At 36.7% G+C, this 507,674-nt stretch overlaps 42 protein-coding genes, 3 long non-coding RNA genes, 147 other non-coding genes and 1 pseudogene across 216 annotated transcripts; 25 read left to right on the forward strand and 168 right to left on the reverse strand.

The window, feature by feature from the left end:
• Positions 1 to 26,208: 26,208 nt before the first annotated feature.
• Positions 26,209 to 32,431, reverse strand: LOC143453091 (uncharacterized). Its single transcript, XM_076954240.1, has 16 exons — positions 32,152 to 32,431; positions 31,924 to 32,070; positions 31,656 to 31,838; positions 30,726 to 30,883; positions 30,303 to 30,364; positions 30,056 to 30,158; positions 29,621 to 29,776; positions 29,164 to 29,297; positions 28,810 to 28,880; positions 28,605 to 28,643; positions 28,251 to 28,393; positions 27,916 to 27,977; positions 27,742 to 27,841; positions 27,485 to 27,637; positions 26,734 to 26,861; positions 26,209 to 26,658 (listed from the first exon to the last, which is right to left on the reverse strand). The coding sequence occupies exons 1-16, from the start codon at positions 32,216 to 32,218 to the stop codon at positions 26,574 to 26,576; spliced, it is 1,791 nt and encodes a 596-aa protein (XP_076810355.1). The 5' UTR covers positions 32,219 to 32,431; the 3' UTR covers positions 26,209 to 26,573.
• A 1,052-nt stretch (positions 32,432 to 33,483) lies between these two features.
• On the forward strand, positions 33,484 to 37,097 carry LOC143451337 (small ribosomal subunit protein mS34-like). The gene is made up of 5 exons (XM_076951804.1): positions 33,484 to 33,788; positions 33,949 to 34,074; positions 35,081 to 35,188; positions 35,958 to 36,188; positions 36,319 to 37,097. The coding sequence occupies exons 1-5, from the start codon at positions 33,750 to 33,752 to the stop codon at positions 36,418 to 36,420; spliced, it is 606 nt and encodes a 201-aa protein (XP_076807919.1). The 5' UTR covers positions 33,484 to 33,749; the 3' UTR covers positions 36,421 to 37,097.
• A 433-nt stretch (positions 37,098 to 37,530) lies between these two features.
• Positions 37,531 to 47,563, reverse strand: LOC143451335 (tumor protein D54-like). Of its 4 annotated transcripts, none has more exons than XM_076951802.1 (7): positions 47,435 to 47,563; positions 44,248 to 44,372; positions 43,936 to 44,072; positions 43,529 to 43,588; positions 40,539 to 40,640; positions 38,852 to 38,912; positions 37,531 to 38,498 (listed from the first exon to the last, which is right to left on the reverse strand). In XM_076951802.1, the coding sequence occupies exons 1-7, from the start codon at positions 47,439 to 47,441 to the stop codon at positions 38,382 to 38,384; spliced, it is 609 nt and encodes a 202-aa protein (XP_076807917.1). In that variant the 5' UTR covers positions 47,442 to 47,563; the 3' UTR covers positions 37,531 to 38,381. The 4 variants fall into 4 exon arrangements, with proteins under 4 accessions (XP_076807917.1, XP_076807914.1, XP_076807915.1 ...); XM_076951799.1 differs by lacking the exon at positions 47,435 to 47,563 and adding an exon at positions 44,561 to 44,870; XM_076951800.1 differs by lacking the exons at positions 43,529 to 43,588; positions 47,435 to 47,563 and adding an exon at positions 44,561 to 44,866.
• LOC143451334 (adenylyltransferase and sulfurtransferase MOCS3-like) lies at positions 47,562 to 51,263 on the reverse strand. Its single transcript, XM_076951798.1, has one exon. It carries the CDS (start codon positions 49,239 to 49,241, stop codon positions 47,862 to 47,864), a length of 1,380 nt encoding a protein of 459 aa, XP_076807913.1. The 5' UTR covers positions 49,242 to 51,263; the 3' UTR covers positions 47,562 to 47,861.
• A 6,573-nt stretch (positions 51,264 to 57,836) lies between these two features.
• LOC143452899 (uncharacterized) lies at positions 57,837 to 61,901 on the forward strand. Of its 2 annotated transcripts, XM_076954039.1 has the most exons (9): positions 57,837 to 57,978; positions 58,191 to 58,301; positions 58,424 to 58,522; positions 59,105 to 59,839; positions 59,910 to 60,075; positions 60,346 to 60,428; positions 60,736 to 60,862; positions 60,955 to 61,096; positions 61,225 to 61,901. In XM_076954039.1, the coding sequence occupies exons 1-9, from the start codon at positions 57,927 to 57,929 to the stop codon at positions 61,381 to 61,383; spliced, it is 1,674 nt and encodes a 557-aa protein (XP_076810154.1). In that variant the 5' UTR covers positions 57,837 to 57,926; the 3' UTR covers positions 61,384 to 61,901. The 2 variants fall into 2 exon arrangements, with proteins under 2 accessions (XP_076810154.1, XP_076810155.1); XM_076954040.1 differs by lacking the exon at positions 59,105 to 59,839 and having other exon boundaries at positions 57,838 to 57,978.
• Positions 57,870 to 59,259, reverse strand: LOC143452902 (uncharacterized). Its single transcript, XR_013115117.1, has 3 exons — positions 59,089 to 59,259; positions 58,845 to 59,005; positions 57,870 to 58,343 (listed from the first exon to the last, which is right to left on the reverse strand). It is a non-coding gene; the product is annotated as an uncharacterized LOC143452902 (long non-coding RNA).
• Positions 61,902 to 63,278: 1,377 nt separating the features above from the next.
• LOC143452901 (heme-binding protein 2-like) lies at positions 63,279 to 64,576 on the forward strand. The gene is made up of 4 exons (XM_076954041.1): positions 63,279 to 63,443; positions 63,590 to 63,725; positions 63,844 to 64,024; positions 64,214 to 64,576. Exons 1-4 carry the CDS (start codon positions 63,336 to 63,338, stop codon positions 64,443 to 64,445), a joined length of 657 nt encoding a protein of 218 aa, XP_076810156.1. The 5' UTR covers positions 63,279 to 63,335; the 3' UTR covers positions 64,446 to 64,576.
• Positions 64,577 to 65,700: 1,124 nt separating this feature from the next.
• On the forward strand, positions 65,701 to 67,609 carry LOC143451922 (protein chibby homolog 1-like). The gene is made up of 3 exons (XM_076952707.1): positions 65,701 to 66,550; positions 66,723 to 66,838; positions 67,113 to 67,609. Exons 1-3 carry the CDS (start codon positions 66,361 to 66,363, stop codon positions 67,188 to 67,190), a joined length of 384 nt encoding a protein of 127 aa, XP_076808822.1. The 5' UTR covers positions 65,701 to 66,360; the 3' UTR covers positions 67,191 to 67,609.
• Positions 67,610 to 68,124: 515 nt separating this feature from the next.
• Positions 68,125 to 70,911, reverse strand: LOC143453164 (mitochondrial import receptor subunit TOM22 homolog). Its single transcript, XM_076954334.1, has 4 exons — positions 70,451 to 70,911; positions 70,164 to 70,285; positions 69,880 to 69,997; positions 68,125 to 68,666 (listed from the first exon to the last, which is right to left on the reverse strand). The coding sequence occupies exons 1-4, from the start codon at positions 70,499 to 70,501 to the stop codon at positions 68,589 to 68,591; spliced, it is 369 nt and encodes a 122-aa protein (XP_076810449.1). The 5' UTR covers positions 70,502 to 70,911; the 3' UTR covers positions 68,125 to 68,588.
• A 5,642-nt stretch (positions 70,912 to 76,553) lies between these two features.
• Positions 76,554 to 78,876, reverse strand: LOC143453338 (acyl carrier protein-like). Its single transcript, XM_076954631.1, has 4 exons — positions 78,664 to 78,876; positions 78,375 to 78,497; positions 77,647 to 77,734; positions 76,554 to 76,818 (listed from the first exon to the last, which is right to left on the reverse strand). Exons 1-4 carry the CDS (start codon positions 78,814 to 78,816, stop codon positions 76,727 to 76,729), a joined length of 456 nt encoding a protein of 151 aa, XP_076810746.1. The 5' UTR covers positions 78,817 to 78,876; the 3' UTR covers positions 76,554 to 76,726.
• A 3,506-nt stretch (positions 78,877 to 82,382) lies between these two features.
• Trnaw-cca (transfer RNA tryptophan (anticodon CCA)) lies at positions 82,383 to 82,454 on the forward strand. Its single transcript has one exon. It is a non-coding gene; the product is annotated as a tRNA-Trp (tRNA).
• A 4,387-nt stretch (positions 82,455 to 86,841) lies between these two features.
• LOC143453337 (very-long-chain 3-oxoacyl-CoA reductase-like) lies at positions 86,842 to 91,769 on the forward strand. Its single transcript, XM_076954630.1, has 7 exons — positions 86,842 to 87,537; positions 87,671 to 87,717; positions 87,819 to 87,894; positions 88,042 to 88,259; positions 89,126 to 89,308; positions 89,933 to 90,082; positions 91,123 to 91,769. Exons 1-7 carry the CDS (start codon positions 87,405 to 87,407, stop codon positions 91,228 to 91,230), a joined length of 915 nt encoding a protein of 304 aa, XP_076810745.1. The 5' UTR covers positions 86,842 to 87,404; the 3' UTR covers positions 91,231 to 91,769.
• Positions 91,770 to 93,306: 1,537 nt separating this feature from the next.
• Positions 93,307 to 95,391, reverse strand: LOC143452013 (coelenterazine h 2-monooxygenase-like). The gene is made up of 5 exons (XM_076952821.1): positions 95,085 to 95,391; positions 94,793 to 95,013; positions 94,500 to 94,671; positions 94,219 to 94,392; positions 93,307 to 94,130 (listed from the first exon to the last, which is right to left on the reverse strand). Exons 1-5 carry the CDS (start codon positions 95,212 to 95,214, stop codon positions 93,880 to 93,882), a joined length of 948 nt encoding a protein of 315 aa, XP_076808936.1. The 5' UTR covers positions 95,215 to 95,391; the 3' UTR covers positions 93,307 to 93,879.
• Positions 95,392 to 103,836: 8,445 nt separating this feature from the next.
• On the reverse strand, positions 103,837 to 106,059 carry LOC143453115 (coelenterazine h 2-monooxygenase-like). 2 transcript variants are annotated; one of them, XM_076954268.1, is made up of 6 exons: positions 105,903 to 106,059; positions 105,602 to 105,822; positions 105,271 to 105,378; positions 104,801 to 104,972; positions 104,513 to 104,683; positions 103,837 to 104,408 (listed from the first exon to the last, which is right to left on the reverse strand). In XM_076954268.1, the coding sequence occupies exons 1-6, from the start codon at positions 106,030 to 106,032 to the stop codon at positions 104,155 to 104,157; spliced, it is 1,056 nt and encodes a 351-aa protein (XP_076810383.1). In that variant the 5' UTR covers positions 106,033 to 106,059; the 3' UTR covers positions 103,837 to 104,154. The 2 variants fall into 2 exon arrangements, with proteins under 2 accessions (XP_076810383.1, XP_076810385.1); XM_076954270.1 differs by lacking the exon at positions 105,271 to 105,378 and having other exon boundaries at positions 103,838 to 104,408.
• Positions 106,060 to 113,311: 7,252 nt separating this feature from the next.
• On the reverse strand, positions 113,312 to 115,518 carry LOC143453116 (coelenterazine h 2-monooxygenase-like). Its single transcript, XM_076954271.1, has 5 exons — positions 114,927 to 115,518; positions 114,620 to 114,840; positions 114,328 to 114,499; positions 113,793 to 113,966; positions 113,312 to 113,681 (listed from the first exon to the last, which is right to left on the reverse strand). Exons 1-5 carry the CDS (start codon positions 115,141 to 115,143, stop codon positions 113,428 to 113,430), a joined length of 1,038 nt encoding a protein of 345 aa, XP_076810386.1. The 5' UTR covers positions 115,144 to 115,518; the 3' UTR covers positions 113,312 to 113,427.
• Positions 115,519 to 118,876: 3,358 nt separating this feature from the next.
• LOC143453131 (uncharacterized) lies at positions 118,877 to 120,428 on the reverse strand. The gene is made up of 3 exons (XM_076954292.1): positions 120,294 to 120,428; positions 119,816 to 119,992; positions 118,877 to 119,492 (listed from the first exon to the last, which is right to left on the reverse strand). Exons 1-3 carry the CDS (start codon positions 120,382 to 120,384, stop codon positions 119,191 to 119,193), a joined length of 570 nt encoding a protein of 189 aa, XP_076810407.1. The 5' UTR covers positions 120,385 to 120,428; the 3' UTR covers positions 118,877 to 119,190.
• A 1,224-nt stretch (positions 120,429 to 121,652) lies between these two features.
• LOC143453132 (ADP-ribosylation factor 1-like) lies at positions 121,653 to 123,359 on the reverse strand. Its single transcript, XM_076954293.1, has 3 exons — positions 123,055 to 123,359; positions 122,762 to 122,938; positions 121,653 to 122,596 (listed from the first exon to the last, which is right to left on the reverse strand). Exons 1-3 carry the CDS (start codon positions 123,143 to 123,145, stop codon positions 122,295 to 122,297), a joined length of 570 nt encoding a protein of 189 aa, XP_076810408.1. The 5' UTR covers positions 123,146 to 123,359; the 3' UTR covers positions 121,653 to 122,294.
• Positions 123,360 to 124,089: 730 nt separating this feature from the next.
• LOC143453092 (uncharacterized) lies at positions 124,090 to 126,896 on the forward strand. Its single transcript, XM_076954241.1, has one exon. It carries the CDS (start codon positions 125,523 to 125,525, stop codon positions 126,231 to 126,233), a length of 711 nt encoding a protein of 236 aa, XP_076810356.1. The 5' UTR covers positions 124,090 to 125,522; the 3' UTR covers positions 126,234 to 126,896.
• Positions 126,897 to 129,628: 2,732 nt separating this feature from the next.
• Positions 129,629 to 133,775, reverse strand: LOC143452758 (cytochrome P450 2U1-like). Its single transcript, XM_076953845.1, has 9 exons — positions 133,438 to 133,775; positions 132,500 to 132,648; positions 132,223 to 132,325; positions 131,906 to 132,015; positions 131,603 to 131,721; positions 131,356 to 131,468; positions 131,131 to 131,275; positions 130,824 to 130,984; positions 129,629 to 130,689 (listed from the first exon to the last, which is right to left on the reverse strand). The coding sequence occupies exons 1-9, from the start codon at positions 133,681 to 133,683 to the stop codon at positions 130,372 to 130,374; spliced, it is 1,464 nt and encodes a 487-aa protein (XP_076809960.1). The 5' UTR covers positions 133,684 to 133,775; the 3' UTR covers positions 129,629 to 130,371.
• Positions 133,776 to 143,607: 9,832 nt separating this feature from the next.
• On the forward strand, positions 143,608 to 149,741 carry LOC143451474 (lysosomal protective protein-like). Its single transcript, XM_076952056.1, has 10 exons — positions 143,608 to 143,823; positions 144,094 to 144,205; positions 144,303 to 144,440; positions 144,784 to 144,942; positions 145,967 to 146,058; positions 146,142 to 146,241; positions 146,445 to 146,615; positions 148,433 to 148,575; positions 148,742 to 148,997; positions 149,275 to 149,741. Exons 1-10 carry the CDS (start codon positions 143,669 to 143,671, stop codon positions 149,362 to 149,364), a joined length of 1,416 nt encoding a protein of 471 aa, XP_076808171.1. The 5' UTR covers positions 143,608 to 143,668; the 3' UTR covers positions 149,365 to 149,741.
• A 3,602-nt stretch (positions 149,742 to 153,343) lies between these two features.
• On the forward strand, positions 153,344 to 193,125 carry LOC143451471 (ATP-dependent translocase ABCB1-like). 2 transcript variants are annotated; one of them, XR_013114858.1, is made up of 25 exons: positions 153,344 to 153,521; positions 154,377 to 154,476; positions 154,678 to 154,877; positions 155,540 to 155,651; positions 155,957 to 156,090; positions 156,406 to 156,577; positions 157,008 to 157,132; positions 157,312 to 157,525; positions 157,813 to 157,995; positions 158,205 to 158,321; positions 159,266 to 159,478; positions 159,723 to 159,903; positions 159,980 to 160,153; positions 160,293 to 160,319; positions 160,516 to 160,707; positions 161,126 to 161,304; positions 161,486 to 161,696; positions 161,881 to 161,996; positions 162,169 to 162,308; positions 162,525 to 162,665; positions 162,982 to 163,138; positions 190,199 to 190,396; positions 191,443 to 191,649; positions 192,298 to 192,444; positions 192,687 to 193,125. XR_013114858.1 is itself a non-coding variant. In XM_076952048.1 (25 exons), the coding sequence occupies exons 1-25, from the start codon at positions 153,388 to 153,390 to the stop codon at positions 167,177 to 167,179; spliced, it is 3,987 nt and encodes a 1,328-aa protein (XP_076808163.1). In that variant the 5' UTR covers positions 153,344 to 153,387; the 3' UTR covers positions 167,180 to 167,959. The 2 variants fall into 2 exon arrangements, 1 of the variants encoding a protein (XP_076808163.1); XM_076952048.1 differs by lacking the exons at positions 190,199 to 190,396; positions 191,443 to 191,649; positions 192,298 to 192,444; positions 192,687 to 193,125 and adding exons at positions 163,608 to 163,805; positions 164,846 to 165,052; positions 166,531 to 166,677; positions 166,967 to 167,959.
• On the forward strand, positions 171,317 to 186,354 carry LOC143451473 (ATP-dependent translocase ABCB1-like). 4 transcript variants are annotated; one of them, XM_076952054.1, is made up of 26 exons: positions 171,477 to 171,527; positions 174,414 to 174,505; positions 176,109 to 176,181; positions 176,269 to 176,444; positions 176,698 to 176,788; positions 176,898 to 177,031; positions 177,320 to 177,491; positions 177,902 to 178,026; positions 178,298 to 178,511; positions 178,630 to 178,812; positions 179,718 to 179,834; positions 179,952 to 180,164; positions 180,461 to 180,641; positions 180,891 to 181,064; positions 181,146 to 181,178; positions 181,297 to 181,470; positions 181,745 to 181,926; positions 182,186 to 182,396; positions 182,562 to 182,677; positions 182,872 to 183,011; positions 183,278 to 183,421; positions 183,742 to 183,898; positions 184,219 to 184,416; positions 184,912 to 185,118; positions 185,223 to 185,369; positions 185,541 to 186,352. In XM_076952054.1, exons 3-26 carry the CDS (start codon positions 176,146 to 176,148, stop codon positions 185,745 to 185,747), a joined length of 3,732 nt encoding a protein of 1,243 aa, XP_076808169.1. In that variant the 5' UTR covers positions 171,477 to 171,527; positions 174,414 to 174,505; positions 176,109 to 176,145; the 3' UTR covers positions 185,748 to 186,352. The 4 variants fall into 4 exon arrangements, with proteins under 4 accessions (XP_076808168.1, XP_076808167.1, XP_076808169.1 ...); XM_076952053.1 differs by lacking the exon at positions 174,414 to 174,505 and having other exon boundaries at positions 171,317 to 171,527; positions 181,300 to 181,470; positions 185,541 to 186,354; XM_076952052.1 differs by lacking the exon at positions 174,414 to 174,505 and having other exon boundaries at positions 171,318 to 171,527; positions 185,541 to 186,351.
• On the forward strand, positions 191,183 to 192,899 carry LOC143453017 (ATP-dependent translocase ABCB1-like). The gene is made up of 4 exons (XM_076954169.1): positions 191,183 to 191,203; positions 191,443 to 191,649; positions 192,298 to 192,444; positions 192,687 to 192,899. The coding sequence occupies exons 1-4, from the start codon at positions 191,183 to 191,185 to the stop codon at positions 192,897 to 192,899; spliced, it is 588 nt and encodes a 195-aa protein (XP_076810284.1).
• A 3,607-nt stretch (positions 193,126 to 196,732) lies between the features above and the next one.
• On the forward strand, positions 196,733 to 221,534 carry LOC143451472 (ATP-dependent translocase ABCB1-like). 2 transcript variants are annotated; one of them, XM_076952049.1, is made up of 25 exons: positions 196,733 to 196,892; positions 211,961 to 212,048; positions 212,140 to 212,303; positions 212,557 to 212,647; positions 212,757 to 212,890; positions 213,154 to 213,325; positions 213,565 to 213,689; positions 213,961 to 214,174; positions 214,295 to 214,477; positions 214,868 to 214,984; positions 215,112 to 215,324; positions 215,623 to 215,803; positions 216,052 to 216,225; positions 216,307 to 216,339; positions 216,457 to 216,630; positions 216,906 to 217,087; positions 217,347 to 217,557; positions 217,723 to 217,838; positions 218,032 to 218,171; positions 218,447 to 218,590; positions 218,912 to 219,068; positions 219,387 to 219,584; positions 220,078 to 220,284; positions 220,389 to 220,535; positions 220,705 to 221,534. In XM_076952049.1, exons 1-25 carry the CDS (start codon positions 196,774 to 196,776, stop codon positions 220,909 to 220,911), a joined length of 3,891 nt encoding a protein of 1,296 aa, XP_076808164.1. In that variant the 5' UTR covers positions 196,733 to 196,773; the 3' UTR covers positions 220,912 to 221,534. The 2 variants fall into 2 exon arrangements, with proteins under 2 accessions (XP_076808164.1, XP_076808166.1); XM_076952051.1 differs by lacking the exon at positions 196,733 to 196,892 and adding an exon at positions 199,021 to 199,133.
• Positions 221,535 to 223,771: 2,237 nt separating this feature from the next.
• Positions 223,772 to 236,935, forward strand: LOC143451932 (ATP-dependent translocase ABCB1-like). The gene is made up of 25 exons (XM_076952718.1): positions 223,772 to 223,985; positions 225,869 to 226,076; positions 227,773 to 227,927; positions 228,071 to 228,158; positions 229,171 to 229,304; positions 229,396 to 229,567; positions 229,747 to 229,871; positions 230,167 to 230,380; positions 230,526 to 230,708; positions 230,798 to 230,914; positions 231,071 to 231,283; positions 231,445 to 231,625; positions 231,808 to 231,990; positions 232,135 to 232,167; positions 232,248 to 232,406; positions 232,903 to 233,081; positions 233,266 to 233,476; positions 233,721 to 233,836; positions 234,266 to 234,405; positions 234,592 to 234,732; positions 235,040 to 235,200; positions 235,298 to 235,491; positions 235,595 to 235,801; positions 235,989 to 236,135; positions 236,376 to 236,935. The coding sequence occupies exons 1-25, from the start codon at positions 223,879 to 223,881 to the stop codon at positions 236,580 to 236,582; spliced, it is 3,975 nt and encodes a 1,324-aa protein (XP_076808833.1). The 5' UTR covers positions 223,772 to 223,878; the 3' UTR covers positions 236,583 to 236,935.
• LOC143451934 (uncharacterized) lies at positions 233,494 to 235,680 on the reverse strand. Of its 2 annotated transcripts, none has more exons than XR_013114926.1 (3): positions 235,540 to 235,680; positions 235,268 to 235,466; positions 233,494 to 233,889 (listed from the first exon to the last, which is right to left on the reverse strand). It is a non-coding gene; the product is annotated as an uncharacterized LOC143451934 (long non-coding RNA). The 2 variants fall into 2 exon arrangements; XR_013114927.1 differs by lacking the exon at positions 233,494 to 233,889 and adding an exon at positions 234,761 to 235,125.
• Positions 236,936 to 237,789: 854 nt separating the features above from the next.
• Positions 237,790 to 243,861, reverse strand: LOC143451931 (hepatic lectin-like). 2 transcript variants are annotated; one of them, XR_013114924.1, is made up of 7 exons: positions 242,903 to 243,861; positions 242,699 to 242,752; positions 242,025 to 242,099; positions 239,835 to 239,994; positions 239,406 to 239,691; positions 237,976 to 238,285; positions 237,790 to 237,844 (listed from the first exon to the last, which is right to left on the reverse strand). XR_013114924.1 is itself a non-coding variant. In XM_076952717.1 (5 exons), the coding sequence occupies exons 1-5, from the start codon at positions 243,150 to 243,152 to the stop codon at positions 239,430 to 239,432; spliced, it is 801 nt and encodes a 266-aa protein (XP_076808832.1). In that variant the 5' UTR covers positions 243,153 to 243,858; the 3' UTR covers positions 238,878 to 239,429. The 2 variants fall into 2 exon arrangements, 1 of the variants encoding a protein (XP_076808832.1); XM_076952717.1 differs by lacking the exons at positions 237,790 to 237,844; positions 237,976 to 238,285 and having other exon boundaries at positions 238,878 to 239,691; positions 242,903 to 243,858.
• LOC143451933 (uncharacterized) lies at positions 240,703 to 241,191 on the forward strand. The gene is made up of 2 exons (XR_013114925.1): positions 240,703 to 240,798; positions 240,920 to 241,191. It is a non-coding gene; the product is annotated as an uncharacterized LOC143451933 (long non-coding RNA).
• Positions 243,862 to 246,765: 2,904 nt separating the features above from the next.
• Positions 246,766 to 248,234, forward strand: LOC143452124 (intelectin-1-like). The gene is made up of 3 exons (XM_076952984.1): positions 246,766 to 246,967; positions 247,136 to 247,792; positions 247,873 to 248,234. The coding sequence occupies exons 2-3, from the start codon at positions 247,394 to 247,396 to the stop codon at positions 248,101 to 248,103; spliced, it is 630 nt and encodes a 209-aa protein (XP_076809099.1). The 5' UTR covers positions 246,766 to 246,967; positions 247,136 to 247,393; the 3' UTR covers positions 248,104 to 248,234.
• A 1,198-nt stretch (positions 248,235 to 249,432) lies between these two features.
• LOC143452195 (protocadherin beta-11-like) lies at positions 249,433 to 261,114 on the reverse strand. The gene is made up of 21 exons (XM_076953064.1): positions 260,990 to 261,114; positions 259,802 to 260,043; positions 259,319 to 259,496; positions 259,061 to 259,177; positions 258,786 to 258,919; positions 258,144 to 258,358; positions 257,197 to 257,342; positions 256,784 to 256,918; positions 256,335 to 256,452; positions 255,927 to 256,107; positions 254,363 to 254,524; positions 253,483 to 253,659; positions 253,140 to 253,334; positions 252,532 to 252,780; positions 252,141 to 252,204; positions 251,848 to 251,950; positions 251,538 to 251,682; positions 251,263 to 251,326; positions 251,044 to 251,133; positions 249,897 to 249,950; positions 249,433 to 249,776 (listed from the first exon to the last, which is right to left on the reverse strand). Exons 1-21 carry the CDS (start codon positions 261,087 to 261,089, stop codon positions 249,667 to 249,669), a joined length of 2,979 nt encoding a protein of 992 aa, XP_076809179.1. The 5' UTR covers positions 261,090 to 261,114; the 3' UTR covers positions 249,433 to 249,666.
• Positions 261,115 to 265,131: 4,017 nt separating this feature from the next.
• LOC143452771 (uncharacterized) lies at positions 265,132 to 269,250 on the forward strand. The gene has a single exon (XM_076953859.1). It carries the CDS (start codon positions 267,162 to 267,164, stop codon positions 268,749 to 268,751), a length of 1,590 nt encoding a protein of 529 aa, XP_076809974.1. The 5' UTR covers positions 265,132 to 267,161; the 3' UTR covers positions 268,752 to 269,250.
• On the forward strand, positions 269,148 to 277,350 carry LOC143452772 (2-amino-3-ketobutyrate coenzyme A ligase, mitochondrial-like). 2 transcript variants are annotated; one of them, XM_076953860.1, is made up of 9 exons: positions 269,148 to 269,484; positions 269,703 to 269,847; positions 270,424 to 270,559; positions 270,682 to 270,813; positions 270,928 to 271,082; positions 271,437 to 271,519; positions 274,301 to 274,472; positions 275,651 to 275,772; positions 276,524 to 277,350. In XM_076953860.1, exons 1-9 carry the CDS (start codon positions 269,274 to 269,276, stop codon positions 276,673 to 276,675), a joined length of 1,308 nt encoding a protein of 435 aa, XP_076809975.1. In that variant the 5' UTR covers positions 269,148 to 269,273; the 3' UTR covers positions 276,676 to 277,350. The 2 variants fall into 2 exon arrangements, with proteins under 2 accessions (XP_076809975.1, XP_076809976.1); XM_076953861.1 differs by having other exon boundaries at positions 276,021 to 276,667.
• A 2,273-nt stretch (positions 277,351 to 279,623) lies between these two features.
• On the forward strand, positions 279,624 to 291,138 carry LOC143452775 (AN1-type zinc finger protein 6-like). Of its 4 annotated transcripts, none has more exons than XM_076953865.1 (7): positions 279,624 to 279,710; positions 279,973 to 280,110; positions 287,073 to 287,222; positions 287,783 to 287,822; positions 288,486 to 288,561; positions 289,132 to 289,240; positions 289,966 to 291,138. In XM_076953865.1, exons 2-7 carry the CDS (start codon positions 280,038 to 280,040, stop codon positions 290,112 to 290,114), a joined length of 597 nt encoding a protein of 198 aa, XP_076809980.1. In that variant the 5' UTR covers positions 279,624 to 279,710; positions 279,973 to 280,037; the 3' UTR covers positions 290,115 to 291,138. The 4 variants fall into 4 exon arrangements, with proteins under 4 accessions (XP_076809980.1, XP_076809981.1, XP_076809984.1 ...); XM_076953866.1 differs by having other exon boundaries at positions 288,489 to 288,561; XM_076953869.1 differs by lacking the exons at positions 279,624 to 279,710; positions 279,973 to 280,110 and adding an exon at positions 284,004 to 284,160.
• An 86-nt stretch (positions 291,139 to 291,224) lies between these two features.
• Positions 291,225 to 296,229, reverse strand: LOC143452773 (uncharacterized). 3 transcript variants are annotated; one of them, XM_076953862.1, is made up of 9 exons: positions 296,073 to 296,229; positions 294,902 to 295,095; positions 294,643 to 294,686; positions 294,209 to 294,306; positions 293,973 to 294,111; positions 292,949 to 293,079; positions 292,255 to 292,404; positions 292,092 to 292,139; positions 291,227 to 291,967 (listed from the first exon to the last, which is right to left on the reverse strand). In XM_076953862.1, the coding sequence occupies exons 1-9, from the start codon at positions 296,154 to 296,156 to the stop codon at positions 291,890 to 291,892; spliced, it is 966 nt and encodes a 321-aa protein (XP_076809977.1). In that variant the 5' UTR covers positions 296,157 to 296,229; the 3' UTR covers positions 291,227 to 291,889. The 3 variants fall into 3 exon arrangements, with proteins under 3 accessions (XP_076809978.1, XP_076809977.1, XP_076809979.1); XM_076953863.1 differs by lacking the exon at positions 292,092 to 292,139 and having other exon boundaries at positions 291,225 to 291,967; XM_076953864.1 differs by lacking the exon at positions 291,227 to 291,967 and having other exon boundaries at positions 292,092 to 292,195.
• Positions 296,230 to 299,641: 3,412 nt separating this feature from the next.
• Trnae-cuc (transfer RNA glutamic acid (anticodon CUC)) lies at positions 299,642 to 299,713 on the reverse strand. The gene has a single exon. It is a non-coding gene; the product is annotated as a tRNA-Glu (tRNA).
• A 348-nt stretch (positions 299,714 to 300,061) lies between these two features.
• Positions 300,062 to 300,133, reverse strand: Trnae-cuc (transfer RNA glutamic acid (anticodon CUC)). The gene has a single exon. It is a non-coding gene; the product is annotated as a tRNA-Glu (tRNA).
• Positions 300,134 to 300,480: 347 nt separating this feature from the next.
• On the reverse strand, positions 300,481 to 300,552 carry Trnae-cuc (transfer RNA glutamic acid (anticodon CUC)). The gene has a single exon. It is a non-coding gene; the product is annotated as a tRNA-Glu (tRNA).
• A 1,408-nt stretch (positions 300,553 to 301,960) lies between these two features.
• Positions 301,961 to 302,032, reverse strand: Trnae-cuc (transfer RNA glutamic acid (anticodon CUC)). The gene has a single exon. It is a non-coding gene; the product is annotated as a tRNA-Glu (tRNA).
• A 1,185-nt stretch (positions 302,033 to 303,217) lies between these two features.
• On the reverse strand, positions 303,218 to 303,289 carry Trnae-cuc (transfer RNA glutamic acid (anticodon CUC)). The gene has a single exon. It is a non-coding gene; the product is annotated as a tRNA-Glu (tRNA).
• A 347-nt stretch (positions 303,290 to 303,636) lies between these two features.
• Trnae-cuc (transfer RNA glutamic acid (anticodon CUC)) lies at positions 303,637 to 303,708 on the reverse strand. The gene has a single exon. It is a non-coding gene; the product is annotated as a tRNA-Glu (tRNA).
• Positions 303,709 to 304,055: 347 nt separating this feature from the next.
• Positions 304,056 to 304,127, reverse strand: Trnae-cuc (transfer RNA glutamic acid (anticodon CUC)). Its single transcript has one exon. It is a non-coding gene; the product is annotated as a tRNA-Glu (tRNA).
• A 347-nt stretch (positions 304,128 to 304,474) lies between these two features.
• Trnae-cuc (transfer RNA glutamic acid (anticodon CUC)) lies at positions 304,475 to 304,547 on the reverse strand. Its single transcript has one exon. It is a non-coding gene; the product is annotated as a tRNA-Glu (tRNA).
• A 347-nt stretch (positions 304,548 to 304,894) lies between these two features.
• Positions 304,895 to 304,966, reverse strand: Trnae-cuc (transfer RNA glutamic acid (anticodon CUC)). Its single transcript has one exon. It is a non-coding gene; the product is annotated as a tRNA-Glu (tRNA).
• A 767-nt stretch (positions 304,967 to 305,733) lies between these two features.
• Positions 305,734 to 305,806, reverse strand: Trnae-cuc (transfer RNA glutamic acid (anticodon CUC)). The gene has a single exon. It is a non-coding gene; the product is annotated as a tRNA-Glu (tRNA).
• Positions 305,807 to 306,154: 348 nt separating this feature from the next.
• Trnae-cuc (transfer RNA glutamic acid (anticodon CUC)) lies at positions 306,155 to 306,226 on the reverse strand. Its single transcript has one exon. It is a non-coding gene; the product is annotated as a tRNA-Glu (tRNA).
• A 1,185-nt stretch (positions 306,227 to 307,411) lies between these two features.
• Trnae-cuc (transfer RNA glutamic acid (anticodon CUC)) lies at positions 307,412 to 307,483 on the reverse strand. The gene has a single exon. It is a non-coding gene; the product is annotated as a tRNA-Glu (tRNA).
• Positions 307,484 to 307,831: 348 nt separating this feature from the next.
• On the reverse strand, positions 307,832 to 307,903 carry Trnae-cuc (transfer RNA glutamic acid (anticodon CUC)). Its single transcript has one exon. It is a non-coding gene; the product is annotated as a tRNA-Glu (tRNA).
• A 348-nt stretch (positions 307,904 to 308,251) lies between these two features.
• On the reverse strand, positions 308,252 to 308,323 carry Trnae-cuc (transfer RNA glutamic acid (anticodon CUC)). Its single transcript has one exon. It is a non-coding gene; the product is annotated as a tRNA-Glu (tRNA).
• Positions 308,324 to 309,090: 767 nt separating this feature from the next.
• Positions 309,091 to 309,162, reverse strand: Trnae-cuc (transfer RNA glutamic acid (anticodon CUC)). Its single transcript has one exon. It is a non-coding gene; the product is annotated as a tRNA-Glu (tRNA).
• A 348-nt stretch (positions 309,163 to 309,510) lies between these two features.
• On the reverse strand, positions 309,511 to 309,583 carry Trnae-cuc (transfer RNA glutamic acid (anticodon CUC)). The gene has a single exon. It is a non-coding gene; the product is annotated as a tRNA-Glu (tRNA).
• Positions 309,584 to 309,931: 348 nt separating this feature from the next.
• On the reverse strand, positions 309,932 to 310,003 carry Trnae-cuc (transfer RNA glutamic acid (anticodon CUC)). Its single transcript has one exon. It is a non-coding gene; the product is annotated as a tRNA-Glu (tRNA).
• A 1,185-nt stretch (positions 310,004 to 311,188) lies between these two features.
• Trnae-cuc (transfer RNA glutamic acid (anticodon CUC)) lies at positions 311,189 to 311,260 on the reverse strand. Its single transcript has one exon. It is a non-coding gene; the product is annotated as a tRNA-Glu (tRNA).
• Positions 311,261 to 311,608: 348 nt separating this feature from the next.
• On the reverse strand, positions 311,609 to 311,680 carry Trnae-cuc (transfer RNA glutamic acid (anticodon CUC)). The gene has a single exon. It is a non-coding gene; the product is annotated as a tRNA-Glu (tRNA).
• A 766-nt stretch (positions 311,681 to 312,446) lies between these two features.
• On the reverse strand, positions 312,447 to 312,518 carry Trnae-cuc (transfer RNA glutamic acid (anticodon CUC)). The gene has a single exon. It is a non-coding gene; the product is annotated as a tRNA-Glu (tRNA).
• Positions 312,519 to 312,865: 347 nt separating this feature from the next.
• Positions 312,866 to 312,937, reverse strand: Trnae-cuc (transfer RNA glutamic acid (anticodon CUC)). The gene has a single exon. It is a non-coding gene; the product is annotated as a tRNA-Glu (tRNA).
• A 348-nt stretch (positions 312,938 to 313,285) lies between these two features.
• On the reverse strand, positions 313,286 to 313,357 carry Trnae-cuc (transfer RNA glutamic acid (anticodon CUC)). Its single transcript has one exon. It is a non-coding gene; the product is annotated as a tRNA-Glu (tRNA).
• A 767-nt stretch (positions 313,358 to 314,124) lies between these two features.
• On the reverse strand, positions 314,125 to 314,196 carry Trnae-cuc (transfer RNA glutamic acid (anticodon CUC)). The gene has a single exon. It is a non-coding gene; the product is annotated as a tRNA-Glu (tRNA).
• A 348-nt stretch (positions 314,197 to 314,544) lies between these two features.
• Positions 314,545 to 314,617, reverse strand: Trnae-cuc (transfer RNA glutamic acid (anticodon CUC)). The gene has a single exon. It is a non-coding gene; the product is annotated as a tRNA-Glu (tRNA).
• A 348-nt stretch (positions 314,618 to 314,965) lies between these two features.
• Trnae-cuc (transfer RNA glutamic acid (anticodon CUC)) lies at positions 314,966 to 315,037 on the reverse strand. Its single transcript has one exon. It is a non-coding gene; the product is annotated as a tRNA-Glu (tRNA).
• Positions 315,038 to 316,222: 1,185 nt separating this feature from the next.
• Positions 316,223 to 316,294, reverse strand: Trnae-cuc (transfer RNA glutamic acid (anticodon CUC)). The gene has a single exon. It is a non-coding gene; the product is annotated as a tRNA-Glu (tRNA).
• Positions 316,295 to 316,642: 348 nt separating this feature from the next.
• On the reverse strand, positions 316,643 to 316,714 carry Trnae-cuc (transfer RNA glutamic acid (anticodon CUC)). The gene has a single exon. It is a non-coding gene; the product is annotated as a tRNA-Glu (tRNA).
• Positions 316,715 to 317,480: 766 nt separating this feature from the next.
• On the reverse strand, positions 317,481 to 317,552 carry Trnae-cuc (transfer RNA glutamic acid (anticodon CUC)). The gene has a single exon. It is a non-coding gene; the product is annotated as a tRNA-Glu (tRNA).
• Positions 317,553 to 317,899: 347 nt separating this feature from the next.
• Trnae-cuc (transfer RNA glutamic acid (anticodon CUC)) lies at positions 317,900 to 317,971 on the reverse strand. The gene has a single exon. It is a non-coding gene; the product is annotated as a tRNA-Glu (tRNA).
• Positions 317,972 to 318,319: 348 nt separating this feature from the next.
• Positions 318,320 to 318,392, reverse strand: Trnae-cuc (transfer RNA glutamic acid (anticodon CUC)). The gene has a single exon. It is a non-coding gene; the product is annotated as a tRNA-Glu (tRNA).
• Positions 318,393 to 318,739: 347 nt separating this feature from the next.
• Trnae-cuc (transfer RNA glutamic acid (anticodon CUC)) lies at positions 318,740 to 318,811 on the reverse strand. The gene has a single exon. It is a non-coding gene; the product is annotated as a tRNA-Glu (tRNA).
• Positions 318,812 to 319,578: 767 nt separating this feature from the next.
• Positions 319,579 to 319,650, reverse strand: Trnae-uuc (transfer RNA glutamic acid (anticodon UUC)). The gene has a single exon. It is a non-coding gene; the product is annotated as a tRNA-Glu (tRNA).
• A 348-nt stretch (positions 319,651 to 319,998) lies between these two features.
• On the reverse strand, positions 319,999 to 320,071 carry Trnae-cuc (transfer RNA glutamic acid (anticodon CUC)). Its single transcript has one exon. It is a non-coding gene; the product is annotated as a tRNA-Glu (tRNA).
• Positions 320,072 to 320,419: 348 nt separating this feature from the next.
• On the reverse strand, positions 320,420 to 320,491 carry Trnae-cuc (transfer RNA glutamic acid (anticodon CUC)). The gene has a single exon. It is a non-coding gene; the product is annotated as a tRNA-Glu (tRNA).
• Positions 320,492 to 320,838: 347 nt separating this feature from the next.
• Positions 320,839 to 320,910, reverse strand: Trnae-cuc (transfer RNA glutamic acid (anticodon CUC)). Its single transcript has one exon. It is a non-coding gene; the product is annotated as a tRNA-Glu (tRNA).
• A 767-nt stretch (positions 320,911 to 321,677) lies between these two features.
• Positions 321,678 to 321,749, reverse strand: Trnae-uuc (transfer RNA glutamic acid (anticodon UUC)). Its single transcript has one exon. It is a non-coding gene; the product is annotated as a tRNA-Glu (tRNA).
• Positions 321,750 to 322,097: 348 nt separating this feature from the next.
• Positions 322,098 to 322,170, reverse strand: Trnae-cuc (transfer RNA glutamic acid (anticodon CUC)). Its single transcript has one exon. It is a non-coding gene; the product is annotated as a tRNA-Glu (tRNA).
• A 767-nt stretch (positions 322,171 to 322,937) lies between these two features.
• On the reverse strand, positions 322,938 to 323,009 carry Trnae-cuc (transfer RNA glutamic acid (anticodon CUC)). The gene has a single exon. It is a non-coding gene; the product is annotated as a tRNA-Glu (tRNA).
• A 766-nt stretch (positions 323,010 to 323,775) lies between these two features.
• On the reverse strand, positions 323,776 to 323,847 carry Trnae-cuc (transfer RNA glutamic acid (anticodon CUC)). Its single transcript has one exon. It is a non-coding gene; the product is annotated as a tRNA-Glu (tRNA).
• Positions 323,848 to 324,615: 768 nt separating this feature from the next.
• Trnae-cuc (transfer RNA glutamic acid (anticodon CUC)) lies at positions 324,616 to 324,687 on the reverse strand. Its single transcript has one exon. It is a non-coding gene; the product is annotated as a tRNA-Glu (tRNA).
• Positions 324,688 to 325,453: 766 nt separating this feature from the next.
• On the reverse strand, positions 325,454 to 325,525 carry Trnae-cuc (transfer RNA glutamic acid (anticodon CUC)). Its single transcript has one exon. It is a non-coding gene; the product is annotated as a tRNA-Glu (tRNA).
• Positions 325,526 to 325,871: 346 nt separating this feature from the next.
• On the reverse strand, positions 325,872 to 325,944 carry Trnae-cuc (transfer RNA glutamic acid (anticodon CUC)). Its single transcript has one exon. It is a non-coding gene; the product is annotated as a tRNA-Glu (tRNA).
• A 347-nt stretch (positions 325,945 to 326,291) lies between these two features.
• Trnae-cuc (transfer RNA glutamic acid (anticodon CUC)) lies at positions 326,292 to 326,363 on the reverse strand. The gene has a single exon. It is a non-coding gene; the product is annotated as a tRNA-Glu (tRNA).
• A 767-nt stretch (positions 326,364 to 327,130) lies between these two features.
• On the reverse strand, positions 327,131 to 327,202 carry Trnae-cuc (transfer RNA glutamic acid (anticodon CUC)). Its single transcript has one exon. It is a non-coding gene; the product is annotated as a tRNA-Glu (tRNA).
• Positions 327,203 to 327,969: 767 nt separating this feature from the next.
• Trnae-cuc (transfer RNA glutamic acid (anticodon CUC)) lies at positions 327,970 to 328,041 on the reverse strand. The gene has a single exon. It is a non-coding gene; the product is annotated as a tRNA-Glu (tRNA).
• Positions 328,042 to 328,389: 348 nt separating this feature from the next.
• Positions 328,390 to 328,461, reverse strand: Trnae-cuc (transfer RNA glutamic acid (anticodon CUC)). The gene has a single exon. It is a non-coding gene; the product is annotated as a tRNA-Glu (tRNA).
• Positions 328,462 to 328,809: 348 nt separating this feature from the next.
• On the reverse strand, positions 328,810 to 328,881 carry Trnae-cuc (transfer RNA glutamic acid (anticodon CUC)). Its single transcript has one exon. It is a non-coding gene; the product is annotated as a tRNA-Glu (tRNA).
• A 347-nt stretch (positions 328,882 to 329,228) lies between these two features.
• Trnae-cuc (transfer RNA glutamic acid (anticodon CUC)) lies at positions 329,229 to 329,300 on the reverse strand. Its single transcript has one exon. It is a non-coding gene; the product is annotated as a tRNA-Glu (tRNA).
• Positions 329,301 to 330,067: 767 nt separating this feature from the next.
• On the reverse strand, positions 330,068 to 330,139 carry Trnae-cuc (transfer RNA glutamic acid (anticodon CUC)). Its single transcript has one exon. It is a non-coding gene; the product is annotated as a tRNA-Glu (tRNA).
• A 348-nt stretch (positions 330,140 to 330,487) lies between these two features.
• Positions 330,488 to 330,559, reverse strand: Trnae-cuc (transfer RNA glutamic acid (anticodon CUC)). Its single transcript has one exon. It is a non-coding gene; the product is annotated as a tRNA-Glu (tRNA).
• A 348-nt stretch (positions 330,560 to 330,907) lies between these two features.
• Positions 330,908 to 330,979, reverse strand: Trnae-cuc (transfer RNA glutamic acid (anticodon CUC)). The gene has a single exon. It is a non-coding gene; the product is annotated as a tRNA-Glu (tRNA).
• A 766-nt stretch (positions 330,980 to 331,745) lies between these two features.
• Positions 331,746 to 331,817, reverse strand: Trnae-cuc (transfer RNA glutamic acid (anticodon CUC)). The gene has a single exon. It is a non-coding gene; the product is annotated as a tRNA-Glu (tRNA).
• Positions 331,818 to 332,165: 348 nt separating this feature from the next.
• On the reverse strand, positions 332,166 to 332,237 carry Trnae-cuc (transfer RNA glutamic acid (anticodon CUC)). Its single transcript has one exon. It is a non-coding gene; the product is annotated as a tRNA-Glu (tRNA).
• A 766-nt stretch (positions 332,238 to 333,003) lies between these two features.
• On the reverse strand, positions 333,004 to 333,075 carry Trnae-cuc (transfer RNA glutamic acid (anticodon CUC)). The gene has a single exon. It is a non-coding gene; the product is annotated as a tRNA-Glu (tRNA).
• Positions 333,076 to 333,423: 348 nt separating this feature from the next.
• On the reverse strand, positions 333,424 to 333,495 carry Trnae-cuc (transfer RNA glutamic acid (anticodon CUC)). Its single transcript has one exon. It is a non-coding gene; the product is annotated as a tRNA-Glu (tRNA).
• A 347-nt stretch (positions 333,496 to 333,842) lies between these two features.
• Trnae-cuc (transfer RNA glutamic acid (anticodon CUC)) lies at positions 333,843 to 333,914 on the reverse strand. The gene has a single exon. It is a non-coding gene; the product is annotated as a tRNA-Glu (tRNA).
• Positions 333,915 to 334,261: 347 nt separating this feature from the next.
• Trnae-cuc (transfer RNA glutamic acid (anticodon CUC)) lies at positions 334,262 to 334,333 on the reverse strand. Its single transcript has one exon. It is a non-coding gene; the product is annotated as a tRNA-Glu (tRNA).
• Positions 334,334 to 334,681: 348 nt separating this feature from the next.
• Trnae-cuc (transfer RNA glutamic acid (anticodon CUC)) lies at positions 334,682 to 334,753 on the reverse strand. Its single transcript has one exon. It is a non-coding gene; the product is annotated as a tRNA-Glu (tRNA).
• Positions 334,754 to 335,101: 348 nt separating this feature from the next.
• On the reverse strand, positions 335,102 to 335,173 carry Trnae-cuc (transfer RNA glutamic acid (anticodon CUC)). Its single transcript has one exon. It is a non-coding gene; the product is annotated as a tRNA-Glu (tRNA).
• A 766-nt stretch (positions 335,174 to 335,939) lies between these two features.
• Trnae-cuc (transfer RNA glutamic acid (anticodon CUC)) lies at positions 335,940 to 336,011 on the reverse strand. The gene has a single exon. It is a non-coding gene; the product is annotated as a tRNA-Glu (tRNA).
• Positions 336,012 to 336,359: 348 nt separating this feature from the next.
• Positions 336,360 to 336,431, reverse strand: Trnae-cuc (transfer RNA glutamic acid (anticodon CUC)). The gene has a single exon. It is a non-coding gene; the product is annotated as a tRNA-Glu (tRNA).
• A 766-nt stretch (positions 336,432 to 337,197) lies between these two features.
• Trnae-cuc (transfer RNA glutamic acid (anticodon CUC)) lies at positions 337,198 to 337,269 on the reverse strand. Its single transcript has one exon. It is a non-coding gene; the product is annotated as a tRNA-Glu (tRNA).
• Positions 337,270 to 337,617: 348 nt separating this feature from the next.
• Positions 337,618 to 337,689, reverse strand: Trnae-cuc (transfer RNA glutamic acid (anticodon CUC)). The gene has a single exon. It is a non-coding gene; the product is annotated as a tRNA-Glu (tRNA).
• A 347-nt stretch (positions 337,690 to 338,036) lies between these two features.
• On the reverse strand, positions 338,037 to 338,108 carry Trnae-cuc (transfer RNA glutamic acid (anticodon CUC)). The gene has a single exon. It is a non-coding gene; the product is annotated as a tRNA-Glu (tRNA).
• A 347-nt stretch (positions 338,109 to 338,455) lies between these two features.
• Positions 338,456 to 338,527, reverse strand: Trnae-cuc (transfer RNA glutamic acid (anticodon CUC)). The gene has a single exon. It is a non-coding gene; the product is annotated as a tRNA-Glu (tRNA).
• A 347-nt stretch (positions 338,528 to 338,874) lies between these two features.
• Trnae-cuc (transfer RNA glutamic acid (anticodon CUC)) lies at positions 338,875 to 338,946 on the reverse strand. The gene has a single exon. It is a non-coding gene; the product is annotated as a tRNA-Glu (tRNA).
• A 347-nt stretch (positions 338,947 to 339,293) lies between these two features.
• On the reverse strand, positions 339,294 to 339,365 carry Trnae-cuc (transfer RNA glutamic acid (anticodon CUC)). The gene has a single exon. It is a non-coding gene; the product is annotated as a tRNA-Glu (tRNA).
• Positions 339,366 to 339,712: 347 nt separating this feature from the next.
• Positions 339,713 to 339,784, reverse strand: Trnae-cuc (transfer RNA glutamic acid (anticodon CUC)). The gene has a single exon. It is a non-coding gene; the product is annotated as a tRNA-Glu (tRNA).
• Positions 339,785 to 340,550: 766 nt separating this feature from the next.
• On the reverse strand, positions 340,551 to 340,622 carry Trnae-cuc (transfer RNA glutamic acid (anticodon CUC)). The gene has a single exon. It is a non-coding gene; the product is annotated as a tRNA-Glu (tRNA).
• Positions 340,623 to 340,969: 347 nt separating this feature from the next.
• Positions 340,970 to 341,041, reverse strand: Trnae-cuc (transfer RNA glutamic acid (anticodon CUC)). The gene has a single exon. It is a non-coding gene; the product is annotated as a tRNA-Glu (tRNA).
• Positions 341,042 to 341,388: 347 nt separating this feature from the next.
• Positions 341,389 to 341,460, reverse strand: Trnae-cuc (transfer RNA glutamic acid (anticodon CUC)). The gene has a single exon. It is a non-coding gene; the product is annotated as a tRNA-Glu (tRNA).
• A 766-nt stretch (positions 341,461 to 342,226) lies between these two features.
• Trnae-cuc (transfer RNA glutamic acid (anticodon CUC)) lies at positions 342,227 to 342,298 on the reverse strand. The gene has a single exon. It is a non-coding gene; the product is annotated as a tRNA-Glu (tRNA).
• A 347-nt stretch (positions 342,299 to 342,645) lies between these two features.
• On the reverse strand, positions 342,646 to 342,717 carry Trnak-cuu (transfer RNA lysine (anticodon CUU)). The gene has a single exon. It is a non-coding gene; the product is annotated as a tRNA-Lys (tRNA).
• A 348-nt stretch (positions 342,718 to 343,065) lies between these two features.
• Positions 343,066 to 343,137, reverse strand: Trnae-cuc (transfer RNA glutamic acid (anticodon CUC)). Its single transcript has one exon. It is a non-coding gene; the product is annotated as a tRNA-Glu (tRNA).
• Positions 343,138 to 343,485: 348 nt separating this feature from the next.
• On the reverse strand, positions 343,486 to 343,557 carry Trnae-cuc (transfer RNA glutamic acid (anticodon CUC)). The gene has a single exon. It is a non-coding gene; the product is annotated as a tRNA-Glu (tRNA).
• A 766-nt stretch (positions 343,558 to 344,323) lies between these two features.
• Trnae-cuc (transfer RNA glutamic acid (anticodon CUC)) lies at positions 344,324 to 344,395 on the reverse strand. The gene has a single exon. It is a non-coding gene; the product is annotated as a tRNA-Glu (tRNA).
• Positions 344,396 to 344,743: 348 nt separating this feature from the next.
• Positions 344,744 to 344,815, reverse strand: Trnae-cuc (transfer RNA glutamic acid (anticodon CUC)). Its single transcript has one exon. It is a non-coding gene; the product is annotated as a tRNA-Glu (tRNA).
• A 347-nt stretch (positions 344,816 to 345,162) lies between these two features.
• Positions 345,163 to 345,234, reverse strand: Trnae-cuc (transfer RNA glutamic acid (anticodon CUC)). The gene has a single exon. It is a non-coding gene; the product is annotated as a tRNA-Glu (tRNA).
• A 347-nt stretch (positions 345,235 to 345,581) lies between these two features.
• On the reverse strand, positions 345,582 to 345,653 carry Trnae-cuc (transfer RNA glutamic acid (anticodon CUC)). The gene has a single exon. It is a non-coding gene; the product is annotated as a tRNA-Glu (tRNA).
• A 768-nt stretch (positions 345,654 to 346,421) lies between these two features.
• Trnae-cuc (transfer RNA glutamic acid (anticodon CUC)) lies at positions 346,422 to 346,493 on the reverse strand. Its single transcript has one exon. It is a non-coding gene; the product is annotated as a tRNA-Glu (tRNA).
• Positions 346,494 to 346,840: 347 nt separating this feature from the next.
• Positions 346,841 to 346,912, reverse strand: Trnae-cuc (transfer RNA glutamic acid (anticodon CUC)). The gene has a single exon. It is a non-coding gene; the product is annotated as a tRNA-Glu (tRNA).
• Positions 346,913 to 347,260: 348 nt separating this feature from the next.
• Positions 347,261 to 347,332, reverse strand: Trnae-cuc (transfer RNA glutamic acid (anticodon CUC)). The gene has a single exon. It is a non-coding gene; the product is annotated as a tRNA-Glu (tRNA).
• A 347-nt stretch (positions 347,333 to 347,679) lies between these two features.
• On the reverse strand, positions 347,680 to 347,751 carry Trnae-cuc (transfer RNA glutamic acid (anticodon CUC)). The gene has a single exon. It is a non-coding gene; the product is annotated as a tRNA-Glu (tRNA).
• A 347-nt stretch (positions 347,752 to 348,098) lies between these two features.
• Trnae-cuc (transfer RNA glutamic acid (anticodon CUC)) lies at positions 348,099 to 348,170 on the reverse strand. The gene has a single exon. It is a non-coding gene; the product is annotated as a tRNA-Glu (tRNA).
• A 347-nt stretch (positions 348,171 to 348,517) lies between these two features.
• Positions 348,518 to 348,589, reverse strand: Trnae-cuc (transfer RNA glutamic acid (anticodon CUC)). The gene has a single exon. It is a non-coding gene; the product is annotated as a tRNA-Glu (tRNA).
• Positions 348,590 to 348,936: 347 nt separating this feature from the next.
• On the reverse strand, positions 348,937 to 349,008 carry Trnae-cuc (transfer RNA glutamic acid (anticodon CUC)). Its single transcript has one exon. It is a non-coding gene; the product is annotated as a tRNA-Glu (tRNA).
• Positions 349,009 to 349,775: 767 nt separating this feature from the next.
• Positions 349,776 to 349,847, reverse strand: Trnae-cuc (transfer RNA glutamic acid (anticodon CUC)). The gene has a single exon. It is a non-coding gene; the product is annotated as a tRNA-Glu (tRNA).
• Positions 349,848 to 350,613: 766 nt separating this feature from the next.
• Positions 350,614 to 350,685, reverse strand: Trnae-cuc (transfer RNA glutamic acid (anticodon CUC)). Its single transcript has one exon. It is a non-coding gene; the product is annotated as a tRNA-Glu (tRNA).
• A 347-nt stretch (positions 350,686 to 351,032) lies between these two features.
• Trnae-cuc (transfer RNA glutamic acid (anticodon CUC)) lies at positions 351,033 to 351,104 on the reverse strand. The gene has a single exon. It is a non-coding gene; the product is annotated as a tRNA-Glu (tRNA).
• Positions 351,105 to 351,451: 347 nt separating this feature from the next.
• Trnae-cuc (transfer RNA glutamic acid (anticodon CUC)) lies at positions 351,452 to 351,523 on the reverse strand. The gene has a single exon. It is a non-coding gene; the product is annotated as a tRNA-Glu (tRNA).
• A 347-nt stretch (positions 351,524 to 351,870) lies between these two features.
• On the reverse strand, positions 351,871 to 351,942 carry Trnae-cuc (transfer RNA glutamic acid (anticodon CUC)). The gene has a single exon. It is a non-coding gene; the product is annotated as a tRNA-Glu (tRNA).
• Positions 351,943 to 352,708: 766 nt separating this feature from the next.
• On the reverse strand, positions 352,709 to 352,780 carry Trnae-cuc (transfer RNA glutamic acid (anticodon CUC)). The gene has a single exon. It is a non-coding gene; the product is annotated as a tRNA-Glu (tRNA).
• Positions 352,781 to 353,127: 347 nt separating this feature from the next.
• On the reverse strand, positions 353,128 to 353,199 carry Trnae-cuc (transfer RNA glutamic acid (anticodon CUC)). Its single transcript has one exon. It is a non-coding gene; the product is annotated as a tRNA-Glu (tRNA).
• A 766-nt stretch (positions 353,200 to 353,965) lies between these two features.
• Positions 353,966 to 354,037, reverse strand: Trnae-cuc (transfer RNA glutamic acid (anticodon CUC)). The gene has a single exon. It is a non-coding gene; the product is annotated as a tRNA-Glu (tRNA).
• Positions 354,038 to 355,223: 1,186 nt separating this feature from the next.
• Positions 355,224 to 355,295, reverse strand: Trnae-cuc (transfer RNA glutamic acid (anticodon CUC)). The gene has a single exon. It is a non-coding gene; the product is annotated as a tRNA-Glu (tRNA).
• Positions 355,296 to 356,061: 766 nt separating this feature from the next.
• On the reverse strand, positions 356,062 to 356,133 carry Trnae-cuc (transfer RNA glutamic acid (anticodon CUC)). Its single transcript has one exon. It is a non-coding gene; the product is annotated as a tRNA-Glu (tRNA).
• A 347-nt stretch (positions 356,134 to 356,480) lies between these two features.
• Trnae-cuc (transfer RNA glutamic acid (anticodon CUC)) lies at positions 356,481 to 356,552 on the reverse strand. Its single transcript has one exon. It is a non-coding gene; the product is annotated as a tRNA-Glu (tRNA).
• A 767-nt stretch (positions 356,553 to 357,319) lies between these two features.
• Trnae-cuc (transfer RNA glutamic acid (anticodon CUC)) lies at positions 357,320 to 357,391 on the reverse strand. The gene has a single exon. It is a non-coding gene; the product is annotated as a tRNA-Glu (tRNA).
• A 1,185-nt stretch (positions 357,392 to 358,576) lies between these two features.
• On the reverse strand, positions 358,577 to 358,648 carry Trnae-cuc (transfer RNA glutamic acid (anticodon CUC)). The gene has a single exon. It is a non-coding gene; the product is annotated as a tRNA-Glu (tRNA).
• A 347-nt stretch (positions 358,649 to 358,995) lies between these two features.
• On the reverse strand, positions 358,996 to 359,067 carry Trnae-cuc (transfer RNA glutamic acid (anticodon CUC)). The gene has a single exon. It is a non-coding gene; the product is annotated as a tRNA-Glu (tRNA).
• A 348-nt stretch (positions 359,068 to 359,415) lies between these two features.
• Trnae-cuc (transfer RNA glutamic acid (anticodon CUC)) lies at positions 359,416 to 359,487 on the reverse strand. The gene has a single exon. It is a non-coding gene; the product is annotated as a tRNA-Glu (tRNA).
• Positions 359,488 to 359,834: 347 nt separating this feature from the next.
• On the reverse strand, positions 359,835 to 359,906 carry Trnae-cuc (transfer RNA glutamic acid (anticodon CUC)). Its single transcript has one exon. It is a non-coding gene; the product is annotated as a tRNA-Glu (tRNA).
• A 348-nt stretch (positions 359,907 to 360,254) lies between these two features.
• Trnae-cuc (transfer RNA glutamic acid (anticodon CUC)) lies at positions 360,255 to 360,326 on the reverse strand. The gene has a single exon. It is a non-coding gene; the product is annotated as a tRNA-Glu (tRNA).
• A 348-nt stretch (positions 360,327 to 360,674) lies between these two features.
• On the reverse strand, positions 360,675 to 360,746 carry Trnae-cuc (transfer RNA glutamic acid (anticodon CUC)). Its single transcript has one exon. It is a non-coding gene; the product is annotated as a tRNA-Glu (tRNA).
• Positions 360,747 to 361,512: 766 nt separating this feature from the next.
• Positions 361,513 to 361,584, reverse strand: Trnae-cuc (transfer RNA glutamic acid (anticodon CUC)). The gene has a single exon. It is a non-coding gene; the product is annotated as a tRNA-Glu (tRNA).
• A 348-nt stretch (positions 361,585 to 361,932) lies between these two features.
• Trnae-cuc (transfer RNA glutamic acid (anticodon CUC)) lies at positions 361,933 to 362,004 on the reverse strand. The gene has a single exon. It is a non-coding gene; the product is annotated as a tRNA-Glu (tRNA).
• A 347-nt stretch (positions 362,005 to 362,351) lies between these two features.
• Positions 362,352 to 362,423, reverse strand: Trnae-cuc (transfer RNA glutamic acid (anticodon CUC)). Its single transcript has one exon. It is a non-coding gene; the product is annotated as a tRNA-Glu (tRNA).
• Positions 362,424 to 362,770: 347 nt separating this feature from the next.
• Positions 362,771 to 362,842, reverse strand: Trnae-cuc (transfer RNA glutamic acid (anticodon CUC)). The gene has a single exon. It is a non-coding gene; the product is annotated as a tRNA-Glu (tRNA).
• A 768-nt stretch (positions 362,843 to 363,610) lies between these two features.
• Positions 363,611 to 363,682, reverse strand: Trnae-cuc (transfer RNA glutamic acid (anticodon CUC)). Its single transcript has one exon. It is a non-coding gene; the product is annotated as a tRNA-Glu (tRNA).
• Positions 363,683 to 364,029: 347 nt separating this feature from the next.
• On the reverse strand, positions 364,030 to 364,101 carry Trnae-cuc (transfer RNA glutamic acid (anticodon CUC)). Its single transcript has one exon. It is a non-coding gene; the product is annotated as a tRNA-Glu (tRNA).
• Positions 364,102 to 364,449: 348 nt separating this feature from the next.
• Positions 364,450 to 364,521, reverse strand: Trnae-cuc (transfer RNA glutamic acid (anticodon CUC)). The gene has a single exon. It is a non-coding gene; the product is annotated as a tRNA-Glu (tRNA).
• A 347-nt stretch (positions 364,522 to 364,868) lies between these two features.
• Trnae-cuc (transfer RNA glutamic acid (anticodon CUC)) lies at positions 364,869 to 364,940 on the reverse strand. The gene has a single exon. It is a non-coding gene; the product is annotated as a tRNA-Glu (tRNA).
• Positions 364,941 to 365,287: 347 nt separating this feature from the next.
• Trnae-cuc (transfer RNA glutamic acid (anticodon CUC)) lies at positions 365,288 to 365,359 on the reverse strand. The gene has a single exon. It is a non-coding gene; the product is annotated as a tRNA-Glu (tRNA).
• Positions 365,360 to 366,126: 767 nt separating this feature from the next.
• Positions 366,127 to 366,198, reverse strand: Trnae-cuc (transfer RNA glutamic acid (anticodon CUC)). Its single transcript has one exon. It is a non-coding gene; the product is annotated as a tRNA-Glu (tRNA).
• A 766-nt stretch (positions 366,199 to 366,964) lies between these two features.
• On the reverse strand, positions 366,965 to 367,036 carry Trnae-cuc (transfer RNA glutamic acid (anticodon CUC)). Its single transcript has one exon. It is a non-coding gene; the product is annotated as a tRNA-Glu (tRNA).
• Positions 367,037 to 367,383: 347 nt separating this feature from the next.
• Trnae-cuc (transfer RNA glutamic acid (anticodon CUC)) lies at positions 367,384 to 367,455 on the reverse strand. The gene has a single exon. It is a non-coding gene; the product is annotated as a tRNA-Glu (tRNA).
• Positions 367,456 to 367,802: 347 nt separating this feature from the next.
• Positions 367,803 to 367,874, reverse strand: Trnae-cuc (transfer RNA glutamic acid (anticodon CUC)). The gene has a single exon. It is a non-coding gene; the product is annotated as a tRNA-Glu (tRNA).
• A 766-nt stretch (positions 367,875 to 368,640) lies between these two features.
• Trnae-cuc (transfer RNA glutamic acid (anticodon CUC)) lies at positions 368,641 to 368,712 on the reverse strand. The gene has a single exon. It is a non-coding gene; the product is annotated as a tRNA-Glu (tRNA).
• Positions 368,713 to 369,059: 347 nt separating this feature from the next.
• Positions 369,060 to 369,131, reverse strand: Trnae-cuc (transfer RNA glutamic acid (anticodon CUC)). Its single transcript has one exon. It is a non-coding gene; the product is annotated as a tRNA-Glu (tRNA).
• Positions 369,132 to 369,898: 767 nt separating this feature from the next.
• Trnae-cuc (transfer RNA glutamic acid (anticodon CUC)) lies at positions 369,899 to 369,970 on the reverse strand. Its single transcript has one exon. It is a non-coding gene; the product is annotated as a tRNA-Glu (tRNA).
• Positions 369,971 to 370,317: 347 nt separating this feature from the next.
• Trnae-cuc (transfer RNA glutamic acid (anticodon CUC)) lies at positions 370,318 to 370,389 on the reverse strand. Its single transcript has one exon. It is a non-coding gene; the product is annotated as a tRNA-Glu (tRNA).
• Positions 370,390 to 370,736: 347 nt separating this feature from the next.
• Positions 370,737 to 370,808, reverse strand: Trnae-cuc (transfer RNA glutamic acid (anticodon CUC)). Its single transcript has one exon. It is a non-coding gene; the product is annotated as a tRNA-Glu (tRNA).
• Positions 370,809 to 371,155: 347 nt separating this feature from the next.
• Trnae-cuc (transfer RNA glutamic acid (anticodon CUC)) lies at positions 371,156 to 371,227 on the reverse strand. The gene has a single exon. It is a non-coding gene; the product is annotated as a tRNA-Glu (tRNA).
• Positions 371,228 to 371,993: 766 nt separating this feature from the next.
• Positions 371,994 to 372,065, reverse strand: Trnae-cuc (transfer RNA glutamic acid (anticodon CUC)). Its single transcript has one exon. It is a non-coding gene; the product is annotated as a tRNA-Glu (tRNA).
• A 347-nt stretch (positions 372,066 to 372,412) lies between these two features.
• On the reverse strand, positions 372,413 to 372,484 carry Trnae-cuc (transfer RNA glutamic acid (anticodon CUC)). The gene has a single exon. It is a non-coding gene; the product is annotated as a tRNA-Glu (tRNA).
• A 347-nt stretch (positions 372,485 to 372,831) lies between these two features.
• Trnae-cuc (transfer RNA glutamic acid (anticodon CUC)) lies at positions 372,832 to 372,903 on the reverse strand. The gene has a single exon. It is a non-coding gene; the product is annotated as a tRNA-Glu (tRNA).
• A 767-nt stretch (positions 372,904 to 373,670) lies between these two features.
• Trnae-cuc (transfer RNA glutamic acid (anticodon CUC)) lies at positions 373,671 to 373,742 on the reverse strand. Its single transcript has one exon. It is a non-coding gene; the product is annotated as a tRNA-Glu (tRNA).
• Positions 373,743 to 374,508: 766 nt separating this feature from the next.
• On the reverse strand, positions 374,509 to 374,580 carry Trnae-cuc (transfer RNA glutamic acid (anticodon CUC)). The gene has a single exon. It is a non-coding gene; the product is annotated as a tRNA-Glu (tRNA).
• Positions 374,581 to 374,927: 347 nt separating this feature from the next.
• On the reverse strand, positions 374,928 to 374,999 carry Trnae-cuc (transfer RNA glutamic acid (anticodon CUC)). Its single transcript has one exon. It is a non-coding gene; the product is annotated as a tRNA-Glu (tRNA).
• A 347-nt stretch (positions 375,000 to 375,346) lies between these two features.
• Positions 375,347 to 375,418, reverse strand: Trnae-cuc (transfer RNA glutamic acid (anticodon CUC)). The gene has a single exon. It is a non-coding gene; the product is annotated as a tRNA-Glu (tRNA).
• A 347-nt stretch (positions 375,419 to 375,765) lies between these two features.
• Trnae-cuc (transfer RNA glutamic acid (anticodon CUC)) lies at positions 375,766 to 375,837 on the reverse strand. The gene has a single exon. It is a non-coding gene; the product is annotated as a tRNA-Glu (tRNA).
• Positions 375,838 to 376,604: 767 nt separating this feature from the next.
• On the reverse strand, positions 376,605 to 376,676 carry Trnae-cuc (transfer RNA glutamic acid (anticodon CUC)). Its single transcript has one exon. It is a non-coding gene; the product is annotated as a tRNA-Glu (tRNA).
• A 347-nt stretch (positions 376,677 to 377,023) lies between these two features.
• Trnae-cuc (transfer RNA glutamic acid (anticodon CUC)) lies at positions 377,024 to 377,095 on the reverse strand. The gene has a single exon. It is a non-coding gene; the product is annotated as a tRNA-Glu (tRNA).
• Positions 377,096 to 377,442: 347 nt separating this feature from the next.
• Trnae-cuc (transfer RNA glutamic acid (anticodon CUC)) lies at positions 377,443 to 377,514 on the reverse strand. The gene has a single exon. It is a non-coding gene; the product is annotated as a tRNA-Glu (tRNA).
• A 347-nt stretch (positions 377,515 to 377,861) lies between these two features.
• Positions 377,862 to 377,933, reverse strand: Trnae-cuc (transfer RNA glutamic acid (anticodon CUC)). Its single transcript has one exon. It is a non-coding gene; the product is annotated as a tRNA-Glu (tRNA).
• A 347-nt stretch (positions 377,934 to 378,280) lies between these two features.
• Trnae-cuc (transfer RNA glutamic acid (anticodon CUC)) lies at positions 378,281 to 378,352 on the reverse strand. Its single transcript has one exon. It is a non-coding gene; the product is annotated as a tRNA-Glu (tRNA).
• A 767-nt stretch (positions 378,353 to 379,119) lies between these two features.
• Trnae-cuc (transfer RNA glutamic acid (anticodon CUC)) lies at positions 379,120 to 379,191 on the reverse strand. Its single transcript has one exon. It is a non-coding gene; the product is annotated as a tRNA-Glu (tRNA).
• Positions 379,192 to 379,538: 347 nt separating this feature from the next.
• Trnae-cuc (transfer RNA glutamic acid (anticodon CUC)) lies at positions 379,539 to 379,610 on the reverse strand. The gene has a single exon. It is a non-coding gene; the product is annotated as a tRNA-Glu (tRNA).
• A 1,185-nt stretch (positions 379,611 to 380,795) lies between these two features.
• Positions 380,796 to 380,867, reverse strand: Trnae-cuc (transfer RNA glutamic acid (anticodon CUC)). Its single transcript has one exon. It is a non-coding gene; the product is annotated as a tRNA-Glu (tRNA).
• Positions 380,868 to 381,634: 767 nt separating this feature from the next.
• Positions 381,635 to 381,706, reverse strand: Trnae-cuc (transfer RNA glutamic acid (anticodon CUC)). The gene has a single exon. It is a non-coding gene; the product is annotated as a tRNA-Glu (tRNA).
• Positions 381,707 to 382,472: 766 nt separating this feature from the next.
• On the reverse strand, positions 382,473 to 382,544 carry Trnae-cuc (transfer RNA glutamic acid (anticodon CUC)). The gene has a single exon. It is a non-coding gene; the product is annotated as a tRNA-Glu (tRNA).
• Positions 382,545 to 383,730: 1,186 nt separating this feature from the next.
• Positions 383,731 to 383,802, reverse strand: Trnae-cuc (transfer RNA glutamic acid (anticodon CUC)). Its single transcript has one exon. It is a non-coding gene; the product is annotated as a tRNA-Glu (tRNA).
• A 347-nt stretch (positions 383,803 to 384,149) lies between these two features.
• On the reverse strand, positions 384,150 to 384,221 carry Trnae-cuc (transfer RNA glutamic acid (anticodon CUC)). Its single transcript has one exon. It is a non-coding gene; the product is annotated as a tRNA-Glu (tRNA).
• Positions 384,222 to 384,987: 766 nt separating this feature from the next.
• On the reverse strand, positions 384,988 to 385,059 carry Trnae-cuc (transfer RNA glutamic acid (anticodon CUC)). Its single transcript has one exon. It is a non-coding gene; the product is annotated as a tRNA-Glu (tRNA).
• A 765-nt stretch (positions 385,060 to 385,824) lies between these two features.
• On the reverse strand, positions 385,825 to 385,896 carry Trnae-cuc (transfer RNA glutamic acid (anticodon CUC)). Its single transcript has one exon. It is a non-coding gene; the product is annotated as a tRNA-Glu (tRNA).
• A 347-nt stretch (positions 385,897 to 386,243) lies between these two features.
• On the reverse strand, positions 386,244 to 386,315 carry Trnae-cuc (transfer RNA glutamic acid (anticodon CUC)). The gene has a single exon. It is a non-coding gene; the product is annotated as a tRNA-Glu (tRNA).
• Positions 386,316 to 388,737: 2,422 nt separating this feature from the next.
• LOC143451711 (fructosamine-3-kinase-like) lies at positions 388,738 to 394,678 on the forward strand. Its single transcript, XM_076952430.1, has 4 exons — positions 388,738 to 388,927; positions 391,249 to 391,400; positions 391,529 to 393,481; positions 394,577 to 394,678. Exons 1-3 carry the CDS (start codon positions 388,779 to 388,781, stop codon positions 392,143 to 392,145), a joined length of 918 nt encoding a protein of 305 aa, XP_076808545.1. The 5' UTR covers positions 388,738 to 388,778; the 3' UTR covers positions 392,146 to 393,481; positions 394,577 to 394,678.
• A 164-nt stretch (positions 394,679 to 394,842) lies between these two features.
• LOC143451710 (NACHT, LRR and PYD domains-containing protein 4-like) lies at positions 394,843 to 406,074 on the reverse strand. Of its 2 annotated transcripts, none has more exons than XM_076952429.1 (11): positions 404,757 to 406,074; positions 401,851 to 401,991; positions 401,315 to 401,467; positions 399,535 to 399,627; positions 398,040 to 399,353; positions 397,831 to 397,869; positions 397,563 to 397,607; positions 397,339 to 397,428; positions 395,891 to 396,144; positions 395,570 to 395,758; positions 394,843 to 395,349 (listed from the first exon to the last, which is right to left on the reverse strand). In XM_076952429.1, the coding sequence occupies exons 1-11, from the start codon at positions 404,938 to 404,940 to the stop codon at positions 395,278 to 395,280; spliced, it is 2,574 nt and encodes an 857-aa protein (XP_076808544.1). In that variant the 5' UTR covers positions 404,941 to 406,074; the 3' UTR covers positions 394,843 to 395,277. The 2 variants fall into 2 exon arrangements, with proteins under 2 accessions (XP_076808544.1, XP_076808543.1); XM_076952428.1 differs by having other exon boundaries at positions 401,851 to 402,021.
• A 2,404-nt stretch (positions 406,075 to 408,478) lies between these two features.
• On the forward strand, positions 408,479 to 412,157 carry LOC143453377 (fibrinogen-like protein A). Of its 2 annotated transcripts, none has more exons than XM_076954705.1 (6): positions 408,479 to 408,829; positions 408,910 to 409,013; positions 409,319 to 409,415; positions 410,484 to 410,580; positions 410,878 to 411,045; positions 411,251 to 412,157. In XM_076954705.1, exons 1-6 carry the CDS (start codon positions 408,559 to 408,561, stop codon positions 411,411 to 411,413), a joined length of 900 nt encoding a protein of 299 aa, XP_076810820.1. In that variant the 5' UTR covers positions 408,479 to 408,558; the 3' UTR covers positions 411,414 to 412,157. The 2 variants fall into 2 exon arrangements, with proteins under 2 accessions (XP_076810820.1, XP_076810821.1); XM_076954706.1 differs by having other exon boundaries at positions 408,481 to 408,829; positions 410,908 to 411,045; positions 411,251 to 412,153.
• Positions 412,158 to 415,411: 3,254 nt separating this feature from the next.
• Positions 415,412 to 423,345, forward strand: LOC143452234 (uncharacterized). 2 transcript variants are annotated; one of them, XM_076953121.1, is made up of 15 exons: positions 415,412 to 416,844; positions 416,914 to 417,075; positions 417,589 to 418,069; positions 418,243 to 418,870; positions 419,014 to 419,205; positions 419,319 to 419,423; positions 419,727 to 419,912; positions 420,008 to 420,104; positions 420,294 to 420,442; positions 420,599 to 420,692; positions 420,985 to 421,357; positions 421,486 to 421,606; positions 421,681 to 421,777; positions 421,902 to 422,076; positions 422,180 to 423,345. In XM_076953121.1, the coding sequence occupies exons 1-15, from the start codon at positions 416,793 to 416,795 to the stop codon at positions 423,000 to 423,002; spliced, it is 3,735 nt and encodes a 1,244-aa protein (XP_076809236.1). In that variant the 5' UTR covers positions 415,412 to 416,792; the 3' UTR covers positions 423,003 to 423,345. The 2 variants fall into 2 exon arrangements, with proteins under 2 accessions (XP_076809236.1, XP_076809235.1); XM_076953120.1 differs by having other exon boundaries at positions 415,414 to 416,844; positions 420,973 to 421,357; positions 422,180 to 423,344.
• Positions 423,346 to 426,638: 3,293 nt separating this feature from the next.
• On the forward strand, positions 426,639 to 434,462 carry LOC143452233 (uncharacterized; annotated as a pseudogene). Its single transcript, XR_013114967.1, has 15 exons — positions 426,639 to 427,428; positions 427,498 to 427,659; positions 428,055 to 428,535; positions 428,657 to 429,284; positions 429,365 to 429,556; positions 429,670 to 429,776; positions 430,345 to 430,530; positions 430,626 to 430,722; positions 430,906 to 431,018; positions 431,173 to 431,269; positions 431,642 to 432,188; positions 432,404 to 432,524; positions 432,599 to 432,695; positions 432,854 to 433,028; positions 433,130 to 434,462. The product of XR_013114967.1 is annotated as an uncharacterized LOC143452233 (transcript).
• Positions 434,463 to 444,092: 9,630 nt separating this feature from the next.
• Positions 444,093 to 446,387, reverse strand: LOC143452928 (uncharacterized). The gene is made up of 6 exons (XM_076954079.1): positions 446,259 to 446,387; positions 445,804 to 445,882; positions 445,414 to 445,682; positions 445,060 to 445,274; positions 444,754 to 444,916; positions 444,093 to 444,648 (listed from the first exon to the last, which is right to left on the reverse strand). The coding sequence occupies exons 1-4, from the start codon at positions 446,284 to 446,286 to the stop codon at positions 445,108 to 445,110; spliced, it is 543 nt and encodes a 180-aa protein (XP_076810194.1). The 5' UTR covers positions 446,287 to 446,387; the 3' UTR covers positions 444,093 to 444,648; positions 444,754 to 444,916; positions 445,060 to 445,107.
• Positions 446,388 to 457,986: 11,599 nt separating this feature from the next.
• Positions 457,987 to 460,117, reverse strand: LOC143452927 (uncharacterized). Its single transcript, XM_076954078.1, has 6 exons — positions 460,031 to 460,117; positions 459,581 to 459,659; positions 459,191 to 459,459; positions 458,835 to 459,050; positions 458,529 to 458,691; positions 457,987 to 458,423 (listed from the first exon to the last, which is right to left on the reverse strand). The coding sequence occupies exons 3-6, from the start codon at positions 459,327 to 459,329 to the stop codon at positions 458,330 to 458,332; spliced, it is 612 nt and encodes a 203-aa protein (XP_076810193.1). The 5' UTR covers positions 459,330 to 459,459; positions 459,581 to 459,659; positions 460,031 to 460,117; the 3' UTR covers positions 457,987 to 458,329.
• A 5,506-nt stretch (positions 460,118 to 465,623) lies between these two features.
• LOC143453018 (uncharacterized) lies at positions 465,624 to 466,600 on the reverse strand. Its single transcript, XM_076954170.1, has 3 exons — positions 466,495 to 466,600; positions 466,040 to 466,118; positions 465,624 to 465,918 (listed from the first exon to the last, which is right to left on the reverse strand). Exons 1-3 carry the CDS (start codon positions 466,520 to 466,522, stop codon positions 465,624 to 465,626), a joined length of 402 nt encoding a protein of 133 aa, XP_076810285.1. The 5' UTR covers positions 466,523 to 466,600.
• A 5,406-nt stretch (positions 466,601 to 472,006) lies between these two features.
• Positions 472,007 to 476,956, forward strand: LOC143453019 (uncharacterized; the record flags this gene model as incomplete). The annotated part of the gene is made up of 3 exons (XM_076954171.1): positions 472,007 to 472,439; positions 474,127 to 474,276; positions 474,441 to 476,956. Coding segments are annotated over 3 exons (3,075 nt in total), but the record flags the coding sequence as incomplete, so codon positions are not given.
• A 4,028-nt stretch (positions 476,957 to 480,984) lies between these two features.
• LOC143452218 (uncharacterized) lies at positions 480,985 to 483,500 on the forward strand. 2 transcript variants are annotated; one of them, XM_076953104.1, is made up of 4 exons: positions 480,985 to 481,764; positions 481,856 to 481,952; positions 482,153 to 482,345; positions 482,453 to 483,500. In XM_076953104.1, exons 1-4 carry the CDS (start codon positions 481,002 to 481,004, stop codon positions 482,960 to 482,962), a joined length of 1,563 nt encoding a protein of 520 aa, XP_076809219.1. In that variant the 5' UTR covers positions 480,985 to 481,001; the 3' UTR covers positions 482,963 to 483,500. The 2 variants fall into 2 exon arrangements, with proteins under 2 accessions (XP_076809219.1, XP_076809218.1); XM_076953103.1 differs by having other exon boundaries at positions 481,856 to 481,985; positions 482,453 to 483,498.
• A 2,438-nt stretch (positions 483,501 to 485,938) lies between these two features.
• Positions 485,939 to 487,659, reverse strand: LOC143452648 (uncharacterized). The gene is made up of 5 exons (XM_076953693.1): positions 487,564 to 487,659; positions 487,174 to 487,442; positions 486,818 to 487,033; positions 486,512 to 486,674; positions 485,939 to 486,406 (listed from the first exon to the last, which is right to left on the reverse strand). Exons 2-5 carry the CDS (start codon positions 487,310 to 487,312, stop codon positions 486,313 to 486,315), a joined length of 612 nt encoding a protein of 203 aa, XP_076809808.1. The 5' UTR covers positions 487,313 to 487,442; positions 487,564 to 487,659; the 3' UTR covers positions 485,939 to 486,312.
• A 6,857-nt stretch (positions 487,660 to 494,516) lies between these two features.
• LOC143452925 (uncharacterized) lies at positions 494,517 to 495,898 on the reverse strand. 2 transcript variants are annotated; one of them, XM_076954075.1, is made up of 3 exons: positions 495,676 to 495,758; positions 495,400 to 495,467; positions 494,517 to 495,296 (listed from the first exon to the last, which is right to left on the reverse strand). In XM_076954075.1, the coding sequence occupies exons 1-3, from the start codon at positions 495,741 to 495,743 to the stop codon at positions 494,527 to 494,529; spliced, it is 906 nt and encodes a 301-aa protein (XP_076810190.1). In that variant the 5' UTR covers positions 495,744 to 495,758; the 3' UTR covers positions 494,517 to 494,526. The 2 variants fall into 2 exon arrangements, 1 of the variants encoding a protein (XP_076810190.1); XR_013115120.1 differs by lacking the exon at positions 494,517 to 495,296 and having other exon boundaries at positions 495,450 to 495,467; positions 495,551 to 495,898.
• Positions 495,899 to 499,651: 3,753 nt separating this feature from the next.
• On the forward strand, positions 499,652 to 501,739 carry LOC143452386 (uncharacterized). The gene is made up of 6 exons (XM_076953337.1): positions 499,652 to 499,781; positions 500,158 to 500,236; positions 500,358 to 500,626; positions 500,767 to 500,982; positions 501,127 to 501,289; positions 501,395 to 501,739. The coding sequence occupies exons 1-6, from the start codon at positions 499,754 to 499,756 to the stop codon at positions 501,486 to 501,488; spliced, it is 849 nt and encodes a 282-aa protein (XP_076809452.1). The 5' UTR covers positions 499,652 to 499,753; the 3' UTR covers positions 501,489 to 501,739.
• Positions 501,740 to 507,674: the final 5,935 nt, after the last annotated feature.

A 507,674-nucleotide genomic window follows, 5' to 3' on the forward strand; every position in this document is an offset into this window, starting at 1 on the left:
AGGGGCCAGCGAACCTTAAGCAACATAAAAAATTACAATATTCGTTCAGCCATTTATAACTTTGCAGCAGCGTGGCAAGACATTAAGGTGTCTGTCCTCGCAAATTCATGGAAGAAAATCTTAGAGGACAAAGATTCAGAGGCCAACTTTGAAGGAATAGAGGCAGGAGATTTTCTTCAAATGTTGCAGCGTGGTGGGGAGGTATCCACCTCCATCGATGATATAACAGACTGGCTGGACGAATTAGATCTGGACCCAGGGTATCAGTTCATGTCTGAGGCCGACATAGTGGCATCTGTGGTGGATGGTGAAGAAGAGGAAAGCAGTGACGAGGAAGAGGCGATTGAAGTCCCCAAGGTGAAGTTGTCAACTCTACGGAGTTATATCGATGCCCTCATTGATTACTCCGCCTACAGCCAACTACCTGAGATGGCGCACCAATATGGGAAGCTCAGGATGATCAGGGAGTATATCATCAAAGAATAGCATATGGGGGGTCGCCAGACAAAAATCAACAGCTTCTTTGCCCCTAGCCGCCCTGTTCAACATGGTACTCCAGCCAACCCATCTGTGTCGTCTCCATCTCTCTTACGCATCCCACCTGCCCCTGAGAATCTGAACAATGATGCCCCATGCTGCAGTCATCGTCCCGCCATCCCTGAGGTTGATGTTCAGGAGGTTGGACATGATGAGTTGATGATCATCTCTGACTCAGATTAATCTACATTTAACTTGTTTACTGTAAATGTCCCTGTGTACTGTAGTCGCGCAAGCTATACAAAATACAAACAAGGAACGCATTTCGTGTGTCTTTAAACTGCTACTGTGTTGTACTGTGCAGTATTTGGTTTATTAAGCGTGAGCATCTGCGCAGTATAAACATGTTTGGTACGCGTAATACATCTCTCCATCAAAGTACAGTAGTGTTTTATCGTAGGCGTGTTTTCCAAGCAAAAGCTAGAATTTGCGGTGACAGATGGTCTACGCTATAGCAGAGTACTTGACTGTACGTCATGTCACTTTGTACGTTATTTTCGATTAACGGACTTTTTCTAGCAACGGACTGCTGCTGGTCCGCATTTGTCCGTTAAATCGAGGGTTGACTGTACTTTTGTTTGTTGTTCCTTATTGTTGATAAACTATTTCTAATCGTTTATAAAAAAACTACATAGTCATATGACTTAAAAGTTGTGCGGCCCGCTTACTCAGCTGTAACTAATGAAGTGGCCCGCGACAGCGAACGGGTTCGTCACCACTGGTCTGTAGTGACACTTCGCTCATAGTGACACTTTTTCCGCGGTCCCTTCAGGTGTCACTATAGGCGAATTCTACTGTATTTTATTTGCAGAAGATTGTGAAAAACTGTGAACAGTTGCACAAGTCTCATTAACTTTTGTGATGATGAGTGCATAGCTTTAAACGTAACTGAGTGTGAAATACAAAAATTGTGTTCAATATGAATATGCGTTTATTTACACACCGGGTAAATTTTCCTACTTTGTAATGAGAGTGTGCGGCCCCCCGGCTGCAACATTTTTTCAAATGTTGCCCTCAGTACAAAAAGTTTGCCCACCCCTGCTTTAAAACATTCCACAGTTTTCATGTTATGCATCTTTTACATTGGAACCTTAATACTGGCTATTGCGCAACGCTCAGAAATTTGGCATAATCCAATATTTGCGACAGCATCATTGCATCGCATCATCGATTTGTCTGTTACGTCATAATACTGGGCATCATAGATGTGAATGAACAAACTCGTTCTACTAGGTAGGCTACTAGTTACTGTAAGAAGCCAGTTGTACTGACGAGACCTGATAGATCGAAACAGTATAGGCCATTTTGTCTAAACTTTGCATTAAGTTGAAAGTCTTCTAAATTTTGCTAGAAAGGATTGTATAACCTTATAAAATGGAAACAAGTAAGAAAAGAAAGCTTGCTGACGAAGGCAGAGTATTTAATAAAGAGTGGTTGAAAAATTATTTTATGATTGAGAATAATGGCTAGCCATTATGTCTTGTATGCAAGCAAACAATTGCAGTGATGAAGGAATATAACGTCAACGTGTTATGAAGTGGAATGCTCCCGTTTTGTGAATGATATTAAGGCTTTATCTTGTGAATTTGAGAATTGATTTAAAGATTTTGACAGATTAATACCTAATCTCCATTTGTATAACAGTCCTATGGATGTGGAAACACAGCTACCAGAACTTTAGCTCGAACTATGCGAGCTTCAGTGTAACCAATTCTTGCTGTCAAGGAAAAATGAAACCCGAGAGTGCTTCTGGAAATTAGTCAGCAAGGATAGATTTCCCAAACTGAAAAATTTTGCGTTAAAAATGCACTCAATGTTTGGAAGCACATACATGTGTGAGAGTACATTTTCTAGAATGAAGCAAGTCAAGTCTAACAACAGAAATCGAATGGGAGACGAAACACTGGAAGATAGTCTCCGACTTGCTACCACTAACATTGGAATTGATGTAGAAAAGACAGTATCAAGGAAACCTCGACCACAGGAATCTCACTGATAGAGATTTGCAATAAATTTCTATTTGCTATTGTTTAACAATTTCGATTACGAACTCACTATCATTTTATTAGAAATGGCCCGCAAGTTGTCACGTTTTTGTAAAGTGGCCCGTAAGTCAAAAGTAGTTGGACCACGCTGGCTTAGCCTATGCTTGAGTTGCGTGGGAAAATTTTTTGTTCCCCACATTTAAGACGAAAAATAAAATGAATGGATGAAAAATTTAGATAGGCCGAATTATATTGTACTGTTTCATCTGCCCAGAAAATTCCGCTCCCCGCGCAAAATAAAATCCTCATTACTAGGTCCTATGATGCAGGTTTTGTGTTATTGAAATAGGCTAAATATCCAGAAAGAATGGCAAACTTGTGCTAATTGCCAATGTGCAACAACAGGTCACCTGCCGTGACCGTCGTTGAAGATACCTCGGAGAAAATTTGTAAAAAAGAAGGAAAACTGGGCAGAAAGGTTGGGGTGAATTGTACTGGCTTGCAGAAGCGCCGAGCACATAAAAAAGCTATTTGCTCTAGATGCTGTGAAAATGTGTGAAGTTCATTTTGAAAGATCCGACATTGTTTCAAGTAAAATATGTTTTACATACACTTACATGTGGCGTAGCTAGTGTATTGAAGAAAGATATTTAATGTAATGCCATTTATAGTGTTTGTTTTCCATGAGATGAGAAGAATGGTGAAGTAGGCTGTGTTGCTTATTACTGTTTCCAGAAATGTCTACTGCACTGCACCTGGCATTCAAGATAATGTTGTAGAAGAACTGAAATCGAAAAGTCTCAGTCTAGTATCACATGGACGATTTCTCGTTATGTTAATCGATGAACAACATTTTATCATAGTGGGCCGCAAAACCTATCAAATTTCAAGAAAAATGCGTACATAAACAGAGAAACAATTAAAAACCATTAATTTCATCTTTGAAAATAGGAGCAAATAACACACATATACAAAGAAACAAAAATTTATTTCTACAATACAAAGTCAATGACAGATGAGAAGTTTGTCCGTTGTCTGTTTGTTTCTGCAGTTTTAATATTTTTCATGGATGAAAATAACTGCTCGCAACAATATGGGCTGCTCCACATGCACAATAATTTTCAGGACAAATTAACTAATCTATCAAATTCATTACATGAATGTAATTCTTTGTGAAAATAAAGGAAGAGTGTGTTCTCAAACTTTCTAAAGTTGCAATTCGGGTGGCGCTTTATCACACTGAAATGAAAATGGGTCACTGAATAATTTCTATTCAATCTTTTTGAAGTCAGAAAGTCTGACTATAAATTCTTTAAGCAAATCTTCACATAACTTAGCATACTTTTCATAGTTTATAGAACAGTCTTGAGCTCTTTCAGATAGACTACGAAAATGTACAATTTCGCCAGCTTTCAGTGGTGCCATGAAAAGATTTTTTTCCTGGTAAAAAGCTACACATTCGGACGACTATTGAACTACACAACTGACCTTTCCCTTGTAAATGCAAATTGAGCTCGGCTAGCATTTCTGTGATGTCAACTAAGAAAGACAAACAATTCTTACAAAGTTCACATTTTGTTTCTTTTTCTCCATGAACTGTTTTATTGCGGGTAACAATATTTGAAATCTTTTCAAGGTGGCTGCCCTACTCAGCTATCGGACTTTAGAGAAGTACACAACGTCTTCGTATTCACTGCCAACTTCGTCCAAGTATGCTTTGAATTCTCGATGATTCAAACCCCGCGATCTGATGAAATCAACTACTTTTAATTTTTTAACACATAATTGTTGTTGATGAATCAAGCAAGGTTAGGTTAGGTAGGTTAAAAGCTGACTGGTACATTTTAATTAGGCTAAGATTCAAAGTTCAACTTCCACTAGGCTACCCAAGTACTAAACGGGTGATTTGATTCTTCGAGTCTTATAGTTTTTTATAATCCTCTTTCTCCTACACTATTACTGCGCCCCTTAAAGCTAACTGGTACATTTTAATTAGGCTAAGATTGAAAGTTCAAAATACTATTTTTGGAGTGAAAATGACTAGAGGGCCGCAGGTTGCACACCCCTGTATTAAGTGATTGTGAAAAAGTGTACGAAAGAAAACGAAAACAAGAATACAGAGCCAGAATAAAGAAATTGGTGGTAGATAAAAGTTTTTATGTACATGAAAAGGTCAGCTCTTAATCGTTCTTTGAAGGTGAAAAGCTTGCCACAGAGCCCAAGAAAATTAGTTGTTAGAAAATTGGCCTTGAAATTTACTCCAGAATCCACAGAATAAGAAGCAAAAACTAAAAGAATTGACAAAATATCAGAAGATTTTAAAAAAGCTGTTGAAAAGTTCTATGATCGTGATGACATATCTAGCCAAGCACGAGAGACTTCAAAAAAATCCGCCAAAAAAAAGAAAATCAAAGTTCACAAGTTATTTACAACTCACATTGAGAGAAGTGTGTTGAGCTTTTAAAGCTGAATATGGTAATGTTAAAATTGGGTTGTGCAAATTTTGTGAGATGAGACCGCAGCACATTTTGTTCGGGCTGATACACCACAAATCGTTTTCTTGTGCTTTTACCATGAAAATATTCATCTCTTTTTACGAGCTATCCCACATCTCCCAAATGTTGTGGGTGAATTTCTTGGATTGGTGGTCTAACCAAAAACCTTGCATGCTACAAAATTGCCAAGAATGAGGAAATCTCCAGCTGTTTGAAAGGTTGGTAGTGTCCGCTTTTGGTGAGGTGGAGAACTTAAGGATGCACATTGATTAAAAGCAGTGGGTTAAAAATGAAAATAACCGTTTATTGGGAACCATTTTTAATGAAAGCCTAGAAAATGTGCTTGCAAAGTTAAAATCCAAGCTACCAGAATTTCTTAAATATCCGAAAAAATGCAATCTAAGACTTTGAAAGAACCCAAAGAGAATTTACCTTTGGCAACTCTCTTAATGCAAACTGATTTCAGTGAGAACTAAACTCACAAACGGCAAAATGAAATTCAGTTTGTTTATTGGGACTCCAAATCATCAACACTGTACTGGTATATTTCAATGCAGCTACGTCACACGAAGTAGCCAACGCTGATGTTGGACATGCTGTTGATTCTACTGCGTATGTGGTTGTTTCAAATTACATGCGTCATTTTTATGGAAACCTGCAGAGAGTGGAGGAATCATTGCCGAGTCCGAGTCTTCCAAAGCCATTCCTCAGCCCGAGATTAAAGATTCTGACACCCTATCAAAAAGCTTAAATGATAATTACATCTCACTACTGTCTGAAAATCTATATTGTTTACTTTTATATTTGTAATCACTGTAGATTCAGAATGAACAAAAAAGGCTACTAAAGTTATTAGACGACAATTAGAAAAAGAAGAATCAGAATAGGAATATGGTCTACTAAAACAGGCATTTAATGCCAATGCAGTGGAATTATTGAAGTTTCCATTATTTGCCTTTTGTTAGTGTTCGAAAGAAAGTATGATAAAGTGTGATTTTGTAAGAGATTACAGTTGCAGTTATTGATATGATGATAAATGATGCAGATCGAGGAAGAATTCAGAAACGTTTATAAATTTGAGTACAATGCGATTGAAGAGGCTTACGTAAGCATGCTAACCACACTTGACAACACATTTAACAGTAATCTTGAGCGGCAATGCCATGAGACTGAGCATTCAAAGAGCAAAGCCGTTTGTTTGTTTATTACTGTATTGCTTTGTTGAAGAAGAATGTGTTCAGATCTGAGACATTTGATGTATATTGAGGGAAAAATAGATTCATTGTAAATAGTGTAACAACCGAACAAAATTTTTGACGTAGGATCCATTATCAGAGGAAGAACTTAATCTCTTTTTGAGGTTACAAAAAAACAACTTCGGCCGACCTGCGAAACAAATCTTTTTGATACAATACAGACTATTGATGTGACAACTGGTGGTTTTACAGAACAATTTGCATACATTGACATTTTTTGTTTTTAGTTTTGAAGGCATTTCGGATTAGTTCAAACTTCGGAAGGAAAACACCACCAAGTGTGCTTGTTTCTTACAACTAAGCCGCAAGTATTTATTGTTGCTTATTCAATCCACGTCAGATGTAACAATAATGGTTCCAGGGTGGTGTTAGACTATGTAATGCAGCTTATCGGTTGCTATTGTGCTTGGCAGCTGCAATACCCAACGGCTTACCCTCTTTTGGATTTTTTACAAACTCATCTCTTGATGGATAGTCTGTCTGGTTATCCTAAGTCCTCCAAATACATATCTTTGCAAAGCGATATGAACATGGAACAGTATAAGTAATAATTTCACGCTAAACTTATTGCAGCAAATTTACCCAGAAGAGGGAGGGCAAAGGTGCCATCGACTCTGCCTTTTCTTTCTCTACCATCTAAGGGAATTTTATGCAGTTAATGATTAAAAAAAAACACAATACCAAAACAGATTATTTAATTTGCATCTTGCATTCATTAAGTTTTGCTTTAGGTTATTGTTAAATGCGTGTAGGAAATGTGAGATAATTTCAATAATATGTCTTCTGTAATAAAACGCCAGGAATCCGAGACGGCGCAAATTGCAACCAAAATGACATTGAAAAAGTTCTATTTCTTAGAATTTTGCCCCCTGCTAAAAATAATTCCGGTGCCCGTCATTACCTAGTTAGTTAACAAGTAACCATTTTAGGCGTTATTTTTTGCCTCAGCATTCGTGTTTCCTTGTGGTGTTTAAGAAAATAACAGTGTGGTTGGTAGAACAGAGAGCTATTCATCATCGTCATCATTTCTGCTTGTGCAACTGTTCATTTCATTATCCTGTTCCTCCTTTATATCACTTGCAAAATCACAACATGACTCGGCAATCGCTCATCAGCAAAACGTTTAGCCATATTAGTCATTAAGAATTAAAGTGAACAAATAAAAAAGCACTAAACTAAGGTTACTTACACTGGGCGACATTTTTCAACTTTTTTTTTATTTTTTTCAAACAATTAATTGAGTTTACCTAATTTGACTATGCTAGGGTTACCATATTTGAAAAAGCAAAATTCCGGACAATACATGACTATTTTCATGAGACCATATATATGCGCTACCTCTTACTGCTTTGCGATGTTTTTCCTATTCCAGATGTGTGTTCAAATCACCATTACCTTTGTGCACGACAGATATATAGGTTCCTGACGTGCAAACCAAGCATTCTGCCTCATAATCATTCCTGCCTTTTCTAAAACATGGATGTTTTTTTTGCATTTCGTTAGTGAATGCGCACTTTCGTTTAGAATTAGCCATTTGAAATAATATCTTTTTTCATTAACAATAAATACAACCCAACTAAAAATGCATAATCTAAAAAACAAAGTAATTAGCCACCAGAATAACTGAACCAAATGGTTCCTGACATTTTAAGTAAATCACTAGGCTTCCTCCTCTATGACATTTTAAGTAAATCTCTGATTATATGTGCGAAATCGCCTGCTTTTTTAGACTGTTGGAATGTTCTAGTAATTTTCGCGGCATGTGAGCTATATCTAACCAATTCTGATTCAGCACAACGGCCAATAAGTTCAAGAAAGTTCTAAGTGGTAAACATCATTGATAAGGAAAACTCTCTGTTACATCATAATTCCGTACAACCTCGTAGTAAAAAAAATGCACACGGTACGAAATAACAATGTTCTGGATTGGCAGTGTGCACAGTACGATTGCAGATGCAGTAAAATGATACCAGCAAAGATAACGTCCAAGGCATTAATATCAAAGTAGTAAGCGAGATAATGATAATAGCCCATGGAACACCAAAAGACATGTACAATGTTTAAAGTTAAACATAATTTACAGCAGGTGTGTCCAACTCAGACACGTCGCGTGCCACGTGTTGGACACCCCTGATTTACAGGATTATTCCCGCAATTCTAATTCCCCCAAAACGCCCATCATAAAATTCCGGACATTTGAGCATTTTTTAAAATTCCTCCCGGACGCAAAATTTAACCCTACATTCCGGACATGTCCGGAATTTTCCGGACGGTATGGCAACCCTAAAACGCCATTTGAACCATAAACAGCACAAAGTGCATTGACTCAAAAGCGAAATTTGGACGCAAGGGGAAGTAGCTCGAGCTTTTTCACATCAAAGCCAACTGCAGAAGTGTTCACAGAAGTGCGGTTCACAAAGTTGGTAATTCATTTTAACTCAGCATTAAAATGCTCTTGCTCACTAAATCAAATATTTGCTCAGCGTAAAATTTTCTTGGAGGGAACACTGGCTGCAACGCTGACTAACTCTACGGCAGTTTTTTAAGTGCTGTCTGCTTTTCATCCGCCTAGGCGCTCGTGTGATGGAATGGCAAAACGATCATACAATGAAGCGTTTTTAAAACTTGGTTTCATAGAACTACACGGGAAACCAAAATGTGTGGTATGTCTGAAAGTTCTCTCGGCAGAATCAATGAAAAAGAACAAATTGCAACGACACTTAGAGCAAAATCATCCAAACTGTGTGAATAAGCATGTTGAATTTTTTAAGAGCAAGTTGAAATCGTTTCAAGTTCAAAAAAATACTATGACAGCATTTACAGCACAAAATAAGTTAGCTGTTTACTCTACCTATGTTGCGTCCTATCAAATTGCTAAGCAGAAAAAATCTCACACAGATGGTGAGAATTTGTTAATGCCAGTTATGAAAGAAGTAGTAAAAACAATGATTGGTGAGAACGAAAGTGAAAAGTTAAATGCAATTTCTTTATCCAACAACACATGGCTGATGATGTTCTCAAGCAGATTCTTATCCAAGTGAAGGAGTATCCCTTTCATTCCATTCAATTGGATGAATCTACCGACATTGAATGTTTGTCCCAACTTTCCGTCTTTATCAACAATGAGGCTGTATCAGAAGATATGCTATATTGCAAACCACTAAAACTGCACACCAAAGGTGAAGATATTTTTCAATTGTTGGATGATTTCTTTATGGAGTATTGCATTCCTTGGGATAAATGTGCTGGCATTTGCACCGATGGCGCAGCAGTACAGGCATCAAGTCTGGTGTGGTGAAACGAGTCAGAGACAAAGCCCCAAATGCTGTATGGACTCATTGCTTTCTCCGCAGAGAAGCCCTTGCTGCAAACTGCAACTGTCTCAAGAGCTGCACGAAGTGTTCAATGATGTTGTGAAGTGTGTAAACTTCATCAAAGCAAGGCCACTAAATCAGCGTTTGGTTTCGTCTTAGTGCACTGACATGAATTCGGATTATCAAGCTCTGCTGTTGCACACGGAAGTGCGATGGTTGTCACGAGGTCGTGTCCTAAAGCTAGTTTGCGAATACTATGTAGGATTATTAGCCGAGAAGTTTTTGCAAGAAGATTTCAACGCAAATTTTGTTTTCCTTGCCGATATATTTGAATCTCTGAATTTATCTATGCAAGGCAACTGTTTTACGGTGATTGATCAGGCCGCCAAAGTTACCACAAAAATCTCATACTCTGGAAAGTTATATCACTAGAGATGAGTACGACATGTTTCCTGAGCTAAAGCAACATATTTGTGACAAGAAAGTTGATGTCAAGCAAACTATAATTGGATACTTGGAACAACTTTCCCAAAAGTTTGTGCACTACTAGGTGAATCTTTAACACCTAATAGCCAAAATGATTGGATAATTGATCCATGTAGCAGAAAATCGTATTTCTTTTGCCTCCTTCAAAGACAAATACCCCAGATATTCTGCAAATATCCACTTTTAAGCAGTTGTTCTAAATGTGGTTGAGCAAGATGATGATGTAGCAAAGATAGCTGTAACTAAGTACGGAGAAGATAACACATGTCTTTGCTAACGACAGTTTTGTAGTGGAAAATTTTGGCTTGTGCCTGAAAGCAGGACAATAGTGTCCCAACAGTATTGAAGTCTGGTAAACAAATAACACTGGTCGACATGATTTTTATTTTCTGGCAAAAATGGTGACTTCTAAGACAATTTGCTCACGCTGATTACGAATATGAAGTCGCTTTTTTTCTATCACGTCAAGATTTTTTATAATTTGTGATTTCAAATTTTGCACTTCACTACTAATAACAGCCTGTTCTATGAAGTATTCCTCGTTGTTGGGTCATAGTTACTATTGTCATAGCCATTATACATCATTGTGACGTCATAATAATTTTATTGTGAGTAAACCAGGCTACATACAAGCACATGTACAGTACATTATGCCAGCTTGTGCGTATCAAAATCAAGCCTAAAAGCTGTATTGTTGCACAATACAAATCAATTTGCTTCTATCCCTGTAGCTCATTCAACTAGCATGAAGGAGTCTTACGAAAATATGAAACTTTTTCTTTCGAAGTTGCAATATAGCACTCATACATGGAAAGTTTGCGTTGATTTTAAAGTCCTAAATATGCTACTGGGTCAGCAATCTGGATTTACAAAGTACCCTTGTTTTATGTGTGAATGGGACAACCGAGACAGGAAAAATTATTGGATTAAACGTGAGTGGCCGTTGAGGGAGTATCTTACACCAGGCTATAAAAATGTTTTACAGCCTGCTGTTATCGACAGATCTAATGTTATACTTCCACCATTACATATTAAACTGGGTCTCATGAAACAGTTTGTAAAAGCTCTCAACAAAAAAGGTGTATGTTTTAAATACATTCGGGAAAAGTTTTCTCACGTGAATGCCGAGAAAGTTGAAGAGGGTGTATTTGTTGAACCTCAAATCAGAACACTCACCAAAGACCCCCAATTTCTTATTACCATGACGGATGTGGAAAAAAAAGCATGGCTCTCTTTCACCGAAGTTGTGTCTAAATTTCTTGGAAATACTAAAGATCCAGATTACCAAAATATTGTAGAAAACATGTTGGCTTGTTATCAAGCACTTGGGTGTCTAATGTGTTTATAGGTTCATTTTCTACGCGCACATTTGGACAATTTTCCCAAAATCTTGGGTGACATGAGTGAGGAGCATGGTGAACGTTTTCACCAGGACATCAAAGCCATGGAAACGCGGTATCAAGGGCGATGGGATGTTACGATGATGGTGGACTACTGTTGATGCCTGAAACTCGACTGCGAGAATAGTGAGGCTGCAAGAAAAGCTAAAAGAAGAAAATTCATGCCAAACACCTATAAGAAATAAGAAAGAAAACTTGTTTGAATCAAAAGTTTATTGAGCAAATGAACATAATTATGTGCTACTGGGGTTTAGGTTTAGAGGGTTAAGGTATAAGCTAACAAAATCTCAAATCCAATTGAGTAAGTTAAGTGCCTTGTAGGCTGTGTTTCGTTACACGTACGGAGCTCTTGGCATGTAATAGGGCACAAGCGCCCTTAATACAACCGTTTTTGAGTAAAATTTTCATTCAATTTTTGCAAAAAAGTGTGACGTGATGGGTGAATTCTGACTGCAAATTCGGAATCAGCATAGTCTAGGGTTGCCATACCGTCCGGAAAATTCCGGACATGTCCGGAATGTAGGGTTAAATTTTGCGTCCGGGAGGAATTTTAAAAAATGCTCAAATGTCCGGAATTTTATGATGGGCGTTTTGGGGGAATTAGAATTGCGGGAATAATCCTGTAAATCAGGGGTGTCCAACACGTGGCACGCGACGTGTCTGAGTTGGACACACCTGCTGTAAATTATGTTTAACTTTAAACATTGTACATGTCTTTTGGTGTTCCATGGGCTATTATCATTATCTCGCTTACTACTTTGATATTAATGCCTTGGACGTTATCTTTGCTGGTATCATTTTACTGCATCTGCAATCGTACTGTGCACACTGCCAATCCAGAACATTGTTATTTCGTACCGTGTGCATTTTTTTTACTACGAGGTTGTACGGAATTATGATGTAACAGAGTTTTCCTTATCAATGATGTTTACCACTTAGAACTTTCTGGAGCTTTGGAACTTTCTTGAACTTATTGGCCGTTGTGCTGAATCAGAATTGGTTAGATATAGCTCACATGCTGCGAAAATTACTAGAACATTCCAACAGACTATGAAAGCAGGCGATTTCGCACATATAATCAGAGATTTACTTAAAATGTCATAGAGGAGGAAGCCTAGTGATTTACTTAAAATGTCAGGAACCATTTGGTTCAGTTATTCTGGTGGCTAATTACTTTGTTTTTTAGATTATGCATTTTTAGTTGGGTTTTATTTATTGTTAATAAAAAAAGATATTATTTCAAATGGCTAATTCTAAACGAAAGTGCGCATTCACTAACGAAATGCAAAAAAAACATCCATGTTTTAGAAAAGGCAGGAATGATTATGAGGCAGAATGCTTGGTTTGCACGTCAGGAACCTATATATCTGTCGTGCACAAAGGTAATGGTGATTTAAACACACATCTGGAATCGGAAAAACATCGCAAAGCAGTAAGAGGTAGCGCATATATATGGTCTCATGAAAATAGTCATGTATTGTCCGGAATTTTGCTTTTTCAAATATGGTAACCCTAGTTTAAGATAGTCCAATTTCCATTCACTCCACGATTTGCCTTTTCCAAAATCACTATTAGGTGCCACTTCTTGACAAACTTTGCAGATTAATTATCATGTTGCTTGACGCAGAATAGTCATAAGATTTTGGACAGTTTAACGGTTTGCTGTTTTAGCGCATGATTTCCGGTATCATCATTGTAATTTAGTGTCACACACTCTACTGCTTTTTTTTTTACCATTCCTCTCTAAATTCAGTCTTCCTTTTTTCTAGCTTCGTTTCCTTGAATAGACATCTCACTGGTAGGTCTGTATTTAACTTGGATGAATATTCGCTCAGTTTAGAAAATGTAATTACTGTAAATGGTATAAAACCAGTCTTCAGAGTCGAAACTGGAAAATAAAAATCTTTTACAAGCTAAGGAATAAAGTTAGTTGCATCCACGAGTGTGGAGTGTTTGTGAAGCAAAGACAAAGCATTGTGATGTAACAAAAGGGTACTGTATGCTCATGTGCATCAGCACACATGGTATAAATGCGATAAGCGCAGAAGCGTTCTGTCCAAAAATAATGTTGAAGATCATTTTAGTTTTAAATTTGGAAATTGCAAGTGCGCAAGAAGGAGATTTTACTGCGCAAATAGTCTGGTGGTATTGCGCATTTGCTCAGTTGCGCACCTTAGAGGGAACACTGGTTGCAGCCTAGTAGGTCATTAGTCAGTACAATGTAATGTTGTTTGTTTTTGTGAAACAACCTGGCACCACTGCAGCTTCTCCAGTCTGTGTGAATTTGCCTTAGCCCAATTAGGCTACTGACCAGTCAATTGTTACCTGTGGTTATCATGGCTACCAAAAGAAAAAGAACTATTGCAGAAGAACGCAGAAAATTTAATGATGAATGGATTGGTAAATGCTTATTCACTTCAGTAAATAACAAAGCAATGTGCCTAATTTGCCAGAATTCAATAGCTCAACCCAAATAGTACAATTTTAAATGACATTTCGAAAGAAATTATAATGAAAAGTACACCATGGAGGAAAAAAGACAGCTTTCAGACAAGTTAACCAAGAACCTGCAAGCACAACAGCAAGTATTAACCAGAACATCTGAGACTGATTTTACTAATACTGCTCTGAGCTTCAAGATTGCAAAGATTCTCAGCAAACACGAAAAACTTTTTCAGATGGTGAGATAGTTAAAGAATTCCTGCTGGCGTTTGCTGAATCTAAGTGTCCACAAGTTGTGAGAAGTGTGTCAGAAGTATCTCTTAGTCAGATGAGTTGTGGATATGTTTTCAGATATAGAATATATCAAATTAAGGAAAAAATGAAAGGCTTAGAATAGGGTGTATTTCATATCAATATTGTGACAGACAGAAAAACTTGTACATTTATGCAAGAATTACCAAAAAAGTTGAATCAAATAATACAATGTTGCGAGGTTATTTCATGCTGGCATGACCAAGCTTCATACCCACATGATGACATATTTTCAAAACCAAAAATTTTATAAGATATTTCTGTTTTGTGACGGACGGAAGGGATAGAAAAACCTCATGTTTGCACTGGTGCCCACTTTTGTCTCAACCGCAAAGCTTTTTTACCCTAAATCCTCTAGATGTCATTAACCATGTACAGTATTTTGTTTTGTGTGTTACACATATTTTGTGACAGATTGAGAACAAAGTGATAGTCAACTTTTTGCATGTTCTTAAGTTATAATTTTTACTCAATGGCCAATAAGTATCATTTATCATATTTATCTTATGTTTATAAAACATTATACAAACAGTGGTATTCAATTCTTGCAAATGAAACAAAATGAACAATAAGTTCAACACACAAGCACTTCAGTCAATAGTGTTTAATTAAAAAAGATTGCAGCATGTCTTTTGTCGTGGCTTTACTCATAAAAGGAATTCTTGCAAGAATTTATTACAACACATAATTTGCCTCCGTAAACACCCCATACATGTTCAAGCTCAGGATTTCTGAATAATCCAGTTCCTCGTTTTGCTACTAGAATCGGTACTGCAATTTTTTGCTTAGGCTCAGATCATACTCAAATTCATCTACTGTATTTGGCCAACTCCAATGCTTCAGACTCTTGTGCATAACATTAAATTTTCCATCTCCAAGGCGACAAGTGGTTGATGTAACCTGTCCTTGAAATTACTCACCTTCATTATTGACAATCACATGATCCAGACAAGAAAATGGCTGTGCCGTTTCCACATTGTACACTTTTTTACTTAACTTGATTTTGTTTTGTGCATTAATCTTATCATAAAAACTGAAACATGTTTTCCTTCTTCCTGTTGCAGTCTACGTACATGATACTGTGTAAAATATATATTTCCCGAGTATTAAACTACTGTTAGCAAACTTTAAAAACTCTTCTGGTGTCTGAATAATTACTTTGTTAGCTTTAACTTTTTGCAAAACGCAGCTTTTTACTGTTCCCCCCAATCCATCGACTGCCTCCTTTCCATGATTAGCCTGAAAATAATTCTATTCCAATTGAATGCTTTGGGGATATTTAGTCAACAGGTAAAACACATACTGACATCGAAATTGTGAGCTACATACATCTGACTAAAATTTAACCTTTTGGAGTGATACACTAGTTTCACTTTGATGCTTTTTTCAACAACATATTGCATTACGCTGCCAGAATGTTCATTCTATGATCTGGTTCTCTGGTCTCATTCGCTGTAAACAGTGAAAAAAAGAAGCCTTAACTTCATTTTGATTGACATTTTTGTAGTTCATTGACTAGTCTACGTGGCTCACTGCTTCCCCTTGCTGCAAACCATCTATGTCCAATTTATATTGCATGCTTTGTGCTCTTAATATTGTATTTTCAGTGAAGCTACATCTATTTTTATTTTGTCATAGGCTTCTGAACCACTAATGTCAACTAAAACTTTTCAGGATAGGAACGGCCACTAATTTTCTTCCATGTATAGCTGGCCTACGGAATATTATCTATTTCTATGCAATGAATATCATCAAAATTTGCATCTGGACATTCAGAACATAGTTCTTGGGCACAGATGTTTTTCATTGGACTGCAAATTACAGCTTTTTACAAAAGGTGTGGCATTTTGATGGAAGAGAAATTGTGTCATTAACTTTGTTCACTGCTTCACAAAACTAAAGTAATGTTTTCACAAAGCGGGCATAAACAAGTGTTTCTCGGAATCTCTCCCTAATACGTAAATTGTTTGTTAAGTTTTATAAACCTGTACTAAGTGGAAAATTTTTTGTTGTTATTGGGATCATCTGAAGAATCCTGCATGAGTGAAGTGAGCTCTCGGATTGTCCACATTAATGCTTTTTGTTTGAATACTTTTTCACCATTTTTTCTTTTTATATAAACTTGGTTATTTTGACAAGGGAACACATACGATGCATCAGGTCGCTGCAAAAAATCACAAATTGCATCTGCAGTAGCTTCTTGATTCACAATTTTTGATCTCCCTGCTCGACCACTACTAGGTATAAAGGGCACAAACTTACAATTCAAAGACCTTGCAAGTTGAGTAACTGCTTCAACCTGTTTTGTTGGGCATGGTGGAAGAGCGTTTTTCAATTCAATTACAGGTCTGTTTAAGGAAGAGCGACTTTTATATCCTTTATTGATTTTTACAACTAAATTGCTTTTTTTCTGACTGTAGCTTAGTTAGTTTTGTTTCCTTTCTTTGGCAGACATGCTGTTTGCCCAATTGTTTTTCCTCCCATAGTTATCTTATGTCAAAAACTAAAAATACATTGTGAGAATCTGTACGGTCTAGCAAGAAGTTCGCCGCACACACATTCAAACGTGGTGAGTGTTTCCTCCTGGTGGTGGAAAACCTCTTCTTGTTCTTTGTCTAGTGGTTCTTCTCTGAAATTTGCTTTTATTTTTCGCTTTGGGGGCACATCGGCTAGAACTGAAGAGTCTCTGTCTCGGTTGCGTTTCTTTTTTGTCTCCTTCTTTGGAGTGTTGTTGCGTTATGTCCTGCAGGTGGCGCAGGGTCGAGTTGGTCTTCTGGGATGGCGAGTAGAGAATTTTCCTGTTGATTATATCGGAGGAGGAATTGTCGTTTCCTCCGCTCGTGCTCAGAGTTGGGTCTTTTTGGATCCGGCATTTGTCAAAGATCATTTTGTTGATAATGGGGTCGTTGCTCTAATGAGCAATGGTAGCACCGTTTTGGTCGGTGATTTCACCGTCGAAAAAGTCCAATCTGGCAGGTTGAATCCTCGAATTCTTGTTCATCGGGTTTGATTGTTGTATTGGTGACTCTTTTTGGGGATCTTTATGTTGTTCTTGCAAGAGTGGGAATGATCTTTGGTAGGTGGCTTCGTAAGTATGTGTAGGATGGCAATGGGTTGCTTGATAGGTCTTTCTTCTTCATCTTAAACAGTCTTCGACCGTCTTTTAAGCCTTCATAAGTATCTTTGCCTATTCAGTGTACCTTGACCTCTCCGATTGTGCTTAAAGCATCGACGAGGAATTGATAGGAGAAAACGGTGAGGACCCATCCGATTGTCACCCTCACATGTTCTTCTGCGAAGGCTAACGCGGAGATAACCTCCTCGCAAGGCTGGGGTTTTCGGTCTAAGATTAGAGCTGCTGATTTGTGAATACAAGTAACTCCAATTTGATTTGTCGGGTCGACAATGATTACTTCTAGCTTGTTGAACGGTATGCCCGTGCTCTTCAAGAGGCCATAGATTTCTTGTCTTTTTTGGTGGAGCTGAGTTTAATCAGCACTTCCTTTTCTCTTTTGAAGGCAGGAGGATCAAACTTCCATCTGTTCTTGATTCTATCCGCCAGAGTGAGAGTCATCCTTGTAGGGTTCTACCCTATAAGCGTTGAGAAATTTTTGCAAAGAAGCTCAGAGCGAGTATCTAGGCTAAAGCTGTTTTTTTTTTTTGAAAGACACGAAATGTGCAATAAGCTTTTTGTGATAACTAGGGCGAGTTTTTGTTGCACTAAAATCGTGAGAAAGTTGCATTTATGCACAAGTTTTTTCAAATTGTTTGGGTATGAGATACTCGAAAGGTTCCGTTATATAACCTAACAGTTTAATTAAGATTTGCAGGGTGTCTGCTTGTTCCGTTTCTTTCTTCGCTATTCAATCGATCGTGCATACATTTTTATGTTCTTTAGGTTTGAAACCTACATGACAGCATTTCGCTGTCAAATTTGGTACTTTCCCAATTCACGGACGGCCTGGCGAGACCGCCGAAAATTACATTTTTTGTCGGTACGCAGCAAGAAAATAACGCAATGCGGAAATAATTTTCCGCAAAAAGCCAAACAGCAAAGCGATAACCCACCCCTCCCCCTCCCCAAAACAAGTCAAATACCACAACCCAAACCCCCTAGGTCTGCAAACTTGATCCAAGGCATTGCAGCAAAACTCAGTGTTGGCGACTTCAACAAAATCAATAGCCAAATGCAGCTAATCCATCACATAGCTCTTTGTTACGCAAATCAAAGAGAATAGAACCATACCAGAAATAGCATGTTTTTTAAATCACTCTTTCACATTTTGTGCAATACTTGATAGAAGTTGCAATATAAAATTCCTACAAACAGCTTAAAACATCATACTACATAAATTCTGAGTATTTAGGAAACTGCCGGAAGCTGTAAAAAAAAAGTTGCAAAAACTTGCCCTAGTGATAACCTAAAACTTCATTAACATTCCTGACCCGGCCTTCGTAAGTACAATTCTTGTACCAGTTTTGTTAAATGGGCTAAAAATACAAGAAAATAAAACCTTTAACTTGTGGTCACTACAGCAATGCAAAAAAGTTACAATATAAAATAGACAGCAGCGCTAAATTGTTTAACTTCAAGCCTCCTGTGGCTCACATATGTAAAATTTCATCATGATTCCATAGTTGAAAAATTGAGTTAGATGGAACATCATTTTGAAATACACCCAATACTATATTCACTGGCATTGCGCCAATGCGATAGCACAGCGTATTTTGTAAATGTTTTGCGGATAATTAAAAATTACAAAAAATCCGTTTTACCTGCAATTTCATTAAAAGAATATTAGCGGCAACATTCTGGGGGGGGAAGACAAGCATCTTCACGTGGTCCCCTCTGTCAGTACCATATCTAACAAGAAGATATGCGAAGCGAAGATTGTCAAAACCGAGCAATTAACCAGATCGACCACCATCTGGAAAGCAGCGACTGAAATCAAGACACCCCTTTGTACCAGCCGCACAACAGCTACTCAGTAGCGCAGAAGACCTCGGACTAAGTGCGGCGCACTGGACGAACCACATGTGGAGCACGGAGTGGCAAAACAACACCTCCAGACTCTGTGACTTCATAGCCGACCCAAACCCATCGGGAATGTCCCTCGCAAGACCTGCTTGGGTCAGGCTCAACCGCCTGCGCACCGGCGTCGGACGTTTTCGCTCAGATATGCACAAATGAGGACTGGCTCCCTCATCAGGATGCGAGTGTGGTGCCACAGAGCAGACAGCAGACCACGTCATCAATGACCGCCCAATCCATCGGCCCCCACATGGTGTGCGTGGTCTGAAAAGATTGGACAAACATACAATCACATGGCTGATGACCTCATGCCCGGAAATCTAGTTTGGGAAAGAAGAAACGCACAAACAAACAAAACAACGTATTCAATAAACAGGTTTTTCCCAACCGTATTTATTCCTTGCAACCACTAGAAATATTTTCATGTGTCGTCGCACCCTTTAAAGCAGTGGTTCTCAAACTTTTTGAAAAGAAAGTACGCAACGGTCTCCTAGCAATTTTTTTAAATGCCTCACGGTCCCTTAAAAAATCAACACAAAACAACACGTTGGTTTTATGGTATCATCGTGACGGGTGTACCTGCTTCTTTGCAACCAGTTCGGTTACGTTTGGTTCCGTTTTGGACAACGCAACCCTACTAATATCGTGAATCACATTCAACCGGTTTCAAGCTTTTGGCTTGATGGCAAGTAGTGCCTTTTTTTTTGGAAGGTGCTTCGCGGTCCCAGAAAATGGTCTCGCGAACCCCACTTTGAGAACCACTGCTTTAAAGGATTAAACGAATTTAGGTTTTTAGTGATATCCTTTCGCCAATTACATTTGTTTGCTTCTAAAAAAAAAACAAGTTACTAGCTTTGTACTGGTTTTGTTTAGGCATGCTTTTTAACTTGAGTTGAGGTCTAACTGTACAAGTTTACTGAAATGTTACCTTCCAATTTCCCAACCCTTATGAAGTTACACACTTCAGAATCCAAAAAAATTGCATACTTGGAAATGTATAAAAAGAAAGTTTTAATCAGTGTTTTTTTGCTGAATCGCGATGAAAAGTAATGTTTGTTTCACAGGCGCTGCGGATAACTAGTTGCAACCGATCTAGTTTCAGAATGATCAAGGCATTTGTTGGCGGTTTTAAATCTTTTTAGCAAGTCATACAAACACATCATCTAGATTTCACACCGATCAACAGTTTTTTCATCATTTTTGCGATTTCAAGAGTGATTGAAGTTCAACCTTTTAAATTCTCTTCTATGAGATTTACAGATATCACAGCTAGTTTTAAACCTTTGCTCAAATCTTGGTCCTACTAATGTCTCCTTATAGTGGTTGCACAAGCTGAAAAAGCACAAGACAAGAACAAGAGTATTTGTCGTTTGTAGCAAAGTACTGGACGCACACAGTTTCACAGTCGCAATTAATGATTTTACACTTACAATTAAGGTTGCTGCAGCGTCTGCTCGTTGGAGCACCAAGGATAATATTTACACTAAACCAAAATCTTTTTACAACTCGCACTATCGAAGAAACTTTCGATAGTTCTGAATTCTGGTTCAAAGGTCCTGCAACACGGAAGTTTTATCATCGAATCTTGACAAAGAGGGCATGAGACGGAAGTTTTCCCGAACTGCACAAGAAATCGCTGCTGATCGTCACAACAAGGGGTTATGATCATATACTCGATCTTACACGCCCAACAATGGAATGAAAGACAGTCTTCGTTAGTCCAGCTTTCAGCATGACACTTAGGGCAGGTTATGTTGAATTTCTTTTCGCAGCAACTCATGGTTTTCTTTTTGGGTTGTTGGTCTATATTTTCTGGACTAGACAGTGGTCTTTTCACGTCTTTATTTTTTTCGATGTTCGGATTTGTTATGGCTTCCACAATTAGATTCGATGCAGCCCCCATCGGTTCGCCAGAAGATGTTTGACTTGATTGGTTCGTTGACGTCATCATTGATTGTACATCCGGGTTGTTTTCAGAGTTGGATCAATCACATTACTGTTATTCAGATCAATTACAATTACTCCCTTACATGTTTCAATTACATTACCATTATTCCGCGCTAAAAATATCAAATTACAATTACTGTTAAACATGTAATTGATTAATCATAAATTCAACTTCGGTAGAGAGGTGCTCTTTGAGAACCGTAGCGACGTAATTAGCAACAATCATAAACTATTCATGTTTCATTCATGATATGTAGAATACCCTTTAATTAAAAAAAACTCGAACGTTTTCGAATATTTCAACTATTCCTAATCATGAGTACTGAAAAATACAAACACAGAAAAATTTTTTAAGCGACTGTTAACAACCAGCTGTTTTTAAATCGTGGATCAAGAAGAAATGCAAGTCTGTTGTCCGGAGAATTTATATATGGCAACAACCTTTTAGAAACAGAGTCTTTAAGATTAGCTGCCAGTTTCTGGCAATAGTGGAGATTTGAGTTTTTCACTTGTTCCATTGCTTTCAGTAAGCCAAGCACTACCGGACAAATGCAAGAGGATGTTACAATATTTTCTCGTTTAACTTGCTGCATTGCTTCCTTGAAAGGCAGTAGCACACTCACGAGCTCACTCAATGCCAAATAATCTTGATTTGTTATTTTTTCCCGTGACTGGATCAAGGTGAGAGCCGCGTTAACTTCTTCGTGCTCCTTTAAGACACTTTGCAACATAACAAGCTGCGAATTCCATTTTGTCACATTCTGTGCTCTTAACGTTATTTTTTTACGTTGCAAATAAGAGGTAGCATTTACAGATTTTCTTACTGAATTTACAATTTTGGCCACCTTTCCCAGCTGGTTCCCAACGTAAGACTTAGCAAACTCCGAATGTTGCAGACAATCCTTAATACAAAGTTGTTGTGTATGAGCAAAACAGCTTACTCTTTCTGGTAAGTAAGTGAGAAGAGCATGTAAATCAGCACCCTCCTCGGACATTTCTTGTTCAGGATCAGGATTCAACTGTTTCTCATTGTCCTCATTGATTTCTTCACCAGTTTTATGCAGTGTGAACTCAGGAAGGGAAACCTGAAATGCTTTTATCATGGAGGAAGCATTGTTTGACACAACCTTTTTTACTTTTGTTGTAAGTCTAAACTTTTCTATTACGTTGTCATAAGCCTCAGCAATGTTTTCAGCTGTATGCCGTCCTAAAAATGAGTCCACTGCCAGGACAAAGCTGCGTAGCTTCCATTCTGCATCAACAAAATGCATAGTGATGCCCAAGAAACTTGTCATGTTGCGGTTAGTCCAGAGATCAATTGTCAAGTAAACATTTGACAAACGTGCAAGTTCACGTCTCATCTCTTCTTCCATTTGCTGAATAACCGTTGGTATAAGGGAATTTCTAAATGTGGAGCGGCTTGGTATTACATATCTTGGTTCAGCAGCAGGGTTGCCAGATCCCAGTGATCATGTAAAGCCAAGATGAGAAAAAATAAAAGCCAAATAATTTTACTAACCACAAAATTACAATTTAATCACAAGTTACACATAAATTACATAAAAATTTCTTCATCAACGATAAGTGTGTACTTCTTGTTTTGAAGATCTTGAATTAAATCAGATTTTATTTCTGGTGAAATAACATTTTTAATTAGTGCTATACACTTTGTCCTGTGCAATTTTATCTGACCAAGGGTGCTGCCAATTCCATGGGCTACCATTATTTCACTCATGTGATCAATGGTGCGTATGGCACTATGGCAAGATATGCTAACAACAATTTGTAACTCGGCTGTTTTAATTTTATCATCAGTTTTTGCACTCCTTTTTATCACTGAGAGTGTTTTTTGGGAAGAAGATGGAGTATTCTTTGTGTGTTTTTCTGTTACCTCATGTTTAGTTAGATTTGAAAGTCTTGGCACAATAGTGCATCTACACAGTTTACAATATGCTAAATTCGAGCCATCAGTTGATTTACTGAGCCACACAAATGTTTTTTCCCATCCAATGTTATATTTTCGGTTGCTATCGTATGATGGTTTCCATTTTGGCATGATGATGGGTTTAAAAGCAAGAAATAATGAATTCCAAAGCCAAAATATACACCTAACAGTATAGAGTCAACTGTACATCATCTCTAACACTATACTCTCAACATCTGTAAAACCTATACTAAAATCAAAAAACCAAATTGTTGTAAAGTTTGTTATGATAGGTTTGAAAATATTAATCGGTTACTAAAGAAATAACCAATAAGAATATTATAAATAATAACATAATTATTTATTTCACACTTCCTAAATTAGGGATTATTATTTGTGCAATTAAATTCAATTTTCATTAAAAAAGCCAAACAAAATTTTATAAGCCAAACAAAATTTTGTAAGCCAAACGGTAATAAAAAAAGCCAGTTTCGAAGAATCTGGCGTCAAAAAAGCCAATATGGCAACCCTGTTCAGCAGTCAACAACAGATTTCTGAATGTTTGACTATCTACAATACTTAATGGTAACTGATCACAAGCTAATGATTTGAGTAGAGCTTTTGTTAATGCTTTTTGAGTGGCATCATATGAAGCAAATCGCTGGGAAGAAGAAATTTGAAAAATGACTTGATAGGTAGTTGACTCTGATCTACCTTTGTCCTCTTCTTGTTTTCCTGGTGTTTTCTTTTGAGGTTTATATATTTAGGATAAAGATTGGGAGAACATCTCTTCAAATGCGTGATCAAGTTTGATGAAGCCTTGGTTGAAAACTTGAATTTCTTTTTGCAATTGTTGCAGCAAGCCTCAGTACTGGTCAAAGATTTAAAAAACTCTGACAGTGGTGTAGGAAATGGTTCAGCACAGGTTTCGGAAGAGTTTATTTGCTGTTCATCCATTTTTGAAATATTAAGATTTAGACTATATTGTAATTAGCACACCTATGTAAATAGGCTTAATTATTTTATGTTGTGCTTGTCAGGTCTCAATAACAATGAAATTGAAATTGTAATTAGGCAAAAATTTCATCAAATTACAATTACACAAAATAAAAATGCTTCAATTACAATTACAATTACATGAAAAATGTAATTAATTACATTCAGCTCAATTACAAATTACTATTGATCCAACTCTGGTTGTTTTTAGATGTAAACGTAATACGCCAACAACGTCATGATTGAGAGATGAATTTGCGTTTTATGCCACTTATTTATGGCAATAACTGCTTAACTACTATTAACTAGATATTAATGCGTATTCTTTCTACAGTCTACATTACTGACAACTACTTTTTGGTTTGTCCCATGCCCCTCACTTTAAATATTTTCCTTTGTTTCTCATTGTTAACTGTTATTTTTCACAAATAAGTTTTTGATCAGGATAACCATGCATTCTTTAATTTTACATCAATTATTTAAACATATAGTTGCTAAAATAGTCCATTGTGTACACATGTCACTTAATAATTTTCTAATACAAACTCATAATCAAAACCATTTTCAAAAAAATGGTTCACCTGTAAGTTTGCATGGTCGTGGATGAGATAAAAGTCCTTTTGCCAGTGATATGTGCAATGTGTTTTTAAGCGTTTTCCAATAGCCCTCTGTTAATATTTTTCTCTGCCCAATAACAATAAGGCTGCCACATAATGCTGACCATTGGGCACTGGCACTCAGCATGTTTTAACTAACACTAGTGTCGACGTCTTTGTTGGCTTTTACTGTGCTTAACCGTAATGGATGACGAAAGCAGGGCTTTGGAGCCGGAGCTGGAGCCCGGAGCCGGAGCCCCGGAGCCGTGCATTTTCAAAGGAGCTGGAGCTGGAGCCGGAGCAGGAGCTGGAGCCAGTTTTTTCAAACATAGCTCCGGCTCCGATGTATTTCATAAGATGCTATGTTACTAGCCTATTACTATTGGCTGAATTCACATAATTTAAGAGCAAACCTTCACAAAATTAAGAATTACTGGGGATTTGACAGCAGAGCAGTCACATGTTCATAGTAGCAACCGATGGTACTGACTACTGACTGACCCATTGAGCTATATATTCCAAATTGAGCCTTCATCCTTAAACCTCAGTTTGTGACGTAATGGAGCCGGAGCAGTGGTATCAATGAGCTCCGGAGCTGGAGCTGGAGCTAATTTATGATAAAAGACAGCTCCGGAGCTGGAGCTGGAGCTGGAGCAATTTAAAATTTACGCCTGCTCCGAAGCCCTGGACGAAAGCCGAAAATACACCCTGGGACAATTGTTTGTAATTATTTACAATGGTATTTGAAAAGATGTTTTTAATTCAATTTACTCCTCAGTAATTTAGCTAGAAAGGTGTATAATTTTCTAATGAAAATGGGCCAAAAAGCATCTCTATGGACCGAAAAACGTGCTCAAATTTTTAGCTAAGATAATGAAGCTTTCTGAGCGGTTAAAGGTGAGCAAAACAGCAGTCCATAATGCTCCAAACATTTTTAAGAAACGATGCACTTTTAAGCAAGCGAGAGTCGCTCCAGCAGAATTGCCCTTAGAAGCATGTTTGCTTGAATGGAACAAAATTATTTCCAAACCTGCAGTGACGACGTGATGAAGCTTCCTTATCGTAGCGACTATCACAACAAGGTGCGTACATTCTCTTCAATTTTTCACGTTATTTTCAATTTTGTTTTGTAGAATGGAAATTTTGATTGTGGCCTAGGGGTACAAAAAATGTGTGCACATTCGTAATTATTTTGGTGCAATTTTTGTTTGCAACTCGCAAGCATTCCATTTAGCGCTAAAATAAAGCTACTTCCACTAAACCTCTCCTCCACCGTTGGCTGCGCTATTAGAGCACAAACAAAGAATAACTTTTCCTAGCATAAAGAACAGATGGATATTAAATGATTAACTTATATGTTTGAGATTCCAGCTTTTACGACTGATTGTCCTTTGACCCTTTGCAACAAAGTCAGTAATAGATCTAATTCCTGCGCACTTGATAAAATACGTGTGTTATTTGTATAGAATGAGCCAACAGCTAAAAGTTTGTCATACTTTTAGTTTCTTTTTATTCCAGTAACATGTGCATTTTATTTAAAGAGGTGAAAGCCGAAGAGCCACAACCGCAAAGATTTGATGAAATAACTTTACGCCTTGTATGCAATCTTACTAAAAGTTTATTCTCTCATGTATACCTTCTACACCCAGCGAACACTTCAGACGTCCACCCCATTGGCATACGGATACTGGAGTAATAACTGGACAATACTGTACTTCAAATGGTAACGAATTAATGAATGGAACATTTTTTAATAACTTCAACGTTATGCAAAGCCAATCAAAAAGTTTCAAATTTGTGCGTCTGAACCATCAATTTCAGCCACTGAAACTACCAAGCCATCATTTCTAATCAGATATCAATTGTGGTGATAGCTGCTATTATTTTGTTAAGGACGACTCGTATTTCCCGGTCATCAACAACAGCTGTTGGGAATCTGAAATCATGCAGGTAATTTTGTGATAAAAACTTGCACAGAAATTAAAGTATGCTACTTGGTGACACAACTTACCTTGATAACAAAGTGTAGCCTAACATAATGTTGCGTGGCTTGCCCAACAGCTGCACAGAATTGTCCAATCTGTGTGTATTTGTTGTAAACCTACTAAAGCGAAATTGGGCCGGTACTGATTTCCATTCCTAAACGTAAACATGTCTCACTATGCAATCTTAGACACTATAGTTCAAACGTTATTTACAAAAACTCGCTCGGTGCATACTAGGGATGGGCCGATACGAACCCAAACCCAAATAGATTCGCCGAATATCGCCTTTATGGAAGATTCGGGCGAACACGAATACCAACAATGGCGAACCCGAATACAATATTACTTATCAATTTACTGACTTTCGTAAAAAATGATGATCTAGTTTCTCGACAAAGCTAAACTAGAGTCAGCAGCACTTACAATAAAGGTCGTTTTCCTAACGATTTTGCTTTTTCGATCGTTTTTTAAACACTATTTTTCGAAAGAAAGCGATTTGTTTATCGATTACGTCATTTTAGAAGCAAGACTTGACAACTTTTGGAGGAAATTTTATTGTTTGGTTCTAATACGAATAGATTCGGGATTCGTTCTTGTCGACCTTCATGATATTCGGGTTCGCACGAACCCGAATAATCTTCCTCGCGGCACATTCCTAGTGCATACACTTTCATTGTTTACAGTTGTGCTTTTTAGATCTTTATACAGACAGTTTCGATAGAAAGGGTGAGTAAAAATATTAAACTATTAATTCGTTTTACGAACGATCATACTTACAGCAGTGTTGTGCACTGAGAAATAAACTTCACATATTGTAGGATGTGTTCCTCCACTTATTTCAAAAACGTGATAAGTTGTTCGAAAATTCCCAAAGGGTAAATTTCCACTGAAAATTCTGACACTACCGTCATTTCCTGACTTACCTGTTACCTAAGAGTTAGACCCAAAATAAAACAACAACAATGGTAATCAAAAAATATCAATCAGCTAATCAAACATGTTTTTGCCAACAGGAGCAAAACGAGTTGCTTTACCTGGAAGGTTATGTTTAATCGTTGATTGTTGTCATTCGAAACCCAAAGAAGAGATATGAAAGGATCCCAAGGCACGCTTTGGAACTCATAGTTGATTGATCTAAAGTAAGCAGAGGCTTACATTACTAACTGTACGTATTGTTTCCAATCAAGAACAGTGTCATTACAACTTACTTGTAGAACTGGCCGTATGTGGCTTCAGTAATGTCAGGATTCCCATTGTAATGAATGGTTATCTAAAAGTTGAAGTTTTTTTACCACTACACATTTGGAACTGACTGTTTGGAGAAAACGGAAGTGATTTTTTAACAATACAATTTAAACAAGAATTTTAGTACATACAGCATGACTCACTGTATGCGTGGGCTACATTGCATGTAAACAATTATACCAAAAAATTAAATAGAAAAATCGTTGCAAGTGAGTTACTGTTTCAATATTATTTCAATTTTTAGTTATTATCCAAATCAACTAAAGCGACCAAGCATTTTGTCACCACTATCACTCACTTTGTTTCCTCCGTCAAACATATTACGGCCACCATCTTCTATAGAGTTTGTCCCCCCATCATAGATGTAAGAGTACCAGTCGGTATAAGAAGTTTGAAAATGTGGATTCGATTGACTGATCGCAGTCAAGGCTTGGTTTACAGCTGCAAAGTTTCGTTTTTACGAAGTATTTCTTACGTTTGATGTTTGCGAGTGGTTTATTTTGTCGACCAGTTTTAAAAACGTGTAGTATAATACTTACGCCTAACATTAAATTCCAAACAGAAAGTTTGGTTTAAATGCTTTAAGCAAGAAACTGTTAAGAAAATTTCACTAATTTCATCACTAATAAAATTATAAAATGGACAAACAAACCTATTGATTGAAATAAATCTTCTACATCTCTAGTTTCTCCTGCGAAAGCAAGCTAATGTGAGTAGAAAAATAAACTAGTACAGTAAATCTGCAGCTATACGTGTGCTATAGCGTCCCAGTGTTATCTCGGTGCTATGAGCACGGCGCACATAGCCACAGGCAACATCCATATACGAGTATGCAGTGTAGTTAATAGTTTTGGTACCTCGCAAACGCTGCATGAAACTAAACAATGTCCTCTGGATTTCCAATTGGGTAATAACGATCCCTAATGGTCTAAAAGCAAATGGCTTAAAATATACATATCCTGTATTTAATGTAAAGAAAAAACTTAATGTGTAGTGCACGCTTCATCATATAGTACCGGCAGTTAGTTTTACAACGCCATTTCTGCATTCCATAAAATTAAGCAAAACTTTGTGATTTCACTTGTGCTACTTATGCATGCGTGCATAGAAAACTACACTATAGACTTATAGAGAGTAGAACTACGATAGAAAACTACATAAGGTAGAACTACTTCTCTTTAACATCTGCATATATACGGTACTATAATTACCTGGACAACAACATGTAGCCCATCAATACATTTCGTGGTCTTCCAGACAAAATGACTGAATTCGCTACTGGATCGGTAACTTTTGAAAAAGTCTTAACATTAAACCTATCTCCTGGAATGGACCCCCAGACAGCCTGAATTGCACAAAGGAATAATCCACGAAGTATTCAATACCAAACAAAAATAAAACAAGTTGTGAGAAATTCGATCAGAAACATTCGGTATCTCTTCCAAAACCTTGTTAGAAGATCTCTTTACCGTAAAGAAATTATAACCATTATCAAAACTTCACTTTTCTACAAATTAATTAATCTGGTTGTCACTTTTTACAGAGTGTTGTAATCTTTAGACAAATATCCATTTTTCCAACTCGAGTCAAGTCAATGACTCGAGTTATTACAACACTGAATTACTTATAGCGTTACAGCAGTTACTTTTGTCAGAAACAGTTTTCCACCTGATTATAGACGTTAAAGTAAACCTCGCAGATGGTTGGATCAGCAGTGACAACTATTTGGAAGGTGTGGTATTCCAAAGTTGACCTTCCTTCGGTTAATTTTCCGTTGTACGTTACAATTGTTCCATTTCCGTCTGCGCCCGTCCCACTACGAACCTGAGTAATAAATTCAACCGTGACGCAGTTTCACCATGGAAGCAAAAATGAAGTAATGGTATGAAAAAGTATTTGAAATTAGATGCATAACGAAATGCAATGCAAATCTGAAATGCATTATAAACTTACAAAAAATTTTCAAATACAAAGGTTATAAACCAGGTGTATATCATGTCTTAGTTAACGTTAACACGTTAGTTAGTTAACGTAGACACGATCTATCTATATCTAGATAATAACCAGTTACAGATGACTAAAGCTAGTTATCGGAAAACTTACGTCAATCGTGTAGGTGTGACGTGCTCGGTTTCGATTGGTTATCCAGGCCAACATCAAAAAAGGATGTCTTGTACCTCCCACCATGACATGATAGGATAAACCTCTGTTTAAAATACGGTATGTAGACGTATACAGAGAACAAAACGTCAAATATAGTGCAAAGTGAACAAGCGTGACTTTTATCAGCTCGACTAGTTAAAAATTTTAAATGATTTCAACATTACGGTGGACACAACCTAAGCTTTACCTATGCTGGGTGTTGTACGGGAGAGGATTTGCAGGAACAACGCCATCAACATAAAATCTCACCTACAAATGAACACACATTTAATCGAAGCAGAGATGTGATAGGCATTTTGTGGTTTTAGGTCCTGTAAGTATCATTATAAACGAAGATGAATCGGCATACTATAACCAACTCTCATAAAGCTCATCTTCAAATCAAAAACTTTTTTTAACTTTATTAAACTTTTAACGAGCAGCAAATAAAAAGACGGTAGCTTATTATTATATACCTGACCAATAGAAAACGGATAGCCGATACACATTTAGACATCAGTTTCAAGTCGTTATATATCAGACATTCGCGTAAACTTCAACTTTTGAACAACTTAATTTTTATACTATAGGGTATAGTAATATCTTATATACGACGTCTTCTTTTATTCACCATATTCCCATTGTCGTACATATCACCACCGCCATCGTCGATTGCAATCTGTGGTGTCCTCGGATCGTCGTAGGCATATGCGTAAAAGAGTCCAAGTAACTTGTGTATGTCATCAAAAAAGTGTCCGGCCCGGTTCCAGAATAAAGCCAGGGATATATCTGAGAGAAATGCATTACAGTACAGGTCACGCGGCGTCGCAAGTCAACAGTGTTTCCGCGTTTAACTTTTTGGAGTTAATTCACTAGCTAAAAATAAGTCAGTATCGTGAAAATATTTACACTGCCTGGTATGCATCATTTGCTTCAGAACGACACATTTCATTGCATTATTATTTTAAGATGTTTTTCCCATCTACGTAAGCAACTTTAAAAACAATTTAATATGTGTCAGGTATAGACAAAGGCACCACGGGGCAGTTTGAGGGAGCAGCTGTCAGAGAAATAACAACCATTTAAATAACAACAACTCTTTGTCAGCTTATATTTATAACTTGTCGGCACTTGTACTGGAAAATACAAAAAAATCGATCGGTAACTTATATCATTATTCAGAAGACAGGGCAGCAGAAAAAAATATTTTGAACATGGAGTGTTTGGTTGCGAAGTTTTTATACAAATACGTCAATAACCAAGTGATCAAACTCGAGCCGCAAGTCAAGCAAAGTCTTTTAAAAGAAGTGACTCAAGTCGAGCCATTTGGCTAATATAACGCGAGTCAAGTTAAATCTTTTGATATCTAAAACCGAGCTATACATGGAAAGCAATCGAGTCGAATCAGTACGACTCTATTATTTAGCTCTCGGTACTTTTTTGGTACCTACGTTGACTTTAGTTTGTCTGCACCATACCATTTTTGGTCTTGCACCTCCTTTGGATATGGTACAATGAATGAAAAAGATGGGTGATTAGGCTAGTAACAGCCGCTTATTACCTGTACAGACTGGTGCTTCGCCAGACCACCTTCTGTCGCTTTCGCAAACTCTTAATGCAGCTCCAAGAATCGCATATCCGTCATCACATCGGTACCTTCCTGTTGTTCTCCATTTTTTTCTGCCTCGACGGGAATATGTTATCCTCCCGTTTGGGATAGGTCGAAGTGTGGGACAAACACCCACTACAAGTGACAAAATATCGGGATCATACTCCAAAACTGATCACTAGTCTTTTCCAAAAAAAAACAAGCCCAATTTAAAACTCACACGGATTCAAGCATATTTGTCCGCAATCGCCATCGCATCGGCATTTAACGTTTGGTTTGACACAGGGCCTTGCTTTAGAACACAACGTTCCGCATGTTCTACCCTCAGCTAATTTTTCCGGCTGACGTGGACAAAATCCGCGCTTTGCTGTTGAAATAAAATATTTTAAAACTTGTCTGAGTTAATGCAAAAAGCTTTATTATAAGTTTGTTATCTATATCGAGAAACCTTGGGATTCCGCCTTTTCCAAATTACACAGAAGTAGAAATAACGTAAACAACATAAACTGCTTCATATCACTTTTTGTCAGAATGGTTGAAAAAACTATCCAGTAGATCTACTGATTCCCTGGATTTTTAAATTTGCAATTTATTTCTTTCGACAGTTTTCTGTTGCACTTTTACAGTATGCCGTCTCCTGAAATAAGTTTATAAAAACTTCAAGCTTTAAAACAAGTTTTTCAATAGTTGACTAAAAGACTAAACGTAATTTAGTCAGTGTTTGCTTAAGAGTTATTTCAAAACACTTACGCATACTCGATTTATTACGAGATTAATTTACCGCAAATAAATTTGTGCCTCCGGGGTTATAAAAAAGCCTGTGGCGCGTTTTTTTCAAATCGCTTTTCAGGAAAATTCCGTAATATATTGTTAGCGGAAACGGTGAAGGTAGACATCCGTTTAAATTTTAACAAAATGTAATTTGATAATTACAGTACTTCAAACAAAGCGCATGGAATGGTACATGCCTTGAAAGAACGGAAAGTTGTTCCAGGTGACTAGGTGACCCATTCTTATGAAAGTCTGTCATAATGGTAAAAGCCAATTTTATTAATTAGCAAGCCCCTAATCAGTGGTGGGATTCAAATATTTTAACATCCTTCTATTTAACATATTGACCTGAGGCCGATATACACTTAAGCCTATAGGCTACATACGCTTGTTAACAACCGGTTGAATCCCACTACTGTCCCTTATGATGATTAACAACACAAACACAACTTAGCCTGCCTGACTTGCATTCATTCACTTCGATTCAGATGTTTCCAACGTTTATGATTCTGTATTTGCTTTTTTGGCCTTTTTTTGGTTAATAAACTTATTATTGATAAATTCCTATACTTAATCTAATTTTAACCCAATAAGCATTATGCCTATTTAAAGATAAGATTATCAATTTCAAAGTCCGCTTAACGACCCTAGGTAATAACAATACCATAAAGATAATAAGGAGTTTTACTTGTTTAACCTTATTTAATGCGCATTGTTTTCAAACGTTTTAAGAGCAGGCACCATAAAAATATAAAGTGAAACTTTCACAACTACACGTCATACATACATGAAATTGTACTTATGAACAAATATTCAAGCCGTTTTAAGCATATTTCGATGATATTATTGTTGTATTGTTGAAATAAAAATGTGAACTTAGCCACTGCTTATGTTTCATTGTTTTCGCGATGTGATGTCCATTGTGGTGATTCAAATTATTGTTAATAGGGGTTTCCCCGATAACAATGCGGTTTTTTTTTGTTGTTGTGACATTGTATTATACGCTATGCTGCATGTATGTACGTATTAGCCTGCAGTACTAGCCTACATGCCTACTAGGCCTATGGTTTTGAGCTAAAAAAGTCAGAAACGACTATTGTAAAAGAACTAACATTCATCTGGTGAAGTTTTTCAAAGGTCTTTACCTTGGTTTTGTGAAAACAAAACGTTTTAATTCTGTAATTTGTTACAAAGTTTGCTGCTTTCCTGCACTCACAGCACTGCGTGTGGTTTGGAATAAACGTGGTAAAGCTCTTTTTTGAAACCGCATTCAATATGGCTCAGATTGCTGCAGGAGTAGAACGAAAATTGATGGTAAATAAAATGGTTGTAGTGGAAATAATTACATGTATAATAATAATAATAATAATTACCGATTCGATAATGTAGTAATGGTAAATAAGCTAGGCTTCATTGTAATAGGATACTCTACTATAATTATTATAACATAGGCCTATATATCATATTTTTGCAGACCCATGTAGCCAGAAAATACCCAATGCCTATGCATAAGATAATGCAAAAACGCTTAGAATACCCAACTGAGAGTATGTTGCAACGCAGAAAAAATGAAAAACGTTTATTTCAAGTGTTATCACAGGTAATTTGTGTTGACTACTGTTTGTTTATAATGCATTATGTTATCAATCTCCAAAGCTGGTGGCTTGCAGACAAAAATTTGCATTTTTAATCACAAAAAATTCACTAGCTTTGTCTTTCACATGAATTTTGAGTATGCAACATGTATTAAGCATATTATGACATAGACCTATTCTCCTTTCAAATTTTTTTTTATCAAACTATGTAAACCAGAGTTTCTCAATATTTTTAGCATATGTCACCCTAATCTCAAGCTTTTTTTGCGGCACAATTTGCTTTAAGAAGCTAAAGCACAAATAACTGGTTTCAAAACCCCAACTGGAAAGTAGGACCATTTTCGACGAGAAATTGTGTGTGTAAAGATGCACACTTTGGCGTTATGGCATACACTAAAGCCTGAATTCATGGTTTATTTATAACTTAGCATGCAAGCAACCAGTTATTCTTTGTTTATTTATTATAATTCGGCATGGAGATAAAAAAGTTTGGCTTGTACTTTGATAAACCTTGTATGTGCAGGTTTCACACTTTTCATTAGGAAAAACCCCTTTTAAGTGTGTTTTCAATAGAAATCTTTGCTTTGTTAGCACTCACTCCCTGCGTAAATAAAAGCTACACTGCAATAACTTGCTTTTTGTAGTTTGTCTGATATGCGTGATTAAGTTATTGTGTTGCTAGTTAACAAAGTTAAGAAAACACTGCATTAAATGAAACAAAAAAAGTAGAAACTAACTTCATGACCTTTACTTTGCCACGATAACAGCAAGCACATATGTTACCTAAACAGTATTATGGTAGTTGCAGACTTATTTCTTATTTCATTGATGCTACTGCAACAGAGGCTGCAAAATCTTTAGAGTGTATTGTTATTTGACCAACATTGTTGAGTAACTTTTTTAAGTATCCTAACAAATATCAAAAAATTAGAAATACCTTCAGTGTGCCAAACCAGTTAGAGAACCACTGCTTTATACACTAATTTTTGAAAATTTTGCTTGTACTTTCAGCTTCCTCACTGGGGCATTGGAAGAATTATAACGACTTGTCAGTGGGCAGACAACTCATTATTTACCTATTGGAGAATTACCCGAGTGCACGTTGATCACAACACTGAAGTAGGCTATGGCTGATATTATTCTAGATATACAGTATGACCGACTGAAAGCTATGGCAGTTTTTGACGAGAAATCACCTTTGCACAAACATAAATTTTGGCGTGAAGTCATGCATTGAAGCTTTATTTTTTTATTTGTATAGTATGAACTGGTGTTCAAGCAACCAGCATAGCCTGTTTGTGTGTTATAAATCACTGTGAATGAGTAAAAGTTTGGAATGCATGTTAACTAGTTTCATTCATGCGTGTGCTACACTTTTCATTGTGACATACCGTAATACCATCAAACTTTTGTAGGTTTGAAAAACTGGAATATTTGTGTAGTAAGGTCAATAACCTGCTAATAAGAAGCATTCTTTTCCTAATTTTATTTGGTAGTGATGTTCATAATCACAAAGTAAGTTAAATGAACAATGATAATTTTTAGACTGTAGTTAGTCAGGAACAGCCATAGTGAAAAATATGGCAGACGAACGCATGAAATCTGTTGATGTGCAAGGCAAATTTTTTAACAGACATGCCATTTTATTATAAACACAAAAGGCAGCTTTGGTTGTTTACATGTCTATACAATATACATAATAATTAATTGACACAGAAATAAGACAGCATTGCATGTACAGTAGTTACGCTAAATTATTTATATCCACACAAAACCTTTCCTCAAAATCTGCCATACTTTCCAATTTAAGTATGTATGTCATGGCAAGAATTCACGTTGATTTGCAACTGATTAATCTGTTCATCGTTTGTTGTGATATGTAATAAAGGAATATGAGTATGGGATAGCATGGGGCATTCAAACAGTTGACGGGAGAAGTAAAGGTTATGAGGAGGAAATCCCAGATATGAATGAGCATCTCTGGAGACTTATCCCCAAATATAAAGAAGATTATTATCTCAATTACCAGCCCAAAACTGAAGAAATCAAAGAAATTCCACTTTATATACCAACGCCCCCTCTGTTACATCAAATGATGAAAGCAGAAAAAGAAAAACAGGTAGATGTTTTTTCCAATTGAAGGGGAAAATTTAAGTTTAATACTGACGTAATACTGTAGTGTGATATGACTTTAGCATTGTGAGCATGTGATTAACTTAAATTTTTTTTTACTCCATAACCAATATCAGGGAAGTGAAGACGCCAATAAAGATTTTTTGGTAAGACTCCTCATCAACAGAGGACGCACAAACCTCGCAAGGCAACGATTGGATGATGGATCACTGGTGTAGTCATTTGTGTCTGAAAACTTTCTATGTTGCATGGAATGCATGCAGAGTTGACAAATTGTTGCAATTTTGATGACATTATTATGAACAATTGCAGCAGGGTGTTGTTTCGTTGATAAGGTGTTTTTTACACATACACCATCTGCTAGTTTGTGAATTTTCTCCTTGCTAATCTAATGAAAGCTTACACACGGACACTGTGGTGGCGTTTCTTTCTGATTGCTAATTAAAGTTATACTAAATTTAACAAAGATATATACGTTTTTACGTTACACACCCTACTGGTTCTCAAGTAGATAAAATTTCAAAATTATTTTACAATGGTCGCTCAGTTTAAAGCCCACTTTATTATGGTCTTCATTTGTTGCTGTAGTAAAATAATGTCTTTTGCCCTGTTTTATAAGCCCGTTTCCAAATCATGATCACACCAAAGCTTTCAGCACAGCATGACAGTGTTGTAATGACTTGGGTCACATATTAATTATTCTTGACTTGAAGTCTAATATCCTAAATGACTCGCACTCGGTGATTAAATTTGCGATGGCAAAAAATAAGATTTAAGTAATAAAATTGATATTTTTAACGAATTACATGTTTCTGTTATATAAGTATCAACCAAACTAATTTTGAAACAGCAATGATATTATGGTTATCAATATAAAGCAACGAGTACTGTGTCATATTCATGTTTAATTTAATAGCATTTAGTTAACTCAAATCGCAGTTTAAATTGACTCTACTTGACTCGAGCCGAAAAAATGGCCAGATTACCTTGCAATGTAAATTATCTGTAATACTGTACAGCCAAGGAATGCGTTATATCCTTACACCCTTTTTCTGGCCAACTAACTTAATTTCAAAGCTTAACTTCATACAGTCATCCATAAAGATGAAAACACCCTTCCTGCTTTATGAGCCCACCTGCTTTTTAACCTCAAAATGGTAATATCCCGAAGTGGGTTTATAAAGCTGAAACCACTGCATTAGTTACAAATGTGATTTTCAGTAGAAGTTGTTTGCCTGATAACCTGAAACGCTATTGGTTGTTACTAAAAATCGTTACAAGCACCAAAATTAAATTCTCACCATATGTATCAAAAATGTTAACAAAAATTGCATTGCACCACATTATTTTATTAAACAATTTACAGCACATTGAACCAAGCAAATAACTGATTACATACAGCTAAAAATATAATTTTAAATGCAAAGTTTAAGTTGCAGTCTGGCACTATGGAGCACTACATTTAGTTATGTTTAAATTGAATAGTTTGTTAAAAATAGCAAGCAACAATTTTTCTTTAGTGGGAAAATTCTTAAGATCACAAAACCTGTAAAACAGTTACCAATCAAGTTTCTGCAAACCACTATAGTCTGCACCTGTTGTTGACAGTACATCAAATATTGGATCTGTAGAACTAAATTTTTGTTAATAACTTAAATTTAAAATTAACAAATGTTGTACTCCACCGCATAAATATAACACTCAATTTTTTAACAAACACCATCAACGCAACAGAAACCATTTGCATGCATGTTTATATAACACTAACACACAAAAACTTTATGAAATGTGGCGTTCGACTTTAAGTCTCTTGCACGTGCGAAAAGCAAGGTATATCGTCAGTACAAGCTTTGTGTATGGATACAGAACTAACAGAAAATATATATGTCTACAACTATGTAATATGTGCATCTTTATTTTCCATTTGATTCACGCTTAACGTTGAACGAGTAAAGATTAAGTGCGACTATCCCCAAATTTCATTTCTTCTAACGCTAGTTAAACTGGAACACAGGTAGCCAAGTTAAGTTATGTGTATATTGCAGAAATGGAACAAAAACCATGATTTTATTTTTCTTTTACAAAACAGCAGGGTTAGCTAGTGGTATGCTATATGCGACGCTTGTAGAAGTAATAGTTTATCTGACGATATTAGCTTCTGTTTATGGGTGGGGCAGGTTTAGATGGGAGGGTTTTCTGTGACATGAGGCTGCTCTGTCACTGGGTCCTTTGAGGGTACATCACCAGTAGGGGTATTACCAGCACTTCCTTCACGTGATGTGCCTGATACTTTTGCCTGTCAACGATAAATTTTAATTAATTTTTGAAAATAAAGTTGACCATTCTGGTCAATGCAACAACTATCGAGTGATCTGTAAGAGTAATTTTTGTGTCGGATCAAACATTTTATTTCTAAATATGTCAACTTATACAAAACTGCTTAAAAATCATTATTACTCCAAAATCTTTTGAAGTGTGGTAACCACATAATTACACTGTTCAATTAGCCAGGTATCAATAAAATTTACAGTTTGATTCAAGTTTATCATTTTGAGCTCAAATCTCCTGCATGCATGAAATATGGCTGCCAGCTCTAGCCCTATCAAATTTATTTAGGCCTTTTGCGATTCACAAATTTTGTTTTCTTACCATGATTGATGTGCCCATGCCTTCTACTTTTTCTTCAAAGCTTTTGAACGTAGGTGAATTTCTGTCATAAAAAAAAGTCATAGAACTCAGCTGATAGGAATAACCATACCTTTGATTATGCAAACGTTGGGTTTTAAGTAGGGACCTATACAATTTAAATTGAAGAAAAAAAGACATTGTTCAAAACCATCAAAAGTGTATGTTAAGCTAGGACAGGGGTCGGCAACCTGCGGCTCCAGAGCCGCATGCGGCTCTTTCATCCTTCTAATGCGGCTCTTATTAATTTTATTGCTACAGTAGAAACAAACAGAAGAACACTCGCGTCTTTATCTCACTGAGCACATTATAGTAAATGAAAGCATAATCATTCTGGTTGTGACGTCATAATTAGTCAATTAACACAAAGGTTGTTTTTAGCAGTCTACTAGCAGCAGTTAGACTAGTTATTATATTTTTGTTTTATTGTGAAAATAGTTTTGCGGCTCCCAGTGATTTTTATTTTGTGGAATATCGGTTAAAATGGCTCTTTAAGTGCAAAAGGTTGCCGACCCCTGAGCTAGGACAATTACGGATGTGCCAAATTGAAAAATAAGAGGAAAGATATATTTTGCTATCCATACAAATCAAAACCATATCTGCTAACTTAGCTTAATTATCATATATGCTTAATCAAAATTGCAACTTGCAAATTTCATATTTGTGAGAATACTATGAATCAGGGGTAAAAGTTTTGGACACTAGGCCGCATAACGAAAATGATGAGAAATGCTGACAGCAAAGCTTGATACTTTGTGCTGCCACATACGTCATAGTTGAAACCACAAGTGAACAGTTTAGTTGAAGTCAAAACACTTGGTTTGATAATAGTGACAAATCTAATTGTGATGAAACAAATAAATATATATGAATGTGATGCTAACTTGAATCTAAACTGTAGCAAAAATTACTGAACGTGATGGACATTGCACAGTCTGACAAAATTAATTTTGTACATTGTATTGCATCGAATGCCAACTCAATGCAGCACAGCAAGCTGCAGAATTTAGGCTCACACGACCCACAAGTAAGGAGCCTTTGAAGTAAATGGTCGCTATCAATGCGCCTTACTTTGATTCATGTTCAGTTTGGCACATAACTACCAAAAATTATATACATAAACACATACAAGGTATCTATTATAAAGCAAATGCATAGTATAAAACAGTGATTAGACGGAGTGTAAAGTCCACTCTTTTGCAGTATGACATAATTGGAACAATCAACCTTACTTAAACGAGTCGTATGTTGAACTGCGCCTTCGCAGTGATCTGCTGCATCCCAGTAAGCATAAAGTATATCAATGCTTATTAAATATTTATGGCAACAGCAATGAGTACTTTGTAAGAGAACATGTATGATATATGTCTAATTGTCTAACGTTACTATCAAATCAGAATACTGTACTTCCAGTATATTAATCACTTGAAAACCATAAAATTTTAAGTGATATTTCAGGTTAAATAGCTCTTTCGAACATCAAACAATTACCAAACCTGCTATAAATTCAATTGTAATAATTAAGCTCGTCAGGCTATAACGCAGAAAAAATAGCAATACATACTAATGGTAAATTACTTACAGATACAGTACGTATTGGTGTGTACATGCTTTAACATTTCAAAATCTTAAATCTCTTATTTCCACCTACTTCATTTCAGAGAATTTCGTTGACATTGTAGAACCAAATGTATTAAAAGCCTCTGCAGTGGCGTGACCAGCAGACTTCAGTGTTTCTGATGTTTTCTTGTAGCTGTATAAAAGATAATAATAGAACAATAAATAATTATAGAAGCAAGTTCTAAGACAAGTTAACCTTAAACCAAAGTAGAGTTGTCATTACGTATACCAGACAAAAAGTTTTTCAATGATATACAGTGTTAGTGTTAATGGTGTTATAGCCAAAAATATCACAAATTTGCCGCTAATTATAACAGAAATGGCAGCAATTATGACATGACAATGTCAAACCAGCAAGTGCGACAGTTGCGTTTGAAGTAAGTATCATAGTGCTGCCTGTGGAAGGCTAGCCAAAGTGTTTTAGATGGAAAACAAGCTCACAGGAACGTGATTAGTTGAAGATGATTTTTATTTTCAGTTACAGGTGATAATACATGTGCTAGTAAACCTTTTGTGTGCTTATGGCAATTACCAGCATCGCACTGGTCTACTGTCAACAGACAAGACTGAGCTCAGTGAACTGTAGATTGGCCTCATTCTTGAACAGTAAAAATACACCAACTGTAAGTCAGTTTAGTCCAAACTAAAGCAAAGTATTTCACTGAACAATAATAATTGTTGCCTTTGAAATGAAACATCTTATTGATAATTAAACACCTCTGCCACACACATAGATTTCATATTATGACATCATAATTGCCACCACCCACGTCAGAATTAGTAGCAAATTTTTGGAAACATTAATTTTAAGTAAAACTGCTTAAAAATATTATTATTAAATTATTTTTTGTTCGATGTAGCTATGGACAAATGTACCTGGGTTTAAGTTAACTTGTTTTAGCACTTGCTCCATATTTTAAGGATTTGCCCAAAAAAGTTTGTTTTAAATATAATAACTCTCCCAGCAGTGCTTTATAATCAGTATTAGAAAAGGAACTATGTAACTTATATGAGGGCAAGTTTAATGCAGGTTGCAAACAGATTTTGAGTTTACAAGGATAGTGAAGAAACAAGCATGATGTTATAATTCATAATAGATTAGCCTACTTTAGCATAATTGTGGATATGTGCTGTCCAACATGTCTGTCATTAGGTTATTTAACTTTAACGTTCGGACTTTAATCGAACAAAAAATTCGGACTTGTGAGAATACAAATAATAAATTTTGATTTTTGTGCAAATCCGAATCTGCCAATTTTGTTCGATTCGCTAATCAAAGCGTTCGACAAGCAAGGGAATTAATATTGCTTAAAATTATCACCTCTAAAAGATACCAATTTGTGTTCCTCAAAAATTCAAATTCACACAAAAGGTTTATATATAAAATTAAACATCTTGCAATTATTCCACTGTATTTATGATTAATTACAAAAATGAAGACTCAAACGCTTTGTTGATGATTTTTTACTTTCTGTAAAGGATTCGATGTAAAGGTAACTTTTGAAATTTAGATTTGTAATAATAAAAATATGGTCAATGTTTGTATGTAGTATTCAAATTTACATTCGCTTTGGCAAACTGGTAGGCAACAAGTTGTGACACTGTCGGAACCAAAGCGAAGGATATATAAATATATGTTAGAAACCACTACCCATTTTGAGTGCAGATATCATATTCTATTAATCAACCATATATATATATATATATATTTATATATAAATATAGTATACTTTAGATGTGAATATGAGGATATAACAGGCTTCTGTCACCATTTTAGCAATGCAAATGTCAGCAAATAATTATGCTAAATACACAATACAAAAATGAACATGCATGCAGGCAAATAAAAAAACTTATACAGCATTATGTTTTTCATTATCTATAACCAGGGTTGCCATCGGTCTCAACTCAAAAATAAGGACGACTAGGAATCGAAAGACGAATACCACCTTAAACGGTGCACAACAGGAAAAAGCAACCAATGTTCCTAAAAAAAAACAAAAAAAACAAGACACTATCTGCATGTTTTTAATTTTGGTATCTCTTTGGTACAAAATGTAAAGGTTTCAAAATGCCCAAAATACGAACCTCTGCCCTAAAAATAAGGACGCAAGTGAAAATAAGGACATGTCTTAAAAAAAAGGACAAACATATTTTCTAAGACACGGACCTTTAAAATAAGGACAAATCTTAGAAATAAGGACGGTATGGCAACCCTGTCTATAACACATGAATGGCAACAGGTATACTATGGATAGTTTCATATCTTTTAAAAATTAATCCACTTTGTTTTTATAAGTTATTGCATATTTATAAGGATAACATATAAACTGAAAATAACAAATACATCCAACTTAATTGCATTTTATTAAATAATATAGAAGAAATTGATTACATAATATTGAAATTTGAGACAAATGCACCAAAGTAAATCAGAAAATGTCACAACTTAGTAGATTAATTAGAAATCGCATGCTGTTACTAAATGTGCAAATAAAATGTAAACTTAATGACTAGTCTACACACTTCATTTCCTTCAATTACATGAATTGTCATTTCTGGTCTTCCTATAATGAACGGTTTTGATCATTAGTGCAGATATACTTTTTCTTCATGATTACCCTATGACCTATTCGCGAACCATCATTACCTCTGATTACCAATTGACTAAATATAGTTATAGCTACAACTAAATAAATATCTTTTGAATATCATATTGCAAGTAAATGTTTACTGGTTCTTAGAATTTAGCTTGATTTGCAAACAAATACCAAAACCAATTAAACTGATACTAATGGCAATTCAAGTTCAAGGAGTTCATACCGTTTCTGTAACAGTTGTAATTTAGCTTTTGATTTAGGATTTAGCATTGATTTAGGAACTGTGTACAAAATCGTTAAATACAATAAATTCAATACCGTAGTAACTGCATTGTTAACATTCTTGGCCAAGGCATATGAAGTAAGTGATTAAGAATAATGGCATGCATCGAATAAAGGAATCCTATAAAATTTAACTCACTATTCTGATGATGTAACTTTTTCATTCAACTCAGAAACTTTAGCTTGAGTGGTTTGGTATCTGTTGGCCAATATAATATACTGATACATCAAGTATTACAACAATGATTGTGGTTAAATGTGACAGACTACCGGCCACACCCACAGGAACTGAAAGTAGATGGACATGGACAAGGTGAAGAAAACAATAAGCAAGCAGTACAACGTATGGCTACCAGAAAACAATGAAATCAACCAGTATATTTCTAAACAACTGAAAAATACATACAGAGATGCACTTTCATCAAAACATGTGTATAACATATCAACATTTAAAACTACAAAAATAGTCAAAACATTCAGGACTTTTGTCAGATTTTATGCAAGAAGAGATTCAGTAATACTTATAAGTATATAAGTAATACTTACGCTTGTGAACTTTGGACTTTGTTCAGCTCCGCTTTCAACTGGCCTAAGGGAGTTATACCCAACTCTTTTTTTAACTCAGCAGCATGTTGTTCTTTGGCAAGTAAAACTTGTCTTAGTGTTGCAATTTCTTCTTCAGTCTTAATATTAAAATTAATCATCACAAAACCATTTCAATCTCAGGCCGAAACCAAAGCATGTTACACTTTTATTAATACAAAATATGTGCAAAAACATTAATTTCTTTAGAAAATATTATTTCATAATCTTGAATTTACAAAATTTTAGCTACAAAACAAAAAACTGAATATTTGCCTTTGCAAGCTCTTGCTCAAGTTCAGCTTTTCTAGCTTCTTCAACACTTACAGGTGGAGGCATGGATTGGTTTTCTGGCTGAGATAAGTCAGGATAAATATTGTCCGCTGGCGTTGTGGTATCAGCTAAAATTGTATTGATAGCTTAAGACATTGTGAAATATATATAATATATATCGAAGCCAAAGAAGAATTCTAGAGGTTATTTAATTAATTAGTTAACAAGTATTTGCATTTAACCAATATATACACTGCACAGCCTCTGCAGCTAAACTTAAGTATATGCAGCTGAAGGGCACATTGCACATACATACATGGCACTGTTTGAAAATGAGGGTTATGCACAACCGTTTTGCTTGTTGAGAATGAAAATATATCATCAACACTGCCAGGAGAACTCCCATCGTTTCTTGGAAGGATGGTTAGATATTGCTTATAACTTTCATGACTTTTTAATTTACTGAGATCTTTGGATAATTCTTGGGTCTTTGCATTTATTTCAACCTCATCTTTTTTATCAGTCATTATTTTATCCAACGTATACTTTTTACCTCAATATTTTTACATTACCCCAAATAATAACATTATCCATTATTGCATCAGTTTAACAAAAGGGCAAAAACTGCATCTCTATTTGGAAATGAAATAGGCCTGTATTAACGACAATTAACCCAAATAAAAATATCTAGCACATTGATCAGACCATGTGAGACTATATATGATATAACATATTTACACACTTGAAGTAATTTTGATACGTTGCTTCTAAGTAAACTAAAAAACTAGCCATTGGCACTTAGTTTCTGTGAAAACAGATATATCACAGCCAAGCAAGTAAAACTTTAATCTAATAGAACAATATAGTCAATGTTTTCAAAATTGAAACAATATATCTAACTACACATATGTGGGATTTACTCAGTATGCCACTCTGTGTGTAATTCACAGACCAGAAAGGCTTTTTAACAGTGGGATTTAGAAAAGCTAAATTTTCACAGAAGATGCAACTAATAACAGAAAAGATTGTAAGTCCTTCGATCGAGGTGAAAAACCAGTCCCAGGACCCTTCTCTCCGGACACTTTGACGAGAAAACGAAAGAAAAAAGCATACATACGCTTGCGAATCCAGCACGAAAAGTGGCCTGAAATTTGCTAAACTTTTGACAATTACTAGACATGGCTTGGGTCAATTTTGACAATTAAAACATTTGTAACACAGCAAGGCATTCTTCTTTCTAACGATGTAATTGCTTTGTGTTGAACTGCGACAACAAACAAGGAAATCGAACATATACGAGCCTTACTCCCGCCAGCAAAGCAAAACCAGCAAGGAAACATTATTACAACATCGTACTCAAATCACAAGCTCTTGTGATGTCACAACAACCAGTCTGACTCAATATGCGATGTATAAGCTAGGACAAGGTGGTTGTACAATATACACTTAATATGCAATGTGTACACAACTACAACTGCACGAAGATATGCCATTGAATAAGTAGATGTTAAGGGCTGAGCAACCGAAAATAATTAAAAGCAATCGTTTTAGCAGAGTAAATGTGCAATCCACAGGGTGGCGGGCTGTCTAGTTACATCAAAACTATGAACTTAATAATCTTACGAAGATTTAGATACTACTTTAAATACAAAATGAGTTTGAAGATGTGAATTTATACATTCAAACTAGATAAAAAGTTTGCAGATACATTCAAGTTTCATGCTCCAAAGTTTGTGCAGAATATTTATTCCATAGCTTTAAAATCATTACAAACCATTTCCATCGTTATGTGCAACAAAACATAATAATAACCCTCTTTCTGCAAATACTAGGTTAAATTTGATCAAATAATTAAAACTACACATGGTAAATAACGGCAAAGAAAATGCGGGTAGGTCATGCTTTGCGAAATACGTACTCAATTGATGATGTCACGGAGTCTCACTTTTTAGCAATGTAGTTGGTATATTATATAGTTTATGGAATCCTAAACTAAAATTAGTTTTTATTCAATAGGATAGCATCACAAAGTTAATGATAGTCTTTTGCTACAATCATTCTTGAATAAAAACAAAGTCCAATCCTTACATTACTTGTTTTTATGAAATATTCTACTATGTAATAATCTAACTCATATACATAACGTACAAATGTGCCTAATACTTTAGTACAACCACTGCCTTAAATCTGGCTTTGAGCCACATAACCTGCTTCTCAACTAACAATGTGTAACATATGTTTTCTGCAATTTGAGCATAGAATGACAATACAAACACAGATTAAACTCGTGACAACTCTGCTTTGTTGTAACTAGAGAGCAAACAATACAAAGCAAGTGAGTTTACAGTTTGTCATGAACCTTAACATAACAATAACCTGTGCTTGTTTATTTCTGCACAGATCAACATTTTTAAAAATCAATAAACAACGACACACCCAAACGAGAGGATATTTATGACAAAAACTACTTTGCTACCATCCAATTTTCCCAACTACTTCAATAAAGTAAAATTTACGCTTAGTTGTTGGTCTATAGTCTATACCATAGCAAAGCTTGGGAATACCTGCCAAAGTTTAATGCTATATTCTGCATCTTATTATTTTCAGTATTTGCATATATATAACAAACTTAAGGAACAAAAATTAGCTATATATATAGTATAAAAATTGAAAATCATACACAAGGCCAAAACAACCTTTTAAAATCGTATATCTTCAAAACGTTCCATATCATATTCAAATAACTGCCAACCAGGGGACACAGCTGCATCCCGGAAGCAAAATAGCCACCGTTTTGAAGTGTCATCACGACAGATGTCAAGTGAGAGTTTGATAACACTTCAGTGCCAACAACTTCATGATATGATTGCTGGTGATTTATCATTTGCCAAAATTCCTTTATTAACATGTCTAGACCAAACTTTTATGATATGTCTGGTGCCTACAATGGTTGAATATTCTGCATGTTGCCAGCATAGCACATATTTTGGATAGAAAGATTTGAAAAATATCTGCATAGCACTTTAGCATTGGTCTTTTTAATTAGCAATTAAAAGTTATGTGCATAAAACAATCTGCATTCTAATTGTGTTCATGGCTGCCAGTACAGATACAGAACTATATACAGTATCATATTTATAATGCATTTCAAATTAAAGTGGCACCGTACGTATGGTAAAATGTTTCTCACCCATCATCTTCTTTAAGTATCCTCAGTATATGCTTCGTACAATTGATTTCTCAGTGGTACTATTTTTCCAATGACTTAAATGATTTCAAATGAACAGTAATAATTAGCAATCGAACTTAGGAATGAACTGAAAATAATGCAAAGCATTAAGTTAGCAAGGTCTCAAAGGTAAAAGACACAAGCGATGCTTTCCATTCTTATTAAAACGGTACGAAGACAAAGTACCATGTTTCCTTAAAACACACATTTAAAATTAAAACATGTTCTTTCTTAGTAATACAGTATAGAAATGTACACAGTAAGTAAACTAAAAAAGCAGCGTATTGGATGGCACTCTACCGCTCTTAGAGATCACAAAAATATAAATGGTTACCTACACACAATCAACAACAATACACCGGGCATGAAGTATTGTGATAGTCATGAACTAATAATAAGGAAATGCCTTGTCTACAGTTCCACCCCAGGCCATTAGGCCGCCTATCATATCACAAATACTTACAGGAAGCTCGAAAGTAATATACTGGCTCAAAATTTTAACAGCCTTTTGGGAATCGTTACCCTGTTTACATACAACAATAATTGGGATTTTGTCATTACTTGATTGTATAAATTTTCCTGATAATTGCTCCATTGCGTGTTTTAATGCTTGCAAATTTGAGTCAGTAAGATTCGTTTTAGCATTTTGGTTTTTGCTTTTTAATGACAAGCACTTAGCTTTGCAAAATTCTAGAGCCTTGATAGGTACATTGGTAGTGTTGGGCAAAGCACATATGTCCAGTTCGACATGCTGGCGGACATCAAGCAAGATATGTGGCATCTGACTGTCAATAAATTTAGTTTTATATTCCACAGGACTGATACGTTGGTCAGCTGGTAAAAGTTTAATGGTAATGCATTTATCAGCAGCAGCCATTCCACAGAACTTCTCATAATCTGGTAAAGAGTCTTTTGATATTGTTGGGTTCTTGCCACAAACAACACAGCTCTCTTGAAATCCTCTTATTTTAATTGACCTAAACATCCCAACAAGGCCATCAAACACCAAAAGCTTCTTGTGGTAAGATGGAGAGACGCCAATCATGATCTTAACTGCCTCAAGAGCCTGAAGGCAACCTATAATCCCCGGTACCACTCCCAACACCCCTCCGTCAGAGCAATTGGTCACAGTTTCTGGTGCAGGAGGATTGGGGTATAAACAGCGATAACATGGTCCATAGTTCTCTTCATCTGGTGCCTTGTAATGATAGATGGTCAGCTGACCTTCCCATCGCAAGGCGCTTCCAGAGATGAGTGGTTTGTTAAGAAGCACACATGCATCACTGATAAGGTAACGAGATGGTACGTTATCGGTGGCATCAATTACTACATCATACCTCTGTACTATCTCCAGAACATTATCTCTATCAAGTTGCAAATGATGTTGGTCGATTTTGATCTTAGAATTGAGCGCTGTGGCAGCATCAGCAGCCGAAGTTGCTTTGTGGGTGCCAGATTTTACTTTTGCCTCTGTATGTAAGATCTGTCTATGTAGATTGCTAAGTTCCACCTCATCATAATCGACAATACCAATTCTTCCAAGACCAGCTGCTGTTAAATATTGTATCACAGGACATCCCAGACCACCAGCACCTATCACTAAAGCAGATGATCTTAACAATGCCTGCTGCCCTTGTACACCAATTTCAGGCATGATCAACTGGCGGCTATATCGACTTATGCTCTCTTGGTCCATTGTATTCTTACATTCTGTGACACGTTCATCTGTAGTTGATTTGTCATCGAAAAAGTTCCTGGTGTCAGACATTTTACCTTGGTGGGGTATAAGAATGACTCAATATGCTAGTAGGAGCAAGCTATCAAACCTTATTGGTAAACAAATGTATAACAATTACAAGTAAAAAAACTAGAAAAAACTAATAAAGTAGCCTGCTTCATCAAATATTGATGCAATACTAAACTCCTATGAATGATACACATACGTAATATACATAGTGCTTGTAAGTTAAACATAAATTTGTTTAATTTTGTGAAGCACAATAAAATTCTTCTTTCAGGATTTATAAATTACAGCATTACACAGAACTGCAAAGTAGGTCAACTTCAACTGATTTTGTAAAATTTTGTCTGTGTTAGATTTAATATCAAATTACAAAGTTTCATGAAGGATATTTCTTGAAAATATTTTTTTGACCAAAAACTACTGAAACAAATAAAAAGTTTTTCAGTTTCACACATATTGTGTTGAGTTTGCCATTTTCTGATTGGTGGGTTTTTTTAAACATAGACATCAAATGTTTTCAGTAGTCAATTTTTGAACAATTTTTTATTAATCAATTCATCCTTAATCTGCAAAGCTTTTCTTCAAACATCACCGAAAAATGTCTGGTAAACTTAACAAATTGTCTCTGTCACACATTGGTTGAATACTTGGTCTTTCATGTCTAGCAAACGCAAAAACGATCGCTGTAACGGGAAGTTGTGGGACAGTCCAGAGAAGCCAAACAAAATAATCAACTCCAGGCTAAATTCGATTGGATATAATTAAAAACCAATGACACGGGCAAGTTGACTAGACAAGCATGCTTTCTCTGCATGTTTCCGTACCGAAAACTAAGATTTATTCTAAATCAAAGAGATGATCGTCACTACGTGGGCATTTTGTCTCAATTATTTCTCAATGCAAAAGTAAATAAGAGCAGGAAAGTAAATGTGCATGTTAAATATTTTATTTTAATGTATGTATATATTATAATATATATATACGATTTGAATCTGAATATATATAAATATCTGTTTTAACATATCTGGTATCGTAGCCTACTATTCCATAGATATTGAGTAACACTAATTTGCTATTGATAACAATGCATTTTGCCATAGTCGGTCTTTTTCGTACACTAGCTCCGACACAAAATTCACACCCAAGCAGAGAAAACTAGTTCAAAAAGAAATTTACAGAAAAGATAGCTCTGAGAAAATTTAAACAAACACAGAGAAGGAATTAATGCTCAAAAGTGCAAAAAATGGGCTCTCTAACTCGTTTGTTTCGTGACATATTACAGTTTTTGCACTGGATGGCGACATTTTCGTTTTAGGCTTGAAAACCAGTTTTTCCGAGGTGGATGGGTTTGATGCGATGTAACTTAAAAAGTATTTTACGTAGAGACTTGAAACTTGGTATACAGTTAGAAGAGGAATCTTGCTTACTACCTGCATAAACTCCATTAAATTGGACCAAATATTGTATTAAAATAGCGATTTTGTAGTAAAATTCATACACTGGTTACTTTTGTAGACGGGCTACATGACTCTACAGCCCAGATTTGCAAGTAGACAACACTAATCTATAGAAGTAACAACACTAATGTATGGAAGAAACAACACTAATCTGAGGAAGTTACCACACTAATCTATTGAAGTGAGGAAGCAAAGGGCAATTTAGTGATCAATGCAAAATGAGAGTTGGGGTTGGTGGAGACTAAGGTAGTGTTGTGACTTCATCATTTTTGTAGATTAATGTGGTTACTTAAGTAATTAACTACTTGCCTAACTACCCCGAGTTAACTCAGAATCGGTCGACGATAAAAATTAACTATCACGAGTTAACTCGTTTTTAGGACAAACGCTCACATATGCTCAAATAAATTCTTTAACTATTTAATTGTAGTTTTAAATCAATAGCGCGATCTACAATCTATCTTTTTGTTATTTCCGTCGTTGGGTGAGCTGGAGAGCCAATAACATAACCAATACAAAGCTGTTTTCAGCAGTTTTCAGGTGAATAGAAGGAGTAATTATTGTGTTTTTACACAGAGTCATATACTCTAAAGCAGTGGTTCCCAACCTTTTTTGGTGTCGGGGCCGAATTTCAAACTTCAGAGTATGTATGGAGCCGCATGAAAACACTCAAGTAATTATAACGAAAAGTTTAAAGCATGAAATCATGTACCAACGAATAGCAACACTAACTAGAAAAATAACACAAATAAATTTAATGTCCAACTTGGTCTTGGCTTTGAGCTTTAACAACTTTGTCAAAGCGAGGCGCAATTGTGGTTTAGGATTCAGGAGGTGGTTTATGATTCACAATAAGTAGACAATGGGCCATTCACAACAGTATAAAGTAGGCTACAAGGTGTAACTGTAAGATGTAAAATGAAAAATTTTGAACTAACACTATAAATTTTGACCAATTTTTTATTATTTTTGACAAGTCAAAAAATAATCGCCCTAATTATTATAAATAGATTTTTTTTTTTGTGGGATTTTCAGGGGTCATTGAGAGCCGCAAGAAAGCTACCTTGGAGCCGCATGCGACTCTGAGAGCCGCGGTTGGGAACCACTGCTCTAAAGGCTAACTTTGACGGTAGTAGTGATAATGTAACTGTACTAGTTGTGGCGACTGAAGAGACTGATAGTAATGACTCCCAGTCTGAAAGTGGCTCGTTAGACTCCTTTTGTGTGACTACTCTTCTAATGACAGCAGCAAAGATGACACTCCTGGACAAGATGCAATAGGTTGGACGAAATTGAGTGATGAAGGGCAGAGTCGAACACGTTTTGTCTTTACTGGGAATTCAGCCATTCATTTTGAAGAAGACGAAGAAGGTGGGCTTTTACAGTATTTTGAAAGGTTTATTGATGAAGAACTTAGCAGAGTGATTGTTGATGAAACTAATAGGTTTGCTAGGCAATGGCATGTAACTTCTTGGAAACCAGTTACTGGGAATGACATCAAAGTATTTTTGGGAATTCTTATTCTGCAAGGTGTGATACAAAAGCCAGATCTGTAGATGTATTAGTCCAGAGATGAAGTAACAGAAACACCTATTTTTCGTAAACTTATGTCATACAAAAAATTTTGTAAGATAAAGCAATATCTACATTTTGTATACAATGAAGCTCACGACCCAGCAACTCAGCTAAACCCTAAGCTACATAAAATCTGTCCTGTGTGCACCAAAGTTGTTGATAAATGCAGCCTGTACACTCCAGTGAAAGATCTTACAATCGATGAAAGCCTAATGTTGAACAAAGGAAGGATTGGCTGGATACAGTATATACCACTGAAAAGGGCTCGTTTCGGAATAAAATTCTTCATGCTATGTGAATCAAAATCAGGCTATGCATGTGACTTCATTATTTATACTGGGGAAAACAGCTTATTTGATCCAGAATACAGAAGTTTCCAGTATCATCTCAGGTAGTGATGAGTTTGATGAAACCACTACTGAACCAGGGCTATTGTCTTACTGTGGATAATTATTACACTTCTCTTGAGCTTGCAGACATCTTGGTCTCCAAAAGAACGGACATATATGGAACGATTAGACTGAACAGTAGTATTTACTAGTTGGCATGAAACAGGAAAAGTTGAAGAGAGGTGAAGTTTCAGCTTATGTAAAGGATAAGCTCATGTCCCTAAAATGGAAGGACCATAAAGATGTTTCTCTTCTGTCCAGTATTCATAATGGTAGATGTGGAAAGGAGAAGTGGTATCGTCAAAAACCCAAGGTGGTCATGGACTACAACAACACCATGGGAGGTGTTGACAGAGTTAATCAACACCTGAGCAATTATCCTACACCCAGAAAGAGGAGCAAGAAATATTATAAAAAGATCTTTCTCCACATTGTTGATTTGGCATAGTGGAACTCGTACATTTTGTATACAATGTTGGGTGGAGATCAATCACCACTCTCATATCGCATGAATGTGATCAAAGAAATAATACAAAAATACCATACACCCATTGAATCACCACGACGGGGGAGGCCACAAGAAATGTCCACATTTCGCTTGACTGCCAGACATTTTCCTTTTATTCTACCACCAACAGCAAAGAAGACAAACACAACAAGAACACGTGTAGTTTGCAACAGAAAGAGAGATGCAAGGGAGAAAAATGTTCACCGTGAAAGTCGCTATTGGTGCGCAGAGTGCGAAGTTGGCTTATGTGTGTCTCCTTGTTTTCAAGTGTACAGCATAAAAACTGCTTTCTAAGAACAATTACACAACAAACTGCATTGAATCAGATCACTGTTGATGTTACTTGTGTTTTTGTATGAAAACAAAATGTTGGCGTCGATTTTGTGCTGCTTTGGGGATTTTGTTGACCACTTTTTGTGCTTTGTACATACCAAGTTAAAATCTGAATATCTTAAAAACTGTTGACTTTTGTCCAAAAACAATTTTGCACAGTGTTTCATCTTAATGTACTAGATCAAAAAATGCAATAAAAAATAGGCATGTTTTTGACCACCATCTCAAAAATTATTGATAAGGCAAGTGGTTAAGTGTTATCCTTGTAAAATAAAGTCATATAGTTTAGCTATGTTACAAAATTTTGTTGTAAATAAAACAAACTTCTGTCTAAAATGTGTGGATTTCACTGCAGATGGTGTCTATGATGAATCCTGGGTATCTGATGAATGAGCTGTACATTGCAAATTTTCAGTGTGTGACTGGGTTAAGGGCACACCAGTATTTAAGAGCTCTTTACTTGTCACAAACATTGGCATCTTTTCTTAGGCTATGCTACAATAAATGTCGGGTTTTTTAAAATATTTGTACGCCGACTTTAAGGCCTGAATGCTAAGGAATTATAGAGTAATAGAAAAAAGTTACAACGTAATAATTCCTCAATAGCTTACTCGATCCTGACATGGCTGTATGGTAGGCCTTTATTGCAAAAGTACCGGTATGGAAGAGACCCGATATATCTTGGCGAAATTTGTCCAAAGATATACTTTGAGATGATTTCCAGTAAAAAGTGCTACTACAGGCTGACAGGCGGTAGTACAGTATACTCCTTACTTTGTTATACAAATTAATAAAATCACCTAATTAAAATTCTGACTTTGAAAGGTCCAGCAAAATAGTGTCACCACTCAGTTTGGTCAACGCCAAAGAGCAAATAGAACTAAGTTACCGGTACGTTACTATCACGTACTGCAGCGTATACTTGCCTCGAAAATTGCAAGAATGAGAGTGTTCCAGAAAAATGTTTTTTAACAAATGTACTTCCTCAGGGTTTAATTCAGCTCTGGCCTTGCAACACCAATTAAAGCCATATTGACTTTTATTCAGCCACAATTTTTTCGTTTGAGTTGGCGTCTAACATATATGGCGTGTAATAAATTTACTTCACTCATAGATGGAAATAAAAAAATCGGTGGGTCAAAGCGATATTTGGTGACAAAACTTTCTAAATGAACAAATGTAGCATACCTTTTTCACCAGCTCTTTTGTACAAAAATTTTGCATGTATTTTCAAAATACTGCTAAATACATGCGATTGTCACTTTAGATTATGATCATGCCGAACCCAAATGTCCGGTCACGTTGTCGTGGCAAATTTGTTTCAGGCCTTGTACGTAAAAATGTCGTATAATTCAACGTAATTTTTCCGCCAGAAAACCTCGGAGATTGCCCTCATGTTCAGGGAAAACTTATAAAGTTACCAATTTAACTTACAACATTTTAATGAATTTTGGACATTGGATTTGAATGTAAAGAGCAGTAGTCCATATCGATAAAGATATTTCTGCTTCCAGATAAAAGGTTGCTTTGTTACGGTTTGGTGACACTTAATCACGCGACACTTAATCACGCGACGCTTAATCACCGACACATAATCACTAGGACATTTAATCACGCGACACTTAATCACGCGACACATAATCACTAGGACATTTAATCACGCGACATTTAATCACACATTTACAATGTTTATTTACATTTACAATTTACAGCAATGTTATGCATGGGAAATGTAAGCAACTGCACGAAGATAGACTAAAATCTCGCTTGACAGATAACGGTCAACTGTGTTTTGCACACGCAGTTTCAGTGCCTTGTACCGCATTGGAATAGAAGGTTGAGTACCAGCAATTCCTTGCAGAAACGTTGCACGTTGCATTTGAATGTCTTTTTCAATTCCCTGTATGAAAGTCCACAATGTCGGGTGGTGGCATTGAAAAAGCACTTGGAGACCAAAATGCCAACCTTCGACTGCATTTGTGGTTCTTGCAATGCAACCTGCCCCGGCTTCGTAATGATTCCAACTTTCGATTGGAAAGATGGCTGAGCCGTAATTTTCACCACGTCCCGGACGTCGTCTGCCTCTGTCTGCCTCCGTCTGCCTCTATATGTGTGTTCGAAATACGAAAGCAGCTCAGGCATCTTCTCGTGATCAGGCATGCTATCAGCTAAGATCAGAAATGACTCGACTACGTCAGAGGAAGGGACCATGGCTAAGGCTGGTAAACACCGAACAGCTGTTCTTAATTCGTCATTAGACTCCACAGAGAGATGCACACGAGCTTCAATTACTGAATTTTCCTCACGGTTTTCCGACATCTAAGTGATTATGTGTCGCGTGATTAAATGTCGCGTGATTAAGTATCCAAGTCGCGTGATTAAATGTCCTAGTGATTATGTGTCGCGTGATTAAATGTCCTAGTGATTATGTGTCGCGTGATTAAGTGTCCTAGTGATTATGTGTCGGTGATTAAGCGTCGCGTGATTAAGTGTCGCGTGATTAAGTGTCGGTACACCCTTTATTATGACGTCATCAGTTTGGGCTCACACGAGTTTTAAGTTCAAAAGCTTTGGTTTGCACGAGCCCGAGCTTTTTTAATTTTTCCACAAACCTGCTTTAACTTGAAAATATGTTAATTTTTTTCGGCATGTTTTCGTTTCATGATCGAAATAGGCCTACTTTAATTAGGTTACCGTTTTGACTTTTTTCCTATAACCGTTCGCAAACAGTCATTATCATCCGATCAGTAACAAATTATCCATGAAATGCAACAACCCAAAAAATTACTTTTCGTAAGAACAGATGATGTAATTTACGGAAAATCTACAAAAAAGCATCGACCAATATGAAGATAATACAATTCACTAAACCAGATAACAATCAATACGGAATTTTGCTACCTTGAAAATAACCAAACAAAATTTGTTTCATTTGATTTCTTAAAGGACTTTTTGACACTGACTATATCGTTTTGGTTAGGTTATTTCGGTTTTAGCAAAAGTCGTTTTATTATTTTTGTGCTTGGTATGGATTCCCGACATGGTATTTCGTTACTAGTTAAGTTAATTATAAGTTAGGTAACATAAGCTACACTATTTCGTCTGAATACAATCCGGCCTATTATATTTTCTAGTGTGTTACACTGTTAAAAAATTCTTGTAAAATTTACCTCTTAAGTCTAGGCAGGAGTTTTTACGAAAATTACCCCCCGTATGTAGGTATACCTGTAAAATGTACGTAGCATGGTTTGTAAATTGTAATATTTACTTATTAAACATGAAAATTTTGTTGCTTTAATGCAGAAAAATTTACATGGTTACGTGGTATTTGTGATATGAATTTAAGTGCGTAACTAAAACGCCAGCATACAACACTTGCCCTTACAATTGAAGACAGGTCTTCAAACACACTTATATAATTTGAATTACACCAAACTTTTTAACATGAAATACTTGCCCATTAAATGATAAACCTGGGAAACACATCATGAAGTAGATCACATGTAAAAATTTTGTTGCATTTTCATGGTAAATATAACACACGTTTTTAACAGTCTAAGCTAAATTTAATTGGTTTCACTTAAATTTTGTTTTTAGTTATTTCAATTTTTGTTGATTTTGTTTGGGTATTTTCTGCGTAGGGTATTAACATTCATTTGCCTTGAAACAATATAGTATATGAGCAGATAAAATCATCGATTTGCAAAAAAAGTTGTTTTTTGCCGTTCAACTAAACGAACTGTTACAAAACTATTTCGAGTACTGCGGTAGCCTATACAAAAGTTTTTAAAAGGAACTCATAAAATTCTTTCATTCTTTCAGAGAAGTAAAGAAAGCCTAATTGAGACTCAATTGCGCTGTGTCGTTTGTTTCGAAAACTTCCAAACCACTTTAAACACACTTTACGACATTTAAAGATGTCAGAAGTATTTGCAGCAAATAGTGAGTTAGAATATAGTATAATAGAAAAATTACTGTGCAGAATAAATGCGTTGTTACAGAAATGTTACAGCTTTTTACGTAGGCTATAAACCTAATATTACAGTTTGTATGATCAGGTAGACTACTTTATTGGATGTAAACGCCAAGTGTAAAAATAACTTAAAGAAAAAAATAATATCGACTGTTATTGGAACTAATAAGACTTCATGGATTGACAAAAGGCTAGATATCATGTTTATAAAAAACAAGTTAACAAATTTTTGCAAGAAGTTCAAATTATACCAAAAATGAAAACTATTTTGGAGACTTTGCTGTAGGCCTAAGCTGTATTGTTGTTCGACAATATTCACAATGTTGTTCGCATATAACCTTGTAGTTTCAAAAAAAAGATTATTTTCAAAACAGCACTATTGCTGCAGTTTCAGTTTTTTGGCAATCGCCACTTAACACCAATAAAGCATTCAAAAGTTGAATTTGAGTAGGCCTACAAAGGACTAAAGTTGCAATGCTGTTTTTTCTGTATTATATTCTCTACTTGCTGTTGATCGTTGGAGGCGGTAAGTAAATAATTTAGTCTGTAGCCCACATAAAATGTCGATTAAAACACGAGTCATGCACCAAACAAAAGTTTTACGTGGCTGTTTTTGTAGCAGCAAAGAGCTTCGTGTCAGAAGCATTCTACCAACACTTAGGCCTACAGTATTTTACATAGGCCTATTTTCTATTAATGAACGGACCAGTCGTAACTGTTTTATTTGATGTAATGTAGGTAATTTTGGTCAGATCGTTATTGCATCTACTAGTATTCTCAGTATTACGATGTTGGAGGTGAAAAACGCTCGGGTCGATTCGATTAATTCTTCAGTCGATGGCAGTGGAGGTTTGTAAAGAAATTCTTGTCACTGCAATTTTGTTCAGCGAGCTTTTGTAAAAAAAGATTAATTTAAACATGTACAGTATTTCCTTATGTACTGTAACCATATGTATACTAATTATATAAAGATGTACAATTTACTGCATCGCCCTATTTGCAAACGTTCAACTTCACTGAAATTGATGGTTCTGGGAACACTCCACAAACTCTCAAACTGACAAAAATTGGTAAGTATAGGTATACCTCGTATGTATAATTAGTTATGTATGGGCAGTGTATAATTGATTAGTATACTGTAATTTACTAATCATTAATTCGTACTCGTAAAACAGAATAGCTTATACTCAATTGGATATTTTGTGGCAGAAACGTTTATTTCGTTTAAAAGCTATATAGCCTAGTTTAGTTAGACACACGAGCGTTTATATAAGACATGATATATTCTTACGTATAAAGCGGTCCCGATTGCAACAAATTCAACCTTTCAAGAGGTTACAACAGATCTTAACTTCATTAGTGTTACTGAACAAGATTAACGCAGGAACCTACCTTTAAGAGAAGCTACCATAAGTCATTTTGCACCTGCTACAGAACCATTTTCATCGCGCGATTCAGGAGCGGTTGTTAAGCGTTTGCAAACAGCTTTATTGCAAATAAGAGAAAGAATCAAGACGTTCCTCTCGTCACTAGCACAGGTAGACCAGAACGATCTAAACGAGAAGAAGATGAGAGTGAGATTTGTCACCAAACATTTTTAATTCTGCGTATATGCAACAATCTTATATCCAATTACAATGAAACCATTTCAGTTGCTTCAGCTACCACATCAGCATCAACTTCACACCGGAATGCATTGACGAAACGTGGCAGTCTCAAACTAAAAACATTAACAATTACAAAACATGGCGTTACAGGCATCACATCGATATACTCTAACGACGACGACGCTGAAGTGGAAGTGGTGACTGCACTTGGAAGTTTCGAAAAAAATTTGTCACAGTTCACTAACTCTGTAACAATGGCGCCTGTTCTAGCAACGAATATCGATACAACTCAACAGAAATCCTGTTCAACTTTATCGGCATCAAATGATGACGTTCACTCGACAGCAATCGATAAAAGGTTGCAAAGGCAATTATGTAGTTTGGTAAAGCAAAGGATTCGTCAGCCATTTGCAAACATCGCAGGGCATTTTAAACATTTTCTTGCTCAAAACGTCAACGTTCGTTTCAAGCTGCTTGGCCTAAAAACGAACTACGACAAACTGTGGAGTTATTCATACTGCCAACTTGCAAATTCCATTCTGGAAGTATTGACGCCAGTTCTCGCGAATGTTGTTGGAGTCTTGCGTTATGTGCAACCACCGCGTTTTGAAAAAGGAAGCATCGTGGTAGAGTTAAAATTACTGGTGAATTTCGCTATTGGTGATGTTAACAAAACAAAGGCAATATTAACCTCCTTTACGGAACAAATTCTGCCCATTCTGCATTTGAAAGGATTGGAAGTTCAAACGGAAACTCTTGAAGTTAACTCACAAGAGATAAGTAGGTGTATACAAACAACTTGATTTGACGTCATAACAAACTTACAATTGAAGTCGATTGCTTTATGAAGGTTTCCAGCAGCTTTGCAGCCAAAAAAATTGTTTTCCTGGATCACGATGCCTGATTCAATTTTTGCCTCAGGAAAGATATGCCATTTGCAGAGCAGCATGCACCGTGGATTTTTGTTTGAATGATGGTATTTGCAAGGAAGACAACCAAAACAAACCAAGATGCTGGTAAGCAAGGCATTTACCTAAACCAAGGTGAAAACAACAGAAACATGGCGTGGGGTTATTAATAATGTTGTTCTTGTTCTAAGTAATATAATTTCCTTATTTTGTTATAGAAGTGTTTGGATTGGCGTTTGGTTTTGTGACACGTATACAAAATTGTTAATGTTTTGTGACGCAAAAACGCTACTGCACATTTTTTCTATTTTTTTCTTTTCCCATTTGTTTTACATATTTGCTATTTACGTATTTACTACGTAGGCGGCTTTATTTTAGGTGTCGCTCTGGTGCTACCTGGTGGTTTAGAGGAGAGAGGTGCGACATTTTCGAAAGTTTGGCTATTGCAGTGGTCACCGCTGGTAAGCCGTTTATAAGGTTTTGCCCAAAGTGAACGTTTAGTTGTGTATTTTAACCAGCATGTTCTTGAGTACAACATTTTTGAAAAGGGTCTCTTTCTCAATTAGAGTTTTAAATGAGATTAGAAACGTCTATAGGCGTTTAGCCCATAGCCCAGTGTTCTCTAACACAATAAAAATAGGTAAATAGACATGTATTTCTATAACAATTGATAACCAGTTATATCTATTGTTCTACCTTTCAAGAACTAAGCAATAAATCTTTGAACTCACATTCTATTTTATAATCCATTTCCCCTATATCAACCAGGTGTAGTAGCAACTGGGCTTATCATTTTATTCCTGGCACTATTGTTGTGCTTGTCCAGAAGAACTATAGCTGTGGAAGCTCCGAAGTCCGTACCGTGGGTGAGAAAACGACCTGATTTGAAAGCAAGGTTAGCTCATAAAAACCTTTCTATTGATAAAACTATACGGAAAAGGTCTCCTGTGGTTGATGTTTTATGTACAGAATTATTGCTTATTGTAGAAACAATGCTTGTTATGGACTTGGGGAGACTGTCACCAAGAAAGCAGCTCACGACGCCATTACTGAAACAGCGAATAATAACACAACTAGTCGACCTCTAACTCAAAGAACATCGATGATAACGCAATGGGATTCCTCTGAGGTGTGTCTTTAAGAAATTTCTTGGCTCCATCATTGCGTTGGCCTACATATATGATATACATGGTGGAAGAGTTGAGCGTTTTACAAGTTCAGTACCTTCTTTAACAAACAACCGACTTTTCGTTAAAGATCGAAGATGACGTTACCAGCTATAACATGCTACGTCCGACCCTTCCTTCTGTGCATCAAATGGTGCAAGCAACAAGCTTTCACAGCATGCATTCCCGTGAGAGGGCGGTGCTAAGCAACCTGCATGGAAAAATGAATACAGAAGGCAATAACGCCTAGTTACTCCTATTTTAGTGATATTCTCTCTATTTTAAGAAATGTTACATAGAGTCTGGCCAATTGACAGAAAATAACGTATTGGTGGTTTTGATTGGCGATAGCTGAGTCACTGGCAGGCCTACACGATAGGATACCGCAAGTTCTAACAAAACTGATGAATTCTGAAGAAGTACAGTACAATTTGTTTCATTTTCATACTTGTCTTTCAAATAATAATAAGCAATAACATAAATATCAGTCATTATTAGACAACAGTGATGCTCGTTTACACATGCACCCACACCACATTATATCTATTTGGTTAGAGTTTTTAGTCTAAAACAACATATTTCTGCAATCACTTTTGCAGCAATTGACAGCCTGTTCAAAGTTACATAACTTCACAGCACGTGCACTCAATACGTGACTAGCAGCGACATTTTATGGCTCAGAATATTAATTTGGCATGGCCAAGCCGAGTCACATGCCTCAGTATGTTGTTGTGTCACTCGAATCGACATTAATAAACGATATGATATTAATTATCGGCGGAAAACCTGGCCCAACTGCAGCCAGAAGTAGCTTACATGATCGATAGTCGCTTTTTCTTGGTATGATGTGACGTTTCAAGATTTGTGATTTCGTAATAGCCAACTAACCGAACCTTAACAAGTTGAAATGTTTACTGACGATTAGCTGGTGTGTTTTAGGCTATAGCAGACTATGTCCATGATCGTATAGGTTACTTGTATGCAATATCAAAATACTTTCTTGAAAAACTATTGAACAGAAATTACAATCACACCGTCGAGCATTGAAATTTTATAAAATTAACTATTGCAACAATTTCGACGAATCATGTGTAATTGTGTCTAACAACTTTCATTGAACAATCTCATACAACGTGGATAAGAGTTACAACTTCTATACGCATGAATTTCCAGTTTGTTTAACTTTTTTGTTTTAAATCAGCAATGCTAAAAGTTAAATGATGGTATGGCTTTGAACAGTGATAAAAGATTAGATAAATCAATCATTTTATTTTTCGCCAAAAGAGCGGTAGGGAAGAAAAATCAAGCGATTTGCTACCAGCACGCGCTGGTGAACGGGAAAAAGTAACAAAGCCGAAAAGGGTTAAAATGTGCTAAAAATTAATTAAGGTAATAAGTGCTGGTAACAACTAGCACGGCCAGTAAACCCGTAATTACTCACAAAAAGAAAGTTAAAAAAGCGGACGAGCAGGTGGTGTGTTCTAGCAGCATATAATTGAAACTAGCTTCAATGCTGTACATCAGTGGATGGAAAAGAAAACCTGCCGTAAAAGAAACCCCATCCCGGGCAGGAACCCGGCTTCTGGTGGCCATAACGCTGTAATGTAGGACGTTGTTGATGAACCGGAGTTTGTACAGCAAAAATGCACACCAATGATATAAATAATCTTAGGAAGATGTGATGACAGACAAAGTGTAATAAGGGTAAAGTGTAATATGCTGTTATTATACATTAGCACAAAACACCGCCGAATTTGCAATGTTATGCATATTATTTATGAACAAAAAATAAAACATAAATAGCTCGGTGGCCAGCTTTTTAACCCAGTCATGAAATGTAAACGTGCTGCAAACATCGTTGCAAAACGCCGGTCTTGCGTAACTCATTTTAAGGCACGTTTTGGCTTTTGTGTAACTTGCAAGTCATAATTAAGGCCGAAAGTGAGTGTCTGCTTCAAACTTTATTAAGGTTATTGCCGGTCAAAGCATTTAAGTACAAGCCACCTATTATGTCATTTGTTTTTGGAAAATCAAACCATCACGTATTACGAACCGACGTGGCATCATCCATAACGGAAATTTTTTTTAAATACTTTTTTGTCTGGGGCGATATGGCTATAAATACCGCTACATCGATTGTGAAAATCATTCGGAACTGACGAAGTCGGATAGTTTGTCTTTAATATATCCACCTCAATAAAGATGAAATTGCTCCTGCTTTGTCTCTCTGTCCTGGCGGTGTGCGCTGATAAAGAAATCCAGCGTCATTACGAGCATCCTTCATGGCAACTGTTTGGTGATCAGCCTAAGGTAATAAACAAACTTTAACTATGAATGTGTGCAATTGCTTGCAGCCAAACTTAAGCAACGAAATTATATTACTCCGACTTGTTACACAACAAAGATATCATATACCGTGGTCGACTGCTGGCAGTTTTACCATTTGTTGCTTACAGGACAGGTCATTCGAAGTGCGATACTACAATGCTACAAAATGGGTTAGCACTAAGGTCAGTGCGTTGACCGAACACGAAGCAGAAGAAGAAGGTTTCAGAAGACTCTTCCGCTACATATCCGGAGAAAACGACAAACGTATTCAAACATTTTTGGATAAACTTCTATCCATACCTCCTAATCGTTTCAAGATCTGTTGATCAAGTTTTTTTTTTAAAACAACTAAATTAAACTTATTTTTCTTTAATCACTGCAGGGACAACAATGCAGATGACTATTCCTGTTCCGTTGCAAATGTTTGCTGGTCGTTGTGTCTTCTGCAAACGTGACTTCATCGTTTCGTTCTACATTCCTTCAGAGTATCAAGAGAACCCACCAATCCCCAATGACAAGTCCGTTTATATTGACGAGCGGCATGGAATTGTTTTGTATGTCAGGTTGGTTTGAAGTTTCAGTCAAATTGCTAATTGTTGCCCTTAATGAAATCTCTTTTTATGTAGGCCTAAAATTGTGACTGAGTAAAAGCAACTGAAGTAACTATACGTAAATGTTAGTGCAACTAAATTAACTTAAATTTGAAAAATGCTTTGAATAAGCAAAAGAAACAGAACTTTTTGCACGCACAGGAAATTTGGAGGATACGCTCGAACAGACCAGTTTTACTACGAAGCCTACAGGCTTTCTAAAGACCTCGCACGTAACAAAGTGACCAAATTTAACCGACAAACGATGGTGTTCACTCAGTACAATTCTCCATTCAAATTATTTCACCGTCGCAATGAGGTTTGGTTTTTGGAATCGTCGTCTCCCTCATCTGATGATATTGACCGATGCTTTGGTTGCTGTGACAATGTGTAATCGTTTTTCCACGTACTGTGTGATGTTTTGGCGAAAAGTTTTTCATGCACCTTTTCTTGATACACGGATTTACGATAGCAATAAATGTAGCTGGAAGTTTTTCTTGAAATAAACATTAACTAATTAACTTACTTTCGTTGAATCCAGTTGTATAAACGTAACTTTGTTGGAAATGCTGCCCATTGGCTTATAACCTAGGCAGTTACTTTACAATGTGTTGTATGTTTCCAAGCTTTGTTTAGGTTGTCTGAGCTAACGAATAATAACTCAATTAGAAGCCTAAATTTACCAAGGTAAATTTCTTCAAATCATCAGCATTTCGCATCAGATACCAAAGAAATGAAAGTAAAAATTTCAAAAACAAATTGATACTTTTTTAAACCTAACTACAACCACACATTATTACGAAAGTGGCTATGTAGATAACTATGATTTCGAACATTGGATTAAATTATAAAAGACTTCAACTAAGTTCTTTAGTGTATAAAGAAATAATATTTGTTTCAATGTTCAACCTAAATTTTTGATTAGTATATGGTTAAACAGGGTCTGCAATAAGGTTTCTTGCTATCGAATTTTATCTTAAAATTCAATATACGTAATATGTCAACCGAAGTCGCAGCTTACAAGTCGGTGAGTTACGGTAAGCAACAATAAAAACCAACAGCAAACATTTTTGTGCAAGCATTAGATTTTTCTGAAACAGCTTGATTTAGGAGTATCTAAAATGAAGTTTAGTGTTTAATAAATCATGTATTTCAGAAACAAGTCTACACTGTATTGTAAAAATATAGAAGAAAACCGAATTAACATAATTTCAAATTTGGTATATTACCTAATAATAAAAATTTAAGTTTTATTAAGCAGTCATTAAAACAAATTTTAACTACTGAAGTTTGAAATATTGTTTACGTTGTTATTAATTATAGGAATTAGTTTTGTTTCTTTTAAACAACCCAAACATGAACCATAAATCTAAAAATTAGGCTACTTTTTAACAAAGTTGGGCAACCTCGTCTCTCTAAAAGTTGGTCTTAAATCTTAATTTTTAATGTACTTCAGTTGTAGAAAGCTATGCCCACGGGTCCAAGGTATAGCTAAAACTGATTTTGAACATTATTTCATATGGGCAACAATGATTTAGAGAATGTCGGAAAGTGAGGAATAAAAGAATATTTTATTTTACGATTGTTGCACTGATTACTGATTATCGCGGTAATTTGTGTTGTTGGTTACAGTTGGTATAAATTGACGGTAGTGGAAAGTGTGGCACCTGCACGCAAAAGATTCATCAACGTACACGCAGAATGCTTTTTTTTTCAGGCTGATTTATGATAAATAAACAAACAAAAAACTGGTTGTTTGAACAACAATTTATAATATTAAATAAACAAACAATTTAGGCTTCAGTACACACCATCAAATCCAAATAATAAGTAATCATAACCATTTATGATGTTTTCTAATCGACTTACTCTTTTATTCATTCATTTTTGTTATCACAGACACAGTGCAATTATCCCCTATTGCCTTCTTGGTTCTGTTTGCATGATATCTTATCTTCAAAAACTTGCTTGATTTATGTTTTTTTTTAAATGTCATTGAATTTGAATCAAATGAATTTCTGAGCAACATACAATGAATGGCTACTATGCACTGTCAGGCCTGTGCTACACAACAATTTAAATTTTGAATTTGCATGTCGAACATTTTGCAAAACTTATAAAAAAACATTTTCAGCGCACCTTATTTAGAGAAAGTTAATAAAGAAAGCTGTGCCCATATTTTAAGATGTAGATGACTTTTAAGTGTCAGATAAATAAGTTTGCAATCTAAAGCAAATTTACCCTATCTAGACTTGCCTATGTTACTGTTTTATTCTTTACACACAGAAGCGAATAAAAGTTAAATCAACATGCTCAGTTTGTTTGGTCAAAAGAGTTTTAGTCCCAAAAAAGCAACTCCACGAAAAGCTTCTTCACTATCTAACCTAGCCAGTTTGGATATTTCCGAAAGAGCTCAGGAGTTTGGGCTAGATTATGGAAGCGCATCTTTAAAGCTGAATGGAGCAGAATTTAAATTTGAAGATGGTGCTTGGCAGTCAGGTCATTCATTTTAGACTTTCTGGTACTTTGTTCATCCTTTTTTGTACAACATGTAGTTTTTGTAAAAGGTTAAATATGTCACAACCTGAGCTAAGTTTGTGGTTGCCTTCCTACATGGTGGTGATAACTTACAGTGTTAAGAAGCTTTTTATTAAAATCATTTCTGTTCTAGAGTCAGGGGTTGGAGGAGTTCCACACAAAGAAATGATTAAATTAAAAAAGGAAAATACAAGAATCATTGAGGAAAATAACATGCTTAAGCTCAAGATTGACATCTTGTTGGATATGGTATTGTTGATGTTAACATTCCAATAGCTATTTAATGTCTCTGTTGGAAGATATGGCACTATGCCTTTGCATATATGCAACTCGCTTTTGACCTTTCTGTCTATAAACATCATTTCCATTCACTGCACACGCAGAAATTTAGTACGAAAAGCACCTTACTGTTTGATAATTAATGCTTGTGCATGTTGCAAAATGTTAGTAGCTCTGCTTTTATAAGGATCATCAATTTGTTTGTTTATTTTATAAATTATTACTTCATACGTTTGCCTGATAGCTTGCAGAGACAACCGCCGAGGGACAGTTACTGGAGCAAGAGAGAGATGAAGCCCTAAAGACCAAGAAAAAGAGATGATAATGAATGTGCTGTTTAAAAATGAAGTCTTGAATATTGCTGCTACTGTGCTTGTATTTACATCGCTGTGTTTTTAGTTTTACTTTTTATCAACTCCTTGCAACAGCATTACTATAAACTACTTTTATACACATTAATAGCAGTCTAGGTTATTTTGTTTGTCAAGCTGATAGAATGGGAAGGATGTATAATTATTTTATTTCAGATGCACAAAGTCTTAATTTCGCCTGCATATTACAGTAGTAAGTTATTATTTTTATGCAAACAAGTTTGAGAAACTCTTCCGAAAAAAAAACTTTACATGAACAACCAGTACCGGTTATAACATGCACCGCTAACCCTGTGATTTTTTTCGATTTTGGGTTTGTATTTTATTGTTGCAATTTATAAATCTTGTAATAAATCTTACATTGTTGGGATCTCCTATGCAAATGGTTGGGAAACCAAGCTTGGTTATATGAAGTGCATGGTGGCAATCTTGATAGTTTTAAATGCTTATGTTACCAGCAATTAGTATATTAATTTCTTAGACTTTATTGCTGATGTATCGCATAAATATACCTTAATCTTTTATCTTCACTTGTGAATGTGACCCTGAAGAAGACCAGTAGGGTTTACAGTATTTCTTATTTCCATGCTTCACAAAATTCCCGCTACTACAACTTATGCAAGTGTAGTGGTATTATAATCTTTGCACTTAATTCTTTTAATTGAGGAAAGTCTTTGCACGATGATTCCTTAACGCCAGCTTGTCTTTTGTGCAACATAGATACACATTTTTTTATATTGCCCGAATTTGATCCTGTTCAACAGGTCCACCACACAGAAGCAAGGGTCATTCATACCTTGCTCAAGGGTATTACGACAGCAGCGCAATACATTAAACCCGCTTAGCAAATTTATAAGCCAGGCACACTAACCGTGTAACTGGGTTGGAGGAAATATCCTGTTATATTTCCAAGCATAATCGCAACAGCATGCAGGTATAATCCTGAACAACTTTGTGCATTTTACACAATGCTATTAAATTATTTACATAATATTTTGCAGTTCTGGCTCAGTTTTGAACTTGTCCCATCACAAAAGTGACATCTTTTAAAAGCATCACTTGTTTAAGTTGTGCATAATGTGATATAAATGCTCTGCCTTTTAAATTTGCAACATACTTTAAGATGATGCTTTAACATATGCAGATGTGTCACACATTATATTTCTGGTAAAAATCAAAACACAGGCGATACATTTAAATAAAAAATTGTTTTGATAAGTGTTCCAGTAATATCTTCAGTTTATTAACCAAAACACATTCTGGTTTTTTAACTCTGCCTTCATGAAGAAGAACATTGTATGTATATCCTTCTGACAGTTCCATTTGCCTTCATCACATGATTTTGTTGTTTATTGAGGCGGCGGTGGAGGTACCATGCCCATACTGTTGGGTGTATTTGAAACAGCTGCATTTGGTCCAAGGAGTAACTGCAAAAGTATAATGAAAACTTAGAAAGCACAAACAGCATGTTTTATTAATTAACCACTTTGGAAACGGATAGTACACTAATTAATCGTAATGTGACCAAAAGCTGGCCCTAATCAAGTTCAGTTAAATAACCATAACGTAATTTTGACACATGTTATTAAGGACTATAAAAGTCATTTTCTGTGTCACTGCACAGCATCCCTCATTGCAGTTTTTTTGGAGAGTCCTAACGTAATTTTCATTACAATATCGATTATTTTTACGTTAAAACCTTGCGTCAGCATTTTAAGCGAAGAAATTCCATGGTACGTTTTGTTTAATGTTGTGATAGTATCTTGCCAGAATTAGCTTTGCATTTGTAGTGGTTATTCTGACGTAATACGAAATCAGTTTCAAATTTATCACATGATTTATTAAAATCAATGTTTTAAGGTGAAAGACTTTTTTTCCCGAAGTCAAATGATTAAATTCAAGGTTGTACATTTTTTTCACCAACTGTATATCTTGCGATATGCATGAACTATCTTGTGTTACGCAAAAAGTTCAACAACAATGGAGTCACTTGTCACTACACGCTATTACGATTGTAGATAGATAAAAAGGTTCAACAACAGACTAGTTTACACTGTTTAGCTTAATTTTTTGAATTATACCCAGCTCTAGTATAGACTAAAATCTCCAGCACATACATTTTGATATTAGAGTTCATAGTACTGCTACTTTTGTCAAAGAATGACCGTTGCATGCATTTGCTAAAAGATATCTTCACTGCACATCATGACTATAGTCAGGGTTGCCATACCGTCCTTATTTCTAAGATTTGTCCTTATTTTAAAGGTCCGTGTCTTAGAAAATATGTTTGTCCTTTTTTCTAAGAAATGTCCTTATTTTCACTTTCGTCCTTATTTTTAGGGCGGAGGTGGGCACTTTTGTCCTTATTTTGGGCATTTTGTCACCTTTACGATACCATTTTGTACCAAAGAGATACCAAAATTATGAACATGCAGATAGTGTCTTGTTTTTTTTTTAGGAACATTGGTTGCTTTCTCTTGTTGTACACTTTTTAAGGTGGTATTCCTCGTTCGTTTTCTAGTCGTCCTTATTTTTGAGTTGAGACTGATGGCAACCCTGACTATAGTATACAGGGTGCTTGTTGCATAAGGTTTTCTGGTGTACTTACTCATAGTTTACAAAATGCATTCCGTTCCATACCTGTCTCTGATGCTGCTGCTGTTGTTGTTCCATGTTGTATCTCTCTTGCTCAAATACAATAGGAACTGCTAGAATGACAAAGCTAGAAGCACCAATCCACATTGCAGATCGCATAAATCTAAAGATTTATTGTTAAAACTTCACCATTAGTTCATAAGGTGACTAACACAATGAGTTGTAAAAATGATAAATTGTAGTTTTAGGGAAATTTCATGAAACAAAAGCTATTTTGTTGAAAAATTTAATAATTTATGATAATTTACAATAATATTTTCAAATTTCACCTATAAAATTTTGCACAACCCGTTGAAGTATAACTAGCTGTTTTGGATGTCGCATTTCTCACACGCTCAGGAAACATCTCTGTTAAACCCCACAATCGTTCTTTTAAGGTTTCATCTTCTTCCTAGGAAAAAAGAAAGCCTTTACATATATATGCTTATTGTAATTGTTCTACAAGTTGTTTAAATTTTAGTCAAACAAATACATGCATACGCAACTTATATAAAATTACATACTTAATCGTAGAAATTTCTTATAAAATGCAATTGTCTATTGCAGTTAGACTTACATCATCATACTCCCCATCACCATTACCAATTTCTGCCAATTTTTCAGTCATCTTTTTGTGTTATCTATTGCTGATGACAAGGAAATTCTTTAATAAGTATTCAAATTAGTATTCAGGTTAAGCTAAAATTGCTTAATTCTTAGGAAAAAAAGCTTTTAATATAAACACAGGCATTCCTTGTCTGCTATACAAACAACGTGTGACACAAAGTTTTAACATCATGGCAAATGCATTACGCTTTTTTCTATTACGTATTATGCCATTTTTGACCAAAGAAAGACCAAAATAAAGAACATGCAAATAGTGTCCCCTTTTTTTTAGGAACTTCGACTGCTTTTTCCTGGTGTGCAGTACTGTTTCGACTAAAAATACAAACATAAGGTAGTGTTCTTCTTATTTTTGAGCCCAGACCGATGGCAACCCTAATTTACTGGAATCCTGAATTAATCTAAAACCCCGACTGGAAAGTAGCCTATAACAATTTTTGACAATGAGTCATGCATATTCAGACGCAAATTTTGTCATGATCTAAAATTTGGATTATTGTTTATTCATTATAAATTGGAGTTCAAGTTTTTTGTTGTTGATTTATTATAATAAATAATTATAAAACAATAATTAACAAGCAAGTACGCAGAAAATAGGAGTGCAGAATAGACTAAAAGTAGTTTATTTAAGGTAGTTATTTGAATTATTTACAATTTTGTTTAATAAATCTGTACAAGAATTCAGTAAGAATTTATTTAGTAACTTTGTAAAAGATACATAATACCTAAAATAGTGAGAAAAGAAAGTATGAGGAAGAAAACAGAAGTTTTAATATGGAATGGGATGATGATTGGGCATTCATTATGCAGAGAGATAAGCCTTTGTTTTTAATCTGCAAAAAGCTGCTTAGCCAGAACAAAGTCGGTAACGTGAAATGCTATCATGAAACATTTCACAAAAAATTTTCTCGTGATTATCCACCTAAGTCTCGATCAAGAAAAATCAAATTAGCCGAGTTAAAGTCTTCTCTTCAGAATCAATTAAAAGTTATGACAGCATTCATTAAGGAAGCTGATGTAGTGACTGAAGCAAGTTTCTTAGCGGTATAAAATATAATTAAGAAATTTTGTTGAAAACATTGAGTTGGACAATGCATCTAGAGATGTCTCTTTGCACTGGTCTGGCTTCCTGAAAATGGGTTAAATTATGAAAAACTCAAAGAATATAAGGATAAAGTGCAAGATCTCGTGGATTGTTTCCAAGCTAGATTTGAATGATTGGAAGCCATGTTTTGTCTTTTTTGCGGATCCCTTCCATGTTGACGTAATCGGTGATGGATTTCCACTCCCCGACCTTTTTGCCACACATTCATCAGCTGCTGAAATTGAATTCTTAGAATTGAAAGAAGATTTAGCAATTAATATGTACCATAAAAGTCGTCATTTCATAGTTGACTTCTGGAAACAAGTGCCAGAAAGTAAATATCCTGAGCTTAAAAAAATTAGCATACAAATTTTATCTATTTTTAGTCAGATGTACAGTTGTGAATCCTTGTATTCAATAATGGTTTATGTAAAATCTAAACATCGTGGAAGTTTAACTAACGACCACTTAACAGAATTGATTTGGATTGCTGTAAGAACTTACCAACCAGATTTTAAGCAACTTACAGATAGCATGAAAACGCACAAGTCTTCGGTGTGAAATATATCTACAGCATCTGATTAAATAAACTGCTTGATTTTAAAATTTTTTACATATTCACAATTTAGCACATTTTGCGGCTCACTAACACTAATTTGCTGTATACGGCTCATGCTTGAAAAACTTTGGCCATGCACCCCTTCCCTATACCGTATGTCAATAATTAGTATGCAGGCAGGGCGTGGGGCTAGCCTGTTGGGCTAGCTAGGCTTACTCAAAAGCAAGCACCACTACAAAATGACAGGGCACAACAGGAAAAGGCAATCGATGTTACTAAAAAAATATATAACAGACACTATTTGCATGTTCTTAATTTTGGTATCTCTTTGGTATAAAATGGTATACTAAAGGGGTCGAAATGCCCGAAGTAGTACCTCCAGTACCTGTACCTCTGCCCTACAAATAAGACAAAAATAAGCATGCAAGTGAAAATAAGTACGTTTTTTAGAAATAAGGTCATTGATATTTTCTTAGACATTATACTTGAAAATAAACACAAATCTTAGAAATAAGCACGCAATGGTAACTCTGGCTATAGGTTTGTAAGTGGACTGAGCGCTGCGCAGGCAAACCAGCAATTTAGCAAAGTTTTATTACGGCTTATCTACGCTTGCAATTTTATTAGCCTGTAATTTGTTTTTTCCAAAAGGCTATTTTAGGTTCCACTGGAATCAGGAAAACTTACAAAGAAGTACAGCATTATCATACTTGATGAATCTGTAAACTAGTCATCAGTAATCACATAGTGATAATGCATCAGGCTAGCCTAGAAGTAACATGCTTTCCAAAAGTGAACAAAAATGTTTTGTAACCAGCGTTTGCCACTTGGGCACTAAACATAAAAATAAATGTCACATGTACACTAAGTTAAATGTGGCACAAGCCACATACCAAAAAATCTGCAAAGTTGCATAAATAAATAACTTAAATGCATAATTATATTAAAATTTTTCTTATAAAATTAGCACAAGCAAACATCTTTAATTTATGGTTTTAATTAAATGTCCGCCTTGAATTTTAATCGTCTCTTATTTGGCAAAGCAGCTAACCTCAATGGAAAATATCTACGTAACGTAAAGTTTTAATATGCAGGCATGCAATGCATTTGAATACTAGATTAGACAATACAGATTCTGATCCTTTAATGTGCCACTCAAAACAAAAACTTTACTTAGCGTTGGTTTGAGCTACAATAGGATTTAAATAAACGGAATAAATGTAGAGATGTATCAGTGAACAGTTAATGTCAATTCCCAGAATCCTACAAAATTTTAAGCTACATGCCGTACCGTACGCAATGGCCTATGGTACCGTTCACAGTAATCTATTGCGGCCTATGGCAGGGTACCATACGCAGAATGCTACATAGGCTTAAGATACCGTACGTAGAAAGTTAGGTTTACGTTAACCTAATTTTAAATCAGGCTCAATTTAAATAAGCTTTTGTTTACTACAGTCCTAACTAAGTGCGTTTAATCAATCAACGTCAATTGCTTTAGCTCAAAAAATCTCTAACTAACGCAAAAATCCCGCGCAAATTCAGGCTAAAATTGTCTTGGATACGATAATTGTCTTTTCATTCACGAAAAAATGTGTACGAAAGCCTTCGGCTGAATCACTCTATGCGTTTTACGTCACAATGTGGGGACCAAATTTTTCAAGACACCGGTTTGGTTTTACGACTCAAACTCTTAAATTCATTTTTAGCTAATTGTTTTAAAATTTAGCTGCCTTCATTCACTAGTGATTGCATTATTCCTCATAAATTTGTTTTTTAAGTGTTTTATTGGCATTCAGCATCAGACTTCACTCACTCAAAACGGTCTCAGAGACTTGAACCTTTGCCTCATCGAGATTACTGAAAACAGTTTTAGCTATTCGTTGTGCGAAGCGCAAATTACTTAGCTAACCTTTACAATAATTATAACTTATAGCCCATTAAAATAACATGAGCTGAGCGCTGGGCTTGCAATAACGCGGCCTGTGTTCCGTGTTAGATTTCAGGGGACGCTACCGTTGTAATGTCTTTGAGCAAGACGTCAAAGACGTTTGAGCCTGTTCAGTGGACCTGGTGGACCATTCCAAATTCGGGCAATACAAAATAATAACAAAAAAAGGAAACTGTGTAACAATCGGAACTTGCACAAAGACTCTGTAGTCGGAAATTGCAAACAGCTCGATCACCTGGGCTCGAGCGATGAGGAAGCGTCGACAGGTTTTTACATAAAACCTTTTTTCAGTCCAAAGATAAAGCTTACCGGCATACTACATTATGCTCAGGAACAATTGATGAACAGGAACTAGTGACAAAATCCAAAGGGGTTAAAACGTGCAAGACAACAACAATACAACTATGCTATAATATGTTGGGTTTTATCAGGCTATCATGGCCGCCAACCCAAATTTAAAATTCTGTCTGCAAAAATTTTAGATAGTCCTATACTGTAATTCATTCTGGCAATTGACAACTTACCCAACAAGTGGCAAGTTGATCATGTTCAAGTGGCAACCACAGAATAAATAATGACTTTCTGACACCTTCGAGTTACAACACCCTTCTAAGTATAGAATGTCAATCTTTTCCCGAGTTGCCAGGTGCTTTTTTTATATTTGTGCACTTTGCGCGCTAATAGTATGTATTGCCATCCCATTCAACCATACTTACAATACTTCTATGTGCATCTTGTTTGCAGCGTTTCCATTTGCTGTGTGTGCACACACGGTATTGCACAAGCTCAGCTAAAAGAATTTAGTCTAACTGAACAGTTTTTTCTGTTTTCATAAAAATGTGAATTTTATCATTTACTGTATTAATATGTATAGATAAAAGTTAAGCAACTAACAGCAATAGTCACGCCGTTTGAGGAATGGGAACTTATACTATCGTAGCAGAAGCAAAACAATTTATGCATCTTCAATTGTACCTCACTCATCCTGTAACAATAGCCGTCAGAGAGGCTGTCTTCGTGGCAAAGATGTTTCTTGTGTAATACTTCATACAAGTAATATTTCAAACCAACTTATTTGTTATAGGCCTATACAATAACTGGCAATGTAACGTGTAGCCTAGCAATTTAAAACGTGTAATTTTGAAATAATAAATGTTTTCCAAGTTTATAGTCGATAAGTAGACGTAAACAAGGAAATAGAGTTCGTAAAGAGGGGCCATGGACCATGGAGTAATCTTCCTACCCCTAAATACGCTAGAAAAGCTGCAGATTGAAGCTACTGTACACTGAATGCGATAGTTTCGCCGCAAGGCGATGCAGTTGCAAAATGAAATTGCATGCACGCGATTTCATTCCGTCGTCACTTGTATTTGCAATTGATGCAATGCATCAAAGCGCACACCTCCCTGACGTCTAACTTAACGTACAAAGATATAGCCAACCCCGGCTTTTACATTCGATAGAACAATCGAAATATTTACAGTAGGTATACCCTGTAGCAGTACAAGACTATAAGCAAGTCACATCTCATGATTTGATAATAATCTTTTTCGTGCCGCAATCGCCTTGAGTGCACAGAAAAAAATGGCGTGGTGTAGTAAGGCGATTAATGCCAAAAGACGTTATTTATTTGAATCGTATTCAGTGTAGGTCTACAGGAACAATTGCTCACTGGCAATAGCGTTACTGATGTCGAAATATTTTGAAGATTCATTTTGATCTTTCGAAGATCCACTAGATCGGGTAGGCTATGTTTTAAATTAAATGACGTAGATATAAAGGGTTTTTACAAAGCAAATGATTCGGTGCAAAGCAATAATAGCCTCTCTATATTGAAGACGACATTAATTTCCGTGACAGAATGACACAACCAGCTTAATGAAAATTTCACGGATGGAATTACGGTAAAATTTCTGAGATTTTATTTTCGGTACTACAAATTTTCGACATAGGCTAGATCAGTGGTTTCGCAGTCATGCCTGGTGGAGTACGGAATTGCTCCTAAGCAGTTATATACACGTCTTTCCGATACAATTATTCCGGAAGCCAAATTGAAGTCTTCGGATTTCTTCCTATTCTACTCGGTGTTTCGGTGACCTAATATCATCCCGAGGGAGGGTATCGCTAACCAAAATTGCTGGTAAAAACAATTTAGAAGATTCGCAAGTGTCGACATCTAAAGAGTTACTTGTTTATAGTTAAATACCTGCGCTATGGCGTTTGCGCCATCACATTCCATGTTTTATGTGTGACCAAGTTGGGGTCATGAGGTGGCAACAAACAATTTATGTAACAGATTTGATGTACAAATGAAAATTAAAGGAACTGTCTAACATTACTGTACTACAGGCTGGCTGTTTAGTTTAACTATCTAGCAATGTTAAACACTAATGCTGTATTTTACCACAGCTGGCACAAATATTAAACTTTTGCAAAGTTTTCTAGATAGGCATATTAAAATATCACGTTGTTATTAAACTATATTTTGGTAAATCGCGACCGAATTTGAATGCACGAGTTGGCAATCTGCATCAATCCACCAGAAACAAGGACGGTGAAAATCAATTCCACGAGACGATGAAAGAGCAAAGGGTCCATTTGGCTTATTGAGATTTTGGTAAAATAATAAACACAACTATTCAAAAAGATCAAATTTGTCTGCAACATAGTCTATTATTTCTTGCGGTGTTAGAAGCTTTTCCGCATCGACATCAGGAATAAATTCACCTGCAGCCAAAAAATATTAACGTTAGCAAGTAATTTTTTACAATTCTATGGAACTTTTAAAACTGTTGGTAAGTATTGCACAAGACAAGCGTTAAGGCGATTGTGTACATAAATATATGCCCTAAACCACTGGTAGGTAATGCATACACTGGATCAGTGGTTTCCAACCTTTCATGGTTCGTGGCCCCTTACAGTGACCCTCTAATCATCAATAAAAAATGTAGGTTGTTGATTGCGAAACAGTTTTTGCTTCGCTATTGCGTGCGTAGTAGCCTTTGCGCCGCTAATTACGCACAGCACGCACAGCTTACTAGTAGCTAACAAGTGCTTCCAGGTAGAAGGAGCCAAAGATTAAAAAACTTGAAGTGTCCCACTATGCCCTGTGTCTAGCTTTGCCTCACCCTCCCTTACTACTACACGAAAGCGCCTCTGCTTGTGGCACCGAAGTAGGTCCCATGGTTGAGAAACCCTGCACTAGATGTACAAAAGCATTTTTGATATTCTACCTTCTATTCTACAAAAATTCGCTAGAACTAAACAAACGCTATTAAAAACCACCTGTTTTTAACTGGGCATGTGTGAAATAGGTAAATCATACAGAAGCAACATACAAAACATGGCATTAAAAATTCATCATGCATTCACGCACCAGTGGGTTATAAAAATATGAGGCAATGCTTCTCAACCTGCAACTGCAACCCAACGTATTACTTTACTCAATTAATTATTATCATGATAAAAGAACTATCTTGCTTTTCAGTCAATGTAAGCAAAAATGTTGAGAAAAAATGAGTATGAGAGACTGAGAGAAAACAATGAGAGACTTACCAAATTCATTTTCAATTGCCATTATAATTTCAACATGGTCCAGGCTATCCAATCCTAAATCTTTTACGAAATGAGCTCCCACGGCCAACTGCAGCAAAAAGTGGATTTAAGATTAGTTAACATGTATTGCTCTAAACAGATTGCACATGTCCATATGACAAATTAACAGTTGTAAAGCGTCGCTAAGCAAAGCTGTCGACTCTCAACAAAATTTTTTTTAAATATGTCAATAACGACTACGACTCCTTTGCCTTTCATAAAACTATTATTATCATATTATTTTCAAAACAGAATAACTATTGAACCAACTAATGTTAAGCCACATTACAATGAGTTTGTGAGTTAGAAAGCAAACAATGGTAACAGAGTTCCACGTGATTTACAAAGTAGAATGTGAGAACATATATAGATTACCTCGTTGGTTACTAGTTACTACCAAACAATATCTTGGTCACAGGCAAAAATTACTTTTAAAAGTATAGCCTAGAGAGGGCGATAGATTGCTCAATAACACATGGCATGAACAGTAACGACAGTTTGCGCATATTTCTTTAACAGTGTTAACCTGGAGAAACTTAAGAAAAAACAATTATATATATAAAATTTTTGTAAGGGGCAATGACATTTATTTGCAAAACAAGTAACGGAAATTGAAAATGGTAATTGCAAAATTAAATGATGCAATAAATTAAATTTAGTATATTGAGTCACAGGAAAGGACAGGTTACCTTTGCATGGTCAATTTTGTCATACAACCGAAGGCAGTCCATAACTCTGTCAGCTACTTCATTTATACCACTTGGTCCACTGCTCATAAATCGCACAATGTCTTTGATAAAAAATGTAGGTTTCTACATACATCAAGCGTTAATCAAAATGTCGGTATTGCACAAAAAATTACAGACTATGCATAATACTCGCTTAACAACTTTTTAAATCAATAACGTATTTATCGATACTATGCTTTAATTCCAAAGCTTGTTAAATAAATAAAAGCATGATCAATTTTTCTCAAACCTGTACAAAGACTGAACGTGTTGTATTTTCAGGTAACTTATAAGTGAGTAATCTTTGATTGCAGGAGAGCAAACGAATAGGTTGTATAAGTCTTGGTTTTAAAGTTACATTAACACAGTTTAAGCATTTTAATGTTTTAAATAAGTTTGACATTGTTGCAGTAAAAACAGTTATTTCCACTGTCTAGTTATTCACCAATATCTGAAATAAGCAAAACACATGGGCTACTTGTTTATTATAATCTATATACCAGCAGCTCCGAATGAAAAGTATGGCAGTATAGTATTTCACAAGCAATTATGCATGCAAAGATCTTGGCATGATAGTGTATACAGGATTTTCAAACCTTTTCCATTCATTTAATATATTTTAGACCAGGGATGTCCAACCAGCGGCCCGCCTGGGATTTTTGTGCGGCCCGCTAGTCAATTTCACTCCAAAAGTAGTAATTTGAACTTTGAATCTTAACCTAATTAAAATGTACCAGTCAGCTTTTAGGGGCGAAGTAATAATATAGTATGGGAGCGACAGGATTATATATAACTATATGACTCGAAGAATTAAAGTACGCGTTTAGTACTTCTTTAAATTTGATAGGTTCTGCGGCCCATTGAACTATTTCAAGTCATAATGCGGCCCACCATAATAAAAGGTTGAACATCCCTGTTTTAGACGATTAGAGTGCTTTTAATGTGAGTTAAACTGAAAATCTGATTGGTGTGACCATAGTTTCCACTATGTGGCGCTATTCTTGAAAAGTACGCAAAGTTACAAATTTTGGTGTGATGATGTGTGCACTGAAGCCTCAAGCCTGTTTATTAATTATAAATTGACGTTTAGACAGCCAGTTTTTCTTTGTTTATCACAAGTCAGCGTGAAGATAAAAAAATTAACGTGCACATTGATGAAGCTAGTGCGTGCAGCTGCCGCACAATATAGTCCACTATGGACCATCACCATCCACACAGTGATTTGGGCCAGTTGATATTGAGGTGAAGCAAGCACACCCTTACAATATCTTGGGAGTGCAGTTGCCGTGCCTTCAACTATGGAACATCAATAAGTTATTCAGTTAGCCTAGTTGTCAGGTTCCAGTTTGTCTTGTACTGGTATATAGCTTAACTTAATAACTAATTCACTGTAGAAGTTATTCGTTTTTAGCTGTAACATTTATCGTAATACATTGGACTCGTCGTAATAACAATTGTTCTCCTTTAACAATTGTGGTGATTAATGAACATACCGTACTGATATTGAACAGTGTCAAGTTCAAATAGGCTAAGCAACTTGTGCATGCAGTCAATAATCCAGTGGTTCCCAAAGTATGGGTAGCGAAGGGCCAAAAAAATGGGACATGCAGAGGCGATGTAAATCTGGTGTGCTTCATAGTTTTATACAGATTGGACCACATTACCACTGCTTGTCTGTCTGGAGCATAGGTACTTGAGAAGAGTTCATTGCTGACATTAAAAACGAACCTAGCAATTTAGTGCCAAAATTATTCATTATTTTTTGGTGTAAAAACACTCTGTCTGAGGCTTGGGTCACGAGATGTTCACTAAACTCAGAATTGGGTCGCGCTCCAAAAAGTTTTCGAACCGCTGCACTAATGAAAGTTTGAACTGTGCGCGGTGGGGATCTTTCAATCGAACTAGGCTTAATCTAATCTTTAATTCTTTTAACTACAGTACGTCAAAACATTTTCTTAGTTTGACTAAGCAATTGGGACACCAATTTTGCGAATTGATGAGATAGCCTAAGTGACAAGACCCACGAGTAGCCCTGACTGCAATTACGGTACACATAAGAGCATCCATGGCTCAATCTGCTCTTACAGTTAGCAATAGCATTAGCAATTACATTACAAGGTGAAGCAAGGTTGCCAAATTTATTTTTGTCAAAAAACTAAATTTGCCATAAAAATGCAAATAACGTCTTTGGACGTGCCCAATTTCTTTAAACATGAAATTAAACCTTTCAAATTTCAAAAATAAATCTTTTGATTAAAAATTACGAGATTAGATAAACTACTGTAGCAAGTTATAGTAAAATGCAAGTTTTTAGATCTAATCATAAAACGTTACATATTTCAGAAGAAAATGCAGTGCCAATACTGTCCATCATGAGGAAGTATTAATCCAAAAGTGTAGCTTTTAAAACAAAGCAAGGTTTCAATCAATCAAGATATCTTTAGAGCAAAACGTCATGCTAAAAGTCCGGAATCGGCAACCCTGAGGTAAGCACGATAAACTTGGGAATAGAGTGCCGAAAAAGGCGGACTGCACAACACGGAAGATCGACAAAACGATGAAGATATTATATAATTAGAAAAAAATGTGTGCAGCAATTTAACAGAGAAAAAATTTATCAAAGTTAAACGTCAACCCATTGCATTTTGTCACCCAATTGAAGAAAAATTCGATTATATCATTTATGCTTATAAATAAAATTTACAAAGAAATATACTAGTTTGATTTGGTATAGCTCCGAACCCAAAACTTCCTATGGTTTCATCGGTGCGTTAGAAAATGGTGGTAATGGACATTGAACAGCGTTACCATTAAAAAAACATAATTTAGTTTGGATTGACTTTAGGGGCCAAATTTGATATTGCAGATAACTTATAGAATCCAATACAAACATTGACAATATTAAACTTTTTGTGCTAAGTGAAAGTAAATTTATTGGTTTGCTGTGCGGTTAGTCGTGGCATAAGACTCGTTCAACTCTTGTTTAACTAACAACTAGCGTTATTAGTATGTAAATGCATATACATTGTAAGCAGAGATAAATAAACAATATACTGCACAATACTAACAAAACAGATTTGAAATAATGATGTGATTTTATTGAATAAACAGGAAACAAAACGTCTAAAAAGAAACCAGGAAAGGTGAAACATAGCATTTATCAAACTGGGAATAAACCAATTGAAAATAACATTTACGTGTTAGCTTTTGAAGCTGATCAACCTAGATCAATCAACAAGAAAAACCTGATAATTTTTAAACTATATTCATATCTTATTAAGTTATGTATTTTTAATGGAAACACTATTTACCGTCGATGTATTACTGCCAATGTTCATTACCGTTTATCATTATACCATTAACGCCATTTTCAGCGTGTCTGTTTCATCTTGGTGAAAACACTGCGTTTATTAGATACCTTGTTGCTAATCGTAACCTAATTGTATATTTGTTGTTAAAGTAAGACAGAATTAAGCGTATTCATAGAATTATAGCCAATAATTAGGTTAAGCAGCCGTTTCTATTCTTGTGGCTTTTTAAATTTAGGAGCATTTTCGAGAAATCCCCAAAAATACCTGGCGCAACGGTAGCGCGTCTGATTCCATATCATAAGGTTGCGTGTTCAAATCACGTCGTCGTTACATTATCTTTTCAACCAGGTTGCATGTCGAGTTTCGACAGTGATTTGCACAAATTCGTGTTAACAGCGTTTGGGTTGGTTCAGTATTGTAACCGCTTGTTTAAAGTTGTGCAAATTGTGAAACTTGCACAAAATATTTTCAAACATGAAGAACAAATGGCGTTGATATTAAAAAAAAAATTTCGCATGAAAACTTTTGATTGGAAGGTTCTTTTTTTGCTAACCGGAAATGTGTAGTTTCAACAAAACTAATCCCTAGCCCATACATGACGTCATTTACACGTTTGTGGGCTTTATACTTTTAACAGCATCTTCTTGGGGTTCGACATGACTCCGTGGCGCAACGGTAGCGCGTCTGACTCCAGATCAGAAGGTTGCGTGTTTAAATCACGTCGGGGTCACAAAGTTTTTTAACCAGATTACGATTTTACAATGTGGTTTGCACAACCTAAAGTTTTAACCTAAGCCTTGTTTCCATGTACGAATCCGGTAAATCCCCACATGAAGAGCGAGAAATCTCGTCTTTAAAATTTCCTTGATCACTCATCAACGTGGCCTGCGCTCATAGGATTCGCGCACCTACCAGACAAATTGCAAACGTAGGAACGTATTACTTGGGTGAGTGGATCTGATAACGTAATAGCTCATATTTTCAAGCTTAGGTCTCATGCATGACATAAAAATAAAATTTGGAATGTTCTATAATTACAAAATCAAATATTCTCCAAGTGTAAGAGATCGAGCAAAATGTTGGTATTGCAACGGAGAATTACAAAATTGGGAGAGAGATGACGATCCATGGGAACAGCACGCCAAGTGGTTTCCATTTTAAGTTGAATTTTCTGTATCAATGTAAGACTTTGGCAGATTTGGCTTTTGTATGATTTTTATGCTTAACAAACTTCCATCCTCTGCCCAGGTGCGAGTTCGTTCTTCAGCAAAAAGGTCCAGATTATCTTCATGGAATTGTCTTTCGATTCCCCAATCTAAGAAGACCGACAATTCGGAATCCAACAAATCCAAATCAACTCAGGAATATTCAATCAGGACCGATGTAAACCTCATTAAGTCGTGTTCTTGATTGTCATCTTGGTTTATTATTTGTTGTTATTCATTTATTTGTTTAGTTTACTAAACGAACATCGAAATGATGCCTCCGAAATCATCGATCCCAGGAAAGAGGTAAGATAATCTAGTGAGGAAAGTTGATAAAGAGATGTCTTCGTCAGAACTGGTGGAGCAAGCAAATCTAATGGGATTCGACGAAAGAATGATAAAAAATACTTTCAAAACGTGAAGCTTTGTAATTGATTTATGTTTCTGTCAAGAAAGTTGTCCTATTGTTTTAAAAAGTGTATTAGATTAAAGTTATTAATAAATTTGAAAACCGATCTTTGTACAGGAAATACGAAGCCACTGGCAATAGATTTTCAAGGATTAAAATTCTCGTTGAGTCTATTCTTGCGATGAGGGAAGAATCTGCATCCAATAGATCTGATAGATCCAATAGATCCAATAGATTCCATGCGGATATATTGCTTGTTGTGTTGGTTGCGCTGAAAACGCATTGACTTGTCCCATTTGTCGTTTGTGAGTTCGAGAAAAAGTCCGATTTTTTATTGTTTAAAGCAAAAATTTGTGGAATTTAAGTACCACTTTCGTAAATTATTTTCTTGCTTTTTCAATTACATTTCAATGTGAACGATTTTAGAAGATCTTAATTTTATTTTTGAATTTAGTATTATATAAGACTATATGATAAATTTATTAACATACGTTTAGGCATTTTCTGTGCTTGTTTGAAATTGTGCTTCGCTTTCCTGCTTTTAGGATTTTAGTTTACAGTAATTGGCAACAATCTATTGAGGGATCAGACGGATTCTTTTGAAATTTAAATCAACGCCGCACTCTGGTGATTTTAAGTTAAGTGTGAACCATATTTAGAGCGCCACCTTGCGTTATCTTCACAATTGATTCAGTTACAAAAATCATCGCTGGCTGGCAGTACGACTACATTCAAAACTTTTCAATTTAATTTTTTTTTTAAAAAGCTTGCATTGTGGTGTTTTGCTGGAATTTCCCAAAGATCCTTTTTAAGTCGGATCATGTGAGATGGGTATAAAGTACGCGCTATACCTACAGACGCTCTTAAAGGCAACAAACGCTTGATAAGTAACGAAATGCGCCAATAAGGAAAGTATAAACAGTTGAACATGTATTAAGATTGTTACAATATTATAATTCGCTAAATAGCCATTTGTTCATCACCGTTGCGCAATATGCGCTTCGCGATCGTCATAACTTGAAATCATCTTCCTCTGGCTACTCTCCAAGCTTTCAAGGAAAAGCATGAAAAGCAAACTTATATTCACGATCAATAAGCGTTAGTCTTAAAATATACATTAGTTTCTATTAGAATTATACTAACAAATATATCAAATTGAAACGTTTAAAAGGTCTGTAAACGCACACATCCAGTATGCTTGTGCCTTTTAACAGGTTTAGTGATGATAATACAACACACTGAAGAATTAAAATACACTTAGTAGCTCATAAAAGTGGGTTACAAAATTTGTCGATCAGCAAAACAAAAACTCCAACGCTTAAATGACATGCTTTAAAATACATTCTCTTGAAGGAATTTCGTAAAATCACGCAGCAACAGTTTGCAGAAGTTTCGTAAACAAAGCCCTAGATTTCGGCTCGCTTGACTGATAATTAATTGTCTGTTACAGGATTACTTTCCTGGTTTCAGCGCAAGAAACATTGTTAAAATCAACACATGCTTGGAGGAATCGAGTCGACGTTTTTGCAAGAGATTTTTCTGAAATGTTACAAAAGGTATTTTTCAGCAGGGCAACCGTGAAACGTCCAACGCCAAACATTCTATTTGGAATTTCAAACTAATTCAAAGCAAAACCGAATGTTGAAAGGAAGGTTTTATTGACAAGTTATATACACTCCTGGTCGTTTGCGGTATTTTTGAACGTATTATTAGTTTTATTAACGTATTATAGAACGTAGTTAACGTATCATTAGAACGTAAGATTAGTGATGTGTGAAGGACGTATCACCAGCATTTCGGCTGTCATAAACAGATATAGACGTCTGAACTTGAAGCTGTAACTTTGTACAAAGGCTTTAACTCGGCATAAAAATTCTTTCATCGTTAAGAACGACATTAGAACATAATTTTAAATGCTGAGTTTATAATTAATCTTTCCAATTTTGTAATTAATATAAATTTGTGTGTCTCGGAGCCATTACACATCGGTTTTCCACATTTTTAAAACTCAAGCTTGATCGATTTTGGGTAAACGGAGATACTTGAAGCATTTTTTATATTGTATTGTCTGAACTTGGAATTGTTCATCTATGCCACTGAACAGGAGCATGCATCGTTAATTCGTTGTTCAAGGGTAGCGTCAAGGATAGCGTCAATGTTCCATTACAATGGTAGTGTCGCTGGGTGTTTCGGACACGGTTTGTATATTTTTCAGCCCAGGAATCGAACTATAGCCACTTCACCAGCAAAGCCGACTTGTGTGTACTTCTGTGCAATTATGCAAAACAGTGATGAAGTTAAAAAACTCCTCAAATGAATATATAACATAAAACCCTATGAAATACGTTTGAAATGAATTTATGCATAGGTAAGTAGTAAGCAGGTGAGCCAAAGAAACCCACAGCAAAGTAAAGATTAGCGTTGTGTGTAAGACGTAACGTGGACGTATTTCAGCAGTCGTGAACAGATGCAGACGTCTGAAGTTTAAATTGCAATTATTAGGGCAACCAGTTTTTTGACCTAAAAAGTTTAAATTTTGACCTTATTTTGACCTAAAAAGTTTAAATTTTGACCTAAAAAAATTGCGCAACTTTCTAATCTAAAGCTGCATTTAAAATTGACAAAACGCTTTTCTAGTGTTGACTTTTTTTCGTTTCTGCGTATTAAGATTGACAACTTGCAGTTTCAAATACAATGCCTTCACATCGTGACGTCACCAGACGCGCTGAAAGGCCTTCCCTCTCTTTGTGGCTTTGGTTCTAAGTATAATTTGGGGCACTGGAATTGTTTGCGGTACAAGAAAAGAGAAAAACGGAAGAATAATATTACAAAATGGTTACAAAATTACAAGTTTAATAGATTTTGACCTAAAAGAAACAATTTGACCGTATTTTGACCTAACGTAACATTTTGACTTTATATTGACCTAATAACTTCTATACTACACGTCGTACAAAGCTGAAATTTGTTTTGTGCTTGTTTGATAGCATTCTGAGCAGGTTTAAAAAAAATTGACCATATTGAATTTTGGTTGCCCTAGTAATTATTAACGGATGGTACAACTATAGGTAAGGAATTTCCTTCATTCATAGTTAAGTTCGAACATTCGTCATTTACAAAAGCAGTTTTTAGCAACAGTCTTATATCAGAATATAACCATACGGTATAGAAAAGTTTTTTAACTTCCTCCATATAAACTATACAGCAAGCAATATATTAAACATAAACACGACCGTCGAATAACACCAGCGCAAACTGGAAACATTGAGTTGGCTGGGAATTTATTAAAACACAAAAACTATAAACCCGTTTGAGAGTGAAAATAATGAGCCTGGATTTGGAGAACTACTTGTTAATAACTAATAAAAGAAATTAGAATTCAACAGTCGCGCCTAGCTCTAAGTTTATACCGCTACAAAGTTATATTTTTTATCGCAATTTGTCGGTAAATGTTTATCATTAGTCTTAATGTTTTTGGTATATAAGGTCGTGTAAAGTAAATTTCTGTTTTGGCAGTTTTGTGAAGCTTTTGTAGGTTTTGAAGATAGAATAATTTGTCCGTTTGAACTTTGATTCAGGGTTGGAAACCAGCCTTACATTGTTAAACCAAAACTGAAAATATAAGCCCAAACAAGACGTGAAGCCGATATAATTTATTTGAAGCCCGAACTGGGCCCTGACTGGAAATTTTACTGAATGAATCAAAGTCATCTTTTGATGCCATTTATGAACTCTCATCATTTTCTAAGTTGCGCGTTCCGCTCTACGCGAGGTTTTTAGGACTCTGCGCGCGTGCAAGTTCATGTAATGTAAAGAAAGTGAAATTTTGTTCAAACTTAAGTACGACCCGAAAAGCCCGACTCGACTTACTACGCTGCTGTCACTGTTTTGACTTCCTCCTTATATAGGAAGCATTATGGTAAACATAAGCACTACCGGCCAATAATATCATCACTGCATGACGGTCCATATGCGATTATGCATCCTTAAATACTTCACATAATAGGCTTGAAGGGCTTGTTCATGGATTAATGCTTTTGTAAGCGAGATAGAATCAGATTTAAAAATGGTTTTTCAATGGATTGGCATTGCAACTATAACATACTTGGTCATTAAGCTTGTATACTACCTGGCGCAAGGCGCTTACTTATATTTTTTCAGAACTTACCCGGATTTTAATAAATATGGAAAATGGTCAGGTAAGCAATAGCTTTATTTGATCTTTATTGACAGAGTTTATAAATACTAATGAATTGATTTGCCGTATCTTCTTGATAAAATAGTTTATATGGGAAGCATTCATGCGTTATTGTTATACGTTTATCTTCACAGTGATTACGGGAGCTACAGATGGCATTGGAAAAGAGACCGCATTTCAGGTAACATGTTACGTTAAAGCACGACATGATTGAAAATGTATTGTCATCAAGCATTTTCAAATAATTTGTAAAGCAGGAGTAAATAATGTCGTTAAACACAGCTTGCTTCACGTGGTCAAAATATTGCACTGATTAGCAGGAATACGGAACGGCTGAAAAACGTGGCAAAAGCAATTGGTAAATTATACTTAGTTGTTACTCAGTTAATCATTATTTTATTATTGTTACCAATTGTTGACACTTTTGCAGTTAAGTATGTACTAAAATTGAAATGCACGCTAATGCTAAGCATATCGGAAGTCATCTTGCATATCTTTTTTAAAGAGAGCAACCATAATGTCCAAACCAAGTGTCTGACGATGGACTTTAGTGGCGACGAGGAAATATACGACAAAATAGCTGATTTCTTGCAAGGTCTCGATATTGGGACGCTCATTAATAATGTTGGAACGGACCAAGAAATTGGTCGCTTTCTTGAACAATCCAATCTTTCACTGATTATTAGAAACTTGGTTCGAGTGAACATAATGCCAGTGCTAAAGGTGGGTACAGCAGATATATATCTATTACGCCAATCTTCGCCTATTCTAATGGGTCATAACTAAGGGGTCCGACAAACGGTTACGAAATTGGGTCCCGTAGTATGTAGCATCATGCCCCAACTGCGAGTCACATTCCCAAACTGTAGTGCTTGCCGCTCCCTACGTTTGTAGTGAACATGGTTAGGCGGAAACGCCCCCGACACTCTTTGGTAGGCCGATAAGCTGTACCCTGGTCATCCTGGGCATGAAAAATACGGTAATGTGGAAGTAGGTGTCGGGAATGAAACTTTCCAAAACTTTATGGATTGTGTAGTGTGTCTGTTTTGTAGTAGGGATCGCCAGTAGTGCTTTTGCCGTAATGTATACAGCAATAATCCTACTTTACATTGGGGATATAGCAATACGAAAATTACTGTTCATCTATAATTCCCGTAATTTTAGTTTAATTCAATAAACATAAATTTTTAATTTAATTCATAAACTTTAGGTTACCTTGGGAATTAATATGTAGTGAATAAAAATGAAAAATCCAAAACGATTTTTGTTAAAAATGGTATTAGAAAGTTTGGATTATGTACAGTTATACACAATATAAGAGTTTTAGATAAAGGAGAAATGTGATAAAAGTGTCATTCAATAGGATACTTTGCGCTGTATCCTAAAAAATATAACTGGTTATACTATTTATATTCATTATACTTGTAAGCAACTTGTAGTGCATAGAACGCAAACGCACCAATCATTACATAAAAGATGAGTTTTATTAAATTTTGGCATTGTTAAAAACTTAAAATAACGAATTTTTCAATGTCAAGTTGATATCGATAGATATACACAGTAAATGAAACTTGATTATTTTTTCACAGATGACACAAATTGTGCTCCCTGGAATGGTGAAACGGAAACGAGGACTTATTTTGAATTTGTCTGCATTTACAATTCTTCATCCAATCGGAAAATATGCAATAATGAATGCAACAAAATCATTTGTCGACTTATTTTCTCGAGCACTAAGTTATGAATATGAAAGCGAAGGCATTACCATTCAAGTATATCTCATTTCATCAAAATTCTTAGCTTAAAGTATATATGATAATTGTTTGCTTGTTAAGGTGTTAGTTTAGCTTATGATACAGACAGGTGTCGGTCAAATATTGAAAACGTTTCCCATAGGCGTACTACACGTTTTCTCTACATGCCGTTCGCGCAATTTAGTAAAGCTGAAGGCTGAAACCGATATGAAGGTCCTATTGTAATCATTTATTCAAAGTATTTTGCTTTATAATGTCAACCAAGACAAGTAGCCTATATATATTATTCAGCAAAATCTTGGTCAACAGGTGGCAGAAATGTTTGCTGATTGTTTACATCACTTTTATTAAAGCAATGCTTTGGGTTGCTTGACACAACACATGTGTGTTTCGCGTAAGCGTCGTAGTTCTAGTTTTTGCTGTGTGATTAAATTTTTGTGTTACGTGTACATATTTGCAATATCGTGAGTCGATTTTCGTAAAACAGCATAATATTGTCAACTTTGATACATTTATCTGTACATACATGTTGAGGTTTTGTTCTCTAAGTCAGCGGGTGTTACCGGGAAAATATCAATCCTATAGTGCTTTTATAGTCTGACGAGGTTAGTTCGGGACTAAAATTGATGTCATTTCTCACAGAGTTGCCTACCTGGTGCAGTTGGGACTAAAGCGGCACAACATGTTGGCGATATAGAAAAAATGACCAGCCCTAAAGAGTATTGCACATCATGGTTGGCAACAGTGGACAAGACAAGACGGACTCATGGTCACTGGCAACACGCAGTTGAGGTAAATTGTCTGACATTTGCTTTAAGTTCTAAGGTACCTGTACCAATTATTAATTAAGGCCCACCTAACACTTTTTTGACAATAACTCAAGAACCACAAATGAGAATAGACTGAAAAATCGTATTCTATTAGTAAGGGTATATGACTACAACATATCAAAACCACAATACCGGACAACCCCCCGAAAAATTTTTGTAAACAAATTAAAAATTCCAAAAAATGGGCCTTATTAGGAGCATAGGCTCCTAATAAGGCCCACCAATTTTGTGAATATTTTGATTCAAAACATGGCTGAAAAATCGTATTAAGCAAATAAAACAAGACAGCAACCACCAATTTGTGTAAGAAAACGACCAACAAACGTGGGTTGAAAACTTAAAGGAATGTGACCCATCAGCATAGGTGCAGAAGGGGGGGGGGTCACCGGCACCCCTAAACGTCATTAAATAGGCAATTTTTGGGCAGTTCAAAATTATTTGAGAAATTTTTGGTGCTTTTTCTGGCATATTTTGTAGCAAAGACCTTTTTTCTTTTTTTGGGGGATTAACCATCTTCAACCATCAAGCATATTGCATGGGCCTTATTAGGCGCATGTGGCATCCACGAAAAAAATGTCACATTTTTATTATCAGAAAAATTTTTGCAAAAAAAAGTGCATTATCCTTTTCAATACTAAGTTGGTTGTTACATGAAAACTTCAGCCGGCTGACAACAGTTCATTTAACCAGCCAAATTCTCACTTAGTTTTTTTCTAAATTAACAAAACCACCTTAACTGCAAATATCAAATTTTTGTTGTGCTCTAGCGAATCGGTTGATCACGTGACAAGGATGAAATCTGGTAAACCATCATGAATTTATATTAGTTTTTATATAGGGATAAAATTTTTCTTTTATTTGCACGGGTTTGCGAAATATGAGCAATGGGCCTTATTAGGGACCGGGCCTTATTAGGCACAGGTACCTTATATCTTTATCTAGCTACACATTAAAAATGTGATACAGTACCGTTTGTGATTCTTGTATCAACCGTTTTTACAGAGCTGGGTGTGGGTGAAAATTCCAACTGGTTTAGTACAAAAACTGGCAAACTATTTTTATTTTGAACCTGGCGTGAAAGCGACGCAAGATTCAGAGAAAAAGAAATGAAGCGAATGCGTTTCTCGACGCAAGCAACCAGTTAAAATTGAAACATTTGTTTAACGTACAGTACATATAGCGTTGTAACCTGTATCGCCTTCAAATTATTACTATAACTATAAGGCCAGTAAAATATTTAGACAGAAATGATAAGGTATTTATTTAGATTTATGTGTGATATTTGTTTATGTATTTGAATCCATATTAATGATGCTTAATAAGACGTGTCTGATTTCTCTTGTGTGTTTAAACAATAACGTTTAAAACAAAAAACGTAAAGTTTTGCGAACCGAAGAGTCGGAATACTTTTATTGATAGGAATTTTCTTGTGTTTTATCATTTCTTCGACAACCGCTTATGTTTTAACGCAAATATTTATTTCGGAAAACACTGACTTTTTTCTAGAAATTTCTAGATCATTATATTACTCTCTTTATGGTAGGATGCATTTATATTCCTGGATTGACATCAAATTAACGCATTATTTTGGTGTTTATATAATTGTCTGTCGCTTTCGAGTGTATGATAATAGCTTGGTTTTGTAGGTCTGTTTTAGTGTATGTTCAAACCCTGCAACTCGAAGAGACAGAGACAGAGACAAAAAGATTAAACTTTCGAAGAAAGACAAAAAGATTAGATAAACTTTCGAGCAGATTAGCTTAATTTACCGATGGAAAGCGCAGCAAAAGACTGACTATACAAATGTTGATTTACTGTAGTATCATTATAAGTTATACTGTTATCGGTATAGTGAAATAGTACACGCTTTGAGATGGTTAACTCAGGTAAATAAAAGTTATTATCAAATTTAGGAATAAATATTGAGCAAAAACAAATATTAAAAGCAATTAAAATAAAACAAGCGCTTTCTTGAAGCGTCCTAACTCGGGGCTCCGGACTTATAACGGAAAGTGGGTATATGGCATATGAACTTGAGAGGTTGACCCACTTCACTACAATAAGTACTTGTCGAAATGTTTATTGCGGGTGATGAATGATGATATATGAGTCTCATGAGGTCGTTGTCTGCTTTTCTCATTTACAGATTTAATTGTTCACCATGACGGCTTATTGTCTTGTGAAGATGACAGTAAAGTTGTCTATTTTAACACTGAACTTCTTCAAATTTAATTCAACAATGGTTACACAGGAACGACAACTGTATATATTGATTATATTGAAGCTTCTTTGAACGATTACATTTTGACAAAACATTGGCACAGCAGCAGCATAAAGACGTCAATGTTGCAGCAATGATCTTACTAGACTTAATGCATTGAACAACTGTGCATAACTCACGCAAACTAGGCAGGCGTGATATTTATGTCACGACTTAAAACGAAAAACAGGAAGTTATCGGTACGCATGAAATGTTAACTATTCTTAATGTCACGTTTCGTAAAGCAGACGTCTGCAAATAAGAATATTATATTGCATTCGATTTTTATATTACAATATCCCTTTATCATCACAGATCTATGGCATGGATCTCAGCCACTTACTGCGTATTTCCAGTTTTGCGCACATCAAGTTCCAAGGCAGAGGTTTGCAAGTTTTTTATTAACGCGAACTAATGTTCACGTGTTGGATGCTCGCGATCTAACCGTTTGCAATCAATGAACTGTAAGAATCGTGATTTTGTAAACACTAAAGAAAATTTACCCCCGCAGCACAAAAACTCGCAAAATCTTAATACGCGACGCCATAGGAATATTGCAAATAAAACATCGGATAATAATACGTAATAATCTTATCCTGCTGCCAGACCGCTGAAGCAGAGCTTATAAACACTACAACAGTTAAAATTTGCCGAGTCACATGAAGTGACGTGACAGGAAACATTTGGCCCGCTGGCCAGGAGTTTGACACAATTTTTCATTGGAAGTGAATATGTTTTGAGCTTCATTGCGATTTTTTAGGCAATGATCTAGAAAAAAACATACAATAGTCTTGCACTTATCAAATTCTGATAAGAACAACACTGTGTCGAGTATTTCATTAATTATTATAAGACCTTTTTTGGCCAAGGATCCACTATAATTTCAGTAAGCATCAAAAAACAACAAAGGAAGCAAAAGTTTAAAATATTTTAGTACTGCATGTTTATTAACATAAAATCAAAATTTATATATTCATATACACATAAACAAGTTAGCAGTAAATATCTATAACCAGGGTTGCCATCGGTCTGTTCTCAAAAATAAGGACGACTATAGGAAACAAAAGAAGGATACTACATTAAACAGTGCACAACAGGAGAAGGCAATCAATGTTTCTAAAAAAAAGTACTAGACACTATAATTGCATGTTCTTAATTTTGGTATCTCTTTGGTACAAAATGGTATACAAAAAAGTGCGAAATACACAAAGTAAGAGCTTTTGCCGTAAAAAAAAGACAAAAATAAGTGAGCGCAAGTGAAAATAAGGACGTTCCTTCGAAATAACCACATTAGTATTTTCAAAGACATTGTACTTGAAAATAAACACAAATCTTAGAAAAAAGCACGTAATGTTAACTTTATCTATAACCAATGGCAATATGCTTCTATCATTAAGATTCAGTTTTAGAAAATTACCCTGTTAATAGTAAACCATTTAAAATTTTAAATGGCAGTAGACACCACAGGGCAAAATAACTAGGATTTGTATAAATTTTTATTACTCGGGATCTAAAACTTTATTTCTAAGGAAGTGTCTAATGGCAATGCCAACATGATCAGGAGAATCTTCCTGAATAAAGTGGATACCTCGTACTCTGACGGTCGACTGGTTAGGCCAATCTTTAACAATTTCTCTCATATATGGAGATAGGCCTCCCGGCACTGCATCAATGAAGAGCTTAGGAATGTTGTAGGATCGTGAGAGAAATCCATTCCAGTCGGTTGCAAATTTTACAACATCTGCCGGGCCTAATAAAATATGAACTTAAGTTATGACAGCACCGAGAGAAAACTAGTTGTTTAAAATTATGAAACATTTTTAGATAAAAAGATATACCGTCACTAGCAATTGGTATTTCTCTTGGCCAGGTCAGTGTTGGTCTCCTTGATTCACCAGGTTCGAGGTAGGGTTCACGATATACTTCCCATTCTTCATCAGTAAGTTGCCGAATGATTCCCTCCGAAAGCCAGATGTTGACAAATGAATTGTTTTGTAAGACACTTTCTTCCCCTAAACGTTTAATTATAGTCAAATTAATCTTTTGAAACATTTTTACCATTTCAAACAATTATTGAGCTTTCTTAGTGAGGGCGTTATACACCAAGCCAATATCTTACCATCATATGATCTATAAAAGCGCAACGGCTGTATTCCGGGTGGACCGGCCTCCCAACTTTCAAATGGTCCAACGATACCCTCCATGTAAGTAATAGACGCAACGCGATCTCGATTCAAATTGGCCCAATGAAATCCAAGTCCAGAACCCCAGTCATGGACAACGAGGTTTATCTGAAGATTATACCACGTAAATTTTAGTTTGAAAACGTTTGAAATTGACAAATATATGAGACAATCTTACACAAAAGGAGTCTATTTATGAAATTTGCTGGGTTATGATCGTATTGGTTACCTTTTTAGGCAAGTTCATTGAGTCAATCCACCTGGAAAGAAATTTATATTGAACTTGAAAAGTGTAAAGAGATCCTTCGATCTTCGATGACTTCCCCATACCAATAAGATCGGGGGCGAGACAACGCGCGATGGGACTGACGTGAGGTATGACGTTTCTCCATAAGTATGATGACGTAGGATTTCCATGGAGAAAGAGAACAACGCGATCTGAATTTTCAACTGAAAAAAAAAGTAAAAACCGTTAATGGAAAACTGTTCAAAAAGCGTTCAATCAAAATCTTAACTTATACCTGTATCTACGTAGTTGATGACACCAGACTGCCTGACATAAATTTGAGATTGAGATTCCAGTTCGGAAATAGATTGGCATTTAGCTATGACGAAGCAATAGCCAAGAAGCAGCAAGAATTTCTTCATCATATTCGTGGTTTCGATGTTTTCACTTCTGCAAACTTTACTTGATTTCTATCATTGCTATCGAACCATTCCTTTATATAGAACATGCGACGTGCCATGATTCAGCAAACATATCTTCGATTTTTACGCTGTAACTATGAGGAAAATTATTTGCAAAGTCATTGTGTTAAACCATCCCCTGGCCTAGAGTTTGGTGGTATGGCGATTTTTTCTTTTCTTTAAGTAAAATTACTTTGACTATAGATTTTAATCTCATTGGAGTAACCGTGTTATTATAGTAAAAATCGTTTGTGAGAACAAATCAAACACGTACTTCTCATCTGAAAATGTTCACTTACGATCTTGTTCAATAGATATAATTGTATAGCGCCTTTTCATTATTATTGGTTTACTAAAATTGCATCTTTTTTTTGCAAACAAGCCGTGGTATTATTAAGTGTATAATAATTTAAATAGAAAACACAAAAGCTAGCTTTAGTGAAGTACAGTATATACTCGTAGTTTAGGGAGTCATTTTTGTCTCCAATTTTTAAAGAAAAGACTACATTTCCATCGAAATATTTAGCTATGTCATCATGACCGTACGAGTCTATATATGTCAAAGAGGAAGTACCAGTTTCGTCAAGGGCAACACATAACTTGACTTGCCCTTGGGCTACTGTGTGATAATAATAATGCTTTGAAAAATGAAAAACGTTCATGAAGCGTGTGGATGTTGTGTTGTAATGTTGAAGCGATGGATGTGGATGTTGAAAGCCAATAAAAGACGGAGATCCTTTTCTTGGTGAATTTCTAACAATATTTTTTAGATGGAATTATTTTGTGATTTGAATAAAATTTCTTTTGTTTGCTGAACTAAAGTATAAGTTTTACTTTTATCAAACATATCACAATAACATAAGCGCTAATTACGCCATGAGTACGTACAGGGCCGGCCCAATACAAAAACAGATGCCTGACCGCGGGGCCCCGTTTCCGATATTAAACAACTTATATAATGTAATAATAATTATAATTAACAACATAAAGCAGATATTAGCACTTTGCAAATCAGCTCCCATCAAAGCTTTGTTTGGTGATCCTATATATTCACCAAAACGTTTTATTTCGAGAACAAATTAACTGTGATTTGCGCAAAATCAAATTATTATTTTTATTTTGATGCGAAGCAGCGCGGGTTCTGACGCAGTCGCATCGCTCGCATTAATGTGTAAACTGATAAGAAAACATAAATTGCAAAACGTGAGAGAAACAGTGATAATCAAGTAAAACTAAAATACGGTGAAACAATCATCATATAATATAAACAAACAATGATCACGTTATTAAAAAGAATGAAATCGAAAAAATAAACGACAGTTCACATTAACAAAAAAATAACAAGAAAGAATGATAACAATGATTCTGTAGCTTTGTTGGGCGTAAGATTTTTAAGATATTGTAAACAAACTCGTTGTGAATATACAGATTCAATACAAACTACCTTTTATCATTTGTTTCCTGTTGTTGCCTTTGTCCATTGCACGCCGATAATTTACCCAGAATATTTATTTATTTTATTTTTCTCCAAAATTATATCGTATATACAACATTGCAGCATATGTTTTAATCAAATGTTTTAAATTATACTTGCTTTGATATACAAGTCTCGTTTGAAACAAGTTAGTTTTTAAATTAATAAAATGTTTATGTCGACTTTTGTGGCACTTATTGCAACGGCTTGATAAGTAAAATGCATCTCAACCATATACCTATTTTAGCATAACTTATATCAAAAACATTAAGAAACTCATTTTTCCATATCTATAAGCCCCGTAAGTATAATCGTCATAAGCGCAGTGTTTTCGGTTTTCAGCTGTGTTTTCTTACGCGAACTTATACGCTTATTTACACTTGAAAACTTTGAGGTTGTTGCTGTGTTGATGTCGGAGTCATATATATCACCACTGACGGGATGCGTCATTCGTAATTACCACGTTTGTAAAACTTGTATCACATTTTCGTTATTTGTTCCATTTGATTGATTTGTTCAGCCTAACCTAACCAAAATGTCTGTGAAATCAATAGAGGTTTTATTGCGGAATAATACTTAATAATTAAAACCACTAGTACATATGGGCAGTGGCGTAGCAGCCACCTGGCGGTTCTGGCTCTGCGCCAGGGGCGGCAGGCTGCAAGGGGGCGGCAAAATGAGGCGGCACAGTGCACACAGCACGAGAATTTTAAAAAAATGGAGCGGTAAACAAGCTATTTTGTTACAATTTGGTCCCGCTGACCAATAAAACTGTGGAAGGTGAACCAGTCCTGGGCATTTAAACGTTTAATTGTAAACTTTTATGTTGTTATTGATTGTAAACGTTTAAATGACAGGTTGTGGTTAAATTTATACAAGTGTTAATTTAGACTCGAAAATGAAACATGTCAAAGAGAGTGGTGCTTTTTTTGAAAAGAAGAGAGAGCAAGAGAAGCAGAATTAAAAAAGCACAAGGGAGCTATGCTAAAATTTGTAACCTCTTCTGGTTCAAATGTTTCTTTAACATTACCAGAGAACGATTCAAATGAAAACCCAGACAATAACGCTGAGCTCCAGAGAGATACTTAAAATATCAGCTTATCAGCAGAAACGCAAGAAACAGGGTCTATCAAAAGTAATACCAATGAAATCAATTATATATGAATTGCCAGTTATAGATGGAGACGAAGGTGAAAATAACGACGAAGCAGTTGCAGTAGTCAACAATTTGCCCAATGATGTGGCCTTTTGGCCTGAAGCTATAGATCACCATTTGTATGGATGAAGAGCGAAAAAAGTGGAAAGCAATTTTGAGAAAGCGTTGTTGATGTCATATTATTTCTAAGTAAGCAAAACCTTCCTTTTCGAGGACATCGTGAAGCTTTTGAATCCAACAACAAAGGGAATTTTTTAGAGACCGTGAAGCTTCTGGAAAAATATAGTCCCGTAATCATCAAATATCTTTCTGATATTCGTATTTCTACGAAGATGATAACTACTTATCTTTCTCCCACTATTCAAAATGAGCTTATTTTGCTTCTCAGTAAAAAAGTCAAAAACATCGTTCTTGAAGAGGTGCGCGAAGCTAAATATTTTGCGATTATGTGCGACAGTACTCCGGACGTATCATATACTGATCAAATGACTCTTATAGTCAGATATGTAACAATCAAAAACAGCATTACCCAACTGAAGGAATTGTTTTTGAATTTCTTTCCGTTGAGCGGAAAAACGGCAGCTGAAATTTCTCAATCTATTCTAGATGAACTTGAACTAAACAACTTAGATGTGATGATGTGTAGGGGAAAAGACTACGACAACGCATCTACTATGTCGGGAATTCATATTGGAGTTCAGCAAAAAATCAAAAACATAAATCCAAAAGCACTACTCGTACCGTGTGGAAATCACACACTGAATCTTGCATGTTCATGCATGTTCACTCTTGTTCATGCCGTCGGATCGTCGCATTTAAGCGACAGATTTTCGCTGTTTTACAAAGTATGTTTTTTTGCTGCCTCTACTCATAGATGGGATGTCCTTCTAAAACATGCGCCAATCGCGCTGAAGCGAGTGATTGATACGCGATGGAGCGCACATCACGCTGCTGTAAAGGCCCTTCACGCAGATTTTGATGAGTTTATGGATGCTCTAGACTTTCTAGAGTCTAGAGGAACTATGTAATCCAAACGAAAATCTTAATACACGAGGCGACGCTAATAGTATTCTAGAAGCGATTCAGAATTTTTCTTTCTTTTTCTTCTTATGTTTTTGGAAAGTAATCCTGCGAGAATCTCATCATACTCAAACTTACTTGCAGCAAAAAGGATTGCTGTTAGCGCAATGCTCTAACAAGATGAAAGCGTTTGTCAACTTTTTAGTGGAAGAACGAGATAATATGGTTAAAGGTTCTGTGGATGCAGCGATCAAAAAATGCACAGAGCTAGAGATTCCAGTTGAAGATCGGAGAGTTCGCAGAAAAAAGAGAATGCCTGGCGAACACGCAGAAGATGCTGGCCTTAGTGTTGTTGGAGAAGTAAGACGATGCATGTTTCAAGCATTGGACAGATTTAAACTTGAAGCTGAAACTAGGTTTACCTGCATACACCACTTGAATGATATGTTTGGATTTTTGAATCCTCACGCACTGCTGCAAAGCGAAAGTCACAATGGATTCACCAACGCTTTTAGAAGCACTTATGACGACGAAATGGACTTTTTGGAGCTAGCTGTGGAAATTGACAGATTTAAGAGGCTGGTGCGAAGCAGTGAAACCACGTTTGATCGTAATGCAACAGCGTTTGATGTTTTACAGTGGTTAGCTAAATCACACTTACTTGATTCGACACGTACGTAGGCCTACCATTTTTATGCTTGTGTCTGAAACTTTATCTTACCATTGGTGTTTCAATTGCGAGTTGTGAGTGGAGTTTCTCAAAGCTCAAAATGATAAAGTCCTATTTACGTTCTACCATGAATGATGATCGGCTATCGATTCTTTCTATAGAAAGACATTATACGTTCAAAAACTTGATTTTGAAGATATTATCGCTGATTTTGCTTCGGCGAAAGCTCGAAAAGTTCAATTTTGAGGCGGCTATTGATCTTTTATTTGCCTAATACATTTGTTCTCCATTTTTTGTCTTTTAATTTAGGCCTTAACGCTGAGACAGTGAGGCTTCTTTCTCAAGCAATATAGAACTTCTGAGACGCGGCACATTATCTGTAATTATTTTTATTGAAAAGATTGCGTGAACATGAAACTATACTTCAAAATTTGCTGCAGTCTACATATAGGGCGGCATTTTCATCGAAAGCCAGGGGCGGCAGCATATGCTCCTACGCCACTGCATATGGGACCTATTGGACCATGACCGCCTTCACGAACCCAATTTTTGAGGACTTAGGCTTTTTAACGTCTTGATTTCTTTTCGTTCATCTCAATTCTTGTTGCATGCGACAATTTTTCGGCTTTCACCTATATGGGAAAACATATAATAGGCGGGCACATAGTGTTAACAAAAATTGTTTTGTGAATGGCATTTTAAAGATGTAAACTATAAACTGGCAGTTATTGTGCGTAAATTATGAGAATACGTTTCATTTTGGGGCGTTGTAAACCGTTTTTCAATCGTAAAAATCGAACATTTTTCCATTTCGGGCGATGTGGAGTTGTGGACAAACGTAGAAATATTATAACCAGTCTTTAAAACTTTTGCCTCCTCAAACTACGACACTGATTAAAACGTTATCAAACAAAATTACTCTGTGCTTTGTGTTGAATAATAATTAATTAAATAATCATTCTGAAGTACACAATAACTAACCATAAATATTTTGTGCCTTTGACTACAAAGCAGCCATTACTATAGTACGCAAGCACACTGGCCTAAATGACACTTACGCAATACCAGCTTTGTTTATCAAAAAACCTACCTGATCTTTGCAAAACATAAAATAGGTGGGTTATAAGGCGTTACACAATTGTTCTACGTGGCGTTTCAAAATTGTCTGCCATAAATTACCAGCTGTTTGTATAAATTTGAGAATAGCTTACATTTTATTTCGTTGCGTTTTTAAAGCGTTTTTTGAGGCGTAAAAAGGCAAAAGTTTTGCGCTCCGGGCATTTAGGGCGGGGTTGGAAAAGGCGGGAATTTCAGACCAAGTTTTCAAAAAGTGCCCCCTTAACACCCCCGGACACAAGTTTGATACATAGAGCACAATACAGTTGTATTATTACTGATATAAAAACGATTTCTTGCGTAAACCATTTAAAAAGTATTTTGCGGGGATCCCTGTCCTCCACTTAAACCATAATCACTCGTCTTACTTTTTGATGCATCGTTTTATGTTTAACAGTATTATTTTCTCGGACATTTTGTAGGCTGCGTTAAAAAATTGGTAAAATGTTTTTGTTTAACATTGTACACTATATATCATGTATAGCATGTTGACTGCTACGTGACTCGCCGATTTGTCACGATGCGTTTCATTTTGGCCTGATTTTGTGAGTTCGGTGTTTCTTGACAAGACCCGGTTCTCTGATATTCGACACCTCACGTTGTAGCAAATTATTTCGAGCATATTTTGGAGTTAAAATTCTCATTTTAATTTAAAAAACCAACTTGTTTGCTCGTTTTCATAACAACAAGCCATGTTTGTAACATTATGCTTCTACCAATGGTTTAGGCCAGGGATGTCCAACCTGCGGCCCGCGGGCCACAGTGCGGCCCACCTGAGATTTTTGTGCGGCCCACTAGTCATTTTCACTCCAAGTAGTATTTTGAGCTTTGAATCTTAGCCTAATTAAAATGTACCAGTCAGCTCTTTATGTACCCATTTTTCTTGAAATTTAATAGGTTCTGCGGCCCAATGAATTATTTCAAGTGACAATGCGGCCCACTATAATAAAAGGTTGGACATCCCTGGTTTAGGCGAATGTAGCATTTTATCAGCAGGCTCTATCATGAAAAAAGTGCAGTCGCAATTATATGTTAAAACTGCTAAGTCATTTGCGTTGGAAAACATTTTATATTTTAACTTTGCATTCGTATTTAATTTTATTTTCAGTAGTTTCAATGTGATAACAAACACAAAATGTTATTTTCTGTGTCATTCTGTGCCATTTTTTTTATCATATCATATATTTTTTGCAATTGAGTGTGGGGCGATGAAAATGGTGATAACCTTGTTACAGCATAATGGAAAACATGATTACAAACAATTGACAAAAGAGAAAAACGCGGCGAAGACTCGAGACATTACAATTTGCAACATGTTTACTATGTGTTGTAGGATTATAACGATGAATGGTAAACACGGCCACCAAACCCAAAGGCGGTGAGGGGAGTAATATTCAAATCCAGTGTTCTAACATGAATATTTTGCAACGTCATAAAAGAAAGATACCGTAAATCTTGCAAAAAAGAGCAGATCATTTGCTATTAACCACTGTTTACACTTTAAGCTATAACTTACAGCCTGTTCAAGCTTTACGCTACTAGGCCAGTTGTGCTCTACCTTTAGGTTTATTGCACCCTATACAAGAGATAAATATTTTGCGTCGACCATAGTAATTTTGGCAATAGGCTAAATGTCTCAATGAACACAAAATTTCATGAAACACCGAATAGAACAAAATTTTTTCGAAAGTTCGTGAAAAATTTGAGCTTGATTTCTTGCGCAAATCTTTTTTCTATATAAGCATATCTGGGAACTGTCGGCACTAGAATCAGAAATATCCGGATAAATATCATTGATATCCAAATTAATCTTCGGCATGTTCGATAAAGCGACACGAAATGCCAAAATAAACATTTACAACTCAATAACTACATTTATTGAAGATAAAACTTTGAGAAACCTTGTATTTTACCGAAGTATAGGCCATGCTTTCAGTTGTGAGAACTACAAGCAAAATTTTATATTGTTAGAACGCAAGTAAATTTAGAAAAATTTACGCGAAGCAAAATTTTATATGGTATAAAACGTAAGTATATTTACTCGAGCAGATATAAAAAAAGCTTCATAAAGTTTTAGCGTTATTTTCATTAGGTTTGGGCTATTTAGTTGGATGTTGAAAACACTATCGGCTGCTTTTGCTTGTAAACTAAACCCTTGAAAATAAATAATATGTCTGCTTTAGAGGGTAAATATAAAAGCAACATCCCGCGGCTTATACCCGAGTAGTGCAAATGGAGGTACCGAGACACCCTTGGTAGGAACCACTGTATATACAGTAGGGGTAGTTTAGAAACGCTAGTTTTGTATTAAAGGTTTAGCGCTTCCTCGAGTAAAATGTAATTGCTTCCCAATTCAAATTAATTCTTTATATTGTTCAAAGCATTTTTGGAAGAAAAATCCTATTTATTTCAGTCGCTCTTATTTTGTTTTATTAAAAATTTCATAGCGTTCGAGTTTTCGAAAAGGTATTTAAATTAACATGATTTTTCCAATGCCAAGTTTTAATGACAAAATTCAATACATATACAGTAGGTCGACGCTAATGCAATTGTTATATAGCAGGGGTGGCCAAACTGCGGCTCTCGAGCCGCATGCGGCTCTTTGAGCCTTTGATTGCGGCTCTTTAATGAATTTGCGTTGATGAATTAGACATGCATTTTCCCGGTCTAGACGAGTTGTTTGATTAGATTATGAAACAATGCGTTCTATCACACGTAGTAACAATGGACTCATTGTTAGTAATAATCAAATTACACTCCAAAAAGTACGTTATTGTACAGAAGTGTGCTAACTTGTACACTGTAGTTACGTAAACTGTCAGATTGAAGCTGTACGTCAGGGCTGACCTAGTTTTAAGTCTTGGTTACGGTTATAATAATAATTGCAAAAAGAGTTGGTGAAGCCCAGTTGGAGACTCATAGTCATAGTATCACCACGCAACACTAATGTTAATCAATAGCTACACTTTTTTGTGAGTGAATAAATTCGTGTTTTTTATTGTGTTTTTGTTGAAGCTCTTTTAAAACTGGAATATGTTATATGCGGCTCGAGCATGAAGCAGGTCTGGCCACCCCTGTTATATAGGAACAAACTACGTTGAGTGTTTGATCAATTAAACTATTTACTGTATATCAAAATTTCCGTATATTCGTCAAAAACCACAAATGTCAGAAATGTTCAATTTTTTTTAGTATATTTCAGTATGATTGTTCACAGATCAACGCAAAAATTTAAACAAAGTTCTGAGTATGGATATAATGTATATAATATGTGTAACCAAGATTTTCCTTGGCCAGGAAACCTCCCGCTTTTACGGCTATGCATCAAGCATTATAAAAGTTAGTTGCACACTTTTATATTCCATTACAATATTTCCACATAATGAACTTTTAATTTCACTGATTTGTCTAACAACTCGTCCAAAAGCAGTCGCCACAAAACAAAGTGGCCAGAATATATCTCAAGTCTTATATTTCGGAGTCAATGACGTTGTTCCTAAGGAAGTGTCTGATGGCAATGCCAATGTTGTCCGGAGAATCTTCCTGAATAAAGTGGAGACCTCGTACTCTGACTGTCGACTGGTTAGGCCAATCTTTCACAATTTTTCTCATATATGGAGATAGGACTCCCGGCACTGCATCAATGAAGAGCTTTGGAATGTTGTAGGATCGTGAGAGAAATCCATTCCAGTCAGTTGCAAATTTTACCACATCTGCCGGGCCTAATAAAATATGGCTGTGGGTTATGTCATAAATTATGGACACACAATATTTCATCTAAACTAATTGTTAAAATTATGAAATATTCTTAGATAAAAAGATATACCTTCACTAGCAATTGGTATTTCTCTTGGCCAGGTCAGTGTTGGTCTCCTTGATTCACCAGGTTCGAGGTAGGGTTCACGATATACTTCCCATTCTTCATCAGTAAGTTGCCGAATGATTGCGCCCGACATAAGATCAACAAATGAATTGTTTTGTAAGACACTTTCTTCACCTATAAAAGTTTAACAACAGTCAACAAAATAATGTTGGTAACACTTTAGAAGCAATGTTAACATTTAAAAATATTGAGTTTTATTGTTAAAAGCGATACATCACGCAAACATCTAACCTTCGTATGATCTGTAAAAGCGCAACGTCTGTAATCCGGGTGGACCGGCCTCCCAACTTTCAAATGGTCCAACGATACCCTCCATGTAAGTAATAGACGCAACACGATTTCGATTCAAATTAGCCCAATGAAATCCAAGTCCAGAACCCCAGTCGTGGACAACGAGGTTTATCTGAAGATGATACCACGTAAAATTTAGTTGTAAAATGTTTAAAATAAAAAATGTAAAAACTCTACTAGACTACTTTGGGAACAGTGCAATATTATCTGACCGTTACACTTACTTATCAAAAGAATATACTGTAACATATGCTAATAAGATTTAACTAATTGTTGCTATGTACAAACATCTGTGTCTTAGATTTTCCATCGTAATTTAGCTAATAGTACATCACGACAATTATCTCAGAGTAACATACTATATTTTTAACATAAAACAAACGTAATACACCTTATATTATCACACATACAACTCGACTTGAATTCATTTGACTGAACATAAATTGAATAATCGAAACTCCAAATTTGGACATCAGCGTGTTAATTGAACACGAGCTGAAGAACGCTCCAACAGCAACCTAAGATAGCGAATAATATCAAACTGACTACCTTATACTCAATGATTTATTATTTTCGGCTAAAATGATACGATAGTAACACAATTCATTGCACCATACATACTTGGCCACACGAAGTTGCCAAAGTGCAATTGAGATAGCATTCTATGAACAATGAATCGGCGCTCGCCACACTACTACATTTAAGTTATAACACTTGCCTAATCATAATACCTTTAATTACCTTTTTAGGCAAGTTCATTGAGTCAATCCACCTGGAAAGAAATTTATATTGAACTTGGAAAGTGTAAAGAGATCCTTCGATCTTCGATGACTTCCCCATACCGATAAGATCCGGGGCGATACAACGCGCGATGGGACTGACGTGAGGTATGACGTTTCTCCATAAGTATGATGACGTAGGATTTCCATGGAGAAAGAGAACAACTCGATCTGAATTTTCAACTGAAAACAAAAACGTAAAAAGGAATTAATGAAAATTGTTCAAAACAGCATTTACTTGATTTAAGTTGTTTTAAACTTACCTGTATCTACGTAGTTGATGACACCAGACTGCCTGACATAAATTTGAGATTGAAATTCCTGATCGGAAATAGATTGGCATTTAGCTATGATGAAGCAATAGCCAACAAGCAGCAAGAATGTCTTCAGCATATTCGTGGTTTCGATGTTTTCGCTTCTGCAAACTTTGCTTATTTTTGTCAGCGCATTTCGAACCATTCCTTTATAAAGAAAACGCGACGTGCCATGATGCAGCAAAAAGATACGCTCGATCTTGGCGTAAAACGTTATTTCGCTTGCACTGTGGCTAGACAAAATAATTTGTAAAGTCATTGTTCTAAAATTTTCACTCGAGTCCAGTATTACGGCCTTTTTACCTTTCATTTAAATAAACCTACCTGATCCAGAATTCTTATCTCATTGGGGTAACCATATCCATAATAAAAATCGCTCGTGAAAAAAATCAAACTCGCGTTTCCCATTTGAAGATGTTCACATTTGATATGTTTCAGTATATTATTGTAGTTTTTTATTCACTATTAATGGTTTGGTATAATTACGCCATTTCCCTGCAAACAAGCCGTGGTATTATAAGTGTACTGTACAATGATCTGTAAAGAGGATGTGCATGTTTTAGACATATAGTTGAAATATAGGTACGGTATATAGTCTACTTTTTCTCTTTCCGACTTTCAAAGAAAAGACAGCATTTCAGTTGAAATATTTAGCTTAGTCATCATGACTGTTTGAGCCAATATGTCAAATAGGAAATACCGCTTTTGTTAGGACCAGTTTTTGCAGCAACAGGTTGCTTGACACAGCACTTTTACTGTCAGGCTACTGTGTGACGACGATAACGTTTTGTTAATCGTAAAATGCTTACTAAATTTGTCTTTGTATAGTCGATATCTAAAGAGTTTATACTGTAGAAGGCCGGGAATCAGCTTCGTCACATGTGAAATTACAATACTCAACAATTCAAATGAAGTTCTTATGTAATTCAAATTAAATGCCTTTTTTACTTGCTGATTTAAGCAAAATTGTCGTTGTGATTGTCATTGAAGTAAAATACTGTATATCCAAAGAAACAGAGACTTTAATATTCCAGGAGTAGGTTAAATGCGTCAGTATATGTTGCAATTACGTGCAAGTTTTCCATTTTAAAAAGCTTAGTTAGTATAAAGTTATATCAAAAACATTTAAAAACATTTGTTTTTGCAAGTTTATACAACTTGTATAAATACTTTAATAGAATTATAAAGAATCACTTATATTTTCGAATCTGTCTTTAATAATTTTTACAACATGTTTTCCTTGTAGTTGTTTAATTGACGATAAGTAAACGCTTCGTGTATTATCGTACATTAAATCAATTTAAATTTAACTGATTACATCAATTTTTGTTGATAGCTTGATAAGATGCTTATATTTCTGCGTTAAGAGAGTGTAGCATTTTATTAAGACAGCATATAATGAAAAAAGCCGGCAGTTGCTGCTATTTCTACTAACTGGAACGAATACAACCAGTAAGTTCAATGCAAACGATCTTTTGTTCCATTACTCGCCACCGGTAGTTGTATGTACACTCGCTGTAGCCATTATATAATTCATTATGAACTCGAATTTGGCGCGCAGAGTGTCAAGAGTATCACGTTCGACCTTTAGGTTTGTTTATCTTACGGAGCTACGACTTGGCATCTAAAAATGGTTTACACAGTGGCGTGGGCGGGGCGAGAAGGGTTGTCGCCAAATTTGCATGAGCGCAAAAATAAGACTTATTCTTATATTTTTGAAGAACCTATATCTATATCTATATCTATATTTATATTTATGTATATCTATATCTATATATATATTTATATCTATAACCTATCTATATTTTAAAACAAATATATGTCAAAAATTTTTCTATATTTTAGTCTTAGTTAGGTTCAGAAGATTCATCTTTGTAACAGGCTTAACACAATTTTATCATGGTGCGAACGGAAAAATATAAAAAACACATAGGGTATAATTTGGCCAATAAAACTAACATGACGTTCTGTTTGTTATAGTTATAGGAAATATTAAATGGGAAACTTGTTTATCTGCAAAGACTCACAAGCTTATAATATTTTAAAACTCATGTTATTAGAACAATGAAAAAACAATCGAAATAGAAAAGTACACAACGCAGCTAAAGATCTTTTTGATAATTTCATCAAAAATGCACTTTTCCCAAAATTACCATAAAGGTAAACTATATACGGAGGCTATGCATTAAATTGAATCAAAATACTTTGACGTTATGTAGCCTACGTAGGCTTCCAAGTAAAATTGCACAAAACTTGCGCATCGGATTTTGCCAAGAAAAACAAATTATACATTTTACTTTCGACAAGGATAAATGTAGGAAAGAAGTTGCTACAAAAATTCATAGAAAATCGCATTTCGTGTTTCGTTCGATCAATTACTTTATTCTTTCGGCTGATATTTAAACGCTTCAAAGGTCAATGTAAACCTTATTGTTAAACAATTATATTTTGAGGTCATACATTTTTCCAAAATTACTACTTAAATTAATCATGACGCATTACTGTTGAGGAGTTGATTGGTTTACCATGGTTATCCAATATCCATGATGGAACAAAATATCTTTCGGTAAATCGCTCAATAAATACCAGGAAAGTTTAACTTTTGCGCTTAATTTTTATTAATGCCATGTCGAACATAATTACATAACCCATAAAAGACGAATGTAAGGTCTTGTTTATGATCCTAAGATCGAAAACCCTTGCAGGCGCAACAGATGTAGGAAATACACTGCCTGTCGAAACTAGAGCCTAGCTAACTTTAGATAACAAGTAAACACAGCGGCACTGTGTTGTGGTGGTACGTCTTTCAGTGCAAACTGCATGGTTTTCTATATAAATTAAAATAACACCTATGAAAACAAAGAAAAAGTGTCACGGGAATATTTTTATGCACTTGTTTTTAGAAACACTGCATTTTAATGTTATATAATCCAGTTTTTAAGGTACTAGTTTGCGGTGTAGTTTGTTATTGTATAATAATATTTTACTGTTGTGGCACTTGTGACTCTTTTTGTCGTTTTTAGCAAATTGTAGATGTAGATACACGTACACGGTTTACGCCTTTACCCACAACTCCCCCCGAGGCATGTTACGCTGCCCACAATTACAATCTCACACCCTAATGATAATTAGTTGATTACGCTGTGGTTTGGTGGACAAGAGTTTTTGTACTGGTCATTCTAGGTTTTGGTTTAATACAAGAAAGACGGTTGTTTTTATTGAAGGGATGCAAATACCTTTGTTTTTATTCTGCACACGCAAAAGTTAAGAAATGGAATGCTAATAAAAGTTATGAGAGCATAGGCGGGCTAATTGACTAGCCGTAAAAGCGGGAAGTTTCCTGGTTAAAGAAAAGCTTGGTTACAAAAGCTCACCAAACCGTCTAACAAGCACAGCAGGTATTTTATGTAACAAATACACAAATAAATATCGCATTCACTTAACGAGCGTTTTTCGGACCAGGTATGGTTTAATTATCATCCACGTTCTTCGGAGTAATTAAATACACAAATGTGCAAATGAATACGTGTAGAATAAATATTGACCATTAAGAAGTAAACGATTGCTCAAAAAAGGCAATAATGTAAAAAACTTACCAAAATGCAATCAGATAACGGTATATAAATCCAACAAAAGTATAACATAATCCTTAAATCAAAAACTTAAAATTTTCTAAGGGCTTCTACAAGATGAAATAATAAAATGCACTCACTATCATACGTCGTTGTTGATTAACTGATAAACTCTACAAACTCTAACAAAATACCCGCTTACTGTGACCTCTAGCTTATGAGTGCACAACAAAGAATTTTTAAAAGACGGCAGCACGATCGATATTAACCACGAGCGCGACCAAGCGATAGCGCACAAGCCAAATCTCGAAAAAATATAGTGACGATTTACCATGTAACAATGAGCGTTAGGCGTATGGCGTATGGCGTATGGCGTATGGCGTATGGCAATTTCTCCAGAAAAGTCTCATGTCATTTGTGACTTACCTTTATTTCTGTAAAAAAGTGACCAAGAAGAATTTTTTTTCACATGTAAACAGGAAAAGTACATTTTCCAATTGTATTGTTCAAAACATCTCACATATTAGAGTTTTCAGCTTAAACAGAACAATGTAAACAAAACTTAACATAACGTTTGACTTACAAGACAGTATATTGTCAAAGAAGCATTACAGTGTTTGTGTATACGAGTATGCCGCTATAGAATCTATGGAAAATCAAGAACCGAAACGAAGCTTTGAAGTTAAGAGTTATAAATGAGCTGTTTTCAAATGTTACTCGATTTTAAGTTACAGTTAAAATGTTTTCATAAATGTTGAGGCAAAATAAAATCGTACTGTTATGTAGTCATCAGTCATTATCATAATCAGTATCAAATTTTAATTAGTGGCGAGACAGCGCGGGATAGGACTGAGTGAGATATGACCTTTCTCGCATTGATATGATGACGTCACCATCGGTTTTGCATGGATAAAGAAAAAAAATCTTAATTTTTAACAAAACTAAAAGCGGTAATGCTCGCTAACTACTACAACTAAAAAGTTTGGAATTATCAATAAAAAGGGGCTAGTCACACTATTGTAATTAATCATATATATTAAACGGTTTGTACTGTAGCACTTTCTCAATAAGTTTTCATGATTTTGGTGGTAAAGTAACAGACCAAGAGGTAGAACTAAAAAAACGTTTAAGAGGCTTCTTCAAGTATTAGCATAAAAAGCTTCTTATTACATTACTGCTTATTGTTTTTTTTTGTTATCAGATTGTAATCATATGTTTAATTATATCATAATTACTTTATTTTATCATATTGTTTAATTTTGGCCATGAACGGAACGGAATGCAAAATGCTATCTTTTCTTGAATAGCGTATAGCAGTAGCATTTAACAACATGCTAACAGTTATAGCACAAAAAAGACTCATGGAACGTTAAGAAACGAGAAACAATGGAAAAGCTCAAAAGGAATCTCATGCACTTCACAATGGAAATCTCAGATCGTAATAAAAATTTTTTCCACTTGATTGAGGTAATTTGGACATTGTCGTTGTAAACAAAATTTATAGAAAAACCACATAGGCTACAAAATTTGAAGTATTTGGTTAAAGTAGTTTCATTAGGCCCGATTAGGGTTTGTTATAACTATCACCCGCACAAACCCCAACAGTTTTAGTTGATTAACAGTAATACTGGAAGTCGGAGGTTCCCAGCCTTTTATGGTTTGCGACACCCTTTTTTCAGTATAAAAAATCCAGGGCACCTTAAGTGCTTTTCAGCTTTTGAATTTATGTTGTTTATGAGCTGGTCTGCTGGTCAGCGGTAACGTGAAAAGGTTTTATATCGGGGTTTTTAAAACAAAACAAAGTTCTTTGTGATTAAACTGTTACACTGTAAGTCTCCTTGTTCGTTGGAAATTTTGCAAGGATGCCGCCGCAAACCGGTTAAAAACACTGTCAGATAAACCCAGGTAAGACGTATACTGACCTTGTGTCACGCTATTGGCCAGGGGTGGCCAGACCTGCTTCATGCTCGAGCCGATTCCAGTTTTAAAAGAGCCACAACACAAACACAATAAAAATTCGAATTTATTCACTCACAACGAAGTGTAGCTATTGATAAACATTAGTGCTGCGTGGTGATACTATGAGTCTTCACCAACTCTTTTTGCAATTATTAGTATAACGTAACCAAGACTTAAAACTAGGTCAGCCCTGACGTACAGCTTCAATCTGACAGTGTTTAACTACAGTGTATAAGTTAGCACACTTCGGTACAATAATGTAGTTTTTGGAGTGTAATTTCATTATTACTAGGGCCATTTTTATTTTGACCTAAAAAAATTTTTTTTTGACTTTATTTTTATCAAATTTTGACTTTATTTTGACCTAACGAAATTGCTTATTTGTAGAGGCCACAGTTCTTCCTCCAGTTACCCAAACATAATATTTTGTCGATTTCAGACCCAAACGTAATATTTTGTCGAAAAGTCAAGGTGTTTTATGGATTATAAAAAGTGCGTCGTGTTCTTTGGCGTTAGATTTAGGTAGCTTGTGTTATTTTGTCCTTGTGAAAAGGGCACTTTGCCTCGATTTTCTCCGAATTGTAAATTCTAATAAACAGCAAATTAAACAGGGAAGAAGTAATGTAACCCCCTTCACGCGGCATAAGGATTAATTTATTTAAATACGTAACAATGAATAAACAATGGACAATTTGCGATAAAAGTTACTGCTGATCCAAGTGGGCATTGTGACTTATTTCCTGCTTTTATGGGTTAATATGGTTTAATTGTGTCGCAGTTCCTGATTTACAATGCTTCCACGAGGATTTTTACAAAAATTACTCTCAAGAAACACAAAAACTTTGTCAAAAGCCATAATTTGACAAATTTTGACTTTATTGAAAATTTTGACTTTATTGTAAATTTTGACTTTATTTTGACCTATAAACTTCTTAGAAACAATCCCCTAGGTCAGGGGTTCCCAACCGGTGGTACGCGTACCACTAGTGGTACGCGGGAGCTTTTCAGGTGGTACGCGAGCAGCTCTCCGTTGCATGCGATATACAGTATAGTAGTATAACAATTTAATTTTGAGTTGCTAAAATATGCGAACAACACTTTTATTTCTTTCCGTACTAAATTCTCTGCACTCAGTAAGCTACTTTTGTCGATCTTACTCCCTGCTGTCATTGTTATTAATACAATGCTGCTGTGCGAATATTGGATCAAATTAGTTGTTTTGAAAATAGTGGTACGTGTTGACAATCCGTGGTGGCTAAGTGGTACGAGAACATAAAAAGGTTGGGAACCCCTGCCCTAGGTGCTGAAAACAATTTTATTCTTTGATTCGTGGTCAGACGAGGTCCTTAAAAATTTTTGACTTTATTGACTTTTGCGGGCCCTAATTATTACTAACAATGAGTCCATTGTTACTACGTGTGATAGAACGCATTGTTTCATAATCTGATCAAACAACTCGTCTTGACCGGGAAAATGCATGTCTAATTCAACAATGCTAATTCATTAAAGAGCCGCAATTAAAGGCTCAAAGAGCCGCATGCGGCTCGAGAGCCGCAGTTTGGCCACCCCTGCTATATGGTGTGATACACAGGGATGTAGTGCTGCCGTAGTGCCACTCTGACAACTATAAGCGAGCCCCGGCAGCACTTACGTTTATTTTATGAAGGTAGTGAAGGCATAAACAAATTGTGACACATAGCCTATACGAGTATAAGAAATGACACGCTTTAATCAGGCTTTATATACAGAGCACCGGCTCCTATCAAATTGACACTGCGCCCCTAGTTGTACACCTGTATAATTATTAGGACTGAATGAGGATAATGATTGCCTGTAATGATTGTATTTGTACTGTATTTCACTAATTTACCGAATCAATAACTGACCTATGTGACCAATGCATACATGACAAGGTGAAATAGCTTTCAACTATGTCTCAAGTATTATGGCTCGGGGTCAAAGACGTTGTTCCTAAGAAAACGTCGAATGGCGTTGCCAATTTGATCAGGAGAATCTTCTTGGACATAATGGAGACCTCGTACTCTGACCGTCGACTGGTTAGGCCAATCTTTAACAACTTCTCTTGTATACGGTGATATGACTCCTGGAACTGCATCAATGAAGAGCTTAGGAAGGTTGTAGGATCGAGAAAGAAATCCATTCCAGTCAGTTGCAAATTTTACAACATCTGCTGGTCCTAATGAAACATAGTCTTGTGTTAAGTAATGAGTAATATTATGAGTTATGAACAAACCACCTAAACTAACTGTTTAAAGTTATATAAAGTATACTTGGCTAAGAGATATACCTTCACTAGCAATTGGTATTTCTCTTGGCCAGGTCAGTGTTGGTCTCCTTGATTCACCAGGTTCGAGGTAGGGTTCACGATATACTTCCCATTCTTCATCAGTAAGTTGCCGAATGATTGCTTCTCGCAGCAAAGTGTTGACAAATGAATTGTTTTGTAAGACACTTTCTTCCCCTAAACGTTTAAGCAAAACTTATCGGGAAGCTCTTTAAACTTTTGTTACATTTAACATAGCACACTGTAGAATGTGATTATTTCACTGAAAGTCCGTTTTTAAATAGAAGGTTTAGCTAGAAGAATGGATATGCAAAACGCTTAATTCAGACATTTAGGAGTTAAGGAAAGTTAGGATTTAGATTAAGTACAGTAGATGATTCAGATTAGCATTATGATAATAAGTTATGTCGTAATATTCAAGTTAGGGTAACAAGAAACTGAGAAAATAGCCTCGAGAGACACGATTTTTTCTGATAAAATAATGACAGCCTACAGTATAATTTAATGTTGCAAGCGTGACACCAAGCAAATATCTAACCATCATATGATCTATATGAGCGTATTATCTGCAATCCAGGTGGAGCGGCCTCCCAACTTTCAAACGGTCCAACAAAGCCCTCCATGTAAGTAATGGACGCAACACGATTTCGATTCAAATTGGCCCAATGAAATCCAAGTCCAGAACCCCAGTCATGGACAACGAGGTTTATCTGAAGATGATACCACGTAAAATTTAGTTTAAAACGTTTGAAATTGATAAATATATGAGACAATCTTATACAAAAGAAGTATATTTATGAAATTTGCTAGGTTATGATCCTATTGGTTACCTTTTTAGGCAAGTTCATTGAGTCAATCCACCTGGAAAAAAATTTGTAATGAACTTGGAAAGTGTAGAGAGATCCTTCGATCTTCGATGACTTCCCCATACCGATAAGATCCGGGGCGATACAACGCGCGATGGGACTGACGTGAGGTATGACGTTTCTCCATAAGTATGATGACGTAGGATTTCCGTGGAGAAAGAGAACAACTCGATCTGAATTTTCAACTGAAACAAAAAAACGTAAAAAGAAATTAATGAAAATTTTTCAGAACAGTGTTTACCTGATTTAAATTATTTATTTTAACGTATACCTGTATCTACGTAGTTGATGACACCAGACTGCCTGACATAAATTTGAGATTGAGATTCCAGTTCGGAAATAGATTGGCATTTAGCTATGATGAAGCAATAGCCAACAAGCAGCAAGAGTTTCTTCATCCTATTTATGTTTTCGATATCTTCACTTTTGCAAACTTTGCTTGATTTCTTTAAGCGCAAGTCGTTTATATAGATGATGAGACGTGCCATGATTCCGCAAAAACATTTGTTTTTTCTTGTATCTACTTTTGCTTATACGCCGTGACGGAGTGAAATAGTTCGTCATTGTGACACTTATAATGAAGGTATCAGCCTATCACAAACTCAATTGGTTTGCTGCAATGAGAAACCTGATTTAATAAATGGTCTTACTGTGAGTCATGTTGTGTCTGACTTGACTCCTTCAGAAGATACCTGCTCCTCCCATACAGCATCATCTCGTTTGCTTCACTATAAAAATCGTAGCATCATCTGGAATCTCGAGATTCTACTCTTTATTTGTCCTTTACCACAAAGCACTACCACCTGTGATGGCGCCAAAGGTAGAATGCCTAGCTATTACAACACAGTCAGTTACCTTGCTGTTACATGGTACTATGACACCTTATCGAAAGACACTTTATCGAAAGACACTTTATCGAACGACACCTGATCGAAACGACAGATGATCGAAAGACACTTTATCGAACGACAGTTAATCGAGCCGACAGTTGATCGAACGACACTTTATCGAACCGACAGCTGATCGAACGACACTTTATCGAACCGCCAGTTGATCAAAACGACAGTTGATCGAACGACATTTTATCGAACCGACAGTTCAAGCAAGATTTTTGCGTGTTTCTCAAACATTGAAACAATGAGCCATTGTGATGTGCGGTCTTTGTAATGGTGTGCATTAATGAATTGTGATGTATATATCATAAAGTTGACGATTTATATTTTATATCTATATTTTATATTTGTATCATAAAGTGTACGATTTCGCATGGCGGCCGGCCCGCCCACATATTAATAAGATATCACAAGAATACGCACGAGAATTACTAAGTACGAGAGTAACCTAGAAACCTATGCGTCGTAGACTGATGAGATTATTACAGGTTAGTAGAAACATCATCTGGCTTCCTGTATACATCATAATTGTAAAACTAAAGAAAGTGAATTTAGTGTAAATTAGGTATTTCTAAAAGTGACACATTTCTAGAAATTCTTCTTGTTACGCCGCGCCCCCGCTGTGAAAAGAGAACGAAAAAGAATAGTTAGTCAAGTTATTGGTGCGTAAATGAGTAATACGCTTCAATGCGGAGAGAGAGCAAAATTATATAAATATCACAATATCTCAAAAATTACAAAATCCAACTTTATCAAACAAACATGGACAGATAGCTGAACATTTTTTATGAAAAGTCACCAAATTTTAATTTTCTACAGCAAACAATGCAACGGTACGCCACGTTTTGCTATGACTGTGTGCGGGAGAAGCAACAGTCGATTCGATCAACTGTCGCTTTGATCAGCTGTCGGTTCGATAAAGTGTCGTTTGATCAACTGTCGGTTCGATAAAGTGTCGTTCGATCAACTGTCGTTTCGATCAGGTGTCGTTTCGATCAGCTGTCGTTCGATTAAGTGTCTTTCGATAAACTGTCGTTCGATTAAGTGTCGTTCGATAAAGTGTCTTTCGATCAGGTGTCGCGTCACGCTGTTACATGACCTTCGTTTACAGTTACGTTATGACCTTCCTTCCAAGCAACTTACGCGCTGCAAAGATAGAAATTAAGATCGTGTAGTCACGCGTATTAACGTTTTTATTTGTAGGGTGCGTAGCGCCAATTGTCGCCACAGGAGTAAAACAGTGTTTTCAGTAAAAACCGTTCATACGAACAAATCAATCAGGATTTTGCATCGGAAGTTATTTACATTCTTACTGCTGGTAGATAATTGTTTTACTGGTAAAACCGTTCTGTTCAGAGCAAACATTTTCAGTTAAAATCTTTGACTTTGTCATCATGACTATACGAGTCTGCAACACGCAAATTTGGAAATAGCTTCGCTTTTCTTCCCACAAAACCTTGACTTGCCCTCAAGGCTCATACTGATTTGTGATAATGACAACGCTTCAACAGATGCAAAAAGATCGTGAGGTGTGTGTTACATTTGTGCTGCGCATGGTCGATGTTCTACTGGCGACTATAAATGGCGCGGCACCTTCTTCAAGGTAAACTGCAATCCTCAACAATTTACATGGAACTATCATGCCATTTAAGATTAGAATGATTTTTTGATTCTTGAGTTTAAATAAAATATCATGCTACTTGCCACACCGCACCAAAACAAGACATGAAGGACATGTAACTTATTTTGCTCTCTTTTCTGCGTGTTTGTATCAAGTTATAAGTCGCGTTTTGTCCTTAAATCCGTTTAAAACACATTAAAATTGACCACGTGATCACGTGTTACTTTAGTTTAGATCTTCTTCAATAACGTATTTCTAGAACACATAGAAAACACCACTTATGGCGATATAGAAATGAGCTGAGATAGTTTGCTATTGTTTTCAAGTTTGTTGATGACAGAATTTATTTAGAAGTTTAATTTAGATGATGGTTTCAGGTATCTCAATTGGCTTTTTGAGGTTTTTAGTTTAACCTTAAAGTAAGAATGTTGTTTAAATGGAAAAGTTTATAGTCCACCAGAGACTGCGATATGATGATGTCGTCGTCGGTTTTGCACGAAGGAAAAACACATTCTTAACTTTTTATTGAAATACTAGAAGAAATATTAACGTCAACTGTTAACTGATTGGGCCTACTTAGTCTACTAGCCATGGAAGGAGCTTTATTATTTTTGGTAACTTTTTAATTGCCTACTACCAGATAATTTATGATCACCCACAACTTCATGTGAATTTGAAATTGAGATTTCAAATAAAAAATAAACTGAAATTTAGCTATCTCAATTTAACAAGCAAGAAGTAGATGATTTTGTCTTTTTCCCTTGTTTGGTGCTGACGTTATACAAGGCGACCGACTAATAAGGGCAAATTAATTTTTTTACAAAGCTATGATCAAAATGGCGAAAAACATCGCTGTCAATTGTCAAACAATATGATTATGTTAAAGAATTTTACTCGTCTTTTGTCAATTATATCCATTACAATTATCTTGATACGTAACAATAATAATCGCTGTTTAACATTCATTCTTTGTAAGTTGTAATGCGGGTTGGATTATTATCACTGTAGAGATTATTTCAAGTAATTTAGGTTACTGTTTGTTTAAGTTCCTGTGGCTTTTGAGGCCCTGAGGTTGCGACGACAAGGGTTCTTCTCCGTGTTTATGGTAACTTAAACACGAAATGAGGAAATTTTATGTTCATTATGTTACAAGCATTATATCATACAGCTGAGGATATATAGATTTTCAGGACACAAAATTTCTTCCTGCATTCTGATTGCTTTCCATTTTTAACCGCTTAAGCATAAACGATAAATGCTGCGATGACGCGATAATCGTCTGTTATTGCGTTTGTATATAACTAAGTCAGGGGTTCTTAAAGTATGGGTCGCGACCCAAACATGGGTCGCGGAGGGTCAGAAAATGGGTCGCGACATAGTGACATAGGTGGGTCGCGACATAGGTTAATATAATATAATATAGGTCTATAGGACATTAAAATGGGTCGCGACATAGGTTTGGGTCGTGAGGTGATCATGAAACTCAGATTTGGGTCGCGCTCAAAAAAGTTTAAGAACCGCTGAACTAAGTGAATAGAAGTAAACCAATGAGCTCGGATTTTTAAATCAGCGAGTGAAGTGGTTTACCGGTTAGTTCAAAACAAACTCAGAAAATAATTACTCATTTACTCACTGGAACGTAGCAACTTCAAAACATTAGGAATTTCTGTAAGTGCCGTCCTAACTTGTTAATCTTGTAAATGTCAATTGTTGTCTACATTTTATTCCATTCTTTATAAAGAAAAGTTACATAGAAACGCACCGCAATCATAAAGGTTTAGCTTAAATATACAATGAAAACATCTGTATATATATAATATATAAAACTTTTTTCACTATAGGTCAGGTATAGAAGTGGTAAAAAAATGAAAATGTTCAGATTTTTGGTTGATCGCGATTTTGTACTACAGTATAATAAAGGATGTTGAAACAATTGCGCAGAAAGAAAAAGCAAGAAAAACAGCATTTGAAAAATCAGTGTCGCACGGTCTGGAAAATATTGTCGTTCATATATTTCATCGTCACGACTTTCTTTGTTTCCTATAATGCTTTAGCATATCGGAAAACATTGTAAAACCATCGGCGAGGCCATCAGCAGTCAAAGCACAACATGACTGGATGTACCATGGGTTGGTAAGGCTTGCTGTCAGCTCAAGTTCTTCAGCTAACTTGACTGCAGCCACCGAGCCTGGCAGGTCTTGCTTGTTTGCAAACACAAGCACAGGTACTCGTGTCATATCCGAGCTTCCTAATATTCTGAAGAGTACTTCTTTTGCCTCCTTGAATCGGGCTTTGTCAGCACTGTCCACAACGTACACCAAACCTGAGTTCATGCAGCGAATATTTTATGCGGAAAACACGATTGACGTGAAATGTTATCTTGAGTTAAACAAACGCTTTATAACAGATCAAATATATAAATACTTTACAGTCGTGTAGCCTATATAAAGTTACGACTACAAGCAACTTGTTTTCATTCGCAGCTTACATTAGCAAAATAATAGCTTTCAAATCTTAGCTTTATATGACGCCAGATGTCGCCATATAATTTTGTAAAGAAAAACTTAAACTCAAAGTAATCCAAGAAAAAGTAAAATGAAACATCAATGCTCACAAATAGAACATTACTTGTCTTTCTTTTCTTACCGTCACAACTTTGGTAGTAAGGCTTCCAAAGACTTCTTAAATTGCCCTGTCCGCCAACATCCCAAACTGTCAGCGTTAAACCGTCACAAGGTTCAATGGTTTCAACGTTAAATCCAACTGTTGGAATGGTACTCACCGATTCTTTAAGCTTAAGTCGGTATAAAACTGTAGTTTTGCCTGCAATATTATGAGAACAGGAATGAAAAAATGTCAGAAAAAAACATGTAAACAGAAATATATGAGCCAGAGTGCAGTTTGAGTCTGCTGACAAAGCTAATCAAAACTTATAAACGTTTTCCATATGTATTATTGTAAAAAACAATAATCCACTGACGCAGACTAGGATTTTATCCTATAGTATAAATAGGTGTTGCTAGTTTTGCATTGAAGTAAAACGACCAAAATTTTGTAACAGCAAAGTAACAAAATGTAGCAAACTGTTACAAAGAATGCAACAACTTGATCGCAAATAACTCACCAGCTGAATCAAGTCCGAGCATACAGACTTGTACCGGATTATCTATAAAACCATGCCACAAATTCGAAACTTTTGAAAGTACATGTCCCATAACGTCGCCCTGACACAACAGTTGCCATATCAAAGAAAATCTTGGCGACTTACACCACGAAGTGGAAATGACGAAAACAATTGGTTTGTATTTATAGCGAAATGCGTGACGTGTGTGTAAGTTGGTGCGTCATGTTTCGTGCTAAGTGTGTATTTGGTTACCAAGAAATTGATTGAACTTTTTAGTAAATTTAATGAGATAATTTTATGTTTTTGAATTTGAAATTCAACATTCTATCTAAATCAAAGTGGAGTTGATTGTTTTTTCTAAACAGCTTCTGGTTTACTGTACTGTATAACGAATTAATCTTGTGACCGATAAATAGCCAATGATTTGCGGCATGACATCTTTTATTAAGGTCAACATGCGACACACATGCTATAACAAAATATATTAATATCTCTATAACATATCCTGACAGAGGTGATTATACTGACTACAGTAACGAGCAAAATACCGGCTTCCGGCGGCCCACACAAACTAAAAATAGCAACAACTACAGAATCCACATTGATGAATTCAAAAGAGATCCTCACGTGTATGTTTTTTAAGGAGGAGAAAAAGGAAACTGCATTGAACACTGCGCAAAAAAAAACAAGATCCCAGAGTCGGCCATTACTCACTCACACACACATATATATACGCTTGTACACTATATCAACACACTTAAATAAACAATCTTCAGGCGATATCAACAACATGCTTTGAGTTGCAGTTTTGTAAAGATAAAAAGGTTGTAATTTGGCCAAATTGCTAAGTATTCCAATGAACGTAACGACAACACAGGAGTAGAAAGCAGTTTGAAGTAATGGTGACGCATTTTCAAAATTACGGTATTTGGAAATTACAAACTAAGTGGCAGTGACACAAATTTTGAAGATGAAGTATTGTATTGTGTAATGGTCTTCTTATATACATGCGAACAATTAAGAATAATAAGTAAATTAAGTGTGAATAAGCGCAGAGGTGTAAAAAAGAAAAAAAAAATTTTTTTGAAAGAAAATAATACAACATATAAAGTCTTCACTGAATTATGCATCGGGTCAAAAAGGTCACTTATTGCAGACCCTCTGTCCAAATGACAAAAGCGAGTGACAACTGGCACCAACTTTCTTGTTGACACTCAGCCTCCTTCGCAAACGACAATGCCGTATTGCTTCCTTATGCTAATTTATCATGTTAAAACCCGTGCAATACCTTTCGTGTCTTTGACATAGCGTACTTATAGCTGTAGAACACTATGTAAGACATATAACCAATACTGTTATATAGGAAATGTTGATGGAAGTCCATTTTATTAAAAATATTCAACAACAAAGCTTTTAAAGCCAACATAAACAAACAAAAGAAAATCAATTGTGCCAACATGTTAAAGAAAAAAACAAGGTACTGTAGATTATTATGAATTAATAATTATATACCTAAATTTCCTAAAGGAACTTAATTATGCTGTTATAGATCATTGAGTTTAGAATACTGGATAAAACGAAATCAGCATTTTTTGATGTTATGTAAAATGTTTATGTCCTCTTTGCAGGAATCAGCTATATGTGACTTGTGTGTGCTTTTCTAATTTTTTTAATTCTGTTTTATTTTCAAGGCAAAATAGTATCCATAAAAAAAGTTTGCGTTTCCAACACGCAGCAAACTTAAAGTAAAGCTTTTGTTCACTTTACACCAATAAAACGTAATAAACAATGCATGTTAAATTGCAAGCAAAACGGTTACAGGGTAGATACAGTAACCAAAGACAAATTGTTAAGTGCCTTTTACGTCAGAAGGTAACAAAAAATAACAAAAAAAATGCAAAATGTAAGTTTAGAACAAAAGAAAATGCAACCAAACTAGCTACGGTAAGTCAGCTTATACAAACAAGCTATCGAATTGACGCAAAATCTCAAAAAAAGAAGTTAAAACATTTCCTTCCGTTGCTCTTTTAAAATTCTGGAAAAGGCTGTGAAACCTTCTACGATCCCCTCGCCTGTAGTTGCGCAACATGGTTGGACATGCCACTGGTTGCCATTCTTTAATGTATTCAGCATCAGAACTTCGGCAATTTTAGAAACTGACGCCGCTCCTGGCAGATCTTGTTTGTTTGCCATTACAAGAATGGGAACTCTACACATTTGGTCGTCATTTAAAATACCGAATAATTCTTCTCGTGCTTCATCGAATCTTGCTCCATCGGCGCTGTCAATCACGTAAATGAGACCTGTATAAAAAATTGCAACAAAATGTAGGCTATAGGGTTTATGGTATAGGAAAGTAGAAAATCAGATTAAACATCTGCATAGTTTCAACCCATATTCTTATGTCAACACAAGCTAAAAGTTTAAAACTAAAATAGCCAGTAAGTTATGCTGAGAAAATAACTTACCGTTGCAATTTTGATAGTAATGATGCCAAAGCTGTCTTATTTTTGTTTGGCCGCCAACGTCCCATATCGTCAATGTTAAACCTTTGCAAGGGCTCACTGTTTCCACGTTGAAGCCGATCGTAGGAATCGTAGTGACCGTTTCATTCAACTTAACTTTGTATAAAACTGTTGTCTTTCCTGTTTAAAATACAGCGATTTGATAAAAGTTAGCAAAAAAATGCTACTTAAAAACAATGGTTTCTAATTCAATACCATGCGTCAACCGTCATATGAGCTCAATATAACATTCAAACCTGCTGCATCAAGTCCAAGCATACAAACACGAACAGGATTATCTTGAAAACTTTCCCAAACTGAAGCTAACTTTGAAAGGAATAACCCCATCTTAAAACTGATTAAAATCTTATCCGAAAACAAATAGGCGATAGGCGATAACGGATCTTTGCTAAGCTGAAAATCTGAGCTAGCGTTGGATAAGAGAGTTGTAGTTAAAATGAGTAGTAAGCTTTTTCAAAGCCTATTCTTATATACTCTAACTACTCCTCATATAGTTGTAATTTCGTCCAACATGAGCTAAAGTGAGTTGTTCAAAAACACGAAGATAAATTAACGTCACTTTCCCCGTGTTGTCATGCGATGAAACTGACACGCTGGAACCAGCCACGTCTGTGTTGTTTGATTTTGTTGCGGGGAATTACAATGGTGATTACCCCAAATAGCGAAATAAAAAAACACTTATTAAATTTTTAAAATTTGTGGGAAGAATTTTTGTAATTTCTGTAATGCTATTGGGCAAGGCATTATTATTGACACTTGCTCCTGTGCATGGGTTCTGACAATCAGATTCAAATTCGAGCAATATATATTACTATGCAATATAAAAAATCAAAAAAATTAAAATTGTGTCACAATCGGAACTTGTACAAAGCCTAGCTGGTAAGAAAGGAAATTTATTATATTAACGAAGTGACTATTTCCTTGGCGTTTATTTATTGAAGTTACTGAGTTACAATTCGATAACAGCAGATTTTCGCTGTTGGTTTATCAATTGGTTTGTCACTCTCGTTTTGGATGACGGTAAGAAAGCAATCTGTTGGCGTAGAGACTAACGATGGGGCTCGTGTTCGTATCTTGCTATTGTTGGACTTCTTTTTTTGTCCAAATTTATTTTTGATGTAATTTAGTCAAGAGAGGTGAGAGTTTGAGTCCAAGGGGATTTTTTAAAATTAATTTAGACTTTGCAAAAAACTTTCATTCTTATTTGAAAAATAACATTTATTTCAATTCTCAGCCTAGCTTAAGTAATTTAATCGTAAGAAGTGAGAGTTTGGGTCATAAAGGATTAATTTTAAGCTAATTTACACTTTGGAAAAATTAGTATGTCGTTTTAAGTTGAAAAGTAGTGTACATTTCGATTTACAGACTAGCCTGTGACTGGTAATTGCCATTTACTGTATTCGTATTTTCCTACTTCGGTAAACAGTGGCCATAAAAATAAGTTTATTCCTCATCGGTCACCTTTTTGCCAAAGTAAGAAAATACCACTTGAGTAAACAACTAGCCCTTTACCAAAGTAGCTTTTTCCAAATTCCGTAACCGGCAGCCGGTGGAATAGACACTATCATATTAAACACTGCAGTAGGTATGCGAACAATTAAACGAAACTAACTTATACAATAACTTTTATTTACCTGCTTTTTTGTATTTCCACTTTTATATCTAGTGAAATCTTATGAAATGGTGTTCATTTTTTATCATTATAGCAGCAGCTGTTAACACCACCAAACTTCTTTCCAAGTTATTTATCGTAACCACAGAGTTCGAAAGCTGAAAGTGAATTTTTTGCTTAGTTTTATGCATTACTAGTAGCTGAGTAGCATAGGCCAGTGCTATTCTAACTTTTTAACATAGTGTACCAGCAGCGCACTTTCTGTCATTCAGCGTACCAATAACATACTTCAAAATGGAAAAAAAAACAGTAACAAGTCCAATTTGTTGTTTTTAATTGGTTGATCTACGTTCAATGCATGGTTTCTTAACTACTGAAATATTGTCTTGATAAAATAAATAAATCCTAAAAAAATTAGCTCGTTCAAAGTTTACCCTCAGCATAATTATTAACAAACATATTCAACTTTCTGCTGAACTGTAATCTAGAGTCTAAATCAGCTGCCTGCATAGTGCGTTACTGTAGCTTAATGCTTGAACACATAGGATAACACTCACAAAATTTTTGTTGTATCGTAACAATGCATCCATCTGCGAGAGCAGATTGAATGTTATCCTGGCCTGTAGAAAAAACTACCATGTCAATAAATTTGAGTGGAATGCTGTTTAACCCAAAAAGTGTCAGAAAGTATGTGAAGTTGTGCTGAGAATGAAAACTAAGCTGAGTATTGTGTGAAAACATGCTCTAATCAGTGTAAAACATAACTCAGTACGGTTATTTTCTTACCAACCATGTACTGGCAATCAACTGCTTGCGAACCAGCACTGGAGAGTGTACCACAATTTCAGTAGCGCTGACATAACGCATGTTGCCTAGCCTGGGCGATGCGGTTAAATTTAAAATATGTAATGTTTCATATGGCATTTTGTTAAATTATGTTAATACATGACAGTTGTAAAAATGAATTTCCTTGATTTCAACAGCTATATCTAAGCTACTGGTGATTTTTAGTTGCTGGTAGCTGCAGTGATTATTTGTACGCTGACTTGTAATATAAAGAATGTATATATTTGTGACATTTTAAAGACAACCATGCTTTTCTCAGGAAGACTATATGCTACTGTTTGGCACAGACTCAAAAGAAATGCTTCTAATCCAAGGTGGTGTAATGTCCTTGGCAACACCAAAAAACTACCAAGTCGACCCTTTACATGCAGCTCTTGGCTGGCTAAGGAGAAAATTGTTATTCCTACTTTTCCTACCCCTATCACTAGCTTACGAAATTGGGCATTTGGATGGATGGTCAGGAAACATTTTCAGCCAGATTTTAATCTTCGAGAATTCTGTGAATTGATTCCAATGATGATTCATCATATTGTCAGACTTCTAGCTCAAGGAAACAAAGATGAGTTAAAAGCCCTTGCAGTTAGCGAATGTTTGGAAAATCTTTCGGGGAATTGGGAAAGTCTACCTGCCTCCAAGAAGACATTGTTAGAGTCACTTGAGGAAGATGATTTTTATTGGAATTACCCAAAAATAAAAATGTTGATGGAAAATCCAGTTGACAATTCTGAAGGAATTACAGCTATTATGCACATTGAAATTTATGTATTTTTCTTTGTTGATCCAAATGAAGTTGACGTTGAAGGTTGGCGGAAAATTAAAGTTCCATTTATGTCATCTGGTGCAATGGAGATGATGAAATTTCCAGTCATACATCGACTGCTTTTGAAACGTGAAGTCTCGAAGGGTGTGGAAGATTGCTGGAGGCTTCAAGAATGTTATGATTTTCCAAATTATTGAAAACTTTGTGTCTTACATTTCTTCCAGTTTTATGATTTTTGTGTCACATGACTAAATTTTACTTAAAATATTTTCAATGTTCAATTTATTATTGTCAATTTACATTTCAACCATTTTGCCACTTGATTGTATTTTGTCAATCTACCGGCTCTTTTTGTTTTAGAAATTTATTTTTCATGGTGTTAGTTTATTGAGTAACGTTTTATGATGATAACGGATTTCAGTTACTAATGCCAACTTTTGATGTGCATATTATCAGGGTGACAGGATCAAATTAACCAACTGTGGGGCCAGTGGCAAATTTTTAGAGGAGCTGTTGAAAAGTTTAATTTTTTAGTAGTCATTTAAACTGTTTTTAAAAATTAACAACTCTTCAGTTTAACTAATATCTACGGTTTATGAAATAAAATAATTCCCAAATTTTATAAGTATCTGGAATATACAGCAATTAATTTTGTAAATTAAAGAAGTTTCACACCCGTATTGAACATAGTATTTCCTTTAGCATGCAAGCTTGGCACTACCTTAATTGAGCTCTGCAAGTAACCAATATTTACATTTAAGTAACTCTTAAACTGTAAATTCCAAACATGCAAGTACTGTAACTGTTAACAAACAATGAGAAAGGAAGTTTATGGACAAATACACGCATCATAATATGGATCGTACTGTTTGTGTGTAATATTCTTCATCTGTTTCTAATGATGTTATATTTGAGTTGATGTGTATCACTGAAATTTAAGTTCATTTGAAAATGACATTGATATCTCCTGATGATAAAGCCAACAATCGTGCGTGCTACAAAACACGCCGATTTGTTGTCAATTTTGCTAAGTTAGCATTTCAGCGGTTTTGGATTGTAGAAACAAAAACAGCACGGTTATCGAGCAGTTGACTTTTTTATGTAAACAGTCAACGCAAGCTCGGTGATCCTGATACTTAAAACAGTAATCCAAGCCCAAATGGTGCAAGTTGACCGTTTTATAACTCCAATGCAAATGAGACATTGTTCACAACGCCATACACTTTGTGAAGGGACTACCACTACAAGGCCAATAGTAATTTCCACTCTGGTTTGATAACACCGCAATAGTTTAAGAACAACAACAGCATATACTGGTGTCCGACAGCATGTAAAATTTAGCCTAGTTTCTGGTTAGCACCTTTTTCGTCCACCGCTGTCAATGTCAAAATAAACGAGTAGTGTATACACGCCACTTCAATTGCATTGTACGCAAAACTAGCAATCATTTCTGTTTTTCTCACCAATACTATGTTTCCCCATTACAGTATAACCTTTTTATCTCTAATTTTGCATGCAGCTTTGTGCCGATTCCTTATTTTGCGTAGCATAAACAAGCAATAGCAAAACATTCAAACTTTAGGTTATAGTGTGACTGTGGAGACGTTATGATGACGCCAAAAAGTTTTGTTGAAATACAACAGGACCTGCCATGCGCGTATTGGACTTAAAATCACAGCAGTCAGTCGCGGGGTTCCTTGCCGATGCGAAATAACGTAAACGAAGAATCAATTGTTTGCGGATCAGCTCCGATCAAAGCTTTGCTTTGTGGTAAACGTTTGCCAAAACATTAACTTTCAAGAACAATTTGAGAAACACCACTGTTATTTGTGCGAAATAAAAAACTAAATCTTTATTTTTGTTTGAGCGGAAAGCTTTCACTTAGTCATGCCAAGTCTTTACTCCCGGAACAAATTTGGCATCACACCGACCCTGATAGCAGATACTGCAATACTGTACAACCGCAGATTGAAACGGCGCAAAACTCTGTTGCCCCACAAAAGAGAAAGGACGCCAACAACCATTGGACAGACACAAACCGTGAGAGCAATATTTCAGGAACCGGAAGTCTATATACTGTGTACTCGCGTATAGGTCGCTGGTTTTAGAGTAGACATACAAGTGCAATTAAGATCTAAGCAGAACCGTTAAAAGCACAAAAGTAAAGGATGAGATTGATTCTGAAACGATGGTTCGAGCGTGCTGTGCACTATGGATGAAACCTCTAGTGAGTCTAGTCTATACTATAGTATATTATAAATTAAGGTCATGGAAATCACTTTGAAAAGTAAGAAAAAAAAATTGCAAAACAATGTGGAAAGCCATTTGCAATGTGACAAAATGAGTATTTTACCAAATTAAGATAGCCAACACCTTTTCGAAGTGAAAACTATAATATAAACGTCCAGTGGTCCAAAGTTTACCATCTGGTTACATTCCCACCTATACATTAACATTCTTGTGTCCACGGATGGGCCTACACGCCGCACAACCCACACAAAATTAACTGTAGCACTTCTCAATGCCGACTCTTTGAGAAACTTTGTCCATAGTGACACTCGGGAACAACAGCTGTAATAAAGCGCGTTGTTAAATTAGTTAAACGAGTGTCTAAACCAAATTACATTAGTTTTTTCATTTATCTTTGAAAGCTTTCATCCAAACCGAAGCCGGCTGAGACTTTTTTTGCTATTTTCTGACGTCACGCACTGCACTGTGCTCATTGAAAATGAATTAAGATTTTGCAAACAAGCTCTGGTAACACTGAGTTACACCCCGGCACAGTGGTTCTTAACCTTTTTTTGCCTACTCGTAAACCCCTTGAAATTTCATAACGTTTTCTCGAATCCGACCCCACCTTTGAACCAGCTGAACAAAATCCTTGAATCCAAAATCATTGAAAACAAAATCCCAAAATGCACTATCTGCTCCCGCGCGTGTGTGCGTGCACGCGTGTTAAATTGTGGAGAAAAGAAGCCGAAGCGGTCTCCTTGCTTGGTTAAGCTTATTCTAATAAACTGGAATTTTTTGAGCGGAACATCTTTATCAAATAAAATCTGTTCAAAATATTTTGAATCAATTTTTGAAACAGAGTTTAGGAGTGCGACGTATATAGCATTTGATATAACATCATCACTCATACCCCTTGCTTTGCTGCTTCGTATCCCCGGTTAAGAACGTTTGCCTTAGACTATGCCTTTACATTTGATTCTTTGATGTTTTTCTAGCGTTGTCTTATGGTGCGACTATAACAACCATCTAATCCTGTATCATGTCCGAAATGACTTCATGAATAAATTAACAATAATACGACAACTAGAGGCTATTGTTATAACTTTTTAGATAATTTTTAACAATTTAGCAGAACTAATTTAACTTTTGAAGGTTTGGACATTATTGATATTCAACAAAGTGATATCCTTCTGCCATGTTTACTGACACTTTGACCCTTTAAAAACGATAAATATCGCGGAAGTTGTTTCAAGAAGCTCAAATTACGTAATTCCATCCATTGAAAGTCCATCCTGTTGATACTCCACAATTGCTGCGTCGATGAAGTGACGTTAACCTTCGATTTAAAGCAACCGTGTAATGAAATTGCTAAACTTGTATTTCTCAACCTGGTTAAATCGAAAAGATAATATTCACAAACTTCACTACGTACTACACAACAAAACAACTAATTTCTGTTATTTTTTGTTAAACGAAATTGACAAAAATTTGAATTTATCTCGAAGGCCAACACCAGCTATAACGCAGTCAATACTTGCCTTTAAATAATACTACTATGGATAACAAGAGGTTAGGCAATTATGTAACGGCAACAAACGAATGTACATAGTTACAGCTTGGTACAAAACAACATATACAAAATAGACTGCGATACACAATTATTTTACATATTACAAGCATTAATAAGAGAGTACCCACTGTAAAGTCACTTGTATATATGCCAGAACTAAAACGAAAGTTGTCGGATGCTTTCCTGATTAGTACAGCAAAGCATTTTCATCATCGTTTTATTTTTGTTCAAATATATTTAACCAAAATGGTACAAAAATGTGACGTTTCAATTTGTGAAATACGAGTGGGACTTCATGAGCAGATTCTTAGTAACAATTATTTCAATCGTGACTTCTTTACACTTATTGGAAAAAACAAGGACAGCAATATTTTTTTATAACAAGTATATCATCGTAATTATGTGTTGATGATTTTACGAAATAGCATTTAATCACTTGCTCATTTAAAATCGCAGAACATTTAGTTTCTCATACCACAATACCATTCATTTGCATGAATTACATCATTTTATTTATTCAATCAATTGTAGGTTCAAATTTCTCGAGCTATAAGTTTAAAAGGTGGTGTGCCAAAGGTTATAGTATGCGGAACTCCTTCTTCACTAGGTAATTCTTTGGCTTCTGGATCGGGCAAAAATTCAAATTTTTGAACCATTGATACCAGAAGGAAGAATACTTCCATTCGAGCCAGTTGTTCACCCAAACATTGCCGGCTTCCTATGCTAAATGGGATCACGTGATCAGACTTCACAAAATTTCCTTTTTCGTCGATGAAACGTTCGGGTTTGAATTTTTCCGGCTCGGTAAAGTATGTTGAATCGTGGTGAATTGCCCAGAGATTCGGGAAAACCTGAAAGCAGAAAACCTGGATTAGTAGCAGGTGTATTAAGTGGACTGCATAAATTGAAAAATTGGATATTATGTTACAACTGAACTTTAAATATGTAAAATTGTTTATTAGTTTGGCTATACCATGTTATTTACCATTGTGTTTTTGGGAACAAAATAACCCAAAATATTGACATCTTCGTTAACCTTACGAATTGGCAGCGGAATAAGAGTGTGATATCTCATAACCTCCTCCATAAATGCATTTGTGTACGGCAACTGAGGTTTGTGTGACCAACTGACAATGCCCGATGATCCTTGGAAATAACGTTAGTAATATTTTCGATTACTTCAAGACCAGAATTTTTGTTCATTAAATTTTTGTTGGCAAATAGCTTATCTTAAAACTGCAATGTGGCGCCAGCTAAGAAAGCAATACGTTCCATACAGGCTTAGAATTTACCTATAACATCAAAAATTTCCTTTCGAAGTTTTCCTTGAGCTTCAGGATAATTCAGTAAAGTATGCATGCACCACATTATTGTGCCTGGTGTAGTATCAGAACCAGCAACAAAAAGCTCAGTTACCAACTGTAAAAGCTGTGCGTGCTATGGAAAGTAAATCACAATTACATGTTAGATGTAAGATATATGTAACATGTACCAGCATTCTCATTTAAACAAATTACAGTAAAATAGTCCTTTCCAGTTTTCATATTTTCCAGGAAGCAGTCAATCAAGTCTCTCGGGTGGTCTTTGACATATGTCTTTTCATGCTCCGTAGCAATCTTGTCCACTAAATCTGGTTTAAATGAGATGTAATAAAACATAAAAGTTCAATTCAATATGAGTTATGTGTAGGTTTTCATAGTTTTGGTAAACCATATTTATCCCATGAAAGCTTCCCAAACTAAAAGTAGAAAAATAACAACTTACCACGCATACTTTGGACAGCTTTCGCGGCCGTATCGCAATTAGATGAAAATGGCGGTACATGTCGAAGAGCTGGATAAAATGTCGCCATTTGAAACGATTCACCGATCTCCCTTTTGTGACTATAAACGTGCAGCAAAAAAGTAAAACATTTTAGACAATTTTTGTACACTTTTACTGTTACTTGGAAAATAAAACGTGTGTGAACTGAAAAAGCCATTGTCAAAAGTATATGCGTTTTTATTTTTAGTCATTAGCCGAAGGTTTCGAAAATATATTGTGTGCAGAATGAAAAATTGCATTCACAAAGTCCCCATAAGATCCAGCAATTCGCAAAATGTAGGATTGTCATAATCAAACCGCTTTCCAAAGATTCCGTGGCACATAGCGTTCGATGTTGCTTTGTTAATAACGTCCTACAACAATGTCATCAATAGGCATTACAAATAATTTAGACAAGAACTACAAAAGTACCATACATAATAGGATTTGTAAACACAACATTTTAGAATGTTATTAACTTCTGCAAAAGGATATTTTGAATAATAAATGACCAAATATTCACTTACATATCACTAAATAATAGCTTAATATACACATGAACTATGAAAACCTATGCTTACATATATATCAAAAGGTTGCTCATTTTGTGATCTAATAAATTCATTTAAATAGGAGGTTTCATTAAGAATTTCTGTTTCCATGGCTCGTTTTCCCAACTCAAATCTGAAGATATAAAATAGATCTGCTTGCAATTCGTATACAAAGTGGTTATACATGCTCGGTATTGCACTGCAATGGCTCGCCCGTGTACTGTTACGTTCGGATAGCTTGATATTTAGAAATAAGGATGTTATGAAAAATAGAAGTGAAGTTATTTAATTTTGTTGGTCTTCTTACTTGCGAAGCGTGTTTATGGAAAATTTTCGCTGAGAACTCCAAAGTCCTCCATAGTCGGCAAATAAAATTCCAAGTGAACCTCCGGAAAGTTCATGGATTATAGAACTTGTTGGTTGTCCAGAAAACTTTGTCCGTTGTTGCAAGTAAGCCTAAACAGCAAACGGTTAGGGCTTCATTTCGTGTAAAAAATGGATCATATTGTAGATAAATATCATAAAATATAAGTGTAAGCATATGCCATCCAATGACTGTACATTGTCAATATTGTTTTCCCTTGTTTAGATTGGTATAAAAAAATTACATTCAATAAAAAATTATAAAAAAATTTTCCCAGTGTAGAAAAAATTGTTGGTAAAGTTATAAGAACAAACTTATTTGCATATTGTTTTTCGGGATTTCTGTCTACCAGGACTTCCTAAAACCCTTTGTGCTTTGTGTTGTAAAGAGGTTTGTAAAATGAGACAAGAATAATTCATAGGTTACGGCGAAAAGTATTCGCTTTATAAGTCTGCAGTTCTCAGAAAGTCCTACCCCATTACACAATCGCTTATGACAGATATTCTCTAAAACTTGTTTCATAGAAAACAAGCTGTGTAAGACATGTATGTAAAATAGGTAGATAAAGCTTATAATAAGCTATGAAAGATATATTATGAATGAGGTTTAAAGCTATGGTAGCCTGCAACATCATCAAGCAATACAATACAGGTTACAATACCGGTTACAGGTTACGGTAAAAATATTCGCTTTAAAAGTCTCCAGTTGTCAGAAAGCCCTACCTCATTACACAATCTCTTACGAAAAATTTACTCTGAAGTTTGTTACATCAAAATTAAGCTTAATACATGTCAAAAATATATTGTGAATAGGGTTTACAGCGCATGGCAGCCTACAACAGTTCGCCTATGCAATGGTACAGAACCATTTTCCGAACAAACCTTTTGCAATGTGTCGAAATCGTTGATGACAAGCCACTCTTCTCTTCCCATTCTAACCATCATTAACGGTCCATATGTTTTGCTCCATTTGGCCAAAACTTTGTGAGCATTCTCTTGCAAATATGGAAGATTTCCAAGGATGGGAAATCCCCTTGGACCAGGCGGTGCATTATGCGGACGTTTATACCACAGATAGACAGAATAAATCACTATTACTGTGAGCAGCACAGCTCCTTGAATAAGCATTTCTCGATCCTAATTAAATTCTTAAAAACATTTTCAGCTTACAAATTTATTTAGTATGAACTAGAATATAATTACAATTCATGCCGGTACCTAGAACATTAAGTAAACGATAATGAGTCACTGGAAAAATTTTGTTGTGAAAAAACTTATAGGTTTTTAAAAGGAAAGTCAAATAAAAGTTGAAGGAAAGACACGTGCCAAATCGGGATTTTCCAAACTGGAACAATTCGAGCAACCTGGCTAAGTACAATCTACTTGCATAAAATCTTTCTAGATCCAGGCTCACATACTTCGATGCAAACCACTAGCTCTCTACCTTAAACTACGTATTGCAGAAGCCTACAACGTACAACCTGCAAACTTACAAAAAGCAAATAACATTTCTCCATTTAAAGCGCATGCGTTAATTCACGGCGACAGAACCCTGTTGACCCCAAGCGTTCACACGATATCAGCGGTAAACACTAAAGCGCCCTAAGTTTGAATTCATTAACACAAACTTTAGCTCAAAGATTAACTAAGGTTTGCTTAAATTTATTGACACATGCTTTTCGCTCAAAGGTTAAATGTACTTGAAACGAGCTTTTGCTCGTCAGCAAAAGCTTGTGTTAATTTATTAAACGTAACCTTGATTAACCTACGAGCGAACCTGGCCGTAACAAGCACGGGGTTCAATGCCAGAAGTAATGCTGATATTATATAGCAACTTGAAACAAATGTCAAGGTTTTACAAGTCAGTTACTGGCGAAGCTTTGTTTTGTGATACACTTTCACCAAAATAGTGACTTACAAAATAGCTATTGTTTTGCCACGTTTTATTTTAGAACAAAGTTATTGGAGACGTCTGGCAAAATATCGAATAATATTATCGTAGTCAAGCAGAGGGAAAATTTCGCTTCCGGAACGTGAATGCAATCAGCGAACTATTTTGAGACCTTCGTGCGGTTAACGATAGTCTGTCAAACTATGCTACTCATCAATTGAATCAATTCATCCAAGATACATTTGATTTTACCAAACTAATTATTAATCATGAACCTTTTTAGCTTTAAACTATCGCAGGTATTTTGCGTAACAGGATAAAACTTGGCAATTAGCTTGATTATGACAAAACATTACCATTTAGAGGTGTAGAAAGTTTATCAACGGATCCACAAAAGGGCATGCTAAGAAACTGAACAACAGCAAGTTAGCAGCAGCAATCAAATCTACAAAACAACGCTGTTTTAGTCTTTGCTATATTGTTTCAAACTAGTGAGTACAAACCTACAAGAGACTATTGTACTTTTCATTCTCAGATAAGCGTACACGAGTATATTGGACCAACCATAGTTACCTCAAGCGCAGCATTTATATTAGAATAAAACTTTAATCAAACATAAACTTGACGTTTGTGACTAAATATTGTACGCTTTCTGGGCAGTTTTTGTCTACCGTTATTCCAAAAATCTTTAATTGATTAAATATCAGTTACATCCAGATCAAACCAACTCATGAAACTGCGCCCTAATAACAGACTAGAGCCGAAGAATACTAAAACAATCTAGACCTGCTCTTCTCCTGGCTTTATTTCTTTATTATTCTGTGCTCCAGTGATCACGGATCGTTGCTGCGGTATCACCGCGCCTTGTGTTTGTCGAAGACATACATCAGTCGATTTGCACCTACGCATATTTACCTCCATCAAATTTCATATTAAAAAAATGTACCATTACAACCCTAAACCCTTTCGCCTTTGAAATTTTACAAATTTCTTTGAAAGATTCTATGTTGAGATGAAGGTCCCATGTGTCAGGGGGAACGGGGGGACATGTGGCACCTCAACGTTTGAACAATTATCACAGTTTATCACAATTGTAACTGTCTTCTGTAACTGCCAATGCATATCATACCAAGTTTGTCCCCTCCAAAGGTTTCTAGCAAACTAAGTCCATAGGATACGGTCTTGCTTTCTTAAATTTGAATTAACCTACTTCTTGCGAGTTTTTGTGCCAGTACTCAGCGCTAAGATAAACAGCAAACACGTACAGTCAGACCTCGTTAATCTAGACCACTTTGTTTCGTCACAAAATGTCGGTTGAACGAGATTTCCGGATAATCGAAAGCAAGACAATAATAAGACGAATTTTTTCGCAGGCATGCTTAGGTACAACCTGACTAATTTTTATTACAGCTCGCAATGCTGAACTTCACTGTGACTGTAGGATTTCACACGCAAGCCTATAAGGTTGAGCGGGAACACGTCACCATGGTCATTGCCAGAATTTTGTTCGGGATAGACTTGATGCACACAATTGCATTTTAAGGCTTTGGTTTCACCAAGAGAAATTCCAATAATACTGCGTCCTTTTGTTGGGAATAGTTTCGTTGGCCCTGAAAGTGGTAAATTCCTTCTAAAAATGTGATAGAATCTGTGAGAAAAAAGGTGATTGATCGGAAAATACTCAAGGGGCTGTTGGCCCATCCGAAGGCCTATCTTAAACAATGCAAAGTAGCCTACCATTTTTCAATTTGAATTTGCTTCTAAACAAGCCCGGTCAACTCGCTGAGTTTTTGTATCCGTCGAGATGTAGGACAAAAGGATTTAATGCAGTATTTTGAGCAAATTCTCGTATCTGGAATTCTCACACCAAATGCTTCAACTTTTTAACAACTTTTTTCCTTACATTTTTTCAAAAAATCAGCCAAAAAGCCTTAACTTTGAACCAACACAAACTGTCAACTTTAGCCTGAAGCTACACTCAGCAACCGCCATCACAACAACAAACCATCACAAATTAAGGTCACGTGCACACTGGACCGGAACCATTTATAGTTTTTCTATAGTGACGTCTTGCGTGCATGCGACCTTCGTCACAATCGCCGTGTTGGCGTTTTAAAACTGCTCAAAATGGTACTACAGGCCCTCAAGAGGGCGCTGGAATCTTTGGAAATGAAAGTTTGTAATTTTTTTTGTGGAACCGCGCGAGAAAAAGTGAAAAGTGTCATTTAGCAATGTGCCAGGGAAAAAAATTTCAAAACTATCTTGATATTTTTTCTCCTCAATTTCCAGAACTAACCTCAGCCGAAGTTGCCGGGTGTCAAACTATGAAGTTATAGTAGGGTAGAATGACATCACAAATGATTCAGCGTTGTTTGATCGATTTTGAAAAATTGCATCCATTTGCATTTAGGATTTTCAAATTAAAACAGTAAAAGGTTTGAGGAGCTAAACGAAAAGTTTTGCTTTTGACATGCGATGGTATCCTACTCTGTCTTAATGACGGGTCCCTGGCTCGCTATGAGGAAAGTCAGCTAAAAATAAACGCATGGAAGCAGATTGACCAAGAACAACATATACTCTTCTTCTCTGCTAAACTCCATCTTCTCGAAATGCTTTACCAAAACAATAGCTGTAGCTTATGTCAAGTTGTGCTATTCCATTACACCACATAACTTACCACAAAAGATGTGGATGAACTTGGATGGCTGCCAGCAAACACCGCAGATATCGGAGCTTTGTTTTTTTCTGTTAATTTGTAAAGATGAGACAAAACCCAACACAATTTATTTAAATTTTTTCCAACGTGCATGTCAACAATAAATCTGGTTAATGAATTAAAGTTTACTTAGCATATTCTGCTTTTGCTTTCCTTATACGAATGTTCAGTTGCTGAAACATTTGGTTTAGTAGGATATAAATATACTTTTTATTGAACAAAAACGGATCCAGTGGTCCAAAAGCGTTCTAAGGCAATTGATTTAGAACAAAGTTTTCGCAAAAACAAATATGAACCGCACTGAAAAGAGAAGTCAAACAAACAAGGAAACATCAATTGAAATCCTTTTTCTTCCTTAAATAGGTTAATACAGATAAATACGAACCTACGGCTCGCGAGCTAGATGTGGGTCTTATGATGACGGCATCTGGCTTAAATCTAATCTGGCATTTCTTAGCACGATTGTTACGAATAAAAATTTTTCTGTAATATTGTAAGTTCTATTAACAGTAAGAGGCATATTATTAAAGATTAAATTGAGACATTCACCATGATCTAAAATTCTTGGTTTTGCTTAAAATGCATACGTTAGTTAAGTGTTGAAAAATATTACATGACTCTCACGAAAATACAATTAAAAATATGTAGCTTTCATGGCTTAGCCAAAAAGGTTTCCGACCCCTGGTTTAATACGGCAATGGAATTTCCAAAGCTTCTCAGGAGAGAAAGGTTTTGTAGTAAATCCGCCGTTGCGTGTAACGTTTTGAATAAGAAAGAAATAAGTCAACAAGTAACAGATAATCAAAATGACGTGTGTTACAAAACTCAGCTAGCATAAAACTTATTCATTATCATGGAAGCCACACTTGAAAATACGCCCCGCAATTGAATTTAAAGTCATTTATATTTATAACCCAATTACCATTTTTATCGTCAGCGCATGACTGGTAAAACAATTTTCAATTTGATATTTATTAAAACGAACCTGATTCACACTTCACCAAAATATATTTATTCGAAATTATTGTTAGCAGCTTGTAGCAAAGGTGTGTTTGAGGTAAAATAAAAAAAAAACTACCGCCTTATACCAAAATATCCAACGTGTAACTAATTATTATTTGATAATAATCATTAGTTGCTTAGGTTGGTTGGTTGAGTTACACTTGTTGTTCATGGTTACGACGTTATAGCCTGAGTTGTTTTCTGTCTATCTTCAATGAATCTCATATCTATCGGATCATACAAGAAACTGTATAGACTATAGACCTACAGTTTATTAATCTCGACACGTTTAGGAAAGCTTAACTTTGGCCCTTGTGCTTATAACTTGAACACAATTTCTCGGGTTACATAATTTCAGCTATAATGCTTTTTTTATCATTGATACGCATGTTTCTATAACTTTTAGGTCAAAAACGTAAAACTTATAGCCACTATTAAAACAGGGTAGCAGTATTATCTTTTGTGTTTCAAATATGCAGTAGCTATCTCTCTCGTCTTTCTCTGATTTTTTGAACGCAAATCAACTTACTTAATACAAGAATTCTACATTGCACATTGCTTGTCTTGATACAACAACGTTTTCATAAGGGTTGTTTTCAAATGGCGACACAGCTTTGCAACAGATTAGGCCAGGGGTCCGCAAATAGTGGGTCATGACCCAAATTTGGGTCACGAGACCTTCCAGTCTGGGTCGCGAAATATTTTAAACTTACAATAAATATAAGCATCGCATCTGTGTAATAATGAACTTTAGCTTTTTTAAACCTCTAATTAAATTATTTATGCATTGTTACTATATTCTGTGAAGATTTTTGAATTATCAAAATAGTTGTGCAAAAATTCGTAAAATATATTCCCATGAAAAAACATAGAATACCAACTATATACTATGAAGATTTCGCCGTCGTTTTCGCTAAGATTTTTATTCGCACGAAGTGTATAAAATACATATTATACTTTTAGCAGTCATGATAAATTAAATTAGTTTGTTTTAAGCTGACTTCTTTAGGCAGTCCGCCGATTTTGCAATGACTTATCAAGTTATCATACCTTACCTTCTCTATCTTTTTCTGCCGGATCAATCCACCCCAGCGTAAATAACAGTGCGAACAATAACTGCACCGACTTTTCTCCATATATAGAGAATGCCATTGTTTGCATATAGCTTGCTTTTCTGCGGGAAATCGTCAGTACTTTATTGAATTGATTAACTACTTCACAGTGAGAGCCTGAAATCCTGGCCACTGGGAGATGGGTACAGCTTTTATTTAGATGCGAAAGTTTGAATGAAATGCTACTGCACATCAAAGAAAAGTGGGCGGAATTAATTGCCTTGACCAGGGATTAATTTAAGAAAGTTTTGAACGTGGCCATCGACAAATTAACCAACCGAACCATCAATACACTTTTCCAGACAGAGAAGTGAACTCCGGCCGTATGGGTGAAAGTCAGGACACTTAATCTTCTGACACCGCTTTATCTGATTCTCAAACGCTTTGTTTTTTAATTTGACAACCATGAGCAGAGTTGTCATCATGGTGTCGTAAATTGCATCACGTTGCCGTTATTTTATAACTTAACCGATACAAATGCTTTGAAATTGGTGGTGCACGTAACTCGACGTATAATTATGAAATTTACGTTTCACGTGACCGTAAGTAATTCTGTGATCTTTCCTGCCACTGTGCGCGTTGTGTTGTGGCAATATTGTGATATCATTGTTGTTTATCGGCAAAGCAGATTTATATAACAATTACTTGCTTATTATTCAGTTTTTCAAATTTCGTGTATCTTTTTTATGGCATCAGCCACTAAAAATTTCTCATAAAAAAATCGTCTTTTTTGTTTTATGCAAAAGATAAGTTGAAATGTAAATGAAGGTTATTTATTATAGTCGTCGTTAATTGGATATTTAATATTTTCCGACATATCTTTACCCAAACTTGATTGCTTGTGGTAACTTTTTCGACGTCATATGTGCTTTATTTTTGCAAAAAATGCCTTACTAAAGGCATTACAACGGTATAGCGCTATTGGGTGTCGATGACAGACAATAAGCCACAATTAGTATGAGACCAACGTTCGAACCACTTGGCTACCGGGCCGATAAGTCAATCAATATCCATTAATCAATATAATAGACTTTAATCAAGCACCTAAAGTATATTATTCAAAAAACAAGGAAAGGTTTGCAACTTTGTGATGATGTGAAGTTAACTTGTTTTTACAGCAGATTCTAGCTAGAGCGAAATGGGATTGTGAGTCTGAGGTTTTAAACTGGTGGCAATTTATTATACACTGGTACAATAGTTTGCTGTAATGCCTGGTATAACTATCTAATTTTTCAGTTGTATATACTTTGAAGACAAACAATTTAGTTAAACAGTAATTTTTAAGAATTGTTTTTTATATTGCAGAAATTTTTGACAAGGTATAGGCCTAATTGATTAAATTGGGAATGAAGCTAAAAAAATTAATGTTGCTAACAATTGTTGATAAAACTCAATAATGAAGTGATACTAAGCAAAAATAACACATGCAACTGTCACGCTAAATTTTCCAGTTCAGGAAACTTCCCGGTCTTACCGTTAGCCACAAAGCCGATATCTGCTCTTCTAACCTTTAATAACATTGACTCGAGCAAGTGTAGAATAAAATCAACGTTGATCATTATCTGTCAATAAAAGCATCAGTCTTTCTTACCGAGAACAATATGTAGAAAAAAACAAGTTCTCATTATCACCGCGAAGTTGACCATAATTAGGAGCGAGATAAGGAATCGCGGGCAGAGTAACTTGTCTAGGGCAGAAGTTGTATAAGGGAGAGCGTAAAAGGTTTAAATTACGTGTATCAAAGACTTACTGAGAAAATAATAAAAAGAATCACAAGTGGCACAAATCATTCGCACTTATCAGTACGAAGTTACGCATCGTGGTTGAAATACCTGTAAATAGGCCTATATATCTAAAACGCATTTAAAAACGAACCAATAACGATATAATACAATAGGCCTACAGTAGTGCAGTGTTAAACTATAACACGCCTGGCGGCATAGTTGTTACACCACGACTTAGTACTTGAAATTTCGTGACACAAACATTTACCTTTCTGTTTAATTATCACTTGAACTTTGAGCTGTAACTGGTATATTGACATGTTTAAGAGTGGATGCCAAAAATGCTGATCGTGCAGACAGTCAAAATGTATTTAGCAGCTTTACATCTGTGTTATGCAAATTTTTTTAGTTTTTGGCAACTAATTGCAATAATTTGTGTAAAAAAAAACAGGCTAAATCAATCTGACCAAAGACTTGCATTGCAAAATTTGACCTTTGAAATTTTTTGTTCATTTTATAAAGTTTACTCATTTAATCCCTAACCGATGCAATTAATTTCGCACAATTTTCTTTGATGATGAAGAATTTCGTCAAACTGTCTTCACCCAACCAAATGAAAGTTGCACGCAGCTCCCAGAAGGTCTAGCGGTCAGGATTGCTGGCTGTCAACCAGGCGACCCAGATTCGATTTCCGGTCTGGGAATGTAGGCTACGTATCTGTTTCAGTGTTGGAATTATGGCCTGCGAACCTTTTATGTTTCCGCGGTCCATACCTGGTCGAGGTGTTTAATTTCGCCCACTTTTTTTGCTGAGCAGTATTTCAATCAAACATTACTCACCGAATTAAGTAAAAGTGGCACACAGCTTTTAGATGGTCGTGTGGTCAGGAATCCCGGCTCTCATCCAGGCTGCCCGGTTTCGATTACTTGTCTGGGAAATTGTAATGATTGTGCAATGTTTAATTTATCGCTGGCCCGGATCTAAATTTTCCTTGATCAATCCCGCTCGAGGCAATTAATTTTGCTCACTTTTCGTTGATGAGTGAAAATTTCAGTGAAACTGTATTCACCAAACCACTTAAAAGTTGCACGCAGCTCCCCGAGACCCGCATTTCAGTGAAACTATATTTACTGGACCAAATAGGCCTAAACCCTAAAGTCCGCTTGCAACTCTCGTTTGGTCTAGTGGTCAGAATTCCTGATTCTCACACAAGCCACCATGTACGATTCCTGATCTGAAAAAGTGCAACTGTCCGGTTCAATGGTGGAAATATGGCCTGCAACGGTTTTAGGTAAACTCATGGGTTGGGGCAATTATTTTCGTTCATTTTTCTTTGATAAGTAAAAATTCAGTCATACTTCACCCACCCAACTTTATGTGAACTGTTAAATGGAGGTAGTAGTAAAATATCTTAGGGGCGCACATTTTTTATAAGAATAACCATACTTCGGGACCCTTAAAAAATAACCCCTTTGAAAAAGACTTTCCAAAAAAAAGATAAAAGCACCCAACCAAGTCCCTGCTGTTAACTTCTCTTTCTATGAGATTTCAATGGTCTTTAATCGTAACCAAGACCAAGAAAAACTGGGTGGCGGCATACCTATTTAGGACACAACTTCTGGTCAATGGTTTTTGAAAACGACTCTCCTTTTGCGTTATTTAAGACATTTCCCTTTTTAGTATAATTGTCAATATGAAACTGCTGGAACTTTCCATGTATGAAACGCTTGGGCTGACTTTGAAAAACAAGCGAAACTAACCTCGCACTTTTTCAGGGGCGAGAAGAAAGAGATATAGGTCGCTGACCGAGTCTCTGTCGCATTCGATGGAAATGAAGTCTAGTAGGACACCAGTTTTCAAGGTGCGACTCACTTAATGGTCTTGCGTTAAAACGTGTACATAATTTCAAATAAATGCTTCACTTGTAAGCATTCGTTGCAACTCGTAGCCAACTGATAGCCACAGTGTCAGATTATTCTAATCTAAGCGCACACAACAATAGAGTCAGATAATTCAACAAGTAAATTAAGTAAATATACCCATTTAAGTCAAAAAGGTCACTTCACTTTAGTGACAGATGCCGACCTGTTTCAGTCTTTGCGGCCGTTACTGCCACCTCTTCAAGTGTAGTAGCCAGTCAAATGAGAAATTACGATAATTGATAAATAATAGAACAGTGCTGCATGTATATATGCGTTGCACGAAGAAATTAAGCTGTAATAACTCAACTAGATGTTGCAATAAAGGACATAAGAATGTCATCGATAGGCCTTGACTGAGGCTAGGCTAATTACAAAATTAGGCATTTACAATTGCAACCACTTCTGCACTACACCCAGCCAGCGGCGCTAGCCTACATGCTCATGCACTTGTAGGCCTATTTGTGATTGTACCGGGATAACTTATGCATGATTTTATTCTATGCCTTACATTTGCAACAGTACCAGTAGGATAGCGTATATACAAAAAACCCTGAGAGTTTGCTTTTAGTGTGCCAAAAATTATAATGCAAAAATTTGCACCCTGCCAACATAATACTGTAACTGTAAAACATGATCTTGGCTAGCATAAGTTTACTGGTTAAGTGATTTCTTTTCTTCTTGTAAACGCAATATTTTGGTTGAAATTTGTAGTTTTTTAGATTTGATTAGTTTTATTTTAAAGCACAATGAAGATATTTCTGCTATTGTTGAATGCTTTTGCTGTACTTGCGGCTAAGTCTGATGACCTAATCACAAATCTTCCAGGTCTGTCGCAACTACCGTCTTATAAAATGTACTCGGGTTATCTGGATGCAACATCACAAAGGCATTTTCATTATTGGTGAGTGTGAGATACAAGATTACAGAATAAAATATTCTCTATCTCAAATCACGAAATGTGCTGAATTTTTAAAGCAGTAATATTTCATGCATCAAGGATTAACTTTCACAGGATAATTATAATGCCTGAGTTTTTATAAAATTGTTTCCAAACTTTTTCTTCTGATGTATGTGTTAAGAATCAAAACTTTTGGTCATCTACTTAACTTAGCTACTGCATAGTTCTTCACCAACCAATTTGCTGTCATTTTTGCGTTTTGATATTTTCCAGGTTTGTGGAGTCCCAAAGTGATCCTGCCAATGACCCTGTTGTATTATGGTTGAATGGTGGGCCTGGTTGTAGTTCTTTGGATGGACTTTTGTCTGAGAATGGCCCCCTGCATGTAAAATGCACATTTTATGCTTTCAACTAAAATGTATATGATATAAAAATAATGTTATCTGTTATTTCGGTGATACTATTTTATATTGACATCAAAGGTAAATGATGATGGAGCCACACTGTACAATAATCCATACAGCTGGAACAAGATTGCAAATGTACTTTATCTTGAGTCGCCTGCTGGTGTGGGGTATTCTTATGATGAAACTGGTAATGTGAAGACCGATGATGACCAGGTGAACTGGACAAATTTTTCTTTAGTTGCGCACAAGTGAAGTTGTAAGATTCACATCATGTTTGAATGTAAATTAACTGAAAGCATGATCTACCTGATTATAGTCATGAATTTATGTATTTACATTATTAAATGTTTCTAAAAATATTTGCCTAAACTGCAATAGTGGTTCTTAACCCAACGAAAAGGTTTCAGTGGTTCTGTGAATGTTGTGAAGAGTTAACTGGACAAATTTTTCTTTAGTTCTTTAGTTTGTGTAAGAGGTTTGTACTGAGAAAAAGGTTGGGAACCAATGGTACATGAATTTTATTTTTTTAATTATTTTTTGTCTTATCTGTTTGTAGGTATCCTTGGAAAATTATCAAGCTTTACAAGACTTTTTCAAAAAATTTCCTGAATTTTTAAAAAATCCATTCTTTATTACTGGTGAGAGTTACGGTGGTATCTACGTTCCTACACTGAGTGTACGCATAGTGCAGGGGACTTCTAACATAAATTTTCAGGTATGGTGGTAAATCTGGCTGTATTGTGTTAATTGAGATGAATTCAATTTTATGTATACTATATAAAGAAATAAATATTTATTAAAATATTAAATATTTATTTATTGTTTATTAAAACGGTCTGTGCATATGTGATTTGGTTCTGTTTCATCCCGTTTGTATCATAATTATATTGTATTTACATGGTATCCACAATTCTCATTGTATCATAATGAAAGGTTGGATAGTGATAAAATAGTTTTGTATTTTCCAACAACAAATTTGATTTATATTAATAACCATCAATGAAACCAAGTTAGTGTTTGTGTGGCAACTGGCAACAATGTAAATCAACCCTTTTATAAATCTTGTAACATTTCATTTCCATCTTCAAGCCAGTTTAACAAATGATAAAAAAAACTTTTAATAAATGTAATATAAATTACATATGCAAACAATTTTGCCCTGGATTATTTGATATAAACTTTCGCTTCGATTATTTTAATGTATGTCGTGGCAGAAATACTGGTTTAAACACTTTCTTAGTTTCCTTGAGATTTGCTGTCGATTTATTGGTGCTGATTAATTAGCACAACTAAAAATATTGGCATTGCATTCTATGAATTGAAAAAAATTGAAACATAGTATGTCAGAGAATGAGAGACTGAGTTTGTGTGTGTGTGTGTGTGTGTGTGTACACTGCCGATAGCATTTTAAAGCCAAGATATCTGTTGCTTGTGGTTGTTGTTAGATCTAACAAATAATTCCTCAGTATAGGTCCACTTGTATAATGTTATGACTGGTATGTGCATACAACATAAAATTAGTTTATAAGTTTAGATTCAAGGGTGTTTTTTAAATCTAGAGAAATAATTTGACTCTTAACATACTTCATATAATACGCCAGTGCAATGCCAATGTTTTCTTCCATTTTACAACTGATCGCTTGCCCAGTATAGCTAAAGCTTATGTTGCATACATTAAAGTAAATGCAGTTTTTATAATCTTTCTGACAATGATTGATGTTACTGATATGTTGCAAAAGGGTCTAGCTGTTGGAAATGGCTTGAGCAGTTCACAACTCAATGATGACTCATTAGTACTTTTTGCATACTATCATGGTCTTTTCGGTTCCACGTAAGTTTTCTTCACCCTAGGATAATTGCAATTGTTTTAAAAAGACTTTCAAATACTTACCTTGTTTTTTTTACTTACACCAGACTTCAAAGTGAACTTATCACTTACTGCTGCAATGGGACTAGTTTAGCAAGGGAAACGTGTCAGTTTTCAAAGAGTGAAATTGGTGACTGTCAGGATGCTGTAAGTTTATAATTATCAAGTGAGACATACACACAATGATAATAATTAATAACTGGTCATGTCTGTGCATTGCTTCTTCATATTATATTTTTCTTTATTCTTGGTTTGTCATTAAGCAGAATACAAAGTATATTTATAAATTATGCTTGTGTAAATAAATAAATACACATATTTATTATTATGTTTATTGTGTATCATTTTAGGTTGAAGAGGTCATGCAGTATGTGTACAACTCAGGTCTGAACACATATGCTCTTTACCTAGATTGCTATGGTGGTGATGATAATGCAATTGCACAGCGTTATCGCCATGATATGAACATGTTGTTTCGAAATTTGAGTCCAGAAAGGCGGGCAAAGATTTTCAATAGAAAGGTATACACCCTATTTTGACCTCATTGTACTTGTAAACATAATGTGCTTTTTAGCATATTCTCATAATACATTAGCATACATGCCATGTACAGAGAAAATATGAAAATCTCACAAAATACTTTATGGAGTTAGTAGGTTTGTTCAATTAACCTAAAAAGATACTTGCGACTGGTGCAGCCCCCCACCCCATGGATCTTAACGTCCATGTGAATAAATATATTTTTGGCCTGATAATAGATTATGTTATGCTGTGCTGATGTCATGAGAGTACACTGTACAGAAATGTATGTGTTGCGGTACCAGACTGTAAGCTTTTTTATAACAATATGTCTAATAAGCATTTTTTTTAAAACCTTGCATTTTACATTCGCATGACTGTTCTGTAACCTTATACAACCTTACCTAAGTACCGGTACGTGGTGATAAAAACTGCACCAAAGCAGTAAAAGATGTGTTCAAAAGTGAAAATGCAGTTCAAAGTACCAACTGGCAACGGTGTAGTTATGATGGTAATGAAAGACGTTACTAATGCACAAACTTTACATTGCCATACTGTACCAGCGACTATAAAAATGCAATAAAATCTATGAATTGTTCAAACTAGTCATGTGAGTTTGGATCACAAAACCCTTAACATACATTGATCAAGCTAACATTGAAATCACATTGTCGTTTGCTGGTGCTTCAACACATTTGTCCAGAATTTTAAATCATTCTTTTCAGTAGTAAAAGCAATAGTTACAGTAATTTCAAAGCACATAAAACAGTAGATGCAGTGGAATGCAAAATTTTTGATTACCCAAAGTAAGTTAACAGACCAAGGTAAAATTCCTATTTATTAATATCACTCAAACTTTGCATAACTCAGTAGTAGTAGTATAATGAGTGCCTTCAGCTATCGGTTAGTGAGCTTTAACTGTTCATATTACCTCAACTTTCATTGCGCAATTCAATGCACGTTTTTATGACACTTTCACATATCCAGCCATGTTGATGTGTAACGTATATTTTCAGCGAGAAGAATTTTCACCATAGGCTCCTATACCGCATCCTATAGTGAATGGTTTGTTGCTGTGTAATTGCGCATGCCCTTAGCAAAAAAATTCTTCGCCTTAAGATCGTATACCGCTGACAGCTAGAAACTTCGGACAAACTTGTTGTGTACCTTGCAGTTCACTTTTAGGTAACTAAGAATAGAGCTGACTACGCTTAAACATTATGTGTCGAAGTTCAAAATTCAAGTTCATTTTGCTCTACTCTTATACAACAACATGGTACGAGGCGAATGAAACTAACAAACAGTTGGACATCATACTCAGATTAATTTCAAATTTTTGCGAGAAATTTTACTTGCTTTCATGAACGGCGAGTAAAGTTTGCTGACTGGCCAACATTTCACGACTTCGATAGGGCCGGATGCAAATGAAAATGCTAAAAGATCTTAAAAGCATTGAGAGCACTGGAATCACGTAATAAATACAAAAGGTTGTACCACACGATACATCGTAGGAACGCATTGTTCATGCAATATAAGCACATGTTCGGAAACAAGTTGTGCTCGTGCAGGAACGCGTCGCAAATACAATAGAATATAATAAATAGTATTCTTACGTATAAACACGCAACACCAGTCGGAAAGTGCGAGTATGCAACAAGTTTTTTGCATGTCTGTTTAGTGTACTGTATATGCCGCTGTGTGGTTTTTGCTCGGTGATGAAGTTAAATGTGGTTTTGAAGAATATGTGCATGCTAATATATGTCAAGTCAACTTGATAGTGTTTGTTTTTTTACTTACTGACTTTTCTGCTTTGTAAAAGTTACAAAGCAGACAACCGCACGTTGGTCTGAGGTTGACACCACCTTGCATCAACGCCACTGCTGTTACAACTTGGCTGAATCGTGAAGACGTCAGAACTGCGCTTCACATTGAGAAGTCCTTGAAGAAATGGGCTGTGTGCAGGTAATGTTTGGAGCTAAAGTCAATCAATTTTATTAAGATATTTATCTGCTGCTGTGGAAATTTTTTTGTAAAACTTTTTCCATTTTTAAATGTTTCTCATACTTTTGGTTTGTAAATTTATCTTCATTTTTTATTAACAAATTTACTCTCTAAATTTTTGTTGTAGCGAAGTCGTTTCAGCGACATATGGCCGAATTTACAATGACATGACACCGCAATACAATCAGTTGCTGAAAGACAATAATCTCAGCATATTGATTTATAACGGCGACACCGACATGGCCTGCAACTTTCTCGGCGACGAGTGGTTCGTGGACGACTTGGGCATAAAATCGACCCGTTCTCACGTCCCCTGGTATGTTGACGGCCAGGTAGCTGGATTTGTGAAGGTTTTTGACAAGCTGACTTACACAACAATTCGAGTGAGTTTTTTTCTGGCTTGATTACTTTGGAGCTTTTGATCTAACAAGCATTTACAAATCACATCCAAGGGGTAGAAAATGATAGTATACAGCATATATATATTTATACGGATTATAATGTAATATATTTATACGGATCATAATGCGCGTTCTACTGTAGTACTCAAGTAGGTTAACACTCAACCCACGATTAAAACAACTTTGATTTGAAGTTGCTAATACAAGTGTAGTTCTTGATGTTAACTAGTGGTAATCTATTAATATGTTTTGATTTCAGGGTGCTGGTCACATGGTTCCGCAGTGGGCCCCCAAATACGCCTTTGTTATGTTTGAAAAGTTTATCCACAAGAAACCTTTTAATAACTAAAGCCATCTATGCATTTCATAGGATCTCGAAATCACCGCTATACGTTTTTCACAAATATGCATAAGCTCGTGTGGTGTGATGATTACAGTGTTATCATGATGCTTGGTTTTAGCATTTTAAAGTTTTAAGTGTTTGGAAATTACGAGCTTAGTCATCTTTACACGAGAGCCTTGACCGCGTTATCGTTACTTTACTGTATTAAATTTTTCATATCCGATTTCGCATGCAACGTTATACTTTGATGATTTGTTCACTGTTTTAAACACTTTTATGTCTTTATGAGATTGATCGGCTTTTAATTCAATGTACTCAAAAATCAGTATACGGCGTTACAATCAGATAGCATACTTCAGAGTAATAAAACTACGACCTCGCTACTAGCGTGTGCTGTTTTATTCTCGTCAAGATGGTGCGTATCAATGGATGGCAATAAGATATTTGAGTTGGTTTGTATAGGAAAGGCAACACGTAGAATTCATAGATTATAGATGCAAATCAGGATTTAGCACTGGTTGATTCGAGATCAAATATGAATCTCGTCCACTGAAATAATCCTCCAATTAATTTAGAGTAATTGTTTGAATGTAGGCCTAGTTGAAATCACTACTGTGAAGAGCTTGCCATGTGTCAATTGGCATCGGACACTTTATGCTCCGACCAAAAACTTTGTGCATAAATTGACAGACCTTCTATTTGCTATATTTTGTACTCTTGCTAGCATTCGGGGATTTTCCAAAGAACCACTAAATCTGAGCAAACGTTATGGTTTTTTTCTCCACAAAAATATCCCGAATTGGAGTACATACTCGCAGCGAATTTAACCTGTGAAGGCTGTGATAGACAGGCGATGAAGTCTCTTATGACTAGTCTCGATGGCTCTAAAATTTAGAGCAGTGGTTCTCAACCTTCTGATCTTGGCGGACCCCTGAAGTTTAAGCAAACTAAGGGTTCTGAGACTGCACTTAAATGTTTCTTTGCTTAGTTTTACTTAATAGTCTTGGTGCACAACTGCGCTATTCATTCAAAATAACATCAAACTATGCGGATATTTTTACTTAAAATCACTGTATCCAGCTGTCTTCTCGTATAATCCGCAATCTAGTGCATCACAATAGGCCTTCCCTGCGGGTGATAAATCTTAATAAGCTTTTGTATTGTCCCATCACAATAGGCAATTAAGCAAATGTTCAAGCCTATTTCAAAAAGCAATGATAAACAGCAAAAAAATTTTAAAAACTCGTACTTTATGTTGCAAATTTCGAAGTTCTCACGGACCAACTGAAAACGTTTCGCGGACCCCCAGGGGTCCGCGGACCACCGGTTGAGAACCACTGATTTAGAGCCTAAATGGTCAACTCCTGCATGCGCAAGCCTACATCGCCACCAAACGGATGTTTCAGCGGTTATGTATACGCCGCTCTGCGAGACGCTGTTGCAACGTCAAGCTTGAAAATGCGATTGCGTTTGGCTTTATAATACTCAACATAGAGAACAAAACAAAGCTAAGAGGAGTATTAATTGAAGGATTTCGACTGTTATTTTCAGCATCAGCGCAATGAAGTTAAATATCAGACTTAATGGAATCTTAAACATACACAACAAAATATATACAAAGAATTTAAGGTTTCACAACAAATTTGGTCTTACTACTTTTAATCCAACTTATTTAATTTAGTATGTTGTAAACAGATGAGAATTATATTGGAGATCTATGAAATGTGGAATGTTTCAATGTTTCAATCAAAACAGTTTTGTGGTCAAGAAACAACCTTCTTCTTAATAGTGGTGCCGAATCCGAATAACTAACTTCGCATGAACATTGACCATTTTGGGTATTTTGACGAATTCAAGTTTAATTGTAGGCAGATTCGAGTCAAATCCTTTATTTTTATAAAGTAAAAAATCAACAGCATTAGCAGTTGCCTATACTGACATGATTGATAAGAAGAAGAGCGCTTGCCAAAAGTTTTAGTATTGGCGTATCGACGCAAAACGTATTGATTTCTTTGATCGACCAACATATAACAGGTTTAAGCATGGTTATCTTGCATATGGAGAATAGGTTGCTTTGAACAACAATTAAGTAGATTCGGATTTGAACGAATATCAAAATAGAATATTTGTTTTTTAAATCTTACCCCATCCCAAGGATTAATTTGGCACATTTCTACAAATGGCCGAAATTTCAATTTTATACTGGCCCATTTCTGGAATCTATGTCTTTAAATGATAAATTTCAAAAAATAATGGCTTTTATGAATCCATTACCTCTTTGAGATATGTGAAAGGATAAAAGGTTTACACAAGCATAGCAAATTATTTGTATATCTTTAGTGTTCATATTTAGTCAATAATTAAGAATTCAGATTAAAGTTTCGATTAAGGTAGTTAATGTACTGTAAAGCTACTGTTGTATCTAAAAAATTATGTAACGTTTCTGTGCGGGGAGTACAGTCAAGGCTAGGCTGCCTCATGAGAAGGGCAAACTGCCATATATGTTACGTACATAGCAAAGCCAAATAGAGCTCTGCTCCCGTAACTAGATCACGAGACCATTTTTATGTTTAGCTGTAACATAGCCTGTAACAGGTCATGGAGAATACAAATTTGTTCAAAGGCGCTTACTGCTGAAATTAATCATTTACCAGCTTGGTCACTGAGAAAACATCAATTCTTTTGCAACGGCAATGTAATTCTGTGCACTTGATGTAAACGGATTGGAATATACTTTGGAAGAAACTTTCAGTTGTTCGGGTCTCTCGTTTTGGCCTGAAGAGAAATGTTAAGCAAAGAAAAAATGTTCAAAATAAGATGATGCAAATATGACGAGATGTTGTCTTGTCGAAACATTCACTTGCTGAAAGTTTGCCATAAACGCACGTCAGAGTCAGGTTTATTCTCATCTGGCCTTATTGTGCAAGGATTTTATTTTAAAGTTGTTCTGCAGTATTGCGTTTAAGACACATGTATGACGCTGAGAAAAGCTTTTTTATCACTTGTTTTAACATAAGTTGCAAAGGTTATGATGAACGAAGGTAAAAGCACAGAAACGAAAGTGTTATTTATTTTAAAGAGTAGCCTACTTGTAAACTTTATTCTGAAAACAAACGAATGAACAATGATGACGTCAAAAAGCATTTAAGTATTAAACGGAGTTTTGAAGTTTGAAAAGAAATATTTTATGTTGGTTAGCCTATGACCCTGCGTAGGCTTACAACAAGTTATTCATTATGAGAACGATTTTTGTTGGTGCTAACCATTAGCCCACATTATACTATTGTGTATTTATACAAGGCGTATTTCCAACACAATAACAAAAATTGCTCTTATGCAAATTCCGCGAAATTCTATAATAAAGCGAAAGCATATTTAGAAAACTTTAACTGCATGTTTGTTTGCTTTATTGTCTAAGTTTGCAGTTTTCGTCATTATTATTTCTTGGAAATTTTGCTTATATCCAAGCAAATTAAACTATTGTAGCGTTGGAAAGTTATTTTCAATTTTTTTGCTGTAATTTACTCTGATGAAGCTCACCCGTATATGTCAGACGTCAACGGAATGTTGGCTATAAAGAAATCATACAACAGAAAAGGAGCTTTTGTTATTATTATCAGCTTACATTGTTTGACAACAGATACTGTCCTTCAGAAGATAGGTTTTTATGTTTTTTCAATGACATGGAAGGTAGAAAATTTTTATTGGACTAAGTTTAAAATGGCTTAAATAATTCTGTCAAAAGAATAACTTTGTGTTTTTTTTATATAATTTTTTGCTGTCGACTTTTACTGATAGGGTGTTAGTTTAATTCCAGTAAAATGTTCGACTATGTTCCACTGATGACATTTATGAGCCCCGTCCTAAATATCTCCACCAATATCAGAAACCATAAAATTCTAGAAATAAATCTGGTTACTGTATAACAAAAATCTGGTGAATTATTTTACATCACTTCTTACTTTTCTACGTTGCTTGTAGATTTAACTTAGGTTGTTTTAGAACAAACAAAATTAAAATTACCAAAAAATGAAAACCGAAGATTCAATCGAGGGTACAAGGTTTACTAGCAAAAGAGAAACACCACCTCCGTCTTACGATTCACTCAACGAAGCTGTTGAAGTCAAAGTTATTAGCAAAGGGAAGTACAACAATGAAAAAGAGTAAGTAATATTAAAATGTTTTGATTTCTAAATTCATTTTGTAATTGGAAAACAATTTAGGGGAATACCCGTAACAAAAACATTAAATTTCGATAATGCCGATAATATTTATGTTACGTCCCTAACATAATATAAGATGTGGACTCATCTTAAACTTCAGCGAAGAGCCTTGAGTCGATTTACTTTTTAGTCGCTTTGAAAAATTTGTTTACGATTATTTGTTCTCATCTTTAAAGTATTTCTTTTAAATTGACTTCTCTTTGTAATATTTTTGATAATAACCAGAGATTGGAAAACGTCTTTTTCGCCTTCAATGCGAATGTAAAAATGTTACCAGCCTAGCATCGGCAAGGCCACCACGGCCACCAATCCCAAATTACAAATATATGATTTAAACACATTACTCTAAAGTCTAAAGTGTAAGTTGAGCTGATAGCTTGGTAGGACATAAGCCTTTTGACACAAGTCAACCACCTAGATGTAAGTAGTAAAAAACCAAAACATGTTGTGTTAATGACAATTTATAATAAAGAAGCAAACAGTTGAATTGAAACAAAGAAGCAACCTCTACATACACGATCTGTCACCAAAACTATTTTCTAGTCTGGCACATCATTAGTTAAGAAACAAACTATCTTAGAGCTTGCCATTTATATTTTCCTTGGAAAACATCAAAGACATTTAACTTTTAACAATTGTGCTAAGTAATAAGATATAGTCATATTCGATTTAAATGGCTTCACCTAGCTACACTGCAATATTATAGCAATTTTGAACAATGTTTTACTTGATTAAACTTGTTTTTTAGATTTGTTTGTCATGCTAATCTTGCAATTGTTTGTTTTTAAATTGTAGCAAACATTATGGTGCCTCCACTTCCAGTGCCAGCAGCAGTAGTGGAGATGAAGATGAAAAGAAAAAGGAGCCAGAACCAACGCTTAATTATTACCAAATAGTAAGATAAAATTGTGTATTTTGCATGTCGGTTGGCATGTTACACTGGTAACTGGATCAAAAAACAAAGAAGTAAATCAACTTTTTGTGGAATAAACTTAGTATCTCCAATCTGTCACTTTTTTGACCATTCTTTTGACTCCAACTTACAAATTCTTATAAAACTGCTACTTTGTTAACGTATCTAACCCTTCTATGATAGTTTCGTTATGCGGACAACATGGATCTTTTCTTGCTCATCGTTGGGACAGTAGCGGCCGCTGCTCATGGGGCTGCTTTACCGGTCATGTTTATTTTGTTCGGAGACATGACAAATTCATTTGTTGATTATGGAAAATATGAGCCATGTAATTTTACTTGGACACTTTGCAATCAGATGAATTTAACGGATCTGAATATTACGTAAGTTTTCCATTGAGTTTACGATCAAATGTTTGTTAGTGTTGATAACATTTATATATGAATCAAAATTTTCCCCTAAAAGTTACATGTAACTGGCTTAGCGTTAATTTAGTTTTTAATTAGGTCTAAATACACAGTGAAACCTTGTGACTGGGATTTACAACTCCTCATGTCCAGAAAGAGCACAAGAGCCAAAACAGTAGAAACGTATTTGTTATCCAAAGATATTGTGCGGTTTATTTTGTGGTAACCAATACCACTCTGGACACTGGAGTGTGTAATGAAAATTAACAACAAAATTTATTGTGTTTGCCAATGAAAGCATTTGGTTATGAATTAAAATGATTTCTTAAAATTTGAAAAGTATAGAATTTGAGTTTGAATTTTTTGAAATTTAGCTCTTAAGGGTCCGTTATTCTAGAATGTGTATCCCTACGTACAATAGGTGTACATTGTAAATAAATACAATATATTGTCATTAACTACTTTTCAAAGGAATTACAAGTTTTACTCTTTTTGAAGTCCATTTTTTTATTGCTTTATATTTGAATTCAGAATAGATTGGGCACATTTAAATGAGGTTTTACTGTGTTTGCTAAATTAAGTTTTAAACAAGTTTTTTATGTGTCTACCAATTTTACAAGAACAAGTTTGATTTTTAGGGAATTCTACGCTCAATTTGAAGGTACTGATGACCTAAATAAGCAAATGGCAGAGTATTCTTTGTATTACACATATCTTGCGTGTGGAATTCTTGTGTTAGCTAGTCTTCAGGTAAAGTATTTATTTATTTAAAGTTATGACTAAAACTATTTGTTTTGTTAATGATTTGGTGAAGCGATGTGAGTTGGGAACCTGCTTTATTTATTTTTATTTACTGCCGGTTTGTAATTAAATGTGTTCCTCATTTTTTTGTCATTATTTAGCGCTTGTCTTATTACTGCATAACATACAACATCAGCTCCTAATAAAATTTGATTATATACATTATGGCCAGCGTATAAAATTCTACTTGATTATTAATGTAGTTCTAGTTGCAAATTTTTATATTATAAACTCCTTATGTTTTCTTTTTTTAGATTGTTTGTTGGATGATGCAAGCAGTACGACAAGTTAGAAGAATACGGGTTGCATTTTTTCGCAGCATTTTAAGACAAGATATTTCGTTTTTTGATCTCAACTCTGCTGGGGAACTAAACACTCGCTTAGCTGAGTAGGCCTTTGCACATATTAAAAGTTGAATGTAGACTGTGTTTTTTAAGGCTATAATTATAATTTGCTATACTATACTATACTATATCACAGTGCTGATAAAGGTAAATCATAGTAATTACTTGTGATAACTTTAGAAATCAAAAGTGAAAGTGTCATTATCTTCAATAATAACAGTTTAGTATTTAATAACTTTGGTACCATCGTTATAATATTTTAACCAATCTAATGGTGATGCTGATTACGCCTGTCTCTAGAAATCCTTAACTCCAGTCCCTCTGGTTAAAATTTCCTTTAATTATATTTTTGATTTCAGTGACATTAACAAAATTCAAGATGGTATCAGTGACAAAGTGTCTGTGTCAATACAGATGTTGTGTCGTTCAATAGCGGGTTTGATTATTGGTTTTGTCTATGGATGGAAGTTGGCTTTGGTCATTTTGGCCGTGTCTCCTTTGCTTGGTGCTTCAGCCACTGTTATGTTCAAGGTGAAATTTGTAAAAATGCCACTTTAAGGATAAATCGTATAATGCACAAAAACCATGACTATTTTTGTTTTAAATAGCAGAAGGTTGATATTTTCTTAATATGTTATATGTTCTTTTTTCCGGTTGTTCTTTAGTGTTTTGTGCTAACTTTTTCTTTTTTGCAAATGTTCTTAATAGTACTAATAGCTCTAGATGCTGGCATTAAAAGCAAAATGATTTATCTGATAACTTTTCCAAATTTAATTTAACCATGATTAAATATTTGTATTCTTGTCATTCACCTAAGATTGCATTATGCTATCTAAATTATATCTATTTCTTGACATTTCATTTTTGTTTCCTTAGCTCGTGTCTTTTAGTATGCTGTACATATAAAAAACTTTAATAAAACTGCTCATCTGAAAACTCATCTGAGTGCATTTGTTTCCAGATAACAACAGCTTTCACGAAGAAAGAACTGGATGCGTATGCAAAAGCAGGTGCAGTGGCTGAAGAAGTTCTATCTTCCATACGAACAGTTGTTGCATTTGATGGACAACAAAAAGAAATAAACAGGTAACAAATGCATTTTGCTTGTAAATAAAGGTAACAACGTAGTGCTGCAGTTGCTATAAGTTCAAGCAGTTTTCATTAGATAAAAATTTTTTAACGTCTTAAATTTTTATAAGATCTTGCATTTGTGCAAGCATGTGTTCAACGTAAATTAATATTATTTTACATTAATGCTTATGAAGGTATGAAGAAAATCTTAAAGATGCTAAAGCTATTGGAATTCGGAAAGGGTTGACCCAGGGTCTTGGAATCGGCTCAGTCATGTTCATATTATTCTCTACGTATGGGCTTGCATTTTGGTATGGCAGTGAGCTTGTATTTGGTGATGAACTTGACATTGGGACAATGTTGACCACGTTTTTTGGTGTCTTGATTGGAGCTTTCTCACTTGGCTCGGTAAATAATGACTTTACATCATTTTATAAATAAGTTTATTTTTCTGGAATATAACAAGGTTGTAAGTTGTCTGCATTCACTAGATGTACTGGGATGATTGAAAGTCACTTGGGCCCATATCACTTTAAAAGATAAATCTGCCAACACAATCACCATTGGTCAATTCTAACGCTAGTTTAGAGCATAGCATTTTCCTGTTATATTTCACATATTTTCGTTGCAACAAAATACTTAAACTGTGTCTTCTATCTTCAAACTGTACTTTAGTGGTTGTTATTTGTCTTTAGTCTGCCAGCAACATGGAATATTTTGCTGCAGCAAAAGCAGCAGCCTACAAGATATATGAGATCATCGATCGGGTCCCAGAAATCGACAGTATGTCTGAAGAGGGACATAAGCCAGATAGAGTGCTAGGGACAGTCACCCTTAAAGATGTCGAATTTACATATCCATCACGAACAGATGTGCAGGTTGTAATATTGATTATTGTTAAAGACAACTCTGTTAATCTCTGTTAAGATTACAGTTAAGTTAAGTTATAACCAAAAGTTTTAAAATTTTTTAACCATCAAAAGAATTTAGAGAGTTTGCAACTAGTTTACCTGGAAATAATAGAGATGTATTGACTGTTGTTACGTAACACACAATTTCAACAAATACTTGTTATATTTTGCTGTAGATATTGCATAAGGTTAGCTTCACTGCTGAAACCGGTAAAACAACTGCATTATGTGGTCAGAGTGGTTGTGGCAAAAGTACATGCATTCAACTTATACAAAGATTCTATGATGCGCAGGTTTGTTTTGAGAAAAAAAATCTATCGCTCATTTCTTTGATGTAAACAGTGTGGATTTTAACCTTATTTTTTAGATGGGTTAATGAAATGTTTAAGATAATAATGTCCTACTAGACTAAAATATAACCTATACAAACCTTTTATGTAACATACCTCTTTGATGTGACATCAGTAGTTTTTCTAAAACTAGCTAATGCTATTTTCTCGCTGATATATAAAACTGGTTAATGATTAATCAGTGATATATTTAGCAATAAAGGTTCTTTGCAAACAGTTTATTTGATTTTTACAGTGTGTTAAAGGTAACTATGACGCAACCTTTGCTCAGTTGTTTGGTGTGTTTCTGCTGATTTCAAGATGGCTACTGGCAATCTTCATTGTGTAGTGTTTTGTATCAACCATAACATCTTACAATGATAATAGCGACTTATAAACCAAACAATACATTGATAGTACTTGCTGATGTTACTATATCATATATTGACATAGTGGATGTTTATATGCATATATAAAACATGTATGTAATATATAAACAGCTCAAAAAACATGTAATTGAAAAAAGTTATTCATTTTTGTCAATATTGAGCTGCAGAGTAAGACATATTGTCTTCATTTTGTTAGCATATCATTTCTAACTTAAGTATGATTGTTAGAAATATTTTGTTTGCAGAGTAACTTGTTTGACAAACGTCACTTGTTCTCTCTGTTTTAACATTGTAGCTCCATAGTTATGGGCATCTATAAAGTTTAACCCTCCCTTTAAGAAACATTTTATCTTGGTTTTTATTGTTGCAAAGTGTATCAGCCTTCTACTTTGAGTTTTAAAATGCAACTTTTGTAACAAATTACGCTCATACCTTTAAGAACCCGAATATATAGGAATTCAAATTAAATGTAAATATTACTTTGTTGGTTGTTGAGTCATGGTTAATTATAACTTTTAGAACGGCTCAGTTGAGCTGGATGGCATTGATGTTCGAACTTTGAACGTTCGTTGGCTTCGTGAGCACATTGGCGTTGTATCGCAAGAACCAATCTTGTTTGACACGACTATTGCTGAGAACATCAGATATGGACGAGACGGCGTCACCGATGAAGAAATTAAAGAAGCAACAAAAAAATCAAATGCTTATGACTTCATAATGAGACTGCCAAATGTAAGTTGTCACAAATGCAAAAATGTATGCTCAACTTCAACTCTTCTTCCAAAATTGATACAAAATTGACCATTATCTGTGGTATGAAAAATATCTCAATTTACAGTTGCTACACCTGAGGAATTAAAGCACTGTACATGTCACAAAATAAGTAATTAAAGTCAGTTGTTGATTAATATAAGATAGAGGTTAAATAGGTCGCCTTTAACAAGAGGTTGCATGTTACATAAGTTCATTATAATAGAAATTTGATACAATGGTTGGAGAAGGTGGTGCACAAATGAGCGGAGGACAGAAACAACGAATCGCAATCGCTCGTGCCATTGTTCGCGATCCGAAGATTTTACTTCTTGATGAGGCCACATCTGCTTTGGATACAGAGAGTGAATCTATTGTGCAGTCTGCCCTGGATAGAGCGTCGCAAGGTAAGTGATGACCTGAACGAAAAGTTGAAACTGTAAAGCTGCAGCAAACAACTTAGCTTTAGCTATTGTTCTCCAGGTCGTACAACAATCGTGATCGCCCACAGGCTATCAACCATTCGAAATGCCGATAAAATTGTTGGATTTCATGAAGGCCAAGCTTTAGAGGAAGGAAGCCATGATGAACTGCTTCAAGTTCAAGGTGGAATCTATCAAAATCTTGTGAATATGCAAAGCTACTCCGCTGAAGAAGGTAGTACTTTTCTACATTGCATGATCTTGTTGACGTTAATTCTAGGAAATAATTAATTTCTTATGGATGCTCTCACGTTTTCAGTTTTCTAAGAAACACTCAAATGTTTTCAAACACAAAATTTATGTTTTTGTTTTAGGTGGAGAAGAGAAGACCACCAAAAGAGGTATTTCTTGTTTATATCAGATTAAAATATTGTGGTCTCTTATTATACTTAACTGTAGTTCTTTTCAGATGTTCGTATGTAGCTTTAACAATTATAAAATTCCTAAAATATAATAAGTTTCAGTGATTTAACAAAGCAAGTAAATTTTCATTATGTATTAGCTCATATATTAAGCAATGTTTCATTTTTTTTTCAGTTTTATCGCAGAAGAAACCCCATCACAAAAGAACTAGGATGCTCAGTACCACAAGTCATGGTTCCAAAGCAGATACGAAAGTTGAAAACGATGAAGATGAAGAAGACAAAGAAGAAGAAGATGAGGATCTTCCGGAAGTTGCCTTTTCCAGGATAATGGCTCTCAATAAACCAGAACTTTTTTACATTATCGGTAAATATCATATAGCTTATTTTCATGCACTGAAAGTTCATTATCTAATTTCTCCTAAATATCGCTTAGCTCAAAGTAACTTGATTGTTTTAGGCAAAATGCATCTCTAGCTACAAATATTAACTTGGCATAACTTAAATTCATTTTTGTATCTCTTCAAGTTAAAGTTAAACCTTCTCTGTATTTGCGCATTGGAATTGACAAACTTATGATTGGATATCACTGAACAAAAACATCCTATAATACAGATAGCCATCGACCAACATAAAAATATTTTTGCTTGATTTAAATTTTTTATCATTTCATTTCCCATGATAACAACAAAACATTCGTGTATCATTACAAGTGACTCAAAGTAAGACGAATTCTGCAAAATGTGGGTGATTTAAAAATAGAACTATAATTTTTTGTCACACAGTTGGTTGCTGCGGTGCTGCAGTCAATGGTGGCGTCCAGCCGTGCTTTGCGATCCTTTTCTCCGAAATTTTGAACGTTTTCTCCTTGAATGATGAAGACCTGCAACGATCACAGATTACTTTGTACTCGCTACTTTTCGTTGCCATGGGGTTAGCCACGTTATGTGCCAGTGCCCTTCAGGTCAGTATCAAAGTATAAAAATACTGATAAAAATGATTTTCTTTTGGAAAAAGTGTAAGCTACTGTAAACGCGTATTCTGACAGCGATGTGTTTTTGCTTCTTAAGTACAGTGATTTTAATTTAAAATACTTTCTTTTCCACGAACTATAATCCTCATACTATGTGATGTATCTTGCGCAGATGTATTCTTTCGGCAAATCCGGCGAAGAGCTCACGGCCCGGCTCCGTTCTATGGGTTTTAAGGCGATGCTTCGTCAAGAAATTGGTTACTTTGACGACCACTTCAACAGCACCGGTGCCTTAACTACAAGGCTGGCAACGGACGCGTCAAGGGTTCAAGGGTGTACTGGAGTGCGCGCCGGTACTGCCATACAAAGTGTATTTGCTTTAGGTATGTGTCCAGCGTCGTGTGTCAATGTAGGAATCTTATGCACCCTGTATAAGTACAGAACAATGTGAAACTTTCTTTTATGCTTGCTATAACTCTATTAGTTTAGTTTTATAGCCTAACAACATTTATAGCCTAAAATGGGCATGGCAAGCTCAGAAACACTTTTACAATAAGGTGTGCTTAGGGGTGGCTCTTGGCATTGCATTTGCTTACGGATGGCAACTTACACTGCTGACTCTCGCGTTTGTTCCCTTCATGATCGGTGCTGGGGTAATCACTATGAAGGTTTTGACCGGGCAAGTAAGTTACTAAATTAAACCAATTTACTGCAACTATTCATAGTCATAGTCAATTTAATGTGATTTATTCTGAAGAGTTTGAAAGTTGTTTATTGTCTAGACTAGACTCTCGACATTTTACTGTAGAATTGTTTTGAAAGTAACGTATATTGTTTAACTTTTTTCCTTTTCAGTCTGGCCAAGAACTGAAATCTTACGAAAAAGCTGGTTCAATCGCTACTGAGGCAACTTTGAACATGAGAACGGTCGCATCGCTCACTAAAGAAAGAGGATTCTTCTCGAAATACGAAGAGGCCTTGCAGGAGCCTTATAGGTTTGTGTTCTCCACTCTTTTACAGAATATACATTTTGTTTGAAAAATCTTAATCCGTTTAATCGTACATTGTTAATACAAATGTACTGGGGTGTTTGTTTTTACGTCGCATTATTTTCGTTTCTTACATGTACCATGTACAAAAGTAACTGTAGGACCAATCCATAACTTTTAGGCTTTGTTGAATTCTTTTACCCATATTTTCTTGTTGTATAGGCAGTCGAAGAGAAAAGCTTACTTTTACGGTGTTTCCTTCGGATTTTCACAATGTATCGTCTTCTTCGCGTATGCAGCAACCTTCAGATTCGGTGCATGGTTGGTTGAAGAAGGCCTGATGGAATTTGAAAATGTTTACAAGTAATAAACGTATTCAAGTTACAAGTAACAAAAATACCTTTTCAAGAAAACTGCTATTTAGTACCGATTCGCGCTTATCTTACGTTTAATCAACGGCAAGAGATCAATTGTAAGAGGCGCCACGAATCCTGGTCTAAATTCTGTATGAAGCCACTTCATATTTGTCATAACTCATAAGCTTATCCCAATAAAAGTTAAAATTAAAAACTTTCCCTATACGACGACGACCTCCCAAAACAATAAGAAGCAAACGTCACGCTTAAGCATCTGGTGCAACCATTGTTTGTTAATTTATTTCTGTAAAACATTTTGGCAGGTGCTTGATGGCTGTTATCTTTGGCGCTTTTGCTGTCGGCCAAACCAGTTCCTTCGCCCCCGACTACGCACAAGCCCGGATATCGGCCGGAAGATTGTTTAAGCTACTGGACAGAGAACCGGCCATTGACAGCTACAGTACCGAAGGAGAAACACCGGTAAGTATTTTAAAGAAAAGTATGCGTTCGTTTTACAAAAGACAAACGCGATGATGCCACGATGGTTGGTAATAATTAACTAATTTTGAGAATCATGATAACTAACGTGTATGGTGTTCAATGACATACCTTGAACGATTTTTCATTTACGTCACCTTTTTGGTCGCCTGAAAGTTTAGTATATTAAGTCTTAGCCAAGTGATTGCGGTCGACGTCTTTCTTAAATCTTATTTTTATTTCGCTTTCTCTTTTGCTTATCGTTGACATGTTGGACTTTGGTATCAAGATTTTAGTAATAACAGCTTTTATTAATGATGCTTACTTTAATCATCTTAAGCATATTAATATATGTTGTAGATTTATTTTTTAAAACCATGGACGTACGATTAACGTTATTCATAGCATACTTGACTTGAATTACGTTAGAGCAAACGGAGTTTGTTTCTAATTGGTTCGTTGGTTTCCACAGGATGTAAGCACCGGAAGCATAGATTTCACTGGCATCAAATTTACGTATCCAACTCGCCCGGACGTTCAGGTTCTAAAGGGTCTGACCACGGCTGTACGTCCCGGACAGACAGTGGCCCTGGTCGGACAGAGCGGGTGTGGAAAATCAACTTGTATTCAACTGCTGGAGCGGTTCTATGATCCCGTAGAGGGCGTTGTGGTGAGATTACTTTGCATCATTGCTTGTTTGATAAGCTTGGAGTTTGTCTTTTTTATTGTTACCATCAAAATCACATTCTATTTGCATTCGTTGTTCTATGAGTGACACGTCAGTGTATCAAGCAAGTTTCTGGACACGAAATTTTCCCAGTGTTCTCAAAAAAGTTAAAAAAAGAAACTCAAAGCAATCATATGATCACATTCGCCACAAAACGTTTTCGCGTCTTGGTCACAAAAATATTTTTGAAGCCGAATAACCTACTTGTGTAGTTTACAGTGAATGGTATGTGCTTGTGTATACAATATCACATCCGACGTTTTGTTTTTCGCTGAAAACGTTATCAACACCGGATATTCTGCCACATACGCATATATGCCCTTGCAGTTGTAATTGGTAAAATAACTTAAATGTAACAGTTCCAACTTGAACTGAAAAAACTACATTATAAAGTCGTCAGGGTGCGATATGTGATATGCAGTTACACCTACTTCTTTTTAAACTTGGTTACGTGACTACTGGGTGTTGATAGGCTTTTTGAACATAAGCCGCGCCAAACGTTTGTCCTTCCCTGCCTTGGAGCTACATGTGACAGCTTATGTTCTAATGTCACGTTTCCAATCTCGTGACTGCTTGGTTTGCTAAACATTAGCGGAAGGCCACGTTTACCATCAGCTTTCATTTGATTTCAGACGGGTTATTCCAAACTAAAATTACCCTAAAAGCAAAAATTTCTTTTGTAATCAGTCTGGATTAGGTTATGGTGACGTTACATGCGCAATATGCAACCATACCTTATATAGAAGTAAGTTGAAATCGCTGGCTAATAAAGTTTTTCAACTTATTCGCCTCTCAAGAAGCAGTAAATAAAGTTCCAATATACCTTGCGGCAATTGTTTGAATTCACATTGATACAATCAGTTCGTAGAAAACATGTCTTAGTTGTTTATTTTTGACTTACACAAAAGACAGTTCTGTGTAAACACTGTGCCTTTGGTTCAGCACTGTAGGTGAAATAAGCAATTCAATTTTCTTTTTTTCAGACTCTGGATCGCCAAAACACGAAAGAACTTCAGTTATCTTGGCTTCGTTCACAATTCGGCATCGTCTCACAGGAACCTGTTTTATTCGATCGCTCAATTGCGGACAACATCAGATACGGTGATAATAGCCGATCTGCGGACTTAAAAGAAGTGATTGCGGCCGCAAAGAATGCGAATATCCATTCATTTATTGAAGCCTTGCCTGATGTAAGTTTATTGATCTACATTATATTAATTCCCTAAAGGAGCCCAAACATTCAACAATAACGTGAGTCGTCGAAATTATTGTTAAAAATATGGAAATGATCATAGTCACATCATCTAGCTAGCTCTAGGTGTTTTGTATTGAAGACGGGTAAAGCTACTTCTCCAAACGTTTCCAATTAAAATGTTCGCATTTACTCAAGCTCCAGAATCGTTTTTCTTTGTATAAAATATAGTTTTTGGTGCTATCTATAGTGTAACAGGATAATCGTAGTGTGGGTACACAATATTAAGAGCCTCTGTTTAAAGTACAACATCCAAAGTTAAAAATTCAAGGAGCACCACAAGCGCACATATGGAGTATGTTTGATGTCGGATAACAATAACAAAAACGGTTTTGCAAGTAACAATCCTTATACGCCTAACTAACCTTGGTCTTACAAGTTAGTCAGTTAAGCTTCTTTTTCGTTACGTCACCATTGACGTCATCAGGAGAAAAGTAGGCTATTCCATAAATCACGTTTATCGCTTAGATTTCATTAATCCAAATAAAGCATGATACCTGGCTTGTACACCTAAGATATTGTGTCGTAACAAAGTTTTACTTTAAACCTATGTTTACCGCTTTCCTCCGCAAACAAAGATTATGTAAACTGTGCTAAATAAGTCAAACATTGACTTCGTGTTTGCCAATTGCTTTGCGCTTAACCATCCACCAGGTCGCCATGTTGACGCGCACCTGTTGTTTATTTTCTGAGTTCAGCCTTAAATCAGTGAGTTCATGCTAGACTTTTGATGCTTTGGGTGAGCGGTAAAGGTCCGATACGTAAAAACGTTTGCTGTTCAGATACGGTTGTACATGTTCAAAAAGAATTTACCGTTTTTGAACGGTTCACGGCCGATTTTTTCCCTTTCCCATCAATTTTTTTGTATTTGTATTAAGAGACATTTTTTCTGCGATTTTCAAGTAATTGCCAATGTTAATATTTGCCTTCACTCTGGAATGGAATAACCGAACTATGCGCTTTTAAATGAAAGGTCACTGATTTTTGATAAATTTATATTTAAAGTACATAAAACTGCCATTTTAAACTCACACGAGAAGTGATATTGATTTTGCTTCGAATATCGAGGCTATAGATCTTTTGACAAATTAAAATTTCCATATTCGATTACCGATAGTTTTTTCAAAATTAACGTGCCTTTCCCCAGCATGCTCTATACGAGAAGCGCAATTCATAACATCAATTCCAAAGCGTTATTAAGGTTTGGTTTAACATTATCTCTTTGGTATTCGGAAATTGGTGCGGTAGAAATACAGGCATGTACCGTACATTTAAGTACATCATGTACATTTACATTATCACGCGGATGCTTTTCCCAAGGGTGCATAAAACAGGATTATATCGCGTTTTTAACATTTGAAGTTATTTTCATGAATAGATTCTTTGCTTCATAAACAGTCATAAATGTTTCTACAGGGCTACGACACCAACGTTGGTTCCAAAGGAGCGCAGTTATCAGGTGGTCAGAAGCAGAGAGTGGCAATTGCTCGTGCCTTGCTCAGGAATCCTAAAGTTTTGCTCCTGGATGAAGCCACATCTGCCCTGGACACTGAAAGCGAAAAGGTACTTAATGGTTTTTGTCTTGTACGAAATTTGTTGTTAGGGTCAAGCCCTTACAAGATTCCGCCGCCGTTTACTTATATGTTGTTAATAATTTACTTGCATTGATTGGCGTCGCTTAAAATAATAGGAAGATTGATATTTAGGGCAACAGTTTTCTCAGTTCTGTTCTGTTTCTCAGTTCTGTTCTGTTCTGTTCAGTTTTTTCAGTTTCTGTGCTGTTAGCTGTAATGCTTAACATTGGACCTGAAGTATAATTACTAATTATCTTTTCAATCGATCTTATATTCAGATCGTGCAAGCAGCCTTGGATGCCGCCAGTGAAGGTAGAACTTGCATCGTCATCGCTCATCGTCTGTCAACCGTCAAAAATGCTGACGTCATAGCGGTGATTGAAAACGGGAACGTTGTGGAGAGCGGCACGCACAACGAACTAATCGCATTGAAAGGGTCGTACTTCAGTCTGGTCAATGCACAATTGCACGGAAAGAAATCGGACGAATGATGCCCAATGGTCTTGTACTTGTCTTGAACTTGACAGTCTCAACGTCAGTCAAAGTTTACGTGTTTGATGTCCCGCATTCAAAAGTTACTATTTAAGTTTATTGCTGTTTTTTTTCTAACGACTCATTGAAGCCTTGGTAAAAATGTGACTTGTACACGTAGCTCAAGCCTACCAAAATTATGTTGTTTCATTGAAGGAAGTTTTGATAATAATTTATGCTGTTCGTTTCTTATGTCCTGACTTGCAAGCACTCATAAATTTTGTAAACGTTTATGGGGTTGACTTGTATGACCCGAGATAGGCAGGAAATGTTTATTTGCTGTTCCTAGAGTACAGTTACTGGTATCTTTGTTCTTCCTAGTGAAGGTGCAGCACGCTTTTACTTAAAAACACTTGAGCTTTTCCGTCATTGAACTGACACTTTTACATATCGTGGAATGTGCTGCTTGGCTAATCCTCTGTAAGCCGTGAATCTTTCATAATTTTCGACGATTTTTGAGGCGAAAAGTTAGTTAAAATTCTTTACCGTTGTTTATCGGTAGCAACGGTTTTCATCAATTTATATCAAATTTTATCATATTCATAGTAAATAGTGGGATGTGTATGTTTGGATGGTGTGTATTTTTGCATTGCATTTCGATACATCCGTAGTCTGCATTCCTTACTGTAATTTCAAGTTACTTCATTGTGCATGTGATACTTGGACCCTAATTTTATATGGTCATTTAGAAATTCATTTCTCACTAATCTGATGCAATACAACCATATAATTCTTCAAAATTCGTTATGTTCACTGATGGTAAAGCCAACTAGATGGATTGCAAAGTAGATCATCAGATAGACGTGTTCTTGATCGAACAAGCTGGCTTATAATTATAGATGGGACATTTGGGACGTGGGAGATTATTAATAGTGCACTATTCAGGCAATTTCGTGACTGACTCACTCTGTGTTGCAAAACATCGCATGCCCAGTCGGTTTATTCTGGGTTAGTTTTTATGTAGAATGCACGCATTGCTCCATTGAAGTTTTCCACGCATACTGGGTATAAACTGCATTGATTGTCTGCGCTTGGTTAAGTAAGATCGTATAACGACAAACTTTTATGGCAAATCTCTTTCGATTTTTATAACCAACACCGTCAGCCTATTGTTAGAGCGTCGTTTGATCGCAATATGACATTTTTGAAGTTATGTAAGCGGCTAAGTGAACTTTATACAGCGTTCTTCCTTTGGCCAAAGGCGGATCACGTGACTTCATTCCCTTTCGCATTGTTAGTTTTAGTTTTGTGACGGATGAAAGACTAAGGATGTAACCTGAGAAATTTTACACGCATCACAACCGACCGACTGGCTATACTGTACAGGACAAACTAGGCGACACCACGTTCCACATAAGAAAGATTGCAACCGCCGCTAAAATGCGACTTGTTATCGAAACAGTAAATGTGTTTGCGGAAACGTTTACGTGAGAGGCAGGAATATCTGCGAATATAGTTACGAGCTTTATCAGGAAGCATTTTGAATGTGTACTGTGTCATGTTCGTTTCATGAAACCTTTCCTAATTGTGTTGACAAAACAGCTGGATTTTGGCAATTTTATTGTTCGATAATTTTAGGATAGCTACTGGGAAGCAACCTTGACCAGTATAAGCAGGGTTGCCATACCGTCCTTATTTATAAGATTTGTCCTTATTTTAAAGGTCCGTGTCTTAGAAAATATGTTTGTCCTTATTTCTAAGATATGTCCTTATTTTCACTTTTGTCCTTATTTTTAGGGCGGAGATGGGCACTTTTGTCCTTATTTTGGGCATTTTGTCACCTTACGATACCATTTTGTACCAAAAAGATACCAAAATTATGAACATGCAGATAGTGTCTTGTTTTTTTTTTTTTTTTTTTAGGAACATTGGTTGCTTTCTCTTGTTGTACACTGTTTAAGGTGGTATTCCTCGTTCGTTTTCTAGTCGTCCTTATTTTTGAGTTGAGACTGATGGCAACCCTGAGTATAAGTATAAGAACTTGCCTTGACGATAACGTTGTTGTTTCAAGTGTAGGCCTATATCAGAACCTAAGTCGTTTTTAAAATTTGTAATAGTATGCCGCAAGTATTAAACAATTGAATCTATTCTATTACGCATAGAAAAATCGTTGACTCATTCAGATTTACTGTACCATGGTTATTTTATTGTGTTTTGCGGCGATCCGAGTGTATTGTATGTTTATTGCGTGAATTGTATGTTATATATGTTATAATTTAGGCCACTATTACAAGCTGCAGAAATTGACGTCTAAATTGGCATAACTGTCGGTTGTAGCTTGAGGCGATAAAAGCACATGTGTCTCACTTGGCTATCAACTAAATTTATGTTTTAAATCAAATCGGGCCGTTTGTTACACAAGACCTAACTTATGCTCATTACCGAGTGACGCCTCTTGTGGTCGTCGCCAGTGTTAACATTGTACACTTCATATTCTCTGTTGTAGAGTTATGCAAACTAAAACTTTTTTGTCGAGTTACAAATCGGAAAAATCATGATACTTAAACTTTTCGGTGATTTCCTGTGGTGGTTTCTTCGGAGAATTTCCACGTGACATCATCGGGCTTGCGCAACAAAATGAAATTTGCTTAATACGCTTCTGATTGGCTGAAATTGTTTGCAAAGATGTGACGAATTGGGTCTGGGTCACCAGCATGCTTTCCAAATAAGGAAAAAGCCGGTGTTGACAGCGGATTTAGCTTTGTCATAACTCAACGAAATTTTTGCAAAGATAAATATCTATGGTGATTTTTCGTTATGACGTATCTATCGTTTGCTTTTTTTGTTTAAATCCTGAGTTGTATGACAAAAGGTATTCTTTTACACGTCACTCTCCTCACTTATTTCAAAAAACTCCCCGCAACGTAAGGGCAGCATGATAAACAAATAAAACAAGTCCAGTTTGCTCGTAAGAGTGTCACGCGAATGATGTAACGGCTTCTGTTTGACCAATTGCATGTGTTTCCGCCAATCTCGTTGCATTTGGCTACTAAGCAGCATCCCATGTCACGAAGTCGCCCAGTCACTGCTATTTGCATAAACGTTTGAGGTTGTAGAGAATTTGTGGAAACTGCCACTTTGCTGGGTTTCACATCAGGAACTTAATCTAAGCTTATAGGCCTATGTTTATTGAAATCATCTCATGTCAAATAAGTTTTTTTTTCCTGATATTTTCAACTCATAAAACTTGGTAGCAACAGTAACAGCAAGTGAAGTGTAGGCTATAAAGCACAAAAGAACTCCATATTTGGCGATATTAAACGTTTTGTTTTTACTATTGTTTGGTTACTTCTCGTTCGAAATGAATTTACCATTTTTGACAAAGGTTCTTGGCCTATTTTTTGCCCTTCCCATCAATTTCTTTTTTATAAAAATGGCAGCTAATACTGGTCTGCATGCAATGCAGAACTTTGTGTTGGTCGAAATGTCAACAAACTGAATAAAAACTTCCTTTACCGTTGTTTAAATACTACGTCACAAAACGCAATTGTTAACCAAGTTTATATTCCATTCATCTACATAAAACCCAACCTTACGTCAGCTTCTCTAGACAATGATGCAAAGAGATTGTAACGCGGTGATTTTTAGAAACTTTGTGAAACGAATTAGTTAACTTGTACAGTACAGTATGAACAGTGTTACAGCACGTTTCTGTAACGTTTGCATGATGCAATGGTCGTGCCGCAGGCAATAATGTGTTGTGGTTTTATTTTGCCTTTTTTGAGAAATAAAGTTATTTGCGATAAAACTATAAAATCAGACCTTGCAAACCTCATGTCACAGTTGTACTAGTACTACTACGTAGAGTAGAAGCAGTTGTGGACAACTCGTATGTGGAACGATGAAGCTTTGAGGCAACTATTCGATACCGATGTGTTGCGAGAGGAAACTAATTTGTTGACTTCAAGCTTGCTGGCTGTAGATGTGCTTGACCAGTTTAGCGCTTGAAGCATTTGCTGAATGCTTTTCATATAATGGTTCTGTTAGGTATTGCAGGAAAAGAGGAGGCAGTTGAGAGCTGGGTTCTGTTGTTCGAGCTTTGAAACACACAAAACTAGGTTTGTTGTTAATATTTTACACAACGATATACCGTAAGTTGGTGTTACTTTACACTTACAGCATACATCCTCTGATATCGTGCAAATAAAAAATTGTTAATCTGTAATTTGTCATCTGTAATTGGAAAAATATGAATGGAGACGCCACAGAAAGCGATGGCACTATGTTCAAAAAGAACCGGGTCGGTGATGTCACTCCTCCACCAGCTTACGAAGACACAATAGCAGAAGACAATGTCAAGGTCCAAGTGTAAGTACTAAGTAGTATTTCTAGCTCGTGTAATGTAATTACAGAATTCACAATATTTTGTGTTTTGTTGAATATATTTAGAAACAAACTATCTTGCTGTTCAAGTGATCAACCATTTATGGAAACTAATTGCTAAGTTATTATTAACATCAGTTTAACGGAAACCACCTATTATAGTGGGATAAGTATAAGTCTGTGCTAAAGGTGTTCCCTACAAGAACAAAAACTGATTGCGTTTTGTAAAATATTGGGTACTGTCCATTACGGATTACTGTATAATGTTTTGCGAGGAATCTGCTACAGTTGCAAATACAACAACCAGTACCAGTAGAAAAGTTTTTTTTTAGGTCTTTCCTTTGTGTTTTAAGATATATCATTAGAAATTCGCTACCGGAAAGTAGTTTAAGCAGAGCTGCTTAATTTTTGAAGCGTAATTGAATCGATAAAAATATCAAATAGGTTTACAACAGATGAACAGAATAACCACAGCCGGACGTGCGAAATGACTGCTTCTGTTGGTTTACCTTTTCTACATACACAATTTAAACGTTAAACATTTTATCTTAGATTGTTTAACATATCAAATATCGATTGTACGTAACGCGTGTAACAGATGGCAACTATCTCTGTATGCGTTCTATATAGCTTGGGCTACGCAGTCCATGAAAGGTCTTTGAATTATTCAACGAAGCTAGGCGTCTCCTCTTTTAAGATGCGTTGTGTTTTGGAGTGAGTGGGTTGAGAAACTTCTGAAGCGAAAACTTGTCTATCGCATCTGACATCTTGTAGACTGTAGAGAAAATTAATTTTTGTTTGAAGTTTAGTTAGAATATGAATGATAAGTTTCGGTGGACAGTGGGCTAAAGTAAGCTCTAAGGTACCTGTACCGAATAAGGCCCACCTAACACTTTTTTGAAAATAACTCAAGAACCATAAATGAGAATAGACTAAAAAATCGTATTGTATTAGTGAGGGTATATGACTACAACATATTCAAACCACAATAACTGACAACCCCTCAAAAAAATTTTATAAAGAAATTAAAAATTCCAAAAAATGGGCCTTATTAGGAGCATAGGCTCCTAATAAGGCCCACCAATTTTGTGAGTATTTTGATTCAAAACATAGTAATAGACAACATATAACATTATTAGAAATTTCACATTTTAAGTTGTACAAACATTTAAAAAGATTCCACTAGGCGCATCAAAGTAATTGCAACAATTTGCCAACTGATGACTGGAACCACTCTTGAAGTCTGGACATCAATTAGCCAAGCATCTTGTATGGGCCTTATTAGGCGCATGTGGCATCCACGAAAAAAACGTCACATTTTTGTCATCAGAAAAGTTTTAGCAAAAAAACGTGCATTATCCTTTTCAATACTAAGTTGGTTGTTACATGAAAACTTCAGCCGGCAGACAACAGTTCATTTAACCGGCCAAATTCTCACTTACTTTTTTTCTAAACTAACAAAACCACCTTAACTGCAAGTATCAAATTTTTGTTGTGCTCTAGCGAATCGGTTGATCACGTGACAAGGATGAAATCTGGTAAACCATCATGAATTTATATTAGTTTTTATGTAGGGACAAAATCTTTTATTTATTTGCACGGGTTTGCGAAATATGAGCAATGGGCCTTATTAGGGACCGGGCCTTATTCGGTACAGGTACCTTACTTCTTGTTGGAAAACGGCAAAGGCGTTTTTGTTGCTGAAAGTCAAACTCAAAGGCTATCTTTTAATCATGCAGTGATTTTCAGCATACGCTCCATTAGGCATACACCAATTTTATGTATGAGTGTATCGCTATAACCGTATGTAACTGTATGAGTGTATCGCTATAACCAACATCCACAGAACTTGTAAATAAACCGTTTTTATAGAGTTTTATTATTCTTCGCTTCAACTATGACTCTCTTAAATAATCTTCAACAACAATGCCAAGTTATAACGCTAAGTTATACCAACGTGACAGTTGCATATGATTTTTATTGATGCTTGTAGACTACGTATGATTTTTTTAATTATTCAAGATTAGGTTTTGCTTTCAAAAAAATGACGCCTATCTATAAGAATTAAGACTATGCTCTTCATAGCATGAGGCCAAACATAGTTTACAAAAAAAACATCTTAGATTTTCTTTCACCCTACTCACAGATAGCACTTTTTAACAGAATTTTGTTTATTAAACATGAGCTTTCGTCGTCAGCTTTAGCTTGCTTCACCAAGTGTAAGATTACATAATCATAATATTTATAATGCATAGTGACGTGACTGGGCCAGAGGAAATGCGTTACTTTCCCATTATTTAGTCATAGCGGAAAAGATGGGACAAATAATAGAAACAACGATTTAAAATGTTGTTTTACCGATGACTTCCCAAAACTCAAACGTCATGACCTCTACGTGTTGTGTAAACATTAATGCTTTAATTGGTTAGATAAGTGTTAAAACGTTTAGGTCTAGGAACTCAACATTTGGCAAAACGTCATGAATGGTCGCTGGAATAGGAAGAGTTGTTGAACGTGTCTGTAGCTACAAGTGCCTTAGCTTATCACATTGGTACTTCAATACAGTACTTCTGAAGTATTTTGATAGCCAATTAGCAACGTAGCGGCATAGCCTACTTTGTCTTCATGGGAGTAAGACAGGATAACAGTAGTAGTACTACCGATATAAATTTCTAGTCTTTTAGTTTGCCTAATCGGAGTAGGCTAGGCTAGTTTTTCATTTTAACAAAGTAGGCGTAGATAGTGAAATAAATAATCTCCCGCAATCTGCAGGCTTTTTAACTGTCCAACCTGGCATTTTGTTGAGTTAATATTTAATCTATACGCTAAGTTGACAAAGTGTCATTGCCCATGGTACCAACCCATGAACAGGAGACAGACCCGGCACCAAGCGTTCAGGACCCTTCAGACCCTTTGCTACTACCAAGTGTTATAGTAGTTGGTTGTGAAACTGAACCAAAAGGGTAAGGAATTAAGTTGTACCAGGAGGCTGCTAGCTTATTAAGATGTGCATTATTTCGTTGTCATGGTTGTTTACCTGGTCATTCTGTTGTTACTGTATTAAGCATAGTTTTAAATGACCAAACTTTAGATTTATGGTATGGTATGATAATTAATCTATATCTTCAGACTGAGGAACGTCTTTGCACGACTTAAACTCAGCGATAATTCCTCATTGCTTGCGCCCCGGTTACTGTGCTAACCTTTGTGTAAGTTCCGATTGTCACACATGTTTTATTTTGGTTTTTTGATTTTTTATGTAGGCTAGCACAGTAGAATCCACTTAATATGACCACACGCTTTATACGAACATTTTGGTACAGTTCCAAGTTTTGCCATATAAATTTATCCCGTTTGCTATGACAAGTCTTCGGATATTATGACCACTTTTTCCATATCTTTCAGGATTTTGCAGTTTTGGTTAATGTGACCATTTAAATATTATGACCAAAATGGTCTGGTCCCAAGGTGATTGTAATAAGCAGAGTTTAACTGTAATTAATGCCCGAATTTAACTGTCCACCAGGTCCACCGAACTGGAGCAAGTGTTGTTAATGCCTTGCCCCAGATCATTACAGCAGTATGATGCCACTGGGTATCGAACACAAACCACATTTGTTGCAAGGCCAACGTTCGAACCACTCAGCTACCATGCTGACTATTATATTAATTACTTTGTTATGTGTATATAATATCCTACTGACGAATTTTGTGCAAAAATTAGCCTTTGACTCAGATTGCAATCCATTATTTTAAAAATGTATACACTATTAGACCACTACATTTGTACTTTGCACACAGAGTTAGTGCAACATACCTCTTTACATTGTACCTTTGTATTAGACAAGAGAAATGTGTTTTGAATGCCTTTTAAAGTTTGTACTTTGACATTTGCATATTTGAAAGAAGTTATTGAAAAACTTTAATTAATTTGTGTTACTTTAATGGTCGTTATTTTATTTTAATAAATAAAATACCTATAGTAACTTACACTGATTTTGACCAGGAATGAATATAATAGGCAAAAGTCATTGTATCTGCATTTTTCATAGGATATTCTGATCATGGCAATCTAAAGGCATGCTGCCTATTTTTCAAAATATTTTCCTTTTATAATCTGTTCACTTGAAGGCCTCATTGAGCCCTCACTTAGGTCACAATACAGGGTTATGGCCCACCGGCAGCTGTTTCTTTTGGTACACATAATGCAGCATGTTTTTACATTTCCTTTTGTGCATTTTAACTTAAGTACTGTACTACTAGTGGTTGTGTTATCTTTCATAATTGTACCACCACAGTATAGTTAACAATTTTGCACATTTAAGCCCATGGAGCTTAATTGTTTTTATTCCCATTCATTGATAAATTATTTTTAAGCCTGTTTTCTGATGCTGTATCAAGCCTGGCAGCATTTTTTCGATTATCACAATCATTGGGGAAAAGTAAAATTCAACAAAATGAAATAATTGAATTTAAAATATTATAATATAAAATGGTATACGAGATTGATTTATGTAGCCTAAATTATTGTCCCCTATTTTAACAACAAACTTTATTAACTTGCAGAGTTCAAAATGGAGAAATTCTCGAAAAAGTAAAAAAGATGAAAAAAGACAAAGTGGTCAATTACACCGAAATTGTATGATTGATTTGTGTATGCCTTTTCCAAAATTACTGTTTATATTGTATATATAACTTTGAAATAAATGTGTGTTTTTTTTTTCAGTTTCGCTATGCTGACAGCCTTGACTACTTTCTTCTTATCATTGGTACAATAGCTGCTGGCATCCATGGGGCAGCATTACCCGTCATGTTTATTTTTTTTGGCGATCTCACCAATGACTTTGTCATGTTCGGGAGCTTGCAAAATGCGAATTTAACTGCGAATTTAACTGCGAATTTGTAAGTTTTGTATTTTTTGTTGTGACAACTTGTATACTTAAACTTATTATTATCATTAAATGGTAATAGGGCACTTGATCATGCAAGAATTATATTTGGAACAGATTGTGACATTGTTGCCATGGCATAAACCTATGTATCATACCCATTAAGTTTGTTATACTGCTTAGTGCTTAGTTTATTATGTGTGCGTCCTAGGCCCTACCAACCACAATGCCACAACTTATTAACCGTCAAAAAACTTTTTCTGTAGGACTTTTTTGGACTTTGAATCAAAGGCTACTGACAATGCTATATACTTTACAATTCTGGCAATTGTTGTCTGGGTGTTTGGAGCAATGCAAGTATGTGTGTAAAAGTCTTCAATGCTTTGCGAAGTCTGTGCTCACATTTTTGAACGCTCATTCTTGAATGCTCTTTCAGTGTATATATAATAGTATCATTTCATTTCAGGTTACAGCATGGATGATGCAAGCCGTACGCCAAACAAAAATGATCAGAATCAAATTTTTTCGCAGCATTTTGCGACAAAACATAGGTTTCTTTGACTTAAACTCAGCTGGAGAATTGAACACAAGAATGGCGGAGTAATTGATTTTATAATTTTTACCAGATAAAGAACTTTTAAATTCCATCGCATATAGTAAATTGCTATATCTTGTGCTATATTTGTAAAATTTTTGTGTCATATGCGTGGTATCATTAAAAACTTTCTTGCTGAACCTACGGTGTTGAATAACATACAGCAAAACATATTTATACTGTATATGCAATATAATGCAGCTTTTGATTACTCTACATGGTGTTCAGCATGCATTTGCTTTGTATTATTGTTTATTGCCATTATTAAATCAACAGTTGCTTTTCATTTCTAGTGACATCTCTAAAATTCAAAATGGAATAGGAGACAAAGTTTCACTTGCCATTATGAATGTTGTGCGTATGTTAACTGGCTTAATTATTGGTTTTTTTTATTCGTGGAAGTTGTCTTTGGTTGTCTTGGCAACAGCCCCTTTGTTGATTCTCTCTGCTGCGGTTTTGTTTAAGGTGACATGTTTAAGTATTTTAATATTCTTTTCTTCCTTTTGCTATAAAAATATATTTTAGTGTTCAATATTAACTTACCCCAACATAGTGATGATGCTTACTCAGGACTAAAACTTAAATTCTTAACGTTCAGATTGCAGCATGTGTAAAACTTGTTCAAGGCTTTGTGATGATGCAATAAACTCGTACGCGATACTAAAAGTTGATCTATATTGTTTTTGCATCAAGTAGCCAGTTTTAATGGCTAATACTTCACTCATTTTTAGATTGATACAGTATTATGGTAGTAGCAGGATACAAGAATTAATTATAATTAATTCTTATATATATATAGAATAAAATAGTATAATAATTAATAACCACATTTAATGTTAAGTGAAATGTTTGCAGTGGAATTCTTTATTTTTCAGGTCAGTGCTAAGTTCACGCAGCAGGAATTAGATTCTTATGCAAAAGCAGGTGCAGTCGCTGAAGAAGTGATCTCATCCATTCGAACTGTCGTCGCCTTTCACGGCCAAGAGAAGGAATGTGAAAGGTATGCGAAGTTTGCCCTCATTTATTAATTGCTTGTCAACAACGCGGATTGAAATTGTTGGATAAATGTTTACAGGTTCAGTGATTTCACTAATTTTCGGTATTTCTAACATGCAAATGTTTCTTTGTATATTTTTACAAAAGCAATACTTGGGGCATGAACAATTGAACATACTAAGTCAAAAAGTTTCGTATATATTTATTATATAATTCTGGATTTACAAACATTCCTTGCTGACAGCACCCTTGCAATTTGCTCATGACAATTTCAGGTATAACGAAAATCTGGAAGAAGCTCGCAAAGTTGGCATCAAAAAAGGCGTCGTCAGTGGTGTTTCCATTGGCATGTTGTTTCTGATCATGTTTTCAACGTATGGCCTTGCCTTCTGGTATGGTTCAACTTTGGTCATAGCCGGCGAAATTAACGTTGGCGCTCTGCTTACTGCTTTCTTCGGTGTTCTGATTGGGGCGTTTTCCTTGGGTCAGGTGAGGATTAGTTAAAACTGTTTTCCTTCTTCACATCAGTGTAAATTGCGTTCACTGGTTGCTTCCAGGTAGTTGTAGTGGTGATGTTTTTTGTAATACTTGATGTATGTGCTCTAAGGCTGCCGCCAATATTGAAGACTTCAGCGCTGGAAAAGCAGCTGCGTATAAAGTATTTGAAGTCATTGATAGAGTTCCACCAATTGACAGCATGTCTGACAAAGGCCACAGACCCGATAGAGTGATAGGGGAGATTGAACTGAAGAATGTCGACTTTTCTTACCCTTCCCGTTCAGATGTGCAGGTTTGTGCCAGCAATACTTTTAGCAATAACAGAATGAAATTAACTTTATATATTTTTTTAAACATAGTGCAATGTTATTCTGTGTCTTACTATACGACAGTACACCCGTTGTTAGTTTTTTCCAATATTTGAAAATTGTCGCCTTGATTATCCTACTCTTTGCGTGGAGTTAATATGGACGCTCGTGTAATGACGTTAGTAGAATTTAAATCTCACCAAATGAATGCGCACACACTCAGATTGGAACTTTAATCTTGTGTACAAAGAGCAGCGGAACATCGTAGACCTAACCGCTTTTGTGGTCCACAAAAAACTTGCCATTCTCGGCATTTGGTTCAAAGCGGGATCGGCCAAGCTGAGTTTATGTGCAGTAGTCTGATAGATCGTTCCATGTGTGGTGTTAGCTAACTACACCTAATACTGTACTAACAAGATAAAAATAAATCCATTTCTTAACATGTTTCTCAAATTGACAGCGCTGGGTTTTTCGATGGTCACTTAAATAGTAGTATTCAGTATAAATGAATAGAAAGAACTGATCGCTTTAGCCAGGCATTAAGACAATGTAATCCTACGTATAGGGCCAGACTAAACTGGCAAGTGTTTGCGGTCTTGTGGAAACGGGAAATGGCGGCTTTACAGGGGTTCGGTTGCGTATAAACAGTTAAGAAAACGGTTTTAAAAAGTTTTTTAGGCGACCGGGAGTTTCATTGCTGCACTTTGTTGCTTCAAAAATCGTGAAGAAGTCAACCGTCCGTAAACGCCTAGTGTACTTGCTGCAAAAACTGTTCTAAACACTGTCTTTTTGATGATGAAATCTAAATCCGTGCGTTTTTATCAAATGCAATGACGCTATGATGTTAGCGTACGTATAAAATGCTTATGTAATGCAATTATTTTTAAAGGTTTTACACAATGTCAGCTTCACCGCCGAATGTGGCAAGACAACAGCACTCTGTGGTCAAAGCGGCTGCGGCAAAAGCACGTGTGTTCAGCTTATACAGAGATTCTACGACCCACAGGTAGCACACTTTCACTTAAAACTTAAGTGATCTATGAATACACAAACTTCAAAACTACACACAGTGTGGATTGTGGAAAGAGTTTTTCATAATATCATTTCGCTGATTTGATTTCAGAATGGCACTGTTGAAATGGATGGCGCTGATATTCGAACTTTGAACGTTCGTTGGCTTCGTGAGCACATTGGCGTTGTATCGCAAGAACCAATCTTGTTTGACACGTCTATTGCTGAGAACATCAGATATGGACGAGACGGTGTCACCGATGAAGAGATAGAAGAAGCCACGAAACAGTCAAATGCTTATGACTTTATAATGAAACTACCAAATGTAAGCGAAATTGTTATTTTTATCCCATAGCTTTTGATGTATGCAGCGTTCTGCTGTACAGTGACATCGTACGGTGCTTGTCATGAAAGTGTCCAATTTTGTGCTGATAAAACTACTATTACACATGTATGCATAACGGTGAAGTTTTTGTTTCAGATATTAACACGGTTGATTCGGTTGTGTTTCTAAGTACAGTAGTGTATTCACTCCTGTAACTAATTGACTATAAAAACTGTCACAATTTTCTTGAACATTTGACAGTTTTAATTTATCTCGGGACTTCTTTGTATGTTTAGAAATTTGAGACACTGGTTGGAGAAGGCGGTGCACAAATGAGCGGAGGACAGAAACAGCGAATCGCAATCGCTCGTGCCATTGTTCGCGATCCTAAGATTTTACTTCTTGATGAGGCCACATCTGCTTTGGATACAGAGAGTGAATCTATTGTGCAGTCTGCGTTGGATAGAGCGGCTGAAGGTTAGAAATGTAACTTCATTGTCTGTTGTGAGTCAATCAGTTCAAGTCGTGTAAAACTGCCTGATTTTTTTACCATGGGTGTAAACTTTTTTAGGGGATTTATTTTCCTTTTTACCTTCTCTTTCTGTTCTTTATAATGCATGTTGCGTAGACACAACTGATTGTGCATTGTCAGAAATAACCATTCAAAGCATGCTACTTTTAACAAGCAATATTCTAGCCATTGATTATGCAGTTTGTTTATTACAGGACGCACAACATTAGTCATTGCTCACAGGCTTTCCACCATCCGTAATGCAGACAAGATTGTTGGGTTTAGTGAAGGCAGAGCTGTAGAGCAAGGAACTCACGAGGAATTGCTCCAGGTCGAAAATGGAGTTTACCAGAATCTGGTCCATATGCAGAGTTACAGCGCAGAAGAAGGTAAGTTCCGTTTGTTGCCTATTTATTGCAATGAGTAAGATGGCAATTGGAAATACTTATATTTGTATTGATTTCTTCCAGGTGGTATACACGGTGTTGACTACAAAAAGAAAGGTAATTGTCATTTTGGGCGTAGTCACAACTTAAAGTATTATGCTAATGAAGATAAATCTTCAGATTTAAAAGTTTTTCAAAAATTTTTCAAACTTCGGAAATTATTTCACTGAAACAGAAGAAGCAGAACAAGAAACAAAGAAGAAGCTGTTGAAGAGATTAGTCAGTGCCACGAGCATCACTTCCAACAAGAAAGATGGTGACGCTGATGAAGAGATTGATGAAGATTTACCTGAAGTCTCCTTTTCGAGAATTCTCGCATACAACAAGCCAGAGATTGGATATATCATCAGTAAGATTTGTGCCGGAATGGTCTCTTGCCTGAACTTAAATTGGGAATCTGTCAAAATCCAGTTTTTGGTTAAATTCCAGTCTTAGCCTTTTGCTATAGCTTGCCATAAAATTCCGTATTTTGACCAGAAATTTTTTAAATTTTCTTGAAATAACAAGTTTCAAGTGTTTTACGTGAAGGACTTTATTTGAAATCAGAATGTGTTTCATGTCTTGTATCGGGATCACATAATCAACAAACAAAACAAATATTTTAAACAATTGTTACATTTCAGTCGGATGTTTTGCGGCTGCGGTTAATGGTGGTATACAACCGGTATTCGCCATTCTCTTTTCGGAGATACTGGGAGTATTTAGTGGTAATGAGGGTGACGCTGTAAAACAAGACCAAGTGATTTTGTATTCACTTCTCTTTGTTGCCATGGGCGCGGCTGCATTTCTTGCTAATGTTGTTCAGGTACACTTAATTTATCTGCACGAAATTAAATGCTTAAAAAGCTGTTTGGTGGTTTGATTCGTATCTGGCATCTGTCTTGATGGCCGCACCCAGCTGTATGATGCTTATCATAGCTCTTACTATCACCTGCTTTTTCATTGCTATCTATGCTTTAAGTTATCAGTTGCAGCATTTTTGTTATGTGTATACGTAATTGTTGTAGACACAAAACTTTGAGCAATTAACATTCGTAGAAGTTGAAAAACATTGCGTGTTTCAGATGTCAACTTTTGCGAAATCGGGCGAAGAATTAACTTCGCGGCTTCGTTTAATGGGCTTCAAAGCTATGCTACGCCAGGAAATGGGATACTTCGATGACCGTTGGAATAGCACAGGGGCTCTTACCACACGTCTAGCTACCGATGCTGCAAAAATGCAAGGCGCGACTGGTGTTCGGCTGGGAACTGTTATACAAAGCGTTTTAGCGTTAGGTAAGAATTTGAAAATCTTCAAAATGAGGAGCATTATTGTGCATTTTATTTTTTTTTTACTTTGTTAGATTGTGTAAATTTAGTTTATATTAATTACACTGTTGAAATTTCCTCTCGAAAGTCTGTCTGGATTTAGCAATTACTAAATTTTTTTTCTGCTGACAGGTGTTGCCCTCGGCATAGCTTTCGCTTATGGATGGCAGCTTACTTTGTTGACACTTGCCTTTGTACCGTTCATGGCCTTTGCTGGCGTGCTTCAGGCTCAGCTTCTGACCGGTCAAGTAAGTGTTAATCGTGTTCAACGCATAGCAATATTGGCGAAGCATTATTTAATCATTTTAAGTTCTATTAAAACTAAATGTACATGCTTAAGAAATTTGGTCAGCAATTCTGTCTTCTTGTAACGGTTCTATAGTCAATGTTATCCTATAGTTAGCGATGTCAATGTTTTATTTTTTTTCATAACTTTCTTTAGTCCGGAAAAGAGTCAAAAGCATACGAAGACGCAGGACAGATCGCGGTAGAAGGCACACTCAATATCAGGACTGTGGCGTCTTTGACGCGTGAGACAACTTTCTATGAAAACTACGCCAAGGCAATTGTCTTTCCATACAAGTAAGCGCTCTCATAGCATTCTTATCTAATGACTATCATGTCTAGTGCTTGCTGATAGAACTGTGGAAAATAGCCTCTCACGCAAATGGAATTTATAACTGGAAAATGACACAGAAAATAATGGAAAACATTATTTTTGTAAACATGTTACTAATTACGTAACAACCTAACGTCGACAAAATGGAAATCATTTCAACTGCTTTTTGTAAAAGCAACGAGAATTGGTTTAAAATTTGTGCGCCCCTTTAATTCATTCATTTTAACAGAAAATCCATTCGCAAAGCTTATGTGTACGGGATCACTTTCGGTTTCTCACAATGCATTGCTTTTTTCGCTTATGCCGGAACATTCAGGTTCGGTGCCTGGTTAGTCGTGAATGGTCACATCCAGGATCCCGAAAACGTATTTAAGTAAGTTAACTATGAAGTTACGCCGAAGATTATGCTCAAGACCCAGATTTTTAAATATTATTTTTGTTTCCAAGCCGATCAGATTCTTTGTGTTTCAGTGCCGTGTTTCTAAGGAAAATTCTGTATACCAAAATGTAGCTAATGTAACTAACATGGCTTATGCAACCAATGTAACTAATTATTAACTGCATTAGTTACATAAGCTTCGTTTTGGTATTTAGTAGATACAATAGTTACGTTAGCTGCAGCCTGCAGTAGTTACATTAGCTGTATTTTGTAGGTAGAATGGTCATGTTTCTAATGTCAACTTTTATGCGCAGAGTGCTTATGGCTGTCATATTTGGTGCCTTTGCTGTCGGCCAAACCAGTTCCTTTGCACCAGACTACGCCCAGGCGAAAATATCAGCTGCCCGCATGCTCAAGCTTCTAGATCGTGTGCCGTTTATCGACAGCTACAGCACTAAGGGAGATTCCCCGGTTCGTGAATTATACGAAGCGTTTTACTTCGCGTTATTCATGAAATATTTAAAATTTTATTGCGCGGTTGAATGAATGACTTACGTATTAATCAACACCTCACATATACGTATGCTTAGGAAATTAAAACAGAAATAATCCTGTTCCGTTACGATTCATTGTGATATTATCAACTCATATGACTTAGTATGCATGTTGTGAATAGGCTTTGCTTTCGCATGTTTTGAACATAGCCAATGTATAGGCGACACAATACTGAATGATATATTTCTTCAACTTGATGCTAAAAGTAGTAAGTTTTTCGTTTACGAAATCCACAGAAAGATTTCAACGGCAGCATTGACTTTCATGACGTCAAATTTACATATCCCACTCGACCAGACGTCCAAGTTTTGAAAGGTCTTTCAACGGCTGTTCGTCCCGGACAGACAGTTGCCCTGGTTGGACAGAGTGGATGTGGAAAATCAACTTGTATTCAACTGCTTGAAAGATTCTATGATCCAAGCGAGGGTTCAGTGGTAAGTTAAGTTTTAAGTTATTAAAATGATTTTTCTATATTTTTTTTTCTTTCTGTTTGTGATTTTGCTTGTGTATAATTATGACAGTATATTGGCGTAGGAGAGAGTTTTGCAGATAAGTTGTTTTCAGTTAAATTTTCGATCCACCGTTGCTGGTTTTTTCGACGAAGCTAGGGTTTGATCTGTTCAACTTCAAGATCGTTTTACGTTAACGCAAGAATTTAGGACACTGTTATGGTCACCTAGGCATAAATTCTACAAACTGGCCACATACGGGACAAAGTAGGGTTCAAACACGTTCTTATTGAGACCAAAATGAGAAATAGTTATTTCAGTTCTGACAGATTTCGTCGAAATCGTACATTAAGAGTAATTTGCAGGTTCCCAATGTTTGCCATGCACTGTCGAATAACAGCATAAAACATTATTGTGCATTCTACGGAATTAACTATAGCATTTTGTTTTCGTTCTCACTACGGTTTATGTTTACTTCAGGCTTTGGAAGGTCATGAGACCAAGGAACTTCAAATTTCTTGGCTTCGTTCACAATTCGGGATCGTCTCACAGGAACCTGTTTTATTCGATCGCTCAATTGCGGACAACATCAGATACGGTGATAATAGCCGATCTGCGGACTTGGAAGAAGTGATTGCAGCCGCAAAGAAAGCGAATATCCATTCATTTATTGAAGCCTTGCCTGATGTAAGTATTTCGGCTATTAAGCAGCTAGCACTATGAATATTATTTTTGAGCTATAGGTTGCGTTGTATTTAATGTCATTAAGATGATCATAAATGTTTCTACAGGGCTACGACACCAATGTTGGTTCCAAAGGAGCGCAGTTATCAGGTGGTCAGAAGCAGAGAGTTGCAATTGCTCGTGCCTTGCTCAGGAATCCTAAAGTTTTGCTCCTGGATGAAGCCACATCTGCCCTGGACACTGAAAGCGAAAAGGTACTTAATGGTTTTTGTCTTATATAAAATTTGTCGTTAGCGTCAAGCCTTTACAAAGCTCCGCCGCCGTTTTAGCGTCACATTGTAATAAGAAAATTCAGAGTAATTTTCAATATTTTTACTTTTTCAAATAAACTTTTTTAATTTAATATTCCACCGATTATTTTCCAGATCGTGCAAGCAGCCTTGGATGCCGCCAGTGAAGGTAGAACTTGCATCGTCATCGCTCATCGTCTGTCAACCGTCAAAAATGCTGACGTCATAGCGGTGATTGAAAACGGGAGCGTTGTGGAGAGTGGCACGCACAACGAACTAATCGCATTGAAAGGATCGTATTTCAGTCTGGTCAATGCACAATTGCATAAAAAAGAGGAATAATACTCCCCAGTTAAAAAATTTGATGCACTAATTGTGAAAAACTCACATGATTTCACAAGAGTTCTGTTTGTATAAAGCCCAGCACTACAATTTAAGTGCCTGAAGATGCGAACGTCATTGCTACAGAGGTGTAAGCTTGCGTATTACATCTTTCTGATTTTTTTCCGCCTGTTTTTGAAACTTGTTCTTTAGCGATAGATACTGGTTTCAAAACAGATCATAACAACTTCGTGTTAAACAGTTTGATGTTTATGGAAACTTCTTCCAGGCACCTCTCGCTGTAGCATTAGTTTTTAGGCCATTTAGCTTTTTTCACAACCGTCGAGTAGTTTGTTCATAAACTTAAGTAGGTATTATTTAATTCATGTGCAATGGCACTGTTTAACAACAAACTGCTTATATGTATACACAAAAAGTAGTCGTTCTTCCATTGCATATAACAAGTTATGTTTTCTAGCAGAATTTAATGTATTTTACTGATGAAAAGTTCGTACCTCATTGCATTAGTGGTTTAAGTTCCAGTTCTTTGTAGAGCATGTTCCGCGCCTATTTCCCCATTCACCTACTGTATTGCGTTTCTTGTATACTTGGTATGTCGGTATTAAAATATCTGCTTTACTAGAGATACGGTGTTCATCGAAATGATTTCGAAATTACATTTTTGGATAGGCGTTTAAATAGACCTTTTGGTATTATCTTATCACCTTTTTGGAGGTTGGTACAATTGGCTGTTACTTTGAGAAAGATGACTTAGTTCGCTATATATGTAATATTGTTGATTATAATGGTTTTCCCAGAACAGAAGACGATATCCAAAACATATATGTAGACAAAGCCAAGTACTGAATATTTTATTTAGTTTGCCATCACTGGCTTTGTGCAAACAAAATGTGTCAAAATCGTATTGCGCTCTTAGGGCTGTACCTGATCCCAGTTTACTAAAATTAATATTGTCATAAAGTTAAAAGTGTCGGGTCAATAGCAAAGTGGTTAGAACGCTAGGTTTGCGATAATGAAGTCCGTGTTCGATACCTAGTGGTGCAACCATTGTAGCGCCCTTCAAGCAAAGCATTAACGACGCTTGCTTCAGTTAAATGGTTCTCATAAACAAGTCAAAATTCGGGCAATATGATAGAAAAAGTTAAAAGACCAAATAAAAATTCTTTTTGTTGCCAATGATATTTGCACAGGGACTAGCTTTGTAACTACGGGGTTTAATCGATTAAGAATCCTGGCGGTGCAAAGATTTTCCAAATCAGCAAATCAGTGCAAAGATTTTCCTCAGTTCTAGAAGAAAGTTTATGACTCATGATAATATAGCTGATGTGTACTTTCTGTAGGTTGTCTAATTACGGAAAACACTCATCGTAAAGAGGAAGTCCTTTGTGATATTATTATCTTATTTATGAATGTTAGTGAAAGTGTTTATTATTAATCATTGCTTAACTCGAAATAAACACAAATACCATAGAAACATCACAAAGCCTGAGTATTCATTTACATTAAGTAATAACTTGCGTTTATTTAGCTTCGTTTATTTTATTTAGCAATATGCGTTGCAAGGTTGTAAATTATTATCGTTCAAGCTTTTACGAGCTAATTCATAATTACTCTTCTCCATATGAACATAGCTACAGAAGATTACCTTACTCAGTACAATATAGGTTACAATTGACATGGCTTTCATTCTTTTTCTTTACGTAATCTTACGAAACTGTATTTTGATATAGCCTATACTGCTACCAACAAAGAAGATTTTGCCGAGTCATAGTACTTAGAATCAAATGTCGACATTTTGATGTGCAGCGTTATATAACTAATAAATCCAAATCCTCGGTGTAAACAGTAAAGGTGAGATGAAGTAAAAGTAAAACTAAAAAGTAGTTTATTTGTTGGGGTGCGTAAATCTGCGTATGGGATTCGCCTCCTATATACGCTATAGTTTATGCATATTGGATAGGGCTTCTATCTGCTAAAAACACTAAAGACAAAGCATTCAAATCCACAATCGCTAAACTATATAGCCCATTCTCAACATCATTGATCAATTTCTCATTTTTATTCAATACGCAGTAACTTCAGATCGCTATTATTATCCACATACACGTTCAAGGCGTCTCCAACTATAGTTCTGTGCAATTAGCTCCTACCGTATATATGAAACTTTTCATGATAATGTTTGCGCTTTTACCGCGTTTTTATGATTTCTCCCTGCAATTGGTAGTCAAGTACATATCGTTCTTTTTACGTTGAAAAATAGTTCAGCCAGTAGACTCCAAACACGAAAACGACGAAAAGTCATGGTGGCCTCGGGATAACCAGAATCAACGATTTTCGAGTGGAATGTTTATACTTCATAGAGTGTATGGATCACAGTGTTCTCCTGCTTAAATGTAGGTTTATAGACGCATTTTTACCGCGGTATAATTTTCAATTATTTTTTAGCATTCAATTTTTTATATAAACTTGTGCATTCTTTTCTCTTTTTGTGATTTTTCTATAAACTTTCACAAGCACTTGCTACCTTTGACGAAAGTAGGTTCGCTTTGCTTGTCGCTGTGCCTGGTGCCAAGTTTCATTTCATTGAAGAATTACAATTGTCGCATTACATCAATGTACAGTAATAAACATTGAAAAGAAGGAATTGTTAGATGGTGCGAATTGATGGTCACCAGATTGTATATCTGGTCGCTTTGAAACCTCCAAAATGTTTAAAGTGTTCGTACAGTCGGTGAGAGGTTACTCTGTAATCTTACACTTTCTACAACAAAAAGGGACAAACGTATAAAAAGCTCAACTCAAGAGAGAAACAATGAAGTCAAAGATGTTATGAAAGCAATCATGCTGGTTGCCTGAAACCATTTTTATATAACCTATGCCGGTTGAATAAGCCCAAGCTCTTTTATTTTGGTAAACTCTGGTGAATTTAGCAGCAGGCTACCTAAACGTAGGTAATTACAAAAACCTTTTTGAGAATTCCTTCCGAGCTAAGCTATGAATGGAAATATTTCTAAAAAAGTTCGCACTGGTTTCATGGAAAACAAAGTGCATGCATCATTAACTAGTGAAAATAACCTGGAAGTTATTGATCTCGATGACGCGTAAGTAGGCTACTCTTTCGTAAAAGTGTTATAAATTGATGTACAAGGAGTATTGCCTAACAGCAGAACTTTCTTAATAGAACTGCTTTTATCAAAAGATAATTGTTTGAATTTACCAGAATAAATAATTAAGATGAATTACAAGTATCAGAAATATCTTTTAGAAAGTTTCAAATATTCATTTGACTATTTAGCACGTTATTCGAAACTTAATTTTGTTTACAATTTTAAAATTGAAAACAAGCGACCACAAAATTGATATGTATTTTGTTTTTAAGAAAGTAATAACATATTATAATAAAATCAGAAGTTACGTTTCGGTTTGTAGTATTTTTGCGCGATCAATTTCTTTAAGAAAGAACATGTAATAAGAGAATATAACAAAGTTATGCCATGATTGATATCTATGGTTCACGTTGTTTGTGTTGAAAGGGGGAATTTACCATATATGATTTTCCTGTCAGGTTGTTTGCCCAAATATAGGCTAGCTGCAAGATTTGGCTTAGGCTTGCTAGGTTGCAGGCTAATTACCTGTATTTAACTATTCAATAGGGATGTGTTGAACGCAAGCTCGGCCTCACTAATTTTAAGTGTTCACACGAAACTTGAAAATGCGCTAAAATCATTTTTGGTGAAAATAATCAAAAATATATTGTTGTTGAAGCCCAAAGGATAAATTGTTGGGTAAAGTTCAAGAAGAGAAAAGTCAGTGTCTTTCCGTTCCCACGTTAAACTCCTAGTAGGTTCGTGAAATTGTGGTAAGCTCAAAATACGGTTTCAGCTGGTCTATAGGGACAAGTTTCAGTGATCCATTCATCGATTCAATTACAAACCTTGGCTCGTCATCACCATCGTCTTAGCTATCTTCTTCAGAATCTGAACTACCATGAGCTGTAGCCATTGCTGTCACTGAAATAAACAGTGTGCTAACTGAGCGTGTTTACTCGTTGACAAAACTCATAACAGAGTTGCTTTCGCATCAACGCCAAACGCTAAACTGTCAATTTTTTGAATAATTGATATATTTTGATTCTTTACAAAACGAGTTACTGTTTTCAGAGCACAGAATAAAGCTCCATTCAGTTGACTGCAAATTACTGACTCAGACTCACAATATCAGAATTAACGCATTGAGGTCTGTAGTGCGAATGACGTAATTCAGAAGTAATGAAAATTGGGTCATCTATACCAAACACGGCCAAAATATAGTACAGCGCTTGTTGATAAACAAGTTGTAGAATTATTTTTTAAATCCATGGACGTACGATTGACGTTATTCGTGGCATACTTGACGTAAATTACGTTAGAGCAGACAGAGTTTGTTTCTAATTGGCTCGTTGGTTTCCACAGGATGTAAGCACTGGAAGCATAGATTTCACTGGCATCAAATTTACGTATCCCACTCGCCCGGACGTTCAGGTTCTAAAGGGTCTGACCACGGCTGTACGTCCCGGACAGACAGTGGCCCTTGTCTGACAGAGCGGATGTGGAAAATCAACTTGTATTCAACTGCTGGAGAGGTTCTATGATCCCGTAGAGGGCGTTGTGGTGAGATTACTTTGCATCATTGCTTGTTTGATAAACTTGGAGTTTGTCTTTTTTATTGTTACCATCAAATTCACATTCTATTTGCATTCGTTGTTCTACGAGTGACACGTCAGTGTATCAAGCAAGTTTCTGGACACGACATTTTCCCAGTGTTCACAAAAAAAGTTGAAAAAAGAAACTCAAAGCAGTCATATGATCACGTTCGCCACAGAACGTTATCGCGTCTTGGTCACAAAAATATTTTTGAAGCTGAATAACCTACTTGTGTAATTTACGGTGAATGATATGTGCTTGTGTATACAATATCACATCCGACGTTTTGTTTTTCGCTGAAAACGTTATCAACACCGGATATTCTGCCACATACACATAAATACCCTTACAGTTGTAATCGGTAAAATAGCTTAAATGTTACAGTTCCAACCCAAACTCAAAAAACTACATCATAAAGTCTTTAGGATACGATATGTGACATGCAGTTACACATACCTCTTTTTAAACTTGGTTACGTGACGTACTGGGTGTTGATAGGTTTAGAAAGGAAAACATAAGCCGCGCCAAACGTCTGTCCTTCCTTGCCTTGGAGCTACATGTGACAGCTTATGTTCTAATGTCACGTTTCCAATCTCGTGACTGCTTGGTTTGCTAAACATTAGCGGAAGACCACGTTTACCATCAGCTTTCATTTGAATTCAGACGGGTTATTCCAAACTAAAATTACCCTAAAAGCAAAAATTTCTTTTGTAACCAGTCTGTATTAGGTTATGGTGACGTTACATGCGCAATATGCAACCATACCTTATAAAAGTAAGTTGAAATCACTGGCAAATAAAGTTTTTCAACTTATTTGCCTCTCAAGAAGCAGTAAATAAAATTCCAATATATCTTGCGGCAATTCTTTGAACTCACATTGATAAAATCAGTTCGTAGAAAACATGTGTTTGTAGTTTATTTTTTGACCTACACAAAAGACAGTTTTGTGTAAACACTGTGCCTTTGGTTCAGCACTGTAGGTGAAATAAGCAATTCAATTTTCTTTTTTTCAGACTCTGGATCGCCAAAACACGAAAGAACTTCAGTTATCTTGGCTCCGTTCACAATTCGGCATCGTCTCACAGGAACCTGTTTTATTCGATCGCTCAATTGCGGACAACATCAGATACGGTGATAATAGCCGATCTGCGGACTTAAAAGAAGTGCTTGCGGCCGCAAAGAAAGCGAATATCCACTTATTTATTGAAGCCTTGCCTGATGTAAGTTTATTGATCTACAGTATATTATTTCCCTAAAGTAGCCCAAACATTCAACAATAACGTGAATCGTCGAAATTATTGTTAAAAATATGGAAATGATCTTAGTCACATCGTCTAGCTAGCTCTAGGTGTTTTGTATTGAAGACGAGTGCAGCTTCTTCTCCAAACGTTTCCAATTTTTGCGTCTACTCAAGCTCCAGAATCGTTTTACTTTGTATAAAAGTAGTTTTAGGTGCTATCTATAGTGTAACAGGATAATCGCAGTGTGGGTACAATATTAAGAGTCTCTGTTTAAAGTGCAACATCCAAAGTTAATTGTTCAAGGAGCATCACAAGCGCACGTATGGAATATGTTTGATGTCGGATAACAATAACAAAAGCGGTTTTGCAAGTAACAATCCTTATACGCCTAACTAACCATGGTCTTGCAAGTTAGTCAGTTAAAATAGGATATTCCATAAATCCCGTTTATCGCTTAGATTTCATTAATCGAAATATAGCATGATTCGTGGCTTGTACACCTAAGATATTATATTGTAACAAAGTTTATATCGGATTATAGGAGGATTATATCGCGTTTTTAACATTTGAAGTTATTTTCATGAATAAGATTCTTTGCTTCATAAACAGTCATAAATGTTTCTACAGGGCTACGACACCAACGTTGGTTCCAAAGGAGCGCAGTTATCAGGTGGTCAGAAGCAGAGAGTGGCAATTGCTCGTGCCTTGCTCAGGAATCCTAAAGTTTTACTCCTGGATGAAGCCACATCTGCCCTGGACACTGAAAGCGAAAAGGTACTTAATGGTTTTTGTCTTATACGAAATTTGTTTGTTAGGGTCAAGCCCTTAAAAGGCTTCCCCGCCGTTTACTTATATGTTGTTAATAATTTACTTGCATTGATTGGCGTCGCTTAAAATAATAGGAAGATTGATAATTAGGGCAACAGTTTTTTCAGTTCTGTGCTGTTAGCTGTAATGCTTAACATTGGACCTGAAGTATAATTACTAATTATCTTGTCAATCGTTCTTTTTTCCAGATCGTGCAAGCAGCCTTGGATGCCGCCAGTGAAGGTAGAACTTGCATCGTCATCGCTCATCGTCTGTCAACCGTCAAAAATGCTGACGTCATAGCGGTGATTGAAAACGGGAGCGTTGTGGAGAGTGGCACGCACAACGAACTAATCGCATTGAAAGGATCGTATTTCAGTCTGGTCAATGCACAATTGCACGGAAAGAAATCGGACGAATGATGCCCAATGGTCTTGTATTTGTCTTGAACTTGACAATCTCAACGTCAGTCAAAGTTTACGTGTTTGATGTCTCGCATTCAAAAGTTACTATTTAATTTTATTGTTGTTTTTTTGCTAACGACTCATTGAAGCCTTGGTAAAAATGTGTTTCGTACACGTAGCTCAAGCCTATCAAAATTATGTTGTTTCATTGAAGAAAGTTTTGATAATAATTTATGCTGTCCGTTTCTTATGTCCGTTTCTTATGTCTTATGCAAGCACTCTTAAATTTTGTAAACGTTTCTGGGGTTGACTTGTATGACCCGAGATAGGCAGGAAATGTTTATTTGCTGTTATTCCTAAAGTACAGTTACTGGTATCTTTCTTGTTCCTAGTGAAGGTGCAACACGCTTTTACTTAAAAACACTTGAGCATTTTCGTCATTGAACTGACGCTTGTACATATCGTGGAATGTGATGCTCGGCAAATCCTCTGTAAGCCGTTAAAATTCTTTACCGTTGTTTATCGGTAACAACGGTTTTCGTCAATTTAGATCATATTTTATCATATTCATAGTAAATAGTGCGATGTGTATGTTTGGATGGTGTGTACTTTTGCATTGCATTTCAATACATCCGTAGTCTGCATTCATTACTGTAATTTCAAGTTACTTCATTGTGCATGTGATACTTGGACCCTAATTTTATATGTTCAATTAGAAATTCATTTCTCACTAGTCTGATGCAATACAACCGTATAATTCTTCAAAATTCGTTATGTGCACTAGGTAACGCCCACTAGATGGATTGCAAAGTAGATCATCAGATAGACGTGTTCTTGATCGAACCAGCTGGCTTATAATTATGGATGGGACATTTTTTATTTGACGTGGGAGATTATTGATAGTGCACTATTCAGGCATTTTCGTGACTGACTCACTCTGTGTTGCAAAACATCGCATGCCCAGTCGATTTATTCTGGTTTAGTTTTTACGTAGAATGCACGCATTGCTCTATTGAAGTTTTCCACGCATACTGGGTATAAACTGCATTGATTGTTTACGCTTGGTTAAGTAAGATCGTATAAGGACAAACTTTTATGGCAAATCTCTTTCGATTTTTATAACCAACACCGTCAGCCTATTGTTAGAGCGTCGTTTGATCGCAATATGACATTTTTCAAGTTATGTAAGGCGGTTAAATGAACTTTATACAGCGTTCTTCCTTTGGTCAAAGATGGATCACGTGACTTCATTTACTTTCGCATTGTTGGTTTTACTTTTAATTGTGACGGATGAATGACTCCGGATGCAACCTGAGAAATTTTACACGCATCACAACCGACCGACTGGCTATACTGTACAGCAGGGCTTCCCAAACTTTTTTGCTCGCGACCCCTTTCAAACTTCTGAAGTTTTCCGCGACCCTTCACGTTTAAATTGATTAAATTAGCAGTGGGAAACATACATTAGTCATTAGTGACATTTACTGAGATGCAAAGAGTAGACTGAATTCAAGCAACCAGTACTCAAAGTCTACTTACTACTTTACACATATATAGGCTACTGGAAACAAAAAAGCACACACATTTATTCAGTGTGATTGGTGCGACTGCTTTCTGCTACAAAGCCTTGGCTCAATATCTGTTAATGCTGGTCTCAAGGCGGTTTCAATGTTGATTAGGCTGGAACGATATTTTGTTTCGATTGTGTTTTGTACTTCTTGTAAAATTGTTATACGATCTGCGACCCCTGAAGTTCGTTACGCGACCCCTTGCGGGGTCGCGACCCCCAGTTTGGGAAGCCCTGCTGTACAGGACAAACAAGGCGACACCACGTTCCACACAAGAAAGATTACAGCCGCCGGTAAAATGCAACTTGTTACCGAAACAATAAATGTGTTTGCGGAAACGTTTACGTGAGATCCAGTAATATCTGCGAATATAGTTACGAGCTTCATCAGGAAGCATTTTTAATGTGTACTAAGTCGTGTTTGTCTCATGAAACCTTTCCTAATTGTGTTGACAAAACAACTGGATTTTAGCAAATTTATTGTTCCATAATTTTAGGATAGCTACTAGGAAGCAACCTTGACCAGTATAAGTATAAGCACTTGCCTTGACGATGACGTTGTTGTGTCAAGCGTAGGCCTACCTCAAAACCTAAATCGTTTTTAAAATTTGTAATAGTATGCCGCATGTATTAAACAATTGAATCTATTGCATTACGCATAGAAAGATCGTTGGCTCATTCAGATATACTGTACCATGGTTATTTTTTCTGTTTTGCGGCGATCCGAGTGTATTGTATGTTTATTGCGTGTATTTTATGTTATATATGTTATAATTTAGGCCACTATTACAAGCTGCAGAAATTGACGTCTAAATTGGCAAAACTGTCGGTTGTAGCTTTAGGCGATAAAAGCACATGTGTCTCACTTGGCTATCAACTAAATTTATGTTTTAAAATAATCAAAACGGGCCGTTTGTTACACAAGACCTAATTTATGCTCATTACCGAGTGGCGCCACCTGTGGTCGTTGCCAGTGTTAACATTTTACACTTCATATTCTTTGTTGTAGAGTTATGCAAACTAAAACTTTTTGTCGAGTTGCAAATCGGAAAAATCATGATACTTAAGCTTTTCGGTGATTTCCCGTCGTGGTTTCTTCGGAGAATTTCCACGTGACATCATCGGGCTTGCGCAACGAAATGAAATTTGCTTAATACGCTTCTGATTGGCTGAAATTGTTTGCAAACATGTGACGAATTGGGTCTGGGTCACCAGCATGCTTTCCAAATAAGGAAAAAACCTGGGTTGACAGTGGATTTAGCTTTGTCATAACTCAATGAAATTTTTGCAAAGATAAATATCTATGGTGATTTTTCGTTATGACGTATCTATCGTTTGCTTTTTTTGTTTAAATCCTGAGTTCTATGACGAAAGGTATTCTTTTACACGTCACTCTCCTCACTTATTTCAAAAAATTCCCGCAACGTGAGGGCAGCATGATAAACAAATAAAACAAGTCCAGTTTGCTCGTAAGAGTGTCACGCGAATGATGTAACGGCTTCTGTTTGACCAATTGCATGTGTTTCCGCCAATCTTGTTGCATTTGGCTACTAAGTAGCATCCCATGTCACGAAGTCGCCCAGTCACTGCTATTTGCATAAACGTTTGAGGTTGTAGAGAATTTGTGGAAACTGCAACAATGCTGGGTTTCAAATCAGGAACTTAACCTATATGTTTATTGAAATCATCTCATGTCAAATAAGTGTCCGTTTCTGATATTTTCAACTCATAAAATTTGGTAGCAACAGTAACAGTAACAGTAACAGCAAGTGAAGTGTAGGCTATAAAGCACAAAAGAACTCCATATTTGGCGATATTAGACGTTTCATTTTTACTATTGTTAGTAGTGGTTGTGGTTTTGTTTTGCCTTTTTTGAGAAATAAAGCTATTTGCGATAAAACTATAAAATCAGACCTTGCAAACCTCATGTCACAGTTGTACTAGTACTACTACGTAGAGTAGAAGCAGTTGTGGAGAACTCGTCTGTGGAATGATGAAGCTTTGAGGCTACTATTCGATACCGATGTGTTGCGAGAGGAAACTAATTTGTTGACTTCAAGCTTGCTGGCTGCAAATGTGCTTGGCCAGTTTAGCGCTTGAAGCATTTGCTGAATGCTTTTCATATAATGGTTCTGTTAGGTATTGCAGAAAAAGAGGAGGCAGTTGAGAGCTGGGTTCTGTTGTCTGAGCTTTGAAACACAAAACTAGGTTTGTTGTTAATATTTCACACAACGATATACAGTAAGATGGTGTTACTTTACACTTACAGCATACAGCCTCTGATATCGTGCAGATAAAAAATTGTTAATCTGTAATTGGAAAAATATGAATGGAGACGCCCCAGAAAGCGGTGGAACTATGTTCAAAACGAACCGAGTCGGTGATGTAACACCTCCACCAGCTTACGAAGACACAATAGCAGAAGACAATGTCACGGTTCAAGTGTAAGTAGTATTTCTAGCTCGTGTAATGTAATTACAGAATTCACAATATTGTGTGTTTTGTCGAATATATTTAGAAACAAAGTATCTTGCTGTTCAATTGATCAACAATTTATGGAAACTAATTGCTTAGTTATTATTAACATCGGTTTAACGGAAACCACCTATTATAGTGGGATAAGTATAAGTCTGTGCTAAAGGTGTTCCCTACAAGAACAAAAACTGATTGCGTTTTGTAAAATATTGGGTACTGTCCGATTCGGATTACTGTGTTATGTTTCGCGAAGAATCTGCTACAGTTGCAAATACAACGACCAGTACCAGTAGAAAAGTTTTTTGTGGTCTTTCCTTTGTGTTTTAAGAGATATCATTAGAAATTCGCTACCGGAAGTAGCTTAAGTAGAGCTGCTTAATTTTTGAAGCGTAACTGAATCGATAAAAACATCAAATAGGTTTACAACAGATGAACAGAATAACCACACCCGGACGTGCTAAATGACTGCTTCTGTTGGTTTACCTTTTCAACATACACAATTTAAACGTTAAACATTTTATCTTAGATTGTTTAACATATCAAATATCGATTGTATGTAACGCGTATAGCAGATGGCAACTATCTCGTGATGCGTTCTATATAGCTTGGGCTACGCGGTTCATGAAAGGTCTTTGAATTATTCAACGAAGCTAGGCGTCTCCTCTTATAAGATGTGTTGTGTTTTGGAGCGACGCAGCCTGCTGAGTGGGTTTGGAAACTTCTGAAGCGAAACCTTGTCTATCGCATCTGACATCTTGTAGAGAAAATTAGCTTTTCTTTGAAGTGTTTGAAGTTTAGTTAGAATATGAATGATAAGTTTCGGTGGACAGTGGGCTAAAGTAAGCTCTACTTCTTGTTGGAAAACGGCAAAGGCGTTTTTGTAGCTGAAACTCAAATTCAAAGGCTATTTTTTAATAATGCAGTGATTTTCAGCATACGCTCCATTAGGCATACACCAAGTTTTTACGGATGCAATTTTACCGCATTGGTTCGTTGAAAAGGTAACACAATGATTTTTCGTTTATCCAACCGTTGTATGAGTGTATCGCTGTAATCAACATCCACATAATTTGTAAATAAAGCGTTTTTATAGAGTTTTATTATTCTTCGCTTCAACTATGATTCTCTTAAATAATTTTCAACAACAGTGCCATAACGCTAAGTTATACCAACGTGACAGTTGCATATGATTTTTATTGATGCTTGTAGACTACGTATGATTTTTTAATAATTATTAAATTATTATAATTATAATTCAAGATTAGGTTTTGCTGTCAAAAAATGAAGCCTATTCGTTAAGAATTAAGACTATGCTCTTCATAGCATGAGGCCAAACATAGTTTACAAAAAAAATATCTTAGATTTTCTTTCACCCTACTATCAGATAGCACTTTTTAACAGAATTTTGTTCATTAAACATGAGCTTTTTTCGTCAGCTTTAGCTTGCTTCGCCAGGTGTAAGACGGTGATTACATGATCATGTCAATTATAATGCATAGTGACGTGACTGGGCCAGAGGAAACGCGTTACTCGCACATTATTTAGTCATGGTGAAAAAGATGGGACAATAAATAAAACGATTTTAAACGACAGCGATTTAAAACGTTATTTTACCGATGAACTCCCAAAGCGCAAACGTCATGACCTCTACGTGTTGTGTAAACATTAATGCTTTAATTGGTAAGATAAGTGTTAAAACGTTAAGGAACTCAACATTTGGCAAAACGTCATAAATGGTCGCTAGAATAGGAAGAGTTGTTGAACGTGTCTGTAGCTACAAGTGCCTTAGCTTATCACATTGGAACTTCAATACTTCTAACGTATTTTGATAGCCAATTAGCAACGTAGCGGCATACTTTGGTTTTCATGGGAGTAAGACAGGATAACAGTAGTAGCACTATACCGATATAATTTTCCATTCTTTTAGTTTGCCTGATCGGAGTAGGCTAGGCTAGTTTTTCCTTTTAACGAAGTAGGCGTAGATAGTGGATTAAAATATTTCGCGCAATCTGCAGACTTTCCAACTGTCCAACCTGGCATTTTGTTGAGTTAATATTTAATCTATAGGCTAAGTTGACAAAGTGTCATTGCCCATGGGACCAACCCATAAACAGGAGACAGACCCGGCACCAAGCGTGCAGGACCCTTCAGACCCTTAATTTGCTACAACCAAGTGTTATAGTAGTTGGTTGTGAAACTGAACCAAAAGGGTAAGGAATTAAGTTATACCAAGAGGCTGCTAGACTATTAAGATGTGCATTATTTCGTTGTTATGGTTGTTTCCCTTGTGACAACCGAACCATAACCACGTGACTCTATGCTATGTCATAAGCCTACGTTTGGAAAACATCTGCATCGGAAACGATCATTCCATTTAAAAAAAAAAGAAAAAGAACCAACAGCAAAAATAGAGAACTGGAAGAGAAACGCGAAAACCAACTTAAGCAATCAGAGAGACGATTTATGCTGAACAGGAATCAATTATTTGCGAGTCTGCAACGTTAATTTTTATATAGTGATCCGAGTGCATTCAAGGCAAACGTGATTACTTCGATTACATTACCGGGCGACTGGAAGCTATAAATAAAAGTGTATTCTGTTTGCTGCTGTGGTGTTCATTTCTTTGCAGGCAATCTAATCGATAAGTAAGTGTGCGTTAAATTGCATTTTTATATTGATGTAAACGGAGCAATGAAATTTCACGGTCAGAAGAGAGAGACTCATCAGCCGACAAAGACGATAGCCAAATCGAAGACAGCTATCCTTTGTGACGATTTGTGGACATTGCTTAAGTCGTAATAAGTCGTAGTGACATCATAATTACGTCAAATACGACTAGGCAAGCTTAAAACGTCATAACTTGGGCCCCGAGTGAGGACTCAAGACCTTCACCGTGAGAGTTTTGTATGCAATAACTTAACGACGTGGGACTTCAGCGGACTTTCGTCATACCTTTATCAAGATTTCTACGGCTGTTAATTTTTACGGAACTTCACCCTTGCTACTTTTAACCGGTACAGTGTTTTTTATTGTATATTATAATTGATGGTTAATGGCTCCTTGTTAAACCTGTCTTATGTTTTCTAAATTGAATTTTCTTAAGACATTAGAAACGTTGTTGATAGTCATTTTCCCCCTGAAACATTACCGCAATCTAGCGTTATGTCCACGAGTGTTCCAATAATCATGAGCGATATTGCCACTGATACTAAACCAGTAACCTCATTAACTTTAACCCCTTCTTCGAGCGCATCGCCGGTTTCAGAAAGAGTTAGAGCTGACTCTTTTATGAATGGCCTTGGACCGCCTCGAACGTCTCGAGTGAAATTTGGCACTGATTTCCCTACTAGCAGTCGAAGTCCTGATTTCAATTTTTTCCAATCGACTCTAGATTATCCTCCTCGCGTTGGGATTAAAGTTTCTTTACAGTCATTTTGGTCAGACGCCCCGCGCGTATGGTTTCAATCAGCAGATGGAGTCTTTAGACAGAAATGAATAATTTCTGAGTATGAAAAATATGATCTTGTGCTTTGTGCGCTAGATTCAAGACATATGACTCGTGTTGAACATGTTATTTGTCATAAACCACAAGATAAGCCATATACCGCGTTAAAGGAAGCGTTATTAAAGGAATTCGAACTTGATGAATCTCAGAGGTTAAATCAGTTACTGTATAATGTCCAATTGGGTGACCTAAGACCTACCGAACTTTTATTTCAAATGAAAAAGTTTCTTGGAAACTTTTCTGATGATAATCCAGTTGTTACGTCTTTGTTGAAAAAGTTATTTCTTGACAAATTGCCATTACATTGTCGTCAAATTCTTGCTGGCTCTTTAGAAGCTGATTTAGACGTCCTTGCTTGGCGCGCGGACGAAATTATGTCGCACTCTGATAAACCTCACCCAGCAGAAGTCAGCGTCCAAAATGTTAATTTAAATCTTTCTTCCATGAATGCAGTTCTTACCAAACGTGTGGACATGTTAGAAACCGAACTCGCAAGGCTGCGAATGCAACGTTACGTTAGCAATAATAGGTCTGATACAAATCAACGCTCGTTCACCCGACCCAGCTGGTCGAGTCGATTACCCCGGCGTGACCGCTTCTACAGCAATCAATTTCGGCCGACCTTTCTCCTAACGGCCGAGGTGCTGAATATTCTGGCAGAGCTTTCAACAATGAACGACCACGCTTCTTTCCTGGCTCAATAGATTCGGCTCAAAGAACTAGGCGAAATTTTAATGCGCCTAACCGCAAATCAAATGCTCCCAATTTATGCTTTTATCATAGCAGGTATGGCCGAGATGCTTTAAGATGTGAATCACCTTGTGATTGGAGGCGCAATCCATTGACAAAAAAACGCCTAGCGCCGCCGACTGGTCCATCAAAAGTTATCGGCGGCGTAAAATCACCTTCTTTGATGTACATATATGATGATAAAACTAAGCTTGATTTTATGATTGATACCGGATCGCCTAAATCTTTTATGTGTGCAAAACATTGCTCAAATTTTACAAAAGGAAGCTATTACAATTTTCAAGCAATAAATGGCTCTACTATTAAAGTTGTTGGAAAGAAATGCTTAACTATTTCTTTGGGTTTAGATTAGAGGATGATTTCACTTGGAAATTTTTGGTGACCGAAAACATTACGTCCAATATAATCGGCTGTGATTTCTTGGCGTCTAATCGTTTGCTTGTGGATTTATGTCTTAGGCGTTTGACGAAGGCCTCAAACACGGCTTACTGTACACCAGACAGTTCTTTTTCACAAACTTCGCATTTTTCTGCAGATGCTGAACAAAGCCAACCGAGTACCGAGTTTGACTTTGTTTATCAGAAATATTCTAAGGTGTTTGACGTCACTAAATTTTCTCAACGTGCAATACCGGGCGTAACTCACCATATTGTTACCGATCCTCGCAAGCAGCACCAATCAAGCAGAAAATGTTTCGTTTCTCACCCGAAAAAGAAGCCATTATTCGTAAGGAGTTAGATCGGATGTTAGACTTGGGTGTAATCATTCCCAGCTCTAGCCCATATCGTTCTAATATTGTGTTAGTACAGAAGTCAACCCCAGGGGAATTCCGATTTTGTATTGATTATCGCTTTTTGAACTCTATCACGTTACGGGATACTTACTCTACCCCATTTTTGTCTGATTTTGTTAACCACATGGCTGGGAGTTGCATTTACTCCCGCCTTGATTTGAAAAGTGCTTATTGGCTAATTAAAGTAGCTCCAGAAGATATCCGTAAGACTGCGTTTAGTTTTAAGGGAACTACTTATTGCTTCCAACGAATGCCATTTGGACTTCGAGATTCTATGGCCACTTTCCAACGAGCAATAGACCACGTGTTACAAGGTTTTTCTAACTGTTTTGTATATTGTGATGACATCATTATCTTTTCCAGTTCGGCCAAGGATCACAAAGCCCATCTCACAGCAGTGTTTGATAGGCTTTTGCAGTTTGATATGATCGTGAATAAGGACAAGTGCGTATTGGGTGCTGATTCTTTAACGTTTCTTGGTCACAGACTTTCTAAACATGGAGTTCAGCCTCTGGAATCAAAGGTCAAGACTATTATTGATTTTCTAAAACCAACTAATATGAGAGATCTTCGCAGGTTCTTGGGAATGATTAATATTTATCGCAAGTTTATTCCTAAATGCTCAACTTTTTTAGCACCATTAAACAAGATGATCAAACCCAGTCATAGAGAAAAGAAGCCCATCAGTTGGATAACAGAAGCCAATGAAGCCTTCGACAAAACTAAGAACGTGCTTGCAAATACGGTGACCTTAAATTTTCCTGTTAGGAATGCAACAACACGCCTATACACTGACGCTTCACTACATGCAGCAGGCGGTTTACTGACACAGATCGTTGGTGACACCGAGCGGCCACTAGCATTTTTCTCTAAGAATTTTAACCAATACCAATCTAAATACAGCACTATTGAGAGAGAAGCTTTGCCAGCTTCAATGGCTGTACGTCATTTCCGCTATTATTTAGAAGGAAGAGACTTTGTTCTTTTGACTGACCACAAGCCCTTAGTTGCTATGGCTAAACGTGACTTGTCCTCAGTATCCCCACGTTTGTACAGATACTTGTCATTTGTTTTAGAATTCACGTCGGACTTCCAATACATACCTGGAGATCAGAACCTAACTGCAGATCTTTTATCGCGTTCGCCCGCGACTGATCCAGCTGAAGATGCCTCTCCTGTTTCAGACGACAAACAGAACGAACAACCTGAAAAGCACTACCAAACTATTGCTGGGATTGTCGAAGATTCTCCAACGCTTGATTTTAAGCGAATGGCGGCTGAACAATTTACAGACCCCACACTACAGGATTTGATAGCAGGCAATACGTCATTACAACTTCGCCAGATACCAATGACTAATCAGAATATTTCAATCTGATGTGACGTCAGTAAAGGTCAACCAAGGCCTCTTCTGCCACAGTCATTTCGTCGACAGGTATTCGATAAAATACACGGACTTTCTCATGGTGGTATCAAAGCAACGCAAAAATTAATTTCAAAACGATACGTGTGGTCTCAACTTCTTCTGGACTGTAGAGATTGGGTTCGAAGATGCATAGCTTGTTAACAATCTAAAATACATAGACATGTGTGGTGACATTCCTTCGTTTACGCTGGTTTGCCTCGCGCATAATCACACCGCCTTAATTGTGTTGGTCTCATCTGTAGAACGTCATTCAGTTGTAAGCGCAGTGTCGGTGGGTCGGCTGCTCAACAGTACGAGTTCACATATATAAGTATTATATAGCTTTCACGTTTTGCCTAACTGATTCTATTTGTTTTAGGACTGTTCTGTTCTGTTTTTAATAAAGCCTAAGTTACTTGAATTTCGTGTTTGAGTTTCGAGGTCATGACAATTTATTAAAAACAAGATAAGACGAACTGGTCATGGACAAGCTCTTACTTCGACCGAAAGATCTCACGGTTAGCCCGGATACCGTCGACGCTCCTAAAGTTTTCAAGTATTGGTTACAGACGGTCGAAGACTACATTGCTACACTGGAAGAGCTACGCCCTACGCAATCGCCCGCTATAAACAAAACAAGAGTTGTTCGAAGCTGTCTTTCGCCCGAAGTTTTCTCCTACGTAGAAGAAGGTGATAGCTACAAGAGTATTGTAACTCTTCTGAAAGAGTTGTACATCCGACCAAGAAATAATGTCTGCGCACGACATTTACTGGTCAGTCGGCAGCAAAACCACGGGGAAAATGTCCTGGAGTACCTTCGTGCCCTTAAGGTACTTGCTAAGGATTGTACTTTTGAAGCAGTCACAGCGAGTAAGTACCGCGACGAACTTATACGGGACTCTTTCATTAATGGGGTGAGTTCTTCGCTCATACGTCAACGCCTGTTGGAGATAGATGATGTCGACCTACAACGAGCGGCCGATTTAGCCGACAACTTAGAGCGAGCTCAATTGCAATCGAGCTCAATGGGCTCTGGTAGTACCGGCCCCCGCCTGGTGGCATCGGCCCAATCAACGTTGCCCGCTTTGACACCGAGAGAAAGCACACTACAAACTGGAGGATCATTAGCTGTCGCTCCGAAAGTGCGTAAATTGAGGACTCAGAAGACTTGCTTCTACTGTGGCGGTGCGCTACATAGTCGTAATTATTGTCCCGCCTGTGATCGAGAATGTCACAATTGCGGAAAAAGAGGCCATTTCTCAAATGTCTGCCGCAGTAATCGCTCTTTTCTACAAACTTCTTCTAAGGAATCAAGTGAATTATCAGAACGGTATTCTGCCATCGCCGCTAAAACATCTGGGACCATATTTCTGGCAGGTGCTCCCGGCTGCCTCCAGCTTACAGTCGTCAACGCTGTCATTAAAGGCCGACTCGTTAAAGCCTTGTTAGACTCCGGCGCTTCAGAAAATTTTATCGATAGCTCTTTAGCCGAAAACATCGATTTAAAACCGGAAGGAAAAGTGAGTGATATAACCATGGCTTCCACTGATATGCAGTTAGAAACACAATGTCATGTCAAAACAACCATTCAACTACTTGGCCGGAGCTACTCTAACGTTGTGCTGGACGTAGTGCATAACTCTTGTGCCGATGTTATCTTGGGGCAGAAGTTTCTACAAAGACATGAGGCGGTTACTTTCGAATTTGGTGGAGCTGAAAATCCCCTTGTAGTGTCTGCTGCTTCGGAAAAGGTTTTCGCGGTAGCGGCAGCCGATGTTGACCCACCCAACTTGTTCGAATTTATGCAAAAGAACTACTACCCAGTCGCTTCTCGCACTCGTTCCTACTCGAGGGAAGACTCCGCCTTCATAAAAACCGAAATTATGAGATTACTTTCCGAAGACATCATTGAGCCGTCGAAATCGCCGTGGAGAGCTCAATTACTAGTGGTGCGAAACCGAGAAAAATGTCGTTTAGTGGTCGACTACTCGCAAACTGTCAATCGCTTCACTTTGCTCGATGCTTACCCGCTTCCACGCATCGAGGACATTGTCAACAAGGTTGGAAAAGACAAATACTATAGCTCACTCGATCTACGGTCGGCCTACCATCAGGTACCGATTCGAGCGGAGGAACGCCCATTCACTGCGTTTGAAGCTTTGGGCCGCCTGTATCAATACAAAAGACTTCCCTTCGGTGTTACAAACGGTGTGGCCGCTTTTCAAAGAGTGATTGACGATTTCATCCGACGCCATAAGCTAAAAAGGTATTTGCATATTTGGACGACGTAACAGTTACTGGCGCGACGATTGAAGAACACGATCAAAATTTAGAAGCTTTACTAAATGCCGCGAAGCTTACCGGATTAACTTTCAACGAAGAGAAGTCGAAACTGCGTCAGCAAACCATAAACCTGCTTGGGTACCAGATATCCCACAATCAAGTGAAACCGGACCCCGAAAGACTCCGCCCGCTACTTGACATGCCTCCACCGAAATCCCCTCGGGAACTTAAAAGAATTTGTGGCATGTTCGCATACTATTCCAAATGGATCGAGAATTTTTCCGGAAAAGCTGGCCCCCTTTTTAAGGCTACCGATTTCCCTTTAAACGCTGAGGCGTCCAATGAAACACGGAATTCTACACGGAATTAGGTCGTTGTTGTGTACGGCCACTAATGAAACTCCACATGAAAGAATGTTTTCTTTTCCAAGACGGGCAACTCTGGGAAGCTCGATGCCTACGTGGCTACTAAATCAAGGAACCGTACTGCTGCGTCGATTAGTGCGAAACAAAGGCGATCCAGTCTGCGATCCTGTTGAATTAATGATGGTGAACCCCACTTTCGCTCGAGTTAAATATCCAAATGGAAGGGAGAGTACGGTATCAACTTTCGACCTTGCACCTTACCCACAAGTAAACCCAGCTAATGATGAAATTGAGCAAGCCGCAACGTCGGATGTCACTTCCCCATTATGTCAACCAGGATTAAGTTTGCCTACAGGCACTAGTGATAATGTGCAAACAGAGACTGACATTCGAAACGGTGGCCACCAGGAAACGTCTTCCGTGGAGGCTGATTCACACACACCGACTATCAGGCGCTCCACGAGAGAGAGAAGACCTCCACAAAGATATGGCGAATGGACTTTGTAGTTTCAAACATTGAAATTACTCATTATTATTATTAATACTTAATAATTATTTAACCAGGAGAGAATGTGGTGACATTCCTTCGTTTACGCTGGTTTGCCTCGCGCATAATCACACCGCCTTAATTGCTTTGCCGCCTTAATTGTGTTGGTCTCATCTGTAGAACGTCATTCAGTTGTAAGCGCAGTGTCGGTGGGTCGGATGCTCAACAGTACGAGTTCACAGGATTTGATAGCAGGCAATACGTCATTACAACTTCGCCAGATACCAATGACTAATCAGAATATTTCAATCTGATGTGACGTCAGTAAAGGTCAACCAAGGCCTCTTCTGCCACAGTCATTTCATCGACCGGTATTCGATAAAATACACGGACTTTCTCATGGTGGTATCAAAGCAACGCAAAAATTAGTTTCAAAACGATACGTGTGGTCTCAACTTCTTCTGGACTGTAGAGATTGGGTTCGAAGATGCATAGCTTGTTAACAATCTAAAATACATAGACATGCCATAACCCCTTTGCAGAAATTCAAGAAGCCGGATGGAAGATTTTCCCATCTTCATGCTGACATACTTGGCCCTTTACCGCCCAGTAGCGGTTACTCTTATATTCTGATGATCACCGATAGATTTACCAGGTTTATGGTTGCAGCTCCATTACGAGATATCACTGCTAAAGAGGTTGCCAATGCATTCATTTTACATTGGGTCTCGTACTTTGGTGTTCCTATGAAATTGACAACTGACCGCGGCTCCTAATTTACCTCCGCACTTTTTCGTGATCTGGCGGCTTTCATGGTTACTCATCTGATTCATACAACAGCTTATCATGCGAGTAGTGACGGCGCCGTTGAAAGAAAAATACAAACACTGAAGAGACCTTAGAGCTCACACACAAGATTCTGATTGGATAAACAAACTTGGCTGGGTTGTACTCGGCTTGCACGCAACGATGAAAGCTGATATACAAACCTCCCCTGCCGAATTAACTTTTGGAACCACTATTCGTCTCCCAGGAGAATTCTTTCAACCACCTGATGAAGATTATCTTCCCCTGTCTAGGTATGTCACTACCCTCAGCAAAGACATGGAAAACTTAGATACATTCCCCCACGTGAGCCCTACCCCATTAAAACGTACGTTCACAAAGACCTTTGGACTTGTTTACACGTTTTTGTAAGACATGATGCACATAGGAAACCCCTTTCACGCTTTTATGGTGGCCCATTCCTTGTCCTAGATCGAACAGACAAATGTTTCACTCTATTAATTAGGAATAAACCTGACAATGTTTCTTTGGATCGTTTAAAGCAAGCTTATTTACCAGGCCTAGATTTCGCTGATAATAATACTGAACAAGAGGAGCAAATGCATTCCTCCCTCAATGACAACAACTTACACTCCCACCTTCCGTTTCAGCTCACTGACTCCTTCGACACCTCAGAGTCAGACACAGAAGAGGATCTTCCCATTAGTGATATTCCTCAAGACATTGACGAACTACCGGCAGATACCTATACTACTAGACGAGGCAGAATAATCCGCAAACCACAACGATATCGTTAGTCATGCATTTTATTTCATATATGCTTCTCTTGACATTACCATGGGCAATATTATCCCTTTCTCTGAACCTCTGTCACCGCAACGTTATTATCAATGAGTATTTTGTGAAGAAACCTTCACCTTGCGTAAGGCAAAAAGCCACACTGATTAAAAAATGCCGTGTTGAGATTTATGACCCCACACCCCACATTGTAAACATCCCTATACACAAATGTTACCTTGTCAGCAGCACGGTCAAGACCGTCTTTTTCTTTTTTGGATCGAAAACCCATCATGCGCAAACGCGTATAGAACCAGCGCCCAGCTTCGCTGCTTGTGCAGAATGGGCGAGAACAAAGCAAGCAGCTGGCTACGGACCACTATCGACGACCGATGGTATTACTTGGACGACTTCTAACAAAAACGTCATAACTTACAAATGGCCTACCGAATCTTCTAATTCTACACGATCTACAATAAAAGGAAACCTATTCTAGTCGACCTCTCGTGGCTTTTAACATCAACTATACCTCATATATTGGACAGCTTGACAAATTTGGATTTGTACACAAAGATGTGCGTTTTGTTGAAAACTACATTCCTGGAAAAACAGTTACTTTTGTTATTGATGGAAATTTCTATGTATACGACAACTACACCCTGACCAGATGCCACAATGATCCTCACTCCATTACTCCGTCCTTGGTGAATGTCGAAGCTCCAATGCCCACCCTTGATTTCTCTTCTCTCATCAGCTTGTTTCCTGGTAACATTGATGGACATGATGATTTCAGTTGAATCCTGGAAGCAATCAGTCAAACACGCCTCATACGGGATAAGCTTTACACTTTTCTTGGCGGCACACCCCAAGCTAATACCCAAGCTGATTTATCCTATATTCAGAATACTGTTTCTAATACCTTTAAAAACACCTTTCTACAAATGATTTCTAATATTACCTCCCCAGTCATCAGTGGTATTTTCGCGATCTTGCTTATTTTATCACTTGTTTGGACCATTATTTGGACATTCTGGCTTTTTAAAAATTGTCATTCCCTTTTTGGTGAAATTAACATATACTAAGCTTTCTCGCCTTCAACGAACTCCCCAACCTAGCTCTAATCTTGTTTCTGGAGAGGAGCAAATCCCTCTAGATCAAGAGAATACTGATAATGATCGTACTGAAAATATACACCAGAACTTGCCCGACAATTAAATGTGATGTACATACTTCTGTTTATGCTTGTAGGCTATATTGATGTGGTCTCGGCTCATGTTACTCCACAAATATGTATCATGTCATGTATTATTACTTTAAGCATATTCCACTTATATATTATAGGCTACCTGTAACTATCTGCTTGTGTTTGTGATATTACTAATCGATATGCTTTTGAGTTTCAGACATTGTATCTTAAATGTTCGCCTACGTCGTGAAGGAATCCTGATTCCAGAGCGATGCTTCTTTTGTGCCATTCATTGTTTCTTCCGACCTATTGCTTCGGTCGCCCGCTCCCTCTGCAAAAACGTTCCTACGTCACGTTCCGGTCTAGGGTGGAGAGTTATGTGACAACCGAACCATAACCACGTGACTCTATGCTATGTCATAAGCCTTCGTTTGGAAATCATCTGCATCGGAAACGATCATGTGAAGACCTCGTGATCAAAAACAAAGAAAAGACCTTACCTCGATTGAACTGGTACAACAATTTGGAAAACACATACATGAGAATTGAGAGGTCAAAATTATCCAAGATGGTGCAACTTTTTGAAGTCAACAACGAAACGAACAGAAGAAAGATTTATGCATTACAAAGAAGTTACGTAACCATATAAATAAGCGATGAATTCCATTTTTTCAAAAAAAAGAAAAGGAACAACAACAAAAATAGAGAACTGGAAGAGAAACGCGAAAACCAACTTAAGCAATCAGAGAGACGATTTATGCTGAACAGGAATCAATTATTTGCGAGTCTGCAACGTTAATTTTTGTATAGTGATCCGAGTGCATTCAAGGCAAACGTGATTACTTCGATTACATTACCGGGCGACTGGAAGCTATAAATAAAAGTGTATTCTGTTTGCTGCTGTGGTGTTCATTTCTTTGCAGGCAATCTAATCGATAAGTAAGTGTGCGTTAAATTGCATTTACATATTGATGTAAACGGAGCAATGAAATTTCACGGTCAGAAGAGAGAGACTCATCACTCATCAGCCAACAAAGACAATAGCCAAATCAAAGACAGCTATCCTACGTGACGATTTGTGGACATTGCTTAAGTCGTAATAAGTCATAGTGACATCATAATTACGTCAAATACGACTAGGCAAGCTTAAAACGTCATAACCTGGTCATTCTGTTGTTACTGTATTAACATAGTTTTAAATGACCAAACTTTAGGTTTGTGGTATGGTATGATAATCTTTATCTTCAGACTGAGGAACGTCTTTGCACGACTTAAACTCAGTGATAATTCCTCATCGCTTGAGCCCCGGTTACTGTGCTAACCTTTGTGTAAGTTCCGATTGTCACACATGTTTTATTTTGATTTTTTATGTAGTCTAGCACAGTAGAATCCACTTAATATGACCACACGCTTTATATGAACATTTTGGTACAGTTCCAAATTTTGCCATATAAATTTATCCCGTTTACTATGACAAGTCTTCGGATATTATGACCCACTTTTTCCATATCTTTCAGGATTTTGCAGTTTCGGTTAATGTGACCATTTGAATATTATGACCAAAATGGTCTGGTCCCAAGGTGGTTATAATAAGCAGAGTTTAACTGTATTACCCGAATTTAACTGTCCACCAGGTCCACCGAACTGGAGCAAGTGTTGTTAATGCCTTGCCCAAGAGCATTACAGCAGTATGATGCCACTGGGTATCGAACACGAACACAAACCACATTTGTTGCAAGGCCAGCGTTCGAACCACTCGGCTACCATGCCGACACTTATATTAATTACTGCACTGTATTATGTGTATATAATATCCTACTGAAAAATTTACTGCAAAAATTAACTTTTGACTCAGATTGCAATCCATTATTTTAAAAATGTATACACTATTAGACCACTACATTTGTACTTTGCACACGGAGTTAGTGCGACATCCCTCTTTACATTGTACCTTTGTATTAGACAAGAGAAATGTGTTCTGAATGCCTTTTAAAGTTTGCAATTTGACATTTGCATATTTGAAAGAAGTTATTGAAAAAGTTTAATTAATTTGTGTTACTTTAATGGTTGTTATGTTATTTTAATATATAAAATACCTGTAGTAATGTACACCGGTTTTGACCAGGAATGTAAATAATAGGCGAAAGTCATTGTATCTGCATTTTTCATAGGATATTCTGATCACGGCAACCTAAAGGCATGCTGCATATTTTTCAAAATATTTTCCTTTTATAATCTGTTCGCTCTTCATCTGTTCACTTGAGGGCCCCAACATTGTGCCCTCACTTAGGTCATAGATACAGGGTTATGGCCCACTGGCAGGTGTTTCTTTTGGTACACATAATGCAGCATGTTTTTTACATTTCCTTTTGTGCATTTTTACTTAAGTACTACTAGTGGTTGTGTTATCTTTCATAATTGTACCACCACAGTATAGTTAACAATTTTGCACATTTAAGCCCATGGAGCTTAGTTGTTTTTATCCCCATTCATTGATAAATTATTTTTGAGCCTGTTTTCTGATGCTGTGACAAGCCTGGCAGCATTTTTTCGTTTATCACAATCATTGGGGAAAAGTAAAATTCAACAAAATGAAATAATTGAATTTAAAGTATTATAATATAAAATGGTATATGTGATTGATTTATGTAGCCTAAATTATTGTCCCCTATTTTAGAAATAAACTTTATTAACTTGCAGAGTTCAAAATGGAGAAATTCCCGAAAAAGAAAAAAAGAAGAAAAAAGACAAAGAAGAACCCCCTCCAACGGTCAATTACACCGAAATTGTATGAATGATTTGTGTATGCCTTTTCCAAAATTACTGTGTATAATGTACAGCATATATAAATTTGAAATAAATGTTTGTTTTTTTTTCAGTTTCGCTATGCTGACAGCCTTGACTACTTTCTTCTTATCATTGGTACAATAGCTGCTGGCATCCATGGGGCAGTGTTACCCGTCATGTTTATTTTTTTTGGCGATCTTACAAATGACTTTGTCATGTTCGGGAGCTTGCAAAATGCAAATTTATCTGCAAATTTGTAAGTTTTTTTGTTTTTTATTGTGACAACTCGTATACTTAAACTTATTATTATCATTAATGGTAATAGGGCACTTGATCATGCAAGAATTATATTTGGAACAGATTGTGACATTGTTGCCATGGCATAAACCTATGTATCATACCCATTAAGTTTGTTATACTGCCTAGTGCTTAGTTTATTATGTGTGCGTCCTGGGCCCTACCAACCACAATGCCATAACTTATTTACCGCCAAAAAACGTTTTCTGTAGCACCTTTGTGGACTTTGAATCAAAGGCTACTGACAATGCTATATACTTTACAATTCTGGCAATTGTTGTCTGGGTGTTTGGAGCAATGCAAGTATGTGTGTAAAAGTCTTCAATGCTTTGCAAAGTCTGTGCTCACATTTTTGAACGCTCATTCTTGAATGCTCTTTCAGTGTATATATAATAGTATCATTTCATTTCAGGTTACAGCATGGATGATGCAAGCTGTACGCCAAACAAAAATGATCAGAATTAAATTTTTTCGCAGCATTTTGCGACAAAACATAGGTTTCTTTGACTTAAACTCAGCTGGAGAATTGAACACAAGAATGGCGGAGTAATTGATTTTATAATATGTACCAGATAAAGAAATTTTAAATTGCATGGCATATAGTAAATTGCTATATCTTGTGCTATAAAATTTTTGTTTGTAAAATTTTTGTGCCATATGTGTGGTATCATTAAAAATTTTCTTGCTGAACCTACGGTGTTGAATAATATACAGAAATTACAGATCACTCTACATGGTGTTCAGCATGCATTTGCTTTGTATTGTTGTTTATTGCCATTATTAAATCAACAGTTGCTTTTCATTTCTAGTGACATCTCTAAAATTCAAAATGGAATAGGAGACAAAGTTTCACTTGCCATTATGAATGTTGTGCGTATGATAGCTGGCTTGGTTATTGGTTTTATTTATTCTTGGAAGTTGTCTTTGGTTGTCTTGGCAACAGCCCCTTTGATTATTCTCTCTGGTGGGGTTTTGTTTAAGGTGACATTTGTTTAAGTATTTTAGTATTCTTTTCTTCCTTTTGCTATAAAAATATATTTTAATGTTAATACTTCACTCATTTTTAGATTGGTACAGTATATGGTAGTAACAGGATATAAGAATTAATTATAATTAATTACAATTAATTCTTATATATGTAATAAAATAATATAATAGTAATTAATAACCACATTTAATAATTATATTAAATGTTTGCAGTGGAATTCTTTATTTTTCAGATCACTGGTAAGTTAACGAAGGAGGAATTAGATTCTTATGCAAAAGCAGGTGCAGTCGCTGAAGAAGTGATCTCATCCATTCGAACTGTCGTCGCCTTTCACGGCCAAGAGAAGGAATGTGAAAGGTATGCGAAGTTTGCGCTCATTTATTAATTACTTGTCAACAACGCGGATTGAAATTGTTGGTTAAATGTTTACAGGTTCAGTGATTTCACTAATTTTCGGTATTTCTAACATGCAAGCGTTTGTTCGTATATTTTTACAAAAGCAATGCTTGAAGCATGAACAATTGAACATACTAAGTCATAAAGTGTCGTATATATTTATTATATAATTCTGGATTCACAAATGTTCCTTGCTGACAACACCCTTGCAATTTGCTCATGACAATTTCAGGTATAACGAAAATCTGGAACAAGCTTGCAAAGTTGGCATCAAAAAAGGCGTCGTCACTGGTGTTTCCATTGGCCTGTTGTTTCTAATCATGTTTTCAACGTACGGCCTTGCCTTCTGGTATGGTTCAACTTTGGTCATTGCCGGTGAAATTAACGTTGGCACTCTGCTTACTGCTTTCTTCGGTGTTCTGATTGGGGCGTTTGCCTTGGGTCAGGTGAGGATTAGTGGTAAAAGTGTTTTCCTTCTTCACATCAGTGTAAATTGTGTTCACTGGTTGCTTGCAGCTAGTTGTAGTGGTGATGTTTTTTTGTAATACTTGATGAATGTGCTCAAGGCTGCCGCCAATATTGAAGACTTCAGCGCTGGCAAAGCAGCTGCGTATAAAATATTTGAAGTCATTGATAGAGTTCCATCAATTGACAGCATGTCTGACAAAGGCCACAGACCCGATAGAGTGATAGGGGAGATTGAACTGAAGAATGTCGACTTTTCTTACCCTTCCCGTTCAGATGTGCAGGTTTGTGCCAGCAATACTTTTAGCAATAACAGAATGAAATTTCCATTACAAGTTCAAAATAGCCTGAATAATTCTGTCAGAAAATAACTTTATATATATTTTTAAACATAGTGCAATGTTATTCTGTGTCTTACTATACGACAGTACACCCGTTGTTGGTTTTTTCCAATATTTCAAAATTGTCACCTTGATTATCCTACTCTTTGCGTGGAGTTAATATGGGTCCTCGTGTAATGACGTAGGTAGAATTTAAATCTCACCAAATGAATGCGTACACACCCAGATTGGAACTTAAATCTTGTGTACAAAAAGCAGCGGAACATGATTTATAAGTACGCTATGATGTTAGCGTACGTATAAAATGCTTACGTAATGCAATTATTTTTAAAGGTTTTACACAATGTCAGCTTCACCGCCGAATGTGGCAAGACAACAGCACTTTGTGGTCAAAGCGGCTGCGGCAAAAGCACGTTTGTTCAGCTTATACAGAGATTCTACGACCCACAGGTAGCACACTTTCACTTAAAACTCAAGTAATCTATAAATATTAAATACACAAACTTCAAAACTACACACCTCAGTGTGGATTGTGGAAAGAGTTTGTCATAATATCATTTCGCTGATTTGATTTCAGAATGGCATTGTTGAAATGGATGGCGCTGATATTCGAACTTTGAACGTTCGTTGGCTTCGTGAGCACATTGGCGTTGTATCGCAAGAACCAATCTTGTTTGACACGTCTATTGCTGAGAACATCAGATATGGCCGAGACGGTGTCACCGACGAAGAAATAGAAGAAGCCACGAAACAGTCAAATGCTTATGACTTTATAATGGAACTACCAAATGTAAGCGATATTGTTATTTTTATACCATAGCTTTTGATATATGCAGCGTTCTACTGTACAGTGACATCGTACGGTACTTGTCATGAAAGTGTCCAATTTTGTGCTGATACAAACTACTATCACACATAGGCCTATATGCATAACGGTGAAGTTTTTGTTTCAGATATTAGCACGGTTGATTCGGTCGTGTTTCTAAGTCGTATATTCACTCCTGTAATTAATTAACTATAAAAACTGCCACAATTTTCTTGAACATTCGACACTTTTACTTTATCTCGGGACTTCTTCGTATGTGTAGAAATTTGAGACAATGGTTGGAGAAGGCGGTGCACAAATGAGTGGAGGACAAAAACAGCGAATCGCCATCGCTCGTGCCATCGTTCGTGATCCTAAGATTTTACTTCTTGATGAGGCCACATCTGCTTTGGATACAGAGAGTGAATCTATTGTGCAGTCTGCGTTGGATAAAGCTGCTGAAGGTTAGAAATGTAAATTCGTTGTCTGTTGTGAGTCAATCAGTTCAAGTCGTGTAAAACTGCCTGATCTTTTTACCATGGGTGTAAACTTTTTTAGGGGATTTATTTTCCTTTTTATCTTCTCTTTCTGTTCTCTATAATGCATGTTGCACAGACACAACTGATTCTGCATTGTCAGAAATTAACATTCAAAGCATGCCACTTTTAGCAAGCAAGATTCTAGCCATTGATTATGCAGTTTTTTATTACAGGACGCACAACATTAGTCATTGCTCACAGGCTTTCCACCATCCGTAATGCAGACAAGATTGTTGGGTTTAGTGAAGGCAGAGCTGTAGAGCAAGGAACTCATGAGGAATTGCTCCAGGTCGAAAATGGAGTTTACCAGAATCTGGTCCATATGCAGAGTTACAGCGCAGAAGAAGGTAAGTTCCGTTTGTTGCCTATTTATTGCAATCAGTAAGATGGCAATTGGAAATACTTATGTTTGTACTGATTTCTTTCAGGTGGTACACACGGTGTTGACTACAAAAAGAAAGGTAATTGTCATTTTGGGTGTAGTCACAACTTAAAGTATTATGCTAATAAAGATAAATCTTCAGTTTTAAAAGTTTTTCAAAAATTTTCAAACTTCGGAAATTATTTTAATGAAACAGAAGAAGCAGAACAAGAAACAAAGAAGAAGCTGTTGAAGAGATTAGTCAGTACCACGAGCATCACTTCCAACAAGAAAGACGACGACGCTGATGAAGAGATTGATGAAGATTTACCTGAAGTCTCCTTTTCGAGGATTCTTGCATACAACAAGCCAGAGATTGGATATATCATCAGTAAGATTTGTGTCGGAATGGTCTCTTGCCTGAACTTAAATTGGGAATCTGTCAAAATCCAGTTTTTGGTTAAATTCCAGTCTTAGCTTTTTGCTATAGCTTGCCATAAAATTTTGTATTTTGACCAGAAATTTTTTAAATTTTAGTGAAATAACAAGTTTCAAGTGTTTTAAGTGAAGGACTTTTTTTTGAAATCAGAATGTGTTTCATGTCTTGTATCGGGATCGCATAATCAACAAACAAAACAAATATTTTAAACAATTGTTACATTTCAGTCGGATGTTTCGCGGCTGCGGTTAATGGTGGGATACAACCGGTATTCGCCATTCTCTTTTCGGAGATCCTGGGAGCTTTTAGTGGTAATGAGGGTGACGCTGTAAAACAAGACCAAGTGATTTTGTATGCACTTCTCTTTTTTGCCATGGGCGTGGCTGCATTTCTTGCTAGTGTTGTTGAGGTACACTTAATTTACATGCACGAAATTAAATGCTTAAAAAGCTGTTTGGTGGTTTGATTGGTATCTGGCATCTGTCTTGATGGCCACACCCAGCTGTATGATGCTTATCATAGCTCTTACTATCACCTGCTTTTTCATTGCTACCTATGCTTTAAGTTATCAGTTGCAGCATTTTTGCTATGTGTATACGTAATTGTTTTAGACACAAAACTTTGAGCAGTTAACATTCGTAGAAGTTGAAAAACATTGCGTGTTTCAGATGTCAACTTTTGCGAAATCGGGCGAAGAATTAACTTCGCGGCTTCGTTTAATGGGCTTCAAAGCTATGCTACGCCAGGAAATGGGATACTTCGATGACCATTGGAATAGCACAGGGGCTCTTACCACACGTCTAGCTACCGATGCTGCAAAAATGCAAGGCGCGACTGGTATTCGGCTGGGAACGGTTATACAGAGCGTTTTAGCGTTAGGTAAGAATTTAAAGTTCTTTAAAATATGGAGTTTTATGGTGCATTTTGTTATTTTTTTACTTTGTTGGATTGTGTAAATTTAGTTTAGATTAATTACACTGTTGAAATTTCCTCTCGAAAGTCTGTCTGGATTTAGCAGTTACTAAATTTTATTTCTGCTTTCAGGTGTTGCCCTCGGCATTGCTTTCGCTTATGGATGGCAGCTTACTTTATTGACACTTGCCTTTGTACCATTCATGGTCATTACTGGTGTGCTTCAGGCTCAGCTTTTGACCGGTCAAGTAAGTGTTTATCGTGCTCAACGCCTAGCAATATCGGCAAAGCATTATTTAATCATTTTCAATTCTATTAAAACTAAATGTATCTGCTTTAGAAATTTGGTCAACAATTCTTTCTTTTTGTAACGGTTTTATAGTCAATGTTATCCTATAGTTAGCGATGTCAATGTTTTATTTTTTCCATTACTTTTTTTAGTCCGGAAAAGAGTCAAAAGCATACGAAGACGCAGGACAGATCGCGGTAGAAGGCACACTCAATATCAGGACTGTGGCGTCTTTGACGCGTGAGACAACTTTCTATGAAAACTACGCCAAGGCAGTTGTCTTTCCATACAAGTAAGCCCTCTCATGGCATTCTTATCTAATGACTATCATATCTAGAGCTTGCTGATAGAACTGTGGAAAATAGCCTCTCACGCAAATGGAATTTATAACTGGAAAATGACACAGAAAATAATAGAAAACATTATTTTTGTAAACATAGTACTGGCTTTGATAAATAAGTCACAATCAAACGTTAACTAAATAAAAATCATTTTAACTGGTTTTTGTGAAAGCAATGAGTGTAGGTTTAAACTTTGTGCGACCCTTTAACTCATTCGTTTTAACAGGAAATCTATTCGCAAAGCTTATGTGTACGGGATCACTTTCGGTTTCTCACAATGCATTGCTTTTTTCGCTTATGCCGGAACATTCAGGTTCGGTGCCTGGTTAGTCGTGAATGGTCACATCCAGGATCCCGAAAACGTATTTAAGTAAGTTAACTTTGAAGTTACGCCGAAGATTATGCTACAGACCCAGATTTTTAAATATTATTTTTGTTTCCAAGCCGATCAGATTCCATGTGTTTCAGTGCCGTGTTTCTAAGGAAAATTCTGTATACCAAAATGTAGCTAATGTAACTAACACGGCTTATGCAATCAATGTAACTAATTATATAGCTGCATTAGTTACATAAGCTGCGTTTTGGTATTTAGTAGATACAATAGTTTCGTTAGCTGCAGCCTGCAGTAGTTACATTAGCTGTATTTTGTAGGTAGAATGGTCATGTTTCTAATGTCAACGTTTTTGCGCAGAGTGCTTTTGGCTGTCATGTTTGGTGCCTTTGCTGTCGGCCAAACCAGTTCCTTTACACCAGACTATGCCCAGGCGAAAATATCAGCTGCCCGCATGCTCAAGCTTTTAGATCGTGTGCCGTTTATCGACAGCTACAGCACTAAGGGAGATTCCCCGGTTCGTGAATTATACGAAGCGTTTTACTTCGCGTTATTCATGAAATATTTAAAATTGTATTGTGCGGTTGAATGAATGACTTACGTATTAATCATCACATCACATATATGTATGCTTAGGAAATTAAAACAGAAATAATCCTGTTCTGTTACGATTCATTGTGATATTATCAACTCATATGACTAAGTATGCATGTTGTGAATAGGCTTTGCTTTCGCATGTTTTGAACATAGCTAATGTATAGGCGACACAATACGGAATGATATTTCTTCAACCTGTTGTTAAAAGTAGTAAGGTTTTCGTTTACGAAATCCACAGAAAGATTTCAGCGGCAGCATTGACTTTCATGACGTCAAATTTACATATCCCACTCGACCAGACGTCCAAGTTTTGAAAGATCTTTCAACGGCTGTACGTCCCGGACAGACAGTGGCCCTGGTCGGACAGAGCGGGTGTGGAAAATCAACTTGTATTCAACTGCTGGAGCGGTTCTATGATCCAAGCGAGGGCTCAGTGGTAAGTTAAGTGTTAAGTTATTAAAAGGATTTTTCTATATTTTTTTGTTTCTGTTTGCGATTTTGCTTGTATATAATTATGACAGTATATTGGCGTAGGGGAGAGTTTTGCAGATAAGTTGTTTTCAGTTAAATTTTCGATCCACCGTTGCTGGTTTTTTCGATGAAGCTAGGGTTTGATCTGTTCAACTTCAAGATCGTTTTACGTTAACGCCAGAATTTAGGATACTGTTATGGTCACCTAGGCATAAATTCTACAAACTGGCCACATACGGGACAAAGTAGGGTTCAAACACGTTCTTATTGAGACCAAAATGAGAAATAGTTATTTCAGTTCTGACAGATTTCGTCGAAATCGTACATTAAGAGTAATTTGCAGGTTCCCAATGTTTGCCATGCACTGTCGAATAACAGCATAAAACATTATTGTGCATGTTACGGAATTAACTATAGCATTTTGTTTTCGTTCTCACTACGGTTTATGTTTACTTCAGGCTTTGGAAGGTCATGAGACCAAGGAACTTCAAATTTCTTGGCTTCGTTCACAATTCGGGATCGTCTCGCAGGAACCTGTTTTATTCGATCGCTCAATTGCGGACAACATCAGATACGGTGATAATAGCCGATCTGCGGACTTGGAAGAAGTGATTGCAGCCGCAAAGAAAGCGAATATCCACTCATTTATTGAAGCCTTGCCTGATGTAAGTATTTCGGCTATTAAGCAGCTAGCACTATGAATATTATTTTTGAGCTGTAGGTTGCGTTGTATTTAATGTCATTAAAATGATCATAAATGTTTCTACAGGGCTACGACACCAACGTTGGTTCCAAAGGAGCGCAGTTATCAGGTGGTCAGAAGCAGAGAGTGGCAATTGCTCGTGCCTTGCTCAGGAATCCTAAAGTTTTGCTCCTGGATGAAGCCACATCTGCCCTGGACACTGAAAGCGAAAAGGTACTTAATGGTGTTTGTCTTGTATAAAATTTGTGGTTAGCGTCAAGCCTTTACAAAGCTCCGCCGCCGTTTTAGCGTCACGTTGTAAGAAGAAAATTTAGAGTAATTTTCAATTTTTTTACTTTTTTAAATAAACTTTGAATTTAAGACTCCGCCGATTATTTTCCAGATCGTGCAAGCAGCCTTGGATGCCGCCAGTGAAGGTAGAACTTGCATCGTCATCGCTCATCGTCTGTCAACCGTCAAAAATGCTGACGTCATAGCGGTGATTGAAAACGGGAGCGTTGTGGAGAGAGGCACGCACAACGAACTACTCGCATTGAAAGGGTCGTATTTCAGTCTGGTCAATGCACAATTGCATAAAAAAGAGGAATAATACTCCCCAGTTAAAGAATTTGATGCACTAATTGTGAAAAACTCACATGATTTCACAAGAGTTCTGTTTGTATAAAGCCCAGCACTACAATTTAAGTGCCTGAAGATACGAACTTCATTGCTACAGAGGTGTAAACTTCCGTATTACGTCTTTCTGATTTTTTTCCGCCTATTTTTGAAACTTGTTCTTTAGCGATAGATATTGGTTTCAAAACAGATCATAACAACTTCGTATTAAACAGTTTGATGTTTGTGGAAACTTCTTCCAGACACCTCTTGCTGTAACATTAGTTTTTAGGCCATTTAGCTTTTTCACAACCGTCGAGTAGTTTGTTCATAACCTTAAGTAGGTATTATTTAATTCATGTGCAATGGCACTGTTTAACAACAAACTGCTTACATGTATACACAAAAAGTAGTCGTTTTTTCATTGCATATAACAAGTTATGTTTTCTAGCAGCATTTAATGTATTTTACTGATGAAAAGTTCGTACCTCATTGCATTAGTGGTTTAAGTTCCAGTTATTTGTAGAGCATGTTCCGCACCTTTTTTCCCCATTCACCTACTGTATTGCGTTTCGTGTATACTTGGTATGTCGGTGTTAAAATATCTGCTTTACTAGAGATATGGTGTTCATCGAAATGATTTCGAAATTACATTTATGAATAGGCGCTTAAATAAACCTTTTGGTATTATCTTATCACCTTTTTGGAGGTTGGTACAATTGGCTGTTACTTTGAGAAAGATGACTTAGTTCGCTATAAATGTAATATTGTTGATTATAATCGTTTTCCCAGAACAAGACGATATCCAAAATATGTAGACAAAGCCAAGTACTGAATATTTTATTTATTTTGCCATCACTCGCTTTGTGCAAACAAAATGTGTCAAAATCGTATTGAGCTCTTAGAGCTGTACCTGATCCCAGTTTACTAAAATTAATATTGTCATAAAGTTAAGTGTCGGGTCAATAACAAAGTGGTTAGAACGCTAGGTTTGCGATAATGAAGTCCGTGTTCGATACCTAGCGTAGCAACCATTGTAGCGCCTTTCAAGCAAAGCATTAACGACGATTGCTTCTGCTAAATGGTTCTCATAAACAAGTCAAAATTCGTGCAATACGATAGAAAAAGTTAAAAGACCAAATAAAAATTCTTTTTGTTGCCAATGATACTTGCACACTGCACAGGGCCTAGCTCTGTAACTATGAGGTTTAATCGATTAAGAATCATGACCGAGAGCAGTGCAAAGATTTTTCCTCAGTTGCAGAATAAAGTTTATGACTCATGAGTAGCTGATGTGTACTTTCTGTGGGTTGTCTAATTACAGAAAACACTCATCGTAAAGAGGAAGTCCTTTGTGATATTATTATCTTATTTATGAATGTTAGTGAAAGTGTTTATTATTAGTCATTGTTTAACTCGAAATAAACGCAAATACCATAGAAACATCACAAAGCCTGAGTATTTTTTTACATTAAGTAATAACTTGCGTTTATTTAGCTTCGTTTATTTTATTTAGCAATACGCGTTGCCAGGTTGTAAATTATTATCGTTTAAGCTTTTACGAGCTAATTTATAATTACTCTTCTCCATATGAACATAGCTCCAGAAGATTACCTTACTCAGTACAATAGGTTACAATTGACATGGCTTTCATTCTTTATCTTTACGTAATCTTACGAAACTGTATTTTGATATAGCCTATACTGCTACCAACAAAGAAGATTTTGCCGAGTCATAGTACTTAGAATCAAATGTCGACATTTTGATGTGCAGCATTATCTAAATAATAAATCCAAATCCTCGGTGTAAAAAGTAAAGGTGAGATGAAGTAAAAGTAAAACTAAAAAGTAGTTTATTTGTTGGGGCACCTAAATCTGCGTATGGGATTCGCCTCCTATACACGCTATAGTTTATGCATATTGGATAGGGCTTCTATCTGCTAAAAATACTAAAGACAAAGCATTCAAATCCACAATCGCTAAACTATATAGCCCATTCTCAACATCATTGATCAATTTCTCATTTTTATTCAATACGCAGTAATTTCAGATCGCTATTATTATCCACATACACGTTCAAGACGTCTCTAACTATAGTTCTGTGCAATTAGCTCCTACCGTATATATGAAACTTTTCATGATAATGTTTGCGCTTTTACCGCGTTTTTATGATTTCTCCCTGCAATTGGTAGTCAAGTACATATCGTTCTTTTTACGTTGAAAAATAGTTCAGCCAGTAGACTCCAAACACGAAAACGACGAAAAGTCATGGTGGCCTCGGGATAACCAGAATCAACGATTTTCGAGTGGAATGTTTATACTTCATAGAGTGTATGGATCACAGTGTTCTCCTGCTTGAATGTAGGTTTATAGACGCATTTTTACCGCGGTATAATTTTCAATTATTTTTTAGCATTCAATTTTTTATATAAACTTGTGCATTCTTTTCTCTTTTTGTGAATTTTCTATAAACTTCCACGAACACTTGCTATCTTTGACGAAAGTAGGTTCGCTTTGCTGGTCGCTGTGCCTGGTGCCAAGTTTCATTTCATCGAAGAATTACAATTGTCGCATTACATCAATGTACAGTAATAAACATTAAAAAGAAGGAATTGTTAGATGGTGCGAGTCGCTGGTCACCAGATTGTATATCTGGTCGCTTTGAAACCTCTAAAATGTTTAAAGTGTTCGTACAGTCGGTGAGAGGTTACTCTGTAATCTTACACTTTCTACAACAAAAAGGGACAAACGAATAAAAAGCTCAATTCAGGAGAGAAACAATGAAGCCAAAGATGTTATGAAAGCAATCATGCTGGTTACCTGAAACCATTTTTATATAACCTATGCCGGTTGAATAAGCCCAAGCTCTTTTACTTTGTGTCAACTCTGGTGAATTTAGTAGCAGGCAACCTAAACGTAGGTAATTACATAAACCTTTTTGAGAATTCCTTTCGAGCTAAGCTATGAATGAAAATATTTCTAAAAAAGTTCGCACTGGTTTTAAAGAAAACAAAGTGCATGCATTGTCAACTAATGAGAATAACGTGGAAGTTATTGATCTCGATGACGCGTAAGTAGGCTACTCTTTCATAAAAGTGTTATAAATTAATGTACAAGGAGTATTGCCTAACAGCAGAACTTTTTTAAAAGAATTGTTATTATCAAAAAATATTTGTTTAAATTTACCAGAATAAATATTTAAATTGAATTATAAGTATCAGAAATATTTTTTAAAAAGTTTGAAAGTATTCATTTGACCATCCATTTAGCACATTATTTGAAACTTAATTTTGTTTACAATTTTAAAATTGAAAACAAGCGACCACAAAATTGATACGTATTTTTTTTTGAGAAAGTAATAACATATTATAATAAAATCAGAAGTTATGTTTCGGTTTGTAGTATTTTAGCGCGATCAATTTCTTTAAGAAAGAACATGTAATTAGAGATTATAACAAAGTTATGCCATGATTGATATCTATGGTTCACATTGTTTGTGTTGAAAGGGGGAATTTACCATGTATGATTTTCCTGTCAGATTGTTTGCCAAAATATAGCTGCAAGATTTGGCTTAGGCTTGTTGGGTTAAAGGCTAATTACCTGTATTTAACTATTCAATAGGGATGTGTTGAACGCAAGCTCGGCCTCACTAATTTTAAGTGCTCACACGAAACTTGAAAACGTGCGAAAAGCATTTTTGGTGAAAATAATCAAAAATATATTGTTGTTGAAGCCCAAAGGATAAATTGTTGGGTAAAGTTCAAGAAGAGAAAAGTCAGTGTCTTTCCGTTCCCACGTTAAACTCTGGTTGGTTCGAGAAATTGTGGTAAGCTCAAAACACGGTTTCAGCTGGTCTATAGGGACAAGTTTCAGTGATAAATTAGTCATATCAATTACAAATCTTGGCTCGTCATCACCATCGTCTTAGCTATCTTCTTCAGAATCTGAACTACCCTGAGCTATAGCCATTGCTGTCACTGAAATAAACAGTGTGCTAACTGAGCGTGTTTACTGGTTGACAAAACTCATAACAGAGATGCTTTCGCATCAACGCCAAATGCTAAACTGTCAATTTTTTGAATAATTGATATATTTTGATTCTTTACAAAACGAGTTACTATTTTCAGAGCACAGAATAAAGGTCCATTCAGTTGACTGCAAATTACAGACTCTAATATCAGACTCACAATATCCGAACTAACGCATTGAGCGTTGTAGTGCGAATGACGAAGTTCAGAAGTAATGAAAATTGGGTCATGTATATCAAACACGGCCAAAATATAGCATAGCGCTTGTTGATAAACACACGAAATAGAACACAAATAACATTATAATATAATCAGATTTGCATGTGAATTCCGTAGGAATAAGGGCTGATTATGACAATTTGCATAAAACGTTACGTGCAATACTATTTATGTTCAAGTTGGAAGTTTTTATGATTTTTGATTAATTATTATTCTTTGTCTTCTAGTTCATTTCTTTGGCTCATAGGTTTATTTATTTCTAATTTCTCTAAGAATGTCAACAGCTATACAGACAGCTTAAAAGATCGGTTTTCGCCTTGTTGTGTCGCCCTGCAGCTTTGCACAGCTTCACTAATCTGCCATTTCCTCAAAATTAAGACAAGACTAATTATAGTCTCTCTAAATCGCTACGATTTGGTTATTAAGTCATAAAAAAACTCAAAAATGCGGTGTTATGCTCGTAATGGAAAGTGTGCAGACGGTTTATCAGATGCAGATGGTTTATCAGCCCATTTCAAAATCCTATCTGCTACCATATCTAAATTGTGCTATTAGTACATCTGCACACATATTTCAGGACACATTTAAAATTGCTTAGCAAGAAAAATCGTTGGCACAATAGATACATTTTAGCATAAACCTCTGGACTCAAAAGAACAGTTTTTTGCACAAGCTACTAGTTCACATCTTTTTTATCATTATGCAGGCTTTGTGGTGTAAAAGATGATTTTGCAACAAACGGAAAATGTTTGAAAAATCAGACTTCAGCCACAACTGTGACCGTTGGAAGTGGAGAAAAAAACTTGAGTGGAAAATCGGAACTTATTGGAAGCGTTTCTGATTTCACTACTAACAATGGTGATTTCAAGAAACCGTCAAAGAAGAACCAACCAACGATCAGCTATGTACAGATTGTAAGTTTGGTGGTTATTCAAGATGAACGAAGTAAACTAGCCTGCCTAAGGTTTTTGAATTAATTGCTATTCGGGCTGAATTTAGAATTTTGGATCTTTTTGGCAGATTGTCCAGGATACCAATGTTTTTTTTCCAAATAGCTTTTATTTGTTTGTAACTGCCTTGTACTAAAGACTATTACTTCGTCATTGTTTTCGTAAATAAATTTTTTGTTACCAGTCATGTAAATTGACGTAAACTACATTAAGTAATTCGGTAACTTTATGTATTATCTTTTGTTTACTAGTGGCACAAGAAAATGTTGAATGTTGTCGAAGCTCATCCAATGTTGTTGTGCTTAAAATGCAATCTTTAAAACATAACAATTGAGATAAATAACTTACTCATAAGTCCATATATGGCACTGATTGCATTAATGGTTTTTGCAATGATAATCTTTTTGTTCTACCACACTGATTGATAGCAAAGTTCTATGTTCAGCGATATTTATATATTGCTAGATCGGTTGCTGCCCCTACTGTAGTTTAAGCTATTTGGTTTTTGACTTTGTCATCATCATCTACTACCAAGCCTGATTTCAACCATTGACTGCCATATTTGAAAATATTTGCTAAACTTTACCATGATAGAAGTTTTCAGTGAGATATTTAGCTTTGTGTGCTGTTTAGGGTATGTCTTTAGTGTGTTTTTCCTGAAGCCAATTTTCATTTATCTTTCACTCATATATAATCCTGTTAAGTTCCAATTTTCGATTTCAGAGAACATGTGCTACAAATTTAATTTGTTTTTTTGATGTTATTCAGCAAGGTTTTTGGATTGTCTAAGTTGATGTACAGCTTCTGCGTTGTTTTTGTTTGGTTGTCTATGCTGTCCTTTTTATTTTGTGAAGAACACATAACCCAAAAGTGTTAACTTTTTCAATTTTTTTTTTAAATTTAGTTATTTACACTTTGGTTTTTTATTCAAAGACAGGGTAGACATTTTATTTCAAGACTCTGTGTTTGGTGGAGAAGAAAGTGTTTTTTGATGCAGGCTTAATTTTTTCAAAGGTTGCTTTTGCTAGGGTAATCCATACATGAATTACTTTATCATGTTTGGCATCGTAATTTATTATTGCTCGATGATATTAACTTGCTTTATAGTTGGTTTTTTTCTTTGCTAAAATTGTATATCTAGTTAGAACTATTCACTCTAAAAGCAAGCTGGGATTTCACTTAAATTTTTTGTGGTGACCATGGCTTCAAACTTTTTTTAATTTAATTTTATTTCAAACTTCTCTCTTAGCTGGTTTACTTTGTTAAGAGAATTTGTATATTTCGATTGAATCTCACATTATGACCATAATATCAGTTTTATGTTGTTTAAGTTCCTACTACAGTACCAATTTTTATGGTTGGTTCAGTTTCATTACAGCTAAGGATTATGTCACAGTATGAGGTCATTATAGCCACTAAAACTAATATTGCCCATCATTTTTAGGAGGGTTCGATAACCCAATCAATTTGGATTTGGGTTACATCATCGGATTCGATATTAACAGATGCAAAATTTTTCATTGATAGGCTTATATTGTGCAATGTTTACTTCATTTTAGGAATTTTTTTTTATTGATTAGCTCTAGTGAAAATGTGAAATGAAGATGCTGATTTATTTTTTTTTTGCCTTTTGTAAGTAACATGTAATTTTGTTGCTCAGTTTCGATATGCTACCAGTTTTGATTATGTCCTGCTAATCATTGGCACACTAGCTGCTGCTGCACACGGAGCAGCTTTACCAGTTCTGTTGATTTTTTTCGGAGAGTTAACTAATGATTTTGTTAACTTTGGATCCCTTGATACTGCTTCTCTTGCGTAAGTCTTACAATATTTTATTGTTTTATGGTAATGCCGTATCAGTGTAGGTATTTGTTAAAATTTGCATTACATGCAAAAATGTTTAAGGTTTGTGTATGGTATTTTGTTTATGACGTCAATAACATGATTTTCCTTTTCAGACAAGTGAATCTCTCAGACAAAATATCTACAAATTCCGTTCGATTTTGTGTGATTGCCATTATTGTATGGATATGTGGAGCAATACAGGTTAGATACTGTGATGCTAGACTATTAATTGGACCATATGACATGTCAAAATTTGTTAATAGTTCATCTAACTTGAAATTCGTAGTTCAGTAGTTTACCAGCTGAGTGGTTAGTGCGGTGGGCATCCAGTAATGTTGCTCGTTTTTGATACACAGTTGTGCTGCTGTTGTAATTTGCTCTTTCATGGCATTAACAGCGCTTGCTCTTGTACTGGGGTCCCGGTAAACTAATTTAATATTTCAGTAATATCACATAACATAGAACAGCGTGGTCCAACTTCTTTTCATCGCGGGCCAAAATCAGAAAATTTTTTTATATTGCGGGCCATTTTTTTTAAATTAGAACTGAAGAAATGTGAAATTAGAACTGAAAAACAATGTGACATTGATATTAGAACTGAAATTAGAACTGAAAAAAGTTCTCTTTTTTTATTAAAACTGAAATTAGAATAGTTCAAAATTTAGCTATTAAATACTGATCAATGTGACATCTGCGGTCGAGGTTCTTCCTCAACAATAGCGACTATCAAAGCTGACTATCAGTTCGCGGGCCAAAAAATCGGTGTTCGCGGGCCAACTTTGGCCCGCGGGCCTGCAGTTGGACCACGCTGACATAGAACATCAAAAAATCAAATCAATAACGTGTGTCTTTATCGGAACTTGGGCAAAGACTAGTGTGGTAACCAGAGCTTGAGCGAGGAAGAATTGTTGTCGAGTTTAAGTCAAGCCAAGACTTTCATCAGTCCAAGGATGAAAATTAATTATGATACATACCATTCCAAGCCTAATTTAATTTGATGCTGTAATCTAAATATAACTTCTGTTTATACTTAATTTGAACAACTGAAATCAACTGTTTCTATGTTCTTTCTTTTAACTTATGTAACTATTCTGACATGACAACAGGCTACATGACCCAGATACAGTGAAACTTTCCTAAAAAGTGTGCATTATATTTCTTTTTCATAAACTTATTTTAAAAACATAAAGCTTTTTAAAAAAATGTGTCACAGATAATATGTTGGACATTCCAAGCTGTTCGACAAACAAAAAAGATTCGAGTGCTCTTTTTTCAAAGTATTTTGCGGCAAGACATTGGTTTCTTTGACGTAAACTCAGCTGGGGAACTGAACACAAGAATGGCAGAGTATAAATTATATCAAAAATTACTCTCATTTAGTCTTTACCGTTAACCCACTCTATCATTTATTAATTTTATGCCTTGTAATTATTTTAAGTGACATTGGAAAAATACAAAGTGGCATTGGTGATAAAGTTTCAATTACAATCATGAACGTTGTTCGAACCATGACCAGCTTTATTATTTCAATGGTCTATTCGTGGAAATTGGCCTTGGTGGTGTTGGCAGTTTCTCCAGCATTAGCCATATCTGCAGCTATACTATACACGGTAAGCAAACCAGGTGGCATAATACAAGGATGAAAGAATGGAAATTCAATTATAATGGAAAATTTTTGTGATGTGTCAATTTCTAAAGTGTCATGTAACATAGGGAACCATAAAGCTGTGCATTATGCTGATTTTGAAATCCTTCAGATCAGTTTTTAATTTCAAAACTTTCGTATCAGATTGGTGGAAAATTCACCAAAGAAGAATTAGATTCTTATGCAAAAGCAGGTGCAGTGGCTGAAGAAGTAATCTCATCCATTCGAACGGTTGTTGCATTTGGGGGGCAGGAAAAGGAGTGTGAAAGGTAAAATAAGGCTTAAGTTTGTGAATGAATATCAGTTAAGTGTAATTTACTGATGATTATCATGAGTATGGTATTTAGTTATATTTTACAAAGCAACTTATTGGTGTATTATAAGAGTTTATTATGTGGCAAGAATCTATATTTACGATATATCTACGAGCAGTTCTTATTAAGTTACTAGGTGATTTTTCCTAAGTTCTAATTGTGCAGTTTTAGTAGACTAAAAGTACTTGAATTATATTTTGTTTTATTTCAAAGCCAAGTTAAACGTTATAATGGTGCAAAATTGTTTTAGATATGAAGAAAATCTATTACATGCTCGTAAAGTTGGCCTAAAAAAAGGTCTTGTAAGCGGAGCATCGCTTGGTTTTCTGTTTTTGTGTTTATTTGCCATGTACGGACTTGGATTTTGGTATGGTTCAACCCTAGTTTTAGCAGGAGAAATTGTTGTTGGGGACCTTTTGACATCTTTTTTCAGTGTGGTTGTCGGTGCCTTTACATTGGGACAAGTATAATGACATTTTTCTTATTGTCATTTTTGTATTTACAAAGATATGATTTGATTTGATGTATACCAGCGCCAGTAGTCACTTAAAGTGCTTTCATTTTTGCCCTTTAGCATATTTTTAAAATGTTGTTTATTATACTTTATAGGCTGGTAGCCACATTTCAGAATTTGGGGCGGGAAAAGTTGCTGCTTATAAAGTGTTTGAGATTATCGATAGAGTGCCTCCAATCGATAGTGAATCTGAAGATGGCTACAGACCTGAGAATGTAAACGGTGAAGTTTCACTGAACAATGTCAATTTTTCATATCCTTCTAGAACTGATTTGCAGGTATCTTGTTTTTTTCTTTTTTCTAGTCATTTTTTTTGTAGAATTTATCACAGGTATTTGGTAATGTTGTATGCTCCCAATTTAAATAGGTTTTGAATAATGTGTCTTTCAAACTTGAAACTGGAAAGACAACAGCACTTTGTGGCCAAAGTGGTTGTGGGAAAAGCACATGTGTGCAGCTTATACAGAGGTTTTATGATCCGGAGGTAACTTCATCAATATATGAAAATTTTGTGATTTCTTGAGCAGTTAACTAATGCGATAGCAGTTATCACATTCATAGACACAAATTGTTTCTTGTGACTATTGACTGTATTGATCTTGTGACTTACTATTGATTAAACATGTTGTTTAAACTTAAGAGTGGAGCAATTGAGGTTGATGGTATCGACATTCGAACTTTGAACCTACGTTGGCTTCGTGAGCACATTGGCGTTGTATCGCAAGAACCAATCTTGTTCGACACGACTATTGCTGAGAACATCAAATATGGACGAGACGGTGTCACCGATGAAGAAATAGAAGAAGCCACGAAACAGTCAAATGCTTATGACTTTATAATGAAACTTCCAGATGTATGTTTAACTGAAGTTATACATGGTGCTAACTTTGTTAAAATAGGTTCATGCAAACAGTGAGTACTCCCGTAACTAATTAAATACAAAGCAGTCACACTTTCCTTGGATTAATTAATTCGACAGCTTTAATTTATCTTGTGACTTCTTTGTATGTTTAGAAATTTGAGACAATGGTTGGAGAAGGTGGTGCACAAATGAGCGGAGGACAGAAACAACGAATCGCAATCGCTCGTGCCATTGTTCGTGATCCTAAGATTTTGCTTCTTGATGAGGCCACATCTGCTTTGGATACAGAGAGTGAAGGTGTTGTACAAGCTGCACTGGACAGAGCAGCTAAAGGTGGAAATTTGTGTTTATTTTTTTCACTTTAACACTTCAGGTTTTCAAGATAAGTGTTTTTCTAGAAGTGGTAACATGTTTTTTACTTTTCTTATAAAATAGTTGCAGATTTATTAGAAATACTTATTTAACGATAAAGCCTTGATTTTGTGTGAAGTATTTATTAAAATTGTTTTATTAAGGTCGCACCACGCTAGTGATAGCACATAGACTTTCAACCATTCGTAATGCAGACAAAATCATTGGGTTTCATGAAGGCATAGCTGTAGAACAGGGAACTCACAGAGAATTGCTCAAAATTGAAAATGGGGTTTATCAAAATCTTGTGCACATGCAAAGTTATGGGGCTGCAGATAATCTTCATGGTCAGTTTCATTTTTCGGTGTAAAATTTGTTTTTGTTTACTTTTTTAACTTGGTTTACCTTCTCAGCTATTATGTAATTAGATATTATATAGCATCAATTTTAATACTGTGTTTAATTGTTGACATTTACTACTTATTATACAGGGGAATTTCAGCACAATTCCTACGCAAGCAAAGGTAAATGTGTGTGTCTTATACTTCATAAAACTTGAAATCACACAAACTTAAAAAAAAAACTTTGTTGCCTCATGTTTTAGAACACAAGAAACCAATGCACCGATTAACAAGTGCTAAGAGTGTGAAATCTAAGCAGACAATTGTAGATATTGAGAGTGCTCAAGATGATGGTGCCTTGCCAGTTGTGTCATTCTGGAGAATTCTTGCTTTTAACAAATCTGAAAAGTGGTTTATCTTATGTAAGTTTGTTGATATTATGGCAACATACGAGTATAGCATCAGTATGGTCTTTTATCTCAAATCTTATTTTTCTCAAAATGTAAGGTAACCTAAAATGGCACTGATGTCGGCAAAACATCTGTTTAAAACATGAAAGTTTCAGTTTACACAAAGTAGCATTTTGTTCTAAAACATGAACAATACTCTCATTAATCTTGAAGTTAGTCTTTCTTAACAACTTACGGTTAAAAAATTCGGTTATCTAACCTGTAAAATCTTATTAATGTGGGTTAACTCGAACTCTGAATAATGCAAAGTAGAATAAATAACTTCAATATCAATAGCTTACACTGCTCCTAATAAGTTTGCAGTGGTTACTTACGGCTACAATGTTAACCTCCGTTTGATTTCATTTATACACTTTTGGTAATGTTTTAGTTGTGCTTAACACTGTTTGTATTTAAGCAAGCAAAATTGTACCAATTTCCCCTTTATGTTAGAAAACTTCTGTTACAGTGGGTTGTCTTGCTGCTGCTGTGAATGGTGGAATTCAACCAATCTTTGCCATTCTGTTTTCGGAGATTTTGGCTGTTTTTTCAGAGACCAATGAGAGCACTAAACAAGCGAGGATCACGTTGTATGCTCTATTGTTTGTTGCTGTTGGAGCAGCAACATTTTTGGCCTACCTAGCTCAGGTTTCTTGAACTCTTAATCAAAAGTATCGATGCTAGATGCTTAAAGCCAAAAAAACATTTTTATGCTACATTACATGTTTTCGTTTTAAGATTAAATGTATATTTGTCATGGTCTATGAAGTTTTAAATGCTTATTTGTCCGATGGGTTTGGTTTGATTTTTATTTTTTTTATATACGCTTTAGTTATCTGCTTTTGCCAAGTCTGGTGAAGAGCTAACCTTACGACTTCGCTTGATGAGTTTTCGCGCAGTGCTCCACCAAGAAATTGGATACTTTGATGACCCGGCTAATAACACAGGTGCACTTACTACACGACTTGCAACAGATGCATCTAAGGTCCAAGGTGCCACTGGAATAAGACTTGCCACAATTATGCAAAGTTTTGCTGCTTTAGGTGTGTTTGAAAACATGTTTGTTGTTGATGACAATCTTCTAGAAGTTTTACTTTTTTTGCCATTACTCTCAATACACTTGTGTTTACACATGCATACAGTACAGTTGTATAGTGCGATATGCAACATATTGCGTTTGCGTATATTGCATGCTGCATTTTTATCTCAGAACTGACAAAGGTGTTCAGGAAAAAACTAGTCAATTTCGCAAATTATATTTGCGATTAAATTTGTTTCATAAAATAGGAGTTGGCCTTGGTATTGCCTTCGCATATGGTTGGCAAGTGGCACTGCTTGCCCTTGCATTTGTACCTTTCATTGCTGCAGCTGGAATTTTGCAAGGACAGCTTCTTGTTGGCCAGGTGAGTGCAGTATTCTCAGATGTTATCTCTTTTCTATTTAGGATGACAGTTAGCTGTGAATTAGAGAATAAAAGATGTTCAGCAACGTGAGACCAAATGTTTGACGTTGTGGCTAATAACACACATACTAAATTTGTTTCCTTTTCTAGTGGAGCATATTTTGAAAAAAACTACTTATTAATTGATTTTAGCGTATAAAGACTGATACTGATCAGTGCTGATATTGCAAGATGTAGGAATAATGAAAGTATTACATTCCAAATAGTTTTGTTACTGTAATTCCCCGTTATTACAGAAACAAAACATTCCCAAAGAAATTCAATACCATTTAGCTGATTTGTAAAACGGTAATGCATAAGAACAAAATTTTAAGTTGTATACATAATTATTTGTACTACAGGTCTCATGGCAATTCTTTAATTCATGCAGGCATCAACTGAAACGAAAGCGTATGAAAAAGCAGGCCAAGTTGCTGTGGAAGGGACATTGAACATAAGAACGATTGCCTCCCTCACGCTTGAGAAAGCTTTTCATCAGAGATATGTCAATGCTCTTGAAATACCTTACAAGTAATTTGTTGCTTTTGTCGGTCAAAATGAAGTTAAATTAAGTGCATCTATAGTGCGTTTTTCATAGCTACAATTTATGCTTATTAATTATTATTTGTGTTTATCAATGAGGCAAAATCTAATGCGGGCTATTTCCATATATTGAGCATCCATATCTGGAGTAAAGTTAAGTGTTTTTTTTTTTAGAAAGAGTTTGAGAAAGGCTTATGCATTTGGAATAACATACGGATTTTCACAATGCGTGGCTTTCTTTGCTTATGCTGCCTGCTTCAGATTTGGTGCTTGGCTGGTTGAACAGGAGTTAATCGCATTTCAAAATATTTTCAAGTACGCCTAATATTTGGACCAAAGATCTTATTTTTTACCAGTGTTATATATTACTTATGTATGGGATATATATTATTTATCTATTTTTACTCTATTTAAGAAATTAAGATAACTTTGTTTGAAATTCGTTGCAGTAGTTTGCTTGATAAGAAAATGCATGTGTTGAAATGACTTTAATTTACCAAATTGTTGCGAGAATAACAACATCTGCAAAGAACTTCATATTTTACAACAATCTTGCAACAATATGGTGTAATAAAGCAAGTTGAGCTATCTTCAAGTTATTACTACTACTTTGATACTTCAGGGTCCTTTTAGCTGTTGTGTTTGGTGCTCTTGCCGCTGGCCAGACAAGTGCATACGCGCCAGACTACGCACAAGCAAAAACATCTGCTGCAAGAATTGTGAAATTATTAGATCGCGTACCTTTGATAGACAGCTATAGCAAGCGTGGCGATGTTCCGGCAAGTACATTTGTCGACTATTATACACAAATAGAAAACGTTACATCCAAAATTTAAATAACCTAACGAACCTTTTATATTCATTACTTGGAAACAGCAAGTTTCTTCTGGAAATGTTCTGTTCAAGGATGTCCAGTTCACATATCCTTCACGGCCAGACATCCAAGTTTTGAAAGGGTTGACACAAATAGTTTGTCCCGGACAGACGGTGGCCCTGGTCGGACAGAGCGGATGTGGAAAATCAACTTGTATTCAACTGCTGGAGAGGTTCTATGATCCAAGCGACGGTTCAGTGGTAAGTCAAAGTTTGAAAGGTTTTCAAGCTCAATACTTTGAAACTTACTTTGAACTAGTATTGCATCAGAAACGTTAAGTTAAGTTTTTGATATGTTTTGTAGAGTGTCGACGGTCACCTATCGAATGAACTTCAGTTATCTTGGCTTCGTTCACAATTCGGCATCGTCTCACAGGAACCTGTTTTATTCGATCGCTCAATTGCGGACAACATCAGATACGGTGATAATAGCCGATCTGCGGACTTAAAAGAAGTGATTGCGGCCGCAAAGAATGCGAATATCCACTCATTTATTGAAGGCTTGCCTGACGTAAGTATTTCAGTCATAGAATAGCCAACACTTTAAGTACTATTTTGGAGGTAAATAGGTTGAGGTGTGTTTTCAGATTTGAGTAGCCTTTTCTGAAGTGTTTTTCATATCATGATTATCGGCTATGTTTTTGCTATTTTCATGTATAGATTCTTTGCTTCATAAACAATCATAAATGTTTCTACAGGGCTACGACACCAACGTTGGTTCCAAAGGAGCGCAGTTATCAGGTGGTCAGAAGCAGAGAGTGGCAATTGCTCGTGCCTTGCTCAGGAATCCTAAAGTTTTGCTCCTGGATGAAGCCACATCTGCCCTGGACACTGAAAGCGAAAAGGTGTGTGGTTGTGAAATATCTGCTCATTTACAGTAAAATGAAAGTCATAAAATTTTACTCTACGACCCTGCACAATCATGTCGCAGGCTACAAATTAGCGCAATAGGGTTAATGCAAAGTAGTAGTTTGTTATAATAACATATATTGCTTTATGATAAGGAATAAATGAGTTTGTGGAGAATGATTTTCAACCTTGTTCAAAGTTACTTAAACATTGGTGTAATACGGATTTTACAATAGATCGTGCAAGCAGCCTTGGATGCCGCCAGTGAAGGTAGAACTTGCATCGTCATCGCTCATCGTCTGTCAACCGTCAAAAATGCTGACGTCATAGCGGTGATTGAAAACGGGAGCGTTGTGGAGAGAGGCACGCACAACGAACTACTCGCATTGAAAGGATCGTATTTCAGCCTGGTCAATGCACAATTGCATAAAAAAGAAGCATAATGAGTTGCTGTTCAAAACACAGATTCTTTTAAACTAACTATCAATTTTCAAGCCGGTCCTCCAATAGTTTCTTCTTTGCATATACAGTACTGCTATTGTAACCAACGGTCACGGTTTGTTAAAACAAACTTACATATGAAAATTTGAATACTGTACTGAAGGTTTTGCAACAATAATAAAACATATTACTTCCATACCGCAATTAGCAAACTCACAAGTTTTTATTTAAAATAAATTACTAGTATTTTAGATTCTTCTGTGTTTTTTCTTCATAAATAAGAATATAATATTTATGAGACGGAGCACGTTTCGTCTAAAGCTAATTTCGAATTAAACAATGGTTTCCAACGAAATGTCGCACCATTATCTTGTAACTGACATGTGAAATAGCAGCTCTTTGTTGGTTTCGTTTGCAATTTTTTTGCTAACTATGTATTAACAGGTGTCGATCGACCGCCACCCTGGCATATATCTTAACTCTTTGTTTAGAGTCTTTGGCCTCTCGTCAAAACAAACAACATCCGTTTCGGATCGTGTGCAATGTCCTAACACGACCTACGTCACCAGCAGCGAAAATTTACTTATGTCCAGCACACAAGCCATTGACTATGGTACCACAGAGGCACAGACTATACATATTTGCTGACTTTATGTAACACCAATATCTCAGATTCCACACATAGCCGCAGCGACAAAGATCAATGTCTACGTTCACCATTAGCGTCGATCCGAAATCTACTTTCCCATACAGCTGTCAACGTTTTGCAATATCGCCGCCTTGGGATAGTTTCTGAAGCAATTTCTGTTTAAGCAAGCGACAGGCCAGCGAGGTGTGGACTGTGGAGTCATGGTACGTTTTGGCCGTAGGTGAGGGACGATGGTGCAGTATTTCTAGCATTATCAGGAGATCAAGTGCTTTTGTCTTTAAGGCATGAGGGAGAGCATATACTGACCCTATGCGTAGATCGAACATTGGGCTTGCACTGCACTGGGCAAAATGTACTAAGGATTGATCACTCGCACAATAAATGTTAAATAATCGGACCAGTTATTTTACGTTAATAGTTTTGTATTTTTGACTGTAGTTTTACACGCTCAGATACCAACCTGCTTTCACACTTTAAAAATAGATTACGCAAAGAAATTGGTGCTGCTATCTTATTATATAGTAGCTGACAAAAGCTATGGAGTAGCCTACCTAAAAGAAACTTAGCTTTTGTAGATATCCTTCCATTCTTTTGTTCACCTAACAACCAACGTATCTGCTGTGCACAATAAATTGTCTTAGTTATTTGTTATGTAAGTTATAAGACCTTCAAGCTGATGCATCTGGTTTAACCGTAGATATTACCATTAGCCACATATACACACTTTTGTTTAAGAACCACATCACCTTCAGTTTCATCATTTGTCATACGTTGGATAAAAACGTATTTAAAACACGGACGATGGTACAACATCTTGTTCAAAACGGTTGGATTAAAATTTGAGTTAGGTTATGCCTCGTCACCTTGTAGCGGCCTGGGTGGTATTTTCTAATACCATTACAACATTTCTTGCAAAAGTGTTCTCTGGCTATTGATTGAAGTTTATGAATTTGTTTTTGATATAGACATAAAATGTTCATAGATATTTGGTACGTTGCTCTGAATAACTTCGTGTGAACACTCCTTTCAGTATGTTCCCAGGTTGTTTTCCAGCATCTGTTGTGATAAGAAGTGTTTATTGAAAATGCCCGCTTCTTAACCTTAACACTGGTTAATTATATTAATTATTTATCCATGTCTCAATGTGTTAGGTTTAACTATATAAATCTCCCATGGTCTAAACATTGTTTTTCCCGTTGCACATGCTACGACTCGCTGCGTTTTTCATGTCGAACATTTTAACTCCCATCACTTTCATGTTTATAATCTCGCACTTCTACCAGCAAGTTGAGTTAGCCGAGTGAATCATCGAAATTAACAGATGAGTTGTCTAAGCCTCTAAGCTAGCTATGGTGATTGCAAATCAATAGACATCTTATAAGCGGTAGTATTGCTTATGTTCTTCGTTATTTGTAATATTGAGAAAATGTACAGCACTTATAATAAAATCTTTTCTTGCAAACTATTTCTGTTATAATATTAAAACCTGTCGGCCTTCAGAGTATTTTAACCGCACGCAAAAATAGAGTCAGATAATTTAACAGGTAGGCTAAGTTAAGTAAAGATGCCCTCATATGCTAAAAGGGTCTCTTCAACCCTATATCCCGTTTTCGTCCCACTAAATTCTCCAGAATTATTGTAGTCAACATCTCTGAAAATCTTCATAATTTGCAAACAAATAATAATCCGATTCTTAAACAATTTTGTACCATCACTCTACCAGAAAGGTCTTTATAGCAATTACAATGCAGCACTATGTTCAAAGTACAGGGTGTCCAAAAAGTTCGGGTAAATAGGGAATTTTACTAATTCATTTATTTTTTCCAGATTGAATGATGGCTCTGTCTAAAGAAGAACGAATCGAGTTGGTACTCTTAAGTAGACGATAAAGATGGTCTTATCGTAAGGTTCGTCTTATTTCTATCCATGTACCCAGACTTTGTGGAAACCCAATAACAGCTAATTGTGAAACATGACACCAATATGAACTTTAACCTTTCTGTAACCAAGCTGTTACGAGATTAACAAGATTGACTAAGTTATGAGAAATGTCTTCAAGCTTATGGAATATTTTTACAGTAAACGGAAATTCCCACAAATAGCTTTGATTTAAAAACAAACAACTACAATTAAAGCGGTATAACTAAGATATAAAGTATAAGCGTTGCGTCCTTACAGCAGTGTTTAGTGTTGGATGAGCTCATGCACAAACACGTGCAGCCGGTTTCTCACACAAAGCACTAAATTGAGCGTTGCATGGGCGATCGTTGATTTTGTAAGCTGGATTTACGTAGTTTAACTCCACACAGTGGCCATCATTGCTTGGTTCACCTGGTAACCAGCCTGCTTCTGCGCTGATTAATGACTGGCCTTCCACCCAACGAAATCGTCCCTCTTGGTCTATGTCGTTTAGTCCAATCCAAACAGACTTTAAACCAGTAAACAATGACGCAATGATAACCCTAAAAACATATTAAATTGTTAAAATAAATAATTCAGTTTAAATAACCTCCGACTCTTTTGACATCTGCTCATCGAAAAAAATAAAGCATTTTTTATGTATGTTGACACTGATAGTAGAGTTGATTTTTAACAGAAAACTAACCTTCTCATTGTAAGGTCCCTCATTCCATTCACGGCCAAATCTCCTCCTTTATTTCGACAGATATCCCTACTTTGTTGCCAAGATTGTCTTGTTTCAGTAACCATGTATTGGTAGCCATTAGGTTGCGCATACCAACCTTTTTCATGAAAGGTTTTACCGTCTGCAACACAATACGCGGTCAAGAACAACAAAACTGCATATGAACAATGCCAATGTATACAGACAATATAAGTTACAAACCATACATAAGTACATTAATCAAAAAATACTTCTGCAGCTTAGGAAGTCGAGTCTGTAATATTCGTCTTTCTACACCGGTATATCTTTTATGGCAGGAAAAGCGACTCGAAAAGGAATGTGCATAGCGATCTTAATAATTTGATCAAAGAACTAAAGTCTTGTATCTTTTTCATACTTCTTACGGTCTTGTTTTATGCAGTGATGGTCTTTTGCGAATATTGTTTGATTTTGTTCCCATGTTGATCTTATAGTTTCCGTGAAGGAATTTATATTTGCGCCCACTTGAAGTATATAAGCATATAAATAGTTTTTACTGTTAAGATCTATCGTTCGCTCAATTTTCGAAGTATAGTTACAGATATTGATTTTGTAATAACAAGATATTAGGACTCAAAGTCCCACGTGTTGCTACAGGTATTATATCTTAAACATCAGTCGATCAGACTGAGGAAAGTTTTTGCACGAATTTAACATAATCATAATCATGATCCCTCATCGCATCGCTACCGACTTTGTCTTCGTCCAAGTTCCCATTGTCACTCAAACCTTTCATTTGTTTTAATTTTAATTTTTTATATTGTTTTGTTTTCGAACAAGGGTAGCATTATTGCGATTCCAATGCTCTGTCTAACCCAGTGGTTCTCAACCGGGGGTCCGCGGACCCCCAAGGGTCCGCGAAACGTTTTCAGGGGGTCCGTGAGAACTTCGAAATTTGCAACATAAAGTACGAGTTTTTAAAAAGTTTTTGCTGTTTATCATTGCTGTTTGGAATAGGCTTGAACATTTGCTTAATTGCCTATTGTGATGGGACAATACAAAAGCTTATTGAGATTTATCACCCGCAGGGAAGGCCTATTGTGATGCAATAGATTGCGGATTATACGAGAAGACAGCTGGATACAGTGATTTTAAGTTGCTGGAGATTGCACATAATCGCTTTCTCAGTTTCTGCTCTCGTTCGTATAAAATCGAAGGCACGTAACCAACTAAATGTTGAAGACGACATGCGACTATCGATTTCGAAAACACAACCCCGTATTTCAAGACTTGTTTCTAATATGCAACAGCAAAACTCCCATTAAGTGTATTCGCTTTGAAATAAATAAAAATATCCGCATAGTTTGATGTTATTTTGATTGAATAGCGCAGTTGTGCACCAAGACTATTAAGTAAAACTAAGCAAAGAAACATTTAAGTGCAGTCTCAGAACCCTTAGTTTGCTTAAACTTCAGGGGTCCGCCAACTGCTTTGACATCACCAAAAGGGGTCCGCCAAGATCAGAAGGTTGAGAACCACTGGTCTAACCACTCGGCAATACTGCACCGTGTGTGCGTGTGTACGCATACGAACGTACAAGGATGTTAGTATACCTAGTTATAGTACGTATACAAGAATGGAATTTGTGAAATGGCAAGTTCAGCTTAATTGTTTCTCTGTGTAGCCTACTTGTTTTTTCATTTTAAAATCGGAAGTGTGCTGTTTTTTTTTGCAGATTTAGTAGCAACATTACTCTTTTCTCGAGCCATTATGCGACATTTTGTGCTAATATTTAATTTTATCCTCCTGCGTTTGTAACTGGTTTTATAAATCCTTTGTTTATAAGAAAATTACGACGAATCGGCCTCGTTAGTTCAAGTGAAATGCCGGGCACTTTGGCTGTCGATGAGTCAGGAAATATTCGTCACATAAACACGAAGCAATGGTTAAAATTTCATAACCTTGTGGGTTGCTTTACAACTAAGAAAATGAAACCTTTATCTTCGGTCCTATGCTATATATAGTACAGCAATCAAGCAGGCAACAAAAATATAACAGATATAAAAATTGCAGAAAAAAATAGCAGAAGTATTTTACGCAACACCACGTGCGCATTGCGCTTCTTTGAACTGTTGATAGTAACATTCTGTCAAAGTAACTTCAAATATGGTGAACATGGACTGGTTATCTAACCTTGGCATAACTTCCTCACGTCGGCTTGTACATTTCTGTGATCGCTGGCCAGAGTCGAAACGGTATTTTGAAGATCTAAAAATAAGTTGCAAGCGTAAACACTTGGGCAAAATGAGAACGCTTTTACGGTAAGCTGCATGTAAGAGCGAGTAGCCTAATGGATGAAAAATCAAGGATGTCTCCGAAAGACGGACATAAGGTATAATTGTTTAGATCATGACAAAAACTGTTAAAGAATTGCTACGTTCACTTATCGACATGATCGCCTGGGCCGTTTCGATCGCTTCGATGTCAAGGAAATCTCGACAGTTTGAATCGCCTGACCCTACATTTTTACGATCGAACTAGTGAAGCAAACCACGCGGTCCAAACAATTTAAGCAAACGTTTATGTTTAGGAAACACGAACAAATCAGTTTCGACACTTTTAACAAATAGTTATTCAATTGTAAGCTTACAAAAACTCATTAGCTCTATCTTAAAAGTCTATCAAGTTAAACTCGTCTGTTCTTAAGCGATCTTCATAACATTTTTCCAGTTTAAATTGTGTGCTCCAATCGATACTTGGCAGCTCGTTTTATTTGAAAAAAAGCAAGTTAAATCAATCTACAGTTAGTGTATAGGCTATGTGATACTTTTAACACGACATAGGCCAAGTACGCTGAAAACGTTTACCAGAAATGTTGCGCAATGCTTCAAGTAAATTTCTTTCAACCTTTATGATATAATCTGGAAAATAAATATTAGATTTTATTACAAATAAGAATTAAAACAAATATTTATCATTTTTCCCTTGTTTAATGATTTGTTAGATACTGTACAGTGTACTTTATGCTGTAATGGAATTAAAGGTTTAAATATAAAACAAAACTAGCGTACCTTGCAGGTGATTTAACGTCGTCAGGTCCGATGTCCCTGGCGCACCTTTAAGCCCCTTTTCGCCGACTTCACCCTTTTCGCCAGCAGCTCCTCGTTTACCGGGGTATCCGGGTGGTCCCCGGGAATCAGACTTCGGGTCTTGGGTAGTAAGTTCGGCAAAGGCATCGTTGTTTCTTAAGCAGGTCAGGTAGTCTTGGCTTTGAACGAAGACACCCAGCATCAGAAGCAGCGCGAAAGCTCGAAAAACCATGTTCTTGCTTTTTTGAGTTTAAATTTTATCACTAAGTTACCACAAAGTGCGTGTAATAGGTATAGTTTTTCGAAAAGAAAGCCAGAAATCGCATTAACTCGAAATCATTTCGTTGAATTAAATATTTTATTTCTTCTCAACCTTTTGTTGGTTGTGATGTTTTTTACTTTTTCAATAGAACTGCTGTTATCACTTTATCGTATGTTTGTTGTCAACTATGCTGTCTATCAAATTGTGTTGTCAAATATAAAGGTTTGGCGTAATGATAGATGATATAATCGATTAATCGTGTAAGGTTCGTCCTGGCCATAAACGTAAATAAACACTGAGACATAAAAAGCCCCATACTAGATATTATATTAGGCTACATTATTTAAGGTTGTCAATGATAAAAGGTTCCTACTGTTTCAACTGTTTTTATGTGGTTCAATTTTATCTAAACGATACCTTTTTACGTATTAGGAATGTGTAAGAAAGTTTTTAAACACAAACCAATTCCTTTTTTAATACGAACCCGGAATGTCACCGGACGACGTCGCTTCACAGAAAAAGTGGATTTATTGAGAATGAGGCTTTCGTCAAAAGCACTACAAAGTTAAACCTAACACTCTCTAAGTGCATTTCAAGGCTCGTCTGAAACAACAAAGATTATAAGCTTTCAGAAACCTTTTCTCACAAACCTAAAAAATAGATATACAGGCAGAAGAGCGTGAAATTTGTGATACACTGGGCATTTTTGGAGTTGTATAATACTGTATAATAGCTAAACGAGGAATTTATTGAAGCATGAAAAAAACTGAAAATTCAATAAACCGAAAATAAGTCCGAGAGACCATGTTCATGATTGTAACCAATATAAAATATTTTACCTTGTTATACAACTCCACACACGCATAATATAACCTACTAATCTCAGTATAATCTTAGTACAAAAATATTTTTAATTTCAGTATCATTAATTACATGCAAAGTCATTAATTATTTTAAACCTATAAAAGCTGACTGCTGGATATCAATCAAACGTCAGTTGGTTCCTTTCTTAATCGTTTTACTGCGATAGTTTTCTGCAATACAGAAGAATGTAGAACGGAAGAGTCACAACTTTACCATAGGCGAGGATAAGACAGGATATTGAAATTATTTATGCTTAATATAACTTGAGTAACATAATAACATATATAAAGCATCATAACACACATTGAAATACTGAAACACCCTACTAAACATTTATCTTCTTTTAACACTTGTTTATCTGTCTTTCCCATTCACATTGTGCAAATATTATTTTTGGTTCTCAAATACCATGCAGCTATTGAAAACTTACCATAATATAAGCAATATAAGCTATTCTTTGTCAGCGTTTTTTCGATAAATTAAAGATTTTAAAACATTACTAGCCATTGACCACCACTGAACACAATTGAACTTGAAGGCTACGGCGAACCTGCATGTTGGAGCTTATCTTGTACGTAACATGATATGACCTGTGTTTCAGAATCATTTAAAAGTATCTTGTTAACCTTCAACGTTTTCACGACTGCGGTAATAGCATTAGCGATACGGACAAAGAGCAGCTTGACTTTTTATGGCTCACAGGTTTTCTTTTTTCTTCATTCAAAGCAATAACAAAGATGTCAATGTGTTTTAATAGCTATAGCATCACGAAATCTGTGAGTGTATGGTTTTTATGTGTCTTGCCTGCCTGCAAAAGTCATAGCTTAATACGTTGCTGAAGTTGAAAGCTAGGCCTATTGTTAACCAAAATGTCAGCACCACGTCATCAGCATGCCTCAGGAAAAACCGGCAAACCAAGTTATGCTTGCCATCCCAACCGTTAAAAGACCAATTGGTCAACCAAGGACCAGGTGGTACAATTACATCACAGACCTGGCCTGGTCCCGACTAGGTATTCCTTTAGCCGGACTGGCAAAATTGGTAAAAGATTGTGAACTCCTTAGGGAGGAACTGTTGCCGTCAGGACTCTCCTGAAAGGAAGAAGTGGGTTAGAGAGAGAGAGAGAGAGTGAGAAAGGGCTATTGTTTACGCTTTACTTCGCCCAAACGCTTCTTTTACACTTGACAAACCAAGCAAAAAATATTTAATCCAATTCAAAGTTTTGTTTGATTTGAAGTGTAACATAAAATGGGAGCTTGACGAGGCTTGATTGCAATTACAATGCATGCAATTCACCGACATATTTGATTGGCATTCAACTGTCGAATTCCTGCTTGTTAAAACTAGTTTGTTATTTTTCATTAGCCATTACTTGTGCAAACGATTTTCAAATGGCGTTTGACGGAATTCCCAAAGTTATGAACTAAAGTCCAGTCAAGTCGATATATACTGCTAACTTCGTAAAGTTTGTTGACTTCACACAATACATGTTGCGTTAGTTTGGTTACCATTCTTCACGACCGTTTGTATCAAATTTCCATTGGTTGATTATTACGTCTTTTAGAAAAATGTGATTTGTCATGAGATGTCTGTTTTTTTTGTTTGTTTTCTAAGCTTCTATTTTTGCTGAAAGTTCTACCAAGACCGTTGTTTGTCACATTTGACTCGAATCAAGTCAATAAAATGTGGCGAGGTGGTAGTGGCGTTGAGAGGGGCCCAAAAATTATTAGTGCTTGACTTAAAACTCTCGTCTATGTCCCTTCCGCCAAAATACGCGGCGCGGAAAATTTTTAGTGTTTTACGTCTAAAAACCGCTTAAAACGCTTGTAAATTGTAGTTGTAGTGTAATCCCTCTCTCGAAATTACGCCTATGCAACACGTAGAAGTTGATATCGCCGGACTTTTACCATTGACGAGGGCTGGACATCAATATATTTTCGTCGCCTGCAATTTGTTCACAAAATATATCGTCTAGGCCTGGCCCATGCGAAATCAAATCGCTGAGACCACTGCCACACTTATTTCACCGGTGGTTCACTGTCCATGGAGTTCCTGAGACTATACACACCGATCAAAACCAGTATTTGTTTCCCTTTGCGTGACGCGTAAGAAAGCTTAATTAAGAAATCCCAAACACAACAAATAAAACAAATTATGATGCTATGCAAATATTAACAATACACTTTGCGAAGTTGTTTTATCAATGCATGTCTGTCAGTTACGGTTTGTGTAGTGAGATACTGACAAGCTGTACTTGGTCCAAGAGACATTTACCTATAACCCGGTTTCCTCTTCCTGGTGCAATGAATAGTATGCAAATATTTTTGGGAAGTACATCAAACAATAGTTACTAATGCGCTTGTAACGTTCCACCATAGACAAATATTTTGCGACCATAGCTTACCAGGCGTTCTATTTGTGAGTTGAGAAGACTTTAATTTAATACAAAGTTCATTTTATATTCTGTCGATAATATTTATCTTTCCAAACCTTAAGTCAACAGCAGAGCTTGTAAATATATTTCTTGTTTTAAATCATTTTGGAGATTACATCCACCTTGATGTATTACAAACACACATCTCGACGTTATATGAGTATTCATGTTTGCTTTCCTGCTTCTACACGTTATGAAGTTTAGCGAGCGATACTTTTCAGCAAAGATAGCACGTCCAACTTCAATATATTAAATTTGGTTATGACGTACAAATTCACATTTCATTTAGACCGCTCCAAGATAAATCTTCTACGATATTTGCTTCTCATGTAACGAGTTTATATAAACGTCAAAACGTTCGGCTGGAAAACCATTGTCTACAAATCGATTGAAGAAACAAGATCTGCATCGGAAAGTTGATATTTTTTGACCAAGATGATCAATCTCGTGATACATTTATTCTTTTTCTCCAATGCTTTGGCAAGTGGTAAGTTAAAATAGAAATTTTATATGAGGTTAATTACGTCATCACGAAGGTTTTTCCTGTGCAATTTCTAAAAATTAAGTTTTAGTACACCTTTTCATACAATTTCAAAAAAATATGAATGGAGTATTTAAATAAAATTTGAAATCAAAACGTTTAAAAATATTTCAGCTGTTTCAGTGGAATATCTCAATCAATCGGGTTCTGCTGCTGACCTGCCTGCAAGCTGCAAACAAATCAGGCTTGCAGGACTTAGTCACGGAAACGGGATTTACTACATCCGAGACTCCAACATGATTGCTTACCCCGTTTATTGCGACATGACTCTAGGCAGCGGAGGCTGGACTTTGGTTGCTTCCATCCACGAAAACAACATCCGGAACACCGGAAGATGCCAAACAGGAGACCGATGGTCCAGCGAAAGTGGAAATGAAAAAAAACGCGAAAGTTGGTGCCGATAACTGGTCCAATTACAACACGTTTGGTCACGCTGCCTCGGCAACCAGTGACGACTATAAAAATCAAGCTTACTTTGATCTTCAAGCGCGTGACGTCATGATTTGGCAAGTACCTAACGATACACCGCTTGTAGAATACGATTCAGCATCTTATCTACAATACCGCACTACTGACGGCTTTCTTAAAGATTATGGTGGAAATTTGTATAATTTGTACAACTCATACTATCCCATTGTTTCTGGCCATTACACTTACCAATCTGACCATGGCCCAGCGGTTTTTCTGACGTACGACAAAGGCAACGCCGAGGAAGCTGTCAGTTATTATGGTACAACAGTTCAAGGAAATGTAGACTCTGGTTTCATTCAGGTATTATGCTACAAAAATCCGTATTTTTACAACCAACGTAAATGAAGTGTTGTATTGTTCAATGCTTTATTTTGTTTCAGTTCAGAACGATCAATGCTTACCAGAATGCTTATGCTATGTGTCTTTCTGGGAAATTACATGGCTCCTTCAGTCAAGCCGGTATGGCTTGTATCGGGTCAACGGCTGATAATTATTACAGCAACAACTGTGGTGATTTTGCTGGATTGGCCTATGATGGATATGGCACAGGGAGCGGTTACAACGCAAAATTAGAGCTTCTTGAATCTACTTTCCTGATTTTTTATCGTTAGGAATAAGGCCTGAAGAAAAAGGACGTCTCTATGCAGAAAAAAACACTACAGGCTTGACACAAATGCTTTTTGTTAATATCGTTAAAATGTTGTTAATTTTCTTAATTTCGTAGTTAGTTGCTTTTGATTTCCTAAGCTTTTAGGTTTGTGTAATTATTGTAGATCTGATTTTGTTAGAATAGAAGAAAATGTACTTATACCTGCTATTTACAAATGCATTTCAATAATCTATTAAAATGTTTAAATTTTGTTAACCGTGATTGGCGTAGTTTTCAATTAATAAACTGCTAAAATTTTGTGAACAAGTTTGATATAAGAAAAAACATTTGGTTTTATGATTTTATGAATCTGGGGAAGAGAAAGATGTAAAGTTGATTCAGATATAAAATGTCTGCATTATAGGCCTACCGTAAATAGCATTTGTTTGTTTCAAGTGAAAGCTTTATTGCATTTTCATCAAAGGCAAAGATATAAACTAGATGTCATGCAAACATCATGTCATAAAAAATAGCATAAAACAAATACAACAAAACGCTTGAATGAGTAAACAAACACTCCCAATTCTTGGATGAATAAAACCTTAGGAAATTATAGCCTATATAACTTACTGTTATACCAGGACGCATTAAATCGCAAACTCGAGCTATTTGGCTAATAACAGTAATAACTAACTCGTGTCAAGTTAAACCAACTGATATCTGAACTAAAGCCAGATATAATGCGAAAATATCGTCTGTGTAGACAAAAAACGATTGAAATGTTTGAAAATTTGCTTCGTTTCACGGTCTTGAACGCGTTTGTTGACAAAAAAACTTTCTTTAAGTTTCACTTTTATGGTTTCAGGGAAAGAAAATACTGTTTGACCTAATACTGAAATCTAATCGACAAGGGCCGACTAGAGTTTTTCAAATATTGACTCAATTCAAGTCATTTTCTTATAAGGCCTCCATAACAACTCGCCCTAGTAAATTATTCCTGTACAAATAACAGGCAAAGGTTAAATGTTTACTTTTATAAAATCTCTATAATGTAATTACAACTGCAACCCGCCTATAGCATTTCAAGCACCGAAAAATTGCTTGATTATAATTGTGTTCAAAATAGGTCAAAGTTGAACGAGGTTGGATAGAATTGATCGGGGATTATTATTCACCGATTTAGCCACTTTTCAAACAGTGTTTGTCGGTTTGTTCAAACTGATGGTTTGCACGATCGGCCAAGCATGCAGGTAAAAGATCACTAAAATTACGGTGTGAGTCTATACCAGACAAATATCATTCTGCGTTATAAAAGTGACTGCATATTTACAGAAATTTATTGCAAGAAAATAATGAAAAATACGATAAGCCAGAAAACAAAAATCAGAAGCATCGCACATTTGAAGAAATGAATTATATGAAATTCAAATTGCAAGAAAATGTTGAAAAATTACGAAAAGTAAAAACACTAATAAAAACAACAAATTTTTCTCTACACAAGAAAAAATGAGTGAATCAGTTTCTAGACCTAAAGCAAATCCAATCCAATGGCTCTTCTAAATTTCTACCGATACACCAACGGATACTACACTATGATAGAGGGTATGCCGTTTTCATCCAAGCAGCTCCCCGTGTATCCTGAGTCCCTGTTTGACGTCTGACATCCTTCACTAATTTGTGGTATGTTGGTTTGACCTGTAATATGAAGTGCATATACTGTAGAAAATAGTTTGATTTTAAAGGGACTTTCTATAACACGACTCCAGTAAATGGCTGGCAGCATAACTAACAAACACTATAGATAATGGAACATACCCAAACTGCTTGACGTCTGACATTCTTCGCAAGGTTGTGGTATGTTGCTTTGAACTGTAATATGCAGTGCATAGAAATTATGGAAGATGATTTAATTTTGAAGTTAGCCTGCGTTGCAGCATACCACAACCACGACTGCAGCATAGCTAACAAACACAAACTAACAGTAATCGTGCCTGCCCAAATAAGGCGCATACACAAACTTCATCAAAGGAATAATCTTAAAACTAATACGAGAACAAAATCAAAAATAGTGGATAAAAGTGAGAGGAACGTCCAAAAAACAAGTTGATATCAATCAATCTAAAAACAAGTTGATATCAACTGTATACATACTGTATATTGCTATAACTGTCAATAGCTTGAAAAGTGACTACTTGAAAAGATACTATATTCCACCCACGGCAACCAGTACGGTACCGGTTTGTGGGTAACCTGTTCGGTCCAAAGATACCGTAACTTCACGGACACAAATGATTGGGTTACCGGTCCTTTTATGTTTAAAAGAACCGTTATTTATTCACTTATAATGCTTCAAGTTTCTAGTTTTTTTCACATGACACCTAATTGGACATAGGCTAAACTCCTATGACCTACAGTTTTGACTTCAGTTGATTACCGCGCAAGGAAAGCAACAGCAGCAGCATGTTGTCAAGCAACTTGACTAATCTATGACATAGCAAGAGCTTTCATCTACGTCACAATGAAGGCCAAAAACTTTGAGACTTTTTGCTATTTTCTTTTGCTAATAACTACCTAACCACGAATTATTTTATAAAAATGTTTTAACAGAATATTTGGTTAATAGTGTTCTTTCAGATAAGATCAACTTGATTTTGGACTTGCCCCTCAGTTTAATGTCATTACCGAAAGGAACAAGCTTATTGGCTTACTTATTAAAATATGGCGCGGAAACAAGAACTTAATGTTTTGATGGTACTATTCAAGATTTCAGCCTAATTTAATCTTATTTCGATGATGATGTTATCCTGTTATTGGTGTAAAAACGCGTACCCTCTAAAGCACGTGTAGCAGTGCAGCAAAGTTTCATAAAATATATATTTCTGAATTGTCACCCTGCTCAAATTTTTTTCAATGCAGATTCGCCTCTGTCGCCAATACAAACAGAAAAATGGGTTCTATTTACCTGTGGCGGGCATCCAGCAGGTGTCGCCGTGGCCATAAAACTTGCACAATTCTGTACATTGTGCTCCCATTCTACTGATGTTATTCACTCCTAAATAAGCAATCGTTTAAACTAGTCCGGTGTAAACATGATTAAGAGGCAAAAATTAAATCATATACTCAATATCATCAATGCGCAGCATAGAAAAAGAAAACAAATCATACAACTTCATTGTTGCACCTGCTGAAGCGTTTGAAGAAATGGGAGGGCGGGTTCGCCTAGGAGCAAGATTTTCAACCGGGTTCTATAAAGTTACAAGAATAAATTATTCTACCATTCGTTATAAAAATCTACAATGACCAACAAAAGCACAGTAATACGAGGATTGAAACAATACGTGGAACTTATACATCTCAGTTTCAGTCAAGCGGGCAAGTAAGTTTCAGTCAAAGTTGAGACTTACCGACAGTTTTTGAATAATTTCAAGTCACTTGTACACGTTTATTCAACGTTACCTCGATGGCAGCACTCTCCTTGGTTCTTCGCTGATCCCTCTTGAAACTCTGCTTAGCTAAAGGAGGAGGCGGAATAGGTTTCATCATGACGTAAATATGCTCTGATGAAGAGTCGTCGTTCACTTGTGGTGTGGGGGAGACAGCGCTGGATGTTTAACATCAGAAATATTTAAAACTGGTAACTTTAGATATGAATCTACGGAGCACGTTAAATATACATCGGCGGTAAAAACGAACACACTTCACGGAGCGAGTTAAAACTTTTTCATAGCATGTTTCGATGACACACAAATGCGTATTAGCAACTCACATCTTAGGGACAGTTTTGCTATGAGTTCTGCTACGACGCGGGAGTTCTGGCGCCACAGATTCATCGGATGTTTTCGTATTAAAGGTTTGAACACCAGCGGTTGCTACAAAGTTCCAGTAGAAGAAATAGCAAAACGGAATTTACGAAAATTAAAGTTACATTCACCTTAACTTTAAACTAAAAGACCTTGTAATTTATAAAAATCAAAGTAAACATCTCTATTCTGTTAGATTTCGTTTCATTACTCTTGGTAAATTCTGTTTGTTAATTTTCATTTTGGATATTTTCCTTACTTGAGTTTTCAACGCCACAATCCTGTGAAACTCTTGGAGAATCTGGTGCTGCAGCATCTGAACCCTGAAATCATATCCTGCATCAAGCTACCATTCATAAGCTATCAATTAACTATAATCAAACACAACTGATAACCAATTAAGCAGTCACTAGTAATCTTTAATCATTCAATAAAAACATTATCAAAATCTTAACCAGAAAACAAACAAACAAAAAAATAGCAAAATAATAAAACAAAAAAGTATAAATTCCAGACTCTTGACAGTTAACCCATTAAGTAAAATTACAAATTAATAATAGTTAATAATAATAGTAATTAATATAATTAATAATAGTATTTCGCAATTCATATCCGGGATATAGCTAAATTTGGAACGACATGTGAGTTACTTTCTCGTTGGCGGTTTTGTTTCTTTTTCTTCTGATACAGATAACGACAGCGATACCGATGACAAGGAAACCTGATCCGCACCCCCCAAATACAGTGGCCAAGAGGACCATTGACGATGTGGAACTAATCTCAACCTGACGAACCTTATTCGAATTCGGCACTACAGGATCAGTCTGGGTATCCTTACGGACCACTTTGATGATCACCGCGATTGACGTTGTTAGGGGTGGAGTACCAAAATCTGTGACCTAACAATACATTTCTAATGAGAACAATTATGTTTTGTTGTCACTTCAACAAGTGTTAATTGAACCCTTGAAAAATTGTTTGCATTGTTCACAAAAATTATTCACTAAGCTCTGAAGGGTTAAGTTAATCAGAGTTTAATTAAACGGAGTTAAAGTGACCCACCACATGCCATTATACGTAATGAATAGGTTTACTTAATACTTTGACCTTAAACTGTGACTCGAGAGCAGAAAATATTTCTTCCGTTGTAGATAATGATATCAAACGTTATGAAGACAAGAGAAATCGTCATAACGGCGGGGAGATTTTTAGTGTGATTGATTATTAAAAATATGTAAATGCTCTAAAATATTTATACTTCAATAATTGCTGTGTAGCTTCCGAGAATATCTGGGATTGAATACTTAAACCAATGAAGCGAAAATTTTCCAGAAAATCGATCCAATTTAAATAAATCTTTGTAACGGTTTCGATGAATTGTTTTCCCGTCCTTTTGCACCAGTGTGTAAGAATAACGCATTTTTGTTCTCTCGTCCACGCCCAAATCTACAGCCTAAAAATCATTTTTTCTGAGATTAAAATAGTTACATGTACAAAAGTAACGTATGTTGGTCAATAAATTACAGAAAAAAATAATTTCAACATTTTTCTCCTTCAAATCAAAATATTGAGTAAGTCATACCAGTAAGTCAAAGTCATACCTTTATAGTGGCAAAAACATAAGAAGAAGCTCGAATGGGCACGAAAATCACTGAATTGTTCGCATTTGGATTCACAAAAATCGGTGGATTGTCGTTTACGTTTCTTACTCTTAACGTGAAAGCACACTGGCTCTCTCGCGCCACCGGCCGGCCACCGTCTCTACCAATTATAACAAACTGAAATAAAGAAAACAACCATTATATGCATTGATAGAAGCAAGACAACACACATGATATAACGTACAGCACTTTGTATTATTAAAATAGGGGATCCGGCGGAATGGGATTAGAGTGACAAAATGATTCTATACTAAATATTAAAGAGAAAAGCGACATAATGAAGTTGTGATGAATCACTGTAATATACTGCACATTATAAAATCTGTATAACATCCTGCAACGCGTTACTTTGTTTAATGATTAGAATTAAACAAACTAACTATGTCTAGATATTAGCGGGATAGGTGATACGATCTAATGCGTCAATCTCATACGAATTGGTTGGGTAACGTTTGACAACAAAGCATGTCCCATCAGCAACAGGGTGCAAAGAAAAACAACGGAAACCCGAAATCAAGCGTTAGAAAGGTGTTTTTTCCTTTAGAGCGTGATACAGGCTTGAAGCAAACACTTTCTTGAAATTCCTGAAGTTAATTGAAAAGTCTCCATAACACGAAAAAAATTAAATCCTTAAATCGGTTATTCGTATTAGCTACTGATCCAGGAGTGTTTGTTGTTGTCTCAATAGTATAAACGACCCTACCGTACCCCCCAAAAAATAGCTGCAAATATACTGGAGGTAAATGTACCTCATAGGCTGGAAAACCGAACACAGAGATTATTTAAAAACACTTCTTTCACGCCGAAGCCTCCTCCTCACCTTCCAAAGTCTCCTTGTCTCATAATCCAACCTGCGAGCCAGAGTCAGATTTGCGGATGTTGGATCGATACGCACAGGAAGTGAAGCAATTGCGTCGTCGCTTTCGGCAAGTTGAATCTCGAAAGTGACAAGTCCGTTTGGCGACGCTTCCAGCTCTCCGTACTTGTAAAATATTTTCAAAATAAAAGCAAGAATGAAAGATGTTCATAACTATAGAACTAAAGTGTATAACTGTATATTACTGGGTTTGAAAATGAATGTAATTAAAAATGGATCCTTTGGGAATGCATCTGTGTGAAATTTACATTACATTCATATTTAATCGAAAAACGCTGGTCCTGTATCTGAACATGATAGCAAATCAACATCAGCCAGTCGATTAAGCCCCATAAGGTACTAATTATATAAGTTAACAACAGTTAAAAAGAACTACAGCACAAGAAATTATGCCCATGGGTGCAATTCTGTTGTTTCCATCAAAAACACAATGCGGCGTAAGTTCACTGTCATGGAATAAACAGAAAACAGCAGTAGGCCTATAACATAACCAGGACGAGGCAACATTTATTTAAAAAAACAAACAGCAAAATCATTACGAGCTATAGTACTTCTATAAATCATAAGTTAACCAATTAGTCTAATAAAAACTGACAGATCTGAAAATTGACCATAAAGCTCGGTATAATCGCGCTAGAGCAATTGTGAAAACTTTTATACACTGATAACGGGTGGTTTACAAACTGGGTAAAAAGAACAGCTTGCGGCTAAAACTTGGTCAATCTATTTTTGCAGGCTATCTGCTTGGCGGAGCAGTGGAGAAATTACTCCATTTTTGGTTTATTTTTACGCAATTCCACCAAAAAATTGGTGTAAATTTATAGTTAGGTATATACGTTGTACATATCTAACATCAACTGGCAATTTAGCGATTTTTATTTTAGCTTTCGAAACCTTTCGCATTCTTGATTTCGTTTGCTTCTAAATCGGCCACCAAGGTAAGACAGAAACTTATCTGTTTGATCTCCCTGCCAACGTACAATTCTGTACACAATGTCACCGACTTTGCTAAATTGTTATACCGGTGCATGCTCACACGGTTTTACGAAACGACAGTAAAAATGAACGTTTGAAATTGAAAGTATATGAAAGCTACTGAGCTACCGTGTGTGCATTTTATTGAAAAAGAAAGTTAAGACTCAAAAGTGAATCAAGTATTAAACAAAATTCCAAATTTCAATCCAAACTTTTCCAACTTTTTTCATGAAATCATTACACTAAGTGATAAATTGATTCAGAAGTATCGCTTATAATATGGGTGGCTTCACTTTTGGAATTGTTTATGGTGGTTGATATCAGTCAGTTTTGAATGGAAATACCAGAATTTTTCAATTACCTGACTGGTAATATATAAAAATGAATTTCACAACAACACTTTAACACAAAAAAATACCACAACGCAAATTATGGGTTAAATACATATAATTAAATAAACAAGCAACAAACATGCAAACTTTCAATAACAAAACGACCAAGAACACCGTAAGTAAGACGTCAAAAAACTAACCTCAGATAACACCCAGGCAGGACCATTTTCGGCATCCCTGTCTGTTGCCATGGCACTGGCGATGACGGATCCCACTTCCGTGTCCTCCGGAAATACGATGTCGGTCTTCGCATGCAGAAAAAAAGGAGCAAATTCGTTTTCATCAAGGACTATGATCTTTACCTGCTGGCTTCTGGCGCATCTTGGTAAGAAAAGACAATAAGTTTAAAGAAAAGTTACTTTTCGGCAATTGTAAGTCAAGTGCTAGAGTTTGCAGAATAAATCGCTAATATAAAATAATTCTAAGTAATTAAGTTAAAATAGATAGAGGGGACTTTCTGGTCAGTCCAAGGCGCAAACAATTCAGGTTGCACTCAAAAAATTTACCGATTCCACAAAAATAGCGGTTTTTAAAAAGCAACGCCTTACTTAGGCGGAACGCCGTAGTCACAAGCCTTTATTATGACGTCGTATTCACCCCTCACTTCTCGATCGAGTTTGATGGTCGTGCGCAGCAACTCATCTCGGATGACAAAAGTTTCCGACTCTAAGAAGAAAAAGAGTTAATCAAGTATGCTTCATTACCTAATAAGTGGAGTAACGACCAGATTAACACTATTAAACTTACAATAAATGTGATTTAATTTAAAGTGACAACAACTTATACGATTTTGTGTCAGTTAATACTCCACAAGACATAATAAAACGTCTGCAACCGAGGGTATTGGGAGCGAAAATCAGGTGTTATTAGCTTAAATGATATTACATAAGTGATCAACACGCTATTACAGAACACATGTCCTGATAACAAAAGTGTTGCTGCTACCCATACACAGAAATACTGCATTTAAACGAAAATGCAGAAGGTAACTTCTTACCAGTCATGGTGTTTTCTGTCCCGGGTATAAATGTTTCCACTGTGCTTGTCACTCGACCATTCTCACCGTCATCTAAGTCACTCGTGCTTATGTGAGCTAGAATCGAAGGGTTTGGTGAATTTTCTGATATGAAAGCTAAAAAGATTTCATATTTAAAAGTTATTTAATGATGCTGGGGCTCAGCTAAGTCGGCACACAAGTTTTAAATAACTACGTATTAAATGTTATGAAAAGCGAACTCAATTCGAATTAACATCCAATATTGTGATATCTTTTGTAAACCATTTTTTTGTTTTCTTATAATCAATATTGACGTGTATTTGTTATTTTATTTCTTAATTATTATCAATTGAATGTCCTTAATACTTAAATCTATAACATTTCAACAATGGAAGATACGATATTGCACTAACCTGTGTCGTTCTTATGCTCCACAATATATTGTATTTCTAAGACGGGTTCATGATCATTGACGTCACGAACATGAAGCAATAAAATGGTTGTAGATTTTTGCGGCCGATTCTGATCATTGTCAATGGCTTCAATTATAATCTTCATTCTGTTAAAAGTTAATTAAATTTACATAGTTTTACACTTTATTTTATTATTATGTACAAAGTAATTTTTAAGTTACTAACATAACTTCAAGTTATGCTAAGTTATCAACGTCATATATTTGTAACAACTTATTTAAATATATTTCGACATCACAGTCGTACAAAAGACGTAGTCGACTCTCTGTTATACGTCGCCATAAAACGCTATATTGGTGGACTACTTACATCGCAAAACGGTGACTTTGACTTCAGTAAAATAATAAAACGATTCAACATACACTTAGTGACTTGATATGGTACTTGACCAAACAGACTTGCGACGAAAAACTCTGTGCCGAATTAATAATTAATCATCGTTTTACGGTGGTCGTCCCTATTAGTAAATGCGAACTATGTTTAAGCAAAAGCGCGAAATAGTTGGACACTGAAGTCATGAGAAACGATGATCAGCACTGGTTGTTAATCATGTTGGCAGCGGAAAATTCAAATAAAAATTCTTTGAAAAATGGGAGGCTGCACTAAAACCCAATTAACCACATAATTCCAAACTTAAAAAAGCTGAAGGAAAAGGAGTCAATGAAAATTCGAATCAATTGGTATAAAACACAGTCAGTTTCGCCCTTTTGTACTTGCAGAGTTACAGCTATACTCAAAATTTGTGGTCTTGGTAGAATTACATCCAAAGAATGTAACAATTCTACCAACCCAAGACGAATGAGGTTAAGTGAGCTAAAAAAATCTTCATGAAACCTTTCTTAAAATAGTTTTGCCTAAACTTCAGAAATCACCATCTCGAAACTCACTCATTATGAACATGGTAATCCAGTTTCTCACAAAGTGTCACAGTACCCGTGGTCTCGTTCACGGAAACCGGCGGGTAACCTTCTCGTCTGTCTTGGTCACTGGCTGGGATAACGTAATGGACGTACCCAAGGTCACCGCTGTCCCGGTCCGACGCTTGGACCCGTGTTAAGATTTCACCAGTTGGCGTGTTTTCTGAGAGGTACACCTCATAAAGCTGAAATAGAAAGCGATATTATGACTAAGCTATTCGTATAAACTATAAACGCAAGTCTGGTGTTTGTCAGAAGATGAAAATCCAACCATTACAACAGATTAAAATTTCTTTGAGAGACAATGAATACTGTATGATTGAGTGAAAATTAAAGTTTCTTTTGAAGCTTGAAGCTACCTGCTGTAATTTGTTCAATTACTTTCGCATCAAAGAGTTGAGTTTTTCAATGTATTATACGAGATGCAAGATATATGAGAATACCATACGAGACATTCTGGTTTTCCACCAGAACTTGTCTTCGAATGTATACAATCTACAATCACCCACATTCATAGAGCAACTGTATATGTATACGTTAGGTATTTTGGATGGTTTTTCTATAATTTGACGCAGATATAGATGACTTGAATGCGATAGGAATAAATCTTACTGTTTTTTCAAAGTTTGGCTTGTTATCGTTTTCGTCGATCAGGTGAATTAAAAGAGGCACAAAACTCGATTGTGACGAAGTTCCCATGTCACTGGCAAGCAACAGCATTCTGTGAACCTTGGTTTGCTCATAATCTAACGTAAGATATGATATGAAGAGTTACTGGTTAATTATAGCTGGTAATATTGTTAATGTTAGGCAATTTCTTGGTTCTAACGCAAGCAAAAAGCTTATTTCGATGCTGTGGGGAAAATCATAACTTTCCAAAAACTTACCCAAGATGTGACTGACCACGAGGCTCAAATGTTCATGGCCGACCGGATCGCGATACTGCCTCACTTTGAAAAACACATCATGGTGTAGTAGAGTGTACTGGATCATCGAATTATTCCCTTTTGCAGAAAAAGTAACAAAAATCAATCAAAACATCAAAATTACTTTACAAGACAAGTCATGAAACTGCACAAATAAATGAATTACAAAAAAGCCCGATCAGAATTTGATTGAACTATACGGACATAGCATAAACAGACCCAAATCGACATCTGTGGCTTTGTAGCGATCCAATCTGATCTCGTGGTTAACCTCCAGGTCTTCAGAAACGTTTATTTCTATCGATGGAGACGGAAAACAAGGTGAGTTGTCGTTAAGGTCTTTGATATAGACATCTAAATGCATCACACTCATGTACAGACCCGGCAGGAAGATAATCTGTGAAAAAAAGCCATTGATTTTAACAGTTACTGTAATTACTTAGGCCTACGAAAATAAATGATTGTAAAGTAACTGTGCACACGAAGGCAAACCATACAAGGCAACTACACATTTAACTTTGTATGTGTTACAGTTCAAATCGTACATTTGCCAGTTGGGTACACGCGTCCATTACACTTTCACCAGCTCAAAGTAGCCAAAGAAATTACAACAGAGCTAATCTAGTGCAAACTCATAAGCAAAAAATACATGAAAAACAATCTCTGACAAGTACAGCCAAGCTAGTCTTAATTTACTTCAACCTGGATAAAACAGAGTTCGACTTTCCCGCACAAAAGGTCCCGATCAATGCGCTTTGTCTGGGAGAGTATTCCGGTAGATTTCTCGATTTTGAACCATCCTGTTTGGTCAGTTACGCGGCTGCTTGGTGCCAGCCCGGAAGACCGATCAACATGCAGAGTTTGCTCCAGGATTTTGAATTCGGTTTTCTTCGTGGGGTTTGTACTCAGGTTTAGCACTTTACGCAAATCAATGATCGGTACTCCTGAAAAATCACGTTTTGTGTTTTCAATATTTCAACGTTAGTTTTATCGTAGTAAATTCTTATCACGTAATCACTTTCCACACACTTCAACTTAAACATACTCTATCTTAAAGTGCCCATACTGACTTATGCTAGTGGCAGAGCTTTTACATACTTGAAGTAAATCTTAATTTTTATTCGTTGTTTAATTCCTGCCAGTGCAGTTGTTTGAGTTTTGGATAAAATTTGTTTACAACGTTTCTTATAAAAAAATCGTTCGTTCAAAAAGGGCTTGGAGAAAATTTTTTATTTTCCAGATCGTCTTTTTGATACAATTTTTAGCGATGCCGCGAAGGGTAAGCAATTAGTCCTTACAAATAATCCCTAACAATTCAATTTAGCCAATTGTTCAAGTAGGATCAGAGAAAAACAAATTGGTTAAAAACAAATTATGAAAAAAAGTCAGAAAATTATATGCACACGTCGCTTCCGCAATTAACATGGAAGATAAATGGAGGAAGAAAACGATTCCCAATGAAAGCCACACGGTTCAAGAAATAAAAATTTAACTTTGGGTAGAAATTGAGAAAACTGTGCCTATATGATATTAGTACATTTAACCAATAAAAGTTATTTACTGGTTACAGAACTTATACTCAAGCTGAGATCACATTCTATTACAATGCATGTTGTTTATTTAGCGAAATGAAAAATTAATCTTTCTTTACCATTTTGGTCTTGTTCTCATTCGTTCAACTTTTGGCCGAAGTAAAACCCGCTTTTTTATGACGTCAATGTGTTCAATATAATATGTTACTGCAAATTTATGTTTGTGTGAACGTGAAAACTTTTGAGAATAATAAGGAAGAAATACAATACAAAACATTGGCAACCACTGAGCCAAGATCTTCATGCGAACCTTACAGCCTTTTATGGTATAAATATAAAAACAAATCTAAACGCTTACCAATTTGTTGTTCTTCTTCTAGAGAGATATTGACGTGCGCCGCCACAGCCGAAGATACAATAATCACTACAAATAGTGACAAATTCCAAAACAATTGCATAATATTATATCTTCTTGTTGCCTTCAATCTTTAATCGATGTAAAAGTTTAAAACGTTAGCTGTGACAACTATTGACTGCAGGTAATAAACCCTGCCTGTGCTGTTCATCATATTCCTTTGATTAAGGTAGGTTCACTGTCATGTGGTATCATGACACGAAATGTTGACGTAATCGCAATATAAGTAAATACTCATTCATAGCAAAGTGTTGTATCCGAATTCAACCATGCAAACGAACGTTGCTGGATACACAATTACCTACGTGCTCTTAAGTTTAGAAGTCTACTTTTTACCCTTCAACCAGTGTAAAGCCGATTGGCGTTTTTGCATAGAATTTTCGTTGATCATTCACAGCTAGGCCTGCTAAGCGTTTTATTGCTACAAACAAAAGTTTTTGAACCAAAACGGTAATTGCTAGATGCAACATTCTATAGTATTGAAACGTAACTTAACCGGTCCACGCGTTTTATTTGACCATAACGAGAAATGTATATGGCCTTATGCCAATAACTTGCGGGTTTGTGCGAGGCACGTGTTGGAGTCAGCCATTGTTTCCCAACATTCGATGTCATCGACATCTTTATGTCGGTACAGTGTTCCATTAAGTTTAGCGCCTAACTCCAACCAGGCAGTGTAGCCTGCTTAGCTACTTTCATTGTATGAATAAGTAAAGTAATGATTGACATTCGTAGGAACCCACCGATTTGTTGATTTCGATAAACTCGGAATTGTGTTTAGATAGTATTCTGCGAGCACCCTTGTTTGTGTAACAACTATAACCAGCTATTTCGAAAACTTTCGGAGACTAGACTATTTACAAGTGTTGGTGAACTTTTGTAACCGAAAATCGTTTTCAAAATCTGATTTTACAATTTGCCCAACTAGAGAGAAACCACTTTTGTTTACATTTAGCTCACATCTTAATCTTCCAGAACTAGAGATTTTAACTTGCTTCAGACAGTTATAGAAGTACCAAAGTTCTGACTATTGATGTAAGATGGTCCCGCTACGCAACGTCCCGCTACCAAAAAGTTGTATAACCTGCTGACCAGTTGTCGTTTTGAAGCAGCAGCTTTTCCTGAATTAGACAAGCAGTTTTTCTGCATGGTGATGGCACAAACGATGGGTGTTAGGCTGCCGTTACATAGATTGAAAAATACTAACGCGAATAGCCACTTTAAGCCAAACTTAGTTTATAAATACAGTATACCTCCTAAAGTCTTAAACTAAACTTATCACAAATCTGCTCTAAATCTATTTTGACTCTAAACAACTAATTCATTGCACTGTGCATATCCTTTCTTTTTAACTAGCCGTTTATTTAATAGAAATATGTTGCGAGTCGTATTCCGTGAAATAGCCACTTTCATGACCAAAACTTGTTTTCCAACGACATGCACAGGCTACCCTCCTACAAAATATCTCCATTATTAGAACTGTAACCTGCACTTGTTATGTGTCAGCCAAACTTACCTAACAAGACTCTCACACGCCAAAATTGACCTTTTTACACTTTCACACGCCATCTTGAAGTTTGTGCACTCGTTTTGGTCTCGCCCTTTTTAACGATTGAGAGTTGCAAAACTTTTCAATATTTTTGTTATTTGCATAAGGTTCTAGAATCGAATCATAAAATAGTTTTTAACTTGGTCTGTAGCATAGGCCTATCGGATCAAACTTGACGAAAAATTAATCGTGTACATTTTCTACTTCTCTTTACGTAGCGCTTCAAGTACACCTTAACCGAGGTTGCATGGCGCCAAGTAGCCTACTGCCAAACGCTTTACGCATTTTGCGTAACTTGCTTATGTCCGGCAAACGAGAGAAAGAAAAAAAAACTCCAACATTGAGTGTCATAAAGGACAATAATGGTTTTTGAACAAATAATGGCTAATTAGAAACGCTGATCATTTTGACGTCTCTTGTTGGACTTTTTCTTCTGGAATTTCTGACGCATCGCATATAAAACGCTATGAAAACATTGCTGTAAACTTCTTCCTTTACAGTGTAAAGGATGAAAAACATGGTTTTCGAGTGTCTCTCGCAAGCCCAACGGTATTCACCAAGTAAAAATGTCTAATTCGACACTTGAATATTTCATTTTCAATAGGTAAAAACTAAAAAAAATATATATACTTGTTGAAGATATTAGCCAGGGCCAGAATAGTGCATTCATTTAATGTGACAGTGTAAAACTGTAAACAGTGCTGAATCTGCAGAAAAATTAAAACATGCTATGATCCCCGCCTCCGCCGAAGGGCTTCACGCTGAAAACGTCTTCTTGCAAAAGGCGAATGGAAAATATTCAAAATTATAAAAACAAAGCATATGAAAGCAAGATCATCTGGTGACATTCACTAAGAGGTCAATTGTATATAACGCAATAGTTCTGAGCCTGAGGTTCGTGGAAAAGGTTTTGGTTTTGGATCCGTGAACATCGTAATGATGATAAGTGCCGTGTTGTGATAATTCACGTTACTGTAAACAAACGAGCAAGTAATCGTTACTTTGTTGCAATTAAATCTTTCATATTTTGTAAAAGTAGTTCGTACTATGTACCACATGGTGAAAGTAATTCTGGGAAAATACGTCATCCTATCCGACTGTTTATTACGTTACAATAGAACTTTCGTAACACTCAAAACACTTTTTAGCATATGAAATGCGTGCTACAAAAAGACAAACGCAGCTCGTCTAAACTTGGATGCTGCTTTTGCATGGTGTGGTTTTTGACTGCTTACAGCAGTAGACCTGTGCTAAACAGTAGAGCTAGTTTTTACGCAAGTTCCGATTACCACACATTTCGGTTGTTTGTTTTTTTATGAGTTAGGCCTATTCCCCGAATTTAGAACTGTTCAGCAGGACCACTGAATAGGAAGAAGTATCGTTAATGCCTTGCCCTTGGACATTACAACTGTATGTCGCCACTAGGTATCGAGCACGGAACACAATCCACATTTGTTGCGAGGCCAGCGCTCCAACCACTCGGCTACTAATCACAGATATGTACGTCCTTAAAGCAATCATAAAATAGGTTTCCTTACGGTTTCGACTTAAAAATAGTAGGCTTATATTGTTATAATATTATATAATAGTTTTACTCTTCTACATTGCTTTTCAGCAGTCCTGATGTAGTGCCAAAACCTGTTTCCCTGTTGTATTGTAGCGTCTCGCTTGTCGCTGCCACTTTGAGAAGGTACCACAAACGCAAAGTCTACATAGTTTATTAGTTTATATACTCAACCACTTGCAATAACTATAGTGACCGCGTCTTTGTGATATTATCAAGTGGCAGGCGATCCCAATCGCTGCAATAATATCATATGTTAAAACTTATTTATGGTCTTGAAAAAAAGAAGGACCACTATGACTAGCCTGACTACTGACTGTTGGCAAGCAAAGTTGGCCGAATTAATTGGAGCAATGAACACTTCATTCTCCGTTTCTTCTAAGAGCTGAGTTCTCGACCGAACTTTTTCACAATAGGCCTACAAGAGTTGTAATGGGCATAAATACGATTAACTGCTTACTATAGTATAGCTGTTTGTTGGTTGTATATTTTGTGTGTTTATAATTTTTAGTTTATTTGTTTGACTGGTGAATGCAAGCTCGATCGCTTACGCAGTTATTATGAAGACACTATCCAAACTTTCAATTTCAACTTGACTCAATATTCAATTTACCAGTGTTTACTATTCAATATTCCTACTACTCTGGTAGCCTCTTTGATAAAATACCTCAAACTACAATCAAAATAAAATTTTTGACGTAACAATGAGGAGTACAGGTTTTGGAAGCACACTGGAACTGCGTTCCGGATTATTTTCACCACCTGTGGTTCCCTTTTGGTGTTTCGTAGTTTGTCTTACGCTGAAATCTAAAGTTTGCTTACCATTTCTTAAAACTTAAGTGGAAACATAAGTCGTTCTTCACCCTGATTGGCTAATACCCTTGGTTGCTGAAATCGGTTAGAAAACATAAACATACCCGAAGTTACCCGCATATGAGTAGCCTAGCCTACTTTGTATAGACCGGCTTTGTTTCTGGGAAGTGTTTTTAAGCGTAAGTCTCTGAGGCTATAATTAGGCAAAATGTTAATTGATGCTTGGGGCTTTATAGTGGGGTTTTTTCAATTTTCGTATGTAAAAACGTTAGTAAAGTGTTGTGTAGCGTATTGTCTGATTGTAAGCTAAATTATTATTACGGTATTACCGGTAGTCACAGGTAGTCTTGGTTTGTGTTTTTTCCATTTTAAGAGAGAATTGGCTCTTTAATGGACATTGTAGCAGACTTATGCAGAGTGTATGTCAGATGCACTACCAAAAATTTTTTCAATGAGGTACTTTGATTGTACTTTATAGGCCTATAGTAGCCTAGGCCCTAGGCAGTATAGGCTATATAGGTCTGGTCTAAAGCGACCTGCCGGTATTAAGCCTATCCAGATTGGAGAGTTTTCTAGGCTTAAGTGCACGGAGGATTAAAATTAATTCATAATAAAGCCACAGTAAACAGAGAGTTTTATCTGCCAGAACTCGGGGTCACAATAAAATGGTCATAATAAGCGGACTCTATTGTATATACTTCTAAGCAGCCTAGACTTTGCGTTTGTGGTCCTTTCTTAAAATGGTAGTTGTAAGTAAGTCGCTATAGCGTTACGGGTTTGTCTTGCTTTGGTAGGTACTACAAATGCAAATTCACAGTGTAAAACAATATACCATTCAAACGAATTTTTATGTGAAGGTAAAATTAGAGTTACGCAGCTTTTCATTTGGAACCGAAATCACGGCTTATGCAAAGCCCGGTGTGCAGAAAGTTTTCTCAAGTTTGCAGCTGCCACGAAGTACAAACCGGCTCACGATTCAGACCAGCTGCATCGGGTCTTTAGAAATTTGCTTCTGCTCACAAAGCACACCTGAGAACCTACTGAGAAATCCGGCACAGGAAGGTGGCATATATGCCGATTTATTTGCACAAAATTTTCATTGTGCTCAATATGCTATATTATAAGTATTATATACATTCAATACGCGTGGTGCAATTTTTGGGTCAAGTAAACAAGTGCACCACCAGATGACGTTACAATTTGAGTAGCTGGGGACTAGTATGCAACTGGGCATTCTGTGGTTGTGCACTTGTACAGTAGACCTAAATTTTTTGCATTAGGCTACACTTACTGGTAAATTTGTTCGGTGCTCTGTAAACAAACTTTTGCATCGGGAGTTGAGATCTCGTCAAAAAAATATCTTACTCTATAGTGCAAACAACGTGAACTTTGAATTATTTCATCTTTAGGCTATGTTTTAATAAACAAACATAACAAAGTAAAATTACATGTTTGAAACGCAATAAATCCTTTTCGAGTTACGGTCTGAGTGGCAAGAGTTTGCGTGGTACAGTATCTGTAACGCATGTAATTATAGTAATTCAGTTTATGTTTACTGCTAGTCTGTTATTTGAAAATTTTCTTGAAATGCAAGGCAAAATTACTGCAGATACCCTGAATACTTTTTATGCCTTTCATGACATATGCTACTCTGACCCTGTAATGTGACCGCAAGTAAAACAGAACCAATGCGTAGGATCCAAAGTGCTATAAATAAAAACCAGGCAACCTTTTTACATTATTTTTTCTTTAATGGCTAAAGAAGCCCTTATGCTACTCACCTGAGCGAAATCTTTACAGTCCAAAGCCAAAACGTTTTTTAAAATATCAAAGTGAGTCAACTTTTTCCATTGTTTAAGTATGTGTGATTGAAAAAATCTTGCCACCCATAACAAGATGGCTGTAACTTGGAAAGGGCCTATTAACATAGTCTTTTATACTTAAGTACAAAAACTTAAATTAAAATTTTGGTGTGTGCTGTTAGATCGAAATTTGTGTCCTTAACGTTAACATTTTTCATTGAAAACTGTGGTAGTTTTTAAGTCTGGTAACTAACTTTGTTTGCATGTGCAGGGTGGTGACATGTTTAGTGAAATTGGCATTATTTGTAAATGCTTGTATATATACCTCATATTTAAGTTTTTCAAGAAAGCATACATAAATACTTGTTCAAACTTCATGAATGCAGCATGATGTTGTTCAAAGAGATTCTGGATCAACCTACTAGAGGTCCATCCAGTCGTGCAAGTAAAGTAGGAATACGGAGATCAGCAAAGCCAACCAGCACAAAAGATGTATTGAAACCAGTCACAAAAAGAAAAGTAAATGCACCGAGAAAAAGACTTGTTCTTCGAAATAAGCCTGGTGCTATAAATCAGGAAACAGCAAAAGGTTTGCAGTTAACAGAAAAAGTTACACGAAAGCTGAATGAAGGCAAAACTACCTCCTATAATGCTGATATCCCATCATCCACTCCGATTTTTACTCCCGTAAAAAAGGAAAAGCTTCCCTCTTGTAATCACAACAAATCCAACATCCCTCCAGTATCCATTTCATCATCGCAGTGTAGTTTAATTGAGTTGCTACAGCAATACAACATCACAAACTCCAATAGACCTCCAACTGAGAAAAGCATTGATCTGCTGGAAGACACTTTAACTCCTGAGGATGAAGAAGTTAATCCAAAGTTGCATACTTTTCAAGAGGTTTTGGCAAAGTTACAACGAACGGTACAACCCACGTCAAAAGCTGACGATATCTCAGCCAAACAGGCTTTTACAGATGTAAAAGTTGCTTTTGAGTCACTGTTTGGTCCTAGTAGTTCAAATGAAAAAGACAAAGAACGAAATACACCCTTTGATAAATCAACCAATTCCAATCAGAACTCAAGGCTAGCAATGCTGGAAAACGAGAACATTTCTTTGCAGCGACAGTTAAGACTTGTCCGAAGAGAACTACAAAATAAAGAAAACAAAACTAACTGTGAAGGTTTTAACCTGGAAATGGCTGCCCTTCAGTGCCAGAATGCTACTCTTGAAAAGAAGGTCACTGAGATCAGCGAAGCCTTGGAAAATACCTTGTCGATGCAGCAAACTTTAAACCTAGCAAACGAAAAGCTGTCCATGGAAAATTCCAAGCTACTGGATGAATTGACAATGAAAGATGATGAACTTAGGAAGAGTGGACATCTCTTTTCTACAGAGACTCAGCTTATTAAGCAAGATGTAAGTGAAGCATTGGAAAAAGTGGGCTCATTAAGGGAAAATCTGGACAGAGCAACTAGTGAAAATGATAATTTGCTGCAAGAAATTAGGAACAAAGATGATGAGATTTTTAGGCTGTCTGAACTAAACAAAGGCCTGCAGAGTAGTGTCTCGCGGCTTTTGCAAGATTTAAATAAAGTTCCTAAACCGACAAGCGATGTTAACTTAACTTCACTTGTTTTGAAAAAATTTGACAGTGTCTTATCATCTCCACCCATTCACAAACCAAATCCACAAAGAAATCTATATACTGCGATTACTGAGTCACCTGGACTAGCAACTGTACACTTGGCCCCAGAGATTATTCCAGAAACAAAGTTTCCCAGTGAAGTGATCTCAGGATCTGACCTCACTGTGGCCGGATCATCTTGCTCTCCATCGATGCCAACGTCTGTTTCTTCGTCGATGTTTTCTGTTACATCAAGAGACGAAAGGGACTTCAGTGCTGGTCTGGCATGCCTTGATGCTGATATTAGAAAGTTGCAAGACAGCCTAAAAGGTTTAAACAATGTGTGATAAAATGTACGTTTGTTGTTATTGGTGCTCACTGACTTACTAGCTATGCATTATGTGAGTTGGCTGTTAATGTGGCTTACATGTGTACAATGTTTTGGGTATGATATATATACACATACTGTTCTACATCATACTAATTAACACCAGCTGTCAGCGTATGCAGTATGCTTTTCCAAACTGTTTCTTTAATTTCAACTTCATTGTAAATACCATCTTGCAATATTTATAAAATCTAGACTGTGTATTAGAAAATGTTCTGGTTTGTATTATACCGGTATTAGAAACTTTAATTTAGATTCATGTACTTGTATACAATTTATAGTATGTTGCTGTCATGAACATTTTTAAAATTTATTTTTGTTCACTGTTAGTTTACACTGTTAATGTACAGTTCACTGTTAGTATACATTTTAGACTTACATGTTTGTTTAATAATTTCATTATGTAGGTGTGTTATAAATAAACATCAATCAACTTAAATACTTTTGTAAAAATTTAGGAGTTTTCGGCATTTACATCAACATGAGTAGGTTTAGTTTGATGAACTGTAATAGGATCTTATACAACTTGCAAAGGAGACCTGTAGCACTAGTACAGCGACGTTTCATACATCTGTCAAGTTCTAGGACTGGTGCTGCCTCACAGCAAGTATTACGGCACCTTGATCAGGAACTGGATGGCATTCGGGAGTCTGGTTTATGGAAACATGAACGAGTTATTACCACGAAACAAGGTTTAGTTGACTCCATCTTTGTAAACAGAACTATATACATATCATTTTTAAATTCTGTTAATTTCTACGTCAAGATTACCTCATATTGTGAAAAATTTTAATAAGCAGCTTTTGAGTGGATCATTGATACTTTCATTTAGTTTAAATTTAATTCGAACTTATTTAGAAATAAATAATTCATAAATTGCACTTGTCAGTAATCTTTAAATATTTTCTAGATTCTCGAATTGGTGTTGCACAACAAGATTCTTCTATTTTAAACTTCTGTGCAAACAATTACTTGGGTTTGTCTAGTGATCCAGCCGTGATAGAGGCAGGAAAAAAGGCACTTGATGAATATGGAGCAGGATTAAGTTCAGTTCGGTATGCATTTGTTTTAAGAAATAGAACTTTCAAGTGGATTTATGAAGTTGACATGCTATGTATATTATATATACAATTTTTGTATATATATTTGTGTGTGCTTAGCAATTGGAACTACTCTATGAGCTCATCATTTAAAGTATCACAAATTCATAACGTTTGAATTTCTGGAAGTGTAATAACTTTAATGTTGTCATTGACTTTATGATGTTATTTTGCTGTAACATGCAGGCATAATCTACGTATATAGATATGTTAAGTAGCCAATATATATATATTGTTTTTACAGTGTCACTATTAAAAAATATAGTAAGTCTGAAAATATTGCATGAGCTATGTACTGTTGGTTTACTGAGCATTTGAACTATTTACCAGTGACAAATGGTTGAACACTTTGATCCCCTTTTATTTAATGTCATTCTTATAAAGTTTTGGCATATTTCAAAAGTGTATTACCGTACATTACTTGTGTGCAAGTTTACTACTTAGATCATTCAGCCAGCTTTGAATTAAGCAGTTGTGACAATAGTGCTTTGAATAAATAAACCAATCACATATCATTGTATACCTACCCAGATTTATTTGTGGAACTCAAACCATCCACAAGCACCTTGAGCAACAAATTGCAGCATTTCACGGCAAAGAAGATGCGATTCTCTACGCAAGCTGTTTTGATGCAAATGCTGGGTTATTCGAAACTTTGCTTACAAAAGTACATGAGTGTTGATTTTTATATTGCCTATGTGGCACAAATATATAAAAACACAAAATATATGCTGTAAACGGCCTTAAACAATGTATTTTGCTTAAAAATGTTCTGTTTGTGTTTTTTAGGATGATGCAGTCTTATCTGATGAATTAAATCATGCCTCTATTATTGATGGTATAAGACTATGCAGGGCAAGCAAGTATCGCTACCACCACCTTGATATGGCTGATCTTGAAGAGAAATTGAAAGATGCCCAAGTACATTTGAACAAAATAATCATTTGCCCATTAAATTGTTGTATTGATATTTGCTTGTAAATTACTCAGAATTATTATTGGGATCATTGCTTTTTGTGTCCTGTTCTGTTCCAGAAATTCCGTCATCGATTGATAGCAACTGATGGCGTCTTTTCCATGGATGGTGATGTTACCCCACTCAAAGAAATTTGCAACTTGGCTGATAAATATAACGCTTTAGTATTTATTGACGAATGCCATGCTACTGGCTTTCTGGGGAAAACTGGCAGGTAAGAGAAAAAATACTTGATTGCATAGTTTGTGTACTTTTGATTGCTATCGTTTTGTTACTAACAGTGATGACTTGTACTGTGTATTTATTGGAAATAAAACTTTAATTAGTTGCATGATGTTTATGTTAAAATCTTTATGGTTTGTTATAAGTATGAGTATTACTTTGCTGGAGTCACATGGTAAATTAAGCTTATATAAATAAATGTCATTTATAGTCTCTTAAATTGACTAAGGATATGAATTTATGTGTTGTTTATATGACTTATCAATACTTTCAGATTAATTGTTTGACAGCTGATATATACAGTATTAACCGTAGTGTCTAAGATAAACTTATTACGTACATACAGAGGAACAGATGAGCTGCTTGGTGTGCAAGACAAAGTGGATTTAATCAACTCCACGTTGGGAAAAGCATTGGGTGGCGCTGCTGGTATATTCTGTTTTTTTTGTATTCAGTATTGTAAATTTATATTTATACAAATGTGGTACTGTGTACAGAATGTACTATGATTTGCGCTTGAAAGTGCAAAAAGGTTAAGTTATTATTTCAGTACAAGATTTTGCTGAAAACGATTTTGATGTGAGTTTAGGAATTGGAAGAATACGGATATATGTCAGTTCATGTGATTACAGTCAACTCTCGATTTAACGGACTTCGATTTAACGGACTTCGGATTTAACGGACTCAATATGCGCAGATCTATGAGTAAAAGAATGTACCAAAAGAACGGTTTTTATTGTTTTGGAATTCGCCAGGCTACTTGCGTGAATGCGTGAAACGATTAGAAAGCTGTCTCTCACAACGTCACAATACCAGCGTATTGTGATCTATCAGCGTACTCTGTCAGCGTACTCTGTTAGCAAGAGCCTTCATTCGGTGCACCTTAGAATCAGTTAGAACCTGCCTGTGTTTAGTACGGTGCATTATGTCTAAGCCAAATGAAAAACGTAAACGTGTGAACTTGTCGGTGATGCAGAAACTAGAACTGATCAAAAAGCTTGAAAAAGGGGCCAGCGTTGCGAGTGTCTTATTGTGTTGATGCGGCGTCTTCCAAGGGTGGTAAAGTGAGCAACAGAAAACATATGAAGATGGGTAAGGAACAATCTTTGGACGCAGCAATTATGAAGTGGTACGTTCAACAACGGTCCAGTGGAGTGAATGTGCGTGGGACAGAGTTAATCGCAGCTGCTGCTAAACTTGCTACCAGTCTTGGCTTAACCGATTTTAAGGGCAGTGATGGGTGGCTTTGGCGATTCCGGAATCGCCACGGATTATTTAACGAGGTTCTGCATGGCGAGGCTGGTGATGCAGATACGGCAAGTGTGGCCCCCTTTCGCGAAAAATTAACAAAGCTGATTAGTGACGCAGGCCTCACCCTATCTCAAGTATATAACGCAGACGAGACGGGAATTTTTTGGCGTTCTCTCCCGAAGAATTCTCAAGTCCGTCAGGGTGAGGAGAAGACCAAGGGGAAGAAGACAAGCAAGGAAAGGCTGTCGGTCCTGGTCGGGTCCAATGCCACCGGTACTCACCGACTGAAGCTAGCCGTGGTGGGCAAATCGAAGAAACCACGGGCATTTAAGGGATTAAACGTCGAGCGTGACCTGCCAGTAGTTTACTACAACTCTAAGAAAGCTTGGTTTAACTCTGCAATATTCACTGATTGGTTTTTCTCGCATTTTATGCCTGCGACTCGGAAATATCAAGAAGAAGTGCTGAAGATTTCTCCTGATGATGTACGAGCGATTCTAATACTCGACAATGCCCCAGCGCACCCTAGTGAAGAGAAGCTTGTAAGCGCTGACGGCAAGATAAGGGTCCTTTATCTGCCCCCTAATACAACATCGGTTATACAGCCAATGGACCAGGGGGTTATTAGCGCCTTGAAGAGGCGCTACATCCGACGTTACTTGGATGAGGTCCTGGTCATTGTAGAGGACGAAACAGATGCTGAGGTCGACACCAGGGGCCAGCGGACCTTAAGCAACATAAAAAATTACAATATTCGTTCAGCCATTTATAACTTTGCAGCAGCGTGGCAAGACATTAAGGTGTCTGTCCTCGCAAATTCATGGAAGAAAATCTTAGAGGACAAAGATTCAGAGGCCAACTTTGAAGGAATAGAGGCAGGAGATTTTCTCCAAATGTTGCAGCGTGGTGGGGAGGTATCCACCTCCATCGATGATATAACAGACTGGCTGGACGAATTAGATCTGGACCCAGGGTATCAGTTCATGTCTGAGGCCGACATAGTGGCATCTGTGGTGGATGGTGGAGAAGAGGAAAGCAGTGACGAGGAAGAGGCGATTGAAGTCCCCAAGGTGAAGTTGTCAACTCTACGGAGTTATATCGATGCCCTCATTGATTACTCCGCCTACAGCCAACTACCTGAGATGGCGCACCAATATGGGAAGCTCAGGATGATCAGGGAGCATGTCATCAAAGAACAGCATATGGGGGGTCGCCAGACAAAAATCAACAGCTTCTTTGCCCCTAGCCGCCCTGTTCAACATGGTGCTCCAGCCAACCCATCTGTGTCGTCTCCATCTCTCTTACGCATCCCACCTGCCCCTGAAAATCTGAACAATGATGATAACAATAATTTAAACTTTGAACAATGAACAACAATGATTTAAGTTGTGTACTGTAAATGTACCTGTGTACTGTAGTCGCGCAGGCTATACAAAATACAAACAAGGAACGCATTTCATGTGTCTTTGAACTGCTACTGTGTTGTACTGTACAGTATTTGGTTTATTAAGCGTGAGCATCTGCGCAGTATAAACATGTTTGGTACGCGTAATACATCTCTCCATCAAAGTACTGTAGTGTTTTATCGTAGGCGTGTTTTCCAAGCAAAAGCTAGAATTTGCGGTGACAGATGGTCTACGCTATAGCAGAGTACTTGACTGTACACTGTACAGTAGTGGGAGTACGGTATTTTCGATTAACGGACTTTTTCCAGCAACGGACTGCTGCTGGTCCGCATTTGTCCGTTAAATCGAGGGTTGACTGTATTATTTTGGTATTGTTAATGCCAAAATATTATTAATTTGTGCCAATTAATTGTTCATCTTAAATTTTAGAGTTTCTCGCCAAAAATTACATAATTCTTAAATGATCCTCTCTTATTGTTTCACTTCTGAAATTACTATTCTTACCTACAAAATGCTAGTATCAAACTTCAATGTTTACTTATTTTTGTTGCAGGGGGATATACTGCCGGCCCAAAACAGGTCATTGATCTGCTACGAAATCGTTCTCGTCCCTATTTATTTTCTAACAGCCTTCCACCACCTGTCGTTGCTTGCGCTAGTAAAGTATTTGACTTGCTTATGGATGGAAGTCCACTTGTTGAAGACATACAATCTAAAACTAAACGGTTGGTAATAAACATGTATTGTGTTTACTTAAATATTAACACAACATAGGCTATAGCTGGTATCCAGGTAAACGTGAGAAAACTTTTTTGTTTTTTATTGTTTTTTCCCAAAAAACTCAAATTTTATCGGACTCTACCATTTTTGCTCCTTCGTCTGATATCCCATGAGTAGTATAGCTAAGCATAATTGAAAATTACGGTTATGAATATATATAATTGACAAACAAACACGTTACTCATGTCATATGTGAAAAATTTCTAGAAAATACTTTTACACTCTTACAGTACGGTGACAGTGCATGCTGTCAACATGTACTTACATAATGAAACTGGTTTGTAATTGTAAATCCATTCGCTCGCAGTTATATGTATATATTTAAAAAGTTGTTGAAACAACTTCCAATTCTGCTTTGTAGCTATATGAATGTTCAATTTCTAACTCTACACTTGTATGATAAGTTTTGGCCTTCATTTAGTAGTTTAACTTTCATTCATACAGTGAAGGCTGATTTTGAGTATCGGTTTAGCTTGTTTTTCATTCTACTTAAGCCTTGTTTTTATACTTGCCAATTTTATTCGTGATTGATCTCCAATGTACAGTAATATGTTTTGGCTTGGAGATTCTGCAAGGACTCTTAGAACAATTGCAATTTTATCTAATGCATATCGGCATTAGCCTTCTTTTAATCCAGCAGTCAATATCAGATTACTTTAAACCTGGTTGAATTGGCTCGCTCCTGAAATGGTACTTCACTGTCTCCAACATCGTCCTGGTTATACAGTGCCATAGACAGCCAGCCAGCAGCAGTGAAAGTTTTGCATGCGCAGCTGTTTAACTTCCAAATTATATTCCTTTACTGTTATATGTTGATAGTGTAAGATTTTGGATGCACCGTTACACCACATGCTTTTCAAACACTAGCTGTTTGATAAGTACCCGTATATAAAGAAGTATTTCAAAAAAGTTAAGTGTCAGTTAGGGGGTTTCTATTGTTAAAAATTTTCACGTCGATATTTTCTGTTTTACTAAAAATTAATACAGGCTTCAGATATCGGTTATCGGCTTCTTTACCTAACCGAACGATCGGTATCTGCGAAATTTGCCATTTTAGTACCATTTCTGTTGCAAGTTCATTCATTCTTGAATTGCTCAAATGATATTTGTGTTAAACATTCAGTTTCCGAAGCAAAATGACTGCAGCTGGATTTACAATATCTGGAAGTGAGCACCCGATATGTCCTGTGATGCTCGGTGATGCAAATTTGGCAGCCAGCATGTCTGAAGATCTTCTGAAGAAAGGTATTGAAATTCACTTTTTAAGACATGGATTGCAATCTTTTATTAATACATGACATAATGCAGGCCTCACTGGTGTGTGATGAATTCCTATGAATCATTTTTGACCATTTGGTGATTTTATTGTCCAATGCAAAACACTTGCTAATTAAAGACACTTAGCTGCTTAACCTAACTTTTTTGTGCTATAGAATATTTATTAATTATTCCCTTGTAATCCAATACGTTCTATTGTGAGATACATTTCATAGGACTTCCTGAAAGCTAATGATATTGTCAGTCAATTTATAAAATGACAAACAATTAAGTTTGAAAAATAGAGAATTTCTACATTCTGGTAAGTGCAACTATAAGCCTATAGTGAGGACACGGTCTTCAAAACAACTGCTGCTTACTGGGGCTAACTTCAATTAATTAAATTATTCATCTTCATGTATAGCATTTATATTTTATGGAATATTATCTTTGCGATAATTTTCAAAAACGAGCTGGTTCAAACATTTTGCATGGTAAAATAATCACAGCAGGTACAATTGAAATGGTTGAGCTATTTCTAATAACCTCAAAAACTCAAAGCGAACAATTTTTATTTTTTTAAATTTCCTGTTGGGTATTTATCTCAAGATATCATGCGAAGCAAGATATTGGAAATAGTTACATTGAGTAATATGTGCATTGCATATTATTTGGTGGCCTATGCACATACATACAAAGTGTTACATGTGCATTAACAAGCTAAAAAATTGCATGACAGGTATATTTGTGATCGGATTCAGTTACCCAGTTGTGCCAATGGGTAAGTCTCGAATTCGAGTCCAAATTTCTGCATCCCACTCAGTGGAGGATATTGACAGAGTTGTGGATGCATTCATCGATGTAGGAAGAGCTCACAAAGTGATTCCATAAAAGTAATTAAAAGTTTGGTCAAGCTCGGTGTCTTTTGCGACAGAAGTAAAATATATTCATCTTTGTACATAACCCAGAACACGATATTGCCTTATATTATCTCCACGTACAAATTGCAACGTACTTGATATGCATTTTTATTAGTGTACTAGCAGTTTTTTGGTCTTGCCTACGCATATTCCAGTGTTTTTTAATTCTTGGTCTCTTAATACTTTCCAAAATGTTACCCTACTATTTATAATAGCCATGGTATTTCAGTGTTTTTTGCTTTATGAGATAGTCTTTTTGATAGTATTCGATATGTTTTGTGCAAATGAAGCATAGAATAGATTGTGATGTTGTACTTGCTTTGAAATTTACTCTGCGGACCGGTTTTTACTATTGCGTGTCTACTGTCTATAGATAATGGTGTTTTACTAATATTCAGTGTTTTACTAATCCAAACTTTTATAACTGATGATTTCTTGATCTTGAAAAGATTTCGTTTACACAAACTGCATTAGCATTTTACCCTGTTAATCATTGTGATATTGGAAGCGTATTGTCCTAATGTTTTGCACTTAACGAAGCACTTCGACCGAGATTATGCTTACCTAAACGTCAACAACCTTTCCACTTTATGCAATTTGCAACGTACTGGTTTGTCAATAAAACTAACACTTTTACTACTTGCAATCAGTTCTTTTATTTTACTTCTTTCAATCAGTGATCAGTTCGATTTTAGCGGCTCCCAGCAATCTTATAATGTGCGAAATCAGTTCTCGCTTTGCTGGTGTGTTTATCCTACAACTGTAACGGAAGTTAGATGCTCATACAAGATACTTCCAACGCCTGCAATTCAATTAAACCAATATAAGTTCTAAGATACTGTAAAATGCGTTTATCTGTTCAACTGACTGGGTAAGTTGAATCAACAGGTTTTTGGCTGATTGAGTATGTAATAAATTGATCGGCCCCAAGTGTATGTATGTATGTGCGAAACTGGTTGAAAACTAGTCAGCAGATGGCGATAGAGTGTGAATTAGTGGCACACGGCAAGTTGGCGATAATTATTTGTTGCATTAGAATTCAGCAAAGTTTAGTCATCGGAACAACCAGACACTTGTTGTTTAAGAAATATATCTTTTACCCTACAGAACATTTTCGATTTCTATAAAAGACAAGTAGTAAAACGCAACGTAACGTAGACGATTTAAAGCCATAACAGTTTCCAGTAATTTAAAACTTATCTTTAGCCAAATATTGTCAGGAAATAACTAAAATAAAGCATCTGCAGTGAAGGAGATCGATAAAATCTAATGCTGTACCATAAATCTAAAGCTCTCGCGAATCAAAACCGGTAAAACTGTAACAAATCTCAACCTGTCTGTGAGTGATTAGGCTACAGTAAACTCAAAACAACCAAAAGATAAAATAGTAGCCTAAGTAATTGCACAGGATTTATCTATAAGCTAAGGTGTGACTGTAGCGTGGAAACTGCAGCTTCCTTGTAAACTGATAAGTATTGCTGAGAAAATCATCAAATTTTTAGTGGCACCTTGTTTTTGATGTTGATACTCGGGTGTAAGGAAAAAAATAATCCATGATGGAACATTGCCCCGATCGGTTATATTTATTCTCACCACTCGATCGGAGTTTTTAGGAGATTAACCTAAATGACGAGGCAGTCAGACCTCTTAGACTTAATAAAAATCACGACGATTTTACAAAAGCTCTATTGAGTCTAGAGTAGATAACCTCAACGCAATGTGCCTCGCACCAATTTTTCCATAAAAGCTGAAGTCAAAAGTAATCCAAGACACTAGAGTGACTGGTCAAAAAGATTTAGCACGTCAAGCGATGCACAAACCATGGATAACAACGAGTAATCACGAGCAGGGCCGGCCTTAGGCCAATGCGAACTATGCGACTACTTAGCTTCAAAACCAAAATAACAATTTAACTTTTATTTAGCGCAAATCACAGAAGCGTTATTTCTCAATTTGTTTTCGAAAGAGAATACTTTAGTGAAAATATATCACAAAGCAAAGCTTTGATGGAAGCTGTTTTGCAAAGAGCTGATGTTTGATTTATTTTTATTACTGTTGTTATTAAAAATCAGCAAGGGGCTCCGCAGTCATTTCTAGCATTGAGCCCCGCGCTTGCTTAGGTCGGCTTTGGTTACAACTTACCAGAACAACAAGTTTTTTTCAGCTTATTTAAATCAACAGAAAAAGAAAATGCAAGAACAACTTATAAACGAGTTCGTTCATAACAACAACGTTGACAACATCTTAACAAACTTCCGCCAATGGCACAATGAAGGTCAAAACCATGAGGTAAATGTGCTATGTATGGACATTATAGCGGCCATGCTAACTTGTATAGCATGTAAAGTAAACATGTTAAGTAGCCTATAGCGTTGTAAGTTTCCAGAGCAGCTCATTCAATTTGATGCAAGTCCTTACACGCCAACAAATACCATACAATGTTGTCGAAAAAAGACCAGATGTTGCAGTTTGCTATACACTGTAACCTTCACACAACATCAACAATTTGACATAGCGGAATCCAACAGATAACCAAACTACACACGAGTAGCTTAAAAACGTCAATAACATGTTCTCCTAAAAATTCGATGATTTTCTGCGCAGTCCATGTCAGTTTACAAGGAACCTGCAGTTTCCACGCCACAGTCATACCTTTGCTTATAGACAAACCCTGTGCAATTACTTAGGCTACTGTTTTATCATTTGGTTATTTGTAGTGTGTCGATGGTTTACGTTTGAATCGTAACAAAATGGAAAGGGATATGACAAAAACTGTTTCGCATGCTTTGCTTAGTTTTGTGATACATTTACGTAGGTCCTTATACGCATGTTACGCAACAAAAACCGCCCATTCAACGTCACAATGCACTCATAAAATTTCTAAAACGAGCTTTTCAGCTATTTAATTCGTTACTTGTACTTTAAATAAGGTATAAATAATTAGACTCGTATAAGTTTTATAACAAAAATCTTGAGAAGCTGAAATGAAAGGAACTTTAATAGAAAGTAAGTAGGTCTACGTTTTGTTATTGCTGAAATTTTGTGGACCTAAAGAATATGCCCTCATGTATTGTCCCAACAAGTTGATGGCAAAATCGCAAAGGGTATCGCCAGGCCAACATTTTAACAGTTAAACTTAGAAATGATTTAGAAAGACACGCATTTTCAATCGTAAAACTCTCTCGTGCTTTTTAACTGACTGGCAGTACTACTATCTAATGTAGCTGCTGTGGTTTAAACTAATCAAACCATATTTTCAAATTTCCAGCAAAGTCAAGTTTTCAATGTTTCTGAAAGCAGGGTCTGCTACTAAATAAATAAAATATAAAAAAAATGAAGAGAGGTCCAACTGAAGACGCAGACAGCAAACCAAGAAAACGTTCGCGAGAAAGTGTAGCTGTGGAAGGTGAGAAATAATTAACTTGACTGGAATCATATGTGAACGCCTAAGGCTGTTTTTGCGAAAACTATTGTACTGTCAAGTGATTTTTAAGACGAAAATTATCAAGCTGTGTACATGTAACAGTATTTCGGGACTGTTACTTTCTTACCTGCTGAGGTTACACTTTATTGTTTTCGTTTGCTTCATGTAGTCTCAAACGCAAGACTTTTACATGAGACCCGAGGGTAATTAGAGTGTAGGTATCGTTCTCGTACTTCGAAAGCGTGTATACAGTATTTGATTTTTTTGAGACGCCGGATGCGATCTTTTGTGGCTTTGGTTTTCGCTTGAAGCTTTTCTAAACGAACGTACAAAACTGTATTCATATTGTCTTAGAATTTTAACGGTAGTATGTCTTTTCGTATAATTTTGTTAATATTAATTCGACCGAGTAATAAAACGCCTCTACTACACCTTTTCTTCTGAGCACTGTTTAGATTGGAACGTAAGTCTGTACACTTGTACAGAACTTTAAATGATATTATTGCCGTTAACGACTTATTATTTTGAAATACACTACTCGGGCTAATTTTTTGTTTCTTTCAGTTAAGGCAAGAAAAACTGGCTAGACTCTGGTAAGATACGAACACAGTCTGCCTTAATTAAAAACAGCTTATTTAAAACGTAATTTTCAAAATTGTACAGCTTGGAAGCACGGCACGACATCTTTAGCCTAAACCGGTAATCACGCGCTAAATGACGTGAGTACACGGTAAACTCGTGACGAACTAAATATATGGATGGTCTACGTTATGTGACGCAGTTATTACAACACTGATGCAACGCTATGAAGCAATTGTAGCAGGAAGTGAGGCTTGACATAACGAAATACTAAGAGGAAGTTAAATTTCACCAAACGATTTCCACTACTTCAGTCTGACGTCTTTCACTCAAAACTGCACCACTAAGCATTTATAACAACTTCGGCCAACTTTTCATATCCTTCCACCATTTTCTGTATATTAGACTACATAAACCTGAACCCGCATCTGATTCTAATTTGTTAATCAGGTTTGATGGTTCGTGGATTTTTTTCAAAGTTCGCAATTATTTTATGAACAAGATCGGTTAAATGTATAATTAATTCATCACAAAAGTAATGTGATCATTGTGATGTAACCGTCTTACTCTCATAGTATAATTAGCTGAATAAATATTTGGAAATAAAATTTGTCTAATATAACTTGGTGAGAATTGAAATGGCTTTAATTTTCAAAATTGGTGCAATAGCCACAAGTACAGGAATACTCATATTGTATTGAGAAAACTTATTTGTTTCAGACTTTGCAACAGTCAATTGTCTAATAGAAATTGTGGAAAACTTGTGTATCACCAAACAACCTGGTTTAGTGAAGAAATGGTGAATAGGTAACGGTAAGGAATACCAAAGATCCAACCAAAAGCGGACGAAATAGACGTACATTTCCTAATTCTAACAACAGTCTGAATTGTCAGTTTTTTCAGGCAGTAGTCTCATGTAGCTGTCGCCCAAACATTGTCTTCATACTCCTACTAAGCTAACGCATTCTGGTCAACTGTAAAATTAATGCCTTGCTAGCTAACTGACGGTGATTATGATATAAAAGGTACACTCAATTAGTTTTGAGAAGGTTTAATACAATTTTATGATTCATCGTAAGATTTATTATTTAAACTTGACGTCATAAGACTTAAGTCACTTTTTCGCTGAATAGTTTATTCGTGAGATAGACGAAGCATTTTCTAGTTCCTACGCAAAGGTAAAGTCCGTTTGCCTCTGTTCCAGCTTAGGGAGAAACTACTTTTCAACAAGTGACGGTTCTGCGTAATAACGCAACGTCGTAACTGAGAAACAGGGAAAATTCTCGTTGTTTGTCGCCCAGACATCAGTACATTTATCATCGATTTAGCTTTAACAGTATTTGACAACTTGTATCAACGTTTAGTGTATCATTCTGATATAAATTAACTTTTATAGCTTATTAATGATTTATTACGAATTTTAAAGTTCTTGTAATGGCAAAACTTAGAAGAAATTAACTTGTTTTCTCTATTAGTTACGGCTGCGATGACTCCTACAAAATGACGCTAAGTGACGTTTTCTGTATTGTGACGTCACCTGATAACGGACTGAAGGTTGGGCCATTCAACAAAGAACTAGCCTAGCTGTTAAGTAAAAGGTTGTTTGGCCCTTTGGGGTGGTGCTTGCTGTATGTGCAAGGAAAGGCAGAAAAGTTTTTTTCAGTGCCTCTTGTTGTGCTCGATTTTTGTGCTTGTATGTAGCCTAGTCAAATGTCCGAAATAGGCCTACCGCTAGCCTGCTGTATGCTGAAGTTAAAACCGGTATCCAACATTCTGATTTCTGTTTTGCCACTAAGCTAGGCTTTGTTTTAGCCAGTAGAAGTAGAATATTTGGCAGGTTAGAAATACTACCCTAAAGTGTTACTCCTAAGGTAAAGTAAGTTAGATCACCACAACGTCTTAGAAGTACCACAGGTCTACGTTCCTAAGACTGTTAGGTTAAGTCCAGGTTATAAGCCTAATTATAGACAGGTGTATTGGATCTGTTGCTCAACGTTTAAAATTTAAAAAAATGAGTTAAATTAAGTTATTTTTCAACTAAAGTTAACAGTAAGCATAGTAATAAGTTCAGTCTTGACGTCTAAATTTTGAAAATACGGTTCCAGCTTACTCAGAATGAATAACTGGGTCTAGGCCTAGCGCAGAAATACACAACCACAAGATGCCTTTGCATACTAGACCCCAGCTACTCAAATTGTGACATCATCTGGTTGTGCACTTCGGCACTAGACCCGATTACCCTTACAACATATATAATTTAAGAAGTGGCAGTGCTGCCACTTACCTGTAAGACTTAAGATTTTATGGGTGGCCTGTAAAGGTTTCTTTAAGTTATGTTCATCTCTTACACCTACAGAAGCTTGTATTGTGGGTTAAAAAGAGTTATACCAAAAAAAATCTGACCAGCATCAGTTTTTTTACCATGGGATCAAAGCTAAAAAATAAGACTAACAAAAAATCCTGTAACCAATAAACACCCAAACGCATTAAACTATAATTTACAGAGTTATAATGTACATTTTGTGCATATAGCTTTTTGCCACGGAACTGCAACGTAATTGGCTATTCGTGTTTTAAAGAATATACACTTTCAGAATAAGTTACACCCTATAGTGGAAACAAGAAAGTGTGACACCAGCTTGCATGGCGTTTATCAACATGCACACTGAGTGTTTTACTCATCACGCCAATAAATAAAGAGAAGTTAGTTGTTTGGATGCCACTTTATAATAAACAACCAAAGAATTAAGACTCTATTGTATGCCATCATGCAAGACTTTTCATATTTGCTTGCACGATTTCTTGTCCAAACCTGTCATACTCTTCATGTGGAGTTACCCCGGTGTTGCCCAATATTCATTACCCCTATGCCTGTGATCTCTAGCTTCTAGGTATATTATACAAACTTTTCGTATAACAACTTTTATATTAGGTCACCACTTCTTAAGCTAATTAAATGGAATTCTTCAGCAACTCAGTTTAATGACCATAATGGCACATTGTGTTTATAGTTGGATTGTCCCTGCACTTATCAGTTTCTTGTTAAGTTGTTCAGGCTTCTTATGTGTCTTGTATATTATAATAACATAATGATACTTGTTGATTATTGAATATGATTAATTCAGAGCTAACTCTATCTCACAGTTCATCAATTTTGCCTTAGTTATTTTCTAATCCAAACTTCTATTAACAACAACTCTTCACTAAAGCCTGGCTGAAAGGCTGTATGTTAAAGTGCAAGTGCTGTCAGTATTGTTGGAAAAGTTATAACTGGTATATGTATATATAGGTCATTTTTACTCCAGGAAAGGTTAAGATCTTGACATGGAAAGAGTACAATAACTCAATTCATTTCAATTTTTGGTATCTAAATCTACATCCTCAGAGTAAGAGCAGTATTTACATAGCTTCAGCAATGATTCTGGAATGAAAGGAATCAAGGCTTGATTTCTGGTTAGCAAGCTTGTCTATATGTATTTTTGATTGTTGTTTTTTATAGTGTTGAATGTTCACTAGAACCACTAAATGGGAGCAAGCAATTTTAATACCCTTGCCAAGGATATTATATACTGTATTTTCTTGAATAGAAACCGCCCTTGATTAGAAGCCGCCCTCGAATAGAATCCGCACAAAACGTTCAAAAATAAAAGATAGTAGCCGCGGTTTCTATTCAAGAAAATATGGTATACAACAGTAGCCAGGCTGGTGAATAAACATGGCTTAGTAGCATCATTTCTAACTAAAAATTTTGGTATCGAACTGACTATTTGTGAAAGCAGCATACAAATGATGATCATTTGATTTATCCATAATATGTACTATTACGCAAATGGCTACTTCACTGCTAAATACTTAACTTGGCCTATAGTTAAAGCTACATGGCTGAGTTAGTAGCTCTAAAAGTTTGTGTTTAGATATGATGGTTATTTCAGAGTTAGATTTAGATTAGGACATGATTTACGGTAGTTAAATTGATGTTCAAGTGCCAAAACAAGTTGACCTTAAAATTAAAGAAGAGTTGTTAGTATCTTTACTAGGTCAAAGAATTTTATATTGTCAAAAGCATTACCAGGGTCCAGGGGTTATTGTTGGTGAATGTCTTTCTCTGGAAGTTGTTTGTCTTGTGATGAAGTATCAGCTATGGTTTTGTTAACTAGTGGACGTTGGTATATATTAACATTGTGACACAAATAGATGAGTGTGTCAAATTTTTTGGTATTTGTGTTGGTTTGTATGAACCCAAGTAACTTTGTCTCGGCTTTCTGGTGTTTATCACGTGCAGTTAAGTTAACTGATTATTATCTTTTGTGAGATTTGAATAGATCAGTTTTGCGGTTGAAGCAATACCAAAATGCATCAGAATGCGCCTTCCTATCAGTGTATCGTATATATAGGTTTGATGTATTTAATAGTTGTAGTTTACTCTAGTATGTATATACAGTATGTTAGGGTTTGGAATTGTTTTCAATTAGATCAAAACGCTTTCTTGTTAATATTCTTTAACTATTTTTTGATGGTTTTTAATGATTGTTTGTGAAGCAGAACTTTTACTTTCTGAAACATAAATTGCTAGAGAGGTTTATTTTCACAAAAATATGTTTGTCATACTGTGAAATAAATATATATAATTTATATACAGCTTTTTAATTAATGGGAGTGGCTTACTGAGTCAACTTGCTGACAAGATGCTTTGTTTTTATTTTGACCATCAATGCTAAAGCATAGCAACATGTAAACATGTTTATCATTATGCATCTTCCTCTGTCAGCAAAACATTTTAAACTAATTGTTCCAAGCATCTGTTACAGGTTGTATTTAAGAAGTATATATATACCAGTAACTGTCAGTTGTTCTCCGTTAGCTCAATGCACTCGCTCACAATAATAGTCTTTGTGCTTGCGCTCATTGGACAACTTTTAAAGATAAGAACAGAGGTCAAATATACTAATGGTGGCAGTATCTAGCAAACTATCAGTACATGTTTAGTGCAAGTCCTCTTCAGTATAAATAGATTGTTGATCATTTTATTTATTGCAAAAAGAAAATAACCTATAACGAATCGTAGATTGGCCTGTTTTTATTTCAGTGTTAACAATATATTGTTCATTAGTTTAGCTAGGTTTGCTCAATTGTATATACTATACAGCGACAAATCTATATATATAATATATACGCTTAAAAGAAACTTTGTCTGGGAACTTGTGTTCATTGTTTTATTTTCTGGGAGTTTCTGCATTTCTACAGTGTTTTAATTACATTACCTACCAAGGTAAGTTTTATTCAGCATTTTTTGCCATCTTAGCCTAGATGTTTTTTGTGCCTAATTTGAAATCTTCATAACAAATAACTTACCTGTATAATGTTATGGTATGTGCAGTATATATGTATATTAGCTAGTTAACTTTACCTCACAAACTTAACTATATATAAGTTCAGTAAATGGATATGTATATAATTAAGTTTGTAAATTTTGAGGTAGAGGACATGAATCACAGCTAGCGTAACCAAGAAAAACACAAACTTCTCTTGTTTTGAAATCCTTATTTCAATTGCATTAGTTGTATTTACAATTTATACATATAAATGTATAGATATATTTGTTTTTATTGTAGCCATAAGGAGGAAGAGGTAAACATAATAGACCCAACTTTTTTGTAGCCTGGTTATTGAAATGTCAATATGTCATTCCATTATGATTTTTAACTCTGCATAATTTTTCCTGTACCTTGCAATTTTTTGGTTTGGTGTGAATGTATTTGATTTGGATGAACTCGATAGTCCAAACTGTATTATGTCATTTTTCAATGGTAAATAAAAAAGCATACATATTGCCAAGCAGCTCACCTTGCATTGAATGAGTTAACTTGTTGTATTTGACTTCATATTTTTTCTTGGTGTTATCATGTATGAAAGAAAAGATATTGCAGAACAAATAACTACATAACAAACAACTTGACTTAAATTAATTGTGTTGCAATGCAATGTTTTCTCAACCATTGTGAGACAGCTAGAGAACTGCTGTAGTTGATATTGTACATACTGATAGGCCAGCCAAACAAGATTTCACCATCAAGTGTTTAAGTTTACTCTGCTTGTGTTTAGCATATTTACAAGCTGCCTATTTTGGCTGGGGTGATATAACTATGGAATTGCATGTTTGTTGATTCATGTTTTAACAACTTCTGAGTTACCTTGTCTGGGTAACTATATATATATATATATATATATATATATATATATATATATACATACTGGAGCTGTTCTTTTAATCTTGTCTAGGCCTATCTATATAATTAGATCTATCTAGCAACTCACTTCTCTTGTTGTAAAGCTTGATGTTGATTTCAAGAACTCTGTTTTCATAGACATGGAAGGGACTAGTCAGTCTAGCCAAGCCCAACGTTGCCGTAATGGCGGCTGTGGCTTTTATGGAAGTTCAAAAAATGATGGCATGTGTTCAAGGTGTTACAAGGAGGTACTACAAAAGAAAAATAATCCAGATCGAATTTCACCAGGTAGGCTGTAGTTCGTTTTTCCTTTGACCTTGTTTGGAATGCTGAGCTTTGGCTGTTGATTCTTCTGTCCAAGGATGTATGGCAGTATTAATTTCCTGTTATCGCAAAAGGAAGCAAATGCGGGTTAAAGTGTTTGTTTTGGGGACTTGCCAACAACTTAGACCAGATCTAAACCTCTGTTTAGTTTAACTATCTCTCTTTCTACAACATACTTTGTTTGAAATGGTTTGGAAATGTTTGACTGAAAATCCTTGACGTTGATATGTGTTGATACTTTAAATAACATTATGAAGTTTCATATAAGTTGTAGTTTTATTGCATTGCCTTTTATGTCTCATATCTGGTTACTTGTTAATCTTACCAGTACTCACAGCTTAAATCAGGTCATTAGTTGTTGCTTCAACCTCTGGTGACCTGTCTGTACTCTCTAACAAGAAATGCTGTATTTCCCTATCTCAGTTATGATGCTTTATAAAGTAACAATAAGAAACACTTCTCAATTAGGACTTTACCTCAATCTAACAGTGCTATTTTTTTATCTAATTTTATTTTATTTCCAGTGAACCACGTGAACACGACGAAGCCAATGGAATTAACTAGGTAAATGATTGCTAACTTTTGAGATATTCAGTGCTATGCAATTATAGCAAGCGAATAGTACAGTTGTATACTTTAATCACACAGCACACGGGAAAAATGTAGTGATTCTTATGTAACAAAATTAATTACTTCCCCTATAACTATTGCCACTCCAAAATTTTTTTTCTCATTTTTTTGGTGGTTTGGAAATTGGATATGAGTGCACTTTATAGAATAATAAACTATTAAGAGCTGAACCACAGTAGTTCTGAATCCAATTTTTGCATTTTTCTAAATCCTGTGGATCAGTTTTTTGCAACTGGCGCAAGCAGTCAATTTCTCACTTCTTACTAAGAACATGTTAATCTGAGGACTTTACACCAAAGAACCAAACTCTGTCAATATCATACATACATTAATTGGACGTTATGCATTGAAACGTATTCATCTAGTTTAGTCCAAGTAAAAATTTAGCAGTAAGCACTTTAATGACTTATGGCATAATCGAACATTTGATGTAAAGTTGGAATACTTCGATGTGATAACAATTTTAAAATAGAAGAAAAAGCGTTGCTAGTTAAGCTTAAAATGAAAATAACTGAATCATTATTGTATGATATATATTACGAGGGATGCCTGTGCATTACATTTAGTGTTAATTAATTGTATAATTTTTATTTTCAGTAGCAGCAGCACCCAACCTATTGCTATTCCTTCTGCTACTAACCCATCTACTGCATTGACATCTCCTTCTCCGCAGGTTGGTAACTTAACTAATTGAGTATTGTACGAGCTGGCAAAGAAAGTTAACATAGAAAAATCTAGATCATTAAGAATTGTACAATCAGCAAGGAATGTAGTAGTTGTAGTAATAATAATATTGTAACCTGTAGTTGTAATAATCAGCGGAGGTTTTTTGAAACTGCAACCAAACAACACCCTAGGGCTAAAAATGCAATCAATATATTGCACAATGGCTATTCAATTCATAAAGATCTGCGCACTGAAGTTTGTTAGGTAGAAATGTTTTTCCAAGATGGGTTTTGCAATGGCTAATGTTCTAAAACACACTGTTTGATTAGATATTTGTTTTTAAGCAGCTAATGTTTCAATACAGTGAATTGCCATTACCCGCGCAGCTTGTTCGATAAGATTTTTGTTCATAATAGACCATTATTTGAACACAATAAAGAACAATTTGCCTGCACAGGAACTCAAATTTGATCTACTAAAGTTAACTAAATGGTGGCTGGATTTATTATCCAGGTATTCTAATGCAATTTTTACTGCACAGGATTAATTGAAGATTTTTCTGCTTGCTTATTATTAGAACTTGAGCTCAGATGAAGCAAGTACCTCAATGGATGACAGTACTGTCTCACCCTCCAAGCCTAAAAAGAATCGTTGCGCATCTTGTAGGAAACGTCTGGGACTCACCGGTATTTGAGTGTTTTATTAAGTTATCTGTAGAAAATTATATACTGGCTTGGTGCAATCTATACCTTTTGGGCTAATTTATTACTATGAAGCCGTTTACAAATGGGGTATAGCATCCGTGTAACAATTCCGTTTATGCAATTCACCACACTGACACTGTTTGCTCTGTTGGGTTGAGACTAGGCATGGGGTGAATACAGCAAGAAAGTATTCAAATGCGAATATGAATACTTCTATTTTTTATACAAATACATTGCTTTAAAATGTTATCGAATACAAATATTTCATCAATACATTCACGCATACATTGGGTATAAATCAGTCTTAGAATTTCACAGTAATGTATGTTGCTCACAGTGAAATAGTCACTTGCAATACCGTTTTTTTTTTTCGAGTATTACGGGCCCATTACTTTTACAAATATATCGATTGTTGACACTTAACACAAGTGACGGGATTCTGGGCTCCCGGCACAAAGCCCGCAATTGTTGTGTTTCCATTACACAATGTATTCAAGTTTGAATACTTTTCAAACTGTGTTCATTGGAATACAAATACAGTATTCCAATGTCCCAAGCCTGATTAAACTTCACAACTATGTCAGCACTCATAACTGGTTATCTTTGAAGTGAGGTCTATATCAGTGAAAGTGTGTTATGATAATACCTTCGACAGGTCATATGACTTTAATCAGAAAGAAATAACTCTAATTTAATGTTGTTATAAGGTTTCTACTGTCGTTGCGGGAAGATTTTCTGCAGCCTCCATCGCTACTCTGACCAACATGCCTGCGAATTTGATTACAAAGCGGATGCCCAAGCCAAGATCAGAAAAGAAAATCCGGTCGTTGTTGGCGAGAAAATAAACAAAATTTAATTCACTCAAGATACTTTCTTTGTTTTCAATTAACCACTTGACATGCCTAACCGCTGTAATAAAACCTGGACAGACTTTTGCCTGGAAATGTGTTAATTACTTTATTTTGCTCCAATTGCTTCAGGCAAATGTGTTCTTTGCCCATCCTGCTTCTTTTTTTGCTTGAAATCAAAGTTTAGTTATTAGTCAGTTATTTACCCCTTCCCAAAGTTAACTTTATTTATTTGTCTTTCCAATTTGTCATGAACATGCATATGTCGCTGTTGCAATACTGGGAACTAGTTAAAGTACAAGATTTTTTCCTTTTCGCTACATCACTGAATGCATCTGGGTTACTTTTAGTGCATGTGTGATTTTAGGGGGTGTCTGTCTCTTTTATTTTTATTCGCCAACTGAGCTTGGTGTGTATTGCCTGTATAAAGCTTCACACTCAAATTCGTAAGTTTTTGCTTTGTTTTTATTATTATTCTGTCCTGTATCCTCTACAATTTTGATCTGTGGGAACATGTACGTTGTTTGTTTGATGATTCTTTATTCCAGTAATTACCATGGCAGCTAATCGTATTTTATCCTTGGTATCGATGGGTTATGGAAGACGTGCCGCACTCTCAAGTTTGTTGTTCTTTTTAGTGTTAGGCAATCTTTTTAGCTGTTTTTTTCATTTCATGTGCTTGTTTGACCTTCGTTTGGGTTTTGGGCCTCCTCCAAAGCCCACCTCTCCCTTCGGTTCCAAAAAGTACAAGCCTATGGTGTTCACAAGGTTCTTAAACTGCGGGACCTTGCCTTCTATCTCAAATGCTTTCTTACTAGATTTACCATACAATGTGTCAAATACCCAGACACAGGTTTCAGTATTACAGTGACATGATGCGGCACTGTATCCCACTTGCAGGCCATTTATTACCTGAATGTTGACTTGGACTTCACAAGGCCATTGTGACATCAAAATGCATGTACAGTATGTACTGATATGTGTGTACGTTTACAAGATTATGATGAATACAATTTACTGTAGTACAATGTATTAGAGACGCAGCTCTAACTAGCGACAAAACGCGAATATTGCAAAACAAAGCATTGCATTAACAGGCACACCACTGGTGGGCAACGTGTTGTGCCACTACAGGTGTTTTTGAAGATTTTCAATCTCTTCAAGGGCAAAGGTTATATTTATCAACACAACCTTTATACTGTAGTTCTGTAGTGAATGCTGTTTCTGTGTAGAAACACTTTCGGCTAAAATACAGCTCATCTGCATCATAACCTCGCTCCACTGTCATTCCATTTACTATAACTAAGACAAGTCATTCACCAGTGCATTATATTTTCAACTTTTCGTGCTTTGATAAATCAGAATTTACATAACAGACAGTGAAGTGCTAAAAGTATTCGGATGATACGGAGTAAACACAAACATGATTACGCCCATGACCGTATAGTAATTTGCCACTAAAAGGTACTAGCTGAACACAGACAAACAAGGCAAGTCTAAAGACATTACAGGTGTCCACACTAAAACGTAGGACGGACGGACCAAGCTGAAACCCTACAAAATGCATTCTGTTCTAGCATTGCATTGAACATAATAAAAATATTTTCTAAACAACTAAATCTCATGTTAAGGATTTCGCCTACATGGTAGCTACAAAAAGCAAATAGTATGAACATATTTTAATCTCTTGCATCATCTAGCGACTAGCAAATATTACTGCAAAAAGCTTGCAAGACGGCAGTAACTTGATAATTCCTTTGGTATTTTTGGTTGCTCACAAACATTACTGTGGTGCTGATCCTGATGCAATAAGGCTTCCAGATGACGAAAAAAGACAAGTTTGTGATATGTCGGTCAGTGCCTGCAAAAGAAAAACGTGCTTTTTGATTTAATATTTTAATAAAATGAATTACATGACGCTTTCTTCAATTACATAACTCAATTTTTCTCCAGACACCCAATAACCAAAATCACAGCAAACTCACAGGATAGATTTTCGTACATTCCCCTGATATAACATTCCACACTCGAACCTGTACGTAGTTGATGATGGTTAATTCTGTAACCCTCTTAATATCCATGCTAATTTCTAAAATGGTTTTAATTAAAACACATCGGCGTCTACTGCTTACGCGATAGTTCACTCACAGTGTCATCATCAGCAGTGGATGCCAATTCAATCGAATTTATGGAAAAATTTACGGCTTTAATCCAACCACTGTGTCCCGTTAATTTCTTTAACAAGTTCCCACGAAAAGGATCCCACAGACAAACCGTACGATCCCAGGAACCCGACGCCTGAAAAAAAGGCAATACGTTTGACATAATTATGTATCATATTGTCTGCTTTAATACACTATTTTGTATAATCGATAAAAAATTTATGTAATATCTTAAAGTTATCTCCTGTTTTACACCTGTTATCTGGTCTTTGGCTGTTCAATAAGACTGCTGTCATTGTTCGAGACTGCAATTCTAAGCTCTCCAGTATGAAGCTTCTAATATCATTCGCTGCAAAATGCTACTGTTTCTAAAACTATCTGCTCAATTTAAAGAGAGCTAATTCAAGTTTCATATCCAGGACCTGGAAGTATTTTGAATTACTGTATATATAATGCTTATGTTTACAAACGGAATGAAAAGAAAGTTTGAAAAATTTCAGGATGCTATAATATTGCTTTTATAAACAGTTTTACTAAAACTACAGCAGATATATTTACTAAATTTTTCAAGAACCAAGTATGGTAATGTTTTCATATATTCTCCAATAAAGAAACTACAGCGACTTAACTTCATTATATGCATATTATTTCTGACGATAATTTATAATAGTTCTGCTTACCAACAATCCGGCAATTGAGAAAGCAACAGTGCTCACATTCCCTGTATGCCCTTTCATGGAAATTACATAAACATCACATCCTGGTGCCTTCTCGTATCGACGTAACATCCATTTGGATTTCTCACTGGTATCTTGAAGAAGGCAAGTTCACAGTTACTGATCAATCAAGACCAATTTTCAGTATATGACATAACAAGCCAATATGTAAAATATCTTTAGACTGAGGTATTCCAACATTCATTCAACATTATTAGTTTATGAAAAGCATGTCAAAAAGCTTTCTTTTAAGTATAGATGCATTAAGGTATCGTTTAAACACCAATGCAAGATAAACAGTAATCTAAATCTATATGACTTGATCAATATTGTGAGAAGAGCATGAAAATAGGTGGCTCATAATCCATTCATACAGTTATTAATGCAACTGTGTAACACAAAATTATTGCATAGTTATTGAGTTGCAGACATTGTTTCAAACTGTTTTTCAAACGATTTGGGTTTCTAACCAAAATATAGTTCTAAAGACAATTGTTGTGTTTGCTAAAGTAACAGTTGAGCGTAGTAAGTATTTCACATAAAGGTGCATGCACATTTTTGGCATACAGTGATACTTTTAAAATAACCAGGTTGAAATACTGTGCTGCTCATAAAGGCTCTAATATATAGTATACATGCTAGCAAGTAGCAAAAAATGTATTAAATTTTCTAGTACATTCTACATACATACGGTAAAATATACTGCATATATGTAGAAATAAGATACTACATTGTATACTAAGAAATATGTACATATACTGAGTATGATATATGTACATTTTTCTTTGATTTTGAATATATAATATTAATCAGCAGTAGGGCCGATTCTATCCACATCATTTGCGCAAAATAAAAGACTCGAATTAGAAATTCAGTTAAAGGTACAATGATAGTTGAATCAACTTGGGATCCTGTGTGTGTGGCGGTGTCTTCATCAGCAAAATCGCAATCAGCTCACATTTTATACTTAAAATAAGATCTGTACTACCTTTTAGAGTAGGCTTTAATTTCCACACCTTCACAAGAAAATCCCAGCCACCACTTGCTATAAACGTTCCACAGGAAGAAAATACACAGGACTTCACACAATCACTGTGTCCCACCAAGCAATGGAGAATAACACCACTCTAAGAAATAATTGCTCATGGTAGTTTTGTATTGAGATATCCGTACTGTACCATTACTATACAATGTACTGGAAGAATAGATATTAATGTATTATACCTTAACATCCCAAATGTTTAAAGTTTTGTCCCACGATGCAGAACACAGAGTGGCATCATCCGGTGAAAAACAAACTTTTTCTACGCTTCTACTGTGCCCTGGGTCAAAAATTTTCGATTGAAGTACCTTTAGCCTACCTTACAGTATATGTATTTTTTATGTGTTAGCTTTTATAAAACACAGCAAATGAGATAATATCATATACTTCGCTTTGGCACTAAAATGCACTATCTTATTATAAGTTATTAACAAACTTGTCACTTGCTAATCAAACTTAATCTCAAGTTTTGCTACATAAAATAGAAGATCAAACAAAAAATATGTATGACTGGTATAACTGGAGAATTTTTACATATATAGTAAATATTTCAGTTGGTATTATTTCCTAATATGGTAATTAAAGATAGAATTATAATATAGTTGTTGGATCTCACCACTTAATACTTTTAAACACTCTGAAGTCGAAGTCTCCCAAAGTCTACAAAATGTGAAAATAAATTAAATGCAAAATACAGTAGTCGTACCATAACTACCCTATGCAAAAGTTAGCATGTCATTTTGAAAGAAAACGTTGAGTGGACTAGTACTATATACGATAATATTTCAAACCAATTTAAGACACTATTTAAACTTTAAATCGATTTTTTATTTCCTTTGAAACAATGGGTTCAATTAACATCTCATAAATCTTACCTTACAGTAGAGTCATGCGATCCACTGGCAACTAGCTTATTATTGGAAGAAAAAACACATGAATTTACTGGGCCCTGGTGACCAATTAATTCACACAACTTGCTTCTCTTTAAAACGTTCCATATGATTAATCTTGAGTCGTCAGCAGCAGTGACTAACAATTGATAATCTGGTGATAACGTGCAAGAATTAACCTAGAGAGTTAAAAGAAATATTTTATTTTTATTTATCTTACAAATACAAGAGTAGAGCATTTTCGAAGGTTATTTAAACTATCAAAATATTGTTTGAAAAGACGTTTAAGTTTTGCCTGCACAATCTTCATTTTCGAAACAGGATGAAATAAAACAATGGTACTGTAGCAGCACCAGGGTAGAAACAAAATGTTGCATAGGGCTCAAATCATTTCTACGAAGTGTTAATATCAAATGTTTTGACAGAAGGCTTAGTAGTAGCATATATATATATATATAGTTTGAATACGATTAAAAATTTAATAAGATGAGTACTGATTAAGGTGATATTTTAACTTGTCTTTGTTTCGGTTAGGTAGTTGGCTAGAAAAATTGGCACTTTGATTTTTAAATGAATACAAAATGTGTTTGGCTTTAAAAAATACTTAAACGGACTAGGTTTAAAATTTTTCTAGTTAACACGTATATTAATTTTCATCGTTTTAGTGTAAATAGTCCACCAAATGCAGTTATAATTAACCTTCTTTTTCGCATGTTGAAGTTTTTGCACGCCATTTGGAATGCCAATAATAAATCAATTTTATTTTGTTTTAACAGCGTTAGCTTTTTACTAGTTATTCCCAGAAGTATGAATTTCTGAGGAGGCTGCAATTGCAGCATTGTAACTAATATCTCAATTCAGCTAGAAATACAAAATTTTGCAATCAGGAGGCACGTTGTTTGGGCACTATCCAACTTTGTTTTTACAGTTTGAATCGATTCAAAAAAAAAGTTTCGGTTAAATGCACAGTTTCCATATAGAGTGGGGCTATATGTCCATAATTGGGCCAATAAAATCTATTGATATATAAAATAAGATATTTAAAAAGCTGGTCACCAAAACTGACATGCAACCAAGAATCAGTTAGCAGAAACATCATCTAAAAATAAAAGTTATAGCCTTTAAAGTGAATTAAACATATTTTAACCATCATCACCTCTCCTTTATGGCCCCGAAAAATGGCTAGAGATATATCAATTGTGTTTTCATCATCATTTGAATGTCCATCGTAAACATCCATTTCATTTCATCTCAAATTAAGCTACCAAGGGTTTCTTTAACATTCAAACTGAACTAAATATTAAGTAGACAGGATTTAAAACATAGCAGGTATACATCATGTGTCACCAATTGCAAAACTGATATAAACTTAAAGTGTCTTTAGAACGGACTGCTTATTATCGGGCATAATATATTGTAGCTCATTTGTTCTTTAGAGTTTACAAAGCTATCGAATTATCGAAAATTAGCCTTAAAATTCTGTTTTCATATTGTATGAGAATTTCCGTACAACCCAATACCAGTCAGTGCCTGGCACTTTGCTAGCTTTCATAAGGTTTTACAGGCGGGTGTTTTTAAGATTAAATGATATGATATCCCAATCATTATCCTCGGACTGAAGAAAGTCTTAGCATGATTCAAACTCGGTATCTTGATTCCTCATCACTCGAGCTCCGGTTATACGAAGCTGGTCTGTGTGCAAATTCCGACATATAATTAAATTTAAAGTTTGTTTTAATTTGTTTTATTTTAATTAGGCTGTAGGTTAGGTCTACATTTTTATGCTATATTCTAACTACCCGAGTCCAAAATTGAAAACATGTTAATCTCAAATATAGAACAGGAGCATGGTTTTCGCCTTGCTCAAGAGAATTACAAAGTTAGTGCCGCTGGGTAAGGAACATGGTGTGTCCTTACGGTAAGAGTTAAGTAGCAGAAAGCTGGGGCCTAATATACACGTGCACAACCAGACGACGTCATAATTTAAGTAACTGGTGTCTATTTTACCAAACCATCCTGTGGTTGTGCACTTGTACACTAGACCCGAAACTGCAAGTAGCCTACTGGCCCCCTGACAATCCTACGACCCCAAAATAGGACTGTAGCAACAAGTACCGTCAACCGGCTAGTAGGAGATCATATTTTAAAGCCTATAAACAGGGACAGGGTAACGAATATGGTAGCCTACCATCCTGGTGCCCAATCCACTACCATACAGGTACAAAAAAGAGAGGCCTACGCTACAGTTACAACAAAAAGTTGTATCAATGGAACAGTATGATTAAAATTCAATTACTGTACCAATTTTACCAAATATTAATTCAGACTAGGCTTACTAAACTTCCGGGAAATAAAGTTAATTGAGCAGAAAAGGCGAAAAGCAGCCGCAAATCTGACAGGCATATCTAGTAGCTGTACTTGATGTCATGACAATGCGTTTTGCCGCCACCTAGAGTAAATAAGAAACATGTCAGAAGACTACAGAAACTTGTCCCGGATGGTGCAAACTTGATCAGGGCAATATGACGAAGGGATTTGGCATGACTAGGCGTAAGTTTGTCGACGAAAAGACTTGGAGATTACCATCGGGTTCAATAAAAACTTACAAAGAGGAAAATTAAACTAAAAAATTTTGTTTCTACAGTCTGCCTGAGAAAGTCACGTATTTCTCCCGATTATTCAATAATAATTCTTATTAAAAAAAATCAGGATAGGTCCCTGAAAAGGAAATTTTTGCTTTTCAGACAAAACGTTTTAAAGAAATAAGCGTTTCTGTTCATTTCCAAAGAGGAATGTGTCACTATACTTTACAAAAAGAAGGCACTTAAAACAAGAATTTCCAAGTTGCTGGAAAAAGTTCCAAAACGGTAAAAATTTCAAACCCGGTACCGTATTGAAATTTGCTACAATCGTTGCTTAACCTGTACCCAGAAATGCAATTGAGACATTTAGATCTTCAGTCTGATGATTTCCAAACTGAGCTATCGAAACAAGACTTGGTCAAATCCTACAAAGCTCTCAACTGCGATATTCACGTTATTAGTTTGACGCACTAAACAACTGAACTAATCAGCCTCGTTAATTAAGTGTCCAAAATAATGATTGTCAGAAATTTCACCATTTTAAAATGGTTGAAATGTTTGCCATTTTGAAGCATTTCCCAGCGACTTGAGCGTTCTTGTTGCAAAAGTTTATTTGTGTAAGTTCATGAATCTATTTGTGTGAGTTATCACGACGTACACCTCCCTGTTAATGAACAACAACCCTTAGATCTTAAAAAGGTTATTGGTCAAGAAAAGAAAAATTTATATGTTAGACCCAAATCATGAAATGTTTTTCAAGCTTATTTAAAATGCATGCATTAACCGAGAATCGAATTCGGGCTTGACGCGTGGAAGGCGAAAAATCAACCTCTGAAACATCAATGCATGCACTTTCCCAGAGTGCAAAAAAATCCGAGACGCCTGGGAGAGAGCCAGAAATCCTAACCACTACACCATCTGAAAGCGGCGAACGTCATATCTTTGGTACAAGTTGTCATGATTAATATAAAGTGAATGATTTATTTTCATCTACCCGCAAACATTAGACCTTCATTCAAATGAATTATAGATGCAAGCTTTGATCAAAGCCGAGCTTTAAACAGAAACATTGGCGTTATCAGCACAAGGATGTAACCAACTGAGTTAATCGATTTTGTTTGTTAAATGTCGCCATTAGACCATCTGTGAGCGGTAAACGCCCTATCTTTGGACCAGTGAATAAAAGGCAATATTTTCACAATATTTAAACGTTGGAAATTTTTGACATTTTGAAGCATTTTCTAGCAACTTGGGAATTCTTGTTTCAAAAATCTATTTGTGTAAGTTTTTCACGACGCATTTCTCCCTGTAAATAAAAAACAACCCTTAGTCCTTCCAAAACTTGTTTTTTAAGAAATCGAAAATTTCTATTTCAGGGACTAATAATAATGAAAGCACTTATTCCAGGGAATTTAAAATTAATGCATTGACAGGTAAGCGAATTCGGGCTTGCCGCGAGTCCGGCGTTAATTCTACCACTGAACCATCATTGCATGTACTTTCCCAGACCGGGAATCGAACCCGGGCCGCCTGGGTGAGAGGCCAGGAATCCTGACCACTAGACCATCTGGAGGCTACGAAAGTCGTGTCTTTGGTCCAGTGAATAAAATGCGAAAACTTCACCATTCTTGAACGTTGAACATTTTACCATTTTGAAGTATTTTCTAGCAACTTGGGAATTCTTGTTTTAAGAGTCTATTTGTGTGAGTTTATCACGACGTATTCCTCCCTGTAAAATAACAACAACCCTTAGTCCTTCCAAAACTTGTTTTTTAGGAAATCAAAAATTTCTCATTTGGGGACTAACTTAATCATGAAAATATTTTTTCCAGCTAAATCAAAATTTATGCGTTGACATGTTAGCGAATTCGGGCTGGCTGCGAGGCCGGCGTTAATTCTACCACTGAACTGTAAGAGTCTATTTGTGTGAGTTTATCACGACGTATTCCTCCCTGTAAAATAACAACAACCCTTAGTCCTTCCAAAACTTGTTTTTTAGGAAATCGAAAATTTCTCTTTTGGGGACTAATCATGAAAATATTTTTTCCAGCTAATTCAAAAGTAATGCATTGACAGGTAAGCGATTTCGAGCTGGCTGCGAGGCCGGCGTTAATTCTACCACTGAAGCAACATTGCATGCACTTTCCCAGACCGGGAATCGGACCCGGGCCGCCTGGGTGAGAGCCAGGAATCCTGACCACTAGACCATCTGGGAGCTACGACAGTCGTGTCTTTGGTCCATTCAATAAAATGCGAAAACTTCACCATTCTTAAACTTTGAAAATTTTACCATTTTGAAGTATTTTCTAGCAACTTGGGAATTCTTGTTTCAAGAGTCTATTTGTGTGAGTTTATCACGACGTATTCCTCCCTGTAAGATAACAACAACCCTTAATCCTTCCAAAACTTGTTTATTAGGAAATCGAAAATTTCTCTTTTTTAGGACTAACAATGAAAATATTTTTTCCAGCTAATTCAAAATCAATGCATTGATAGGTAAGCGAATTCGGGCTGGCTTCGAGGCCGGCGTTAATTCTACCACTGAACCAACATTGCATGCACTTTCCCAGACCGGGAATCGAACCCGGGCCGCCTGGGTGAGAGCCAGGAATCCTGACCACTAGACCATCTGGGAGCTACGAAAGTCGTATCTTTGGTCCATTCAATAAAATGCGAAAACTTCACCATTCTTAAACGTTGAAAATTTTACCATTTTGAAGCATTTTCTAGCAACTTGGGAATTCTTGTTTCAAAAGTCTATTTGTGTGAGTTTATCACGACGTATTCCTCCCTGTAAAATAACAACAACCCTTAGTCCTTCCAAAACTTGTTTTTTAGGAAATCGAAAATTTCTCTTTTGGGGACTAATCATGAAAATATATTTTCCAGCTAATTTAAAATTAATGCATTGACATGTAAGCGAATTCGGGCTGGCTTCGAGGCCGGCGTTAATTCTACCACTGAACCAACATTGCATGCACTTTCCCAGACCGGGAATCGAACCCGGGCCGCCTGGGTGAGAGCCAGTAATCTTGACCACTAGACCATCTGGGAACTACGAAAGTCGTATCTTTGGTCCAGTCAATAATATGCGAAAACTTCACCGTTCTTAAACGTTGAAAATTTTACCATTTTGAAGCATTTTCTAGCAACTTGGGCATTCTTGTTTCAAGAGTCTATTTGTGTGAGTTTATCACGACATATTCCTCCCTGTAAAATAACAACAACCCTTAGTCCTTCCAAAACTTGTTTTTTAGGAAATCGAAAATTTCTCTTTTGGGGACTAATCATAAAAATATTTTTTCCAGCTAATTTAAAATTAATGCATTGACAGGTAAGCGAATTCGGGCTGGCTGCGAGGCCGGCGTTAATTCTACCACTGAACCAACATTGCATGCACTTTCCCAGACCGGAAAGCGAACCCGGGCCGCCTGGGTGAGAACCACTAATCCTGACCACTAGACCATCTGGGAACTACGAAAGTCGTATCTTTGGTCCAGTGAATAAAATCCGAAAACTTCACCAATCTTAAACGTTGAAAATTTTACCAGTTTCAAGTATTTTCTAGCAACTTGGGAATTCTTGTTTCAACAGTCTATTTGTGTGAGTTTATCACGACATATTCCTCCCTGTAAAATAACAACAACCCTTAGTCCTTCCAAAACTTGTTTTTTAGGAAATCGAAAATTTCTCTTTTGGGGACTAATCATAAAAATATTTTTTCCAGCTAATTTAAAATTAATGCATTGACAGGTAAGCGAATTCGGGCTGGCTGCGAGGCCGGCGTTAATTCTACCACTGAACCAACATTGCATGCACTTTCCCAGACCGGAAAGCGAACCCGGGCCGCCTGGGTGAGAACCACTAATCCTGACCACTAGACCATCTGGGAACTACGAAAGTCGTATCTTTGGTCCAGTGAATAAAATCCGAAAACTTCACCAATCTTAAACGTTGAAAATTTTACCATTTTGAAGTATTTTCTAGCAACTTGGGAATTCTTGTTTTAACAGTCTATTTGTGTGAGTTTATCACGACGTATTCCTCCCTGTAAAATAACAACAACCCTTAGTCCTTCCAAAACTTGTTTTTTAGGAAATCAAAAATTTCTCATTTGGGGACTAACTTAATCATGAAAATATTTTTTCCAGCTAAATCAAAATTTATGCGTTGACATGTTAGCGAATTCGGGCTGGCTGCGAGGCCGGCGTTAATTCTACCACTGAACTGTAAGAGTCTATTTGTGTGAGTTTATCACGACGTATTCCTCCCTGTAAAATAACAACAACCCTTAGTCCTTCCAAAACTTGTTTTTTAGGAAATCGAAAATTTCTCTTTTGGGGACTAATCATGAAAATATTTTTTCCAGCTAATTCAAAAGTAATGCATTGACAGGTAAGCGATTTCGAGCTGGCTGCGAAGCCGGCGTTAATTCTACCACTGAACCAACATTGCATGCACTTTCCCAGACCGGGAATCGGACCCGGGCCGCCTGGGTGAGAGCCAGGAATCCTGACCACTAGACCATCTGGGAGCTACGAAAGTCGTGTCTTTGGTCAATTCAATAAAATGCGAAAACTTCACCATTCTTAAACGTTGAAAATTTTACCATTTTGAAGTATTTTCTAGCAACTTGGGAATTCTTGTTTCAAGAGTCTATTTGTGTGAGTCTATCACGACATATTCCTCCCTGTAAAATAACAACAACCCTTAGTCCTTCCAAAACTTGTTTTTTAAGTAATCGAAAATTTCTCTTTTTTAGGACTAACAATGAAAATATTTTTTCCAGCTAATTCAAAATTAATGCATTGTTAGGTAAGCGAATTCGGGCTGGCTGCGAAGCCGGCGTTAATTCTAACACTGAACCAACATTGCATGCACTTTTCCAGACTGGGAAGCGAACCCGGGCCGCCTGGGTGAGAACCAGTAATCCTGACCACTAGACCATCTGGGAACTACGAAAGTCGTATCTTTGGTCCAGTCAATAATGTGCGAAAACTTCACCAATCTTAAACGTTGAAAATTTTACCATTTTGAAGTATTTTCTAGCAACTTGGGAATTCTTGTTTCAACAGTCTATTTGTGTGAGTTTATCACGACGTATTCCTCCCTGTAAAATAACAACAACCCTTAGTCCTTCCAAAACTTGTTTTTTAGAAATCGAAAATTTCTCTTTTGGGGACTAATCATGAAAATATTTTTTCCAGCTAATTCAAAAGTAATGCATTGACAGGTAAGCGATTTCGAGCTGGCTGCGAGGCCGGCGTTAATTCTACCACTGATGCAACATTGCATGCACTTTCCCAGACCGGGAATCGGATCCGGGCCGCCTGGGTGAGAGCCAGGAATCCTGCCCACTAGACCATCTGGGAGCTACGACAGTCGTGTCTTTGGTCCAGTGAATAATATGACAAAACTTCACCATTCTTAAACGTTGAAAATTTTACCATTTTGAAGCATTTTCTAGCAACTTGGGAATTCTTGTTTCAAGAGTCTATTTGTGTGAGTTTATCACGACATATTCCTCCCTGTAAAATAACAACAACCCTTAGTCCTTCCAAAACTTGTTTTTTAGGAAATCGAAAATTTCTCTTTTGGGGACTAATCATGAAAATATTTTTTCCAGCTAATTTAAAATTAATGCATTGACAGGTAAGCGAATTCGGGCTGGCTGCGAGGCCGGCGTTAACTCTAACACTGAACCAACATTGCATGCACTTTCCCAGACCGGGAATCGAACCCGGGCCGCCTGGGTGAGAGCCAGGAATCCTGACCACTAGACCATCTGGGAGCTACGACAGTCGTGTCTTTGGTCCAGTGAATAATATGCGAAAACTTCACCATTCTTAAACGTTGAAAATTTTACCATTTTGAAGCATTTTCTAGCAACTTGGGAATTCTTGTTTCAAGAGTCTATTTGTGTGAGTTTATCACGACGTATTCCTCCCTGTGAAATAACAACAACCTTTAGTCCTTCCAAAACTTGTTTTTTAGGAAATCGAAAATTTCTCTTTTGGGGACTAATCATGAAAATATATTTTCCAGCTAATTTAAAATTAATGCATTGACATGTTAGCGAATTCGGGCTGGCTGCGAAGCCGGCGTTAATTCTACCACTGAACCAACATTGCATGCACTTTCCCAGACCGGGAAGCGAACCCGGGCCGCCTGGGTGAGAACCAGTAATCCTGACCACTAGACCATCTGGGAACTACGAAAGTCGTATCTTTGGTCCAGTCAATAATGTGCGAAAACTTCACCAATCTTAAACGTTGAAAATTTTACCATTTTGAAGTATTTTCTAGCAACTTGGGAATTCTTGTTTCAAGAGTCTATTTGTGTGAGTTTATCACGACGTATTCCTCCCTGTAAAATAACAACAACCCTTAGTCCTTCCAAAACTTGTTTTTTAGGAAATCGAAAATTTCTCTTTTGGGGACTAATCATGAAAATATTTTTTCCAGCTAATTTAAAATTAATGCATTGACAGGTAAGCGAATTCGAGCTGGCTGCGAAGCCGGCGTTAATTCTACCACTGAACCAACATTGCATGCACTTTCCCAGACCGGGAATCGGACCCGGGCCGCCTGGGTGAGAGCCAGGAATCCTGACCACTAGACCATCTGGGAGCTACGAAAGTCGTATCTTTGGTCCATTCAATAAAATGCGAAAACTTCACCATTCTTAAACGTTGAAAATTTACCATTTTGAAGTATTTTCTAGCAACTTGGGAATTCTTGTTTCAAGAGTCTATTTGTGTGAGTTTATCACGACATATTCCTCCCTGTAAAATAACAACAACCCTTAGTCCTTCCAAAACTTGTTTTTTAGGAAATCGAAAATATCTCTTTTTTAGTACTAACAATGAAAATATTTTTTCCACCTAATTCAAAATTAATGCATTGATAGGTAAGCGATTTCGAGCTGGCTGCGAAGCCGGCGTTAATTCTAACACTGAACCAACATTGCATGCACTTTCCCCAGACCGGGAATCGAACCCGGGCCGCCTGGGTGAGAGCCAGGAATCCTGACCACTAGACCATCTGGGAACTACGAAAGTCGTGTCTTTGGTCCAGTGAATAATATGCGAAAACTTCACCATTCTTAAACGTTGAAAATTTTACCATTTTGAAGCATTTTCTAGCAACTTGGGAATTCTTGTTTCAAAAGTCTATTTGTGTGAGTTTATCACGACGTATTCCTCCCTGTAAAATAACAACAACCCTTAGTCCTTCCAAAACTTTTTTTTTAGGAAATCGAAAATTTCTCTTTTGGGGACTAATAATGAAAATATTTTTTCCAGCTAATTTAAAATTAATGCATTGACAGGTAAGCGAATTCGGGCAGGCTGCGAGGCCGGCGTTAATTCTAACACTGAACCAACATTGCATGCACTTTCCCAGACTGGGAATCGAACCCGGGACGCCTGGGTGAGAGCCAGGAATCCTGACCACTAGACCATCTGGGAACTACGAAAGTCGTATCTTTGGTCCAGTGAATAAAATGCGAAAACTTCACCATTCTTAAACGTTGAAAATTTTACTATTTTGAAGCATTTTCAAGCAACTTGGGCATTCTTGTTTCAAAAGTCTATTTGTGTGAGTTTATCACAACGTATTCCTCCCTGTAAAATAACAACAACCCTTAGTCCTTCCAAAACTTGTTTTTTAGGAAATCGAAAATTTCTCTTTTGGGGACTAATAATGAAAATATTTTTTCCAGCTAATTTAAAATTAATGCATTGACATGTAAGCGAATTCGGGCTGGCTGCGAGGCCGGCGTTAATTCTACCACTGAACCAACATTGCATGCACTTTTCCAGACCGGGAAGCGAACCCGGGCCGCCTGGGTGAGAACCAGTAATCCTGACCACTAGACCATCTGGGAACTACGAAAGTCGTATCTTTGGTCCAGTCAATAATGTGCGAAAACTTCACCAATCTTAAACGTTGAAAATTTTACCATTTTGAAGTATTTTCTAGCAACTTGGGAATTCTTGTTTCAACAGTCTATTTGTGTGAGTTTATCACGACATATTCCTCCCTGTAAAATAACAACAACCCTTAGTCCTCCCAAAACTTGTTTATTAGGAAATCGAAAATTTCTCTTTTTTAGGACTAACAATGAAAATATTTTTTCCAGCTAATTCAAAAGTAATGCATTGACAGGTAAGCGATTTCGAGCTGGCTGCGAAGCCGGCGTTAATTCTAACACTGAACCAACATTGCATGCACTTTCCCCAGACCGGGAATCGAACCCGGGCCGCCTGGGTGAGAGCCAGGAATCCTGACCACCAGACCATCTGGGAACTACGAAAGTCGTGTCTTTGGTCCAGTGAATAATATGCGAAAACTTCACCATTCTTAAACGTTGAAAATTTTACCATTTTGAAACATTTTCTAGCAACTTGGGCATTCTTGTTTCAACAGTCTATTTGTGTGAGTCTATCACGACATATTCCTCCCTGTAAAATAACAACAACCCTTAGTCCTTCCAAAACTTGTTTTTTAGGAAATCGAAAATTTCTCTTTTTTAGGACTAACAATGAAAATATTTTTTCCAGCTAATTCAAAATTAATGCATTGATAGGTAAGCGAATTCGGGCTGGCTGCGAGGCCGGCGTTAATTCTAACACTGAACCAACATTGCATGCACTTTCCCAGACCGGGAATCGAACCCGGGCCGCCTGGGTGAGAGCCAGTAATCCTGACCACTAGACCATATGGGAACTACGAAAGTCGTGTCTTTGGTCCAGTGAATAAAATGCGAAAACTTCACCATTCTTAAACGTTGAAAATTTTACCATTTTGAAGCATTTTCTAGCAATTTGGGAATTCTTGTTTCAAAAGTCTATTTGTGTGAGTTTATCACGACGTATTCCTCCCTGTAAAATAACAACAACCCTTAGTCCTTCCAAAACTTGTTTTTTAGGAAATCGAAAATTTCTCTTTTGGGGACTAATAATGAAAATATTTTTTCCAGCTAATTTAAAATTAATGCATTGACAGGTAAGCGAATTCGGGCTGGCTGCGAGGCCGGCGTTAATTCTAACACTGAACCAACATTGCATGTACTTTCCCAGACTGGGAATCGAACACGGGACGCCTGGGTGAGAGCCAGGAATCCAGACCACTAGACCATCTGGGAACTACGAAAGTCGTATCTTTGGTCCAGTGAATAAAATGCGAAAACTTCACCATTCTTAAACGTTGAAAATTTTACCATTTTGAAGCATTTTCTAGCAATTTGGGAATTCTTGTTTCAAAAGTCTATTTGTGTGAGTTTATCACGACGTATTCCTCCCTGTAAAATAACAACAACCCTTAGTCCTTCCAAAACTTGTTTTTTAGGAAATCGAAAATTTCTCTTTTGGGGACTAATCATAAAAATATTTTTTCCAGCTAATTTAAAATTAATGCATTGACAGGTAAGCGAATTCGGGCTGGCTGCGAGGCCGGCGTTAATTCTACCACTGAACCAACATTGCATGCACTTTCCCAGACCGGGAAGCGAACCCGGGCCGCCTGGGTGAGAACCACTAATCCTGACCACTAGACCATCTGGGAACTACGAAAGTCGTATCTTTGGTCCAGTGAATAAAATCCGAAAACTTCACCAATCTTAAACGTTGAAAATTTTACCAGTTTCAAGTATTTTCTAGCAACTTGGGAATTCTTGTTTCAACAGTCTATTTGTGTTAGTTTATCACGACGTATTCCTCCCTGTAAAATAACAACAACCCTTAGTCCTTCCAAAACTTGTTTATTAGGAAATCGAAAATTTCTCTTTTGGGGACTAATCATGAAAATATTTTTTCCAGCTAATTCAAAAGTAATGCATTGACAGGTAAGCGATTTCGAGCTGGCTGCGAGGCCGGCGTTAATTCTACCACTGAACCAACATTGCATGCACTTTCCCAGACCGGGAATCGGACCCGGGCCGCCTGGGTGAGAGCCAGGAATCCTGACCACTAGACCATCTGGGAGCTACGAAAGTCGTGTCTTTGGTCAATTCAATAAAATGCGAAAACTTCACCATTCTTAAACGTTGAAAATTTTACCATTTTGAAGTATTTTCTAGCAACTTGGGAATTCTTGTTTCAAGAGTCTATTTGTGTGAGTCTATCACGACATATTCCTCCCTGTAAAATAACAACAACCCTTAGTCCTTCCAAAACTTGTTTTTTAAGAAATCGAAAATTTCTCTTTTTTAGGACTAACAATGAAAATATTTTTTCCAGCTAATTCAAAAGTAATGCATTGACAGGTAAGCGATTTCGAGCTGGCTGCGAGGCCGGCGTTAATTCTACCACTGATGCAACATTGCATGCACTTTCCCAGACCGGGAATCGGACCCGGGCCGCCTGGGTGAGAGCCAGGAATCCTGCCCACTAGACCATCTGGGAGCTACGACAGTCGTGTCTTTGGTCCAGTGAATAATATGACAAAACTTCACCATTCTTAAACGTTGAAAATTTTACCATTTTGAAGCATTTTCTAGCAACTTGGGAATTCTTGTTTCAAGAGTCTATTTGTGTGAGTTTATCACGACATATTCCTCCCTGTAAAATAACAACAACCCTTAGTCCTTCCAAAACTTGTTTATTAGGAAATCGAAAATTTCTCTTTTTTAGGACTAACAATGAAAATATTTTTTCCAGCTAATTCAAAATTAATGCATTGATAGGTAAGCGAATTCGGGCTGGCTGCGAAGCCGGCGTTAATTCTAACACTGAACCAACATTTCATGCACTTTCCCAGACCGGGAATCGAACCCGGGCCGCCTGGGTGAGAGCCAGGAATCCTGACCACTAGACCATCTGGGAACTACGAAAGTCGTGTCTTTGGTCCAGTGAATAATATGCGAAAACTTCACCATTCTTAAACGTTGAAAATTTTACCATTTTGAAGCATTTTCTAGCAATTTGGGAATTCTTGTTTCAAAAGTCTATTTGTGTGAGTTTATCACGACGTATTCCTCTCTGTAAAATAACAACAACCCTTAGTCCTTCCAAAACTTGTTTTTTAGGAAATCGAAAATTTCTCTTTTGGGGACTAATAATGAAAATATTTTTTCCAGCTAATTTAAAATTAATGCATTGACATGTAAGCGAATTCGGGCTGGCTGCGAGGCCGGCGTTAATTCTACCACTGAACCAACATTGCATGCACTTTTCCAGACCGGGAAGCGAACCCGGGCCGCCTGGGTGAGAACCAGTAATCCTGACCACTAGACCATCTGGGAACTACGAAAGTCGTATCTTTGGTCCAGTCAATAATGTGCGAAAACTTCACCAATCTTAAACGTTGAAAATTTTACCATTTTGAAGTATTTTCTAGCAACTTGGGAATTCTTGTTTCAACAGTCTATTTGTGTGAGTTTATCACGACGTATTCCTCCCTGTAAAATAACAACAACCCTTAGTCCTTCCAAAACTTGTTTATTAGGAAATCGAAAATTTCTCTTTCTTAGGACTAACAATGAAAATATTTTTTCCAGCTAATTCAAAAGTAATGCATTGACAGGTAAGCGATTTCGAGCTGGCTGCGAAGCCGGCGTTAATTCTAACACTGAACCAACATTGCATGCACTTTCCCAGACCGGGAATCGAACCCGGGCCGCTTGGGTGAGAGCCAGGAATCCTGACCACTAGACCATCTGGGAGCTACGAAAGTCGTGTCTTTGGTCCATTCAATAAAATGCGAAAACTTCACCATTCTTAAACGTTGAAAATTTTACCATTTTGAAGTATTTTCTAGCAACTTGGGAATTCTTGTTTCAAGAGTCTATTTGTGTGAGTTTATCACGACATATTCCTCCCTGTAAAATAACAACAACCCTTAGTCCTCCCAAAACTTGTTTATTAGGAAATCGAAAATTTCTCTTTTTTAGGACTAACAATGAAAATATTTTTTCCAGCTAATTCAAAAGTAATGCATTGACAGGTAAGCGATTTCGAGCTGGCTGCGAAGCCGGCGTTAATTCTAACACTGAACCAACATTGCATGCACTTTCCCCAGACCGGGAATCGAACCCGGGCCGCCTGGGTGAGAGCCAGGAATCCTGACCACCAGACCATCTGGGAACTACGAAAGTCGTGTCTTTGGTCCAGTGAATAATATGCGAAAACTTCACCATTCTTAAACGTTGAAAATTTTACCATTTTGAAACATTTTCTAGCAACTTGGGCATTCTTGTTTCAACAGTCTATTTGTGTGAGTCTATCACGACATATTCCTCCCTGTAAAATAACAACAACCCTTAGTCCTTCCAAAACTTGTTTTTTAGGAAATCGAAAATTTCTCTTTTTTAGGACTAACAATGAAAATATTTTTTCCAGCTAATTCAAAATTAATGCATTGATAGGTAAGCGAATTCGGGCTGGCTGCGAGGCCGGCGTTAATTCTAACACTGAACCAACATTGCATGCACTTTCCCAGACCGGGAATCGAACCCGGGCCGCCTGGGTGAGAGCCAGTAATCCTGACCACTAGACCATATGGGAACTACGAAAGTCGTGTCTTTGGTCCAGTGAATAAAATGCGAAAACTTCACCATTCTTAAACGTTGAAAATTTTACCATTTTGAAGCATTTTCTAGCAATTTGGGAATTCTTGTTTCAAAAGTCTATTTGTGTGAGTTTATCACGACGTATTCCTCCCTGTAAAATAACAACAACCCTTAGTCCTTCCAAAACTTGTTTTTTAGGAAATCGAAAATTTCTCTTTTGGGGACTAATAATGAAAATATTTTTTCCAGCTAATTTAAAATTAATGCATTGACAGGTAAGCGAATTCGGGCTGGCTGCGAGGCCGGCGTTAATTCTAACACTGAACCAACATTGCATGTACTTTCCCAGACTGGGAATCGAACACGGGACGCCTGGGTGAGAGCCAGGAATCCAGACCACTAGACCATCTGGGAACTACGAAAGTCGTATCTTTGGTCCAGTGAATAAAATGCGAAAACTTCACCATTCTTAAACGTTGAAAATTTTACCATTTTGAAGCATTTTCTAGCAATTTGGGAATTCTTGTTTCAAAAGTCTATTTGTGTGAGTTTATCACGACGTATTCCTCCCTGTAAAATAACAACAACCCTTAGTCCTTCCAAAACTTGTTTTTTAGGAAATCGAAAATTTCTCTTTTGGGGACTAATCATAAAAATATTTTTTCCAGCTAATTTAAAATTAATGCATTGACAGGTAAGCGAATTCGGGCTGGCTGCGAGGCCGGCGTTAATTCTACCACTGAACCAACATTGCATGCACTTTCCCAGACCGGGAAGCGAACCCGGGCCGCCTGGGTGAGAACCACTAATCCTGACCACTAGACCATCTGGGAACTACGAAAGTCGTATCTTTGGTCCAGTGAATAAAATCCGAAAACTTCACCAATCTTAAACGTTGAAAATTTTACCAGTTTCAAGTATTTTCTAGCAACTTGGGAATTCTTGTTTCAACAGTCTATTTGTGTTAGTTTATCACGACGTATTCCTCCCTGTAAAATAACAACAACCCTTAGTCCTTCCAAAACTTGTTTATTAGGAAATCGAAAATTTCTCTTTTGGGGACTAATCATGAAAATATTTTTTCCAGCTAATTCAAAAGTAATGCATTGACAGGTAAGCGATTTCGAGCTGGCTGCGAGGCCGGCGTTAATTCTACCACTGAACCAACATTGCATGCACTTTCCCAGACCGGGAATCGGACCCGGGCCGCCTGGGTGAGAGCCAGGAATCCTGACCACTAGACCATCTGGGAGCTACGAAAGTCGTGTCTTTGGTCAATTCAATAAAATGCGAAAACTTCACCATTCTTAAACGTTGAAAATTTTACCATTTTGAAGTATTTTCTAGCAACTTGGGAATTCTTGTTTCAAGAGTCTATTTGTGTGAGTCTATCACGACATATTCCTCCCTGTAAAATAACAACAACCCTTAGTCCTTCCAAAACTTGTTTTTTAAGAAATCGAAAATTTCTCTTTTTTAGGACTAACAATGAAAATATTTTTTCCAGCTAATTCAAAATTAATGCATTGATAGGTAAGCGAATTCGGGCTGGCTGCGAAGCCGGCGTTAATTCTAACACTGAACCAACATTTCATGCACTTTCCCAGACCGGGAATCGAACCCGGGCCGCCTGGGTGAGAGCCAGGAATCCTGACCACTAGACCATCTGGGAACTACGAAAGTCGTGTCTTTGGTCCAGTGAATAATATGCGAAAACTTCACCATTCTTAAACGTTGAAAATTTTACCATTTTGAAGCATTTTCTAGCAATTTGGGAATTCTTGTTTCAAAAGTCTATTTGTGTGAGTTTATCACGACGTATTCCTCTCTGTAAAATAACAACAACCCTTAGTCCTTCCAAAACTTGTTTTTTAGGAAATCGAAAATTTCTCTTTTGGGGACTAATAATGAAAATATTTTTTCCAGCTAATTTAAAATTAATGCATTGACAGGTAAGCGAATTCGGGCAGGCTGCGAGGCCGGCGTTAATTCTAACACTGAACCAACATTGCATGCACTTTCCCAGATTGGGAATCGAACCCGGGACGCCTGCGTGAGAGCCAGGAATCCTGACCACTAGACCATCTGGGAACTACGAAAGTCGTATCTTTGGTCCAGTGAATAAAATGCGAAAACTTCACCATTCTTAAACGTTGAAAATTTTACCATTTTGAAGCATTTTCAAGCAACTTGGGCATTCTTGTTTCAAAAGTCTATTTGTGTGAGTTTATCACAACGTATTCCTCCCTGTAAAATAACAACAACCCTTAGTCCTTCCAAAACTTGTTTTTTAGGAAATCGAAAATTTCTCTTTTGGGGACTAATCATGAAAATATTTTTTCCAGCTAATTTAAAATTAATGCATTGACAGGTAAGCGAATTCGGGCTGGCTGCGAGGCCGGCGTTAACTCTAACACTGAACCAACATTGCATGCACTTTCCCAGACCGGGAATCGAACCCGGGCCGCCTGGGTGAGAGCCAGGAATCCTGACCACTAGACCATCTGGGAGCTACGACAGTCGTGTCTTTGGTCCAGTGAATAATATGCGAAAACTTCACCATTCTTAAACGTTGAAAATTTTACCATTTTGAAGCATTTTCTAGCAACTTGGGAATTCTTGTTTCAAGAGTCTATTTGTGTGAGTTTATCACGACGTATTCCTCCCTGTGAAATAACAACAACCTTTAGTCCTTCCAAAACTTGTTTTTTAGGAAATCGAAAATTTCTCTTTTGGGGACTAATCATGAAAATATATTTTCCAGCTAATTTAAAATTAATGCATTGACATGTTAGCGAATTCGGGCTGGCTGCGAAGCCGGCGTTAATTCTACCACTGAACCAACATTGCATGCACTTTCCCAGACCGGGAAGCGAACCCGGGCCGCCTGGGTGAGAACCAGTAATCCTGACCACTAGACCATCTGGGAACTACGAAAGTCGTATCTTTGGTCCAGTCAATAATGTGCGAAAACTTCACCAATCTTAAACGTTGAAAATTTTACCATTTTGAAGTATTTTCTAGCAACTTGGGAATTCTTGTTTCAAGAGTCTATTTGTGTGAGTTTATCACGACGTATTCCTCCCTGTAAAATAACAACAACCCTTAGTCCTTCCAAAACTTGTTTTTTAGGAAATCGAAAATATCTCTTTTTTAGTACTAACAATGAAAATATTTTTTCCACCTAATTCAAAATTAATGCATTGATAGGTAAGCGAATTCGGGCTGGCTGCGAAGCCGCCGTTAATTCTAACACTGAACCAACATTTCATGCACTTTCCCAGACCGGGAATCGAACCCGGGCCGCCTGGGTGAGAGCCAGGAATCCTGACCACTAGACCATCTGGGAACTACGAAAGTCGTGTCTTTGGTCCAGTGAATAATATGCGAAAACTTCACCATTCTTAAACGTTGAAAATTTTACCATTTTGAAGCATTTTCTAGCAATTTGGGAATTCTTGTTTCAAAAGTCTATTTGTGTGAGTTTATCACGACGTATTCCTCTCTGTAAAATAACAACAACCCTTAGTCCTTCCAAAACTTGTTTTTTAGGAAATCGAAAATTTCTCTTTTGGGGACTAATAATGAAAATATTTTTTCCAGCTAATTTAAAATTAATGCATTGACATGTAAGCGAATTCGGGCTGGCTGCGAGGCCGGCGTTAATTCTACCACTGAACCAACATTGCATGCACTTTTCCAGACCGGGAAGCGAACCCGGGCCGCCTGGGTGAGAACCAGTAATCCTGACCACTAGACCATCTGGGAACTACGAAAGTCGTATCTTTGGTCCAGTCAATAATGTGCGAAAACTTCACCAATCTTAAACGTTGAAAATTTTACCATTTTGAAGTATTTTCTAGCAACTTGGGAATTCTTGTTTCAACAGTCTATTTGTGTGAGTTTATCACGACGTATTCCTCCCTGTAAAATAACAACAACCCTTAGTCCTTCCAAAACTTGTTTATTAGGAAATCGAAAATTTCTCTTTCTTAGGACTAACAATGAAAATATTTTTTCCAGCTAATTCAAAAGTAATGCATTGACAGGTAAGCGATTTCGAGCTGGCTGCGAAGCCGGCGTTAATTCTAACACTGAACCAACATTGCATGCACTTTCCCAGACCGGGAATCGAACCCGGGCCGCTTGGGTGAGAGCCAGGAATCCTGACCACTAGACCATCTGGGAGCTACGAAAGTCGTGTCTTTGGTCCATTCAATAAAATGCGAAAACTTCACCATTCTTAAACGTTGAAAATTTTACCATTTTGAAGTATTTTCTAGCAACTTGGGAATTCTTGTTTCAAGAGTCTATTTGTGTGAGTTTATCACGACATATTCCTCCCTGTAAAATAACAACAACCCTTAGTCCTCCCAAAACTTGTTTATTAGGAAATCGAAAATTTCTCTTTTTTAGGACTAACAATGAAAATATTTTTTCCAGCTAATTCAAAAGTAATGCATTGACAGGTAAGCGATTTCGAGCTGGCTGCGAAGCCGGCGATAATTCTAACACTGAACCAACATTGCATGCACTTTCCCCAGACCGGGAATCGAACCCGGGCCGCCTGGGTGAGAGCCAGGAATCCTGACCACCAGACCATCTGGGAACTACGAAAGTCGTGTCTTTGGTCCAGTGAATAATATGCGAAAACTTCACCATTCTTAAACGTTGAAAATTTTACCATTTTGAAACATTTTCTAGCAACTTGGGCATTCTTGTTTCAACAGTCTATTTGTGTGAGTCTATCACGACATATTCCTCCCTGTAAAATAACAACAACCCTTAGTCCTTCCAAAACTTGTTTTTTAGGAAATCGAAAATTTCTCTTTTTTAGGACTAACAATGAAAATATTTTTTCCAGCTAATTCAAAATTAATGCATTGATAGGTAAGCGAATTCGGGCTGGCTGCGAGGCCGGCGTTAATTCTAACACTGAACCAACATTGCATGCACTTTCCCAGACCGGGAATCGAACCCGGGCCGCCTGGGTGAGAGCCAGTAATCCTGACCACTAGACCATATGGGAACTACGAAAGTCGTGTCTTTGGTCCAGTGAATAAAATGCGAAAACTTCACCATTCTTAAACGTTGAAAATTTTACCATTTTGAAGCATTTTCTAGCAATTTGGGAATTCTTGTTTCAAAAGTCTATTTGTGTGAGTTTATCACGACGTATTCCTCCCTGTAAAATAACAACAACCCTTAGTCCTTCCAAAACTTGTTTTTTAGGAAATCGAAAATTTCTCTTTTGGGGACTAATAATGAAAATATTTTTTCCAGCTAATTTAAAATTAATGCATTGACAGGTAAGCGAATTCGGGCTGGCTGCGAGGCCGGCGTTAATTCTAACACTGAACCAACATTGCATGTACTTTCCCAGACTGGGAATCGAACACGGGACGCCTGGGTGAGAGCCAGGAATCCAGACAACTAGACCATCTGGGAACTACGAAAGTCGTATCTTTGGTCCAGTGAATAAAATGCGAAAACTTCACCATTCTTAAACGTTGAAAATTTTACCATTTTGAAGCATTTTCTAGCAATTTGGGAATTCTTGTTTCAAAAGTCTATTTGTGTGAGTTTATCACGACGTATTCCTCCCTGTAAAATAACAACAACCCTTAGTCCTTCCAAAACTTGTTTTTTAGGAAATCGAAAATTTCTCTTTTGGGGACTAATCATAAAAATATTTTTTCCAGCTAATTTAAAATTAATGCATTGACAGGTAAGCGAATTCGGGCTGGCTGCGAGGCCGGCGTTAATTCTACCACTGAACCAACATTGCATGCACTTTCCCAGACCGGGAAGCGAACCCGGGCCGCCTGGGTGAGAACCACTAATCCTGACCACTAGACCATCTGGGAACTACGAAAGTCGTATCTTTGGTCCAGTGAATAAAATCCGAAAACTTCACCAATCTTAAACGTTGAAAATTTTACCAGTTTCAAGTATTTTCTAGCAACTTGGGAATTCTTGTTTCAACAGTCTATTTGTGTTAGTTTATCACGACGTATTCCTCCCTGTAAAATAACAACAACCCTTAGTCCTTCCAAAACTTGTTTATTAGGAAATCGAAAATTTCTCTTTTGGGGACTAATCATGAAAATATTTTTTCCAGCTAATTCAAAAGTAATGCATTGACAGGTAAGCGATTTCGAGCTGGCTGCGAGGCCGGCGTTAATTCTACCACTGAACCAACATTGCATGCACTTTCCCAGACCGGGAATCGGACCCGGGCCGCCTGGGTGAGAGCCAGGAATCCTGACCACTAGACCATCTGGGAGCTACGAAAGTCGTGTCTTTGGTCAATTCAATAAAATGCGAAAACTTCACCATTCTTAAACGTTGAAAATTTTACCATTTTGAAGTATTTTCTAGCAACTTGGGAATTCTTGTTTCAAGAGTCTATTTGTGTGAGTCTATCACGACATATTCCTCCCTGTAAAATAACAACAACCCTTAGTCCTTCCAAAACTTGTTTTTTAAGAAATCGAAAATTTCTCTTTTTTAGGACTAACAATGAAAATATTTTTTCCAGCTAATTCAAAATTAATGCATTGATAGGTAAGCGAATTCGGGCTGGCTGCGAAGCCGGCGTTAATTCTAACACTGAACCAACATTTCATGCACTTTCCCAGACCGGGAATCGAACCCGGGCCGCCTGGGTGAGAGCCAGGAATCCTGACCACTAGACCATCTGGGAACTACGAAAGTCGTGTCTTTGGTCCAGTGAATAATATGCGAAAACTTCACCATTCTTAAACGTTGAAAATTTTACCATTTTGAAGCAATTTCTAGCAATTTGGGAATTCTTGTTTCAAAAGTCTATTTGTGTGAGTTTATCACGACGTATTCCTCTCTGTAAAATAACAACAACCCTTAGTCCTTCCAAAACTTGTTTTTTAGGAAATCGAAAATTTCTCTTTTGGGGACTAATAATGAAAATATTTTTTCCAGCTAATTTAAAATTAATGCATTGACAGGTAAGCGAATTCGGGCAGGCTGCGAGGCCGGCGTTAATTCTAACACTGAACCAACATTGCATGCACTTTCCCAGATTGGGAATCGAACCCGGGACGCCTGCGTGAGAGCCAGGAATCCTGACCACTAGACCATCTGGGAACTACGAAAGTCGTATCTTTGGTCCAGTGAATAAAATGCGAAAACTTCACCATTCTTAAACGTTGAAAATTTTACCATTTTGAAGCATTTTCAAGCAACTTGGGCATTCTTGTTTCAAAAGTCTATTTGTGTGAGTTTATCACAACGTATTCCTCCCTGTAAAATAACAACAACCCTTAGTCCTTCCAAAACTTGTTTTTTAGGAAATCGAAAATTTCTCTTTTGGGGACTAATCATGAAAATATTTTTTCCAGCTAATTTAAAATTAATGCATTGACAGGTAAGCGAATTCGGGCTGGCTGCGAGGCCGGCGTTAACTCTAACACTGAACCAACATTGCATGCACTTTCCCAGACCGGGAATCGAACCCGGGCCGCCTGGGTGAGAGCCAGGAATCCTGACCACTAGACCATCTGGGAGCTACGACAGTCGTGTCTTTGGTCCAGTGAATAATATGCGAAAACTTCACCATTCTTAAACGTTGAAAATTTTACCATTTTGAAGCATTTTCTAGCAACTTGGGAATTCTTGTTTCAAGAGTCTATTTGTGTGAGTTTATCACGACGTATTCCTCCCTGTGAAATAACAACAACCTTTAGTCCTTCCAAAACTTGTTTTTTAGGAAATCGAAAATTTCTCTTTTGGGGACTAATCATGAAAATATATTTTCCAGCTAATTTAAAATTAATGCATTGACATGTTAGCGAATTCGGGCTGGCTGCGAAGCCGGCGTTAATTCTACCACTGAACCAACATTGCATGCACTTTCCCAGACCGGGAAGCGAACCCGGGCCGCCTGGGTGAGAACCAGTAATCCTGACCACTAGACCATCTGGGAACTACGAAAGTCGTATCTTTGGTCCAGTCAATAATGTGCGAAAACTTCACCAATCTTAAACGTTGAAAATTTTACCATTTTGAAGTATTTTCTAGCAACTTGGGAATTCTTGTTTCAAGAGTCTATTTGTGTGAGTTTATCACGACGTATTCCTCCCTGTAAAATAACAACAACCCTTAGTCCTTCCAAAACTTGTTTTTTAGGAAATCGAAAATATCTCTTTTTTAGTACTAACAATGAAAATATTTTTTCCACCTAATTCAAAATTAATGCATTGATAGGTAAGCGATTTCGAGCTGGCTGCGAAGCCGGCGTTAATTCTAACACTGAACCAACATTGCATGCACTTTCCCCAGACCGGGAATCGAACCCGGGCCGCCTGGGTGAGAGCCAGGAATCCTGACCACTAGACCATCTGGGAACTACGAAAGTCGTGTCTTTGGTCCAGTGAATAATATGCGAAAACTTCACCATTCTTAAACGTTGAAAATTTTACCATTTTGAAGCATTTTCTAGCAACTTGGGAATTCTTGTTTCAAAAGTCTATTTGTGTGAGTTTATCACGACGTATTCCTCCCTGTAAAATAACAACAACCCTTAGTCCTTTCAAAACTTTTTTTTTAGGAAATCGAAAATTTCTCTTTTGGGGACTAATAATGAAAATATTTTTTCCAGCTAATTTAAAATTAATGCATTGACAGGTAAGCGAATTCGGGCAGGCTGCGAGGCCGGCGTTAATTCTAACACTGAACCAACATTGCATGCACTTTCCCAGACTGGGAATCGAACCCGGGACGCCTGGGTGAGAGCCAGGAATCCTGACCACTAGACCATCTGGGAACTACGAAAGTCGTATCTTTGGTCCAGTGAATAAAATGCGAAAACTTCACCATTCTTAAACGTTGAAAATTTTACTATTTTGAAGCATTTTCAAGCAACTTGGGCATTCTTGTTTCAAAAGTCTATTTGTGTGAGTTTATCACAACGTATTCCTCCCTGTAAAATAACAACAACCCTTAGTCCTTCCAAAACTTGTTTTTTAGGAAATCGAAAATTTCTCTTTTGGGGACTAATAATGAAAATATTTTTTCCAGCTAATTTAAAATTAATGCATTGACATGTAAGCGAATTCGGGCTGGCTGCGAGGCCGGCGTTAATTCTACCACTGAACCAACATTGCATGCACTTTTCCAGACCGGGAAGCGAACCCGGGCCGCCTGGGTGAGAACCAGTAATCCTGACCACTAGACCATCTGGGAACTACGAAAGTCGAATCTTTGGTCCAGTCAATAATGTGCGAAAACTTCACCAATCTTAAACGTTGAAAATTTTACCATTTTGAAGTATTTTCTAGCAACTTGGGAATTCTTGTTTCAAGAGTCTATTTGTGTGAGTTTATCACGACGTATTCCTCCCTGTAAAATAACAACAACCCTTAGTCCTTCCAAAACTTGTTTATTAGGAAATCGAAAATTTCTCTTTCTTAGGACTAACAATGAAAATATTTTTTCCAGCTAATTCAAAAGTAATGCATTGACAGGTAAGCGATTTCGAGCTGGCTGCGAAGCCGGCGTTAATTCTAACACTGAACCAACATTGCATGCACTTTCCCAGACCGGGAATCGAACCCGGGCCGCCTGGGTGAAAGCCAGGAATCCTGACCACTAGACCATCTGGGAGCTACGAAAGTCGTGTCTTTGGTCCATTCAATAAAATGCGAAAACTTCACCATTCTTAAACGTTGAAAATTTTACCATTTTGAAGTATTTTCTAGCAACTTGGGAATTCTTGTTTCAAGAGTCTATTTGTGTGAGTTTATCACGACATATTCCTCCCTGTAAAATAACAACAACCCTTAGTCCTCCCAAAACTTGTTTATTAGGAAATCGAAAATTTCTCTTTTTTAGGACTAACAATGAAAATATTTTTTCCAGCTAATTCAAAAGTAATGCATTGACAGGTAAGCGATTTCGAGCTGGCTGCGAAGCCGGCGTTAATTCTAACACTGAACCAACATTGCATGCACTTTCCCCAGACCGGGAATCGAACCCGGGCCGCCTGGGTGAGAGCCAGGAATCCTGACCACCAGACCATCTGGGAACTACGAAAGTCGTGTCTTTGGTCCAGTGAATAATATGCGAAAACTTCACCATTCTTAAACGTTGAAAAGTTTACCATTTTGAAACATTTTCTAGCAACTTGGGCATTCTTGTTTCAACAGTCTATTTGTGTGAGTCTATCACGACATATTCCTCCCTGTAAAATAACAACAACCCTTAGTCCTTCCAAAACTTGTTTTTTAGGAAATCGAAAATTTCTCTTTTTTAGGACTAACAATGAAAATATTTTTTCCAGCTAATTCAAAATTAATGCATTGATAGGTAAGCGAATTCGGGCTGGCTGCGAGGCCGGCGTTAATTCTAACACTGAACCAACATTGCATGCACTTTCCCAGACCGGGAATCGAACCCGGGCCGCCTGGGTGAGAGCCAGGAATCCTGACCACTAGACCATATGGGAACTACGAAAGTCGTGTCTTTGGTCCATTCAATAAAATGCGAAAACTTCACCATTCTTAAACGTTGAAAATTTTACCATTTTGAAGTATTTTCTAGCAACTTGGGCATTCTTGTTTCAAAAGTCTATTTGTGTGAGTTTATCACGACGTATTCCTCCCTGTAAAATAACAACAACCCTTAGTCCTTTCAAAACTTTTTTTTTAGGAAATCGAAAATTTCTCTTTTGGGGACTAATAATGAAAATATTTTTTCCAGCTAATTTAAAATTAATGCATTGACAGGTAAGCGAATTCGGGCAGGCTGCGAGGCCGGCGTTAATTCTAACACTGAACCAACATTGCATGCACTTTCCCAGACTGGGAATCGAACCCGGGACGCCTGGGTGAGAGCCAGGAATCCTGACCACTAGACCATCTGGGAACTACGAAAGTCGTATCTTTGGTCCAGTGAATAAAATGCGAAAACTTCACCATTCTTAAACGTTGAAAATTTTACTATTTTGAAGCATTTTCAAGCAACTTGGGCATTCTTGTTTCAAAAGTCTATTTGTGTGAGTTTATCACAACGTATTCCTCCCTGTAAAATAACAACAACCCTTAGTCCTTCCAAAACTTGTTTTTTAGGAAATCGAAAATTTCTCTTTTGGGGACTAATAATGAAAATATTTTTTCCAGCTAATTTAAAATTAATGCATTGACATGTAAGCGAATTCGGGCTGGCTGCGAGGCCGGCGTTAATTCTACCACTGAACCAACATTGCATGCACTTTTCCAGACCGGGAAGCGAACCCGGGCCGCCTGGGTGAGAACCAGTAATCCTGACCACTAGACCATCTGGGAACTACGAAAGTCGAATCTTTGGTCCAGTCAATAATGTGCGAAAACTTCACCAATCTTAAACGTTGAAAATTTTACCATTTTGAAGTATTTTCTAGCAACTTGGGAATTCTTGTTTCAAGAGTCTATTTGTGTGAGTTTATCACGACGTATTCCTCCCTGTAAAATAACAACAACCCTTAGTCCTTCCAAAACTTGTTTATTAGGAAATCGAAAATTTCTCTTTCTTAGGACTAACAATGAAAATATTTTTTCCAGCTAATTCAAAAGTAATGCATTGACAGGTAAGCGATTTCGAGCTGGCTGCGAAGCCGGCGTTAATTCTAACACTGAACCAACATTGCATGCACTTTCCCAGACCGGGAATCGAACCCGGGCCGCCTGGGTGAAAGCCAGGAATCCTGACCACTAGACCATCTGGGAGCTACGAAAGTCGTGTCTTTGGTCCATTCAATAAAATGCGAAAACTTCACCATTCTTAAACGTTGAAAATTTTACCATTTTGAAGTATTTTCTAGCAACTTGGGAATTCTTGTTTCAAGAGTCTATTTGTGTGAGTTTATCACGACATATTCCTCCCTGTAAAATAACAACAACCCTTAGTCCTCCCAAAACTTGTTTATTAGGAAATCGAAAATTTCTCTTTTTTAGGACTAACAATGAAAATATTTTTTCCAGCTAATTCAAAAGTAATGCATTGACAGGTAAGCGATTTCGAGCTGGCTGCGAAGCCGGCGTTAATTCTAACACTGAACCAACATTGCATGCACTTTCCCCAGACCGGGAATCGAACCCGGGCCGCCTGGGTGAGAGCCAGGAATCCTGACCACCAGACCATCTGGGAACTACGAAAGTCGTGTCTTTGGTCCAGTGAATAATATGCGAAAACTTCACCATTCTTAAACGTTGAAAAGTTTACCATTTTGAAACATTTTCTAGCAACTTGGGCATTCTTGTTTCAACAGTCTATTTGTGTGAGTCTATCACGACATATTCCTCCCTGTAAAATAACAACAACCCTTAGTCCTTCCAAAACTTGTTTTTTAGGAAATCGAAAATTTCTCTTTTTTAGGACTAACAATGAAAATATTTTTTCCAGCTAATTCAAAATTAATGCATTGATAGGTAAGCGAATTCGGGCTGGCTGCGAGGCCGGCGTTAATTCTAACACTGAACCAACATTGCATGCACTTTCCCAGATTGGGAATCGAACCCGGGACGCCTGCGTGAGAGCCAGGAATCCTGACCACTAGACCATCTGGGAACTACGAAAGTCGTATCTTTGGTCCAGTGAATAAAATGCGAAAACTTCACCATTCTTAAACGTTGAAAATTTTACTATTTTGAAGCATTTTCAAGCAACTTGGGCATTCTTGTTTCAAAAGTCTATTTGTGTGAGTTTATCACAACGTATTCCTCCCTGTAAAATAACAACAACCCTTAGTCCTTCCAAAACTTGTTTTTTAGGAAATCGAAAATTTCTCTTTTGGGGACTAATCATGAAAATATATTTTCCAGCTAATTTAAAATTAATGCATTGACAGGTAAGCGAATTCGGGCTGGCTGCGAGGCCGGCGTTAACTCTAACACTGAACCAACATTGCATGCACTTTCCCAGACCGGGAATCGAACCCGGGACGCCTGGGTGAGAGCCAGGAATCCAGACCACTAGACCATCTGGGAACTACGAAAGTCGTATCTTTGGTCCAGTGAATAAAATGCGAAAACTTCACCATTCTTAAACGTTGAAAATTTTACCATTTTGAAGCATTTTCTAGCAATTTGGGAATTCTTGTTTCAAAAGTCTATTTGTGTGAGTTTATCACGACGTATTCCTCCCTGTAAAATAACAACAACCCTTAGTCCTTCCAAAACTTGTTTTTTAGGAAATCGAAAATTTCTCTTTTGGGGACTAATCATAAAAATATTTTTTCCAGCTAATTTAAAATTAATGCATTGACAGGTAAGCGAATTCGGGCTGGCTGCGAGGCCGGCGTTAATTCTACCACTGAACCAACATTGCATGCACTTTCCCAGACCGGGAAGCGAACCCGGGCCGCCTGGGTGAGAACCACTAATCCTGACCACTAGACCATCTGGGAACTACGAAAGTCGTATCTTTGGTCCAGTGAATAAAATCCGAAAACTTCACCAATCTTAAACGTTGAAAATTTTACCAGTTTCAAGTATTTTCTAGCAACTTGGGAATTCTTGTTTCAACAGTCTATTTGTGTTAGTTTATCACGACGTATTCCTCCCTGTAAAATAACAACAACCCTTAGTCCTTCCAAAACTTGTTTATTAGGAACTCGAAAATTTCTCTTTTGGGGACTAATCATGAAAATATTTTTTCCAGCTAATTCAAAAGTAATGCATTGACAGGTAAGCGATTTCGAGCTGGCTGCGAGGCCGGCGTTAATTCTACCACTGAACCAACATTGCATGCACTTTCCCAGACCGGGAATCGGACCCGGGCCGCCTGGGTGAGAGCCAGGAATCCTGACCACTAGACCATCTGGGAGCTACGAAAGTCGTGTCTTTGGTCAATTCAATAAAATGCGAAAACTTCACCATTCTTAAACGTTGAAAATTTTACCATTTTGAAGTATTTTCTAGCAACTTGGGAATTCTTGTTTCAAGAGTCTATTTGTGTGAGTCTATCACGACATATTCCTCCCTGTAAAATAACAACAACCCTTAGTCCTTCCAAAACTTGTTTTTTAAGAAATCGAAAATTTCTCTTTTTTAGGACTAACAATGAAAATATTTTTTCCAGCTAATTCAAAATTAATGCATTGACAGGTAAGCGAATTCGGGCAGGCTGCGAAGCCGGCGTTAATTCTAACACTGAACCAACATGGCATGCACTTTTCCAGACCGGGAAGCGAACCCGGGCCGCCTGGGTGAGAACCAGTAATCCTGACCACTAGACCATCTGGGAACTACGAAAGTCGTATCTTTGGTCCAGTCAATAATGTGCGAAAACTTCACCAATCTTAAACGTTGAAAATTTTACCATTTTGAAGTATTTTCTAGCAACTTGGGAATTCTTGTTTCAACAGTCTATTTGTGTGAGTTTATCACGACGTATTCCTCCCTGTAAAATAACAACAACCCTTAGTCCTTCCAAAACTTGTTTATTAGGAAATCGAAAATTTCTCTTTTTTAGGACTAACAATGAAAATATTTTTTCCAGCTAATTCAAAATTAATGCATTGATAGGTAAGCGAATTCGGGCTGGCTGCGAAGCCGGCGTTAATTCTAACACTGAACCAACATTTCATGCACTTTCCCAGACCGGGAATCGAACCCGGGCCGCCTGGGTGAGAGCCAGGAATCCTGACCACTAGACCATCTGGGAACTACGAAAGTCGTGTCTTTGGTCCAGTGAATAATATGCGAAAACTTCACCATTCTTAAACGTTGAAAATTTTACCATTTTGAAGTATTTTCTAGCAACTTGGGAATTCTTGTTTCAAGAGTCTATTTGTGTGAGTCTATCACGACGTATTCCTCTCTGTAAAATAACAACAACCCTTAGTCCTTCCAAAACTTGTTTTTTAGGAAATCGAAAATTTCTCTTTTGGGGACTAATAATGAAAATATTTTTTCCAGCTAATTTAAAATTAATGCATTGACAGGTAAGCGAATTCGGGCAGGCTGCGAGGCCGGCGTTAATTCTAACACTGAACCAACATTGCATGCACTTTCCCAGATTGGGAATCGAACCCGGGACGCCTGCGTGAGAGCCAGGAATCCTGACCACTAGACCATCTGGGAACTACGAAAGTCGTATCTTTGGTCCAGTGAATAAAATGCGAAAACTTCACCATTCTTAAACGTTGAAAATTTTACTATTTTGAAGCATTTTCAAGCAACTTGGGCATTCTTGTTTCAAAAGTCTATTTGTGTGAGTTTATCACAACGTATTCCTCCCTGTGAAATAACAACAACCTTTAGTCCTTCCAAAACTTGTTTTTTAGGAAATAGAAAATTTCTCTTTTGGGGACTAATCATGAAAATATATTTTCCAGCTAATTTAAAATTAATGCATTGACATGTTAGCGAATTCGGGCTGGCTGCGAAGCCGGCGTTAATTCTACCACTGAACCAACATTGCATGCACTTTCCCAGACCGGGAAGCGAACCCGGGCCGCCTGGGTGAGAACCAGTAATCCTGACCACTAGACCATCTGGGAACTACGAAAGTCGTATCTTTGGTCCAGTCAATAATGTGCGAAAACTTCACCAATCTTAAACGTTGAAAATTTACCATTTTGAAGTATTTTCTAGCAACTTGGGAATTCTTGTTTCAAGAGTCTATTTGTGTGAGTTTATCACGACATATTCCTCCCTGTAAAATAACAACAACCCTTAGTCCTTCCAAAACTTGTTTTTTAGGTAATCGAAAATTTCTCTTTTTTAGTACTAACAATGAAAATATTTTTCCACCTAATTCAAAATTAATGCATTGATAGGTAAGCGATTTCGAGCTGGCTGCGAAGCCGGCTTTAATTCTAACACTGAACCAACATTGCATGCACTTTCCCCAGACCGGGAATCGAACCCGGGCCGCCTGGGTGAGAGCCAGGAATCCTGACCACTAGACCATCTGGGAACTACGAAAGTCGTGTCTTTGGTCCAGTGAATAATATGCGAAAACTTCACCATTCTTAAACGTTGAAAATTTTACCATTTTGAAGCATTTTCTAGCAACTTGGGAATTCTTGTTTCAAAAGTCTATTTGTGTGAGTTTATCACGACGTATTCCTCCCTGTAAAATAACAACAACCCTTAGTCCTTCCAAAACTTTTTTTTTAGGAAATCGAAAATTTCTCTTTTGGGGACTAATAATGAAAATATTTTTTCCAGCTAATTTAAAATTAATGCATTGACAGGTAAGCGAATTCGGGCAGGCTGCGAGGCCGGCGTTAATTCTAACACTGAACCAACATTGCATGCACTTTCCCAGACTGGGAATCGAACCCGGGACGCCTGGGTGAGAGCCAGGAATCCTGACCACTAGACCATCTGGGAACTACGAAAGTCGTATCTTTGGTCCAGTGAATAAAATGCGAAAACTTCACCATTCTTAAACGTTGAAAATTTTACTATTTTGAAGCATTTTCAAGCAACTTGGGCATTCTTGTTTCAAAAGTCTATTTGTGTGAGTTTATCACAACGTATTCCTCCCTGTAAAATAACAACAACCCTTAGTCCTTCCAAAACTTGTTTTTTAGGAAATCGAAAATTTCTCTTTTGGGGACTAATAATGAAAATATTTTTTCCAGCTAATTTAAAATTAATGCATTGACATGTAAGCGAATTCGGGCTGGCTGCGAGGCCGGCGTTAATTCTACCACTGAACCAACATTGCATGCACTTTTCCAGACCGGGAAGCGAACCCGGGCCGCCTGGGTGAGAACCAGTAATCCTGACCACTAGACCATCTGGGAGCTACGAAAGTCGTATCTTTGGTCCATTCAATAAAATGCGAAAACTTCACCATTCTTAAACGTTGAAAATTTTACCATTTTGAAATATTTTCTAGCAACTTGGGAATTCTTGTTTCAAGAGTCTATTTGTGTGAGTCTATCACGACATATTCCTCCCTGTAAAATAACAACAACCCTTAGTCCTTCCAAAACTTGTTTTTTAGGAAATCGAAAATTTCTCTTTTTTAGGACTAACAATGAAAATATTTTTTCCAGCTAATTCAAAATTAATGCATTGATAGGTAAGCGAATTCGGGCTGGCTGCGAAGCCGGCGTTAATTCTAACACTGAACCAACATTGCATGCACTTTCCCAGACCGGGAATCGAACCCGGGCCGCCTGGGTGAGAGCCAGTAATCCTGACCACTAGACCATATGGGAACTACGAAAGTCGTGTCTTTGGTCCAGTGAATAATATGCGAAAACTTCACCATTCTTAAACGTTGAAAATTTTACCATTTTGAAGCATTTTCTAGCAATTTGGGAATTCTTGTTTCAAAAGTCTATTTGTGTGAGTTTATCACGACGTATTCCTCCCTGTAAAATAACAACAACCCTTAGTCCTTCCAAAACTTGTTTTTTAGGAAATCGAAAATTTCTCTTTTTTAGGACTAACAATGAAAATATTTTTTCCAGCTAATTCAAAAGTAATGCATTGATAGGTAAGCGAATTCGGGCTGGCTGCGAGGCCGGCGTTAATTCTAACACTGAACCAACATTGCATGTACTTTCCCAGACTGGGAATCGAACACGGGACGCCTGGGTGAGAGCCAGGAATCCAGACCACTAGACCATCTGGGAACTACGAAAGTCGTATCTTTGGTCCAGTGAATAAAATGCGAAAACTTCACCATTCTTAAACGTTGAAAATTTTACTATTTTGAAGCATTTTCAAGCAACTTGGGAATTCTTGTTTCAAAAGTCTATTTGTGTGAGTTTATCACAACGTATTCCTCCCTGTAAAATAACAACAACCCTTAGTCCTTCCAAAACTTGTTTTTTAGGAAATCGAAAATTTCTCTTTTGGGGACTAATCATGAAAATATTTTTTTCAGCTAATTTAAAATTAATGCATTGACAGGTAAGCGAATTCGGGCTGGCTGCGAGGCCGGCGTTAATTCTACCACTGAACCAACATTGCATGCACTTTCCCAGACCGGGAAGCGAACCCGGGCCGCCTGGGTGAGAACCAGTAATCCTGACCACTAGACCATCTGGGAACTACGAAAGCCGTATCTTTGGTCCAGTCAATAATGTGCGAAAACTTCACCAATCTTAAACGTTGAAAATTTTACCATTTTGAAGTATTTTCTAGCAACTTGGGAAGTCTTGTTTCAAGAGTTTATTTGTGTGAGTTTATCACGACATATTCCTCCCTGTAAAATAACAACAACCCTTAGTCCTTCCCAAACTTGTTTATTAGGAAATCGAAAATTTCTCTTTTTTAGGACTAACAATGAAAATATTTTTTCCAGCTAATTCAAAAGTAATGCATTGACAGGTAAGCGATTTCGAGCTGGCTGCGAAGCCGGCGTTAATTCTAACACTGAACCAACATTGCATGCACTTTCCCAGACCGGGAATCGAACCCGGGCCGCCTGGGTGAGAGCCAGGAATCCTGACCACTAGACCATCTGGGAGCTACGAAAGTCGTGTCTTTGGTCCATTCAATAAAATGCGAAAACTTCACCATTCTTAAACGTTGAAAATTTTACCATTTTGAAGTATTTTCTAGCAACTTGGGAATTCTTGTTTCAACAGTCTATTTGTGTGAGTCTATCACGACATATTCCTCCCTGTAAAATAACAACAACCCTTAGTCCTTCCAAAACTTGTTTTTTAGGAAATCGAAAATTTCTCTTTTTTAGGACTAACAATGAAAATATTTTTTCTAGCTAATTCAAAATTAATGCATTGATAGGTAAGCGAATTCGGGCTGGCTGCGAAGCCGGCGTTAATTCTAACACTGAACCAACATTGCATGCACTTTCCCAGACCGGGAATCGAACCCGGGCCGCCTGGGTGAGAGCCAGGAATCCTGACCACTAGACCATCTGGGAACTACGAAAGTCGTATCTTTGGTCCAGTGAATAAAATGCGAAAACTTCACCATTCTTAAACGTTGAAAATTTTACTATTTTGAAGCATTTTCAAGCAACTTGGGAATTCTTGTTTCAAAAGTCTATTTGTGTGAGTTTATCACAACGTATTCCTCCCTGTAAAATAACAACAACCCTTAGTCCTTCCAAAACTTGTTTTTTAGGAAATCGAAAATTTCTCTTTTGGGGACTAATCATGAAAATATTTTTTTCAGCTAATTTAAAATTAATGCATTGACAGGTAAGCGAATTCGGGCTGGCTGCGAGGCCGGCGTTAATTCTACCACTGAACCAACATTGCATGCACTTTCCCAGACCGGGAAGCGAACCCGGGCCGCCTGGGTGAGAACCAGTAATCCTGACCACTAGACCATCTGGGAACTACGAAAGCCGTATCTTTGGTCCAGTCAATAATGTGCGAAAACTTCACCAATCTTAAACGTTGAAAATTTTACCATTTTGAAGTATTTTCTAGCAACTTGGGAATTCTTGTTTCAACAGTCTATTTGTGTGAGTTTATCACGACGTATTCCTCCCTGTAAAATAACAACAACCCTTAGTCCTTCCAAAACTTGTTTTTTAGGAAATCGAAAATTTCTCTTTTTTAGGACTAACAATGAAAATATTTTTTCCAGCTAATTCAAAAGTAATGCATTGATAGGTAAGCGAATTCGGGCTGGCTGCGAGGCCGGCGTTAATTCTAACACTGAACCAACATTGCATGTACTTTCCCAGACCGGGAATCGAACACGGGACGCCTGGGTGAGAGCCAGGAATCCAGACCACTAGACCATCTGGGAACTACGAAAGTCGTATCTTTGGTCCAGTGAATAAAATGCGAAAACTTCACCATTCTTAAACGTTGAAAATTTTACTATTTTGAAGCATTTTCAAGCAACTTGGGAATTCTTGTTTCAAAAGTCTATTTGTGTGAGTTTATCACAACGTATTCCTCCCTGTAAAATAACAACAACCCTTAGTCCTTCCAAAACTTGTTTTTTAGGAAATCGAAAATTTCTCTTTTGGGGACTAATCATGAAAATATTTTTTTCAGCTAATTTAAAATTAATGCATTGACAGGTAAGCGAATTCGGGCTGGCTGCGAGGCCGGCGTTAATTCTACCACTGAACCAACATTGCATGCACTTTCCCAGACCGGGAAGCGAACCCGGGCCGCCTGGGTGAGAACCAGTAATCCTGACCACTAGACCATCTGGGAACTACGAAAGCCGTATCTTTGGTCCAGTCAATAATGTGCGAAAACTTCACCAATCTTAAACGTTGAAAATTTTACCATTTTGAAGTATTTTCTAGCAACTTGGGAAGTCTTGTTTCAAGAGTTTATTTGTGTGAGTTTATCACGACATATTCCTCCCTGTAAAATAACAACAACCCTTAGTCCTTCCCAAACTTGTTTATTAGGAAATCGAAAATTTCTCTTTTTTAGGACTAACAATGAAAATATTTTTTCCAGCTAATTCAAAAGTAATGCATTGACAGGTAAGCGATTTCGAGCTGGCTGCGAAGCCGGCGTTAATTCTACCACTGAACCAACATTGCATGCACTTTCCCAGACCGGGAATCGAACCCGGGCCGCCTGGGTGAGAGCCAGGAATCCTGACCACTAGACCATCTGGGAGCTACGAAAGTCGTGTCTTTGGTCCATTCAATAAAATGCGAAAACTTCACCATTCTTAAACGTTGAAAATTTTACCATTTTGAAGTATTTTCTAGCAACTTGGGAATTCTTGTTTCAACAGTCTATTTGTGTGAGTCTATCACGACATATTCCTCCCTGTAAAATAACAACAACCCTTAGTCCTTCCAAAACTTGTTTTTTAGGAAATCGAAAATTTCTCTTTTTTAGGACTAACAATGAAAATATTTTTTCTAGCTAATTCAAAATTAATGCATTGATAGGTAAGCGAATTCGGGCTGGCTGCGAAGCCGGCGTTAATTCTAACACTGAACCAACATTGCATGCACTTTCCCAGACCGGGAATCGAACCCGGGCCGCCTGGGTGAGAGCCAGGAATCCTGACCACTAGACCATCTGGGAACTACGAAAGTCGTATCTTTGGTCCAGTGAATAAAATGCGAAAACTTCACCATTCTTAAACGTTGAAAATTTTACTATTTTGAAGCATTTTCAAGCAAATTGGGAATTCTTGTTTCAAAAGTCTATTTGTGTGAGTTTATCACAACGTATTCCTCCCTGTAAAATAACAACAACCCTTAGTCCTTCCAAAACTTGTTTTTTAGGAAATCGAAAATTTCTCTTTTGGGGACTAATCATGAAAATATTTTTTTCAGCTAATTTAAAATTAATGCATTGACAGGTAAGCGAATTCGGGCTGGCTGCGAGGCCGGCGTTAATTCTACCACTGAACCAACATTGCATGCACTTTCCCAGGCCGGGAAGCGAACCCGGGCCGCCTGGGTGAGAACCAGTAATCCTGACCACTAGACCATCTGGGAACTACGAAAGCCGTATCTTTGGTCCAGTCAATAATGTGCGAAAACTTCACCAATCTTAAACGTTGAAAATTTTACCATTTTGAAGTATTTTCTAGCAACTTGGGAATTCTTGTTTCAACAGTCTATTTGTGTGAGTTTATCACGACGTATTCCTCCCTGTAAAATAACAACAACCCTTAGTCCTTCCAAAACTTGTTTTTTAGGAAATCGAAAATTTCTCTTTTGGGGACTAATCATGAAAATATTTTTTCCAGCTAATTCAAAAGTAATGCATTGACAGATAAGCGATTTCGAGCTGGCTGCGAGGCCGGCGTTAATTCTACCACTGAACCAACATTGCATGCACTTTCCCAGACCGGGAATCGAACCCGGGCCGCCTGGGTGAGAGCCAGGAATCCTGACCACTAGACCATCTGGGAGCTACGAAAGTCGTGTCTTTGGTCCATTCAATAAAATGCGAAAACTTCACCATTCTTAAACGTTGAAAATTTTACCATTTTGAAGTATTTTCTAGCAACTTGGGAATTCTTGTTTCAACAGTCTATTTGTGTGAGTCTATCACGACATATTCCTCCCTGTAAAATAACAACAACCCTTAGTCCTTCCAAAACTTGTTTTTTAGGAAATCGAAAATTTCTCTTTTTTAGGACTAACAATGAAAATATTTTTTCTAGCTAATTCAAAATTAATGCATTGATAGGTAAGCGAATTCGGGCTGGCTGCGAAGCCGGCGTTAATTCTAACACTGAACCAACATTGCATGCACTTTCCCAGACCGGGAATCGAACCCGGGCCGCCTGGGTGAGAGCCAGGAATCCTGACCACTAGACCATCTGGGAACTACGAAAGTGGTATCTTTGGTCCAGTGAATAAAATGCGAAAACTTCACCATTCTTAAACGTTGAAAATTTTACTATTTTGAAGCATTTTCAAGCAACTTGGGAATTCTTGTTTCAAAAGTCTATTTGTGTGAGTTTATCACGACGTATTCCTCCCTGTAAAATAACAACAACCCTTAGTCCTTCCAAAACTTGTTTTTTAGGAAATCGAAAATTTCTCTTTTGGGGACTAATCATGAAAATATTTTTTCCAGCTAATTTAAAATTAATGCATTGACAGGTAAGCGAATTCGGGCAGGCTGCGAGGCCGGCGTTAATTCTAACACTGAACCAACATTGCATGCACTTTCCCAGAATGGGAATCGAACACGGGACGCCTGGGTGAGAGCCAGGAATCCAGACCACTAGACCATCTGGGAACTACGAAAGTCGTATCTTTGGTCCAGTGAATAAAATGCGAAAACTTCACCATTCTTAAACGTTGAAAATTTTACTATTTTGAAGCATTTTCAAGCAACTTGGGAATTCTTGTTTCAAAAGTCTATTTGTGTGAGTTTATCACAACGTATTCCTCCCTGTAAAATAACAACAACCCTTAGTCCTTCCAAAACTTGTTTTTTAGGAAATCGAAAATTTCTCTTTTGGGGACTAATCATGAAAATATTTTTTCCAGCTAATTCAAAAGTAATGCATTGACAGGTAAGCGATTTCGAGCTGGCTGCGAGGCCGGCGTTAATTCTACCACTGAAGCAACATTGCATGCACTTTCCCAGACCGGGAATCGGACCCGGGCCGCCTGGGTGAGAGCCAGGAATCCTGACCACTAGACCATCTGGGAGCTACGAAAGTCGTGTCTTTGGTCCATTCAATAAAATGCGAAAACTTCACCATTCTTAAACGTTGAAAATTTTACCATTTTGAAGTATTTTCTAGCAACTTGGGAATTCTTGTTTCAAGAGTCTATTTGTGTGAGTCTATCACGACATATTCCTCCCTGTAAAATAACAACAACCCTTAGTCCTTCCAAAACTTGTTTTTTAGGAAATCGAAAATTTCTCTTTTTTAGGACTAACAATGAAAATATTTTTTCCAGCTAATTCAAAATTAATGCATTGATAGGTAAGCGAATTCGGGCTGGCTGCGAAGCCGGCGTTAATTCTAACACTGAACCAACATTGCATGCACTTTCCCAGACCGGGAATCGAACCCAGGCCGCCTGGGTGAGAGCCAGTAATCCTGACCACTAGACCATCTGGGAACTACGAAAGTCGTGTCTTTGGTCCAGTGAATAAAATGCGAAAACTTCACCATTCTTAAACGTTGAAAATTTTACCATTTTGAAGCATTTTCTAGCAATTTGGGAATTCTTGTTTCAAAAGTCTATTTTTGTGAGTTTATTACGACGTATTCCTCCCTGTAAAATAACAACAACCCTTAGTCCTTCCAAAACTTGTTTTTTAGGAAATCGAAAATTTCTCTTTTGGGGACTAATCAAGAAAATATTTTTTCCAGCTAATTTAAAATTAATGCATTGACAGGTAAGCGAATTCGGGCTGGCTGCGAGGCCCGCGTTAATTCTACCACTGAACCTACATTGCATGCAATTTCCCAGACCCGGAATCGAACCCGGGCCGCCTGGGTGAGAGCCAGGAATCCTGACCACTAGACCATCTGGGAGCTACGAAAGTCGTGCCTTTGGTCCAGTGAATAATATGACAAAACTTCACCATTCTTAAACGTTGAAAATTTTACCATTTTGAAGCATTTTCTAGCAACTTGGGAATTCTTGTTTCAAGAGTCTATTTGTGTGAGTTTATCACGACGTATTCCTCCCTGTAAAATAACAACAACCCTTAGTCCTTCCAAAACTTGTTTTTTAGGAAATCGAAAATTTCTCTTTTGGGGACTAATCATGAAAATATATTTTCCAGCTAATTTAAAATTAATGCATTGACAGGTAAGCGAATTCGGGCAGGCTGCGAGGCCGGCGTTAATTCTAACACTGAACCAACATTGCATGCACTTTCCCAGACTGGGAATCGAACCCGGGCCGCCTGGGTGAGGGCCAGGAATCCTGACCACTAGACCATCTGGGAACTACGAAAGTCGTATCTTTGGTCCAGTGAATAAAATGCGAAAACTTCACCAATCTTAAACGTTGAAAATTTTACCATTTTGAAGTATTTTCTAGCAACTTGGGAAGTCTTGTTTCAAGAGTTTATTTGTGTGAGTTTATCACGACATATTCCTCCCTGTAAAATAACAACAACCCTTAGTCCTTCCCAAACTTGTTTATTAGGAAATCGAAAATTTCTCTTTTTTAGGACTAACAATGAAAATATTTTTTCCAGCTAATTCAAAAGTAATGCATTGACAGGTAAGCGATTTCGAGCTGGCTGCGAAGCCGGCGTTAATTCTAACACTGAACCAACATTGCATGCACTTTCCCAGACCGGGAATCGAACCCGGGCCGCCTGGGTGAGAGCCAGGAATCCTGACCACTAGACCATCTGGGAGCTACGAAAGTCGTGTCTTTGGTCCATTCAATAAAATGCGAAAACTTCACCATTCTTAAACGTTGAAAATTTTACCATTTTGAAGTATTTTCTAGCAACTTGGGAATTCTTGTTTCAACAGTCTATTTGTGTGAGTCTATCACGACATATTCCTCCCTGTAAAATAACAACAACCCTTAGTCCTTCCAAAACTTGTTTTTTAGGAAATCGAAAATTTCTCTTTTTTAGGACTAACAATGAAAATATTTTTTCTAGCTAATTCAAAATTAATGCATTGATAGGTAAGCGAATTCGGGCTGGCTGCGAAGCCGGCGTTAATTCTAACACTGAACCAACATTGCATGCACTTTCCCAGACCGGGAATCGAACCCGGGCCGCCTGGGTGAGAGCCAGGAATCCTGACCACTAGACCATCTGGGAACTACGAAAGTCGTATCTTTGGTCCAGTGAATAAAATGCGAAAACTTCACCATTCTTAAACGTTGAAAATTTTACTATTTTGAAGCATTTTCAAGCAACTTGGGAATTCTTGTTTCAAAAGTCTATTTGTGTGAGTTTATCACAACGTATTCCTCCCTGTAAAATAACAACAACCCTTAGTCCTTCCAAAACTTGTTTTTTAGGAAATCGAAAATTTCTCTTTTGGGGACTAATCATGAAAATATTTTTTTCAGCTAATTTAAAATTAATGCATTGACAGGTAAGCGAATTCGGGCTGGCTGCGAGGCCGGCGTTAATTCTACCACTGAACCAACATTGCATGCACTTTCCCAGGCCGGGAAGCGAACCCGGGCCGCCTGGGTGAGAACCAGTAATCCTGACCACTAGACCATCTGGGAACTACGAAAGCCGTATCTTTGGTCCAGTCAATAATGTGCGAAAACTTCACCAATCTTAAACGTTGAAAATTTTACCATTTTGAAGTATTTTCTAGCAACTTGGGAATTCTTGTTTCAACAGTCTATTTGTGTGAGTTTATCACGACGTATTCCTCCCTGTAAAATAACAACAACCCTTAGTCCTTCCAAAACTTGTTTTTTAGGAAATCGAAAATTTCTCTTTTGGGGACTAATCATGAAAATATTTTTTCCAGCTAATTCAAAAGTAATGCATTGACAGATAAGCGATTTCGAGCTGGCTGCGAGGCCGGCGTTAATTCTACCACTGAACCAACATTGCATGCACTTTCCCAGACCGGGAATCGAACCCGGGCCGCCTGGGTGAGAGCCAGGAATCCTGACCACTAGACCATCTGGGAGCTACGAAAGTCGTGTCTTTGGTCCATTCAATAAAATGCGAAAACTTCACCATTCTTAAACGTTGAAAATTTTACCATTTTGAAGTATTTTCTAGCAACTTGGGAATTCTTGTTTCAACAGTCTATTTGTGTGAGTCTATCACGACATATTCCTCCCTGTAAAATAACAACAACCCTTAGTCCTTCCAAAACTTGTTTTTTAGGAAATCGAAAATTTCTCTTTTTTAGGACTAACAATGAAAATATTTTTTCTAGCTAATTCAAAATTAATGCATTGATAGGTAAGCGAATTCGGGCTGGCTGCGAAGCCGGCGTTAATTCTAACACTGAACCAACATTGCATGCACTTTCCCAGACCGGGAATCGAACCCGGGCCGCCTGGGTGAGAGCCAGGAATCCTGACCACTAGACCATCTGGGAACTACGAAAGTGGTATCTTTGGTCCAGTGAATAAAATGCGAAAACTTCACCATTCTTAAACGTTGAAAATTTTACTATTTTGAAGCATTTTCAAGCAACTTGGGAATTCTTGTTTCAAAAGTCTATTTGTGTGAGTTTATCACGACGTATTCCTCCCTGTAAAATAACAACAACCCTTAGTCCTTCCAAAACTTGTTTTTTAGGAAATCGAAAATTTCTCTTTTGGGGACTAATCATGAAAATATTTTTTCCAGCTAATTTAAAATTAATGCATTGACAGGTAAGCGAATTCGGGCAGGCTGCGAGGCCGGCGTTAATTCTAACACTGAACCAACATTGCATGCACTTTCCCAGAATGGGAATCGAACACGGGACGCCTGGGTGAGAGCCAGGAATCCAGACCACTAGACCATCTGGGAACTACGAAAGTCGTATCTTTGGTCCAGTGAATAAAATGCGAAAACTTCACCATTCTTAAACGTTGAAAATTTTACTATTTTGAAGCATTTTCAAGCAACTTGGGAATTCTTGTTTCAAAAGTCTATTTGTGTGAGTTTATCACAACGTATTCCTCCCTGTAAAATAACAACAACCCTTAGTCCTTCCAAAACTTGTTTTTTAGGAAATCGAAAATTTCTCTTTTGGGGACTAATCATGAAAATATTTTTTCCAGCTAATTCAAAAGTAATGCATTGACAGGTAAGCGATTTCGAGCTGGCTGCGAGGCCGGCGTTAATTCTACCACTGAAGCAACATTGCATGCACTTTCCCAGACCGGGAATCGGACCCGGGCCGCCTGGGTGAGAGCCAGGAATCCTGACCACTAGACCATCTGGGAGCTACGAAAGTCGTGTCTTTGGTCCATTCAATAAAATGCGAAAACTTCACCATTCTTAAACGTTGAAAATTTTACCATTTTGAAGTATTTTCTAGCAACTTGGGAATTCTTGTTTCAAGAGTCTATTTGTGTGAGTCTATCACGACATATTCCTCCCTGTAAAATAACAACAACCCTTAGTCCTTCCAAAACTTGTTTTTTAGGAAATCGAAAATTTCTCTTTTTTAGGACTAACAATGAAAATATTTTTTCCAGCTAATTCAAAATTAATGCATTGATAGGTAAGCGAATTCGGGCTGGCTGCGAAGCCGGCGTTAATTCTAACACTGAACCAACATTGCATGCACTTTCCCAGACCGGGAATCGAACCCAGGCCGCCTGGGTGAGAGCCAGTAATCCTGACCACTAGACCATCTGGGAACTACGAAAGTCGTGTCTTTGGTCCAGTGAATAAAATGCGAAAACTTCACCATTCTTAAACGTTGAAAATTTTACCATTTTGAAGCATTTTCTAGCAATTTGGGAATTCTTGTTTCAAAAGTCTATTTTTGTGAGTTTATTACGACGTATTCCTCCCTGTAAAATAACAACAACCCTTAGTCCTTCCAAAACTTGTTTTTTAGGAAATCGAAAATTTCTCTTTTGGGGACTAATCAAGAAAATATTTTTTCCAGCTAATTTAAAATTAATGCATTGACAGGTAAGCGAATTCGGGCTGGCTGCGAGGCCCGCGTTAATTCTACCACTGAACCTACATTGCATGCAATTTCCCAGACCCGGAATCGAACCCGGGCCGCCTGGGTGAGAGCCAGGAATCCTGACCACTAGACCATCTGGGAGCTACGAAAGTCGTGCCTTTGGTCCAGTGAATAATATGACAAAACTTCACCATTCTTAAACGTTGAAAATTTTACCATTTTGAAGCATTTTCTAGCAACTTGGGAATTCTTGTTTCAAGAGTCTATTTGTGTGAGTTTATCACGACGTATTCCTTCCTGTAAAATAACAACAACCCTTAGTCCTTCCAAAACTTGTTTTTTAGGAAATCGAAAATTTCTCTTTTGGGGACTAATCATGAAAATATATTTTCCAGCTAATTTAAAATTAATGCATTGACAGGTAAGCGAATTCGGGCAGGCTGCGAGGCCGGCGTTAATTCTAACACTGAACCAACATTGCATGCACTTTCCCAGACTGGGAATCGAACCCGGGCCGCCTGGGTGAGGGCCAGGAATCCTGACCACTAGACCATCTGGGAACTACGAAAGTCGTATCTTTGGTCCAGTGAATAAAATGCGAAAACTTCACCATTCTTAAACGTTGAAAATTTTACTATTTTGAAGCATTTTCTAGCAACTTGGGCATTCTTGTTTCAACAGTCTATTTGTGTGAGTTTATCACGACGTATTCCTCCCTGTAAAATAACAACAACCCTTAGTCCTTCCCAAACTTGTTTTTTAGGAAATCGAAAATTTCTCTTTTGGGGACTAATCATGAAAATATTTTTTCCAGCTAATTCAAAAGTAATGCATTGACAGGTAAGCGATTTCGAGCTGGCTGCGAGGCCGGCGTTAATTCTACCACTGAACCAACATTGCATGCACTTTCCCAAACCGGGAATCGGACCCGGGCCGCCTGGGTGAGAGCCAGGAATCCTGACCACTAGACCATCTGGGAACTACGAAAGTCGTGTCTTTGGTCCATTCAATAAAATGCGAAAACTTCACCATTCTTAAACGTTGAAAATTTTACCATTTTGAAGTATTTTCTAGCAACTTGGGAATTCTTGTTTCAACAGTCTATTTGTGTGAGTTTATCACGACGTATTCCTCCCTGTAAAATAACAACAACCCTTAGTCCTTCCAAAACTTTTTTTTTAGGAAATCGAAAATTTCTCTTTTGGGGACTAATCATGAAAATATTTTTTCCAGCTAATTCAAAAGTAATGCATTGACAGGTAAGCGATTTCGAGCTGGCTGCGAGGCCGGCGTTAATTCTACCACTGAACCAACATTGCATGCACTTTCCCAAACCGGGAATCGAACCCGGGCCGCCTGGGTGAGAACCAGTAATCCTGACCACTAGACCATCTGGGAGCTACGAAAGTCGTGTCTTTGGTCCAGTGAATAAAATGCGGAAACTTCACCATTCTTAAACGTTGAAAATTTTACTATTTTGAAGCATTTTCTAGCAACTTGGGCATTCTTGTTTCAACAGTCTATTTGTGTGAGTTTATCACGACGTATTCCTCCCTGTAAAATAACAACAACCCTTAGTCCTTCCCAAACTTGTTTTTTAGGAAATCGAAAATTTCTCTTTTGGGGACTAATCATGAAAATATTTTTTCCAGCTAATTCAAAAGTAATGCATTGACAGGTAAGCGATTTCGAGCTGGCTGTGAGGCCGGCGTTAATTCTACCACTGAACCAACATTGCATGCACTTTCCCAAACCGGGAATCGGACCCGGGCCGCCTGGGTGAGAGCCAGGAATCCTGACCACTAGACCATCTGGGAACTACGAAAGTCGTGTCTTTGGTCCATTCAATAAAATGCGAAAACTTCACCATTCTTAAACGTTGAAAATTTTACCATTTTGAAGTATTTTCTAGCAACTTGGGAATTCTTGTTTCAACAGTCTATTTGTGTGAGTTTATCACGACGTATTCCTCCCTGTAAAATAACAACAACCCTTAGTCCTTCCAAAACTTGTTTTTTAGGAAATCGAAAATTTCTCTTTTGGGGACTAATCATGAAAATATTTTTTCCAGCTAATTCAAAAGTAATGCATTGACAGGTAAGCGATTTCGAGCTGGCTGCGAGGCCGGCGTTAATTCTACCACTGAAGCAACATTGCATGCACTTTCCCATACCGGGAATCGGACCCGGGCCGCCTGGGTGAGAGCCAGGAATCCTGACCACTAGACCATCTGGGAGCTACGAAAGTCGTGTCTTTGGTCCATTCAATAAAATGCGAAAACTTCACCATTCTTAAACGTTGAAAATTTTACCATTTTGAAGCATTTTCTAGCAACTTGGGAATTCTTGTTTCAAGAGTCTATTTGTGTGAGTTTATCACGACGTATTCCTCCCTGTAAAATAACAACAACCCTTAGTCCTTCCAAAACTTGTTTTTTAGGAAATCGAAAATTTCTCTTTTGGGGACTAATCATGAAAATATATTTTCCAGCTAATTTAAAATTAATGCATTGACAGGTAAGCGAATTCGGGCAGGCTGCGAGGCCGGCGTTAATTCTAACACTGAACCAACATTGCATGCACTTTCCCAGACTGGGAATCGAACCCGGGCCGCCTGGGTGAGGGCCAGGAATCCTGACCACTAGACCATCTGGGAACTACGAAAGTCGTATCTTTGGTCCAGTGAATAAAATGCGAAAACTTCACCATTCTTAAACGTTGAAAATTTTACTATTTTGAAGCATTTTCTAGCAACTTGGGCATTCTTGTTTCAACAGTCTATTTGTGTGAGTTTATCACGACGTATTCCTCCCTGTAAAATAACAACAACCCTTAGTCCTTCCCAAACTTGTTTTTTAGGAAATCGAAAATTTCTCTTTTGGGGACTAATCATGAAAATATTTTTTCCAGCTAATTCAAAAGTAATGCATTGACAGGTAAGCGATTTCGAGCTGGCTGCGAGGCCGGCGTTAATTCTACCACTGAACCAACATTGCATGCACTTTCCCAAACCGGGAATCGGACCCGGGCCGCCTGGGTGAGAGCCAGGAATCCTGACCACTAGACCATCTGGGAACTACGAAAGTCGTGTCTTTGGTCCATTCAATAAAATGCGAAAACTTCACCATTCTTAAACGTTGAAAATTTTACCATTTTGAAGTATTTTCTAGCAACTTGGGAATTCTTGTTTCAACAGTCTATTTGTGTGAGTTTATCACGACGTATTCCTCCCTGTAAAATAACAACAACCCTTAGTCCTTCCAAAACTTGTTTTTTAGGAAATCGAAAATTTCTCTTTTGGGGACTAATCATGAAAATATTTTTTCCAGCTAATTCAAAAGTAATGCATTGACAGGTAAGCGATTTCGAGCTGGCTGCGAGGCCGGCGTTAATTCTACCACTGAACCAACATTGCATGCACTTTCCCAAACCGGGAATCGAACCCGGGCCGCCTGGGTGAGAACCAGTAATCCTGACCACTAGACCATCTGGGAGCTACGAAAGTCGTGTCTTTGGTCCAGTGAATAAAATGCGGAAACTTCACCATTCTTAAACGTTGAAAATTTTACTATTTTGAAGCATTTTCTAGCAACTTGGGCATTCTTGTTTCAACAGTCTATTTGTGTGAGTTTATCACGACGTATTCCTCCCTGTAAAATAACAACAACCCTTAGTCCTTCCAAAACTTGTTTTTTAGGAAATCGAAAATTTCTCTTTTGGGGACTAATCATGAAAATATTTTTTCCAGCTAATTCAAAAGTAATGCATTGACAGGTAAGCGATTTCGAGCTGGCTGCGAGGCCGGCGTTAATTCTACCACTGAAGCAACATTGCATGCACTTTCCCATACCGGGAATCGGACCCGGGCCGCCTGGGTGAGAGCCAGGAATCCTGACCACTAGACCATCTGGGAGCTACGAAAGTCGTGTCTTTGGTCCATTCAATAAAATGCGAAAACTTCACCATTCTTAAACGTTGAAAATTTTACCATTTTGAAGTATTTTCTAGCAACTTGGGAATTCTTGTTTCAACAGTCTATTTGTGTGAGTTTATCACGACGTATTCCTCCCTGTAAAATAACAACAACCCTTAGTCCTTCCAAAACTTGTTTTCTAGGAAATCGAAAATTTCTCTTCTGGGGACTAATCATGAAAATATTTTTTCCAGCTAATTCAAAATTAATGCATTGACAGGTAAGCGATTTCGAGCTGGCTGCGAAGCCGGCGTTAATTCTAACACTGAACCAACATTGCATGCACTTTCCCAGACCGGGAATCGAACCCGGGCCGCCTGGGTGAGAGCCAGGAATCCTTACCACTAGACCATCTGGGAGCTACGAAAGTCGTGTCTTTGGTCCATTCAATAAAATGCGAAAACTTCACCATTCTTAAACGTTGAAAATTTTACCATTTTGAAGTATTTTCTAGCAACTTGGGAATTCTTGTTTCAAGAGTCTATTTGTGTGAGTCTATCACGACATATTCCTCCCTGTAAAATAACAACAACCCTTAGTCCTTCCAAAACTTGTTTTTTAGGAAATCGAAAATTTCTCTTTTGGGGACTAATCATGAAAATATTTTTTCCAGCTAATTCAAAAGTAATGCATTGACAGGTAAGCGATTTCGAGCTGGCTGCGAGGCCGGCGTTAATTCTACCACTGAACCAACATTGCATGCACTTTCCCAGACCGGGAATCGGACCCGGGCCGCCTGGGTAAGAGCCAGGAATCCTGACCACTAGACCATCTGGGAGCTACGAAAGTCGTGTCTTTGGTCCATTCAATAAAATGCGAAAACTTCACCATTCTTAAACGTTGAAAATTTTACCATTTTGAAGTATTTTCTAGCAACTTGGGAAGTCTTGTTTCAAGAGTTTATTTGTGTGAGTTTATCACGACATATTCCTCCCTGTAAAATAACAACAACCCTTAGTCCTTCCAAAACTTGTTTATTAGGAAATCGAAAATTTCTCTTTTTTAGGACTAACAATGAAAATATTTTTTCCAGCTAATTCAAAAGTAATGCATTGACAGGTAAGCGATTTCGAGCTGGCTGCGAAGCCGGCGTTAATTCTAACACTGAACCAACATTGCATGCACTTTCCCAGACCGGGAATCGAACCCGGGCCGCCTGGGTGAGAGCCAGGAATCCTGACCACTAGACCATCTGGGAGCTACGAAAGTCGTGTCTTTGGTCCATTCAATAAAATGCGAAAACTTCACCATTCTTAAACGTTGAAAATTTTACCATTTTGAAGTATTTTCTAGCAACTTGGGAATTCTTGTTTCAACAGTCTATTTGTGTGAGTCTATCACGACATATTCCTCCCTGTAAAATAACAACAACCCTTAGTCCTTCCAAAACTTGTTTTTTAGGAAATCGAAAATTTCTCTTTTTTAGGACTAACAATGAAAATATTTTTTCTAGCTAAATCAAAATTAATGCATTGATAGGTAAGCGAATTCGGGCTGGCTGCGAAGCCGGCGTTAATTCTAACACTGAACCAACATTGCATGCACTTTCCCAGACCGGGAATCGAACCCGGGCCGCCTGGGTGAGAGCCAGGAATCCTGACCACTAGACCATCTGGGAACTACGAAAGTCGTATCTTTGGTCCAGTGAATAAAATGCGAAAACTTCACCATTCTTAAACGTTGAAAATTTTACTATTTTGAAGCATTTTCAAGCAACTTGGGAATTCTTGTTTCAAAAGTCTATTTGTGTGAGTTTATCACGACGTATTCCTCCCTGTAAAATAACAACAACCCTTAGTCCTTCCAAAACTTGTTTTTTAGGAAATCGAAAATTTCTCTTTTGGGGACTAATCATGAAAATATTTTTTCCAGCTAATTTAAAATTAATGCATTGACAGGTAAGCGAATTCGGGCAGGCTGCGAGGCCGGCGTTAATTCTAACACTGAACCAACATTGCATGCACTTTCCCAGAATGGGAATCGAACACGGGACGCCTGGGTGAGAGCCAGGAATCCAGACCACTAGACCATCTGGGAACTACGAAAGTCGTATCTTTGGTCCAGTGAATAAAATGCGAAAACTTCACCATTCTTAAACGTTGAAAATTTTACTATTTTGAAGCATTTTCAAGCAACTTGGGAATTCTTGTTTCAAAAGTCTATTTGTGTGAGTTTATCACAACGTATTCCTCCCTGTAAAATAACAACAACCCTTAGTCCTTCCAAAACTTGTTTTTTAGGAAATCGAAAATTTCTCTTTTGGGGACTAATCATGAAAATATTTTTTCCAGCTAATTCAAAAGTAATGCATTGACAGGTAAGCGATTTCGAGCTGGCTGCGAGGCCGGCGTTAATTCTACCACTGAAGCAACATTGCATGCACTTTCCCAGACCGGGAATCGGACCCGGGCCGCCTGGGTGAGAGCCAGGAATCCTGACCACTAGACCATCTGGGAGCTACGAAAGTCGTGTCTTTGGTCCATTCAATAAAATGCGAAAACTTCACCATTCTTAAACGTTGAAAATTTTACCATTTTGAAGTATTTTCTAGCAACTTGGGAATTCTTGTTTCAAGAGTCTATTTGTGTGAGTCTATCACGACATATTCCTCCCTGTAAAATAACAACAACCCTTAGTCCTTCCAAAACTTGTTTTTTAGGAAATCGAAAATTTCTCTTTTTTAGGACTAACAATGAAAATATTTTTTCCAGCTAATTCAAAATTAATGCATTGATAGGTAAGCGAATTCGGGCTGGCTGCGAAGCCGGCGTTAATTCTAACACTGAACCAACATTGCATGCACTTTCCCAGACCGGGAATCGAACCCGGGCCGCCTGGGTGAGAGCCAGTAATCCTGACCACTAGACCATCTGGGAACTACGAAAGTCGTGTCTTTGGTCCAGTGAATAAAATGCGAAAACTTCACCATTCTTAAACGTTGAAAATTTTACCATTTTGAAGCATTTTCTAGCAATTTGGGAATTCTTGTTTCAAGAGTCTATTTTTGTGAGTTTATTACGACGTATTCCTCACTGTAAAATAACAACAACCCTTAGTCCTTCCAAAACTTGTTTTTTAGGAAAACGAAAATTTCTCTTTTGGGGACTAATAATGAAAATATTTTTTCCAGCTAATTCAAAATTAATGCATTGACATGTAAGCGAATTCGGGCTGGCTGCGAGGCCGGCGTTAATTCTACCACTGAACCAACATTGCATGCACTTTCCCAGACCGGGAAGCGAACCCGGGCCGCCTGGGTGAGAACCAGTAATCCTGACCACTAGACCATCTGGGAACTACGAAAGTCGTATCTTTGGTCCAGTCAATAATGTGCGAAAACTTCACCAATCTTAAACGTTGAAAATTTTACCATTTTGAAGTATTTTCTAGCAACTTGGGAATTCTTGTTTCAACAGTCTATTTGTGTGAGTTTATCACGACGTATTCCTCCCTGTAAAATAACAACAACCCTTAGTCCTTCCAAAACTTGTTTTTTAGGAAATCGAAAATTTCTCTTTTGGGGACTAATCATGAAAATATTTTTTCCAGCTAATTCAAAATTAATGCATTGACAGGTAAGCGATTTCGAGCTGGCTGCGAGGCCGGCGTTAATTCTACCACTGAAGCAACATTGCATGCACTTTCCCAGACCGGGAATCGGACCCGGGCCGCCTGGGTGAGAGCCAGGAATCCTGACCACTAGACCATCTGGGAACTACGAAAGTCGTGTCTTTGGTCCATTCAATAAAATGCGAAAACTTCACCATTCTTAAACGTTGAAAATTTTACCATTTTGAAGTATTTTCTAGCAACTTGGGAATTCTTGTTTCAAGAGTCTATTTGTGTGAGTTTATCACGACATATTCCTCCCTGTAAAATAACAACAACCCTTAGTCCTTCCAAAACTTGTTTATTAGGAAATCGAAAATTTCTCTTTTTTAGGACTAACAATGAAAATATTTTTTCCAGCTAATTCAAAATTAATGCATTGATAGGTAAGCGAATTCGGGCAGGCTGCGAAGCCGGCGTTAATTCTAACACTGAACCAACATTGCATGCACTTTCCCAGACCATGGAATCGAACCCGGGCCGCCTGGGTGAGAGCCAGGAATCCTGACCACTAGACCATCTGGGAACTACGAAAGTCGTGTCTTTGGTCCAGTGAATAAAATGCGAAAACTTCACCATTCTTAAACGTTGAAAATTTTACTATTTTGAAGCATTTTCAAGCAACTTGGGCATTCTTGTTTCAAAAGTCTATTTGTGTGAGTTTATCAAAACGTATTCCTCCCTGTAAAATAACAACAACCCTTAGTCCTTCCAAAACTTGTTTTTTAGGAAATCGAAAATTTCTCTTTTGGGGACTAATCATGAAAATATTTTTTCCAGCTAATTTAAAATTAATGCATTGACAGGTAAGCGAATTCGGGCTGGCTACGAGGCCGGCGTTAATTCTACCACTGAACCAACATTGCATGCACTTTCCCAGACCGGGAAGCGAACCCGGGCCGCCTGGGTGAGAACCAGTAATCCTGACCACTAGACCATCTGGGAACTACGAAAGTCGTATCTTTGGTCCAGTCAATAATGTGCGAAAACTTCACCAATCTTAAACGTTGAAAATTTTACCATTTTGAAGTATTTTCTAGCAACTTGGGAATTCTTGTTTCAACAGTCTATTTGTGTGAGTTTATCACGACGTATTCCTCCCTGTAAAATAACAACAACCCTTAGTCCTTCCAAAACTTGTTTTTTAGGAAATCGAAAATTTCTCTTTTGGGGACTAATCATGAAAATATATTTTCCAGCTAATTCAAAAGTAATGCATTGACAGGTAAGCGATTTCGAGCTGGCTGCGAGGCCGGCGTTAATTCTACCACTGAACCAACATTGCATGCACTTTCCCAGACCGGGAATCGGACCCGGGCCGCCTGGGTGAGAGCCAGGAATCCTGACCACTAGACCATCTGGGAGCTACGAAAGTCGTGTCTTTGGTCCATTCAATAAAATGCGAAAACTTCACCATTCTTAAACGTTGAAAATTTTACCATTTTGAAGTATTTTCTAGCAACTTGGGAATTCTTGTTTCAACAGTCTATTTGTGTGAGTTTATCACGACATATTCCTCCCTGTAAAATAACAACAACCCTTAGTCCTTCCAAAACTTGTTTTTTAGGAAATCGAAAATTTCTCTTTTTTAGGACTAACAATGAAAATATTTTTTCCAGCTAATTCAAAAGTAATGCATTGACAGGTAAGCGATTTCGAGCTGGCTGCGAAGCCGGCGTTAATTCTAACACTGAACCAACATTGCATGCACTTTCCCAGACCGGGAATCGAACCCGGGCCGCCTGGGTGAGAGCCAGGAATCCTGACCACTAGACCATCTGGGAACTACGAAAGTCGTGTCTTTGGTCCAGTGAATAATATGCGAAAATTTCACCTTTCTTAAACGTTGAAAATTTTACCATTTTGAAGCATTTTCTAGCAATTTGGGAATTCTTGTTTCAACAGTCTATTTGTGTGAGTTTATCACGACGTATTCCTCCCTGTAAAATAACAACAACCCTTAGTCCTTCCAAAACTTGTTTTTTAGGAAATCGAAAATTTCTCTTTTGGGGACTAATCAAGAAAATATTTTTTCCAGCTAATTTAAAATTAATGCATTGACAGGTAAGCGAATTCGGGCTGGCTGCGAGGCCCGCGTTAATTCTACCACTGAACCTACATTGCATGCACTTTCCCAGACCGGGAATCGAACCCGGGCCGCCTGGGTGAGAGCCAGGAATCCTGACCACTAGACCATCTGGGAGCTACGAAAGTCGTGCCTTTGGTCCAGTGAATAATATGACAAAACTTCACCATTCTTAAACGTTGAAAATTTTACCATTTTGAAGCATTTTCTAGCAACTTGGGAATTCTTGTTTCAACAGTCTATTTGTGTGAGTTTATCACGACGTATTCCTCCCTGTAAAATAACAACAACCCTTAGTCCTTCCAAAACTTGTTTTTTAGGAAATCGAAAATTTCTCTTTTGGGGACTAATCATGAAAATATATTTTCCAGCTAATTTAAAATTAATGCATTGACAGGTAAGCGAATTCGGGCAGGCTGCGAGGCCGGCGTTAATTCTAACACTGAACCAACATTGCATGCACTTTCCCAGACTGGGAATCGAACCCGGGCCGCCTGGGTGAGGGCCAGGAATCCTGACCACTAGACCATCTGGGAACTACGAAAGTCGTATCTTTGGTCCAGTGAATAAAATGCGAAAACTTCACCATTCTTAAACGTTGAAAATTTTACTATTTTGAAGCATTTTCTAGCAACTTGGGCATTCTTGTTTCAACAGTCTATTTGTGTGAGTTTATCACGACGTATTCCTCCCTGTAAAATAACAACAACCCTTAGTCCTTCCAAAACTTGTTTTTTAGGAAATCGAAAATTTCTCTTTTGGGGACTAATCATGAAAATATTTTTTCCAGCTAATTCAAAAGTAATGCATTGACAGGTAAGCGATTTCGAGCTGGCTGCGAGGCCGGCGTTAATTCTACCACTGAACCAACATTGCATGCACTTTCCCAAACCGGGAATCGGACCCGGGCCGCCTGGGTGAGAGCCAGGAATCCTGACCACTAGACCATCTGGGAACTACGAAAGTCGTGTCTTTGGTCCATTCAATAAAATGCGAAAACTTCACCATTCTTAAACGTTGAAAATTTTACCATTTTGAAGTATTTTCTAGCAACTTGGGAATTCTTGTTTCAACAGTCTATTTGTGTGAGTTTATCACGACGTATTCCTCCCTGTAAAATAACAACAACCCTTAGTCCTTCCAAAACTTGTTTTTTAGGAAATCGAAAATTTCTCTTTTGGGGACTAATCATGAAAATATTTTTTCCAGCTAATTCAAAAGTAATGCATTGACAGGTAAGCGATTTCGAGCTGGCTGCGAGGCCGGCGTTAATTCTACCACTGAACCAACATTGCATGCACTTTCCCAGACCGGGAATCGAACCCGGGCCGCCTGGGTGAGAACCAGTAATCCTGACCACTAGACCATCTGGGAACTACGAAAGTCGTGTCTTTGGTCCAGTGAATAAAATGCGGAAACTTCACCATTCTTAAACGTTGAAAATTTTACTATTTTGAAGCATTTTCTAGCAACTTGGGCATTCTTGTTTCAACAGTCTATTTGTGTGAGTTTATCACGACGTATTCCTCCCTGTAAAATAACAACAACCCTTAGTCCTTCCAAAACTTGTTTTTTAGGAAATCGAAAATTTCTCTTTTGGGGACTAATCATGAAAATATTTTTTCCAGCTAATTCAAAAGTAATGCATTGACAGGTAAGCGATTTCGAGCTGGCTGCGAGGCCGGCGTTAATTCTACCACTGAAGCAACATTGCATGCACTTTCCCATACCGGGAATCGGACCCGGGCCGCCTGGGTGAGAGCCAGGAATCCTGACCACTAGACCATCTGGGAGCTACGAAAGTCGTGTCTTTGGTCCATTCAATAAAATGCGAAAACTTCACCATTCTTAAACGTTGAAAATTTTACCATTTTGAAGTATTTTCTAGCAACTTGGGAATTCTTGTTTCAAGAGTCTATTTGTGTGAGTTTATCACGACATATTCCTCCCTGTAAAATAACAACAACCCTTAGTCCTTCCAAAACTTGTTTATTAGGAAATCGAAAATTTCTCTTTTTTAGGACTAACAATGAAAATATTTTTTCCAGCTAATTCAAAATTAATGCATTGATAGGTAAGCGAATTCGGGCTGGCTGCGAAGCCGGCGTTAATTCTAACACTGAACCAACATTGCATGCACTTTCCCAGACCGGGAATCGAACCCGGGCCGCCTGGGTGAGAGCCAGGAATCCTGACCACTAGACCATCTGGGAACTACGAAAGTCGTGTCTTTGGTCCAGTGAATAATATGCGAAAACTTCACCATTCTTAAACGTTGAAAATTTTACCATTTTGAAGCATTTTCTAGCAATTTGGGAATTCTTGTTTCAAAAGTCTATTTGTGTGAGTTTATCACGACGTATTCCTCCCTGTAAAATAACAACAACCCTTAGTCCTTCCAAAACTTGTTTTTTAGGAAATCGAAAATTTCTCTTTTGGCGACTAATAATGAAAATATTTTTTCCAGCTAATTTAAAATTAATGCATTGACAGGTAAGCGAATTCGGGCAGGCTGCGAGGCCGGCGTTAATTCTAACACTGAACCAACATTGCATGCACTTTCCCAGACTGGGAATCGAACGCGGGACGCCTGGGTGAGAGCCAGGAATCCTGACCACTAGACCATCTGGGAACTACGAAAGTCGTGTCTTTGGTCCAGTGAATAATATGCGAAAACTTCACCATTCTTAAACGTTGAAAATTTTACCATTTTGAAGTATTTTCTAGCAACTTGGGAATTCTTGTTTCAACAGTCTATTTGTGTGAGTTTATCACGACGTATTCCTCCCTGTAAAATAACAACAACCCTTAGTCCTTCCAAAACTTGTTTTTTAGGAAATCGAAAATTTCTCTTTTGGGGACTAATCAAGAAAATATTTTTTCCAGCTAATTTAAAATTAATGCATTGACAGGTAAGCGAATTCGGGCAGGCTGCGAGGCCCGCTTTAATTCTAACACTGAACCTACATTGCATGCACTTTCCCAGACCGGGAATCGAACCCGGGCCGCCTGGGTGAGAGCCAGGAATCCTGACCACTAGACCATCTGGGAGCTACGAAAGTCGTGCCTTTGGTCCAGTGAATAATATGACAAAACTTCACCATTCTTAAACGTTGAAAATTTTACCATTTTGAAGTATTTTCTAGCAACTTGGGAATTCTTGTTTCAAGAGTCTATTTGTGTGAGTTTATCACGACGTATTCCTCCCTGTAAAATAACAACAACCCTTAGTCCTTCCAAAACTTGTTTTTTAGGAAATCGAAAATTTCTCTTTTGGGGACTAATCATGAAAATATATTTTCCAGCTAATTCAAAATTAATGCATTGACAGGTAAGCGAATTCGGGCAGGCTGCGAGGCCGGCGTTAATTCTAACACTGAACCAACATTGCATGCACTTTCCCAGACCGGGAATCGAACCCGGGCCGCCTGGGTGAGAGCCAGGAATCCTGACCACTAGACCATCTGGGAACTACGAAAGTCGTGTCTTTGGTCCATTCAATAATATGCGAAAACTTCACCATTCTTAAACGTTGAAAATTTTACCATTTTGAAGTATTTTCTAGCAACTTGGGAATTCTTGTTTCAACAGTCTATTTGTGTGAGTTTATCACGACGTATTCCTCCCTGTAAAATAACAACAACCCTTAGTCCTTCCAAAACTTGTTTTTTAGGAAATCGAAAATTTCTCTTTTGGGGACTAATCATGAAAATATTTTTTCCAGCTAATTCAAAAGTAATGCATTGACAGGTAAGCGATTTCGAGCTGGCTGCGAGGCCGGCGTTAATTCTACCACTGAACCAACATTGCATGCACTTTCCCAGACCGGGAATCGGACCCGGGCCGCCTGGGTGAGAGCCAGGAATCCTGACCACTAGACCATCTGGGAGCTACGAAAGTCGTGTCTTTGGTCCATTCAATAAAATGCGAAAACTTCACCATTCTTAAACGTTGAAAATTTTACCATTTTGAAGTATTTTCTAGCAACTTGGGAATTCTTGTTTCAACAGTCTATTTGTGTGAGTTTATCACGACGTATTCCTCCCTGTAAAATAACAACAACCCTTAGTCCTTCCAAAACTTGTTTTTTAGGAAATCGAAAATTTCTCTTTTGGGGACTAATCATGAAAATATTTTTTCCAGCTAATTCAAAAGTAATGCATTGACAGGTAAGCGATTTCGAGCTGGCTGCGAGGCCGGCGTTAATTCTACCACTGAACCAACATTGCATGCACTTTCCCAGACCGGGAATCGAACCCGGGCCGCCTGGGTGAGAACCAGTAATCCTGACCACTAGACCATCTGGGAACTACGAAAGTCGTGTCTTTGGTCCAGTGAATAATATGCGAAAACTTCACCATTCTTAAACGTTGAAAATTTTACCATTTTGAAGTATTTTCTAGCAACTTGGGAATTCTTGTTTCAACAGTCTATTTGTGTGAGTTTATCACGACGTATTCCTCCCTGTAAAATAACAACAACCCTTAGTCCTTCCAAAACTTGTTTTTTAGGAAATCGAAAATTTCTCTTTTGGGGACTAATCATGAAAATATTTTTTCCAGCTAATTCAAAAGTAATGCATTGACAGGTAAGCGATTTCGAGCTGGCTGCGAGGCCGGCGTTAATTCTACCACTGAAGCAACATTGCATGCACTTTCCCATACCGGGAATCGGACCCGTGCCGCCTGGGTGAGAGCCAGGAATCCTGACCACTAGATCATCTGGGAGCTACAAAAGTCGTGTCTTTGGTCCATTCAATAAAATGCGAAAACTTCACCATTCTTAAACGTTGAAAATTTTACCATTTTGAAGTATTTTCTAGCAACTTGGGAATTCTTGTTTCAACAGTCTATTTGTGTGAGTTTATCACGACGTATTCCTCCCTGTAAAATAACAACAACCCTTAGTCCTTCCAAAACTTGTTTTTTAGGAAATCGAAAATTTCTCTTTTGGGGACTAATCATGAAAATATTTTTTCCAGCTAATTTAAAATTAATGCATTGACAGGTAAGCGAATTCGGGCAGGCTGCGAGGCCGGCGTTAATTCTAACACTGAACCAACATTGCATGCACTTTCCCAGACCGGGAAGCGAACCCGGGCCGCCTGGGTGAGAGCCAGGAATCCTGACCACTAGACCATCTGGGAACTACGAAAGTCGTGTCTTTGGTCCAGTGAATAATATGCGAAAACTTCACCATTCTTAAACGTTGAAAATTTTACCATTTTGAAGTATTTTCTAGCAACTTGGGAATTCTTGTTTCAACAGTCTATTTGTGTGAGTTTATCACGACGTATTCCTCCCTGTAAAATAACAACAACCCTTAGTCCTTCCAAAACTTGTTTTTTAGGAAATCGAAAATTTCTCTTTTGGGGACTAATAATGAAAATATTTTTTCCAGCTAATTTAAAATTAATGCATTGACAGGTAAGCGAATTCGGGCAGGCTGCGAGGCCGGCGTTATTTCTAACACTGAACCAACATTGCATGCACTTTCCCAGACCGGGAATCGAACCCGGGCCGCCTGGGTGAGAGCCAGGAATCCTGACCACTAGACCATCTGGGAACTACGAAAGTCGTGTCTTTGGTCCATTCAATAATATGCGAAAACTTCACCATTCTTAAACGTTGAAAATTTTACCATTTTGAAGTATTTTCTAGCAACTTGGGAATTCTTGTTTCAACAGTCTATTTGTGTGAGTTTATCACGACGTATTCCTCCCTGTAAAATAACAACAACCCTTAGTCCTTCCAAAACTTGTTTTTTAGGAAATCGAAAATTTCTCTTTTGGGGACTAATCATGAAAATATTTTTTCCAGCTAATTCAAAAGTAATGCATTGACAGGTAAGCGATTTCGAGCTGGCTGCGAGGCCGGCGTTAATTCTACCACTGAAGCAACATTGCATGCACTTTCCCATACCGGGAATCGGACCCGGGCCGCCTGGGTGAGAGCCAGGAATCCTGACCACGAGACCATCTGGGAGCTACGAAAGTCGTGTCTTTGGTCCATTCAATAAAATGCGAAAACTTCACCATTCTTAAACGTTGAAAATTTTACCATTTTGAAGTATTTTCTAGCAACTTGGGAATTCTTGTTTCAACAGTCTATTTGTGTGAGTTTATCACGACGTATTCCTCCCTGTAAAATAACAACAACCCTTAGTCCTTCCAAAACTTGTTTTTTAGGAAATCGAAAATTTCTCTTTTGGGGACTAATCATGAAAATATTTTTTCCAGCTAATTTCAAATTAATGCATTGACAGGTAAGCGAATTCGGGCAGGCTGCGAGGCCGGCGTTAATTCTAACACTGAACCAACATTGCATGCACTTTCCCAGACCGGGAATCGAACCCGGGCCGCCTGGGTGAGAGCCAGGAATCCTGACCACTAGACCATCTGGGAACTACGAAAGTCGTGTCTTTGGTCCAGTGAATAAAATGCGAAAACTTCACCATTCTTAAACGTTGAAAATTTTACCATTTTGAAGTATTTTCTAGCAACTTGGGAATTCTTGTTTCAACAGTCTATTTGTGTGAGTTTATCACGACGTATTCCTCCCTGTAAAATAACAACAACCCTTAGTCCTTCCAAAACTTGTTTTTTAGGAAATCGAAAATTTCTCTTTTGGGGACTAATCATGAAAATATTTTTTCCAGCTAATTCAAAAGTAATGCATTGACAGGTAAGCGATTTCGAGCTGGCTGCGAGGCCGGCGTTAATTCTACCACTGAAGCAACATTGCATGCACTTTCCCATACCGGGAATCGGACCCGGGCCGCCTGGGTGAGAGCCAGGAATCCTGACCACTAGACCATCTGGGAGCTACGAAAGTCGTGTCTTTGGTCCAGTGAATAATATGCGAAAACTTCACCATTCTTAAACGTTGAAAATTTTACCATTTTGAAGTATTTTCTAGCAACTTGGGAATTCTTGTTTCAACAGTCTATTTGTGTGAGTTTATCACGACGTATTCCTCCCTGTAAAATAACAACAACCCTTAGTCCTACCAAAACTTGTTTTTTAGGAAATCGAAAATTTCTCTTTTGGGGACTAATCATGAAAATATTTTTTCCAGCTAATTCAAAAGTAATGCATTGACAGGTAAGCGATTTCGAGCTGGCTGCGAGGCCGGCGTTAATTCTACCACTGAAGCAACATTGCATGCACTTTCCCATACCATGGAATCGGACCCGGGCCGCCTGGGTGAGAGCCAGGAATCCTGACCACGAGACCATCTGGGAGCTACGAAAGTCGTGTCTTTGGTCCATTCAATAAAATGCGAAAACTTCACCATTCTTAAACGTTGAAAATTTTACCATTTTGAAGTATTTTCTAGCAACTTGGGAATTCTTGTTTCAACAGTCTATTTGTGTGAGTTTATCACGACGTATTCCTCCCTGTAAAATAACAACAACCCTTAGTCCTTCCAAAACTTGTTTTTTAGGAAATCGAAAATTTCTCTTTTGGGGACTAATCATGAAAATATTTTTTCCAGCTAATTTAAAATTAATGCATTGACAGGTAAGCGAATTCGGGCAGGCTGCGAGGCCGGCGTTAATTCTAACACTGAACCAACATTGCATGCACTTTCCCAGACCGGGAATCGAACCCGGGCCGCCTGGGTGAGAGCCAGGAATCCTGACCACTAGACCATCTGGGAACTACGAAAGTCGTGTCTTTGGTCCATTCAATAATATGCGAAAACTTCACCATTCTTAAACGTTGAAAATTTTACCATTTTGAAGTATTTTCTAGCAACTTGGGAATTCTTGTTTCAACAGTCTATTTGTGTGAGTTTATCACGACGTATTCCTCCCTGTAAAATAACAACAACCCTTAGTCCTTCCAAAACTTGTTTTTTAGGAAATCGAAAATTTCTCTTTTGGGGACTAATCATGAAAATATTTTTTCCAGCTAATTCAAAAGTAATGCATTGACAGGTAAGCGATTTCGAGCTGGCTGCGAGGCCGGCGTTAATTCTACCACTGAAGCAACATTGCATGCACTTTCCCATACCGGGAATCGGACCCGGGCCGCCTGGGTGAGAGCCAGGAATCCTGACCACTAGACCATCTGGGAGCTACGAAAGTCGTGTCTTTGGTCCATTCAATAAAATGCGAAAACTTCACCATTCTTAAACGTTGAAAATTTTACCATTTTGAAGTATTTTCTAGCAACTTGGGAATTCTTGTTTCAACAGTCTATTTGTGTGAGTTTATCACGACGTATTCCTCCCTGTAAAATAACAACAACCCTTAGTCCTTCCAAAACTTGTTTTTTAGGAAATCGAAAATTTCTCTTTTGGGGACTAATCATGAAAATATTTTTTCCAGCTAATTTAAAATTAATGCATTGACAGGTAAGCGAATTCGGGCAGGCTGCGAGGCCGGCGTTAATTCTAACACTGAACCAACATTGCATGCACTTTCCCAGACCGGGAATCGAACCCGGGCCGCCTGGGTGAGAGCCAGGAATCCTGACCACTAGACCATCTGGGAACTACGAAAGTCGTGTCTTTGGTCCAGTGAATAATATGCGAAAACTTCACCATTCTTAAACGTTGAAAATTTTACCATTTTGAAGTATTTTCTAGCAACTTGGGAATTCTTGTTTCAACAGTCTATTTGTGTGAGTTTATCACGACGTATTCCTCCCTGTAAAATAACAACAACCCTTAGTCCTTCCAAAACTTGTTTTTTAGGAAATCGAAAATTTCTCTTTTGGGGACTAATAATGAAAATATTTTTTCCAGCTAATTTAAAATTAATGCATTGACAGGTAAGCGAATTCGGGCAGGCTGCGAGGCCGGCGTTAATTCTAACACTGAACCAACATTGCATGCACTTTCCCAGACCGGGAATCGAACCCGGGCCGCCTGGGTGAGAGCCAGGAATCCTGACCACTAGACCATCTGGGAACTACGAAAGTCGTGTCTTTGGTCCATTCAATAATATGCGAAAACTTCACCATTCTTAAACGTTGAAAATTTTACCATTTTGAAGTATTTTCTAGCAACTTGGGAATTCTTGTTTCAACAGTCTATTTGTGTGAGTTTATCACGACGTATTCCTCCCTGTAAAATAACAACAACCCTTAGTCCTTCCAAAACTTGTTTTTTAGGAAATCGAAAATTTCTCTTTTGGGGACTAATCATGAAAATATTTTTTCCAGCTAATTCAAAAGTAATGCATTGACAGGTAAGCGATTTCGAGCTGGCTGCGAGGCCGGCGTTAATTCTACCACTGAACCAACATTGCATGCACTTTCCCATACCGGGAATCGGACCCGGGCCGCCTGGGTGAGAGCCAGGAATCCTGACCACTAGACCATCTGGGAGCTACGAAAGTCGTGTCTTTGGTCCATTCAATAAAATGCGAAAACTTCACCATTCTTAAACGTTGAAAATTTTACCATTTTGAAGTATTTTCTAGCAACTTGGGAATTCTTGTTTCAAGAGTCTATTTGTGTGAGTTTATCACGACTTATTCCTCCCTGTAAAATAACAACAACCCTTAGTCCTTCCAAAACTTGTTTATTAGGAAATCGAAAATTTCTCTTTTTTAGGACTAACAATGAAAATATTTTTTCCAGCTAATTCAAAATTAATGCATTGACAGGTAAGCGAATTCGGGCTGGCTGCGAAGCCGGCGTTAATTCTAACACTGAACCAAAATTGCATGCACTTTCCCAGACCGGGAATCGAACCCGGGCCGCCTGGGTGAGAGCCAGGAATCCTGACCACTAGACCATCTGGGAACTACGAAAGTCGTGTCTTTGGTCCAGTGAATAATATGCGAAAACTTCACCATTCTTAAACGTTGAAAATTTTACCATTTTGAAGCATTTTCTAGCAATTTGGGAATTCTTGTTTCAAAAGTCTATTTGTGTGAGTTTATCACGACGTATTCCTCCCTGTAAAATAACAACAACCCTTAGTCCTTCCAAAACTTGTTTTTTAGGAAATCGAAAATTTCTCTTTTGGGGACTAATAATGAAAATATTTTTTCCAGCTAATTTAAAATTAATGCATTGACAGGTAAGCGAATTCGGGCAGGCTGCGAGGCCGGCGTTAATTCTAACACTGAACCAACATTGCATGCACTTTCCCAGACTGGGAATCGAACGCGGGACGCCTGGGTGAGAGCCAGGAATCCTGACCACTAGACCATCTGGGAACTACGAAAGTCGTATCTTTGGTCCAGTGAATAATATGCGAAAACTTCACCATTCTTAAACGTTGAAAATTTTACCATTTTGAAGTATTTTCTAGCAACTTGGGAATTCTTGTTTCAACAGTCTATTTGTGTGAGTTTATCACGACGTATTCCTCACTGTAAAATAACAACAACCCTTAGTCCTTCCAAAACTTGTTTTTTAAGAAATCGAAAATTTCTCTTTTGGGGACTAATCATGAAAATATTTTTTCCAGCTAATTTAAAATTAATGCATTGACAGGTAAGCGAATTCGGGCAGGCTGCGAGGCCGGCGTTAATTCTAACACTGAACCAACATTGCATGCACTTTCCCAGGCCGGGAATCGAACCCGGGCCGCCTGGGTGAGAGCCAGGATTCCTGACCACTAGACAATCTGGGAGCTACGAAAGTCGTATCTTTGGTCCAGTGAATAAAATGCGAAAACTTCACCATTCTTAAACGTTGAAAATTTTACCATTTTGAAGCATTTTCTAGCAACTTGGGAATTCTTGTTTCAAAAGTCTATTTGTGTGAGTTTATCACGACGTATTCCTCCCTGTAAAATAACAACAACCCTTAGTCCTTCCAAAACTTGTTTTTTAGGAAATAGAAAATTTCTCTTTTGGGGACTAATAATGAAAATATTTTTTCCAGCTAATTCAAAATTAATGCATTGACAGGTAAGCGAATTCGGGCTGGCTTCGAGGCCGGCGTTAATTCTACCACTGAACCAACATTGCATGCACTTTCCCAGACCGGGAATCGAACCCGGGCCGCCTGGGTGAGAGCCAGGAATCCTGACCACTAGACCATCTGGGAACTACGAAAGTCGTATCTTTGGTCCAGTCAATAATATGCGGAAACTTCACCATTCTTAAACGTTGAAAATTTTACCATTTTGAAGTATTTTCTAGCAACTTGGGAATTCTTGTTTCAACAGTCTATTTGTGTGAGTTTATCACGACGTATTCCTCCCTGTAAAATAACAACAACCCTTAGTCCTTCCAAAACTTGTTTTCTAGGAAATCGAAAATTTCTCTTCTGGGGACTAATCATGAAAATATTTTTTCCAGCTAATTCAAAATTAATGCATTGACAGGTAAGCGATTTCGAGCTGGCTGCGAAGCCGGCGTTAATTCTAACACTGAACCAACATTGCATGCACTTTCCCAGACCGGGAATCGAACCCGGGCCGCCTGGGTGAGAGCCAGGAATCCTTACCACTAGACCATCTGGGAGCTACGAAAGTCGTGTCTTTGGTCCATTCAATAAAATGCGAAAACTTCACCATTCTTAAACGTTGAAAATTTTACCATTTTGAAGTATTTTCTAGCAACTTGGGAATTCTTGTTTCAAGAGTCTATTTGTGTGAGTCTATCACGACATATTCCTCCCTGTAAAATAACAACAACCCTTAGTCCTTCCAAAACTTGTTTTTTAGGAAATCGAAAATTTCTCTTTTTTAGGACTAACAATGAAAATATTTTTTCTAGCTAATTCAAAATTAATGCATTGATAGGTAAGCGAATTCGGGCTGGCTGCGAAGCCGGCGTTAATTCTAACACTGAACCAACATTGCATGCACTTTCCCAGACCGGGAATCGAACCCGGGCCGCCTGGGTGAGAGCCAGGAATCCTGACCACTAGACCATCTGGGAACTACGAAAGTCGTATCTTTGGTCCAGTGAATAAAATGCGAAAACTTCACCATTCTTAAACGTTGAAAATTTTACTATTTTGAAGCATTTTCAAGCAACTTGGGAATTCTTGTTTCAAAAGTCTATTTGTGTGAGTTTATCACAACGTATTCCTCCCTGTAAAATAACAACAACCCTTAGTCCTTCCAAAACTTGTTTTTTAGGAAATCGAAAATTTCTCTTTTGGGGACTAATCATGAAAATATTTTTTTCAGCTAATTTAAAATTAATGCATTGACAGGTAAGCGAATTCGGGCTGGCTGCGAGGCCGGCGTTAATTCTACCACTGAACCAACATTGCATGCACTTTCCCAGACCGGGAAGCGAACCCGGGCCGCCTGGGTGAGAACCAGTAATCCTGACCACTAGACCATCTGGGAACTACGAAAGCCGTATCTTTGGTCCAGTCAATAATGTGCGAAAACTTCACCAATCTTAAACGTTGAAAATTTTACCATTTTGAAGTATTTTCTAGCAACTTGGGAAGTCTTGTTTCAAGAGTTTATTTGTGTGAGTTTATCACGACATATTCCTCCCTGTAAAATAACAACAACCCTTAGTCCTTCCAAAACTTGTTTATTAGGAAATCGAAAATTTCTCTTTTTTAGGACTAACAATGAAAATATTTTTTCCAGCTAATTCAAAAGTAATGCATTGACAGGTAAGCGATTTCGAGCTGGCTGCGAAGCCGGCGTTAATTCTAACACTGAACCAACATTGCATGCACTTTCCCAGACCGGGAATCGAACCCGGGCCGCCTGGGTGAGAGCCAGGAATCCTGACCACTAGACCATCTGGGAGCTACGAAAGTCGTGTCTTTGGTCCATTCAATAAAATGCGAAAACTTCACCATTCTTAAACGTTGAAAATTTTACCATTTTGAAGTATTTTCTAGCAACTTGGGAATTCTTGTTTCAACAGTCTATTTGTGTGAGTCTATCACGACATATTCCTCCCTGTAAAATAACAACAACCCTTAGTCCTTCCAAAACTTGTTTTTTAGGAAATCGAAAATTTCTCTTTTTTAGGACTAACAATGAAAATATTTTTTCTAGCTAATTCAAAATTAATGCATTGATAGGTAAGCGAATTCGGGCTGGCTGCGAAGCCGGCGTTAATTCTAACACTGAACCAACATTGCATGCACTTTCCCAGACCGGGAATCGAACCCGGGCCGCCTGGGTGAGAGCCAGGAATCCTGACCACTAGACCATCTGGGAACTACGAAAGTCGTATCTTTGGTCCAGTGAATAAAATGCGAAAACTTCACCATTCTTAAACGTTGAAAATTTTACTATTTTGAAGCATTTTCAAGCAACTTGGGAATTCTTGTTTCAAAAGTCTATTTGTGTGAGTTTATCACGACGTATTCCTCCCTGTAAAATAACAACAACCCTTAGTCCTTCCAAAACTTGTTTTTTAGGAAATCGAAAATTTCTCTTTTGGGGACTAATCATGAAAATATTTTTTCCAGCTAATTTAAAATTAATGCATTGACAGGTAAGCGAATTCGGGCAGGCTGCGAGGCCGGCGTTAATTCTAACACTGAACCAACATTGCATGCACTTTCCCAGAATGGGAATCGAACACGGGACGCCTGGGTGAGAGCCAGGAATCCAGACCACTAGACCATCTGGGAACTACGAAAGTCGTATCTTTGGTCCAGTGAATAAAATGCGAAAACTTCACCATTCTTAAACGTTGAAAATTTTACTATTTTGAAGCATTTTCAAGCAACTTGGGAATTCTTGTTTCAAAAGTCTATTTGTGTGAGTTTATCACAACGTATTCCTCCCTGTAAAATAACAACAACCCTTAGTCCTTCCAAAACTTGTTTTTTAGGAAATCGAAAATTTCTCTTTTGGGGACTAATCATGAAAATATTTTTTCCAGCTAATTCAAAAGTAATGCATTGACAGGTAAGCGATTTCGAGCTGGCTGCGAGGCCGGCGTTAATTCTACCACTGAAGCAACATTGCATGCACTTTCCCAGACCGGGAATCGGACCCGGGCCGCCTGGGTGAGAGCCAGGAATCCTGACCACTAGACCATCTGGGAGCTACGAAAGTCGTGTCTTTGGTCCATTCAATAAAATGCGAAAACTTCACCATTCTTAAACGTTGAAAATTTTACCATTTTGAAGTATTTTCTAGCAACTTGGGAATTCTTGTTTCAAGAGTCTATTTGTGTGAGTCTATCACGACATATTCCTCCCTGTAAAATAACAACAACCCTTAGTCCTTCCAAAACTTGTTTTTTAGGAAATCGAAAATTTCTCTTTTTTAGGACTAACAATGAAAATATTTTTTCCAGCTAATTCAAAATTAATGCATTGATAGGTAAGCGAATTCGGGCTGGCTGCGAAGCCGGCGTTAATTCTAACACTGAACCAACATTGCATGCACTTTCCCAGACCGGGAATCGAACCCGGGCCGCCTGGGTGAGAGCCAGTAATCCTGACCACTAGACCATCTGGGAACTACGAAAGTCGTGTCTTTGGTCCAGTGAATAATATGCGAAAACTTCACCATTCTTAAACGTTGAAAATTTTACCATTTTGAAGCATTTTCTAGCAATTTGGGAATTCTTGTTTCAAGAGTCTATTTTTGTGAGTTTATTACGACGTATTCCTCACTGTAAAATAACAACAACCCTTAGTCCTTCCAAAACTTGTTTTTTAGGAAAACGAAAATTTCTCTTTTGGGGACTAATAATGAAAATATTTTTTCCAGCTAATTTAAAATTAATGCATTGACATGTAAGCGAATTCGGGCTGGCTGCGAGGCCGGCGTTAATTCTACCACTGAACCAACATTGCATGCACTTTCCCAGACCGGGAAGCGAACCCGGGCCGCCTGGGTGAGAACCAGTAATCCTGACCACTAGACCATCTGGGAACTACGAAAGTCGTATCTTTGGTCCAGTCAATAATGTGCGAAAACTTCACCAATCTTAAACGTTGAAAATTTTACCATTTTGAAGTATTTTCTAGCAACTTGGGAATTCTTGTTTCAACAGTCTATTTGTGTGAGTTTATCACGACGTATTCCTCCCTGTAAAATAACAACAACCCTTAGTCCTTCCAAAACTTGTTTTTTAGGAAATCGAAAATTTCTCTTTTGGGGACTAATCATGAAAATATTTTTTCCAGCTAATTCAAAATTAATGCATTGACAGGTAAGCGATTTCGAGCTGGCTGCGAGGCCGGCGTTAATTCTACCACTGAAGCAACATTGCATGCACTTTCCCAGACCGGGAATCGGACCCGGGCCGCCTGGGTGAGAGCCAGGAATCCTGACCACTAGACCATCTGGGAGCTACGAAAGTCGTGTCTTTGGTCCATTCAATAAAATGCGAAAACTTCACCATTCTTAAACGTTGAAAATTTTACCATTTTGAAGTATTTTCTAGCAACTTGGGAATTCTTGTTTCAAGAGTCTATTTGTGTGAGTTTATCACGACATATTCCTCCCTGTAAAATAACAACAACCCTTAGTCCTTCCAAAACTTGTTTATTAGGAAATCGAAAATTTCTCTTTTTTAGGACTAACAATGAAAATATTTTTTCCAGCTAATTCAAAATTAATGCATTGATAGGTAAGCGAATTCGGGCAGGCTGCGAAGCCGGCGTTAATTCTAACACTGAACCAACATTGCATGCACTTTCCCAGACCATGGAATCGAACCCGGGCCGCCTGGGTGAGAGCCAGGAATCCTGACCACTAGACCATCTGGGAACTACGAAAGTCGTGTCTTTGGTCCAGTGAATAAAATGCGAAAACTTCACCATTCTTAAACGTTGAAAATTTTACTATTTTGAAGCATTTTCAAGCAACTTGGGCATTCTTGTTTCAAAAGTCTATTTGTGTGAGTTTATCAAAACGTATTCCTCCCTGTAAAATAACAACAACCCTTAGTCCTTCCAAAACTTGTTTTTTAGGAAATCGAAAATTTCTCTTTTGGGGACTAATCATGAAAATATTTTTTCCAGCTAATTTAAAATTAATGCATTGACAGGTAAGCGAATTCGGGCTGGCTACGAGGCCGGCGTTAATTCTACCACTGAACCAACATTGCATGCACTTTCCCAGACCGGGAAGCGAACCCGGGCCGCCTGGGTGAGAACCAGTAATCCTGACCACTAGACCATCTGGGAACTACGAAAGTCGTATCTTTGGTCCAGTCAATAATGTGCGAAAACTTCACCAATCTTAAACGTTGAAAATTTTACCATTTTGAAGTATTTTCTAGCAACTTGGGAATTCTTGTTTCAACAGTCTATTTGTGTGAGTTTATCACGACGTATTCCTCCCTGTAAAATAACAACAACCCTTAGTCCTTCCAAAACTTGTTTTTTAGGAAATCGAAAATTTCTCTTTTGGGGACTAATCATGAAAATATATTTTCCAGCTAATTCAAAAGTAATGCATTGACAGGTAAGCGATTTCGAGCTGGCTGCGAAGCCGGCGTTAATTCTAACACTGAACCAACATTGCATGCACTTTCCCAGACCGGGAATCGGACCCGGGCCGCCTGGGTGAGAGCCAGGAATCCTGACCACTAGACCATCTGGGAGCTACGAAAGTCGTGTCTTTGGTCCATTCAATAAAATGCGAAAACTTCACCATTCTTAAACGTTGAAAATTTTACCATTTTGAAGTATTTTCTAGCAACTTGGGAATTCTTGTTTCAAGAGTCTATTTGTGTGAGTTTATCACGACATATTCCTCCCTGTAAAATAACAACAACCCTTAGTCCTTCCAAAACTTGTTTTTTAGGAAATCGAAAATTTCTCTTTTTTAGGACTAACAATGAAAATATTTTTTCCAGCTAATTCAAAAGTAATGCATTGACAGGTAAGCGATTTCGAGCTGGCTGCGAAGCCGGCGTTAATTCTAACACTGAACCAACATTGCATGCACTTTCCCAGACCGGGAATCGAACCCGGGCCGCCTGGGTGAGAGCCAGGAATCCTGACCACTAGACCATCTGGGAACTACGAAAGTCGTGTCTTTGGTCCAGTGAATAATATGCGAAAACTTCACCATTCTTAAACGTTGAAAATTTTACCATTTTGAAGCATTTTCTAGCAATTTGGGAATTCTTGTTTCAACAGTCTATTTGTGTGAGTTTATCACGACGTATTCCTCCCTGTAAAATAACAACAACCCTTAGTCCTTCCAAAACTTGTTTTTTAGGAAATCGAAAATTTCTCTTTTGGGGACTAATCAAGAAAATATTTTTTCCAGCTAATTTAAAATTAATGCATTGACAGGTAAGCGAATTCGGGCTGGCTGCGAGGCCCGCGTTAATTCTACCACTGAACCTACATTGCATGCACTTTCCCAGACCGGGAATCGAACCCGGGCCGCCTGGGTGAGAGCCAGGAATCCTGACCACTAGACCATCTGGGAGCTACGAAAGTCGTGCCTTTGGTCCAGTGAATAATATGACAAAACTTCACCATTCTTAAACGTTGAAAATTTTACCATTTTGAAGCATTTTCTAGCAACTTGGGAATTCTTGTTTCAAGAGTCTATTTGTGTGAGTTTATCACGACGTATTCCTCCCTGTAAAATAACAACAACCCTTAGTCCTTCCAAAACTTGTTTTTTAGGAAATCGAAAATTTCTCTTTTGGGGACTAATCATGAAAATATATTTTCCAGCTAATTTAAAATTAATGCATTGACAGGTAAGCGAATTCGGGCAGGCTGCGAGGCCGGCGTTAATTCTAACACTGAACCAACATTGCATGCACTTTCCCAGACTGGGAATCGAACCCGGGCCGCCTGGGTGAGGGCCAGGAATCCTGACCACTAGACCATCTGGGAACTACGAAAGTCGTATCTTTGGTCCAGTGAATAAAATGCGAAAACTTCACCATTCTTAAACGTTGAAAATTTTACCATTTTGAAGTATTTTCTAGCAACTTGGGAATTCTTGTTTCAACAGTCTATTTGTGTGAGTTTATCACGACGTATTCCTCCCTGTAAAATAACAACAACCCTTAGTCCTTCCAAAACTTGTTTTTTAGGAAATCGAAAATTTCTCTTTTGGGGACTAATCATGAAAATATTTTTTCCAGCTAATTCAAAAGTAATGCATTGACAGGTAAGCGATTTCGAGCTGGCTGCGAGGCCGGCGTTAATTCTACCACTGAAGCAACATTGCATGCACTTTCCCATACCGGGAATCGGACCCGGGCCGCCTGGGTGAGAGCCAGGAATCCTGACCACTAGACCATCTGGGAGCTACGAAAGTCGTGTCTTTGGTCCATTCAATAAAATGCGAAAACTTCACCATTCTTAAACGTTGAAAATTTTACCATTTTGAAGTATTTTCTAGCAACTTGGGAATTCTTGTTTCAAGAGTCTATTTGTGTGAGTTTATCACGACATATTCCTCCCTGTAAAATAACAACAACCCTTAGTCCTTCCAAAACTTGTTTATTAGGAAATCGAAAATTTCTCTTTTTTAGGACTAACAATGAAAATATTTTTTCCAGCTAATTCAAAATTAATGCATTGATAGGTAAGCGAATTCGGGCTGGCTGCGAAGCCGGCGTTAATTCTAACACTGAACCAACATTGCATGCACTTTCCCAGACCGGGAATCGAACCCGGGCCGCCTGGGTGAGAGCCAGGAATCCTGACCACTAGACCATCTGGGAACTACGAAAGTCGTGTCTTTGGTCCAGTGAATAATATGCGAAAACTTCACCATTCTTAAACGTTGAAAATTTTACCATTTTGAAGCATTTTCTAGCAATTTGGGAATTCTTGTTTCAAAAGTCTATTTGTGTGAGTTTATCACGACGTATTCCTCCCTGTAAAATAACAACAACCCTTAGTCCTTCCAAAACTTGTTTTTTAGGAAATCGAAAATTTCTCTTTTGGCGACTAATAATGAAAATATTTTTTCCAGCTAATTTAAAATTAATGCATTGACAGGTAAGCGAATTCGGGCAGGCTGCGAGGCCGGCGTTAATTCTAACACTGAACCAACATTGCATGCACTTTCCCAGACTGGGAATCGAACGCGGGACGCCTGGGTGAGAGCCAGGAATCCTGACCACTAGACCATCTGGGAACTACGAAAGTCGTGTCTTTGGTCCAGTGAATAATATGCGAAAACTTCACCATTCTTAAACGTTGAAAATTTTACCATTTTGAAGTATTTTCTAGCAACTTGGGAATTCTTGTTTCAACAGTCTATTTGTGTGAGTTTATCACGACGTATTCCTCCCTGTAAAATAACAACAACCCTTAGTCCTTCCAAAACTTGTTTTTTAGGAAATCGAAAATTTCTCTTTTGGGGACTAATCAAGAAAATATTTTTTCCAGCTAATTTAAAATTAATGCATTGACAGGTAAGCGAATTCGGGCAGGCTGCGAGGCCCGCTTTAATTCTAACACTGAACCTACATTGCATGCACTTTCCCAGACCGGGAATCGAACCCGGGCCGCCTGGGTGAGAGCCAGGAATCCTGACCACTAGACCATCTGGGAGCTACGAAAGTCGTGCCTTTGGTCCAGTGAATAATATGACAAAACTTCACCATTCTTAAACGTTGAAAATTTTACCATTTTGAAGCATTTTCTAGCAACTTGGGAATTCTTGTTTCAAGAGTCTATTTGTGTGAGTTTATCACGACGTATTCCTCCCTGTAAAATAACAACAACCCTTAGTCCTTCCAAAACTTGTTTTTTAGGAAATCGAAAATTTCTCTTTTGGGGACTAATCATGAAAATATATTTTCCAGCTAATTCAAAATTAATGCATTGACAGGTAAGCGAATTCGGGCAGGCTGCGAGGCCGGCGTTAATTCTAACACTGAACCAACATTGCATGCACTTTCCCAGACCGGGAATCGAACCCGGGCCGCCTGGGTGAGAGCCAGGAATCCTGACCACTAGACCATCTGGGAACTACGAAAGTCGTGTCTTTGGTCCATTCAATAATATGCGAAAACTTCACCATTCTTAAACGTTGAAAATTTTACCATTTTGAAGTATTTTCTAGCAACTTGGGAATTCTTGTTTCAACAGTCTATTTGTGTGAGTTTATCACGACGTATTCCTCCCTGTAAAATAACAACAACCCTTAGTCCTTCCAAAACTTGTTTTTTAGGAAATCGAAAATTTCTCTTTTGGGGACTAATCATGAAAATATTTTTTCCAGCTAATTCAAAAGTAATGCATTGACAGGTAAGCGATTTCGAGCTGGCTGCGAGGCCGGCGTTAATTCTACCACTGAACCAACATTGCATGCACTTTCCCAGACCGGGAATCGGACCCGGGCCGCCTGGGTGAGAGCCAGGAATCCTGACCACTAGACCATCTGGGAGCTACGAAAGTCGTGTCTTTGGTCCATTCAATAAAATGCGAAAACTTCACCATTCTTAAACGTTGAAAATTTTACCATTTTGAAGTATTTTCTAGCAACTTGGGAATTCTTGTTTCAACAGTCTATTTGTGTGAGTTTATCACGACGTATTCCTCCCTGTAAAATAACAACAACCCTTAGTCCTTCCAAAACTTGTTTTTTAGGAAATCGAAAATTTCTCTTTTGGGGACTAATCATGAAAATATTTTTTCCAGCTAATTCAAAAGTAATGCATTGACAGGTAAGCGATTTCGAGCTGGCTGCGAGGCCGGCGTTAATTCTACCACTGAAGCAACATTGCATGCACTTTCCCATACCGGGAATCGGACCCGGGCCGCCTGGGTGAGAGCCAGGAATCCTGACCACTAGACCATCTGGGAGCTACGAAAGTCGTGTCTTTGGTCCATTCAATAAAATGCGAAAACTTCACCATTCTTAAACGTTGAAAATTTTACCATTTTGAAGTATTTTCTAGCAACTTGGGAATTCTTGTTTCAACAGTCTATTTGTGTGAGTTTATCACGACGTATTCCTCCCTGTAAAATAACAACAACCCTTAGTCCTTCCAAAACTTGTTTTTTAGGAAATCGAAAATTTCTCTTTTGGGGACTAATCATGAAAATATTTTTTCCAGCTAATTTAAAATTAATGCATTGACAGGTAAGCGAATTCGGGCAGGCTGCGAGGCCGGCGTTAATTCTAACACTGAACCAACATTGCATGCACTTTCCCAGACCGGGAAGCGAACCCGGGCCGCCTGGGTGAGAGCCAGGAATCCTGACCACTAGACCATCTGGGAACTACGAAAGTCGTGTCTTTGGTCCAGTGAATAATATGCGAAAACTTCACCATTCTTAAACGTTGAAAATTTTACCATTTTGAAGTATTTTCTAGCAACTTGGGAATTCTTGTTTCAACAGTCTATTTGTGTGAGTTTATCACGACGTATTCCTCCCTGTAAAATAACAACAACCCTTAGTCCTTCCAAAACTTGTTTTTTAGGAAATCGAAAATTTCTCTTTTGGGGACTAATAATGAAAATATTTTTTCCAGCTAATTTAAAATTAATGCATTGACAGGTAAGCGAATTCGGGCAGGCTGCGAGGCCGGCGTTAATTCTAACACTGAACCAACATTGCATGCACTTTCCCAGACCGGGAATCGAACCCGGGCCGCCTGGGTGAGAGCCAGGAATCCTGACCACTAGACCATCTGGGAACTACGAAAGTCGTGTCTTTGGTCCATTCAATAATATGCGAAAACTTCACCATTCTTAAACGTTGAAAATTTTACCATTTTGAAGTATTTTCTAGCAACTTGGGAATTCTTGTTTCAACAGTCTATTTGTGTGAGTTTATCACGACGTATTCCTCCCTGTAAAATAACAACAACCCTTAGTCCTTCCAAAACTTGTTTTTTAGGAAATCGAAAATTTCTCTTTTGGGGACTAATCATGAAAATATTTTTTCCAGCTAATTCAAAAGTAATGCATTGACAGGTAAGCGATTTCGAGCTGGCTGCGAGGCCGGCGTTAATTCTACCACTGAACCAACATTGCATGCACTTTCCCATACCGGGAATCGGACCCGGGCCGCCTGGGTGAGAGCCAGGAATCCTGACCACTAGACCATCTGGGAGCTACGAAAGTCGTGTCTTTGGTCCATTCAATAAAATGCGAAAACTTCACCATTCTTAAACGTTGAAAATTTTACCATTTTGAAGTATTTTCTAGCAACTTGGGAATTCTTGTTTCAAGAGTCTATTTGTGTGAGTTTATCACGACATATTCCTCCCTGTAAAATAACAACAACCCTTAGTCCTTCCAAAACTTGTTTATTAGGAAATCGAAAATTTCTCTTTTTTAGGACTAACAATGAAAATATTTTTTCCAGCTAATTCAAAATTAATGCATTGACAGGTAAGCGAATTCGGGCTGGCTGCGAAGCCGGCGTTAATTCTAACACTGAACCAACATTGCATGCACTTTCCCAGACCGGGAATCGAACCCGGGCCGCCTGGGTGAGAGCCAGGAATCCTGACCACTAGACCATCTGGGAACTACGAAAGTCGTGTCTTTGGTCCAGTGAATAAAATGCGAAAACTTCACCATTCTTAAACGTTGAAAATTTTACCATTTTGAAGCATTTTCTAGCAATTTGGGAATTCTTGTTTCAAAAGTCTATTTGTGTGAGTTTATCACGACGTATTCCTCCCTGTAAAATAACAACAACCCTTAGTCCTTCCAAAACTTGTTTTTTAGGAAATCGAAAATTTCTCTTTTGGGGACTAATAATGAAAATATTTTTTCCAGCTAATTTAAAATTAATGCATTGACAGGTAAGCGAATTCGGGCAGGCTGCGAGGCCGGCGTTAATTCTAACACTGAACCAACATTGCATGCACTTTCCCAGACCGGGAATCGAACCCGGGCCGCCTGGGTGAGAGCCAGGAATCCTGACCACTAGACCATCTGGGAACTACGAAAGTCGTGTCTTTGGTCCAGTGAATAAAATGCGAAAACTTCACCATTCTTAAACGTTGAAAATTTTACCATTTTGAAGTATTTTCTAGCAACTTGGGAATTCTTGTTTCAACAGTCTATTTGTGTGAGTTTATGACGACGTATTCCTCCCTGTAAAATAACAACAACCCTTAGTCCTTCCCAAACTTGTTTTTTAGGAAATCGAAAATTTCTCTTTTGGGGACTAATCATGAAAATATTTTTTCCAGCTAATTCAAAAGTAATGCATTGACAGGTAAGCGATTTCGAGCTGGCTGCGAGGCCGGCGTTAATTCTACCACTGAACCAACATTGCATGCACTTTCCCAGACCGGGAATCGGACCCGGGCCGCCTGGGTGAGAGCCAGGAATCCTGACCACTAGACCATCTGGGAGCTACGAAAGTCGTGTCTTTGGTCCATTCAATAAAATGCGAAAACTTCACCATTCTTAAACGTTGAAAATTTTACCATTTTGAAGTATTTTCTAGCAACTTGGGAATTCTTGTTTCAACAGTCTATTTGTGTGAGTTTATCACGACGTATTCCTCCCTGTAAAATAACAACAACCCTTAGTCCTTCCAAAACTTGTTTTTTAGGAAATCGAAAATTTCTCTTTTGGGGACTAATCATGAAAATATTTTTTCCAGCTAATTCAAAAGTAATGCATTGACAGGTAAGCGATTTCGAGCTGGCTGCGAGGCCGGCGTTAATTCTACCACTGAACCAACATTGCATGCACTTTCCCAGACCGGGAATCGAACCCGGGCCGCCTGGGTGAGAACCAGTAATCCTGACCACTAGACCATCTGGGAACTACGAAAGTCGTGTCTTTGGTCCAGTGAATAATATGCGAAAACTTCACCATTCTTAAACGTTGAAAATTTTACCATTTTGAAGTATTTTCTAGCAACTTGGGAATTCTTGTTTCAACAGTCTATTTGTGTGAGTTTATCACGACGTATTCCTCCCTGTAAAATAACAACAACCCTTAGTCCTTCCAAAACTTGTTTTTTAGGAAATCGAAAATTTCTCTTTTGGGGACTAATCATGAAAATATTTTTTCCAGCTAATTCAAAAGCAATGCATTGACAGGTAAGCGATTTCGAGCTGGCTGCGAGGCCGGCGTTAATTCTACCACTGAAGCAACATTGCATGCACTTTCCCATACCGGGAATCGGACCCGGGCCGCCTGGGTGAGAGCCAGGAATCCTGACCACTAGACCATCTGGGAGCTACGAAAGTCGTGTCTTTGGTCCATTCAATAAAATGCGAAAACTTCACCATTCTTAAACGTTGAAAATTTTACCATTTTGAAGTATTTTCTAGCAACTTGGGAATTCTTGTTTCAACAGTCTATTTGTGTGAGTTTATCACGACGTATTCCTCCCTGTAAAATAACAACAACCCTTAGTCCTTCCAAAACTTGTTTTTTAGGAAATCGAAAATTTCTCTTTTGGGGACTAATCATGAAAATATTTTTTCCAGCTAATTTAAAATTAATGCATTGACAGGTAAGCGAATTCGGGCAGGCTGCGAGGCCGGCGTTAATTCTAACACTGAACCAACATTGCATGCACTTTCCCAGACCGGGAAGCGAACCCGGGCCGCCTGGGTGAGAGCCAGGAATCCTGACCACTAGACCATCTGGGAACTACGAAAGTCGTGTCTTTGGTCCAGTGAATAATATGCGAAAACTTCACCATTCTTAAACGTTGAAAATTTTACCATTTTGAAGTATTTTCTAGCAACTTGGGAATTCTTGTTTCAACAGTCTATTTGTGTGAGTTTATCACGACGTATTCCTCCCTGTAAAATAACAACAACCCTTAGTCCTTCCAAAACTTGTTTTTTAGGAAATCGAAAATTTCTCTTTTGGGGACTAATAATGAAAATATTTTTTCCAGCTAATTTAAAATTAATGCATTGACAGGTAAGCGAATTCGGGCAGGCTGCGAGGCCGGCGTTAATTCTAACACTGAACCAACATTGCATGCACTTTCCCAGACCGGGAATCGAACCCGGGCCGCCTGGGTGAGAGCCAGGAATCCTGACCACTAGACCATCTGGGAACTACGAAAGTCGTGTCTTTGGTCCATTCAATAATATGCGAAAACTTCACCATTCTTAAACGTTGAAAATTTTACCATTTTGAAGTATTTTCTAGCAACTTGGGAATTCTTGTTTCAACAGTCTATTTGTGTGAGTTTATCACGACGTATTCCTCCCTGTAAAATAACAACAACCCTTAGTCCTTCCAAAACTTGTTTTTTAGGAAATCGAAAATTTCTCTTTTGGGGACTAATCATGAAAATATTTTTTCCAGCTAATTCAAAAGTAATGCATTGACAGGTAAGCGATTTCGAGCTGGCTGCGAGGCCGGCGTTAATTCTACCACTGAACCAACATTGCATGCACTTTCCCAGACCGGGAATCGGACCCGGGCCGCCTGGGTGAGAGCCAGGAATCCTGACCACTAGACCATCTGGGAGCTACGAAAGTCGTGTCTTTGGTCCATTCAATAAAATGCGAAAACTTCACCATTCTTAAACGTTGAAAATTTTACCATTTTGAAGTATTTTCTAGCAACTTGGGAATTCTTGTTTCAACAGTCTATTTGTGTGAGTTTATCACGACGTATTCCTCCCTGTAAAATAACAACAACCCTTAGTCCTTCCAAAACTTGTTTTTAAGGAAATCGAAAATTTCTCTTTTGGGGACTAATCATGAAAATATTTTTTCCAGCTAATTCAAAAGTAATGCAATGACAGGTAAGCGATTTCGAGCTGGCTGCGAGGCCGGCGTTAATTCTACCACTGAACCAACATTGCATGCACTTTCCCATACCGGGAATCGGACCCGGGCCGCCTGGGTGAGAGCCAGGAATCCTGACCACTAGACCATCTGGGAGCTACGAAAGTCGTGTCTTTGGTCCATTCAATAAAATGCGAAAACTTCACCATTCTTAAACGTTGAAAATTTTACCATTTTGAAGTATTTTCTAGCAACTTGGGAATTCTTGTTTCAAGAGTCTATTTGTGTGAGTTTATCACGACATATTCCTCCCTGTAAAATAACAACAACCCTTAGTCCTTCCAAAACTTGTTTATTAGGAAATCGAAAATTTCTCTTTTTTAGGATTAACAATGAAAATATTTTTTCCAGCTAATTCAAAATTAATGCATTGACAGGTAAGCGAATTCGGGCTGGCTGCGAAGCCGGCGTTAATTCTAACACTGAACCAACATTGCATGCACTTTCCCAGACCGGGAATCGAACCCGGGCCGCCTGGGTGAGAACCAGTAATCCTGACCACTAGACCATCTGGGAACTACGAAAGTCGTGTCTTTGGTCCAGTGAATAATATGCGAAAACTTCACCATTCTTAAACGTTGAAAATTTTACCATTTTGAAGTATTTTCTAGCAACTTGGGAATTCTTGTTTCAACAGTCTATTTGTGTGAGTTTATCACGACGTATTCCTCCCTGTAAAATAACAACAACCCTTAGTCCTTCCAAAACTTGTTTTTTAGGAAATCGAAAATTTCTCTTTTGGGGACTAATCATGAAAATATTTTTTCCAGCTAATTCAAAAGTAATGCATTGACAGGTAAGCGATTTCGAGCTGGCTGCGAGGCCGGCGTTAATTCTACCACTGAAGCAACATTGCATGCACTTTCCCATACCGGGAATCGGACCCGGGCCGCCTGGGTGAGAGCCAGGAATCCTGACCACTAGACCATCTGGGAACTACGAAAGTCGTGTCTTTGGTCCATTCAATAAAATGCGAAAACTTCACCATTCTTAAACGTTGAAAATTTTACCATTTTGAAGTATTTTCTAGCAACTTGGGAATTCTTGTTTCAACAGTCTATTTGTGTGAGTTTATCACGACGTATTCCTCCCTGTAAAATAACAACAACCCTTAGTCCTTCCAAAACTTGTTTTTTAGGAAATCGAAAATTTCTCTTTTGGGGACTAATCATGAAAATATTTTTTCCAGCTAATTTAAAATTAATGCATTGACAGGTAAGCGAATTCGGGCAGGCTGCGAGGCCGGCGTTAATTCTAACACTGAACCAACATTGCATGCACTTTCCCAGACCGGGAAGCGAACCCGGGCCGCCTGGGTGAGAGCCAGGAATCCTGACCACTAGACCATCTGGGAACTACGAAAGTCGTGTCTTTGGTCCAGTGAATAATATGCGAAAACTTCACCATTCTTAAACGTTGAAAATTTTACCATTTTGAAGTATTTTCTAGCAACTTGGGAATTCTTGTTTCAACAGTCTATTTGTGTGAGTTTATCACGACGTATTCCTCCCTGTAAAATAACAACAACCCTTAGTCCTTCCAAAACTTGTTTTTTAGGAAATCGAAAATTTCTCTTTTGGGGACTAATAATGAAAATATTTTTTCCAGCTAATTTAAAATTAATGCATTGACAGGTAAGCGAATTCGGGCAGGCTGCGAGGCCGGCGTTAATTCTAACACTGAACCAACATTGCATGCACTTTCCCAGACCGGGAATCGAACCCGGGCCGCCTGGGTGAGAGCCAGGAATCCTGACCACTAGACCATCTGGGAACTACGAAAGTCGTGTCTTTGGTCCATTCAATAATATGCGAAAACTTCACCATTCTTAAACGTTGAAAATTTTACCATTTTGAAGTATTTTCTAGCAACTTGGGAATTCTTGTTTCAACAGTCTATTTGTGTGAGTTTATCACGACGTATTCCTCCCTGTAAAATAACAACAACCCTTAGTCCTTCCAAAACTTGTTTTTTAGGAAATCGAAAATTTCTCTTTTGGGGACTAATCATGAAAATATTTTTTCCAGCTAATTTAAAATTAATGCATTGACAGGTAAGCGAATTCGGGCAGGCTGCGAGGCCGGCGTTAATTCTAACACTGAACCAACATTGCATGCACTTTCCCAGACCGGGAAGCGAACCCGGGCCGCCTGGGTGAGAGCCAGGAATCCTGACCACTAGACCATCTGGGAACTACGAAAGTCGTGTCTTTGGTCCAGTGAATAATATGCGAAAACTTCACCATTCTTAAACGTTGAAAATTTTACCATTTTGAAGTATTTTCTAGCAACTTGGGAATTCTTGTTTCAACAGTCTATTTGTGTGAGTTTATCACGACGTATTCCTCCCTGTAAAATAACAACAACCCTTAGTCCTTCCAAAACTTGTTTTTTAGGAAATCGAAAATTTCTCTTTTGGGGACTAATAATGAAAATATTTTTTCCAGCTAATTTAAAATTAATGCATTGACAGGTAAGCGAATTCGGGCAGGCTGCGAGGCCGGCGTTAATTCTAACACTGAACCAACATTGCATGCACTTTCCCAGACCGGGAATCGAACCCGGGCCGCCTGGGTGAGAGCCAAAAATCCTGACCACTAGACCATCTGGGAACTACGAAAGTCGTGTCTTTGGTCCATTCAATAAAATGCGAAAACTTCACCATTCTTAAACGTTGAAAATTTTACCATTTTGAAGTATTTTCTAGCAACTTGGGAATTCTTGTTTCAACAGTCTATTTGTGTGAGTTTATCACGACGTATTCCTCCCTGTAAAATAACAACAACCCTTAGTCCTTCCAAAACTTGTTTTTAAGGAAATCGAAAATTTCTCTTTTGGGGACTAATCATGAAAATATTTTTTCCAGCTAATTCAAAAGTAATGCATTGACAGGTAAGCGATTTCGAGCTGGCTGCGAGGCCGGCGTTAATTCTACCACTGAACCAACATTGCATGCACTTTCCCATACCGGGAATCGGACCCGGGCCGCCTGGGTGAGAGCCAGGAATCCTGACCACTAGACCATCTGGGAGCTACGAAAGTCGTGTCTTTGGTCCATTCAATAAAATGCGAAAACTTCACCATTCTTAAACGTTGAAAATTTTACCATTTTGAAGTATTTTCTAGCAACTTGGGAATTCTTGTTTCAAGAGTCTATTTGTGTGAGTTTATCACGACATATTCCTCCCTGTAAAATAACAACAACCCTTAGTCCTTCCAAAACTTGTTTATTAGGAAATCGAAAATTTCTCTTTTTTAGGATTAACAATGAAAATATTTTTTCCAGCTAATTCAAAATTAATGCATTGACAGGTAAGCGAATTCGGGCTGGCTGCGAAGCCGGCGTTAATTCTAACACTGAACCAACATTGCATGCACTTTCCCAGACCGGGAATCGAACCCGGGCCGCCTGGGTGAGAACCAGTAATCCTGACCACTAGACCATCTGGGAACTACGAAAGTCGTGTCTTTGGTCCAGTGAATAATATGCGAAAACTTCACCATTCTTAAACGTTGAAAATTTTACCATTTTGAAGTATTTTCTAGCAACTTGGGAATTCTTGTTTCAACAGTCTATTTGTGTGAGTTTATCACGACGTATTCCTCCCTGTAAAATAACAACAACCCTTAGTCCTTCCAAAACTTGTTTTTTAGGAAATCGAAAATTTCTCTTTTGGGGACTAATCATGAAAATATTTTTTCCAGCTAATTCAAAAGTAATGCATTGACAGGTAAGCGATTTCGAGCTGGCTGCGAGGCCGGCGTTAATTCTACCACTGAAGCAACATTGCATGCACTTTCCCAGACCGGGAATCGGACCCGGGCCGCCTGGGTGAGAGCCAGGAATCCTGACCACTAGACCATCTGGGAACTACGAAAGTCGTGTCTTTGGTCCATTCAATAAAATGCGAAAACTTCACCATTCTTAAACGTTGAAAATTTTACCATTTTGAAGTATTTTCTAGCAACTTGGGAATTCTTGTTTCAACAGTCTATTTGTGTGAGTTTATCACGACGTATTCCTCCCTGTAAAATAACAACAACCCTTAGTCCTTCCAAAACTTGTTTTTTAGGAAATCGAAAATTTCTCTTTTGGGGACTAATCATGAAAATATTTTTTCCAGCTAATTTAAAATTAATGCATTGACAGGTAAGCGAATTCGGGCAGGCTGCGAGGCCGGCGTTAATTCTAACACTGAACCAACATTGCATGCACTTTCCCAGACCGGGAAGCGAACCCGGGCCGCCTGGGTGAGAGCCAGGAATCCTGACCACTAGACCATCTGGGAACTACGAAAGTCGTGTCTTTGGTCCAGTGAATAATATGCGAAAACTTCACCATTCTTAAACGTTGAAAATTTTACCATTTTGAAGTATTTTCTAGCAACTTGGGAATTCTTGTTTCAACAGTCTATTTGTGTGAGTTTATCACGACGTATTCCTCCCTGTAAAATAACAACAACCCTTAGTCCTTCCAAAACTTGTTTTTTAGGAAATCGAAAATTTCTCTTTTGGGGACTAATAATGAAAATATTTTTTCCAGCTAATTTAAAATTAATGCATTGACAGGTAAGCGAATTCGGGCAGGCTGCGAGGCCGGCGTTAATTCTAACACTGAACCAACATTGCATGCACTTTCCCAGACCGGGAATCGAACCCGGGCCGCCTGGGTGAGAGCCAGGAATCCTGACCACTAGACCATCTGGGAACTACGAAAGTCGTGTCTTTGGTCCATTCAATAATATGCGAAAACTTCACCATTCTTAAACGTTGAAAATTTTACCATTTTGAAGTATTTTCTAGCAACTTGGGAATTCTTGTTTCAACAGTCTATTTGTGTGAGTTTATCACGACGTATTCCTCCCTGTAAAATAACAACAACCCTTAGTCCTTCCAAAACTTGTTTTTTAGGAAATCGAAAATTTCTCTTTTGGGGACTAATCATGAAAATATTTTTTCCAGCTAATTCAAAAGTAATGCATTGACAGGTAAGCGATTTCGAGCTGGCTGCGAGGCCGGCGTTAATTCTACCACTGAACCAACATTGCATGCACTTTCCCAGACCGGGAATCGGACCCGGGCCGCCTGGGTGAGAGCCAGGAATCCTGACCACTAGACCATCTGGGAGCTACGAAAGTCGTGTCTTTGGTCCATTCAATAAAATGCGAAAACTTCACCATTCTTAAACGTTGAAAATTTTACCATTTTGAAGTATTTTCTAGCAACTTGGGAATTCTTGTTTCAACAGTCTATTTGTGTGAGTTTATCACGACGTATTCCTCCCTGTAAAATAACAACAACCCTTAGTCCTTCCAAAACTTGTTTTTTAGGAAATCGAAAATTTCTCTTTTGGGGACTAATCATGAAAATATTTTTTCCAGCTAATTCAAAAGTAATGCATTGACAGGTAAGCGATTTCGAGCTGGCTGCGAGGCCGGCGTTAATTCTACCACTGAACCAACATTGCATGCACTTTCCCATACCGGGAATCGGTCCCGGGCCGCCTGGGTGAGAGCCAGGAATCCTGACCACTAGACCATCTGGGAGCTACGAAAGTCGTGTCTTTGGTCCATTCAATAAAATGCGAAAACTTCACCATTCTTAAACGTTGAAAATTTTACCATTTTGAAGTATTTTCTAGCAACTTGGGAATTCTTGTTTCAAGAGTCTATTTGTGTGAGTTTATCACGACATATTCCTCCCTGTAAAATAACAACAACCCTTAGTCCTTCCAAAACTTGTTTATTAGGAAATCGAAAATTTCTCTTTTTTAGGATTAACAATGAAAATATTTTTTCCAGCTAATTCAAAATTAATGCATTGACAGGTAAGCGAATTCGGGCTGGCTGCGAAGCCGGCGTTAATTCTAACACTGAACCAACATTGCATGCACTTTCCCAGACCGGGAATCGAACCCGGGCCGCCTGGGTGAGAGCCAGGAATCCTGACCACTAGACCATCTGGGAACTACGAAAGTCGTGTCTTTGGTCCAGTGAATAATATGCGAAAACTTCACCATTCTTAAACGTTGAAAATTTTACCATTTTGAAGTATTTTCTAGCAATTTGGGAATTCTTGTTTCAAAAGTCTATTTGTGTGAGTTTATCACGACGTATTCCTCCCTGTAAAATAACAACAACCCTTAGTCCTTCCAAAACTTGTTTTTTAGGAAATCGAAAATTTCTCTTTTGGGGACTAATAATGAAAATATTTTTTCCAGCTAATTTAAAATTAATGCATTGACAGGTAAGCGAATTCGGGCAGGCTGCGAGGCCGGCGTTAATTCTAACACTGAACCAACATTGCATGCACTTTCCCAGACCGGGAATCGAACCCGGGCCGCCTGGGTGAGAGCCAGGAATCCTGACCACTAGACCATCTGGGAACTACGAAAGTCGTGTCTTTGGTCCAGTGAATAAAATGCGAAAACTTCACCATTCTTAAACGTTGAAAATTTTACCATTTTGAAGTATTTTCTAGCAACTTGGGAATTCTTGTTTCAACAGTCTATTTGTGTGAGTTTATGACGACGTATTCCTCCCTGTAAAATAACAACAACCCTTAGTCCTTCCAAAACTTGTTTTTTAGGAAATCGAAAATTTCTCTTTTGGGGACTAATAATGAAAATATTTTTTCCAGCTAATTTAAAATTAATGCATTGACAGGTAAGCGAATTCGGGCAGGCTGCGAGGCCGGCGTTAATTCTAAAACTGAAGCAACATTGCATGCACTTTCCCAGACTGGGAATCGAACGCGGGACGCCTGGGTGAGAGCCAGGAATCCTGACCACTAGACCATCTGGGAACTACGAAAGTCGTATCTTTGGTCCAGTGAATAATATGCGAAAACTTCACCATTCTTAAACGTTGAAAATTTTACCATTTTGAAGTATTTTCTAGCAACTTGGGAATTCTTGTTTCAACAGTCTATTTGTGTGAGTTTATCACGACGTATTCCTCCCTGTAAAATAACAACAACTCTTAGTCCTTCCAAAACTTGTTTTTTAGGAAATCGAAAATTTCTCTTTTGGGGACTAATCATGAAAATATTTTTTCCAGCTAATTCAAAAGTAATGCATTGACAGGTAAGCGATTTCGAGCTGGCTGCGAGGCCGGCGTTAATTCTACCACTGAAGCAACATTGCATGCACTTTCCCAGACCGGGAATCGGACCCGGTACGCCTGGGTGAGAGCCAGGAATCCTGACCACTAGACCATCTGGGAACTACGAAAGTCGTATCTTTGGTCCAGTGAATAAAATGCGAAAACTTCACCATTCTTAAACGTTGAAAATTTTACTATTTTGAAACATTTTCTAGCAACTTGGGAATTCTTGTTTCAAAAGTCTATTTGTGTGAGTTTATCACAACGTATTCCTCCCTGTAAAATAACAACAACCCTTAGTCCTTCCAAAACTTGTTTTTTAGGAAATCGAAAATTTCTCTTTTGGGGACTAATCATGAAAATATTTTTTCCAGCTAATTCAAAATTAATGCATTGATAGGTAAGCGATTTCGGGCAGGCTGCGAGGCCGGCGTTAATTCTACCACTGAACCAACATTGCATGCACTTTCCCAGACCGGTAATCGAACCCGGGCCGCCTGGGTGAGAGCCAGGAATCCTGACCACTAGACCATCTGGGAACTACGAAAGTCGTGTCTTTGGTCCAGTGAATAAAATGCAAAAACTTCACCATTCTTAAACGTTGAAAATTTTACCATTTTGAAGTATTTTCTAGCAACTTGGGAATTCTTGTTTCAAGAGTCTATTTGTGTGAGTTTATCACGACGTATTCCTCCCTGTAAGATAACAACAACCCTTAGTCCTTCCAAAACTTGTTTATTAGGAAATCGAAATTTTCTCTTTTTTAGGACTAACAATGAAAATATTTTTTCCAGCTAATTCAAAATTAATGCATTGACAGGTAAGCGAATTCGGGCTGGCTGCGAGGCCGGCGTTAATTCTACCACTGAACCAACATTGCATGCACTTTCCCAGACCGGGAATCGGACCCGGGCCGCCTGGGTGAGAGCCAGGAATCCTGACCACTAGACCATCTCGGAACTACGAAAGTCGAATCTTTGGTCCAGTGAATAAAATGCAAAAACTTCACCATTCTTAAACGTTGAAAATTTTACCATTTTGAAGCATTTTCTAGCAACTTGGGAATTCTTGTTTCAAGAGTCTATTTGTGTGAGTTTATCACGACGTATTCCTCCCTGTAAAATAACAACAACCCTTAGTCCTTCCAAAACTTGTTTTTTAGGAAATCGAAAATTTCTCTTTTGGGGACTAATCATAAAAATATTTTTTCCAGCTAATTTAAAATTAATGCATTGACAGGTAAGCGAATTCGGGCTGGCTGCGAGGCCGGGGTTAACTCTACCACTGAACCAACATTGCATGCACTTTCCCAGACCGGGAATCGAACACGGGCCGCCTGGGTGAGAACCAGGAATCCTGACCACTAGACCATCTGGGAACTACGAAAGTCGTATCTTTGGTCCAATGAATAATATGCGGAAACTTCACCATTCTTAAACGTTGAAAATTTTACCATTTTGAAGTATTTTCTAGCAACTTGGGAATTCTTGTTTCAACAGTCTATTTGTGTGAGTTTATCACGACGTATTCCTCACTGTAAAATAACAACAACCCTTAGTCCTTCCAAAACTTGTTTTTTAAGAAATCGAAAATTTCTCTTTTGGGGACTAATCATGAAAATATTTTTTCCAGCTAATTTAAAATTAATGCATTGACAGGTAAGCGAATTCGGGCAGGCTGCGAGGCCGGCGTTAATTCTAACACTGAACCAACATTGCATGCACTTTCCCAGGCCGGGAATCGAACCCGGGCCGCCTGGGTGAGAGCCAGGATTCCTGACCACTAGACAATCTGGGAGCTACGAAAGTCGTATCTTTGGTCCAGTGAATAAAATGCGAAAACTTCACCATTCTTAAACGTTGAAAATTTTACCATTTTGAAGCATTTTCTAGCAACTTGGGAATTCTTGTTTCAAAAGTCTATTTGTGTGAGTTTATCACGACGTATTCCTCCCTGTAAAATAACAACAACCCTTAGTCCTTCCAAAACTTGTTTTTTAGGAAATCGAAAATTTCTCTTTTGGGGACTAATAATGAAAATATTTTTTCCAGCTAATTCAAAATTAATGCATTGACAGGTAAGCGAATTCGGGCTGGCTTCGAGGCCGGCGTTAATTCTACCACTGAACCAACATTGCATGCACTTTCCCAGACCGGGAATCGAACCCGGGCCGCCTGGGTGAGAGCCAGGAATCCTGACCACTAGACCATCTGGGAACTACGAAAGTCGTATCTTTGGTCCAGTCAATAATATGCGGAAACTTCACCATTCTTAAACGTTGAAAATTTTACCATTTTGAAGTATTTTCTAGCAACTTGGGAATTCTTGTTTCAAGAGTCTATTTGTGTGAGTTTATCACGACGTATTCCTCCCTGTAAAATAACAACAACCCTTAGTCCTTCCAAAACTTGTTTTCTAGGAAATCGAAAATTTCTCTTCTGGGGACTAATCATGAAAATATTTTTTCCAGCTAATTCAAAATTAATGCATTGACAGGTAAGCGAATTCGGGCTGGCTGCGAGGAGGGCGTTAATTCTACCACTGAACCAACATTGCATGCACTTTCCCAGACCGGGAATCGAACACGGGCCGCCTGGGTGAGAGACAGGAATCCTGACCACTAGACAATCTGGGAGCTACGAAAGTCGTATCTTTGGTCCAGTCAATAATATGACAAAACTTCACCATTCTTAAACGTTGAAAATTTTACCATTTTGAAGTATTTTCTAGCAACTTGGGAATTCTTGTTTCAACAGTCTATTTGTGTGAGTTTATCACGACGTATTCCTTTCTGTAAAATAACAACAACCCTTAGTCCTTCCAAAACTTGTTTTTTAGGAAATCGAAAATTTCTCTTTTGGGGACTAATCATGAAAATATATTTTCCAGCTAATTTAAAAGTAATGCATTGACAGGTAAACGATTTCGAGCTGGCTGCGAGGCCGGCGTTAATTATACCACTGAAGCAACATTGCATGCACTTTCCCAGACCGGAAATCGGACCCGGGCCGCCTGGGTGAGAGCCAGGAATCCTGACCACTAGACCATCTGGGAGCTACGAAAGTCGTGTCTTTGGTCCATTCAATAAAATTCGAAAACTTCACCATTCTTAAACGTTGAAAATTTTACCATTTTGAAGTATTTTCTAGCAACTTGGGAATTCTTGTTTCAACAGTCTATTTGTGTGAGTTTATCACGACGTATTCCTCCCTGTAAGATAACAACAACCCTTAGTCCTTCCAAAACTTGTTTATTAGGAAATCGAAATTTTCTCTTTTTTAGGACTAACAATGAAAATATTTTTTCCAGCTAATTCAAAATTAATGCATTGACAGGTAAGCGAATTCGGGCTGGCTGCGAGGCCGGCGTTAATTCTACCACTGAACCAACATTGCATGCACTTTCCCAGACCGGGAATCGAACCCGGGCCGCCTGGATGAGAGCCAGGAATCCTGACCACTAGACCATCTCGGAACTACGAAAGTCGAATCTTTGGTCCAGTGAATAAAATGCAAAAACTTCACCATTCTTAAACGTTGAAAATTTTACCATTTTGAAGCATTTTCAAGCAACTTGGGAATTCTTGTTTCAAACGTCTATTTGTGTGAGTTTATCACGACGTATTCCTCCCTGTAAAATAACAACAACCCTTAGTCCTTCCAAAACTTGTTTTTTAGGAAATCGAAAATTTCTCTTTTGGGGACTAATCATGAAAATATTTTTTCCAGCTAATTTAAAATTACTGCATTGACAGGTAAGCGAATTCGGGCAGGCTGCGAGGCCGGCGTTAATTCTAACACTGAACCAACATTGCATGCACTTTCCCAGGCCGGGAATCGAACCCGGGCCGCCTGGGTGAGAACCAGGAATCCTAACCACTAGACAATCTGGGAGCTACGAAAGTCGTATCTTTGGTCCAGTGAATAAAATGCGAAAACTTCACCATTCTTAAACGTTGAAAATTTTACCATTTTGAAGCATTTTCTAGCAACTTGGGAATTCTTGTTTCAAAAGTCTATTTGTGTGAGTTTATCACGACGTATTCCTCCCTGTAAAATAACAACAACCCTTAGTCCTTCCAAAACTTGTTTTTTAGGAAATCGAAAATTTCTCTTTTGGGGACTATTCATAAAAATATTTTTTCCAGCTAATTTAAAATTAATGCATTGACAGGTAAGCGAATTCGGGCTGGCTGCGAGGCCGGCTTTAATTCTAACACTGAACCAACATTGCATGCACTTTCCCAGACTGGGAATAGAACCCGGGCCGCCTGGGTGAGGGCCAGGAATCCTGACCACTAGACCATCTGGGAACTACGAAAGTCGTATCTTTGGTCCAGTGAATAAAATGCGAAAACTTCACCATTCTTAAACGTTGAAAATTTTACCATTTTGAAGCATTTTCTAGCAACTTGGGCATTCTTGTTTCAAAAGTCTATTTGTGTGAGTTTATCACGACGTATTCCTCCCTGTAAAATAACAACAAACCTTAGTCCTTCCAAAACTTGTTTTTTAGGAAATCGAAAATTTCTCTTTTGGGGACTAATAATGAAAATATTTTTTCCAGCTAGTTTAAAAGTAATGCATTGACAGGTAAGCGAAATCGGGCAGGTTGCGAGGCCGGCTTTAATTCTAACACTGAACCAACATTGCATGCACCTTCCCAGACTGGGAATCGATCCCGGGCCGCCTGGGTGAGAGCCAGGAATCCTGACCACTAGACCATCTGGGAACTACGGAAGTCGTATCTTTATCCAGTGAATAAAATGCGAAAACTTCACCATTCTTAAACGTTGAAAATTTTACCATTTTGAAGCATTTTCTAGCAACTTGGGAATTTTTGTTTCAAAAGTCTATTTGTGTGAGTTTATCACGACGTATTCCTCCCTGTAAAATAACAACAACCCTTAGTCCTTCCAAAACTTGTTTTTTAGGAATTCGAAAATTTCTCTTTTGGGGAGTAATCATAAAAATATTTTTTCCAGCTAATTTAAAATTAATGCATTGACAGGTAAGCGATTTCGGGCAGGCTGCGAGGCCGGCGTTAATTCTACTACTGAACCAAAAGTGCGTGCACTTTCCTAGACCGGGAATCGAACACGGGCTGCCTGGGTGAGAGCCAGGAGTCCTGACCACTAAACCATCTGGAAGCTACTAAAGTCGTGTCTTTGGTCCATTCAATAAAATGCGAAAACTTCACCATTCTTAAACGTTGAAAATTTTACCATTTTGAAGTATTTTCTAGCAACTTGGGAATTCTTGTTTCAAGAGTCTATTTGTGTGAGTTTATCACGACGTATTCCTCCCTGTAAAATAACAACAACCCTTAGTCCTTCCAAAACTTGTTTTTTAGGAAATCGAAAATTTCTCTTTTGGGGACTAATCATGAAAATATTTTTTCCAGCTAATTCAAAATTAATGCATTGATAGGTAAGCGATTTCGGGCTGGCTGCGAGGCCGGCGTTAATTCTACCACTGAACCAACATTGCATGCACTTTCCCAGACCGGGAATCGAACACGGGCCGCCTGGGTGAGAGCCAGGAATCCTGACCACTAAACCATCTGGGAACTACGAAAGTCGTATCTTTGGTCCATTGAATAAAATGCGGAAACTTCACCATTCTTAAACTTTGAAAATTTTACCATTTTGAAGTATTTTCTAGCAACTTGGGAATTCTTGTTTCAAGAGTCTATTTGTGTGTGTCTATCACGACGTATTCCTCCCTGTAAAATAACAACAACCCTTAGTCCTTCCAAAACTTGTTTTTTAGGAAATCGAAAATTTCTCTTTTGGGGACTAATCATGAAAATATTTTTTCCAGCTAATTCAAAATTAATGCATTGATAGGTAAGCGAATTCGGGCTGGCTGCGAGGCCGGCGTTAATTCTACCACTGAACCAACATTGCATGCACTTTCCCAGACCGGGAATCGCACCCGGGCCGCCTGGGTGAGAGCCAGGAATCCTGACCACTAGACCATCTGGGAACTACGAAAGTCGTATCTTTGGTCCAGCGAATAAAATGCCAAAATTTACCATACTTTAACGTTGAAAATATTTGCCTTTTCGAAGTATTTTCTAGCAACTTAGGATTTTATTTTTCGGTAGTTCGTTGGCAAGGCACGTTTGTAATGGAAGTTTTTCTTGCGTTCTGATTTTGAGTGCTTACTGGGTACAAAAGTCAGCCTTCTCGAGGATTCTGAACTTTCAGTTATTGCGTCTTTAGTTCACGTTATGCGCCATATCAGTAACTAGATTACCATCTCTACCTACTAATGCCAGGTAGGTGCACACTTTAACTACACATCTACATTTCTATATGACTATATTTCAGTTGCAGTATTGTACCGTTAATCTCGCTTTTTGATCAGGCAAAATGAAATACGCTATCGGGGACACTTCCCTCAGTTACCGCTCGGTATCCAAGGCAATGCCACCAGTACCACTAGGAATCCGAGTCACATGCATCTGATAATGCTAGGTATCTGAGACACATGTCTCGAGGCAGGTGAGTTGTTACGACCCCTCCTCCCGGTAGGGATCCGGCTTGTTTCCTCGTCAATCCTTTTATGATCAGCGACGTGCAATCATAAGCTTTCAGGTCCTCGACTGGGGATGCAAGTTCAGCATTACAATAATCTCTAGGCAAACGAATAGTGGTATCGTATTTAATAATTTCGGCAGGTGTGCATTTCAAATGTAGTTTAATTGCCACTGGAAGTCCAAGCAACACAGTTGCTTAATAGTCATACTATTGCTTTATGTCAAAGTGCGTAGATAGAATCATTTTAGCGGAGCGTTTAGCCAAGCCGTCGGATGACTGGTAAAACACGCACGTATAAATTTGCGGGTCTAGGTCTAGTGGACAACCATAGTTCTATAAAAAGTCTAATGTATTTGTGTACTAGACCCCAGTTAATCAAATTGTGACGCCATTTTTCCGCACTGGACCTAAATTTGCCGGAACCCCAAAAATGAACAGAATTTTTTGAAAGTATCGGACTTGAATGGATTTCCTTGGTTGGTGGTGATGAAGGAGTGAGCACCGAACTCGGAAACCCAATGTTTGTAGAAGCTTTAGTTTGTAATTTTAGCAGACATGTCTTTAGTGGGACGACCTCTACCCACTTAAAGAACTGGTTAACAGAGACTTCCGTATCAAATAGCTGAACCCATTACAAGCAGGTAGGGGTTCAGCAGTATCAATGTGGGCATGGCTGTGCAGAGGTGTTGCACTGCTTGTCAGTCTTAACTTATGATATTCGGACTTAATGTACCTGCCGAATTAATGATCTGACTCCGTGGTTGCGTGCGGTTAGAATTCTCTAACCTCTTACTAGCCGAAAGCTCTTACGTTATTACAGATACAGTTTATCAGAAACGATCCTTTATTGTAGGAACTGTACAGGTTCCGAATATGACACAATCTCAAACTTAGCATTCACCATTTAAAACATGTCTAACGAATTACAATTAACACGACTAACGTAATACGTTCGTACGATTCTGTATCTCTGTCTGCGCTTTTACTCGCGTGTCAGTTCGAGTTTATAAAGCGGAGCGATGTGAGCGGAAGTATTCAACACAAAATACACGAACATTTCAGAATGCGCGAACGATAAAATCACGCGTTGGGCAATGGGGATTATTGTCAGTTAAAACTCGGATGTTATGATATCACCTGGTAACGTACTAAACGGCGCTTTCACATGAAGTTATTTAGAGAAAGTTTCCAAATATTAAGCGACAATTGCAGTTTCATCAATAAACAATATTTCAATAAATAACTGGCAAATACTTTCCCACGAATGATATAAAGGTATTAAAAATGCCTCCCACGCCACTACAGCTGAAGCGCTCAACCCAAACATTGAATTTCTCCAGTTGCGAAAATGTAACCCTGCGGACCTTTAAAGGTGAACGTAGTAATCCAAGGCATGATTGGGCCCAGGGTGCATTTCATGTGAGTTATTCAGCGTAACCTACTGTCAAACTACGAAAAATCGGCTTGACCTCAGCATGACATGGAGTCAATTCAAGCCTTGGCACAACCATTGCCAATATATAATTATAATATGTTAATACAATATTAACCATTATAAGCTTCATCTTCAGACTGAGGAAAGTCTTTGTTTGACTTAAATCTGGCGATGATTCCTAATTGCTCAAGCCTCAATTTTACCGAGCTAACCTTTGTGCAATTTCCACATTTTTTTTGTTTCTTTTTTTAATTTTATAGTACTGTATATCATTGGCTATTGCTCGAATTTGGAACTGTTCTTAACTTGGTATGACAGTCATATTCATATATATATGACGGTCGGTCACCGTAGTAGTAGATCTCTGCTCTTTTAACTCTCAACTACAGTGGGTTGACAAGTTAAATTTGTACAACTTACAACTAGCCCTGTAGCCTAAGACATGCTGCTGCAAAACTGAACTGTACTGAAATGGAAGAGATATTAAAGAAGGAATTTAGATGCAGAAAAGTTTGGTCTTGTGGCGGTCAGTGCCAAGGTGGAGGTATCAGTAGTGGAAGTGTCTTTTCATTGGACGGTCAAAAAGTGTTTGTGAAACGAAACCCAGCTCCCGGATCTAGGTATGGGTGTAGTTTTATTTCGTACACAGATGTTCAACACCAATCTGTGGAAATAGCAAAACTGATAATTAATTAATCTATTGAAGTGGAGGAGTTTTGGCCGGGGGTAATTTAGTCATGCAAAGTGAGGTTGGGGTAGGTGGGGATTAGTTTTAGATTGACTTGATAAATTGTGACTTCAATAGATTAGTGTTGTCCATTAGGGTTACGACTAGGAAATTTTTTTTGCCTGTAGCAGGAATCAATGAACATTTTGGTATAAATTTAGAAAATTATAATTATTTCGTTCAAATCGTAAAAAATGTCCCACACAAACTGACTTTAATTTTTGACATTGGTCCAAATGTAAAAAAAAATTTACAATTCAAAACTTATTCTTTGCTAGAAATTTAATGTTCAAATATTTGTCCTTTTTGCACTTCTGGTAAAGTTCTTCCATCAATTTGACTCCCCTTTCTGCAATTATGTTAGTGCGTGGCCGTGGGTCATCTACAACGGACTTATCCAAATTCCAATGGGTTTTAAGGCACTTTAAGGCTCCAGGACATTCGAGCTCAAAGATAGCATCAAATAATCTTTGGTATATTCCATCTTTAAACCTTTGGTTAGAAAACCAGGCTTCCTGCCACGCATTTGCGATGAATGAGCATGATATCTCCAGAGTTACTCTCCATCTAGGGATGAGGAAGTAGGCAATCATAGCATAAATGGCTCTTGAATTCCATCTAGCATTGTGTAGAGATGGAAGTTTATGCCATTTTATTAGTGGAAATCTACCATTTTCTTTGAAGAAACGGAATGCTCTGCACAACTCAAAGAGAAACTTAAAATCATCCTCCATCCTGGGTTTTCAACCATTTCCATCTCAATTTCTGGCATGTAGGATTGCTGCAAGTTTTCGTAGTGTTTCACCACATCATCTACAAATTTGTAGTTGAGAGTTGGTTTTGTTGAAGACGTTGGATTGAAGAACTATAATACATGCTTTAAGACTCTATCAAGAATATGATGTTGGCAACCAATATACTGTGGTTTATCAAAACCCTTGCTGATCATTGCATTTTGCAGTTTCACAACAACGCCATTCAGCCGTCCAGTATTAACAGATGTTGTGTCACATATGATCATTTTCAAATTTTTCCATGCATCATATTCATCTAATAGGTTTTCTAGACTGCTGAAAATATCTTAAGCTGTTCCACTTTCGCATTTTAGAACACCCAGTTTGATTTCTCTTGATGGACTTTTCAAGCATACTACCTGATATTCATGTTTGCCAATCTTTTTCCATCAAAGTGTAAACAGAAATTATTCTCCTCTTTCATAATTGATTTTAATTTTAGCTTTGCATTGTTGCCATCTCTTATAACTGCTCACACAATTTACCAAAATAAAATTTCAAATCTTCGCAATTGAAATTGTGTCAGGCAAATTCAAATTACTCGATATATATAGTATATATCTACAAAAGAAATTATTAATTATTTATACTTATATTTATCTTTGACTGTAAACAAGAACATGATATGAATAATTTAATCTGTGCAATCACAATTTACCAAAATAAAATTTCAAATCTTCGCAATTGAAATTGTGTCAGTCAAATTCAAATTAGTCGATATATATAATACATTGAAAACTGGAAAAATTTGGTGCGGGAGTTTTTTGTTTAAACAGTCTTAACTTTTGTGAGTTTTCAAATCAGGACATAAAAGTTCATCATTTGTGACTACAGGACACACAAAATTTTGAATTTGTTTTTCAAGTCATAACCCTTTTGTCCATACAGACTTTTTTCGTCTTTTGTACACCTGCTTAAAATCCTTACTCGTAAGGAATAATGAGGTTACACAATAAAAGACGAAGTAATAATTTTTCAATATTCGATCTTGATATAGGAATGCAAAAGTAAAGGAAACCCAACATTTTTTATACCCTTTAGTTGTGCTTCATTATTATCTGGCAAGGTCTAGTCTAGTAAGGGAAACAACTTGATTTATGACAAATGTATTCAACAAATGTGTTCATTTAGAAATTGTTTATACAGAGTTACAAATGTTAGCGCGCACTGAAGCCTCAAAATTTGTTGCCTCAAATCGAAACAATTAACTTTCTTAGCCTTGTTTGTTGATGACAAATCAACGTATAAAATGTTTAAACGGTAGAAAAGCGAAAAAGTTGCCTTACACTGTACACATTGAATAGTTGTGTGTATGTGTGTCACTCTTCCAGTGGTGACTGATAGTGGGTCTTATCTTTACTTAGCTTTATATGACAGAAACGACGTAGATGCTTTGGATAATTTCGTCGTTTTTATACAGAGCGTTGTTTGATGGGGAATGTGCCAGCTTGGAAATTTTAAGAGAAACCAAAATAATCAGGGTTCCAAAACCAATCAAAGTTTTCAGCCATGGCGACAAGACTGCTTTTGTCATGGAATACCTCATGCTCAGTTCTGTTCGCAATTTTGCTTGTGAGTATGAATATCATTTAGTGGGTAACTATTGTATATAGTCCTACAATCTGCTTTATAAGTTTTCATATCTCCTAAGCTTAACCTTAAGACAAAAGTATAAAGGATGCCCTTATTATTTACTGTAGGTCTTGGTGAAAAATTAGCGAAGATTCACCTTTACAACAAGAACTTAAAAGATAATGCCACAAGAAATGAATCCTTCATTGGCCGGGCATCTGAGTATGTTGATCGATTTGGCTTCCACACCACAACCTGCTGTGGTTTTATACCTTTAACCAATGAATGGAAAGATGATTGGTTGACGTTTTATGCAAGTAACCGCCTCAAGCCTCAGATTGATCGGGCCATAGAAACATACCAAGATCGTGGTGTTCTTAGTTTGTGGCCTGAAATTGAACGGGTTTTGCCAAAACTTTTTCCTAGTGATTTAAACATTACGCCAGCTTTACTACACGGCGACTTTTGGGAAGGAAATGTGGGAGAGGTCAATAATGAACCCTGCATGTATGATCCTGCATGCAGTTATGGCCATTCGGAGTATGACCTTGGATTAGCTCACTTTTTTAGAGCTTTTCCACCCGAATTTCATGACACTTACCACAGTTTTATACCAAAGAAACCGGGGTTTGAAAAGCGCTTGAAAGTTTACTTGTTATTTAATGCGTTTAATAACTGGAATCACTTTGGAAGTGTTTATCAAGACTTATGCATTTCCTTAATGCATGAAATTTCAAACTTTTGATGTCCGGTGCTGAAAATATGCTTGCATGACTAATATTAACTGCCAAAGAATTTTATGGTTTGGGACTACTTTTTTACGAAAGTCTATGCCTAATTTTATTTGTACCAAAAGTGCACTATCACTGTGTTGTTACCCAATTATACAGTAACTTCCATTTATGGTTCTCGGATAAAATTAATTGGACGCTCCGAGTTTACCTAGCGGTAGCTGTTTTTTACTTAATTTTACCACTTTTGGCAGCAAGGTTTCAACCAGGTGTACGGTACAGTCAGCAAGAAGAAGCTTTGCCCCAGTAAGACCCGCGTACGCTAGTCCGTTCCTGTACCGACACCAGGTTTCTGCTTTGCTGGTCCCACCTTAATTACATCAGGCCTGTGGTTGTAGAGTATTGTTTCTTATAAAGCAACACTTAATATTTATACCCTACCCTGCACTTTTATACCTACCATTTTTATGTATATAATGCCTTTTTATACTTTTCTCAGCTACTGTGTGATTTTTTTATATATGCTTTTTACACCATTTTTATATTTATTTCAACTTTCTTGGTGCGCCGGCATTCGCGATTTCGCGACGACCTAAAAAGAGTGAGCAGACAATTCCAACTACCTGGAGATGGCGCCACGGAGCTGCACACCCACCTTCCGTCCACAGCCTCCAACGGATACTCAGCCCTCCTTGCATACAACTGAATGTCCCACCTTTGCTCGAGAATGGACATTGGTCAATTGCCCTCACTGATACCCGTCCGACCATCTGTGTTTTAATAGTTTCAATATGTGCACTTTTTTGCAATTTTCTTTACTATTTTTATATATATCACCTTTATACTTGATAATAGATGGTTCGTTTTTACATGTTCACAGGCAATGTCTTTTTATCTGCTTCTATGTTTTTTTGTCAAATGTTTATGAAACATATTGCGCACATGTTTTATTTTGCCGGGCGACTTTCCGTGTCTTGTTGCCGCCCCTAGTTTGAATCACTATTGCTTCGCGTATTGTTTTTATCGCTCTACAATATTTCTATGTTTTCTGTGGTCGGCTCCCAAACTTAGGTCCCACAAATCCCAGGTCGGTAGGATGCGGTATTAAATTACATCACTCCAGCAGCTCTACATAATATCCCCACTCATTAGGTTGTGGCCATTACTCACTAGGTCTGATTATGGCGTACGTTCCTTCTTGTGCCCTCGCTTTTGATTGTTGTGCCGTTTACTTCACCGGATCCCTCTTGGGGTCCGGGAGGCCCACGTCTGATTGGCGGACTGATACAAGGAAGATTTTATATTATTTATGATAAAATAAAACAAAGTTCAAAGTCAGTTTGAAGTAGGGTTAGTTCGGATATCAATAATTTTTACTATCCGGATAACGGATATATCCGTATATTTGGAATTTATCTAACCGGTTAACCGGATAATAACTGCTAAGTGAGACAATCGATTTCACGAGGTTTGCATGAAAAATGGATTGTAAAATCATTACACAGTTTTATTATAGATCTACGTACACGGCTACTACACGCGCAGTACGAGCGAATACGAGAAAAATCAAATTTAAAACGAACGAACACGGCTACTACACGCGCACACAGTATAATACTTCTGACATTTTGCACCGTTTGTGGTAGCTTGTATCCTCTTGCTAAAAATGCTTCTCTCAGTTGCTTACTAGTAGCTATGGTGTTGAAAGAAATTCTGTCCACAGCTGCTAGCTCTCCAGCGACTCTTTGGTTGGCTTAAAATAGTTTTCAATCGCACTAGTACCTGCGGAACATTTGTTTGTGTTTTCCAAAGAACCTTGTTTTGCTTTCTTTGTGTCAAGAACAATCTTATGTTTTAAACCAAAGTGGTTTCTCATTGCTCCTGTAGATCCACCTTTACAAGAAATCGTGTTTTCACAGGTTTCACATTTTGCCCTCTCACCATTTCTTGATCGTAGAAAGTAGCCCCAAACTGGATTATCACTTTTGAAACGTTCAAATTCCATCTCTTAAATTTAACTTCAATTAGCCTAACTCAATTAATTAATTAACAACTCAATTCAATCAATTAACTTCAAACTAGGTTGTAGACTTGTAGTCAAAGCTTTTCAACTGACACTTCACAGACTTTACCCTTGCCATGAGAATGCAGTCTTCTATTAAAAGAATCATTCATTATGCTTTCTTTGTGACGTGATAGTAAATTTCACTCGTGCATTTTACGACCTAGTTGAAAGTATAAGACAATAGAAGTGTGAAAAATGGTTTAATTGCGCTCAGCGGGAGTCAGCCTCTACGTAACAAAGAATGTTCAAACTTATTAAAAAGTGTAAAACGCATTAGCAACGATACTCTTTTAACCGGCAGATTTATATCCGGATATCAGATAGAAAAAAACCCTGCGGTTAACCGCTATCCGGATAATCCAACCCTAGTTTGAAGTAAGTTATTATAAAATAGAAATTCCGTGAAAATTAACTGCATCCGTTATATACGAAACTGACTCTCGGCAAACCACGCAGGTTCGCTAGGTCCCTATCTATTACAAGACATTTTCAAGTCAGAAACAATATTCTGTAGGCCTACTGTATTTTTTCTGTGCAGTGTTTCACTTCGAATGGATCCGTTCTATAATGATGTTTTTTCTCAAAGGTACTGAAGAATGTATCCGTTATAAGTGAGTTGAAATGCAATAAAAACAATAGGAAACCATTCAGACTAGAATTTTACCTAATATATACCGTTATATGCGAGTTCTACTTCAATGTAACTTTGTCAGGTCTAAAAGTTTCCGGTATTGTAGGTGAAATTTAACTTTTTGGCCCAAAATTGCAATTTTAACTTTAAAGTCCTATTGCAAAAGTTAAAGATATATGATTTTACTGTATTAGAATTTCCTGAAATAATAGTCTTAAGGCATACTAAAGTGACATAAAAAATTTCAGGGAGCCCCATGCGGGATTTTTAGATTAAAGGCATTTTAGGTAATTTCACTTTAAAGCTACTTGTAATGAATTTTTGCGAATTTAACGGATATTTTGCAGGAAACTAACATAACGTGTCGGCACACTCTCGTCCACCAGAAATGCTGGTGGCAGATTCACAATCGGTCTCCATTGTGCTTCTTAAGTATTCATGACACATTTTTCAACTCAGACTAGGTATCTTTGTCTTCTTAGGTCTAAGGATGACTCCAATGTTGACCAGCACTTGCAAATTCTGTGAAAATATTTATGTCAGCAGAACTTACATATCATACTGGGTACAAGTTTTTCTATATTACAGTTTAGTATGGTCAATTGTAGATGTAGGTCAAACAAGAATCATTTTAACTGTGCTGGGGGACTTGTTTGAAAAACAGTTTAAAAATACCACGCCGCACTACTGTAGTTTCTATACATGGGTAAATGTCCAACAAAAGCTAAAATAAATTTCAAACCGAATCATCCAATTTATTGAGAGATTCTTGAATCAATGACATCTCATCTTCATTTGCACTTCTCATACCAAATGTACTGGCAAAGCACCAGCCCATTCCCAACTCGTGTGTTATGTATGGCAGGATCTCGCAAATGTCATGCACTGCGTTACTTTCAAGGTAATTGCCCACAAAGCTGAACATCTTGATCTAAAATTGCACATAAAGTCCATCAATTTACACAACATCCATGTTGAGACAAGTTACCCCAGAGATATCAGCACAGGCAATTCATAAAACATATATAAACAACTTGCAATAGTTAATCAGAGGAATCTTTACCGATTTCATGTGTTTAATGGCATCACAAAATTGTCGAAAGTAGGTTCTGGTTAAATGGCAGCTTGATAGGTTCAGAACTTGTATGTTTTCCGCCAAAGACAAGATGTAGCAACATGAAAAAACCTGGTGAGCATTTAGCGGAGTTGCCCACAATTTCACGTTGACGGGAGTGTATTCAGCGGCCTTTTTCCTGAGATACTCATCATTACATTCGTGAACATCACACCACAGATCCAGCAACCTTCGTTTGCTATCTACATATAAATTGTGCAAGATATATATTAAGCCGCAGGAGTATTGTCGTTTAAATTCTATTTGCACTGAAGAAAGTTTAAAACAACTATATACAAACTGTTTGCTAAACACTTTATTTTCAACAAACAACAATTCCACTTGTACTAATTGCACATTATACAAGTTCGCATAAAACATGTGGTTCGAGACTCAAGTTCATTTACCTCAAGTCAAGTTATTATTACATAGCTTATTCGTACTGTATAATTGCAGGCCTGAGCATCACAAAATGCCATAGAAAAACTGGAGGCTTACAATTACATCACAAAACCATTGTCCGAAATGGAAATACTTAAAAATTTCTAATTCTTTGCTAGGTAATTTAAAGTCTTGTCGCAGTAGGTTGAAGGCACTTCTTGATAACGACAAATATTCGAAACATCTGACTATACGTTCTGCAGAGTAAGTCTTTTCTGAAAATAGAAAGCTACTCATAGCCCCAATTTGTTGATGCAAAATTAATTCCGGATGAGAAGATACCATACAATGCAAAAATCTTACTGCGTCTTAAATCTGTGACCATTGACAAAGTTTCAAGCACATATTAGTTGATAAGGTGGTAATGCAGCACTTGACACCACAGTGAAATCTCTCGTAAGTTATATCCTTGAAAATCAACAAAGCAAATTTAGGAATTCCTGTTTTTTTCCAAAACGTGTTTGGGTTGAACCTCTATTATGCTATCTATTTGAGAAACTATCAATGCATCTTCAGTAGGTTGGAAAAATTTTTGCTTGGTGGAAATGTTCGACTTCAGGTAATCATAGTAGGCTATTACATTTATATCTACTTCAAAATTGGTCATTTCATCTACGAGTCTGCTTCAACTACAGGTTGCAGCTTTCATGGAGGTGCTGTCTCCACCTATTTATTTACATTCCAGTATCTACGTACCAAACTTATTTCGTCCGCAATAAAAATTTGTTACTGATTTAACCATACAGTTCCAAACTTAAGGGACTGAAATAAAAACCTTCTCTTCAACTGTTTCATTAACTATGGGTCTTCCGACAACTTAAATTTAAAAATTTTCATTGCGAACAATGGTCTAATGATTTAATAATAAACCTCCAGTTTTTCAATAGCATTGTGCGTTGTCCAGGCCTGTAATTGTAGTAAACCATGCCTAATTATGGTCAAGGCAAATTTTTTACCTGCATCGCCTTCGAATTTCGCTGAAAACTCCTTCAGTTTCTGAATAATACTGTCAACCAGAATTTGCCTCTTCTCATGAATAAGGTCTCCTACAGAGTGAAGACATTGACATTTTGAAATGAAAAACAGCTTTGATAATTACCTTTGCTGTTAAAATAACACCTTGTTAAAAGATGATGTTACCTTGCAAGGGATATATGAATGAAAACACAAGCAACTTTACCTACAGCTTTGAGCTCTCCAGTACTTTTGCGTTTGTAAGCAGTGTCTAAAAACATAAAGTTTTGGATCGATTCAAAGGGTATCAAACTGTAATGTGTCTATACATTGCAAATTGCAAACACCAAGAATTAATGAAATTAACTTGCAGTAATCAACGCGATCTATTTCATGTAATAACCAAAAACACAGTTACAAGATCATTAATATAAACTGGCTGCATTAACTGATTAAGACACAAGCGCAATGATTCGGCTTTCAAAGGAAATTACCATTTCTGATTGATGTGCAGGACTTTTCTTCTTGAAAACCTTTAAATTAATGGAATAGATATTATAACAAAATATATTTTGAATATACACATAAGCTGTACAATCATTACGGGCTTGGAATAATTTCAATATCAGGATTAATACGAAGAAAGTGCTGCAGCTGTGACCATAATAATCATTTTAGCTTCAACTTTGTTAGTATGGCCTACCAGAAGTCAAATCCACAAGCTGGCCACACACGAATCTTCTGACCATTGCCCAGCGATAAGTGAAAAGTTGCCCTTTCACTAGAGCTAGAAAGTCCTGTATTGACATGCTGTGGGTGACGTGGTAGCCAGTGTAGTACTCCTGGAACGTTTGGTGACAGAAGATCATTTTTGTATCACCTTCAAATACCTTGCTTGTGATACCTTTGCGAGAGTGAAACGTAATTATAATGTCTTGAACCTTCTCTGTACTAAGACCCTCCTTTCGAAGCTGATCGGTCTTGATGATTACAGTTGAGTTTTTTGTTGCCTGAAATGCAACTCTGCCAATCTGTGCAGACAGTTCTTCGATATTCTTATGTCTTGTGTTGTTACAACGTTTCAGGTTGTCAAGAACAGTGGCAAAAACCCTCGTCTGTGTAAAGGACTTGCATGACAAAGAGAGGATATTGCCAAATTTGCTGGATGGGTTGAGACAAGAAGCAACAACCAATTGAATCATGAGTGGATTTGAGCACAAACTGATGAGATGAGGGGCATGAGATTCAAGTGCTTCCCACATGGAACCAGCCTGATCACCAGCATATGAATAGAAGAGCTGCTTCGTGCAATCGTAAGTTAAGTCGCCCAGTAAGTAAGTTGCGGCTGGTCTACAAGATTTCGGAAGGAAGATGACGCTATGAGGCCGAGATGTGAAAACCAGGTGAGCGTCAGGAAGAAAACGTTTGTTGCAGAGATTGGACACAAGATCAGCCACTGGCAACGGGGTGTCGTAATCTTGTCTTGGCACTTTTTCCTTTAAAGTCCACTCTGCTTGATCAATCCCATCAAATATAAATGCACACTGCTTTTGGTTGTGGACGATCCATTGAAAAGCTTCATCGCAAACTTTCTTTTCCAAATCGGGGTAGGCTTTACGTAAGAGCAGATCTTTCAATGTTAGAGGATCTGGGTAATTCATATCCATAAAATTCATTGAAAAACAGGCAAAATCTTTTGACTTAGCAAGCCTACTAGCGCAGGTAGATTTTCCAGATCCTGGGATGCCAATTAAGCAAACAAAATGAGGTTGATTTTCGCTCTGCAGCAAGTCTTCGAAATCAACTTGGAGCTCTTCCCGTATAGATAGGGTGGCAGTTGAGGGCAAATACTCCTCTGTCTTTGGTGCAGCTTCTCCTTGATAAAAAGATATCTTCATATAGGTGGGATGAACTTCAGGAATATCGCTCCCAACAACATCAATTCCCTGAAGTTGAATGTCATCCTCACGATACTTTTCCTGCAGCTCCAGGACTTTCTTAATCGCATTATCTTCATCTATATAGAAGTAAGAACATTATACTTATATGAACAAAAATATTAAAAGGGTTCGACCCCAGCGGTTGTTAGAGGTATACGTTTTTACTCGTCGTTCTAGTGTTAAACATTTACCTTCACGAAATGCTAATTCCACCTAGCCTAAAAATTACAAAGATTACCTTGAAATAACCAAAATTACCTTTTTTCCGAAAATCGGTATCCGCAATGGCTATAGAAGATGACCGTCCTTCACTGTTTGATTGCTTCTGCTCAGAGCCTGTCATAGCTAAACCTAAACCAACAAAGACGATTTAAAATAAGGTAATGTAATGTTCAATCGTAAAACGTTACAGAAAGCATGAGTTTATTTTTGATTGACCAGAAAGAAGATTAATAAGTGTCATCTTCATAATGTGTCACATTCATAGACATCTTATGTGTAATATTTACTCATAAGACATTTGTGGTCGCAAGAACTTTTAGTTTGTAAACATTCACTCAAAAGCTTTCAGTAACTGCTTTTTCACAACCAGCAACATGTGTGAACTAAGTTCAGTCCTAGATGTGGCATTAGAGACTTTCATTAAAAAGCTTAATAATGCTTTTCTTGAGTAAATTTTAATTTAATCTAGAAAACATAGAGACCGAATTACTGCTATATGCGATACCTATTAACAGTTTTAAAACATTATTGTTTTGACCATTCTCTAGCTGTGCACTGTAGTTTTGATACTTCGCTAACTGGTATGAGTGTTAGAAACAAGTATTAACAGTTGTGACACAAGCCAAGTCACTTATGGCTTATAGTCATGTCAACTCATTTTAACTACTGTAACCTACATCACCAACCAAACTGAAGTCGTGTCATTGACCTGATTAAGCAAACCCGAATGGGTTAAGAAAAGCCTGGCAAAAATGAAGTTTTGTGTTTCACCAGTCGAGCCTTGTATTTGATCAAGTCAAGTCAGTCATGTTCATAAAGTGCAAGTCTTTAGGCACACCATGTTACCAAATATTTAAAATTTACGATTAACTTGCTACTAAGTAGGCTACTAACAAATATTCTAAACACTCGTACACAACACACGCACAATAGATAATTTGTTCCCATTCGTGAGGTCTTGCACAATCAATAGATTGGAATAGAAAATCTTGTATTGCGATTTGTAACAAAAGTAATTCAAAAATAAGAAACTACGTTCACGACGACTTCAATTAATTTGGATTTTGACTTGAATCAAGTCAACCAAAAGTCAAGTATTTTTTAAGTTAAATGCTTTGAATTGACTTCAGTCAGAGCTTAAATTGGCTCGATTTGACTTAAATAAGAAAAAATAACTTGGTTTCAACACTGATCTAAACTTTATCTTGCCGAAGTCTTGCGAGCACTTAGTGCTTTGAATCTACTGGTGAGTCACGTGTTGCGCTGTTAGTTGAGAATCTTATATAGCCTAATCAAAGAAACTTTGTCGATTTGCTTATGAGGAAATAAATTTTTGCGAGGTGTGTCTAGAATACCACTCCTGATTCGTTACAACCACAAACAACTAGAGCTTATAGTTTTAAAACTAAGGAAAATTGGAGACTTCTTAGAAATAAGATCGTTTTCATATCAGTCTTATCGAAATTACATATAGAAAAGTCGTCATTATCTCTCAAGAATGAAAAATGTGGTCATCATGAGCTTTTTCTGCCGATCCTTTTTACAGAACAGGAAACTTAATGTACAGTACATTGAAGCAAGAACAAGAAGTGACCCCGCATGTAACTAATCAAAACATATAGCATGATCAGAATGGCAGAGAGAAATGATAAATTTTGTTCACTTGTATACTTTGGCATCAGTTTGTCAAGGTGCATATTGGCGCAGTGCAAAAGGAATCTCTTGAAGAAATGTGAAACCGAATTAGCCTATAACGACACGACGCTACTTCGTAGCCTAGCCTAGTGTTTGTTGTATTTTTTAAAGAAGACAATACCTTGATCGTGGACGTTGCACACCTTGTTACCGGAACCAAAATTTAAATCGGAACTATTCGCCACGTCGACATGATGAAATTCTCTTTGATCGGCGTAATACCTATTGTTGTAATTCCGCTGATAATTTGGAGCAAACGTTATGCTTACCGGTCCTAAAAATATCATAAATGCACAATAAGTATACAGCAGTGTGGTAATACCACAGATATCCTATAAAACAGATAGGATATTATTAAAACATGCTTATAGGATATCTATGAGCAATTTGCTAAACTTGATATCTACCCATGCAGAGCCGATTGTCATCACAAACTAATCATATCAAACAAGCTTGGTAAAGTTATTGATAAACAGGTAGTGTCCTGTAGTTTTAATCGGTAAATACTAAACAGCGCTTGGCTATAAAGAGATAAAGTTTTTAAAAGTCTATATGCGTGGACAGTGGAACCGAAACTTCGCATTATAGTCATACCAACAAAAACAATGTATAAAGTGAAAAATCTGAACATTAAAGCAAGTGAGAAACAGAACTTGCCATTTGCGTTGCCAGCAACCCTACTGACAAGCTCAAGAAAAACTCTCTCATGTGTCTCGCACGCAGGGAGTTGACCTTGTTGACCATTATCTTCGACGTGTTGAAAATTTTGAAACATTCCGTTGTTGCTGTTGTTTCGTACTAAAACAGTAGAAGAATTGTACGGGTGCTCTGAAAAGTATACCTTGCTGTAACCGCAGAATAATCAACAAGATATAAATACAAAAATCTAATAGACCTAATACCGTGCGACCATATAAACCCAACAACATGAGTAAAAATCGCATTTTAATCAGGTATAAGTTATAACATTACTGTATTACAAAAGCAACTTATCAAGTTACAGTATATATATATAGTATATAGTTAACTTATAGTATAGCCAATTTAACTTGAGGTTCATGTAAATTATCAGGAACTACAGTAGTTTTAAAGTTAAAAATATTAAATCGTAGTAATAGTAGGCTACCGCTATTAAAGAGTATATGATTTATCAACTTTCTCAAATTTATAGCCTAAATGTTAAGGAAATAAGAAAATAAATAAGACGTAAGGGCCTTTTGCGGAACCCTATAACAAATCAATTCACGAAACAAAAAAGAAAAAAAAACGGAAAAACAAGCAACTTATATATATTCAATACAATCACATTTCTTCAATTTTTGATCTCTAGCTACTGGAAGTCGTGCTGTCTAAAAAAGTATATATTGTTGCTTGTTTAGAAAATAATAACAAAAGAACTGCATGAGACAGCACAGCGTTGTCTTTGGTGTTTATGCCAAAATGGTCACGTGGGTAGGTGGGCGTGACACTGGTAATGCCTGTTAACAAGAGCTTACAGCGTCTGAGTCTACAGATGTAACGTTCATGCGTAACCGAAAAATTGTCCTCAAGATTTTATAATGTGTAAGCAAATACTGAGCGAGACAAAGGGACTTCACAACTCTAACAAAAGAACTGAAAAGGGATCGGTCCAGAAGTAAACACCATATATCAATATACTGTACGTGAGGCGTAATCCATAATGGAAAACAAGTTTAAGAAATTTCAGTAGCAGAAAAACACGAGTTCTAAATCCCCTCACAAAACAAGATATCTTGTCGCAACAACATTTCCAGTGCAGGTGCGCTTTGCTATACTGGAAACACAAAACATTAATAAACCTTTGAACGAGCTTTCGTCATGCTGTAGATATGATGTATTTAGTTTTGATGAATGCTTCTTCATTAATGATGAATTTGGATGAACCATGGTTTGGAAATTTTATATCCAGGTTTTATTTTCGGAGAATTTCGTTATGTTATTAATTTTTTTGTTAGTTAGACTACTACTTTAGTCACTAAAATATCGCCAAAATACGGTATTTGTAAGACATCGCAACGTTTTCCAGGGAGTTTTTTTTATCTCACTGACGAAAACACATTAACAATGGCGATAGCCTTTCAAAAGTATAACAACAAAGCAGCGAATGAATTAAAAGACGAATTCCGATGAAGACCAAAAGCCTGGGTGTGTTCATTTTGTATGTTCCTATCTTATATAAGCGTATTAAGCGAACAGATATAAATCTTGATTCAAGAGATCTCCCTCTTTAGTCTATACCAGTGGTTCTCAAACTTTTTTAAAATAAAGTACGTAACGGTCCCCTAGCAATTTTTTAAATGTCTCACGGTCCCTTAAAAAATCAACACAAATAAACACAAAACAACATGTTGGTTTTTATGGTATCAATGTGATGGGTGTACCTGCTTCTTTGCAACCAGTTCAGCAATATTCTAGTTCCGTTTTGGACAACGCAACCCTAATATCGTGAATCACATTCAACCGGTTTCGAGCTTTTGGCTTGATGGCAAGTAGTGCCGTTTTTTTGGAAGGTGCTTCGCGGTCCCAGAAAATTGTCTCACGGACCCCAAAAGGACCGCGGACCCCAGTTTGAGAACCACTGGTCTATACAATGGTCTGCCGTTATGAATAATGAATACGGCGTTCACGTATTTCAGCCGCCATTATCCTACAAGCAGGATTAAATATACGTGCAATCAACAGCTTTTCTAGGACTGCACCGATTAATCAGCAGATAATAATAATTGATAAAACATCTTTTCACAGTGAAACAAACTTGAATTGTTAAGGGAATTATCCATATTCGAAACCAATTATGCTAATTCTACAAGCTATCAAAATGTCAATTTAAACCTATTGTGTTTAGACATTTTTAGGTGTGACGACATAACAATTTCACTCATTTTTCTGAAAAATTAGGATGGTGCATCGGGTAGCTTGGCTTCACTTTCTCAAGTTATGGCACAAACTTTATGGTAAAAGTGTCTCAAAGAGTTTCTTCATGATTTATTAAAACATAAATTGTTTTAAACCAAATCTCACTGAGCCAAGGCCAAACTTGCCCTTTTCGGTTACTATAACAACATAAATGGAGTTTACTGCGACGTTTTGAACGTAGTCGTGTAACTTTAAGCATGTCGCCCTTAAAACAAGCACAACAAGCATCCGATTTTACAAGTAACTATTTAGGTAGTCCAGTTCTACAGTTTCTTAACTATCCGAATAGAAGCTTCTATCAGTTTCTTATAAAGAAATAAACGTACAACATATTACAATAACCAAGACCATGATATCTGTACGGAAAGGAACCTACGAGTAGGGTGTTAGTATCTCAGTATTATAGAAGCAATAGAGACTAGCAATTCATAGGCAGTCAAGCCAAGACATAGGGGAAGTGAAACTCTATTTTTAGAAATGGCGCAACAGCCAAAATTCCTCTTGGCTATTGAAGCAATGCTTTTACAGCATTATACACGATATGTAATACGGTAATGTGACAATGGTAGAAGCACATTAATTAAGTCAATGCGAACAATTTAAAACGGTAGAGAGTGTCATCTAACCTTGACTGCTTGTTGAGCTTAGGGCAACTTCCTGCTGTGGCATGTTTATTTCTGTTGTTGCTTCTCTCTGTTCAATGCTGTCAATGTCAGCACGTTCTGTGGTTCGTGCTCTTTCGACATTTTGAGTTGGATTATTTGCTTCGATTCCAGATTGTCGGTTAGCGTTGACAGTATCTTGACTCATTATTTAAGTGACTATAACTATCCAGGAATCAAGGTTCTTTCCTCGGCAACTTACATCACAAAGCCAATGTAATGACAAACGAATTCTAATATGTCTAGTTTTTTATGAACTGTTAAACAAAACATCAAAGACTACAATCAAAGTGCGGATATGTACCACCATCTGAAATTGAAAGTAACGACACAATTGGGTCTAATACAGGTACGATGTAGGTCCAGCAATGTCCCGTGTCTACTGTAACTCGTGGGCGATAGGTTGAATGCACCCCAGCCAGAACACATTGGTGAAAACAAATTTTCAAGGAGCTTTTTGCCTAGGAAAGCAACAGTTTGCAAAACATATAATCTTACTTTCATTTTAATATGAAAAAATATTATGTATTGCAGCAGAGTAGCATTTGTATTGCTGTCAATATTCATGGTGGCTACTGTAGTATTGTTACACAAATTGTAAGTTAAGTTAGGCCAAGGTAAAGCAAATATTCTTGTTACACACTAACGTATTCATATTTCTTATCTATACACGAAACGTCGTAATTACATTCATACTGATTCCAACTTAATATTAAATAATTAATTTAATTTAATTAATTTAAACTTAGATGATTGGTTTCATGCACCACCACTTACAATTTGTCATAATTTGCGTTTTTGCGAACAATTTTACCAAAATGTGATTAACCAATATACGTAGTATCAAACAATTTATTGTTCGGTGAAGTTGCAGACAACTTTTCTTGATTAAAAATGAACTTGTTTCAGAACATGCTCGTCACTTTATTTTATGACTCTCATGGAAATATCGACTTAATTCTTGACCCATTTACGGTATTTCGGTTGGATAAAGTTGATACATGCTAGCGTACGAGTATCACGGTGCTGTGCACGTCTAAAATCACTTATAGAACTAGCACTGAAATGTAGAAACATCAAGCATACAAAACACATAAATTAGCTTGTAAAATACACATTGTCAGAACTTTACGTAACACTAACAACCGTTGCCTGCCAACGGTCAAAACTGATTTTCCTAAGACACTGTGTATCAAAGTAATTAGAACTATTAGTGGCCATAACCTGTCAAGCAGTAGCATAATTTCTAGGACCAGACAGATTTTGCAATTCGTGCACGTCTGCATTTCAGAAAACCTGCTTGTGGCCTCAGGCTTTCACTTCCTTGTTTTGACGTTTCCGCTTGACTTCACTTCACAAAAGCATGAGTCGCAAGTTCTAATTATGGACGTCTTAACAGCGTCGCCTTGTGGAAATTTACTTTGATAAAAATACCTGCAAGTGACGTGCGTTCATGTTCAATTCTTCTGAATATAGTTTGATGTCGAACAAATCTTGGAGTAAAATACTTATGTATAGTTATAATAATCTGCAAGACCTAAAATAAGATTACGTGTTCAGACGATAACACGAAACCTATTTATCTTTGTTCCCGGTATACGATTCGTTACTCGCTTATGACTATCACTAGCGGTTAAGGCCGCGTTATGTTGATGTTTCATTGTGCTTATTATTACCCTATGCGCATATAAAGTAGGCTACATAAAGGAAATGTCATGGGCGTCAAATCTAAAATGAAGCAAAGTCTTATGACATTACACATCATAGAGCGGAACCAATTGTGATTATCTTGAAGGAATATCTAGCTGTTTCTCCCCAAATTATTTCGACTCTGCGCTCTATAACAAATAAAGCCAGACAAGGATTCGTGCCCAAACATTACCCACCATCATTGTGGTACATCTGCGTCAGAGGACTACTTTTCTTGGAGAATTCGTATATGAGTTATGACTAAATAACAAAATGCGGGGAAGACACTGTCTACTACATTCACACGTGGATGAAAAGGTGAATGGTGGATAATGGCGTCGATGGCGTTTGTCTTCGCCTTGCCGTATCAAGGCAGTCTCCATGTGCTGGACAACGTTGGCACTAACAGTGCGCCACACCTTCCTGCTTTCAGCTAGTGCACGACACCAGTTCATGCGCTAAAATATTGCTCTTCTTCAAAATAGAGTTCACGTGGCTCTTGCTCCGCTAGTTCTAACCTTCAACAGAGCGACGACCTTGCGTTATAGTACCACGCACAGGATACGTTGGGAAAGATGGTTTATGGGCATGCGAATGGTACAGCTGTTTTTGCTTCGCCAACGTTGCAAAAGCAAGGAAAACATGCACATTACTATGATAGTTAAAGTGAAAAACGGGTGCACCCGTCGTAGTCCAGCACTATCTTGGTGCGTGAAACAGGGACTCGATGGGAGGGAAATCCAAATCTGCTGATTTTGCTCTCTCGAGTTCATAATATACCGGTATGCTTTTCTCCCCCGAAGCAAGCTGGGTTTCGACGCTGTACGTCAAACGTAGACGCCTTCATCTGCGACAAGGGGGAAAGCTTCCAGGCTACGGAAAACGCTGGCGCTGGACTCTTAGAACTGACAGCGGCCTATAATACAGTATACCCGTGGAGCTTTATCCCAACACCAGTCGTGTACTCGGCAAGTACTTGAGAGACAGTGGAACTGTGGAGCAACAACCCTTTAACAAAACATGATTACTTTCGTAGCTTGATGGCTCATTTTCAAAAACGTGGATTGCAGCTGAGCAAGTAGGCTATACTAAATTGCGTCGACAGCCTTCCACTTAAGCAAAAAAGAAATAAAACGAAGCTCAAGATTAACATTACGGGGACACCTGTGCCCTTCTAATACGCACAAGAGATCTTTAATTTGCGTATGGATTCACTGCCACTTGCTTTTAAACTTTAAAGCGCAGTCTACAGGCTACTTACGTTTAAAACCAGCTGAAAATAAGAACTGAGAACTGCGAATAAGCGATACATTATTGAATTGTTTGTCAATGGAATTTGTTAGTCTTTGGGGCAGAGTCAACTTTAGGGTTTTAATCTCATGACTTTAATTACGATAAGAAATTAACAAAAAGAAGTTTATATAGAAAATACCTCGTTTTACAAAAGCTTCATTAAAGCAAAAGGATTTGGTACGAATTAAATAACACTAGCTGATCAGACGTAATGACGAAGTAAATTACTTGAGAGCCAGATATTTCCGTTTTGACGAAAGTGATCTGCCTCAACAACCACTCAAAAATGTCAAAACATCACATGGAAGGTACTTCTGTCAAAACTCATTGCGTCATTTTTCAACAAATTTGGTGTTTTCAAATATATTCTAGTGGGCTTCATTGCTTTTCTCGACAATAAAGTTAAAGTATTTACCAATACATTAACCGGGAAAAGCACTCAATATAGCGTCTCAAAATTCATCTTGTCGTTATTGTACTCAACAACACCGCTGAAAATAGTTTATGCGGCGAATTGTAATGCGTCATTTCTGCATACAAGAAGTGTTTTTACACTGGGTCGACGTATCGGAATCAGTAGGAATTCCGTCACTGTTAGTCTACTTGACATTCAGACGTCATCGTGTTTACTCAGTGTGCGTCAATGATCACGTTTCTGGTTTCAAGTTTTTGGGCAAGTTTTATGTATATATACCCGATTGTTTCGTAAGCAAAATCATACGAAACGTTTAAGAAAGATAACTGACTTCGTATTTGCGGTCTCTATTCTTTAAACTGAGGAAGTATGAAGCATGTGATTTGCCTTCTTTTACTGACAATCTGCTGCGTTTTTATGACGTATTCTCAACCATGTCGGCAAGTGACCAGCACTATTTGTGATGAGAATGTCAGTAACTTCTCAGGACAAAAGGGTGACAAGGGTGATGTTGGGTTCCCAGGAAAATCTGGAAAACAGGGAAGTAAGGGATCCAAAGGTTATCCTGGAGAAAAAGGCATTCAAGGGGAATCTTGCGCTGTCGAATCATTGGGTGAAGACATCTTGAGAAGACTGGCAGGTGAGCTTGCCTTTTTAGGATATCAGCACTTTTGTCCAACCGTGACTCCTCCAAAGATTCTAACGCGGTTTAACTTTTAGCTGTGGAGGATTTGGTTCGACCGGGCTCGTGCATTAACTCACTTTTGGATGGTAGTCAATTTCTTCGCTTTGGGATAAAAGCCTATTGCGAGGAGGGTTGGACGGTAAGTTTGTGCAGTGATGTATTACTCAACCACTGTACAATAAACTAACGTTTCATAGAACCAGTTACAGTTTATCTCTGGACTTTTGAGTAGTTATTGAAGCAATATTTTGAACAAAAATCGAAAATGCAAAAATAAAATTTCTTTTTATACGCGTTTGAGCAGATGATTATATTGAGGAAAAGATTGTGAGTTCATGATTTTAACCAACACTTCTAATCAAAATTTCAATTAACTATTTTCTTAGCAATACTTTTCTGATCGGTTTCTATCGAAATCAGCCTGTTTTAAACTTAATTGACCAGGTGTTTCAAAGAAGATTTGATGGCAGCGTAAACTTCCAACGGACCTGGGATGAATACAAAATCGGATTTGGGGATACTGAAGGCGAATTCTGGCTTGGTATGTGTTGCCCTACATCACGATAATTTTTAAATTACAAGTTTTATAAAACTATCTTGGACCAATTTTTTCTCTGCAAATATGCCTTATGCCTTTACACACTCTTGACCTAGCATTACATTTTCATTACTAGTTGCATCATATATAGGCTACATCATTGTCTTATCGGAAGATCTAACAGCACTTTTGAATGGAGTTTAGTAAGACAGAACAAATGTTGCACATAACTATAAAGTAGGCCTATAATAACAGTAAATTAATAAGCTGACACCCACAGGTTAAATGGAGTTACCGAGTACCTATACTCGTATATATAGATATTAGATACTGTAGTTATACCTTTTTTACAGTGAATTTTACAGTAAAAAAAAACCCATTTTACTGTAATTTTTACTAAATTTTGCTAACTATTGTTGTAAATCTACTTTTAAAAACTGTGGTTGTATTTACTGTAATCAACCCGTTATAGATACTTCATGTCTTGTAAAAACTGCAGCCAGTCATTTGCATACATGAATATTTTTAACAATGGAGCTTCGACTCCGACCTTTCGTTGCTTCAGCAAAGAAAGATTGAGCATGCATGCTGTAGGTGGTAATAGTTTGCTTCGCTAAACATGATTGAAACTAAGAAACTAAGAACTAAGTTCATTGTTTTCACTTCAATCCGTTGGTTTTGCATACAACATACCAGCAATTTTTAACGCTCTGGGATTGATCAGCGTTATTTTATGTCAAGTTTATTGTCGATTAGCTTGCGCCATTTAAACACACTTTCAATAACTTATAATCAGTTTGAATCATATTTCCAGGTAGTTGTTTGTCTGATATTTATAACTATTTCTAATCTATAATACTGTAATTATGACCCAAACAAAAACACTCCATTTTGCGCACGCCCAAGTCATCCTCGAGTATTTCATATGTACGGGATATTTTAAACGTTCCATATAATGAATTGCACACCGAATATATATACTGTACAGTAGGTTATTTACAAGTTACAACATATTTGTCCATACATTGATATGTGTAATGGTAAGATATTGTGGTTTGAATTAATGTGCAGGTCTTGACGTAGTTCACAAACTTACTCGCAGCGGAAAATGTGAATTGAGGGTAGAACTTCAAAACTTTGATGACTCTCATTACTGGGCCCAATACAGGTAGAAGTAATTAGGTAGGCTATAGCCTAAGTTGCACAGTATAGCCTACCGCTTGCCAAAATAAATTCATTATTTTATAACTTATTTTGAAATTATAGCAAACAAAAATCTGACAAACACTTGCAAATTTGAGCTTGAAATTGCAATATGTTGTGCGTCACATAAATACACAAAGGCTACCTTTCAATGTTGTCAATATTGGCTTGTGTTGGATTTGTTTATTAGAATTAGATGTGCGGTCAATATGGAAGTTATCATAGTCGCAAAGAACAGAATGATGACAAGTTTTTGAAGCAGAATTACTTTATGTATCGGTTCGTTCAACAGCACTTTCTCGGTGGGTAGCGAGGCAAATCTGTATCAGCTTCATGTTGGTGGATACACTGGAAACACCACTGATGCTCTCACACGAGTTCATAACAATCAGCCGTTCACTACGATGGATAAGGATAACGATAGTTGGCGGTAAACTTGATGAAACTTTACTTGTTATTTCCATTTCTTCACGTATATCTCTTGTTTATGACGTCACTAATGAAATCAAGAAAACATCCTATTTAACAGAATATTATAATGCACTGGATTTTGGAAGTGTAATTTTATTTTAATTTGAATGATTTTTCGGAAGTTTTTCATATTAATTACTTAAAATAATTTTTTTTGATTTCAGCCTTAACTGTGCATCCGAAAATTATGGATCGTTAGCTGCAGGAGGTTGGTGGTATCAGCACTGCGAAAGTACTCAACTCAATTCCATTTGGGGTGAAGGTGGACGATTACATTGGGGTGGTTCTGTTCGAAAGGCTACTACGATGAAATTCAGATGTGAATAAAGAAAAAAATCATGCTAATTTTTAAATAATGTATTCAATCATTATCGTCTATGTACCAATTATACAAAAGAGTTTTTTGAGATTGTTAATTTGAACATTGATTTTTCAGTAACCCATGCTCTTTGTAAAATGTATATAATAAAAGCATACCAAGCCAAGTCATGAAAATGACAGTAATACAATAGAAAAACAGTTTAGTTGCAAACCTAACGCTTATTAAAATAAGTTTTTAATTTTGATTAAAATGTTTTAAAAACCCGTTTAATGATAACTCGAACTTAATTTGACTTAAACTTAATTTTTATCAGTAGACGGTCTGGGTGGCAAGAGTTTTTCGATTTCTTATACTTGACAATGGAAAATGTTGACCCACTTTTATTCTTTTTTAAATTACAAGCGTTCTGAGCATTGGATTGTAAAGATTTCAAAGCACTGTAAAATAAGAACTACACAACATATTTTCAAATTTTTTTATCGCGTAAAGGAATTCATATGCAACTCACCTGAGCGAAATCTTGACAATCCATTGCCCAAAACGTTTGTAATTAAAAAAAGAATCATGCATATTTTCAAATTTCTTACGTTTGATATCTCATGTCATTTCATAGTTTGAATCCGTTAATCTCAATAGATGTCAAGTCCCGGAATAACTCGTTAAGGTTTCATAAATTGTGTGTAATTGTTGTGTGTCTATGAGTTGTACCATACTGATGCTGTATCATGTGTAGGAAAGAGCAAATACCATAAGTCTTGAACGCCGCTTGGTGTCACTGCTGAGCGGCTTTAAGAAACTTCATTCGATTGTTGTTTAATCTCCTGGCGAGTTTAGTGTCGACTGTCAATTATCCAAGCAGTGCGCGAAGGCCGTTCCTAATAGTTCCTGTGTAGTCAGCTCAGCTGCCTGCAGTTGCATTTCCCGAGAACTGGAGCTAGGTCTTTCTCCGAAGGAGAGGCAGTCCAACAACGTTTTGAGCTGGGATAATTCGTTGCTTACTGTCGAACTCAGTCATTTAGCCTTTTGTGCGTTCATACCATTCCGTTTGGGTGTAAAAATGGATATTTCTGAGAACATAATTGCATCAAACAAACGCGTGAACTTACACCGGCAAGAAGTTCCTTTAAACAGGATTATTTGAAAACCTCGCAGTCTTGCTGCTATCGTTTTACACTAACGGATCACAATAAGCTTGCTTGATTGGTGTAAACGTTGTCTTGACATCTGTCATTGCTCGAAACGACTAACACCGACTTGCTTCGATCATATGGGCATTAGGTTTGCGAAAACGACAAATCAGCCGATGGTCGGAATGAACGTCTTCGTACCAAGTTAGAACTGAAAAACCGACAGGAAAAGTGGTTTAAAAATCTTTTGGTACGTTCAGAGTGCTCTCAGATAGGTTCAGTTTCAACGAGCTCCTCAAAGAGTTGTCATAAAGCTGAACGCGTATGTTTACGTTTGGCTCAACAAGGAAAACGCCAGGCAACAAGCTCTTTTTAAATCCGAACCTCGGCGAAGCAGGAAATAGATTTGGCGGAGGCGGAAGTCCAGGTACGAGAAGAGGAATTAGAGAAATGTGAAAAACCTATTAAAAATGATCAAACTTTCGTCTTTGTTAGTAACCTTTAGTACTCCACGACTGGAGCCACTGTTGAGCTGTCCGTACCTCTCTAACTGCTTATAAGTCATCTTTTACAACAAAGTTTTTGTGCGTATAACTTACGTTCACAAAGAAATTGTGTATAACTAATTAATTTCCCCTCTGAACTTGCAAAATTTCTCACAGGTTAAGAATTGCTTTACTAAAGTGATAACCGATCTGCAATGTTCTGTTCCACTTCCAAAAAATGTGAATTGAACGTTCTGTGCAAGTGCTGAATGCCATCTCGAGGCAAACTGGGTACTTCGCCGTTACTGAATTGTTGGTGGAAAGGGCGCAAATTTCTAACTTATTTCAAAGCTGTCTAAGAAACCACTAGACTGTATAGAAACCTTCCCCTTCAATGTTTAAGAAAAGATTTTCCCAACGGTCATGTATGGTGTGTCATCATCGAAATTCAGGAAAGCGAACTACAGACGGTTCATTTTCAGTTTATTTTCAAGGTTCAATTCAGCTTATTTTCAAGGTTTATTTTCGATTTATGCGATTCATGATATATCCGAGGTCACTGAGTCTTTTGTTTCCATCTGAGCTTTATAAACTGCCTCCCTCAGTATTTTACAGTAATTTGAAGAAGTATTGGTACACGTGAAGGTTTTCATGCAGAAGATTTTAACGTTCGGGGTTAGTGTGGTTTTGTGTCCTCACAAAATTTCTTAAATCTCAAAAAATACTTTGTGGTAAAGGCATGTCGCATTGATTGTCGTGGAATGTAAGTATACTTGGCGTTTTAATTTCTGGCTACCCGCGTAAGGGTTCGTTCAAGCCTTGAACAACGCAGATATCCTGAACAATCTTATACTGTTACGCATCCACATCCTATTTCAGCTTTGAACTTGCCCTTTATCGAATGTGGATAGTTTTAAGGGTCCGATAAATAATCTACAGCTAGAATGAGGGTATAGTATCAGCCAGAAACCTAAAATTATCCTTCGAAATGAATGTGGCATCGGCGCCAATTTCCATGCTAAATTTTACGTCCGCGTCTTTAACCGTAAATCTTTTTTAAGTTTTCTCATCGTAACGGTTTACTGCTTCGGGCGATTTTGACCCTGAAATACGTTGTAACGCGATCTTTTTGTATTTCATTACAATCTGGTTTTTGCGTTTGAAGGTTTTTGTGATATACCAGTGTTTATCGCGGTAAATATGCATCGCGTTATACGTGAAGGGCAGTGAATGCGAGCTTGTGTTATACTAGACAGAAATCACAGGGTGACGCAAAACAACTCTTTAAGTGTAAATAGAAATAAAAGAAACGTCAAACACAATACAAGCTTTAATCCTTTACCTGACTCGCGCTTGCTCTAAATTGTAAAGAGTTGTTTTTTTGTTTGTGTTTTTGTCCATTCACTTTTATTTCACTTAACTATAAAACGTTTGCGCCTTTATTGCACCATTTTAAATTTGTGAAGGTATGCTTACTATAATACTATGTTTCATGTAATAAGTTTCATCTAATACAGGGGTGGGCAACATACGGCCCGCGGGCCGGATCCGGCCCGCGACGGGATTTTGAGCGGCCCGCAGACAGTTTCCGGTCTTACATGATAATGTGGCCTGCGGCCACATTCTGCCGCAATCCCTGTATTGCGTCACTGAATAAGTCCAAGTTTGCCAACCTGAGAAAGATAGCCATAAATCTACTTGTTCTGTTCGGGTCTACATACGTTTGTGAGCAAACATTTTTGACCATGAACATTAATAAGACAAAGCTGCGTTCCAATCTATTCAGGAATCCGGCCCGCCAAGTACTTCATTTTCTCATATCAGGCCCGCCGACCGAAGAAGTTGCCCGCCCCTGATCTAATATGAAGTGTAGCAAGTGCATATTTAAAACGATATTCTAGAGTAGCACCGCAGAGTATTAGAATATTTTTTTTAAATATATGTAAGGTGGTGTATCTTTTCACGATAGGGAAAGCCTAAACCATTCATAGGAGAGCTATTATGATTATTATGGTAAGCCCCCACAATTTATCTAAACCCATACAACAAAGCAGTGAGTTAAATGGCAGTGAGAGCTGTCCATTTACGTTGCAGAAAGAACCACAGAGCGGTACTCTTAGTTAAAAAATAGAGTCATATATAGGGATTATCTACTTGAATGGTCATTTGTTTAGCAGTGGCCGTGTGATCAGCGGAGCAAATAATCCCGTTCTGTTCAAACAACACCAATATTCGTCGCATCAAATAGTTTTCTACCCACATAGGTCATCGTAAAGCCCCTTTTATTCGTAAGTGGAGTACAATATATCCCTGTCATCTAGTTTCTAGACGGTACGCTTGTAGACTACAACCTCTAACCGTAATCTCTATGCTGTAATCATCATATGAAAAGTGATAGTGGGGCATGAGTAATAAGCTAAAATTTAGAAACTGACCTTTTTGATTCAGCAAAACAATATTCTGCGCGTATGTTCAGGATAAAGTCACATCACGTCTTCTGCGAGGTGACAACCTGAGAAAGGAAGTGGATAGCATTCATGTAGGTTGTGTTGAACGTAAGACAAAATGCAAGTGATGGTAGATCCGATACAGTGTAGTGGAAACTGAAGCTACAACACAGTAAAAGTTAAAATTGGATTATTTTAGTCAAATTACATTAAAAGTTTGATTTCGTTAGGATTTGTTGCATTTTTCAACGTACGACAACAAAAATATATTAAAATATATAACAAGACGTAGTAAATTCCCGACAGATATATTTTGAATTTCGAACAGTTTTGCTGCATAAATGTAGAGAAAGAAACAACAGCAAACAAAGGAAAAGTTTTTAAAAAGCCCCAATAAGGGCGAGGCTTTAAGTAAGAACAGTGCTTTTGAATCGAAGGTTTGTATTTGTGACAAGCATCGACATGAATATGAGCTCAACTCTGTCCACATGCTCTGCATGCGCCGTATTCCTGGCATCTAGTGGCAAGATAAAGTAAAAATTGCTTTTCTTGAATAAATTGATGCGTCCATAATGTACAGTCGGCTGAGGTGAAGACGAATGCACTTGCTTGGAATATGAGAAGAAACAAACCCAGCAGTCAGAAGTAAATAGGATAAGAGAAGACTTAAAGGCTCAAAAGCAGAGAGAGGTCCTCCCTTCTGCTTTCATCTGCTCTTGGTGCCAGAAAAATGCCACTTTAGAAACAGATTGTTAAGCCGCATTCGATGTTGCCTTCAGCATCGGCTTGACCCGTTTCAGGATCCATAAAGTATTTCGACACCAAAGGAAACCAAATTAGCTTATCCTCATTCAATCTTTAATACCTCCAGTTGGCGTCCCGGTAAATCTATTGCTATAACAGAAGCGTCATGTGTGGTGAGTGGACAATGTGGGTGGACAGTAATGGTACATGACTACACGAACACCGTCGTAGTTGACCTATAACATCTATAAATAGGTTAGTTTCAGTTTATTTGATAATAAGTTTATCAATTATTTAGTTAATCAATCAATTTATTTAGATTGTCACCACACTGCTTACTGCACGTGGTATTCAGTATATATACGGGAGTACAAAACCAGATATAGGGAGTGTTTATTTAGGTTTAACAATCAATCAGCTTTTGCAAGAAAAAGTGTGATATGTTGTGAGAATCTGTTTATACGTTTCGGAAAGTATTTGATGTTCTTAGTAGCATATGTAATTTAATGCTTATCTGTAATTTAATATAAGCATTGAATAAAACGTGAAAAGTACAGTATAGTGAAGGTAAAGTTACAAAGATGCCGCTGAAGGAAAATGCGTCGGAAGTGTTTAAGTCCATCCTACCACAAGGTAAACATAATAGGCATTAGTATGCTTAGCATTCAAGTCACCTGCAAAAGTAAACAAACAATCTTACAGGTAACATACTAAACGACAATGGTACTGACGTCGACCATTTGGGTCATGTGGTTTATGCTGAAGCTCTGGTTCGACAAATTGAAAGAATCGAAACACCAATGACGATTGGAATTTTCGCGAAATGGGGCAGCGGGAAATCGTTTCTTATGAAACAAGTCGCAAGTAAATGTGCTTTTCTAAAATAAAATTCAAGCTATTGATTGTTCAAATGTTTTACATCTTGTTTTCCTAAATGAAACTTTGAACACTTTAGGGCTTAGGCAATGTTTATGTTTTGAAGAAAATAATTAAATTAGTGAAGTTAAAGAAGATAACATACCAACTTATTGGAAGAAAAACAACTGGTGTCTATTAAATTGTAAATGAGCTGTCTTTGCGAAAACATTTTAATTAAATTAATAAAACATTTTCATTTAAAACCGTACTTTTTAGTTACGGTGCCAGTATATGTTGGCTATGCTTTTGCCGTAGTTTCAGCAAATATCAATTTTCATAAAATGAGGTCATAATGAATGAGTTTGATAGTGCAAACGTTGTCTGGGGACGGTATAAAACGGTCAAGAAGAACAAACTAATTTACTTTGGATGTATAATAGACACTACGCATAAAAATATCGAAACACAATTCTGAATAAATAAAATTTGAAGTTATTGCTTTCCAAATTTTTTCACCAGATTTAGTTGCTACAAACCAGATGCAAAAAGAGACTGAACAAGAAAATAAGTCACCAAACGGGCATCGAATCATACATTCTACAAGCTTGGTGTTCGCTGTGTTTATGCTGTGTTTCGTCGTCCTTTTCACAATACTATCCATACGACCGGACTTTGTGACTGTCAACGCTTCAGTTGGAATCTTGCGCACTGCATCGTTGATCTGCTTGATATGTTGCCTCTTTCTATTTCTTTTAGCAGTTCAAAGATTGGGCAGTGACTTGGTTAAAAAAGGAAGTTTCAGTTACTTTGATATTTTACCTTATGCTTTTTTCACCAAGTTACCGATTTGCGAAAAGAAAACTGCTGTAGTTCGTGTAGCACCAAAGCAAAAGATAGCGTTACAACAGAGGGAAGTGCCCGAAAAGAAGTCGCCTTTTCTTGGAAATGAGGAAAGCAAAACGGATAATACAGAAAGCAAAAAGTCTTCAACTCGTCGCCGGTAAGACAGACAAAATGTTAAGCAAAAATTTATTAAAAGATCTCACATACAGTAGAAAGAAATACTGCGCAAAATGATAATTAGTGTTTTAATAATAATAATTGTATAACAATAGTATTTATAAGCTAACCAAACCATTAGCTACAGTACTATATACATACATACATACACAGATACATTTTTGTTCACTTTAACGCTTGGGAATACGCTGGATGTGACACCTTGTGGGCAGGGATTGTCACCAACCTGGCAGACAGCGTGGAAAATGAGTTTGGGAAATTAACAGCCCGACTATTTCGTACTATCAATCTGAGCGTGATAGACAAAGAGACTGCAGTTAACACAGCAACATCGTCTAAGTTATTTGTTCGACTTCCCGCGAAACTGGAGCAAGAATGTGACGTGAAAAATATGATGAAAGAATACGGAGTGGTGAGGCATTGCAAACTTTTCAACCCAGCACGTCACACAGAATTTACGAAAAAAACAAACAATGACAATAATTGGTGGGAAGTTGGCTACAATCGCGCCAGGGAAGCAAGTGCAGCTATAAAGACATTATCAATCCTTGGAATACAGGCTCAGACAGATAAGCCGCAAGCAAATAAACCAGATGTTGATTCTTCATTGGCTGATAAAAGTCAGAACCAACGATCGTTTTGGAAACACTATCTCAAGCACCCTCGAGTAACGTTTAAGGTCTCAAATTTAGCCTGGATTGTCCTGTTCTCAATAATGTTACTGCTTGTGCCAGCTATATGCTCGTACGTCATAGCTACCTATCAAAATGGTGAAACTGAGGTAAGGGTATCTCATAGATGGACCAAGCTATGGCAAACTTTATCTTCCAGTTTGATATGTTTTCACATATGTTTCGTGTAATTAAATCTGATTAGGTTATAAGAATATCCTATAAAAACTTAAGTTTTCTTTTTAATCCAAAGTTATCCAGCACTGCTGCAATAGTAACACAAATTTTGTCGTGGCTACCAGCTGGAGTTGGGATATTTTATGGATTTATCAACGTTATTTGGGCGATGTTCAACTCACAAAGAAGCCGTGTCGAAAAAGCGCTAGAGGGCGTTAGAGGAAATTTGGCAGGAGAACTCGGATTCATGAACAAAATAAAAAGCGAAGTAAAAATTGTTTTAAAGTTATAAAAATACCTGATTCGATTATTCAATTGTTTGGTTTAAAAACTTAAATAGTGAGTTTATGTGTAAAATGTTTTTGAACCCTGTTTTTACAGGTACATGCTATGGGCGACCTCATTCACAGCATAGAGTTTGCTCACAATGTTGAATACAAAGTGGTTATAACAATTGACGACTTAGACCGCATACCGCTGTCAAAGGTACAAATATATTGAACAAAGCTTTAATATGCTTTTAATTTTTTCTTATTCATCTCCAATTAAATCTGTAGCCCAGGCAAAACTAACAACACGAAAATATTAATATTTCAAAAATCATGATCTTATCTTGTAAACTTTTAACTGATTGCGTCTTTTTACTTATAGCCTAGATGCAACATTGATTCAAGTCAATGTACCGTAACTAAGTTGCTCGTATTTTACCTGCCATAAATTTATTTAAAACGTTATTGTTACCAACGACATTTGTAAACAATATTTTTCTTTTAAAAAAACAATTTTCAGGTAAGGTCAGTTCTGGAAGCGGTCAGTATTCTTCTCAGTGATCGTCACAGTCCATTTATTTGTCTCATCGCTGTCGACTCTAGAGTAGCTGTTCGCTGCTTCGAGGAAGAAACCGAGGAAAATTCAAAAACCAACGGATACGAATATTTGAAAAAGATAATAAATTTACCTTTTTGTTTGCCAGAAGTGAGTTAGAGAAGTTTAATAAACACCTCGGTACAACCGTGAACTGCAATGAAAAAATATGTTCGTTTATTTATTCTTATTTTGCTGTTTTCTAGATAGATACCGGAGACAAAATTCAGTTCTTGGCTGGATTAATGGACGAAGCAGATGACACGAAAGATATCGTAGCTTATAAGACCGTTTTGGAGGAAGGTATATATATATCTTACAAAAGTTGTTGGTAATATTCGCAAATCTAGGATTAATTCAGCAAAACCAATTTGTGGTTTTTTCAGTTTTCTATAATCTCAAGTTATATGTTATACAAGTTATGTGCTGTCTAATGATGTGTTTTCAGGTTTCGATAATATATTTTGTAAACAAAGCATTTTTGTATGTTAGGGATGTCAGAGCAGATAACTATTTCCTTGCCTCGACATACGCGTATGCCTCATCGTATGCGTATGCCTCGACGTAGTATGCGTATGCCTCGACGTACTATGCTCATGCCACAAGTGGAAGCCATCTTAAAACCAAGGAAAGTTGAACACGTAGGTGCCTTTGTCAATGAAAACAAGTGTAATTTCCACTTTCTAAAATTATCGTTTTTAAATATCTAAACAATATAATACCAGTTTACATCGTTTGTACTGCATACAGCCAATGCATTTCAGTGATATCTTGTTGCATGTAAATTTAATTTCAAGTTCGACGATTTGAAAATTCAAAGTCGCACACATTTAATACGCGATGTACCAGAACCCATGTTCTCACAGGATGAAAGTATTGATGAAAAGCAAGGTAAGGACAATAAACAAAGTTTGAATTGTCTATTATCGCAAAACGAACACAAGAAACAAAAACATATTTATTGGCCAGTCGTTGCTACAACCATTGCTGAAGACCTTAAGTACAATTACCGCGAGATTGATTATTAGAAAGCGATAGATTGACGGCGCCTTGTACGTCAGTATAGTAATCTTGTTTCCTTAAGTTTTGGCGCTTAAAATTGACTAAAGTTTTACAATGTTTTGCAGAAATATTCGTGCTTTATAAACAACGAAAACAATTACCTTTGTAGACGACATTTTAGATTCAAACATAAAATCTGCATCCAAAGCACAAGATGAAGTCATCTCGATACCCTTACCTTCGTCGACGTCTATTCAATGGCCAACATCAACTAGGGAATCTCCGCCCATGACACCTAAAACGTCTTTGCCAAGGTCCTCGCCACTCTCAACAGAATCAAGCATCACAGAAGATGAATCTTCAGTTTCAAGTAAATCCTCCATTCCAAAATCTACGCCTAGCCCAAGCACTTCTGATGCCTCAAGCAGCGAAAGCGAATTGACAGTTGAAAGTCAAGCGTCAACAAGAGCCCTGAAAACAATTTCCAACAGCTACAACCAACAGGAAGTCGCTGAAGCTCCGATCAATTTCCATCGATTTCTCTTCACATGCAGGTAAGATTTTGCAATTTGTCCGGTTATACGCGTATTCTACTAGCATTTGAGGTTGCAGTAATCCTTATTTAACCACAAGTCTGAAAACGTTAATACTGTATAATTTCCATTATGTTTATGACATAAAGGGATTTCATGTTGGAAAACAGTATGGTTGTAGAACACCTTCAGGGAAATCCAAGGAATATCAAACGAATATTTAACGTCATATCCGTTACTGCTTCCATCATCCAATGTCATCAACGCAGGGTGAGTGACAAGGATATATTTCTGCTGTAAAGGTCATTCACGGTCATTTTATTAGATTTCTGCTTCGATTTCAGAGAGAAAAAGAAACTTTTCTCCGTCAGATATCGGAAAGAGAACATAGCGGAATATCTTCAGATGACGAAGAAGATGAACAAAAACAACAAATTTTAGGTTAATGTTTTCCATATGCTTTCGAATGGATATTCATTTCATCAATATTGATTTCAAAATACTGTAATTCTCCGCATTACCACACAAACATAATTCTATCATGTTCTGTATTGACCAAATACAGACACCAGAAATGTGTATCTGGCCCAAGACGTCGTTCTCTGGGTGATACTTGCAGATCAGTGGCCCTACAGAACTAGTTACCTCCTTCAAGTCATAGAAGACGCCGATCAAAGGACTGCTGCTGGCAGAAGAAGCCAGCAGATAGTTGATAGCACTCCCTTGGCTGATATATACATGTAGGACTATACTTTGCAATAAACACAAAATTCGCGGTACACCAAACCTTTTTGTACAAACAACATACAAGATTTAGACTAATATTTGTCAAATGTTTTGCAGGACCGTCTGTAATGAACTTACAAGTTCTGATTCTTCTTGCAGTCTTCTGTCTCTAGATGGTGACCCAGATATCCTCTACAGCTATCTAGTTAACCTAAAAGAGAAAAATCGGTTGAACAAGTCAAGGGTGAAAGAACTTCTCAAATATACTGTCAATCTCGATTACAGTTTGAAACAGGACATTTCATATGAACGTGGAATGAACGACATGGCAAACCTAACAAAGAGTAAACTGCATCAACAACACAAAGCAGATTCTCTAAGTTCACTCAACTTATTTCAGTCAAACAACGATCAACAAGCCCCTGCTGTTCGCTTCGAACAATCCTGCTTCAGGTGCAAACAATTACCTCAAGATTGCAGGTGTTTCGAAGTGTTAGAAAAAAAAATTAATTTATTGCAAAACTGCCTCCCAACTTGCTACCGTTGCAAATGCATTGAACAAGAATGTTCATGCAGAGATAAGTGGATCGGGCAAATGAACGATCTAATGGGTGTAATAACACAACATCAAGACCAAATCGATTACTTGGGAACAGAACCGCCCTGTGGTTTTTGTCGTAAAGACAAAAGTGAAGAGTGTGTTTGCAATGAAGAATTTTGGACTATGCAGGACTACATAAAAAGTGTACAAGGAAATCATTTCGCAGAAACTGAGCAAAATTGTCACATATGTGGAAATATACGAGCCGAATGTTTTTGTCAGGCATATTCGGAACGGTTCTATTCATATGTCAAAGAAACTCTAACTGCTATCGAAAAGGAAGACCAAGCTGACTATTTAGACTCATTCCATATAAATACAAGCTGTTGGCGTTGTTGAATAAAACAAATCCTGCTAGAAACACATTCCTTAAAACTCATAACTATTTTCAAGTTATCTGTCACTTTACAAGAAGAAAAATGAGTGTATATGTATATATGTGTATTGTAAAAATCGGTCACATTTCTATTTGTTTGAGCTGCATATTTCTTTACAATTCAATAACAAGCTTGTTGTCCAATATACAGAAATATCAAAATTAATCATGCATTTTTATTTCTTTACTAGTGCGTTCGACAGTGTAGATTGTTTTTGTGTACATATACTGTAACATGGCCAATGACTATGGTCATGAGTCGAATTTTTGATTTTGAATTCTCAACCTATGACCAATTTGGCACTTTCATATAGCATTGCTTATGTAGCCTAGTAGTATAGCAATGTAGTATAGCAATGCTTATATTAGACTTTGTCCAAGCGTTTTGTGTGCACGTATAAGTTAATAAAGTGACATATTACAGGTTGGGCAAGATTCAGTTTCGTATATAAGTTAACTGTTTACCATTTGTGCACTTCGTTTAGAAAAAAATCATAACTTACACGAAGTTACCATACACAAATTGTTGTGAGTACAGATTGCACTACACTACATGTAAGAAGTCGTTAACGCTTCCAATTTCTATAATATACTGTTGGTCAGAGGCATGCAACAGACGGCATCCAGGCCGGATAGCGACTGTCAAAACAGCGACTGTCATAATGGCGACTTCATAATAGCGACGTAATCAAGTGAGCGACATTCCAAACAGCGATTGTATAAATGCCGACCGCATTAAAACAGCGACTGTTATGATAGCGACTTAACTAGGCTTACCATATTTTTTTGATTGAAAAGCGGAAGAAAATGCAAACAAGTACCGGAACCGTACGAAATAAGTTCTTTCAATAACCTAACTGCAAAAAGATCATCTCCTCCTCCTCCTAGCCTACTATTACTCAACAGTGAACAAGCGAATGCGCTAACAATCAACTCACCACTGGACCAATTACCCGCTACAATGATGTAACAATTACTTTCACATTTAACACAACGAAACAAGAACACGCATCGGGTATTGCTTTTCAGCAAATTGGCTAAACAAACCAATCACATCATGCTAATATTCGTGTAGTGTGGGGCAATGCTGGCTCAGTAAATGCCAAAGCGGGACTTTTAGTTGACTGATCGGGACGCCGGGACAAAGCCTTTAAAAGCGGGACTGTCCCGGCTAAAACGGGACGTATGGTAAGCCTAGACTTAACTCGTGTTCACTGAGTTGAATTCACTGAGTCGAATGAGGCATTTATAAATGGAAGGCAACACTATGACGTGCATACGTGTGTAGAGAGGTGTGGGGGATGGAAGGTATGTGTGGAGGGGGTGAAAGAGTGCGTGTGCGCGTAAGCCTTGGATTTAATAAAAGAAGTGAGGTCGCTGTTGTGGCAGTCGCTGTTTTTGATGAATCGCTGTCGTGTAGTCGCTCTATTGACAGTCGCTGTTTTAAATGAATCGCAGTCGTGTGGTCGCTCTATTGATAGTCGCTGTTCTGACAGTCGCTATTTGGAACCCGAGCCGCAACAGACGGTTCGCGATAACTATATACTCATGTGCCCCACCTCCCACACAGGCTTCATCAAGTAAGCCATTATTTTGAAGTACTTTTGACAGTTGTCTGGCCCTTATAACATCATTACACTTGTACGTTGTATGGCTCATTGCGATAAATAGTCGCACGTCGTGCTATAGGTCTGCATAATCCCCATATGCTGCATTATATTACTACCGGCAGTTGATGTTATCCTCGTTGTCCACGTTATAGTTATAGAGTTCATATAAAGTGCATAATATGTCACACTTGTAGGGCACGCAACTATTTTTCGACCAGTTTTTATTAAAAGATAGGTGCAACATGTACTCAAGGTCTATATTTTATTTTAAATTCTAAAAGTTGTACTGGATTTCGAATCTTGACATTTGTCTGTCTGTTTGTCAAATGATTTCAACTTTCAGTTTGTGGAACTAACATCCACGTATAGATAGCAAAAGATAGCAGTCAACTAAAGGAAATTGCCCAAAAGGCGCTTTTGCATAGAAAAGGCGGGGAAAACAACGGAAATCATACTGTTGAAAGCCAAAAGCATTCAAAACATATTTGGTAACGTGAGGGTGTTATTATGCAATAATTTATTAGTAGTTAATTTTGAAACAAAGACTGCCCAAATTAACGCATGATCTAATTACTGTATTGGTTGCTAGTTAAAGATTGCTACGGTAGAGTGATAAGATGGATATTCAAGCAAACTGCAGGGAACTGTGTTTTTTGACAGAGTTGTTAGTCGGGTCGGGTTCGGAGATAAGTTTGAAAAAAAATCGCTTTAGATCCGGGCCCGAATTTATACTTACAATCTGCCACATTTGCATCCTGATTTTACTTTCTTTACACGAACGTGCATGCACACAACAGAGTGCTATAAAGCACCCACAGACCACTCCCACAAAGAGCAACTTTGAAAAGTATGTTGTGCCGAGTTGGTTTCCATTCGATAATGCAACTTTTACTTCAGTTAACTATTGTTTTTAAAGTTGTTGTGTCGTTTATAACTCATGGATTTGGGGCAGATAGTTTAATTGTTTTGTGCATAAATCATAATAAGTTTATTAATATAACCTTATTGAATTATAATCTAATGTGCCTGCCATTGCCTGCATGCATAGTTCGTCGAATACGAACGTAAACAGGCGGCGCAGATAAGAATTATAATAAACGTACAGATTTTATGCAATATTCTACAGTTAGCAGAGCTGAGTATTTACATTATTTTTATCAAGTTTATTTTCTCAAACATGCTATTTAACTATATTGTTCCAAAGATCATGGAAACGTAAATCGGTAAATATTTGATACTGTACCGTAAACGTTACTCAGCAATCATGAATAAAATGGTATGAATATTATAATACTCTATATTTACGGATACAAAAACGTAAATATGAAATTTTCCTTATGTTTCCGACGTTGCCGATATTACATTATAGTGAAACATCTCCAAGGCTGTATGCTTTACCGCGAAGAGAAAGGCCTAAAGCATTGATAAGTGAACTATTACGCTTATACTATATCCCAAGCCATTGTAATTTGTAACCATTTGTAACCAATGCAACAGCACAGCCAAGTAGTCAGTCATACCTATATACAGGGTTGCCATCGGTCTGGACTTAAAAATAAAGACGACTAGGAAACGAAAGAAGAATACTACCTTACACAGTGCACAACAGAAGAAAACAATCGATGTTTCTAAAAAAAAAACCAAAACACGATTTGCATGTTCTTAATTTTAAATTTTGGTATCTCTTTGGTACCAAATGGTATACTAAAGGTGAAAAATACCCAAAATACGAACCTCTGCCCTAAAAATAAGACGAAAATAAGGACGCAAGTGAAAATAAGGACATTTCTTAGAAAAAAGGGCAAAAAGTATTTTCTAAGACACGGAGCTTTAAAATAAGGACAAATCTTAGAAATAAGGACGGTATGGCAACCCTGTCTATATATATACCTATACTAACGATAAAGTCAAATCACGTCTTCTGCGACGTGACAACCTTAGAAAGGAAGTCGATAGCAATCATAGTTTGTGTTAACGTAAAACAAAATAGATGATATAGTCGAATGGATTAACAGAAACTGTAGCTGCATATAGTAGCAGAAGAGTGCTTCAAACTGGATCATTTTCAGTTAAATCACATTCGAAGTTTAATTTGGGCAAACTTAATTGCGCTTTTAAGTACGCCACCTAGCAAGCTGTTAAAAGTTCCTGAAGGATATTCTTTGAAGTAGAAAACTTCGAACAGACTTTGTAAGTAAGTTTACCCAACCTAACATCAGCAATAACTGGTAAACAGAGGAAAATGTTCAGGAAAGCTCCATGTGCAGTATAGGAGAAGTCTAGTTAGCAGGTTTCTTTTTTCAGCGGTAGGTTATACCTGTTATATACCGCCAAATGACCTCATGGTAAATGCTTGGGCAATAACAAAAGCGTTGGTAGGTGGTGAGCGGACAATGTAATAGGTACACTTTTAACCCGTAGTAGTTGATTTAGAATATTGATAAAATCTATTATTTTATTAGACTTTTGAACCACATACTCTACACACATGTTTTAGCATATACATTCAGCAGTACATAACCGGTTAAAGGGCTCACGTACGCCTTATTACAAACAAAGAAGAACAACTTATTGCCGTCACAAAAAGTGTAAAACGTAATGGGAATCTGCTTATAGGTCTATAAGAAAGTATTTTATGCTGTTAGCAACTGATCTGCTTCCAGTAATTTGATGCACGCATTGAATAAAACGTGAAAAGTACATTATAGTGAAGATAAAGTTACAAATATGCCACTGAAGGAAAATGCGTCGGAAGTGTTTAAGTCCATCCTACCACAAGGTAAACATAATAGGCAATAATAAACTTAGAATCCAAGTCACCTGCAAAAGTAAATAAACTATTTTACAGGTAACATACTAAACGACAATGGTACTGACGTCGACCATTTGGGTCATGTGGTTTATGCTGAAGCTCTGGTTCGACAAATTGAAAGAATCGAAACACCAATGACGATTGGAATTTTCGCGAAATGGGGCAGCGGGAAATCATTTCTTTTGAAACAAGTCGCAAGTAAACGTGCATTTTACAATCGGACTTTGAGCAAACCTGATAATATTTTTAGGAAATGCTAAAAACAACATTTACGTCTCGGACAGACCATTTAAAACTGTCAAGTTAAAAAGTAAATAACTAAATATCACAATCGGTGAATCGTGTATATTTACATTATATAGACTGATCCGGCATACAGCTTTGCCATACTGTAGTTTTGAAACAAATTTTGTTGTCATAATTAGACCATAGTGAAATCGCTAATTTGTTGGCACTAACATCGAGTAGTGCCTTGGACTATAGGGAGCACAAACATATTTGTTTTAATCTAAAGGAAATACCGTCAACAGAACATCGAAATGCAAGTCCTGCCTTAAAATTTTAATTTATTTCTGTTCAAACTTGTTCACCAGATTTAGTTGCTATGAAGCAGATGCAAAAAGAGACTGAACAAGAAAATAAGTCACCAAACGGGCATCGAATTATACATTCTACAAGCCTGGTGTTCGCTGTGTTTATGCTGTGTTTCGTCGTCCTTTTCACAATACTATCCATACGACCGGACTTTGCGACTGTCAACGCTTCAGTTGGAATCTTGCGCACTGCATCGTTGATCTGCTTGATATTTTGCCTCTTTCTGTTTCTTTTAGCAGTTCAAAGATTGGGCAGTGATTTGGTCAAAAAAGGAAGTTTCAGTTACTTTGATATTTTACCTTATGCTTTTTTCACCAAGTTACCGATTTGCGAAAAGAAAACTGCTGTAGTTCGTGTAGCACCAAAGCAAAAGATAGCGTTACGACAGAGGGAAGTGCCCGAAAAGAAGTCGCCTTTTCTTGGAAATGCGGAAAGCAAAACGGAAAATACAGAACGCAAAAAGTCTTCAACTCGTCGCCGGTAAGACAGACAAAATGTTAAGCAAAAATTGATTAAAATATTTTACATATAGTAGAAAGAAATACTGCGCAAAATGATATTTAGTGTTTTAATAATAATAACTGTATACATACATATACAGATACATTTTTGTTCACTTTAACGCTTGGGAATATGCTGGATGTGACACCTTGTGGGCAGGGATTGTCACCAACCTGGCAGACAGCGTGGAAAATGAGTTTGGGAAATTAACAGCCCGACTATTTCGTACTATCAATCTGAGCGTGATAGACAAAGAGACTGCAGTTAATACAGCAACATCGTCTAAGTTATTTGTTCGACTTCCCGCTAAACTGGAGCAAGAATCTGACGTGAAAAATATGATGAAAGAATACGGAGTGGTGAGGCATTGCAAACTTTTCAACCCAGCACGTCACACAGAATTTACGAAAAAAACAAACAATGACAATAATTGGTGGGAAGTTGGCTACAATCGCGCCAGGGAAGCAAGTGCTGCTATAAAGACATTATCAATCCTTGGAATACAGGCTCAGACAGATAAGCCGCTAGTAAATAAACCAGATGTTGATTCTTCATTGGCAGATAAAAGTCAGAACCAACGATCGTTTTGGAAACACTATCTCAAGCACCCTCGAGTAACGTTTAAGGTCTCAAATTTAGCCTGGACTGTCCTGTTCTCAATAATATTACTGCTTGTGCCAGCTATATGCTCGTACGTCATAGCTACCTATCAAAGCGGCGGAAGTGACGTAAGTAAAATTGCATCCAGTTAACAGTGTTATAGCCTAAGTATAGGCTGAGTAACTACAAGTCTTTTTTATAATCAAAGCTATCCAGCACTACTGCAATAGTCACGCAAATTTTGTCGTGGCTACCTGCTGGAGTTGGGATATTTTATGGATTTGTCAAGTTTATTTGGGCGATGTTCAACTCACAAAGAAGCCGTGTCGAAAAAGCGCTAGAGGGCGTTAGAGGAAATTTGGCAGGAGAACTCGGATTCATGAACAAAATAAAAAGCGAGGTAAAAATTGTTTTGAGACGAAAACAATTTTCACAGTTTTTTTGGTTTAATAACTCATTAGGAAAGTTTTAGATTGCATGACGACTGTTTTTTATGTTTTTGAATTTCTCTAGGTGCATGCAATGAGCGATCTAATTCACACCATATAGAGTTCACTCACAATTTTGAATACAAAGTGATAATAACAATTGACGACTTAGACCGCATACCGCTGTCAAAGGTACGATCACACAAGCTTTTAGCATGTATTTAACTTTTTATGCATTAAGCAGGTATTTTTAACACAACTTTTGATATATGCTGCTTTCAATTTTTTCTTGAGTAAATAAATGTAGGCCTATACACAACAAATATAAATATATACATATTTACAAATAGATATGTATAAAAAAAAGAGATATATACACACAATCAATAAAAATACAATCATATGCTGGTTACCATTTAAATAAATTATTTCGAATTTATTTAAATTTAAAAAAATTTATTTAAAATATTTAAAATTTGCTTGGAATTTTAAAATTGTTCTAAATAACGCATCAGAGTTTAATAAATCCGACTGATATGGTATAAATTTATTTAAAAATATCTTAAGTTTTATGATAATACTTTAAATCACGACTTTTGCAGCAGATAGCTAGTGACTTTCAGGGGTAAAACCACTTGAACTACAAACAAGTAAATGAACAAATAACCAAGGAATCGGTAACCAGCTTCAGCTGCAAATAAGTAGCAGAATAAGTTACCTAAGATCTGGCAGGCTAACCAGTCTCACGTTGGCTTTTCAGGTAAGGTCAGTTCTGGAAGCGGTCAGTATTCTTCTCAGTGATCGTCACAGTCCATTTATTTGTCTCATCGCTGTCGACTCTAGAGTAGCTGTTAGCTGCTTCGAGGAAGAAACCGAGGAAAATTCAAAAACCAACGGATACGAATATTTGAAAAAGATAATAAATTTACCTTTTTGTTTGCCAGAAGTGAGTTAGAGAAGTTTAATAAACACCTCGGTACAACCGTGAACTGAAATGAAAAAATATGTTTGTTTATTTATTCTTATTTTGCTGTTTTCTAGATAGATACCGGAGACAAAATTCAGTTCCTGGCTGGATTAATGGACTAAGCAGATGACACGAAAGATATCGTAGCTTATAAGACCGTTTTGGAGGAAGGTATAGTACGCTTACAAAAGCTGTTGGTAATATTCACATAATAAGAAGTGTTTTCTAAACTGTTATGATGTAGTGTTTCAATTGTCTGTAACTAATTTGCGATTTGTTGGGTGTATAATGCTTTTCTTATCACTCAAAATTGCCGATACGTTTTTTGTAAGCACAAGCGTATTTTTATGTCAGATATTTTAGATCAGAGAAATGACGCCATGGCTCCAAGTACGCGGGAATTACCTAACGTTATTTTTCGGCGACAAGACGATATAGTCGTCTTAGAATCAAGAAAACAAGACCACGTAAGTGCCTGTGTCAGTGATAACCACTGATGTCTAATTGTCTAGTTTTAAACTATTCGTTTTTAAATATTCAAACAACAGAAACAGTTTAGATGGTTTGTATTTAGCTAATACATTTCAATGTTACACTTTTATATGCATATTTAATGTCAAGTGGGACGCATTGAAAGTTCAAAGGCACATAGATGTAATCCAATGTCCAGAACCTACGTCGTCAAAACAAGAACTTAAGCGTATTGACCGAATACAAGGTAAACACAATACATCAGTTTTTCAATTCATTATTTTTTTGCAAGACGGACACACATAAACCATAAAAAACAGAAAGTATATCTATTAAGTGGTTGCTCAAACCAATTATTAATCTACTCAAGGAAAATTACTACTGTACAATGTTTATAAGCACGGTCGTACGGCACGTTGGTCGCCTGTACATGACAGAATTGTTTCACGTTATTGTGGTTTCTTGTGTATACTTTCTGCGCATACCGTTACCGTAATATATGTCACACATGCAACCATTAAAACATAATTGCTCTTCATTTGTTAACTTTTGTGTAACTTTAAATCATTAAATTATTCTTAAGTTTTTTCAATTCTAACAAAGATAATTTGTGACGTAGATGAACAGTCGTGGCTGGACGAAAATGTTGCATTCAAGGGTAACGAGGAAACCGAGAATGATCAGGATATCGGTGAATTCAGAAATATTAAGTCTGGATCTAATTCATCTCTTTCGTCATATAAACCTGAATTGAAAGGTGCTATGTCAGACCCAAGTGCTACGTTCACACGATTACCATCGTCTAACTCGTGGTCCCGAGACACAATGACATTGTCGACTACTTCAACGCCGCCACCCTCATCACCTGTCCAAAAGTCACCGTCAGTTTCAGGATCTTCTACAACGAAACCTAAAACACCTATTTCGGATTCCTTGCCAACCCCAACAGAACCAATCATAACACATGGATCGTCACTCTCAGGTACACTCTCCATTCAAAATTCCACTTCTAGTCCAGTAATTTCTTTGGCTTCAACGATCGCTGGCAAAAAGACTGTTCATGGTGATGTTCTATTAAGTGCCCTGAATACAATTTCCAACAGCTACAACCAACAGGAAGTCGCTAAAGCTCCGATCAATTTCCATCGATTTCTCTTCACATGCAGGTAAGATTTTCTTGATGCAGTTACAGTTAATTTTGAAAATACAAGCGCCTTGCACTAAGAACGAGCGACGCAGCATATACTGTTTTATACTAAGCCACACATCCGCTGATACTAACTCGCATTATACTAGCATTTGATGTTGCAGTAATCCTTATTAAACCACAGATCTGTAAACTTTAATATTGTATAATCGCCATTATGTTTATGACTTGAAGGGATTTCATGTTGGAAAACAGAATGGTTGTAGAACACCTTCACAGAAATCCAAGAAATATCAAACGAATATTTAACGTCATATCCGTGACTGCTTCCATCATCCAATGTCATCAACGCAGGGTGAGTGACAAGGATATATTTCTGCTGTAAAGGTCATTCAAGGTCATTTTATCAGTTTTCTCTTTGGATTTCAGAGAGAAAAAGAGAATTTTCTCCGTCAGATATCGGAAGGAGAACATAGCGGAATATCTGCAGATCACGAAGAAGATGAACAAAAACAACAAATTTTAGGTTAACGTTTTCCATATGCTTTCGAATCAATATTCATTTCATCAATATTGATAAAAATACTGTACTTGTAATTAATAATAATACTGATCAAAATACTGTAATTCTCGGAATTACTACACGCAAATGCTTTTGTCGTTTATCATATTGACAAACTACAGAAGCCCGAAATGTGTATCTGGCCCAAGACGTTGTTCTCTGGGTGATACTTGCAGATCAGTGGCCCTACAGAACTAGCTACCTCCTTCAAGTCATAGAAGATGCCGATCAAAGGACTGCTGCTGGCAGAAGAAGCCAGCAGATAATTGATAGCACTCCCTTGATTGATATATACATGTACGTTGCAACAAATAAATATTAAGACAACACTGTTTTTACAGTAAGCTTACATAATCATTTATTACTTTTACTAGTGGTACATTCAAAGTTTTTTGCAGGACCGTCTGTGACGAACTGAAAAGCTCTGATTCTTCTTGCAACCTTCTGTCTCTAGATGGTGACCCAGATATTCTCTACAGCTATTTAGTTAACCTAAAAGAGAAAAATCGGTTGAACAAGTCAAGGGTGAAAGAACTTCTTAAATATACAGTCAATCTCGATTACAGTTTGAAACAGGACATTTCGCATGAACGTGGAATGAACGACATGGCAAACCTGACAAAGAGTAAACTGCACAAACAACACAAAGCAGACTCTATAAGATCTCTCAATTTGTTTCAGTCAAACAACGTTCAACAACCTCCGGTTGTGAAGTTTGTAGAATCCTGCTTCAGGTGCAAACAGTTACCTCAAGATTGCAGGTGTTTTGAAGAGTTAGAAAAACGAATTGGCTTCTTGCAAGCGTATCTCCCAACCTGCTACCGCTGTAAACGCATCGAAGAAGAATGCTGCTGCATGCGTGAATTTCTCATTCAAATCAGCAATCTCTATGAGGTTATGAGAGAACATCAATGTAAAATTGACTTCATTGGGGAAGATTCACCCTGTGGTTTTTGTCGTAAAGGCAAAAGTGAAGAATGTGTTTGCAATGATGAATGGCATAGAATGCGAGACTACATCACCAGCCTAAAAGGAAACCATTTGGCAGAATCTGACAAAATCTGTTACATTTGTGGAAATTTACGAGCCGAATGTTTTTGTCAGGCTTACTCAGAACGATTCTATATGTACGTCAAAGAAACCCTAACGGTTGTTGCACAGAAAGACAATGCCGACTATTTAAGCTCATTCTGTATAGATACAAGTTGTTGGGGCTAAGTGAAACGAGTGATGGTAATTTGCTATAGCAAAAAGTTTCAGATAATATTTCAACCAAGAGTTGTCTAGTATTGCTTGGAACCTGAAAAATAATCGATAAAAATTAACTTTGTTTTGAAACATAATGTTTGAAAAGCGATTGCATAACCAAAATTGTTAAAAATGTTCGTCATTGTAAGTACTGCTGAGATTATTTTAGATTCGCCGGGTAACTAGATCTCTACTTTTCATCAAAATCTGTAAATGTTTAAGTAATAATGTCTGATAGATGTCTTCATACAAGGTCTGGGCATTTCTTCCCATGCTCTTTAGGCTTATGTTTGAGCCACGTTGAATGGCATTGAACAAGTTTTCCAACTGATCTTCATCGAAAGGTCTTCCAATATTTGGAATCGCTATGGGTGAAGAAGTTCGCTTAGGCTCATGACTGCAGATATTGTGACCTGCCACTGGGCATACCAATGAAGAAACTGAAGATTGGTTTGAGAGGAAACTGCTGGTAGATTGTAGTAAAATGATTTGGCTGCGTGTTGCTGTCTGTGTAAAGACGCACGTTGTGTGACAGCAAATACAACTGCAAGTGATTTCACAACTTCTCTGTCCGGGTTGCATCGAGTCATGCAGTAAATCGTTGCAGGGAGAGCAACCTTGAGGTCACCGATCTAAGGTCTAACACCGATACAAATGAAAGTTGCAACGGTAAAAAACAGAACCGTTTAGCTCTACAACCGGTGCATTAATATATAATCTAATACAGCACAACTGGGCCTATTTAAGTTAAACAAGGCTATATAGGCATGGACATAATTAAACGCAAAACTTAAATAAACGCTACTGCAAAATCAAGATATCTACAGTCTACAGTACACACTAACACTTGCAACTAACTTGAGCAGCAAGATAAAATGAAAACGTGTAAAATTGCAGGGACGTGTATCTAACGGTGCGGAATTGCTAATTAAGTAGGATGCCAGTTAACCGGCCTAAAGCAAAACAATTAAAATTCCCGCGAGAAGGGAAGATTTTCCAATGGAAATAATGAATTTAGTCGGAATGCGCAAGACGCCACTTATGACAGTGTCGATGTGGTTCTGGTTGTGTGTGCTGCGCCACAAGGAAGGTGCGCATTGCTCATCCTTTGAAGGGTAATGCTCGAGGGGTGTGTGGATTTCAAAAAGGGGTCAATTTTTTTCTTTATTTCTTTATGTATAGTAAAATTACTAAAAATGCAATTAGTTAAAAATCTGAAATCTGAAATTTTGCATGTGGGTTGCATGATACTTTCTCGCATTCGAATAATGCAAAAATTACATATCTATATTTTCCGTTATAGGCCCAAATCAAAAGTGCATTTTTCAACCTAAAAGCGCACCATTCCTACTTTTTCGTGCCATTTGCTATCCAAGTTTTCATTCCAGTCGACCTGAAACTTTGAAACGTACTAACTATTTGGGGAGTTCCTAAGCTAAAAACACCAACCATGCTGCACTCTGATTTATTTAAAAATATTTGTCTTAACCCTACATAAAAGTCTAACAAAACCAGAGAAATCTTACTTTTTTCAAGCATACAGTTCCAAGAGCTGTTGTTCGAAGAGTTGCAGGTCCAACGACCCAGCTTGAACAACCAATTGTCTCATCAAGGTGTCCCAAGGGTTACAAAAGATGAACAGTTATTATTCCATAACATATTACACGTCAGTAACTAGTTTATGCGTTACTGTATTGCCAAACGCATTGGCCATATGTACTTTACACTATTTCAAAACATGACCAGACGTTTGGTTCTACATTTTACTTGTTGTGCAGCACAATAAGACCGTAGTCGGGGTAAATAATTTTTTACAGAGGCAAACAGGTCAAGTAAGTCTTTGGTTAAGTGTGCTGTTAAATATGGTTTAACAATATAAATGTTTTGTGCCAGAATTATAGAAAACTTGCAAAAGTAATAGGCCTAAGTGCTTCGTTTGCCTCAATGTAGCTACGGCCGGGCTATATTGCAGCGAATGAAAAGTTTTTTGAAATTTAGATGAAAACTGGCTGTTGTATAGCTTTCTTTGTATAACTTCTGTTATGAACCGCAATTCTAAAAAATAAATAACTAGACTATATTTTCGAATCTTTGTTGTGGGATCGGCAGACTTTAAAATTTATGCAACGCTATCAGTGGGGCTTCACAGCCATCAGACAACAACATTAAGCGACATACAAAATATAAAAACCTGAAAACAGCAAAACGTGAAAACATTTTACATCAACAATAAAATCAAGATTTAAAACGTTACAATACAAAAGCACAGTGGGAAAAATACGTTTTTAGTAATCTTTACAAGAAGTTAAGGTTTTTGGTATCACGCACATCTTGCTGTATAGGTGGTTCCAAGCCATGGTAGCTGACATGTATAGCGTACTGTTGCTGTAAACGACACGAAAACATCTTACTCATGAAAAATGAACTGATGAACTATAAACCAGTCATTAACGCAAAGGATTGAACGTCTATTATAAGATATATATATATATATATATATTATATCTGTCATGCTTCTTTCAGGTCAAGAGTTCGGAAATAACATTAAGGTTTACAACTGTAACGAGCGTCGTGTAGTCAACGTTTTATGCAAAAGGTCGTCTTCTCCAAGTAAACTGAAACGTGTTTAATATCATGTAATTATTCATACTTGTTAGTGCACGATCTGATCTTATCACCTGAGCTCGTATCGAAGTCATCATATAAAGTGATTAATATAGTAAAGTTACTACATAAAATATGCTTCTTCATTTATGCGTGTTTAGTAATAATCTTATCATGCACAAATTGGTTTATCATCAGAGATGCATTGATATGTTGTGTTAAAACAAGGTTTTTGGAATTAGAGCATACAGCACGTTTTGCATAGCAAAATTATATTTCTCAAACAATTTTTCACACTGAAATAAAATGCTATTTTTTATATCGAGTGAAAAATATTAGTTTATTTAAAAAGGTGACATTGTAAGAAATAAGCAAGTCATACAAATTTATTTGTAGGTTTAATCAAAATTCAAATGTTAACTTATAGGTGAGAGATATGAAGTGTGACATTTTGTTGCTTGCTTTGTTTGTTACTTCATTGCAAGTGCGTTCAAAGAAAATTGACTTCAATGACCTTTGGCAAGGATTAGACAGGAATCTTCAAGAGTTTTTGCTGAAAATAAAACCCAACATTTCGCAAGCTGATTTGGTGGACGCACTACGTAAGTATTTTCGGCAAATATTTCGCAAAAATCAACATATCACCTACTACACTATACTGAGCATAATTGTTTAAAATGTAACGGCCAAACTATAAAACTGGCAAAGGAAATTGAAACCAAGCTTTGTATACGCAATTTCACAGTTATTTATTTCTAAATTAAAAGTCTATAGAAGTTATTTGTAGGACTATTACTAAGTTATTACAGATGTTGTCGGTTGCGACAATAACATCACGCTATAACTGGATATAGTGTGAATAGAATTAAGTCACTACAAATAAAACCATAATTCGATTAAAACTTGAAACGATTGAACAAGTGTAAGCAAAACGTCTGACGTCATACCTTTGTCTGGCGAGAATATAATATTTCAGCAAATGGTTTTTTGGTGGTTCTGGTGCGATGATAATTTGTTATGACGATTAAAGTTATAGATTAAGCTAGTAGGCTGTAGCGTCATTTTATTTCTGCTTCAAAGCAAGTCACTTATATGTTGTTGCTAAATTTAACTAGGACTTAATTAATTTTATAATTGTTTCAAATTTTTTTTCTATAAACCTATATTTAATTTTTAACTCGGCAATACTGTGTAAAGTTTGTATGGCTTACCTTGTATGTATATCTAAAGCTCGCATTTGACTTAAACTGTATTGCGCGGTAAATTTGGTAACGTATAGATGTAACATGATTTATTCACTTTCCAGAAAGAGCGGTTGTTTATATATCTTTTATTTTTATTTAAATAATGTTGCAAAATTATTAACATTGGTATCACCATTTAAGAAGTTGCAATTACGGCTCGCTTGAAGATTTATTGGGGACCATAAGTTCTAATATCGTAATACCGAAATGTCAACTGTCGGAATTCAAATGTAATTGTCCATCTTTTAATGAAGACTTACTTGAATGCATTCCGTGGAGATTTGTTTGTGATGGATGGACTGACTGTAGCAATGGAATCGATGAATTTCATTGTATTTGTCCACCTGGGTATTTTCAATGCAACGACTGCCATCGTGGCGGTGCAAATTGTCTTGATAAGAAATCTCCGTATGAATGTATAAATGAAAGCAAAATAGACGATGATTACCAAGAATGCTGGAACCGAAGAGATGAAACAACAGTCCGGTTTATTGAAGACAAATGGAAGTGTGACAATGGCCAGTACATCTTTCCATCATTCTTATGCGACGGACTAGACAGCTGTGGCGATGGAAGCGATGAGCTTAATTGTTCCGAAATAATTTGTCCTTCTTGGTCACCACATAGATGTGATTGTAACATGGAAGGAAACAACACTTGCAAACACAGATTTCCTTGCTACGGCGACACAGGTGTGCTTTCAAATACACATTTATCTCATACCTAAAACAATGAAACGTGAACATGTACTTCTAGTTAAAGTTAGTAAGCAGCAGCTTCTTTTATTGACATAACCTTGACTAGGAAAACACCTTGTGAGAGTATATCTCCACCAAGATATCAAAATATTTTTGTAAGCGGAGTTTCACGAAGTGTTTTTCTGTAATCCTTTATTAATGTATTAGACAGTTCAACAGTATATTGCAATGACTGTCTTATATCGTATACACAAATCATAACTGTCAGTTTTAACCAACATAACTATTTTTCCATACGCATCCCTTCTTTCTTTAAAATGATAAGTTGCCTGGCCTGATCTTTATAAAATAAAGATTTTGTAACGTCTTTCTAGGTCTGAACATATTCAACAATTACTTGAAGCGCCTTATATTAAAAAACGGGTCATAATTATAATACTACGCCATTTTCTTGCCGATAAAGTGATAAACGAAGTTAAGGTGTGTACTAGTTGCGTTGCACTTAGATTAAGTGCTTAACTCAAACACGGACCCTTTCGGAAACCATTTTGTACTAACTCTTAAAAGTCATCCTTGGACCTCTTGCATCTACAATTTATGTATAAGCCTTAACAATACAAGTATTTTTGTAGAACGATGCGATGGAATTGATTGGTGTGAAGTTCACACAGATCAAAAGAATTGCTCAGCTAGTCCAAGCAGTCTTCCAACTCCTTGCAACTGCAATCAGCTTGACAACTACACATGTAAAGGTGTTGGACCAACATGTTTCATTGAACTCGGTACAATACTAATTACAGCAAAGGTTAAAGTTCGCCCAAGGTTCTTGTTTCGATCAAATTCTGCAAAAATCTGTCAGATTTATAAATTAACACATGTACTTATGCATGACTACAAAACAACAGTGGGTATGACTTCAACGTGGCAGTTGTATTTTTTTCTATAGTCAGATGCAACGGCGGCGTTGACTGCACAGATGGTTCCGACGAAATAAATTGTACTTGTACTGAAAACACTTTCAAATGTTCTTGTGTCGGACTCACTTGTAATGTGCAGGAAGGATGTATTGAGATGGAAAATGTCAACGATGGAAAGCTTGATTGCAAGGATGCTAGTGATGAATTTTATGTAAAAGCTTACAAACGAGTGCAATGCGGTCCCTGCGATATGACAATAATTCGATTGGATGAATCATCTAATTGTCGCTCACCATGGTGTGACAAAACTACCTGTTACGAAGTTCCCAGCTTAGAATGCTCACTTGAAACTATTGAACAATGCAACTCAACAGATGTTTTATGCACATCGTTTTGCCCAGAAAATAGCTTGGACTGTAACAATATCCTACAATGTTCCGATCAAACAGAGATTCTGAATTACAACTTTTGTGATGGAAGTATTGACTGCATGGATGGCAGTGACAATGTCATTAGTGGATTTGGTTTTAAATGCACCTCGAAAGTATCACCAGTGTCTTGTGTTATTCCGCAATGGAATCTTTACGATAACATTCCTCAATGCTTTGATAAGTCCGACTTATGCTTCAGTGCAGATGGCTCTTTTAATTGCTTCAAATGTCTCGACAATCGTTTGATTATATCACCTAAGCAACTATGTGATGGTGTAATTGATTGCTACGATCTCTCCGATGAATGTCTTTGTGAGACTCCAACTTTGACAGAGTGCTTTGATATGTTTCAAACATCTGATCAGTCTGGGCAATCATGCGGTTTGAGTAAGAAAAATATTTTGATCCAAGATATTTCAAATACATTATGCTCCAACGCATCATGTACCATTAAAAAACCGAAAGTGAACGAAACAGAACTGATAGTATGCCGTACAAAATGGGGGACTTCATATGCTAAAAAATGCGACGGAAGACCAGAATGCATCGATTTTATCGACGAATGTTTGTCATGTTCAAATCTTCCAGCATTCTGTAACGACACCTGTCGTTCGTTCTTTCCCATGGAAGATCGTTATTGCGATGGCTTCATAGATGAGGCATGGCATCACTTGAACAATTCAAACTGTCCTCTAGGTTTTGATGAACGAAATTGTTCAAAGATATTTAAATGCCAAGCAGGAAGAAAGATCAATATAGACATAATGCAAAAATGCAATGGCATAGAAGACTGCAATGACGGATCTGATGAAACTGGGTGTGATGATAGACATTACTGTCTAACTACGCAGGGACTCATTTCTGTTCCTAATATCTACAAGTTGGACGGTAAACGAGACTGCATAGATGGAACGGACGAATTCAAGCTGGGTGTGTTTTCATCAAGTACAAATTTGATCGACAGTGTTGGGCTTTGTGTTTGGTTTTGGATCGTTCTTGTAGTGATATTGGTCGGAAATACATACGTCATAATCTTTTCTGTCAAAGACTTGCAGTCAAAGGAACTGGGCGATGGAGCCAAATGCAATAAAATGCTTATTCTTAACCTTTCAATATCTGACTTACTTATGGGAATTTATTTGCTTATAGTAATGACAAAGGCTTGGGAGTTTAGCGGAGCTTATGCAAAATATGACGTTCAATGGCGTGTGAGTATGCTTTGTTCTATAGCAGGTAGCCTGTGTTTGGTATCAAGCCAAACATCTTGCTTCATCATGGTAATTCTCACCGCTCTCCGCATGTACAGCGTATTTTATCCTTTTAAAGCTCGTCACCTATCAGTGAAAGTTTGGGTCTCAGCAGCATTTGCAGCCTGGGTTGTTTCTCTTGTTATTGCTGTTATGTCCAATACCATTCACTACTTCAGACATGCTGTTATATTCCCTAATCCTTTCTCAACATCTGATACCGTAAAACATGATGACGTCATATCGTTTGCTTGTCGCGTGGCCAGTATCACCAATACAGCGATGAATCAAAGCAGTAATACATGGAAAGAATCACAAGCTATTCTAAGAGCACAGTTCAGGCAATATCCTATTCGAGGTGAAATGGGTTACTACAGAACTATAAGCGTGTGCATGCCCAGGTTATTCGTTACACCCAGCGATGGTTTCAAAGTATTTTCGACCACGGTGATTTCAATTAATTTGTTTTCTTTTCTGTTTGTGGGTTTTGGTTTCATCTCAATCTACAAAAAATCATCAAAAAGGCCATCTCAAAGCGCAAAGGCCAAAGAGGAAAAGTTAAAAATGCGCAATAGAGTTTTCCGGATTATAATATCCGATTTACTCTGCTGGTTGCCAATTTGTATCATGGCGTTTCTGAGTTGAGGGAATTGTGCGGAAAGTTCATCGAGCAGATAAACCTTCAAAGAAGGCGAACATAGAACTCAGAGTTTGTGATGATAGAAAATAAATGTAAAGGCTATGAAACCTATGACTGTCTGAATGTAAGACTAAACATTGTCAACTGCACTTTTGACTATGAAAAATCAGTCGCTACCATTTTTATATAAAAAGTCCAATATTTAATTATATAAAGGTAAAAGATACGAAATTGTGACAAATGTACTTGTGATCTATGTTGTTATACCCTTCAGAAACTGCATGATGCTTAATTTTAGTTAGCCAAAACGACCGCAACCCTGTTTCTAAAATGAGATTTGTGAACCTTACAGTCTGTTTGGTTGCTCCATTGTCAAGTAAAACTCTTTAGTGACGTCCAGGAATTCGACATCATATCGGTCATTATTTGAAATACTGTACTTTTGATTTCAAACCATTTGTTTATTAAAACATTGTTTAACGCTATTTAGAATGTTTAATGCTCAATTCGATTTCATTCTGCACTAAAATCCAGTAATTTATAATGGCTATCGAATAATGTAGCAAAAGTTTTGTTCCTTGCAAATTCCTCACGCTTTATTGTTTGATGCGTTTAATTTAACTACAAGCACAAAACCGACTGTGATTCCGCGTGCCCTGTAAATAGGCCTATATGTCTATATGTCGTTGTATATTTATAGCCGTACGAAATATACTTTTGCATAACCGGTTCCTTGTTTAGTTTTTTTTTCATCAAAACAAGAACTTATAGTTATGGATTACCTGGTTAGGTTTTCAAATATTTCTTTCAAGTTCAATTGTGGATTAATTATCTGTTAAATCACCCTTAAATCATTGCCATCCGTTGCAAATCAGGATTCTTGTAAATAAATTCATTAAAATTGGTGTAAATATATATAATTTATGTTATTTTAATTCAAATAAATTTTGAATAATAATTAATGATTAATAATAATCAACTAATTTAAAATAATTAATAAAAAATTATGCAAATTTAAATCAATTCCAACTAATTTATATATAATTATAAAACGTTTTTAAAATCAAAAAACCTTGAAGAAAACTCGACTGGAATATTTGAAAACGAAGAAAAGTTCGGTTTATTCCAATAAGTACTCTTCATACCTGTTCATGCAGCATCTTCGCTGTTAATATAAGGAACACCTCTTGGACCATCTCTTTCTTGGGTTTTTAAAAACTGATTTCAGCGTAACCAACTCTATAGCCTATATACGATATAAAATAAAGTTAATACTGTTTAAAATCAATTTAAAAGCAGTAAGTACACAAAAAATATATTTACATTTCGGTAACTTAGGTTTGCAACATTTAGTTTTGATAATTAATCGTATAATGTCATAACATGCCAGTAACTCACAATATTTTAACGCCAAACTGGTTTGAAATCTTCATTAATCGGTAGCTTTTTCTTATCGGCAAAGTTCTTTTTTATACCGATTAATCTGTATTGATCGATTTGGCTTGGCCGATAAGAAAGATGAATATTTAGACAATTACTAAAATTTCTTTAAATTTAACTGATATATCTTAAACAACAACTTCAATAATAACAAAATAAACTACTGTAGTTTAGTTTGGATTTAATAATGTGACTCCTCATAAATGGAATTTTCCGATATTGCATTGCCGATAAATGTCCGATATTTATCAGTATATCCATTTATGTAAAGTAAATTTTTTTTTCGTAAGGGTTGATTTAGAGATTTGCACAAATAGGCTACATACACTTTTTTTGCAATGTTTTTTTTCTGCTAAGTGCTTGTAATTTTTCAAGTGTCCACATCAAATTTTTACGAATAAATTTACTCCTCTCATGGGCTATTATCCCGCAATGCGTGCACGTGCAAGATTACTTAAACGTTGGTTGTGTTGTTTGTAAATGAATTGTGTTTCTAGGTTGATTAGAGATTGGAGCGATATACAGTGAGGTTAACATTATCTCTACATCCTGGCCTTAAGATTTGATAAATATGTGCCTCCAATATTGAGTTGTTTTTACCGTTTTCAAAACATCCATGTTCGATGAGTAAATAAGAGAATTCGGCTAGGCAGTCCGGTCGTTGTTCAAGGAAAGTACCTGGCAGTCTAGGCAACAAGGAAACGTCCGCGACAATTTCAATATTCGCGTTATCGTACACCAACCAGCACTGGCTAGGTAGCATATAACATGACGAGCTAAGGTGCAGTTGCCCAGACACCCACAACTGTATTAACGGACTGGGCGTGGTGTTGAACTTGCAATACAAGCAAAATCCTGCAACTAACTAGTAATTAATTTATGAAGTATCACGTCACAGAAACAACTTTTTTATTTACGACGAGTATAAAAATCACAAATGGAAAATTTGCACAATGTTAAAATCTTGATGAGAGAACATTGTACACGGATTACAACGGCACCGGTTATGCAATACTAAAATATATTTATGGGATTATTCAATGCTATACCGATATTTGTTTACAATTAATCATGAGCAGTTAACATCAATACGACCAGCATGGATATATATACTGTTTGTAAATTAGTAAATTCAAAACTGAAAAATCGTTGAAACCAGGACAGAAGCGATTACAGAATTTCTTGAGATAACAAACCAAATGAAATATGGAATATCACCCACTGTTAAAGTATAGGAGTGACGACTTTTAAAAAAATGAGATATTTTCATCTGCGTGAAATATGCAACGAACTCACTCGAGAAACGCAGAAATAACAAACAGTTTCACAGCAATACATTGAACAAAATGTCTTTTTATGGTTGAGACAGATATTTGGGCGCTTGAAGTTCGCTTGGTCCGTGGGCTAAAGTACAAATCGTTCCTCTGGGACAATTTCCGTTCATCCAACTAAATTCAGTATAATGTTTCAATTAGTTTGATAACTTCATTTAAAATATAAGCATATACAGTTAACTTGTATCTATTTTAATTTTAAACCAAGCGGTAACTTACCCTTCACAAATTTGGGTTTTAAACTTGAACACTGTCGAATAATCTTTCCGTTTTTCAAACAGGTTATGGGCAAAGTTGCACTGTGGTCCATAAGAACATTTTCCTGTTATAAGTAAATCTTTGCAGAATTTTGTTTTGAATTTCACGCTCAGTTCATCTGCGCCTAAAATTGCAAAAAATGCATTGAAATGTGTTGCGATAGAACAAATGAATGACACCCATGATTTGTTAAGCTTCATTAAAGTTAATATTTACTCACAAAAATCTGCCCTACGCTCTACTAGAATACAAAGGTTAAGAACGTACTATGTGCAAATACACATTTGTATCTCAAATTGCAGTTTCCATTTGAAGTCAAATTTTACAAAGACGATTCTTGTAGAAAGGAAAATTCTTTTCTTCTTTGTTGTGGTAAAAAGTACATCTGTCCCCATAAGGACATTTGCCAAATGCATACATATTAGTGCACGGTTTTGTTTTAAAATTAAGGACGCTTGCAGGAGGACGTCTTCCATTATTACCTAAACATGCACATTATACCGTCATTATAGATTAAGCAATAATTTCCGGAAACATACAAACCTCAAAGATATAAATTAGAGCTAGTTTGAAACAAATATTTTATCCAAAAATATCACGACGCACTACCTAAAAACTTACCGTAGACGAAGTAGCACTTCGAGCCAAAGTTGCAGCTTCCAATTAAAATCCAACTTTTACTAAGACCTGTTGGTAATGCGAGATCATTTTCGTCACATGACAAAGTGTCGTCCCAATGATTAAAATTTTCTGACGGCATAAAAGACTCTTGTGCTGCGCGAGGTAAAAACTCGGGGACTGTGGGATCTAAACTACTGACGTAATTATGTTTTTCTTCATGGATTAGGTTGCAGTTCGGTCCGAGTTCACATAGACCTTCGTCGTGATACCTGATGAATATAAACAATTTTACGTCGTTTCGTGATGTCGATTACCTCATTCATGACTTGTGCCTGATCTAACGTAACTCTAATGACAGTTTTATGCTACTATGAAGTCATGGTCACTTACTTTGGACATAATTTACTTATTTTGACTTTACAACCAGAGGAATATGTATGCGTCCTCTCAAACGACGTGACTGGAAAATCTATAACAAAAACGTCATTAAAATTGACCAGAACCTGCGACCAATTTTGTTATACTTTGTCATTTAACAATCTATGCTAACACTCTAACGTAATAAGTGTGTTATATGACGTTTTAAAACAACTCTTTTGCGGTCTGTTATATTGCAATGTTTATGTGAGCCAAGAGCTAGCAACTTTATTTTTGATTGAATAATAATTTGAGGAAAAACTTCAACGTTTCATCACACACATCATCAAATAATTTCTACATTTGTAGGTTATTATTGAAATTTACTGAGCTACTATATCTGTTAATACCTTGGTTGCAATCAAACCAGTTATAACATCACATTGACAAACATGACGACTAATTTATTGAGGAAAACCACAACTTACCTTGAAATTCTGATCGACGACTTTCCATCTTTCTCCAGTAAAATTCAACAAGTGTATCACGAAAGTGGTTCTATAATTGTGTCTGAGGTCGAATCCAGTTTTCAGGGTATTTAAAGGAAAACTGTGTCTAATAAGAACGCGCTTCCTGGAGTTAGTAAATGTTATACTTTACACCTGCTATCTATCTATGGCACTTCTAAATTTTTCCTATCTTTTACGTAGCATCGGCGAAAGGTGAAAAATTGCACCTCAATTCATTTTTTATCTCTCGTCTTTATTCTAACTCGTCCACTTGTGAGTTTGATGTTTACATTGATTAGCAGCGAACAATGATTATATATTTTGAGTTACCGAACTAGATTATACGTTTTCATGTGACAAAAATTAATCTTAACATTTCAGTCTCATGAAACATCGTAAATTTGAAACATCATACCTACATATTAATTATTTTAACATAAAATTAATAAAAAAGGATTTTCGCAACTAACATAGAAGTAGAGCAATGGAATATTGTGTTGCGTTGGGTGTTTTATTTACTGGTGTTTCATGCCAGTATACAGCTACACACATATTTTAACACGCAATTTTTTACTTGATTGTAGCAAGATATTGGGCAATCTGTGTTTATATATGGTTTATCACTATCAATCCTTGAATGTTGTACTTTTGATGAAAAGTTTTGAAGTAATGTCAAAGGATAATTTCAAAGATAAGAAATATTTGGCATAAATTGTATTTTATGGAGCAGTATAAAATTATTTCTCACTTTTGGAGCGATCACTCTTCAAACTGGATGATTTGGAAATTTTGTAGAAATGAAACTGGATGCACAGATACATTTTAAATCCGATTCGCGAGAAACAAGCATTTAGAACAGTATTTGTGCTGCCGACAAAGCATTAAGTTGAATACAGCCGCAACATTTGTAAAAAAAGCGTTCACAAACTTATTGAACTCGTCCCAAGTTGAATATATAACAGTACTATAGATCGGTATCCTTTGTTCCCTATACTTTGCTTTACAAAAGAATTGTTGCAATAGCGTGCAGTTAAACTTTTATAGAGTAAACAAAATTGATGTCTCTGTGTGTACGTTTTGAAAGCATTAAAAAGCATATGACTGGTTAACTTTAATTCCGAGATTGTTTCTTTTATAGCATTAGGCCACTTGATTGTAATAGAGTACGACATGCATCTACGCTGACCAATATTTTCATGTTTAAGTTGAGAGTAAAACTTTGTTTTGAAAGTTTGTTTCAAACTATTGCAGTTGTCATAAATGTTCAAACGATGAGAAACTCGATTCAACAAAAACCCTTTTTCATTTTAGGCGCAAACGAAAAGTTGCATGTAATTGATCAGTTACGACCGGATGATTTGGCACATTTTATAATATCAAAATCGCTAGAACGGACAAAGGTTAAAGCTATGGATAGCAGGCCTTGAAACTATCATCCAGCATAAGTGCTGCAAAATAACGCAATGATGATTATATCTTCGATTCTAATGTTTCATTCTTCAGGCAGTAGTGTGATAAATTTTCGCCAGGCTTCGATAGTTGAACGAATTGAATCAAAACAATGTACAGCATTGAAATACCATATTTTGAATGAATAAATTAATGTTTTGTTTTTAAGTCTTTCTCAACTAGAACCCCACAAATATTTTAGAATTAGCCGGTTAAGTTTCTTTATAAAGGCAGCAGTTAATGAAAGGGGTTAAACCTAAAACTTGTACAGAAACTTGGAAATGATTAAACGTTTGATAATTAATAATACGTAATAGTCACTTGATTCTGTATTGCGAGTTAGTGACATGTAGAATGTGAAAGTAAATATAATCGAAATTAATAAAAACACTTAAAAAATTTTATTAAATTTTTTGAATTAATAATCAACATTATTAATTAATAACATAAAGTATTACTTTTTCACTTGACGTCGGGCCAAAGACATGGGACAGATTTAGAAGTGGCACGTTTTATTGTTTGATACTTATTGACTTCATCCCAGGCGTTCTTATCAGATGTGGAATTGAGTTCAAAAAGTAACAATAGAAGAACAAGTTGGTGAAATTGATCAAAGTAAAACGAACTTCAATAAAACTCCGTCATTCTTTAAACATAGGTTGTCGTTCGTCTAATATCTTTCGTGGAATTTTATGTGAGGGACAAGTCCAAAGCAAGTTGATGTTTTATGAAAGAATACTATGAACTCCACATTCTTGAAAAGTTATTGAAGAATAATTTAATACGTGGTTCGGTAGTTATCAATAAAATAAAATCTCTGTTTTGTGGCATCCATTGTGGCGTAGTTGATGGTCCTTGTTATGTCATAGATTAGTCAAGCTGGATGACAAAATTCTGCTGCTATTGTTTTCGTTGCGCCTTAGCCGACTAATTTCAACAGTGTAGGTCATAACTTATGTCCAATTAGTCGACATGAAGAGAAACTAGCTACGTAAAGCACCGTAATTTAAAAAAACTATGATTGTTATAAACATTACAAATCCGAAAGCCCAATCATTTGCGCCTTTCAAGTAACGAATCCTTTGAAATAAATAGGTTACCCTTCAAACTATTCCCGTACTGGTTGCCGTGGTTGGGCAATAAGCTACCACCTATCAACCTATTAGTAGTTAGAGCAATCTATACAGTTGTAACACTTACATACGTGATTTACAGTAAGTATTGTATTCGAATAATGCAAAATTACATATCTATATTTTCCGTTATAGGCCCAAGTTAAAAGTGCATTTTTTAACCTAAAAGCGCACCATTCCTACTTTTTCGTGCCATTTGCTATCCAAGTTTTCATTCCTGTCCACCTGAAACTTTGAAAGGTACTAACTATTTGGGTTTTCCTAAGCTAAAAACACCAACCATGCTGCACTCTGATTTATTTAAAAACATTTTGTCTTAACCCTACGTAAGAGTCTAACAAAACCAGAGAAGTCTTACTTTTGTCAAGCATACAGTTCCAAGAGCTGTTGTTCGAAGAGTTGCAGGTCCAACGACCCAGCTTGAACAACCAATTGTCTCATCAAGGTGTCCCAAGGGTTACAAAAGATGAACAGTTATTATTCCATAACATATTACACGTCAGTAACTAGTTTATGCGTTACTGTATTGCCAAACGCATTGGCCATATGTACTTTACACTATTTCAAAACATGACCAGAGGTTTGGTTCTACATTTTACTTGTTGTGCAGCACAATAAGACCGTAGTCGGGGTAAATAATTTTTTACAGAGGCAAACAGGTCAAGTAAGTCTTTTGTTAAGTGTGCTGTTAAATATGGTTTAACAATATAAATGTTTTGTGCCAGAATTATAGAAAACTTGCAAAAGTAATAGGCCTAAGTGCTTCGTTTGCCTCAATGTAGCTACGGCCGGGCTATATTGCAGCGAATGAAAAGTTTTTTGAAATTTAGATGAAAACTGGCTGTTGTATAGCTTTTTTTGTATAACTTCTGTTATGAACCGCAGTTCTAAAAAATAAATAACTAGACTATATTTTCGAATCTTTGTTGTGGGATCGGCAGACTTTAAAATTTATGCAACGCTATCAGTGGGGCTTCACAGCCATCAGACAACAACATTAAGCGACATACAAAATATAAAAACCTGAAAACAGCAAAACGTGAAAACATTTTACATCAACAATAAAATCAAGATTTAAAACGTTACAATACAAAAGCACAGTGGGAAAAATACGTTTTTAGTAATCTTTACAAGAAGTTAAGGTTTTTGGTATCACGCACATCTTGCTGTATAGGTGATTCCAAGCCATGGTAGCTGACATGTATAGCGTACTGTTGCTGTAAACGACACGAAAACATCTTACTCATGAAAAATGAACTGATGAACTATAAACCAGTCATTAACGCAAAGGATATAACGTCTATTATAAGATATATATATATATATATATTATATCTATCATGCTTCTTTCAGGTCAAGAGTTCAGAAATAACATTAAGGTTTACAACTGTAACGAGCGTCGTGTAGTCAACGTTTTATGCAAAAGGTCGTCTTCTCCAAGTAAGCTGAAACGTGTTTAATATCATGTAATTATTCATACTTGTTAGTGCACGATCTGATCTTATCACCTGAGCTCGTATCGAAGTCATCATCTAAAGTGATTAATATAGTAAAGTTGCTACATAAAATATGCTTCTTCATTTATGCGTGTTCAGAAATAATCTTATCAGGCACCAGTTGGATTATCATCAGAGATGCATCAATATGTTGTGTTAAAACAAGGTTTTTGAAATTAGAGCATACAGCACTTATTGCATAGCAAAATTATATTTCTCAAATAATTTTTCACACTGAAATAAAATGCTATTTTTATATCGTGTGAAAAATATTAGTTTATTTAAAAAGGCGACATTGTAAGAAATAAGCAAGTCATACAAATATATTTGTAGGTTTAATCAAATTTCAAATGTTAATGTAGATGAGAAATATGAAGTGTGACATTTTGTTGCTTGCTTTGTTTGTTACTTCATTGCAAGTGCGTTCAAAGAAAATCGACTTCAATGACCTTTGGCAAGGCTTAGACAAGAACGTTCAAGAAGTTTTGCTGAAAATAAGCCCCAATATTTCGCAATCTGATTTGGTGTACGTACTACGTAAGTATTTTTGGAAAATTTTGCGCAAAAATTAACATATCGCCTACTACAGTATACTGAGCATAATTGTTTAAAATGTGGCGGCCAAATTATAAAACCGGCAAAAGAAATTGAAACCAAGCTTTGTATACGCAATTTCACAGTTATTTATTTCTAAATTAAAAGTCTATAGAAGTTATTTGTAGGATTATTACTAAGTTATTACAGATGTTGTTGGTTGCGACAATAACATCACGCTATAACTGGATATAGTGTGAATAGAATTAAGTCACTACAAATAAAACCATAATTCGATTAAAACTTGAAACGATTGAACAAATGTAAGCAAAACGTCTGACGTCATACCTTTGTCTGGCGAGAATATAATATTTCAGCAAATGATTCTTTAGTGGTTCCGGTGCAATGATAATTTGTTATGACAATTAAAGTAATAGATTAAGCTCGTAGGGTCATTTTATTTCTGTTGGAGTGCAAGTTACGTTAATGTTCTTGCTAAATTTAACTTGGACTTATTTCCTTTTATAATTTTTTCGAGTTTTTTTTATAAACCTATATTTAATTTTTAACTCGGCAATACTTCGTAAAGTTTGTATGGCTTATCTTGTATGTTTATCTAAAGCTTGTATTTGACTTGAACTGTAGTGTGCGGTAAATTTGGTAACATATAGACTTAACATGATTTATTCGATTTCCAGAAAAAACGGTTGTTTTATATATCTTTTATTTTATTTACAAAATGTTGCAAAATTATTAACATTGTTATCACCATTTAGGAATTTGCAATTACGACTCGCTTGAAGATTTACTGGGGACTATAAGTTCTAATATCGTAATACCGAAATGTCAACTGTCGGAATTCAATTGCAATTGTCCATTTTTTAATGAAGAATTACTTGAATGCATTCCGTGGAGATTTGTTTGTGATGGATGGACTGACTGTAGTAATGGAATCGACGAATTTCATTGCATTTGTCCACCTGGGTATTTTCAGTGCAACGACTGCAGTCGTGGTGGTGCAAATTGTCTTGATAAGAAATCTCCTTATGAATGTATAAATGAAAGCAAAATAGACGATGATTACGACGACTGCTGGAACCGAAGAGATGAAACAAAATTCAGGTTTATTGAAGACAAATGGAAGTGTGACAATGGCCAGTACATTTTTCCATCATTTTTATGCGACGGACTAGACGACTGCAGCGATGGAAGCGATGAGCTTAATTGCTCCGAAATAATTTGTCCTTCTTGGTCACCAAACAGATGTGATTGTAACATGGAAGGAAACAACACTTGCAAACACAGAAATCCTTGCTACGGCGACACAGGTGTGCTTTCAAATACACATTTATCTCATACCTGAAACAATGAAACATTAACATGTACTTTTAGTTAAAGTTAGTAAACAGTAGCTTCTTTTATTGACATAACCTTGACTAGGAAAACACCTTGTGAGAGTATACCTAAACAAAGATATCAAAATATTTTGTAAGCGGAGTTTCACGAAGTGCTTCTCTGTAATCCTTTATTAATGTATTAGACAGTTCAAAAGTATATTGCAATGACTGTCTTATATCGTATACACAAATCATAACTGTCAGTTTTAACCAACGTAACTATTTTTTCATACGCATCCCTTCTTTCTTTAAAATGATAAGTTGCCTGGCCTGATTTTTATAAAATAAAGATTTTGTAACGTCTTTCTACGTCTGCACATATTCAACAATTACTTGAAGCGCCTTATATTAAAAAAGGGTTCATAATTATAAAACTACGCAATTTTCTAGCCGATAAACGAAGTTAAGGTATGTACTAGTTAATTGCGTTGCACTTAGATTAAGTGCTTAACTCAAACACGGACCCTTTCGGAAACCATTTTGTACTAACTCTTAAAAGTCATCCTTGGACCTCTTGCATCTACAATTTATGTAGCCTATATGCCTTAACAATACAAGTATTTTTGTAGAACGATGCGATGGAATTGCTTGGTGTGAAGATCACACAGATCAAAAGAATTGCTCAGCTTGTCCAAGTAGTCTTCCAACTCCTTGCAACTGCAATCAGCTTGACAACTACACATGTAAAGGTGTTGGACCAACATGTTTCATTGAACTCGGTACAATACTAATTACAGTAAAGGTTAAAGTTCGCCCAAGGTTCTTGTTTCGATCAAATTCTGCAAAAATCTGTCAGATTTATAAATTAACACATGTAGTTATGCATAACTACAAAACAACAGTGAGTATGACTTCAACGTGGCAGTTGTATTTTTTTCCATAGCTAGATGCAACGGCGGCGTTGACTGCACAGATGGTTCCGACGAAATAAATTGTACTTGTACTGAAAACACTTTCAAATGTTCTTGTGTCGGACTCACTTGTAATGTGCAGGAAGGATGTATTGAGATGGAAAATGTCAACGATGGAAAGCTTGATTGCAAGGATGCTAGTGACGAATTTTATGTAAAAGCTTACAAACGAGTGCAATGCGGTCCCTGCGATATGACAATAATTAGATTGGATGAATCATCTAATTGTCGCTCACCATGGTGTGACAAAACTACCTGTTACGAAGTTCCCAGCTTAGAATGCTCACTTGAAACTATTGAACAATGCAACTCAACAGATGTTTTATGCACATCGTTTTGCCCAGACAATAGCTTGGACTGTAACAATATCCTACAATGTTCCGATCAAACAGAGATTTTGAATTACAACTTTTGCGATGGAAGTATTGACTGCATGGATGGCAGTGACAATGTCATTAGTGGAGTTGGTTTTAAATGCACATCGAAAGTTTCACCAGTTTCTTGTGTTATTCCGCAATGGAATCTTTACGATAACATTCCTCAATGCTTTGATAAGTCCGACTTATGCTTCAATGCAGATGGCTCTTTTAATTGCTTCAAATGTCTCGACAATCGTTTGATTATATCACCTAAGCAACTATGTGATGGTGTAATTGATTGCTACGATCTCTCCGATGAATGTCTTTGTGAGACTCCAACTTTGACAGAGTGCTTTGATATGTTTCAAACATCTGATCAGTCTGGGCAATCATGCAGTTTGAGTAAGAAATATATTTTGATCCAAGATATTTCAAATACATTATGCTCCAACGCATCATGTACCATTAAAAAACCGAAAGTGAACGAAACAGAACTGATAGTATGCCGTACAAAATGGGGGACTTCATATCCTAAAAAATGCGACGGAAGACCAGAATGCATCGATTTTATCGATGAATGTTTTTCATGTTCAAATCTACCAGCATTCTGTAACGACACCTGTCGTTCGTTCTTTCCCATGGAAGATCGTTATTGCGATGGCTTCATAGATGAGGCATGGCATCACTTGAACAATTCAAACTGCCCTCTAGGTTTTGATGAACGAAATTGTTCAAAAAGATATAAATGCCAAGCAGGAAGAAAGATCAATATAGACATAATGCAAAAATGCAATGGCATAGAAGACTGCAATGACGGATCTGATGAAATTGAGTGTGATGATAGACATTATTGTCTAACTACGCAGGGACTCATTTCTGTTCCTAATAACTACAAGTTGGACGGTAAACGAGACTGCATAGATGGAACGGACGAATTCAAGTTGGGTGTGTTTTCATCAAGTACAAATTTGATCGACAGTGTTGGGCTTTGTGTTTGGTTTTGGATCATTCTTGTAGTGATATTGGTCGGAAATACATACGTCATAATTTTTTCTGTCAAAGACTTGCAGTCAAAGGAACTGGGCGATGGAGCCAAATGCAATAAAACGCTTATTCTTAACCTTTCAATATCTGACTTACTTATGGGAATTTATTTGCTTATAGTAATGATAAAGGCTTGGGAGTTTAGCGGAGTTTATGCAAAATATGACGTTCAATGGCGTGTGAGTATGCTTTGTTCTATAGCAGGTAGCCTGTGTTTGGTATCAAGCCAAACCTCTTGCTTCATCATGGTAATTCTCACCGCTCTCCGCATGTACAGCGTATTTTTTCCTTTTAAAGCTCGTCACCCATCCGTGAAAGTTTGGGTCTCAGCAGCATTTGCCGCCTGGGTTGTTTCTCTTGTTATTGCTGTTATGTCGAATACCATTCACTACTTCAGACATGCTGTTATATTTCCTAATCCTTTCTCAACATCTGATACCGTAAAACATGATGACGTCATATCGTTTGCTTGTCGCGTGGCCAGTATCACCAATACAACGATGAATCAAAGCAGTAATACGTGGAAAGAATCACAAGCTATTCTAAGAGCACAGTTCAGGCAATATCCTATTCGAGGTGAAATGGGTTACTACGGAACTATAAGCGTGTGCATGCCCAGGTTATTCGTTACACCCAGCGATGGTTTCAAAGTATTTTCGACCACGGTGATTTCAGTTAATTTGTTGTCTTTTCTGTTTGTGGGTTTTGGTTTCATCTCAATCTACAAAAAATCATCGAAAAGGCCAACTCAAAGCGCAAAGGCCAAAGAGGAAAAGTTAAAAATGCGCAATAGAGTTTTCCGGATTATAATATCCGATTTACTCTGCTGGTTGCCAATTTGCATCATGGCGTTTCTGAGTTTGGCTGGAATTGAGCTTCCATCTGGAATCGAAATACTTACCGCGGGTGGACTTCTCACCATAAATAGCGCCTTGAATCCGCTTTTGTACTCACCCCATATAGAAGCGTTCATTGAGGGAATTGTGCGGAAAGTTCATCGAGCAGATAAATCTTCAAAGAAGGCGAACATAGAACTTAGAGTTTGTGATGATAGAAAATAAATGTAAAGACTATTAAGCGCATGACTGGCTGAATGTAAGACTAAACATTGTCAACTGCACATTTGACTGTAAAAATTCAGTCGCTACAATTTTTATATAAAAAGTCCAATATGTAACTGTATAAAGGTAAAAGATACGAAATTGTGACAAATGTACTTGTGATCTATGTTGTTATACCCTTCAGAAACTGCATGATGCTTTTAGTTAGCCAAAACGGCCGCAACCTTGTTTCTAAAATGAGATTTGTGAACCTTACAGTCTGTTTGGTTGCTCCGTTGTCAAGTAAAACTCTTTAGTGACGTCCAGGAATTCGACATCATATCGGTCATTATTTGAAATACTGTACTTTTGATTTCAAACCATTTGTATATTAAAACATTGTTTAGCGCTATTTAGAATGTTTAATGCTCAATTCGATTTCATTCTGCAATAAAATGCAGTAATTTATAATGACTATCGAATAATGTAGCAAAAGTTTTGTTCCTTGCAAATTCCTCACTCTTTATTGTTTGATGCGTTTAATTTAACTACAAGCACAAAACCGACTGTGATTCCGCGCGCCCTATAAATAGGCCTATATGTCTGTATGTCGTTGTATATTTATAGCCGTACGAAATATACTTTTGCATAACCGGTTCCTTGTTTAGTTTTTTTTTCATCAAAACAAGAACTTATAGTTATGGATTACCTGGTTAGGTTTTCAAATATTTATTTCAAGTTCAATTGTTGATTAATTATCTGTTAAATCACCCTTAAATCATTGCCATCCGTTGCAAATCAAGATTCATTGTAAATAAATTCATTAAAATTGGTGTAAATATATATAATTTATGTTATTTTAATTCAAATAAACTTTGAATAATAATTAATGATTAATAATAATCAACTAATTTAAAATAATTAATAAAAAATTATGCAAATTTAAATCAATTCCAACTAATTTATATATAATTATAAAACGTTTATAAAAATCAAAAAACCTTGAAGAAAACTCGACTGAAATATTTGAAAACGAAGAAAAGTTCGGTTTATTCCAATAAGTACTCTTCATACCTGTTCATGCAGCATCTTCGCTGTTAATATAAGGAACACCTCTTGGACCATCTCTTTCTTGGGTTTTTAAAAACTGATTTCAGCCTAACCAACTCTATATATACGATATAAAATAAAGTTAATACTGTTTAAAATCAATTTAAAAGCAGTAAGTACACAAAAAATATATTTACATTTCGGTAACTTAGGTTTGCAACATATTGCTTTGATAATTAATTAATCGTATAATGAAATAACATGCTAGAAACTCACAATATTTTCACGCCAAACTGGTTTGAAATCTCCATTAATCGGTAGCTTTTTCTTATCGGCAAAGTTCTTTTTTATACCGATTAATCTGTATTGATCGATTTGGCTTGGCCGATAAGAAAGATGAATATTTAGACAATTACTAAAATTTCTTTAAATTTAACTGATATATCTTAAACAACAACAGCAATAATAACAAAATAAACTACTGTAGTTTAGTTAGGATTTAATAATGTGACTCCTCATTAATGGAATTTTCCGATATTGCATTGCCGATAACTGTCCGATATTTATCAGTATATCAATATATGTAAAGTAAATTTTTTTTTCGTAAGGGTTGATTTAGAGATTTGAACAAATAGGCTACATACACTTTTTTTGCAATGTTTTTTTTCTGCTAAGTGCTTGTAATTTTTCAAGTGTCCACATCAAATTTTTACGAATAAATTTACTCCTCTCATGGGCTATTATCCCGCATTGCGTGCACGCAAGATTACTTAAACGTTGGTTGTGTTGTTTGTAAATGAATTGTGTTTCTAGGTTGATTAGAGATTGGAGCGATATACAATGAGGTTAACATTATCTCTACATCCTGGCCTTAAGATTTGATGAATATGTGCTTCCAATATTGAGTTGTTTTTACCGTTTTCAAAACATCCATGTTCGATAAGTAAATAAGAGAATTCGGCTAGCCAGTCCGGTCGTTATTCAAGGAAAGTACCTGGCAGTCTAGGCAACAAGGAAATGTCCGCGATAATTTCAATATTCGCGTTATCGTACACCAACCAGCACTGGCCAGGTAGCATATAACATGACGATCTAAGGTGCAGTTGCCCAGACCACCACAACTGCATTAACGGACTGGGCGTGGTGTTGAACCTGCAATACAAGCAAAATCCTGCAACTAACTAATAATTACTTTATGAAGTATCACGTCACAGAAACAACTTTTTTATTTACGACGAGAATAAAAATCACAAATGGAAAATTTGCACAATGTTAAAATCGTAATGAGGGAAAATTGTAAACGGATTAGCCTACAACGGCACCGGTTATGCAATACTAAGATATATTTATGGGATTATTCAATGCTATGCCGATATTTGTTTACAGTTAACCATGAGCAGTTAACATCAATACGATCAGCATGGATATATATATTGAAGCAAGGACAGAAGCGATTACAGCATTTCTTGACATAACAAACCAAATGAAATATGGAATATGACCCACTATTAAAGTATAGGAGTGACGACTTTTAAAGAATGAAATACTTTCATCTGCGTGAAATATGCAACGAACTCACTCGAGAAACGCAGAAATAACTAACAGTTTCACAGCAATACATTGAACAAAATGTCTTTTTATGGTTGAGACAGATATTTGGGCGCTTGAAGTTCGCTTGGTCCGTGGGCTAAAGTACAAATCGATCCTCTGGGACAATTTCCGTTGATCCAACTAAATTCAGCATAATGTTTCAATTAGTTTGATAACTTCATTTAAAATATAAGCATATACAGTTAACTTGTATCTATTTTAATTTTAAAGCAAGCGGTAACTTACCCTTCACAAATTTGGGTTTTAAACTTGAACACTGTCGAATAATCTTTACGTATTTCAAGCAGGTTATGGGCAAAGTTGCACTGTGGTCCATAAGAACATTTTCCTGTTATCAGTAAATCTTTGCAGAGTTTTGTTCTGAATTTCATGCTCAGTTGATTTGCTCCTGTAAATGCAAATAATACATTGAAATATGTTGCGATAAAACAGTTGAATGACAACCATGATTTGTTAAGCTTCATTAAAGTAAATACTTACTCATAAAAATCTGCCCTACGCTCTGCTAGAATACAAAAGTTAAGAACGTACTATGAGCATATACACATTTAGATCCCAAATTGCAGTTTACATTTGAAGTGAAATTTTTACAGAAACGATTCTTGTAGAAAGGAGAATTCTTTTCTTCTTTGTTGTGATAAAAAGTACATTTCTCTCCGTAAGGACATCTCCCAAATACGTAAAAATTTGTGCACGGTTTTGTTTTAAAATTAAGCACACTTACAGGAGGACGTCTCTCATTATTACCTAAACATACACATAATGACGTCATTAATGGCGAAGCAATAATTACCGGAAACATACAAACCTCAAAGTTATAAATTAGGGCTAGTTTGCAAGAAATATTTTAACCAACTTATTTCAGGGGGCACTACCTAAAAACTTACCATAGACGAAGAAACACTCCGAGCCAAAATTGCAGCTTCCAATTAAAATCCGACTTTTACTAAGACATGTCGGTAATGCGAGATCAGTTTCGTCACGTGACAAAGTGTCGTCCCAATGATTAAAATTTTCTGACGGCATAAAAGACTTTTGTGCTGTGCGAGGTAAAAACTCGGGGACGGTGAGATCTAAAGTACTGACGTAATTATGTTTTTCCTCGTGGATTAGGTCGCAGTTCGGTCCGAGTTCGCATAGACCTTCGTCGTGATACCTGATGAATATAAACAAATTTATGTCGTTTCGTGATGTCGATTACCTCTTTAATGATTTGTGCCTGATCTAACGTAACTCTAGTGACAGGTTTAAGCTACTATGAAGTCATGGTCACTTACTTAGGACATAATTTACTTTTGTTGACTTTACAACCAGAGGAATATCATTTCGTCCTCTCAAACGACGTGACTGGAAAATCTATAACAAAAACGTCATTAAAATTGACCAGAACCTGCGACTAATTTTGTTAGACTTTGTCATTTAACAATCTATGCTAACACTCTGACCTAATAAGTGATGTTATATGACGTTTTAAAACAACTCTTTGGCGGTCTGTTATATTGCAATGTTTATGTGAGCCAAGAGCTAGCAACTTTGATTAAATAATATTTTTAGGAAAAACTTCAACGTTTCATCACACACATCATCCAATAATTTCTACATTTGTAGGTTGTTATTGAAATTTACTGAGCTGCTATACCCATTAATACTTTAGTTCAAATCAATCCAATTATGACGTCACATTGACAAACATGAAGACGAATTTATTGAGGAAAACCACAACTTACCTTGAAATTCTGATCGACGACTTTCCATCTTTCTCCAGTAAAATTCAACAAGTGTATCACGAAAGTGGTTTAATAAATGTGTCTGAGGTCGAATCCAGTTTTCAAGGTATTTAAAGGAAAACTGTGCCTGATAAGAACACGCTTCCTGGAGTTAGTAAATGTTATACTTTACACCTACTATCTATCTATGGCACTTCTAAAATGTTCCTATCTTTTACGTAGCATCGGCGAAAGGTGAAAAATTGCACCTCAATTCATTTTTTATCTCTCGTCTTTATTCTAACTAGTCCACTTGTGAGTTCGGTGTTTACACTGATTAGCAGCGAACAATGATTATATATTTTGAGTTACCGAACTAGATTATACGTTTTCATGTGACAAAAATTAATCTTAACATTGCAGTCTCATGGAACATCGTAAATTTGAAACATCATACATACGTATTAATTATTTTAACATAAAATTAATAAAAAAAGATTTTCGCAACTAACATAGAAGTAGAGCAATGGAATATTGTGTTGCGTTAGGTGTTTTATTCACTGGTGTTTCATGCCAGTATACAGCTACACACAGATTTTAACACGCAATTTTTTACTTGATTGTAGCAAGATATTGGCCAATCTGTGTTTATACATGGTTTATCACTATCAATCGTTGAATGTTGTACTTTTGATGAAAAGTTTTGAAATAATGTTATAATTTCAAGGATCAGAAATATTTGGCACAAATTGTCTTTTACGGAGCAGTGTAAAATTAGTTCTCACTTTTGGAGCGAGTCTTCAAACTGGATGATTTGGAAATATTATGATGATGAAACTGGATGCATTTTAATACATTTTAAATACGATTCGAGACAAACAAACATTTAGAGCAGTATTTGTGCTGCCGACAAAGCATTAAGTTGAATACAGCGGCAGCATTTGTAAGAAAAGCGTTCACAAACTTATTGAACTCGTCCCAAGTTGAGTATAATAGTGCAGTCCCGTAGGTCGGTTTCCTTTTTTTTGCAACTAACATAGAAGTAGAGCAATGGAATGTTGTGTTGCGTTAGGTGTTTTATTTACTGGTGTTTCATACCAGTATACAGTTACACACAGATTTTAACACGCAATTTTTTACTTGATTGTAGCAAGATATTGGCCAATCTGTGTTTATACATGGTTTATCACTATCAATCCTTGAATGTTGTACTTTTGATGAAAAGTTTTGAATCTTCGTTCTTCAATTTCGTTTGCGCCTAAAATTAGAAAAGCTTTTTGTTGAATCGAAATTCACATCGTTTAATCATTTATGTCAACTGCAATAGTTTGAAACAAACTTAAAACTTTTCGTCAGAACATAGACATAAAAATATTGGTTAGCGTGGATGAATGTCACACTTTATTACAATCAAGTGGCCTAATGTTATAAATGAAACAATCTCGGAGTTAAAGTCGACCAGTCATATGCTTTTTAAATCCTCCAAAACGTACACACAGAGACATAAATTTAGTTTACTCCATATAAGTTTAACTGCACATAATTGCAACCAATCTTATGTAAAGCAAAGTGTAGGGAACAGAGGAAACCGATCTACGGTACTGCATTATTATACTCAACTTGGGACGAGTTCCATAAATTTTTGAACGCTTTTCTTAAAAATGCTGCCGCTGTATTCCACTTTGTCAATGTGATGTTATAACTGGTTTGATTGCAACATAGGTTGCCACATTTTGTTGAATAGAAACCGCGGCTACCATTTTTTTTATTTTTGACCGTTTTGTGAAACTTCTATTCGAAGGCGGCTTCTATTTTTATTACATGAAGTACCGGTAGTGTTGATTAGGTGACAATAAAATTCTGCGCTCTCTTTTGACAAAAAGGTTTTATTTTATTACAATCAGATCACTACTGTAATGTGACAATTGCTGTTTATCGCATGTGCAAGCTGTCAATGAAAGGCTTTATATTACACCGAAGCAATTTCATCATTGTATTCTGTGGCTTCTATGCGAGGGCGGCTTCTATTGTTTATTTTTAATCAAATCGTGCGGTTTCTATTCGAAGGCGGCTTCTATTCAACAAAATACGGCACTGGAAATTACTTCCTACAAGAAAGACTTAAGATAAATTTTCCGTAACAATCAATCACCACGGCTGTGTTGGCAACTGATACACTCGACATAATGATTGAACATAAAAAAATCATTTCGCGCACTTGACCCACCTTCACCTTTCATGGTTTGCTTTTAAACGCTCCTTGTGTCATTCAAACCTTGCTTTAGGATTCACGAACTGGGCGTGAGGATTGTCCTTAAAACTAGTGACGTAGCGACCCAAATACATCAGTGCAAGCAAGTTCTTCAGTGTTACCTCACAAAGGAAAATCTGTAAAACGCAAGAAAGCTCAAATACTCGTCCTGTGCGTTTGCAAACAAGAAAATATTTATGGGGAAATAGCTTACAGTGATATATTTTATTGTAGGTATACCGGAACCCACAGCAAGGAAAAAAATACGCAGAAATCACTGAGCCAAGTAATGTGGATGCATTTGACCAAGTCATAAAACATGTCGGGCATCAGGGATTGGAATTAAACTTACGACAGGATCAAGTTGGAACTTTATTTTACTCACACAAATCTGTATCCGCTTTGTATCATGCAGTAAAACTTTCCAGGCAAAAAATGAGAATCGCCCCAACCAGCAAAACAACAACCCAAACTTTGAAAGGACTCCACTCCCAACCAGGAACTGAACTCGCCGCTTTCACGACAAGGTTTGAAACCAAAGTGGAAATTGCAATCTTCTGCCTTCGCGGCAAGCTTTAAAAACAATGTCCAGCATTGAAATACCAAAATTTTTAATTGAAAAATTAATGTTTCGCTAGTCTTTCCCACCTAGAACCACACAATTATTTCAGAATTAGTCGGTTAGGTTTTTTGATAAAAGTATCAGGAACTGAAAAGTGTTAAACCTGCAACTTGCACAGAAACTTGGAAATGATTAAACGTTTGATAACTGGTATTAGTCACTTGATACTCTATTGCCAACTAAAGTAGGTACAGTAATAGGAGTTTAGCCTATGTCCAATTAGACGACATGAAGAGAAATTAACAACGTGAAGTTTCGTAATTGAATCAATTATGATTGTTATAAACATTAAAGATTTCAAAGTCCAATCTCATGCGCCCCTGTAGTTATGGTTCTTTTGGACCGAACATGGTTACCCGTCAAACCGGTACCGTACTGGTTGCCGTGGTTGGGCAATAAGCTATCACCTATCAACCTATTAGCAGTTAGAGCAATCTATACAGCTGTAACACTTACATAGGTGATTTACAGTAAGTATTGCTAAGCCTATGATTTTGTTGATATTGACTGTGATTAGTTACCTATTACATCATAAGGCCCTTGTACATACTAATTATCCAGTTTTTACTCGAACATTATACGAATCGGATAGATGTGTAAGAACATTTACGGTAACGTATAAAATGAAAAATTATCTTCATAGTGATAAGTTTTCCGGTGGTGACGTCATCAAGATTAAGAACTTCAGACAAAAATATTTTAGGAAAGAAAATATCAATCTGACACTGCATCGATTGCAAGACTGCGAACACGGCTTGCCACTTATACATAAAACTGTTAAAAAAACTTTGTCACTATGACTAGTCACGATGAAGATTGAGTGTCACATTCAACTTTTTATAACTAGCTTATTGTTGGTTGTTATAGAGCAACGTATTCACCAGATTTTCATTTTAAAGCATACGTTGCACGGTGGTGCGTATGACACATTGATCACACTTTTAAAATATTTGTATAAAAGTTAGTGTTGAAGTATATAAGCTTTTACGAGGCAGTCAGAAATAGCGATAATCACGAAATTATGTAAATGCAAATGTTTTATTCGACCTGTTTTGTTCTGAGGTTTGGGCGATATACACTTATACAGTGCAATTAGTTTAATCTGTAAATCCTGGCTGTAAGATTTCATTAAGATGTGCTTCCAATATTGAGTTGTTTATACCGTTTTCAAAACATCCATGTTCGATGAGTAAATGAGAGAATTCGGCTAGGCAGTCCGGTCGTTATTCAAGGAAAGTACCTGGTAGTCTAGGCAACAAGGAAACGTCCGCGACAATTTCAATATTCGCGTTATCGTACACCAACCAGCACTGGCTAGGTAGCATATAACATGACGAGCTAAGGTGCAATTGCCCAGACCACCACAATTGCATTAACGGACTGGGCGAGGTGTTGAACCTGCAATACTAGCAAAATCTTGCAACTAACTAATCATTTATGAAGTATCACGTCACAGAAACAACTTTTTTATTTACGACGAGTATAAAATTACAATTGGAAAACTTGCACAATGTTAAAATCTTGATGAGGGAACATTGTACACGGATTACAACGGCACGGTTTATGCAGTACTAAGATATATTTATGGGATTATTCAATGCTATGCCGATATTTGTTTACAGTTAACCATGAGCAGTTACCATCAATACGACCAGCATGGATATATGTATGTAAATTAGTAAATTCAAAACTGAAAAATCGTTGAAACAAGGACAGAAGCGATTACAGCATTTCTTGACATAACAAACCAAATAAAATACGGAATATCCCCCACTGTTGAAGTATAGGAGTGACGACTTTTAAAATAATGAGATATTTTCATCTGCGTGAAATATGCAACGAACTCACTCGAGAAACGCAGAAATAACAAACAGTTTCACAGCAATACATTGAACAAAATGTCTTTTTATGGTTGAGACAGATATTTGGGCGCTTGAAGTTCGCTTGGTCCGTGGGCTAAAGCACAAATCGATCCTCTGGGACAATTTCCGTTGATCCAACTAAATTCAGCATAATGTTTCAATTAGTTTGATAACTTCAATTAAAACATAAGCATATACAGTTAACTTGTATCTATTTTAATTTTAAACCAAGCGGTAACTTACCCTTTACAAATTTGGGTTTTAAACTTGAACACTGTCGAATAATCTTTCCGTTTTTCAAACAGGTTATGGGCAAAGTTGCACTGTGGTCCATAAGAACATTTTCCTGTTATAAGTAAATCTTTGCAGAATTTTGTTTTGAATTTCATGCTAAGTTCATCTGCGCCTGAAAATGCAAAAAATGCATTGAAATGTGTTGCAATAGAACAATTGAATGACACCCATGATTTGTTAAGCTTCATTAAAGTAAATATTTACTCACAAAAATCTGCCCTACGCTCTACTAAAGTACAAAAGTTAAGAACGTACTATGTGCAAATACACATTTGTATCTCAAATTGCAGTTTCCATTTGAAGTGAAATTTTTACAAAGACGATTCTTGTAGAAAGGAGAATTCTTTTCTTCTTTGTTGTGATAAAAAGTACATTTGTCCCCATAAGGACATTTGCCAAATGCATACATATTAGTGCACGGTTTTGTTTTAAAATTAAGGACGCTTGCAAGAGGACGTCTTCTATTATTACCTAAACATGCACATTATAACATCATTATAGATGAAGCAATAATTACCGTAAACATTCCAAACTCAAAGTTATAAATTAGAGCTAGTTTGAAACAAATATTTTATCCAAAAAATATCACAGCGCACACCCCAAAAACTTACTATAGACGAAGTAACACTCCGAGTCAAAATTGCAGCTTCCAATTAAAATCCAACTTTTACTAAGACCTGTTGGAAATGCGAGATCAGTTTCCTCATATGACAAAGTGTCGTTCCAATGATTAAAATTTTCTGACGGCATAAAAGACTTTTGTGCTGTGCGAGGTAAAAACTCGGGGACGGTAGGATCTAAAGTACTGACGTAATTATGTTTTTCCTCATGGATTAGGTTGCAGTTCGGTCCGAGTTCACATAGACCTTCGTCGTGATACCTGATGAATATAAACAAATTTACGTCGTTTCGTGATGTCGATTACCTCATTCATGACTTGTGCCTGATCTAACGTAACTCTAGTGACAGTTTTATGCAACTATGAAGTCATGGTCACTTACTTTGGACATAATTTATTTTTTTTGACTTTACAACCAGAGGAATATGTATGCGTCCTCTCAAACGACGTGACTGGAAAATCTATAACAAAAACGTCATTAAAATTGACCAGGACCTGCGACCAATTTTGTTAGACTTTGTCATTTAACAATCTATGCTAACACTCTAACGTAATAAGTGTGTTATATGAAGTTTTAAAACAACTCTTATGCGGTCTGTTATATTGCAATGTTTATGTGAGCAAAGAGCTAGCAACTTTATTTTTGATTGAATAATAATTTGAGGAAAAACTTCAACGTTTCATCACACACATCATCAAATAATTTCTACATTTGTAGGTTGTTATTGAAATTTACTGAGCTGCTATATCCATTAATACCTTGGTTCAAATCAATCCAGTTATAACATTACATTGACAAACATGACGACTAATTTATTGACGAAAACCACAACTTACCTTGAAATTCTGATCGACAGCTTTCCATCTTTCTCCAGTAAAATTCAACAAGTGTATCACGAAAGTGGTTCTATAATTATGTCTGAGGTCGAATCCAGCTTTCAGGGTATTTAAAGGAAAACTGTGTCTGATAAGAACGCGCTTCCTGGAGTTGGTAAATGTTATACTTTACACCTACTATCTATCTATGGCACTTCTAAACTTTTCCTATCTTTTACGTAGCGTCGGCGAAAGGTGAAAAATTGCACCTCAATTCATTTTTTATCTCTCGTCTTTATTCTAACTCGTCCACTTGTGAGTTCGATGTTTACACTGATTAGCAGCGAACAATCATTACATATTTTGAGTTACCGAACTAGATTATACGTTTTCATGTGACAAAAATTAATCTTAACATTTCAGTCTCATGAAACATCGTAAATTTGAAACATCATACCTATATATTAATTATTTTAACATAAAATTAATAAAAAAAGGATTTTCGCAACTAACATAGAAGTAGAGCAATGGAATATTGTGTTGCGTTAGGTGTTTTATTTACTAGTGTTTCATGCCAGTATACAGCTACACACATACTTTAACACGCAATTTTTTACTTGATTGTAGCAAGATATTGGCCAATCTGTGTTTATACATGGTTTATCCCTATCAATTCTTGAATGTTGTACTTTTGATGAAAAGTTTTGAAATAATGTTAAAGGACAATTTCAAAGATCAGAAATATTTGGCATAAATTGTATTTTACGGAGCAGTATAAAATTAGTTCTCACTTTTGGAGCGACTCTTCAAACTGGATGATTTGGAAATTTTGTGAAGATGAAACTGGATGCACAGATACATTTTAAATCCGATTCGCGACAAACAAGCATTTAGAGCAGTATATGTGCTGCCGACAAAGCATTAAGTTGAATACAGCCGCAACATTTGTAAAAAAAGCGTTCACAAACTTATTGAAATCGTCCCAAGTTGAATATATAACAGTACCGTAGATCGGTTTCCTTTATTCCCTACACTTTGCTTTACATAAAATTGGTTGCAATTATGTGCAGTTTAACTTATATGGAGTAAACTAAATTTATGTCTCTGTGTGTACGTTTTGAAAGCATTAAAAAGCATATGACTGGTTAACTTTAATTCCGAGATTGTTTCTTTTATAGCATTAGGCCACTTGATTGTAATAAAGTACGACATTAATCTACGCTGACCAATATTTTCATGTTTAAGTTTAGAGTAAAATTTTGTTTTGAAAGTTTGTTTTAAACTATTGCAGTTGTCATAAATGGTCAAACGATGAGAAACTCGATTCAACAAAAACCCTTTTTCATTTTAGGCGCAAACGAAAAGTTGCATGTAATTGATCAGTTACGACCGGATGATTTGACACATTTTATAATATCAAAATCGCTAGAACGGACAAAGGTTAAAGCTATGGATAGCAGGCCTTGGAACTATCATCCAGCATAAGTGCTGCCAAATAACGCAATGATGATTATATCTTCGATTCTAATGTTTCATTCTACAGGCAGTAGTGTGATAAATTTTCGCCAGGCTTCGATAGTTGAACGAATTGAATCAAAACAATGTACAGCATTGAAATACCATATTTTGAATGAATAAATTAATGTTTTCTTTTTAAGTCTTTCTCAACTAGAACCCCACAAATATTTTAGAATTAGCCGGTTAAGTTTCTTTATAAAGGCAGCAGTTAATGAAAGGGGTTAAACCTGAAACTTGTACAGAAACTTGGAAATGATTAAACGTTTGATAATTAATAATACGTAATAGTCACTTGATTCTGTATTGCGAGTTAGTGACATGTAGAATGTGAAAGTAAATATAATCGAAATTTATAAAAACACTTAAAAAATTTTATTAACTTTTTTGAATTAATAATAATCAACATTATTAACTAATAACATAAAGTATTACTTTTTCACTTGACGTCAGGCCAAAGATATGGGAAAGATTTAGAAGTGGCACGTTTTATTGTTTGATACTTATTGACTTCATCTCAGGCGTTCTTATCAAATGTGGAATTGAGTTCAAAAAGTAACAATAGAAGAACAAGTTGGTGAAATTGATCAAAGTAAAACGAACTTCAATAAAACTCCGTCATTCTTTAAACATAGGTTGTCGTTCGTCTAATATCTTTCGTGGAATTTTATGTGAGGGACAAACAAGTCCAAAGCAAGTTGATGTTTTATGAAAGAAAACTATGAACTCCACATTCTTGAAAAGTTATTGAAGAATAATTAAATACGTGGTTCGGTAGTTATCAATAAAATAAAATCTCTGTTTTGTGGCATTCATTGTGGCGTAGTTGATGGTCCTTGTTATGTCATAGATTAGTCAAGCTGGATGACAAAATTCTGTTGCTATTGTTTTCGTTGCGCCTTAGCCGACTAATTTCAACAGTGTAGGTCATAACTTATGTCCAATTAGTCGACATGAAGAGAAACTAGCTACGTAAAGCACCGTAATTTAAAAAAAACTATGATTGTTATAAACATTACAAATCCGAAAGCCCAATCATTTGCGCCTTTCAAGTAACGAATTCTTTGAAACAAATAGGTTACCTTTCAAACCATTCCCGTACTGGTTGCCGTGGTTGGGCAATAAGCTACCACCTATCAACCTATTAGCAGTTAGAGCAATCTATACAGCTGTAACACTTACATACGTGATTTACAGTAAGTATTGTATTCGAATAATGCAAAAATTACATATCTATATTTTCCGTTATAGGCCCAAGTTAAAAGTGCATTTTTTAACCTAAAAGCGCACCATTCCTACTTTTTCGTGCCATTTGCTATCCAAGTTTTCATTCCAGTCGACCTGAAACTTTGAAAGGTACTAACTATTTGGGTTTTCCTAAGCTAAAAACACCAACCATGCTGCACTCTGATTTATTTAAAAACATTTTGTCTTAACCCTACGTAAGAGTCTAACAAAACCAGAGAAGTCTTACTTTTTTCAAGCATACAGTTCCAAGAGCTGTTGTTCGAAGAGTTGCAGGTCCAACGACCCAGCTTGAACAACCAGTTGTCTCATCAAGGTGTCCCAAGGGTTACAAAAGATGAACAGTTATTATTCCATAACATATTACACGTCAGTAACTAGTTTATGCGTTACTGTATTGCCAAACGCATTGGCCATATGTACTTTACACTATTTCAAAACATGACCAGAGGTTTGGTTCTACATTTTACTTGTTGTGCAGCACAATAAGACCGTAGCCGGGGTAAATAATTTTTTACAGAGGCAAACAGGTCAAGTAAGTCTTTGGTTAAGTGTGCTGTTAAATATGGTTTAACAATATAAATGTTTTGTGCCAGAATTATAGAAAACTTGCAAAAGTAATAAGTGCTTCGTTTGCCTCAATGTAGCTACGGCCGGGCTATATTGCAGCGAATGAAAAGTTTTTTGAAATTTAGATGAAAACTGGCTGTTGTATAGCTTTTTTTGTATAACTTCTGTTATGAACCGCAGTTCTAAAAAATAAATAACTAGACTATATTTTCGAATCTTTGTTGTGGGATCGGCAGACTTTAAAATTTATGCAACGCTATCAGTGGGGCTTCACAGCCATCAGACAACAACATTAAGCGACATACAAAATATAAAAACCTGAAAACAGCAAAACGTGAAAACATTTTACATCAACAATAAAATCAAGATTTAAAACGTTACAATACAAAAGCACAGTGGGAAAAATACGTTTTAGTAATCTTTACAAGAAGTTAAGGAATTTGGTATCACGCACATCTTGCTGTATAGGTGGATCCAAGCCATGTTAGCTGACATGTATAGCGTACTGTTGCTGTAAACGACACGAAAACATCTTATTCATAAAAAATGAACCGATGAACTATAAACTAGTCATTAAAGCAAAGGATATAACGTCTATTATAATGTCATGCTTCTTTCAGGTCAAGAGTTCAGAAATAACATTAAGGTTTACAACTGTAACGAGCGTCGTGTAGTCAACGTTTTATGCAAAAGGTCGTCTTCTCCAAATAAGCTGAAACGTGTTTAATATCATGTAATTATTCATACTTGTTAGTGCACGGTCTGATCTTATCACCTGAGCTCGTATCAAAGTCATCATCTGAAGTGATTAATATAGTAAAATTACCTCTTAAAATATGCTTCTTCATTTCCGCGTGGTCAGTAATAATCTTATCATGCACCAATTGGATTATCATCAGAGATGCATTAATATGTTGTGTTAAAACAAGGTTTTTGAAATTAGAGCATACAGCACGTTTTGCATAGCAAAATTATATTTCTCAAATAATTTTTCACACTGAAATAAAATGCTATTTTTTATATCGTGTGAAAAATATTACTTTATTTAAAAAGGCAACATTGTAAGAAACAAGCAAGTCATACAAATATATTTGTAGGTTTAATCAAAATTCAAATGTTAACGTAGGTGAGAAATATGAATTGTGACATTTTGTTGCTTACTTTGTTTGTTACTTCATTGCAAGTGCGTTCAAAGAAAATCGACTTCAATGACCTTTGGCAAGGATTAGACAGGAATTTTCAAGAGTTTTTGCTCAAAATAAAACCCAACATTTCGCAAGCTGATTTGGTGGACGCACTACGTAAGTATTTTCGGCAAATATTTCGCAAAAATCAACATATCACCTACTACAGTATACTGAGCATAATTGTTTAAAATGTAACTGCCAAACTATAAAACTGGCAAAGGAAATTGAAACCAAGCTTTGTATACGCAATTTCACAGTTATTTATTTCTAAATTAAAAGTCTATAGAAGTTATTTGTAGGACTATTACTAAGTTATTACAGATGTTGTCGGTTGCGACAATAACATCACGCTATAACTGGATATAGTGTGAATACAATTAAGTCACTGCAAATAAAACCATAATTCGATTAAAACTTGAAACGATTGAACAAGTGTAAGCAAAACGTCTGACGTCATACCTTTGTCTGGCGAGAATATAATATTTCAGCAAATGGTGTTTTGGTGGTTCTGGTGCGATGATAATTTTTTAATGACGATTAAAGTTATAGATTAAGCTGGTAGGCTGTAGCGTCATTTTATTTCTGTTTCAAAGCAAGTCACTTATATGTTGTTGCTAAATTTAACTAGGACTTAATTCCTTTTATAATTTTTTCAAATTTTTTTTCTATAAACCTACATTTATATTTTAACTCGGCAATACTGTGTAAAGTTTGTATGGCTTACCTTGTATGTATATCTAAAGCTCGTATTTGACTTAAACTGAATTGCGCGGTAAATTTGGTAACGTATAGATGTAACATGATTTATTCACTTTCCAGAAAGAGCGGTTGTTTATATATCTTTTATTTTTATTTAAATAATGTTGCAAAATTATTAACATTGGTATCACCATTTAGGAAGTTGCAATTACGGCTCGCTTGAAGATTTATTGAGGACCATAAGTTCTAATATCGTAATACCGAAATGTCAACCGTCGGAATTCAAATGCAATTGTCCATTTTTAAATGAAGAGTAACTTGAATGCATTCCGTGGAGATTTGTTTGTGATGGATGGACTGACTGCAGCAATGGAATCGATGAATTTCATTGTATTTGTCCACCTGGGTATTTTCAATGCAACGACTGCCATCGTGGTGGTGCAAATTGTCTTGATAAGAAATCTCCGTATGAATGTATAAATGAAAGCAAAATAGACGATGATTACGAAGACTGCTGGAACCGAAGAGATGAAACAACAGTCCGGTTTATTGAAGACAAATGGAAGTGTGACAATGGCCAGTACATCTTTCCATCATTCTTATGCGACGGACTAAACGACTGCAGCGATGGAAGCGATGAGCTTAATTGTTCCGAAATAATTTGTCCTTCTTGGTCACCACACAGATGTGATTGTAACATGGAAGGAAACAACACTTGCAAACAAAGAAATCCTTGCTACGGCGACACAGGTGTGCTTTCAAATACACATTTATCTCATACCTAAAACAATGAAACGTGAACATGTACTTCTAGTTAAAGTTAGTAAACAGTAGCTTCTTTTATTGACATAACCTTGACTAGGAAAACACCTTGTGAGAGTATACCCAGGCTTGTCCATGGGAATGGGATTCCCACGGGAATCCCATGGGAAATGTCCAATGGGATGGGATGGGATGGGACAGCACGAATTGCAATTCCCATGGCATTGAAAATTTGCTAAATGAGCACAGTGACTCGGAATATGAGTACCAATGATAATAAATTGTCATAGATAGACAACTTTTCTGAACTTTAAAGTTAACAAAGTCAATAAATTTTGTCGTTTTGTATCTCTCTTTGTACATGTAGTCAATTCTAATAGACATTAGACTTAAATTTCCATAAATTTAATAACATTTATTGAATTGTATTTTGATGGGATGGCATGGGATGGGATGGGATGGGACAGGCATGAATTGCTATGGGATGGGATGGGATGGGACAGAAAAAAATGTCCCATGGACAAGCCTGCAAAGATATCAAAATATTTTTGTAAGCGGAGTTTCACGAAGTGTTTCTCTGTAATCCTTTATTAATGTATTAGACAGTTCAACAGTATATTGCAATGACTGTCTTATATCGTATACACAAATCATAACTGTCAGTTTTAACCAACATAACTATTTTTCCATACGCATCCCTTCTTTCTTTAAAATGATAAGTTGCCTGGCCTGATTTTTATAAAATAAAGATTTTGTAACGTCTTTCTACGTCTGAACATAGGCTATTCAACAATTACTTGAAGCGCCTTATATTAAAAAAGGGGTCACAATTATAAAACTACGCCATTTTCTAGCCGATAAACCAGTGGTTCTCAAAGTTTTTTTCCGATTCCTCCCTTACCAACCAAAACACCGTCAATTCCTCCCCCCCAAAAACTCACAAAAAATAATTTCCAAAATTTTACATTACCTGAATATTGTCCCTGGATGATGTCGTTTGAAGATTTATCTCAGGAATAAAATTCAAAATTGCAAAAGAACGCTCTTACAAAATAACCAAACAAATTTACAAACAAATCGTTGCTCATTGTTAGTGAGAACCGTGAGCCTCATGTTGAGAAGTTAATAAAGAAAATCGAGGAGAAAAGCGTGTGAGTTTTGCTCGAAGGCCTCCGCAAATATCGTGTGTTCCTCTTTTTTTCATCACTAGCTTACTAGCTAGTTCTATAAGTACCTTACTAACAATAAAGAGAAAACAATAGCCATTATGAACCAAACAGACACGTTTATAACGTCAGATGCAGTTCAGGAGCTTGTCCTCGCGCACTATTGTAGACATCTAAACAACCTCTTCGAGAGGATTTTTCTGTTACAAATGAAATTAAAAAATTGAAGTTTTTTTCATATACAGTTTTTCCTCCCCAATTCGTCCCTAGAGAAAATTTCCTCCCTGGAATTAAAAATTCCTCCTTTAGCGATTCAAGTAGCCCGGTTTGAGAAGCACTGCGATAAATGAAGTTAAGGTGTGTACTAGTTGCGTTGCACTTAGATTAAGTGCTTAACTCAAACACGGACCCTTCCGGAAACCGTTTTGTACTAACTCTTAAAAGTCATCCTTGGATCTCTTGCATCTACAATTTATGTATAAGCCTTAACAATACAAGTATTTTTGTAGAACGATGCGATGGAATTGCTTGGTGTGAAGATCACACAGATCAAAAGAATTGCTCAGCTTGTCCAAGCAGTCTTCCAACTCCTTGCAACTGCAATCAGCTTGACAACTACACATGTAAAGGTGTTGGACCAACATGTTTCATTGAACTCGGTACAATACTAATTACAGTAAAGGTTAAAGTTCGCCCAAGGTTCTTGTTTCGATCAAATTCTGCAAAAATCTGTCAGATTTATAAATTAACACATGTAGTTATGCATAACTACAAAATAACAGTGGGTATGACTTCAACGTAGCAGTTGTATTTTTTTCTATAGTCAGATGCGACGGCGGCGTTGACTGCACAGATGGTTCCGATGAAATAAATTGTACTTGTACTGAAAACACTTTCAAATGTTCTTGTGTCGTACTCACTTGTAATGTGCAGGAAGGATGTATTGAGATGGAATATGTCAACGATGGAAAGCTTGATTGCAAGGATGCTAGTGACGAATTTTATGTAAAAGCTTACAAACGAGTGCAATGCGGTCCCTGCGATATGACAATAATTAGATTGGATGAATCATCTAATTGTCGCTCACCATGGTGTGACAATACAACCTGTTACGAAGTTCCCAGCTTAGAATGCTCACTTGAAAGTATTGAACAATGCAACTCAACAGATGTTTTATGCACATCGTTTTGCATAGAAAATAGCTTGGACTGTAACAATATCCTACAATGTTCCGATCAAACAGAGATTTTGAATTACAACTTTTGCGATGGAAGTATTGACTGCATGGATGGAAGTGACAATGTCATAAGTGGATTTGGTTTTAAATGCACATCGAAAGTATCACCAGTTTCTTGTGTTATTCCGCAATGGAATCTTTACGATAACATTCCTCAATGCTTTGATAAGTCCGACTTATGCTTCAATGCAGATGGCTCTTTTAATTGCTTCAAATGTCTCGACAATCGTTTGATTATATCACCTAAGCAACTATGTGATGGTGTAATTGATTGCTACGATCTCTCCGATGAATGTCTTTGTGAGACTCCAACTTTGACAGAGTGCTTTGATATGTTTCAAACATCTGATCAGTCTGAGCAATCATGCGGTTTGAGTAAGAAAAATATTTTGATCCAAGATATTTCAAATACATTATGCTCCAACGCATCATGTACCATTAAAAAACCGAAAGTGAACGAAACAGAACTGATAGTATGCCGTACAAAATGGGGGACTTCATATGCTAAAAAATGCGACGGAAGACCAGAATGCATCGATTTTTTCGATGAATGTTTTTCATGTTCAAATCTACCAGCATTCTGTAACGACACCTGTCGTTCGTTCTTTCCCATGGAAGATCGTTATTGCGATGGCTTCATAGATGAGGCATGGCATCACTTGAACAATTCAAACTGCCCTCTAGGTTTTGATGAACGAAATTGTTCAAAAAGATATAAATGCCAAGCAGGAAGAAAGATCAGTATAGACATAATGCAAAAATGCAATGGCATAGAAGACTGCAATGACGGATCTGATGAAACTGGGTGTGATGATAGACATTACTGTCTAACTACGCAGGGACTCATTTCTGTTCCTAATAACTACAAGTTGGACGGTAAACGAGACTGCATAGATGGAACGGACGAATTCAAGTTGGGTGTGTTTTCATCAAGTACAAATTTGATCGACAGTGTTGGGCTTTGTGTTTGGTTTTGGATCATTCTTGTAGTGATATTGGTCGGAAATACATACGTCATAATCTTTTCTGTCAAAGACTTGCAGTCAAAGGAACTGGGCGATGGAGCCAAATGCAATAAAATGCTTATTCTTAACCTTTCAATATCTGACTTACTTATGGGAATTTATTTGCTTATAGTAATGATAAAGGCTTGGGAGTTTAGCGGAGTTTATGCAAAATATGACGTTCAATGGCGTGTGAGTATGCTTTGTTCTATAGCAGGTAGCCTGTGTTTGGTATCAAGCCAAACATCGTGCTTCATCATGGTAATTCTCACCGCTCTCCGCATGTACAGCGTATTTTATCCTTTTAAAGCTCGTCACCCATCAGTGAAAGTTTGGGTGTCAGCAGCATTTGAGGCCTGGGTTGTTTCTCTTGTTATTGCTGTTATGTCCAATACCATTCACTACTTCAGACATGCTGTTATATTTCCTAATCCTTTCTCAACATCTGATACCGTAAAACATGATGACGTCATATCGTTTGCTTGTCGCGTGGCCAGTATCACCAATACAACGATGAATCAAAGCAGTCATATGTGGAAAGAATCACAAGCTATTCTAAGAGCACAGTTCAGGCAATATCCTATTCGAGGTGAAATGGGTTACTACGGAACTATAAGCGTGTGCATGCCCAGGTTATTCGTTACACCCAGCGATGGTTTCAAAGTATTTTCGACCACGGTGATTTCAGTTAATTTGGTGTCTTTTCTGTTTGTGGGTTTTGGTTTCATCTCAATCTACAAAAAATCATCGAAAAGGCCAACTCAAAGCGCAAAGGCCAAAGAGGAAAAGTTAAAAATGCGCAATAGAGTTTTCCGGATTATAATATCCGATTTACTCTGCTGGTTGCCAATTTGCATCATGGCGTTTCTGAGTTTGGCTGGAATTGAGCTTCCACCTGGAATCGAAATACTTACCGCGGGTGGACTTCTCACCATAAATAGCGCCTTGAATCCGCTTTTGTACTCACCCCATATAGAAGCGTTCATTGAGAGAATTGTGCGGAAAGTTCATCGAGCAGATAAATCTTCAAAGAAGGCGAAAATAGAACTTAGAGTTTGTGAAGATAGAAAGTAAATGTAAAGACTATTAAGCCCATGACTGGCTGAATGTAAGACTAAACATTTTCAACTGCACTTTTGACTGTAAAAAATCAGTCGCTACCATTTTTATACAAAAAGTCCAATATGTAATTGTATAAAGGTAAAAGATACGAAATTGTGACAAATGTGCTTGTGATCTATGTTGTTATACCCTTCAGAAACTGCATGATGCTTTTAGTTAGCCAAAACGGCCGCAACCCTGTTTCTAAAATGAGATTTGTGAACCTTACAGTCTGTTTGGTTGCTCCGTTGTCAAGTAAAACTCTTTAGTGACGTCCAGGAATTCGACATCATGTCGGTCATTATTTGAAATACTGTACTTTTGATTTCAAACCATTTGTATATTAAAACATTGTTTAATTCAATAAAATCCAGTAATTTATAATGGCTATCGAATAATGTAGCAAAAGTTTTGTTCCTTGCAAATTCCTCACTCTTTATTGTTTCATGCGTTTAATTTAACTACAAGCACAAAACCGACTGTGTCTCCGCGCGCCCTATAAATACGCCTATATGTCTATATGTCGTTGTATATTTATAGCCGTACGAAATATACTTTTGCATAACCGGTTCCTTGTTTAGTTTTTTTTTCATCAAAACAAGAACTTATGGTTATGGATTACCTGGTTAGGTTTTGAAATATTTCTTTCAAGTTCAATTGTGGATTATTTATCTGTTAAATCACCTTTAAATCATTGCCATCCGTTGCAAATCAGGATTCATTGTAAATAAATTCATTAAAATTGGTGTAAATATATATAATTTATGTTATTCTAATAGCAGTTCTAACTGCACTAGCTTTGTGTTGTTCGTTTTAACGATTATAATTAAGGACTTGCAGCTCATCTCTGTACAATTGCTGTAAGTTTAGTGACCTGACCTACTTCACTTACTTCATCCAGCTTGTATTGATTGTGACGAACAAAAGACGTTGTCGCAAGCAGCAGCTGTTTTTATCAATCACTGCAAACAGCTGTCACGTGGACAAGGCCGTACATTTTCAAGATTTTCGATTCAGTTAGCAGATTCTGATAAACTCGGCATATATTGAACGTAAAATCTTCAGAATCTGCTCTTATGAAGAAGCTTAATGCGACTTCCAACTCCAACTTAATGCGATTCGTTCAACTATTTCTGCATCACGCCCTTTAGAAAGAATTATTGTGACGTTTCTGCCGGCTGACTTTATATCGAAGCAATCGTTCTAAAATTAACAAGACTTCGTATTGTTTAAAATAACTTTAAAGTAAATCAAACTTTGCACCACGACCGCGCTTCTTATGAAGAACAAACCTCATTTTATTTCCTCTGCTCTCTCACACGTGCGATTGTCCTTTGACGAAAATGTTTGAATTGGAACCAAAATTGTGGGCGACCCAATCAAGACAAAGCTTAGAACGAGAGTCGTGGCCACAAAACCAAAGCGATGAATGGCGGCCACAGAACACAAAGAAAAGTTAGATAATTTCATAATAATAAAAATCAACGATTAAAAAACACATTTTAACTGTCGCTTAACAGGTGAGGGAACGCCTGAAAGAAGTAAAATGACGGAAATTCTAACCTTGGAGGGCGATTTTATTTTTTAAGAGTTTTCTGTTTCCATTGTCTTCCAATTTGTGATTTTACGATTATGTTTCTGTTATTTGGCAAAATGGCGGAAATCCTAATCTAGCTTGCAAAAGCTTGTTTGCTCTGACTCTGCTCTAATCTAATCTAAATTTCTTTTTGTCAAAACTGCTGGTAAGTTTTTGCTGGTTCTTCAAGAATTTTCAGTCGGTCCCAGTACTCAGTACTTTCCACGTGATTATTTCAACATTTTAACAAGTATTCATATGTTTTCAAAAATACATGTTAATTAATCCTTAAAGCCAAATTTAGTATCTGTTGATCTTTTTTAAAATAGAAGTGTCAAAGTAAATTGCAAGCGATTAACGTTACATATGTTTTGACCTTTAGTAATCCTTACCGGGGCATAATAGCGAACAAACATTGCATTTACAGCAGCATCTTTTACCCAAAAAGTACCGAACACCGACAAAGCACCGAACTACTTTTTAAAAATAGCATCGAATACCGGAACCTTCGGTACATTTTTTGCCAAGAAGCTACGCGAGTAAGCGAAGCAGCGAAATGGCATTAAATAAATATATTAATACATTGATTTATAATTCTAACAACTTCATCTTGATCGTGCTCTTGCCAATTTACAGGCTGCGCGAGGCAAGATGCGATGTTTCCAGTTTTCGATTTCTTGTGCTCAGACGAGCAACAGCAACCCGTTGTTAATTGAGGACGTATTTATAGGTCGGCCTCGAATTAACCTAAAAAGGGAACAAAAGAATTTGGTCAGCCACAAAGACAAGAAAAACGATGAATTGACGTTTAATTGGTTCACGCAGCAAACTCATTGTTTCACGTCATTAGCATCGGATTGAGTTTTTAGTTTCGATTCTCAACTCTCTCTCTTGACATGTGTGACCTAGTTTATTCTCTTTTTGACTTAACACCGGCCATTATTGCAACACAAAGTTAATTGACCTGAGAATGTCTGCACGATCAGTCTTTGTGCCCAATGTGCCGAGATGTTGCTGCCGCCTGCCAGTTTGGGTTCGAAAGCTGTCAGGAAATGAACGTCATTTAGATTCAGCTTCCCACAAAACTGACCAGTATTTTAGCCTTTTCAGTTTGGTGCAGAGACAATAGTAATAGAGCAGAGATGCAGTAAGATCTTGTAGCAATAAACGATTGAAAATGCTTTTATTTGTCATGCGCAGAAGAACATGATGGTGATGAAAGATATTTTTAAAACAATTCTACATTTATCAATGACAAGTAAACGTTTCAATTTCAAATCAAGTCTCATGGTTGGTCAGTTGTGTTTTTTCTGCAGTAAAAGTGGAAAAGGTCTGTGATGTAATAAAAAGTGTAAATTTAAATGATTTATTAAGCGCTGAATCATTTACTGACTGAACTCATTTTAATATGCTTCCATTCTCCGATTCATTGACGTATTGAGTTGTCTTCCATGTTTTCCTTTTCTTAATCTGATTGACCCAACTGTGGTTTCAACTGAAAGAAATATACGAAGTAAATGAAAGTTAATTATAATCTTATATTTTGCTCGAGGGATACTCATTAAAATGGAAGCGATTTATGATGTTTTTTCTTGCCGCTGTGCGTGACAAAGTGTTAATCTGACGCGGACCTGCTGATGCGGACTCGATTGCTAATGCTAATACGCTTGTTCGCACCTTTGTCTTTTCACTGAAATAATCTGAGCACAAGCAGTGGAACTGTTGAGAAACATTACAGCTTGTTTCGTGCAATTTTTGTCTTCAAGAAAACACAGATTCGTGTTTCCGTTTCTGTGCTTCAAGAATTAATAAAAATTCAGGAATAGATTGCAGTGAGAATCCTGTTGTTTCAGCTTTACCACCAAACTTGGTTTCGCGCCGTCGGAATTTGAAAGTTGACTGTTAACGCTTAACTCACGCTCACTTTGTCCAACTTATCCGGGCATACCGTCGATATGTTTTGTAGCTAAATTTTAAGTTTGGGCGTAGCCAGAATAAAGTGATATCAAAGAAGGTGCTAGTTTAATCTTCCAATAAACAATATCGATGTAGTCTAAAAGAGCAGACTCAGTCGTTTAACTTGTTCATTTTGTTTCACTTTTGAACAGAAAATTTTTTATGCTGGCCCTGAATTTCTTCCAATCGCTTAGAAACTCAGACTGCTAAACTACTACTACTACTAATAAACTTAGACTTACTTGGAAAACGCTTCGAAGCATGAAGTTGTTGGCTTATGAATCAATGCATTAATATACTTATTTACCATGTCATAGCACACCTGGTGAAGCAAGCTAATGCTTGTGTCGACTAAATAAACGTTGATGTCAATCAACTTAGCAATTTGACAAAATTGAGTTTATGGAATCAATTTATGAAAAAAAGTATTTTAGTTAAGTTAAAGTTACATTAAAAATTTGTAAATAAAAAAAATTTACTTTTTTACAGACTTTATATACATTTCACATAATGAATAGTAAAAATCCATTAACTCTGTATGACTTGGGAAGAAAATTAATTGCAATTCGTTTATATGAAAATGTATTGCGAAAGAAAAGTATTTCCTCTGTCAACAAATTCTTTTATGAGTTCTTCACCAGCAAATATTTGCCCGAACCAGTTATAACAGATCTGGTAAAGGTCTTTATACTGGTCGTACATAAACGTATTGACATTCAAGATACGTCATGCTGTTGTTTAAAAGAATGTAAGACAAACAGAAACGGAAAAGACACCATGCAAGCATCGAGCTATTTAAAGATCTGTAAAAGGACAACCTGTAACATGAAATTTCAGAAGTGGTCAAAAGAAATATTGAGAACTTGCATCCATATTTTAATGCTCACATGGACTGGAAGAAAGTTTTCACCTTTGTCCATCATAGAAGATTCGCCTATCCCTTTCGGCTTTTTATACACACCAAGAGAATTGCTGTACAAATATGTTTTCGAAGGATTTCTGGTTTCAAACAACATTTGGAAAGATAACATTTGGTCGATACGAGTTAAGCGCCGTTCCGGCGAAAAAGAATATTTACCACCACGTCACTTCCGGTCATGGTATATATTTCCAAGACTAAAAAACATAATAAAGGAAAGAAGAGAGAGGTTAGATTTGGACTTAGAGCGGCACCATGCGGGAGCGTTGAGTACAGCACAAACTTTAAATATCCTGTTGGACACACTTTGTGGTTTTTCTCCCGAATATGCAAAATCACAGGATTCTCAAACTGGTAAAATAATTTTATATTTTCTGGCTTTAGAATATATTTGAAATGCCAAATTTATCTCTGATATTCCGATAAAATCAAAATTATTTTTCAGCTAACTTTTCAACCACTGCCCCATCCATAAATCTGGAAATGTGTTCGTGGGATCCATGCAATTATATTTTTTCTTTAGTTTTACAACAATCTATAAGGTTTGGTTTTACAGTTAACACCATTTCTATCAGGTAATTTTCATTTACAAATTTTTTTAGCAAGTTTCTTTTTAGCATCTATGGTTTAAAGTGTAAGTAGAAATAACACAATATTTTGAAATGCTCAATACGTTAAAAATCAAGTTTATTTTTATTGCTTTCTTTGGTAAAATTAATTTGATGACATTTTTTATGAACAGGTTCCAACATTTCTGTGATGTGATGGAAACAATTCTACAACGCTTATTTTTTCCCACTAATGTTCTTCAACTTCTTATCAGTGCGACTAACCCAACGGAAATTTTCAAACAAAAAGATTTATTGCTTCAGTTATCTCAATTGAAAAAGATTGAGATTTCGTACTGGTGGAAAGTAAAGTTTTCAATTTTCGAGGTAAGCGTTTACAACTTTCACGTTTTATATATTTTACAATGAAAATATGCGTTGTAATATCAATGCAGCCAAGTTCACATCACCCTGATCTATGTGCATTTGTTTAGACCGCCTTCTTATGGAATGATTTATTCTGCAAATGGCCGCACTTACATTCCATACAGCTGAGCGGGGTACAAATGAGTTTTGAACAAACTAACACTGACAGTTGCTCCGCAAACAATCTTGTTTATTTCCCAAAGTCGTTGCTTTCACTGGAAATAGCTGATGGAAGTGTCACAGCAGATGTCCTTGATTGGTTGTCCACTTGCTGCCAAGAAATCTGTCAATCAAACCCAACCAAAATATTTTTAAGAGAACTGACGCTTTCTTACGAAACTTGCCTTGCTAATGACTTGAACGTGTGGAAAAGTTTCCTTTCTTTATTGGACAAATCGTTGATGAACCTGCACAAGGTCACCCTCAACCATTGCGGTCTAACTGACGACCAATCAAAGCATTTGACCGATTTGGTTAATTCGAAGGAATGCTGCAACCCGTTCAAGTCGTTCATTATAAACCAGAATGAATTAACTCTCTCAAATGATACAGGATGCTGTTGCTTCTTTCGAATATGAACATGATTGCAATTCAATGCCGACTGGAATTTGCTGGTACATTGTCAAGTTCTTGTGTGTGTTGCCGTTGCTATTCTGCGTCTCGCTCCCAACTACTTCCAAGTACATCAGTAATAAAAATTGTGATTGATCATTTTGTTGATTTTGACGTATTATCGCACAACAACCCAAACTTTGAAATTTAGTGTATATGGTGACCAAAGTGGAAATCGCAATCCACCGCCTTCGCGGCAAGCTTTGGGAACCAGTTAAGCGGACCAAGACAAAATCATGACTTACCGTATTTTGTTGAATAGAAACCACGGCTACTATTTTTTTTATTTTTGACCGTTTTGTGCGGCTTCTATTCGAAGTCGGCTTCTATTCGAAGGCGGCTTCTATTTTGGTTACATGAAGTACCGGTAGTGTTGATAAGGTGACAATAAAATTCTGCGCTCTCTTTTGACAAAAAGGTTTTATTTTATTACTATCAGATCACTACTGTAATGTGACAATTGCTGTTTATCGCATGTGCAAGCTCTCAATGACAGGCTTTATATTACACCGAAGCAATTTCATCATTGTATTCTGTGGCTTCTATGCGAGGGCGGCTTCTATTGTTTATTTTTAATCAAATCGAGCGGTTTCTATTCGAAGGCGGCTTCTATTCAACAAAATACGGCACTGGAAATTACTTCCTACAAAAAAGACTTAAGATAACTTTTCCGTAACAATCAATCACCACGGTTGTGTTGGCAACTGATACACTCGAAATAATGATTGAACATAAAAATATCATTTCGCGCACTTGACCCATCTTCGCCTTAAATGGTTTGCTTTTAAACGCTCCTTGTGTCATTCAAACCTTGCTTTAGGTTTCACGAACTGGGTGTGAGGATTGTCCTTAAAACTAGTGACGTAGCGACCCAAATACATCAGTGCAAGCAAGTTCTTCAGTGTTACCTCACAAAGGAACACCTGTAAAACGCAAGAAAGCTCAAATACTCGTCCTGTGCGTTTGCAAACAAGAAAATGTTTATGGGGAAATAGCTTACAGTGATACATTTTGTTGTAGGTATACCGGAACCCACAGCAAGGAAAAAAATACGCAGAAATCACTGAGCCAAGTAATGTGGATGCATTTGACCACGTCATAAAACATGTCGGGCATCAGGGATTGGAATTAAACTTACGGCAGGATCAAGTTGGAACTTTATTTTACTCACACAAATCCGTATCCGCTTTGTATTATGCAGTAAAACTTTCCAGTCAAAAAATGGGAATAGCCCCAACCAGCAAAACAACAACCCAAACTTTGAAAGGACTCCACTCCCAACCAGGAACTGAACTCGCCGCTTTCACGACAAGGTTTGAAACCAAAGTGGAAATTGCAACCTTCTGCCTTCGCGGCAAGCTTTAAAACCAATGTCCAGCATTGAAATACCAAAATTTTTAATTGAAAAATTAATGTTTCGCTTTTAAGTCTTTCCCACCTAGAACCACACAAATATTTCAGAATTAGTCGGTTAGGTTTTTTGATAAAAGTATCAGGAACTGAAAAGGGTTAAACCTGAAACTTGTCAAGAAACTTGGAAATGATTAAACGTTTGATAATTAGTAATAGTCAATTGATACTCTATTGCCAACTAAAGTCAGAAGTGTAGGTAATAGGAGTTTAGCCTATGTCCAATTAGACGAAAAGGAGAGAAATTAACAACGTGAAGCTTCGTAATTGAATAAATTATGATTGTTATAAACATTAAAGATTTCAAAGTCCAATCTCATGCGCCCCTGTAGTTATTGTTCTTTTGGACCGAACATGGTTACCCGTCAAACCGGTACCGTACTGGTTGCCGTGGTTGGGCAATAAGCTATCACCTATCAACCTATTAGCAGTTAGAGCAATCGATACAGCTGTAACACTTACATACGTGATTTACAGTAGGTATTGCTAAGCCTATGATTTTGTTGATATTGACTGTGATTAGTTACCTATTACATCATAAGGCCCTTGTACATACTAATTATCCGGTTTTTACTCGAACAATATACGAATCGGATAGATGTGTAAGAACATTTACGGTAACGTATAAAATGAAAAATTATCTTCATAGTGATAAGTTTTCCGGTGGTGACGTCATCAGGATTAAGATCTTCAGACATAAAATATTTTTGGAAAGAAAATATCAATCTGACACTGCGTCGATTGCAAGACTGCGAACAAGGCTTGCCACTTATACATAAAATTGTTAAAAAAAAATTGTCACTATGACTAGTCACGATGAAGATTGAGTGTCACATTCAACTTTTTATAACTAGCTTATTGTTGGTTGTTATAGAGCAACGTATTCACCATATTTGCATTTTAAAGCATAAGTTGCACGGTGGTGCGTATGACACATTGATCACACTTTTAATATATTTGTATAAAAGTTAGTGTTGAAGTATATAAGCTTTTACAAGGCAGTCAGAAATAGCGATAATGACGAAATTATGTAAATGCAAATGTTTTATTCGACCTGTTTTGTTCTGAGGTTTGGGCGATATACAGTGCGATTAGTCATATCTGTAAATCCTGGCTGTAAGATTTCATAAAGATGTGCCTCCAATATTGAGTTGTTTATACCGTTTTCAAAACATCCATGTTCGATGAGTAAATGAGAGAATTCGGCTAGGCAGTCCGGTCGTTATTCAAGGAAAGTACCTGGTAGTCTAGGCAACAAGGAAACGTCCGCGACAATTTCAATATTCGCGTTATCGTAAACCAACCAGCACTGGCCAGGTAGCATATAACATGACGAGCTAAGGTGCAATTGCCCAGACCACCACAACTGCATTAACGGACTGGGCGAGGTGTTGAACCTGCAATACTAGCAAAATCTTGCAACTAACTAATCATTTATGAAGTATCACGTCACAGAAACAACTTTTTTATTTACGACGAGTATAAAAATTACAATTGGAAAACTTGCACAATGTTAAAATCTTGATGAGGGAACATTGTACATGGATTACAACGGCACGGTTTATGCAGTACTAAGATATATTTATGGGATTATTCAATGCTATGCCGATATTTGTTTACAGTTAACCATGAGCAGTTACCATCAATACGACCAGCATGGATATATATATGTAAATTAGTAAATTCAAAACTGAAAATTCGTTGAAACAAGGACAGAAGCGATTACAGCATTTCTTGACATAACAAACCAAATGAAATACGGAATATCTCCCACTGTTGAAGTATAGGAGTGACGACTTTTAAAATAATGAGATATTTTCATCTGCGTGAAATATGCAACGAACTCACTCGAGAAACGCAGAAATAACAAACAGTTTCACAGCAATACATTGAACAAAATGTCTTTTTATGGTTGAGACAGATATTTGGGCGCTTGAAGTTCGCTTGGTCCGTGGGCTAAAGCACAAATCGATCCTCTGGGACAATTTCCGTTGATCCAACTAAATTCAGCATAATGTTTCAATTAGTTTGATAACTTCAATTAAAACATAAGCATATACAGTTAACTTGTATCTATTTTAATTTTAAACCAAGCGGTAACTTACCCTTCACAAATTTGGGTTTTAAACTTGAACACTGTCGAATAATCTTTCCGTTTTTCAAACAGGTTATGGGCAAAGTTGCACTGTGGTCCATAAGAACATTTTCCTGTTATAAGTAAATCTTTGCAGAATTTTGTTTTGAATTTCATGCTAAGTTCATCTGCGCCTGAAAATGCAAAAAATGCATTGAAATGTGTTGCGATAGAACAATTGAATGACACCCATGATTTGTTAAGCTTCATTAAAGTAAATATTTACTCACAAAAATCTGCCCTACGCTCTACTAGAGTACAAAAGTTAAGAACGTACTATGTGCAAATACACATTTGTATCTCAAATTGCAGTTTCCATTTGAAGTGAAATTTTTACAAAGACGATTCTTGTAGAAAGGAAAATTCTTTTCTTCTTTGTTGTGATAAAAAGTACATTTGTCCCCATAAGGACATTTGCCAAATGCATACATATTAGTGCACGGTTTTGTTTTAAAATTAAGGACGCTTGCAGGAGGACGTCTTCCATTATTACCTAAACATGCACATTATAACATCATTATAGATGAAGCAATAATTACCGTAAACATTCCAAACTCAAAGTTATAAATTAGAGCTAGTTTGAAACAAATATTTTATCCAAAAAATATCACAGCGCACACCCCAAAAACTTACTATAGACGAAGTAACACTCCGAGTCAAAATTGCAGCTTCCAATTAAAATCCAACTTTTACTAAGACCTGTTGGTAATGCGAGATCAGTTTCGTCACATGACAAAGTGTCGTCCCAATGATTAAAATTTTCTGACGGCATAATAGACTTTTGTGCTGTGCGAGGTAAAAACTCGGGGACTGTAGGATCTAAAGTACTGACGTAATTATGTTTTTCCTCATGGATTAGGTTGCAGTTCGGTCCGAGTTCACATAGACCTTCGTCGTGATACCTGATAAATATAAACAAATTTACGTCGTTTCGTGATGTCGATTACCTCAATCATGACTTGTGCCTGATCTAACTTAACTCTAGTGACAGTCTTATGCAACTATGAAGTCAAGGTCACTTACTTTGGACATAATTTATTCTTTTTGACTTTACAACCAGAGGAATATGTATGCGTCCTTTCAAACGACGTGACTGGAAAATCTATAACAAAAACGTCATTAAAATTGACCGGAACCTGCGACCAATTTTGTTAGACTTTGTCATTTAACAATCTATGCTAACACTCTAACGTACTAATAAGTGTGTTATATGACGCTTTAAAACAACTCTTTTGCGGTCTGTTATATTGCAATGTTTATGTGAGCCAAGAGCTAGTAACTTTATTTTTGATTGAGTAATAATTTGAGGAAAAACTTCAACGTTTCATCACACGCATCATCAAATAATTTCTACATTTGTAGGTTGTTATTGAAATTTACTCAGCTGCTATATCTATTGATACCTTGGTTGCAATCAAACCAGTTATAACATCACATTGACAAACATGACGACTAGTTTATTGACGAAAACCACAACTTACTTTGAAATTCTGATCAACCCTTTCCATCTTTCTCCAGTAAAATTCAACAAGTGTATCACGAAAGTGGTTCTATAATTGTGTCTGAGGTCGAATCCAGTTTTCAGGGTATTTAAAGGAAAACTGTGTCTGATAAGAACGCGATTCCTGGAGTTAGTAAATGTTATACTTTACACCTACTATCTATCTATGGCACTTCTAAATTTTTCCTATCTTTTACGTAGCATCGGCGAAAGGGGAAAAATTGCACCTCAATTAGTTTTTTATCTCTCGTCTTTATTCTAACTCGTCCACTTGTGAGTTCGATGTTTACACTGATTAGCAGCGAACAATGATTATATATTTTGAGTTACCGAACTAGATTATATGTTTTCATGTGACAAAAAATAATCTTAACATTTCAGTCTCATGAAACATCGTAAATTTGAAACAACATACCTACATATTAATTATTTTAACATAAAATTAACCAAAAAAGGATTTTCGCAACTAACATAGAAGTAAAGCAATGGAATATTGAGTTGCGTTAGGTGTTTTATTCACTGGTGTTTCATGCCAGTATACAGTTACACACAGATTTTAACACGCAAGTTTTTACTTCATTGTAGCAAGATATTGGCCAATCTGTGTTCTGTGAGAGATAAAAAATTAATTGAGGTGCAATTTTTCACCTTTCGCCGATGCTACGTAAGTGATAAGAAATATTTAGAAGTGCCATAGATAGATAGTAGGTGTAAAGTATAACATTTACTAACTCCAGGAATCGCGTTCTTATCAGACACAGTTTTCCTTTAAATACCCTGAAAACTGGATTCGACCTCAGACACAATTATAGAACCACTTTCGTGATACACTTGTTGAATTTTACATTGAGGTAATCGACATCACGAAACGACATAAATTTGTTTATATTTATCAGGTATCACGACGAAGGTCTATGTGAACTCGGACCGAACTGCAACCTAATCCATGAGAAAAAACATAATTACGTCAGTACTTTAGATCCAACCGTCCCCGAGTTTTTACCTCGAACAGCACAAAACTCTTTTATGCCGTCAGAAAATTTTAATCATTGGGACGACACTTTGTCATGTGACGAAACTGATCTCGCATTACCAACAGGTCTTAGTAAAAGTTGGATTTTAATTGGAAGCTGCAATTTTGACTCGGAGTGTTACTTCGTCTATAGTAAGTTTTTGGGGTGTGCGCCGTGATATTTTTTGGATAAAATATTTGTTTCAAACTAGCTCTAATTTATAACTTTGAGTTTGGAATGTTTACGGTAATTATTGCTTCATCTATAATGATGTTATAATGTGCATGTTTAGGTAATAATGGAAGACGTCCTCCTGCAAGCGTCCTTAATTTTAAAACAAAACCGTGCACTAATATGTATGCATTTGGCAAATGTCCTTATGGGGACAAATGTACTTTTTATCACAACAAAGAAGAAAAGAATTTTCCTTTCTACAAGAATCGTCTTTGTAAAAATTTCACTTCAAATGGAAACGGCAATTTGAGATACAAATGTGTATTTGCACATAGTACGTTCTTAAATTTTGTATTCTAGTAGAGCGTAGGGCAGATTTTTGTGAGTAAATATTTACTTTAATGAAGCTTAACAAATCATGGGTGTCATTCATTTGTTCTATCGCAACTCATTACAATGCATTTTTTGCATTTTCAGGCTCAGATGAACTTAGCGTGAAAATCAAAACAAAATTCTGCAAAGATTTACTTCTAACAGGAAAATGTTCTTATGGACCACAGTGCAACTTTGCCCATAACCTGTTTGAAAAACGGAAAGATTATTCGACAGTGTTCAAGTTTAAAACCCAAATTTGTGAAGGGTAGGTTAACTGCTTGGTTTGAAATTAAAATAGATACAAGTTAACTGTATATGCTTATGTTTTAATTGAAGTTATCAAACTAATTGAAACATTATGCTGAATTTAGTTGGATCAAAGAGATTTAAACACATGAGTAGAAACTTCTCTTTTGCGCATGACGTCATGTTTGTTTCTTTTATTCTCTTGGAGCATATTCTACTTTCTCCACGGTCACGGTTCACTACATAACAATAAACATGCAGACGACGACAATGATTTTCAGATCTGTTTGCTGCTGGAACAGATTAGTCTTATTATTACGGTGCAGTTGTTGGGATCCAATAGGTGTTAATTTTAATTGAAATTAATTAATGAAATCAGGTGAGAGTTTTAGGTTCAGCAATTAACTTAGTTTCAGTTCCTTGAACTGATAATGCTGCTGTTTTGTATCAAGGCATGGCTTAGCCTACTTGAGTTGCGCGGGAAGATTTTTTCGTTCACCACATTTAAGGTAAAAATAAAATGAATGGATGAAAAATTTAGATAGACCGAGTCATATTGTATTGTTTCATCTGCGCATAAAATTACGCTCCACGCGCAGAATAAAAACTTTACAGATTAAGACTCAATAGTACAGGTCTTATGTTGCAGGCTTTGAGTTATTGAAATAAGCTAAATAGTCTGAAATAATGGCAAACTTGTGCTGTTTACCAATGTGCAACAACAGGTCACCTGCCGTGACTCTGTTTAAGATACCTTCGAGAAAATTTGTAAAAAGGAGAAGGAAAGCTGGGCAGAAAGGTTAGAGTGTATCGTGCTGGCTTGCAGAAGCGACAAGCACATAAAAAATCTATTTGCTCGAGATGCTGTGAAAATGTGTGAAGTGCATTTTGAAAGATCTGACATTGTTTTAAGTAAAATTTGTTTTACATACACTTACATGTAGTGTAACTAGTGTATTGAGGAAAGATATTTAATGTAATGGCATATCTAGCGTTTGATGCAGTGTTTGTTTTCCATGAGATGGTTTGATGCAGAACTTCATTAAATTTACTAGCGAGTGAGCACAGCATACCACTGCATCTGTAACAAGCTATTAGTGCAAACCTTCACTGTGGTTTCAGATTAATATATGTACCATTACAAGTATCAAAATTGAAAATGTTCATGTATGCACAAATAAGAGTTTTTTTGCAGAGGGTTCCCGTAAAGAATTACGTGAAGGAGCAGTACCCACTTTGTCTTTGCCTAAGCTGACTTTGGCGCAGGTACATTCAAGAAAGCCGCCGAAGAAGCGTATCTTTGAAACAAAAGTACATTTCAAATCTGTTGCGTCCTTGAAATCTGCTCGCTTGCCGGAAGGTTGGCAGAGGTCATTTGAAAACAAAAATCTTGTTTTTTCTTTTTATGATGGCTGTGATCAACCTAAATACTCGATTGGAGTATTATATGACATGTCATTAAGGATATGCTATTATGGCTGGAAAGCACCTCGCTCAAGTTGTATTTACTCCCTGGACATAACTACTCAAACACTACACGGCACCATAAAAGATATTGAATCGTTTTCAATATGTTCTGGATTGTATAATTCTGGAAGTGGCCTGCCACACATGACCACCAAACCTATGACACCATTCAGTTCTGAAAATGCACCAACAGTTAGGAAACTTGCATACAGGTGAAACTAGTTTTTCAATTGTGCCTATTGCATTTGTTACATAAATGAAATTCATCATTATTTAACATTGAATGAATCATATAGAGTGGTGGGATTCAGCCGGTTCGTGCGAACCGGTTCTTGGAATTTTAATGACATCTGCGAACTGTTTGTTAACAAGCATATGTATAAGCCTATGTGTATGTCGGTAACGGGTCAATATGGCATGCTGCTAGTGAGAGAAGGAAATTTTAACATATTTCAATCCCACCGCTGACCATATACTTACTTATTTTTGGTAACACTGATAATGCATTGCACTTAAAGTGTACACCGTATCTTAGGCATATTTTGTGACTTTTCTTGTTAAATGAACCAAATTTCTTGTTGTTAGAAATGCAAGTTGTGAACTTTTTCTCAAGGAAAGTGGTCAGTGCAGGATTTGTTGTAATGTAGATGAAAAGGAGGGACGGCTCAACCAGAAAAGGCTAAATTATTACCATATGGTTAAAGATCAACCTTTAAAACGATCAGCGCAGCCAACATTTAACCTACCATCTCGAATTACCTCCACCTTTACTGCTAATGAAATTTGGTGATATTGCACTTCGTAATCCTATTAGTAATAGTCTCATTCGCAAGGTTGTCAGTGTCAGTAGCTGTGCTTTTTACACTTAACTATATGTAGGTTGAGCAAGGCCAGAAGATAGAAATAAAACAGTATTATTTAAGATAGTCTTGTTGTTATGAAGTAAATCTTTATTAGCATTAGAGAATTGGAAGCTAAGGTTTCGACTCTGTTAGCTGATGATACGGTGCAAGTGGAGGTAGATAAAATTATGTCAGATGACATGACAGCCATTGTTAAAGCAGGTATCATACCGATTACAAAGCTGGTAATCCAGAATATGTTACTTATAACTATTCTAATGAAGCTACAAATGTAATGTGATGCACCTACACAATGCATATAACTCAGTCTTTTTTGTGTCGTGTGTTTTTGTGAAGTTTACGTAAATATCATACATTTTTTTTAGCTCAAGATGAGGATAAAATTGATAACTTCTGCTCAATCTTTTGGAAAGAGCAGCAAAAGCTAAATAGTATGAAAAGAAATGGGGAAAGATATCACCCTGAGTTAATAAAGTAGGTTTAGGTCCCCTTGAGTAATAAACTACTGAAGTAATTGGTGTAAAGATATCAACATGTTTTAAGTTCAGTTGACCTCAATTTTTTGTTTATTTCGTAAAAGCGTGCTAAAATCAACCCTTGCAATTTTCTTTATAGATTCTGTTTGAGTCTAGCTGCTAAAAGTAAAAGTGCCTATGAAGAATTACGACAAAGTGGCATTTTACGACTACCAAGCTCACGCACCCTAAATGACTATCGGTAGCGTATGGGTTCTGTTCTCTGCAATTTGGCTACTACTAGCTACTTACGAGCAATTGTTTCACTTGCTCACTTTTGTACTGTTTTCAGAAACGTTTACTGCACTGCACCTGGCATTCAAGATAATGTTTTAGAAGAACTGAAATCCAAAAGTCTCAGTCTAGCATCACATGAACGATTTCTCGTTATATCAATCGATGAAATGAAAGGTGAAACTTTTCTTGGTATTTTTAACACTATTAATCACACTGTGTAAGATTCTTATTCATGCTTTATGACAAAACAATGACACAAGTTATTAACTGTATATGCACGAGATATAGCCTGTTGCTTATTTTGTTTACAGTGAAAGAAAATATTGTGTATAATGCAGCAACAGACCGAATAATAGGATTTGTTGATCTGGGTGTCGACAGACAATACAATAATGAAGCTCCTGCCACACATGCCCTACAATTTTATGGTAGGAGTATCCTCAGCAATTTTTCCCGGCCTATTGTCTTTTATGCCACCAAGAATACAAAGGCATTTCACTTGGTTAGCATGTTCTGGGAAGTGGTTGAACCCTTGGCCGGATGTGGTTTTACAGTCTTAGCACTTGTTGCTGATGGTGCATCCTGCAATCGAAAATTGTTCCAATTGCTCAATAATTCCAATTTGACCGTCCCCTACAAGTGCATTAATATTTATCAGCCAGAAATGCCTATTTATTTGATTAGTGACCCTCCACACTTGCTGAAGACAGCCTGTAACTGTGTGAGATCCAGCCGTCCAGGTGGAGCTAGAATGATGAAGTACAATCAACATTTCATTTTGTGGGAGCATTTTTGCCATGTTCCCTACCTATTTGAAAGTTCAGAGTTGAGAAGTTGCAAGTTGACTGATGGCCATTTTTCCCATAAGAGTTACGCAAAAATGCGGGTTTGCTATGCCGCACAATTGCTCTCTGGAACTGTCTCCAGTTTAATGAAGAGTCGTGGTGGAGAAGAAATGAAGATGAGTGCGTGGTTTGCTGGTTTGATGAATAAGTGGTTTGACCTCATGAACACCAGATTAAATTATTCATACAACCCAGACTTGAAACCATATACAACGATTGATGATCCTCGTCTGAAATGGCTTAATACATTCCTTTCAGAGTTAAAACAATGGAAAAGCAGTTTAACTGGGTCCGTTTCCGAACAGTCAAAGCAGTTTCTGAGCCATCAAACCTACGACGGTTTAGTTTCCACATCCATGGCCATTGCTGAATTGGTGAAATTCTTGTTGGAGAACAGCCCAGAAGGTTCATACGTCTTAACTAAGCGCTTAAACCAAGACCCATTGGAGGCCTATTTCGGTCATATGAGACAAACTGGCCGTCGAAATGAAGTGCCTGATATTCACCAATATGCACAATTTGAAAATGTGATAATGTGCAAAAAGAATATCAAGTCACTTAAGGGGTCAAATGTAAATCACGTTATTGACTGGAAACATGGTGATGTTTGCGATGATCCAACGCCGAAGCGAAAAAAATAACTTGATTTCGAGTGTTTTGACAGTCTGCTTGTGCAATACAGTAACACTTAATCCTTCTTGAGCTAAAACTGACGAAGTACATGTAAGAAGACAACTATGTAATGTACATTCATTTTAATGATTTTCTCAGACTTACATTTTGATCAGAGGTTACATGCAGTACTGAATTTAAATGATTGGCTTTTTGATAGCATCTAATCTTCACGTAAAATTTACATATTTTCATGCACAATTTTTGCAAACATTCATCAAAAACAAGATTTTCAAATATATCTTTTATGTTACAAACACTCAAAGAAGACATGCAACTTTCCATGATGTGCTCCTTTATGTCTTGTTTCCTAAAGACACTTTCTACATACATCAACAATTTCACTAGTGATTTCGCTGGAACTGTAAGATGTCCATAATTGTTATTATTTAAAGCGGAAATCAAGGAACTATTAGTGGTTTCATTACTATAATCAGTTAAACAAGACAATAGATCTATTTCTCTCGGATTTATACAGCGCTTAGTGAGTTTCTGCAAAATATAACCACCTATGTACTGAATTATGAATTCTTCGTCTCGGGTTAACTTGTGTAATGTCAAGTGTTTCCCCTTTTTGTTGTGTGCAACAGTGGTAACGTGTGATAAAAATACATCAAACAATTTTCGTGTTAAACATAGTGACAATTTTCTTGGCAAGAAAAATAGTGATGGGATGCACGTAATTCCATCACAGGAGAATTTATGAAACAGTTCATCCGGTGAACTGTACGAAGAAAATAGCTTCATTAAATAGTTAACCGCATCTGCAGTTAGATCTGTTTTAACGCCACCCACTGTTTCCCACCATTCCATCAGCTTTTCTCTTGTAACATTATTGCAAGAAGATTCTGCAAGACAAGTGTAAAATTAAGTTTGTTTGATTTTTTTAATCGGAATCTGCCAATGATAGAGCTCCAAATGAAATAAGTTTCAAACAAAAAACAAATATACCGTGAGCAGTTTTTTGATGAGCCAGCAAAGTTTCATTACTTGCGCAGTTATGCAAACATTGTCCACATCTGCAAATAAATATTTTCATTATCAGATTAAATGACATCAATATATCAGTACAGCATTTCTTCAAATATTCGTTACGACTTACATTAATTTGTTGTTTTGCTTGGCTGTTTATTATAAATTGGCGAGAACGTACGCTCTGGGTGACCGCCATACAGGACAAGCTCAACAGCAGTTGGCTAATTGATTAATAGGCATATCGTATCTTACATGAAGTTTGCTGCATCGTCTTCTGGGTCACAATCTATTTCAATAATTAACTTCAAATTGACATCCATTAGATCTCAACAACTGCACCACAATAACAAGATCTGAAATCAGACTTCCAGTAGCCTATTTTAATGACACAACACCTGCAACATAAGGCCTATGCTAATGAGTTTAGTTGCTAATTGCCTGGTCGAAGAGAAATGTGGGGAACGAAAAAATCTTCCCGCGCAACTGAAGTAGGCTAAGCCATGCCTTGATACAAAACAGCAGCATTATCAGTTCAAGGAACTGAAACTAAGTTAATTGCTGAACCTAAAACTCTCATCTGATTTCATTAATTAATTTCAATTAAATTTAACACCCAATGGATCCCAATAACTGCACCGTAATAATAAGACTAATCTCTTCCAGCAGCAAACAGATCTGAAAATCATTGTCGTCGTCTGCATGTTTATTGTTATGTAGTGAACCGTGACCGTGGAGAAAGTAGAATATGCTCCAAGAGAATAAAAGAAACAAACATGACGTCATGCGCAAAAGAGAAGTTTCTACTCATGTGTTTAAATCTCTTTGGTTGGATCAACGGAAATTGTCCCAGAGGATCGATTTGTACTTTAGCCCACGGACCAAGCGAAATTCAAGCGCCCAAATATCTGTCTCAACCATAAAAAGACAATTTCTTCAATGTATTGCTGTGAAACTGTTTGTTATTTCTGCGTTTCTCGAGAGAGTTCGTTGCATATTTCACGCAGATGAAAGTATCTCATTCTTTTAAAAGTCGTCACTCCTATACTTCAACAGTGGGTGATATTCCATATTTCATTTGGTTTGTTTTGTCAAGAAATGCTGTAATCGCTTCTGTCCTTGTTTCAACGAATTTTCAGTTTTGAATTTACTAATTTACATATATATATTCATGCTGGTCGTATTGATGGTAACTGCTCATGGTTAACTGTAAACAAATATCGGCATAGCATTGAATAATCCCATAAATATATCTTAGTATTGCATAACCGGTGCGGTTGTGATCCGTGTACAATGTTCCCTCATCACGATTTTAACATTGTGCAAATTTTCCATTTGTGATTTTTATACTCGTCGTAAATAAAAAAGTTATAAAAAGTTGAATGTGACACTCAATCTTCATCGTGACTAGTCATAGTGACAAAGTTTTTATAACTGTGTTATGTATAAGTGGCAAGCCGTGTTCGCAGTCTTGCAATCGATGCAGTGTCAGATTGATATTTTCTTTCCAAAAATATTTCATGGCTGAAGATTTTAATCCTGATGACGTCTCCACCGGAAAAAATTATCACTATGAAGATAATTTTTCATTTTATATTTTACCGTAAATGTTCTTACACATGTATCCGATTCGTATAATGTTTGAGTAAAAACCAGATAATTGTCATGTACAAGGGCTTTATGAAGTCATAGGTAATCACAGTCAACATCAACAAAATCATAAGCTTAGCAATACCTACTGTAAATCACGTATGTAAGTGTTACAGCTATATAGATTGCTCTAACTGCTAATAGGTTGATAGGTGATAGCTTATTGCCCAACCACGGCAACCAGTACGGTACCGGTTTGACGGGTAACCTGTACCTTCCTAAGGAACCATAACTACAGGGGGGCAAGAGATTGGATTTTGGAATTTTTAATGTTTATAACAATCCTAATTGATGAAATTACGAAGCTTCACGTTGTTAATTTCTCTCCTTTTCGTCTAATTGGACATAGGCTAAACTCCTATTACCTACACTTCTGACTTTAGTTGGCAATAGAGTATCAATTGACTATTACTATTTATCAAACGTTTAATCATTTCCAAGTTTCTTGACAAGTTTCAGGTTTAACCCTTTTCAGTTCCTGATATTTTTATCAAAATACCTAACCGACTAATTCTGAAATAATTGTGTGGTTCTAGGTGGGAAAGACTTAAAAGCGAAACAATAATTTTTCAATTAAAAATTTTGGTATTTCAATGCTGGACATTGTTTTAATTCAATTTGTACAACTATCGAACAATGGCGAAAATTTACCAAACTACTGCCAGAAGAATGAACCATATTTGATTTGAAAATACATAATCATCATTGCGTTATTTGGCAGCACTTATGCTGAATGATAATTTCAAGGCGTGAGGTCGATGGCCTTAAAACTTTTCTGTGATAGCGATTTAGATAATACAAAGTTTGTCAAATCATCCGGTTTTAACTGATCAATTAGATGTACATCTTAGTTTGCGTCTGAAATGATTAAAGGTTTTTGTTGAATCGAATTTTACATCGTTTGATCATTTATGACAACTGCAATAGTTTGAAACAAACTTAAAACTTTTCGTCTGAACTTAAACAGAAAAATATTGGTTAGCGTGGATGAATGTCACACTTTATTGCAATCAAGTGGCCTAATGCTATAAAAGAAACAATATCGGAATTAAAGTCAACCAGTCATATGCTTTTTAAATCCTCCAAAACTTACACACAGAGACATAAATATAGTTTAATCCATATAAGTTTAACTGCTCATAATTGCAGCCAATCTCATGTAAAGCAAAGTGTAGCGAACAGAGGAAACCGATCTACCGTACTGCAGTATTATACTCAACTTGGGACGAGTTCAATAAGTTTGTGAACACTTTTCTTACAAATGCTGCCGCTGTATTCAACTTAATGCTTTGTCGGCAGCACCTATACTGCTCTAAATGCTTGTTTGTCTCGAATCGGATTTAAAATGTATCTGTGCATCCAGTTTCATCTTCACAAAATTTCTAAATCATCCAGTTTGAAGACTCGCTCAAAAAGTGAGAACTAATTTTACACTGCTCCGTAAAATACAATTTATGCCAAATATTTCTGATCTTTGAAATTATAACATTATTTCAAAACTTTTCATCAAAAGTACAACATTCAAGGATTGATAGTGATAAACCATATATAAACACAGATTGGCCAATATCTTGCTACAATCAAGTAAAAAATTGCGTGTTAAAATCTGTGTGTAACTGTATACTGGCATGAAACACCAGTAAATAAAACACCTAACGCAACACAACATTCCATTGCTCTACTTATATGTTAGTTGCAAAAAAAAGGAAACCGACCTACGGTACTGCAGTATTTTACTCAACTTGGGACGAGTTCAATAAGTTTGTGAACGCTTTTCTTACAAATGCTGCCGCTGTATTCAACTTAATGCTTTGTCGGCAGCACAAATACTGCTCTAAATGTTTGTTTGTCTCGAATCGGATTTAAAATGTATCTGTGCATCCAGTTTCATCATCATAATATTTTCAAATCATCCAGTTTGAAGACTCGCTCCAAAAGTGAGAACTAATTTTACACTGCTCCGTAAAATACAATTTATGCCAAATATTTCTGATCTTTGAAATTATCCTTTAACATTATTTCAAAACTTTTTATCAAAAGTACAACATTCAAGGATTGATAGTGATAAACCATGTATAAACACAGGTTGGCCAATATCTTGCTACAATCAAGTAAAAAATTGCGAGTTAAAATCTGTGTGTAGCTGTATACTGGCATGAAACACCAGTGAATAAAACACCTAACGCAACACAATATTCCATTGCTCTACTTCCATATTAGTTGCGAAAATCCTTTTTTATTAATTTTATGTTAAAATAATTAATATGTAGGTATGATGTTTCAAATTTACAATGTTTCATGAGACTGAAATGTTAAGATTAATTTTTGTCACATGAAACCTTATAATCCAGTTCGATAACTCAAAATACGTAACTTAATCATTGTTCGTTGCTAATCAGTGTAAACATCGAACTCACAAGTGGACGAGTTAGAATAAAGACGAGAGATAATAAACTAATTGAGGTGCAATTTTTCACCTTTCGCCGATGCTAGCTAAAAGATAGGAAAAATTTAGAAGTGCCATAGATAGATAGTAGGTGTAAAGTATAACATTTACTAACTCCAGGAAGCGCGTTCTTTTCAGACACAGTTTTCCTTTAAATACCCTGAAAACTGGATTCGACCTCAGACACAATTATAGAACCACTTTCGTGATACACTTGTTGAATTTTACTGGAGAAAGATGGAAAGGGGTCGATCAGAATTTCAAGGTAAGTTGTGGTTTTCGTCAATAAATTAGTCGTCATGTTTGTCAATGTGATTTAATAACTGGATTGATTTGAACCAAGGTATTAATAGATATAGCAGCTCAGTAAATTTCAATAACAACCTACAAATGTAGAAATTATTTGATGATGTGTGTGATGAAACGTTGAAGTTTTTCCTCAAATTATTATTCAATCAAAAATAAAGTTGCTAGCTCTTGGCTCACATAAACATTGCAATATAACAGACCGCAAAAGAGTTGTTTTAAAACGTCATATAACACACTTATTACGTTAGAGTGTTAGCATAGATTGTTAAATGACAAAGTCTAACAAAACTGGTCGCAGGTTCCGGTCAATTTTAACGACGTTTTTGTTATAGATTTTCCAGTCACGTCGTTTGAGAGGACGCATACATATTCCTCTGGTGGTAAAGTCAAAAAAAGTAAATTATGTCCAAAGTAAGTGACAATGACTTCATAGTTGCACAAAACTGTCATTAAAGTTAAGTTAGATCAGGCACAAGTCATGATTGAGGTAATCGACATCACGAAACGACATAAATTTGTTTATATTCATCAGGTATCACGACGAAGGTCTATGTGAACTCGGACCGAACTGCAACCTAATCCATGAGGAAAAACATAATTACGTCAGTACTTTAGATCCAACCGTCCCCGAGTTTTTACCTCGCACAGCACAAAAGTCTATTATGCCGTCAGAAAATTTTAATCATTGGGACGACACTTTGTCATGTGACGAAACTGATCTCGCATTACCAACAGGTCTTAGTAAAAGTTGGATTTTAATTGGAAGCTGCAATTTTGGCTCGGAGTGTTACTTCGTCTATGGTAAGTTTTTAGGTAGTGCGCCGTGATATTTTTGGGATAAAATATTTGTTTCAAACTAGCTCTAATTTATAACTTTGAGGTTGGAATGTTTACGGTAATTATTGCTTCATCTATAATGATGTTATAATGTGCATGTTTAGGTAATAATGGAAGACGTCCTCCTGCAAGCGTCCTTAATTTTAAAACAAAACCGTGCACTAATATGTATGCATTTGGCAAATGTCCTTATGGGGACAAATGTACTTTTTATCACAACAAAGAAGAAAAGAATTCTCCTTTCTACAAGAATCGTCTTTGTAAAAATTTCACTTCAAATGGAAACTGCAATTTGAGATACAAATGTGTATTTGCACATAGTACGTTCTTAAATTTTGTATTCTAGCAGAGCGTAGGGCAGATTTTTGTGAGTAAATATTTACTTTAATGAAGCTTAACAAATCATGGGTGTCATTCAATTGTTCTATCGCAACACATTTTAATGCACTTTTTTGCATTTTCAGGCGCAGATGAACTTAGCATGAAATTCAAAACAAAATTCTGCAAAGATTTACTTCTAACAGGAAAATGTTCTTATGGATCACAATGCAACTTTGCACATAACCTGTTTGAAAAACGGAAAGATTATTCGACAGTGTTCAAGTTTAAAACCCAAATTTGTGAAGGGTGAGTTACCGCTTGGTTTAAAATTAAAATAGATACAAGTTAACTGTATATGCTTATGTTTTAATTGAAGTTATCAAAATAATTGAAACATTATGCTGAATTTAGTTGGATCAACGGAAATTGTCCCAGAGGATCGATTTGTACTTTAGCCCACGGACCAAGCGAACTTCAAGCGCCCAAATATCTGTCTCAACCATAAAAAGACAATTTGTTTAATGTATTGCTGTGAAACTGTTTGTTATTTCTGCGTTTCTCGAGTGAGTTCGTTGCATATTTCACTCAGATGAAAATATCTCATTATTTTAAAAATCGTCACTCCTATACTTTAACATTGGTGATACTCCATATTTCATTTGGTTTGTTATGTCAAGAAATGCTGTAATCGCTTCTGTCCTTGTTTCAACGATCTTTCAGTTTTGAATTTACTAATTTACATATATATATTCATGCTGGTCGTATTGATGGTAACTGCTCATGGTTAACTGTAAACAAATATCGGCATAGCATTGAATAATCCCATAAATATATCTTAGCATTGCATAACCGTTGTCGTTTGTAATCCGTGTGCAATGTTCCCTCATCACGATTTTAACATTGTGCAAATTTTCCATTTGTGATTTTTATACTCGTCGTAAATAAAAAAGTTATAAAAAGTTGAATGTGACACTCAATCTTCATCGTGACTAGTCATAGTGACAAAGTTTTTGTAACTGTGTTATGTATAAGTGGCAAGCCGTGTTCGCAGTCTTGCAATCGATGCAGTGTCAGATTGATATTTTCTTTCCAAAAATATTTTATGTCTGAAGATCTTAATCCTGATGACGTCACCACCGGAAAAAATTATCACTATGAAGATAGTTTTTCATTTTATATTTTACCGTAAATGTTCTTACACATCTATCCGATTCGTATAATGTTTGAGTAAAAACCGGATAATTGGCATGTACAAGGGCCTTATGATGTCATAGCTAATCACAGTCAACATCAACAAAATCATAAGCTTAGCAATATACCTAGGCTACTGTAAATCACGTATGTAAGTGTTACAGCTGTATAGATTGCTCTAACTGCTAAAAGGTTGATAGGTGATAGCTTATTGCCCAACCACGGCAACCAGTACGGTACCGGTTTGACGGGTAACCTGTACCTTCCAAAGGAACCATAACTACAGGGGCGCAAGAGATTGGATTTTGGAATTTTTAATGTTTATAACAATCATAATTGATTCAATTACGAAGCTTCACGTTGTTAATTTCTCTTCATGTCGTCTAATTGGACATAGGCTAAACTCCTATTGCCTACACTTCTGACTTTAGTTGGCAATAGAGTATCAAGTGACTAACACCAGTTATCAAACGTTTAATCATTTCCAAGTTTCTGTGCAAGTTGCAGGTTTAACCCTTTTCAGTTCCTGATATTTTTATCAAAATACCTAACCGACTAAATCTGAAATATTTGTGTGGTTCTAGGTGGGAAAGACTTAAAAGCGAAACATTAATTTTTCAATTAAAAATTTTGGTGTTTTAATGCTGGACATTGTTTTATTGCAATTTGTACAACTATCGAACCCTGGCGAAAATTTACCAAACTACTGCCAGAAGAATGAACCATATTTGATTTGCAAATACATAATCATTACGGCCCGCAAAAGTCAATAAAGTCAAAAATTTTTAAGGACCTCGTCTGACCACGAATCAAAGAATAAAGTTGTTTTCAGCACCTAGGGGATTGTTTCTAAGAAGTTAATAGGTCAAAATAAAGTCAAATTTTACAATAAAGTCAAAATTTTCAATAAAGTCAAAATTTGTCAAATTATGGGTTTTGACTAAGTTTTGTGTTTCTTGAGAGTTATTTTTGTAAAAATCCTCGTGGAAGCATTGTAAATCAGGAACTGCGACGCAATTAAACCATATTAACCCATAAAAGCAAGAAATAAGTCACAATGCCCACTTGGATCAGCAGTAACTTTTATCGCAAATTGCCCATTGTTTATTTATTGTTACGTATTTAAAAAATCCTTATGCCGCGTGAAGAGGGTTACATTACTTCTTCCCTGTTTAATTTGCTGTTTATTAGAATTTACCATGCGGAGAAAATCGAGGCAAAGTGCCCTTTTCACAAGGACAAAATAACACAAGCTATACCTAAATCTATCACCAAAAAACACGACGCAATTTTTATAATCCATAAAAAACCTTGACTTTTCGACAAAATATTACGTTTGGGTCTGAAATCGACAAAATATTATGTGTGGGTAACTGGAGGAAGACCTGTGGCCTCTACAATAAAGCAATCTCGTTAGGTCAAAATAAATTCAAAATTTGATAAAAATAAACTCAAAAACATTTTTTTTGGTCAAAATAAAAATGGCCCTATTAATCATCATTGCGTTAATTGGCAGCACTTATGCTGAATGATAATTTCAAGGCGTGAGGTCGATGGCTTTAAAACTTTTCTGTGATAGCAATTTAGATATTACAAATATTGTCAAATCATCCGGATTTTACTGATCAATTAGATGTACATCTTCGTTTGCGCCTGAAATGAGAAAAGCTTTTTGTTGAATCGAAATTCACATCGTTTGATCATTTATGACAACTGCAATAGTTTGAAACAAAATTAAAACTTTTCGTCTGAACATAAACATAAAAAATATTGGTTAGCGTGGATGAATGTCACACGTTATTACAATCAAGTGGCCTAATGCTATAAAAGAAACAATCTCGGAATTAAAGTCAACCAGTCATATGCTTTTTAAATCCTCCAAAATGTACACACAGAGACATAAATTTAGTTTACTCCATATAAGTTTAACTGCACATAATTGCAACCAATCTTATGTAAAGCAAAGTGTAGGGAACAAAGGAAACCGATCTACGGTACTGCAGTATTATACTCAACTTGGGACGAGTTCAATAAGTTTGTGAACGCTTTTCTTACAAATGTTCCATCTATGCAGTCTCCTTTAACGTCCAACTTGTAGTTATTAGGAACAGAAGTGAGTCCTTGTGTAGTTAGACAGTAATGTCTATCATCACACCCAGTTTCATCAGATCCGTCATTGCAGTCTTCTATGCCATTGCATTTTTGCATTATGTCTATACTGATCTTTCTTCCTGCTTGGCATTTATATCTCTTTGAACAATTTCGTTCATCAAAACCTAGAGGACAGTTTGAATTGTTCAAGTGATGCCATGCCTCATCTATGAAGCCATCGCAATAACGATCTTCCATGGGAAAGAACGAAACACAGGTGTCGTTACAGAATGCTGGAAGATTTGAACATGACAAACATTCGTCGATAAAATCGATGCATTCTGGTCTTCCGTCGTATTTTTTAGCATATGAAGTCCCCCATTTTGTACGGCATACTATCAGTTCTGTTTCGTTCACTTTCGGTTTTTTAATGGTACATGATGCGTTGGAGCATAATGTATTTGAAATATCTTGGATCAAAATATTTTTCTTACTCAAACCGCATGATTGCTCAGACTGATCAGATGTTTGAAACATATCAAAGCACTCTGTCAAAGTTGGAGTCTCACAAAGACATTCATCGGAGAGATCGTAGCAATCAATTACACCATCACATAGTTGCTTAGGTGATATAATCAAACGATTGTCGAGACATTTGAAGCAATTAAAAGAGCCATCTGCATTGAAGCATAAGTCGGACTTATCAAAGCATTGAGGAATGTTATCGTAAAGATTCCATTGCGGAATAACACAAGAAACTGGTGAAACTTTCGATGTGCATTTAAAACCAACTCCACTAATGACATTGTCACTGCCATCCATGCAGTCAATACTTCCATCGCAAAAGTTGTAATTCAAAATCTCTGTTTGATCGGAACATTGTAGGATATTGTTACAGTCCAAGCTATTTTCTGGGCAAAATGATGTGCATAAAACATCTGTTGAGTTGCATTGTTCAATAGTTTCAAGTGAGCATTCTAAGCTGGGAACTTCGTAACAGGTAGTTTTGTCACACCATGGTGAGCGACAATTAGATGATTCATCCAATCGAATTATTGTCATATCGCAGGGACCGCATTGCACTCGTTTGTAAACTTTTACATAAAATTCATCACTAGCATCCTTGCAATCAAGCTTTCCATGGTCGATATTTTCCATACCAATACATCCTTCCTGCACATTACAAGTGAGTCCGACACAAGAACATTTGAAAGTGTTTTCAGTACAAGTACAATTTATTTCATCGGAACCATCTGTGCAGTCAACGCCGCCGTCGCATCTGACTATAGAAAAAAATACAACTGCCACGTTGAAGTCATACCCACTGTTATTTTGTAGTTATGCATAAGTACATGTGTTAATTTATAAGTCTGACAGATTTTTGCAGAATTTGATCGAAACAAGAACCTTGGGCGAACTTTAACCTTTACTGTAATTAGTATTGTACCGAGTTCAATGAAACATGTTGGTCCAACACCTTTACATGTGTAGTTGTCAAGCTGATTACAGTTGCAAGGAGTTGGAAGACTGCTTGGACAAACTGAGCAACTCTTTTCATCTGTGTGATCTTCACACCAAGCAACTCCATCGCATCGTTCTACAAAAATACTTGTATTTTTAAGGCTTATACATAAAATGTAGATGCAAGAGGTCCAAGGATGACTTTTAAGAGTTAGTACAAAATGGTTTCCGAAAGGGTCCGTGTTTGAGTTAAGCACTTAATCTAAGTGCAACGCAACTAGTACACACCTTAACTTCATTTATCGCAGTGCTTCTCAAACCGGGCTACTTGAATCGCTAAAGGAGGAATTTTTAATTCCAGGGAGAAAATTTTCTCTAGGGAGGAATTGGGGAGGAAAAACTGTATATGAAAAAAACTTCAATGTTTTAATTTTATTTGTAACAGAAAAATCCTCTCGAAGAGGTTGTTTAGATGTCTACAATAGTGCGCGAGGACAAACTCCTTAACTGCATCTGACGTTATAAACGTGTCTGTTTGGTTCATAATGGCTATTGTTTTCCCTTTATTGTTAGTAAGGTACTTATAGAACTAGCTAGTAAGCTAGTGATGAAAAAAAGAAGAACACCAGATATTTGCGGAGACCTTCGAGCAAAAATCACACGCCTTTCTCCTCGATTTTCTTTATTAACTTCTCAACATGAGGCTCACGGTTCTCACTAACAATGAGCAACGATTTGTTTGTAAATTTGTTTGGTTATTTTGTAAGAGCGTTCTTTTGCAATTTTGAATTTTATTCCTGAGATAAATCTTCAAAAGACATCATCCACGGACAATATTCAGGTAGTGTAAAATTTTGGAAATTATTTCTTGTGAGTTTTTGGGGGGGAGGAATTGACGGTGTTTGGGTTGATAAGGGAGGAATCGGAAAAAAACCTTTGAGAACCACTGGTTTATCGGCTAGAAAATGGCGTAGTTTTATAATTATGACCCCTTTTTTAATATAAGGCGCTTCAAGTAATTGTTGAAAATGTTCAGACGTAGAAAGACGTTACAAAATCTTTATTTTATAAAAATTAGGCCAGGCAACTTATCATTTTAAAGAAAGAAGGGATGCGTTTGAAAAAATAGTTATGTTGGTTAAAACTGACAGTAATGATTTGTGTATACGATATAAGACATTCATTGCAATATACTGTTGAACTGTCTAATACATTAATAAAGGATTACAGAGAAACACTTCGTGAAACTCCGCTTACAAAAATATTTTGATATCTATGTTTAGGTATACTCTCACAAGGTGTTTTCCTAGTCAAGGTTATGTCAATAAAAGAAGCTACTGTTTACTAATTTTAACTAGAAGTACATGTTCACGTTTCATTGTTTCAGGTATGAGATAAATGTGTATTTGAAAGCATACCTGTGTCGCCGTAGCAAGGATTTCTGTGTTTGCAAGTGTTGTTTCCTTCCATGTTACAATCACATCTGTGTGGTGACCAAGAAGGACAAATTATTTCGGAGCAATTAAGCTCATCGCTTCCATCGCTGCAGTCGTTTAGTCCGTCGCATAAGAATGATGGAAAGATGTACTGGCCATTGTCACACTTCCATTTGTCTTCAATAAACCGGAATGTTGTTTCATCTCTTCGGTTCCAGCAGTCTTCGTAATCATCGTCTATTTTGCTTTCATTTATACATTCATACGAAGATTACTTATCAAGACAATTTGCACCACCACGATGGCAGTCGTTGCATTGAAAATATCCAGGTGGACAAATACAATGAAATTCGTCGACTCCATTGCTGCAGTCAGTCCATCCATCACAAACAAATCTCCACGGAATGCATTCAAGTAACTCTTCATTCGAAAATGGACAATTACATTTGAGCTCTGACGGTTGACATTTCGGTATTACGATATTAGAACTTATGGTCCCCAATAAATCTTCA

Source organism: Clavelina lepadiformis, chromosome 4 (assembly GCF_947623445.1).
Source record: "Clavelina lepadiformis chromosome 4, kaClaLepa1.1, whole genome shotgun sequence".
NCBI lineage: Eukaryota > Metazoa > Chordata > Ascidiacea > Aplousobranchia > Clavelinidae > Clavelina > Clavelina lepadiformis.

What these genes read in the sequence shown, in the direction of transcription:
- LOC143453091 (XM_076954240.1), bottom strand. Translation starts at nt 32,218, where the DNA reads ATGAAGCAGTTTATGTTGTTTACGTTATTTCTACTTCTGTGTAATTTG. An exon ending in AGATTTATTTCAATCAATAG is followed by an intron (nt 28,394 to 28,604) that starts GTTTGTTTGTCC and finishes GAAACTTTGCAG; the next exon opens with CTGTAAACCAAGCCTTGACT. An exon ending in ACATACGGCCAGTTCTACAA is followed by an intron (nt 27,842 to 27,915) that starts GTAAGTTGTAAT and finishes TGCTTACTTTAG; the next exon opens with ATCAATCAACTATGAGTTCC.
- LOC143451337 (XM_076951804.1), top strand. Translation starts at nt 33,750, where the DNA reads ATGGCTCAGATTGCTGCAGGAGTAGAACGAAAATTGATG. An exon ending in GAGTAGAACGAAAATTGATG is followed by an intron (nt 33,789 to 33,948) that starts GTAAATAAAATG and finishes ATATTTTTGCAG; the next exon opens with ACCCATGTAGCCAGAAAATA. An exon ending in AAGCAGAAAAAGAAAAACAG is followed by an intron (nt 36,189 to 36,318) that starts GTAGATGTTTTT and finishes AACCAATATCAG; the next exon opens with GGAAGTGAAGACGCCAATAA.
- LOC143451335 (XM_076951799.1), bottom strand. Translation starts at nt 44,771, where the DNA reads ATGACTGATAAAAAAGATGAGGTTGAAATAAATGCAAAGACCCAAGAA. An exon ending in TTGAGCAAGAGCTTGCAAAG is followed by an intron (nt 44,073 to 44,247) that starts GCAAATATTCAG and finishes TTTAATATTAAG; the next exon opens with ACTGAAGAAGAAATTGCAAC. An exon ending in ACGAAATTCTCTGAAATGAA is followed by an intron (nt 38,913 to 40,538) that starts GTAGGTGGAAAT and finishes TTTTTATGACAG; the next exon opens with AAATTCACCTACGTTCAAAA.
- LOC143451334 (XM_076951798.1), bottom strand. Translation starts at nt 49,241, where the DNA reads ATGTCTGACACCAGGAACTTTTTCGATGACAAATCAACTACAGATGAA.
- LOC143452899 (XM_076954039.1), top strand. Translation starts at nt 57,927, where the DNA reads ATGCTGTTTTTTCTGTATTATATTCTCTACTTGCTGTTGATCGTTGGA. An exon ending in AGTTAACTCACAAGAGATAA is followed by an intron (nt 59,840 to 59,909) that starts GTAGGTGTATAC and finishes TGCTTTATGAAG; the next exon opens with GTTTCCAGCAGCTTTGCAGC. An exon ending in CGACCTGATTTGAAAGCAAG is followed by an intron (nt 60,863 to 60,954) that starts GTTAGCTCATAA and finishes TGCTTATTGTAG; the next exon opens with AAACAATGCTTGTTATGGAC.
- LOC143452901 (XM_076954041.1), top strand. Translation starts at nt 63,336, where the DNA reads ATGAAATTGCTCCTGCTTTGTCTCTCTGTCCTGGCGGTGTGCGCTGAT. An exon ending in TGTTTGGTGATCAGCCTAAG is followed by an intron (nt 63,444 to 63,589) that starts GTAATAAACAAA and finishes TGTTGCTTACAG; the next exon opens with GACAGGTCATTCGAAGTGCG. An exon ending in ATCCGGAGAAAACGACAAAC is followed by an intron (nt 63,726 to 63,843) that starts GTATTCAAACAT and finishes TAATCACTGCAG; the next exon opens with GGACAACAATGCAGATGACT.
- LOC143451922 (XM_076952707.1), top strand. Translation starts at nt 66,361, where the DNA reads ATGCTCAGTTTGTTTGGTCAAAAGAGTTTTAGTCCCAAAAAAGCAACT. An exon ending in AGATGGTGCTTGGCAGTCAG is followed by an intron (nt 66,551 to 66,722) that starts GTCATTCATTTT and finishes TTTCTGTTCTAG; the next exon opens with AGTCAGGGGTTGGAGGAGTT. An exon ending in TTGACATCTTGTTGGATATG is followed by an intron (nt 66,839 to 67,112) that starts GTATTGTTGATG and finishes TTTGCCTGATAG; the next exon opens with CTTGCAGAGACAACCGCCGA.
- LOC143453164 (XM_076954334.1), bottom strand. Translation starts at nt 70,501, where the DNA reads ATGACTGAAAAATTGGCAGAAATTGGTAATGGTGATGGGGAGTATGAT. An exon ending in GGTTGTGCAAAATTTTATAG is followed by an intron (nt 69,998 to 70,163) that starts GTGAAATTTGAA and finishes ATAAATCTTTAG; the next exon opens with ATTTATGCGATCTGCAATGT. An exon ending in AGCAGCAGCATCAGAGACAG is followed by an intron (nt 68,667 to 69,879) that starts GTATGGAACGGA and finishes ATACTTTTGCAG; the next exon opens with TTACTCCTTGGACCAAATGC.
- LOC143453338 (XM_076954631.1), bottom strand. Translation starts at nt 78,816, where the DNA reads ATGTCAAACTTATTTAAAACATTAAAATGCTTAAACTGTGTTAATGTA. An exon ending in ACAAAATTGACCATGCAAAG is followed by an intron (nt 77,735 to 78,374) that starts GTAACCTGTCCT and finishes TTTTTGCTGCAG; the next exon opens with TTGGCCGTGGGAGCTCATTT. An exon ending in GGCAATTGAAAATGAATTTG is followed by an intron (nt 76,819 to 77,646) that starts GTAAGTCTCTCA and finishes TTTTGGCTGCAG; the next exon opens with GTGAATTTATTCCTGATGTC.
- LOC143453337 (XM_076954630.1), top strand. Translation starts at nt 87,405, where the DNA reads ATGGTTTTTCAATGGATTGGCATTGCAACTATAACATACTTGGTCATT. An exon ending in TAAATATGGAAAATGGTCAG is followed by an intron (nt 87,538 to 87,670) that starts GTAAGCAATAGC and finishes TTATCTTCACAG; the next exon opens with TGATTACGGGAGCTACAGAT. An exon ending in ACATAATGCCAGTGCTAAAG is followed by an intron (nt 88,260 to 89,125) that starts GTGGGTACAGCA and finishes ATTTTTTCACAG; the next exon opens with ATGACACAAATTGTGCTCCC.
- LOC143452013 (XM_076952821.1), bottom strand. Translation starts at nt 95,214, where the DNA reads ATGATGAAGAAATTCTTGCTGCTTCTTGGCTATTGCTTCGTCATAGCT. An exon ending in CTTTTATAGATCATATGATG is followed by an intron (nt 94,393 to 94,499) that starts GTAAGATATTGG and finishes TTAAACGTTTAG; the next exon opens with GGGAAGAAAGTGTCTTACAA. An exon ending in AATACCAATTGCTAGTGACG is followed by an intron (nt 94,131 to 94,218) that starts GTATATCTTTTT and finishes ATATTTTATTAG; the next exon opens with GCCCGGCAGATGTTGTAAAA.
- LOC143453115 (XM_076954268.1), bottom strand. Translation starts at nt 106,032, where the DNA reads ATGCTGAAGACATTCTTGCTGCTTGTTGGCTATTGCTTCATCATAGCT. An exon ending in CATCAACTACGTAGATACAG is followed by an intron (nt 105,823 to 105,902) that starts GTAAGTTTAAAA and finishes TTTTGTTTTCAG; the next exon opens with TTGAAAATTCAGATCGAGTT. An exon ending in CAATGAACTTGCCTAAAAAG is followed by an intron (nt 105,379 to 105,601) that starts GTAATTAAAGGT and finishes TCGCTATCTTAG; the next exon opens with GTTGCTGTTGGAGCGTTCTT.
- LOC143453116 (XM_076954271.1), bottom strand. Translation starts at nt 115,143, where the DNA reads ATGGCACGTCTCATCATCTATATAAACGACTTGCGCTTAAAGAAATCA. An exon ending in CTCATATAGATCATATGATG is followed by an intron (nt 113,967 to 114,327) that starts GTTAGATATTTG and finishes TTAAACGTTTAG; the next exon opens with GGGAAGAAAGTGTCTTACAA. An exon ending in AATACCAATTGCTAGTGAAG is followed by an intron (nt 113,682 to 113,792) that starts GTATATCTCTTA and finishes ATGTTTCATTAG; the next exon opens with GACCAGCAGATGTTGTAAAA.
- LOC143453131 (XM_076954292.1), bottom strand. Translation starts at nt 120,384, where the DNA reads ATGGGACATGTACTTTCAAAAGTTTCGAATTTGTGGCATGGTTTTATA. An exon ending in GCTCGGACTTGATTCAGCTG is followed by an intron (nt 119,993 to 120,293) that starts GTGAGTTATTTG and finishes ATAATATTGCAG; the next exon opens with GCAAAACTACAGTTTTATAC. An exon ending in TTACTACCAAAGTTGTGACG is followed by an intron (nt 119,493 to 119,815) that starts GTAAGAAAAGAA and finishes GCATGAACTCAG; the next exon opens with GTTTGGTGTACGTTGTGGAC.
- LOC143453132 (XM_076954293.1), bottom strand. Translation starts at nt 123,145, where the DNA reads ATGGGGTTATTCCTTTCAAAGTTAGCTTCAGTTTGGGAAAGTTTTCAA. An exon ending in GCTTGGACTTGATGCAGCAG is followed by an intron (nt 122,939 to 123,054) that starts GTTTGAATGTTA and finishes TATTTTAAACAG; the next exon opens with GAAAGACAACAGTTTTATAC. An exon ending in TTACTATCAAAATTGCAACG is followed by an intron (nt 122,597 to 122,761) that starts GTAAGTTATTTT and finishes TTTTTTATACAG; the next exon opens with GTCTCATTTACGTGATTGAC.
- LOC143453092 (XM_076954241.1), top strand. Translation starts at nt 125,523, where the DNA reads ATGCTTTTCTCAGGAAGACTATATGCTACTGTTTGGCACAGACTCAAA.
- LOC143452758 (XM_076953845.1), bottom strand. Translation starts at nt 133,683, where the DNA reads ATGCTTATTCAAGGAGCTGTGCTGCTCACAGTAATAGTGATTTATTCT. An exon ending in TCCATAAACACGCTTCGCAA is followed by an intron (nt 132,326 to 132,499) that starts GTAAGAAGACCA and finishes TTATATCTTCAG; the next exon opens with ATTTGAGTTGGGAAAACGAG. An exon ending in AGCTGTCCAAAGTATGCGTG is followed by an intron (nt 131,469 to 131,602) that starts GTAAGTTGTTAT and finishes CATTTAAACCAG; the next exon opens with ATTTAGTGGACAAGATTGCT.
- LOC143451474 (XM_076952056.1), top strand. Translation starts at nt 143,669, where the DNA reads ATGAAGATATTTCTGCTATTGTTGAATGCTTTTGCTGTACTTGCGGCT. An exon ending in CTGAGAATGGCCCCCTGCAT is followed by an intron (nt 144,206 to 144,302) that starts GTAAAATGCACA and finishes TTGACATCAAAG; the next exon opens with GTAAATGATGATGGAGCCAC. An exon ending in TTGGTGACTGTCAGGATGCT is followed by an intron (nt 146,242 to 146,444) that starts GTAAGTTTATAA and finishes GTATCATTTTAG; the next exon opens with GTTGAAGAGGTCATGCAGTA.
- LOC143451471 (XM_076952048.1), top strand. Translation starts at nt 153,388, where the DNA reads ATGAAAACCGAAGATTCAATCGAGGGTACAAGGTTTACTAGCAAAAGA. An exon ending in CTAAACACTCGCTTAGCTGA is followed by an intron (nt 156,091 to 156,405) that starts GTAGGCCTTTGC and finishes TTTTGATTTCAG; the next exon opens with TGACATTAACAAAATTCAAG. An exon ending in TGAAGGTTTTGACCGGGCAA is followed by an intron (nt 161,997 to 162,168) that starts GTAAGTTACTAA and finishes TTTCCTTTTCAG; the next exon opens with TCTGGCCAAGAACTGAAATC.
- LOC143451473 (XM_076952052.1), top strand. Translation starts at nt 171,409, where the DNA reads ATGAATGGAGACGCCACAGAAAGCGATGGCACTATGTTCAAAAAGAAC. An exon ending in AGAGATTGGATATATCATCA is followed by an intron (nt 181,471 to 181,744) that starts GTAAGATTTGTG and finishes GTTACATTTCAG; the next exon opens with TCGGATGTTTTGCGGCTGCG. An exon ending in GCAATTGTCTTTCCATACAA is followed by an intron (nt 183,012 to 183,277) that starts GTAAGCGCTCTC and finishes TCATTTTAACAG; the next exon opens with AAAATCCATTCGCAAAGCTT.
- LOC143453017 (XM_076954169.1), top strand. Translation starts at nt 191,183, where the DNA reads ATGCAACCATACCTTATAAAA. An exon ending in TGCAACCATACCTTATAAAA is followed by an intron (nt 191,204 to 191,442) that starts GTAAGTTGAAAT and finishes TCTTTTTTTCAG; the next exon opens with ACTCTGGATCGCCAAAACAC. An exon ending in TGGACACTGAAAGCGAAAAG is followed by an intron (nt 192,445 to 192,686) that starts GTACTTAATGGT and finishes TCTTTTTTCCAG; the next exon opens with ATCGTGCAAGCAGCCTTGGA.
- LOC143451472 (XM_076952049.1), top strand. Translation starts at nt 196,774, where the DNA reads ATGAATGGAGACGCCCCAGAAAGCGGTGGAACTATGTTCAAAACGAAC. An exon ending in CGGTCAATTACACCGAAATT is followed by an intron (nt 212,049 to 212,139) that starts GTATGAATGATT and finishes TTTTTTTTTCAG; the next exon opens with TTTCGCTATGCTGACAGCCT. An exon ending in TTGAACACAAGAATGGCGGA is followed by an intron (nt 212,891 to 213,153) that starts GTAATTGATTTT and finishes TTTCATTTCTAG; the next exon opens with TGACATCTCTAAAATTCAAA.
- LOC143451932 (XM_076952718.1), top strand. Translation starts at nt 223,879, where the DNA reads ATGAATGAAAATATTTCTAAAAAAGTTCGCACTGGTTTTAAAGAAAAC. An exon ending in CTTCTAGAACTGATTTGCAG is followed by an intron (nt 230,709 to 230,797) that starts GTATCTTGTTTT and finishes CAATTTAAATAG; the next exon opens with GTTTTGAATAATGTGTCTTT. An exon ending in AGAGGTTTTATGATCCGGAG is followed by an intron (nt 230,915 to 231,070) that starts GTAACTTCATCA and finishes TTTAAACTTAAG; the next exon opens with AGTGGAGCAATTGAGGTTGA.
- LOC143451931 (XM_076952717.1), bottom strand. Translation starts at nt 243,152, where the DNA reads ATGGTTTTTCGAGCTTTCGCGCTGCTTCTGATGCTGGGTGTCTTCGTT. An exon ending in CGTGAGGAAGTTATGCCAAG is followed by an intron (nt 239,995 to 242,024) that starts GTTAGATAACCA and finishes ATTGTGTTGCAG; the next exon opens with ACGGTAAAACCTTTCATGAA. An exon ending in AGGGACCTTACAATGAGAAG is followed by an intron (nt 239,692 to 239,834) that starts GTTAGTTTTCTG and finishes ATATGTTTTTAG; the next exon opens with GGTTATCATTGCGTCATTGT.
- LOC143452124 (XM_076952984.1), top strand. Translation starts at nt 247,394, where the DNA reads ATGAAAAAAAACGCGAAAGTTGGTGCCGATAACTGGTCCAATTACAAC. An exon ending in TAGACTCTGGTTTCATTCAG is followed by an intron (nt 247,793 to 247,872) that starts GTATTATGCTAC and finishes ATTTTGTTTCAG; the next exon opens with TTCAGAACGATCAATGCTTA.
- LOC143452195 (XM_076953064.1), bottom strand. Translation starts at nt 261,089, where the DNA reads ATGCAATTGTTTTGGAATTTGTCACTATTTGTAGTGATTATTGTATCT. An exon ending in AGCCACAGATGTCGATTTGG is followed by an intron (nt 259,178 to 259,318) that starts GTCTGTTTATGC and finishes TTTCTGCAAAAG; the next exon opens with GGAATAATTCGATGATCCAG. An exon ending in AGCCAAACTTTGAAAAAACA is followed by an intron (nt 258,359 to 258,785) that starts GTAAGATTTATT and finishes TTTCTATTTCAG; the next exon opens with CTTTATGAGGTGTACCTCTC.
- LOC143452771 (XM_076953859.1), top strand. Translation starts at nt 267,162, where the DNA reads ATGATGTTGTTCAAAGAGATTCTGGATCAACCTACTAGAGGTCCATCC.
- LOC143452772 (XM_076953860.1), top strand. Translation starts at nt 269,274, where the DNA reads ATGAGTAGGTTTAGTTTGATGAACTGTAATAGGATCTTATACAACTTG. An exon ending in AGAAATTGAAAGATGCCCAA is followed by an intron (nt 270,814 to 270,927) that starts GTACATTTGAAC and finishes GTTCTGTTCCAG; the next exon opens with AAATTCCGTCATCGATTGAT. An exon ending in TGAAGATCTTCTGAAGAAAG is followed by an intron (nt 275,773 to 276,523) that starts GTATTGAAATTC and finishes ATTGCATGACAG; the next exon opens with GTATATTTGTGATCGGATTC.
- LOC143452775 (XM_076953865.1), top strand. Translation starts at nt 280,038, where the DNA reads ATGAAGAGAGGTCCAACTGAAGACGCAGACAGCAAACCAAGAAAACGT. An exon ending in AAGCCAATGGAATTAACTAG is followed by an intron (nt 287,823 to 288,485) that starts GTAAATGATTGC and finishes TTTTATTTTCAG; the next exon opens with TAGCAGCAGCACCCAACCTA. An exon ending in TGACATCTCCTTCTCCGCAG is followed by an intron (nt 288,562 to 289,131) that starts GTTGGTAACTTA and finishes GCTTATTATTAG; the next exon opens with AACTTGAGCTCAGATGAAGC.
- LOC143452773 (XM_076953862.1), bottom strand. Translation starts at nt 296,156, where the DNA reads ATGGATGTTTACGATGGACATTCAAATGATGATGAAAACACAATTGAT. An exon ending in TTCGGGGCCATAAAGGAGAG is followed by an intron (nt 295,096 to 296,072) that starts GTGATGATGGTT and finishes TTAACTCTCTAG; the next exon opens with GTTAATTCTTGCACGTTATC. An exon ending in TAAACATTTGGGATGTTAAG is followed by an intron (nt 294,112 to 294,208) that starts GTATAATACATT and finishes ATTATTTCTTAG; the next exon opens with AGTGGTGTTATTCTCCATTG.
- LOC143451711 (XM_076952430.1), top strand. Translation starts at nt 388,779, where the DNA reads ATGGAAGAGATATTAAAGAAGGAATTTAGATGCAGAAAAGTTTGGTCT. An exon ending in AACCCAGCTCCCGGATCTAG is followed by an intron (nt 388,928 to 391,248) that starts GTATGGGTGTAG and finishes GTTTTTATACAG; the next exon opens with AGCGTTGTTTGATGGGGAAT. An exon ending in TTCTGTTCGCAATTTTGCTT is followed by an intron (nt 391,401 to 391,528) that starts GTGAGTATGAAT and finishes TATTTACTGTAG; the next exon opens with GTCTTGGTGAAAAATTAGCG.
- LOC143451710 (XM_076952428.1), bottom strand. Translation starts at nt 404,940, where the DNA reads ATGAGTCAAGATACTGTCAACGCTAACCGACAATCTGGAATCGAAGCA. An exon ending in GAAATTCGAAGGCGATGCAG is followed by an intron (nt 396,145 to 397,338) that starts GTAAAAAATTTG and finishes ATTTATATGTAG; the next exon opens with ATAGCAAACGAAGGTTGCTG. An exon ending in TCAATAAATTGGATGATTCG is followed by an intron (nt 395,350 to 395,569) that starts GTTTGAAATTTA and finishes ATATTTTCACAG; the next exon opens with AATTTGCAAGTGCTGGTCAA.
- LOC143453377 (XM_076954705.1), top strand. Translation starts at nt 408,559, where the DNA reads ATGAAGCATGTGATTTGCCTTCTTTTACTGACAATCTGCTGCGTTTTT. An exon ending in CATCTTGAGAAGACTGGCAG is followed by an intron (nt 408,830 to 408,909) that starts GTGAGCTTGCCT and finishes TTTAACTTTTAG; the next exon opens with CTGTGGAGGATTTGGTTCGA. An exon ending in ATTGCGAGGAGGGTTGGACG is followed by an intron (nt 409,014 to 409,318) that starts GTAAGTTTGTGC and finishes TTAATTGACCAG; the next exon opens with GTGTTTCAAAGAAGATTTGA.
- LOC143452234 (XM_076953120.1), top strand. Translation starts at nt 416,793, where the DNA reads ATGCCGCTGAAGGAAAATGCGTCGGAAGTGTTTAAGTCCATCCTACCA. An exon ending in TACCTTTTTGTTTGCCAGAA is followed by an intron (nt 419,913 to 420,007) that starts GTGAGTTAGAGA and finishes GCTGTTTTCTAG; the next exon opens with ATAGATACCGGAGACAAAAT. An exon ending in AAGTATTGATGAAAAGCAAG is followed by an intron (nt 420,693 to 420,972) that starts GTAAGGACAATA and finishes TTACCTTTGTAG; the next exon opens with ACGACATTTTAGATTCAAAC.
- LOC143452928 (XM_076954079.1), bottom strand. Translation starts at nt 446,286, where the DNA reads ATGGAAAGTCGTCGATCAGAATTTCAAG. An exon ending in TCGTCGATCAGAATTTCAAG is followed by an intron (nt 445,883 to 446,258) that starts GTAAGTTGTGGT and finishes TTTTTGTTATAG; the next exon opens with ATTTTCCAGTCACGTCGTTT. An exon ending in ATAAGTAAATTATGTCCAAA is followed by an intron (nt 445,683 to 445,803) that starts GTAAGTGACCAT and finishes TATATTCATCAG; the next exon opens with GTATCACGACGAAGGTCTAT.
- LOC143452927 (XM_076954078.1), bottom strand. Translation starts at nt 459,329, where the DNA reads ATGCCGTCAGAAAATTTTAATCATTGGGACGACACTTTGTCACGTGAC. An exon ending in GGAGTGTTTCTTCGTCTATG is followed by an intron (nt 459,051 to 459,190) that starts GTAAGTTTTTAG and finishes GTGTATGTTTAG; the next exon opens with GTAATAATGAGAGACGTCCT. An exon ending in TAAATGTGTATATGCTCATA is followed by an intron (nt 458,692 to 458,834) that starts GTACGTTCTTAA and finishes TTGCATTTACAG; the next exon opens with GAGCAAATCAACTGAGCATG.
- LOC143453018 (XM_076954170.1), bottom strand. Translation starts at nt 466,522, where the DNA reads ATGGAAAGCTGTCGATCAGAATTTCAAG. An exon ending in CTGTCGATCAGAATTTCAAG is followed by an intron (nt 466,119 to 466,494) that starts GTAAGTTGTGGT and finishes TTTTTGTTATAG; the next exon opens with ATTTTCCAGTCACGTCGTTT. An exon ending in AAAAATAAATTATGTCCAAA is followed by an intron (nt 465,919 to 466,039) that starts GTAAGTGACCAT and finishes TATATTCATCAG; the next exon opens with GTATCACGACGAAGGTCTAT.
- LOC143452218 (XM_076953103.1), top strand. Translation starts at nt 481,002, where the DNA reads ATGAATAGTAAAAATCCATTAACTCTGTATGACTTGGGAAGAAAATTA. An exon ending in ATCACAGGATTCTCAAACTG is followed by an intron (nt 481,765 to 481,855) that starts GTAAAATAATTT and finishes ATTATTTTTCAG; the next exon opens with CTAACTTTTCAACCACTGCC. An exon ending in GTTAACACCATTTCTATCAG is followed by an intron (nt 481,986 to 482,152) that starts GTAATTTTCATT and finishes TTTTATGAACAG; the next exon opens with GTTCCAACATTTCTGTGATG.
- LOC143452648 (XM_076953693.1), bottom strand. Translation starts at nt 487,312, where the DNA reads ATGCCGTCAGAAAATTTTAATCATTGGGACGACACTTTGTCATGTGAC. An exon ending in GGAGTGTTACTTCGTCTATA is followed by an intron (nt 487,034 to 487,173) that starts GTAAGTTTTTGG and finishes GTGCATGTTTAG; the next exon opens with GTAATAATGGAAGACGTCCT. An exon ending in AAAACCCAAATTTGTGAAGG is followed by an intron (nt 486,407 to 486,511) that starts GTAAGTTACCGC and finishes TGCTGAATTTAG; the next exon opens with TTGGATCAACGGAAATTGTC.
- LOC143452925 (XM_076954075.1), bottom strand. Translation starts at nt 495,743, where the DNA reads ATGGATGTCAATTTGAAGTTAATTATTGAAATAGATTGTGACCCAGAA. An exon ending in GACGATGCAGCAAACTTCAT is followed by an intron (nt 495,468 to 495,675) that starts GTAAGATACGAT and finishes ATTTATTTGCAG; the next exon opens with ATGTGGACAATGTTTGCATA. An exon ending in TCATCAAAAAACTGCTCACG is followed by an intron (nt 495,297 to 495,399) that starts GTATATTTGTTT and finishes CTTGTCTTGCAG; the next exon opens with AATCTTCTTGCAATAATGTT.
- LOC143452386 (XM_076953337.1), top strand. Translation starts at nt 499,754, where the DNA reads ATGGAAAGGGGTCGATCAGAATTTCAAG. An exon ending in GGGTCGATCAGAATTTCAAG is followed by an intron (nt 499,782 to 500,157) that starts GTAAGTTGTGGT and finishes TTTTTGTTATAG; the next exon opens with ATTTTCCAGTCACGTCGTTT. An exon ending in AAAAGTAAATTATGTCCAAA is followed by an intron (nt 500,237 to 500,357) that starts GTAAGTGACAAT and finishes TATATTCATCAG; the next exon opens with GTATCACGACGAAGGTCTAT.